Genomic DNA, 576,716 nt, shown 5'->3' with positions numbered 1-576,716 from the left:
TGTCTACCTGGATGACATATTGATTTTTTCTTCGTCTCTCCAGGAACACGTTTCGCACGTCAGATGAGTGCTTCAGAGGTTGCTAGAGAATGGGCTTTTTGTCAAGGCGGAGAAATGCGCTTTTCATGCACAGTCTGTCCCTTTCCTAGGTTACATCATTTCATCTGAGGGAGTGCGCATGGATCCTGACAAAGTTAAGGCTGTGGTGGATTGGCCAAGTCCAGATTCCCGTAAGGCCCTACAGAGGTTTCTGGGGTTCGCCAATTTTTACCGACGTTTCATCCGTAATTACAGCCAACTAGCCGCGCCTCTGACTACCTTGACCTCCCCCAGAACGACGTTCAGATGGTCCGAAACAGCCGAAGCTGTATTCGCCAACCTGAAGAGCCGCTTCGTTTCGGCTCCCATTCTTACGACCCCTGATCTATCACGTCAGTTCGTGGTGGAGGTCGATGCGTCAGAGGTGGGGGTAGGCGCAGTGCTCTCTCAGCGCTCTTCTTCAGACGACAAGATGCATCCTTGCGCGTTTTTTTCTCATCGTTTGTCTCCTACTGAACGTAACTATGACATTGGTAACAGGGAGTTGTTGGCAGTCAAGTTAGCATTGGAAGAATGGCGACATTGGTTAGAAGGGTCGGGGGTACCTTTTATCGTCTGGACCGATCACAAGAACTTAGAATATATTCAATCTGCCAAAAGACTCAACTCCAGGCAGGCTCGGTGGGCTCTTTTTTTCGGTCGTTTTGATTTTACTCTTTCGTACCGCCCGGGTTCTAAAAACATCAAACCCGATTCTTTATCTCGTATTTTTGATCCATCCGAACGCCCGTCTACTCCCGAGTGCATTTTACCGGAGACTCTATTCATCTCCACACTCCGATGGGAGGTCGAATCGAGGGTCAAGACGGCCTTAGAAGGGGTAACGCCTCCGTCTCGGTGCCCACCGAACCGTTTGTTTGTGCCGGAGGGATTACGGTCCGACGTTATTCAGTGGGGTCATTGTTCCAATGTGGCCTGTCACCCAGGAGTAAACCGTACTAGATTTCTAGTTAAGCAACGATTCTGGTGGCCATCTATGGCTTGCGACATTCGAGATTTTGTTTTGGCCTGTTCGACCTGTGCGGTTGGTAAGACTTCCAATCGACCCCCAGATGGGCTTCTTCAACCGCTGTCTGTCCCTTCGAGACCCTGGTCCCACATAGCGCTAGATTTTGTTACCGCCCTCCCACCCTCCCTAGGCAATACGGTTGTTTTAACCGTAGTGGACCGGTTCTCGAAGGCGACTCATTTTATTCCCTTGCCCAAATTGCCTTCAGCCAAGGAAACAGCGGTGACTGTCATCGATCACGTCTTTCGGTTACATGGCCTCCCGACAGACGTGGTTTCTGACAGGGGATCCCAATTTGTCTCCAAATTTTGGCAAGAATTTTGTAAATTACTGGGGGCCACTGTCAGTCTATCTTCGGGTTACCACCCCCAGAGCAACGGACAGACCGAGAGGGCCAACCAAGATCTGGAGAGAATGTTGCGATGTGTTGCCGCCAAGAATCCTTCCTCTTGGTGTCAACAACTCTCAATGGTGGAGTACGCACACAACTCGTTACCTGTGTCATCTACGGGCCTATCTCCGTTTGAGGGTAGCTTAGGGTACCAGCCACCTATTTTTCCTAGTCTGGAATCCGAAGTCGCGGTCCCCTCCGCTCACGCTTTTGTCCAGAGGTGTCACCGTACATGGACCAGAGCCCGTGAGACTCTGCTCCAAGTAAGGGCGCGCACCAAGGTTAAGGCCGATCGCCACCGGTCAAGACCTCCCGTGTATGTCGTCGGTTCCAAAGTGTGGCTTTCTACTAAGAACATTCCACTCCGCTCCGTTTCTAATAAGCTAGCTCCCAAATTCATTGGCCCATTTCCTGTCACCAAGATCATTAGCCCGGTGACAGTTCGCCTCAAACTCCATTCTGCGTACAGAAGAATTCATCCCGTGTTCCATGTTTCCAAATTGAAACCCGTATTTTATTCACCCATTAATCCGCCAGCCCCGGTTCCCCCACCGCCGCGACTCGTAGATGGGGAACCCACTTATTCGGTAAATCGAATTCTGGACTCGAGACGGAGGGGACGCGGATTCCAGTACCTGGTGGACTGGGAGGGTTACGGTCCGGAGGAGAGAAGTTGGGTGCCTGCTAGGGACATCCTGGATCACTCCCTTATCGATGATTACAATCGCCAGGTAAGGGGGTCTGGGAACGCCAGGAGGCGTTCCTAGGAGGGGGGGTACTGTCACGGTTGAGGAATTCATTGACCCTCCCTTGCACTGTGTGTGCGTGTTTTGTGAATGAATGTGTGTGTGTGTGGGCGTGGCCACTGATTGTCCTCCGGGAGATCAGCAACAGGTGTTGTGCATTACCACTGCCTATTTATACTCACCTCATGCATCTTGTGTTTGTCAGATCGTTGTTTTGTGGATGTTGCCTGTTGTGTTCCCGTTTCTTCGGCTCCTCGTGTCTCCTGCCTTGTCTTCGTCTGGAAGTTCGTCGTTACAGTTAAAGTCTTCACTCTTCACCAACACTGGGTTCATCACTTCACGTCTGACCATCTGATCGAGTTGTCCACGCAAGCCTGCGCTGCCTTGCCTGCATCTTCATCAAAGTGTTCCATCGCATTGAGAAGGATCTTGTGATCTACACACCTCTCTTGAGAACTGTACCGGCGATCTTCCAACACTTCTGGGAACTTTGTCTGCATCCCTTTCACTCTGAGACTTGTCCTTTATATTCTAATAAAGACCTGTTTTACTTGCTATTGTCCCCTCTATCCTTCCGTAACAAAAGGTAGCTACTCACAGCCCCAACAATTAGTTTTTTTCCTGTTCTTTTTGTGCTCTTAGAAGAGCCTGCGCGAGCTGCCCTAAAGTTTCAGTGGGCATTTGCTGAACTACATCAGGATTGTAGGCAGGTTGAGAAGGAGCAGAATTATGCATTCTATTTCTTTTATTATCTTGCAACTTCTTCCTACATTCTTTCTCCCAATGCCCTGATTTTCCACAGTAGTGGCATGTGCTTTCTTTTTTAGTCCATCTATTGTCTTGTTTCATTGGGTTAAACGTAGCTGCTGCTATTCTCACTTGGGTTTTAACATCAGCATCCCTTTCCCATGTAGCTAACCTGTCTAGGTTACTTCTGAGAGTTTCGTTAGCCCATGTAACATGTAGGAATGGCAAGGCTGATCTGTATTCAGCTATAAGACCATCTGCCCAAATACGGATTAGAGCTCCTCTATCATCTAGTACACTTTCAGAATCCTCCACTATTCCACTGTACGTGGCAGCTGCCTGAGAAAATCTTTCAGTGTATTCACTTATAGTCTCTCCTTTCTTTTGTACACATCTAGTAACTTTTGACCAGTCTATTTTGGGTCCTAAGAGATTCTTTAGGATTTTCAAAACACCTTCTTTCAAATCGCCTTTACTGGCATGTTGTAGTTCAGACGTAACAGCAGACTCAAAACTGTTGAATTCAGATTCAGTTAGAATTTGTGACATTAGCTGTGTAACTTCTGGCAACGACATGTCATAAAGACGCATTTTACTGATCAATGCTCTTCTAAATTCGAAAAATTCTGTGCGTGCTGAGGGTAAGCTCTGGGATAGTCTCTCGATATCTTTGGGTCCTAGCGCTTTGGCAACAGTTTGTACTTGGACAACAGAAGAGTTGAGAGGAACACTTTCAGTTCCCTCAATTCCCTGAGACCTTCTCCTAGCGCCACACACCTTCACTGAATCTACTGGCTTATCAGTTACTGATTGGATGGCTACATCTGTTTCAAAAAAAGCTTGTAAGTCAGGGTAAATGTTATCTGGCTGACTAACTTCTACATCAGTTTTTTCTATAGCTTTGTTGCGGCTCAATTTCTTAGTCAACGAAGATATTCTAGCACGTAGCTCATTTACCTGTTTCTCTAGCTCTGAGTTGCGCTTAGACTGTTCTGTGGCTTTTGCTAAGACGAATTCTCTATGAACACAAATAATGCCCTTCATATTGTTTTTGCGGATGCTTGCTCCAAGCACCTTTTTACACTCATCTACTGACCAAGTTTTGTCTGGGTGAATTTCATATTTCTTAGTTAGTTCCTGTCTAACTTTTTCAGTGACTATAGTGTCCATTTGTTCTCTTAACATATTTTTGAATTCGCTTTCTGACCACGATGGAGTCGCAAAGCCACCTTTTTCCGTTGTGGGGATCAGTCTGGCATTTTTTCTAAACATTTCTGAGTTTTCTTTGTTACCACACAATAAACAAAAAAACTAAAACTTCTCTCTACTGTCTACAATAGAGGGTACACTTGTTAACACAGCTTAACTATTGTTAACTTTCCAAATGACCAACACTTCACACTTAACCTCCCTGCCTACAAAAAAAAAAAAACAGAGGATAAACCAAAATAACTAGCACGTAAAGCTAATTCTTCTCTGCCTGAAGCAAAGGATAAACCAAAATATTAGCACATATGCTAAAATCTTCCCTGCCTACAAAAACAGAGGATAAAACCAAAATAACTAGCACGTAAAGCTAATTCTTCTCTGCCTAAAGCAAAGGGTACACAATATTAACCTGTACTGTTAATCTTCCCTGACGGGCAGAGGGTATCTTTCATCTCTAAACAAAACTTTTTTTAGAGGATAACTTAGTTAACAAAACCCTGCAGCTGTCTGTTAACTCTTCTCTGAACGGCGCAGAGGAAAAAACACATATACTGGTCTGTAGCGGTTCTTTGAATGAAGTGAAACTCACCAACCCTTGGTAGTAAAGGAAGATTCTGTAACTCAGTCAGGCTTTGAGATCTTTGAGCTTGAAGTTTCAATCTGGAGGAAGCTGGAAAGATTCAGTCTGGTAATCTTTGTTTAGCTGGAAGTTTCGCTCTGGATTCCAAAAGATGCAGTCTGGAAAGCAGATCTTTTGTTGAGTTTGCTGTTTCAATCTGGATTCAGGTCTTTGAGCTTGAAGTTCTTTGAGTTTCCTTTTTCTCCATCCGGGTTCACGGCACCAAATTGTTGAAAACTTTTTCTTCGTCGAAGCAAGAGACCAGGAGACGTTGGGGATCACGTTCAAACAAAGTTATTCTTTATTGAGGACTTCGCTGTACGCGGCTGCAGTTCTTCCCAAATCATTCTAACTAACATACTTTACATGGTTTCTTTATAGGCCTTTCAGTGGGCTGTCCTTAAAGGTGCTAAACATACACACAGCCTTAGAGGTAACCACTAAATCTAATCATCTAAAGACAATAGAGGCAATTGCCCCCGACTGACTTCCCCAAATGTTATAAACACAAATGGTCCCGAGAACTAAGACTATGTAACAGTCACACACAGTTCAGCTCTTAGTTGGAAGATCAAAGATGGTATAAACAACAAATGGTCACGAGACCTTAGACTAGGTACCATTCACACACAGTCCAACTCTTAGTTGGAAGATAAAAGACTAACAAGACCCCTGACTATTACAATGTTTAGACAGCTGTCACCTTGAATGCCCAATACAGTGTAATTCACCTTAGTTTTTCATGTGTTGTTATGTAAGGAAGTAAGATCAGCAGATCTTAAAACATATTCTTAAATTTGGATTCTTCAGCTCCTAAACCCTGTTTTTAAGTTGCGTAAGTTTCCTTTGCATATTGCCATTCTCAAAATACTCAATTCATAAAATCCAGGAAATGTCAAAGGTCCTGCAATATCAGGGACTGTCAATACTCCTTTCTTCTGATCAAAGTCGGTGTGCCACAACTCCTCTTCATCATATCCAATGAAAAACTCTTCTTCTGTATCAGAGCATGCTTCAAGTTGGTAAGCTTCATGTTCAACTGAAATAGATTGAGCATCATAAACATATATAAATCAGCAAACTTAAATTTTGAGGTTGACAATTTAGTTCCCTTTCAGTCGGTCAAATTCTACGTATGTCTACATGCCGACGTATCGGGATCAAGCCAGGGAGCCCTATCATCTTCGAGTGTAAACAGAACAAGCCAATGGACATTGGCGTACAAGATTCGCCCCACAGCACAGGTATAAATAGGAAGTGGATGCCAGCACCAGTTGCCTTTGCCTCGGAGCCGAGCTGCTTTGTTCCTGTCTCCTGAAGAGTGTATGCTACAAACAGTTGTTCTTTGGAAGATGCCTCTTTTGCCAGGTGTTGGTGTAATGGCACTTCAGCAATGGTTGCGTTCTTACTGAGCATTCCTGACTATTGCGTCTACAAAAAGTTGCCTGTTATACTGATAAAAATAGTGACACTGCAGTGTGCACTATTTCCTGCAATTGTGCCGCAGTCATTCCCCTGTGTGCTTCAGCACTATAAAGAGAGCTTATTTCTTAGAAAGAGCAAACATTCAACATTCCATAAAGATGTCATTCCACCCATGTGTTTCTGAATGCAGTTGTTTTCTATCCTCGTTTGAAGGCCACAATCACTCTCACATGCCTGGGCATAAGCATGCTGAAACTGTGGTATTTGGTGGCTCATGTTCTCATGACCATGACCACGTCGGCACACTGTTCGTCTCACATTTCTTGTAAGGGTTCGAGCTGCCAGCTGACAGCACAGGTTGTCACAGCAACCCAGGGCATTATTTCGCACTCTAGATGCGTGGTCGCGACTCGGGTACCTCAAACAAGGTGGAGTCCCCTCACCTATACCCCGATCTAGTGCCTCTTCTGACCAGAAGAGGACTACCTCGGCGAATAGACATGGTGACCTGAGAATTACAGTGAGAGCTTCCCCACCCAGTAACCAACCCAGAGCATCACAAGCTGTGAGTTTCTGGATGGAATTGCTGGTCCTTCTCATGAGGGACCTAGCATTTCATTCAGGGCTCTGGCAGAAGATTAGGGGTCCTATTTTAACGATGTGAAACGCAAGTGTCAAAGCGCAAAGCGCAAGTAACTTTGTGGGCGGGTCTTGGCGCTGTTGCTATTTTCCCAGCGGGATAAATGACTCTTGCGCCAGGCGCAAATCTAAAATGGGTTGGTCTGAAGTACCTTCATTATTCATAGGTGTGGTTTGGGCGTAACGTGAAATAAACCAATCAGAGCGTCATCTCACATTCCCTTTAAGAGCAGGCGCGCTTTGTTCTAAAGCGGATTCCTATTATAACGGCGGATTTGCCAGGCGCGCGCCAGGAGCGGTTCACAGCCAAGGAGAGCAAACCCACCCAAATGGAGAGACCCACCCAAATTAACTTTGGTTAAAAAGGCGTATGATAATTTGGGTAAATGTGTAAGCTAGATGTATGTTTTTATAATAAATTGTCTATCTATCTATCTATCTATCTATCTATCTATCTATCTATCTATCTATCTATCTATCTATCGTAATAATGTATGATTTGCAAAAATGAAAACTGCTGCTTCTGTGTAGATGAGAGAATCAAAGTGTATGTGCGTTGTGCACACGCTACATTGATTATGGCCAAGCATGCGCCCTTAAAATAGCATATGAATAACATGCGCAACGCGCCACTGACTTTAAAATTTTTTTTCCTGGTTAGTGGCGCAATTGTTTTCTAAACCTGCAAAATAGCATGAAGGAACGTTTGCACCGGAACACGCCTCCTTTTTTGCGCTGAACCCCCCAGGGAGCGCAAGTTCATTCCCTAGTTTAGCGACGTGCTTCTGTGGAGGGAAAAGCGCGCTTTGCGCGGGTGCAAAATAGGAATGATACATGCGTCAGTGTACAAAGTCAATTGCGCTGGGTGCAAGATAGGGCCCTAGATGTCGATCAGAGAGGGCTGTTATGCTCTGGAAATGAAGATGAAGCTGAGCATCCCACTGCAATGGTGTGTGCTCAGGCTGAATCCGATTCAGACTCGACAAGCATGCTTCCTGGACTGCGGGGGCGCAGCGCAACACGTAATTTGCCTTGCCCCGCCTCGCCCCGCCCCGCCCCATGCTTCTTTCTGGATGTGCATGGAAAAGTTTTGGAAGTATGGAAGCATTTTAGCACCAATATGCAATGCCAAAAGTGCCAAAATCTGCGTAAAGTTTTTTCCTCTCTCACTACCCTAGATGGTAGGGCTGCAGTGCCACTGGCAGGCCGCCTCTGCCCTGCTTGCTGTAATTTGCTCTGGCCCCCTTCCTGTTCGCAGGAGTGATGAGATAGTTAGTAGATTGTGTTCACTGAATCGCTGGCTGTCTCGGTGGTGTCCGCAAAATAATATAGAATTCATAGACAATTGGAAAAGTTTTTGGGGCAAACCTGACCTGTTGAAAAGAGATAGTACTCATCCCTCCTGGGATGGTGCTGCTCTTCTCTCTATTAATTGGCTCATAGTCTTAGAGATAAAAAATGACAAATTGGGCACCAGGTCAGGAAGCAGACAGACTGGCTAAACCGACTGTCTGCTAGCGGCCTTGCTTCACCAAGGTCAGATAAATCCCATCACATAGAGCCTCTTTCACCTAGATATTATCATATAGAGATTGTGTCTGTTCCCCGAATTTGGAAATCCAAAAAACGTCCAAACCCATCTAAAGTTAAAAATTTAATTGATGTTCAACAAATAAAAAACATCTATAATACAGATGAGCAAATGATAAAGCTTGGGTTGCTGGAGCCCTGTATTAATCTCTTGGTTCCCCCATTTTTTTTTTTTTTTTTAAGTACCAGCAATCCTATCCAGAAACTGCACAGCTTGTGATGCACTAGAGAGGGAGAAGCCCTGGGGGGTTGGTTCTCCGAAGGTGAAGCCCTCAGCTCTCAGATCACCCAAGCTATTCGAATGAAGTAGACCTCTCCTGGTGGCCACCAGGGAGGGCACAACAACGGAGAATAGACAAGGAGACCGCGCACCTAGAGCGCAGAGTGAGCGCTGGGTTGCCGTGACAACCCGCGCTGCAGCCCGGCAGCTCGATGGCACACGACACCCTGAGGAGCGAGAGACCCATCGGGTTTTGCCCGGCGGAAACTCTTTGATCTCCACGGTCTCCCAGAGTGTCGAGCAGACCTGCAGCGGTGCTTTACACACAAGCAGCGGCTGGCCAACAACAGAGGGGACTCAAGCTTTCCGGAGAAATAGGAGACAACCGGCATGCCAAAGTGGTCATGTTCCTATGCGAAAACATGAACCACCCATGTTTCCCAGGCATGCGATACAGTAATTGTGGCCTTCAGTGAGGACAGGAAACGACTGGATCCAGAAACACAGATAGAATGTCATCTTTGAAAAGACGCGTTCTATCTGTGTAAGCTCTTTTAGGGACTGCTCTCACTGGTGCTGAAGCACGCAGGGGAGCGGTCACCGCGAACACAGACAGGAATGTGCACCTGTCTGTGTGCTGTCTCTCTCTCTCGCTGGTCTTACCAGCTGTGAAAACGGCTTTTGAGCCCTCTCTGTGCACCTTACCAGCTGTGAAAACAGCTTTTTGTTTGTTCAAAAGGCAAAAACAAAAAACAGAAAAGAGAGAGAAAAGAGAGAGAAAAAGAGTGGAGGGGTCCATAAAAGAGCTGGCTCGTTGAATTTCACAATTTCCTGGGAGTTTGTAAGTGCAATTGCACCTGCTGCTCATTATATACCCGCGCTGCGTGACTGAACAGCTGATGCAAATGATTGCACGCCAATGTGCATTGGCTCGTTTAGTTTCACTCGAAGTAGATTGACCTCTCTAGCAAGATTCCTATCCGTCGGTCACAACGTACGTCGAGAGTGACCGACTGATAAGGGAAATAAAATTACTCATAAGCCCTATTCAGCCAGTATTTTTTTTTATGTAAACATCTGGAAAAATACATTTGCATGGCGCCATAGTGATAAAACTCATGCATTCGGATGGCGATTTATTGATGGTGGAGGAGCGAAATATTTTTATTATAGTAATATAGCCTACATATTTTAAAATTGTATCATATATTGCTATCACAATAACTCCCCATTTCAAATGTTTACATGTTTTTTTCTCTTTCTCCTTTTTGTTCGCTGAGGTGGAGCGGTGATGAAATATTGTTATTGTAAATACTTTGAAGTATTTTAGTAATAAAAGTGTATATTTTTAAAATGCATGGGAATTACAGTGAAGCGCAACAGTTATCGTGCAGTTTTCTGCAGTGTTCGAAAAGGATTTAAACTGAATTTTGAAGTGATCTCTTCTTGTAAACTCAGAGAAGTGGATTCGGATGGCAATTAAATTGGTAAAACAACCTTGGTGTTTGTCAAAAAACATGGTAATTCGGCTGGGGATTTTTACGTGGGTGGTGGGAGAAAAACACTGACATTATGGATTTGGACGGCAATAAAATCCCTGACCAACCCCTGTAAATGTTGAAAATAACGACCCCATGAGAAAAAATTACTGTCTGAATAGGGCTATATTGTGATTTAAGATTTGGCTCACATCGCCCATCCATATATATATCATGTAAAAATGAGAGAAATTAACTTTATTTTTAATCTATAGTACCTTTTATACTCAGCCATAAACCAATTACAGTCATTAGCCCTGTTCTGATAGGAGTAGTTTTCTAAACAATGCTTGAGTTCTTCTAATGTAACTCATATGTAATCATGTAATTCTTATCACCCAATGTCTGTGATTTCATGTACTGATTCAGATGAGAATAACATCTCTGTGTTCATTTCAGAGGTTAGATGTGGCCTTTACAGAAGGTCATGTTCTGTGGTTGAATGCATAACATACTGTATGACACAAATTACTTTTATTGAATTATTAAATTTGAAGTGGCTGCTTATAAAATGCGAGAAGAATTGCTGTGATAATACAATATCTGTTTTGGAAATTGCTGTCCACCCTGTCATTATGGGCTAACTGTCCCTTGAAAAAAACAGCTGATGTACTCAGTGGCATCCTCACCCCCATTTCGTCTTTCTTAAAGGGATAGTTCACTTTGAAATTAAATTTTGGTATGTTTTAGCTTACCTTAAGGGCATCCAAGATGTAGGTGTCTTTTTTTCTGCAGTAGTTTCAATTTTGATATTTTTAGGTATTTTTATTTTTAACAATTCCCCATTGTAAGTACACATTGATGGCCTAAGACACGAAACGAGCGGTTTGTGTGAGAAAACGAACGGTATTTATATCGTTTTTATCTCTTGATCACAGCCGCGTCCAAATGATCTGAGGACGCGGGCGGGTATAGATATATACACTAGATGTCGCCTTGGCTACGGTTTCGTTCCAATGAACTGCAGTAGCCAAGCAATGATTAATAAGTGATATGTTCATTATTGTATGTATGTTTTGTATATTCAGTTGTAAGTCATTTACAATTGATTAGTTAACTAATCATTTACAAAACATGAATATGCGGTTCATAAATGTTTAATAAATTATGTTTTTTTTGTATGTATGTATGTATGTATGTAGCAATAAGAGGGTGCAGAAAGTGTTGTAAATGCCTTGTATACACGTACAGATCATTTGTAACAGGTAAGTAACAGTGTTCAACACAATGATGTCTAAACGTACGAATAAATCATTTAAAACACTTTCTGCATCCCCTAATCTAAAGTCTACACTATTCATCACTTGTAAATGTGTTACACATCATTCGTAGATTACCACTTCAAAAACCAATAAGGCATAAGATCAATGAATCGTATCTATGAATGATGTGTAACACATTTACAAGTGATGAATAGTTTACACTTTAGATTAGGGCAGTGGTTCTCAACCTTTTTTGGGCCAGCGCCCCCTTATCCAATATCCAGGTCCCTGAACGCCCCCCACCCTCAAACTAATGAGCGACCAGGAACGAATGAGAGTTAACAGATGAAATAAGTGCAAAATTGAATTTTATTAATACAATGGAACTACACTCCACAATAATTAATCCAAAAAACAAGCTATAAACTGCATTGGCATAGCAATACAAGTTTTTCTCACATGATTTTTGGTAAATCTGTGGTGGGTGGACCTCAGGCCTTCTAGGGGGGTTCGGGGGCATGCCCCCCCCCCCCCCCGTAACAAAATTTTGTGCATTTTAATGTTTAATTCATCACTCTGGTGCACTTTGAGAGTTCAAAATTAAAAGCGCCAATCCATATTCACTGTGCAAATTAAAGAAAAATTCAAACCTCTTTTAGTTGTGCATGTCTACATTACACTACTACATAATAATAGTTATAATATTAATCCATGACAGTAATAGCCATATTTTGTAAAACAAATGCACTGAAAAATAAAGGACGGTCATTAAAGTGGTAATGTTTGCACTTAGGTTTAATTATGCATTTAGGAGAGTATTGCAAGAAGCTGCTTTCATTAACCTTACTTTCGAAAAATAAATAAATACAATCATGATTTTTCATGAAAAATTATGTTAGAATTGTAGGCCTAAAATACCTTGGTTGTTGTCATCAATGGTAATTACAATTAATTTGGTTTGTCGTGATTAATTTGTGTTCATAATCAGTAAACAAAATCTTCTAACAAGATTAAACACATATGAACAATTAAATTATTATTGTATTATTAATTATTTTTATATCTTGAAACTACCCAAGCAGCATTTCGCGCTCAGATGTGACGGCGGAATGAATAGGCTACATTACCAAAATGTGATTGCAGAATATATTTAAATTATCCATCAAATTGTCATTTTCTCCGTACTGTCTTGCGAGTTAACAATAATGCCTGACCAGTAAATTACTTGGTGAACAAAGAAAACATTTTGGCATTAGGGATTGGAATGCCTAAAAATGTAAAAGTTTTACCTTATAAATAGAATTTAGTTTAATTAATTTTAAAATTCGTCGCCAGAGTGAACGGGAACATGATTTATTGAGAATATTTGAAAAAATGTATGTGTTTCTTAAGACAATACTTTTTAATGGCTTGTCAGAGAGAGGTTATAGGGCAACATATGTCACTTTGAGTGATTTATTGCCCTTAAGCCACGCCCCCTTTTTGACCGTGGGAAATTCCCACGCTTGCCCCGCCCCCTTTCTACCCCCTCCCTCCCACCTCCGGACAGGTCACGTGACCGTGAGAATATTCCCACGCTTGCTCCTCCCATATGGGCATGAACAGAACCAGGGAAATATTATTAATTATATTTAATAATATAAAACGTTGTATAAAAGTTAAAATACACATGTGTTTAGTGTTCTCACACATCTGTAAAACTGTTACATAAAACACAAACTAGTTTAAAAACATTGTTAAAAAAGCCTTACATTTTTACATACCATTTGTTGAAAGAAGAACAAAAGTCTTATTATCTCCAAAGATGTATCCGGTAACAATAATGTTTAAACATCATATTGTTTAACAAATAACATTATGACAATGTATATTAAAACTGTTACAATAAAGACAATCAGAGATCAGTGTTTTTTTTTTATTATTATTTATTTATTAAAGAAGACACTTTTAAAACAATAATGAAATAAGTTAAAATGGCATTTTTCTCTAAAAGAGTTATTAAAAATTGGTGTTATTTTAAGATGTTAAAAAATCAATAATTTACAGAAAAGTAAATGTATCCATCCGCACAGTATCTGTAAAACTGTTACATAAAACACAAACTAGTTTAAAAACATTGTTAAAAAGCCTTACATTTTTACATACCATTTGTTGAAAGAAGAACAAAAGTTTTTTTATCCGTCTCCAAAGGCTTAGAGCTTTTAACTCCAAAATCCGAAAAAGCGAATAGTTCTATTTTCTAACATACATTTAAAGAAAAAGCTGTACTTTCACAATTACATTGCGTTTAAAGGTGTATAAAACATTGTTTAAAGTTTAAATTATATTTTCTTAAAGATGTCAAAATGTGTTAGTATTAAAACATCTAAAACAACATTTTATGTTAAAACATAAACCGTGGGAAATTTTCCCAAGATCCACATTAAAACATCTAAAACAACATGTATTAAAATTATACCGAGCAAATAGTTCTATTTTCTAATACATTTGAAGAAAAGTTGTACAATCACAATAACAAGAAAAAGCTGTACTTTCACAATTACATTGTTTAAAGGTGTATAAAACATTGTTTAAAGTTTAAATTATATTTTCTTAAAGATATCAAAATGCGTTAGTATTAAAACGCCTAAAACAACATTTTAAAGATGTTAAAAGTTTAAATTATATTTTCGTAAAGATATCAAAATGTGTTAGTATTAAAACATCTAAAACAACATTTTAAAGATGTTAAAACATTAATGAAAAAAGTTTAAATTATATTTTCTTAAAGATATCAAAATGTGTTAGTATTAAAACATCTAAAACAACATTTTATGTTAAAACATAAATGTTAAAACATTGAAAAAGCAATATTCAGCTCCAGACCGTGGGAATTTCCCATGGTCCCCTTCCCTACAAACATCCCCACCCCTCCCCACTTCTGTATTGTTTAACAGATAACATTATGACAATGTATATTAAAACTTTTTTAAGAAATGTACAATAAAGACAACTTTGTTGAAAGAAGAACAAAAGTTTTTTATCCGTCTCCAAAGGCTTAGAGCTTTTAACTCCAAAATCCGAAAAAGCGAATAGTTCTATTTTCTAACATACATTTAAAGAAAAAGCTGTACTTTCACAATTACATTGTGTTTAAAGGTGTATAAAACATTGTTTAAAGTTTAAATTATATTTTCGTAAAGATATCAAAATGTGTTAGCATTAAAACGTCTAAAACAACATTTTAAAGATGTTAAACATTAATGAAATAAGTTAAAATTGCATTTTTCTCTAAAAGAGTTATCAAAAATGAGTTAAGATGTTAAAAATCAATAATTTACAGAAAAGTAAGTGCATCCATCCATACAGTATTTGTAAAACTGTTACATAAAACACAAACTAGTTTAAAAAGTGTCTCAAACACATAATATTAAAACCACACCATGTTAAAAATCACAGTATCTAAAAATACTAATCCTTACGTTTTTGTAAATCCGTTTGTTGAAAGAGAGCCAAAAGGTATATCCAATGGTATTTACCACATCAAATGTATATCCAGAAGGTATATCCAAGACCAAAGGTTTATCCAACAACAAGGATATATCCATGACCAGAGGTATATCCAAATATATATCCAAAAGGTATATCCAAGACCAGAGGTTTATCCAACATTAAGGGTATATCCGGAACCATAGGTTTAGAGATTTTATTTACAAAAGTTACAAAGTCTCGTGAGGAGTTCAGCAAAAAGCGTCCACACGGTTACATCCCAAAAGTTAGACTGACCTCTGTGACATCTGCCCTGTAGCCACAGGTAGACCACTCCCACCCTAGACCCCTCCCACCCCTAGAGACCGCCCACCCATAGAGACCTCCCACCCCTAGACCCCTCCCACACCTAGACCCCCTCCTACATCAAGATCCCTCCCAAGCCAACTATGTTTTGCTTTAATTAAAAAAGAGTTTTGTTTTCCGCAATCATTTAAAAACTTTTTAAAAACAATGTATGTATAAAGTTAAAATACAACGGTTTAGTATTCGTACGTTTACAACGTTATCTGATAAAGCTAGAATTAATAGCTAGATTTTAGTTAAAATTAATAGTTTAAATTATTAGTCAAGTTAGAGTTAAATCATGTTAAGTTATATTCACTAATTTACTGATTTATTCACTACAACCCAATGGAGAAATCCGATTATTGTTTGAGAATGTGTATTTGGAGTAAAATAACGATTCTGTTCAAAACTATGTCCTTTTAGCTTTAAACCATGAAACGTAAGCGGTAGGCAAACATTTTCCACACACATGTAACACTTTCACATACAACTTTAATAATAAAATAACTTTAACTTTAATAAAATGATACAGATCTTTAAAATACATAGGTGTTGGCTAGTATTTAAAATACATAGGTGTAGGCTAGTATTTAAAACGCTAGGCCTATCAGAAAAATGTAGACAATAATGTCTTCTTACGTATACAGATTTTAAACCCTGTTAAAAACAAAAAAGTCAACGTTAAATAATTTAAAACAAGTTATAGAATGTCTTTCACGAACAACTTTTAAAGATGCCAGAAAAATGGTAAATTATGTTTCAAACGTGAACAACATATCAAACAACAACAGTTAAAAAATAATACATAAAGTGAATAGTTTTAAGCAAAACTTTTTAACATTACAATTCGCTATAAACTTTTGTACAGATCTTAGCTAAAATAGATCTTTCACTGTCTCGCAAAGCATCCTTGCGCTCCGAAAGCACAACACGAATGAGAAATCGGTCTGTGAAGCGAGTCTCCGCCCGCCTAGAAACTTTGCCAATGCAAATACACATGTGTAGAGGTATAGCTACAGATTTAAATCTTGGTAAAAAAGGCTTAATCAAAACAACATTTTAAATTTTTGTACATTTAATTTAATTTAGTTATTAATCCAGTATTAGATCTTTCTAGCCTAATATTGTTTGATGTGTTATGCCTAGATAACGAAACATAGTCCATACATGTTGTGTTCGAGAAAAGTAATATCGATGTAATCTTTGTGAGATCATACCCACAAACGCAGAACTTTGTGTTGGATGCTCGACTTTACTAAAAGAAAATATTATGGAAGTCATTTTCAAACTGTAATTATACCATATTTTATGTATTAATAGTATGGTTCCATTGGGGGTTTAATGTTTTAATGTTTGTTTGTTTGTTTGTTTGTTATTAACTAATACCTTTTTAACTAAAACACTTCAACATCCTCCACAAATTAAAGAAACATATGAGGTGAGGATAGTCTCAGACCCCAGATAAACAGATAATGGAATGTTCACAAGTAGGAGTTATTCTCCTACTTCGTATGTGTGTAAATAGTTGCGCTTATGGACTAACTTTAAAAAATCATCTTTATACAGGAATCACGTGTGTCCAAACATTTGTGTAAGATTCAAAAGACCAAATCACTAGAAAAGATGGGCGAAAAGCATAGTTTACGATAAATACACAAAGCATACAAATGATGACCCTGTTTCACATTTTGTATTCTGAATGTACGGAACTTAAGCAATATAATCTTGTATTGCTTAATATTAATTGTAACTGTTATATAGTTACGGTTAGGATTTGACTTATGGTTAGTTACTTGTAACGTAATTTACTGTTATTACTATTAAGTAAATGTAGTAACGTATAAATATGTCACCTTAAAATAAGCCGTTACCACCAATTCTTAAAAGAACCAACTTTTCTTTTTGTTATAACTGACATAGCGGAGGATGACAAATATATTCCACCACAAAGTTTATTCACAATAATCCAACAGATGGAGTGGCAAGCGGTGACAATTAGGAACACGTAAAACTCAACAAGCTCCTAGAACTGAAAATAACTGAACACATGGTGACGAGCGTAAATAACATTTTAATAATACTTTTCCGCTAAAAGAGTACGGTCTTTAGAATGTGTGTTTGGATTTGTTATATTTAAAATGTATGTATGTACACCGTCACAAGTAGTCTAATATTACTAATGTTTACACACAACAAATGTAATAGAAATACAGTTACACATACACGTAGCATGTACAGAAATCATATGTAAAATAACATCAATCAAATGAGTTTGTTTTAAAAATAACAACAATCAAAAAAAAAAAAAAAAAAAAAAAAAAAAAAAAAAAACAGCAACGAAATTTACCTTCTCATAAAAGGATCATGTAATTCTCTCAATATTCTCCGAACAACGTTTAGATTTTCAGAAATGAATGACAATGCAATTGTTAACATTTGTTGATCGCTTCTCACCTGTTCAATCTCCTGATGAACGCTTAATAGCTCGTTCCGTAATTGTCTGTTTTCGTCCAATAATTGCCCGTGGCAGATCCCAAAAAATTCAACACTGTTCCTTAACTCATTCGTGTGTTGATTTTGCTGATCTAAAATTCTATGAAGAATCGTTACGACGTCTCTTTGCGATTCTGATGTAATCTCCTCCATATGCTGGTAGGTTAATGGTTGTGCTACGTTACCTAAAATACCCAAAACATTTCTATTGATACTGCGTAATGTATCATAACTCAGTCTGTGAAGATCTCGTTCGTTGGATAACGCAGTATCGTTCCGTACAGAGTTATCCTCATCGGAGTTTGACGATGCCGACACAGAATCGCTGACTTGACACAACACGGCTGCTTGGGAATCCAGGAATATTTCCAATTCTCTTTCGGCGTAATTTTGTTCTAGGATCAAACATAAAAATAATTTATTAAATGAAATGTTTAATAGATAAAATACAATAAATGTATAGCGACTTACCGGTATATTCCGATGAGTTTACACTGGGACTGGAACACAGGTAATGTGAACCCACGATCCGCTTTCTATAAGCATCTCCAGAAGCCCCATGGTAATCAGACGTGGACGGTAGGTCTACAGGAATGCTTTGTTCTGGAAAATAACATTTATTATTTTAAAATTCAATGAATAAAAATATTATGATAAGACAAAAATAAATACCCTAAATATAACGTACCCTCGTCAGGATAGTGTAATTGGCTATCATTAATCGAATCATATTCTCCGTAAACATCTCGTAGCCGTTTCACGCCTCGTCCGGATACACGGAAATTCATGCGCTCGGTAGAAGTTATCGGCCCGTAGCTGCACGTTGGTTCCTGATCTGATTGTCCGTAGGCATGCTGTTCAGGGGTGGAAGATGGGGTTATGTCCTCGTAGGCCGACACACCGGGAACATCAACCAATGTAGATAACTCCGCAGCATTGATAGTGTTGTGAGCCACTGTGTCCTCTGGGATACCTGTTGAAATATTGTAAAGGGTGTAAGTTTTTCCTTTTTTTAAAAGTTATGAAAGATGATACTGAAAAAATAAAACACTCACCTTGAAAAAATTCACTGGGTAAAACACCATTGGGAAATGAGCTGTCATCTGGTCACCGAACAAAGATATACAACGTTATTAGGCACGGGTTACTGACAAATTCATTCCATAAAAATGTAATAAACCTTTTGTTGAAAATACTTACAAAGATCGTTTAAAATTTGTGATAAATCTTCATCATAGCACTGATCCGATGAAACTTCTGCTTCGCGTTGATTTCCAGACATAATGCAGACTAACTTACAATTCGTGTTTCGACGGTCTGTCTCGGTCGCATAGAGTTCCGTAAATGATTTAGACAGCCTCATTTTAAAGACTGTACAGCCATTTTAAAACACCTTTTTACCCGCCTCATTTTCAAGGGGCGTCTATCTCTGTAGGTGGTAGAGATTCTGAAAGGTGATTGTATGACTAGAAATACGTATGACGGATCTGATCTCATCTCGTTTACTAAGATCTGTAATAATCTAATTCACACAAATCCGTCAAAAGAGAAAAATAAGATATGTGAATGCTAACACCAATGCAGACACAGTGCCGCCAAGTGTGTGTGTGTGTGTGTGTGTGTGTGTGTGTGTGTGTGTGTTTAAAATCCTTAAAAACGCACTGCTCTAAACTTTTAAATATAACTTTGTACCAACACATAAGTTTATTTAGTAGATTTCATGCCACATTGTAACATGTGGGGGTAGTTGTAACATAACATATGACAGCTTAAAATCTTATCTGATCTAATAAAAATATACAAAACAAACTAAATATTTTCTAAATAAAATTCAATTAAAAACGTTTTCATATAAAATAACGACAATTTTTAATAGTTAAATATAAATTCATTTTTGAGTTTTGACTACAAACACATGAAAACACGGCTATACCACATAGTTAAAACACTAAATATTTATTAATTCCTGTAGGCTACATTGACTTTCAGTCTTTATTCACCTCTTCTCACGTTTTCTCAATAAAATTAATAAAAACGACTGCACAACTGGGTTTTAAACCCTGCTAGTGTCTTCTGGTAGTTACCGAAGCATTAAATAACTATCTCAACTGTTAAATAACATCTAGGAGATTAAGGCCACATTTACACATAGCCGGGTATTTAGAGAAACGAATATTTCTCCCCCTCCATTTTCAAAAATAACATCGTGCACACAAAATCGTTTTCAAAAAAGTTGTCGTTTACATCAACCCGCATAAATACAATGGGTGGCAGTGTAGGGAGAAGGATAAAGCCATGCAGGCCAATCAGAATCCTCAAAATCGACAACAACGAATAGCTCGAGTGACTTCCTGTTCCTTTCAAAACGACATGGCGCGAGGTTTGTTCGTGTGGACAGACAGTGAAGCAAATGCAAACAGACCAAAAGCGTTTGCACAAAAGTAAAAAATGAGTACCACTTTAACTGCATCCATGATCAAATAGTTGGCAAACAAACTCTAAACATAGGGCGCTCACATGACGAAAGCATTTTCTGGCACATAATGTGACGTTTGAGAACCTAAAACCCCGTTTCTCCCGGTTGACACGGTAACACATAACCGGCGTTTTCAGAAACCACCACTTTGGCCGTAGTTTTTAGAAATAATCGTTTTCTGGGATAAAAACGGCGTTTTCGTGTAAATGACAGGCCAAAACGCAGGGAAATATCTGCGTTTTCCCATCGTGTAAACGGGGTCTAAACATGTTCAGATTTGTCTTATTTTAAATAAACACAAAAATAGAGATGAAAATTAGCTTAAGTAAGGAATTTACCTTTGCTATGGTTTAATAAAGTGTCTATGGGTATCTTCCGAAAAAAAAAATGCTGGTATTTTTCTAAAGGCTATGATGTTGATATAGCAACTAGTACACAAAATTTTGTCATCCAAACATGTGCTGAAGTAAGTAGCTAACAAACGTGTTAACTAACATCAACGTTAGGTTGTCAACCGTGCACCCCTATATTAAAAAGACCGGTCTAAATGATACAGATATAATTTGAAATAGTGTAAAATGAACTGAAGTAGTAATAAGAATGTCGGTAGCGTACATCTTATTTTACACTTTTCGATTAGCTATCTACCTTTAATCTATCATCAACCTCTTATCTTTTGTTAGCATATGTGTGTGTCCGTGTGTGTGTGTGTGTGTGTGTGGTAGTGATGCGATAACACCTTTGTAGACATTCTGGCACCAAGTCAACGTTTGTGTGTGTGTGTGTGTGTGTGTGTGTGTGTTTTATATGGCGACGCAAGAGTTGCAACTGTTGCTAATAAACTGAGTGGTATTTAAGTTCTGTTGCTTTTATATGAAAATAAATATAATGAACAAGACACCGAAAGTAGCCTACTTATTTAATTCCATTCCAAATACATGTTTATCAGTTTTTTTTTTTTTTTTTTTTTTTTTTTATATATAAAAATTACATTGCATAACCCATAGAGATCGCACTGAGATAGTTTGGGAATATTACCACATAACGTATACACATAAAACATAATATCAGTGTTTTATTAAAATCAAACCTTTTAAAAGAGAACAATACATCATGGTTGTTTACTAACCAGCATGCATCTCGCCCGTGATCACCTCCAGTGGAATTCTAACGGAACTGCAGCCAGTCCAGAAACCGGAAGTAAGCAGAGAGTGCCAATTCTCTTCCTATTAGACATTCTCTGGTTCAACCCTGAAACCATAGCGGTGCAGCTCTCGCGGTACTTTGTTGGCATACGTCACAGTCATGTGGAGTCGGTGTGATGCAGGCTCAAAATTGGTCTATGGTCGTTCTAGTTGTTATGGAATTCCGGCAGTTCTAGTGTTAACTTATTTCAATGATGTTTTAACATTTTACATAATGAATGAAATGCTATAAGACTGATGTATTTTAACACAATGAAATTACAACTGTCTTCTTTAATAAATGACGATGATCACTACTCTGAATATGTTTTTATTATTATTATTTACATTGAACAAAACAAAATGCTCTGATTGTCTCAGATAAATGTCTTCTGTTACAATTCACATAAAAAAATCACAAGTACCCGACAAAAGTAAAATGTAAAATTCTGTTCAAAAATGTTATAGGGTTTATAGGGTGACGATTTCCTATGGTAAAATAAAACCATACAAGTGTAGTCTGAGTCGTTGTGCGTTCTTAAATCTGATTCACACAACGAAAATACATTAATTATGATTTTGAGACTATGTTTTGAAAAAGATAGACATATTGCCATGTATGTGCAACACTAGGAAGATATGTGTTTATTAAAAACTCTGAACCCTATCTGTTTGTAACTTTACAGGTAGGCTATATTAAAAAGTTCTTAGCTACTTCAGGCGTGGATTTATTTCGTAACACCTCGTACAGCCACATTTCAAGAAAAATATCAATAATAGTTAGAATATATTTAATATTGACGTTCTCTTTAGAGAATGCATGTATACAGACAGATCTGATAATCTTGCGCCATATTCCTGTAACACAGTCTGTTTTAATCTATCTTTATAAGCACCAGAATCCGAAGGATAGTCAAATATCTTTATTAGTTCTGCCATGTAGGCGCTATGAGATTTCAATCAATAAGAATCAATCATGTTACAAAGTTGTACATTATTTTATTTTAGAATATAAAAGTCAGAAACATTTTTATTTCACAATATAAAAGTCACAAACATTTTTCACTATAAGTTACAAAACATTTCCAAACAACAAAAATGTTGTCTTTTATTAGAATGTAAGAAGTAGAAAGTTAAAAACATGTATAATATGAATTATATCACAAACAAACAAAATTTAATTTCACAGACATTTTAAATTCTTCTCCATGATGCATTCACCTAAAATATAAAATCATTTTACAAACATTTTAATCATTTTACAAAACACTCAAGGACATATTATATATTGTCCAAACAAAAGGCAAATTTATACGTGTATTTTTAAAAAACCATGTTACATTGACAAATTATATAGTCTATTATCCACACAAAAATTAAATTTCTAGAATGACTCTGTTTCTTTAATTTGTGGAGGATGTTGAAGTGTTTTAGTTAAAAAGGTATTAGTTAATAACAAACAAACAAACAAACAAACATTAAAACATTAAACCCCCAATGGAACCATACTATTAATACATAAAATATGGTATAATTACAGTTTGAAAATGACTTCCATAATATTTTCTTTTAGTAAAGTCGAGCATCCAACACAAAGTTCTGCGTTTGTGGGTATGATCTCACAAAGATTACATCGATATTACTTTTCTCGAACACAACATGTATGGACTATGTTTCGTTATCTAGGCATAACACATCAAACAATATTAGGCTAGAAAGATCTAATACCAGATTAATAACTAAATTAAATTAAATGTACAAAAATTTAAAATGTTGTTTTGATTAAGCCTTTTTTACCAAGATTTAAATCTGTAGCTATACCTCTACACATGTGTATTTGCATTGGCAAAGTTTCTAGGCGGGCGGAGACTCGCTTCACAGACCGATTTCTCATTCGTGTTGTGCTTTCGGAGCGCAAGGATGCTTTGCGAGACAGTGAAAGATCTATTTTAGCTAAGATCTGTACAAAAGTTTATAGCGAATTGTAATGTTAAAAAGTTTTGCTTAAAACTATTCACTTTATGTATTATTTTTTAACTGTTGTTGTTTGATATGTTGTTCACGTTTGAAACATAATTTACCATTTTTCTGGCATCTTTAAAAGTTGTTCGTGAAAGACATTCTATAACTTGTTTTAAATTATTTAACGTTGACTTTTTTGTTTTTAACAGGGTTTAAAATCTGTATACGTAAGAAGACATTATTGTCTACATTTTTCTGATAGGCCTAGCGTTTTAAATACTAGCCTACACCTATGTATTTTAAATACTAGCCAACACCTATGTATTTTAAAGATCTGTATCATTTTATTAAAGTTAAAGTTATTTTATTATTAAAGTTGTATGTGAAAGTGTTACATGTGTGTGGAAAATGTTTGCCTACCGCTTACGTTTCATGGTTTAAAGCTAAAAGGACATAGTTTTGAACAGAATCGTTATTTTACTCCAAATACACATTCTCAAACAATAATCGGATTTCTCCATTGGGTTGTAGTGAATAAATCAGTAAATTAGTGAATATAACTTAACATGATTTAACTCTAACTTGACTAATAATTTAAACTATTAATTTTAACTAAAATCTAGCTATTAATTCTAGCTTTTTCAGATAACGTTGTAAACGTACGAATACTAAACCGTTGTATTTTAACTTTATACATACATTGTTTTTAAAAAGTTTTTAAATGATTGCGGAAAACAAAACTCTTTTTTAATTAAAGCAAAACATAGTTGGCTTGGGAGGGATCTTGATGTAGGAGGGGGTCTAGGTGTGGGAGGGGTCTAGGGGTGGGAGGTCTCTATGGGTGGGCGGTCTCTAGGGGTGGGAGGGGTCTAGGGTGGGAGTGGTCTACCTGTGGCTACAGGGCAGATGTCACAGAGGTCAGTCTAACTTTTGGGATGTAACCGTGTGGACGCTTTTTGCTGAACTCCTCACGAGACTTTGTAACTTTTGTAAATAAAATCTCTAAACCTATGGTTCCGGATATACCCTTAATGTTGGATAAACCTCTGGTCTTGGATATACCTTTTGGATATATATATTTGGATATACCTCTGGTCATGGATATATCCTTGTTGTTGGATAAACCTTTGGTCTTGGATATACCTTCTGGATATACATTTGATGTGGTAAATACCATTGGATATACCTTTTGGCTCTCTTTCAACAAACGGATTTACAAAAACGTAAGGATTAGTATTTTTAGATACTGTGATTTTTAACATGGTGTGGTTTTAATATTATGTGTTTGAGACACTTTTTAAACTAGTTTGTGTTCTCTTACGAGAGTTCTCTCGTACTGCGTTTGAATAAACGCTGCGGGAAAAGTCTCTTTTCACGAAATACTGAAGCAAAATTATCCTTAATTTTCATATTTGTAAAACGCATTGCAGCAGTGCACAGCCATGGCGAGACGGCTCGCTCACTCATTGGCTGTTCTGCGGCAACTGCATGAGCCTATCGAGCGAGGGCTGATGCAACATCAGACCAATGAGAGCGCTTCGCGCGCTCCTCGTCACATCCCGCCGAAACGGGTGTGGCCATCCCCTATAAAAGGAGCTCGAGTAGGCTGATTCAACTGATTTTCATCTCTTCAGCGAAGCTCACGCATCGCTGGATCACGGAGAAGCAAGCGTCGTCGAGGCAAGCTTTTCAGCGGGACGAGCCCTTGAAGCCGCTGGCCTTCGCCGCCTCTACTGCCGTACCTGCTGCGCTTTCCGGCGCTTCATATCCTTTACCTGCTCTGTTCTGTGTGTGTGTGTGCAGTGTTCCCCGAACACTCACCCCTAAAAGAGCCGCGTCTTTATCAAGATGCCATCCTGTGGCTCGTGCCGAGCCCCGCTCACCGAGGGAGACCGCCACGTTATTTGCGTCTCCTGCCTGGGCGAAGATCACGCAGCGCTCGCGCTCGCTGACGCCGGCTGCCCTCACTGCGAGCTTTTGCCGATGGTGACTCTGCGGACTCGCCTGGCACATTTCTCCGAGCCTGCGCCCCCCGCCGCGGTGCCGCGCCGCAAGAAGCGCCGCTCGCAGCGGGCCCCGGAACCCACCTCTTCCCGACAAAGCTCGCCGGCTCGCCCGCCAGCTTCGCCGGCTTCCCCCGAAGCACTTCCCGATGCTCAGCGCCCGCAGTCTGCCGCCGCTTCATCTGAGGAAGTTGTTTCTGAAGCCGAGTCGGTCGATAAGGATTCCTGCTCTCTGCTAGCTTCAGGCAGTGAGGACTGGGCGAGCTCTGCGGATCTCACGCCTCCTGCCCGAAAGCCGTCGGCTAGAGCTAGCATCGAGAGGGAGCTCATGCGAGTACTCGCGTTGGCCGCGGCGAGCCTCGGCCTCGAGTGGTCTGCACCGGAACTCCCCTCGCGCACCCGGCTTGATGGTAGCTTCCTCCCTGGTGAGCGTTCTTCTCCTGTGTCTAAGCCCGCTCCGTTTCTTCCTGAGCTTCATGAAGAAGTGGCGAAGGCCTGGAACGCTCCCTTTTCTGCACGAACACGTTCGTCTGTATCCCCAGCATTTTCCTCCCTGGATAATGCTCAGGATCGAGGCTACCTCACTCTGCCGCCGGTGGAACAGGCGATAGCAGCCCACCTTTGCCCGCCCTCTGCTCTCCCGTCGAAAGCCTGCCGCATGACGTCGTCGCTGCTCGCGCGGATCTTCTCCGCCGCTGGGCAGGCGGCATCGGCCCTGCACACCATGGCCACGCTTCAGGTGTTCCAAGGCGATCTCCTCCGCAAACTGGACGAGATAGGACCTGAAGCTATCTGCATCACGGACCTGAGAAGCGCGTCGGATCTTTCCCTCCGCGCTACCAAGGCTGCAGCACAAGCCATGGGACGCTGTATGGCTTCCGCTACCGTAGCCGAGAGGCATTTGTGGCTGACGCTCACGGAGATGGCTGATGCAGAGCGCAACGCGTTCCTCGACGCCCCGCTATCCTCCGCTGGCCTCTTTGGATCTTCTCTCTCCGAGTTCGTGGAGAGATTTTCCGAAGCCCAGAAAGCGTCACAGGCATTCAAGCACTTCCTGCCGAAGCGCTCCAGTTCCGCAGCGGGCCGTGAGAAACAGGCCCCTCGGAGCTCACAGCCTCAGCCTCCGGCCGCCCCCTCTCAGCGACAGCAGCGCAGCTCACGCCCTCGCTCTCGCTCTACCAGCCGCCGCCCCACTCACCGCGGGCCGCGACCAAGGGTTGTGTTGAAGCCGGAAGCCCCAAAGAAGTCCTAGCACGCCTAGGAAAGCGCAGGTGTGTAAGCCCCGTTGCGACCGGGCCCTCACCAAAGCGCACCGCTGTCTCAGTCCCAGGAATTGCGACTGCTTCAGCGTTCTCAGCAGAGCACAGGCCCGCACAGCTGCCCGCTTGCCTGCACACAAAAGCAGTTTTTACGGCTACCCAGATAAATCCCGAAAAGAGTGTATTTTCTGGTGTCCCGGCCAAGGCCGATGGTGCTATAAATGTAGTGTTGATGCCCACTTCCCTGTGCCCATCCCTACACACAAGCACAGCCCTGCACACAGGGCCCGTACTCATAAGATCGACGCAGTTCGATCGCGCCACAAACATAGTCAAAGTGCCCACTTCCCAGTGCCCACAAACGCTATGTCTGGCAAGCCACAGGCTCCCTGTAAAAACGGGACCTGTGCGCGCCCGCTCTGTTCAAGCAGACAGCGCGGCCAAAGCAGTAAACGTGCCCGGTCCCCGCCCACGTTCACTTGTAGGCTGCATGAGTCCCATGAGACCTTCTCAGACCTCCCTCGTTCAGATAAACACTGTAGCGGGGTCGAGGATGAGCGTTTTGCCCGCTGTATTACGCGCGCTCCCCGCCTCAAATGTCACAGGCGTAACGCCTATGCTAGCGCGCCCCGAAGCGCCGCCGTCGCACAGCGAACAGAGCGCGCTTCGCATCCAACCCCTAGCCGGCCATGCAGACGCATGGGCCGCGCTTCCAGGGGTTTCGGACTGGGTGCTAGACATTATAAAGAAAGGCTTCTCGCTACAGTTTTGTCGGCGCCCTCCAGGCTTCACAGCGCGCGTCGAAACTACGGTGAATTCAGAAGTAGCACACCTACTTCGCGCCGAAATATCAAAACTGTTGAGCAAAGGGGCGATACAACATGTATCCCAAGCTCAAAGCGAAGGGGGGCTATACAGCAGATACTTCCTAGTCCCCAAAAAGGACGGTGGTATCAGACCCATACTAGATCTAAGACGACTAAACAGAGCTTTAGTGAAACGCAGTTTCAAAATGCTCACGACCAGCAAAATCCTCGCGCACATTCGCCGAGAAGACTGGTTTATGTCGATAGATCTAAAGGACGCGTATTTCCAAATACAGATAGCGTCACGCCACAGGCGATTCTTGAGATTCGCCTTCGAGGGTCGGGCATACCAGTATACAGTCCTGCCATTCGGCTTGTCCCTGGCACCCCGTACATTTACGAAGTGCATGGACGCAGCGCTCGCCCCCCTCAGACTCAGGGGCATGCGAGTGCTGAACTATTTGGACGACTGGCTGATCATAGCTCAATCACGATCTCAGCTCGTGGAGCACAGAACCATGTTACTCGATCACCTCGAGAATCTTGGTATCACGATCAATTGGACGAAGAGCTCCCTGAACCCCAGTCAAACTATATCGTTTCTGGGCATCGTTCTGGACTCTCGTTCTATGACGGCGCGGCTGTCGCAACAGCGCGCGCTGCGCATACAGCACGCAGCGAGATCCTTCCGCTGCGGTGCGATTATCCCGCTCAAACGGTTTCAGAGGATGCTGGGCCTCATGGCCTCAGCATCATCAGTTCTCCAGCTGGGCCTGCTTCGCATGCGCCCTCTGCAGTTCTGGTTGAAAGCGCGAGTGCCACGCGGAGCGTGGGCACTCAGCCGATTGCGCCTCAAAGTCGATCAAGACTGCGCAGCAGCCCTGAGACCATGGGCGGCGGGCGATTGGTACCGTTCAGGTGTAAGCCTGGGGACTTCCTCGAGAGTGAAAGTGGTGTCTACGGACGCATCCACCTCGGGATGGGGAGCGCTGCTCGAGGGCAGGCCGTTCTTTGGCCTTTGGTCAGAACGAGAAAAGCTCCATCATATCAACTGCCTGGAAATGCTAGCAGTTCACAACGCGCTGACGCGCTTTTGTCCCCACATCAAGGACCAACACGTCGTAGTCCGCTCGGACAACACGGCCGTGGTGTCCTACATAAATCGCCAGGGCGGTCTCGGATCCAGTTCCCTTTACAGGCTGGCCGAGCGCCTCCTAATATGGGCTCAGCGCAACCTGAGCTCGCTGAGAGCGGTGCATGTGCCCGGGACACTCAACCTGGGTCCAGACAGGCTGTCCAGGAACAATGTTCCCACGGGCGAATGGTCTCTACACCCACAAACAGTCCGGCTGTTGTGGCAGAGATTCGGCAGGGCGGAGGTGGACCTATTCGCGTCCCCAGAAAACGCTCATTGCCCCGTGTTCTTTTCAAAGAACGACAGCGCGTTGTCCCACAAGTGGCCGCACTGCCCGCTATACGCGTTTCCCCCAGTCTCCCTCCTACCTCAGGTGCTGGAGCGAGTCAGGGAAGTGAAATGCCCAGTACTGCTTATAGCACCGTTCTGGGACAACCAAGCCTGGTTTCCAGTCCTGATGCAGTTAGCAGACTCCGCTCCATGGCCAGTGCCATTGAGGAGAGATCTCCTCTCGCAGGCCAGGGGCTCGATTTGGCACCCACACCCAGAGCTGTGGTCCCTTCATGCGTGGACGCTCAACGGTTACCCGTTGGCCTCACGGATGGAGTGCTGAACACCATCACTCAGGCTAGAGCGCCTTCCACCAGGCGGCTTTATGCCTCGAAGTGGTCGGTTTTCTCCAGCTGGTGTACAGCTCGGGGCCTGTCACCCCTCGATTGTGAGGTGACGGAGGTTCTCTCCTTCCTACAAGAGCTGTTGGACAAGGGCAGATCCCCTTCCACGCTCAAAGTCTATGTGGCGGCTATCGCAGCGTGCTCGACAGCAACGCCAGGCCAGTCACTGGGAAGGAACGATTTAGTCATCCGCTTCCTCAGGGGAGCTAGGAGGCTGAATCCCCCCAGACCTCCCTCAGTCCCGGTGTGGGACCTTTCTACGGTCTTGGCAGCCATGAAAGGTCCCCCCTTTGAGCCTATCCAATCTGTTAGCCTCAAACATCTGTCTTTCAAAACGGTGTTTTTGATGGCCCTCGCTTCGGTGAAGCGCATAGGCGATCTGCACGCGCTCTCTGTGAGTCCAACGTGCTTGGAGTTTGGGCCCAATGACTCCAAAGTCATACTCAAACCTAAGCACGGCTACGTGCCGAAATCCCTCAACACTCCGTTTAGGGCTCAGGTTATTTCCCTGTCTGCCCTGCCGGGATCAAACGAGGAAGGGGACTCGAGCTGTCTTTGCCCCGTTAGGGCTTTAAGAGCTTATGTGTCCCGCTCCGCTGCCTTCAGACAGACGGAGCAGCTCTTTGTCTCGTTCAGTGGACGTTCCAAGGGAACGGCTGTTTCGAAACAGAGCCTGTCCAGGTGGGTGGTTGACGCCATAACAATGGCTTATACTACCAAGGGCCTTCAGTGCCCGTTGGGCATTAGAGCGCATTCCACAAGAGGCGTTGCCTCATCGTGGGCCTGGTCTAGCGGGATTTCCTTACAGGAAATATGTACGGCGGCGGGCTGGGCCTCGCCGTCTACATTCATAAGGTTCTACAACCTAGAAGTTCCCGCCTTGCAGGCCAGGTTGTTTTCGGTTTAGCCGTATCAGCTGTCTACCACGACACTGATTTCGCAGGCGCACAACGCCACCGAAGACTTCACCGCACTTGCAAGCCAAGTATTTTCGGTGTATTCGAGTCAGCTGTCTAAACACGGCACTGATATCGCAGACGCACAGCGCCGCCGAAGTTTTCGGGCAGAATTGTGTAAGACCCATGTTCTTCCCACATTAGCCAGGCTCCCTCCTGCCTATGTGATGTTATATCGTGTCTAGAACGCACCTATTTGGGCGAAAGTGTGTAAGTCCCACATTTCCCACATCAGCCAGGCTCTCCCTGCCTATGTGACGTTGTATCGCGCTTAAGGGCGCATCCATTTGGGCGAAATTACGTAAGACCCACATCTCCCACATCAGCCAGGTTTTTCCCCTGCCTATGTGGCGCTGTTTTGCGCCTAAGGGCGCATATATCTGGGCAAATTTGCGTAAGACCCACATTTCCCACATTAGCCAGGCCTTCCCCTGCCTATGTGATGGTATATCGCGTCTTAGGACGCAGCTATCTGAGGGTGGTTGTCCCCCCCCCCCTCCAGACTCTCCGAGTCTACCGGGTGATTATGCACTGTATACCTGGACTAGCTTCCAGTGGTCGGTGTTTTCTCATCCCAGCGCGCACGGCGTCTTACAAGTGGTTCCCGCAGCGTTTATTCAAACGCAGTACGAGAGAACTCTCGTAAGAGAACGTACTCGGTTACTAACGTAACCTCGGTTCTCTCTAGAAGAGGGAACGAGTACTGCGTTCCCTGCCGTGCGCGCGGTTCGCTCTGGTTCGCTTCGGCGATGAAAACCAGTTGAATCAGCCTACTCGAGCTCCTTTTATAGGGGATGGCCACACCCGTTTCGGCGGGATGTGACGAGGAGCGCGCGAAGCGCTCTCATTGGTCTGATGTTGCATCAGCCCTCGCTCGATAGGCTCATGCAGTTGCCGCAGAACAGCCAATGAGTGAGCGAGCCGTCTCGCCATGGCTGTGCACTGCTGCAATGCGTTTTACAAATATGAAAATTAAGGATAATTTTGCTTCAGTATTTCGTGAAAAGAGACTTTTCCCGCAGCGTTTATTCAAACGCAGTACTCGTTCCCTCTTCTAGAGAGAACCGAGGTTACGTTAGTAACCGAGTACGTTTTATGTAACAGTTTTACAAATACTGTATGGATGGATGCACTTACTTTTCTGTAAATTATTGATTTTTAACATCTTAACTCATTTTTGATAACTCTTTTAGAGAAAAATGCAATTTTAACTTATTTCATTAATGTTTAACATCTTTAAAATGTTGTTTTAGACGTTTTAATGCTAACACATTTTGATATCTTTACGAAAATATAATTTAAACTTTAAACAATGTTTTATACACCTTTAAACACAATGTAATTGTGAAAGTACAGCTTTTTCTTTAAATGTATGTTAGAAAATAGAACTATTCGCTTTTTCGGATTTTGGAGTTAAAAGCTCTAAGCCTTTGGAGACGGATAAAAAACTTTTGTTCTTCTTTCAACAAAGTTGTCTTTATTGTACATTTCTTAAAAAAGTTTTAATATACATTGTCATAATGTTATCTGTTAAACAATACAGAAGTGGGGAGGGGTGGGGATGTTTGTAGGGAAGGGGACCATGGGAAATTCCCACGGTCTGGAGCTGAATATTGCTTTTTCAATGTTTTAACATTTATGTTTTAACATAAAATGTTGTTTTAGATGTTTTAATACTAACACATTTTGATATCTTTAAGAAAATATAATTTAAACTTTTTTCATTAATGTTTTAACATCTTTAAAATGTTGTTTTAGATGTTTTAATACTAACACATTTTGATATCTTTACGAAAATATAATTTAAACTTTTAACATCTTTAAAATGTTGTTTTAGGCGTTTTAATACTAACGCATTTTGATATCTTTAAGAAAATATAATTTAAACTTTAAACAATGTTTTATACACCTTTAAACAATGTAATTGTGAAAGTACAGCTTTTTCTTGTTATTGTGATTGTACAACTTTTCTTCAAATGTATTAGAAAATAGAACTATTTGCTCGGTATAATTTTAATACATGTTGTTTTAGATGTTTTAATGTGGATCTTGGGAAAATTTCCCACGGTTTATGTTTTAACATAAAATGTTGTTTTAGATGTTTTAATACTAACACATTTTGACATCTTTAAGAAAATATAATTTAAACTTTAAACAATGTTTTATACACCTTTAAACGCAATGTAATTGTGAAAGTACAGCTTTTTCTTTAAATGTATGTTAGAAAATAGAACTATTCGCTTTTTCGGATTTTGGAGTTAAAAGCTCTAAGCCTTTGGAGACGGATAAAAAAACTTTTGTTCTTCTTTCAACAAATGGTATGTAAAAATGTAAGGCTTTTTAACAATGTTTTTAAACTAGTTTGTGTTTTATGTAACAGTTTTACAGATACTGTGCGGATGGATACATTTACTTTTCTGTAAATTATTGATTTTTTAACATCTTAAAATAACACCAATTTTTAATAACTCTTTTAGAGAAAAATGCCATTTTAACTTATTTCATTATTGTTTTAAAAGTGTCTTCTTTAATAAATAAATAAATAATAAAAAAAAACACTGATCTCTGATTGTCTTTATTGTAACAGTTTTAATATACATTGTCATAATGTTATTTGTTAAACAATATGATGTTTAAACATTATTGTTACCGGATACATCTTTGGAGATAATAAGACTTTTGTTCTTCTTTCAACAAATGGTATGTAAAAATGTAAGGCTTTTTTAACAATGTTTTTAAACTAGTTTGTGTTTTATGTAACAGTTTTACAGATGTGTGAGAACACTAAACACATGTGTATTTTAACTTTTATACAACGTTTTATATTATTAAATATAATTAATAATATTTCCCTGGTTCTGTTCATGCCCATATGGGAGGAGCAAGCGTGGGAATGTTCTCACGGTCACGTGACCTGTCCGGAGGTGGGAGGGAGGGGGTAGAAAGGGGGCGGGGCAAGCGTGGGAATTTCCCACGGTCAAAAAGGGGGCGTGGCTTAAGGGCAATAAATCACTCAAAGTGACATATGTTGCCCTATAACCTCTCTCTCTTGTCAACTTTCCATTCCTCTGCTGCATGATTCTAGGCACCACTAGATTGTTGCATTTTTGAGCACGTGATTGCTGATTCTTCTCAGCGCTGGATTGTAGTCAGTGCTTGAGCGCTGGTCTATGACTGGAAAAATAATAGAATCGTTGCAAAAGTAACGATAGGCTACATGTTGCATTAAACTGGAAGATTTTAGAATGTTAGGGATTCTAAACTTTTGAATAAGAAATAATATTAAGTCGTTAAAATACAACTCGTCAAAACTCCGCGAATTACAACAAGCGTATTGGTGAGAACTGAGAACACTCACAGCATACACACACCCGAACTTGACTGCACATCATATTTTTGACATTATTGATACTGCTTTCAATCGTAATGCAATAGAAATGAACACAAAAAAACCTGCCTAGTGCCTACCTACAACACTGACGGTGGACTTGCGGTCAGGAGTAGAGCGGGTGCGGACGAATGGTTTTTTTTTTTGAGCGCTGCTGAGGTATTCTTTTACGCGCACCATAGACGCGCGTGCACACACAATATGATATCACACTCTGCGCATATGTTTTACAACATAATTTAACAAAAACATAGTCCTAACACTTTTTAAATAGCCCACTTAAAGTGTTTATTACAACTAAATTACTAAATGCTTAAAATGAACAAAAGTAAATGAACAAAAATTTGCGTTATATATTTAAACTTGTGAACGCCCCCCATTAACACCTGAATGCCCCCCTTTCAAAAATCTTGCTTCCAACGCCCCCCATTGTTCTCTGAACGCCCCCTGGGGGGCGGTACCACCCCCGTTGAGAACCACTAGATTAGGGGATGCAGAAAGTGTTGTAAATGATTTATTCATGCGTTTACACCTCTATAACAGGTGATGAACACTGTAATGTGCACTGCAGTGTAAGTGCTGACTGGTGAGGGTATAGACAGCTGTCTTCTGTAGTGTGTAGTGTGCACTGCAGTGTAAGTGCTGACTGGTGAGGGTATAGACAGCTGTCTTCTGTAGTGTGTAGTGTAGTGTGCACTGCAGTGTAAGTGCTGACTGGTGAGGGTATATACAGCTGTCTTCTGTCGTGTGTAGTGTAGTGTAGTGTAGTGTGCACTGCAGTGTAAGTGCTGACTGGTGAGGGTATAGACAGCTGTCTTCTGTAGTGTGTAGTGTAGTGTAGTGTAGTGTGCACTGCAGTGTAAGTGCTGACTGGTGAGGGTATAGACAGCTGTCTTCTGTAGTGTGTAGTGTAGTGTGTACTGCAGTGTAAGTGCTGACTGGTGAGGGTATAGACAGCTGTCTTCTGTAGTGTGTAGTGTGCACTGCAGTGTAAGTGCTGACTGGTGAGGGTATAGACAGCTGTCTTCTGTAGTGTGTAGTGTAGTGTGCACTGCAGTGTAAGTGCTGACTGGTGAGGGTATAGACAGCTGTCTTCTGTAGTGTGTAGTGTAGTGTGCACTGCAGTGTAAGTGCTGACTGGTGAGGGTATAGACAGCTGTCTTCTGTAGTGTAGTGTGTAGTGTGCACTGCAGTGTAAGTGCTGACTGGTGAGGGTATAGACAGCTGTCTTCTGTAGTGTGTAGTGTAGTGTGCACTGCAGTGTAAGTGCTGACTGGTGAGGGTATAGACAGCTGTCTTCTGTAGTGTGTAGTGTAGTGTGTACTGCAGTGTAAGTGCTGACTGGTGAGGGTATAGACAGCTGTCTTCTGTAGTGTGTAGTGTGCACTGCAGTGTAAGTGCTGACTGGTGAGGGTATAGACAGCTGTCTTCTGTAGTGTGTAGTGTAGTGTGTACTGCAGTGTAAGTGCTGACTGGTGAGGGTATAGACAGCTGTCTTCTGTAGTGTGTAGCGTGTACTGCAGTGTAAGTGCTGACTGGTGAGGGTATAGACAGCTGTCTTCTGTAGTGTGTAGTGTAGTGTGTACTGCAGTGTAAGTGCTGACTGGTGAGGGTATAGACAGCTGTCTTCTGTAGTGTGTAGTGTGCACTGCAGTGTAAGTGCTGACTGGTGAGGGTATAGACAGCTGTCTTCTGTAGTGTGTAGTGTAGTGTGTACTGCAGTGTAAGTGCTGACTGGTGAGGGTATAGACAGCTGTCTTCTGTAGTGTGTAGCGTGTACTGCAGTGTAAGTGCTGACTGGTGAGGGTATAGACAGCTGTCTTCTGTAGTGTGTAGTGTAGTGTGTACTGCATTGTAAGTGCTGACTGGTGAGGGTATAGACAGCTGTCTTCTGTAGTGTGTAGTGTGCACTGCAGTGTAAGTGCTGACTGGTGAGGTTATAGACAGCTGTCTTCTGTAGTGTGTAGTGTAGTGTGTACTGCAGTATAAGTGCTGGCTGCTGAGGGTATAGACAGCTGTCTTCTGTAGTGTAGTGTGTACTGCAGTGTAAGTGCTGACTGGTGAGGTTATAGACAGCTGTCTTCTGTAGTGTGTAGTGTAGTGTGTACTGCAGTGTAAGTGCTGACTGGTGAGGGTATAGACAGCTGTCTTCTGTAGTGTAGTGTGTACTGCAGTGTAAGTGCTGACTGGTGAGGGTATAGACAGCTGTCTTCTGTAGTGTGTAGTGTGTGCTACAGTGTAAGTGCTGACTGGTGAGGGTATAGACAGCTGTCTTCTGTAGTGTGTAGTGTAGTGTGTACTGCAGTGTAAGTGCTGACTGGTGAGGGTATAGACAGCTGTCTTCTGTAGTGTGTAGTGTAGTGTGTACTGCAGTGTAAGTGCTGACTGGTGAGGGTATAGACAGCTGTCTTCTGTAGTGTGTAGTGTAGTGTGTAGTGTAGTGTAAGTGCTGACTGGTGAGGGTATAGACAGCTGTCTTCTGTAGTGTGTAGTATAGTGTGCACTGCAGTGTAAGTGCTGACTGGTGAGGGTATAGACAGCTGTCTTCTGTAGTGTGTAGTGTAGTGTGTACTGCAGTGTAAGTGCTGACTGGTGAGGGTATAGACAGCTGTCTTCTGTAGTGTGTAGTGTGCACTGCAGTGTAAGTGCTGACTGGTGAGGGTATAGACAGCTGTCTTCTGTAGTGTGTAGTGTAGTGTGTACTGCAGTGTAAGTGCTGACTGGTGAGGGTATAGACAGCTGACTTCTGTAGTGTGTAGCGTGTACTGCAGTGCAAGTGCTGACTGGTGAGGGTATAGACAGCTGTCTTCTGTAGTGTGTAGTGTAGTGTGTACTGCATTGTAAGTGCTGACTGGTGAGGGTATAGACAGCTGTCTTCTGTAGTGTGTAGTGTGCACTGCAGTGTAAGTGCTGACTGGTGAGGTTATAGACAGCTGTCTTCTGTAGTGTGTAGTGTAGTGTGTACTGCAGTATAAGTGCTGGCTGCTGAGGGTATAGACAGCTGTCTTCTGTAGTGTAGTGTGTACTGCAGTGTAAGTGCTGACTGGTGAGGTTATAGACAGCTGTCTTCTGTAGTGTGTAGTGTAGTGTGTACTGCAGTGTAAGTGCTGACTGGTGAGGGTATAGACAGCTGTCTTCTGTAGTGTAGTGTGTACTGCAGTGTAAGTGCTGACTGGTGAGGGTATAGACAGCTGTCTTCTGTAGTGTGTAGTGTGTGCTACAGTGTAAGTGCTGACTGGTGAGGGTATAGACAGCTGTCTTCTGTGGTGTGTAGTGTAGTGTGTACTGCAGTGTAAGTGCTGACTGGTGAGGGTATAGACAGCTGTCTTCTGTAGTGTGTAGTGTAGTGTGTACTGCAGTGTAAGTGCTGACTGGTGAGGGTATAGACAGCTGTCTTCTGTAGTGTGTAGTGTAGTGTGTAGTGTAGTGTGTACTGCAGTGTAAGTCCTGACTGGTGAGGGTATAGACAGCTGTCTTCTGTAGTGTGTAGTGTAGTGTGTACTGCAGTGTAAGTCCTGACTGGTGAGGGTATAGACAGCTGTCTTCTGTAGTGTGTAGTGTAGTGTGTACTGCAGTGTAAGTGCTGACTGGTGAGGGTATAGACAGCTGTCTTCTGTAGTGTGTAGTGTAGTGTGCACTGCAGTGTAAGTGCTGACTGGTGAGGGTATAGACAGCTGTCTTCTGTAGTGTGTAGTGTAGTGTGTACTGCAGTATAAGTGCTGACTGGTGAGGGTATAGACAGCTGTCTTCTGTAGTGTGTAGTGTAGTGTGTACTGCAGTGTAAGTGCTGACTGGTGAGGGTATAGACAGCTGTCTTCTGTAGTGTGTAGTGTAGTGTGCACTGCAGTGTAAGTGCTGACTGGTGAGGGTATAGACAGCTGTCTTCTGTAGTGTGTAGTGTAGTGTGTACTGCAGTGTAAGTGCTGACTGGTGAGGGTATAGACAGCTGTCTTCTGTAGTGTGTAGTGTAGTGTGTACTGCAGTGTAAGTGCTGACTGGTGAGGGTATAGACAGCTGTCTTCTGTAGTGTGTAGTGTAGTGTGTACTGCAGTATAAGTGCTGACTGGTGAGGCTATAGACAGCTGTCTTCTGTAGTGTAGTGTGTACTGCAGAGTAAGTGCTGACTGGTGAGGGTATAGACAGCTGTCTTCTGTAGTATAGTGTGTACTGCAGTGTAAGTGCTGACTGGTGAGGGTATAGACAGCTGTCTTCTGTAGTGTGTAGTGTAGTGTGTACTGCAGTGTAAGTGCTGACTGGTGAGGGTATAGACAGCTGTCTTCTGTAGTGTGTAGTGTAGTGTAGTGTAGTGTTCACTGCAGTATAAGTGCTGACTGGTGAGGGTATAGACAGCTGTCTTCTGTAGTGTGTAGTGTAGTGTGTACTGCAGTATAAGTGCTGACTGGTGAGGGTATAGACAGCTGTCTTCTGTAGTGTGTAGTGTAGTGTGTACTGCAGTGTAAGTGCTGACTGGTGAGGGTATAGACAGCTGTCTTCTGTAGTGTGTAGTGTAGTGTGTACTGCAGTGTAAGTGCTGACTGGTGAGGGTATAGACAGCTGTCTTCTGTAGTGTGTAGTGTAGTGTAGTGTGCACTGCAGTGTAAGTGCTGACTGGTGAGGGTATAGACAGCTGTCTTCTGTAGTGTGTAGTGTAGTGTGCACTGCAGTATAAGTGCTGACTGGTGAGGGTATAGACAGCTGTCTTCTGTAGTGTGTAGTGTAGTGTGTACTGCAGTGTAAGTGCTGACTGGTGAGGGTATAGACAGCTGTCTTCTGTAGTGTGTAGTGTAGTGTGTACTGCAGTGTAAGTGCTGACTGGTGAGGGTATAGACAGCTGTCTTCTGTAGTGTGTAGTGTAGTGTGTACTGCAGTGTAAGTGCTGACTGGTGAGGGTATAGACAGCTGTCTTCTGTAGTGTGTAGTGTAGTGTGTACTGCAGTATAAGTGCTGACTGGTGAGGGTATAGACAGCTGTCTTCTCTGAAACACATGGAGTCTTTAACCACTGTGCATCTGATGTGAGCAAAATATATATATATATTTTTAAATGTATTAAACATTTATGAAACGCATAGTCATGTTTTGTAAATGATTAGTTAATCGTTTACTAATCAAATGTAAATGACTTATTACTGAATCTTCAAAACATACATAAAATAATGAACATATCACTTATTAATCATTTATGAATGCATAGTCATGTTTCGTAAATAATTTGTTAATCATTAACCAATCAATTGTAAATTACTTGTAACAGAATTTACAAAAAATACATAAAATGTTAGTATATCGCTTGCTAATATTTATGAATGTTTTGTAAATGATTAGTTCAGCATTAACTAACCACTTATAAATGACTTACAACTGAACGTTATTATAAAGTATTACCATGAGCAAGATTGAAACATCAAGTTCTCCTGTTTAAAATGATATATGGCACTTGATGCTGACTGCTATGATGGGTTAGAAAAACAAAGAAAAGAACAGGCGAGTCAGGTGCCCCCAAAATGTTCTAGGTCTTTAAGGGTTAACCAGTAGATGGCTACAGAGGACCGCTCATTAGCTCATTTGCCATTTTCACTCCCTTTTGTATTTATTTCATATTTTTTGTATTTATGTATTGTATTAATCGAACTTGTCTCTTACTGGGCACCGTGGATTTAAAATGTTTATCTTGCATTTGTATTGCATTGCATTTGAATTAACTGATTGTTGAAAGTAACTGACAAACTGATGGAACAACATTCCCTATTGTGTTCCCTAAATCTAATGTTCTCATTACATACAGTACAGAGAGTTTTGAAAAGTACTACTTACTTTTGGATAATAATACCGTAGAGATTCAACATTTAAAAACCAAATCTTATGATTACATTAGCCAACATAATAAACTGTTTTTAAACAATGACTGCCTAAAGGAAACATTCAAATCCACAAAATCAGGGTTTGAATGAATGACTAGTGCTGTTACAAATGATCAGTTACAAGTTTGCTATTTTACCACTTATGAAAGAAATACCCAAGCAATAAAAGTTTTTAAAAACTTACATGCAGCACCATTTGAGAGAACAACGGTGAGTGTGAGAACGGTTACGTAAAGCTCCATCTTGATAGATGAGAGAAGAACAAACATCAGAGAAATATTTAAGGCGAAAAACTAGGTATTGTTTCCTCTCAGGGCTTTTATACACTCAGAGATTGACTAGACATTGTGACGCTGCTGTATCTAGGAGGAATATTTCCTCTTTCAGCTGTCAATCTGCTGTCTAATCCCCCCATGTCATCCAAGATGTCCATGTCTTTCTTTCTTCAGTCGAAAATAAATGGTTTTTGAGGAAAAACTTCCAGGATTTTTCTCCATTTTATGGACTTCAATGACAACCAACTATTCAATTGTTCAAAGAAGGTTCAAATGTCCGTCTCAATATAGCTTCAAAGGCTCGACACAATCCCAGTCGAGAAATAAGGGTCTTTTCTAGCGAAACGATCAGTCATTTAAAAAAAATTTTTATATATATATATATATATATATATATATATATATAGAGAGAGAGAGATAGATAGATAGATAGATAGATAGATAGATAGATAGATAGATAGATAGATAGATAGATAGATAGATAGATAGATAGATAGATAGATAAATACACGCACACACATACTTTTTAACTACAAATGCCCGTCTTGTACCATCTCTGAGATGAGCCACGTATTACATCATTACGTTGGAAAGGTCACGAAGCAAAATAATAATAATAATAATAATAATAATAATAAATTAAAACAAAGATGTTGGACGATTTTGAAGTTGGAGGAGAAAATGAGATGGGATTTTTTGCCCTTCCCTACCTTTTTGAAACGGAGTACACAGACAAATAACTTAGATGACATGATGCGTGACCTTTCCAACTGATGATGCAATACGTGGCGCATCTCAGAGATGGTACACGACGGGCATTTGTGAATGCGCCCACTCGCATATTGCCTTTCCAAACAAAAAGTGACTTACAAAATTTAAATCAATGTATTGTTTTATGTGAATGATTAGGCAGGATGATTTTCACATCATTTTGAAGAAAAAACTCTAGGCGACAAAATGCATTATTCAAAAGTCTTGTTGACACATATTTAGTATGTGTTTTGTGGCCTTATTTCAGAAACTTTCATTTTTATTTTTTTCAATAACCATGCATAAACATTATTCTCTCAAAAATACAAACATGTACATACATGTTGCTCAAATATTATGGCAGCCATCTTTGTGCAAAATAGAGTGTAATTATACAGGGTTCTCAAGTCTCACGCATTGGCCGTGAGACACACGCAATTCAACCAGTTCACACGCTCACACGCCACACCGTGTATTTCTCACGCTGAAAAGGCAATGCCAACAAGTTGTCCTGCAAGCTTTATATATAACGTTGTATACGAGGCGCGGGCACACAAAGTTAAGTTTCCTGCCGCCAGCACGTATCTCTGCCAGATTGCGTTCGTTAATAGGCAACATAGATGCGCGAACACACGGAAATTGACGGAACATTCTCGGCCACCGTACGTTCGTTACTAGGTAACCAACAACATCGCGCGAACACACGTCGTGATGATGGAGAAAGGTAAGTTGGAAGAAAGCTCGTCTAACAATTTTAGGCTAGAACATTTAATATATAGCCCATCGTATACATTATTATTATTATTATTATTGATGCAGTCAAAAACTCTTCAACTTTGCAACCAGGCAGAAGCTTTGGCTCAGTTTGGCTAGCTTACATTATCTGAAACTAAGGGAAATGTTAGTGGGTATGGGAAGGAATTGTATTTCTTCATTTTATTTTAAATAAATTTAAATTTATTTATTTTATTTTATTTTAAATTATATATTATACTGTATTAATAGTATTTCTAGTTACATTAAGGCTACATACGTATTAAAGCAGAGTGCTCTGGGTAATATATATCCTGTCAAAACATACATTAATCATTGCAATTGCATTTGTATTTTTCAAACGCTGACAACACAAAACATTTCATAAGCTGGAGTGTGTACTCTTGTGTGTACACACACACACACACACACACACACACCTTAATAATACTCTAATATGTAATTTGTTCACAATGTCCCACCACACAATAAATCATTATACCGTTTCGACTAGACACATTCAAAATGCAAAAATATTTGTTTTTCCAAACTGTTTGGAGCAATTTATTATATTTTTGTAATTTTTGTGTAACTTAATTGTAATTTTGAAATATAACATTAAAGAGTATATTTGATGTGATGAATTGCTCTGTCATTTATTAGATTTACCAACTGTTATAATTTCAATTTGTGCTGGTTAATTATGAACAATGGGTAAAATTGGGGGGCGGGGACAGGTGGGGGCGGGGCTCCATTAGGCTCCTCCCCCAACCACATGTGATCTCACTCCAAGCTTTTGATAAAACTTGAGAACCCTGAATTATACCTTTGCCATTAATATGTTTATAAGCAACTGAAAAAAGCACAAATGTCAGGGCATGTCAAAACATCTCAAGGACCCCAAAAACACCTTAGACCCCAGAGGGTTAAAAATTATACTTGTGTATTGACTCGGAAGTATGCAGGCGTATTTTTGTCGGTTACCATGGTGAATCATAATTTCAGAGCTCCATTGATCATGGCTTTTCACAGTCATGGTGCACGCGCATAACTCAGAGTCAACCTTCTAAGAGTCAATTACACTAACACAATCCAGCTGTTCTGAAACCAACAACTCAGAGTTTCCCATCTCAGGGTAAATCAACTCAGAGTTCTAGTTTTAACTCAGAGTTGGTTGAACCTCCTTATTGAAACAGGCCCCAGAACTCAATACGTGACACTTTTTTTATTGTAGATAATTTGCACTAATATAATGTAAAGGGGATAATATATAGAAAATCTAAGAAAATATGTGCAGTATATTGTTGGGGGCGTTGTGTGATGGAAAGAAAAGAGAATAAAAAAGATAGAGAAACAGCACAGTTAAGGCATGTTGTTCATGTTGAAGCTTTCCACCCCGAATCTGTTACAGAAAACAAAAGAGAAAAACAACCAGGACAAGTAAATTTACAGAAAAATCAAAAGGTTGTCATGGTCATTGTCAGAGGGGGCAACATATGTTTACAGCCAAATAAAGGGTTAGTTTTTTATTTTATTTCATCAAACGTGTGTAAAATGCTGGTGTTTAATGCAGTTGTTGATTATTAAAAATTTAAATGCTGGTCCATTGTTTTGATTAGTCTATTATGAAACTAAACATATAGCAAAATTGCTGTGGCCCAGATCCGACCCACACTTGACACTTTCATCTGGCCCACATACCCCGTGGAATGATGGTACTTGGGCGGTCTGCACCTGTTTGCCAGATTTGGGCCACAATCAAGCCATAGCAATGCCGCATGTCAGCCTAAAACAAATGAAGCAGAACTAGCCCACATCTGGGCAACAGTTCATTTTAATTCTGGCCCAGATCTAAAACCTTGCTCTGGCCCACATACCGCATGAAATGATGGCACTTGAGTGGTCCACTCCTGTTTGCCAGATTTGGGCCACAATCGAGCCATTGCAATGCCGCATGTCAGCCATAAACAAAACAAATGAAGCAGTACTGGCCCACATCTAGGCAACAGTTAATTTTGATTCTGGCCCAGATCTAATACCTTGCTCTGGCCCAAATACCGTGTGAAATGATGGCACTTGAGTGGTCCAGTCCTTTTGCCAGACCTGGGCCACAAGCAAGCCTTAGCAATGCCACACGTAAAAACTAGAACTGACCCTAATGTGGGCCACAGTTGATTTTTATTCTAACCCTCGTCTTTCCTACATTCCTCATGTGGCCCACATGCTGTTTGCCAGATTTAGTCCACAAGCAGGCCATTGCACAAGTCAAGTCAAATCACCTTTCTTTTTATGACACTTTATAGGTTGTTTCAAAGCAGTTTTATATATATGTATATATACTGCGGTCACATGCACATTTTATAACTTAATCTTAGAATATTTATTTTCCATTTGAATTGGTTAATTTAAAAATAGACATTTTAAGGTTTCGATAGATGTATTTCTCATGTCTGTGAGGAAAGTTCTAGCCGAGTTTTAGTTTATTTTCTGACGCGATCAGTTTCACAGAGACAAACATACTGATTGTTTTCTTTATTTTACAAAAGCAGAACGTTTAGTTATTGTGAGTGCACAAAAAAAAAATTTGTCAGTTTTGAATGAAGTATTAACCCCCTGAGGTCGGCTATCGCGCCGGCGCGATAGGCTCGTTTTTTTCCTTATCAGTGCAAAAAATAAATAAAAAAAGATTAATTTTTATCTTATATGCTTGTGTTATACATCAATCGATCCTGTTAAGTGTGTATTATTTTTGTGTATACTAACAATAAAAACAAAGTGTTGTGCTTTTTGCCAAATAAAGAAAAATAAACATGATGCGAGTTCTGCCTCCTCTCCGTCAGTGTAGTCCATTCTGAAACGCGTCCGAAAATGAACCATAACTCAGCGAATACTCAGTCAATCAGTCATACAGACACACAGGCATGAAGCTTGAATTATCTTCTTTTAAATGAAGTAATTTTTATAAAAAACAAATATTCACAGTTTATGTAATATGTATGCAAAGAGAGAGATGTCAGTCGTTCTCATCACAGCTCATTAAGTTTTAATGTGCTCCGCCCACAGAGAGCGCGCGCTATTCAAACGCAAATGTGAGGCGATCCATACAAACCTGTGAAACGCCCACATCAGCTGGATAACACACACCGCGAGTTCACTTTCAGACTTATGTACTTTACGATGCTGTGAGGAATAATACGATCTTGATAATAATCCTGGAAAATTTACCTCAGAAGTTCTGGAAGTATCATTTCGAGGAGCAAACGGATCCCGCTGAGGAATAGGTCAGTTCTATTTGCTTTGTTCTAATCTGAATGAATGAATGCACAGATGCGTGCTGTTGTGGTGGAGCTACTACAGCTGGCAAAAATACTGTTTAAATATGAATCGCGTTTCTGTGTATGAATGAATGAACGAACGCACAGATGCGTGCTGTTTTGGAGCTACTACAGCTGGCAAAAATACTGTTTAAATATGAATCGCGTTTCTGTGTATGAATGAATGAACGAACGCACAGATGCGTGCTGTTGTGGAGCTACTACAGCTGGCAAAGATACTGTTTAAATATGAATCGCGTTTCTGTGTATGAATGAACGAACGAACGCACAGATGCGTGCTGTTGTGGAGCTACTACAGCTGGCAAAAATACTGTTTAAATATGAATCGCGTTTCTGTGTATGAATGAACGAACCAACGCACAGATGCGTGCTGTTGTGGAGCTACTACAGCTGGCAAAAATACGGTTTAAATATGAATCGCGTTTCTGTGTATGAATGAACGAACCAACGCACAGATGCGCGCTGTTGTGGAGCTACTACAGCTGGAAAAAAGACTGTTTAAATATGAATCGCGTTTCTGTGTATAAATGAATGAACGAACGAACGCACAGATGCGTGCTGTTGTGGAGCTACTACAGCTGGAAAAAAGACTGTTTAAATATGAATCGCGTTTCTATGAATGAATGAAGGCACAGATGCGCGCTGTTGTGGAGCTACTACAGCTGGAAAAAAGACTGTTTAAATATAAATCGCGTTTCTATGTATGAATGAATGAACAGCTTTTATCAAACTCTACACTGTAAAAAATGATCGTAATTTTAACGGTAAAAGACTGTAAAAACGCTACAGTGAAAAACTGTTAATTGGTTAACAGAAAGTTTCCGTACTATATACAGTAAATAACTGTGATAGATCTAATGGTACATTTAATGTAATTTTACTGTAAAATACTGTTAAATTGACAGTTTTTGAAAGTGAAAAAGAACAACTCATTGTATAATTTACAGTGAAAAACCGTAAATTGACATTCCCACAATTCCCTGTGTGACACTTCACATTTGATGTATTTTTGTTGAAATAACTGTTTCTTCATAGTTTTCTTTGTTTTTTTCTAATCAGTTATGTACATTAGGGTTTTATGTTACATTTAATGTTGTTAAATTAATGTTTATTGCATTTTTTAAATTGCATGTGTGTTACCGTTATGGTGTTTAATGTTTGTGTGAATGACACTGTGCAGCTTAATCTATAGGATTAACTTTCTTGTGGAAGAGCTGCCTGTGATGAGCTTAGATTGATCATGTGACTATCATCACTGCTGTGATTGGTGGTTATCAGTGTATTATGGTACAAAACAGATATTATTACTTCAATAGGATGGTAAATTCACATTATATCAGATAATAAAATATGGTTTATTACTGTAAATTTTAAGTTAAGTCTGTAAAACCAATAACGGGTTGCTACCGTATTTTTGACGGTAAAGGTCTGGCAAACACAGCTGCCTGTTTTTTACCGTAAAAATCACGGTTAAATTTTTTACAGTGTATTGCTATACTGAGATGTGTAAAAATCGACTACAAAATCGGATAGATTATAAAGTTTTTACTGTAAAATACTGCCACATCAAATAAGCTTATAATTTTGCCAATTTCTTCTCATATGAATTGAATTACATATGATAAAATGTATACTTTAGTTTTTACAAAGAAAGATTACACTGGAAATATTGTTACAATTTTAAATGTTGTTGTAATTGTATAACCTTTAAAAAAAATAATAATAATAAAAAAATATATAAATAATAATAATAATATATATATATATATAGGATAGATGTAAACAAAATCTTAAAACGTCATTATAAGCCTTCTCTTTAAATAATTTTATTATGCTTTATTAGTGACACATTTGGGAAGAGAATATATTCCAAATCTGAAAATACAGTATGAGAACAATTAACTGCACAATTACTAGAAATGTTTACCTTGGATATTGTACAATTTGCAAGCACAATTTGTGGAAAAAACAACAACAACTGTGAACCAGTTATATCTATATTGTCCTTGCATTCTTGTGGCTCAGTCATTCACACACCTGAATGAAAGGCTCATTACGTATGCAGCATCATTATGCGGGCCCCATTGTCTCCTAAGGTGTGAATCCCGCCCACCCGCATATGGCCTTTCCAAACAAAAACTGTTTTACAAGATTTAAATCAATGTATTGTGTTATGTGAATGATTAGGCAGGATGATTTTCACATGATTTTGAAGAAAAAACTATAGGCAACGACATCCATTGGTCAAAAGTCTTATTGGCACATATTTAGTATGTGTTTTGTGGCCTTATTTCAGAAACTTTAGTTTTTTGTTTTTTCAAAAACCATGCATAAACATTATTCTCTCAAAAATACAAACATGTACATGCAAGTTGTTCACATATTATGGTAGCCCTGTTTGTGCTAAATAGAGTGTAATTACACCTTTGCCATTAATATGTTTATAAGCAACTGAAAAAAGCACAAATGTCAGGGCATGTCAGAACATCTCAAGGACCCCCAAAAAAACCCAGACCCCAGAGGGTTAATCTACTCTTGTTGCAAGACCAAAACTATAATAGATATAATAAAATGCTAATAGATAGCTTCCACACTCCACACAAACACTTGGATATGTGCCTAATAATAGGCTAGCACACATTTATCTAGATTAATGTGAGAGTGAGTGGCCATGTAAAGTTGCTACTACTTACATGTTTCAAATGAAAAGCCATATTTAAGGTCGATGGATGATAGGCGAACATTTAGATTTCGATAGTCAGTGTTGACGGTGTTCAGCCGGAACACCGGTTACATCACTTGCCCACTTGGACTGCGGATATACAAACCATAAGCAAGCAGCGTCTGATTCATTTTGATAACTTAAACTTCACTTTCTTCATTCCAGCGTTGTTAAAGCTGTTTCAGTGATGGTTTTTAAATCTTTGGAAAAGAGTGCATGTTAGCATGACCACAATTGACTCATTCATGGGAAATACTATAGGTTTAAATAAACCACAATTATCAATATACAGCATATACAATATATATGTTGTATATTGTATATGTTGGGAGGTCAAGCCAGTCAGAGGAGCGGCTAGTTAGCTGAAGTTGCGAATTAATCGTCGATAGAAATTGGCGAACCCCAGAAACCTCTATAGGGCCTTACGGGAATCTGGAGTTGGCCAATCTATCACAGCCTTAACCTTGTCAGGATCCATATGCACTCCCTCAGAGGAGATGATGTAACCTAGGAAAGGAACAGACTGCATGAAAAGCGCATTTCCCCGCCATGACAAAAAGCCCATTTTCTAGCAACCTCATAAGCACTCGTCTGATGTTCTGAACGTGTTCCTGGAGAGAAGAAGAAAAAATCAATATGTCATCCAGGTAGATATATATGAACTGGTCTACCATATCTCGCAGCATGTCATTGACGAGTGGTTGGAAAACCGCTGGGGAGTTGGACAGCCCAAACGGCATGACCAAATATTCAAAGTGACCCCTAGGGGTGTATGCAGTTTTCCATTCATCCCCCCTTCTGATGCGAACCAAATGATAGGCATTACGTACGTCCAGTTTCGTGAAGATAGAGGCTCCCTGCAACCGCTCGAAGGCTGAAGACATCAACGGCAAAGGATAAGTATTATTTACCGTGATGTTGTTCAACCCTCGGTAATCAATACACGGTCGCAGAGAGCCATCCTTCTTCCCCACAAAAAAGAACCCAGCCGGAGAAGAAGGACGGATGAACCCGGAGGCTAGAGAATCAGAAATGTATTTCTCCATGGCCTCCCTTTCTGGAACAGAAAGCGGATAAAGCTTGCCCTTAGGCGGAGACTTACCTGGGAGTAAATCTATAGCACAGTCATAGGGACAATGCGGAGGAAGAGAAGCAGCATGGGACTTACTGAACACTTCCTTCAGGTCGAGGTACTCTGCGGGCACGTTTGACAAATTCACGGACTCCTTCTGCAAAACAGAACTAGACACAGACGAACAAGCAGACACTAGACAAGATGCATAACATTGAGTGCTCCAAGATGACACTGAATTGTGGCCCCATTCAACCCTCGGACTGTGCTGTACCAGCCATGGATGACCAAGGACCATGGGGGTCAGAGGAGAGTCCAGAAGGAGGAATGAAAGTTGCTTAGTATGATTGCTAGATGTGATAAGTGTCAGGAGGTCGGTGGTGAGAGTTATGTCGTGGAGTTCTTGACCGTTAAGTGCGTTTACAGAAATCTTGTTCTTGAGTGGTGTGATGGGTAACTGGAGTTTGCGAGCCAAGGCTAAGTCCATAAAATTACCTTCGGCCCCCGAGTCTAGAAGTGCTTGGCAATGGTGGGACCGGGTTGCCCATAGCAATCTTACCGGGAGGAGAGTTGAAGATGAGGTCTTATCCATGGAGATCTCGCCCGACAGTAGCCTCATACTTACTGCCGGGCCTGGTCTTTTACGGGACAGGTGTTCAGGAAATGTCCAGCTCCGCCGCAGTAGAGACATAGTCCTCTTGATCTCCGTCTAGCTCTCTCCTCCCGGGTAAGCAGAGCTCTACCCACCTGCATGGGTTCGTGATCTAAGACGGGGCTGGTCGTATCGCTGCCACTGGATTGAAGGCTTTCAAAACTCCTGGGGACCAAGGTCGTGCTTGTCCGTTGCTCCAGACGATGAAAGCGATAATCCACCCATAGGGCCAGCTCAATCAGAACATCTAGGCTTCTTGGAAGATCCAAAGTGTATATCTCCCTCTGGATATGGTCAGCCAACCCATGCAGGAACATGTCCCACTGCGCTTCCTCGTTCCAGTGGCACTCGGCCGCAAGGGTGCGGAACTTGATCGAATAATCAGAAACGGATTGGTTACTCTGGCGAAGATCCGCAAGTTGTCGAGCTGCCTCTCGTCCCGCGATCAAAAACCGATAGTGCTTGGAACGAGGAACAGCACTGATGCTTATTCTCCCACACCGCAGTTCCCCACAGAGCCGCACGCCCAGACAATAGTGTGAGCACGAAAGCCTCCTTTGACTGTTACGTGCAGAAAGTTTGTGGCTGGAGAGAGAAAAACATTGAGCATTTGGTTAGAAACGCTCTGCAAAAGTTCAGCTCACCAGAATATGGCTCAGGAGTAGGTAGACGTGGCTCCAGTTGGCGGCTGGAAGCTGGAAGAGTGGGACTAGCTAGATGTTGAAGCTGTTGGATGAGCTCGGACACCTGCGGTTCCAAGGCTTGTACAGCTCGTCCCGTAACGGTCAGGTTTTCCTCCTGGTGATCCATCCGTGCTATGCTTCGGGCCAAGAATTCACGCAGCTCAGGCATACTTGCTGAATCCATGTGTTGGTCAGATCGTTCTGTCATGGTCAATAAACGGTGGATTCAGTTGCAAGTAAAAACTCAGTTTATTGAATATATATGTGATCTGGAAGTAATAGTCCAAAGCAAGAATCCAGGAACAATCGCCCTTGGTAGCACAGGGACGCTGATGGAACAACCCGGTCAGTAGCTGTGGTGAAGGATGGTGGAATTCCGATGTGCTGGCTGCCAGGACTCGGGGACCCGAAGAACAGAACCTCCGTGGAAGGCAGAGTGAAGAAGACAGGAACACTGGATACAGGTGGGAACACTGGATACAGGTGGGAACACTGGATACAGGTGGGAACATGGTAGATACAAGGAATAGCAAGAGACAAACACACCGGGAACATCCAACAACGATCTGAAAAAGACAAGACAAAACAGTTAGCATATATAGGCACTGCTGATCAGATGCAGGTGGAACCTATGAACCGTGACATTTACCCCCTAATACTCACAGGTTGCTTTATTGCTGCAAATAACTATCAGTGAATTTTTGATTGAAGTCTGCTCACTGTAAGTGGTGTTGGGCTTCTTCTAAACTTATGTTCAATGTAACTAATAAAGTGCTGTATAGTGATGACAGACAAGAGGAAAAAATGGACACTCTAGCTTGATGAGGATATATTTTTTATTTTTTTATTTTATATTTATCATTGGTTAATTTTATGTAAATTCTTCTTCCCTTTCACAGATTCTGTGATAAAGCAGTCTTCAAAACTACAGTGTCCTACACAAGCCCTCAGTTGCAGAAAATGCAAGTCTACATAGAGTATAGTATAGTATAGTATAGTATAGTATAGTATAGTATAGTATAGTATAGTATAGTACAGTGTTGGGCAAGTTACTTAAAAAAAGTAATTAGTTATAGTTACTAGTTACTTCTCACAAAAAGTAACTGCGTTAGTAACTGAATTACATCATTACAAAAGTAACTAATTACCGGGTAAAGTAACTATTGCGTTACTTTAAAAAAAAAAAAAAGTGTAAATATAAGAAATTTCTTGGATACCCCAATATGAAATGTTAAATGAATTAAATAGGCACTAAATAGAACATGCTTCTTAAGAAATGTACCAAAAATAAATAAATTGTCATAGAAAATATAGCCTTCTTACACATACACTAGTGCATATCATTAAAATGATAAAACTCACACACCTTTACAACTGGTAGACTGTATTGCCTACTTGAAGTATTTTCTTCCTCACAATATTAAGTTTAACAAAAAGTGCTCTCAATATAATACTGAACAATGTACCAACATAAATAATAATAATAAAATATAATCTTTTGGGGCTTTATTTTTATAACCTACAGAGAACGTCATCATCAGAGGTTAGCCAAATTCTAGTCGTGTTAACAACCGGTCAAACAAATAGCCATGTTTGAACGTTCCCTGCAGGTTATTTTGGAGTTTATGTTAGGCTATATAAACTAATTAAAACATTGCATATGATACCAATATGCTACAGAGATTATTCTAATGCTGAAATGTGTAATTTATTTATAAATTAAAGTATTCAAGTATTTATGCTCGTTGTTCGGACACATTCGGTCTCTGTCGCGCACTGTCGAGCGCGTTCTCGGACACACTCGGTCTCTCTCGCGCACTGTCGAGCGCTTTCTCGGGCACACTCGGTCTCTCTCGCGCACTGTCGAGCGCTTTCTCAGACACACTCGGTCTCTCTCGCGCACTGTCGAGCGCTTTCTCGGACACACTCGGTCTCTCTCGCGCACTGTCGAGCGCTTTCTCGGATAACGGTCTCTCTCTCGCACTGTCGAGCACGTGGACACACTCAGTCTCTCTCGCGCACTGTCGAGCGCGCTGGCTTAGAGAGAGCCTACTCGGATGAAAACCGCTTCAGTGAGCTCAATTATAGTAACGCCGCATTTTTATTGACAGTAACGGCAACGGCGTTGTAACGGAGGAAACAGTAATTAGTTTGATTACTCGTTACTGACAAAAATAACGCCGTTAGTAACGCCGTTTATTTATAACGCCGTTATTCCCATCACTGGTATAGTATAGTATAGTATATAAAGGAACTATATAGACCCTGTCTATATAGAGAATGAATGTGAGGAGACTTAATGATTGAATGTATTGTTTGAAGTTTATTCACAAAAGCAAGGTTAAGTTAAAAGTAGTAATCTGACTACATTTTCTTTACATACAAACTTTACTTAAAAACTTTAGACCTACACTACAGGTTTAAGTCTGTATGATTTTTTTTTTTTTTTTTTTTTTTTTTACCCTCTGGGGTCTAATGTGTTTTTGGGGTCCTTGAGATGTTCTGACATGCCCTGACATTTGTGTTTTTTTTCAGTTGCTTATAAACATATTAATGGCAAAGGTATAATTACACTCTATTTAGCACAAATAGGGCTACCATAATATGTGAGCATGTATGTACATGTTTGTATTTTTGAGAGAATAATGTTTATGCATGGTTATTGAAAAAACTAAAAATGAAAGTTTCTGAAATAAGGCCACAAAACACATACTAAAGAAAGACTTCTGAATAATGCATTTTGTCGCCTAGAGTTTTTTCTTCAAAATGATATGAAAATCATCCTGCCTAATCATTCACATAAACCAATACATTGATTTAAATTTTGTAAGACACTTTTTGTTTGGAAAGGCAATATGCGCAGGGGTGTCAACGATCCAACACCATTATGCATATATAGTGGTTCACACCTGAGGAGACAATGGCCCCGCATAATGGGGCTGCATACTTAATGAGCCTTTCATTCAGGTGTGTCACTGAGCCACAAGAAAGAATGCAAGGACTATATATATATATATATATATATATATATATATATATATATAATTGGTTCACAGTTGGAAACACAGTTGTTGTTGTTTTTTCACAAATTGTGCTTGCAAATTGTATAATATCCAAGGTAAATATTTCTAGTAATTGTGCAGTTAATTGTTCTCATACTGTATTTTCAGAAAGTTTTGGAATATATTCTCTACCCAAATGTGTCACTAATAAAACACAATAAAAATAATTTAAAGAGAAGGCTTATATTGACCTTTTAAGATTTTGTTTACATCTATCCTTGTATATATATTTTTTTGCTATTTTATTAAAAAGGTTATACAATTACAACAACAATTAAAATTAACAATTACAATAACAATATTTCCAGTGTAATCTTTCTTTGTAAAAACTAAAGTATACATTTTATCATATTTATTTTTACTCATCTCAGTATAGCAATAGTGTTTGGTAAAAGCTGTTCATTCATTCACACACAAAAACGCGATTCATTTTGAAACAGTATTTTTGCCAGCTGTAGTAGCTCCACAACAGCGCGCATCTGTGCATTCATTCATTCATACACTGAAACGCGATTCATATTTAAACAGTCTTTTTGCGTGTACAGACACTTGCGATTAGAACAAAGCAAATATTGAACTGACCTATTCCTCAGCCGGATCCGTTGCTCCTCGAAATGAAACTTCCAGCACTTCTGAGGTAAATTTTCCAGGATTATTATTAAGATAGTATTATTCCTCACAGCGTCGTAAAGTCTATGAGTCTGAAAGTGAACTCGCAGTGTGTGTTATCCAGCTGATGTGGGCGTTTCACAGGTTTGTATGGATCGCCTCATTTGATCATTTGCGTTTGAATAGTGCACGCTCTCCGTGGGCGGAGTCACATTAAAACATAATGAGATGAGATGAGAACGACTGACATCTCTCTCTTTTCATACATATTACATAAACTTAGAATATTTGTTTTTTTATATAAATTACTTAATTCAAAAGAAGAGAATTCAAGCTTAATGCCTGTGTGTCTGTATGCCTGTTTGACTGAGTATTCGCTGAGTTATTGTTCATTTTTGGACACGTTTAAGAAATTGACTTCACTGACAGAGAGTAGGCAGAACTCGCATCATGTTTATTTTTCTTTATTTGGCAAAAAGCACAACACTTTGTTTTTATTGTGGGTATACACAAAAATAATACACACTTAACAGGATCGATTAGTGTATGAAACTTGTTTGTAATATCAAAGTCAACAGAGTAGTTTGAACTGATAAGAAAAAAAGCGAGCAGATCATGCCGGCGTGATTGTCGAGCCCAGGGGGTTAAAGACGTCTCTTCTGCTCACCAAGGCTGTATTTATTTAAAAAAGACAGTTCAAAAGAAATATTCGGGCCAAAAGTGCAAAATTAAATAAAAATAATTAAAGTGTTCAGTGAACACAGAGAGAGACGAGAGTCTTACTGAAGATGGATGGTTTGAATGAGCCTACTCATCCACCTATGCGTATAGCCTACTCACTCACATAGTATTGCACATAAGCTTTGTAAACTTTGAAGAGAACAGTTCACAGCACACAGTTTTGAGAATACAGTTACATGTCTTTGTGCCATTTTTGAAAACAGTTCCTCTTCAACTGAAGACACAAGTGAACATCACATGCCTGGCATTTCCAAGGTGTGTCCTGCCTTTTACCAAGCTGTACTTCGCAAAGCACACAGCACTTGTGACCAACTGTGGAAATATTCTTTGCATCTGAGGTCAGCTCAGCTCCTGGAACAGGTATATGGTCACTGCTGGTTTGTTTTGGTGCTACTTTCTGTGACACACCACAGAGCTCCGGAATAAGCCGTTGCATGAACTCTATATGGGTCATGTTACCACATAGCTCTTTGTGGATAAGGAAAGCATTGGTGGCAGCAATGTCCAAGAAGTGTAGAAAGATCTTTCTTTACCACTTCATTGTTTTGTGTTGTGCAGGGTAGAACTGTAAGAGCTGATCGGACAGGTCAACACCCCCCATGTGTTTGTTGTAGGCAGTCACAGGTGCATGGAAATGACATGGAAATGTCTTTGTCCTCCATGTATCTTGTGTTTTCACCCTCCTCTGCACAGTCTCACCAGTATAAGCGGAATGAATGGTGGAACAGACAGATACCTCTTGTGTGTCCATCCACTTCACAAATACAAGAGGACCATCGCGATTTCACCTGATGGATCCTCTGGCAGATTTTTTTGAGAGTGAATTAGTTGCATCACGTGGGCAGTCATTTCTGTTGTCCCTGTAAGTCCCACATGCACCAAACTTCATTGCAAACAAGTCTTTTAGGAGCTTTGGGCTTCGGTTGAAATTGTCCATGTACACATGGTACTCAGAGCCTAAAACTTTACAGTCCAAAAGAGATGTTACAGCATCATATGACAGTCCATGGCCTGTGGGAAAGTTGTTCTTTCCTGTGTACACAGAAAAGTCCACAGTGTATCCATCTGATGAGTCTGCAAGAACAAACAACTTGAAACCCCACCTGATTGGCTTGGCTTTCATGTACTGTGTCATACCTGAGTGTGCTTTGAATGCCACCATTCTTTCATCCACAGCTAAGTTTCTTTTAGGATGATAGATGGATTTACAAGCATGACGGATAGTGTCCATGAGAGGTTTGACTCTGAAAAGCCGGTCATGTTCAGGTATGCCCCTCTTTCTGTCATTCTCCTTATCTGCATCTGGGTGACTCATGTGCACATTCCATGAAATGGTGCGGTATCTGTCTCTTGACATGATTGTGGCAGGAAAAGGCAAAGAGAAAAGACTGTCTTGCTGCCAGTAGTCCTTGATGGAGCTCACCTTCACCATGGCTATGTAAACAGCAGCCCAATGTAGCGGTACATTTCACTGATGCTGACATCAGTCCATTTATATTTGCGGCCTTTTGCAATTGCACAAGCAGCCTGAGCATTGGTGTTGTGGCACAGAGTTGACACTGCATTCTCAGAAAAAAAACATTTTGAAGAGACTCAGAGGAGTGTGTGCGTCAGCAGGACTCAGCTGTGGCCCAGGTTCCTGTGCAGGCAGGAATCTCAGAGTCTGTGGAACCATATCAATGTCAGTCTCTGTTTGCCATGACAGAGTGGACTGCTTTTTGCTTGTCTGAATGTTTGTCTTGGCCCTCTTTGCAAGAGGTGTCTGATGATCAACATCATCTTTATAGCTGTAAAACAAACAAACAAACAACTGTGAGCATGTTTATTACACACAAAAAAACTATTTCAACCACTAAAAGTAATATTGCCCAGATATTAAAAAAAAAAAAAAAAAGTTTTTGCAACGCCATACAGACACATAATGTTTGTATGGACTATGTAAAACTGGAATATGTAAACAGAATTATACTAATATCTGAAAGAAAGGGAATAAGTGTATTTACTCAGTATCATTTTCAGTTGTTCTCAAAACTGAACGTCGCTTCACGTCGTGCCTGCCATGTCTGCCGAGCCTGAGTCGCTTCACGTCGTGCCTGCCGAGCCTAAGTCGCTTCACATCGTGCCTGCTGAGCCTGAGTTGCTTCACGTCGTGCCTGCTGTGCCTGCCGAACCTGAGTCGCTTCACGTCGTGCCTGCCGAGCCTAAGTCGCTTCACGTCGTGCCTGCTGAGCCTGAGTCGCTTCACGTCGTGCCTGCCGTGCCTGAGTCGCTTCACGTCGTGCCTGCCGAGCCTAAGTCGCTTCACGTTGTGCCTGCTGAGCCTGAGTCGCTTCACGTCATGCCTGCTGTGCCTGCCGAACCTGAGTCGCTTCACGTCGTGCCTGCTGTGCCTGCCGAGCCTGAGTCGCTTCACGTCGTGCCTGCCAAGCCTGAGTCGCTTCACGTCGTGCCTGCCAAGCCTGAGTCGCTTCACGTCGTGCCTGCTGTGCCTGCCGAGCCTGAGTCGCTTCATGTCGTGCCTGCCGAGCCTGAGTCGCTTCACGTCGTGCCTGCCAAGCCTGAGTCGCTTCACGTCGTGCCTGCCAAGCCTGAGTCGCTTCACATCGTGCCTACCGTGCCTGCCGAACCTGAGTCGCTTCACGTCGTGCCTGCCGAGCCTGAGTCGCTTCACATCGTGCCTGCCGTGCCTGCCGAACCTGAGTCGCTTCACGTCGTGCCTGCCGAGCCTGAGTCGCTTCACATCGTGCCTGCCGAGCCTGAGTCGCTTCACGTCGTGCCTGCCGAGCCTGAGTCGCTTCACGTCGTGCCTGCCGAACCTGAGTCGCTTCATGTCGTGCCTGCCGAGCCTGAGTCGCTTCATGTCGTGCCTGCCGTGCCTGAGTCGCTTCACGTCGTGCCTGCCGTGCCTGCCGAACCTGAGTCGCTTCACGTCGTGACTGCCGAACCTGAGTCGCTTCATGTCGTGACTGACGAACCTGAGTCGCTTCACGTCGTGCCTGCCGAACCTGAGTCGCTTCACCTCGTGCCTGCCGAGCCTGAGTCGCTTCATGTCGTGCCTGCCGTGCCTGCCGAACCTGAGTCGCTTCACGTCGTGACTGCCGTGCCTGCCGAACCTGAGTCGCTTCACGTCGTGCCTGCCGAGCCTGAGTCGCTTCACATCGTGCCTGCCGAGCCTGAGTCGCTTCACGTCGTGCCTGCCGAACCTGAGTCGCTTCACATCGTGCCTGCCGAACCTGAGTCGCTTCACATCGTGCCTGCCGAACCTGAGTCGCTTCACGTCGTGCCTGCCGAACCTGAGTTGCTTCACATCGTGCCTGCCGAGCCTGAGTCGCTTCATGTCGTGCCTGCCGTGCCTGCCGAACCTGAGTCGCTTCACGTCGTGACTGTCGTGCCTGCCGAACCTGAGTCGCTTCACGTCGTGCCTGCCGAGCCTGAGTCGCTTCACATCGTGCCTGCCGAGCCTGAGTCGCTTCACGTCGTGCCTGCCGAACCTGAGTCGCTTCACATCGTGCCTGCCGAGCCTGAGTCGCTTCACGTCGTGCTTGCCGTGCCTGCCGAACCTGAGTCGCTTCACGTCGTGACTGCCGTGCCTGAGTCGCTTCACGTTGTGTCTGCCGAGCCTGAGTCACTTCACGTCGTGCCTGCCGAGCATGAGTCACTTTACGTTGTGTCTGCCGAGCCTGAGTCACTTCATGTCGTGCCTGCCGAGCATGAGTCACTTCACGTTGTGTCTGCCGAGCCTGAGTCGCTTCACGTCGTGCCTGCCGAGCCTGAGTCACTTCATGTCGTGCCTGTCGAGCCTGAGTCGCTTCACGTTGTGCCTGCCGAGCATGAGTTGCTTCACGTCGTGCCTGCCGAGCCTGAGTCGCTTCACGTCGAGCCTGCCGAGTCTGAGTCGCTTCACGTCGTGCCTGCCGAGCCTGAGTCGCTTCATGTCGTGCCTGCCGAGCCTGAGTCGCTTCACGTTGTGCCTGCCGAGCATGAGTTGCTTCACGTCGTGCCTGCCGAGCCTGAGTCGCTTCACGTCGAGCCTGCCCAGCCAGAGACTGTTCAGAGACTTTATTTTCTCATTCAAGCATGTTTCCTCACTCTGGTCAAGGAGTCAATAACATTAAGTAGCAATGTGCTGCATGGATAATCTCGAACGATAGACACTTTTTGCCTCTCCGAAATATATCTTTTAACATAAAACAAAATTTATACATAATGCAAAACATATTTGCACTTGACCACTTGTCTTCTTGTTTACTTTTTTAAATATATTTTCAATACTTTGTATTTTGAAAAACATGTCTGTACAGTAGTTGCTATGTAACTAACAGGAGACACAAATTTAAAATTGTGATGATTCTAATTAAGTGATAACAGTTGCTGATGTTGTACAAAATAGGCCTACACACACCATACTCATCTTTGCACCATTAAAATGTGCAACACTTTGTGTTTTTACAACCAAATTATATGTATCTAATTAATTTAAATTACAGTGGAATGTTTTTCTCGACATCTCGCAATTTTAGGGCACATGAGTTCCCGAACATAATGCATGATGGGATACGCTGAGCCTCAAACACCGCTAGTGTGGGTTTAGCGTGCATTAAGGGCACTGCACTTTGGCATTTTTAAGATATGGTACAGTCCTGCGCACTTACTTCCTGTCGTTTACACATGCTCTCAAGTGGCCAAGGCCACATGCCTTGTCTAAATACCCACACTTGCGTCGTGGCCACTTGAGCGCAAACTATTAAATATAATAAATAAAAGCTCTGTAAACACTTGCAGGAGCAAACCCCGCGTAATGAACAGCGATACAGATGAAGCATGCGCGATTATGGGAAGTTAAACTTTCAAACGAAGAAATCAAAACATTAAGTTCCACTCAACTTAAAATTTTAAACTGAGTTAACAATTTGCAAGTTGGATTTTTTACAGTGAACTATTTTCAAATGATTTGTAAATACTTTATTACACAATATTTAAGTGTTACCCATTATTTTTAGTGGTCGCAGAGTAATTATTCAAAGTACATACTCAGTGTCACGTTTAGGCAAGCACAGGAAGAAGAAGATCAGGGTTCAAAAAGGCTTTAATAATCAAAGCAAACAATCCAAAAGGCAGGCAAGCAAACACAACTTAACATTAACAAGACCAGAAAACTGAAAAGACAGTAACTTTTAAATACAAGACAAATGAGGGTAATTATGACAAACACCTGTGATAATAAATGAATCACCATGACAACTAAAGGGTGGCAGGAAATTGAACAAAGCAACATGACTGAAACAAACAAACTTAAAGTCCTTATAACAACACTAACTGAACATAATTGTGACACTCAGAGAGTCTGTGATTTCGGATGCAAGCCATCTCTGTTTACGGAAACCAAATGAAATGAAATGAATGTGAAGTGCCGTCGAATGAATCCTACCTGATGCAAATTTGTCTCGACTGATTTGTCTTATAAAACATTGATTTATGTGAAGCAGACTCCAAATGAGTCCAAAGAGGATCATGTACATAAACATGTTGGGGATTAACACACAGTCAATTTATGTGTAATGAACGGTTTCACACAAAATAAGTTCATTCGGTGTATTGACATCCACTCAAAAATGGCCACTTGTCTCCTTGCCGGTTTACCACCACATTGCACTTTATTTTGATCAGGCTTAATGGTTAAACAACTCCTTATAGCTCTTTATACTTCTTATAGTGCTATAAAAATAGAATAGGATGAGAAAATTCCATGTGTATAAACTTAGTATGCTATTATACTTAATACGTCATGATGGTTGTTCAGTGTAAGAACAAATCCACATGACAAAATTTCTTTAAATGAGTAACTGTATAATGTTACAATTGTTCAGGTTGCTAAGTGGGCAGTGTGTGTTGAAAAATGAAAGCAGGATTCTGCCTAACAACAGTTGACAATGCAGTAACTGGTTTGACAGTCATTTTAGATTTCTACCTCATGAACATAAACAAAGCGCTGGCAGCATTCAGATGGGATTCAGATTGAGAGAAAATGTCACTATTAAAGCACTTGAGTTGTCATCTCATATTTACACTGCAGATATTCATTGGAGCAGAAAGTGGTAAGCAAAATGAGACATAGAAGTAATATAATTAAATATGGACAAAACTTTCATTATTATCAGTGGTAGTAGATGTGAAATTATTTAAGTTTTGCTGCACCATTTTTAAGATGGATGACTTGCTCTGATTGTCTGATTTAAGGGTTATTTATGGTATATAGTACTTAAAAATAGTATTGCAACTGGCTGATGCATCCAAGTTCTCTTTTGTTTTGTTGACATAAAACTGTGATTGTTCTTTTTCAGCTAATGAATATTACATGGTCCATTGGGCAAAATGCATCTACAGCTCCCCTGATCTTAGTGACATGGTGTTTATTGACAACTATTATTTCAATAAATATCTATACACACAGTTCAACAGCACTCTGGGAAGTTTTGTGGGCTTTAGTGAGTATGGAATGAGAAATGCAAAGTTCTGGAACAACAGCACCTTTCTGCAAACAGAGAGAGCTAGAGTTGATACAGAATGCAGATTTAATATTAAATTCCGGTTGTCACAGATTCGTGAGGATAAAGGTAAGTGGATTAAGACTCTTTTCTGGTCTTTACTGTCACTTATGGAATTTAATATGTATGTTATTTTATAGGAGCATCTGCTAATAAGCCAACTAATAATTATTTACAGAAAAAGGTTGTAATGCCACCATTAATTATATACGATTTTAAACTCTAGCATTTGTAAAATTGTCTAGTAATGAAAAATTTATTGTAAGCAAAAAAGAATTCATATTTCTAGGGTTTTGTGAAATCACCCCCATTTGCCATACACATTCACATACATATGAGACATGCACTGATGCATTGTAAACTATGTACTTAGGAAGTTTCTCTCCTTGATTCAGTGAAACCGAAGGTTATTCTCAGTTTAGTGAAGCAGGCTGGTGGCAGACACCCATCTGTGTTGATGTGCAGTGCATATGAATTTTATCCTCAACACATCAAAGTGTCCTGGCTGAGAGACAGTAAACCGATGACCTCTGAAGTTACCGCCACAATGGAGATGGCTGATGGTGACTGGTACTACCAGATTCACTCTGAGCTGGAATACAGTCCCAAATCTGGAGAGAAAATCTCCTGTATGGTTGAGCATGCCAGCTTAACTCAACCCATGATCTATGACTGGGGTAAGATGAGCCACCAGCCCGGGCTCGTTGGAAAAATGTATGTGTCAACATTTTTGCAAAACACAAAATACGCTACGTCGTCCACGCTTCACGACAGATTCAAAGTGAAATGTCTGGTGCGTGGCGCTAAAAGCGTGTTTATTTTTTTCCGAACAGATTGACATGAATATGGCAATGCTCTATTACGTTGGAGTTTGTACGTTTCACTGCAGTTCTAAATTGAAAAGTCCAGTGAGTGGCGCTAAAAGATTATTGCTCCATCACGTTTTAAAGTCCGCGTGAACCGTAAGTTGCAAATGACTTTTCTCCAGTGCTGTGACGTATTTCCCAGTGAAAAGGAATATTGAACAGAGGGCAGGGTTTTACTCTAGCGCTCCTCCTCTCCATCTCTGCTCATTACAGACTAACGGTTTGAGGGGAGTGGTTACGCGTTTCCCAACCCAAGTCCTCAAACCTACGTCATCAGAGAATTCCAGACCGGAAGTAACTTTTCAGACTTTGATTAAAGATTACGACGGCAAACAATTTTTTTCTGTGTTTTAACTTGCACAGATTAATTGTTCACCACAAGACTAGTAATGTGCGCTAACAAAGTAAATAGGGTCAATTTTGATTTCAGTTGGACTTTAAAATAACCTTCACCTACACTAAACCTTGGTCCGTGTACTTTTTGGTCATTTCATTTCCTGTTTAGAATGAAATAATGAGAAATAAAAACCAGCTCGTTTATTCGTTTTTTAGTTAAGTTTAAAAAACGAAAAATGAGATTTTGGCTCGATTTTTCATTTTTCGTTTGTAGTTTAAAAATCGGATTATGGGTTCGATATTTCATTTGCACACGTGGGCAGCGCCGAAACGCCCCTTTCATCTGATTGGCCAAAACGCTCCGCCTTCAGTAAGCTACCAGCTTTTCTTTCTATCAGGCAAAATAAGAGTCAGTACGAGTGCGGCTCTGACAAATGCACTTTAAATTCCAGTTCCTCGTACTGCAAGCAGACTACTAATGAAGAATTATTAACACGACTTTCACACAATCCTTATGTCCACAATTCTTAAACTGATGTTTTATTTCTAAAATTTAAAACATGAAAAACAACCATGACATATACAATCGGATATTTGTTTTTGTTTCTTCTGCCCCTGTGAACATTGTACGAATATAAAGTAATTTAAGGAACTTTTGCAATAGTGGTGTCACAACCTTTTTTTATATATTTTTTTATTCTTCATTCAGAGACTTTTTTTGATATTCATTTAATTCTGTTGGTCCCGTTTTCATGATTCCTATGTTTAGTTCTTTAGGACAGAAATTGTCCGTAGAACGTCATTTACGGGTGTATTTCTGTTTATTTACGTTTCGAATTGCATTATGGGACTTTGATCTCTGATGCAACTGCCGTGGCCGGAGACGGACGTTTTAAGCAGAACGTCAAAAAAAAGATTTTGCAACAGTCTGCCTTTCCGTGGTAAGTCATTTTCTTTTGGAAAAATGTACGTTATCCAATGTTATTTAAATGTTATGTTGTCTGGGTACATCGTGTATACCATTTTGAATTTCCGTTGGCTATTGCTAACGTTAGCGTTCGTGAGCTGCTGTTATTAACCAGCGCTTAGTTATAGGGAGATATTAAAGAGCTGTTTTTTCTCAGAAGATTTAAAACTGACCAGGTTTGTGTGAGTTGTTTTTTGTAGCCTAATATTAGGTTAGAGCAGTGGTTCTCAACCTTTTTTGGGCCAGCGCCCCCTATCCAATATCCAGGTCCCTGAACGCCCCCCACCCCCAAACTACTGAGCGAGCAGGAATGAGTGAGAGTTAATAGATGAAATAAGTGCAAAACTGTCTTTTGTTAATACAACTGAACTATACTCAACAGTGATTCATCCCCCCCCCCAAAAAAAGTTATAAATTGCATTGACATAGCAATACCAGTATTTCTCACAGGATTTTGGTAAATCTGTGGTGAGTGGACCTCAGGCCTTCTAGGGGGGTCCGGGGGCATGCCCCCCCGTAAGAAAATTTTGTGCATTTTAATGTTAAATTCATCAATCTGGTGCACTTTGAGAGTTCAAAATTAAAAGTGCCAACCCATATTCAGTGTACAAAGAAAAATTTAAACCTCTTTTAGTTGTGTCTGTCTACATTACACTACTACATAATAATAGTTATAAAATTAATCCCATGACAGTAATAGCCATATATTGTAAAACAAATGCACTGAAAAATAAAGGACGATCATTAAAGTGGTAATGTTTGCACTTAGGTTTTATTACGCATTTAGAAGAGTATTGCAAGAAGCTGCTTACATTAACCTTACTTTTGAAAAATAAATAAATAAAATCTTGATTTTTCATGAAAAATTATGTTAGAATTGTAGGCCTAAAATACCATGGTATCAGCTTGTTTTCTTGTTTTCTTTCTTGTTTTGTTTTCTGGTATAATTAATACAATTACAATTAATTTGGTTTGTTGTGATTAATTTGTGTTCATAATCAGTAAAAAAAAATCTTCTAACAAGAATAAACACATATGAACAATTACATTATTATTGTATTATTAATTATTTGTATATCTTGAAACTACCCAAGCAGTGTTTCCTGCTCAGATGTGATGGCGGAATGAATACATTACTAAAATGTGATTGCAGAATATATTTAAATTATCCATCAAATTGTTATTTTCTCCTTACTGTGAGTTAATAATGCCTGACCAGTAAATTACTTGGTGAACAAAGAAAACATTTTGGCATTTGGGATTTGAATTAGTTAATGCCTAAAAATGTAAAAGTTTTACCTTATAAATAGAATACAGTTTAATTAATTTTAAAATTCGTCGCCAGAGTGAATGGGAACATGATTTATTTAAAATATTTGAAAAAATATGTTTCTTAAGTCAATACTTTTTAATGGCTTGTCAACTTTCCATACCTTTGATTCTAGTACTGTAAGTGCTGGATTCTCAGCACCACCGGATTGTTGTCAGCGCCAAACACATTTTTGAGCTCGTGAATGCTGATTCTTATCAGCGCTGGATTCTAGTCAGTGCTTGAGCGCTGGTCTATGACTGGAAAAATAATAGAGTCGTTGCAAAAGTAACAATAGGCTACATGTCGCATAAAACTGGAAGATTTTAGTGGATAAGAAATAATATCAAGTCGTCAAAATACAACTCGTCATAACTCCTCGAATCACAACCATAGACTGTAAAAAAATATGGACGTAGTGTCCGTGACGTCACCCGTAGGTTTCTGAAGAGCATTTTTGAAGCCTAAAGTGGGCGGAGCCGGCCGTCGCCATCTTGGCCTTGCGTCACTCCCGGATAACAGAAAATAGACAAACAGACGGGGCGTGAGTGGAGCTGAGGAGCCTGGCCTGGCTATCTGAAATCACCTAGCTCGACGTGTTCGTGTTAGCTGATGATGTAAAGCCATTTAAACGTTCCTATTTTTGCCCTTCGAAATATTATAATAGTTAAAAGACATGGCTACAAGTGAGACTGTGTATTACTTCGAGAGTGTTTGTGTATGACAGTGATTTATGTGCATAACTTACATGTGACATGTCCGTCACTCTTTCGTGGTCCGTCAGCGCGGCATCGCTCAAGTTCGTAGAGAGCTTATTCAGTCCATTTTAAATTCTGATGTTGGCCGTCTCTCAAATGGGTTATGGTTTAACCGTTAAACCATAGATATATTGCCGTTGAAGTGCAAATAAATGCGCTAGAAAATCCGCGCTCATTCATGTGCATTTATTGCACGGACGGAGAAAGCGCGACGCCTGCATGATTTCATCTGACGGTAACTTACATAAGCATATAATCCATCTGTTCCATGGGAGCAGAACGAACGAGCATTTATTGACGTTTTAATTGTCAGACATCCATTAGTGCATGTTCACAGACGAAAACAACTGAAATACAGCGCTGGTTGTTCTCTCGAACGATAACGACGGAATCCAAAGACGTGGGCTTTGTAACGTTACCCAAGTATTAAATTGTATGAAATAATAATCCCGAAAAAAAGCACAAACACTGCAGAGATGGCAAGTTCAGCAGCTAACATTGCTGAGGTGAAGTGACGGCTAGTAACAGCAGACAAACGGCTAGCACTGACAGCGGCAATCCATCTGTCAATCAAGTGGCTTGGCCACACCCTTAAATTTAAATATTAATCAACTAAACGGACGAGTTATAAAATAATTCACCCCCCTCACAGTTGTTATGAAGGGCAAAATTAGCTGTATATACCAAATCCACATACAGACACCAGGCTTTAAACATGTTTTTTTCTGCTGTAAAGTTGGTCATTTTAACATGGGGGAGATACAGATTTGACTCACTTCTGACAACAGCCTCAAGCGGCCAGTCAACGAATTGCAGTTTAACTCACTTCCGTGTTGGTTTCAAGAGAGAGACGGGGAGGTTGCCGCTTGATCACAACAAGCGCGCGCAGTGAGAACACTCACAGCATATACACAACTTGACTGCACATCATGTTTTTTACATTATTGATACTGCTTTCAATCGTAATGCAATAGAAATGAACACAAAAAACATGCCTAGTGCCTACCTACTACACTGACGGTGGACTTGCGGTCAGAGCGGGTGCGGACGAATTATTATTATTGAAATTATTATTGAAACTTGCCAGCCCAGAAAGTTAGTAAAGACATTGTTAAAATAGTCCAAGAATACAGTGGCTCAATCTTAAGTTTATCAAGTGTCGAGAATACTTTTTGTGTGCAAAACAAGCAAAAATAACGACTTTATTCAACTCTTCATTTTTTCTCTAAGTGAGTTCACATAGTGTAACAGCACAGCGCTTCTGTGTTGTACGTCAGAACGTAGGCCAGCATCCCACACATGACCAGCGTCGGCCAATAGTGAGTCTACGCTCCGACGTACAACACAGAAGTTGGAAAAACTTGAGGGTAATTACAGACAGAATTTTCATTTTTGGGTGAACTAACCCTTTATGTTCCTCCTTGCATTCAGTACTTGGCTCATTATTGTTTTGTGTTTCTGCTTCCAAATTGTCTCGCATCATTGCGGATTATCTTGAGTTTACTTTGTGTTAGTTAAAAAACACTTATTTTTGTAGACTCTTTGGACTAAAACATGACATTAATGCTATCTGTGTTGGTGTGTTTTTACATTAGAGTGTGCATGTCTTTAAAAAAAAGAAGCAGAATACATGCAGTGCTGTAAATTTTAACCGGTTATTGGTGCAAAAGTATTCTAAAAATCGTAATAATTTGTCATAAGGAATTATGGTATAATTCTGGCCCACATATTGAAAAATACAATTTGCAATTCCTTTTGAAAATTTACTGGAAAAAACTTTCATACAGTGGTAGTTCAGAGGTGTACAATTTGTTAATAATTGCAATTAAAATGTTAAAGGAAATTTACATGAATTATTTTTTTCTTCATTATCCTGCAGCTCTAGCTTCCAGGTTGTATTGCTGCTAACATTATTTAAATTCTTCTTTATTGCAGGTGCAGTCAGGCAGAATCCCCTTACTGGAAAAGATCAACACATTGCCGACCCTCATTGGAGACTTCTCTGCACATCAACACACTTCTCAACTCTTTACCTTTCAAGTTTGCTTTAACTTTCTCAATTTCTCTTTAAAGATCTCTTTACCAAGTTACTGTGATTTATTTGTATTACTCTCATTAGACTAATTGAACATAACATTAATACACACTTTGATCTAGTGTTTTGAACTTTGGTGTAAAAAATTTGCTTTGAATGCTATTTATATTATTAATTTGTATTCTTCAATGTTTTCAACTGAATTCTACTTAAAATAAGTACAACTGAGTAGCTGTAATTCTATGTATTCTTAAATGTTTTCAACTGAAAACTACTGTAATTATTAAATTCAACTCTTGCTGTAATTATATTTATTTTTATTAAATGTTTTCAACTGAATACTACTGTAATTATTATTCAACTCTTGCTGTAATTATATTTATTTTTATAAATGTTTTCAACTGAATACTACTGTAATTAAGTACAACACTTTAGCTGTAATTATTTAAATGCGTGTCAAAATAAATAGTTTTGAGTGCATTTGTTGTTGAGTGTTTAATTTACCTGTGAGTTAATAAGACTTTAAATACTGTCAGCTGCATGTGGGCCACATAAGGGCCGTTAGATTTTAACAGAACTCAACCATATTAAAGTTGCATACCAGGCCCACATATGGGCCACATGAATTTGTAGTATTTGGCTCATGCTTGGTGGAGTTATGGCAGTCCTTAGGTTCAGTTTTGGCAAAGGAGATGTGGGCCATATCTGGGCCGGCAAACACAAACTAATCTGGTCCACAGCTCAGCTGTTTATCTGGCCCACATCTTTGCCAAAGGTAATTTGCTGACTGGGACATGTTGGCAAATTATATTTGAATAGATTGTTATTGCTGCTTCCACTGACATCTGTGTATTTTACAAACTCCAAATGTATTGTTTTACTAGTGCTTATGTGTATTTAAATGTCTGAAACCTAAAATAAACACGATGTGGTTGAAAACATTGCATAGTTGTGATATATGACAGCGCTGAGCTCGTCCGTCTCTGGCGCGAAAGCACAGTTTGAATCTGGCAGTTCTGTTACGTCACTGAACATTCTAAATCCCATATGTGGGACCGTACTCTCGGGCACATAAATAAAAGGTTAAACATTTAATTTGTAACCATGAATACAAAAATAAAACTGAGGGGGCACAAATCAGATCTGAGGGGGCAATGCCCCCTCTTGCCCCCTCGTGGCGCCGGGCCTGTCTCTGTATGTGAACAGGTTTGCTGTGAACGAGCAAAAACTTCATCTCCAGCTCCACTTTGCGTGTAAAAGGTAATTTTGAAATGTCATAGAAGTTAAAGGACAAGTTCGGTATTTTACACAAAGCCCTGTTTACAGATCGTTTCTGATGAAATAGAACAGTTAAGATAAAAATTTGGACACATGCTGCTGTCCCGAGAATTTTAGGTTTCTTTCGCCCCCCCCCCCCCCCCCCACCTCCAGAATGGGTGTATAGGTGCACTGGAACAAGCCTTCCTAAAACGCATTAAACTTTCGTTTACAAAGAGATGAAACTCACCGAGTGGTCAGGGGTGTTCACTGATTTGCTCACACAAAAATCGCTGCAAAAGATGCTTTCCAACAGGTGTTTTACCATTCGTTGTAAAACTGTGGACCTATTCTTCCAAACGCCTCAAACCCGTACATTCTTCCGTTGAGAGCTTGAATAATAGACACTCCAGCCCAGTTGGTGGCGGAGTAATACTGTACCTCACAGCACATCCAATACAAGTCAATGGAGTTGGACAAAAACTACGATAAAACCTGTTGGAAAGCATCTTTTGCAGAGATTTTTGTGTCAGCATATCAGTGAACACCCCTGACCACTCGGTGAGTTTCACGTCTTTGTAAAGGAAAGTTTAATGTGTTTTAGGAAGGAATGTTCCAGTGCACCTATGCAGCCATTCTGGAGGAGGGGGGGAAAGCGTGTGTATTTCTATTTCATCAGAAACGATCTGTAAACAGGGCTTTAAGTGTAAAATACCGAACTTGTCCTTTAACGTTAGTGTTTTCTTGGTATTGTAAGCTGCAAACGTTAACTGTTAAGTCATTTTGACTGCTGTTTAAAAAAAACACCGCGTCTCCTCTGTATGTGAACAGGTTGGCTGTGAACGAGCAAAAACTTCATCTCCAGCTCCACGTGGGTCTAAAACAGAAAAAAGGGCACAAAACAGTACAACATTCAAAACTGCTTCGATTCCTGTCAGACCTGAGTGACTTCCAGAATCCTTGGAAGATTTAAAGGTCATTACACAAACTCCTTTGTTACTCACACTGTCTTATTCTGTTGAAATCTTGTACATTTAGCACAACTCTGTAAACTCAGCTGCTGGCTGAAACAAAACGGCAGCTCCTCTCTACCAGGTAACATTACTTGCAGGCAGGAAATAACAGCAGAGAGAGAGGAGGAAGGACTGATGCCCGAGTTCTTCATTCTTTTGCAAATGTTGCCCAGAATTTTGATTGTCAGATATTGAGTTTGTATAGTGACTTTGCTGTTGTAAGCTTTATTGTTGCTGCTCTAGCAAGTTATAATTAAAATATTAAATTCTAGTCCTATTCTGAATTTAAAGGTGGTATCAGCGATTTCAGGCCCAAACATAAATGATCACATTCATCTAATCTTTCCTAATGATCCGCTAGCTGCCCGCCCCATAAGCAGGTTGTGAGGTTTTCGCGTGCAGCCGTGCACGAGCGCAAAACCTCACAACACCCACCCCTGTCGGTGATTGGTTGGAACACTTTGTTTTGGTTTTGAGTGGTTGGTGAAACCAATTGTTTTTGTGTGCAGATCTCAGAGCCTAGGCTGCCTACAGAGATGCGTTTTTTTGACGGCATGCTTATGCGTTTTTTTGACGGCATGCTTATGGGGCGGGCAGCTAGCGGATCGTTAGGAAAGATTAGATGAATGTGATCATTTATGTTTGGGCCTTTTTTGGGCCTGAAATCACTGATACAACCTTTAAAAAGGTGGTTTTAGTTTTTGATCAGCTGTTTGTGTAATGAGTGCTTTCACACCGAACGCGAATGTGCTGCAGCGAAAAAACGACTTTTTTTTTTTCTGTTTCGATGTCGATTTTTTTTTTCCTTTTGCGGCGACAGAAAAGACTTCAGCCAATCATATACTACAAGGACAATGATTGTGTGGCGTAGCATTGCCAACCAACTCGGTTATCACGACTGTGAGTATGTTGTGTGATAGATTTAGTTGTTGTATAGTCCTGTGCTGTGTAGGCTAGCAGGCTAAACTACATTTGGGATAGAAAGCTAATCGTCAAAGATAGAGATAGAGACCGTGTTTACGCGGCTCATGTGATGGGTTTTGACACGAACTATTCGCACACGAACTATTCGCTTTTTCGTTACGCATCCGGTGTGAAAGGGCCTCAAGGCTGATTTATACTTCTGCGTCGGACCTACGCCGGAGCCTCTACGCTGTAGGCAACTCGTTGGTTTTCATTTATACTTCTGCGTCGTTGTCCGCGTTGACGCGCAATTACACATGCAGAGGAAGCATGTGAAACCCGGGGGAGCGGTCCTAGCAGACCAATCACAGCGCTTGCGTCCGCGTAGAGTTGACACATTGTTACATTTTTGGAGAGGTGCGCGTCAGGTTACGCCGAAGGGTACGCGCGCTACACACAGCCTACGACGTGAGTTCGACGCAGAAGTATAATGAGGCCTTTAGTGTTTGTTTATTTATGGAAAGTCTTATTGTCATCACAATATATCAATGTTATCGCACATCGCAGATTTTCCTTCTATCATGCAGGCTGTCCTTACACGCTTGCTTCATTTCTCATTTGGTCAGTTGGTTGTTTGCTAGGATGGCTGAATATGCGATGCAGTGAAAAGGCTTGGCTTAATTTCACTAAAGTCAAAGATAAAGAGGAAGTGAAATGCCATGTATGTTCCAAGTTAATTTCTTGGGATACATGTTCAATGCTATTTAAAGCACCTCAGCAAGATCCATTTGCTAATTAGGGCCCAAGCCCTGAAAGGGCGATAGTTTGTTTGGAAACGCATGCTGTGGAATTTGAAGTACTCCTCCTAGGAAATTCATCCATTCGCCTCCAAACTCAGTGTGCATGAAGTCAAGACACTGAGGATGCTAAATTGCGGACGGATTTTTGATATCTCGAACGGTTTGGCCGTGGCAAGGAAACGAATTTATGGCGAATAATTCAAACAGGAAGTGTGTTATAACTTCTGCATACATTAACTGATCTTGATGAAACTTCAGCTGTGTGTTAGTTGTAAGAGGCCGATCACATGGATGTGACTATTGTGAGTCAAAGTTATAGCGCCACCAACTGGCAGCAGGAAGTGTGTCCCTTTCAAAATGCTTTGAAATCACCCTCTTATTTTTACCCGATTTGCTTCAAACTTTATGTGTATAATGTAGACACACGGCAGATGTAGACCTGTGAAAGGATTATTGATATCTTAGATACTGTTGCCGTGGCAACGCATCAAACTTTAATATTCTTTTCGGATGCTTTTGAGACTCTTCACATGCTTGAAAATGCATGAAACTCGACAGACACATCACATTTATTATCCAGTAGACATGTGCAAAGTTTCAGAAACGGGCGTTGTGAAATGGCTCAGTAGCGCCACCTTTAGTCAAAAGTGGGGGGGTTAGTTTTATCAACAGCAACAAAACTTGGTATGTGTATTGTTCTCATCAAGACGGACAACTTTCTAATTTACAGTAACTAGCTCTGACCAACAGGAAGAGAGATATTTTGGTTTGAATGTGGATTTTCTGGAGAATTTTCTCTCCCTCTCTCTGTGTCTCTGTGTGTGTGAGGGGAGGGGGGATCTGACTATTGCTTTTATATTGTTAATCAAGGTTTCAGGGGCTTTTGGGGTCCTTAACGTGCTCAAAAACTCTTGAAACTTTGCACACAAGTCCGAACCCCCTGGCATCAGGGCCGGGCTGAAGCTGGTACCCGGGCGTGGCAGGGGGGCTCAACAGCGCCCCCTTGAACTGGGTCTGAAAACTTGGTCCATAGATCAAACACGCTTGCATGAATTACTATGAAACTCGGTACACATATAGATCTCATTGTGCCAAACAACTTTTCCCCCGTCAAGTTTTACACCAGCCCAACAGGAAGTCGGCTATTATGGGTTGTTTGGAAAACGCTTGCTGTGGAATGCGAAGTACTCCTCCTAGAGAATTCATCCAATCCCCACCAAACTCGGTGTGCATGAAGTCAAGACATTGAGGATGCTAAATTGCGGACGGATTTTTGATATCTCGAACGGTTTGGCCGTGGCGAGGAATCGAATTTATGGCGAGAAAAGAGAAACACGAAGTGGAATAACTTCTGCATACATTAACTGATCTTGATGAAACTTCAGCAGAGTGTCCGTGGTAAGAGGCCGATTAGATGGATGTAACTATTGTGAGTCAAAGTTTATAGCGCCACCAACTGGCAGCAGGAAGTCTGTCACTTTCAACATGCTTTTGACAAAAGTGGGGGGGTTAGTTTTAACTACAGTAAAAAAAACTCAGTTCATATATTGATCTCATCGACCCGGACAACTTTCTAATTTAAAGTCATTAGCTCTGACCATCAGGAAGTCAGATATTTTGGTCTGAATGTTGATTTTTTTGCAAAATCAGCCTCCGAATTTTTAGCCACCTTTATCTAAGTGGTTTATTTTATTCCCACCAAACTTTTTCAACATGATAAAAATATATTAATTATGCTAAATTGTGAACGGATAATAAATATCTCAAACGGTTTTGCTATGGCGAGGGATTAAAGTAATGTCAAAAAAGGAAACACTAAAAACGTCATATATTCTAAAAATTTAATTATACACCATTTATTACTATATAAAAGTATACAAATATCTGAACTTAACTCATTTTATTCTTTTTTTTTCAATTTAAGAATGAAGTTTAAGTTTAAAAACTGCCAGAATGGTTGTTTAGTCTAAACAATAAATAAATAAAGTCAAACATAGTGCTATACTGCCCTCTTGTGTTCAAAATCAGGTAGGCCTATTATATCTATATAAAAATATACTAGGTATGTGACGGTGAGAATATTTTACCACCGGTTAACTGACGTGTGACACCGCTGGGGGCTTTTTAATCGCTAACTTAAAAACGAAAGTAAAATATGTTCGTCCGCACGGACATTGATAATGGTGTGGAGCAGAGCGAGCGTTTTCAATAAATTCCTATGGAAGGAGGAATGACCTAAAAAACGTTGACTCTGTTCTGCTCGTTCCTCGCTGAGGACGAGCACCATTATGAATGCCTGTGCAGTCATGAGCATTTTAGTTTCATTTTCGGGGGCGGACTGCTTGAATGTATTTTAAAAAAGCACAATGTTGTGTTTTATTGCTACTCTACAAAAATATAAGTTAACACTTTGCAGTTTGAATGATGTTCTGAACAAAATGACAAAGTATGTTTTTATGTGTCCCCCCCCCCCAAACACACACACACACACACACATACACACACACACATTCCAGCATTGCAATCTTGACATCGCAGCCTGTTCATTATAGCCTTAATAAAATATATTAATAAAATAGTCAACCTAACATATAAAATTTACAATGCTCTGTTTAAATAGTCAGTACTACAATTCGTACCATTCAATTGGTAAGCACCGCTCCACTGTGATGTTTCCAAGCACATTTTTGCGCGTGTGAATAGGATGATTTTTTCCGTCGATATTGGAAAGTGAGTGAAGTACAAAGCCTATGATAAAGGATAGTTTAGCATCCAAATACATCGCAAATGTTGAAACATTTTGATTCTAATGAGAGAGTTGTGTGAGCCCAACACTGCTTACTTTCATTTTCATTTTTATTTTATTTAGTTTCAGCTTGTTTATAGTTCTTTTTTTATTCTTGTTCCGTTCTCAACATCGTTGAATTTAAAGAATTTGTTGTAGAATATTTTGACTGTATCATAAAATCAGATTAATTCACTCGTTTTAGTGATTCCCAAGTTATTTTTTCATTTAAGTTTTTTCATTGTTTTAATCAGGTCAGGCAAGTAAAATTATCTGTGTCTTGTCCCTTACATTTTTATATAATATATATACACTACTGTTCAAAAGTTTGGGGTCAGTAAGATTTTTAATGTTTTTAAGCAAAGTTTCTTCTGCTCACCAAGGCTGCATTTATTTGATTAAAAATACAAACAAAAACAGTAATATTGTAAAATAGTATTCCAATTTAAAACAGCTGCTTTCTATTTTAATATATTTTAAACTGTTATTTATTCCTGTGATCAAAGCTGAGTTTTCAGCATCATTACTCCAGTCGTCACTGTCACATTATCCTTCAGAAATTATTCTAATATGATGATTGATGCTCAAGAAACATTCATGATTATTTTAAATGTCGAAAACAGTTGTGTACAGTCTTTGATGAATAGAAAGTTCAAAAGAACAGCATTTATCTGAAATCTAAAGCTTTTGTAACATTAAACACTACCGTTCAAAAGTTTGGGGTCAGCAATAATTGTAATTTTATTTTTAGGTTAAAGAAATAAAATAAATCAATACTTTTATTCATCGAGAAGGAGTTAAACTGATCAAAAGTTACAGTATAGACATTTATAATGTTAAAACAAATTATATTTGAAATAAATGCTGTTCTTTTGCACTTTACATTCATCAACGCATTTTGAAAAAAAAATCTGTACACAAATGTTTTCAACATTGAAAATAATAATATTTATTGACCATCAATCATCATATTAGAATGATTTCTGAAGGATCATGTGACACTGAAGACGGGAGTAATGATGCTGAAAACTCAGCTTTGATCACATAAATTAATTACAGTGTAAAATATTTTAAAATAGAAAACAGCTGTTTTAAATTGGAATAATATTTCACAATATTACTGTTTTTGTTTGTATTTTTAATCAAATAAATGCAGCCTTGGTGAGTAGAAGAGACTTCTCCTAAAAACACACACACACATATATATATATATATATATATATATATATATATATATATATATATATATATATATATATATATATATATATATATATATATATATATATATATATGAAGAGTTCAGATGCAAAAGCCTCTAAGTGCCATCTGAAATTTTCTTCTAGAATGATCATTTTTATCAAGCTTGTATATTTAAGTTAAGTAATTTCACTTAAATGACAATTAATAGGTAATTTGCTTTGCCATTTAAGTGAAATTATTGAACATAAATATACAAGCTTGATAAAAATTATCATTCTGGAAGCAAATTTCAGATGGCACTTAGAGGCTTTTGCATCTGAACTCTTCATATATATACACATATATAAATACATATATATATATATATATGTTCCGGCGGTACCGCCACCCCGGTGCCTGGGGTTGCGGTGCCACCGGCTTGGGCCCGTAATCGCTGCTCGCAGCTATATTTAATATTTTGTTTTTGTTTTACAGCCATAGAAGTAGCATCTGGAACGGAGAGAAAGGAGTGTGGTGTGTTTGTGTGTCTCGGTCTCAACAGGCATGCTATTGTACTCCCATCACCAACTAGGCACTCAAAACGATAGATATAGTACAAACACATAATATATGTTTTTTGGCAGCATATTGATTATTTTTCACACAGTAGCTGTAGAATGCATGTATCACTTTTTCTCGCTTAATCTGCACTCTGTTCCTGAACTGGGTTGGGTTTGTTTCATTGCTATTCTGGACAACAGGGTCATTTTTTTTTTTTTTTATGTCAACTACGTCAAGTGTCATTCTTAAAAGAAAATGTTAATGCATGTTTCAGTTATGTTAAAATGTGAAATTGGTCATTTTGACCCAAACTAGTGACAATCTAAAACAATGATTCAAAAAAATATATTTTTTGAGAGATGTCCCAATGTTTTATATACACTACTGTTTAATACAACAAAATATTGGATATGAATAAATAATAAAAAATGAAGTAATATTTACCATTTTATGTAAAAGCATTTATTTCAGCTTAGAGAACAAAATATCACTGTGTCTATGACCAAACTGTCTGAACAAGCCCTCCGTATTGCATTACATCTCCAAGATGACACCAAGAGCTTTAGAAGGCCAACCTCTCACCTCCAGGGAAATGGGTCTATATTTCTGTTTGGAATGTTTTCAACAAGAATTATTATCATTATAGCTACACTGTTAACTAACAGAAAAGTAAAATTTCTATTTGCTGTAGGTATATTGCCTAAATTCACAAGTTTTATTTTTACTGTAGGAAAAGTACAGTACAGTTTTATCTGTTTTTTTTCTTTTTTACTATAGATACACCATTAAATAATTAACAGAAAATTTCCGTTTTTTAATTACGGGACAAAATCCGGGTAATGAGCTGCCAGTACTTTTTGGCCTGGTTTCACAAACAGGGATTAGATTAAGCCAGAATTAGGCAGTTCAATTAGGACATTTAAGTAGCTTTTATAAACGTGCCTTAGGGGGGGAAAAACATTACTGGTGTGAATCTTGAGACAAAACAATGGCACTGACATATTTTAAGATATGTCAGTGCAAGTTACTTAAGGTTAAAACAGCTCGAACATGCATTTTAGTCTGGGACTAGGTTTAAGCCTTGTCTGTGAAACCAGGGGTTTCTGTTATTTTACGGATTTATTTCTTAGAGTGTACATTGGATCCGGAACCTTTTTTATTGGATCCGGCACCATGTGTCACTTTGGAAAATTAATTGTCTAAATGAAAAAAATAAATTACTGTTTGTGTAGTGTTCAATGTTTGTGACACATGATTTGCGCGCTTGTTGTAGCCTAGGCTACTAGTTGAGATTGCTGTTCGATAGCCTCGATCATTTCACTCAGGGGAAAAATGTCAAAAAGACAGGAAAGTTTGCTTAACTTTTTCAAATACGCTGGCCAGTCAGATCCCAAACAAGAAAAAATCGTTTCCGCTGATCAAGAATGTGGACACATTCTTGGAATTTCACGGTGGACACAACAGTAGCCTAGTATCGACATAATATCTCGTTATTTCAACAAAATAAGGGGACATTCTAATCTGCATTAAGCCACATTAAGCGTTCTTATAATGGTTTTCTATGGGAGGAAAATGCTTAACGTGTAATTGCGTTCATATTCTGGGCTCATCTGATTTTTTGTACATAGCATAGCCTACTTTGTTATGATTTTAGTATCATAATGATTAATAAATGCATGCACAATTATCCGTGAACTTGATTTGAACAAATGCCTTTCAACTTGTGTACAAAATTCAGAATAAAATGAATGTGCAGCAATTTGTACAAATAGAGAGTATGTAGGCCTACTATAGCCTACTGTTGTAGCCATTAAAAAAGCTCATTTAGTTTCATATTTGTTAAAATATTATGTTTTTTTTTCCCATATATGTTGATTTTTAAAAAAAGTGAACAGCACGACCGAGTAAGATATGATGCGCAATAGGGTGAATTCAGGTAGAGTGGGACATCAGGTTGAGTGGGACACTTAAGCTTGTGGGTACTTTAAAGGGTTAGGGTTGCAAAATTCTGGGAATTTTCAAAGATGGAAACTTTCCATGGGAATTAATGGGAATTTAAGGGAATTAACAGGAATTTATGGGAATAAACGGGAATAAACTGGGAATTTTCAAAGTTGAGGGTTGGCTCTTTATAGGGAACTTAAATATAGTTGAGGAACGTATATTTTAGCATAATCTTGACTAAAACAAACAGATTCCATTCAGATTCACTTGAATATCCATGCCATTCCTCAATCACATGCACATAGCACACTACTTACTGCATGGCTACTGAGACCACACCCCCTACTGGCACTGTGCAGCCTCCATCACATGTACAGAAGCTCAAAGCACAAGACTATTGAAGGCACACATTTGAGCCTGTGGACTAAACAAAGTGAAGTAAGTTTTGATGATATTATGGGGAAATACATTTATTAAATGTTTAAATAGCAAATATCACATACAAATGTATTCATCTAGTAGATAGCAAGCTGATAAGTTAGATGCTAAATAAGCTAGCATAACTTTATTTACCACATAAGTAGGGCTGGGCGGTATGACGGTATCATTACCGCGGAAGAAAATGTCAACCGTAACAGATTTTTTTATTCCGTGTATACCGCGACATGTAAATAAGTAGGCGTGGTTAACTCGCGTGCAGCGTGCGTGAGACTGAGACACTGATATTTGTCAAAGAAACATGAAGAAAGACCAAGAGGATCCACAAAAGGAATTACGTTTTCAAAATGAACGTGATATTTTCGGGGGGGGGGAAGGCGCAGAAGTCAACTAGAGCAGTGCAGCACACTGAAAGTTTAGAGAGACGCACATGCTCGCAACGGGGCTTACTTGACAACAAGTTCATATATCAATATTCTAACGAATAGAAATAACCTTAAATAATGTGTCTATCTGTCTCTTATGTGTACTTTCAGAGTGGACGCGCAAGCGGTTGCCGTGGTAATGAATATTTCCAAAATTCCCCAGCTTAACTTCCCATGGAAATTTACTGGAAACTTTCCGGAAATTTACCGGAAATTTTCCGCCCCTTTACAACCCTATAAAGGGTTAATTTTGTAAGCCAATCACAACAAGTGTTTCTGTGTTGTAGCTGAATGTCTATTGGATATGAAATAAAGGTTGTGATTGGTGTGACATCACAGATATGGTCTGGTTGTTATTTTTCAAATTGCTTGACTCCTGGGACCTCACGGTAAGCCACCCGGCAAGTGTAAATCTATTTAGAATAATAAGGTTAATAATTATGTCACTTATGATGTAACAATAAAACTTTTACTTTTACATACATTTATACTTAACAATGAGCATCTAACTGTATAAAATATTTGTGAAAATTAGATTCACAGCACTGTCCCACTCAACCTGACAGTGTTAGGTTGAGTGGGACAGTGCATTTCAAGTTGAGTGGGACAGTTTTAGGGCTAATGCTAGCAAACTCAGTGGAGCCATTTCATGAACAAGAAGATAACATTTTAAAGCTATAAGTAATAATAATGTGTCTGAATATAACATTTTTATAAAATTTATATTTTTCAATATATACAAGATGGCACCCATACAGAGAGGAGAGGGACAGAGAGAGCGAGAAAAAAGGAGTGACAGGGCAATACAGAAAAGGAAAAGACAGCAAAGTAGAAAATGAAGAAAACTAAACCAGTGGAGTGAAGAGAGAATGGCAGGGGCTATTGAAGAATATGAGCAGGAGGTGACTGAAGGACACAAACCAAAATTAAGGTTTCTAGCTAGGGCATGGAACATCCCAAAATCAACACTGCAAAGGCGAGTGAAAGGGCTGGTGAGTGGCTACCGCCATGCCTCAGGTAAAAGCCCCCTGCTCTCAGCTCAGGCTGAGAGTGAATTGGCTAGCCTTGTTAAAATGTTAGCTGAAAGGGGGTTCCCCCTGGAACGCAGTGATATACGGCGTATTGCGTTCCAGTACGCCAAAATTAATGGGATCCCTGGTTTTTCTGCGGAAAAGCAAAAAGCCGGTCACTACTGGTTTGAGGGGTTCATGAAAAGGAATCCAAACCTGAGCCTCCGCAAGCCAGAATCACTCTCAGCTGCAAGGGCCTCTGGGATGAATCTCACAGTTGTTGAGCAATGGTTTCAGACCTACACGTCACTCCTCCACCACCTACAGATCCAGGAGATGCCATCTCACCTGTGGAACTGTGATGAATCCGGACTGCAGGACCATTTAATCTCAAAAAAGGTTGTTGGGGTGACTGGCAAGTCCTGCTTCCAGGTAACATCAGGGGAAAAAGGAGAAACGACAACAGTCCTGGCTGGGTTCAATGCAGTTGGGACTTACACCCCAACAATGGTAATTTTTAAGGGAAAGAGGCTCAGGGCAGAGTGGCTGGAGGAACGACCAGAAAAAGCAATTATCCGCGTGTCAGATAATGGCTGGATAAACTCCCAGCTGTTTCTGGAGTGGGGCCAGCGGTTCGTCCAGCAGCTGCCTAAGGAGGATTCAAGACCCCATGTCCTGCTCTTATATGGCCACTACAGCCATGTCTTCAATCTGGAATTCTTGAAGCTCATGAAGAAAAATAATGTCCATGTAGTGAGCTATCCTCCCCACACCACCCACGCCCTCCAGCCAGCAGACAGATCGCTGTTTCGAAGCCTGAAACACCACTGGCAGGAACTGGGACGCAAGTGGACAAGGAAGACAGGCGGGAAGAAGCTTCCAAAACAGCTCCTTTTTTCTGTGTTCAGCCCCGCGTGGAAGAAGGCCGCCACTGTTGAGAATGCCCAAGCAGGTTTGACTCTTTTATAATAATTAGTTGTCTTGAATTATTTGTATAAAAAGATTAGCAGTAAGTGGATCATTGTTTTTACCGTCTTATTTACATTGCATCATTACAGGTTTCCGAGCCTCAGGGATGTTTCCTGTCTCCATGGAAGTCATTCCAACTGACCTTTTCTTGCCAAGCCAAACCACTGAAAGGGTGATTGAGGAAACATCAGAAACCCTTCTGTTGTCAGAGGAGGACATTTATTTTGGTGTGGAAGAAGTTGTCGTAACCAGCCAGCCTGATGAGGATGCGCATACCTCCACCCTCACAACTGGGCCAGCCCCCCATGCCTCCACCCTCACAACTGGGCCAGCCCCCCATGCCTCCACCCTCACAACTGGGCCAGCCCCCCGTGCCTCCACCCTCACAACTGGGCCAGCCCCCTGTGCCTCCACCCTCACAACTGGGCCAGCCCCCCGTGCCTCCACCCTCACAACTGGTCCAGCCCCCCGTGCCCGTGCCTCCACCCTCACAACTGGGCCAGCCCCCCGTGCCCGTGCCTGTGCCTCCACCCTCACAACTGGGCCAGCCCCCCGTGCCTCCACCCTCACAACTGGGCCAGCCCCCCGTGCCTCCACCCTCACAACTGGGCCAGCCCCCCGTGCCTCCACCCTCACAACTGGGCCAGCCTCCCGTGCCCGTACCTCCACCCTCACAACTGGGCCAGCCCCCCGTGCCTCCACCCTCACAACTGGGCCAGCTCCCCGTGCCCGTGCCTCCACCCTCACAACTGGGCCAGCCCCCCCGTGCCCGTGCCTCCACCCTCACAACTGGGCCAGCTCCCCGTGCCCGTGCCTCCACCCTCACAACTGGGCCAGCCCCCCGTGCCTCCACCCTCACAACTGAGGAATGGGTGGCTTGCTGCCACTGCCAACGGTGGTATCATGAGTCCTGCGGAGAGCTCAACGGACTTATGGATGACGATGACTTTATCTGTCTTGGATGTGTTCACTGAAGTTGTTAAAATGTGTTAAAAGGATGAAGGCTTAATGAAAGTTCCATTCAGTGAATGTAGAGTGAAGTTTACAATGTTAAAATTGAGAAGGGGAGAACGGGGTAATGTGAGACATCGGGTAATGTGAGACACCCCCTATATCTAGGCAACGGAACACAATTGTGGTCATATGACCATTATGTTTTCAAGCCCCTTCCATTTCACCGTGGCCATGAAGGAGAGGATCTCATGGTGCTGTAATAAGCATGTTTTTTTCACAAAAAATTTTTTTTTGCATGTAAAAGTAAATTGTCTTGCTTTCAACTTAATCAACTGTTGTGCCAAAGCAAATTGACTCAGGTAGAAAAACTTATATCATACATGTTGATGAACTACCAACATATAAAACCATGTGATGATGCTAGCTGAAGATAAGCCTGAATTGCTAAGAGAGATCGTTTTTTTCTAAAATGTGGCGGTGGGGTAAAGTGAGACAAATGCTGTGGGGTAAAGTGAGACATGAGGCACAAGTTAAGTTTAGTCTTAAACATATTTTAATGTAATATTACATGACATATGTTTTATTTTTAATGTCATAAACATAGTAGAAAAGCCATCATGCCAAGGCAATACACCAGGAAGAAAACCTGACGGCCTGTTTTCCATTACCTAGTCCGATAAGAGTGTTGTTTCCCTCCTCTACAACACCCCGAGTGTCCGTGTTTGGACCGTCGTTGCTCCAGCAGGAGCTCCAGCAGGTGTACGGATCTGACTTTGACCGGAGATGACCCACCCTCCCTGGGGCCGGCCCGGGAGGTCTGCGAGCATGGAGCTCTTCTTCAAATACAAGATATTTTTGGACATTTTTACAAGGAGGAATATCCTCCAGTGTGTCTTTCACCCCTAGCTCACCCAGGATGGTGCACGTTCACCGCTGTGCACGCCCTGGCACCGAGGGACTGGGTGTCCAAACCAGACCCTATTTACTGGAAGTCTCGCCCGCACAAAGTACACTTTTTCTGGGCTGGGTCAGGCTGTTTCCCCAACCGGTCTGACCACCACGGTTCTCTGGTCCATGTTCCTTGTCCAAGCAGAGCATTGTCCCTCCAAGACCCAAAGGTCCGTTTTAGGACTGACTTTGCTCCAGACGGAGCTCCAGCGGTGGTGGACAAATCTGAATCTGGCTCAGGACGGGCCACTCTCCCTGGGCTGGCCAGGGGAGGTCTGACTGCATTGAGTCAGAGTTTCTTGTTTTGTGTAATTAAGACCAACCGAAACAGCTGGCAGTGATGTATAATGTGGTTCAAACTTTAGTTTAGGGTCCAATTCTCGCTATTACGTAACTAGTAAAATAGTTTGTTGAAATGAAAACTCGTAAGATTTTTTTCAGCATAGCAACAAAAACCTATCTAAAGCATATCTGATGAGTATACTTTATTCTTTCTTTAAATTTAGAAAACTTCTAAGAAATGAATGTACAAACTTACATTGGTCTTAATTACGGGTTTTAATCTTTTAAGGAATGGCATAGTTCTATTTTTTATTTTTTTAACCTGTCCTCATATGCCCCCAAATGACAGGCTCTTTATATGTAATTTTATTTCAACTGACTTCAAAATGTTGAGATATTTTCTTCTGCCATATATAAATGTTTCTTTACAAACCATTTTGAGATTCTACTAGTTATCAGTAGCCATTCAGTAGCATGTCAGCTGTGCATCAGTTGATATTCAACAACACTGTTTCAACAGACCAGTAATCAATCAATCAATCAAGTTGACAGGTAGTCAACCAAAATGCCTATTTCCCCGATAAGTACAATCAAATCACCACCAGGTGGCGTAAAGGAACGGTTTGCTCAGTAATCATAACGTTTTTACTTGAAAATGAAGATGGCACAATTGAATAAATTACTGGTAATAATAATAATTTAGCATGATAACATTTAATTTAGGTTATTTATCATAAGGGTTTAATGTTACAGCTATTTACTGTTACGGTGAAATATTACAGTGACAGCAGTGCATGTTACTAGCCAGTAGGCAGTATTTTAGATTATAACATGAGGTGTGCATTATACCATAAATTAAATAAAACGACTGAAAAGGTGGATTTTTTGGTGGAACAGTGATAGTTTTCTAACAGGTTGACTAATTTATTTAGGCTACTTTGTCAATATTGTGACCAAATTATTAAAAAATAAAACGTTTGAAACTACACCTAATAGACCTAATTTACTGATGTATTTCAACAGGTCATGCATGCACATTGACACATTTATTCACGTACAAAACAGAACATGCAGAAAAAATAAATTGCCCGTGGCGTGAATTAAGAAATTGTTGATAACTTTTTATTAAATCATTCCTTTGTTAATGAATTAAGAAATTGTTAATCCAATTGTTTTTTGTTTTGTAGTCCACTTAAAACACGAGAACACTGTATTAATTCGTTCTTATTTGAACAACCTCACTTATACGAATTTTTATTATTTTATGCAAATGGTATGTTTTATACGAGTTGCCCAATTTGAATGAATTTGAACGATTGACCCTGCCCCTAAACCAACTCGTTACTGGGATTGAGGCCCCGTTTACACGTACATGGTTATTTTGGAAAAACGGAGACATTTCCCTTCGTTTGCGGCCTTCGTTTACACGCAAAGGGAGGATTCGCCAATGAAACCGATTCTTTCTAAAAACTCCGGCCAGAGTGGAGATTTTGAAAATCTTCGTTTGTACGTTTGCATGTAAACAGAGAAAACCGGAGTTTTAGGTAGCGACGTCACAGAATGTGACTATTTTCGGGATTCCGATTGGCTAAGGTGGGCTTGAGCTTCTCGTTACACTGCCACCTACAGGTTTGGCATGCTCTTGACAGCATATACACAGGTTCGTGTGCACGATGTTATTTTTGAAAACGAAGAGGGGTGAAATGTCCGTTTATGAAAATAGCCACCTACGTGTAAACGTAGCCTTAGACAAATCATACGAATTTTTTGCACGAGTGATCGTACGAATTCGCCACCTCGTAAAAAACATACAAATTGGTCGTGAGATTGGCATTTCTCAGAAACTTAATTCGTAGTCGATTGGTATACCACAGTGTTGGCCAACAATTTCAGTGACATCAAATCCCGAACAAACACAAGCTACTGTTAGCCTATTTATTTGTGCAAGGTTTCCCCTAACATTATATAAGGGGGCTGAGATGCTAACGGACTTTTTCGAAGACACTAAACCATTGCTATAAAGTAAATATTCAACGGAAGCGAGTGATTTACATGAAATAAAGTCTTAGAAAAATTTGTATGTACTATTTTTGTAATGTTATGGACTAAACTTACCTTAAAGTAGTTAAAACAACAGTGAGAGACGGAGTTCCGCTGATTTCAGTTGAGCTGCCATCTCGTTTCCATGGTAACGCCCTCCGCTCCAGTTCAAATGCGGCTTAAATGTTCAGCGCGCGCGCCCATACGGTAGAAGTCACACAGCATTTACATACATTTTAGATTGATGGAGTGAATTGTTTGATAATCAGCTAAAATATCCTGAAACCTGATGTATTTTTAAGTGGATAGTAGGCCTGTGGCCATAGCAAACTGTAAATGGAATGAATATGAAAGCATTGAAAATGTAAAACAATGTTGAAGTCATATATAATAGGCTACATTATAATATAATATAGGCCTATAGGTCTACCTTTAGAAATGGTGGAATGGTAAACGTGGTGTATAAATAAAATAGCAAAAACTACATTATATAATTAGGAACATAATTTCTCATAGGCTACACAAATTTACAGATGTAACACGAGGAACAATTGATAAGCTTTAAGTTCTAAGTATTTTTTAAATATATTTCAAATATACAAAATGTATTTCAATATATTTAACATTGCTTCACATATGTGAATAATATGCAGTTAGGCTATTTAAGTGCTGTTGTTTATCGGGGTCTACGGTATTTAAACTACTTAATGTTTTTATGGATGCATTATAGGCATATTTAATGTAGTAATTGTTAACAAATGTTCAGAAATAGGTGTAATAATATTCAGCACAAGCGTTTTCAACAAGATATAAACCACTAGGGAGCGCTTTTTGCTGGATTTATGCCAAATCATGTAGGTATTTATATGTTTTGCGAACGTAAATAATGATAATGTATTTCTGGGATGTGCAGTTACACTAACTGTGAAACTATTTCTACAATCTATTTCTTCACTTGCTACAATAGACTTTAATTGTATTTATGCTATATTAGGCCTATATGTGGTCCAAAACAGACAAGCATCTTGGGCTAAATAAACAAAGCCCAATTTTCAAAGTCTTTTTTGGGGGGCTAAATTTGGACCAAAGCAGACGGACCAAATAAAGCCCAATTTTCAATGTCTATTTTTGGGCTAAATGAAGACTATGACGGGCCGACTTGATTTAGCCCAAAAAACAACGTCTTAATGACGTCTGGTGCTGGGTGTGCAATTAGCCTTTTGTGCAGAGCATATACACTTTATTAAAAAATGTTTTAAATGGCCTTTCAACGCATTTATCATGTTTTATTACTTTCTGAAAGTAGCAATGAAGTAATTGCAAGAATGAAGAAAAACACTTAAAAAATTCCATAATTTAACAAAGTATACTACAACTTCAGGTTATTTAATAATGTACTTTGAAAGATGCCGACCTCACAGATACACACACAGACATTGACATATATGGACTTCCACTAGTAAAATTTCACTTTACTAACTATAAAAAATGTACAAAGAGTGTTCCAGGTGATTTGCATGTTCACCAGTGTGATATTAGAATAGTTGTGTTTTTGAATTACAGTAATGTAATCTTTAAGTGCCTTTGTTCAACAAAAGAATGTATCTCTATGTTGCTATCTTTGTCAATATTCGTCCTTAGTATTGTTTTGATCCCCTTTGCACGACGAAGAAGATTTTTGATTAGAGGCTGTGATAAACGTTATGGTTCCATGCGTTTTTAATTCCCTGAGCATAATATCATACTTTGCCCCCTCGTGATTCCACACTGCATTAACACACAAAGAAAATCTTCAGCTCGGAATGCTCTAAGAGGATTCGTCGTCCACAAAAAAGGGGACGGTACACGGGACACTGATAAAAGCCTAAACCTTCAGTTTCCTCTTTCTCTTCTCCCTCCTCAAAAACTTTGGAAACCCAAGTCCGGGCCGGCTTCGGCCTGCTTCTCTTTTCTTCTCTTTTATTTCTTTTTATGTTTCTCTATAGTCTAGTTTCGTTTTCCTATTCGCCTCTGTTCATTCACGAGCTGAATGAACTTAGCCTGAATCATTCCCGGCAACTTCACCTCAAAGGAAGAGACTCTTTGAACCTCCCGCGCTCGCATGGAAGACACAGCACGCGCACGCCTCCCCTCAGACGACACGCAGGACCCTGCCTTCCTTCCTCATACAAAGAGAACCATATGCAATGCAAGTATCGATTATTGAATTGAACTTTTAATGTAATTTCTTTGTGGTCTCTCGAGGGTTACTGTCTGTGATTTTTGCCATAGCCTACTGCGATCTCTGATTGCAGATTTTTGCTTTCACTTCCGATCTCATCTCCCATCCTTCTCTCTCTCTCTCTCATCCGCTCTCTCATCCTTTTATGTCATTCTATCTTTCTCTAATTCGGATCATTTTATTCTCTCTCTCACTGTTATTCGTTATCTTGTATTGTTTAACTTATGTACATAGACATATAATCCGTGTGTATTGTGTAGTTTGATATATTCCTTAGTTCGATGTATTAGTCCAATTATTAAATTCCATATGTCCTTGACTGACTCTGATTTAATTGCCCATGTTACTAAGTCACTGAAATGTTCGATCTTAGCTATATGCTTTATCTTGGTACGATTTAAGTAACCTAATTTTACAAACACAGAAAGGTGTCTTTTCAAGGCCTGGAAAAGATACTCTTTCTTGTGTTTGTAAGAAGGATAATTTTCCTTGAGAGTTAAGTTAATCTTACGTTCAATGTTTGCTGGACAAACAGATTGTTTGATAACTAAATTAATTCCATTAAAGTTATCCCATAACTTCTAAGTGAAATAAGACTATTGATGTATTAATGACGAACCATAACCCGTTATGGTAATAATTCATATATCAATCTAGTTCAGCTGCGATAAATTAATGTAACTGTAACATACAAAATATTAATCATATTCATGATTAATTATTAAAATTCCCTATAGATCATTTGAGCTAATATTAATATTAATGTACAACCCATTGTTGCAACAATTGCATAGACTGTCAATAGTGGGACAGAAAGCTCTCATATTTCATTAGAAATATCGTCATTCCATTCCGAAGATGAACAAAAGTCTTAAAGGTTTGGAACACAGGAAGGTTTGTAATTGATGACAGAATTTTCATTTTTGGGTGACACTACTTAATGTATTTTTTCACTCAAAAAATTAATTAAAAACATTACTAGATTTGTGACGTTGATAATTGTTAAAATGTGTCAGTCTGTGAAAAGGGTCCATACAATATATTGTAAATACTTAAATCGTGTAGTTTTAGCAATGGCTGTTAACTTACAGGCTGTATGTCTATGAAGGCCTTCCGGGTTTCAATGAAAGTTGGTTTAAACGTTTTCCTTCCAATCTTGTACACTGATGTTGGAAGGACTACAGGAAGTACTTGCAAGGCGACATCACTCTGCATCTCTTTAGAATACAATGAAAAAATGTTCACAAAAATCACTCAAAATTAAAAAAAAAAGTTTCATAAAACTGCAATAAAATTTGACTGCAATAAATCTAGATGTATGACATTCATTTATTAAATTGTGTTACAAAGAAATAGTTAACAAAATGAAAATGGAAATGGTCCTGACTAACAGTAATTGTAAACAGGGAAAATCTCTCATTTTTTAGAATGACATGAGAGATAGTAATCAATTTTTAGACTGAATTATTCATTTGTAACAGTGTTCTTAATACCCATTACTGCTGACATCAATTCTACACTGGAAAGTAGATCAAGACATTGTTTCTCTCTGCTGGCAAACTGCAGAATCTTATCCTTAAACACAGGTACCCAATTTTCGGTGAGTTTTGAAGCGGAGTCTGGATTCAAAATGAAGAAATCCTGGGATATCTAAAAAATACAAAACAAAGGCCAACATGGCAAACAAAGTTGTAAAACAAAAAAGAAAATACTGAGCCATTGTTTTTATTTCTTAAATTTAAACCCACCATGCCTGGTGTGTCGAGGAGACGTGGATACTCCTTGAATATTTCCATGATTGTCTTGGTTCCATTGTCACGAATCCATTTGGCCCTATGGATAGATGTCTCCTTCATGTATTGCTCAACCTGACTTAGTGGCCAGATATTATTTTTAAGCCACTCTTTCATTTGAGTAGCTCTTTCTGAATCTACATTTGACTCTGTTGAGAGCAGAAATGTAAATCACAAACAGGAATTTTGAGTGGGAAAATATGTTAAGCTGAGGTACACACAGACACACATATACATATACACACACACACATACATACATACATACATACAGGGGCGTAGCACCAAATTTTGGGCCCTGGGTACAAACCATCTTGCTGGGCCCCCGTACCAAATATCATAGTGATACCAATGGGTGGGGTATTGCATTTTTATCATAAAAACACTTAAAATGTAAACAAAATAAGCCACACTCTGATTAATATATTTTTGTTTTATTGTCAAAAGTGCAAGTTAATTGATGATTATTTGTCTGTTTAAAATAAATGCAGACTATAGAATCACAGAGTACACTAACCGCCAAACTAGACCTTCAGTCTTTGAGTTACGTTTTTAAAATAAGTCATTTTCAATCATTAAGATGTGCATTAAACTGAGAACAATCCTGTACTTAATGTAAGAACATGCGTGAGCTAATTTGCATAACAATGCGGTAAAATAGGCGCTAACGATCTGTGTTTTCGCGGGTGTTAGATTTTGACAATGGAGGTAAATATACAGTGTTTTCATGTAAACTTCTGACTCTGGGGAGAACTGCAGCAGAAGAGGAGACAAGCGTTTAGGCAGCTGCCTGGAGTGGCAGTGTGTTGAGCTCCCAGCTCCGCCTCCGTCTGCTTCTCACTCCCTGTTATTTACCCAGAAACATTGTTTGCTCGCTATGTAGGGTGTGATACTATAAAGTATTGGTATATTATTCAAACAGAGTACGAACATAAATGTATGCTATTCTACCTGGAGTAGATATGTATGTTAAAATAATGCTCGATGATGCATTTGGAGCTCACCTTTCTTTTCAAAAAAACTGAGTGAGCAACTGCTTGCCCTCATTTGCCGTTCTCTCTTTAATCTTCTTTTCTTTTCGTTTTTGAGCCCCTGATTTTCCTTTCTTAAAGGGGGGGTGAAATGCTCATTTTCACTCAATCTCCTGTTAATCTTGAGTACCTATAGAGTAGTATTGCATCCTTCATATCTCCAAAAAGTCTTTAGTTTTATTATATTTATAACAGAAAAGATAGGCTGTACCGAGTCTTTCCGGAAAAAAACGAGCGTCTAGAGGCGGGTCGTGTGGGCGAAGCCAGAGCCATAGAGAGAATCCGTCGATCTGGGCTTTGTTTATAAAACATTCATCGTCGAAATGCAAAACCATGTATTAGGCCTAGATCAATAATGAATGTGTACATATTGTGAAGGAATTTAATAAAATTAGTTACCTAGCTTTCCTGGTAGCTTTGTCTGAGAAAATGATTCATAAATCAACCTATCAGTTGACCCTATGTTTACTTCACTGACAGAAAAAAATGAAAAGCCTATATCAGTCAAAGCTCAGCTTTAGGAGGGGAAGAGACAGAGCAAGATAAAAACAAAGAGAAAAAGAGTGTGATGCTGATGAAGTGTGAAAAATAAACAGCTGCCCGCACATGGTTTTAAAGCTATTGTTATCCAATTTTTTTGGCCTTCAAAACATCTTAAAATGCACATATGTAGATCAGAGAAATCAAAATTTTCTCGGGGGAGCATGCCCCCGAACCCCCCTAAATACCTCACATTCGGTACCTCAGTGATTATAAAACCGTGCCATATATGCATGTTACTGGATGAATGAATGAAACTAGTTAATAATGAGCATTAGACCATAAACTAACTTTCTTTTTTTTTTTTTTTACATCATACCCTCATTGGGGGCTGAGCCCCCCTAAAATGAAAATCCTAGAATCGCCCCTGGTCTGTACTCTGACTCAAATCCCTGAAATGGTTGAGCCGCACACGCAAAATGTTCTAAGAGTTTCTGGGCCCCAGGACTCTCGCTGTGGCCTATCTCTCTTAAAAAAGAGACGGTGTTTCTCTGTAGAGATCCAACAACATCACTGATAAGGCTGGATGTGTGATCTACCACAAAATTAACAGTACTCAACGTCAAGGGAGGAATTTGACCTTAATTTCGCTAAAAACAAAGCTAATCTGTCTTGTATATTTTCTTCCTCTAACTCATCAAATTGTTCTTCAGCAATTTCATCACAAAATGATCTAATAATACTGAATGTGCGATGACATCCAGCTTGAGCACACTGAAAGTAACTAGATGTAGAAAATACATGATGTACAACCCTCAAATGTGAAAATAAAGCTCTGATATTAGGCCCCTAAGACCTTTTGCATTTAAAGCAGATGAACCCCATGCCTTCTACACCTAATACCTTGTACTTACATCAAGTGCATTCTTGAGGTACTTCTTGAATTTTACTTTTTTGAATTTTCTATATACTGTGGGCAAATTTTCTTGAACTTCTTGAAGTCCAATAATGGGGATAAGAGAGGTCAGTGTGACATCATCTAAAAGAAGGAGGGTTTCTTGATCAATCTTCTCAGCTGTAAGAGAAATGAAGATGATGAAACATCATTTTATAATGGATGGATACACTTTTTTGGGCTTCAAATTTTGGGATGCCATTCACTGCCATTATAATGATGGATTATCCAGGACATTTTTTGGTCCCACTTTATATTAGGTGGCCTTAACTACTATGCACTTACATCAAAAAATAAGTACAATGTACTTATTGTGTTCATATTGTATTGTAAAACACTTTGGCTGATATTGAGGTGTGATACGGGTAAAGTTAGGAACATGTGTGGTGGTATGGGTAAGTTTAAGGGTAAAGTTAGGGACAGGTGTGGTGGTATGGGTAAGTTTAAGGGTAAAGTTAGGGACAGGTGTCGTGGTATGGGTAAGTTTAAGGGTAAAGTTAGGGACAGGTGTGTTGGTATGGGTAAGTTTAAGGGTAAAGTTAGGGACAGGTGTGTTGGTATGGGTAAGTTTAAGGGTAAAGTTAGGGACAGGTGTGGTGGTATGGGTAAGTTTAAGGGTAAAGTTAGGGACAGGTGTGTTGGTATGGGTAAGTTTAAGGGTAAAGTTAGGAACAGGTGTGGTGGTATGGGTAAGTTTAAGGGTAAAGTTAGGGACAGGTGTGTTGGTATGGGTAAGTTTAAGGGTAAAGTTAGGGACAGGTGTGGTGGTATGGGTAAGTTTAAGGGTAAAGTTAGGGACAGGTGTGTTGGTATGGGTAAGTTTAAGGGTAAAGTTAGGGACAGGTGTGGTGGTATGGGTAAGTTTAAGGGTAAAGTTAGGGACAGGTGTGGTGGTATGGGTAAGTTTAAGGGTAAAGTTAGGGACAGGTGTGGTGGTATGGGTAAGTTTAAGGGTAAAGTTAGGGACAGGTGTGGTGGTATGGGTAAGTTTAAGGGTAAAGTTAGGGACAGGTGTGGTGGTATGGGTAAGTTTAAGGGTAAAGTTAGGGACAGGTGTGGTGGTATGGGTAAGTTTAAGGGTAAAGTTAGGGACAGGTGTGTTGGTATGGGTAAGTTTAAGGGTAAAGTTAGGGACAGGTGTGGTGGTATGGGTAAGTTTAAGGGTAAAGTTAGGGACAGGTGTGGTGGTATGGGTAAGTTTAAGGGTAAAGTTAGGGACAGGTGTGGTGGTATGGGTAAGTTTAAGGGTAAAGTTAGGGACAGGTGTGGTGGTATGGGTAAGTTTAAGGGTAAAGTTAGGGACAGGTGTGGTGGTATGGGTAAGTTTAAGGGTAAAGTTAGGGACAGGTGTGGTGGTATGGGTAAGTTTAAGGGTAAAGTTAGGGACAGGTGTGTTGGTATGGGTAAGTTTAAGGGTAAAGTTAGGGACAGGTGTGTTGGTATGGGTAAGTTTAAGGGTAAAGTTAGGGACAGGTGTGGTGGTATGGGTAAGTTTAAGGGTAAAGTTAGGGACAGGTGTGGTGGTATGGGTAAGTTTAAGGGTAAAGTTAGGGACAGGTGTGGTGGTATGGGTAAGTTTAAGGGTAAAGTTAGGGACAGGTGTGTTGGTATGGGTAAGTTTAAGGGTAAAGTTAGGGACAGGTGTGTTGGTATGGGTAAGTTTAAGGGTAAAGTTAGGGACAGGTGTGGTGGTATGGGTAAGTTTAAGGGTAAAGTTAGGGACAGGTGTGGTGGTATGGGTAAGTTTAAGGGTAAAGTTAGGGACAGGTGTGGTGGTATGGGTAAGTTTAAGGGTAAAGTTAGGGACAGGTGTGGTGGTATGGGTAAGTTTAAGGGTAGGGTTAGGTGTAAGGGACGTGTCAACAGTGTAATTATAAATGTAAGTACAATGAAAAAACATGTATGTACACAATAAGTGCATTGAATTAAATTATTCATTTAAATGTTAGTACATAGTAGTTAAGGCCAACTAATATAAAGTGGGTCCTATTTTTTAATATAACTCCGATTGTATTCGTCTGAAAGAAGAATGTATACACCTAGGATGGCTTGAGGGTAAGTAAATCATGGTGTAATTTTCATTTTTAGTTGAACTAACCCTTTAAGGACATTTCAAGGGAACGGCAAAGCGCTGCCGTTACCAACTGGTGTTCATTCACTCAGTTTCAGCTCAAATGCAATGCCCGACGTTATCGACTCTGGGTTATTTCAGACGGTTATATTCTTTTTAGATAGGCTATTTCTTTTTCAAAATCATTGATGATATTAATAATGCTGCAGTGTTATTCTGTTCTCATGTTTTTTAATGAAAGTTGTTTTTCGGTATGGCTTCGAAAACGCGCAGTGATGTCTGTAATCACTTTGATCACGAAAAATAAAATTAAGTGCAAAATGTGCATCGCTAATCAGTCATATACATAACATTATAATGAGAACAAGATTGCTTGTGGTGCTAATGACACAGCCTACGGCGCAAATTACATGACAAAAACATTGAAAAATTGAAAATCTGCTCAATTTCATTTATTCAAAATTTATTGTTTCTGATGTCACAATTTAGCAAAAGTAAAATTGAAAAAAGGGGAGAAAATGGAAAATATCCATTGATATAATCGAAAAACTAAAAGATGAACGTCTGGTTTCAATTTTTAATTTTTGCATTTGCATTGTATAATCTGAAAAATTAATTGTTAAGGTTACACGGACCGTGATGCATCATGAAACATTTTATAATCTAATTGTTACCCTCAGAATTGTAATCGAATCGTGAGGCAAGTGAAGATTCAAACCTTTTCTAAAAATACGCTTGTTTGAACAGCAGATTTGATCAATTCAACAGAAAAGTCGATTTGTAATTTCTACACAAATTTCCAGTTTTAAAGTGTGCAAGTGGCTTACGATTACAATGAACCCTGTAAAATATTACTTCATACCTTCAAATGTGGGAATTAACTCTTCAAGATTCTATTCTCTTAGTTTAGTTTTCACATATTCGTCCATCTAAGATAAAATAACAGATAAAATACATTTTATGACTAAATGATGTATATCCCAATTACAGAGTGGCAAGGCAAAATTGGCGGTCATGATGCTAGTAAACATTATTGAACTAGGCAACTGTAGTCAGGTTTATAGAACTGAAAACATCATTGCTCTTTAAAAATAGTGAAATCAGGGTCGATGATATCAAATATACAAGGCTTAACAGAGTTGAAATTAGAAGTGGGAAAATGAGACAGAACAGTTAGCTGGATTTAACAATTTTCTGCGTCAAAGCAGCATTTGGAAAAAAAAATATTTATGAAATAAACAACATAATTTAACAAGTACAACAGTAACAAAAAAGTCTGGCATTTATATAATACTTTTAAGATAAGTGCGTTCACACCGCTGGCGGCGAGAGCGTCAAAGTGGCCGGAAGCCATTCATTTTCAATGAGAGCCGACGGCGAGCTCCGGCGAGGGCGGCGCGGTGCATCTTGGACGGCGAGAGGAGTTGAAAACAAGTCAACTTTATGGTAATAAGCTATGACGCGGTTCGGCGGCAACCAGCGGCAACCACCTGAAGGCGCTAAGAAAATGGCGGCTTCTCCGACTGGTGTCGTCCGTGTTGTTGCGTGACGTGCGCGCTCTCTTTCACGTCCGCGTTTCCAACCCAGCACCGCTGGGTTACAGATTAAGAACGATTTTCAACCCAAATTGGGTTACATCAACCCAGCATCCTTACCCAACAGTCTCAACCCAGCGTTTGGGTTGAAAAACAACCTAGCATTTTTTAGAGTGCACATTTGGGCCGATTCCGGCTGAAATGCGTTACTGTCGGCTCAGTGTCGACATCGGTGAAAAGATAATGGGCCAGAGTCGTGCCGACTGTGTAGACAACACTTCTGGCTGACATACGGCTTTTTATGAAGGGCCAGTGTCGGCTTAAATCAGTTTTACTCGCGCTGGCTCATTTCTGTGGAACATAAAAGAAGATCTTTTGAAGAATGTTGGCAACCAATCAGAGACACTGAGATATTTCTCTAAATATATTCTCTAGTGTTTCCACAGAAGAAAGTCATACATGTTTGGTATGACATGAGGGTGAACAAATGATGACAATTTACATTTTACATTGGGTGAACTATTCCTTTAAATATACATACACTGGGAAAATTCCTGTCTTTATATATTAGACCAGCATGGTTTCTTCATAAACAAATCTGAAGATCACTCAAAGGCTTTTATGTTTAACATCTAGAACGTCTAAAACATTAAGCATAAGAATCTCTCTGGATCTGCTTATGTAGCTTAATAATACTCATAACAAGCAAGTGAACTTTTCAAACAAAAATGTTTGCTCTTAAATGTATATTTATAATTTTATTTACATGTGAATGTATATGTGGTGAAAGAGATTTCAGGAATTTCTAAATAAAATGCATTAGACTATCTAGACCAGAGCAAGTGAAAGGTACATAATAGTACAAATGTTTAGTTGGTGTGTAGAGAAGAGACTCCATCCACAGAACAAAGACAATATACTGAATATATGTGCATTAGCAACAGACACACACATAGCTAACTTAATATAAAATGAAACTGAATAACAAACAAACAAATATATTCTGTGCATAAAATGTAAGTGAGATAATGTTAAAATATATATATACATTTTCTTAACAAATTTCACATTGTAGACTATACATCATATGATACATTCGTGCTATACTTGACAATCACATTTATGATTAGAAATATTTTAATAATTATGTACGAGTTCAATCCAGACATTATTATATTTGTAGGCCTTAAACTGAAGATCCTGAAGATTTCTGCAGACAGACTCATCTGAGCTGCTTCATCCTCTGTTCCACCTTTAAATAAAACTAAACCATCATTTGGCTGAATACTAAACCAACATTAATCATTCAATATCACATGTTTCTGATACGCATGCTAACACACACGCTGCTTTATTTAACTGTAAAGTCTGAGTCTCTTCCACCTGTATGAAACACATTTACACATTAATCATGTATTTCTCCTTATAGACAGTAATGAGGCTCTTCTGTGGATCTCCTGATGGTCACTGATCCTCTCATCTCCGTTTCACAGATTTAAACTGATGTAATGATTTATTAGGGACGTTTGGTGATTAATCTTCATCTACTCTCTAAGGGGAAACCAGAAGAGAAGACAATCAGTGTTCAGTGGAACAAAGTGGAAATGACATATTTAATGACTTTCCATTATCCTGCAAAGATATTTCTCAAACAATATTTGAGTTTTCAGTATAATAGATTTAAAACATGAATGAGGTTCATATGTGTGTGTGTGTGTGTGTGTGTGTGTGTGTGTGTGTGTGTGTGTGTGTGTGTGTGTGTGTGTGTGTGTGTGTGTGTGTGTGTGTGTGTGTGTGTGTGTGTGTGTGTTGGTGTGAGTGCAGAAGGACCTGCGACTCCTATTGAGTCTCTGTAAAGGAGAAACACACGCTGATGAGTGTCCGGCGTGTGGAATAAACCACAGCGAGCAAATACTAATGTTACTTTCAGTTTAAACCTTTCAGTTAAATCTCCACGAGTTAGAGCCGTTTGTCCTCTAGTTTAAACATGTTTGTAGGCTCTTAGTAAATCACTGAGAGTAAAGTAAGTGTAAAGTAGTGTGACGTGTTGCTTGTCACAGTAAAAACACACTAGAGACAGAGACATTTCTCATGTGAGCTTCAAGTCTGTTTCACACTGAAATGATTCACTATTACTGACACAGTTAATAAAGCAGGTGTTGATGTATAAAGCTGTGACAGTGAGCTTTTGTTCTCTTTCCTCCTTTGTGTTAAACATTTTAATCAACTTTACATGTTGTTCTCACACAAACCCTGTGTTGCAATAAAGCTTAATGATAATGTCCTTTAATGAAAGTTTGAAAGGTTTGTTCTCATATCAGAGGTAAATGAAGATCTCTTTAATATCATAAAGTGATGTTTCCTCACCTCAGGACACAGTTTGAGTCTCGTAGCTCGTCTCTGAGCCGCTGCTTTGAGTCTCCTATAATATTGTCTCTCAGATCAAGATCTTTTAGAAACTGCAGTGCTTTTGAGTTAGTCAAAGACTGAGTTAAAGAAGAAACATCTGTAATGCCACAGTTCTGTAGACTAGAAAGACACAAACAGAGGAAGAGAGATTATCTTACTAACAAATCATTAAGGTGAAGAATTTTACACAAATATAATGTTAACTCAGACTTTTCATGAGATATTGAGTATAAAAAAGTCTATTGGTTTAAACTGTTGAAGTGATTTTAAACATTTTCTTTCTAGTATGTGAATGTGACTCTTCAGTTTACAGTGTGAATCCTTCAGTACGTCACACACTGATTTCACATTTTCATCATCAGAAAATCTTGTACATGAATTACAATTAATTCAAGGTCAGTTTTGTAGTTTACAACCTCTAAATACACATTTTGCTTAATAAATTAGGATTTAGTGTAAAGCACCATTAGTCCAGTATAACTGTATCTCTGTCAGAATAATCTACTGTCATTTGTTACGCTGTTTTTAGTCTGTAATCACTTCTGTATTGTTTCAAAGCAAAGATTTGTCAGATCTCAGCATATTAAACTATTTTATAGCCACAAAGCTTCAAATGCTTCACAGTTTAATGCTCTTTCTACTGATACACATAACAAGCCGTTAACTAATAGTGTTTCTGAATCTTTCTTCAGATGGAGAAACACCAGAAAGTGCAGTGCTATAAATGATGAGACTTGAGTCCAGTTGCCTTAAAATTAAATAAACAGTCAACTTTAATCTCACTGTAACTGCTGTACAGTATAATGATACTAACTGTAGTTTCTCCAGCTTGAATTGTGGGATCATCAGTAGATCACTGAGGTTTTTCACTCCAGAGTCTCCTAGTGTATTCCAGCTCAGGTCCAGCTCTCTCAGGTGTGATGGGTTTGATTTCAGAGCTGAAGTCAGGGTGAGACTCTGTTTCTCTGTAATACTGCATACACTCAGACTGAAGACAGAAAGAGAAAATGACTGATCAATGTTAAGTTCATGTGTGAGTTAAAAGCATCATTAATAAATGCCATATAGTCACTAATACACCAGCAAAATCATGGAAACTTAATGATATGAACAAACCAAGACAGGAGCATTTGAGGAAACTAGTTACAATCCCAGTCTGGATCCGTCCTCACTCCACAAATAAGTGAATTTATCACTGTAGATTAATATATACAGATGGTGGACAACCAAAATGCCTATTACCGCCGCGCCAGCTGCCGCGGCGAAAATAAACCAGCCCAGAGCCATAAAGAGAAAGAGTTGCGACACTCCCATAGACCTCCGTTGTAAATAATGGCGGCGCTTTTAACCGCCCACTTCCGGGATTTGAAGAGCGGAATAGTTCTAAACACTGTCATTTTGGCGTTGGACCCCATTCACTTACATTGCTGCGCGTCGAGTTGTTCCAGAGTTAAGTTGTTGAAATATCGACCTCTTTTGAATTGTCAACTGTCTATTTTGTATCAGAGGCCCTTTGCGATGCTTATACTGGTCTTCATTTGTACATGCACAGCGTAATTATTTATATTTTATGTTAGTTGGTTCAACCAATTTTCAAGCACTGCCTGCTAACATAGCTAGTTAGCTAGCGCGACTTCGTCAGTTAAGAGTTCGGTAATGAATCGCTGCCACCTTTATAGCAACTTTTATTTAATTTAATTTTTTGGGATATACTAACTTTTCATTATGTTTTATTGCCTTGAGTGAGGCGGCTTGTGAGAACAATGCTGGTGGACCTCTAGGATTGTTATGGCCATCACCAGTCCTGTCTGTTTCATGGATCACCTGCCCCTGATTTTTGCTTTTCTTGTTCACACAAGCACACATTTTTGTTGTCTGTCATTGTTTAATAAAAATAGTTTATTTGAAAACCTTCATTTGTATCAACAATGCTTAAATTCGTTTTTAATCTGTTATAGTTTTGATAATGTGTATGGCTTAATATTAAAATAATATTCTTAGTCTTAACATGATAATGTTTCACGTTGTGGTCCTGGGGTGGCCACTTTCATTAGAAGAAGTGAGCTAGCTGCTAGCTTAAGCGAACTCTGAACGGACCGCCACGGCAGACCTCTTTGCGTGATCACGAAGGTAGGCTAATGGCTGAATCAAAATTTATAAGCAAAATCACGTGAATCAATAGCCTAATACAGCCCAGTTGTGCTAAAATAAATATCATGAGACGTCCATCATCAGATGAATGATATGGAAAAGTAAAGTTAGAGCGCTAAAGCCAGTGCTGCTACCCATGCGAACATGAACACTAAGCTTTTCCCTCCAAAAATATAGCCTAAAACTTGTCTCCAAATGCAAAACTGACATTAACAAAATGCAATAACAGCTGAAAAAGTACTTGGGGTGTGTTTTATTTTATATTTACCGTTCAATAATGCAATCGCTGCTGTCTGTCCCATAGAAGAGCATGACAGCCAGCGTGTGTTTTAGAACTATTGGGGCTTACATGAACCACGTGACAGCCATAGAGGCGACATCAAAGAGTGTCGCAACTCTTTCTCTCTATGGCTCTGAACCAGCCGCATTTCAAAGTCGTTCCCGAAATGACCGCCAGGTGGCGCAAAGGGACATTGTGCAAAACAGCAGCAATTGCCGTATTTTAAAATGTAAGTGGGTTAAATATAAAACCCTAAGCCTAATAGGCATATTTTTCATATATATAAATAGGCCTATTAGGCTACAACAGAATAGAACCAAAGATAGAATCAATTTTAGAACTGAAAAAATAGAATCAAAAGTTAAAAATAGAGACGATATTAGGAGCAATGACGATGAATATTTTTACTATTCTATTGAGGAATTAGATAAATGAAGAGCTCTCGTGAGCGATAAAATTACATAGTAATTTATAGTGATTTCAAAAGCAGTCCTTAAAAAAAAAAAAATACATGGAGTAGTGTGGCATAATTTTTGAGAGATTACGCGGAACGCGTTTTAGTTAAGATCCTGGTTTCAATGCCCTTAATGTATATAGGCTAGGCTACTGCTTTAAAAAAATGTCACAATGCGTTTTGAGATTGTTTTGGATTAAACATTGAAGTTTAAAATGTAGTGTTTTGGCACACCAGGCCGAGTGGCGTTACGCATTGTTCAAAAATCAGGTTTTATTCTGGCATGTTGAATTGGCGTTAGATTTTTTTTTTTTTTTTTTTTTTTGATTTATTAGATTGAGATTTTAGATTTCGTTAGATTTTTTTTTTCTCATAACTAAAATAGCTAAAATAACTAATATATGCCTTGTCTTAATATGACCTACTTAATATAGGCAATAGGCATATAATAGCCTAAATTAGCAAAACTTGGCCACTAAATATTTAATTTTCAATTATTTTAATTATCACAATTAAGTTTTAATTTTATTAAATTGAACAAGCGCAACAATCAGCATTTAATCAAATATTCTAAAAGATGTATTATTAATAATAATGTTATTTCAACATAATATTTCGTTTTTTCGACATAATGTGTGCCTGCAACAAGCAAGATGTGTATTTGTAAATCCGGTGATGCGTGCATTGATTTTTATCAATAAACTAGTGTTTTCTGACAGTGTCGACTGCAAAGATGAAGTTGACGATCGCCATATTTGTAGTGAACGCACCTAGAGAGAAAAGCACATAAAGACATAATCAGAGAGTAGCCTTTTTCTTTTCGTTTTGAATTATTTCGTTTGAAGACATTTCAAGCTTTGTGTATTTGATGTATTTATCGTGCCTGTGTGAGGCATATATGCTGAGTTTCGTTAAGTTAGGAGGATGAGATGCGCTCCAGCTGACGTGCAATGCAAGTGACCGCGCGGGCGCCTCCATGATTAGTGTCTTTGCTTCTCTTACTTATTAAATCCAGGCAATTTTGATGAATTTTTTTTTTTAAATTAAGATACAATTTATAGAAAACGAAATTCACTTTAAAGAAAGGTTTTCTACTAAACAAAACTTAATGAAGTGGTCAAAATCATGTCTGACCCACTCCATATCCATCTCTCGATATAATGCATCTTATCTTACTCGTGCTGTTCACTTTTCATATTCAACATAAATGGAAAAAAATAACATTATAATATTTTAACAAATATGATACTAAATGAGATTATTTAATGGCTACAACAGTATAGTAGGCCTATAGACTCTATTTGTACAAATTGCTGCACATTAATTTAATTAAATGAAACCTTGTAACGAATTCACATTGTAGGGTAGACTGTGTACAGTTGAGACACCTTAAATAACTTGCGTTCGCAGCAAGCACAAGTTGTGATTTTTGCTGTGCACTTGCATATTAGTGTCAGCTGGGAAGGAAATATAGAGACTAGACCTCTTGGAACTTTAATTGAATACATAGCGTTGGTAAAGCATACTGAAATTACATCCCTACAAATTTATTAGGCCCTACTGAAAATAAATGTATCGAATTTAAGCAAAGTAGCCTAAATGTTAAGACTGTAAGCCCTTTGCTTTTTTACGTATAGCCTATAAAGGACTCTTATAGCCGACTTTGTGTTAATTTAATTTGTAAAGGATTTTTTTAACTCAAACATTAACACTGAAATAAATGAAACTAAATTATTGTAAAAAAAATTGGCACACCACGACGAGTGGCGCTATGCATTGTTCTAAAGCCAGGTTTTATTCTGGCATGTTGAATTAGTGTTGGACAAACGCGGCGGCGCGTTCATTTGAATGAAGAGCGCTTCTCTCTCGTGTGAGCGAACACACACTGGAACGTTAGGCCGTATCGCAACGAGTGAATCGTGGCCGAGTGGTTGAACTTACGTTACGATCATTTAGATGACACAGGTTCGAATCCCGAACTAACTTAGGCTACTGATATTTTTATATTAGCCTATTAATGCATTTTATAGTCTATTGTTGATGCAGAGAGATTTGTCTAGTTCTAAAACATAGTTTTTTTGCTTATAGCCTATTTACAAAATAAAATCACCATGCATTTCCATTTTACACTAAGGAACAAATATTATACAATGACTTTACTTCTGTAGCCTATAATAATAATTCCAATCGTAATTTCAAAAGCAGTTCCGTTAAAAAAAAAAATATATATATAGGCTATATATATATATATATATATATATATATATATATATATATATATATGACGTTTAAACGACAAACAATAAAATCAGAACCAGTATGGTTCCAGTGGCAGTAATGCATCCACGGCTTTTCAAAATGTCACAAAGCGTTTTGAGATTGTTTTGTATGAAATATTGAAGTTTATAATTAAGTGTTTTGGCACACCACGACGAGTGGCAAACTCTTTGTTTTGTTTTGCAAACTCAGCTAGCCTGTGGGGGGTTTGGAGAAGGCAATAGTTGCTTTATCGTGGGGGTGCAGGACAGAGGTGTTAATGTTCCGTCTTTCATATGGAGAGTGTCGGAGCCAGCCTGATGAGCAAGCAAAGGCAACATTCTTTTAGGGATTAATTAATCTCAAAATCTCCAAAAGTCCATAGCCTATGTACAGTAGGCCCTATATCTTATTAAATTATATATTGTAGTTTTATTGATTGTATTTAAAGGTTTTCCACACACAATTTCAATTTAGCAGATACAGAGCTCTTTAATTCGCGACCCACCTCGTTTTATTGTAAGGTGAATTCAGCAAGGCATGTTGTATCTTTGAAGGAACAAAAGCTATTTGTTACAGTTTTTTCTTTCGTGATTTGTGTGGATGACACACAGCGACATATACAGTATTATCAGCTGTATTATTAATGCTTAATTTCGAGAAAGACCCGCCGCGCGCAGTGAGGGAGACCAAACTTATTAAAAAAATATCCAGCGCGAGAGAGGCAAAGAAAAACGCCTGTTCTTAATTTGTTGCTTTGAACTTTTTTCGTTTTGTACCGTTTTAATTTTATAATTTAGCTGCAATTTCTTTGACAATAGAAATTTAAAATGTTGCAAGAATAAGATTCTGTGTTTCTTATTTTGCATCACAAAGGGAATAAACTCTATCGATGCAACCCTGTTTAAATAAATAAACTGTCCCGACACTTTATTCATACCTTGAAATGTGCGATGGGTTTTCAAACTTAATTAGTTTTCTTTTTCTTTTACATTTTCATTGTTTATTTTTTAATTGAAAGTAATACTGTATTGAAAGTATTTTTCTGATTTGTTCGATCTGTTTTGGAAAATGTCTACCGTTGCTATGGCCGGGTATCACTGTCAGTCATCTCAATCTCGTGAATGATTCACACACACACAAAAAAAATAATTTAGCAGATTAAAGACGAGCTTCATCATCTTCATTTTCTGGTGCAATCGGCTTACAGTCTTCCTTCATCAAATTCATCAGTGTCGTCTTTGCAGCGGCTCTGGAATGTAGCAAATTTATGTTGTAATGTACAATTGATAATTAAACAAGACGATTGACTTTAATAAACAGATGCATATTTAAGCATCAAGAACGGAAAAACATAAACACTGTCGGCTACACTGAGATTCGATCTCAGATCGTTAGAAGCTCCGAGGTTCTATTGTTAATGCATTGACCACAGAGCTATCGTCTGAATAGCCTATACTACTGTTTGTTCGGGATTTGAACCGATTTGAATTCGGCCACGAAACACTAATGTATTTTTACATATTTTGTTAATTCGTTAATGTTAACCAATTCTGTTGTAGCGTAATAGGCCTATATTTTTTCCCTAAAAGTTTCTTTTATTCTCTGCTTTGTTTGTTTATATTTTTACATATTCAATCAGTCTCATTTTTGTTCAAATAATGAAAAAAGTTTTTTTTTTTTTTTTTTTTTTGTTAAATAAACAGATAGGTAACTTACCTTTTAAAATGCCGCAGTTGCTGCTGTTTTGCCCTGTCACTTGCGCCACCCGGTATAGCCTAGTCATTTCGCGAACGACTTTGAAATTCGACTGGTTTATTTTTGCCGCGGCAGTAATAGGCATTGTGGTTGATTATTTATTAATTAATTCAATTGATAATCATAACAACATGTAAGCCTATTTAATTCTGAATATAACAAAGAATGCTTAAACCGACTAACATCGGTTAGTAGCCTACTGCAAGTCCTGAAAATGTTTTAATTTTACGGTAAATAATTTTAATTTATTTCACTGTTATGTTTCAGTTAATAAATCTACAAACACATTAAAATAACACGAAGTAAATGACAAGTAACCTATTGACATAGCCTTTCTAAATTATAGAAAAACTGGGCACACAATGTTAAAGTGTGTCTACTTTGTTTAAATTTAATGAATTTGAATTCGTTTAACCACAATATTTATCTTGAATTTATCTGTGGCCTCAGCTCAGATTACTGCCGCGGCAGATTACGTCATAAAGTGAATAAACTGACACTTTTCAAAGTCTGTGATTACAGCGCCACTCAGCGGTAAAAGGCAGCAAATACACATCCCAATTTTGCCGCCGCGGGAACGGCGGCGGTAAAAGTCTCATTCTGGTTGTCCACCATCTGTAGGATCAATATGGAAACAATAGAAAACTTGACATTTAAATGGACTGATTTCATGTTTTCATCATCAGAAAATCTTGTACATGAATAACAATTAATTCAAAGTCATTTTTGTAGTTTATAACCTCTAAATACACATTCTGCTTAATAAATGAAGATTTAGTGTAAAGCACCATTAGTCCAGTATAACTGTAACTCTGTCAGAATAATCTACTGTCATTTGTTACGCTGTTTTTAGTCTGTTATCACTTCTGTATTGTTTCAAAGCAAAGATTTATCAGATTTCAGTATATAAAAATGTTTATAGGAAGTTTCAAATGCTTCACAGTTTAATGCTCTTTCTACTGATACACATAACAAGCCGTTAACTAATAGTGTTTCTGAATCTTTCTTCTGATGGAGAAACACCAGAAAGTGCAGTGCTATAAATGATGAGACTTGAGTCCAGTTGCCTTAAAATAAATAAACAGCCAACTTTAATCTCACTGTAACTGCTGTACAGTAAAATGATACTAACTGTAGTTTCTCCAGCTTGAATTGTGGGTTCATCAGTAGATCACTGAGGTTTTTCACTCCAGAGTCTCCTAGTTTATTCCCGCTCAGGTCCAGCTCTCTCAGGTGTGATGGGTTTGATTTCAGAGCTGAAGTCAGAGCAGAACAACCTTCATCTGTCATATCACACCACCTTAACCTACATTAGCAGAAATGAGAAAAACAAACTCTTTATTCTCTTTCAAATATCAAAACACTTTTTCTTTCTTGTATGTGAATGTGACTGACCTCAATCTCTCCAGTTTACAGTGTGAATCCTTCAGTACGTCACATAAGTGCTTCACTCCTGAGTTTCCTAGTGTATTCCCGCTCAGGTCCAGCTCTCTCAGGTGTGATGGGTTTGAGTTCAGAGCTGAAGTCAGGATGAGACTCTGTTTCTCTGTAATACTGCATTCACTCAGACTGAAGACAGAAAGAGAAAATGACTCAGATCTATGATGAACATCTTATTAACCCTTTAAGTCCTGAAGGCATTTTTAGAGTTTTTTCTAAATGACACACAAAAGTAAAGAATCAAAACTAAAGTAAGGAGAGTTCAAAGTTAGATATCATTTAATAGAAAACTTTTTATATTTTTAGTATTTTTTTATTACATTTGGACAATCTCATGTTGAGACACTGCTGACAAAAGATTAAAAAAAGTGTGTTCAAGGGAAATTTTACACATCTTTCTTATCTGACATGCAATAACTCATGAAGGAAATAAGGTATGAGGTATTTAAATCGGGAGCATCCACTGTAAGTGATGATATTTATTATTTACATATGGGTCTTGCGGGGCTTCATGTACAGAAATTCACTCAAGTTTGGTCAAAGCCCAAAACAATTATGTTTGTTGTATTCTTCTCTTACAAATGACACATGACTACTTGAGATGTATGATGTTTTTGACATATTACAGTACATAGTACCAAAAATATTTCATAAATTAATAAATTATGAAAAACTCAGCACTACTCAGGAGTTAATCAAATTGGCTACATTCATTGTAAAGTTCAGACTCTAAGCTTTGAAATGACACTTATTTTGTGTTGATCAAGGCAGTAGTTTGAACAATATGATTATTAATGTTTTCGTAGCTAGGTGGCATCACCAGCGGTTCACTCCGGTTTAGAGGGACGACTCAGAACTCGTCAAGAGTTGATCGAAATGGTTAGAAGCATTAAAAAGCAGAGTTTCTGAGCTTTGAAGTGATACATATTTTGATTTATTATATTCAGTGGTTGCTTAGTAATGCGGTTATGATTTTTTTCATGGGGGTTATAGGGGTTACAGAGCTACAGCAGGAATATAGTCTGTAATTTAGTCTATAGTTCCCATATTCTGCTTGTAATCGTGTCACACTAGTTCTGTTTGCTGGAAACTGTTGTTTATTCTTTCTTTTTTTTTAAATTATTTCTTATAATATATCTCTTGTTTATTGCAGCAGCAGATGCAAATCTCATGATATTTCTGCAGAACAACATGTACACTAGGGCTGGGCGATATGGAGCAAAAAATATATCTCGATATATTTTGCTATATCTCGATATACGATATATATCTCGATATCTTTACAGGAAAAATAACCCCCCAAAAACTACTGCAAAAACAAATATGCCAAATACCACAAAGTTTTTTTTTTTTTACTGAAGTGCAAATAGGTAGGCAGTTCATGTAGGAACAAAGTGTTTCTGCGACATTTAAAAAAAAAAAAAAAAATCCCTGTATACAAAAATAATAATTTAACTGTAAAATAAAGGAAGAAATAATACATATTGCACTATTTTAAATAAACCTGTATAGAAATATCATTACTAATTTTGGCAAATAAATAAAAAAATGCCATATATCCCCCAAAAACTGCACAACTGTAGAGTAAAACATTAATTAAAAGTGATACAAATGCATCTAAAAATTGACATGATTGTTACAAAATCACACTGTCTGGGGCCTCTGGGGAACTCAGAACAACTGCTAGCATAAAGTTTAAGGTAAAAATATCTGCCATTAAATTACAGTATCTTACTACTATGCAATTAGATAAACGGTTCATTCATTACATCACTTTACCTCTGTCTTTATCCACCTTTATCCTCTTCTCTTCTTTTTGGCACTGTATCTATAGCAGAATAGGTAGGCTAATGCTAATTTATAATGTGTCATGTAAATTCGGCCATCCGTCACAATCAGGAAACTTTCACCGTGTCTAGACCTGGCGCGAGCTGCCAGGCCCGTTTCTACAGGGAAGCATGTTAAGTGTGAGTGTGTTAAGCGCCCTCAAACAAAAGCAATGCGGCGAGAGGCGACGCTACACAAAAAATTACCAACAACAACTGATCGCGCGCGCGCTGTTTCTGACGCACTTCAAGCACTCGCTGGGCGGGGAAAGATTGATGGGCCTGATAGGACTCGGGGGACTTGGTTGAATGAGACAACACGCGAGGGGAGGGGGAACAAAAGCAAGGAGGCGGAGGAGGGCGGGGGCGAGCACAGCACAGAGAAGGCAAACAAGCAAAGTGGCGAAATCAGAATTAATAAACAATATATCGATATATACGATATGTCAAAATCCATATCGAGTTTAAAAAATATCTCAATATATCGTAAATATCGAGATATCGCCCACCCCTAATGTACACAATCAGTGCATTGTTTCAAATATTTTAAACGCAACACCCTTTTTGGCTTCCAGACGCACATACACTTTTAGTAAGGATCCTACGCACAGTTTTATAAATGAGAGCCCAGAAGATGCAATCCTACGGTATAATCGGTGTAACCTAAACTAAACAGCAAACTTTAATCTCACTGTAACTGCTGTACAGTATAATGATACTAACTGTAGTTTCTCCAGCTTGGATTGTGGGGTTCATCAGTAGATCACTGAGGTTTTTCACTCCAGAGACTCCTAGTTTATTCCAGCTCAGGTCCAGCTCTCTCAGGTGTGATGGGTTTGATTTCAGAGCTGAAGTAAGAGCAGAACAACCTTCATCTGTCATACGACACCAGCTTAACCTACATTAGGAGAAATGAGAAAAACAAACTCTTTATTCTCTTTCAAATATCAAAACAGTTTTTCTGTCTTGTATGTGAATGTGACTGACCTCAATCTCTCCAGTTTACAGTGTGAATCCTTCAGTACGCCACATAAGCGCTTCACTCCAGAGTCTCCTAGTGTATTCCCGCTCAGGTCCAGCTCTCTCAGGTGTGATGGGTTTGATATCAGAGCTGAAGTCAGGATGAGACTCTGTTTCTCTGTAATACTGCATCCACTCAGACTGAAGACAGAAAGAGAAAATGACTCAAAGCCATGTTAAGTTCATGTGTGATCTAAAAGCATCATTAATAAATGCCATACAGTCACTAATACACCAGCAAAATCATGGAAACATAATGATATGAACAAACCAAGACAGGAGCATTTGAGGAAACTAGTTACAATCCAAGTCTGGATCCGTCCTCACTTCACAAATAAGTGAATTTATCACTGTAGATTAATATATAGGATCAATATAGAAACAATAGAAAAGTTTTAAATCAAACATTTAAATGGACTGATTTCACATTTTCATCATCAGAAAATCTTGTACATGAATCACAATTTATTTAAAGTAATTTTAAAGTGGAGTTTACATCTCATTATAAAACGGTTTGTTCCAATCCTTGATTCTGATTGGTCAATATTTGTGTGTTATTCACGATAAACCACAGACAAAGAAAGAAAAAAGAAAAGAAATGGACACAGCGACCCCATAGACGTCAACGGAGAAAAGTGAAATCAATTAGAAGCTCTTCTTCCTGATGGCGGAGCGACTGTGCAGACTCACACTGAGCTTGACGACGTAGATGTGACGTGAGCAACCCGTCTGTCTTCTAGCGGCTGTGCCGAGAGAAATCTGATCATTCCCTTACGAAACTCGTAGAGACGGAGAGTGTGAGTCGGAGCTGTACATGAGCTGGAGCAGGAGCAACTGTATGCCTCTCTATGGGCTTCTCTTCTTGACTTTATCGGACTTTATGCCTCCACGTCCCCCGATTTCCCACGAGCTTCTCCTCCTGTCTATACGGTAATCTCTCTACTGTGCGACAGAGAGTCGCGTAGTTATGACGCAATCGTTAGCCTATTTTTACAAAAAATTGCTTCTACGGGGCCATAACGTAAGCTACAAGGTAATGGAGCCTTTTATACATTTTCGTGTTTGTTTAGAAATAAATAATGGACAAATGGAGTCTTTAAACACCTGAGATGTAAAGTTATTTGCTGTCAAAGTGACGCCAAAATGAATGGGAGTCACTGGAATGCTAACAGCGAGTGATGGTCCGCTAATCAATGGCGGCGCCCGGGGAAGGTACGCTTTCCGGGTGATGGATTACCCCCTTGGATAAAACACGGCTACGGCCGTTTCACCCAACGGTTCTGTGTATCACTACACAACACCCCTAGCAACCACTCTTAGCAACGCAAACACATGTTTGATCTCACTGATATTGTTCATTGAAGCTTATAGAGTAGAGTATAGTGAGAGATTGAGTAAGAGAGTGTTCCTGCACTTACAGTAAATATAGCATTTTCCTTCAGGTCAGTCCTGTATTCATAATAAAAACTCATTTTGAATGTCCGCTGCAATATCTTGTCCTTTTAACAGCTAGGCTAAGGGTTTTCCCGTGACACGCTAGTCATTTATCATTTATTTATGAGTCTTGCTTCTCCTTGTTCACAAGAAGTTTCAGTCCTTTCAATATAAAAGTCTTCTCTACTGACTGACTCACTCATAAAGACAGTGTTTTCCGCCATCTAATGGAGAAATAATGTAACTTCTGTTGCTGTTCATGGTCAGGGACTATTTTTTCCAGTGGAAGGAAGGCTTTTAGTTATTTTACTTCATGCAAGTTGTATTGATACATTTGTTGGCTTTAAAATTTGTATTGTGTGGTAAACGTTTTATTAAAGAAACAAGGTCCTCAAGGCTGTGCTGTATGGGGAATAAGTCACGGCTGACTTCGCTTCGCATCAAGCCTAACAACACCCTTCAGCCGTGACTTATTCACGATACAGCACAGCCTCGAGGACCTTATTGCTTACTTACACATTCTGCTTAATAAATTAAGATTTAGTGAAAAGCACCATTAGTCCAGTATAACTGTAACTCTGTCCGAATAATCTACTGTCATTTGTTAAGCTGTTTTTAGTCTGTTCTCACTTCTGTATTGTTTCAGAGCAAAGATTTGTCAGATTTCAGTATATAAAAATGTTTATAAGAAGTTTCAAATGCTTCACAGTTTAATGCTCTTTCTACTGATACACATAACAAACATTAACTATTAGTGTTTCTGAATCTTTCTTCAGATGGAGAAACACCAGAAAGTGCAGTGCTATAAATGATGAGACTTGAGTCCAGTTGCCTTAAAATAAAATAAACAGCAAACTTTAATCTCACTGTAACTGCTGTACAGTAAAATGATACTAACTGTAGTTTCTCCAGCTTGAATTGTGGGATCATCAGTAGATCACTGAGGTTTTTCACTCCAGAGTCTCCTAGTTTATTCCAGCTCAGGTCCAGCTCTCTCAGGTGTGATGGGTTTGAGTTCAGAGCTGAAGTCAGAGCAGAACAACCTTCATCTGTCATACGACAGCGGCTTAACCTACATTAGAGAGAGAGAGAGAGAGAGAGAGAGAGAGAGAGAGAGAGAGAGAGAGAGAGAGAGACCTTTAACACACCTTCATTTATAATTACACTGTATAGACATTCCTCAAACAATATATTTAACCGTAACACATCCTTTATATTTACAAAAAAAGAAAAACCCAAACCGTAGTACAATTTCATTATTTAGATAAAAAACATTTAATTAATTTGAAGAGATAATAATGAATAAATAAAAAATGTCATAGACATATCTATATTCTCAAATGTACATACATACACATATATATCCATGCAAAGACATTATTAAAATTCACATACTAAAGTTAGCAAATTATTAAATACAATTTTACCATCCTCATTTAAACTTTTTTTAATCCCTTTCTCGGCAAAGATCACAGGCGGACCCAGATTATTGTTGTTCAACATTCATTACTCGTTAAAAAAAAAGGCGGTGCAATAAAATCAGATGCTAACTGTAGAAAATAAGGCTCCAAGTTATCAGGACCAGCCGATTTTCTAATGTCTAAAAGTGTGAGGGCTTTATGCACTTCTGAGACTGAAAATGGCTTAAACTAAAATAATTACTGGCTCCAATATGACCCTGAATATTACCTTTAGGATAATAACCTTTAGGAAACTGGACTGGATTACTAAGGCATTGGCTAGGAACGGAACGTGCAATGGCGCTGCCCTTTTCTGTAATGTGTTTACTAGCCTTGAGCGGAATGTATGGAAGCCCGCACAGGACCAACTACTCCCGTGCAGGTCTTTTAACTACAGTCACAATACGCTGGGGGACGTGCGCATCTGTTTGTGCGTCGGACATTAAATCATTGCCCCTGCCTCTGTTCTTCTCCTCTGATGCTGTGGACTTGGCCCGTATGATCAGTGTTATGGCTTTACAAGACAATTTTACTATTTCTGAAAGCTGCCTTCGTAGCTTTGTACCAAAAATAAGTTGTAAGAATGAATCCTCTTTTCAATCATTTAAATCACTTAAGCTGAGGTGTTTAATTGTTCTGTTGCTGTTGATTTCAGGAAATGTGCAACCCATTCCAGGCCCAGACTCTGCTATAAGTTTCAATACCCCTGCTGATTTAAAATCTAGGGCTGGTCTTGGTTTTATTCGCTTGAATGTTCGTAGTTTGATCGCTAAGATGGATATGATTCGTATTTGGGCACACTGAACTGATGCTGATGTACTGTTTTATCATAAACTTGGCTGAGCAAATCTGTTCTGAATGAGGATATCAGTATTGATGGTTACAATAGGACTGATCGTCCCAGAAGGGGTGGGGGTGTCGCGGTATATATCAAAAATAAGTTTTGTGTAGTGTTGCACGATATACCGGTACTAGAAAGGTATTGCGATACCCTGCTATTAAAAACAATACGATATTGACTTTCATTAGTACCGGTACTTTGAGAGTGACAGTACTCTATATAATAAGAGCAGTATTTCTTAATTTGCGTAGCTGTGTGACAGCAGGAGTCAGGACGTGTACATTCACTAAACAACGGAAGCAGAACAGTAAAATATATACACACAGCACTGACAAAGAAACTTGCATGCATGAGAAAATAAAGCGCACAAGCCGTTCAGACAGCATACGATCGCGACTTCAGTTCTCTTTCGCGGATTATAAGGTTTGAATAGTCAAAATGATATGTAAAAATGCACGTCCTGGCGAGTATTCACGTAAACACAGTCGGGTATGTCTTTAGTGAACGTAAATCGTTTGTAAAAAGAAATCGCATATGTTCCAATGTATTGGATACGTGCAGGCAGGCGCGGAGCTGTGGGTGGGCCTGGACGGGCCTGGGCCCGCCCACATTGACAGCTGGCCCGCCCAATCTGAAATAAAAAAAAATAAAAAAAATACTACTCTGTATTGTTAAACATGGATACTACTTTATGTGGTGTATTTCATCTATAACATATTATGTTAAAAACAATAAAATTATAAGCCTGATAACTATTTAAAATTTAAGTGTGTTGGTGACGTGTTTTCATTGCTCAATGCAACATCAACGTAGCACGCTCTATTGTAATCTGGCGCGAACCATCTATGACGCGAACAACCAACGGTTTTAGCGGTCGCTAGAAGTGTACGGTATCTTGACTTTTCTTAGAATGGCCAAACAAGTTACTCTCACTCATTTTTTTAAAAAACCTCGAGATTGAGATTAATAATTATTTGGAGGACCAATTTGTGGATCGTAATGGAACAACTGCTGGCTCTGAGAATGGAGCAGAGATTAACTCCGAACCGACGACATCCACTAACCGGCAAGCAGATCTGCCTATGGCTAATCGACGATCACTGCTACACTTAATTGCACCGCCACTGCCGTCGGATCTGTCAGCTCTGGAGGAACCTGCTACCCAACCTCATCTACAGGCATTCCCGAATACCATAATTGATGGGAAATATCGAAGCTTCAACGCCAAGTGGTATGAAAGGTTCAACTGGATTGAATATAGCCAGTCGAAAGACCTGATTTTTTGTAAAGCCTGTCGGCATTTTCCTGAAAAGCACACTGAGGGGACTTTTACTAAAGAGGGTTTCAAAAATTGGAAACGTATCGGCCAGGTCTGTGAGAAGCATCAGTCTAGCAAGCTACATGCTTCTGCACTTGTAAAATTACTCTCCTACAAACAAAGTCATGCGCAACAAGGCAGCGGTACTGTATTAAATCAGATGCACGGAGATTCCATTTCGTTCATTGAACGTAATCAACAGCACGTCAAAGTTGTGCTGGATGTTGTCATGCAGTGTGCCAAAATGGAGATACCCCTGAGAGGGCACCGGGAAACTCAGGAATCATTAAACAAGGGGAATTTTTTGGAGCTATTCGAGTTTATATCGAAGTACGACCCAGAAATAAAAAAAAAAACTTGTTGAACTGCCACGAAATGCTACACTCATGTCCCACCACATTCAGGACGAGCTGCTTGAGGCTGCCGCTTCACTTCTACTCAGGAAGATAAAAACGGAGATGCAAGAACAGCTTAGGCCCACATATTTTGCCATACTTGCAGATGAGTTTAAAGATGTTTCGAAACGCGAGCTAGTTGCTGTCTGTGTTCGATTTATCCATAGTGGGACAATCAAAGAACGAGCGCTGGGCTTTGTCAAAACAGCTGACCTGTCTGCTCAAGGAATATCGCAGAGGATCCTTGAAATTCTAGAACCACTTGGTTTGGACCCTTCTCTCTGTGTCGGGTTCTGTTTTGATGGGGTATCGGTCATGTCTGGGCACAGAGGAGGCGTTCAATCTATCCTGAAAGAGACATTTCCCAAAGCTGTGTATGTACACTGTAATTCCCACAGACTGAATTTAGTGCTTGTTGCTGCTGCGGAATCATCTGGACACGTCAGTACTTTTTTCACTGTCATCAATCAGATACACAACTTCTTCACTGGGGCCCAGAGGCACGCTCGGTTTGTGGAACTTCAGAAGGAAATGCACCCAGAACGCCCATGCAAGGAACTGGAAAGGTCATGTGACACCAGGTGGAGCTCTAAATCAGGATCTGTTCATAAAGTTTTAGAAATGCTAGACGTGTTACTTGAGACTCTTGTTGAGTATTCTGAGACAAGCGGACAGACAAAACTAGATGCAGATAACCTATTACAACAGATGCAAACAAAAAAGTTCATTTTCATGCTTGTTGTGTTTTGCAAGTTGTTTCAGTGCAACGATTTTGCCACAAAGGGGCTGCAAAGTCCAGCAATCTGCGTGACAGACTGCATCTCCTTAATTGGAACATTGAAAGCCACCCTTGCCACTTTTCGAGATAATTCAGATGGTGACTTTGACAAAGTTCTCAGATTGACGGAGGAGTTGATGGATAAATACGAGATAGCATGCTGGGATCTGATAATGTCTCGTGAGCGAAAGCTGCCTGCAAAGTTTAGTCAGTCTATTGTCACCACAACATTGGGGAAAACATCCGCTATCAAGAATAATGGTGATCTGAGAGCACTCTGGAACTGTATTCTGGATAACGAGATGGCTGAATTGAACAGCCGATTTAAAGACGACACCTACGGAATAATGCGAGCTTCAGCTGCCCTCATCCCAGGATCCACCACTTTTGGCACACAAGAACTGATCAAATCTCCTTGCAGCTTGTATGGGATAACAGTCTGTGATGCGGAATTTGCCTTTTTTACCCAATTCATCAAGGGCAAAGCTGACAAAGACAAAATGCCCTCACTAATTGAATTGTTGGATGCCTGCGCTGCTGATATTTTCCCCAGAATGAACCGTCTGTTAAGGGCCATCATCACACTACCCATGACGTCCTGCAGTGTTGAAAGACTTTTCTCCGCTACTCACAGGATCAACACTCGCTTGAGAGCATCAATGGTGACTGAACGCTTGAACAATTTGACCCTGTTATCTTTTGAAAGAGAACTGACAGAAACACTGGATTATGACGAGATCATAAGCATCTTTAATTCAAAACCCAGGCGACTCCGCCTTGTATAGCCAGGTAAGGTATAGGCCATGGTTTTCTTTACATGTAGGCTGTGGATTGATAGCAGGATGAGACTATTGAGTAGGCTACTTTGAGCCTCTGAGCTCAAATAATGTTGCTTTTTTAGAAAGCTAAACGTGTTTGTGGGGGTTGACCTAGGCCTCTTGTTCAGGGCCTAAATATTAGTTCAGTTAACATGTCATTACTTTAAATGTTCACTGAATAGAGTGGTATGTTGTTGTTGTTTTTTTTTTGTTTTTTTTTTTTGTTATTTTGTTAGAGCTACGTGCTGTCTAATTAATCTTCCCCATGCACTATCACAATGTTGCCTTTTTGTGAATGATATGTTCCTGGCTGGCTGGCTCGGTAGCCATAGCCTATGTTATATAGGCTTATGTATTTAGCTCAGTTTTGACAATAGATTAAATTTAAATTACAAAATAAGTAGGCTAATAAACATTTTTTTACCATTATAAAGCAGTTTGAATGTTTCATTGCGTTACAGTATTGTTCTAATGTATTCCCGAGCAGCTTTCAGCTATGATCACTTTGATAACTTTTCTTGCAAGCACCCTGAACTAGACAAGTGGAAAACGTATTTTGAATAACACCACGTTATAACCTTAATTTTGTTTCGTTTTAAATTATTACATTTAAAGACATTTCAAGCTTTGTGTATTTGATGTATTTCTCATGTCTGTGTGAGGCATAGCTACACTGAGTGTTAAGTTATGAGATGCGCTCCAGTTAACGTGCAGTGCAAGTGACCGCGCGGGCACCTCCATGATTAATTAATAAGGATAAATGATAAATTCAGGCAATTGGTTGATGAAAAATTTATTAAAATTAAGATACAATTTATACAAAACGAAATTCACTTTAAAGAAAGTCTTTCTACAAAACAAACCTATGAAGTGGTCATAATCATGTCTGACCATGTCATATTGCGCCTCTTATAATGCTGTTAAGTGTTCACTTTTCATAACCAAAATAGATTAAATAAATAAAAAATATATATTATAATATTGAACATAAATATGAACCTAAATACGTTTTCTTTAATGGCTACAGTACCTAGTAACGTCAGAGGACTCAAGGCTGCGTTTCCCGAAACCTTCTTATTTAGGCTACACTTTTTTTTTTACTGAAATGCTGGAAAGTATTTACAAGAACAATATTTCATCGCAGCTTCACCACAACAAACAAAAAATGGGAACGAGAAGAAAGCACGTAAAAAATTGAAATGGTTATTGTGGCAGCAATATGTGATACAATAATAGTTGAAATTGCATGTATTAGGATGTTTTTATAGACTTGTTATCGTTTCTTATTCAAAAGTGATGTACACGTGACGTGCACATATACCATAAGATACAGTGTTACATAAGAACGACGTAGCGTTAAGAAGGTTTCGGGAAACCCAGCCCTGCTAGATTCGGGACAACTGCTTTGATTTCGGAACACCCATAGATTCAGGCCCACCTCGACTTAATCCAGGCCCACCCATCTGTCACGTTCTGCATCCGCCACTGTGTGCAGGTCTTAAAGGGCCGGACCGGCAGCGTAATATTCTGTGTGATTAATGTTAATCCAACAACAAAAGAAAATAGACAGTCACCCAATGCTTGACTGAATACATTTAATCTATTTATTAGGAATCTCCCCGTATAGTTAATTTATAGGGTGAAGACCTTATTTTTTCAGCTACAGAAGGTCTATTTAGCTTTCAAAAAATAAATTAAGCACTGTTTATTTTATTTGTCTCTTATAGTATTTGTCATATTGTTTGTAATTTACTTCTTTGCTTATTTTTAATTAGATATCTATATTATAATTATAAAATTACATTTAAAAAATATTAAAGTAACACTATGTAGCTTTTCAACCTTCATAATATATTTCCAAGACAAAAAGAACTACAAAATTCGACTGCTTTACGGCATACGTCACTTCCCCCACCACTTCCTCAAATGTGGACGTGAGAGGCCAACCAGCGTTTTGTTTCAATATTTTGTGCGTATGTTTTTGTCATGGGGGCTGTGTACACCTGGCCACTTCATGCGTTTTCTCAGATGGGATAGCTATCTGATCGTGAAAAGACCAGGTGTAAATGCCCTCCGAAACGCATTCAAGACGGATTTGAATCCGATCGCTCAAACCACTTCAGGAGGAGGTCTGGGCCGCATTCCAGACGAAACTGGACAAGAGTAAATGCATCTGGTTGTTGAAACCACATATGTAAATTGTACTCCCCCCAAAAATGCAAAAAAAACAAACAAAAAAAAAACGTGTGAGAGCGTGTTATAGGCTTTATGTTATAGCCAGATATGACGACGCGCTGGAACACGCATCACCGCAGATGAGCAACTGAGCATCTATTCATCAAGCCAACGTGCAAACTATCGCAAATCACAGTGAAAGTAAGTCGCAGACGCTTAACACACAATCATCATCATTACAAGTAGAGAAATGAAATGATCTTACCAGGGCTGTTGCTGTTCTCTCTTATTGCGGTCTTTGATTTTGAAATTTTAGCTGATGATCAATAAAATGCAGCTCATATCTGTTGCTTTCGGTGACGTGCACTCCATTAAATCTGCATATAGTGCGGGAACTGAAGATCGGATTTAAATCCGTTTCGCAAAAACACATTTATGTGACCAGGTGTAAATGGAATCGTTTTAATAAATCAGATAGTTATCCGATCTGAGAAAACACATGAAGTGACCAGTAAATAAATCTCTTACTTGTAAACTTGTTTGCGTTCTAAGCGCTTTGCTTGTAGTATGTAATTTTTTTTACGATTCATTGTTTATAATTAGACCTGTCCAATAATTTCCACATATGTCTAGCTAGCTTTCTATTATCAGAGCTGTTAACAGACTTGCTAACAAACACTCGATTCTCTTACGTGTTTTTGTGTTGTGTTTTATTGCCTAGCTTGCCTCACGAACTAGTTTGCCAGCTGAACTCAGGTGCTGTGAGGTGTATTTATCACGTAGTCCTGAGGGATATCAGAAGATGCTGTTGACGCTGATTCCTGCGATTATCATGAGAACAGTTTTCAATATCTCACATAATTATCAGGACATAAATAAGCCTAACGTAGAGGTTGTAAATAGTGTAAACGAGCACAATTTGCAGACTATTATGATCAATTGCAATAATTATGTCTAATGACATCATAACGGCCAATGTTATGAAATAATGCGACGTACATTTAACTTTATTGATGTTATCTGGCATTTTGTAATGTTTACATTACAATAAAAAAAACCACAAATTAAATTATACAGTAGGCCTAGACTATAGGCTATTTACTTGTGATTTAACTGCAATCATGTAAAAATGTTATAAGCCAGCAAACGCCACCTACTTTATTATTTTAACACTTGACATAAACTTATTATTATCCTATTACCATCATCAGTAGTTCAGTAGACTATGCAGTATGCAGTAGCCTAATATTTGTATGAAATCGTGAAACATTACCTGGTCAATATCTCCGGAGTCTATCTGTGCCTGTTCCATGCCCGACACCGGTGTACAGGGATATTCACGACAGTGCAACTATTCCACAGCGACTCTAGGGGTCGCTGTTTGACAAAAACACGATTTCTACTTAGTGTTGCTTTAAATTACTCGAATCATGAAATAAGATTTTGGTCATCCCAACCTGCAGAGTTGTGAAAGGTTTGTAAATGTTAGCATGATTGATAATAATGTGATTGTTGCAAACATCTCGGTAAGGACGTTCACACTGACATGTAATAACTATTATTATTATTTTTAATAAAGGGGAGGGAATGGTCATAAAGCAGGACAGGAACATGCTGGTCATGTGAGTTTTTAGCTTTTTAAAATTAATTTATAAAACAATGATTTGTAGTTCTGTCATATTTTTCAATTACTGTTTTAGTTTTTTTCGCCGTGGTATCGATTCAGTATCGGTATCGAGGTATTTTGGTCTGGTATCGTATCGAAGTCATAATTTTGGTATTGTGACAACACTAGTTTCGTGTAAATATGCTTCTCTTTAAATCAGTGAATAAGCAATTCGAATTTTTAGCTCTTGATCTCGAGGTCTCTAGGACTCTCCACATTTCGGTAGTTGGTTGCAATAGGACACCCTCAGCTGACAGGGATGCTCTGCCTTCTTTAATGCAGCTTTTATCAGGACTGAATCTGAACGAAATTCTAGTCATTGGAGATCTAAATTGGAACTGGTTACATCCAGTATCTGATGAATTTAAAGCTTACTGTGACTCGCTAAATCTCTTTCAGCTCGTTGATAGTCCCACTAGACCTAATCTGAAATTTCCAGATAAATCATCTTTAATTGATCTTATCCTAACCAACGTTCCTTATACTCAGCAGCTTCTGTTTTCGCAAACGACATTAGTGACCACTGTGTTGTTGCCACGGTCAGAAACACAAAAATTCCCAAAACCAAGCCACGCATCATTATTAAGCCTGACACAAAACATTTTTCGGAACAAGGGTTTTTATATGACCTGTTTTATTTTGACTGGGATAAAATGTATCTTATTACCGATGTCGAAAATCCTTGGAAATTTTTTTATGATGGTTTTAAAGAAATTGTTGACAAGCATGCTCCCCTCAGAAAGTGTAGAGTAAAAGGCCGAAACAACGCATGGTTCACTGTAGATTTAGCCAACTCTCTTCATGAGCGTGATAAGGCCTGGGCAAAAGCCAGGAAAACCCGCCTGGGTAACACTTTATAATAACGTTCAGTTGTAAGTCAAGTGGTTAGTTAATGATGAACTAATAATTTACAAAACATTCATAAATGATTAGCAAGTGATATACTAACATTTTATTTATGTTTTGTAAATTCCGTTACAAGTCATTTACAAGTGATAAGTAAATGATTAACTAATAATTCACGAAACATGACTATGCATTCATAAATTAATAATAAGTGATATATACTGCAGTACACACTACACTACACACTACAGAAGACAGCTGTCTATACCCTCACCAGTCAGCACTTATACTGCAGTACACACTACACTACACACTACAGAAGACAGCTGTCTATACCCTCACCAGTCAGCACTTACACTGCAGTACACACTACACTACACACTACAGAAGACAGCTGTCTATACCCTCACCAGTCAGCACTTATACTGCAGTACACACTACACTACACACTACAGAAGACAGCTGTCTATACCCTCACCAGTCAGCACTTACACTGCAGTGCACACTACACTACACACTACAGAAGACAGCTGTCTATACCCTCACCAGTCAGCACTTACACTGCAGTACACACTACACTACACACTACAGAAGACAGCTGTCTATACCCTTACCAGTCAGCACTTACACTGCAGTGCACACTACACTACACACTACAGAAGACAGCTGTCTATACCCTTACCAGTCAGCACTTACACTGCAGTGCACACTACACACTACACTACACTACACTACACACTACACTACACACTACACTACACACTACAGAAGACAGCTGTCTATACCCTCATCAGTCAGCACTTATACTGCAGTACACACTACACTACACACTACAGAAGACAGCTGTCTATACCCTCACCAGTCAGCACTTACACTGCAGTACACACTACATTACACACTACAGAAGACAGCTGTCTATACCCTTACCAGTCAGCACTTACACTGCAGTGCACACTACACACTACACTACACTACACTACACACTACACTACACTACACACTACACTACACACTACAGAAGACAGCTGTCTATACCCTCACCAGTCAGCACTTATACTGCAGTACACACTACACTACACAACACACTACAGAAGACAGCTGTCTATACCCTCACCAGTCAGCACTTACACTGCAGTACACACTACACTACACACTACAGAAGACAGCTGTCTATACCCTCACCAGTCAGCACTTATACTGCAGTACACACTACACTACACACTACAGAAGACAGCTGTCTATACCCTCACCAGTCAGCACTTACACTGCAGTGCACACTACACTACACACTACAGAAGACAGCTGTCTATACCCTCACCAGTCAGCACTTACACTGCAGTACACACTACATTACACACTACAGAAGACAGCTGTCTATACCCTTACCAGTCAGCACTTACACTGCAGTGCACACTACACACTACACTACACTACACACTACACTACACTACACACTACAATACACACTACAGAAGACAGCTGTCTATACCCTCACCAGTCAGCACTTACACTGCAGTGCACACTACACTACACACTACAGAAGACAGCTGTCTATACCCTCACCAGTCAGCACTTACACTGCAGTGTACACTACACTACACACTACAGAAGACAGTTGTCTATACCCTCACCAGTCAGCACTTACACTGCAGTACACACTACACTACACACTACAGAAGACAGCTGTCTATACCCTGACCAGTCAGCACTTATACTGCAGTACACACTATACTTCACACTACAGAAGACAGCTGTCTATACCCTCACCAGTCAGCACTTACTCTGCAGTGCACACTACACACTACACTACACACTAGAGAAGACAGCTGTCTATACCCTCACCAGTCAGCACTTATACTGCAGTACACACTATACTACACACTACAGAAGACAGCTGTCTATACCCTCACCAGTCAGCACTTACACTGCAGTGCACACTACACACTACACTACACACTACACTACACACTACAGAAGACAGCTGTCTATACCCTCACCAGTCAGCATTGTAGTACACACTACACACTACAGAATACAGCTGTCTATACCCTCACCAGTCAGCACTTATACTGCAGTACACACTACACACTACACTACACACTACAGAAGACAGCTGTCTATACCCTCACCAGTCAGCACTTACACTGCAGTGCACACTACACACTACACTACACTACACTACACTACACACTACACTACACACTACAGAAGACAGCTGTCTATACCCTCACCAGTCAGCATTGTAGTACACACTACACACTACAGAAGACAGCTGTCTATACCCTCACCAGTCAACACTTATACTGCAGTACACACTACACTACACACTACAGAAGACAGCTGTCTATACCCTCACCAGTCAGCACTTACACTGCAGTGCACACTACACACTACACTACACACTACACTACACTACACTACACTACACACTACAGAAGACAGCTGTCTATACCCTCACCAGTCAGCACTTACACTGCAGTGCACACTACACTACACACTACAGAAGACAACTGTCTATACCCTCACCAGTCAGCACTTACACTGCAGTACACACTACACTACACTACACTACACACTACACTACACACTACACTACACACTACAGAAGACAGCTGTCTATACCCTCACCAGTCAGCACTTACACTGCAGTGCACACTACACTACACACTACAGAAGACAGCTGTCTATACCCTCACCAGTCAGCACTTATACTGCAGTACACACTACACTACACACTACAGAAGACAGCTGTCTATACCCTCACCAGTCAGCACTTACACTGCAGTGCACACTACACACTACACTACACTACACTACACTACACACTACACTACACTACACTACACTACACACTACAGAAGACAGCTGTTTATACCCTCACCAGTCAGCACTTACACTGCAGTGCACACTACACTACACACTACAGAAGACAACTGTCTATACCCTCACCAGTCAGCACTTACACTGCAGTACACACTACACTACACTGCACACTACACTACACACTACAGAAGACAGCTGTCTATACCCTCACCAGTCAGCACTTACACTGCAGTGCACACTGCACTACACACTACAGAAGACAGCTGTCTATACCCTCACCAGTCAGCACTTATACTGCAGTGCACACTACACTACACACTACAGAAGACAGCTGTCTATAGACGAATCCGGCGAAACTACCGGAAGTAAGCGGGCGCCATTACTGAGCTGTTGCTGGGTAGCGTTGCGCCATTGCCTCCTATTGGTTTGGTTGCGTCCACTGGAATAAACAGCCCGCGATTTACGACTGTCACTAACGTTACATCTACAACTTTCCTATTCTTCCTCTGCCGAGTTATTTGTACAGTATGAGTGTTGTTAATGGTCTGTGAAAATCGGACAGGTCCTTTTAGAACTAACGTTATATGTTTATCATCTGGTAGAGTGTGCATTATCCAAACCATCCGGAGCTCAGATAATTTTGACCCTCTATCAGTGACCTGTAGTTGGCATTTTGTTGATCATCGGATGCCAGGCGAAGGAGAAAATACTCTTGAATACCTTTAAAACAACCGAAGGGGCGCGTTGGGGCAGTAACATTATTGTTATGTCTGTTGTTAATTTTTGATTTGCTTGACTGTGACTCTCACTCTGAGAACCAACAACGCTAGCAGTTAGCTGTACCCTTTCCTTTTGAAATGTGAAAATGAGATAAATAATGGTCACAAATGAAAAACATGAATTTGTTTATTTGATATCATTTATTAATTTATTTTTTGTTGCCAAATGAACAGATCTTTTTATAGTTTCCTCGTTAGCTAGCCTAGCTAGCATAGTTATTGCCAAGCTATTTCCATAAATAATCTGTAAGATCGTTTGTACCCTTCATCTGTGACTGGAGGCCACTGTCTAACATCATCAACCCAACAAGTCATACTGCCTGGCTGTAGCTGTCATCGAGGGTGCGTTATCACAGAGGTTTGTTTACATACCAGTAACAGCTCAGTAATGGCGTCACCACAAGATGGCAGCCTACACAGAACGCTCGTCGGATTCGTCTATACCCTCACCAGTCAGCACTTACACTGCAGTACACACTACACTACACACTACAGAAGACAGCTGTCTATACCCTCACCAGTCAGCACTTACACTGCAGTGCACACTACACACTACACTACACTACACACTACACTACACTACACTACACACTACACTACACTACACACTACAGAAGACAGCTGTCTATACCCTCACCAGTCAGCACTTACACTGCAGTGCACACTACACTACACACTACAGAAGACAGCTGTCTATACCCTCACCAGTCAGCACTTACACTGCAGTGCACACTACACTACACACTACAGAAGACAGCTGTCTATACCCTCACCAGTCAGCACTTACACTGCAGTGCACACTACACTACACATTACAGAAGACAGCTGTCTATACCCTCACCAGTCAGCACTTACACTGCAGTGCACACTACACTACACACTACAGAAGACAGCTGTCTATACCCTCACCAGTCAGCACTTACACTGCAGTGCACACTACACTACACACTACAGAAGACAGCTGTCTATACCCTCACCAGTCTTTCCAAGATGGCTGCATTTCTTTCTGTCTGCTCTTTGTCTGTCCATTTTTAACTTTTTTAAAGGTTTTTATGCACCTTTCACTGAAATAATCCAGACAGTGCCTTCATTTAATCTTAACTAAGTTTTTGTAGTCATGGATATTCTACCCTGTTATTTTTGTGAGCTCTTGGCCTATTATTTGGTTTGAGGCCTATCTCCGTGCTACAGCCCAGGGATCTGTTGCAGTGTGGCTTGTCTTCAGCCTAGATCTGTGACGGGTTCTTGAAACAGGATTTACAGCAAGATAACAACATCTATCTCCAGCTGCATTATGGTTCGCTTCTAGCACACACTAAAGCCTATGCTATCTGGCTACAGCTATTCTGAGAGGTTCTCGGCCTACTCCATCTGGTCTGAGGCCTACCTGCTTGTTTTCGAGAGGATCTCGGCCTACTCCACCTGGTCTGAGGCCTACCTGCTTGCTTTCGAGAGGATCTCGGCCTACTCCACCTGGTCTGAGGCCAACCTGCTTGTTTTCGAGAGGATCTCGGCCTACTCCACCTGGTCTGAGGCCTACATGGACCTGCTGCAGTGTGGCTTGCCTTCAGCCTAGATCTGTGGCAGGGGTTTTCGAATCAGGATTTACATCAAGATACATCAAGGCTTATTTCCAGCACACATTGAAGCCTGTGCTACACTACTAAAGTTTCTGAATCATGCTTTTCTTTATAAAAATCTTACTGGTTCTCTGGATTTTGTCATTCACCTTTTTGCTGCATGTACAGCAGGGCTTGACATTAACACCCGCCAACCCGCCAAATGCGGGTGGATTTTGCTCGTGGCGGGTAACACAGTCACTCCAACTAGCCACTTTGGCGGGTTGAATAATTGTAGTCTTTTCAAAAGGCATCTGAAATAAGTGTGACACTACGACACTACAACTCCCATGAGTATTAGGGCTGTCAATGAATATTCTAAATTCGAATATAGGCTATATTCGAATAGTTTTAAAAAACAGAATTTCGAAGGTGAAAATTAATATTCGAATGTGGAAAAACGCCCGCGGTAGCAGAGGCGCGGCTGTCTGCTTTGCGAGTGGGCGCGCTGCCTGAGGGGTCATTTTATTTAACGTTAAACAGAAACATTACTGAAGTGTAGGCTACTGTACTGACTGAATATATATTGCATGAATAAGGTAGGTTTGATACAGCAGTTTCATGCACTGCAGGCTTCCACTGGTTTGATTATTTACCGTTTCATGTCAAGGAAAAGTTCCATGTTTACCACTGCACAGCACGCTCGGAGCATTCAATGTCGATTATATATACTGTAAAACTTCAATCAATGTTAATAATATTTGTTTCAATCACTGAATGAAGCCTGCTATATAAGAGTCGCGACCTTAAATGGCTTGCATTAAACTCTTGATCAGCACTCAACATTCGCTTATTGTTGTTGTTCATTTTTAAACTGTTATGCACAGAGCGTGTGACGCCTCATTCGCGCCGCAAGACCTCCAGACGCGCGTAAACGCGTCTTTACACTCGCGCCAGATGGTCTATTCGCGTTTGGTGTTGAGTGTGAGGGCTAGAGAGAGAAAGAGTGCCTGCGAGTGAGCGAGCGAGAGTGAGTGAGGTCTGCGGTCTTGGCTATTAGTTGATTTCCTTGTTTTCGTGTAGGTAATACGTTGTCAAATATGTTTAAACTTAAATAAACTACCTATACAAGTAGTTATGTCTCTTTGTATTAATTTGTCCTGTTATTGACGTAATGCGCGTCATGACAAAATGCGCAACCAGATGTTCGAATAGTTCGAATATAAGCTATGTGTTTTTTTTAGAGGGAATATTCGAAGGTCATTTTTGAGCAATTTTGACAGCCCTAATGAGTATTGTCGCTAGTGACAGACAACAAAGAACCTGCTGGAGTTATGTTATATGCCGGTGGAGCAATGTGGCGACATAATACACAATACATGGTTTTATTTTAAAAAAGGAGCTTTACACACAACCTTATCAGAGCTAATGATAATGACCTGTATTGTTATATATTTATGTAGTCTTGATTTGGGTGTATACAGTGGTTTTACATTTAAAAGGGTTGTAAATCTAGTTCAAGTACATTTTAGCACGCAATAGTCAACTTTTATCAGGTAATTTCACAACAACAAAAATGTGGCTAGTAAAAATGCTGTGTGGCTAGTAACTTTGGAAAACCACTAGCCACATTGGCTAGTGAGCAAAAAAGTTAATGTCAAGCCCTGATGTACAGTATCATGTTCATCCAAATCCTGGGCCAGCTAACTCAGTTACTGCCCAGCTGTCATTTGGTGAATTTTGTGACCGTAAATCATTGGGTTTTTTACATGTAAATATCTGCAGTCTGTTGAATTCTAAGCATTTTGACACTTTAAAAACATTGGTGCACACAGCTAATCCTGATGTTCTTGCTATCTCTGAATCCTGGCTTAAAAAAGGGAACACTGATCTTGACATCTTCATACCAGGCTATAACGTGTTTCGTCAGGACAGAGCTACCAGGGGTGGTGGTGTAGCTATGTATGTTGAATATCATCTGCAATGTACTGTTGTTCTTTCTAAGTCAGTTCCTAAACAACTTGAACTATTGGTACTAAAGCTTAGGCTTTCAACCACTTTCTCTATCTCTGTTGCTGTTTGCTATAGAGCACCTTCAGCTCCAGTTTCTGCACTCACAGCCTTTAGTCAATTCCTAGCTCCATACATATCCAAGTTTGTCCTTATGGGTGATCTGAACTGGGATATGATCAATCCCCCAGATACAGTTTTGCAACAGTTTGATGCTCTAAACCTTACTCAGATGATATCTGAGCCCACCAGACTTAATCCTAAATCTTCCTCATCATCCACTCTGATTGACCTCCTTTTGACTAACAATCCATCTAACTATCAAGCTGGAGTTTTCAGTCAAATAAGTGATCATTGCGCTATTGCATGTGTACGCTCTGGCCTTTCATTCAAAAGGCCCCCAGTAATTGTAACCAAGCGCTCTTTGAAAAAACTGGACATGCAAGCTTTTCTCCAAGATGTTGCGGCCGTGTCCTGGGACAGAATTAATTCCTTCCACCTCTTGGAGGAGGCATGGTCTTTTTTTAAAAAACACTTTCAGTCTGATTATGAGTAAGCATGCCCCTCTGAAAAAAATTAGAATAAAAAATCGATATAGTCCCTGGTTTTCCAATGACCTGGCTGAGATTATTCATCATAAAAATGCTCTCTGGAGAAAAGCCCGCTCTACTTAAACTCCAGTTGACTGGCTGGCCTTCCGTCAATGCAGAAATAAAGCAACACAGGCTATCAGAAATGCCAAAATCTCGCATTTTAAAGAAAAACTCACCACATGTGGCACTGATGCTAGGGCATTCTGGAAAACAGTCAAGGTAATGGAAAATAAAGTTATTTCACCTCATTTACCAGTTTCTATGTTATTTAATGACATCATTATTACTGAGAAGTCTCGGATGGCCTCTCTTCTAAACCATCACTTTATTAATGCATCCCATACAGTTTCAATGTCAAACCCTAATCTTGTCTCAATGGATACTTCAGTTACAACCTCAGCAGATGCCCAACTTTCTCCATCAAGCAACAATGGCTTCTCTTTTATGCCTCTTTCCACCTCTAAAGTCCAGGATGAACTCTCCAAGCTGAACACAAACAAATCTGCTGGCCTTGATGGTCTTGATCCCATGTTCTTAAAAGCAGCATCCCGCATTATTGCCGCTCCCGTCACAAGACTATTTAACATGTCCCTACAGCTCTCTGAGTTCCCTATTGATTGGAAATCAGCTATAATTTTTCCCCTCTTCAAAGGGGGTTCTGAATCTGATCCAAATTGTTATCGCCCAATTTCCATCCTACCATGCCTTGCCAAAGTTCTGGAGAAGCTCGTCCAAAAACAGTTAAATGATTTCCTGGATAAAAATCATATATTATTTGACATGCAATCTGGTTTTCGGACAGGACATGGGTGCATAACAGCCACCACAAAGGTCCTTGATGAGGTAATTACAGCATTAGACAGCAAACAGGTCTGTATTGCCACCTTTATAGACCTCGCCAAGGCCTTTGACTCTGTCGACCATAGGATCCTCTTACATAAGCTTTCCAGTATTGGTCTGTCCTCCTCTAGCTGTGTTTGGTTTGCCAATTATCTCACCAACCGTGCCCAGCAATTGAAGGTTGAAAACATTATGTCAGACCCACTTAATATCTCTAAAGGTGTGCCTCAAGGCTCCATCCTGGGCCCAACCCTTTTTTCTATCTACATCAATGATATAGCCAGAGCTGCTGGCACCTCCAGGATTCATCTTTATGCAGATGATACCATTTTGTACTCAGTTGGTTCATCTCCCAATTCTGCGGCTTCCAGTCTTAAACTCAGTTTCACCTCTATAGAGCAGTTCTTTGACAATCTCCACCTCCGTATTAACACCAGTAAGACAAAATGTATAATTTTTAGCCGAAAACCAGTCATCGAGACTCCACTTACAATCACCTGCATGAACGGTATGGCTCTGGAGTATGTCAAAAAATATAAATATCTAGGTATCTGGTTGGATTCATCCCTGTCATTCATTACACACATCAATAACCTTCAAACAAAAGTCAAAGCTAGACTAGCCTTTCTTTTCCGCAATAAAGCTTCCTTTACTCATGCTACCAAATGCACCCTCGTTAAGATGACAGTACTGCCAATTTTGGACTATGGCGATATTATCTACAGAATGGCACCAAACACAGCCCTAAAAAAACTTGACACACTCTATCATTCAGCCATCCGTTTTGCCACTAATGCACCCTTTCACACTCATCACTGTGACCTGTAAAAACTGGTGGGCTGGCCCTTCCTTCATACCCGGCGGCTCCATCATTGGTTTCTCTTCATATACAAGACAATCCTGGGCAAGACACCTCTCTATTTGTCATCTCTTCTTCATGCTGCTCATAACGCCTATCACACAAGATCAAGTAATTTGATTAAATTTAGTACCCCCCCTACTTCTACTATCTTTGGACGTAATGCCTTCCGCTTTGCAGCAGTACACGACTGGAACATACTACAAAATACCCCGAAACTTACATCTCTGATCCCAATCTCCACCTTTAAGCAAAACCTCCAAAATTACATAGTTGACTCTTGTTCCTGCTGACAATTATGAACCATATTTATACACACATATTTAAGCACTTTATTCTTTTTCTTTTTCTCTTTTCTTTGTTGTCTACCTTTTTTAATTCAATTGCTTGTTCTATGTGTGTCATGTGTTTGACTATGTACAGTTGTACAGTATGTCCCTATTTATTCCGGTAGCCTCTTGGCCAGGTCATGTTTGTAAATGAGAAGTGGTTCTCAAACAGTTTACCTGGATAAATAAAGGTAAAAAAAAAAAAAACAGTCAGCACTTACACTGCAGTGCACACTACACTACACACTACAGAAGACAGCTGTCTATACCCTCACCAGTCAGCACTTACACTGCAGTGCACACTACACTACACACTACAGAAGACAGCTGTCTATACCCTCACCAGTCAGCACTTACACTGCAGTGCACACTACAGTGTTCAACACCTGTTATAGATGTGTAAATGCATGAATAAATTATTTACAACACTCTCTGCGTCCCCTAATCTAAAGTGTAAACTATTCATCACTTGTAAATGTGTTACACATCATTCGTAGTGTTGAGGCAAAAACAAGTAACTAACAAAATAGCATCAGGCATAAGAGACATCAGGATTCAAATTGTCCTTAAAAGATATTTATTCTTGCAAGAATGTTCCCAGTCCATCCACAGTCCAGCTGCAGGCGGAGTGAGACCCAGAGCAGAGGTTGGCCAGCATTTTTATAGTGTTATCTCTTGTCACCCTTCACAGCACAAGGAACAAAAGGGACCCCCCCCCTTGACCCCTCCCCAGCACAGGAATCTCCTTACCTCTGAAATCTCACACACACACACCCTGCAGCTGTATCAATATCATAAAAGAAACTCAAAATACAGCCAAAGAACGCATGGCATTCGTTTGTTAAATCGTTGAAAATAAAATACAAAGAAAAGATGAATTTTTCCACAACAATATTCCTCCTCTTTATCATTCTCTGATAAACAACATAGAAAAATTCACTCTTGTTTTCTAATCAAACCCATTATACTATTAAATCTTTAAGAATAGAATTAATTCAAGTCTTAATTCAAGAACAGTTATACCCTTCATGTATATCAATACTAAGCCCTAATTTGATTCAATCAAATAAAATCGCAAAACTTTTCTTCAACCATTAATTGGTCAACATTTTCTCCAGATATGTTGATCATCTCGTTGCTTCATGGACGTTCCATCTTCACCAATATGACACTTTGCATGCCGTAGAGAGGATTTTTTTTTCCAACGTTGGCAGGGGAGATATGTTTCTAGCACATATTATTGATCCCCTACTTTATTCTTTGCGCTGGCGTGTGAGGTTGTTGATGTTGGTTGGTATAGTTTAAGGTCAGATGCTTGGACCCAGGTCTAACACCCTTCAATCATTTTCAAATCCTTACAAGATTTTCCCTTAGATCACGATCGCACCCCCACTGGAATGAGTCATTTACTGCCTGCTGTCACCTGCGAATGGAGGCCTTAAGTGATTTTGTTAGTGGGCGCGTGTCTTGTCGTCCCTTTGGTGTGACCTGTGAAATTTTCAACCTGAAACATATCACCAGATAATTTCTTGCTCATTGAATAGCACTCAGGGTCCTTGTTCCCCTGAAAAAAACATTCAACCCATGTTGCTCATGTTAACAAAACAATACAGAATCAGTTCTGTTTGGTTCAATCCATCCTGACATCCTGCAAAATGAAAATTTTTAAGTTAGGCATTACACAGGGTTAGGCACTGTTTCTTCACTTTGCTCATGCCATGCGCAAAAGTCTGCATCTTCTGTAAAGAAAAACAAATGTTGAGGTTATTGTCACATAGTTTTCTTTTGTCTGCTGTGCTGCCACATCTGCTCCGGCGTTTCCTGTCGAAACAATTCTTGTTATTAGCACACTTAAAATACAAACAATGCACACAATTAAACCCAATGTCCTCCCAACATTTATCTTCCCACCTGTGCGATGGCTTTCAGCAAATGTGAACCCCTTAGTAAACCAGATCTAGCTGGTTAAGACAAATAAAGTTCTTCTAACCCCTCCTGGACTTTTACTGTCCTCATATACCGATGAGGTCAAAGCTAGATAACCTCTCAGCCTGCTGTGAAGACAATGGGTTTAGCCCTCCCCCCTGGATTTACTGTTTTCCCACCTGTGAGGCCGAAATGTCTTTGTTTGTGGCCTGAATACAAATTATCCATACTAAAAAGTTCAAAGACTCATCTGACCACTTGTTTTACTGTGCGTTCTCTTGTTCCTGCCATGAGCATATTCATCCTCCTCTTGATGCACAACACCCATCTCGTGCATAAATTTAACATAATAAAATTCTCTTACTTTTATCAGACGCTTTTATCCAAAGCGACTTACATTTCAAGGTACACATTTACATTCTTATCAGTTCTTGCTTTCCCTCGGAAATTGAACCCATGACTTTGGCGTTACAAGCGCTAACGCTCTACTGTTTGAGCTATAGGAAAACCTGCAATATTTGTTAATATTTATTTGGTAACATTTGTTTGGATAAAGTTTGCTAACCCAAACATTGTCCTTAAGCCAAATTTCTTTTAGACATCTTTCTCTGCCTCTGAAATAAAAATATTACTTAAAGCCACAATTTCATCTTCTTATCAAATTGTTTTAAGGCAACGGCCCATAGTTTCACAGCGTTTCTTGCTTTTCAGGCCTATTGTTTGGTCTCTTAAGCAACTGTCATCTACGAATATTCTCCAGGTCATCAATTGGTCAGGTCAGGTCGTGTACACTTTGTCAACGTCAGTACACTTCGTCAACGTCAGTCGAATAACAATCTTCCCCTTTTTACAATACATAACTGTTAAGGGCTCTCTGGATAATCTGATATTTACTTAGCCTATGTGTTTTGTTGCTGTCAAATCTATAACTTTTTCTCAACACATGACTGACGGCTATCTACGACTTCACAATTCTAATTTATCAATACTTAAACCTGTCCAGAAAGTAATTCAAATCTACTGCACTTCATGAATGACCAAAATAATAATTAACAGACAGAGCTCGATGATCAATCAACTTAAAGCTCATCCTGTTCTGTGTTGTCTTCTCATCAGATTGACTTACAATCCTCAGCTTACTTTCAAATTTGTCATTTGCCTTAACCCATCTATAATGCTAAAACACTCTTTCCAGAGGTTAATGACAAATTTATACACACTATTCAGACATAATAGTTGTCCTAAATTAACACATACTGTACAAAACATGGATTAACACTCTGACTCATCCCTGCCGCTCCTATTTCTTATTCATATCTTTTCTCTAAACATATTTAAATTTTAAATAAGATTTTAAACTTCTCATTTTCCTGTAGCTTTTATCTAATTTTACATGGTCTCTTTACCAGTTTCAAAGCACGTTTGTTCATTATTCATTTTCTCTTAGAAAAGTCAGCTGGGTTGTTTTGGTTCATTATCATTATTTTGCTTCAGCTTGCTTTAGCATGCCGATAACAGAAAGACCTACAGAATACCATCCGTTCCTTCACTCAAGCAGTCTCTCTCACTATAAACAAATAATCTTTTCAACAGCCTCCTAAGACTGTAATTTAGACAAAATCTAATAATAAATTCATTTCAATAACCTTTGACCATTAACCTTTATCCAGACTTTTCTTGAATCTACAAAAGCTGTCTTCACCTTTAGCCACCACCACGTCTAATGACCTTCAGGATTTAAAACTTACAAAACATCTCTTACTTATCTTAAAGACATATTATTTCAATATCAACTTCTATAATATTTTCCCTTGCCCATAAGGCAACCAACATCATGTTCCTGATAAAATTAAGTTTTGTTACTGTCTCCACAACAAATAAAGACAACCACCTCACAGTCTCAGCTGGCTCTTGAAAGCCCATTCCCATCAGCTCTTTATCTATAATCTTCATCAGGGTGTTGTCCCCTGGCATGGTTGCAAACACTTGTCATAATGAAAAACAAGCCATACAATGAATGCGGTTTCTTGCAAGTGGTATATAGAGGAACTCACATTTTCTGGGTCAGACATGCCGTAACTCCTCACAGCCCATCTGGCCTCTCAATGATCTGCTGATGCTGGTGGCCACTCAGTCAGTCAGCGCCACTCTCATACCCAACTCACATAAAACACCGCCATTCTGCAGATGCCCAGTGTCGGCGTGACCCTCTGTCTTAGGTTGACCTCTGGCCCTTTGAGTGATATCACTTCGTGCACACTGGTAACCGCTCTTCCCCATAACAGAATCTTTGACCATTTTCTTCAACATAATCAGTTCTGGAGCTTAGGAAAGGCACACTCAAGAGTCACCAGAGCACTCTGGACTGCCTAATAGTGTTAACACAGGGAGACAGGTTAATAACAGCAGTATTTAATCACTTAAATATTTTAGACATCTTCAAATCAGCAAAATCGCAATACTGAGCTTACACTCAGTGAATTTAGTTATCACAACGTCCATTCAGTGTACTGTTACATCTGTGGCCGGAGCCATCGGCCCTGTTTCATGGTGGAGACTAAAATGAGACAAAGTTACTGGTCCTTAACTAGTCAAAAATGTCACTTCTATCGTTTAAGACTTCTTTAAAGTCATTCAGTTTTACATTTACAAATTTTCCTTTACATGTATGAAATCTGAACTGCCTTGTAGCATGATTTCTTTTAACATCCATGTCTATGTTTCTTTTCAATTGAAACACTGTGCTTTAAACAGGCTCAGACAACAGCTTTCAGCTGACATTGAATGAGAGAGACTCTTGAAGCATTCAGGACTGGTACACTGCATTTCTCATAAACTTTTAACTTCAGACTTTAACTCTAGCCCATCTTAAGGCATCTTTTCCATAAATTACATGTATTTGTAATTCAGACATTACAAATTTCCGCTCAGAATGAGTCTCTGTTGCACTGAAACTGTGGCAGTTTCAATCACAGCACATGCCAGATTTAGATAAGCAACTTGTTTCAGCCAAATCACAAGCTTATCTTTTGAAATCAACATTAACAAGCTTTTGTTTAATCAAATGCCTTTCTCATGTATTTTACATTTAGCAACTGTTAATCCTGTAACACTGCTTCTGCTTATTTTATCTTAAAGAAATGATAAAATTTTCAAATTTCATTTCAATTTTAGTTGTCAGGTTTTTAATTACCATAATTTAATACCTGACTTCAATGTTTTCTCTAGGAGTTTTATCAATCTGCTTCTATGATTCATACTAACTTTTGAGGCTGCGCTCCCTGCTTGTGATACATTTTTTTGATTATCATTATAAATCATTCATTAGATTTGTCTCTCCATATCATCTAAAACCTTATCAAAGCATTTCATTCAAAAACACAATCATCCTTTTAGTGACCGGTACTTTTAAAATATTTTGCAACTCATTTAGTCTTATCTGTAATTTTATGTCAACCGGTACTTTTTATAGTTCTTTCCTTTCAAAAGGAATTCCTTACACTTAAATCTTTCAATCTTCTTACAACTTTCAAAAGTTCCAACTATCAACTTTATTTCTCCCTCATTTACTTTTACAGTCATACAGTGCGCATACAGTCACTGAATGACCCAGCTGACTGCAATAAAACACTCTCTGTTATTCTGCCTTTTATCTTTCTAACAGCTTCACCCTATTTTGCACTTCTGAAACATTGTGTTGTATTCAGGAAATGCAACAGAGCCATTGATAAGCAGTTCTCTGTCTTTTCTTTTACAGTTGCAAATTCAATTTCAATAGCTGAAACAATCTTCATCATATTAACATTGATCTACTTTCTAACCCATATTAACACAGACTTTTCTCTAAATTTGTGTCATTTTGGCACTTTCTTTGTTTGGAGCCAATTAAGTTATTGTTTATCTTTCCAATCACAATCAAACTTTTACAAAACATCATCTGCAAATCTCTTCAGAGCATGAGCAGAACTGCTTATAGCATTTGCTCTCTATTATCTCACTATTTATCAGGACTGTTCAGTTACTCTTCATACAGTATTAAAACTTTAACGTGTCATTAATTTCATCAACACTGGTTTTAAAAGCTTATTCTTCTATCAAATGGTTAGTTTGCAGATTCAACATAAATCACAAGATTGTATTATAATTATTCAGTCCTACTTATCTCTACTGTTTCACAGAAAACACAAGATTCCCTAAATCTTCTCAGTCTCTAAATTACACAGCTATCCTAGATGCTTGCACCTTCAACTCTTGTTACCAAAATATGTCAATCTATTCTTTAATACTCTTGTTATGAAAATTCTCTAGACATCACTATTTTACCAGTAAAATATAATTGTTCCCCATTCTGCTTAATAAAACATTCCTTATCTTTCCCTACATGCCAGTTCCTTCTGCATCATTTTCCCTTCTTTTCGCTCTACCTCATCTAACCAGTACACGATTGTTTGCTTACAATCCACACGTCTCTCACACAACAACCTTTTGTTTTTCACTTCCCTCGAGTCTCTCACCGCTGTCAGCCTAGTGACACTTAACATTCCCTCCCAGGGAAAATCATGGTACTTAATCAACTTTTGCATAATTCATTTGACTGTAAACCGGTGTATAAAAAATTATCTGGTTTACTGTTAGATGACCCCATTTTTGGCTGAGTTCCTCTTTTCTGGATTTCACAATTCGACACGTGTCTTACAGAATCTGTCAAACGTCTTCGACAGACCCGATCTTTTACTCCGAGATCGGACGGACCTCTGCTTGTTTACGTTCCACTCAAAGTTTTCTCACGTGCGCTTATTCGCTTGCTCAATTCTTTTTACTTGATTAATTCAACCTGGTCTTGTAATTACGTTCCACTCAAAGTTCCTCCACGTGCGCTTATTCGCTTGACTCAATTCAATGTGGTAAAACTTCGAGTAGAGCACAATCACCCAGAAACTTCTCAATTCTTTTTACTTGATTAATTCAACCTGGTCTTGTAATTACGTTCCACTCAAAGTTCCCCCACGTGCGCTTATTCGCTTGACTCAATTCAATGTGGTAAAACTTCGAGTAGAGCACAATCACCCAGAAACTTCTTAATCCTGTTTTAAACTTTCTCTAAGGTTTACATAAATTTCGAGTAGAACGTAATCATCTCAGCAGCTGTGATTTCTCTGAATCACCAGTGGATCCCCTGTCCACTAACGAGCTAAGTGAGGCAGAAACTGGTCTGCTTTGTCAGATCGATTTCTCCCCATAAACATTTGTGATTAACTGACTCACCTCTCGCTCGTACCAAAAAAGCAAAACTCAGCCAACATGGTTCACGTTCACTCACAATTATCAAAATAATTTAACTGTCTCTTACCCTAGATGCTTTTACTGCCTCCGAGTTCTTTCTGAATCCAGTGGGTTCCTCCTGGCCCTGATAGCAGTTTTGGCTCTTCTCTCTCAATTCGGCGAGGTAAGACTAAAGCCTTTTGTGCTTTAGGGTGATCAGTCCGTCAATACGCTTTCTCAGGGCCAGAAGAAACCTCATGGATCCCACTTCTGACACCAACTTGTTGAGGCAAAAACAAGTAACTAACAAAATAGCATCAGGCATAAGAGACATCAGGATTCAAATTGTCCTTAAAAGATATTTATTCTTGCAAGAATGTTCCCAGTCCATCCACAGTCCAGCTGCAGGCGGAGTGAGACCCAGAGCAGAGGTTGGCCAGCATTTTTATAGTGTTATCTCTTGTCACCCTTCACAGCACAAGGAACAAAAGGGACCCCCCCCCTTGACCCCTCCCCAGCACAGGAATCTCCTTACCTCTGAAATCTCACACACACACACCCTGCAGCTGTATCAATATCATAAAAGAAACTCAAAATACAGCCAAAGAACGCATGGCATTCGTTTGTTAAATCGTTGAAAATAAAATACAAAGAAAAGATGAATTTTTCCACAACAGTAGATACGATTCGTTGATCTTATGCCTTACTGATTCTTGAAGTGGTAATCTACGAATGATGTGTAACACATGTACAAGTGATGAATAGTGTAGATTTTAGATTAGGGGATGCAGAAAGTGTTGTAAATGATTTATTATTGCGTTTACACAATCATTGTGTTGAACACTGTTACTGACCTGTTACAAATGATCTGTACGTGTATACAAGGCATTTACAACACTTTCTGCACCCTCTAATTGCTACATACATACAATAAAAAAAAAATAACATTATTTATTAAACATTTATGAAACACATAGTCATCTTTCGTAAATAATTAGTTAATCATTTACTAATCACTTGTAAATGACTTGTAACAGAATTTACAAAACATACATAAAATGTTAGTATAACACTTGCTAATCATTTATGAATGTTTTGTAAACGATTAGTTCATCATTAACTAACCACTTATAAATGACTTACAACTGAATGTTATTATAAAGTGTTACCCAAGCCTGGATTCTGATTGGCTGCTCTTCAGGAGACTGCGCAATTTGTGCACTGTGGCTATTAGAAAGGCCAAAGCAGACCACTTTCTTATAGAAACTTCAAAAAATGTAAATAACCCCTTCAAATTTTGGAAGACGATTAAATCCTTGGCTGGAAATAAAACTGGCATCGAGCTGCCACCATGTATTCTTAAGGACTCACGTAAATGATCCGATAAGGCTCAAATGCTGGGCTGTTTTAATGAGCATTTTATTGCCTCTGGTTCTTTATTCGATTCCCTCAACATTTCACATCAGAATTATCCTAAAGGTAATATTCAGGGTCATATTGGAGTCAGTAATTATTTTAGTTTTAAGGCATTTTCAGTCTCAGAAGTGCATAAAGCCCTCACACTTTTAGACATTAGAAAATCGTCTGGTCCTGATAACTTGGAGCCTTGCTTTCTACAGTTAGCATCTGATTTTATTGCACCGCCTTTGACTTTTCTTTTTAATCTTTCTCTCCGAATTGGGAAAAGGGGCGTTTAAGTATGCGGCCCCCTGCGCTTGGAATCAGCTGCAAAATGTCCTGAATCTTAAGGAGCCGGTTTCATTGGTTGATTTTAAATTACTTTTAAACGACATGGAGGCTACACAAACTGGCTGTAGATGTTATGACTGACTATTCGGACGATCCTTGCTGTTGTTTATCGCTTGTGATAATATATATGAAACTTTGATTTTTTATGACTTTATAACTATTTATTACTGGCATAAATTGTTATATGTTGATGTTATATGTGTTTATGTCTGTAACCTTGTCAATTGTGCTGCTGCCTGTCTTGGCCAGGACGCTCTTGGAAAAGAGATTTTTAATCTCAATGAGTTTTTTCTGGTTAAATAAAGGTAATAATAATAATAATAATAAAACATCACACTCTTACTTGATCTGGAGAAACTGAGCATCATTAGAAAGGTTTAAGACTCCAGCTTCGATATTTGACCACTGTTTATGATTAAACTGGTTTGCAGTGACATTAATTTCTTAATTTATGCCAGGAGTGCAAAATAATTAATCTGTAACCTTCATTATTTTGAATAGAAATCATCACTCATAAAGCATAATTCACATCTTCTCCTGTGTGTTCACACATACATGCAATATACAGCATCCGCCAGGGCTATTAGTCTAATGGTGCGCATATTTGGAGAAATAATGATTTATCATCACATGATTGCAAAATATTTCGTCATACAGAATAACATTTCTATTCATTTTCCACTGAATTATGCGATCTGAAGAGCTCAAACAGCGAACACAGCGAGCTCTGTCTCTCCTCTTCCTGATTTGCATCAGTTATGATCTCAGCTCTCTCTCATTCGCTGCTGTCAATCATCTCACGTGATCCAACGTGACCATAATCCTGCCCTTCTGCATGACGCGTCCTGTCTACACTTCCTCATTCTGACATCCGTGACAAACAAAACTAAACACATCTCTTCATCTGAAACAAGAAGCTAATAAATGCACGATTTTGAGTATATGTGGTTTGTGTGTGATTTGGGTTGTTTTCATATGAATAAAGACACAAATTCACGGACGGGCATTAAAAATGTTCAGGGGGGCTCAAATGAGATCAAACTAATTGCATAATAACACTAAACGATAATGATCGATTATGAATATGTATGATACAATGATAATGATCCATAGTAGCCTACGTAATGTAACGTTACTGACGCTAATAAGGTTGTGCTGTTTAGGCTCGCGCAGCCTCTCGATGAAACTGCATCTCACCAGAGAAACTCAGTTACTGCAGTAAAATTTTTTATATATTTATAACATGATACAATTAAGCAACACCACACGACCAAGTGCTGAATACCACGATTGCAAATGTAACACTGATTTCGACAGTTCACTAAAACAAGTAATTAATATTAAGTCACTTACATTTTAGATGCGACAATAATTCCAATCCAAACAAAGATCTCAGCAGAAACAGAACACATCTCACAGTCAACCGTGTTTTCATTACTGAATGATTCAGCATTTTGAATGAATCGGTTGAGTCAAAGATTCAATGACCCATTCATGAACGACTACGGCTGTGTCCAAATTCAGGGTCTACATCCTCCTTAGGATCCTTCCTACCCGGTTGAAGGAGGAGGGGTCCTCCGACGACCGCAAAGCTCGGAAGTCGGTGTTTGTGAATTTGGACAGCCTACCCTTCTTTCACATATTTTCAGAGGAGAAAGGCCGCGAAATTTAAAAATACTACTGTTACTGTGTCACGAAATGTAGTTTTAAGAGTTTTTCAGTTGACAATGTAGTTGTTTAAAGCTCAAATCTGTGGTTTATTTATAAAGAGAGCGCCATTTTAAAAATGTTATCTGACGGTTTCGGAGTTGTGAGATCCAGGGATCAGCGGGCGCTCAGCGCTCATGTACCCCGCCGAGAACAGCCTTGCCTCGGCTAGAGCTTCTAGACGTTCGCCGCTGTCAGTCTAGTGAGAATAATTCGTCTTGTGTTTATCTAACAGGCGATCTTTGGTTTCATTAATCTATAATTTGTTCCTTGGCAGATTGTTGTGGCTGAGGGCAAAGTGAAGTTTCATAACTTTATATATTTAGGCTTATTTAACTTTAACGGTGTAGCCTGCTGTATGTTTGACTGAATTGTTTACTTTATTTCTTGACTTGTATAGCTTCTTATACAAAAGAGACAGGGTTGCGTCATTTTATTTTATATAGCCTATGTAATAATATGTTAAAATGTATAAATTTACATTATTTATTATTGTTATTATAATAATATACCACTTGCGATTATCAATCTATTATAGTTATGCTGTTAAATTATTTTACTATTCATAGTAACTATTTAACTTATTATTTTTTATTGTCTATATTCTGTAATTGATATTTCATATTCTATTGCTATTATTATAGTATTATACATAAACTATATGCTATTATCAATATATTATTATTATTATTATTAGGCTATATTAGTACTTATGATATTATATAATTATACTTTTCATTACTATTTTATTTTCTGTATACTGTTTGTTTATTTTATTGACTAAACTATTTACTATTAGCCTACCTCTCACTTTATCTTATATTTACTATTTGCATTGAACTGTAGTTGTACCATATCATATGTATTACCATAAAGGATCCATCAGTTATCTTTGTTATTGCTAAAATCAGGTCAATGACAGAACAGGCTTTTCCCACAATAAGAAAACTTTATTTAATTTAATGTGAAAATTAAATTATATCTCAGTATGGGGGTGTTCACAATTCTTATCCTAGAATGAAAAGCCAAATACATGACAAGCCTGAGCTTTGGCCATTCCTTATTAAAAAATAAATAAAAATAAAAATTTCAACCACTGAAAAAATATTTTTTTTGAAAATTCTGGCTTCCGAGGATCCTTCCTTGACATTGAGAAACGGCTCCTGAATTTGGACACAGCCTACTTTATTCTTGATGAATCAGCCGTTTGAACGAATCGTTTGAATAAATGACTCAATGACTCGCTTAATAACGTCGCTTATCACCTACCGCCATCTACTGGTGGTTCAGGTTCATGTTTAAAAGTGTCATTCTTTTCAACTTTTCTTATTTATATAAAAAAAATATATATATTTTTAAAAATCTCATAACATTATTTAATGTATATTATTTAGTGTAAGTGATTTAATTTGACTTTTCTTATTCTAATTTAATGTATTATTGATCATATTTAAGAATGTAAAATGAAAGAGGAATCATTAAGCATAAGATTGGGGAAAAATGCCCTTTATAAAGGTAAACATATCACAAAAATATCACAAATGTCATTGTATTTTGGGCGGGCCATTGAAAAAGTGAGTGGGCCTATAGTTTTTCTTAGAAAAATATGACTTAATAATTAAACCTTAGAGAGTAGAAAAAAGAATAGACAAACTGCAAAAACAGTTACACCTTTATTTTGCAATATTCGGCAAAGACAATAACAAAACACTGTTCTGTCATCAAGTTCAACCAACAGAGCTCAATAAAGGCTGGACAAACCACCAGCATAGACAATAACCTGTCTATTTTATTCAGGTTAGTCAGCAGTGCAAAGACAGTTCACCCGAAAATAAATTAGGCTAAAAATAAAAGAAATTCAAATAATGAAAACTCTCAGCAGAGCACGGTTTAAAATAAATAACACCACACTCCCTAATTTCTGTTAAATCAACCATATAGGCCTACAATGCAATCAGCCTGGTGGAAATTAAGCTTTTGTGCCAAAAAAACTTACAACCAATAAAACTGTCCATACCACTTTGATGAGAAGCTCCTTGATTTTCTATTCTTGACAGTGCAGGGAAATGCCTTCAGATTGGGTTGTATGCCTTCAGATTGGGTTGTGAAGGTGGTTCATCAATGTTGGATCGGCGGGTAAACCCGCGTCAGGCTGACCGGGAGAGAGCACTGCCTGCCACTGCCGCCAGGGAGAGAGCGGTGGCCGCCACAAGAAGGCTAAAGCCGCTTGTCCACCAGCGTCGAGATTTCTGACGCGACGCCAAAGCCCATTCATTTCCTATGGAACTACGTCAGGCAGCAAAAACGCCCCCGCAAAGCATGATGGGTCGCGTCGCGTCGATTTGGTCAACAGCAGCGCGTCAAAAAAGTATCTCGGTGGATACTTTATGCAAATGAGAGCGTCAAAACGCGGGGCAGCAGCCAATGGAAACTCGGCGGCGAGACTTTGTGTATGGCCGTTGCTATGGTTTCATATTTATTCCAGCCCACAAACCCCGCACCCAAGCAGCGAAAACGTCACAGGCGTCGCGTCGGAACAAAAATTTATCGGACGCTGGTGGACAAGCGGCTTAACTTATGGCGTGTTCACACCAAACGCGAAATTAATTATTTGCGCGAGTAGATTACATACAAAGTCAATGCGCTGATGGCGGCCGGGCCACCGCTCTCTCCCTGGCGGCAGTGGCAGTGCTCTCTCCCGGTCAGCCTGACGCGGGTTTAACCGCCGATCTAACTGCAATAGCGTGCCGCACGAGTGCTATTTTTAGACCGCAAGGCCGCGTGACGTCAGCAACGTAAACCGGAAGGGGGTCAACATAGAAGCGCGCTCGCTCAAGATCAGTTGGCAAAGTAAATAAAAGAAGACATGTTAAAGCTTTATTTAAGTTGTGAAATGTTCTACTAATTCTGCACATTTAATCCAAAATCTATCAATATTTAGAGGGGTCATCTCAATATTACTTTGATGCTTAAAGGCAATCATATTTCCAACAAGTGACCCCATTCAATTTCATTCTGAAATATACACTTGAACTTTGAAAATGTAAAAAGTTATTTTCTATAAACATTTACTTGGATTTATTATTTCATTTTTGTTTACATATAGGGGTAATTTATAACCTATATCCACAGAGAGAATGAAGGTTAATTGCAAAGAGAACAGTTGTGCACTATTGCCTTCATTGTATGTACAGTGAAAGCAATAAAGAAAGATAATAGAAAATATTCTAAGTTTTGAGGTAATGAGTAGATTAACATAGAATTGATATCTTGGGAATTTTTGATCAAAATGTATTTTACATAAAACTAATGAAATGCATACACATGAAATGATCTTTTAAACATTTTAATTCAAAAGTTAATAGTTTAAAATCATCATGAATAACAATGAAATACCCATTAAGTGTTGTTGGTTGTGACCAAGTAGCATTAGCGATCGCTAAACAAAAAATAAATACATTAATAATAATATAAATTACCCCCAACAACTGTCAGACGTAAGACAACCAGAGGACATAGTATATATGACAGACAGGACATAGGGTGGTAAAAGATAGCTTGTTGAAACTGCAAAATGTCACTGTCAGTGGCGTAAAGGCGATGTTTTTTGGGGGAGAAATTCTGTCGATAACAATCTACCTCTGGATCAGGTCGGCTCTTTTTCCCGTCTTTTTCAGCCCTCTACACTCAATCCATCTCTTCAATTGAATATTTGTATGTTCTTCTACTTCTATACCAGTGAAGTTGGCACCGGGGACATCATTCTCGGACAGAGTTAGCAGGTTTAGCTCAGTAGACATCTCGTCCGTAAACTGTTTACATGCGTCTAGCATGAGTGACACGCGCGAGTTTGACCCCCCTAGCAACCGTCGCTAGCTTAATGAATATTAATGAGAAAAGGTGACGTATATCGTGCGGTACGCTATTGAACATCGCCACAATAATGGCGTGTCTTCTTCCTCAACTCTTTTTTTTATAATTTTTTTTTTTATTTTTTTTTTTTATAAAACATTAAAGAAACTTGTTTAGCCATTATTGTGGCGATATTAATTGCTATTTTTTACAGTCTATGGCTAAAGGCCGCCAGAGCCCGCCGCTCAGAGAGTCTTCTGTCGCCCTAGCAATAGGCTTTCTACAACTTGCTTCAACAATTCCATTTTATTCGGAAAACAAATTAAACACACACACCAGTCAACAATAATTCAGGTTTATATTAACATATTTTCTTAAATACATTTGAATAATAAAAATAAACTAAAAATGTGTTTTGATCAAACTTGCCTGGGCGGGCCAGTGAGTAATGTGGGTGTGCCGCCCTGGTCCATTACTGGCTACGCGCCTGCTCTGATGTGAATATTGATTCATAATCAATAGGGCTTGGGCGTCGTGACGTCATACTTGGCGTGGCGGCCATGTTGATGGTTTGATCTGGGAACACATTTATGGGTCTTGCATGACATATTTATGGGCCAAGTGGGCATGTGTTTGATCTGGGAACACATATATGGGTCTTGCATGGTTTATTTATGGGCCAAGTGGGCATGTGTTTGATCTGGGAACACATATATGGGTCTTGCATGACATATTTATGGGCCGAGTGGGCATGGGTTTGATCTGGGAACACAAATATGGGTCTTGCATGGTTTATTTATGGGCCAAGTGGGCATGTGTTTGATCTGGGAACACATATATGGGTCTTGCATGACATATTTATGGGCCGAGTGGGCATGGGTTTGATCTGGGAACACAAATATGGGTCTTGCATGGTTTATTTATGGGCCGAGTGGGCATGGGTTTGAACTGGGAACACATATATGGGTCTTGCATGACATATTTATGGGCCGAGTGGGCATGGGTTTGATCTGGGAACACAAATATGGGTCTTGCATGGTTTATTTATGGGCCGAGTGGGCATGGGTTTGAACTGGGAACACATATATGGGTCCTGCATGGTTTATTTATGGGCCAAGTGGGCATGTGTTTGATCTGGGAACACATATATGGGTCTTGCATGACATATTTATGGGCCGAGTGGGCATGTGTTTGATCTGGGAACACATATATGGGTCTTGCATGGTTTATTTATGGGCCAAGTGGGCATGTGTTTGATCTGGGAACACATATATGGGTCTTGCATGACATATTTATGGGCCAAGTGGGCATGGGTTTGATCTGGGAACACATATATGGGTCTTGAATGGCATATTTATGGGCCAAGTGGCCATGGGTTTGATCTGGGAACACATATATGGGTCTTGAATGGCATATTTATGGGCCAAGTGGCCATGGGTTTGATCTGGGAACACATATATGGGTCCTGCATAGAATTTTTATGGGCCAAGTGGGCATGTGTTTGATCTGGGAACACATATATGGGTCCTGCATGGTTTATTTATGGGCCAAGTGGGCATGGGTTTGATCTGGGAACACATATATGGGTCCTGCATAGAATTTTTATGGGCCAAGTGGCCATGTGTTTGATCTGGGAATACATATAGAGCTGGTAAGTCCCGCCCCTTCCGCTAATCCCCCTGGACCTCTTGGTTGAAAAATCGTCAATGCAAGTGAATGGGAGAAAATAATTATTTTCTGGTCCCGTTTGAATTTTGCCATGAATGTGAACATATGTTGTCTGTGAATTTTTTATATAACTTTTCGTGTAAAGAATGCTAGAATTTAGCGGGTAGAAGTTTGATATGGTTAGACTTTGTGTGAGAGCACTTTGTGGACTACAACTCTCGACGCGTTTGAAACGTCAACACACTCGCACACGGACTAGCTCACGGATCCCGCTAAACATGGCTGTGTCTGTGGTGCACTTCATCGCCTTCTTTCAGGGAGAGGACAAAATCGTTGAGGTTGGCGAAAACCACGGGTAAGTCAACTTTATGGGGTGACGTCACATAGGCGACATGTAGTCTTTCTCGTTATGTCTTTTCCACAACTGCTAGCCGAAGAATCATACCATATACTGTCAAACTCGTAACATGAAAAGTTATATAAAAAATTCACAGACAACATATGTTCAATTCATGGCACAATTCAAACGGGATCAGAAAAGAATTATTTTCTCCCATTCACTTGCATTGACGGTTTTTCAACCTTGAGGTCCAGCGGGGTTTTACGGAAGGGGAGGGACTTACCAGCTCTATAAGGGTCCTGCATAGAATTTTGATGGGCCAAGTGGGCATTTGTTTGATCTGGGAACACATATATGGGTCCTGCATGGTTTATTTATGGGCCAAGTGGACATGGGTTTGATCTGGGAACACATATATGGGTCTTGCATGACATATTTATGGGCCAAGTGGACATGGGTTTGACCTGGGAACACATATATGGGTCCTGCATAGAATTTTTATGGGCCAAGTGGCCATGGGTTTGAACTGGGAACACATATATGGGTCTTGCATGGTTTATTTATGGGCCAAGTGGGCATGTGTTTGATCTGGGAACACATATATGGGTCCTGCATAGAATTTTTATGGGCCAAGTGGCCATGTGTTTGATCTGGGAACACATATATGGGTCCTGCATGGTTTATTTATGGGCCAAGTGGGCATGGGTTTGATCTGGGAACACATATATGGGTCTTGCATGACATATTTATGGGCCAAGTGGCCATGGGTTTGATCTGGGAACACATATATGGGTCCTGCATAGAATTTTTATGGGCCAAGTGGCCATGGGTTTGAACTGGGAACACATATATGGGTCCTGCATGGTACATTTATGGGCAAAGTGGGCATGAGTTTGAACTGGGATAATATATATAAAAATATATTTTTGATTTATTTACCGCTATGTTGTGACATTTAAATTGTTTTTTAAAGATTGTGTTTGTTGTTCGATGTAACAATTTTGTATTAATTTATTTTTTGTAGAGATGTATTTTTTCAGTGATTTTTTTTTAATTAAAATATATTTTTGATTTGTTGTTGTGACGACCACAAAAGTGTTGTATTTGTGTTTTAAGAATATTCACAATTATTGTCTTTTATTTGAAACAAGTGATTGTATTTAAAAAAAAAAAAAAAAAAAAAAAAACAAGTATCCCAATTGTTTTATTTTTAATGTGAATTTTCCTGACTTAAAGTGAATTGTGTAGTGTTTGCTCCAGGCCAGTAGGGGCAGTGTAGAGTGACAAGTTACTGTAGCTGCGTGAGATTTGCGGGTTTCTCATTACTGCAGAGAGCTCGAAACTGATAACACTGTCTCCTCGTTTCTCTCCTGTTTTACAGGTGGGTAAATGTATAAAAACACCTCAGAAGTAGCATTTATCTATGCTGAAATGTATGTGAGATATGAGTGAACTGTTTTTAGTGAAATGAGTTTCGTTAGGGTCTGTTTTTGATTAAAGCCTGTTTTATACTTCTGCATCGAACTGCCGCCGTAGCTACGTCGTAGGCTGTGTGTAGCGCGCGTACCCTACGGCGTACCCTGACGTGCACCTCTCCAAAAATGTAACAACGCGTCAATTCTACGCGGACACAAGCGCGGTGATTGGTCTGCCAGAACCCCTCCCTCTGGGTTTCACATGCTCCCTAGGTGCGCGTCAACGTGGACAACGACACAGAAGTATAAATTAAAACCAACACATTGCCTACGGCGTATACTAGGCTCCGGCGTAGGTCCGACGCAGAAGTATAATGAGGCCTTTAGTTTGAAATGAGTTGAAACGAGAGGGCAAAGTCCTACAGAGTAACGGTCGAGAGACATTACTAGAGAGCAAGTCAGCTCAACACACACTTTTCCCGTGTATTATATATATGTAGGCTACATGAAGATATTTTTCTGAGCTTGTAATGTTAACAGATATGTTTAGCTCACTGTATGTCAGTTTCCCACCATCTGTTGGAAATGTTTTTTTGCTCAATGAGTTTATACAAAAATGTTTACAGTTTAAAATGAGGTTAAAAGTTACACTTTAAGCACTTTATGAGTTCTGAGCATGATTTTGCAGTACTGTATTAACATGATACTGATAAAATACTGTGAATGGAAGATTCTAAGTATCTAAAAAAAAGCTGGTGAATATTACCATTGTCTTTACATTTAATTTTGATAAATAGTATAAAATACAAGCATGAAGAGTAAGTGAACATGCATTTGGTGGAAAGAGGTTTATTTTAATATGGATTTTGCATTGACATGGACACTGAAAATTCATTGTAATGTTAAAAAGACACTGAACATGTAATATGTGAAACATACAATGATACTTAACAATAGAGATGTGATTGCTGAAGAAAATTCAGAAAATAAATTACTGCAGAGAGCTCGAAACTGATAACACTGTCTCCTCGTTTCTCTCCTGTTTTACAGGAATTAATCTGTTATCCACGGTGCCGTTGCTACGGTACCCGTTACATTGTGACATTTAAATAGTTTTTTAAAGATCATTTTTGTTGTTCAATTTAACAATATATTTCTTGCAGTTCAAAGCGTCAAGTGTCTTGTATTTATCTTGGACTTATATTCATTCTTCGTTTTTAGTTTTTCTTAGATTATTTCCTTAAACCATTTGGAATGGTTGGGCTTAAGCCTGTAAAGCCTGGAACACACCAAGCCGACGATCGGCCGTCGGGCAGTTTCCGTGCGTCGGCCGACTAAATCTTCTCGGTGTGTTCCCCTCTGTCGGCTGAAATTGGTCCTCGTCGGCTTTGTAACGGCCGATTCGACATGTTGAATCGGCGTCGGGCCGTCGGTGAAAGAGGGAACTCTGATTGGCAGTTCAGCTTAGTGAAGGAGGCAGTGCACGAGAATAATAGCAAAACAGCGAGCAAAGTCAAAACAGTACAGATAGAAGGCTGTTCTAATGTTAAGTCATCTTACCTGAGTGTTCCTTGGCGAATATTTCAATATTAACACGAGCGGAGTGGAATAAAGAAAGTGTTTAGCAGATGTGATATTCAAAACGGTAAGCGCGCACTGCTTTGTTTACGTTTGTGTATCTGCAGCCGGCAGCGTCCGTTTCCCTTTTTGAATAACGAATATAGACGAATATATCTGCAAAAATAGACAGTTGTCTCATTTACACGCAGGCGCAGAACCCGCTTTCTAGCTGACAGTCGGCAGGAGTTCTGCTTGGTTCTGCCTGGAGTGCTTGGTGTGTTCCAGGCTTAACACACCAAGCCGACGCCGACGAACTAGCGCTGATGAAAGCCGACTGTGTTGTCGCCTCGCGTCGGGGTAAAAAGTGCACTTGAACACACCGAGAGAACTACTGCCGACTGTCAGCTAGAATGCGCGTTCTGCGCCTGCGTGTAAATGAGGCAACTGTCCATTTCTGCAGATATATTCGTCATTCAAAAAGGGAAACCAACGCTGCAGGCTGCAGATACACAATCCGTAAACAAAGCTGTGCGTACTTACCGTTTTGAATATCAATCCTGCTAAACACTTTCTTTATTTCACTCCTCTCATGTTAATATTGAAATATTCGCCAAGGAACACTCGTGTAAGATGACGTAACATTAGAACAGCCTTTTATCTGTACCGTTTTGAGTTTGCTCGCTGTTTTGCTATTATTCTCGTGCACTGACTCGTTCACTAAGCTGAACAGCCAATCAGAGTTCCCTCTTTCACCGACGGCCCGACGCCGATTCAACATGACGAATCGGCCGAAAAAAAGCAGACGAGGACCAATTTCAGCCGACGGTGGGCACTGAGGAAACTTAGTCGGCCGACGGACAAAAACTGCCCGACGGCCGACCGTCGGCTTGGTGTGTTCCAGGCTTTAGATAGGCCTTGCATGAATTGCCCAGTTAGGACCCACATAAGATCCTTACAGACCCCACTTTAAGCCCATAGGGGCATTCACGGTTGAATCCTGGTGCAAGCCCACTTTAAACCCCTTTAGGCAGGTGGGGCCCAAATGGGTCTGACATGAATTACCCAGTTAAGACCCACATAAGACCCTTACAGGTCCCACTTAAAACCCATCTGGGCATCCACGGCTGGATCCTGGGTGCAAACCCACTTTAAACCCCTTTGGGCAGGTGGGGCCCCAATGGGTCTGGTATGAATTGCCCAGTTAGGACCCACATAAGACTCTTAGAGAGCCCATTTAAAGCCCATCTGGGTAGCCATGGTTGGATCCCGGGTGCAAGCCCACTTTAGACCCATTTGGGCATGTGGGGCCCAAATGGGTCTGACATGAATTGCCCAATTAAGACCCATGCAGTACCCTTACAGGTCCCACTTTTAGTACGTCTGGGCTTCCACGGCTTGCCCCAATGTGGATCCCGGGTGCAAGCCCATAATGGGGCCCACATTTGCCGCCCATGAAGCCCTCATCTGGGCCCCACATGTCATTGCTGGCTGGGTAGTAGAGCGGTAGGCATAGGCGACGTTGTGCGACAGAGAGGAATCTTCTTAAAACGCTGTCCTTCCACTCCATCCTGAACTTAGGTCCTTTTCAAATGCCAACTTAATTAAATTGGCCTTGTGTCGATGAAGCATGCTAAGGCGATGCTCTGTAAGGACGTTCTTTAGTGTGGAAAAAGAGTTCTCATAGAGTGCCGTGCTTGCACCAAAGCTCAAAGCATGTTTAAGTGCTGTCATCACGGTTGGCATTGTTTCCAGAGGTTTCTGAAAGTCTTGTAGAACTTTTTTCATTGTCCTTTACCCCACTGTGTATTCAGACTCCACAATGGGTGTATAAGTAATGTCCAGTAAAGGTTTCACTTTGGACACATCCAAGAAAGTAGAATCCTCTGGGTCAAGAGATCTGAGTGCATGCATCAGCACACAATTGCCTTCCTCTAAGCACTCCTTCATTTTCCCACAAACTGCATCGATACAACTGAAATGCATCCTGCGTCGCTCTGTTTCATCGCTGAGATCTTCATATGTGATTCTTTCCTCAACTACATACATGGCGAAGGATGTGTTTAGTGTTCGTCGTCTCTTATTTGGCACAGGCTCTATTGTTGCATCCTTGCAACGCTTCAAGAGCGTCTCAAATTCCGTCTCAGAACGGAGATTTTCAATACATGTACATGCCGAATTTACAAGTTGCACTGCTGTTAACAGATCCATGCCTTCTGTAGCATCATATTAGGGGGGGTCGAGATACAGTAATATTTTGTGCACCATCTGGGCAATGAACCTAAAGCTGGGTTCAGACATGGCCCGTAGTAAACCTGCTGCTTCGACTCGCACATCTGCTCCATAGGCTGGGCTGCTGTTGATTTCTCGGAGCAGTGTGGCTAGGTTAATAAAATGATCTCAGAATAACTGAGACCGTCCAGCGTTGGTCTAGGAGGCGTTTCAGCGTCTCTCCCTTGTAGAGAATGGCAGCGGTAGGCTTTATGAGGAATTTGTAGAGCTCTTCCCGTCGGGTCTCGAGTTCCATCCACTTTTATCGTATAAAATGACTCGCCAACCTCTTTCACTATGTGCTCCGTGACCAAAGTACTCATAATCTCAATCAAACTGTTTTGAATGTCATGGCTAGTATACCTAGCATTGTGTGGGATAGTCTGCGCTATCTTGGCCAACACAGCATCTTTCCTCAAAGTATATTCAAATAAGGACAAAACTAATCTGCATCCATCTTCATCCATTCAATCAAAAGCATCATGGTCACCTCTAAAAGGTAGCTGGTTCACTGCAAGGAACTCAACGACATCGATTATTGATCACAAGTAGTATCTATTGCGTTTCAAATGTTCTGCATTGTTAAAGTTGTGATTTCTTTACCGGTCTGAATCAAGTCTCTCCTTGTCCCTCCACATAGCTTCACAAGCCTGGTGTTCTTTTGACGCTGAATGTTTATTAACCCCCTGAGGTCGACGGTATCGCCGGCGATACCAGGTCGCTTTTTTTTTTATCAGTGTAAAAGAAACTCATAAATACTCTGTTGACTTTGATTTTCCATAGGAGTTTCATACATCAATCGATTCTGTTAAATGTGTATTATTTTTGTGTGTACTCACAATAAAAACAAAGTGTTGTGCTTTTTGCCAAATAAAAAAAAATAAACACAAAGCGAGTTCTGCCTTCTCTCTGTCAGTGTAGTCCATTCTGAAACGCGTCCGAAAATGAACTGTAACTCAGCGAATACTCAGTCAATCAGGCATACAGACACACAGGCATGAAGCTTGAATTCTCTTCTTTTAAATGAAGTAATTTATATAAAAAACAAATATTCTCAGTTCATGTAATCTGTAAGAAAAGAGCGAGATGTCAGTCGTTCTCATCTCATCTAATTACTTGTAATGTGACTCCGCCCTCGGAGAGCGCGCGCTATTCAAACGCAAATGGCTGAGGCAATCCGTGCAAACTGTGAACACCCCCATATCAGCTCGAGAAAACAAGCTGAATCAGATAATTGTAGCTTACTTGTTTACACCGTCTTGCAGTGCTGTGAGGAATAATAATAATAGAAAATGTACCTCAGAAGTCCGGGTATATCGAGGAGCGAGCTGAGGAATGCTGTAGTATGTTTTTTTCCTTCTCAAGTGAATCGGGTTTCTGTTTATGAATGAATGAACGGCAGAGATGCGCGGTTTACCACAGCTCGCAAAAGACAGTTTAAATTTAAATCGCGTGTGTGAATGAATGATGATGTTTTAGCAAACTAGTATTGCTATACTGAGATGAGTAAAAATCTACTGAAATATGTTGAAATAAAGTGTCTAGGTTTTGACATAAATGCAAATATAAATGTAATTTTACAAAATATTATCGATTTTCAAATACTGCTGTATTAAATGAACAGCTTTTTGCAAACTCTATTGCTATAGCCTACTGAGATGAGGAAAAATATCAAAAATAATCAAAAATAAAGTCATCAAATAATAAGTTTTGTATACTTTAGTTTTTAAAAAGAAAGATTACACTTGAATTGTTGTTGTAATTGTAACCTTTTTAATAAAAGGTTTTTAATAAAATTTTTAATAAAATAATTTGTATTGTGTTTTATTAGTGACAAATTTGGGGAGAGGATAAATATTCCAAAACTGAAAATACAGTATGAGAATTAACTGCACAATTAATAGACATGTTTACCTTGGATATTATACAATTTGCAAGCACAATTTGTGAAAAAAAAAAAAACACGATTTATTATAGGCAAAAAACAGAAAACAAAACCCACGAGGGGGTAAAACAAGACAGGATGAACTATAAAGACAGAAAACACTAGACTAACACTCAGACGATAAACTTAGACAATAAAGACAGGATCAAATACTTCTAACTAGACAAGACTTTCTTCAGGTAACTCACGGAGGGTATCAGACAAGGATAGACAATGTACCGACCTAGGACAGCAAACACAAGGGGATTAAATAGGGATCAAACTAATCAGGAACACAGGTGAAAGCAACAATCTAATAATTACAAGATGAGATAACAAGGGGGCGGGGCAAGAGAACGAGACAACACAAGCACATGGCACAAACAAAAGGCCATGTGCTTGCACACAAAACACGGGTCTGTCATGATTCTGCCTCAAGACTAAAGAAAATCACGGACACGAGTGCAGAATCATGACACTACTATGCTTAGGACACAAACAAACATTCCCGAGCTCACTATCGACAAACCAATCAAATCCGTTTTAAATTATTATTATTTTAAATCAGATCACAGAACACATTTTTATTTTTATTCAGGAGTTTATTCATGTATATACAAAATGACAACTTTTGATAACAGTAGCCTATTGATAAAAAAAGTGTAAACAAGCAAGGACTGGTGGTTGATGGTAGACACATGCACTCCCGCGAGACTACTAACGTTTACCGACTAGATTTGATGGCCGAGTGCAGGCGCGGGAAGTAATGGGTTGCGGGAGAATAAAACGATTTGTGGGACTCCCTATCTAAATAAAAAATCCAAAAACAAATCAATCGTTGACTGATTATATACCAAACAAAGTGTTGACATTATGTAAGATTCATTGTGCAGTCAGCTGCATTGATGATAAAAGATCTTTGTAAGATCGCGATGAACTGAGATGTGGGACGTGACATGACGTATAGTTGATGAAGGGAGACGGGCTCATCCAGGGCGGGTACTAGTGACTCACCCACCCAATGCCCGCCCAATGCCCGCCCTATTCCCCCCAATGCCTGCCCAATGCCCCCCCCAATGCCAATGCCCACCCAATGCCTGCCGTATTCCCCCCAATGCCCGCCCAATGCCCGCCCAATGCCCCCCCAATGCCCCCCCCAATGCCCCCCCAATGCCCCCCCCAATGCCCGCCTAATGCACCCCAATGCCCGTCCAATGCACCCCAATGCCCCCCCAATGGATTATTCATGTATAGTGGGATGACAGAGGTGTAGATGGCCAAGCATAATGCCAGAACAAAGGCCATAATGGCTGAATTCAAACAAAAGAATAAGGATAAAAGAATAATGAAGATCAAGTCTCATACAGGCAGAGGAGTGAAAGGCTCGTCGATTTTCATCAATAGCATGATTATCAAAAGCATGAATGGGCTAGTTCTCCTCGCCAGACATTAGTCAAAGACTGTAAATGGGTGTTTACAGGGCAATCAAATATTTGATAAGCACCTTATTAGCCTTCTCTAAAACTTCTTCAAAGCCTCCCCTGACATGGTCTCACAATAGGCTTCATAAAATGCATAATTTTAGATATCATCCTCAGATTTGAAATGAAGCATGACCACAATTGTGGCTACACTAGTTGTGGTTATAAGTTGTTATACATTCACATAATATTTTTATACTTCTAATAAATATATTCTTAATATTTGTTGTTTTTGTTTTCTATGTTTGAGCTTATATATCTCAATATTAATAACAGTCTGATTAATTCTGAGTCTTGAATTGTAAAGTCTGAAGGGTTGGCTTTCTAAATATATGTTGGTTATGTGTCTATTCAGAATGACTTATGAGGAGCAACCTTTTTATTTTGGGTATGTCATGTATGCATCACTTGCCAAAATTGGGGCTGTTTGGTAAGGTTTTTAACAGTCAAAAAAACTCATCATAAACTTAATACCAGCTCATTTTCATTATCCACTGTGCCCAAAACATCATTCAAAACCCAAATTTCAATAAATCTGTCCAGATTATTTGTCAGTTTTAAACTCTGCCTTGATTCTAATTACTATAAGAGCCTTTAAAACCACCTCAGGACAAACTTCCCCTTCTCCTTTCAGTTTCCTTTTCCGTAAACCATATTGCCATCTTTGCTCATCCTACCACAAAATTAATTAACAAGAAATGTTTCCTGTCTGATGCAACATATATGGTCCAAAAACAAAAAACTACCCCCAAATCTCTAACCTACCCGTCTAAGATCTGATACAATCCTCTTAACCTTAAACCATTTAAAAACAAATGATCTATTGACTTCTGTACCACAATAAGGTCATTCGTTACCTACAGTGGGGTCAATGTGTGCCACATGTCTGTTAGTAGCTACCGCCCAGTGAACACCGCTCTATTGGAGATCTGCAGTGCGTTCCTCTATAGGAAGTTTGTGCAGTGACCTCCAGCAGCCTCTAGGGGGTGAGTCTGACTTCAACACATCTGACCACTATCTCTTTGCAATCTTTGAGTACCTTGTAGTGAGACACTTTCACTAAAAAGAGTCATGTGCCCGGTTGCATAAAGCACCTTAAGTTTTTCCCTTAAGTATGAGACTTAACCTGTTAACCGTTGCCAGTGCGCCCGCGCACTGAAGCGTTTTTTTTTTTTTTTTAATTAGTTCAAATTTACTATCAGATTTAATGTTATACCTTGACAAACTATACATCATTAAAAAGATATAAGACTCAAGTTTCAGTATTTGACCACTATTGTATTCTGAGAAACTTATAGCGACAGTTATTTCTTAATTTCTGTCAGGAGTTATGAAATGAAAAAATGAGTCGATACCTTTAATATGAATTATGCGCGTCAGCCGGTTTCATTCATAAAAAAACTCTGTGCTGTCGTCATGACAGCGATTCACAAAACAACGTCCCTCAGGGCTTTTAGCTAAAAAAATTTCAGATTTGGAGAAATATTGATAGATTCTCATAGGTTTACATCAGATTTCTATTGACAGGAATAATATTTATTGAATTTATACCCAAATGCATCGATGTAATCTTTATGAGCGTTTGGCACTCTCATTTACTGTTTTCAATTCATACCAATAGCCTGAGGGCGCTATAAGCACAATAATAACCCATATATGGGACATGAAGAAGAGCCATAATCATGTGACATTCCAGGACGTCACTGATACACACAAAGCTACAGAGATGCGCGCTGTAACATGCAGATAAAGATGTTTTGAAGACAATAAACATGATTGCAATGATATTTGAGTTACCTGTGTTTTTCAAGCAATGCCAGGTATTTTCATAATAATAGATTATATTTATAATGTAATGCTAATCTATATAGACCATCATTGTGCAGAATATGATCAAATAGTATATTTTCTGTCTGATTTTTTTATATGATGTCAAATTAGATCACAGAAGATTATTTAAAACACTTCACTTGCGTTTTGAAGTAAGTTTGGAGCACAAACATGGTTTTAATCTCATAAATTGTCATGTATTGATGGTGTGCTAAGATAACATGCTAGCTAGCTCTAGGTGCTTCTATCTTGAAAAAAATTTAACTAAATACAGAGTTTTAGACTTATCATCTTCATATTTTAAATATAATATGGTCAGACATGTGGCTTTAGCTGCAGTGCATTTCTAGATTGCTACAGTGTCAACTTCAATTTTATTTTCATGAAGATGTTTCATAAAAATTAATTTCTAATAACTTTACAAAGCTTTAAAGCTATTTATAAAAAAAAAATTTATTTTAATTTAAATTTTTAATTAATTCTACATTTACAATAAACTGCCAGGTGTCAGCTTTCAAATGAGATCATACTTGTGCTGTTAGTACAAAGGGTTCATGAACTGTATCTGTTTCAGCTTGGGTATGTCATTTCTGGGGATTTTTCAAAAGTGGGGTTGCAGCTTAACAGGTTAAGGCATGATTTCCCCTTACCCAAGGGAATGACTTAAGGGTGTTGCATATAATCCCATAAACTGTTCTCTTAGGTAAGGGAAACTGTCAAGACAGCGATCCGGCTTCCGGTCTGAGCGGCGCCATGTGAGGACGTGGTTTACCGAGCTCCTCGCCAACACTATTAAGAAATATAGAAGCAGCAATTTAATGTAACTTTGAGTCACGCTCATTATTGAAGCCAATACGTCGCGCCAGGCTTGACATTTTGACCTAACGCTCGCTGAAAATGTCTAAAAACCCCGAAAAGCGCCTGATACAAGGGTTAGCTCCAAGGCTAGCCCAGAGGCTAACGCTGCACCAGATGCTGTACCTAACGCCGCACCTGACCGCGGACCCGGACATGAGGCCATCCTCCTTGCAATCGCCGAGCTAAGGACTGAATTGCTCACCAAAGCAGAGGCACAATCCACTGAAATTCGGAACCAGGTTGACCAGCTAAGAGCAGAAATTAAACTAGCCAACGATAATGCTAACGCCAAGAGTGAAGCCCTATAAACGGGTGGTCGCACTCGAGTCTGCAGCCGACAGCCACTCCGATCTGATTGCTGCTCTGGAGCGGGACATGGCTATCGTGCAGAGGGAGCTTGGTACCCAGAAAGCACGAAATGAGGATTTGGAGGCACGGTCGCGTCACAATAACCTGCATATTACCGGGATAAAGGAAAGACGGGAAGAGCGCGATGGATTTCATATCTTAGTGCCTGAAGGAGACACTTGGTCTCGATAAGCCCCCTTTACAGGACCGGGCACACTGTACGCTGTGCGTGAGACCGGGTAACAGTGAACCGCCGAGAGGCTTCGTCATCAGATGCCATTATTACCAGGAGAAGGAGGAAATACAAAGGGAAGCTGGGCAGATGAAACAACTGACTACGGGGGACGGCTATAAGATCCGCATCCAACCAGACTACACACAGGCAGTGTCCAAGCAGCGGGCAGAGTTCAATGAAGTACCGGGCCTGTTAAGGAGTTGTGAGGGAATCCGCTACGGCCTGTGGTACCCGGCGGAGCTAAGGATAACGACGTCAGATGGTGTACGCACAAGCTTTAAAGACCCAAAACAGGCCAAGGATTTCATAATGGAAAACTTGAAGCGCGCAACCTAAAGATGTGACAGTGCAGAGTGACGTACTTTCCGTGGTTTCTTACATCCAGAGGTATGTTTGACTAACGTTACCCGGACTACCATCCTGATAAAGACTTTGTTTAAGCAAAGGGGATTTTAATATATCCAGTCACCAGCTAAAGACCGTCAGCAAAGGCGCAAATTTACGACAAACTTTCTGTTTTGTGCTGATTTGGCCTTGATAACACCTAACGGGTTGATTTAAAATGTTCATTTCCTTAAACCTAGAGCTTCACTGTTCATTTTTGGCCTAAGGACTTGTTGGCATGACTGGACGGTTTGGAAACTCCATCAAAAGTTAATGTTGTTCTTTTGTGTCCATTATGCACCAGTAGAAATTTAATTTTGTATTGGATTTATTTATTTATTTTGTTTGTTTGAACTGTCGGGCCCTGTTAACGCATGACTGGTTGGCTTGGAGATTTTGTTCATGTTGGTTATGGTTACTCACATAAAGCGTAATATAAATAAGGTGCTAGATTGGACATTTATGGAGTCATATGGAGTTATTTATGGTGTACTATATTTGATTACAGTTAAGATTAGCTGCAACATGTTATTCTGTCATTAATATAGTTTTGGTGGGACTCGGTCTCACGAGGTAAGCTTTGTTATGTTGTGCGATAATGTACGACTGGGGGAGTATGCAGCCTTTCGTTTGGGGAGAGGCCAGCAATGGGGTTTTGTGAATGATGTGTTTGATTTTGTGTTTTTGTATTTCATGTTGTTTTTGTGTTTTTTATTATTGGTTTTAATTGCACAATGTCTAAACAGAGATCTGTCACTTGTGAAAAGGCTTTACGATCAGGTTGTTTCTAGGCAGCCTGCTGTCAGGTCATTTCAGATACTAGAATATGGCGACCCCTAAGTTTAGTGGTTCGGGGCAGGCAAACACTAAATTTACGAACTGGAATATCAAAGGGCTTAACCACCCAGTAAAGCGTAGTAAGGTGTTTTCTCATTTATCAAAGCTGCAAACAGAAATAGCATTCTTAACCGAGACACACCTGCTTGATAAGGATCACTCCAGACCTAAGAGAGGGGGCTTTTCCCAGATTTTTCACTCCAAATTTAACGCTAAATGCCGTGGTGCGGCCATTCTCATCCACAGGGAAGTGCAATTTGCACAGACAAATACGATTCAAGATAAAGATGGTCGGTTTATTATTGTTCAAGGACATTTATTTAATTTACCAGTATTACTGGCCTGCGTCTATGCTCTAAACTGGGATAATGCTAAATTTTTCACTGACTTTTTCTCACTCCTTCCAGAATTAAACGGTCACCAATTGGTCCTCGGGGGAGATTTAAACTGTGTTCTGGATCCCACTATGGACCGTTCTAGGGCTGTACCGAGAACACTTAGTAAATCAGCAGAGACTATTAATGCTTTTCTCCAAGCGTATGGGGTGATTGATGCATGGAGATTTCTAGACAGTATTCTTTTTTTTCTCCAGTACATAATTCGTATTCCAGAATAGACTATTTTTTGCTGGACAAGAAACTCCTCCCCCTGTTGAGGTCTAGTGAATATGATAGTATCGTTATCTTTGACCATAGCCCAGTAACAATGGTGCTCTGCTTTCCAGATAACGAGCCTCCACAGCGCAACTGGAGACTTAACCCATGTCTTTTGTCTGATGAAGATTTTGTTAACTTCCTATCCGCCCAAATCGACTTCTTTCTAGAAACAAACCAATCACCAGACACGAGCCACTCGAACCTGTGGGAGGCAATGAAAGCATATTTACGTGGTCAGATAATATCTTATAATGTAAGCATGAACAGAAAACGGTCAGCACGCCTTAATGAGTTGATCTCTTTGATAAAGGGGCCGGATGGCTTCCCTATTTAATTTTTTTTTTAATTCTCATGTAAACTAATCCCTCTTTTAAAAAATGTATATACCGAGGCATTGGAGCGTAAGACTCTCCCTCCCACAATGACCCAGGCCACTATCTCAGTCCTTCTTAAGAAAGGAAAGGACCCTCTGAAATGTGAGTCATTTCGGCCTGTGAGTCTACTCTGCTGCGATTACAAAATCTTGACCAAGGTTCTAGCTAGTACCGGTAGGCGTGGCCTCCTAAGGCAGCAAAGCAAGTGCATTCTGGGAGTTGTTGTCTTTCATCCACAAAAGCCAAAAATACATTTTCTGGCTTTTCTCAGTCTAGAAAGCTCCAAATTAAAAAAATTCTTCACATTTCTTCTACTTAAATGACCTATTTTAAATACACATTCATCTTCCCAGAGGTGAAGTATCCTTTTAATAATCATAATTAATAATAATCTATTATTGTGAGTGGCTCACTTTGAATATGGTCCCAATTTAGGACCCACTTCAAACATAGACAGGCTATGTCCTCTCTCCCAATCTCAGCCAACGCACTCTTTCCACCCTCACTCATGGATACAGCATTTAAGTCTTGGTTCAGGAATGGTCTGAAACGGGTGAAGGATCTTTTTAAGGATGGTGTGTTCATGTCATTTGAGCAGCTGGTAAATGAGTATAATATCCCCAGTTTGCATTATTTTAGGTATCAGCAGGTGCGTGTCTTTGTTCAGAAACATTTCCCTACCTTTCCGTTACTCTCGTCAAATAACTGGATAGAGGAGTGGTTGGAGGGGGATCTAAATCAAGGAGGAGGAGTGAGCCGATTATATGAGGATATTCAGATGATCGCCTCGCCGTCACTTAGTCGTATTAGGGCAGGATGGGAGGGGGAACTAGGATTTAGAATGTCGGACGACTCCTGGCAAAGCGCAATTAAGAGAATACATTCAACTTCGATTTGTATCAGACATGGTTTGCTTCAGTTTAAGGTGCTCCACAGGCTTCATTTATCTAGGAGTAAGCTTGCCAGGATATACCCAGATATCGACCCGACTTGCTCCCGATGCCGTCAGGCTCCGGCTACCCTCTATCATATGTTCTGGGCTTGCCCAAAGGTAATACAGTTTTGGTCTTTAATTTTTGACACTTTTTCTTACATTTGTGACAGAGAGATAAGCCCTGCTCCTGAAATCGCAATATTTGGTGTGACCCCTGCTGGAATGGCAATATCTGGTGCACAATCAGACGCCATTGCATTTTCATCTCTATTGGCCAGACGTCTTATTTTGCGCAATTGGAAGTCAGATATGCCTCCCACACACAAGTGCTGGGTTGAGGATGTAATGGCACACTTGAAACTTGAGAAGCTGAAACACACAATCAGGGGTTCAACTCAGAGATTTTATACGGTCTGGCAGCCATTTCTGGAAGTATTTTAACTTACAATTTCCTGCTGGAAACACTGGAACATAATTGATTCACGGCTCTGTAACTCTGTAACATGTCAGTTTATCAATTTTTTTATTTTATTTATTTTTTTTTTTTTATTATTATTATTATTTTTATTGTCATTTATTATTGTGTATGTTGGGGTTGTTGTATGGGGACTTGTTAATTGTTTTATAAGTGTTTACAATTCAAAACCCAATAAAAATATTTGAATATGTAACAACAATGAGAAGAAACCAACCACAGACTAATTTTCTTCCAGAAAATTAATTCAAACTCTCTACTTCCTGACGAACAAAACAGAAGATTTGTTCAGAACGTCACATGATCCTCATCACCCTGGCTATTTAAAAGAGCCTCCCCAACACTAACGCAATAACTGGTCAATGCTACCTTTGTATACTGGTTAATGCTAGCTTTGTGGTCGACTACTGACTGGTTAAGATAAAGACAGTGTCCGCACATTCCAGAGTCAAATCACCAAGGCCAGAGCCATAAGTCACCCATCCCGGTGCCAGAGAGTCTGCAAAAGACCCTTAATGACCAAACTAAAGGAAGAACTTGTCAATATGAGGGGGTTTGTAAAAGACAAATTGCTGCAGAGATGGCACAACAACATTCCTGACCCCTCCCCCGTTGGGATCTCTGAACGAACGAGATTTTTCCTACAGTATACATAAAACTCATTCAAGAACAATTTTCAATGGACTCATGATCAAACAGTCATGCAACTACCTAATCCTGTGTTTTTTTTCTACCACTTATATGCATATTTTAATAAGATAATATGTTTTGATCCCATATAATTCATGTAAGTGTTATACTGATAGACGTTTGAATGAGAGTGTGTTGTGTTTCATATCAGTATGATCGTATGCCCGAGATTCAAAAGATGGCTTGAATGATATCTATGTAATATGTTTTGATCTTCTTTTAATTAGAAATCATGTCTAAACTGTGGCCTCTGTCCTCTCTGCTTAAGAGCTAGAGAAAACACCAACACCCCAGATAAGGCATGATTTATGACTTTGAAAACAAAGCTAGTGTCTAATTGGTCCGCTCTCTTCAAGAGGGGGGGGCAAACTTTTAGTTTAAAACCTTAGACCCAAAAAATCTAAGTCTCTCTCTCTCGCTGCTCTCGAAGCTCTCTCTCTGGGCTCTCGCTCTCTGCAAGAAAGGCTCTGCTATCACTCTCAAGAGAGATGGGCAGAAAAAGATGAAGATTTGAACCAGACTATAACCATGTAACTGAGGAGCAGACCAACCCAAATTAAGATCAGATGGGTTAGATTTATTCAAGCCATCTTACTACTCTCATCTAAATTTTCTTTTCTTTTCTGAGTTATCATTTCCTTTATTTTCCGTTGTGAGTCTCGGTTCTAAGTTAAGTTTTGCGACAAGACTTCGAGTCACGTTTCTTCAGCAAAGCCAGCTTCAGACAAAGACTTTCAATTCATCCGCCAGCACAACACGTGACTGGAACGCCGCAGACCCAGGCACAAGGAGAACACAGCCGAGGAACGAACCCGGGGAAACCCTCTGTTACGCAACGAAGGGAATTCCCAAAAAGGAACGCAGAAGACAAGCAAGTAACCTCCAGACTAAAAGCTGAACTGGTGTATTTATATAACTTTAATAACCTGCCTAAAACGATAGAAGGGTTAAATTAATGTTTGATGGTTCGTTCAGGTCATGTCTAAGGGCATATGGAATCGTGAGATTTCATCCTTTCACTCTTAAACCCACTCTTTCCTCACTCTCTTCCTTTCTGCAACTCGTATGAATGTGTGTGTGTGTGTGTGTGTGTGTGTGTGTGTGTGTGTGTGTTAGACATTAGCAGTATGTGTTAGTACATAATCAATAAAGTATTGTTTGTATTTGAAAAGAGATTGCTTGTGTATGTGCTTATCAAATTTATTGTCTTGAACTTCGATTTTAAGTTACCTATGCTTTTACCCTTAATTTATTTCTTAATTTATTGTTAGCTGGGGATTATTCTTTCTTGGCCAGGAAGATATTATATTTCCTAGAGTTAATAATTGGTTATGCTTTCTGTTCGTTGGATGAACTGATAAAATGATCATACCCAGCAAACATTGGTCCGACGGCAACGTCGTGTCCCTGGCCAAAAATAGTCGCGGTATGACGGCATAAATCGGTAAAAATATGTAACACAGAACATTTCCTAAAAATGCATTCAGATATATGTGTGCATGTCTACAGTTATCTGAGGTTGCATGTATAATTGTTATTTTGACTTTTAGCTACGTGTAGTTCAATATATACCATGTTGTGTTTCGGGTGAGAGAGGACGTCACCATGGCGACGTCTTTTACACGTGCATTTATAGTCCATCATGACCCTCTATGAAATCAATTGTGATAAAGCTGTGCGTGGTTAATACTGCAATAATTGATTAAATTTTTTATTAAATTAAAGTTTTAATAAGTTGTGTGAATACGTCCACTGACGTCCTTTACACATCTATAGTATCGGGTGAGAGGACGTCACCTGGCGACGTCTTTTACACGTGCATTTATAGTCCATCATGACCCTCCATCATGAAATCCTTGTGAAATATGCAAAAGCTGTGCTTAATCCTTGCATGGTTAATACTGCAAAAATTAATTTAATTGCCCAAGTAGTTTTTAAGAGGTTGTGAAGACGTCCACTGACGTCCTTTACACGTCAAGGCTGTGAATACACGTCCACTGACGTCCTTTACACATCTAGTCAAGCAAGACAGAAAAAAAAAACCCAGGAATTATCTTTATGAAATACACGAATTGTATACAAAGTAAATATATTTACTTTATCTTGTTTAAATAAATTATAATCACACAGTTCCCAGTGTGGTTAAGTGAATGCAAAGCCTCTGCAGTTTAGTCATTATTTCAACCTGTAGCCTACCTGATACGTTGTTTTTTTTTTTGTTTTTTTTTTATGGAATGTATGCATGTAAAACATAAATACATCTGGTCACCATTTATGTCTGAGTTGGATGTAATTGCCAAAACTGTGCTGCCAAGATGTAACAAAAGATCTCCCGACATTACCAAATCCCACGATAGGTTAGATTATCTCACGAGATGTTAACGCGTTTTCCCCATAGACTCACTCCGGAACACTGAAGTTTGAACAACCACGAAGAGAGGAGGAATTGAGGCCCATATTATTAAAAATCTACTGTTGGGTACGTACATTTTGTATTATTAGATTCACGTGCTAGAGTTTTACTTGTTTGATATGAATGAACCGAAAGAAATGATGCCCACATTGTCAACTGAAATTGGCTAACGTTAACTGAGTTTGGCTAAAATTAGCTAGTAGGCTAAAAGTTGCTTTGAACTTATACAACGGTATACCATAGTATAAAGTATGTTTAATGATACAGTCAAAGTTATTACTGTAAATTATTAATGTAGCCTTTTGAGAGTTTCTTTCAGAAAGTAAATTATCTGAAGTAGAATGAAATGTTTAGCTGGATTTGAACATGTATGTTTTCAGTAACTGCTTTAAAAATATTTTGTAATTTTAGAATTGTTAAACATGTCTATTCAGGGGACATCACAGCCCACCTGTCTTTATCAGAAATGTCCTGTTCACTTTCTCACTGTTACACACCTAGTTAAGGGTCTTTCTCAAGGGCACCACAGTGGTATTGAAGAGGCAGGGGACAAATGCTGTTTTGAATTTAGCTGAAGACCATACAAATATTTTGAAAATAAGTGCATGTCATTTACCTCAAATTTTTAATTTTCATTTATTTTAAAAATAAATATATTCTCTTCCCTTAGATGCTGTGAAGAGGTGGAGCCCACATGCTACAGTCACTGAAATTGATGCAGCAATGGCAGAACACCTGAAACACACTCCAGGAAGAGCTGGGGGTGGTGGATACAAAAAATGAGCCAAACAATGTGTTTAAGGGATAGTTCACCCAAAAATGAAAATTGTCATCATTTACTCAACCTCATGTTTCAAACCTGTATACCTTTCTATGCTAAACACAAAGATGTTTAGAAGAATCTTTGTAACCAAGCAGATGTCGCTTCCCATTAATAATCATTTTTTCTCCAACAATGGTTGTCAGTGGATGCTCTATTTGCTTGGTTACAAACATTCTTCAAAATATCTTCTTTGGTGTTCAGCAGAAGAAAGAAACTCATACAGGTTTGGAATTTGGTGAGTAAATTACATAATTTTCATTTTTGGGTGAACTATCTTTATATAATAATTCAGTATTTTGCAATTGGTATTTTAGTTTGGTTAACAAATCGAGAGCTTAGAAGTATAAGGTTCTATCTATCTCCGTTTATTGTAGTTTATTGAGCATCAAAGTTTTTAAACTCGGTTTATGTTTTGTGAGATGGAACCTTTTATTTTATTAATAACTACTAACAATTTTTTTTTTTTTTTTTACAAAAATAACACCACACAGGCATTAATAAACACCTAATGGATCAGATTGTCAAAAACTCAATTTCAACCAAAAGTGGAGATAGAACCTTAAAATTCTAAGCTCACGAAATGTTAAACATTGAAAAAAATAAAGAGAAATTTTGGCTGTTCAATATCAATAAAATGTTGTGCTTAATCAGAACATGCTTCCTTTTTGCTTATGTCCACAAATAATGTGTTATTGTTTTTGATGTACACGTGATTAAAACGTTTTATTGACGTTCAGGTCTGACTGGACCAATTTTGGACCTTTTTAGAACCTTTGTCAAGATGTGTAGGCTAAACCTCAAGACTTGATTGTCTTTCACGATGTTACACAATAGGTGTGTGATTATTTTATATGCAGGCTTATATATACACTTAAATTATGCAGCAACACATTTAAACACATATGACGACGCATTTAGACGTCCAGGGACGCGCAGAAGAGACGTGGAATTCACGGCCAGAAAAGACGTGGAATTCACGGCCAGAAATGACGTCGGTTCAACTTCCATTTTGGAACTATTTTTCAACCATGACGGGACGTCTCGGACGGACGTCTTTTCAACAGTCATTAAACGTCCAAATGTTTGCTGGGTACTATTGATTCTGCTACAGTAAATTATGAAAATAATGAAATTATTAATTGTTCATAATTCGTTATGAATAATTGTTAATTATATTTATATGTGGGCGTATAAACGCTACATTTTGGTGGAGACAAATGCGGGAAGTTTAACCTAAATTGTAAGCATATACGAAGTAATTATCTTTTCATAGTATGCGGAGGAGAGATCCGAACCTCCGAGTCTGTGTGTATGACGTATGCAGCGCGTGCCGCGCGCTCTGTTTGAATGAATGTCTGCTGAGTGAATACACAGAGAGAGCTGTTACTCTAGTCTAGCCCAGCAAACATTTGGACGTTTAATGACCGTTGAAAAGACGTCCGACAGAGACGTCCCGTTATGGTTGAAAAATAGTTCCAAAATGATAGTTGAACCGACGTCTTTGACGTCGTCTGGCCGTGAATTCCACGTCTTTTCTGGCCGTGAATTCCACGTCTCCTCTACGTGTGTAAATGTGTAGCTGCATAATTTAAGTGTATATATAAGCCTGCATATAAAATAATCACACACCTATTGTATAACATCGTGAAAGGCAATCAAGTCTTGAGGTTTACACATCTTGACAAAGGTTCTAAAAAGGTCCAAAATTGGTCCAGTCAGACCTGAACGTCAATAAAACGTTTTGATCACGTGTACATCAAAAACAATAACACATTATTTGTGGACATAAGCAAAAAAGAAGCATGTTCTGATTAAGCACAACATTTTATTGATCTTGAACAGCCAAAATGTCTCTTTATTTTTTTTTTTTAATGTTTAACATTTCGTGAGCTTAGAATTATAAGGGTTCCATCTCCACTTTTGGTCGAAATTGAGTTTTTGACAATCTGATCCATTAGGTGTTTATTAATTTCTGTGTGGTGTTATTTTTGTAAAAAAATATTTTGTTAGTAGTTATTACTAAAATAAAAAGGTTCCATCTCACAAAACATAAACCGAGTTTAAAAACTTTGATCCTCAATAAACTACAATAAACGGAGATAGATAGAACCTTATACTTCTAAGCTCTCGATTTGTTAACCAAACTAAAATACCAATTGCAAAATACTGAATTATTATATAAAGATAGTTCACCCAAAAATGAAAATTATGTAATTTACTCACCAAATTCCAAACCTGTATGAGTTTCTTTCTTCTGCTGAACACCAAAGAAGATATTTTGAAGAATGTTTGTAACCAAGCAAATAGAGCATCCACTGACAACCATTATTGGAGAAAAAATGATTATGGTAGTTAATGGGAAGCGACATCTGCTTGGTTACAAACATTCTTCCAAACATCTTTGTGTTTAGCATAACATAGAAAGGTGTACAGGTTTGAAACATGAGGTTGAGTAAATGATGACAATTTTCATTTTTGGGTGAACTATCCCTTAAACACATTGTTTGGCTCATTTTTTGTATCCACCACCCCCAGCTCTTCCTGGAGCGTGTTTCAGGTGTTCTGCCATTGCTGCATCAATTTCAGAGTCTGTAGCATGTGGGCTCCACCTCTTCACAGCATCTAAGGGAAGAGAATATATTTATTTTTAAAATAAATGAAAATTAAAAATTTGAGGTAAATGACATGCACTTATTTTCAAAATATTTGTATGGTCTTCAGCTAAATTCAAAACAGCATTTGTCCCCTGCCTCTTCAATACCACTGTGGTGCCCTTGAGAAAGACCCTTAACTAGGTGTGTAACAGTGAGAAAGTGAACAGGACATTTCTGATAAAGACAGGTGGGCTGTGATGTCCCCTGAATAGACATGTTTAGCAATTCTAAAATTACAAAATATTTTTAAAGCAGTTACTGAAAACATACATGTTCAAATCCAGCTAAACATTTCATTCTACTTCAGATAATTTACTTTCTGAAAGAAACTCTCAAAAGGCTACATTAATAATTTACAGTAATAACTTTGACTGTATCATTAAACATACTTTATACAATGGTATACCGTTGTATAAGTTCAAAGCAACTTTTAGCCTACTAGCTAATTTTAGCCAAACTCAGTTAACGTTAGCCAATTTCAGTTGACAATGTGGGCATCATTTCTTTCGGTTCATTCATATCAAACAAGTAAAACTCTAGCACGTGAATCTAATAATACAAAATGTACGTACCCAACAGTAGATTTCTAATAATGTGGGCCTCAATTCCTCCTCTCTTCGTGGTTGTTCAAACTTCAGTGTTCCGGAGTGAGTCTATGGGGAAAACGCGTTAACATCTCGTGAGATAATCTAACCTATCGTGGGATTTGGTAATGTCGGGAGATCTTTTATTACATCTTGGCAGCACAGTTTTGGACATAAATCGGTGACCAGATATATTTCTGTTTTACATGTATATAAATAGCCTACATTCCACATTTTTTGCAGTATTAACCATGCAAGGATTAAGCACAGCTTTTGCATATTTCACAAGGATTTCATGATGGACTATAATGCACGTGTAAAAGACGTCGCCAGGTGACGTCCTCTCACCCGATACACTATATTGAACTACACGTAGCTAAAAGTAAAAAAAAACAATTATACATGCAACCCCAGAGAACTGTAGACATGTACAAATGTATCTGAATGCATTTTTAGGAAATGTTCTGTGTTACATATTTTTACCGATTTATGCCGTCATACCGCGACTATTTTTGGCCAGGGACACGACGTTGCCGTCGGACCAATGTTTGCTGGGAGGCTGCCTGCCTATTTTTATTTTATTTTAAACTGCAGTAAAATAACCTAAGATATAAGATCTCACACAACGATAAGGTAACAATTGAGCGTGTCCCTCGATTCTGAAATACTTTAATTATAGCTTAAGACATCTGCGTGTTCCAGAGTCTTTCAAATAGCTATAACGTTATGTGTGTTTGTATCAGTCAGAGAGCTGAATGAAATTAAAACTGCAGTAATTAAAATAACCATGTAAAGGACGGAGCGTGTTCCTCATCTAACGTGAACGTTAGTCCTTATTTATCTGATCGTCACTCAGTGCGTGTTCCACTGGGACGAATATTCTCACAGATTAGTCTTTATTTATCAGGTTGTCTGTGCGTGTCCCACGGCAATCCCCGTGATAAACAGTGTTGGGGCTAGTTACTCAAAAAAGTAATATATTACATATTACTCTCAAAAATAGTAATGCCTTACTTTACTTTATTACTCCCTGGAGAAAGTAACTAGTTATATTACTAGTTATATTACTAGTTACATTTTTTTTCTTAATTACTCTATAATTGCCTGAGATGCATCAGATGGAGGGAGAACATACAAAGGAGGAGTGTTCTTTAGGGTCTTTATTACGCCAACAACAGATTGGCACTGTCTAGCACAAATAACTACAAACAACTGTACTTGTACTTGCCGTTGTTGACGCTTCCATTTTTCCCCATCTGCCCTAATAATATCTGTCTGCGGAGCCGCAGAGCCACAGTTTCACCACAGCAGTTTTACCCGCGCATGCGCAGTTTCAGGTTGTAATTCAAGCCCTATAAATAGTCATTTATATGCAAAATTGTCTATAAAACACAACCGGTCTTCCGACGTTTTACTATATGCGCGAGGGAGAGAGAGCAATACAGCGCTCGTGTTGTTTGAAGGCGGTGAGAGTGAACGGGCTGCGCGCGCGCGTCCGGGGCGCTATATTTTTTTCCCAGGATGGTAGGGGAAGACTCATGAATATTCATTAGGGAAGTCATCCCTGATTGGCCTTAACTGCCGCGTGTCGACCAATCGGTGATGGTAAATGATACCTCGTGCCAAACCCAGACCAATCACTGTTCCATTCACGCCCTCCTCCCCTTCCCTTCTGTTCTCTGTGTTGTGTGCCTTGTGTGTGATGAAGGTGCTACTGGCAAATGTAACGCAAGTAACTAGCTCGGGAAAACTGTAATAATATTACTATTTTCAGACGAGTAATGCCTTACACTACCAGTTACTGAAAAAAGTAATATTATTACAGTAACGCGTTACTTAGTAACGCGTTACACCCAACACTGGTGATAAACTATAAGCTTATCTGTGTCTGTTCAATTAATTCTCGTGTAAACACTGCGTATGTCCGAGTGTAGTTGAATAGGAATTATTTAAAGTCGTGTTCAAGTAAAGCTTGACGTTGAAACTCAACCAACAGTTAAAAACCCTGTTGTTTTCGTGTGCTCAGATAAAATTGCACAGAGACGATCCGCCGAGATATTGTTCCATCTATTACAGCACAAAGCTGTCCTTTAAAGTTAATCTCACTCCTAACAAACTGAGTGAAGCCCCACGTTGTAAAAACAGCTACGAGTGGTGTCCCATTTGTGCAGTTTGAAATGCGCCGACATTTCATGTAAGATGCATTACTGTTTACAAACTGCAATTCACTGTTTGCCCACTAGAGTTTGTTTTGTCGCCATAGTTACAATCGTGACACGGAAGTCTTAACCAACGCTTCCGGGTGAACTCTGACCAACGCCACAGTGTAAACAAACTGAAACAAAACCCATTTGTGGCTAAGCTAAAGCTAAAGCTAAGCTAAGTAGTTGTTTACAATTGAGGCCTAACCTATATGCTAAAGCCTTAAAGGAGTCATGACATGAGAAACCAAATTTGCCTTGATCTTTTGGCATATAAGAGGTCTTTGTACCATTAAAACGTCCTGCAAGTTTCATAGCTTAAGACGTCCTTCCCATAATAAACGAATCATTTATTTAATCAAGCTCTAAATACAGCTCGTTCTCGATCCATGGTATGAAGTGACGTCACGGTACGAAGTGACGTAGCAGTCGTCTGCATATGACCGCCTCCACCGCCTCCAACTACGCTTCAAGCGCAAGATAACTACCCAGCAAACAGGGGACGTCCCCCGGACGTTTCGAACGTCCCCTTAGGTCCGCATTAGGTCCGCTTTGTAACGTTCCCGAGCGGACGTTCGGAGGACGTCCGCATTTGGTCCGCTTTGTAACGTTCCCGAGCGGACCTTCGGGGGACGTCCGCATTTGGTCCGCTTTGTAACGTTCCCGAGCGGACCCTCGGGGGACGTCCGCATTTGGTCCGCTTTGTAACGTTCCCGAGCGGACCTTCGGGGGACGTCCGCATTTGGTCCGTTTTGTAACGTTCCCGAGCGGACCTTCGGGGGACGTCCGCATTTGGTCCGCTTTGTAACGTTCCCGAGCGGACCCTCGGGGGACGTCCGCATTTGGTCCGCTTTGTAACGTTCCCGAGCGGACCTTCGGGGGACGTCCGCATTTGGTCCGCTTTGTAACGTTCCCGAGCGGACGTTCGGAGGACGTCCGCATTTGGTCCGCTTTGTAACGTTGCCGAGCGGACCTTCGGGGGACGTCCGCATTTGGTCCGCTTTGTAACGTTCCCGAGCGGACCCTCGGGGGACGTCCGCATTTGGTCCGCTTTGTAACGTTCCCGAGCGGACCTTCGGGGGACGTCCGCATTTGGTCCGTTTTGTAACGTTCCCGAGCGGACCTTCGGGGGACGTCCGCATTTGGTCCGCTTTGTAACGTTCCCGAGCGGACCCTCGGGGGACGTCCGCATTTGGTCCGCTTTGTAACGTTCCTGAGCGGACGTTCGGGGGACGTCCGCATTTGGTCCGCTTTGTAACGTTCCCGAGCGGACCTTCGGGGGACGTCCGCATTTGGTCCGCTTTGTAACGTTCCCGAGCGGACGTTCGGAGGACGTCCGCATTTGGTCCGCTTTGTAACGTTGCCGAGCGGACCTTCGGGGGACGTCCGCATTTGGTCCGCTTTGCAACGTTCCCGAGCGGACGTTCGGAGGACGTCCGCATTTGGTCCGCTTTGTAACGTTCCCGTGCGGACCTTCGGGGGACGTCCGCATTTGGTCCGCTTTGTAACGTTCCCTAGCGGACCTTCGGGGGACGTCCGCATTTGGTCCGCTTTGTAACGTTCCCGAGCGGACCTTCGGGGGACGTCCGCATTAGGTCCGCTTTGTAACGTTCCCGAGCGGACCCTCGGGGGACGTCCGCATTTGGTCCGCTTTGTAACGTTCCCGTGCGGACCTTCGGGGGACGTCCGCATTTGGTCCGCTTTGTAACGTTCCCGAGCGGACCTTCGGGGGAGGTCCGCATTTGGTCCGCTTTGTAACGTTCCCGAGCGGACCTTCGGGGGACGTCCGCATTTGGTCCGCTTTGTAACGTTCCCGAGCGGACCCTCGGGGGACGTCCGCATTTGGTCCGCTTTGTAACGTTCCCGAGCGGACCTTTGGGGGACGTCCGCATCTGGTCCGCTTTGTAACGTTCCCGAGCGGACCTTCGGAGGACGTCCGCATTTGGTCCGCTTTGTAACGTTCCCGAGCGGACCTTCGGGGGACGTCCGCATTTGGTCCGCTTTGTAACGTTCCCGAGCGGACCCTCGGGGGACGTCCGCATTTGGTCCGCTTTGTAACGTTCCCGAGCGGACCTTCGGGGGACGTCCGCATTTGGTCCGTTTTGTAACGTTCCCGAGCGGACCTTCGGGGGACGTCCGCATTTGGTCTGCTTTGTAACGTTCCCGAGCGGACCCTCGGGGGACGTCCGCATTTGGTCCGCTTTGTAACGTTCCTGAGCGGACGTTCGGGGGACGTCCGCATTTGGTCCGCTTTGTAACGTTCCCGAGCGGACCTTCGGGGGACGTCCGCATTTGGTCCGCTTTGTAACGTTCCCGAGCGGACGTTCGGAGGACGTCCGCATTTGGTCCGCTTTGTAACGTTGCCGAGCGGACCTTCGGGGGACGTCCGCATTTGGTCCGCTTTGCAACGTTCCCGAGCGGACGTTCGGAGGACGTCCGCATTTGGTCCGCTTTGTATCGTTCCCGTGCGGACCTTCGGGGGACGTCCGCATTTGGTCCGCTTTGTAACGTTCCCTAGCGGACCTTCGGGGGACGTCCGCATTTGGTCCGCTTTGTAACGTTCCCGAGCGGACCTTCGGGGGACGTCCGCATTAGGTCCGCTTTGTAACGTTCCCGAGCGGACCCTCGGGGGACGTCCGCATTTGGTCCGCTTTGTAACGTTCCCGTGCGGACCTTCGGGGGACGTCCGCATTTGGTCCGCTTTGTAACGTTCCCGAGCGGACCTTCGGGGGAGGTCCGCATTTGGTCCGCTTTGTAACGTTCCCGAGCGGACCTTCGGGGGACGTCCGCATTTGGTCCGCTTTGTAACGTTCCCGAGCGGACCTTCGGGGGACGTCGGCATTTGGTCCGCTTTGTAACGTTCCCGAGCGGACGTTCGGAGGACGTCCGCATTTGGTCCGCTTTGTAACGTTGCCGAGCGGACCTTCGGGGGACGTCCGCATTTGGTCCGCTTTGCAACGTTCCCGAGCGGACGTTCGGAGGACGTCCGCATTTGGTCCGCTTTGTAACGTTCCCGTGCGGACCTTCGGGGGACGTCCGCATTTGGTCCGCTTTGTAACGTTCCCTAGCGGACCTTCGGGGGACGTCCGCATTTGGTCCGCTTTGTAACGTTCCCGAGCGGACCTTCGGGGGATGTCCGCATTAGGTCCGCTTTGTAACGTTCCCGAGCGGACCCTCGGGGGACGTCCGCATTTGGTCCGCTTTGTAACGTTCCCGTGCGGACCTTCGGGGGACGTCCGCATTTGGTCCGCTTTGTAACGTTCCCGAGCGGACCTTCGGGGGAGGTCCGCATTTGGTCCGCTTTGTAACGTTCCCGAGCGGACCTTCGGGGGACGTCCGCATTTGGTCCGCTTTGTAACGTTCCCGAGCGGACCCTCGGGGGACGTCCGCATTTGGTCCGCTTTGTAACGTTCCCGAGCGGACCTTTGGGGGACGTCCGCATCTGGTCCGCTTTGTAACGTTCCCGAGCGGACCTTCGGAGGACGTCCGCATTTGGTCCGCTTTGTAACGTTCCCGAGCGGACCTTCGGGGGACGTCCGCATTTGGTCCGCTTTGTAACGTTCCCGAGCGGACCCTCGGGGGACGTCCGCATTTGGTCCGCTTTGTAACGTTCCCGAGCGGACCTTCGGGGGACGTCCGCATTTGGTCCGTTTTGTAACGTTCCCGAGCGGACCTTCGGGGGACGTCCGCATTTGGTCCGCTTTGTAACGTTCCCGAGCGGACCCTCGGGGGACGTCCGCATTTGGTCCGCTTTGTAACGTTCCCGAGCGGACGTTCGGAGGACGTCCGCATTTGGTCCGCTTTGTAACGTTGCCGAGCGGACCTTCGGGGGACGTCCGCATTTGGTCCGCTTTGCAACGTTCCCGAGCGGACGTTCGGAGGACGTCCGCATTTGGTCCGCTGTGTAACGTTCCCGTGCGGACCTTCGGGGGACGTCCGCATTTGGTCCGCTTTGCAACGTTCCCGAGCGGACGTTCGGAGGACGTCCGCATTTGGTCCGCTTTGTAACGTTCCCGTGCGGACCTTCGGGGGACGTCCGCATTTGGTCCGCTTTGTAACGTTCCCTAGCGGACCTTCGGGGGACGTCCGCATTTGGTCCGCTTTGTAACGTTCCCGAGCGGACCTTCGGGGGACGTCCGCATTAGGTCCGCTTTGTAACGTTCCCGAGCGGACCCTCGGGGGACGTCCGCATTTGGTCCGCTTTGTAACGTTCCCGTGCGGACCTTCGGGGGACGTCCGCATTTGGTCCGCTTTGTAACGTTCCCGAGCGGACCTTCGGGGGAGGTCCGCATTTGGTCCGCTTTGTAACGTTCCCGAGCGGACCTTCGGGGGACGTCCGCATCTGGTCCGCTTTGTAACGTTCCCGAGCGGACCTTCGGGGGACGTCCGCATCTGGTCCGCTTTATAACGTTCGCTGATGGACGTTCTGAGGACATTTGTCCGTGCCAGTTTGCGAACGTCTCCCTCACATCCCATTTCCATGACAACACAATCCAGTTGCCCATGCCTTTGATTTGTATCATTAGACCGGACATCTTGCAACTCAGACAAATGAATGATTAAACTAAAATAAAAACCCATATTGGATTTAAAAGGGGATTTTTTTATCCATTAAATTAACTGTGATAATGGATTTTATCTAAAAAAACATGTTTTTTTGTTTTGCAGATTGACGTTATAGTTTTATAACTGAAAATAAACTATAGTAAAAATATTATTTAAATTAATTGTAAAATTAAGTTAATGTTAAAAATTTTAGTGTTTTAATTGTAATGTTAAGATAATAACTTTCATCCCAGCTAACAAAAAAAGGTCCCCAGAACGTCCCCTAAATGGCCTGTGCGAACGTCCCCCCGAACGTCCCCATGTGGAGTCCGCTTGATGTCCCGCGGTCGTTCGCGAAGACGTCCTCCGTACGTTCAAGAGGACATTCACAGGACCACCAGCGGCCATTCGGAACGTTTAGGGGACTTTCGCGTTTAGTACCCTGAATATCATTATATTTTATTCTACTTCTGGCTAACCAAAGAAAACACACACGTTGTAAGGAACAAAGTAAATGTATTTTATTTGAACAAAGGTGTTGTGCTCTTTCAGTGTGTGTGTGTCTTCAAAAGCGCTGGCAGCTGTGTGTGTGTGTTTGTCCGTCAGCTGTGGGGTTAGTCCAGCAATTCTTCCCCTTGGCATCTACCTAAAACAACAAAATAAACACATTCAGTAGTATTATGATTGTATATGTCTATATAATATATCCATATATGTTAAATATAACGTCGTCTCTTCTCATCATAACATTAACGTTAGCTTCATAGTGTTAGCATACGGTTTGCAGCGGTACACGGCAGACAACTTAAGCAAACGTTTTAAAAGGTAACATTTTCATATAATTTAAAGATGGACAGTGGTTACGGTAACTAATGTATTCTAATTTAAAAATTAAAAATACCTTTTAGACAGACGAAAGAGAAAACACAAGGCCGTGTCTGAGGAGGACCGTTATAACTGTCACTACAGCTGAGCGTTGCCATGGATACATGGTGCGTACCATAAGGAATGACGTCACTCGCTTAGGTGCACTTGATCGTCACTTGCTTGTTTCTCCCCGTGTAGCTATATTACACTCTTTTTTGTTATTTGAGCTGCATGTGCTATCAGTCAGAATAATTATGCAATAATTAGAAGAACATTTTTCCTAAAATAACTTCTTTTGAATAAAACCAGTCACCTTCGCCTGACCAACAGTTTGATAATTTAGGATAGGATAGGACAGTTAGGATAATTTTATTTGTCTTACCTTTGTTATTCTCCACTTTCTTCCCAGCAATGTGCTTTTCCATTCTTCACGTTTTCCTTGGCTGCCGTTTTCCTCAAGTCGATGCATTCTTTTAGAGCTCCTGCATTCAACCTTATTTTCTTCATGCATGAATAGCCTATAAATTGTAGCTTATATATGACCCTGGATCACAAAACCAGTCTTATGTTGCACGGGTATATTTGTGGCAATAGCCAACAAAACATTGTATGGGTCAAAATTATAGATTTTTCTTCTATACCAAAAATCATTAGGATATTAAGTAAAGATCATGTTCCATGAAGATATTTTGTACATTTCCCACGAATCCCACCTTAACCCTATGATGGTCTTCGTTTAGGAGTCACGTTCGTGGCCAGATGTATAAATCTCAATTAAAAAAAAAACAAAAAAAACATTACCCATAAGACTGCTTTTGTGGTCCAGGGTCACATATTAAAATATGATATTTGAATCAATTATCATATTTTGATGTTTAAATTATAACGCTGAAAACAGTCTTGTGATTTGATTACATCTTTAACTAGTGATAGAAGTTACTAAGTTTATTATCTTAACATAATTAAAACACTAACATTTTTAACAAACTTAATTTTACAATTAATTCAAATATTTTTAGTTTATTTGCATTTAGCCTATATTTTTGTTTAATTATTCTTTTGTCTGAGTTGCAAGCTGTCAGGTCTGATGATAAAAGAAAACGCATGTGCGACTGGATTTTGCAAGTGTTGTCATGGAAATGGCAGGTGAGGGACGAAATAGGGACGTTCGCACACTGGCCCGGACAAATGTCCTCAGAACATCCGTCACCGAACGTTACAAAGCGGACCAAATGCGAACGTCATCGGAATGTCCGTCACCGAACGTTACAAAGCGGACCAAATGCGAACGTCATCGGAATGTCCGTCACCGAACGTTACAAAGCAGACCAAATGCGAACGTCATCGGAATGTCCGTCAGCGAACGTTACAAAGCGGACCAAATGCGAACGTCATCGGAATGTCCGTCACCGAACGTTACAAAGCGGACCAAATGCGAACGTCATCGGAATGTCCGTCAGCGAACGTTACAAAGCGGACCAAATGCGAACGTCATCGGAATGTCCGTCACCGAACGTTACAAAGCGGACCAAATGCGAACGTCATCGGAATGTCCGTCACCGAACGTTACAAAGCGGACCAAATGCGAACGTCATCGGAATGTCCGTCACCGAACGTTACAAAGCGGACGTCCTCCGAACGTCCACTCGGGCACGTTACAAAGCGGACCAAACGCGGACCTAAGGCCGTGTGTCCACCAAAGCGTTTTTACTCGCGGCTGGCGTGTTTTTTCAATTGTTTTCAATGGGAGCGCCGCGTTTTTAAAACACCATGAGCGTCTTTTTCACGCTGAAGCGCTGAGCGTTCGGCGTTTTTTACTGGTCGCCGAGAGTTGAAGAATGTTCAACTTTTGGTAAAACGCAGCGCTCATCACTGTCACTTTTTACCCAACCGTCCAATCACAGTGGAGGAGGGGCGGGACTAATACCACACCGACCAACCGCGTCCGCCACATGATTCTGCTTGTACAACGTCAACAGATGACAACAACAACAAGCATAATAACGGAACAAAATCAAGAGCCAGATAAAATACATTACATTGTATTGACATTTTAATATAGAATCAACACAGAAACAAAATATGTGTGAAATGAGATACTAGTAAGACTTTCGCGGATATTCCGTATCATAACAAGCAAAGTGTCTCGGTCTCGACCGTCTCAACTGAAAAAACGCTGCGCTGCCAAAACGCTCTCAAGCGCCCACAGCTGAGCGTTTTTAGCAGAGCGCCTAGCGTTTTCAGCTGGCTAAAAACGCTTTGGTGGACACACGGCCTAAGGGGACGTTCGAAAAGTCCGGGGGACGTCCCCTGTTAGCTGGGATGTTACTTATAACTTCTATCACTAATTAAAGATGTAATCAAATCACGAGTCTGTTTTCAGCCAATATAATTTAAACATCAAAAACATGAGAATTGATTCAATTGAATAGCCTACAATTTATTATTCAGCATGAAGAAAATAAGGTTGAATCTTAGGAGCTCTAAAATAATGCATCGACTTCACATGATGAATGCAGCCAAGGAAAATGCGAAGAATGGAAAAGCACATGCTGGAAAGAAAGTGGAAAATAACACAGGTAAGACAAATGTATCCTAATTTAGGCTACCTGTAAAAATGTTGGTCAGGGTGATCGAAGGACTGGTTTTATTCAAAATAAGTTATTTTAGGAAAAATATTATTCTAATTATTGCACTTAAGACTGATTGCACATTGCATTTCAAATAACAACAAAAAAGTGTCATATAGCTACACACTATAATTTTGGCAGAATATAACACACCAGCAAGTTACGATCAAATGCACCTAAGCGAGTGACGTCATTCATTATGCCACGCAGCATGTATCCATGTATCCATGGCAACGCTCAGCTGCGTAGTGACAGTTAACGGTCCTCCTCAGACGCGGCCTTGTGTTTTCCCTTTCGTCTGTCTAAAAGGTATTTTTAATTTTTAGATTAGTATACATTAGTTATCGTAACCACTATACATCATTACATATTATGAAAATTTGACTTTTTAAAACGTTGCTGAAGCTGTCCGCCATAAGTTATGCTAACACTAACGTTACGAAACTAACGTTAGCTGCTAAATGTTGCTGAAATGAGACGACGTTATATTTCACATATTCATATATAGACATATAAAATCATAACACTACTGAATGTGTTAATTTTGTTGTTTTAGATGCCAGGGGAAGAATTGCCAACGGACTAACCCCACAGCTGACCGACCGAGACACACACACAGCTGCCAGCGCGTTTGAAGACACACACACACACACACACACACACACACACACACACACACACACACACACACACACACACACACACACACAAACAAACACACGGAAAGAGCACAACACCTTTACAATTGTTCAAATAAATACTTTGTTCTTTACAACGTGTCTGTTTTCTTTGGTTAGCCAGAAGTAAAATAAAATAAAATGATAAAAGGATGTTAAAAGGACTTCTAATGAACGTTCTGTAAAGGTCCCCGAATGTTTTCCAAACGTCCCACGAAGGTCCCTCGGGACGTCGCACGCATACCTGTCAACATTTGGATACCAAAATACGGGAAATCTGAACGCGGGGGGGGGGGGGGGGGGGGGGGGGGGTTAGAGGCAGGCTAAATAGACATTAATTGCGCAGATATTAACATAAATAAATACATACATACTATTCAATTAAAATAAACATAAGACTTATTCATGTTTCTTTCTTTATTTTTATCAATTGCAACAATTAACTACATTAATTAATCACGATTAATTGCCATTAAAAAACTTACATTTTATAATGTAATAATTTCACAATTAATCTCCAAATTAATGTAGAAAAACATAAAACAGTATATTTTAAATATTTGTCTAACAGGTAGGAAAAATATACAGAAATTGAAGTTATCAAACAGTTTGCACTGCATACAATTTAAATTGTACATAGATTAATCCTTATTAAAGTAAAAAAAGATCTTTAGTCAAGAGCAGTGAGTGCTTTTCTCTGTTACCTTAACCTTTGTTCTTTGATTAACTTTACTGACAGAAAGCTTTATTGGCTACTGTCTCTTTAAAAACAGCCGCTGACGGATCTCACACGCGTCTCATTCTCTCACAACTCTTTACTTTCATTTACGACTTTTTTTTTTTTAACTAATAGACTGCTCAGACTGTTCTTATGAGGATACTCGACAAAACGGACATTTTGACATAATTGCGTGTGTTAATGCCATCTCTCTCATGTTCACCCATCCTCGGATGCTGCTGTTCTTTGCGCGATTTTTTCCCCCAAACTACTTCAGTGGAAATCCCGCCCTGCAGCCGATTCTAAAGATTTTATTGGTCATGTGAATCACAGTACTGATTGCCTACACCAAACACTGACCCCTAAACCTACCCGTCATTGTAACCTTAACCAATGAAATTAGCTGCAGGGCGGGATTTCCGCTTAACTGGTTTGCGCCCTTTGGGATTTTTTTAAAAAAAATTATAGAAAGATTAAAAATACGGGAGAAATACGGGAAATTATTTAAACGGGATGATAGCGGGAAAGCAATGTAAAATACGGGAGAATCCCGGGAAAAACGGGAGGGTTGACAGGTATGGTCGCACGACGGTCCTGCAAACGTCCTGCGAAAGTCCCCCGCGACGTCCTGCTAACGTTTAAAGAACCCTACACGAAGACGTCCAGAGGAGGTTCACAGAGGACGTTCAGGGACGTCTTTTTGTTAGCTGGGATGGCATCTGTCACGCGCTTCACATGTGTTCAGTCGACGTGCAGCGAGTGGGTCTATTTACAAGAAGATTGCGATGCCACGACACGCAGATGTTCTGTTCCTGGCTGTGGACAAACAACATGTTTGAATAATATACGCTGCTGAAAGATCCAGATGTCAGGGGAAGATGGATGCAGTTTATTTTTCGCGGACGTCCCAGTCACGGCAGTGTTAATTTAAGCGTGTGTTCTCCACATTTCAAGGATGAGTGACAGTTGAGAACAATCGCAGTTTGATGCTGGCTTTGCCAGAAAACTTTTGTACAAGATAAGGCTGTGTGGACTATTCTGGGCTACACAACGACGACGCAAACTGTAAGTAATGTAGGCTATTTAAAACTTAAAACTTTTTTAAAACGTTAATTGCAGTTTAATTCATTATGAATAATCACTGTGTTTTTACTTAGTTTAGCCTACTTATTGTTTTATGACCGTCATGTTCATGCCCCGTAGGCTATTAAAAGATGTAGGCTGTTAAACTGACAAAATAGTTTCACACTTTCTATGTGGACGGGCTGATGCATTCTTAGTTGTGTTGATGGTTAATTTCCTCTGATTCCGACTCAAACATCATTGCAATCGCCATCGCCTCGCACACATCACCCGTTACTATGGTAACGGTAAACACAGCTCCGCAAAATCCGCACGTTTTGAAAAGGGGGCGTTAACAATTGATGCATAGGCACTGACGTTATCCAATCATAACAGTGGGTGTTAACCACTGATCTATATAATGACTGGATAGCTCATCACGTTCTAAACTGGCAGTAGGCAGTGAAGCCACCGGAAGTGTTCGAGCGGCCATCTTACGATTCCCTACCAGCAGAGGGCTCCAACGCCCGTTATACAGAGATTGGTAGCTCCGACGGCACTTTTAAGATGACCCGCTGTGCAGTAAACAAGTGTAAAACGACGTTCACAAAAGGATGTAGAAAAACTGCCCAAAGGTTGTAATTCAAGCCCTATAAGTAATAATTTATATGCAAAATTGTCGCTATGCCCGTTTTGTTTTCTCCGAGGCAAGAGTAATGCTGCTGCTTCTTCAAAAACAACGATAAAACAGTCAACAGTAGCCTATAAGAAACCTCAGAGCAGCAATAATCACAATTACGGTAAGGGTCCAATAGCGACACCATTTGACAGCTTCAAAAGAGCTTCGTGCAGACTTCGTTTACCGTTACATTAACCCATACAATTTGTATTATGCATTTCCTGAACATGTACTTGCTAATCAAACACTTTATATGAACAAACTACTAATCTATAAAACACAATCGGTCTTCCGACCTTTTACTATTGTGTCAATTGATGTTGATATGCGCGAGGGAGAGAGAGCATACAGCGCTCGTGTTGTGTGAAGGCGGTGCGAGTGCGCGCGTGCGCGCGCGGCCGGGGCTCTCTCTCTGCTTGTTCTTATGCGCCCTGTCTGATCTAAATAATTCGTTGTTACGACGACTTATTTGTTCCCTCGTTTTAATAAATCGTGGACACGTTGAACTAATTCCCTCCCTCATTTTGATTTAACGAATTACAACGTGGCCACAAGATAACGTGCTGAGGTATTATTAATTCGTGGCCACAAAACAATATTCACCTGAATATCCACCAATTCACACAAATATAGGTCTGTAGCATTCACTATTTAATTAATATTATCAAACTGTTTTTCTTACCTGTGAAGATAGCTCTTCAGTGAAGGCTGACTAGTTCTCGTGAGTCGTACAGCTTTTTATTCCTTTTGCAAAGAAATTGCCGTTTTTTAATAAGCAGGAAAAATTTCCCGACTTTAAACAAATACCCATTTAAATGCTTAGGATGTTTGCGTTGTGAGAATATACAGGGAGACTTTAGATTTAAAAACTGTGTCTCTTTAGGCAATGTTTTCTCAGTCAAATCATAAAATTTCCTATTGATTCAATAGAACGCGTGAGCTCACTAGGGAATACCAATATGGCGGCGCGGTGGCTTCACTGTTTATGACGTCATGAGCTATCCAGTCATTCTATATAGATCTGATCTATATAGAATGACTGGATAGCTCATGACGTCATAATCTGTGAAGCCACCGCGCCGCCATATTGGTATTCCCTGGTGAGCTCACGCGTTCTATTGAATCAATAGGAAATTTTATGATTTGACTGAGAAAACATTGCCTATCGAGACACAGTTTTTAAATCTAAAGTCTCCCTGTATATTCTCACAACGCAAACATCCTAAGCATTTAAATGGGTATTTGTTTAAAGTCGGGAAATTTTTCCTGCTTATTAAAAAACGGCAATTTCTTTGCAAAAGGAATAAAAAGCTGTAGGCCTACGAGAACACTAGTCGGCCTTCACTGAAGAGCTAACTTCACAGGTAAGAAAAACAGTTAGATAATATTAATTAAATACTGAATGCTAAAGACCTATATTTTTGTGAATTGGTGAATACTCAGGTGAATATTGTTTCGTGGCCACTAATTATACCTCAGCACGTTATCTTGTGGCCACGTTGTAATTCGTGAAATCAAAATGAGGGAGGGAATTAGTTCAACGTGTCCACGATTTATTAAAACAAGGGAACAAATAAGTCGTCGTAACAGCAAATTATTTAGATCAGTGGACAGGGCGCATAAGAACAAGCAGAGAGAGAGCCCCGGCCGCGCGCACGCACTCTCACCGCATTCAAACAACACGAGCGCTGTATGCTCTCTCTCCCTCGCGCATATCAACATCAATTGACACAATAGTAAAAGGTCGGAATTCCGATTGTATTTTATAGATTAGTAGTTTGTTCATATAAAGTGTTTGATTAGCAAGTACATGTTCAGGAAATGCAATACAAATTGTATGGGTTAATGTAACGGTAAACGGAGTCTGCACGAAGCTCTTTTGAAGCTGTCAAATGGTGTTGCTATTGGACACTTACCTTAATTGTGATTATTGCTGCCCTTAGGTTTCTTATAGGCTACTGTTGACTGTTTTATCGTTGTTTTTTGAAGAAGCAGCAGCATTACTCTTGCCTCGGAGAAAACAACACGGGCATAGCGACAATTTTGCATATAAATTATTACTTATAGGGCTTGAATTACAACCTCTGGGCAATTTTTCTACATCCTTTTGTGAACGTCGTTTTACACTTGTTTACTACACAGCGGGTCATCTTAAAAGTGCCGTCAGAGCTACCAATCTCTGTATAACGGGCGTTGGAGCCCTCTGCTGGTAGGGAATCGTAAGATGGCCGCTCGAACACTTCCGGTGGCTTCACTGCCTTCTGGCAGTTTAGAACGTCATGAGCTATCCAGTCATTATATAGATCAGTGGTGTTAACACTGAACTCTTAAAGGGGAAACATCCCCAAAACAGACTGTTTGAATCAGAGCATGAGAAACAGGGTGGGAAAAGGTCATAAATCACTAAATTTTAAACGTTTTTTGTCCAAAAAACTATAGTAATACTATAATTGCACCTAAGGGAACACAATAAAAGAAAAGAAAAAACCATGTCATGACCCCTTTAAGCATTATCTACGTTTGTCATTAGTATTAACATCAGGGGTTAAATCCAGTGTCTGTTTGAACAACGTTAAAGTGATTTAACCATTTAAACACCTCGACTGTTACACCTGTTGGTCTTTTCTTCTTTCCTATTTTACCTGTCTCATACTTTACCCATATTTTTTTTTTTCTGTGAAAAGGAAATTTCGGTTCACAATTATTAATTGCATGTACCTGCATTTTACTTGAAAAGAAAATACTGGTTTATGATTATTAACTGCCAAATTCGAATTTGATTTAAAAAAGGGAAATATTAAATCAAGATTGAAGTTTTATTTTTCTAAACAGGTAATTTCTAATGATTTCTAGATTTATTTTTAATAAATCTAATTTCATAATTTTAGATTTAATCACTTCAGATGAATACGTTTTGAACGCTTGGGAGTGAAACACCTGAGCCTCAATAGGAGACATTGGCATCTCACTACAAGTTTCAAATAAATCAGAGATAACCCTCTCTTACAAAGTTTTATTTTTGAATGTTTAGTTGTTGGCAACTATCAATTCTATACTCGTAGTTCGACAAAGGCTCCAGAGCCATTTGTGGATCCAATCTCCTTCCCTCCTTTCCTTCTTACATCCTTCCTGTTCTGTACTGCGTTCCCATCCTTCACATTTGTGGGAAACAAACCTGGAAGAACCATCAATCGAGTCTAAAGAAAGAGAAAGATAATTTTTCCAAAGAAAACAATTATTAGGTATTTGATTGGTAATCAAACCCTCTCTTGTTCTCCATACTGTCTCTGTCTTTGTAAACACAATTTACAATTTAACATCTTATCCAAGATCAGTTAACAGAGACAAGTGTTGAGCAATCGTCGCCTTCATAGCATCCCGGCTGTAAGCGGTCCAACTGACGGTGTGTGGTGTCAATCCTGTAAAACTCTGAAAAAGGTATCAGCATTATTATTGTATTATTTTTCCTTGTAAACCTAAACAATAATATTGTTTACCTTTCTGGAAATAGATTCTCACCGATAGGAAGCATTTACGAGAAAAATAATATTTCTCCTACTTAAGAATTTTCTTTCTTGTTTTATTGAAATTGGTTTTAACCTCTCTCTCTTTTCCCCTTTACTCAGTTGAGTGACACATCACGAGTTTAAACCAGCTTTTCATTGATAGAAAATATTTATAAAAATATTCCTCCCATTGGAAAAAAAAATCCTTTCAATTGAGATTTGTTTTAACCTTTTTCTCTCTTTCCCTCACTTAGTTGAGTGACAAAGTTTCCACATCACTAACCTACATGTCTACACTGAGACCAACACTTAGACATTACAACACTTCACTATTGTTGTACAGTCACTGAAACGACACTTCAGCTGTTCAACCACATAGGCTTACACCCCACACAGATCTGTGTCAGTCTCTTCACCCCAGCGTGCCAACATGTCGCGGACAACAAACCCCACTGACGTGGACGCCTGGCTCAGAGGCACTGCAGACTGCCTCACACCAAAGACAATTGAACTGTTATTATTTTTAATAATAATCATAATTCTGAGAAGACTCCTGACACATGATTCAAGCCAGAATCAGAACCACAACCACGCGGAACTAATCAAGATTATCTGTTCCCTAAGCAATGCCTTCACAGCCCAGCTGACACTAAGCGACAAGCACATCACCCACCTTCAGGAGGAGCTGACACGTGCTCAGAGCCGCATGGACAAGCTGGAAGTGAAAGTCCAGGACGACTTCAAGCGTCAGACTGCTGAGTTCCTGAGAGAGCTGATGCACACTCAACGCTGCACAGACCAGCTCAAAGTGAAAGCTCAAGTGCCTGACAAAGTGGAGCAAGAAACAAAGAAACAAGTTGACAAGCTCCAAGAAGCCCTTGCAGTCACTGAACGTGACAAACAAGAATTAAAGACTGTCCAGAAGCACCTGGTAAACCAACTCCAGTCTGCTGAACATCAGCTAGAGAAAGCTAAAGCTGATATTAAAGATAAGAACTCTGAAATTAATGCTCTGAAAGACCACCTGGAAAGGTGCAGTGCTGACCTTGACCATCTGACCCAACAGCGAGATGACGCCAACGACGAGCTCTACGCGGTCAGAGATGAACCCCAGCACATTTTCCAACAGAAACCAGAGCCAAGAAGGGAGAGACCTCCCTCAGCATCACAACTGCTGAGCAGAACAGAGTCCCCCATCCAAGAACTGCCATACAACAGAAAAGGTGAATGGCCGCAACCCAAAACATCACCAGCCTTCACCACAGAACTGTTCACTGCCAACACACAAAGAGAGCTCATCCAGGCAGACTCCAAATCTGCACAGGGGATGACCTGTAAAGATCTCAACCAGCTGGTTAAGAATATCACTCAATTCAACCCAAACTTCACGGAATGCCCGGACATCCAGTCCCACATCCGAGATATCAACTTCCACCTAGAGGTGAGACCACATGTGACTGACAGAGACAGGTTCTACCTCCTCAGATCGACATCCAGTTCAGAGGTACGAAGCTTCCTAGACCGACAACCTGCTCATGTCAAGTCAAATTACCAGCTGCTATGTGAGACACTTATAAAAGAATTCACAGGCCCAGAGTCGGAACATGGTGTGTTAATCGCTTTGGAAACCAAACAAGGTCGACACGAGACTCCCCAAGCCTACTACCACCGTTTTCGACAAGCCTTCTTTGGTGCACATAACTCACCTGAACAAGAAGAGGATGTGAACTTCAAAAACCTCTTTCTGAGAAACCTGCACCCCGGATTAAGTCATCATCTTGGTCTCGAGGCCTGCGCAGACACAATGACAATTCAGCAGCTACGTGACCTGACACACAAGGCCCACATCAAACAGAAGATGTCCTCAAAGAAAGGTTTGAAAACATCCACAGTTTCAAACTCCTTCAGCCAAGACACAAGCCTTGCACTGGAAGACAACCAGTGGCACGACAACTCCACAAATCTTCGTAAGAAGCACAGAGAACGTGACTCCCATGCTGCTGACAGCAACCACACCAACCACATGGAAAATTCATGGGACCAGCCACGCTTCTCAAGTAACCCACCTCGGCACCACTCAGTTAAGCACAGCACTGGGTATGCCCAAGAACAAGACAGTTTAACCTCAGAAGACATCGAGCAACTAATGAGGCGACTGGAAGTGTTCCTAGGAAACAGGATGGAACGGGAGACCACCGATTCATCTGATACACCTTCATAACGAAGATGACAACCACTTGTTCTACAGCAACACAGAACAAAGTGGTCTCTCACAGTCAACCACTGAGGTACCAGAAAACACCATCCTGGCTACCACTCATAAAGAAACCACCAAACGAGCTCCAAACTCAAGAACCATGTGTGTGCTACAGCAACAACAGTTAAGCACAGAAGGTCAGAAAGTCTGTCACAGCCAGAAGGCATCATCGGAGGAATGCAACAACAGAAACCAAGTTTCGCACTACAGCTGCACGCATCCATGCCAAACTACCTCCTCTCTGTCTGACAGAGAACTTCCTGCCTTACTGGATTGACCCCCAGCAGATCACCGAAGATCCCTTTTCCAAGGCAAAGAGGCAACAAGTGTTGGAGAATTTTCCTTGATACATGAATGACAAGCAAGACAAAATAGGTCTGAGAAGGATGAGAGAATGGAAAATAACCATGTTGTAATGAAAATGACAAGCATGACAAAATAGGTCTGAGAAGGATGAGAGAATGGAAAATAACCAGCTTGCATCAGCAATGTAAAGTGTCAAAATATTGAACCAACAGAGCACCATTGTGTGAGGTTTGACCAATAGAGAAGACATGTCTAACTGTGCCAAGGTCACCAGGCGTGACAGAGGGGAAGAGATAGATTTGAGGGTGCCCATTGGGCACCTAGCGATAAGAAAAAATATAAGACATGAACACTGGCCATTGTAACTTCAGATGTCCGGACGGCCGGCCGGCTTCTCCTTTGTTGTTTTGTACAATAAAGTAAATTCTTCTGACCTGGAACCTCGACTCCGAGAAAGCTTCTTTGAGACCTGAACCAAAAAGAACTTAGAATTCGCCACAACATAATTGCCGAGCCGAGCCAGGAGGGACAAGGGGTCGAGGAGTGACCACGGTGGGCGTGCGGGCAGAGGCCTCACAAAACAAAGGTGCACCAAAAAATAAGGTAAGCAAATTTTGCTTATATTTGTTTTGTGCTGCCCCTGGTAAGCTAGCGCCTGGTTGGTGACTGCCTTAAACAAAAGACCCCACCAAAAAGAACCTAAAACTAATAAAAGAAGGGAGGAAAAAGGAGGGTAGGTTCCAGGTTTTGAGAAAAAAAGTGCATGCAGTATCTGTTTGTCTGTCCATACGCAGGAGATGCGTATTCCATTCGCATGAAGGTGCATTGTACATGTGTGCGTCACAGTATTTTATGCGAAAAGTGCGTTTGCAAAATTATATGTTGTATTGTCCCTAAACGCAGAAGGTGCGTTTTGACGTGAGAAGCACGTTAATTGAGTACGCGAGAAAGGTGCGTACCGACGCGAGAAGCGCGTCCCCAACGCAGAAGACGCGTTGAAGAACGTGAGAAGCACGTTATATACGCAGGAGGTGCGTATTCCATTCGCATGAAGGTGCATTGTACATGTGTGCGTCACAGTATTTTATGCGAAAAGTGCGTTTGCAAAATTATATGTTGTATTGTCCCTAAACGCAGAAGGTGCGTTTTGACGTGAGAAGCACGTTAATTGAGTACGCGAGAAAGGTGCGTACCGACGCGAGAAGCGCGTCCCCAACGCAGAAGACGCGTTGAAGAACGTGAGAAGCACGTTATATACGCAGGAGGTGCGTATTCCATTCGCATGAGGGTGCATTGTACATGTGTGCGTCACAGTATTTTATGCGAAAAGTGCGTTTGCAAAATTATATGTTGTATTGTCCACAACGCAGGAGGTGCGTTGTAACGAGAGAAGCACTTCATTGTTAGTCTTATCTGTTTTATTGTGTGCGCACGTGATCTGTTTTATGTGAGGAGAAAAGTGTTTGTGTTTGTATGTCTAAGTGATTTTTCTGTTTTATGTGAGGAGAAAAGTGTTTGTGTTTGTAAGTGATTTTTCATCTTAAAAAATAAGGAGGAAGGTCATTTCGGAGAAAATTTGCAAAAGTGACAATAATAATAAAACCTTTTACTTATAATGTTTTTTCTAAAAAACCAAAGTGATAGAAATTAAAAGTTAGAAATGATATAGCCGTGTTTGAGCAGAATTAATAGAAAGGACGGAGACGCATAGACAAAGTGTTTTTTAACTGAGCTCTGTGCTCTGCATGAAATTACATTTGAGCCACTGTCCCGAAATTGTTACAAAGTTAAAAACCTTGGCACCGCTCAGTGAGAGAAAAGGGAGTGAGAAAGCTGAGACAGACAAAGGCACATAAAATAAAACTCTTACAAGAAATAATTATTGAATCAGTGTTATTAAAAGTTTAATGGGTAATAAAACAAAAATTGATGAGAGGAAAAAACTAAACAAAAACAAGGTATCAAGGAACAAAGAATATTCACCGAAATTGGCTTTGTCGGCTGTTTGGCCATTCTCCGAACTATAATCGATGTGATCCGGATAGGGAATCACTGCCCATATTGTCAAAAGTTTGATTGATTGACTTCGTCTTTTCATTTGTTACAAGAAAAATAGGGAAATAATAAGTGTGTGAGAGCGGCGCTGCGTGAGTGTGGGAGAGCGACTTTGTGTGTGTGTGTGGCTTTGAAGTGGGTGTGAGAGCGGTTTTGCGTGTGAGAGCAGCTCTGTATGTGTGTGTGACTCTGAGTGTGTGTGTTTCAGAGCGACTTTGCGTGGGTGTGAGTGACTCTGTGCACGGCTGTGCGACAGTGTGTATGAAATCCCGGGTGTATGAGTGTGCGTTATAACAGACTGAAAGTGTTTATGTTGATTTAAAGAAATAAGGAGGGAGAGAAGTGATAGAGATAGAGTTTTTTCACCTTTTGACACCTGAAGAAAAGTACACGTGGTCTAGAGTGAGAGATAATTACGAGGCTAGATTGCGGAAAGAAGAATGATTTTCAAGATGCATTAAAGATACCAAAGGTATTAAGAATCACTTCTGGTTAGAATAGATAATGAAGGGCAGAGACAGGAGTTAACAGACCAAGGGAAGGATGAGCTTTGAGTTTTGAGTAAAAAAAAAAATTGACAAGAATAACAAACTTGAACCAGGTTGAACGAGAGTGGCTCTTAGGGGATTGACGTGATGTGATAAAAAACAGATAACTCTTGAAGCTCAGAGACCACACTTGAACAGATTTGACCTTCCCAAAACTACCCTTTTGGATTCCTTGCTGACAAAATCAGAAATAAAGCTAAATCCATTGTACATCCCATACCTGAAAAGAAATGCCTGGTACACTTGGCCTGAGTGTTTGGGAGGAGCCATGATTTTGAGGAACAGGTATATGGTAGTAAGCTCAAGGCCAGAAAAATGGGAAAATGACACAATTGTTAAAGTCGGACAGGGAGGAGAAATCAGACCAGCACAGATAGATAATTGGACACTGGAAAAACTGGTGGTAGTGGTAGTTTTGAGGAGCAACACCGACCATACCAGTCATATGTTGGTAGAAATTCATGAAAAAGACAGAAGTGCAGTCAGCTGTCAAAAAAGAGCAGTCAGTAACAACTGAGAATGTTGCAACGATGGACAAATAGGAGGGGCAGGAGAGGAAACGGGGAGACAAATCTTAAACAAACAAACAAAAAAAAATTTAATTAGAAATAATTTGGCTTTGCCTCTTCATTGTTACAAGAAAAAGTAAAATAAAAGTGTGTGCGCGCGCGTAAAATGCACAGATTAGGACTATTTGATAAAGAATGATATTCATTTATAAAGAGAAACTAGAATTATGAAAGAACACTTGTCTCTTTCTCATATAGCAAAAGTAAATGGTGACTGTGATATGAGAAAGAGAGGCAGAAAGGAGGGGCTGCCTCTGACAGAGAGAGGAGGGGCTGCAAGAAGAAAGTGAGACTGCGTGTGTGTGTGTGTGTGTGAGGAAGGAAAGGAGGGAGACAGAGAGAAAGAGTTCACCTTTCCTAGTTCTGACTAGCTTATAAACCAGTGAGCAACCATTTCCAACATACACTTTGAACAACACTTTGAGAGATTTTATGTATAACTGTTATCCCCACCAGTGGACCTGTAATAGAGGAACTGAATTTTAAAATACCTGAGAAAGACTAATCAAATATCTCAATAAATGTCTGACCATCTTGCTGAAAACTAGTTAAGAATAGATGCAAGCTGGGGTTAGTAAGGAATACTAAAAAGGAGTGAAACACACTGATAATAATTAAGATTATAATGGCATCAACACCTGTAGAGATACCAAGATCAAAATATTAAATTTATACTATAGGACAACCCTCCAAAAATGGAGATAGAAGCCAAAAAAAACAAAAACAAACAAACAAAAAAAAACGACCAGCTGAGGGAACATTAGATGTGGCTATGTGCAGAGACAGTGAAACATTCGTAAAAAATAAATAAATAAAAAGGTATCCAAAACAGTTTACTAAGAGATCAAGTAAGATTGGTGAAATCTGCTAATCCAGTCAGAATTAAAAGTAGACTAATTTCACAAATACCAGGAAAACACCAATAAAAATAATTGATAATAAATTAACCTGAAAGAAAATATGAAAATTGCTTAAATGTTAGTTGACCGGTCTATGGGGGAATTAAATTAATAAGCAGGCCTAACAGGGATTGATATGGAGGATTGCACAAACTGGTGGCCATCAAAAACACTGGAGTTTTCTCTTTAGTATAAGTGCTTTGTGTAGTTCCCAGAGGAAAATCAAATAATTTATAAAAAGGGTTATAGAAATATCTGACATTTAGAGATAAAATATGTATATATAGAGAGACATGCTAGCTGTGGGTATGACTGACCTGTTATATAAAGACGTAGCCTGTGATGTTTGCATCTTGTTGTCCCTGGGAGAGTTTTAAATTTGATCCATTGCAGAAATTGAGATCTTTGGATTGTGTTACTTAAAATAACTTGTGCATTGTGTTGAATGAGCAGGATTGGGTGACCAAGCTAAACAGACATTTTTATACACATTTCACAGTAATGAGACTCATTGATTTAATCCTAAAATGCTTGGGAGAGTAGGGATTGATATAACGAATGATGAAAATACTATATATGTGACTGAAAATAAGGCAACTCAGACAGACTGAATGGCTGCTATTTTCTGCATTCTGCAAAGAAGAACTTGCTTTATTAAAATTGCATGGGGAAACTGCTGTTATCAACCAGATGATACTTCTGAAATTTAGGGACAATTGAAAGAGATGGTTGTAGAATTTATAAAGGATGAATTTGATTCATGCGGATCTCTGAGTGTTCAATTTCCAGATGACACCAGACAGCTTTTGGGACGGCTGCCTCAACATAAACAACAGCAACTGGACTGTGCAACAAGTGAGAGCAAGAAACATAAGGACACGGCTGCAGAGAAAAGAAGAGGCGGTTGGTTGGTGGGCCTTCATCCACCCTGAAAGAGGAAGCTGAAACTTCTGAGGAGCTGGTATGGACAAAGACTGTGTTGATGAAGAAACAACCAAGAAAACCATCCTGCCATCATGCAAAATTGCCTCCTCCGTGGCTTGGCCAAAAGCCAGACTGAGGAGAGGCAGAGAGACAACAGCATCCAGAGTCAAACCACTATGTCCAAACATGACACCAGACCCTTGAATGCCAACAAAGACTGACAGATCAACAGAGATCAAATGCATCAGATGAGGAGGGAAACACTCAGACAGCAGCTCAACCAGTTCAACTGATCGCTGGTCCAAGCAGAAGGGCTTCATCCTTTACTAAGTGAGCACAGGTGATAGGTTTTTATTGATCACTACAGAGACCGCTTCAAATTTCATTGATTGGCAATATTAATTGTATTTTGATTATTCACTGGTCCAACAGCAGTTCTCTATATTCTGTGAAGCTGACACTCTCTATTTGCTTTCTTTCAATAGACATTAGTCCAGCTGTAAGCATTAAAAAATGGGAGGTGAAGTGTTTGCATGACTCAATAATTAACTACAACTGACGCTGGACTTAGCATAGTGAGGGACTACTGCATTAACCAACTAGGGGTAAATGCATAATTAGATAATTGATGATGTTGTCCATTGAACAGAGAGCTTTTGGGCTCTGCTTTCAAGACAGAGCTGATATAAACTTGAGTGATACTGAGCTCTCTATCAGGAAAAAAGAGTACATAATATATTCAACAACAAAAATATGGATGATAAAGCTATGGTGCTGGTCACTCCATCTTGGTCAATAGTTAATTTTTTTAGGTTTAGAAATAAAAATAGTAACTACACAAATTACAAACACGTGATATCACAAATGCTGTCATTACCAGGGATTGCACGATGTTAATATTGTTGGTCATGAATTCGAGATTATGCTAACATCTCCAGTCATTTAAAAGAGCATCTCATAAGCAACAGAAGAAAAGATTATGAAGAGAAATTCAATTAACAGATGAATGACAAATCAGATAAGAGAAATTGATAATGGTTCTTTTAAATGACAGCATGTCCAGACCTACCAGAAATTTTTATCTATTAGATATTGAAAAATTTGGGGTTTATGACAGCAGTGTTTAACACAATCAAATGGAAACTGATATCGACCAGCTGTGTTATTCAAAACATTTAGACACTGTCACATAGGGAATGCCACATTGCCTACATTCAGTAGCTTTTGTCATCAGAGTTGTGTTACCAATTTACAATGCGCACATTGAAATTTAGAATAGATAATTGAATATAAAATTAAGTCTCTATCATTAGTCAAGAAGGCATAAGCAAAACCCTCAACTTCAGACTATTGGACAAATGAGGTATTAAAAGACAAATAATTACACTAGCAACCCTTTTTACTATTTTAATTTAAGATGCGAATGGTTTTGACCATTGCGCAAGGGGGGAGATTATTAGAATAGTAGAATTAGAAAAAAAAAAAAGAAAAAAAAGACAAAGATTCACAAAATAATGTTAGAAAAGGAACCGCAACTCCAATAGGCTCTATCCCAGTTCTAGAAGGACCCTTCAAACATCTAGTGATGGATTATGTGGACATGATAAAATCAGTAAGAGGAAAAAGATACAGATACAGTTTTCATTTATAGATTTAGCAGATGGGTCGAAGCAGAACCCTCAGCAGACCAAGGAGCAGAAACTGATAGAATTATAACCAAAGAAGTCATCCCAAGATTTGGCATACCATCTCAGATTAGCTCTGACAATCAACAGAACAATTAAGACTAAGATCAAGCAATGGATGCCTTAGGCCATCAGCTAAAATACACCATCAAAATGACATGGCAAAACAGACAAGCTCTGAATTGGCTACTGGCAGAAAAAGGAGGGGTATGTGTGATGTTTGGAATTGACTGTTGTACCTTTATTCCGAATAACACAGCCTCTGATGGAGTTTTTAATAGGGCAATGAAGAAGCTGAAGGATCTGAGACAAGAAGTTGCTGAAATGCGGGGAAAGACAGAGACGTTGGATACTGGTTTGACTATATATTTGGGTCTTGGAAAGAATGGTTCATTAAGGTGGGAATAATAATATATGTGGCTGTTGTCATTTTTCTTTTGTGTTTTGTGTTTTCTTTTCTGCTGTGTTGTGCCTTTTCTAAGATCCATGCTAACCAACGTGGCCGCCAAACAGATGATTAATGTGTCAGTCAAACCATCGGGAGTTGACATCGGGTGCACAAACACAAGAGTGCACCAAATTGGGCCAGGACTGGACGAGCTAGATGACTTCCTGTAAGGAGTTCTGGTGAAGGAGTAAGGAATGGGGTACCTTGTTATTTCTGACAGTTTGATTCTGTTTTTGATAGAGAGGGAGGTAGTAACATTGTGTATTTTAGTTTTGGGGTAAAATTAGACAGATCATTAGAACATGAGTAGAGCAGGGAGTTAGCTAGAGGGGTTTTAATTGTTTCTTTGATTTTTATGAAGGACCCCTTCCTGAGTGTTTTCTTTTTTCTTTTTACACTTATAATCCTACTGAGAATATTTAATTTACATATAATCACACTAACAGTCACAAACATGAATATGTGAATGAGAGGGGACGATACAAGGTTTGAAGCAGGTCATTGCCCGTGGTACGAGGTAATGCAACCAGATATAAAGGGAAAAGATAAGAATGCTTTTTACTATTACTAATCATTTTATTCTTATAACAGAGTACTTCTAATATTTTAAAGTTTTTTATGAATCAAAAGTGAAGTATGTGCATAAGACTACTGGTAGATGTTTCCATGGGGTAAACAGAGAAATTAATTACAAGCGCGGTCACCAATTGCCGGACCAGCAAGGGCAGACTCAACTGGTGGTTTAAAAGCCTGCTGTCTGCTCCAACACCAGATAGTGCCCAGGGCACCTCTGGCAACGATGGAGCAACCCAGATAGAACTCCAGGCCACCGGAAGCGCCTGTGCAGTTCCTCTGGCACCGTGGGATAATCCTAACTCTAAGTCTGTACACTGAGATATGCTGATTAAGATGAAAACAATCTTAATTTTGAGTCTATACACTGAAATATGCTGATTATGTTGAAAAATCAAATGTTTGAAATAATCTATCCCTTCAAGACTGAAGATAGATAAGGAAGGTGGGATCTTTTACTCCACCCTAGTCAAGTGGGGGCGGAGATGTTTGGTCTCACTATTCCTCCAGGGTGTACCTTCGTGAGTGGGCTTATTGATAAGAGAGATGGATGGTCCATATTGGCCATGATTGAAAGATAATGGAGAGAAGCCTGTTCATGAAGATACATTCTGGGATAGAAATGAAGGTGGGACTAGGATTAGTCCCAAAGGGGGGATATGTTGGAGAATTTTCCTTGATACATGAATGACAAGCAAGACAAAATAGGTCTGAGAAGGATGAGAGAATGGAAAATAACCATGTTGTAATGAAAATGACAAGCATGACAAAATAGGTCTGAGAAGGATGAGAGAATGGAAAATAACCAGCTTGCATCAGCAATGTAAAGTGTCAAAATATTGAACCAACAGAGCACCATTGTGTGAGGTTTGACCAATAGAGAAGACATGTCTAACTGTGCCAAGGTCACCAGGCGTGACAGAGGGGAAGAGATAGATTTAAGGGGGCCCATTGGGCACCTAGCGATAAGAAAAAATATAAGACATGAACACTGGCCATTGTAACTTCAGATGTCCGGACGGCCGGCCGGCTTCTCCTTTGTTGTTTTGTACAATAAAGTAAATTCTTCTGACCTGGAACCTCGACTCCGAGAAAGCTTCTTTGAGACCTGAACCAAAAAGAACTTAGAATTCGCCACAACACAAGCTCATCAAAGCTCAGCCATCAAGCAAAGGGGGGGAGCAAAACAGACTGAAACAGATCTGACCATACATGCATACATACATACATACATGCACTACTCAAGACCCCTAACATACTCACTAAAATCCAGAAGTTAACCACCTCTACCATGCAAAACATGCAACAAACATGTTTTTCCCCACAGGTAGAAAACTGACTTTAGAAACTAGCTTAACAACTTAGCTACACTTACCATAGTAAACATGGTAACTATCCATCCAAAAAGTACACCTTAGAACACCTCTCATTACATCATGATACCTGACACCTTAGCTGTGCAACCGTAGTTACAAGTCATATCAGGAGGAACACTCAACTGCTTTGTTTTGTTTTACCTCTTCCTTCCTTTCCTTCTTCTTTTATTAGGTAAAATGCCTGTCCACCCCATAAGGGTCAAGGTCACAATAATAGGATTGACACACCACGCCTAATATTTGTAAGTCACCTCAAAACGAATGTGAGCCAGAGAACTCCCTGCATCATTCGTATCACAAATTGAAAGGTAAATTGGTCTAAACCTAGAACAATTTAGAAGAGAATAAAACAAACAAATCAAAATTTAGTCACAAAATTGATTAATCACTGTCCCAAAACCAATTAGGATAACAGTCCTAAATTGAACCAAACTTTAATCAACGTGATTAACTATATTGAGAGAGTGAACCTGTTTATGCCTAGATAATCTAATGCCCTGCACCAGCAAAGTGACCAGTCATGGAGGTGTTGTCTTGTTGTTTGCTGTGTGTGTTTGCTTCCTCTACTCATTTCTCCAGCATTCACCGATGTCTTCTACTCGACCCATCATTGAACGGGGGGGGGGGGGGGGATATGTAACAACAATGAGAAGAAACCAACCACAGACTAATTTTCTTCCAGAAAATTAATTCAAACTCTCTACTTCCTGCCGAACAAAACAGAAGATTTGTTCAGAACGTCACATGATCCTCATCACCCTGGCTATTTAAAAGAGCCTCCCCAACACTAACGCAATAACTGGTCAATGCTACCTTTGTATACTGGTTAATGCTAGCTTTGTGGTCGACTACTGACTGGTTAAGATAAAGACAGTGTCCGCACATTCCAGAGTCAAATCACCAAGGCCAGAGCCATAAGTCACCCATCCCGGTGCCAGAGAGTCTGCAAAAGACCCTTAATGACCAAGCTAAAGGAAGAACTTGTCAATATGAGGGGGTTTGTAAAAGACAAATTGCTGCAGAGATGGCACAACAACATTCCTGACCCCTCCCCCGTTGGGATCTCTGAACGAACGAGATTTTTCCTACAGTATACATAAAACTCATTCAAGAACAATTTTCAATGGACTCATGATCAAACAGTCATGCAACTACCTAATCCTGTGTTTTTTTTCTACCACTTATATGCATATTTTAATAAGATAATATGTTTTGATCCCATATAATTCATGTAAGTGTTATACTGATAGACGTTTGAATGAGAGTGTGTTGTGTTTTTATCAGTATGATCGTATGCCCGAGATTCAAAAGATGGCTTGAATGATATCTATGTAATATGTTTTGATCTTCTTTTAATTAGAAATCATGTCTAAACTGTGGCCTCTGTCCTCTCTGCTTAAGAGCTAGAGAAAACACCAACACCCCAGATAAGGCATGATTTATGACTTTGAAAACAAAGCTAGTGTCTAATTGGTCCGCTCTCTTCAAGAGGGGGGGACAAACTTTTAGTTTAAAACCTTAGACCCAAAAACTCTAAGTCTCTCTCTCTCGCTGCTCTCGAAGCTCTCTCTCTGGGCTCTCGCTCTCTGCAAGAAAGGCTCTGCTATCACTCTCAAGAGAGATGGGCAGAAAAAGATGAAGATTTGAACCAGACTATAACCATGTAACTGAGGAGCAGACCAACCCAAATTAAGATCAGATGGGTTAGATTTATTCAAGCCATCTTACTACTCTCATCTAAATTTTCTTTTCTTTTCTGAGTTATCATTTCCTTTATTTTCCGTTGTGAGTCTCGGTTCTAAGTTAAGTTTTGCGACAAGACTTCGAGTCACGTTTCTTCAGCAAAGCCAGCTTCAGACAAAGACTTTCAATTCATCCGCCAGCACAACACGTGACTGGAACGCCGCAGACCCAGGCACAAGGAGAACACAGCCGAGGAACGAACCCGGGGAAACCCCCTTTTACGCAACAAAGGGAATTCCCAAAAGGAACGCAGAAGACAAGCAAGTAACCTCCAGACTAAAAGCTGAACTGGTGTATTTATATAACTTTAATAACCTGCCTAAAACGATAGAAGGGTTAAATTAATGTTTGATGGTTCGTTCAGGTCATGTCTAAGGGCATATGGAATCGTGAGATTTCATCCTTTCACTCTTAAACCCACTCTTTCCTCACTCTCTTCCTTTCTGCAACTCGTATGAATGTGTGTGTGTGTGTGTGTGTGTGTGTGTGTGTGTGTGTGTGTGTGTGTGTGTTTGTGTTAGACATTAGCAGTATGTGTAGTATATAATCAATAAAGTATTGTTTGTATTTGAAAAGAGATTGCTTGTGTATGTGCTTATCAAATTTATTGTCTTGAACTTCGAATTTAAGTTACCTATGCTTTTACCCTTAATTTATTTCTTAATTTATTGTTAGCTGGGGATTATTCTTTCTTGGCCAGGAAGATATTATATTTCCTAGAGTTAATAATTGGTTATGCTTTCTGTTCGTTGGATGAACTGATAAAATGATCATACTATTGATTCTGCTACAGTAAATTATGAAAATAATTAAATTATTAATTATTGTTCATAATTCGTTATGAATAATAGTTAATTATTTAATTATTTTCATAATTTACTGTAGCAGAATCATACTATTGATTCTGCTACAGTAAATTATGAAAATAATTAAATTATTAATTATTGTTCATAATTCGTTATGAATAATAGTTAATTATATTTATACGTGGGCGTATAAACGCTACAAATAATAAGACAGCGATCCAGGTTTTGCCATAATAAAATTCTACTGTTGTCATGGACACGCCACTGTATACCTTAACCCAGTAGCAGATTTACAGAAAACATTAATAAAATGGATAAAGAAATGGATAAGGATATATCTTTTATTTATATATTGTATAAATAAAACATTCATTTTATGTCATAATGTAGATGCAGGCAGATTATTCGTGACCAATACCCTGCCCCTATAGAGGATATGTGCATGATGTCACCGTCGGCCGGAGTGACTGCGGTTACGTCCACTAAGGCTATGTTTACACGGAAACGATCTGAAGAGAAAACGCAAAAGTGGCGTTGCGTTATCACTTTTTTATTCTGCATTTAGACAAGCGTTATGGGGGGGGGGGATCTGCGTGCATATGGTGATGCAAAAGTGTGTGAAATTCGATGTAGTATGCACTCCAGGCGGCTAGTTGGCAATGGACCGGTGATCGGCGCCTTCACTGTCTAGCAGACTTTTGCGTTTTTACCCTTTAGACGGGAACGCGACGGTGGAGCGTTTTTAAGATTTCCACTCTGGAGGGTGGTTTCACTTTTTTGCATTTTTTAAGCCCTAAAAACGCCGTCGCCGTCTAAACGAAAGGCACATCTGATAAAATATTTTCACGTTTTCACCCGCGAGCGTTCTCGTGTAAACAGAGCCTAAGTGGCAAAAACCCTGAGCGGCAACATTTGTTTTCAGCATGAATGCCGCGAAAAACGCATCTAAACGGGGAAAAAGCTTTGAGATTGACTGTACAGCTAGATTTGACAAGAAATCTGAGGTATATTTTTACAGACTGCCGAAAGCTACAGAACAGAGAAGCATAGTCTGCTTTTCAGACAATGGGCCCTATCTCACACCCGGTGCAATGTAGCACCAAGCGCAACGCAAGTGTTTTTTGCTAGTTTCAGCCCAGTTATCATTTTCACGTCCTGCACCACGTTGTTTAAATAGCAAATATGCTATGGATTTCTTGAACCAACATCACATATTTCTTTTGTCTTATTAGTACTAAAAGCATTGTTCTTTTCCCGCTTTTTTGTGCACCATTTATATTGTGTGCCCAATCTTAGCATACTCATAAGTGAATGAATAATAACCAAAAATGGGCAAAACAACCACAAATACAACACAAGAAAAATAAAGAAATCATTCTGTTTCAAATTCATCATTAATTTTTTACCTTTTTTTTTTTAATTATCATCTTTTGCACAGTTTTTTCAATTTGTAAATTCCTTGATCACAAAAGTTATTTGCATATTTCTCTTTCATTGACATTCTAGCTGAATTAATAAACAATTCTCGATCTGGGAAATAATCTTCCACTCTCACTCCTCTCATTCCCTTAGTTGTTTGTAGGTATTTTCTGATTTTCTCAAGTGTATAAGCACTTCTAACAGATCTTTTTTTGTGAGACTGAATTTACAGACCCTGAAGATTTACTTCCACGTTCTGGGTCAGACTCATCAATATTGCTCATATATGATTCCATCTGAATCCCAGGATTTTAAACACCTTTTCCTGACATTTCATCTTCAGTCACTTTCCTAGCTCTCTTCCCATGGCCTTTTTTCCTTCAATTTTATTGCAGGCATTTAAAAAACACTTTTATCCTCTATCATTTCCATGTCTTCCTCACCTTCTATTGCGACCAAGTTAGAATCAGTTACCTCACACTCTTCCACAGTACTTGTTTCTCTAACTTCATTCACAGCATCTTTCCAAGTCTTCCTTGCTAAGTTCTTCATTATTATTTCCATCTCTTTTTCCTGTGTCAACACGTGATCCATCACCAGTTTCTGACAGTCAAGTCAAGTCAAGTCAAGTTTATTTATATAGCGCTTTTCACAACACAGGTTGTATCAAAGCAGCTTCACAGTAATAAATTAGAACAATACATCAATGTTTGTTTCTAGTGGAACGTCTACGTTCGGTAATGCTGATCAATAGTATCGTTGATTGATTAATTCAATTAAATATCCCCAAATATCCCCAACTGAGCAAGCCAAAGGCAACAGTGGCAAGGAACCGAAAAACTCCATTAGGTGACCTAATGGAGAAAAAAAAAAACCTTGGGAGAACCCGGGCTCAGTCGGGGGCCAGTTCTCCTCTGGCGTTTATGAACTAGAGGTCGGATTTAACTGTAGGATTAAAAGTATTATATGAATGCCTGGCTGAAGAGATGCGTCTTTAATCTAGTTTTAAACTGGGAGAGTGAGTCTGAGCAACGAACAGTATCCGGAAGACTATTCCAGAGTTTTGGTGCTAAATGTGAAAATGCTCTCCCTCCTTTGGTGGATCTGGATATCCTAGGTATGACCAAAAGCCTCGAATTTAGTGATCTTAAAGAGCGCGATGGATTATAGGGCGATAGAAGATCGGTTAAATAGACTGGAGCTAAGCCGTTTAGGGCTTTATAAGTCAGTAGCAATACCTTGTAATTAATACGGGACTTTATAGGTAACCAATGTAGGGATGATAAAATCGGTGTTATATGATCATATTTTCTTGATCTAGTTAGAACTCTAGCGGCGGCATTTTGGACTAACTGTAGCTTGTTTATTAAGGATGCAGGACAACCGGCTAATAACGCATTACAGTAATCTAGTCTCGAGGTCATGAATGCATGAACTAACTTTTCTGCGTCAGAAACTGATAGCATATTACGTAGCTTAGCAATGTTTCTAAGGTGGAAAAAGGCTGTTCTTGTAACATATGAAATATGATTTTCAAAAGACAGGTTGCAGTCTAATATAACACCCAGGTCTTTTACTGTAGAGGATGAAGTAACAGGACATCCTACTATGTTAAAGTTGTATTGTGAGAGGTTTTGTGGGTGGTTTTTTGAACCGATAAGTAGTACCTCTGTCTTGTCTGGATTTAATAAAAGAAAATTATGCGTCATCCAATCTTTTATATCTTTAACACACTCTGTCAATTTGGATAATTTAGCGTTTTCATCTGGCCGTGATGAAATATAGATTTGAGTGTCATCAGCATAACAATGGAAACTAATTCCATGTTTCCTTATAATATTTCCAAGTGGCAGCATATATATTGAGAATAATAGAGGGCCTAACACAGATCCCTGCGGCACTCCATAGTTTACTGGAGTTATGATAGATTTTTCTCCATTTAAATAAACAAAATGGTAGCGGTCAGATAAATACGATCTAAACCAGCTTAATGCTTGTCCTTGAACACCAGTATAATTTTGTAGTCGATCTAAGAGTATTGTATGATCTATAGTATCGAACGCAGCACTAAGATCAAGTAAAACTAATATTGAGATACAGCCTTGGTCAGAAGCTAAAAGTAAATCATTTGTGATTTTAACGAGCGCAGTTTCAGTGCTATGATGCGGCCTGAATCCAGACTGAAACTTTTCATAGGTGTCATTTTCTTGTAAGAAAGAGCCCAGTTGAGCGGACACAACTTTTTCTAGTATTTTAGACATAAAAGGTAGATTTGAAATGGGTCTATAATTTACTAGATTATTCGGATCTAATTGTGGTTTCTTAATGAGAGGTTTTATAACTGCCAATTTAAATGTTCTTGGAACATGACCTAAAGATAAAGACGAGTTAATAATATTGAGGAGAGGCTCTTCCACTACAGGTAACACTTCTTTCAATAGTTTAGTTGGTATGGGATCTAATAAACATGTTGTTGTTTTAGAGGAAATGATAAATTTATTTAACTCTTTTTGTTCTATAGTTGAAAAGCACTGTAATTGTTCTTGCGGCGTGATAATTGAGGCTGAATTATAAGGCGCGATTGAGGATTGAACGTTTACAATTGTGGTTCTGATGTTTTCTATTTTCTCAGTGAAGAACTTCATGAAATCATTACTACTAAACTGTAATGGAATACTTTGTTCAGGAGACATCTGTTTATTTGTTAGTCTCGCCACGGTGTTAAATAAGAACTTAGGATTGTTATGGTTGTTTTCTATTAGTTTGCGTAGATGCTCAGCCCTGGCCGCTTTTAGGGCCTTTTTATAACGTGACATACTGTCTTTCCATGCGATTCTAAAGACCTCTAAGTTGGTTTGTTTCCATTTACGCTCTAAATTACGGGTTTCTCTCTTTAGAACACGCGTAGTACTGTTGTGCCATGGTGCTTTACTTTTCTCTCTGACCTTTTTTAATCTAATGGGCGCAACAATATCCAATGATCCAGAGAGAATGGTGCTCATAGTGCTAGTTAATTCCTCAAGTTCATCTGTTTGTTTGGGTTCACTGAGCAGCTGAGACAGATCCGATAAGCTGTTTGAAAAATTATCTATGGTGGATGGAAGGATTGTTCTGCCTAATCGATAACGCGGCGCAGCATGATATATTACAGGAGTACGTAATATGCAAGTTACCATGTAATGGTCAGTGACATCGTCACTTTGTGGAATGATATCTATATCGGTTGGATCGGTTCCATGTGATATAATTAAATCGAGTGTATGATTAAATCGATGAGTCGGTCCGGTAATGTTTTGCTTGACCCCAAAGGAGTTTAATAAATCAGTAAACGCAGCCCCTAACGCATCATTTTGATTATCTACATGGATATTAAAGTCTCCAACAATTAATGCTTTATCGAAGTTAACTAATAGGTCTGAGAGAAAATCTGCAAACTCTTTTAGGAAATCAGCGTAAGGCCCAGGCGGTCTATATACGGTAGCCAAGGCTAGAGATAATAGGGATGTTTTTCTATCATCTAAGAGCGTAACATTTAGTACAAGTACTTCAAATGAAATAAACTTATAACCCGTTTTCTGAGTAACATTGAGAAAATCTCTATAGATTGTTGCAACACCGCCGCCACGACCATTCAGACGGGGCTCATGCTTATAGAAGTATCCAGGAGGAGTAGACTCATTTAAACCAAAATAATCATTTGGTTTAAGCCAGGTTTCAGTAAGGCAAAGTACATCGAAGCTATTATCTGTGACTATTTCATTTACAATAACTGCCTTAGGTGTGAGTGATCTAATGTTTAGAAGACCTAGCTTTAAAAATTGTTTTTGATTACCAATAGCAACATTTTCTGGTTTAATAACAATTAGATTTTTTCTAGATCCTGCAGTAGATTTATGATTTGATCTCACTAAACGAGGAATAGACACAGTTTCTATGCAATGTTCTACACTATTTATATCAGTTAAATTGGTGCAGCAGAGACTATGATTTGGACTTTTGTTTACTAGTCAAAAGGTATTTAACATTTTGGAGATGTTATCTGACAGAAGATCCGATCCGAATCTGTTTGGGTGTAAGCCATCAGCACGGTAAAGCCCAGGACGCTCCCAAAACAGATTCCAATTATTTACAAAGAGAAGTTTCTGCTCATTGCACCATGACATTAACCATTCATTAAGCGCAAATAATCTACTAAACTTTTCATGACCTAGTCGGTACGTGGGAAGCGGTCCTGACACAATAATCGTTATATCAGGCGATGTGCTGCGTACCGTATCGATCAGATTCCTGAAGTCTTTCTTCAAAACTTCCGTCTGGCGCAGTCTGATGTCGGCCCCTCCCGCGTGCAGGACAACGGTTCCGACGCGCTCGTTCAGAATCTCGGGAACGTGAGCAGCGACTTCAGAAACACGAGCACCAGGAAAGCAGTGACTATGCACCTTACTTTTATTTAACGTAACGTGTACGTGTCGAACGATGGAATCGCCGATGATCACAGCATCGCGTTCTGTTTCGCGAAGAGGGGAGAAGCGGTTTTGTGTGGATATCTCGAAAACCGGGAGGGTCGGAGAGAGTTTTCTTGGTCTAGACCTGACTCGCGACTTCCGCTGCGGAAAAATCCAGGCTTCGTGATGGCATGTTGGAGCCGGAGTGAACGAGACCATGGCTGATCGCGACCTCGACGTTCGGGACCGATGTTGAGGAACGCACGGAGTAGACGAGGTCGGAGTCAGCGGGTTAGTAACATTAATCTCTGATTTGTGTGCCTCGGCGCGCGATGTTTCGAGAGCCAAACGCCGGTCTATCAGCTCGGCTTTTCTTACTAAAAGGTCGTGGATCTGTTTCTCAACAGCTTCCAGCTCAGACTGCACCGCGTGCAGCTCAAATGTGTCCTCACCTGCACCAAAAGGTAGACTACTTACATTTGATATATTCGCCATTTTAACAGATGGACAGTAAGTTACAACGACGCTACCAGTGGTGCTATCAATATTAATACTAATTTATGGCTTAAGTCTTGGATATAATCCGTCTTTTCAGTGGTACGGGTGTAGAGTAGACGCACGATAGGTGAAAAATGTTTGTTTGTAACTTAAATGAGTGCGGAGAAGACGCGTTCAGCCGTGATCCACGGACGTAACCTATAAGAGTATCCAGCGTTGGATCACAAGGCTTGAGACGCGTCTGCTCAACAATCCGCGTTATAACTATGAGGTGAGGAAAAGTAGAAAATGTTCGTTGTAAGTGAGTTTAAAGAGAAAACAAGAATTATAAATCAATCGATGGAGCTCCAAAGACAACAACGCGCTCCTCAGTCTCTGTTCCTCATTTCTACATTTGTCTGTTCTTATTTCTATTCTCATTCAGAGGCACTACTGGATCTTCCTTCTCAGGACAAGCACGAATCCTATGTCCTTCCTGTCCACAGCCAAAGCACTTCATACTTTCTAAAGCTGCATAGATCACATAATCATAGTTGTCCACCATAAATTTCATGGCTTTATTTAGCTCCTCATTTTCATTTTAAAGAATCATGTGTGTCTGTCTTCTAAATAATCACATCGTTAACGACAATACCTTTCACTACAACCCAATTAGCATATTGTCTGCAGCTATAATTGCTGTAGTGATTTTTTTTTTAAATAGTCCAACTACTATCCAACTACTTCAGCGACTGCAATTGTGCAATCCTCAATAGAACAACGCTCCGCAGGGATGATTTTAATGCCATGCCTCCACATAAAGTTATCCAAACTTTGAGACGCTGCCATATCGACCAGCTTTCGCTGATCGACAGTGTTTTCAGTCAGTGTTGCTCAACAATATGCTTGCCAAACAAAATACGTATTTGGAGTCCAGATTGAGAAACTTTGTTTCCAGGTCAATCTTGTAAATTTTGTTTTTCCTTTATTTTGTGCATTTGTTTTCAATTACTATATTATTTATGTGTAGGCTCTCTAGCTAATGCTAGACTTCTGTTCCTTTTTGTAGTTGGACTCTTTAAAGGTGACCTTAAATTATGGTGTGAGGAATCTGTATGGTTTGCTAAAGCTCCACCTTGTGGATATCGAAGATTGCTAATCAAGAGAATGTTTTCATCCATTAATCCCTATGGATTAACAAATGTCCTGAGTACAAGGATTTGACTCTGTGGATCTTATTTTTGGGACTATTTGGGCACTTGAACTTCTATTTTTCTAGCCATTGTGGAACTTGGACATCTTCCTAAACATCATTGACATAAACTTTCATTGTAGTGAATCCATACTTACTCAAGGAATCTACAACCCTGAACTGATCATATAAGCTTCTTTAATTTTATTGTAATTTCATTACTTTTTGTTTAAAGATTTACTTTGCAGATTTGCTATATTATTTTGACTTACTGTACTGGTTTATTTCAATTTATTTTCATATTCATGCTTTGTTCTGTTTATGATTTCTGATCTACTGAAAACAAACAATTTATATAAAGATATAAACATTTCATTCTGGTCTTTATTGTTTGTGACAACACACTGGGAAATATACTTAGATAGGTATTAACAGCGTTAAGTTAATAGTATAGCATATTGGAATGATCGCTTCAGCTGGCTATTTTGAAGTGATGGTACATTGGCTTCAATGTACAAACTCTGAACTGGTGAAGGCAAGCTATAATCCCTGATGATGCATCGTGTCAAACATCTGTTTATATGATTTGCTGTGAAGACTAAAATTTCATTATTTAATATTATTTTCAGTATTATTTTGTGTTTCAGTATTATTACTTTTTATTTGTATCCATAATCATTTGTAATCATTGCATTTTGTGAATCATAGTGATGTTGAGTAGATGTGGGTGAGAGAGACATTGGGACAAGCTAGACTGCATGAACAGGGGTGAGAGTGTAATGGAAGAGTTGGAGACATGAAATGTGTATGCAGTGTATGAAGTTTCCACCAAAGCATAGTGATGGGATACATGCCATGTTAATTGAAACCATATGTTCCTCTGGTAATGTAGTTTTTCTGGTCAGTAGCGTATAAAACCGAACCTCTGTGTCCAGAGGAGCAGAGAAGCTGGAATGAAGACCTTTGTTTGGTCCATTGTCACTTTCTCCTGTCTTGATATTATGATAAAATAAATAAGAGATCTCTTGGCAAAATGAATGGTGTCAGGTCCCGTGAATTAAACAACAACAGGGGAAAAGCATACTTTCTAAATCTACACCTGGCATAATCATAAATTATGCTACCATAGTCCAAACAAGATCAATCAATACTCGAAAAAGTTACAAAAGGACAGTGTACTCAGCTCCCCATTTAGTTTTGGCCAACACTTTAATTATATTCATAGCTTTAGGACGATTGTCCTTTACATGCAATCACATCATGGCACAAGCTGATTGGCCTCTGCTGATCCTGCAGCCAATGAGATTGCTTGTTCAACATTTAAATAGTATGGTTCATTGTTTGCTGTGAGCCAGTTCTGCAGTGCTCTATCATGGTTCCTCTGAAATCTTCCACATCCCTCAGTTCCCCAACTTCCTAGATCTGCTACGGGATTTATGAATGTCTATTTATGCAGCAGCAGCATATCTTACATAATCGCAGCAGAATGTCTGTGCATTTATTAGCAGTAGCAAGTCCATACTTGCTCTGCAGCAGCAGCAATAATGTAGAAGAAAATCAATGCCTACTTCACCATTACAACTTTGGCCCCGCCCACTGGTGTGTTGAGATGACGAGAGGAGAGCTATACAGGATGGACCACAAATAACAATACCTTACAAAAGATCCTAATACAGGGCTCGACATTAACGCTTGTCCGGGACAAGTGGATTTTTTGAAGGGACAAGTAAAAGAGAATTTTACTTGCCCGACCGGACAAGTAGCCTGAATAATCGTCAATAACAAAAAAAATAACTAGGGAATCACTAAAACGAGAGAATGATTCTGATTGTATTATATTTATTGTAAGTTGCGATTGATAGTGGATAATAAATTTATTACTGACGGTAACAAGGTTGCGCTGTTGAGGCTCGCGCAGCCTCTCGAGGAGAAATCTAAACAAATGAGTGCAGCTCACGCAAAAGAAAGTCAGTTAACAACATACTGCCTATAAAAATTCAAAATGTGGAGTTTTAATATTTTTAACATATGATACAGTTTAGCAACCTCACACGACGAGTGCTGTTTTCATTACTGAATGATTCAGAGTTTTGAGCGAATTGGCAGAGTCAAAGATTCAATGACCCACGTAGGCTCACTATTGGCCGACGCTGGTCATGTGTGTGATGCGTGTGACGTACAACACAGAAGCGCTGAGTAGTTATACTACGTGAAAAGACTCGAGGCCCAGAGAGAAGGAAATGAATAGTGGAATAAAGTCGTTATTTTTGTTTGTTTTTGCGCACAAAAAGTATTCTCGTCGCTTTATAAACTTAAGATTGAGCCACTGTAGTCACTTGGACTATATTAACGATGTCTTTAATAACTTTTCTGGGCCAGCAAGTTATAATGTCTTCGAAGCCTATGGAGTAGTGATCCAGCTCTCAGATTTAATCAAAAATATCTTAATTTGTGTTCCGAAGATGAACGAAGGTCTTACGGGGTTGGAACAAAATGAGGGTGAGTAATTACTGACAGAATTTTCATTTTTGGGTGAACTAACCCTTTAATGTCGAGCCCTGCTAATACTACGAATGTGGTTATTTTATTTATTTTCGACAATGTGAATGTCTCAGTTGAGTATTATTTATTTGTATGCAGTACATTTCACTGTGGATTCTTTGCAATGACAAGATCACACTCAAACGCTCAACATGTTTGTGATCGGCAACATGCTCATTACTGCAACCTTTCATGCCACTATATAAATATAATGCCATATATCTAAATATAATGCTTTAATCAACACTTTACACGATTAGTTAATCTTAAGAGTTGTAATTGTAAAAGCGTGCTAAAAGTATTCAAGAGAGTTCCACTTGTAATACTTATTTCATATGCAAAGATGTTAGTCAATCACAGCAGTGGGCGTTTACACTGAAGTCTCACAGCGCCCCTTCAAACCAAAGTTCAAATCAGAGGGCAAAAATCAGAGTAAATTATGACAATTTTTGATGTAAAAATTATACTAACATAATAAATGCATTACAGGAAACATTATAAAACAAAACAAAACAAAACAAAACAAAACGGTTCATGACCCCTTTCTTAGTAAAACGTTAAAATGTAAAAAAAAAAAAAAAAATCATGATTGAAATATATTTAAAAGTAAAGAATATCTTAAAATATCTTCTGCTGGAACACAATTTACCTCAGTATCTCCAATGTACATGTTGTATTCTTCAGTCCAGTGCCAGAGCTGAACAGCTTTTGTCTGTTAAGCCACAATCATTTAGCCTGCAAGACAAATAAATTACATCTCGAAATTAGATGGAACATTTTATTATACAAATATTAAATATATTTTCCATTATTTTATATTTTTTACATAAATAGTGTGTACGGTGTAGATATATATATATATATATATATATATATATATATATATATATATATATATATATATATATATATATATACTGTATAAAATAGAAGGGTGAGCTGCACACTGATAAAACTAGCATTTTATATATATTATTTTTTAATAAGTGAATAATTTGCTCAATTAAATAAGACATGCTTGGATAAAAATATTTTTAAGATTTATAGTTTAAATGACAATGAGTTTTACATTTGTCTTGAGGAGATTCTGTGGGGTTTAATGATTTCAGCATTGAAGTTATGTAAGAGCATATGTGCTTTATACCAGAAGTTGAAGAGCAAGTAAGTAAAAGGCCTTTCGGTTTAATTCTAAATCAGTGGTTCTTTTTTCTTCCTTTTTTGCTGTAAAATCTTTACTGATTAAAGGAAACCTAAGATTGCTTCCAACTAAGAATATCTTTATAGTTGTTAATATTTCAAGATTACAATTATTAGATTAAAGCAACTTTTTTGTTTTAGAAAAACCATGTTAAACTGTATATATCAAATATGATTCAACATTGTTTTGATAAACGTTTATTTGTATCTCTCAATCATGTATTGCATTGCAATATGTTTTGCCCACCACAATTAAAATTATAGAACTAAAACTATTAGGATATTTAGCATTTAAAATATAATTTTATTGGGAGATATAAAGTAACAACTGATAATACATGTATTTTAAATAATCTGTTATATCCTGGATTAGACCAAAACATGACATAACGTATTAAGTGACTTACAGAGCTCTTCTGGAGGCTTTGATGACTGCCAATAGTCTAATGAGACACTCGTCTGATTTCTTGAATTTCTGAAGCTCAAACTCCTCCAGCTCTTCCTCTGATGTCAACAACACAAAGACCAAAGCAGACCACTGGGCAGGTGAAAGGTCACCAGATGAGAGACTGCCTTTGCTAAGGTGGGTCTGAATCTCATCCACCAGAGTTTGGTCGTTCAGTTCATTCAGACAGTAGAACAGATTGATGGATCGCTCTGCTGGAAGATTATCTTCTAATTTCTGCTTGATGTACTGAACTATTTCCTTGTTGCTCTGGTCATTGTTGTCTTGCTGTGTTAACAGACCTCGTAAGAGTCGTCGATTGGACTGGAGTGACAGACCGAGGAGGAAGCGAAGGAAAAGGTCCAGGTGTCCATTGTCACTCTCGAGCGCCTTGTCCACTGCAGTCTTGAGAAAACCAATCATGGTTTCATTTCTGTTTTCCTGTTCTGTAGTCTCATGATAAAACACACTTGTCTTGTCGATGTCTAGAAACAGATGTGCATAAAGGGCTGCAATAAACTCTTGAATGCTCAAGTGAACAAAGCAGTACATGGTACCAAGAACGATCCCTGTTTCCTCCTTAAAGATCTGGGTACACATGCCTGAGTACACTGATGCCTTATAGACGTCAATACCACAGGCTTCCAGGTCTGTGTCATAGAAGATCAGGTTGCTTCTTTCCAGCTGATGAAATGCCAGTTTCCCCAGTGAAACGATGGTGTCTTTATCCCAGGAAACATCTGGTGTGTATTCTCCATCATACTTTCGGCGGCTCTGCTGGATCTGAAAGCGGAGAAAGTGTGTGTACATTTGTGTCAGAGTCTTGGGAGTGTCTTCAGTGTTTGATTCCTGCAGTGTTTTAGAGATCGCATCAGCCTGAGTATTTTTCACATCATTATTTCTTTTCTCCTCCAGAATGTTCTGGAGAACCGTGGCTGAAATCCAGCAGAAGACTGGGATGTGGCACAGGATGAAGAGACTCTTTGATTTTTTAATGTGATCTATGATTGTGTTGGCCTGATTCTCGTCTGTGAATCTTTTTTTGAAGTACTCTTCCTTCTGTGCGTCACTGAATCCTCGTATCTCTGTCAGCCGGTCGATGCAGTCAGGAGGAATCTTACTGGCAGCTGCTGGTCTGGTGGTGATCCAGATGAGAGCAGAAGGAAGCAGATTTCCCTTCATGAGGTTCGTTAGGAGAACATCCAGAGAGGCTGGTGACCATACATCACACCACGTCTCATTACAATCAAACTTCAGAGGAAGGCGACATTCGTCCAATCCATCAAGGATGAACAGGACTTTGAATTGATTCCTTCTAGTAAGGTTCAGTCCTTTTGTCTCTGGGAAAAACTGAGTTATAAGGTCCATCAAGTTTAGTTTTTCTTTCTCCTTCAAGTTCATCTCTCTGAATGGAAGAGGAAATATGAAGCTGATATCTTGATTTTCTTTTCCTCCAGCCCAGTCCAGAACAAACTTTTGCACAGAGACTGATTTCCCGATGCCAGCGACTCCTTTTGTCAGTACAGTTCGGATCTCCTCGTCTTGTTCAGGTGCTTCAAACAAATTTTTGCATTCAACCTGCATCTCTTGTGCTTCATGACGCCTGGAAGCAACTTCAATCTGTCTCACCTCATGTTCAGTATTGACCTGTTCACTGCCACCCTGAGTGATATAGAGATCTGTGTAGATGTTATTCAGAAGTGTGGAGTCACCTTGCTTCGCAATTCCTTCAAACACACATTGATACTTCTTCTTTAGGCCACATTTCAGCTGAGGAATGAAGAACAGCTCATCTAAACACAGGAACAAAAAATAGACAGTTTTAGTCTTAATTTTCTCTCCCACATTTATAAGTGACAATCAGACAGATGATCATGAGTCTCTTACCTTCTAGAGCATCAGCAGCTTCATCTTGCTTCATCTCTCTCAGGTAATGTAGTGTGAGATCAAGAGCTGCTGCTTTGATACTGCATCTATTCTCATTAAAGTCCTTCACAAAGTGTTCTGTGTTTTCTTTTTGTAATATTTTCTTAAGCTTTTCCAGTTCATGCTTCAGAAATATGATTATTTTGCTCTCAAGATCCTACAAACAAAGCAAGAAAAATAAGGGACAAAACAACACAATTTAACCAGATCCACATCCATATTTGGTCAAAACTATTTATTCAGGAATTAAAAATATATATATATAAAAAAAAAAAAGTTAAAACTAATTTTAACTTGTCAATTAGCTGCCATTTAACACAAAAAGTACAAAAACAACACTTGTTTTTTACATTTTGATTATTATTTTATGGATTCTTAAAAATTCTATTTTATTATTTTTTGCAAAAAAAAAAAAGTTCAGTAAACTATTTGTTTGTTATAAATACAAACATTTATGAAAATGTGTTTTCCTACCTGGAAGATCCCAAGAAGATTGTCTTTGAAAGTCTTGTGGTTCTTGTGAGTCTGATCGTCAGAGTCGAATGTCTCACATTGAAGCCTGTTAGCCAATGAAATAAATACATTTTCAGCCAAAATATTTAAGAAAAAGTAAACTTTAGCAATTTTAGTTTTTTTTTTACTTTCGTTTTTGCTGTTAAAGTATAGGATCTATTTAAGTATAAATAAATAGTGAATTCTGCATCAACAATAGGTATTTTAACATGTTGTACAGCAGTTATGTCAGCACACTAAAATAAATGGGTATTAGACATTTTTTTATTATAATTTCAATCAAAATTTCAATCTTTTTGCTGATGCTCCCTTTTGGTTTTTATAGCACTGCTGATTGTAAATTGGAACAAAGAAAGTTTTATGAAAAAAAATTGCTGAAATATGTTCTAACAGTCTATGTGTGACTAACAATAAGAAACACATGAAATACCTTTTGTTAGTTGATGGTTTTCTCTCACTGAAATTTGGTCCTTCTCCTTTTGACCAGTCACTCTTCACAGACACAGAGCTGGACACATGTGAGCCTGATCTTTCACTAATGACACAAAGAGCAGGAAGATAAAGCACTTTACTACAGAAGACACTGCAGTCTCATTTGAAAGGGTTTAATGTTGCAAATAGTAATTAAATAAAGTATAGCCATACTTTTGTCCATCTATGACTAAAGATGGATGGAAGGACATATTCATGTTTGGGTGTTTTGGTTGTTGTGTTCCACTTACTTGTGAACATTTAGTCTGTGCTTTTGTTTTTATTTATTTTTAAGTTTAGTGAATATAATGTCTGCTTTAAAAAGCATTATTTATGTTTTTGGATTGTAATGTTGTAACAATTAGTGTAGTGTAATGTGGTTTTAACCCTTTTTTGCACATAATATAGCACAGCCTACATAATTACATTCACAGTATTTGTTTTCATAGCCTTCAATATGAACATTGTTTGTAAGACAACACTGGGCAGGATGAAAATAAAACTTTTTTAAAAAATAAATACATATACAAAATAATAATAAAGGTCTAATAAATATTAAACAAAGTTGTGAACTTGACTTTGGTGTTACACTGGAAGACCAGATATGGAGCAAAGTATTACATCATGCAAGACAAATTACTAAATCAAACAAATCACATGAAGTACAATATAAAATCATTAACAAGCTGCATGTGACTCCTTTAACTCGAAGTAAATATGACACGTACAAAATTTTGTCTGAAGTGTAAAAAGGATACAGGAACTTATTTCCACTTAATATGGACCTGTCCTCTAATTGCATCATTCTGGTCTTCGGTTGTTCAGGAAATTAAAAAATCTTTTGGGATTAAAGTGCCACTGGATCCCAAATTGTGTATCCTTGGTGTAAACAATTGTGTGCCGGAAACAAAAACAATGCCCATAATGTTGTATGCTGCTCGCCTTTCAATACTTCAAGCTTGGATTAAAGAACACCCTCCTACTTTAACTCTTTGGCGTGAAAAACTCTTGTCACTATTACCATATGAAAGACTGCATAATGTACTGGATGGAACTCTGGATACTTTTTTAAATGACTGGTCTCCCCTTAAAGACTATTTTGGACGTGAATGGCAAGCTATAACATGTATTAATATGGATTGAAAATAAGAAGTGTACATTTATTGGATGTACACTTCCAATTTGTGGATTGGTGGTTTAGTCCACAAATACTAATACAATTAGTAAATTACTAAATTACTAAAATAATTTGTTTTATTTTTGGGAGTTTTTTTATGTCTCTTGTTTTGTTTTGTTTTTTCTCTGTTTATGGTAAGAAGAAAAAATAAATGTGAAAATAAACAGTTTAAAATAAATAAATAAATAAATAAATAAATACATAATTGTAACCAAATAGAAAAGAGAAAAATTACAAATATATACCATTTTTGCAATTCAACCAAAAAATACAGACATATGATTTTTTTGGCCATATCGCCAAGCCCTAATGGGTATTACAAAAAGCAGAATTCAAATCTAATAAGTTAAAAAAAATTGCTGATTGCTGAAATATTTTCTAACAGTCTGTGTGACCAACATTAAGTAGCACATGTAATACCTTTTGTTAGATGATGGTTTTCTCTCACTGAAGTTTGGTCCTCCATCTTTTGACTGGTCACTCTTCACAGACACAGAGCTGGACACATGTGAGCCTGATCTTTCACTAATGACACAAAGAGCAGGAAGATAAAACACTTTACTACAGGAAATACTTCAGTCTCATTTGAAAGGGTTTAATGTTGCAAATAGTAATTAAAATATAAAGTATAGCCGTACTTTTGTCCATCTATGACTAAAGATCAAGTCCATGACCAATATCATGTAGATATTGGACATCACTGAAGGCCTAGGTGTGAAATGCACGGCCCGCCACTGATATATATATATATATATATATATATATATATATATATATATATATATATATATATATATATATATATATATATATAAAATAGGAAACGCCTGTGGAAAACTAATCAACAGGAAAGACTACAAACTGACTACAAAAATAACTCAGGAACCACTTCAACATAAAAATGCATGATTACATGAAGCACAGGTGAGCAAGGTCTGCAACGGGAGAGAGAGGCAGGAGATGAGCGTTGCGTAAGTAGGTGCAAATAACAAACACCTGTGTCTTGTAATTGGCATGGAGAGACAGGATACCAGCCGTACTTTTCCACCAGGAAATGGATACAGACTGAGAGAGAGACTGGACTGGGCCTTTGTGCGTGTCTGAGAACTGAGAAAATGGAAACCCAAGTGCTGCAGTGAAAGAGATTATTTATGAAGAAAGCACACAGCGCATTTCTTTGAATTGTGATTACTTTGAAATACTTTAATAAAACACACAAGTCTCAGTCAGCTGACACCGTCTTCTTCCTTCCTCACACTGAAATCATCACACTTCAGATGCAACGTTCATGACGACCGGAAACACTAACATGGCATCCATGAAGGCTGAAAATTCTGGTGTAATACATCCATAATGCAAGGAGACTTTTCAAGTCAAGTCAAGTCAAGTTTATTTATATAGCGCTTTTCACAACACAGGTTGTATCAAAGCAGCTTCACAGTAATAAATTAGAACAATACATCAATGTTTGTTTCTAGTGGAACGTCTACGTTCGGTAATGCTGATCAATAGTATCGTTGATTGATTAATTAAATTAAATATCCCCAACTGAGCAAGCCAAAGGCAACAGTGGCAAGGAACCGAAAAACTCCATCAGGTGACCTAATGGAGAAAAAAAAACCTTGGGAGAACCCGGGCTCAGTCGGGGGCCAGTTCTCCTCTGGCGTTTATGAACTAGAGGTCGGATTTAACTGTAGAATTAAAAGTATTATATGAATGCCTGGCTGAAAAGATGCGTCTTTAATCTAGTTTTAAACTGGGAGAGCGAGTCTGAGCAACGAACAGTATCCGGAAGACTATTCCAGAGTTTTGGTGCTAAATGTGAAAATGCTTTCCCTCCTTTGGTGGACCTAGATATCCTAGGTATGACCAAAAGCCTCGAATTTAGTGACCTTAAAGAGCGCGATGGATTATAGGGCGATAGAAGATCCGTTAAATAGACTGGAGCTAAGCCGTTTAGGGCTTTATAAGTCAGTAGCAATACCTTGTAATTAATACGGGACTTTATAGGTAACCAATGTAGGGATGATAAAATCGGTGTTATATGATCATATTTTCTTGATCTAGTTAGAACTCTAGCGGCGGCATTTTGGACTAACTGTAGCTTGTTTATTGAGGATGCAGGACAACCGGCTAATAACGCATTACAGTAATCTAGTCTCGAGGTCATGAATGCATGAACTAACTTTTCTGCGTCAGAAACTGATAGCATATTACGTAGCTTAGCAATGTTTCTAAGGTGGAAAAAGGCTGTTCTTGTAACATATGAAATATGATTTTCAAAAGACAGGTTGCAGTCTAATATAACACCCAGGTCTTTTACTCTAGAGGATGAAGTAACAGGACATCCTACTATGTTAAAGTTGTATTGTGAGAGGTTTTGTGGGTGGTTTTTTGAACCGATAAGTAGTACCTCTGTCTTGTCTGGATTTAATAAAAGAAAATTATGCGTCATCCAATCTTTTATATCTTTAACACACTCTGTCAATTTGGATAATTTAGCGTTTTCATCTGGCCGTGATGAAATATAGATTTGAGTGTCATCAGCATAACAATGGAAACTAATTCCATGTTTCCTTATAATATTTCCAAGTGGTAGCATATATATTGAGAATAATAGAGGGCCTAACACAGATCCCTGCGGCACTCCATAGTTTACTGGAGTTATGATAGATTTTTCTCCATTTAAATAAACAAAATGGTAGCGGTCAGATAAATACGATCTAAACCAGCTTAATGCTTGTCCTTGAACACCAGTATAATTTTGTAGTCGATCTAAGAGTATTGTATGATCTATAGTATCGAACGCAGCACTAAGATCAAGTAAAACTAATATTGAGATACAGCCTTGGTCAAAAGCTAAAAGTAAATCATTTGTGATTTTAACGAGCGCAGTTTCAGTGCTATGATGCGGCCTGAATCCAGACTGAAACTTTTCATAGGTGTCATTTTCTTGTAAGAAAGAGCCCAGTTGAGCGGACACAACTTTTTCTAGTATTTTAGACATAAAAGGTAGATTTGAAATGGGTCTATAATTTACTAGATTATTCGGATCTAATTGTGGTTTCTTAATGAGAGGTTTTATAACTGCCAGTTTAAATGTTTTTGGAACATAACCTAAAGATAAAGACGAGTTAATAATATTGAGGAGAGGCTCTTCCACTACAGGTAACACTTCTTTCAATAGTTTAGTTGGTATGGGATCTAATAAACATGTTGTTGTTTTAGATGAAGTAAAAAGTTTATTTAACTCTTTTTGTTCTATAGTTGTGAAGCACTGTAATTGTTCTTGCGGCGTGATAATTGAGGCTGAATTATAAGGCGCGATTGAGGATTGAACGTTTACAATTGTGGTTCTGATGTTTTCTATTTTCTCAGTGAAGAACTTCATGAAATCATTACTACTAAACTGTAATGGAATACTTTGTTATATCCTTTAAGGATATAAAAGTCTTATATATATATATATATATATATATATATATATATATATATATATATATATAGCTGTAAGGACCCTAGCTCAAATAAAGGGAATATTAATAATTAATCAGGGATATGATTAATCATATCGCATACAGGTTAAATCACCCGAAAAGGGTATACTTTTGCCAATGTATCTGTATAGAGGGATAATTAAATACAACAGATTATAATCAATTATTAATACAGGTAGGCAAAAATAGATCAATTGTATATGTCAATAATCAATCACAACGAATTATAATTAACCATTAATATACCAATAGTCTAGAATAGATTAATTCTCAGGATAACCCTTAATGGAATTAATTTGTTATCGAATAATCTGTTCGTCCAGCAAACGGATCGCACAATCTTTTATCAACTCTCAAGAAAAGTTATCCTTTCATAGACTCTCACGAAAAGGCTATTTTTCTGGCCATGAAAAATAACTTTTCTGTTCTATAAAAATAATAATTAAAGTATCAACAAATGATTTAAATGGAATACATCCATCATTAAATACATTGGAGTTCAAATTCCAGGTGATTTATCAACCATTTATAAATTGAATTATTGCCCTATTACAGAAATTATAAAAACAGAGACTTGAATAGATGGGCTCTCCTACCTTTAGATCTATATAACTGAATAGAGATTATAAAAATGAATATTTTGCCACGATTACTTTTTATTTTTCAAGCCTTACCAGTGGACATACCAAAAAGGCAATTTGATGAATGGAAAAAAATAATATCGCGCTTCATTTGGAAAAGTGGGCGACCTAGAGTGAGATTTAACACTCTACAACTTCCTAGAGATCAGGGTGGCACGATTATTATAAAGCAGCACAGCTAAGACATTTGGTTTGCTGGTGTAATGATGAATATTGTGCAAGGTGGAAAGAATTTGAACAGTCACAACTTGAGTTACCCCTTCAATCGTTATTGGGAGATAGACATTTTCAGCAGACACAATTTCATAATTTGAACTGCTGGACAAAGATTCCCTTGGAAATATGGTATAAGGAACTAAAAAATCCTAAAATTGAAAGACAGGGAAGAATATTAAGATGGGTGGAACATGACTTACAATTTAGACCAGCAAAACTGGATCTGAGATTTAAACAATGGAGCTCACAAGGTATAACATCTTTTTGCTTAATCTCTTCTGAGAGTGGAATAGAGAGCTTCCAACAACTTTCCCAGAAATACTACTTAGATAAACAAGATTTCTTCAGATATCTTCAAGTTAGAGATTACTTCAACAAGAATATAAAGGATGTGGAAGAAGCTGATTCCACAATAGTGCAAATATTTATAGATGCATATAAAAAGAAGTTGAATAAGAAAGTAGTATCAAGAATTTATACCTGTCTAATGTCAGCAAAAAATTATTCGACAACTTATGTGAAACAAAAGTGGGAAAAGGAAGCCAATATAAGTATAACAGGAGAAGAATGGCTAACTATGTGTAAAACACAGATGAGTACAACAAGTTCAGATTCATGGAGGGAATTTGTCTGGAAAAATACAGTAAGGTTTTTTATAACCCCCAAAGTAAAGTATCTACAAACTGGGAATCCAAAAACTGGTGAATGCTGGAGAAAATGCGGAAATATACTGGCTGACCATTTTCACATCTTTTGGGACTGTAACATAATTCATACCTATTGGGAGGATCTGACTAGAGAGATGAGTGCAATAATGGAGTTGAATCTGGAATGTGACTTTAAAACAATGTACTTGGGCATCATTCTTTCAGAAATGACAAAGGAGGACACTTATCTTTCTAATGTACTGCTAGCAGCTAGTAAGAAGGCCATTACAAGGAAATGGCTCAAAGAAGACCCCCCCATCGATAGACGAATGGCAAGAGATTGTAACTGATGTGTATAATATGGAATCTCTGACTTCTTCATTAAGAAAACAAACTAAAAGTATCGCTTCATACTGGCGGAAATGGTTGAAAAGAGATGAAAATACTACATCTGTAATCTAAGGTCCCTCATGACATGTACATATGAGGAAGAAGGTACGATAAAATAAATAAATAATAATAATAACAATAAATAAATAACAAAACCTGTGAACCATTTTTGACTTCGAACCAATGGACGGTGTTGGATATGTAATCCTTAACAAAACTGTACGGCAGAAGTTGACTGAATCATGTGATCATAAATGTAATAGAAGTTATCCCTGATGACCAGTGTATGTCTATGTATGTGGGTATGTGCTCGGAATATACATTTTGTTTGTACTGGTGTACACAAGAGTATGTAAAGATGAAGATGTGCACATGGATTGTAAATGTTATTGTTGTGGTTTTGTAATTGTTTCGAAAAAAGTAAAAAAAAAAAAAGTAAAAAAAAAAGTATCAACAAATGTAAAGCTTGTAGCTTAGATCGAACATTTAAGGGACTTTGTAATGTGAGCCGCAGAGAGAGACAATCAAGAATATAATGGGTTTTAATAAATGAATGTTGCTGAGGAAAGAAGAATTAAAGAACTAAATAAAGGAACAAATTAGTAACGAAGGAGAGACACAGGGCTACAAAAAGAATCTCTACGAGGGCGCGCGCACATACAACGAAAGCCCAGCCAAAGCCCCCTTCCTCAAAGACAGCTGGCATTGCCTTTTATAGCCAGCTTCCGGCAGAGCGTCATGGAGACGAACGAATCCCAGCCGACTGTCAGGATCCGAAGCCAATCAGAATCTAACAGCAAGATACAGATCATGAGCACACAAACATAATCGTAACAGATGTCATCAGTAATAATCCAACAACAGTAAAGCTGAGAGAGAAAAATCACTCACAGCTCTTGAATGAAAAACATGTAGATAGCCTACTCTCAAATACATAAAGCACTCTTTGTTTATTGCTTGTAATATGTTTTTTGTTCCTCTTTGTTATTTTCTAGCCTTTATGTTTTGAAGCTATATTAGTTTATTTATTTAAAATTCTTAACATGCAATTGTTTAATTAAAAATGTAGTGTAATTATTTTTAAAAGTACTTAAAATCTTTTTATAATTAATTACATATGGATAAGTTTTATTAATAAAATAAATTAATAATAAAAAAGCAGATCAAGAATCATTTTGGAATCTGATCATGAGGTGCCTAAAGATTCCCACCCCTACTATACAATGATTTATTTTCTTTGTTGAATAATGCAGAAGATAAAGAGCTTAAAAAATAGTTGCATATTAAATCGCAATCGCAATATTGTTAATATTTTCCAAAATCGTTCAGCCCTAACCTTTAAACCGTAATGCAGTGCACTTTAATCTGAAAAAAAAGAAAAGAAACATATTTAACTGTGCTAAATGTTCCTGTAAATTAAATATGAAACCAGTTTCAAGTCATTTTTAACCTGCGACAATCTAAAAACTTTCATAGGAAGTTCTAAATTGTTTTGCACAGCATTTGACATGGCAATGGAGAGAGAAAACACTCCTTGTTGATCAGACTTTGTTCTGTACAGGACAAACCTGAAACTCCAGTAGTGTTTAAAACTAGATGTACCGCATCGCGGTACAAAATATGACCGCCGCTCAGGCCTGCACTGGCTTTCCACAAAAATAAATGACGTGGAGTAATTTGGCTGTATTGCGTGTTTATGTATATACCTAAAAAAAGTAATAGTATGTGCATGCCTGTCTGTGTGTATGTGTGTGTGTTTGTGTATGTGTGTGTCTGTGTGTGTGTGTGTGTGTGTCTGTGCGTGTATGTATGTGTGCGTACATGTGTGCGCGTGTGTGTTTGTGTGTCTGTGCATGTGGATTTGTATGTGTGTGTATGGATGTGTGTCTGTGCGTGTGGATATCAGTGTGTGTGCATGCTTGCGTTTGTTTGTATTCCTGCATGTGTGTGTGTGACAGTATCATCCTAAACCAGCAACCCTTCGCTCAACAGCACCATCTACAGGCCGATGAGTGTACAGTCACTAAATGTGCACATAAATGAATTTATTTTATACCCCCCCCATGGATGAAATTCTACAAAACTTAGCAGAGGATACCCCCAGAGGATGTCAAGTTAATCATACACATGAAATATGGTGCAGTTCTGAACATCTCCACTGAAGATAGGGGCGATTAAAGCAGAATAATATTGCATTTTCATTTTTTATGGGAGGGGCGCAAATCACAAATAAGTGATTATGGGCTAGGTTGATGTGGGCCCTTAAGAGCAACATACCATAAAAATGTCTTCATCCTCGGTGCCACGGTTCAGGTAGTTATTTAGGAAAAACTGAATTTTTTTGGGTTTGAGGGGGCCCAGCGCGGGGGGGGGGAGTGGCCCCCGGGGACCAAACAAAATTTTTCCGTAGAAGTCTAGTGGGGCTACATGCCCACCAAATTTCATGTTCCCCGGTGTTTCGGTGTCCCTGGTATTGTTGACGAAAAATTTACGGGGGCCCCAGCGCGCGGGGGGGGGGGGGGGAGTGGCCCCCGGGGACCAAACGAAATTTTTCCGTAAAAGTCTAGTAGACCAACATACCATAAAAATTTCTTCATCCTCGGTGCCACGGTTCAGGTAGTTATTTAGGAAAAACTGTATTTTTTTGGGTTTGGGGGGGCCCAGCGCGGGGGGGGGAGTGGCCCCCGGGGACCAAACGAAATTTTTCCTTAGAAGTCTAGTGGGGCTACATGCCCAGCAAATTTCATGTTCCCCGGTGCTTCGGTGTCCCTGGTATCGTTGACGAAAAATTTACGGGGGCCCCAGCGCGGGGGGGGGAAGTGGCCCCCGGGGACCAAACGAATTTTTTACGTAAAAGTCTAGTAGACCAACATACCATAAAAATTTCTTCATCCTCGGTGCCACGGTTCAGGTAGTTATTTAGGAAAAACTGCATTTTTTGGGGTTTGGGGGGGCCCAGCGCGGGGGGGGAGTGGCCCCCGGGGACCAAACGAAATTTTTCCTTAGAAGTCTAGTGGGGCTACATGCCCACCAAATTTCATGTTCCCCGGTGCTTCGGTGTCCCTGGTATCGTTGACGAAAAATTTACGGGGGCCCCAGCGCGGGGGGGGAAGTGGCCCCCGGGGACCAAACAAATTTTTTCCGTAAAAGTCTAGTAGACCAACATACCATAAAAATTTCTTCATCCTCGGTGCCACGGTTCAGGTAGTTATTTAGGAAAAACTGCATTTTTTGGGGTTTGGGGGGGCCCAGCGCGGGGGGGGAGTGGCCCCCGGGGACCAAACGAAATTTTTCCTTAGAAGTCTAGTGGGGCTACATGCCCACCAAATTTCATGTTCCCCGGTGCTTCGGTGTCCCTGGTATCATTGACGAAAAATTTACGGGGGCCCCAGCGCGGGGGGGGAAGTGGCCCCCGGGGACCAAACGAAATTTTTCCGTAAAAGTCTAGTACACCAACATACCATAAAAATGTCTTCATCCTCGGTGCCACGGTTCAGGTAGTTATTTAGGAAAAACTGCATTTTTTTGGGTTTGGGGGGGCCCAGCGCGGGGGGGGGGGTGGCCCCCGGGGACCAAACGAAATTTTTCCGTAGAAGTGTAGTGGGGCTACATGCCCACCAAATTTCATGTTCCCCGGTGTTTCGGTGTCCCTGGTATCGTTGACGAAAAATTTACGGGGGCCCCAGCGCGGGGGGGGGGGGGAAGTGGCCCCTGGGGACCAAACGAAATTTTGCCGTAAAAGTCTAGTAGACCAACATACCATAAAAATTTCTTCATCCTCGGTGCCACGGTTCAGGTAGTTATTTAGGAAAAACTGCATTTTTTGGGGTTTGGGGGGGCCCAGCGCGGGGGGGGGGGAGTGGCCCCCGGGGACCAAACGAAATTTTTCCGTAGAAGTCTAGTGGGGCTACATGCCCACCAAATTTCATGTTCCCCGGTGTTTCGGTGTCCCTGGTATCATTGACGAAAAATTTACGGGGGCCCCAGCGCGCGGGGGGGGGGGGGGGGAGTGGCCCCCGGGGACCAAACGAAATTTTTCCGTAAAAGTCTAGTAGACCAACATACCATAAAAATTTCTTCATCCTCGGTGCCACGGTTCAGGTAGTTATTTAGGAAGAACTGCATTTTTTTGGGTTTGGGGGGGCCCAGCGCGGGGGGGGGGGGGTGGCCCCCGGGGACCAAACGAAATTTTTCCTTAGAAGTCTAGTGGGGCTACATGCCCAGCAAATTTCATGTTCCCCGGTGCTTCGGTGTCCCTGGTATCGTTGACGAAAAATTTACGGGGGCCCCAGCGCGGGGGGGGGAAGTGGCCCCCGGGGACCAAACGAATTTTTTCCGTAAAAGTCTAGTAGACCAACATACCATAAAAATTTCTTCATCCTCGGTGCCACGGTTCAGGTAGTTATTTAGGAAAAACTGCATTTTTTTGGGTTTGGGGGGGCCCAGCGCGGGGGGGGGAGTGGCCCCCGGGGACCAAACGAAATTTTTCCTTAGAAGTCTAGTGGGGCTACATGCCCACCAAATTTCATGTTCCCCGGTGCTTCGGTGTCCCTGGTATCGTTGACGAAAAATTCAGTAAGGTGACGAAAAAAAAAAAAAAAAAAAACTTTGACAATCCGTATATGACCGCTTTCGCTAGCTACGCTAGCGGCGGTCATAATGATCCTGTGAGAACAGTCGATCCTGTGAGAACAGTCTCAGTCTTACCTCTGTTTCTTCTTAGAGAGACTCTTCTTAAAGAGAGAGAACTTTCCTCGCTCCTCTGACATTACTGCAGATAAACTGCACTGGAAACAGCTCAGCACTAGTGTGTCTGTGTGTTGGTGAAGACACTCAGATGATCAGCATGACCTGGACATGACAATGAGGCACTGAGATTATTATCATGATAGTTCAGAGGGATAAACAAATGATGATAAAAATTCAGAACTAAGGACAAATGTTAAGCCATCAAACGATACACACTCCTCATGCACTGCACTTTATCAGTCACACTGGACTCTGAGTCTCCATTATTCTTCACCCTGACATTCTATTTACTCTAATGCATCCCATACTGCACTGCTCACCGCAAACAATATACCCCTTGTGTAAACTGTGACTATTGCCTGTTAATTATTGTCTTTTTCATCTTGTGCTCTGTGTATAGTATAATATTGCACTGTATATTGTTCACTACCTGTACTTGTCTCTTATGTATACAGTGTATATTGTAATTTGTGTATATTGTTAATACTGTATGTGTGTTGTGTATATATTCTGTACCTGTCACCTGTCATGCTGCAGAGTTTGCACAAAATAATTTCCCCACCTGTACACTTGTGTTTATGGTGTCGTGACAAAGTAATTTGATTTGATATGTATATACAGGGATTAAACACTGCTAAAAGACTGAAGAAAAAAAGTGTAATTTTATACACTAATTTATTTTAATTTATGACCATCTTATAGTTCTTTTTAATTTGATCATTACTTCATGTTCACAATCTATTTAAATAATTTAAATTGATCCCACAATAATTTTCTTTCAGTAAATGTGATGTACTCAGTATGCAAAGAACTGAAAAATTCAAATTTCATTCATCTTTTTTTTTTTTTTTTTTTGACAAACCAAAATACAAAAACATTTGGAATATCCACAACAGGTCTGGGTCTAGGATTGCGTGCCTGAGCTGTCATTTTGTAAACTTGGTGGGGCAGCATTAATTTGCAGTGTTGGTCAGACTTGATTCGATTCATGATTCATAGGTCTGTGTTTTAATTCAAAAGCATTCTTTTTTTTCTTTGATTTGTAATGACATTTTATCAGATTTAAACAACATGCATTTGAAGGATTTTTTAAAAGACTATTTCTCTAATGTGTCTTGTAAGAAAAATAAACTACTTATGATTGTTTATTGCACCAAAAGCAATTTAAAGGGAACTTTAAAGGGCACCTATTATGCAAAATTCACTTTTACATGGTGTTTGAACATAAATGTGTGTTGGCAGTGTGTGAGCAAAACCACCCTAGAATGATAAAAATCCACCCAGTAGTTTTTTTACTATCTCAATAAATCATAAGCACTGTCTCAGAACACCCTGTTCTAGATTTTCCTCATTGTGACGTAGAAATGAGCTAAGCCCCACGGACGTGATTTGATTGACATCTGGTTTTGGCATAGACCCCGCCCTCGGTGATCTGTTCTGCACACCATCGCCATTGTTTCGACGACAGCCGGTAATGAAGTGTAGGTGTTCTTCTGTGGGATGTAAGAATGGACATACTAGTCTTCACTGACATCAGAGCCACTGAAAACGCAGCGGATGGATTTTATTTATGAAGAAAAGGCACCACTTAAACTTCCTAAATACGAGATTCATTTTCTGACTGACTGTTTAGTGAACGAGGGTCAAAGTTAATCCTCAAGTGTGGATCGTTGCCTACTGTTCGCGATCCAACGCCACCTCCAGAAGTAGTAAGTGTATTTTATGATTTTTGAGCAAATCGATGTCAGCAAGTTCAACAACAAATGCGTCTAAAGCTATTTATTGTCGTCGTCGTCATAGGATGTCTCAACAAACAACGTCAGACAGTTTTATGTCACGTAGGCAATTTTTTGCAGCATTTACAAATGTAAATAAATTAAGGTCTGCTCTATCTCCATAGACAGTAGGCTATATAAACGTCTATCTCCCTCCCCTTAAGAAAAAAATAAAAAAATTCGTTTGTACTTAACAGTAGTGTGTGTGTGTGTGTGTGTGTGTAGTTTCAAAAAATTGCGCGAACGTTATCACAGTTCGTGTGTGTGTGTGTTGCACATCCATAATGGCAAAAGGGACGCGATTAAAACTTTGTAAGTACAGAAAGGTATCAAATAACCATTCCGAGACGTTTAGTCCATTCTCATTCGTGTTTATTCTGTGCCGGAGTCTCTTCATCATCTGGGTCCAGCAGCAGGGCGGGGATATGCAGCTCATTTACATTTAAAGTGGTACACACAAAACAGCTCTTTTTAAAACAGGCCCCAAAAATGACATTTTCAAATGGTTATAATAAATTAACTGTGGCGCATTTTGTGCTGAAACTTCACAAATGCATTCTGGGGACACCCAAGACCAATATTACATCTTCTAAAAAGGGGCATAATAGGTGCCCTTTAAATTTATTGTATGTACAGTTGAACCCAGCCAGAATAGTCTCAAGTTATGAATGTAACCCTGGTTCCCTATCATCATCTTTTTATTTTGCATTCAGTCTAAGGAGAGTCTATTAATGAGAGTGACCTCCCTACTTAAAAACCCAGCTTTAGTTGAGGAGGGGGACAAACCAAGCGGAGGGTTAACCGATGGACCTAACACAGCTTCGTTTTGAGATATGTGATATGTTCGATACTGCCTAACACTCATTCGCCATACTGCCATCCCAAGGATATCAGGGGAGAGCCAGCTCATATTCTGATTTTGAAAAGTTATACCCTACCAAAGGGGAGCAAACCCTCAAGACCCAATATACGGGGTCGTGAAACGGAGGGATATCTGCAAATCAATCTAATCTCCCTTAGGGGAACTTCAGCAGTTTACTTCTGGGAGCCTAGATTATTCAAGGTTATAACCTTCAGAAATGCCACTTTTGTTAAAAAGGGGGGGGGACCTAACATGGGATATATTTCTGAATGCCGCTGATTGCACCCTCGCTTCTCTAAACTTCCCGACCACTGTCTCAACGAATGTGCCGTAAAGTTCTGGAGCAAGACCGGAGCATCAAGGAGAAGGTTTTTCTCTTTCTCTCCCTCTGTCAGGTTCATCCACAGATGCCTCTCCATTAGGCACCATCGCTGCTATTGAACGGCCAACAGCATGTTTGATGATAGAGCGAGCGCAGGGTCTGTGGTGCGGAATAACTCAGCGACCACTTCAGAAGACAATCCTTTCCCCTGATCCAAGTCTCCTAGCAGGTCAGCCTGGTAAGCTTGCAACACAGCTATTGAGTGTAAAGCACCACCAGCCTGGCTCGCTGCCGCATATGCCTCGCCAATGAAGTGTGAGGGGTGTTATGTTATAATATTATATAATATATAACAATGATTAGTTTTTGTCTATCAATAAAGGTATCCAAACAGCTGTTCACCAGTCTAATAAAGCACATAATATATTAAAGTGGCTTTGGTGTTTCTATGGAAGTAAAAGCGGAAAACGAGGGTAATGCGGATATGACGTCATTGACTGACACGCTATTAAAATAGCTGATTTCTGTGGATTTAAATATTGTTGGAAACAATTGGGATAATCTAATCAACAAAATATAAAACACTGTTTGTCTTTGGATATTTTAATCCAAAAATCGTACATGTTGTGCCTTTAACCGAATTGTATGCCTGTCATTCGATTCGACTGCACAGGCTACTATTAAAAACATCATAAACTGCTATGAAAAAGTAAACAGTTGTAGATTAGGCAAAAGCTGCGTAGAAGGGCAAATGGGTGATGGTGAGACGCTCTAGTCGCAGAACAAAACACCGCTCTTCCATTCCTATTACCATAACAAATCGATTTGTCCCTCTCAGTGAAACACCCACTGAGAATCCTGTTGATTGTGCCCTAGTAATTGGTGATTCGATCACACAGAACGTGAAAATAGAGACACCAGCCACCATAGTCACATGTTTGCCGGGAGCCAGAGCGCCTGACATCAAAGCAAATTTAAAAGTGCTGGTTAATGCTAATCGTAAATTCTCTAAGATTATTATTCACGTCGGCACTAATGATGTTCGACTCCGCCAGTCACTGCAATTAACATTTAAGAGGTGTGTGAACTCGCAAGTACGATATCAGGCACTGTCATTTACTCTGACCCCCTTCCTGTTCGCAGGAGTGATGAGATAGTTCGTAGACTGTCCTCACTCAATGGCTGGCTGTCCGAGTGGTGTCCGCAGAATAATATAGGGTTCATAGACAATAAATCAGGGTGTACTTTAGCATCACCATTGGTCCACTAGATCTAGATTGACAGCTCCTCCTCTAGCTAGTCAATGGAAGAGGGGAGCTGACGTCACTCCAATGCGACTCGTGCTGCTGATGCTCAGACTCAAACAGGTGAGGATGGATATCTGTACTTCAGTCTGTAATGACATATCTCAAATAATTTGTCGTTTTTATTCTATAATTGTTATAATGCAATATATATTGATAGTGGGTGACAGATGATTATAATAATACTACTACTACTAATAATAATAATAATAATAATTCTTTACATTCTATATAGCACTTTTCTCTGCCCTCAAACCGCTTTACATGTAATCTCCTCAACCACCACCAGTGTGCAGCTCCACCTGGACGATGCGACGGCAGCCATACTGCGCCAGAACACACACCACACACCAGCTTACTGGTGGAGAGGAGACAGTGATGAAGCCAATCAGTGTATATAGACAGAGGCCAATGGGCAAATTTGGCTAGGATAGCGCTCCTCTGACATTACTGCAGATAAACTGCCACTGGAAACAGCTCAGCACTGGTGTTTTCGTGTTGGTGAAGACACTCAGAGGCTCAGCATGACCTGGACATGAATATCATGATAGTTCAGAGGGACAAATTATGATGAAAAAAAATAAAAAAAACTGACTTATGACTAATGCTGAGTTAAACCAGTGTGATCTTGTGAGTATTTGTGTGTATTTTTACGTAAAGTGTTGTTCTACCACACATACATCTACTTACATTTTCATTCACACTGAAACTACAATATTGACTTTGACAGCACTAAAACATTAATTATTTATACACTTATTTATTAATATAAAATTTGTGGCATTAATGTTTTGATTCTATTGTATTAAATTGTCATATCAATGATATTATGTTTTTAGTCACATTTATTGAATGCAGTTTAATCTATTTAATATGAAATTATAATATTTCACTCTGTTTCATGACTTCTTCTGCAAACTTGTTTAACAGGGATTACATAATGTTAAACAAGACTACACTTTAAAACCTTAAAATGAATAGCATTTCTGTAATTGTTTAACCATTATTTATCATGTAATATTTATTTTGTGGGACACCAAAGGTGTTTCCTTTCAGGGAACTCGCACTGCTTTGAAGACGCTGTGGGAATGCCTCTGCGTGATTGCATCATGAAGCACATGTGAAATCAGTCCAATCGAGTGACAGAACGTCATAGACGGGTGACGTCACAGACCAGGAAACTATAAAGCATACCCAGAACTAAGAACGCTAGTTTCTGTGTCTTCAGCAAGTGCTCTTTGTTGAAATTGTTTGTCCCGTTGGTGTCTATCTGTCTTCATACAGCATGTAGTTTCTGTTTAGCAGGAGTTTACACCGTACAAAGTGACATTATAATGGAGAGCAAAGAAAAATTTAGACCGTGTGCTTCTTCCTTGTTACATAACAGGTGGGGATTCTCCCAGACTGCTGCTCTCACTCAGGGCAGTTTACATTCCTGGGCAACAAAACCAGGGAGCAGACATCCTGTCAGGGCAGGAGCAGTCTTCAATACAGCATGAGTTACCTGAAAGGGAACGTCTCAGGTGTATGTATGTAACCCTGGTTCCCTGAAGGGAATGAGACGCTGCGTTGCTCTGCCGTACTTCCTGCATGCCTGTGATCGACATCAGTAGCTAGCGTTCTTTGTTCTGGGTATGCTTTATAGTTTCCTGGTTTGTCATGTCACCCGCCTATGATGTTCCATCACTCTATTGGACTGATTTCACATGTGCTTAACGACCCAATCACACAGCAATCTCACAGCATCTTCAACACAGCGCCTCATTGCCTTCAAGGAACCAGAGTTAAATACATAAATGGAGACGTTTTCTCTGTATAGTCCTATGCTGTGACTGACAATAGAACGCTGTAATCCAAATCTTTAGAATCCGTACGATTGTGAGGAACAGATCCAAATTCAGGCCCTTATTCAGCGATCTTCATCTTCATTCTCAACAGTGACCGTAAATATCAAATCGTTCTGAAATAGATCTGTTATGACAGCAAAAGTTACTCACAATCACTTCGTCTTTAGTGATTTTGCCTTCAAAATAAAAGTACGCTAATGTTTTTCCAGCAATGTTTTATTTTGAGATAAATTGGGAGCTTTTAATTTGAAAAGTTCTGAAAGACATTCAAAAGAGTCTAGCTAGCTTAAATGTTAACATCACTCTGCACACGACATAATAGCGTACCTGCAGCACGCAAACAATTAAAACAAAATACAGTTTAGTATGTGAGGATGCCAAGGAATAATTCTGAGTGTAAAAGTAGGCTACATCAAATAATTATTACAATTAAAGCTGCAAGCAGCATTTATCGCAGATGGGAGTTTTACTTACTCAAACATGTTCTGAAGGCAGAAAGGAAAATGATTGGTTTACAGCTTCAACCAATGAAACTGAAGCAAGGGCGGGGTTTAGACGTTTGAATTTGAGACGCGCTGCGGAGGGATTTCTTGAGGAACAGTCAGAATAAAAGACATGTTCGTGGGAGACCGCATTTATTGCAAGGTAAGTGAATTTACAACTATATTGTGTTACAATTCAACATCCTCTAACGTTTACTAAGATAATAAGCGAACATTTAAAAATGCACAGAACTAATCATCGTCTAAACATCGTATTGTATGCATTTTGATTTGACTGTTTCATCAGTCGACCAAAACAAAGCTGCTTATGGGGTAACTGGTGTAAAACATGCTTTTCCAATGCTACCTCGCTGTCTGTTAAATTGATATGCAAGAACAGAACTCGTTCAAATTTTCCGCGATATTTCAACGGTCAAAATGATACATCTCCCGCGATCGCGCTGCTCTTAGGGCAGGAGTACTCCATAGATTCATATCGCTGTTATTTTAGTGTATTACGCGCTGCTCTTAGGGCAGGAGTACTCAATAGATTCAAATCGTTGTTATTTTTAGTGTATTACGCGCTGCTCTAGGGGCAGGAGTACTCAATAGATTCATATCGCTGTTATTTTTAGTGTATTACGCGCTGCTCTCAGGGCATGAGAACTCAATAGATTCAAATCGCTGTTATTTTAGTGTATTACGCGTTGCTCTCAGGGCAGGAGTACTCAATAGATTCAAATCGCTGTTATTTTAGTGTATTACGCGCTGCTCTCAGGGCAGGAGTACTCAATAGATTCAAATCGTTGTTATTTTTAGTGTATTACGCGCTGCTCTCAGGGCATGAGAACTCAATAGATTCAAATCGCTGTTATTTTAGTGTATTACGCGCTGCTCTGAGGGCAGGAGTACTCAATAGATTCAAATCGTTGTTATTTTTAGTGTATTACGCGCTGCTCTAGGGGCAGGAGTACTCAATAGATTCATATCGCTGTTATTTTTAGTGTATTACGCGCTGCTCTCAGGGCATGAGAACTCAATAGATTCAAATCGCTGTTATTTTAGTGTATTACGCGTTGCTCTCAGGGCAGGAGTACTCAATAGATTCAAATCGCTGTTATTTTAGTGTATTACGCGCTGCTCTCAGGGCAGGAGTACTCAATAGATTCAAATCGTTGTTATTTTTAGTGTATTACGCGCTGCTCTCAGGGCATGAGAACTCAATAGATTCAAATCGCTGTTATTTTAGTGTATTACGCGCTGCTCTCAGGGCAGGAATACTCAATAGATTCAATCACTTTTATTTTAATGTATTACGCGCTGCTCTCAGGGCAGGAGTACTCAATAGATTCAAATCGCTTTTATTTTAGTGTATTACGCGCTGCTCTCTCTCAGGACAGGAGTACTCAATAGATTCAAATCACTTTTATTTTAGTGTATTACGCGCTGCTCTCAGGGCAGGAGTACTCAATAGATTCAAATCGCTGTTATTTTAGTGTATTACGCGCTGCTCTGAGGGCAGGAGTACTCAATAGATTCAATCACTTTTATTTTAATGTATTACGCGCTGCTCTCAGGGCAGGAGTACTCAATAGATTCAAATCGCTTTTATTTTAGTGTATTACGCGCTGCTCTCTCTCAGGACAGGAGTACTCAATAGATTCAAATCACTTTTATTTTAGTGTATTACGCGCTGCTCTCAGGGCAGGAGTACTCAATAGATTCAAATCGCTTTTATTTTAGTGTATTACGCGCTGCTCTCTCTCAGGACAGGAGTACTCAATAGATTCAAATCACTTTTATTTTAGTGTATTACGCGCTGCTCTCAGGGCAGGAGTACTCAATAGATTCAATCACTTTTATTTTAGTGTATTACGCGCTGCTCTCAGGGCAGGAGTACTCAATAGATTCAAATCGCTTTTATTTTAGTGTATTACGCGCTGCTCTCTCTCAGGACAGGAGTACTCAATAGATTCAAATCACTTTTATTTTAGTGTATTACGCGCTGCTCTCAGGGCAGGAGTACTCAATAGATTCAAATCACTTTTATTTTAGTGTATTACGCGCTGCTCTAAGGGCAGGAGTACTCAATAGATTCAAATCGCTTTTATTTTAGTGTATTACGCGCTGCTCTCAGGACAGGAGTACTCAATAGATTCATATCGCTGTTATTTTTAGTGTATTACGCGCTGCTCTCAGGGCATGAGAACTCAATAGATTCAAATCGCTGTTATTTTAGTGTATTACGCGTTGCTCTCAGGGCAGGAGTACTCAATAGATTCAAATCGCTGTTATTTTAGTGTATTACGCGCTGCTCTCAGGGCAGGAGTACTCAATAGATTCAAATCGTTGTTATTTTTAGTGTATTACGCGCTGCTCTCAGGGCATGAGAACTCAATAGATTCAAATCGCTGTTATTTTAGTGTATTACGCGCTGCTCTGAGGGCAGGAGTACTCAATAGATTCAATCACTTTTATTTTAATGTATTACGCGCTGCTCTCAGGGCAGGAGTACTCAATAGATTCAAATCGCTTTTATTTTAGTGTATTACGCGCTGCTCTCTCTCAGGACAGGAGTACTCAATAGATTCAAATCACTTTTATTTTAGTGTATTACGCGCTGCTCTCAGGGCAGGAGTACTCAATAGATTCAAATCGCTGTTATTTTAGTGTATTACGCGCTGCTCTGAGGGCAGGAGTACTCAATAGATTCAATCACTTTTATTTTAATGTATTACGCGCTGCTCTCAGGGCAGGAGTACTCAATAGATTCAAATCGCTTTTATTTTAGTGTATTACGCGCTGCTCTCTCTCAGGACAGGAGTACTCAATAGATTCAAATCACTTTTATTTTAGTGTATTACGCGCTGCTCTCAGGGCAGGAGTACCAAATAGATTCAAATCGCTTTTATTTTAGTGTATTACGCGCTGCTCTCTCTCAGGACAGGAGTACTCAATAGATTCAAATCACTTTTATTTTAGTGTATTACGCGCTGCTCTCAGGGCAGGAGTACTCAATAGATTCAATCACTTTTATTTTAGTGTATTACGCGCTGCTCTCAGGGCAGGAGTACTCAATAGATTCAAATCGCTTTTATTTTAGTGTATTACGCGCTGCTCTCTCTCAGGACAGGAGTACTCAATAGATTCAAATCACTTTTATTTTAGTGTATTACGCGCTGCTCTCAGGGCAGGAGTACTCAATAGATTCAAATCACTTTTATTTTAGTGTATTACGCGCTGCTCTAAGGGCAGGAGTACTCAATAGATTCAAATCGCTTTTATTTTAGTGTATTACGCGCTGCTCTCAGGACAGGAGTACTCAATAGATTCAAATCACTTTTATTTTAGTGTATTACGCGCTGCTCTCAGGGCAGGAGTACTCAATAGATTCAAATCACTTTTATTTTAGTGTATTACACGCTGCTCTCAGGACAGGAGTACTCAATAGATTCAAATCACTTTTATTTTAGTGTATTACGCGCTGCTCTCAGGGCAGGAGTGCTCAATAGATTAAAATCCCTTTTATTTTAGTGTATTACGTGCTGCTCTCAGGGCAGGAGTACTCAATAGATTCAAAAAAAACTTTTAGTGTATTACGCGCTGCTCTCAGGGCAGGACTACTCAATAGATTCAAATCCCTTTTATTTTAGTGTATTACGCGCTGCTCTCAGGGCAGGAGTACTCAATAGATTCAAATCGCTGTTATTTTTACTGTATTGCGCGCTGCTCTCAGGGCAAGAGTACTCAATAGATTCAAATCGCTGTTATTTTTAGAGTATTACGCGCTGCTCTCAGGACAGGAGTACTCAATAGATTCAAATCACTTTTATTTTAGTGTATTACGCGCTGCTCTCAGGGCAGGAATACTCAATAGATTCAAATCGTTGTTATTTTTTGTGTATTACGCGCTGCTCTCAGGGCAGGAGTACTCAATAGATTCATATCGCTGTTATTTTTAGTGTATTACGCGCTGCTCTCAGGGCATGAGAACTCAATAGATTCAAATCGCTGTTATTTTTAGCGTATTACGCGCTGCTCTCAGGACAGGAGTACTCAATAGATTCAAATCGCTGTTATTTTAGTGTATTACGCGCTGCTCTCAGGGCAGGAGTACTCAATAGATTCAAATCACTTTTATTTTAGTGTATTACACGCTGCTCTCAGGGCAGGAGTACTCAATAGATTCAAATCGCTGATATTTTAGTGTATTACGCGCTGCTCTCAGGACAGGAGTACTCAATAGATTCAAATCACTTTTATTTTAGTGTATTACGCGCTGCTCTCAGGGCAGGAGTACTCAATAGATTCAAATCGCTGTTATTTTAGTGTATTACGCGCTGCTCTCAGGGCAGGAGTACTCAATAGATTCAAATCCCTTTTATTTTAGTGTATTACGTGCTGCTCTCAGGGCAGGAGTACTCAATAACTTCAAATCCCTTTTATTTTAGTGTATTACGCGCTGCTCTCAGGGCAGGAGTACTCAATAGATTCAAATCGCTTTTATTTTAGTGTATTACGCGCTGCTCTCAGGGCAGGAGTACTCAATAGATTCAAATCGCTTTTATTTTTAGTGTATTACGCGCTGCTCTCAGGGCAGGAGTACTCAATAGATTCAAATCGCTGTTATTTTTAGTGTATTACGCGCTGCTCTCAGGGCAGGAATACTCAATAGATTCAAATCGCTGTTATTTTAGTGTATTACGCGCTGCTCTCAAGGCAGGAGTACTCAATAGATTCAAATCGCTGTTATTTTAGTGTATTACGTGTTGCTCTCAGGGCAGGAGTACTCAATAGATTCAAATCGCTGTTATTTCAGTGTATTACGCGCTGCTCTCAGGGCAGGAGTACTCAATAGATTCAAATCGCTGATATTTTAGTGTATTACGCGCTGCTCTCAGGACAGGAGTACTCAATAGATTCAAATCACTTTTATTTTAGTGTATTACGCGCTGCTCTCAGGGCAGGAGTACTCAATAGATTCAAATCGCTGTTATTTTAGTGTATTACGCGCTGCTCTCAGGGCAGGAGTACTCAATAGATTCAAATCCCTTTTATTTTAGTGTATTACGCGCTGCTCTCAGGGCAGGAGTACTCAATAGATTCAAATCGCTGTTATTTTTAGTGTATTACGCGCTGCTCTCAGGGCAGGAATACTCAATAGATTCAAATCGCTGTTATTTTTAGTGTATTAGGCGCTGCTCTCAGGGCAGGAATACTCAATAGATTCAAATCGCTGTTATTTTGGTGTATTACGCGCTGCTCTCAGGGCAGGAGTACTCAATAGATTCAAATCGCTGTTATTTTAGTGTATTACGCGCTGCTCTCAGGGCAGGAGTACTCAATAGATTCAAATCACTTTTATTTTAGTGTATTACGCGCTGCTCTCAGGTAGGCCTGTCACGATTATGAAATTTGGCTGACGATTAATTGTCTAAAAAATAATTGCGGTTATGACGATTAATTGTCAGTTTTAGGGCTTTGACGATTAATTGTCTGTGTTAGGGCTTTGGCGATTATGCCGATTAATTGTCTGTTTTAGGGCTTTGTGTTTCATTCATTAAATAATTGTGATAAATTTAATCCTTTGTAAGTTATCATTTTGCAGTGTAAGATTACAGTTAACACCTTTAAATATTAAATAAATATATTCAATAGCTATGACAATTTGTTTATTAAACTTAGTGAGTGTATAAATCAGCAGCAAAAAGTAATTTTTGAAAATATCTGCACAGTAATTTAATAAAATCTAAACATGTTAATAAAAACAAATGTGCACAAACCATGATAATATGATACGCTTCAAAACAGAGCGGAACAAAGCGTGTATGCGCATCGCGGGTGCAGAATGATGTGCTTAATGCAACATGGAGTCACAGTGCGCAGCGCTGCACAAGTGCGCATTTAAAAGTTCACAGCACAAAGTGAAGAAATGTCGAGGGCACAAATCCTAGTGTAGGCTATATCAGTCCAACAGTTTATTGATCATTTGTTTCTTCACAGTTTTAAACTCCAGTTATTGCGCGTCTGATGCCAATTCATAGTCCTTGTAAAAAAAAAAAAAAAAATTCATAGTCCTTGTGCTGTGTAGGCACACGGTAGCAAGCGAGTCATTTAGAAACAGCAAAAAAACTCCAAAATAAAGTCATTTTATGCAAATCCACAGCCCTTTATCTACAGATGAAGCATTATAACGTCAATGTCACATTGGAGAAAGTTTTACCGTGTATCCTATCCTGTCGTAACCGGACGACGCGCGCTGTTTGAATGCTGCACGGAATGATTGACAGCTGCAGAGTTTGAATGCTGAACGGAATGATTGACAGCTGCAGAGTTTGAATGCTGAACGGAATGATTGACAGCTGCAGACGAGTTTGTGAACTTTAATTTAACAATGTAAATATACTACTGTCCCTCACATTAAGCTATGAAATGGCTTCAGATGACTTTGAATATGTTGCTGGAAAACGTAATTAGTGCTTGTCTATTTATTTTGGTCCATGACTCCCCCTTGTGCCGTAGGCCTATAAAAGAGCGCAATAATCGCGGTTGTCTGAAACAATCGCGGTTAGATCAAATAATCGCGATCAGACGGTTATTTAATTATCGCGACAGGCCTACTCTCAGGGCATGAGTACTCAATAGATTCAAATCGCTGTTATTTTTAGTGTATTACGCGCTGCTCTCAGGGCAGGAATACTCAATAGATTCAAATCGCTGTTATTTTTAGTGTATTAGGCGCTGCTCTCAGGGCAGGAATACTCAATAGATTCAAATCGCTGTTATTTTGGTGTATTACGCGCTGCTCTCAGGGCAGGAGTACTCAATAGATTCAAATCGCTGTTATTTTAGTGTATTACGCGCAGCTCTCAGGGCAGGAGTACTCAATAGATTCAAATCGCTGTTATTTTAGTGTATTGCGCGCTGCTCTCAGGGCAGGAGTACTCAATAGATTCAAATCGCTGTTATTTTAGTGTATTACGAGCTGCTCTCAGGGCAGGAATACTCAATAGATTCAAATCGCTGTTATTTTAGTGTATTACGCGCTGCTCTCAGGGCAGGAATACTCAATAGATTCAAATCGCTGTTATTTTAGTGTATTACGAGCTGCTCTCAGGGCAGGAATACTCAATAGATTCAAATCGCTGTTATTTTAGTGTATTACGTGCTGCTCTCAGGGCAGGAATACTCAATAGATTCAAATCACTGTTATTTTAGTGTATTACGCGCTGCTCTCAGGGCAGGAGTACTCAATAGATTCAAATCGCTGTTATTTTAGTGTATTACGCGCTGCTCTCAGGGTAGGAGTACTCAATAGATTCAAATCGCTGTTCTTTTAGCGCAATACTCCTAGCTGTCAGGGAAGGAGTACTTAAGAGATTCTAATTGCTTTGCATTTTCCTAGAAATGAAGTCCTGTAATATTCCTGGATTGCAGGAATATACAGTAGTATTGATACTATGTGCTCTAATAATTTGATACACTAAGCTCAGTTCTAGAATAATTATATTTTTCTCTATAACTAATCATTGTTAATTCTTTAAAAAAAAAATCACTTATAAAAATATTCAGTAAAAATTGTCTGTCAGCTCCCAGGGCATTCTTCATGGCATCACTTTTGTAGTTGTCCCACAATACCAAAAAATAGGCTACAGTACAAAATACTCTTTTTTTCTATTTATATTTTTGCTGGTTTTATAGTCTAGTAAATCTATAGCCCTACACATTTTTAAGGGTATATTTGATTATTTTGAATCATTTTGTTGTTACATAAGTAGACCATTTCTTTTTGGTCTATTATCAACTTGGGTAACAATTTACTTGAAGGGGTGTGCATAAGACTGACATGACACCTTCATAATCATGACATGGCAGAGGTCATAAATGAAGGAGGTCTTATGCATGTTTATGACAACTGTCATTAAGTGTCATTCGCTCAATTATGACATTTTTAATGCAAATATGACATTGTTTGAGATGTCTTTGTTATGACAACTTGACATAAACCAATACAGTCGAGACTGTCAGTGTCTTTGTCATGACAACTTGACATTACCAAGACAACATAAATTGTCATAAACATGACATAGCAGATTAACTATTAAACTTAAGAAACCACTTAGCTTTATGGGTTAACATTTCATTAAACTGTCAGGTGGTTGGTTTTGACATTGTGCCATTTGCCATTATAACTGTCATGAATGTTTTTCTTGACCTCAACTACAGTGGTACAAATTTAATTTGTCATTAAAATGTTATAATGGCTTCAAGACAGCCAATGTCAAAACCAACCACATGAAATGTTAACCCATAAAGCGAAGTGGTTTCTTAAGTTTGACAATTAATCTGCTATGTCATGTTTATGACATATTTATGACAGGTTTTGTTGTCTTAGTAAAGTCAAGTTGCCATAACAAAGACATCTCACACAATGTCATATTTGCATTAAAAATGTCATAATTGAGCGAATGACACTTAATGACATTTGTCATAAACATGCATAAAACATGTGTCATGTCATGATTATGACGGTGTCATGTCAGTCTTATGCACACCCCTTCAAGTAAAGTGTTACCTTAACTTGTTCTTGTATCTCATTCTTCAGTTACCTGTATGAGCTGGCAGAAACTGGATGAATAAAAGGAGCCAACACTGAAGATGCCTGATGCTACTGAAGGGTTAAAATTTAAGAATATGTATTCAGATATGCTTCCTTACATAACATCACAGTGAAGAATACTGATTTTAGCTTTTAAGGTTAGGTTATAATGGTATCATCAGCTCCTACCAACCCTGTTTTCTCTATTGTGTTTTAAATGAGTCTTTATTGGCTCTAGCCAGTAGCTCCAAGACGCACCCTTTTGTCTTAAATGGCTCTGGGATGGCCCGTGGAACCAGAGTTTCCTGGCCAGTATCAGCATTTGAATAGGTATGCTGATTAAATTGATACTGGTAAACACGCTGGGGTCTGGGGCAGGTTACCTTAACCTGTGTACTCATTTACATGCCATCCCCAAAAGTCCCTCCTCCTAAAATGCCTATAAGATAACATGTAAAGTTATGTTAGATCAGATCATGTTGGAAGTTTCTACAGCCGCGTACAGAGGAGTTCTCAATAAAGAATAACTTCCGTTGAACGCGATCCCAACTGTCTCCTGGTCTCTGCTTTGAAGAAAGAAAAACTTTACAACAGATGGTGCCTTGTGACCCGGATGGAGAAGAAGGAAACTCAAAGAATTTTAAGCTCAAAGAACTGCATCTTGAAACTTCAAGCTCAAAGATCTCAATGAAGCTGACTGAGTTCCAGACTGAATCTTCTGAATCCAGATTGAAAACTTCAAGCTCCAAAAAGATCTCAAAGACTGAATTTTTCCAGACGGAATCTTTCTCTACAAATGAAAGACTCGGTGAGTCTCACTCCATTAAAAGAACCAATGCAGACCAGTACAAATGTTTTCCTCTGCGCCGTTCAGAGAAGTAGTTAACAAACAGCTGTAGAGTTTGGTTAACTAAAGATAAGCCTCTAAAAAGTTTTACTTTTAGAGATGAAATTTACCCTCTGTTGTTGGCAGGGAAGATTAACAGTTACATGTTAATATTGTGTGTATGCTCTTGCTAGAGAAGACCTATCTGTAAGCTAGAGAATTAGCTTTAGAATTAGATTTAGCCTCATGTGCTAATAAGATTGTACCCTCTGTTTGCAAGACAGTAGAGAGAAGTTTTTTTAGTGTTTGTTTGTGGTAACAAAAATTCACAAAATGTTTAGGAAAAGTACTAGACAGATTACACCTTTTTGGACAGATAGTGAATTCAAGTCTTTGTTATCAGAGCACATGGACTCAATCGTGACTGAGGAAGTCAGATTGAATTTAACAAAGAAATTTGGCATTGATCCAGGCAAAGTTTGGTCAATCGAAGATTGTAATAAGGTACTAGGAGAAAGTATTCGCAAGAACAGTGTGAAAAGTTTTATCTGTTGTCACAGAGAATTTGGTTTAACCCTAGCTACAGAACAGTCTAAGCGCAACTCAGAGCTAGAGAAACAGATCAAAGAGCTCCGTGCTAGAATATCTTCGTTGACTAAGAAAGTAAACCGCAACAAAGATGCAGAAAAAACTGATGTGGAAGAAGTTAGTCAGCCTGATAACAATTATCCTGACTTAAAAGCTTTCTTTGAAACAAATGTAGCAATCCAATCAGTAACTGCTCAGCCTGTAGATTCAGTGCAGGTTTGTGGGGCTAGGAGAAGATCTCAGGGAACTAAAAGTGTTACTACGAACTCTTCTGTTGTCCAAATACAAACGGTTGCCAAAACATCTTTAGGTTCTAAGGATGTAGATAGACTCTCCCAGAGTTTACCCTCAGCACGCACAAATTTTTCTGAATTTAGAAGAGCATTGTTCAGTAAAATGCATCTTTACGACATGTCGTTGCCGGAAGTCACACAGCTGATGTCACAAATTCTAACTGAATCTGAATTCAACAATTTTGAGTCTGCTGTTACTTCCGAACTGCAACATGTCAGTAAAGGCGATTTGAAAGAAGGTGTTTTGAAAATCCTAAAGAATATCTTAGAATATCTAATCCGAATTTGGGCAGATGGTCTTGTAGCTGAGTACAGAACAGCCTTGCCATTCCTAGATATTACGTGGGCTAAAATAACTCTCAGAAGTAACCTAGAAAGTTTAGCTATTTGGGAAAGAGATTCTATTGTCAAAGAGAGAGTAAGAATTGCAGCAGTTTCTGTTAAGGTCAACTCAGAGAAGCCAAAGAAACGCAAAAGTCCTAGAGAAGCCAGTTGTTCTTACTGTGGCAAGCACGGACATTTTGGAAAAGAATGTAGAAAAAAACAAAAATAACTTAAGACAAGTTAACAAGGTTAACCAGCTTCTGCTTAGCCTGCTTGATATTCTGAAGCAGCCCCTCCCCTCCTCGTTAAACTCGTGGGGCAACTTGATACAGTGTTAACCATTTAGGCTGTGATTGCTTAATCTCCCCAGTAACTTACAACAAAGATGAAATACTTATTTTTTTGTTTAATAGAACAAAAGGAAAGTGACTGTCACAGTCTTTGTTTGGGGGACATTCAGAAAACTCACAGCCTTAAATGTTACAACACAGAAATATTGCAGTCAGACAACAATCCTCTGTTAATGATGTCTACTAAGACTGATGTTTTACTGGAGAATGGAAATGTGCCAATTTTCTCACACACTGTACAGTTGTTTCCCCTACAGGGATAGAATAGGACACATGGACCAGTGAGGAGCCCAGGAAGAACTGGAAGCAACAGGCTTTCGGGGGCCAATCCTGTGGTGAAGATTCCCTTATGGGCCCTTCCCAACCATAGTCCATCCTCACCTCACTGTTCCTTTTAGGTGTCTCAAATCAATTAAGAAATAGGGAAAGAATGAAACAACAACACTAGACTCTGAAAAGGCTTCAACCCTAGTGTTTAAACAAATACTGCTACAACCCTAGTGTTTGGACAAATACTGCTTTGTCGTCTTTTGTTTTATTTCTTCCTCTGTGCAGATAAACACTTGATGGCTCTCCTGAGACCCATAGGCAAAGACCTCCTCACCTGCATATGAAGCCACAACCTCAAGAAAACAACTAGACCCACTGCTGAGCCAACCAACACAGAAGAAAACTACACAACGCAGAGAAATACAAAACCTTCAGTCAACCATGGATATGATCAAGACTACAAGCCTGCACCATTATCTGAGTGCTGCACCTGGTTAATATGACTGAAGATAACTTTTCATGGTTTGGAAACCTGTTAGTATCAAGTGTGTCAACCAACAAATGTCTCACGTCCAGCACAAGGAAATAACAGTTTTCAACCAGAAAAGACTATTACTCGTAAGGACTTCACGGACCCTAGTTGCATGTTATGTTTCTGTGTCAGCATGCAATTACAGATGAACAACACAGAGCAAGATATATGTGCCTGTAACTTACACCAGTTACAAGAATGAACTTTATGCGTCTAAATTTTTATTTTTGTGAGAGTTTTTTAAGAACTCTCAAAGAGGGGACTGAAGGGTTAAAATTTAAGAATCTATTTCAGATATGCTTCCTTACATAACATCACAGTGAAGAATACTGATTTTTAGCTTTTAAGGTTAAGATCTCAGCAAAGTTGTAATACCTGTTTTCTTTAATGGCTCTTCGAGTCCCAGTTTCACTCAGACTGATGGGATTAGCACACGAATGATTCACTGAGCTGCAAATGGCTTTCGGACCCAAATGGCTCTTGGAGCCTTATGCTAATTAAATTAGGATTGGCCAGACCCTCACAGTCTAGGGTGTTACCTTAACCTGTATACTCATTTACATGCTTTGTTTGAATTTGTCTCCACCCCCCAAAAGTCCCTCCTCCTAAAATGCCTATAAGAGACCATGTAAAGTTATGTTAGTTAGATCATGTTGGAAGTTTCTACAGCCGCGTACAGAGGAGTTCTCAATAAAAAATAACTTCCGTTGAACGCGATCCCGACTGTCTCACTGGTCTCTGCTTTGAAGAAAGAAAAACTTTACAACACTACCCAGTCTATGATTAAGGCCTGGATGCAAAGATGGAGAGCGTTTGGTTCCACCTGATACAAGCACACAATCTCAGTGTTGACTTTTTGATGCGTAAATGTGATTGCAAAATGTGGATCTATGTTCAAATACTTAATTTTCCACTGAATATTACAGAGAAACAGACACTTAATTTCAGGGTTCATAGGCAATTTGGAAAAGTTTGGCATTTGATTTGAGTAATTTCCAAATATGGAAAAATATTTTTGTTTCCATACTTTTCCCACCATTCTGTTTTCCAAAATATAAAATTAAGATTTTCTAAAAATACATTTATCAAAAGCAGATTGAATTCATGGCAAAAGATTAGTGATCATTTAGAGATTGTTTATCTTTATCATATTAAAGCGAGTCTCTTTTGAATGTCACTAAATTAATGTGCATTTACCCCTCTACCAGCAACAGATAAAGGATCAGACTACCATTTAACTCATGCAACATCAAACTATACAGGTTATAAAGCATTTTCCTGTTAGTGCTTATCACTTACAGAAAACTTTTGTACTGATTGTACTGTATACCAAAAATGTAATGTTTTATGAATCATTAATGTTTAACATGGTTAGAAAAATCTAGAGAGAAGATTGCAATTTTAAGTCTAAAAGTGTAAGATTGAAAATAATTAAAGATATTTGAAAATGAACAAACACATTTTCTTTTACTGTTTCAATTCCCCTTTCTTACCCCAGGGTACCATTTGGAATTCCTAAAGGCAGAGGTGCTGCTCAAGGCCTGTAGGTCAAAATGTGTGTACTTCGGGGGTCTACGAATTGTCACACCTTTTACAATGGGGGAAAATATAATTATCTGATTAGTCGATTTGAACGTCTCAAATTTGGGTTACAGACACATGGTCAAGGAAGGCATCAAAGATTATAACAGTTTCTCTGTCCCTTTTATTCTCTGGCTCTATTTGTCTCTTTCTACACCCTCTCCCTCTCTTTATATCTCTCAGGAAACACTGTACATATATGGGGGGTACAATTAATGGTATTTTGGGATGGGATAAGTTTTTATCATCACATCTATTTTGTAACTTTAAGTGTAACCATATATAGTGTCATTAGACCCTTTCAATTACATATAATGTGCTAACTAGTTTTGATGTGAAGTGCTACCTATTGCAAAACAATATCGTCACTCTAGCAGCAATCTGCCACATATTTAGCTGTTGTTACAACTTGTAACTACTACTTGTAACAACTTATTTCCGTTGTTGATATAAGTAGCAGTGGGTGGTAATGGACAAGAAATCTACAGTTTTCCACCATCTTACTGATAACGTTTCTTTAGTCATTCGGCAGTCTAGCAGCCTGAACCCCTGTAGGAAATCCATCCTTACAAAAGTATGGAATTTTGATTTCATTTAATGACTGAACAAAAATTGATTGTAAATAACTAGTTTACTAATTATATTTTTATTGATCTGTCTTTTGGTCCAATTGTGCAAAATAACCAATTCAAGCTTAATTATGAATTTCCTTTTTTATAGTATTACAAAACATTTCCATTGAATTAAATGTATAAAACAGAAACATATCACAAAAAAAATGCAGAGCAAAGATGTAGCCTATCATTAAACTGTTGTACTTTTAACTAGCTCATATAATTATTCTTAGAGGTTTTTAATTGCTTTATTATTTTTCTTTTAGACGGGTGTCATTGAACTTGAATGGGCTTCCAGTTAAACCAGGCCCAACGCTATGGGTCGCCTGGTCAAATGTCTGTCAGTTCCTCCTTAAATTCTCCAGATCTGTAGGTCTTCCTGCAAATGAATTACATAAAGATGTCAATGTAAGCTGATAGTCATAAAAAAACAAAACGTAAAATGTATTTCACCTGAAAGCTTCAGTTTCATCCTCATTTTAAAATATTTTCTGAACTATTTCTTTTGTGGAGTAAACTTGGTGCAAGGGACATTAATGAAACCTTATTGTAACGTGGTACCAATGTAAACAAATAAAATTACTTTCTTTTACTGATCTTTAAGCTAAAATACATTTATAATGCCCTCAAAACAGCACTAAAGACACAGTTATATTGTGCTTATCACAGTTAGTGCATGTTGAAGTCAATTTGAATCGGAGTAATCCTGCCCTGAGAGCAGCGCGTAATACACTAAAATAAAAGTGATTTGAATCTATTGAGTACTCCTGCCCTGAGAGCAGCGCGTAATACACTAAAATAACAGCAATTTGAATCTATTGAGTACTCCTGCCCTGAGAGCAGCGCGTAATACACTAAAATAACAGCAATTTGAATCTATTGAGTACTCCTGCCCTGAGAGCAGCGCGTAATACACTAAAATAACAGCAATTTGAATCTATTGAGTACTCCTGCCCTGAGAGCAGCGCGTAATACACTAAAATAAAAGTGATTTGAATCTATTGAGTACTCCTGCCCTGAGAGCAGCGCGTAATACACTAAAATAACAGCAATTTGAATCTATTGAGTACTCCTGCCCTGAGAGCAGCGCGTAATACACTAAAATAAAAGTGATTTGAATCTATTGAGTACTCCTGCCCTGAGAGCAGCGCGTAATACACTAAAATAAAAGTGATTTGAATCTATTGAGTACTCCTGTCCTGAGAGCAGCGCGTAATACAGTAAAATAAAAGTGATTTGAATCCATTGAGTATTCCTGCCCTGAGAGCAGCGCGTAATACACTAAAATAAGTGATTTGAATCTATTGAGTAGTCCTGCCCTGAGAGCAGCGCATAATACACTAAAATAAGTGATTTGAATCTATTGAGTAGTCCTGCCCTGAGAGCAGCGCGTAATACACTAAAATAAAAGTGATTTGAATCTATTGAGTACTCCTGCCCTGAGAGCAGCGCGTAATACACTAAAATAAAAGTGATTTGAATCTATTGAGTACTCCTGCCCTGAGAGCAGCGCGTAATACACTAAAATAAAAGTGATATGAATCTATTGAGTACTCCTGCCCTGAGAGCAGCGCGTGATACACTAAAATAAAAGTGATTTGAATCTATTGAGTAGTCCTGCCCTGAAAGCAGCGTGTAATACACTAAAATAAAAGCGATTTGAATCTATTGAGTACTCATGCCCTGAGAGCAGCGCGTAATACACTAAAATAAAAGCGATTTGAATCTATTGAGTACTCCTGCCCTGAGAGCAGCGCGTTATACACTAAAATAAAAGCAATTTGAATCTATTGAGTATTCCTGCCCTGAGAGCAGCGCGTAATACACTAAAATAACAGCGATTTGAATCTATACTCCTGCCCTGAGAGCAGCGCGTAAAGCACTAAAAATAACAGCAATTTAAATCTATTGAGTACTCCTGCCCTGAGAGCAGCGCGTAATACACTAAAATAAAAGTGATTTGAATCTATTGAGTAGTCCTGCCCTGAGAGCAGCGCGTAATACACTAAAATAAAAGTGATTTGAATCTATTGAGTACTCCTGCCCTGAGAGCAGCGCGTAATACACTAAAATAACAGCGATTTTAATCTATTGAGTAGTCCTGCCCTGAGAGCAGCACGTAATACACTAAAATAAAAGTGATTTGAATCTATTGAGTACTCCTGTCCCGAGAGCAGCGCGTAATACACTAAAATAAAAGTGATTTGAATCTATACTCCTGCCCTGAGAGCAGCGCGTAATACACTAAAATAAAAGTGATTTGAATCTTTTGAGTAGTCCTGCCCTGAGAGCAGCGCGTAATACACTAAAATAAAAGTGATTTGAATCTATTGAGTAGTCCTGCCCTGAGAGCAGCGGCGTAATACACTAAAATAAAAGGGATTTGAATCTATTGAGTACTCCTGCCCTGAGAGCAGCGCGTAATACACTAAAATAACAGTGATTTGAATCTATTGAGTACTCCTGCCCTGAGAGCAGCGCGTAATACACTAAAATAACAGCAATTTGAATCTATTGAGTAGTCCTGCCCTGAGAGCAGCGGCGTAATACACTAAAATAAAAGGGATTTGAATCTATTGAGTACTCCTGTCCTGAGAGCAGCGCGTAATACACTAAAATAACAGTGATTTGAATCTATTGAGTACTCCTGCCCTGAGAGCAGCGCGTAATACACTAAAATAACAGCAATTTGAATCTATTGAGTACTCCTGCCCTGAGAGCAGCGCGTAATACACTAAAATAACAGCAATTTGAATCTATACTCCTGCCCTGAGAGCAGCGCGTAATACACTAAAATAACAGCAATTTGAATCTATACTCCTGCCCTGAGAGCAGCGCGTAATACACTAAAATAACAGCGATATGAATCTATGGAGTACTCCTGCCCTGAGAGCAGCGCGATCGCGGGAGATGTATCATTTTGACCGTTGAAATATCGCGGAAAATTTTAACGAGTTCTGTTCTTGCATATCAATTTAACAGACAGCGAGGTAGCATTGGAAAAGCATGTTTTACACCAGTTACCCCATAAGCAGCTTTGTTTTGGTCGACTGATGAAACAGTCAAATCAAAATGCATACAATACAGAGGATGATTAGTTCTGTGCATTTTTAAATGTTCGCTTATTATCTTAGTAAACGTTAGAGGATGTTGAAATGTAACACAATATAGTTGTAAATTCACTTACCTTGCAATAAATGCGGTCTCCCACGAACATGTCTTTTATTCCGACTATTCCTCAAGAAATCCCTCCGCAGCGCATCTCAAATTCAAACGTCTAAACCCCGCCCTTGCTTCAGTTTCATTGGTTGAAGCTGTAAACCAATCATTTTCCTTTCTGCCCTTAGAACATGTTTGAGTAAGTAAAACTCCCATCTGCTGCTCGCGACCTCCTGTGTTGTGTTGATCAACAGAGCTCTGACGCCTGGAGCTCGAGACCTTCTGGAGTATGTGACAGCCAGACCGCAGAGCTTCAGCGTGGGCAGACAACTCGATGGATTGATGGAGATACGCTGTCATACGGCTGCCTGACCTGAGGTGTCTGAGTGCTGCAGGAATGAGTCTAAAACCCAGAACTGAGTTCGCATTTTAGCACTTCTGGTTCCATCGTCCTGAAGTCAATGGGTTTTTGGTTAAATCACTGAAATAAGGCGTGGTTAACACAAGTTAAAAATATTTTCGTGTTTCAATCTACAACAGAAAGGGAAACTCCACTCATCCACTCACTTGTGTGTAATTATTATATTCTTTCTTATTTAATTTTGTCTTCTGATATGATCTTGCAGTTTTCTTCCTAGTCGGGTCTCAGGACTAAAAAGTAGCGATGTTAATTTTGTTCATCTAATGTTCAGCTAATGTTCAAGTATTTACCTGTTTGTACATGTTCAATATATAAATAAAATTAATAAAAATCTACTCACTACCCTTTTGTCAAGAAATTAGTTACAATTAATAATTTAAGTGGAGATTGAAATTTTACTTATAAAGGGGATTTTATTTTTATTTTTTATAACCCAGTTAGCAAGCAATCACTGAAAAAAAAAGTAAGGCGTCAAAGCTAATTGCACTGAATTAACACAACAATGTGATGTTGGTTCAATATCACTTTGCTTCCTGCAATTAATGTTGAAACAATGGTGAGATTTCAGCAAAAAACAATGAAAATGTCACTGAATCAACATTACACTATGATGTTGATTCTGAATCACTGCTGTTGAATCAGTATTGAAATGAACAAAAAGAGTGATTGGTAATATTGTTCGATCAATGTTAAAGGGTTAGTTCACCCAAAAATGAAAATTCTGTCAGTAATTACTCTCCCTCATGTTGTTCCAACCCCATAAGACCTTCGTTCATCTTCAGAACACAAATGAAGATATTTTTGATTAAATCTGAGAGCTGGATCACTCCTCCATAGGCTTCTAGGTGACCGAAACTTGCTGGCCCAGAAAAGTTATTAAAGAGATCGTTAATATAGTCCAGTGACTACAGTGGCTTAATCTTAAGTATATCAAGCGACGAGAATACTTCGCTTACAAACAAAAATAACGACTTTATTCCACTATTCATTTCCTTCTCTCTGGGCCTCGTAGTGTTTTTGCGCTGCGCGTCTGTGTTACACGTCACCACGTAGGCTCACAATTGGCCGAAGCTGGTCATGTGTGTGATGCGTGTTGACGGGCAACACAGACGCGCAGCGCAAAAACACTACGTGAACCAACTAGAGGCCCAGAGAGAAGGAAATGAATAGTGGAATAAAGTCGTTATTTTTGTTTGTTTTTGCGCACAAAAAGTATTCTCGTCGCTTGATAAACTTAAGATTAAGCCACTGATGTCACTTGGACTATATTAACGATGTCTTTAATAACTTTTCTGGGCCAGCAAGTTTCGGTCACCTAGAAGCCTATGGAGAGGTGATCCAGCTCTCAGATTTAATTAAAAATATCTTAATTTGTGTTCCGAAGATGAACGAAAGTCTTACGGGGTTGGAACAACATGAGGGAGAGTAATTACTGACAGAATTTTCATTTTTGGGTGAACTAACCCTTTAAAATGTTATGTTGATTCGAAATAACTTTTATTGAAAATACAACTGAAATGTAATGTCAAAAAGCAATGTTGCCATCTGATGTGCAGTAATTTACACTTCAAATTATACATAAAAAATTCCTGACCATTTCAAATATTTGGGGGGAAATATTTTAGAATAAAAATTACACCTTTCCAGCAGTTGAATCCCTTTATTGTATTTAATAGTTTAACGCAATCAATGACAAAAAGATACAAAATACAATTCTTTAAAAAAGTAAAAGTGGGACAAAATGTAAATGTAAAAAATGTAAAATATAATTAGTTTCAGAAGTTTGATGTTTATAAATACAGGTGTCCAACAGTTCAGGTTTTAAAAATCTGGCTTACATCAGACGACTGCCTCTTTTCCTTTGGGTTCTCGGAATCTGAAATCTGAAAAAGAAAGCAAGATGTCACCTAAAGGGTCAGTTCACCCAAAAATGAATTTTCTGTCATTATAATTACTCACCCTCATGTCGTACCCGTAAGACCTTCGTTCATCTTCAGGACACAAATGAAGATAATGCTGATGAAATCTGAGGTTTCTGAACCACACATATGCAGCAAGTCCATGTGACTACAGTGGTTCAACCTTAATGTTATGAAGCAACGAGAATACTTTTTGTGCACAAAAAACAACGACTTTACTCAACAATCTCTTCTCTTCCATATCACTCCTCTACTCTGCTGACGTAGTAAACAATGCAGCACTTCCAGGTTCTGCGTCAGAACGCCGGCTCACTATTGGCCGTCGCTGGTCACGTGAGTACCACAACACATACGATACCTATTTTTGGTTATAACTATTAAGAGTATGATTATTTACAAGACACAATGAAAATAATTTTATCCACTTAAGTTATATATCCCATAGTTTTACTCTCACTTTCCTTTTACTTTCCCCAAGTCTCATATTTTGACATTGTTTACTTAAGATCTGCACAGTATCATACTACATCTTATGACTGGTCTGGTCTTTGTCTTCTTTTAAAAGACATCTCCCTTGTCCCTCATTTCACATTTTGCACAGACGGCTCATTTTCACTGTTGCACAGAGGTTTCCTTTCTACCTGAGTTAATTACGTTGTAGCTCCTTATAGCTTTGTTTTTAAAGGAACACGCCGACTTTTTGTGACTTTAGCTTATTCCCCGTATCCCCCAGAGTTAGATAAGTCCATACATACCTTTTTCATCTCCGTGCGTGCCGTAACTCGCCGCTAGCCCACCGCTAGCCTAGCTTAGCACAAACACAGGAGGTAAATGGCTCCGTAACTCGCCGCTAGCCCACCGCTAGCCTAGCTTAGCACAAACACAGGAGGTAAATGGCTCCGGCTAGCATACTGCTCCCAATGAGTGACAAAGTAATGCCAACATTTTCCTATTTACATGTTGTGATGTGTATAGTCACAGCGTGTACGAATAACAAGGTCACATGACACACAACCATCTTCTAACCATACACACACTGGGAACTATATTCTCAGAAGGCGAAGCACTGCTACTTCTGCGGAGGGATTTACTCCAACTCTGAGCGAACTCTCTGCTCCTCTCCACGGGGCTTCTCAGGCGCTGCGCTAATCCCTCCGCCCAAGTAGCAGTGCTTCGCCTTCTGAGAATATAGTTCCCAGTATGTATGCAGATAGAGTTACGGCATGCACGGAGATGAGAAGAGTATGTCTGGACTTATCTAACTCTGGGGGATACGGTGAATAAGCTAAAGTCGGCGTGTTCCTTTAAACTCTAACATATCCGGGACTACCCGTATGGCGATGCCGTTATGTACTGGGCGGGTCTAGGAGGCCTTTTCAGAGGCTTATTTAGGACGGCCATACCACTGTTAAAAACAGGATTCAGCATCGCTAAACCCCACCTAAAACTGGCTGCTAAAAATATAGTCAAGTCAAGTCATCTTCATTTATATAGCGCTTTTAACAATGTAGATTGTCTCAAAGCAGCTTTACAGAGATAAGCGTATAATTTAAGGTAACAGAGATTGTTTCGGCTTTACAGCAGAGTTAAGTTATTTCCATCTAAAGTTAGTTTTAATTGATTTGCTTCCGTCGCAATGATCATTTGTTATTAAATTAGGGGCCGCTAAGACGACACCATTCTCTCTACACAGACTTTAAACGCGAACCTGTGAGAAACGCTGATGGCATTCACATGCGCATTTAGAATGGGTTCTATAGTTATGTGCGTTTGAATATACGCTGGTTTGGAATTCCCTACAAGCCAAGCCTAAACAAAATACTTGTCTTTCCTTATAAATTTTGATAAGGAATTTTATTTTATTTGTTGCTTTGGGGTAGGCCCGCGAGACGAATTTTCCCGACAACGGCTTATCTGTAGAGTGGTAGTGGGATCCTCCATAGGGAGAGACTAGTTGGCACTTCAGCACTGCGTTGTCATCGGTCCAGGCGAAGGTCCTTCGTCAGATCTGGATACGGCCTGGATCCGGCAGGCTGCAGGAAAACCTCGGGATAAACACAGACACTAAAATTAGCGTAGATGCCATTCATCTCATGATGTAACGAGTACATCAGGATTTTTGGGAAGTGTTCCCGGTTCCGGCTGACCTACTATATGCAGCCTAACATTAAATTATAGAAGTCTATAATGTATTATGTGAAAGCTAGGTCAAAGAGATGTGTCTTTAATCTGGCTTTGAACTGACAGAGTGTGTCTGCTTCCCGGACAATGGTTGGAAGACTGTTCCAGAGTTTTGGTGCTAAATAGGAAAAGGATCTACCGCCAGCAGTCGATTTTGATATTCTAGGTATTATCAACTGGCCGGAATTTTGAGATCGTAATAGACGTGACGGACTATAATGCGTTAAGAGCTCGCTCAAGTACTGCGGAGCTAAACCATTAAGTGCTTTGTAAGTAATCAGCAATATTTTAAAATTGATGCGATGTTTAATAGGGAGCCAATGCAGTTTTGACAGAACTGGGCTAATATGGTCATACTTCCTGGTTCTGGTAAGAACTCGAGCTGCTGCGTTTTGAACCAGCTGTAGTTTGTTTATTAAGCGTGCAGGGCAACCACCCAGTAGAGCATTACAATAATCTAGCCTTGAGGTCATGAACGCATGAACCAATTGTTCCGCATTTGTCAATGAGAGCATATGGCGTAATTTAGATATATTTTTAAGATGGAAAAATGCAGTTTTACAGATACTAGACACGTGACTTTCAAATGAAAGATTGGTATCAAAGAGCACACCCAGGTTCCTAACCGACGACGAAGACTTAACAGAGCAGCCATCAATTGTTAGACAGTATTCTAGATTATTACGTGAGGAAGTTTTTTGTCCAATAATTAGAAACTCTGTTTTTTCAGAATTTAGAAGTAGGAAATTACAAGTCATCCAATTTTTTATATCCGCTATGCATTCCGTTAATTTTGTGAATTGATAAGTTTCGTTAGGTTTTGAAGAAATATAGAGCTGAGTATCATCGGCATAACAGTGAAAGCTAATGCCATGTTTCCTAATGATATCTCCTAATGGTAGCATGTACAGAGTGAACAGCAGCGGTCCTAGTACTGAGCCTTGTGGTACGCCATACTGAACTTGTGATCGATGAGACATCTCATCATTTACTGCTACAAATTGATAACGGTCAGATAAGTATGATTTAAACCATGCTAGTGCATTTCCCGTAATGCCAACATAATGTTCTAATCTATTTAAAAGAACGTTGTGGTCGATGGTGTCAAATGCAGCACTAAGATCGAGTAACACTAATAGCGAGATACAACCACGATCGGATGATAAGAGCAAATCATTTGTGACTCTAACGAGAGCTGTTTCGGTACTGTGGTACGGTCTAAATCCTGACTGGAAATCCTCGCAGATATCATTTCTTTCAAGAAAGGAACACAGTTGTGAGGATACTGCCTTTTCTAATATCTTTGACAGAAAAGGTAGATTCGAGATCGGCCTGTAATTGACTAATTCTGAAGGATCAAGTTGCGTTTTTTTAACAAGCGGTTTAATCATAGCCAGCTTAAAGTTTTTTGGTACGTATCCTAGAGACAAAGACGAATTAATGATATTAAGAAGAGGATCTATGACCTCTGGAAGTATTTCTTTCAGTAGCTTAGTCGGTATAGGGTCTAACACACATGTTGTAGATTTAGATGATTTAATGAGTTTAGTAAATTCTTCCTCTCCTATAGCAACGAATGAATCAAAATTTTCCTCAGGAAGACTACAATGCACTGCCTGATGTGATACTGTAGTAGACGGTTGCATAGTTATAATTTTGTCCCTGATATTATCAATCTTATAAGTGAAGAAGTTCATAAAGTCATTACTGCTGTGTTGCTTGGAAACTTCGGTGCTTGAAGCTTTATTTTTCGTTAGTTTAGCCACCGTTTCAAATAAATACCTAGGATTATGTTTATTTTCTTCTAATAGGGTTGAAAAATAAGCAGATCTAGCAGCTTTTAAAGCCTCTCTGTAAGTAATCGAGCTCTCTTTCCATGAAATGCGAAATACCTCTAGTTTTGTTTTCTTCCAGTTGCGCTCCATTTTTCTGGCTGCTCTCTTAAGGGCCCGAGTGTGCTCGTTGTACCACGGCGTTGGACTATTTTCTTTAATCTTCTTTAAGCGCAACGGAGCAACTGTGTCTAAAGTGCTGGAAAAGAGAGAGTTAAACGTTTCTGTTGTAATATCTAGTTCTTCTAAGCTATCTGAGATGCTGAGATGATGAAACTGATTAGGAAGATTATTAATAAAGCAATCTTTAGTAGCAGAAGTGATAGGTCTCACATATTTGTAACACGGAGTCGGCTTTGCAGCCTTGGCTAAATGAAAATTACACGAGACTAGGTAATGATCTGAGATGTCATCGCTCTGCTGCAGAATTTCAACGGCATCCACATCTATTCCGTGTGATAATATTAGATCTAGAGTATGATTACGACGATGAGTAGGTCCTGACACGTGTTGTCTAACTCCAATTGAATTTACAATGTCTTTAAATGCCAATCCCAATGCATCTTTTTCATTATCGATGTGTATATTAAAATCACCAACAATTAGTACTTTATCTGCAGTCAATATTAATTCTGATAGAAAGTCCGCAAATTCTTTGATAAAGTCTGTATGGTGCCCTGGTGGCCTGTATACAGTAGCCAGCACAAATCTCAAACGTGATTTATCGTTTACACTATATATTTTTACATTAAGCACCAATGCTTCAAAAGAATTATATTTAAAACTTGATTTCTTAGTGGTTTTGAAACTATTACTATAAATTACAGCAACACCACCCCCTTTGCGTTTCAGACGAGGCTCATGTTTATAACAGTAATCTTGCGGGGTTGATTCATTTAAAGTAATGTAATCGTTTGGTTTTAGCCAGGTTTCTGTCAAACACAGCACATCTAGGTTATTATCTCAAATCATATCGTTAACAACGAGTGCTTTTGAAGTAAGCGATCGAATATTCAGCAACCCAAGCTTTAGCATTTGCTCATCTGTATTATAGCTGTTTTTTATTTGTTGAACATCAATTAAATTTTTAACCTTAGTTGGGTTTAAACGTTTATTGGATTTCCAAATTCGGGGAACAGACACAGTCTCTATATGATGATAGCTAGGTGAAAGAGGCTCTATGTGATGGGATTTATCTGACCTTGGTGACGCGGGGCCGCTAGCAGACAGTCGGTTAAGCCAGTCTGTCTGCTTCCTGACCTGAGCCCCAGATTGTCATGTTTGAGCTCTAAGACTATGAGCCATATTACTAGAGAGAAGAGCAGCACCATCCCAGGAGGGATGAATACCATCTCTTTTCAACAGGTCAGGTTTGCCCCAAAAACTTTTCCAATTGTCTATGAATTCTATATTATTAAGCGGACACCACCGAGACAGCCAACCGTTAAGCGAACATAATCTACTAACTATCTCATCACTCCTGCGAACAGGAAGGGGGCCAGAGCAAATTACAGTCCTTGACATCGTACTTGCAAATAGTAAGTATATACTTACTTGTATATAGTAAGCGATGTCGTCTCAAACGCATTGTCAAGATCGTATAACAATAATGCTCAAGCTCAAGAAGTTCCTCCTGAACCAAAACAACCAGCTCATGCTGCGTTCACGCCGTGTCGTAACCAGAGCTGTTCACGTCCTCAGACTCGTATTTTTTTGTTTCTGTTTCAACACTATCAATGCCATAATGAATCTGCAGCAGTCAGGTGGTACAGCTAGAGCTCTGTAAGTTGTTTAAGTTTGTTATTATTTTAATGTTATGGTGCTTTGAGACATGAGGTCATTTAACGCTGTCTTTCGTCTCGTGATGCTTTGCAGACTCTGCTGTGTTTGAAGGAGGCACGGCTTTGGAGACGCTCTGAAGGGATCTTATGCTTTCAAAGCTATAGTTTGCTTTTGCTAGCCTGTCCAAAATTGCCTACCCATACCTTTAACTCAAACCCCTCTTTTTTAAAAAGTGTTAGCGATCCACCGAATTGAGCTTCCATGCTCAACACTGATAATCAGACATTTTTATTGAGCAGAAAATCATAGAGTGATTTCTGAAGGATCATGTGACACTGCACTGGAGAAATTATGCTGAAAATTTAGCCTTTGATCACAGGTATAAATTGCATTTTAAAATATATTAAAATAGAAAACGTTTGTTTTAAATTGTAAAAAATATTTCACAATATCACTGTTTTTGCTGTATTTTGGATCAAATAAATACAGCCTTGGTGAGCAGAAGAGACTTCTTAAAATAAAAATAAAAACATACGGACCTAAAACTTTTGAACGGTAGTGTAGGTCTAAAGTTTTTAAGTAAAGTCTTTGTGTAAAGAAAATGTATAGTTGGGCTGGGAGAAAAAATCGATTCACCTAGGTATCGCATTTTTTTTTCTTCTTCTTTTTTTTTTTACTATTTTAAAGTTGATTTTTTTTTTTATTACAGAATCAATATTAATTCAAATGAAATTGCTTTATTATTGTCCTTGCTTACAGACAAGGTTGACAGAAGTTAGCCAACAGAGGATGTGTCGTTATCTATGAGTGTTTAGTGACGTAATACGTGAAACTGAACGCACTGAAAGCCCTCGCGCTGCTCATACGCTGTGAGAGAGACAGGCCCGGTTCTAGAACCAAATCACTGAGGGTGCTTCTGAATATAGTGAGGGTGCTGCTTACATAATCGTAGGAAATAGCTCAGTCATCAGTCTGAAACATAGTATCTCAAAATTGGGGATGTTGTATACAACAATACTACTGTAATTGCTGTTATGTTAAACAGAATACAATCAGGCAGTAATTTATAGAATAGCATGTAAACAAGCAGCAATCTTCACTTTGCAAAACATTAAAACATGCCACACATACCCTACCTACACTACCCAGACAGCAAACTGACTACGAAACGCATCCGCCGCGGAGGTACAGTGAACTCCGGAACGGATCCAGAAAGCGGATCCGAAACTGCGTCCACTTGCACACCGCGCCGGATCCGCCGCGGTGGCGGCTCGCGGATCCGGTCTGACACCGCTGCGGTCCCTTTGCGTATCCGTACATAAATGGGTACATCCGCCCCGGCTTCGCTTTGGATCCGCGAATGAGCCGCATATCCGCTCCGGGTCCGTTTTGGACCCAGTCATATGCCCGGCCCCTATGCCCGGCCCGGGTCCGTTTTGGACCCGTTCATAAAATTCCGTCTACAATGCCACTTTTTCCCCACACTTGATTATCTGGCCAAAACTATAGCTACAGATATATTTAAAATCTAATGGTGGACGAACATTAGATAGACTGGACTGCTCTATAAAAGCTTGAATAGTTATTAATGTATGTGCCTTTGAATAAAACATGAATCATTAAACATTAATAATTTTTAGCCAACTAACAATAACAAAATAGGTTATTACAGACTATAAATGTATTTACTAATTTTTTAAATAGTTTTATTCATGTAAACATTGAATAGACATTACAGAAAAAAATGAAATCAACCATGAATTGTACCAAGAACATCATTTTATTTAGTGAAAAACATTACACTAAAATGATAAAGTATTTTTTTTCACTACTGTTGGGTCAAGGTTTGCTGACAGGGGCTCCGGCTCCTTGAGCTTCCCCTATCTGATGCCAGGTTGAACCACCGGATTACATGTTTTGTAATGTCGTCATCGGTGGCGGCACAGGAGACATGGCTCTTTCTCACAGCACCTGTAATACATAAGCAGATTTTCATTACATGTCATGAAATCACATTGAAGCTACCAGGTTGTTGTTTTTTAGAGGATAGACATAATTCCTTTTTTAACTTAAAATAATGTCAAGTCGTAACAGGGTGAAAGGCACTTCAGCCTCCGCTTTGCGGTCCTTTATCTGCTATAACCACGCTATGTAAGATTGCCAGATCGGGTCGCGTTTCTGTAGTTCTAATGAGACATAAGAAAACTACAGACTTTAATAGACTCCCTAAAGAATTTGGCACAAACACAAACAGAAGTTCAACTAAAATGACTAAGTGATTATAATTTTAACCATTATACAGCGTGACAAAAAAAAAAAAGTTTTCCTTGAATAAAACTTGAATGCCCATAAGTTTAGTTGACTAAAAAAAGAACTAAACAAAAACAGGATAAGGTTGACTAAATATGATAAAAGTTAAATAGTAAATTTGACACAGGACTAAGCATGCATAAAAATAAAAAAGCTGACAAAATATACTCTATTTGAGTCTTGTATCTAATGAGGTATTGCTCACCAGAGCAGGCAATACTGTCTGATCCACATCTTTCCCCCCGCCAGGTAGGTCTGTAGACCCTGCTTGCAGAAGGGGTTTGCTCTTCTGCTGGTCTCTGTGAACAGTGAGGTGGAGAAATGGGTGGAGGTGGAGCAGCTGTGCCGCTACTTAGGATAAAAGGTGGTGGTGCAAAAACAGGAGCTGATGGTTGTGTTAAAAGTTTGCCTCTTTTTATGAGCATCTTCCTCCTCGCTCTCATCAGAGTCTCCCAAGAAATGACTATAAATTAGGGTGGAAAAAAACAAGCAGTTAACATCTTATTAATTACTCTTATTAATAATAATAATAAATGTAAAGCCTTCCTGTAGTTCAAACAGTAGAGTGTTGGCGCTTGCAATGCTAAGGTCATGGGTTCAATTCCCAGGGGAAGCAAGAACTGATAAGAATGTAAATGTGTACCTTAAAATGCAATGTAAGTTGCTTTGGATAAAAACGTCTGCCAAATGCATAAATGTAAATGTAATTACATAAACATTTTCACTGGCCTAAGAACTTAAATTGTAAATCAATGTAATTGGTTGAGAATGGTTTCTCTGAGAAACCATTTATCTATATTTCAGCTGGCTTTACGTGTGGTGGTTGTCGGGTTCATCATATCCTAAACACTAAATTATGTTTTTGAGAAAATATAGAGGCCAAAAAGTTAATGTAAAATATAAAGGATAATATACGTATACTAACATCGGCTTTGGCCTTCTTTTTGGCCGAATCTCCTCCTCTTCCTCTTCAGACTGTAGATCTGATGTGTTGCAATTTAGAGCTTTCTTCAAGAGTTGTTGTGCCACAAAGTAGTCATCTATAAAATAAATAGCCTACATGTTAAACTTCAGTAGACCTTCAAATTAATAGAGTAGAACTATAGACAACAGAACAATATGAGAATGTAATTAAAAGGATTTTCTTCCCATATAACATATTGGCAAAATACTTTGATATTTGCTTACAAAAGCCATTTAGATTATTTAAAAAGAAAATAGCATACCACATGACTCTGGCATCATATTTTTTCCAGTCAGGTCCAGGTTCCTTAGAATTTTTCACTGCCCCGTTCACTCTCTCATCATTTTTGTAGTTTGGCCAATAGGTAACTCCATCACTGTACCAATTTTGTGGCACCAAACATCCTTAAACGAGAAGGAAGTAACAAACAGCACCAGATAAATTTAACTTCCTGTTTCAAGAACAGGTCAGTATGTCTACCTTGGGTTATTTCACCAAGTGTATGGTGTAATTGCATATGGGTCACTTTTAAATTAAAAAAGCTGGTCCAAAAATATAAAAGAAATTCAGATATGGTCAACAAATCAGAATTGGGCATCAAGACCTGCAGTATAAATGTGGCCTTACTGAACTCAATTGAATCAACAATGAACTGTCAACTTACAGTGAAGTTGCTGAAGAACTTACTGTCTTAAGGTGGAGCTGGAGACAGGTACAGTTTTTCTATTCATTTTATCTAAAAGAAACGTAACAGAAACACAAAATACACATTTCAACTAGTGAGTTGTGGAAAATAACCAAAATTTTGAGTGTTTTCAAAAATAATTATACAGCAGGGCTCGACAATAAGGACTGCCTGATGGCCCGGGGCCAGCGTGAAAGACACTTGGGCCAGTTGCAGGAACTTTCACCTGCCCCATTGGGCCAGTGCTGCATCTTCAAGTTGATAATTTGCAATTTTTTAAGCCTTGACAATTGAAATGCTGTAGTGTGGACCAGTGTCAGTATTTGACAACATATCTGGCTAAATCAAGTTAGAACAGTATTAAATCTTACTTTACTCTGATGTCAGGAAAAGATGAAACTCCAAAATAAGACTGGTGGCACTTGAACAAACTGTGAACTGTAAGCTGCAACAGAACACACACACACACACACACACACACACACACACACACACACACACACACACAATCTTAATATGATATGAAATAATTATCTGAAACAACATTACATGGGGAGGTGGTGGAGAATATATTTGTCATGATGTAAACAAAAATGGACTCAAACTAACCAAACCAGTACAGTATTAAATGCTGTAGTGTGGACCAGTGTCAGTATTTGACAACAAATCCAGTTGGAACAGTATTAAATCTTACTTACTCTGATGTCAGGAAAAGATGAAACTCCAAAATAAGACTGGTGGCACTTGAACAAACTGTAAGCTGCAACAGAACACACACACACACACACACACACACACACACACACACACACACAGTATCATATAATATTAATTATTTTTTTGAAACAACATTACATGGGGAGGTGGAACTGTCAAAATGTAAACAAAAATGGACATGTTATACCAGAAATTCAGTGAAAAACGTAAGTTGGGTAACGTTAGGCCTAACATGATAATATTGCCTGACATTTTAACGTTACTGGAGGGGAGAAAATACGCGATCAGGGTGTGATAAAAATCCGGACAGCTAACGTTAATTAAATCACCTAACCTCCCAGACAGAAAGAATATACCATCCAAATAGCTTTTTACTCAAAGTTATTAATTATCAAATACATTTTTACTCAAATCTACGCTAATGACAATTTGCTAACTTCGTTTGCCACAATCATTTCAGAAATAAAATCATCGGTATGTTGAACGGTATGAACGGTAATGTTTTACAGCTAAGTAACTGTACAAATAAAGCATATTTGAACCATTCTTACCGTGTTCCGTGCTTGTCGACCTGCCGGTTAGCTTTTCCACAGAGCGGAGAATGATTCTGTGACGATGGCGACAGTTGAAATTAGGCACGTTTGGTCAGCGGGTCCGCCCAGCGTCTGTAGCGAGTCCGCGAGGTGACAGTGCGTTAGGGGGCGGGGCACATGTTAAGGCGCGTCCGAAGTGCGGATCCGTATGTGATCCGTTCTGGGTCCGCCGATTAAAACCGCAGGCTGGGCCGATCCTGGAGGCGGGGCTGATCCTGTTAGCGCAGCGAAAACGAATCTGACAGTCAGGCGGATCTGGCGGCTTGAGGGCGGGTCCGCCACGGACTCCTTTGCTGTGTGGGTATGGTGATACCCTGGTTGTAATCGGCTTCTACTTCAATAGGCTACGTGCACGTGGCCGCCATTTTGGATTTCGGATCAGCGAGTGTGCGGTTAGACACTTCCGGTTTCGCATTACGCCCGGTGCAGGGAGCCGGAGAAAGACGAAAATTATCTTTTATAGTTATTTATAGAATCAATTATCACTTAAAATACTACTAAGATCCATATTACTATCACACGATAGCCAATGGCAATTAAATGCACGGATGCATAGTCAGATTAATGAATGAAATACAACTGTTCACGAACAGAAGATTGTATTTGACTCGTGCTGCATACACATACGCAATTACAATTATGCCTACTGTAAATTTAGAGTTACAACTACGATTAGAGTTGTTTACATAAAATACACTGTGAACATTCACACGTTTGCCCTGTGATAGGCTACAATTCGCTCCGTGCACGGCGACAGTTGTTCGAACTTGAGTGTGTGGGCCAGTACTTCGAGTGAAAACTACGGTGATCTGACAGCGAGAGACAACAGCGACCAAGTTCCATTACCACAGAGATATTTTTTCACAAGGAGTATTCAAGAGAGGTGACTTGCCTTTCAGACGATGACAGCCTCAGCTCTTCATCGTTGTATGCCGTTTTGTACCATTTCGTCACGTTACAACAGAGAAGTCAGCTTTCATGCATTCCCCGTTGACGCTGCGGTACGGGCTGAGTGGATACAGGAGATCCGGAGGGAGGACTTCAACCCGACCAAATATTTAAATGCATATAATTTTCAGTGTATTTCACCTGTGCGTTTCTATGCTTTCTATTACTGCATTTATTTTGTGCAAGTGAGATGAGTAAAGTTGATCTGTTTATGAGTTGGCTATATGAGTAAAGTTTATCTGTTTCATAAATAATAATAATAATAATCTGTCTGGTGTTTATAAGCAACACATACAGTACTACGTGTAAAATATACACAAACTTACCTATATTTGTTTGTGGTACCTACAGTAAAAAATGTAAATGTAAAATATGTGATGATAATATTGATCGAGCAATTGATGTAAGTAAAAATGCATGCAGAATTGAGAAAATAGTATTTATGGATATAAATTGTAGCCTATCACAGGGCTAACGTGCATTTAATGCAAACAACTGTAATCGTAGTTGTAACTCTATATTTAGGCTACAGTAGGCATAACTGTCATTGCGTATGTGTATGCAGCAGGAGTCAAATACAATCTTCTGTTCGTGAACAGTTATATTTCATTCATTAATCTGACTATGCATGCGTGCATTTAATTGCCATTGGCTATCGTGTGATAGTAATATGGATCTTAGTAGTATTTTAAGTGATAATTGATTCTATAAACAACTACAAAAGATACATTTCGGCTTTCTCCGGTTCCCTGCACCAGGTGTAATGCGAAACCGGAAGTGTCTAACCGCACACTCGCTGATCTGAAATCCAAAATGGCGGCCACGTGCACGTAGCCTATTGAACACTCTTAGAATGGCCAAAAGTCACTGCCTTACACACGTCTCTCTCCATGACGGTGAGAGACACATTTTTACATAACAAGGCAGAAAATGTACCAAGAACATCCAACCTAACTTGAACATAAACACACGTAACTTTACTAACACAAACCCCAACCATATTGCTGTAATAACGCATAAATCAACTCCCAACAAACAATTACCCATAATGCACTAGCGCTGACTGCCGGGTCTGTACAATATGACAACCATGACAACACATCAACACCCAATCAGTCATTCATTGTTAGCGTTATGCATAAACATATTGATAAAGCACTGCAGCAGTAACGTTATTACACCAAGGTATTGCTGCTCTATTCTTTATGACAACTCCAATAACAACGACAAGCAGTTCAAAACAATTGACAGCAAAAGACCAAGAAGCTGCGCTAGCTTAACGTTACACAACACACATAACGTTACACAAAATACTTATTGAGCATGCTACAATTATTAATAATAATACTTACAGGTTGTGATTCGGAGGAGGAGGAAGAAGCTAATCCAAATATATTCAGTACTGTAACCTTCCTTCAAACGGCTTGCTTAAGCCATTTTCTTATGTCCATGATGATTAAAAATGGACACTTATTTTTACGTTACCTAAAGCCCCGTCTCAGAAAGTCAGCTAACAAAATTTCTGAGCGGGAAGCACGCACGCAAGCAAAGTGGGCAATTAAAGAGACAGCTTCACCTTTTGCGTATCGCGATCACGAAAGGACAACTACAATGCATTAAACATGAAAGCATAACGAAATAATTTATTTAATATATATATATTTGTTTAATTTTATTAATTTATTTATTTTGTGTAGGCTATCCTATTATAGGCAAGAGTGTGAAATCCGTCTGCGTTTTATTTTCGGCAAAATCTCGTTTAGGCTATGTGTGCTATTGATAATTTTTCATCTGAAGGTGCTTTCACTTTTATTTGAGGGTGCTTAGCACCCTCAAGCACCCCCGTAGAACCGGGCCTGGAGAGAGATAAGACCGTAGAGCTGCATCATCCATCTTTAAAAGACCATGATCTCCATTCAAACACACACGCAATCTTCTTCCATTTCATCTGTCAATTAAACCTTTAACAAAATCACATCGCAACATTCAAAGCTGTGTTGGTGCTGCCGCTGACCCGGAAAGAGTGAAACAGCTTCACAAACAGTCTTTTCAACCTCATAGTATCATTATTTCTGTGATGCAATAGTTAAAATTATCTTAGAAGTACTGGGATAAAAGTTTAAAGTTCAAATATAAACACCGATGTCTACGATAGCGATCAAAATATAGTAAATCAGCTTTTGATAGAAACATGGCGCTTAAAATAACGCATTTATCATTAAATTGTTTCGCCACTAGGTGGCGACAAGTGACAGTTAAAAAAGAGAATGTAGGACTGTATGATGCTTTTGAAATAAGTCAGAAAGATGTGATTAATTGTTTTTGTAAATGTGCCTCATCTTATATATCATGCACAGTCTGTATAAGTGTATGATTTAACTTTTCTCCATGGTCTAACGTTAATGTAAAAAAAAAAAAATCACAATATTTGTAGAATCGCAATTCTTAAAAAAATCGCAATACATCTGTTGTGGCAAAAATATTCATTAAACAATCATCACCTGCGTAAGAGACATTTCTGAGTCAAATTGTCTTTTAAAAGTATTTATTCTTGCAAGAAGGCCCAGTTGCCACACAGAAGTCACCAGTACAGTCTGTGAAACAAGTGCGACCAGGGAGGGAGGGCAGAGGAGCCTTTATACTGATTTCAAGGTCTCTTGCTTACAGGCCCTTATCTAAACAAAGGAAGGTTTCTCTGCTAGTCATCTAATTCTGCTGAGTTTATTCTTACAAACTCACAAGTTCTAAATTGGCCGGCCTCTGACCCTAGGGGTCAGAGCCCCTTTTCAACCTGCCTCCTCCTGATGTCTCACCTGTTTCCCAGTGTTTAAAAACATTAGTCATATGTTGGCAGACTACGTACAGTCCAGCAAAGATCATTTCAATGTCTTAATAATGAAAATAATGAAAATCAACACTGTGAATCAATGAAAATCTAAATTTTCCATTACAATTCCCCCTTTTTATCATTCATTGATAACTGATCAATCAAGACAAACCAAACCATAATAATACTTAAACTGTTCATCTCTGATTTTCATATGACTGATCACTCTTCTTTAAACTTGTAGGAAAAGAAAGGATTAAAATGAAATAAGCTTGGGCTGTTTTTGTAAGGATAGGCCCTTAATTTTATAGCAAGCAAATAAAGGTTTATTCTGAAACCGGGCTAGACGAATAAGCACTGTTATTGCATCCCCAACACTATATAGATCGGACCCTCAGTCATCTCAGTATAAACAAGAAAAAGTGTAGGTTATATTTAGTAGGAAAATAACACATCAGTTCAACACATATCAATTCAACACCCCTTGTTGATTTCATGAAACTATTACACAAAGAAAAGAAAAAAAGTAGACAAAAAATATCCCTCAATTCAAACCCTGTCCTTGTATGCCACCTCGTAACACGGATGGCTACTGTTTTTAACCCTCTTTACACATTATCACCGTCCTTAGAAAGAAAGAATTTAGAAAGTAAGAAAATAGGAAAATGAAAAACACCCTCCAAATTGACCATGTTACTGTAGCTTCCACTACTTCCACATCATTGAATAGAATTTCCACTTTTCCTGAAAACATTTGCACCAATCAAATCATTAGATCTATATCAATACTAAGCACTAGTTTGATTTAATCAAATAAAATCATCAACATCATCACAAAACAAATTATTCAGCTAAACTTAAACCATTAGTTGGTCCACATCCTCCTCCAGGTGTGTTGGCCATCTCGTTCACCCCATGGACATTCCGTCTTCACCAATATGACACTTTGCGTGCCGTAGAGAGGATTTTCCATCGCTGGCAAGGGAGGGTACGTTACTAGCACGTCCTTGACCCCTCACTGTCCTTCGCGTCGGCGTGTGGGGTTGCTGAGGTTGGTTGGTGTAGTCTAAGGTCAGAGGCGTGGACCCAGATGTCACCCTCTCCAACCATTTTCTGATCATTACAAGATTTTTCCTTATCCCGACCGCACCTTTACTGGAATTAACCATTTCCTGCCCGCTGTCACCTGTGAATGCAGACCCTAGCTATTTTGTTATTGACCGCTTGTCTGGCCGGTCGTCCCTTTTGGTGTGACCTGTTGAATCAACAGCCTGAAACATATTGTCACCAGATAATTTTGCTCACTGAATGGCACTGAAAAACCTGAAAGGAAAAAACTCTCAACCCGCTTTGCTCATGTTAACAAAACAATATTTATACATTTGGAACAGAATCAGTTCTGTTCGACACAATCCATCCTGACGTCCTGCAAAAGGAAAGTTTTAAGTTATGCGCTGCGCAAGGTGTGGCCTTTCTGCCACAATAATAACTCAAGCCAGGATAGTCAGCCAAATTCATCCATAGCCATTATTTTACTGGCACACTTTGACCTACATCAAAAGTCTGCATGCTCTGTAAAGAAAAACAACCGTCGAGGTTATTGTCAGATAGTAAAGTACACAGTTTCTTTTGTCTGCTGTGCTGACGCGGCCTTCGCTGCCGCATCTGCCCTGGAGTTCCCTGTTGAAACTGCTTTTCAGGCCTGTTGTTTGGTCTCTTAAGTCAGTCATCTACAAACATTTTCCAATGTCAAAGTAATCAATTGTTTCTATCAGGTCAGGTCGTCGTGTACAGACTTGGTCAGAATCAGTCAAACAACATTCTCTCTCTGTTCACAATAATCTACAGAGCTTGATGACCAAAGTTCTTTCAAATTTGTCATTTGCCTTAACCCATCTGTAATGATAAAACTCATTCCAGAGGTTAATGACACAATATACACACTATAGGGACAGAATAGCTTCCCTAAACCAACACATACCAAACATGAATCAACACTCATAAAACATACAATGCTGTCACCATCCAACACACACACATGCCTGACTATGAACCGCTCATATTCTCATATTCATATCTTTAATTTTAACTCTAAACATATTTAAATTTTAAATAAGATTTTAAACTTCTCATTTTCCTGTAGCTTTTATCTAATTTTACATGGTCTCTTTACCAGTTTCAAAGCCCGTTTGTTCATTATTCATTTTCTCTTAGAAAAGTCAGCTGGGTTGTTTTGGTTCATTTTCATTATTTTGCTTCAGCTTGCTTTAGCATGCCGATAACAGAAAGACCTACAGAATACCATCCGTTCCTTCACTCAAGCAGTCTCTCTCACTATAAACAAATAATCTTTTCAACAGCCTCCTAAGACTGTAATTTAGACAAAATCTAATAATAAATTAATTTCAATAACCTTTGACCATTAACCTTTATCCAGACTTTTCTTGAATCTACAAAAGCTGTCTTCACCTTTAGCCACCACCACGTCTAATGACCTTCAGGATTTAAAACTTACAAAACATATCTTACATATCTTAAAGACATATTATTTCAATATCAACTTCTATAATATTTTCCCTTGCCCATAAGGCAACCAGCATCATGTTCCTGACATAAATTAAGTTTTGTTACTGTCTCCACAACAAATAATGACAATCACCTCACGGTCTCAGCTGGCTCTTGAAAGCCCATTCCCATCAGCTCTTTATCTATAATCTTCATCAGGGTGTTGTCCCCTGGCATGGTTGCAAACTTGTCATAATGAAAAACAAGCCATAAAATGAATGCGGTTTCTTGCAAGTGGTATATAGAGGAACTCACATTTTCTGGGTCAGACATGCCGTAACTCCTCACAGCCCATCTGGCCTCTCAATGATCTGCTGATGCTGGTGGCCACTCAGTCAATCAGCGCCACTCTCATACCCAACTCACATAAAACACCGCCATTCTGCAGATACCCAGTGTCGGCGTGACCCTCTGTCTTAGGTTGACCTCTGGCCCTAGAGAATCTTACCCGTCTTTGAGTGATATCACTTCGTGCACACTGGTAACCGCTCTTCCCCATAACAGAATCTTTGACCATTTTCTTCAACATAATCAGTTCTGGAGCTTAGGAAAGGCACACTCAAGAGTCACCAGAGCACTCTGGACTGCCTAATAGTGTTAACACAGGGAGACAGGTTAATAACAACAGTATTTAATCACTTAAATATTTTAAACATCTTCAAATCAGCAAAATCGCAATACTGAGCTTACACTCAGTGAATTTAGTTATCACAACGTCCATTCAGTGTACTGTTACATCTGTAGCCGGAGCCATCGGCCCTGCATGGTGGAGACTAAAATGAGACAAAGTTACTGGTCCTAAACTAGTCAAAAATATCACTTCTATCGTTTAAGACTTCTTTAAAGTCATTCAGTTTTACTTTTAAAACATTTACAAATTTCCCTTTAAATGTATGAAATCTGAACTGCCTTGTAGCATGATTTCTTTTAACATCCATGTCTATGGTTTTCAACTAAAACAATGTGCCTTGCACAGGCTCAGACAACAGCTTCCAGCTGACATTGAATGAGAGAGACTCTGAGGCATTCAGGACTGGTACACTGTACTCTCATAAACTTCTTCAATCAAACTTTATCCACCATCTTTTAACTTTAGCCCAGCTTAAGGCATCTTTGCCAGAATTTACATGTATTTTCAAACAACCATATTTTACATTTGTCTTTTGCCCACATCAGGGAATTTAGACATCACATTACAAATTTCCTCTCAGATCGTGTCTCTGTCGCACTGGACGTCTTAGCCACAGCACACACCAGATTCAGATAAGCAAACTGTTTCAGCCAATCACACGCTTATCTTTTTAAAGCAAAACATCAGCTCTTAGTTCTTTCATGGTCAACCTCCATGTCTTTCTACACTAACAAACTGTTTGTTTAATCAGACACACATTTTACATTTAGCAACTGTTCATCCAGTAATACTGCTTCTACTTATTTGATCACATTTCATCTCAATTTTAGTTGTCAAGTTCTCAATTACTTCAATGTTTTTTCTAGGAGTTTATCAATCTGCAATTAGGATTCACACTAACTTTGAGGAGGCTAGCACTCTCCGCTTGTGATGCATTTTTTTGCATTTATCATTGTAAATAATCTGTCAGATTAGTCTCTCTATATCATCTAAACCCTTTTAAAGTATTCCATTAAAACACAATCATCCTTTTAGTTAACGGTACTTTTAAAATATTTTGCAACTCATTTGTTGGAGTCATTATTATCTGTAATTTTACATCAACCTGTATTCATCAATTCACTAGCTCTTTCCTTCAAAACGATTCCCTTAAGACTTAAATCTTTCAACCTTCTTTTAATCTTCGATCTTCTTACGACTTCCATCTATTAACTTTCCTTTAACTTTCTTTTCTCCCTTGCACGTTCATTTCACTTTCTTTAGCACTGCGTTCACATTCTTAGTTCTTTCTCAGACGAAAACTTTAATATCGTCATTTAAATACTGTTCTACTTTCTTTCACGTTATCACTTTCTTTTCTGAGTGTCCATTTACAATTACGGGCTGAATGGCCCTGCTGACCACAATTAAAACACTCTCTTTACCTATAGTTTGATCATTGAGCTTGCAAACAGCTCCAACTTACTGCACACCCTTGAAGCAATGTGTCCCGATCAGGAATGTAAACAGAGCCACTGATAAGCAGTTCTCTGTATTCTTTTACAGTCCACCAGTGTGGATTCAATCCCAATAGCCAAATCATACTCTTCATAAAGTATAAACATTTGTGCTATATGCCATCAATTTTATTAAAACTGGGTTGAAACAGTATTCCTCTATCAAATGGTTAGGCTGCAGATTCAACTTAACGTTATCATTATTTTCTCAGTCCCACTTATCTCTGCTGTTATTCACACTCATTTCTTGCTTTTCATTCAAACCAACATTCAACCGTTGCTTCACAGTTTTATACACACATGTTTTGCACTGGCACAACTTTCCTATGTCTAACATGCCTTTTTCCCCATAGTTTTCTTCATTGCACAGTACACCGGCGTGCAATATTTACTGTTGGACGTTCCCATAATGGCTGTCTTTTTCTCTATCACTATTGCTCGTGGCTTTTGACAATTTAGCGCGCTCTGACTTTTCACCCAAAATCAGAAGGGTTGAAATTAATTACTGCTTACTTTCAATATCTTTCCCTGGAATTCAGTTTTGGCCTGGAAATCTTTTATTTCCTGCCCTTTTGAAACTTTATTCCAGTGATCAATTATTTCGGCCCTCTGAATTAATTTCCTTATTAACGAGTACTTAGCTTCGGTCCGGACAATATCTTTGACCTTACGTCTCAATTTCCGTTCCCTTTTTGAAAGCCTTCCCTTTTCCCCGTACCACAGCTCTAGTTTCAGTTTTCAAATACAGCCATTATGGTTCACCCATAAAATTCTCTTTTATCTAAAATAATTTTCTCTTTAAAATCCCATAATTTTTCTTAAAATCCCCAAAAGAAAATATTTACTGTCTCTTACCAGAGATGCTTCTGTTGCCACCGGGTTCTTTCTGATTCCAGTGGAGTTCCTCCCGGCCCTGATAGCAGTTGGCTCTTCTCTCTCAATTCTGCGAGGTAAGACTAAAGCCTGTGCTTCAGGATGATCAATCGTCCATCCGCTTTACTCAGGGCCAGAAGAAACTGCCATGGAATCCCAACTTCTGACACCAGTTGTTGTGGCAAAAATATTCATTAAACAATCATCACCTGCGTAAGAGACATTTCTGAGTCAAATTGTCTTTTAAAAGTATTTATTCTTGCAAGAAGGCCCAGTTGCCACACAGAAGTCACCAGTACAGTCTGTGAAACAAGTGCGACCAGGGAGGGAGGGCAGAGGAGCCTTTATACTGATTTCAAGGTCTCTTGCTTACAGGCCCTTATCTAAACAAAGGAAGGTTTCTCTGCTAGTCATCTAATTCTGCTGAGTTTATTCTTACAAACTCACAAGTTCTAAATTGGCCGGCCTCTGACCCTAGGGGTCAGAGCCCCTTTTCAACCTGCCTCCTCCTGATGTCTCACCTGTTTCCCAGTGTTTAAAAACATTAGTCATATGTTGGCAGACTACGTACAGTCCAGCAAAGATCATTTCAATGTCTTAATAATGAAAATAATGAAAATCAACACTGTGAATCAATGAAAATCTAAATTTTCCATTACAACATCCCAGCCCTAATGTATCGTCAGATTACTTCTTTTAACTTAAACTTGATTTTGTGAATAAGCTACAAACAAGACATTCAGTCATTAAGTCTCCTCACAGTCAAGTCAAGTCATCTTCATTTATATAGCGCTTTTAACAATGTAGATTGTTTCAAAGCAGCTTTACAGAGATAAACGTATAATTTAAGGTAACAGAGATTGTTTGGCTTTATAGCGGTTCTTTAATAAAGTTATTTTCCAGCTAAAATTAGTTTTGATTGATTCGCTTCCGTCGCAACGATCATTTGTTATTAAATTAGGGGCCGCTAAGACGACACCATTATCTCTACACAGACTTTAAACGCGAACCTCTGATAAACGCTGAAGGCGTTCATATGCGCATTAAGAATTGGTTCTATAGTTATGTGCGGTTGAATATATATGTTTGCAGGTTTGTATAATTACCTACAAACCAAGCCTAAACATAGTACTGGTGTTTCCTTATAAATTTTGATACAGAATTTTATTTTATTTAGAAAAATTAAATTTGGTATTGGTAAATTGGTAAATTCACGAAACGAATTTTCCCGACAACGCTTTTTTGTATTATGTGAATGCTAGGTCAAAGAGATGTGTCTTTAATCTAGCTTTGAACTGACAGAGTGTGTCTGCTTCCCGGACAATAGTAGTAAGGCTGTTCCAGAGTTTTGGTGCTAAATAGGAAAAGGATCTACCGCCAGCAGTCGATTTAGATATTCTAGGTATTATCAACTGGCCGTAATTTTGAGATTGCAACAGTCATTTTCTATAGTTCCCTCTGTCACATTCCTCATGATATTCCCAGGGGAGGGTCTTTGTCTCTTCAGGTGTGAATCACTGCATTATTCATGATGAGTCACGCCCCAATAAGTGTCTTACAAAAGTTAAATGACTATATTGTTTTGTATGAATGAGTGCTCAGGAGGATTTTTACATTGTTTTGAAGAAAAAACTCTAGGCTACAAGATGCAGTTCTAAAAAAAAGTCTTGTGAACAAATGTTTACTATGTGTTATATGGCCTTATTTCAGTGAATTATAATTATTTTAAAAACCACGCACAAACGTTATTTTCTCAAAAACCTTTATGTACATGTTGCTCATATATTACTGTAGCCCTGTTTGTGCTGAATACAGTGTAATCAGACTGTGGCATCCGAGACAATTACAGTTACCAAAGCACCGACTACGCCACCTTGGGAGTTTCACCCCAGGAATTATGCCTAAAGGCTACACAGGTTCACCACCAAGGCAGTTATAAATGGGAGACACAGACTTGTGTACAAAGTTACAAAAAGTGCTTTATTTTAATCAGTTTAAAATAACAATCCAATGCTTAACAACAAATTGGGGCACACACACGTACTCACACACACACACGACAATCCACAGGGCTGCAACCTTACTTCAGGTTAATTAGGTGAAAGATCAATTCCAGTTTGTGCCACACACACTTGTACTAATGTGAGATCTCATGCATACAGCAAAGCACTGCAATCCGTGAGAAACACCACCACCGCACATCACACGCCCTCGTCCCGAGTAAACTTGCAGCTCCTGAGGAATACACACGCACACGCCAAACATAAGTTAGTAACAATGTTAAATTTTGCAACCAAACAGCCACATAAAAGAAAAACTTCAGATTAAGTTTACTAAACCATTAAGAATCATCAGAAAACAAAAATAGAAAAAAATAAACAAATATCTGAAAATGGTAAGACAGCTACAACCATCAAGCCAATTAAATCAAACCAATAATTAAATTAAGTTGAAATTATAAGATCAGCTGACTAATCGGAAAAATAAACAATACTCAATACACCCAAGATAAATGGTTTCTTTTCAAAATGAAAAGGAATCAGCCACTGAGTTATAACACAAAAGTAAGTAAATCACAACAAAAACACAATATGAAACAAAATAAACAAATGCCCTTAAAGAAAAGAGCTCAACCACACAAACCAAAACAACAGAAAAAAATAATAATATTCCACACGCCCCAATAGACGGGAGTACGCTCAAAAGCGATCCTGATGAAGACAGCACACTGGACGTGTGCTCCTCGTGGGAACAAAGCAGCGATATAATCGTGAAAGCGAAGCCACACTTTCTCCTAAAATTTAAACAAACAATTAAAAAGAGACGGCATGCAAAATCATTCGTCGAGACTTACGAACAAAGAGATTTTGCACTTACCAGCAGATCGTTCCGGAACTGACTAGTCAACACATTCAAGCACTCGGTTTAAAAGGAATAATGATCCAGTGTATGTTCTTATACACTAACGCCCTAAAGCCATATTAACAGTCATTAACATTGCCAAATGCTGAAATTACATAAGATTTTAATTAAACATACGTACCAGGCCGACAAGAGAAAGTAACACGCCAACGTAAAAGGCAAGATTAGAGGGCATGCGCACATACGAGTATAAAACTCGCTTACGGAGTGACAAAGCCACACGGGAGGGGAACAGCAAATGGCAAGTGAAGCTACCTAAACAAAACACTCCTGTTAGCGTTTACACATCAACTCTTAACTGCCAATACATCACTTTTTCCTACCTGAAATGCTTCACCCCAATCACAAACCCAGCCAGGAGAAGAGACAGCACCCCAGAGGGGAGTCGCTTACCTGAGCTACGAATGTGTGACGCTTATATGTGTACGTAACACGGCGCCCATTACTGACGTCACACAAGCGTCATAACTCTCATGTCACAAGACATTAGCCATTAATATGTTTTTAAGCAACTGTAAAGGGCACAAATGTCAGGGCATGTTAAAACTTCTCCAGGACCCAAAATACCCTTAGGGCCCAGAGGGTTAAAGGGCCACCGCTTATTTCACTAGCTCTGGCTTATATGGCTGTTCATCTGAGGCCATCGCACCCTGGTGACCAGGAAGAGAACTGCAGAGTAACTATAATCAGCCAGTAACAGTGACAACACAATCATTAATGTGCCCATCTCATGCTGTATGTCACATGACTTATTAAACCCTCAGTGATTCACAAACCTCACTGACTGTCCAAATCACTCAGTAATCAGACAATTCTGTCCAAATACAATGATTTACTCTTACTTTGTTAAAGAGATGTTTAAGAGATTTCATGAGGCAAACTCTGATGCTCTATAATTTCTAATATAATTTAGATGGAATAATTTAATTTTGTTTTCAAAACATTTTAAAGTTGCTTAGATAAAAGTGTTAAAAACTTTAGTTCACCCAAAAATAGACATTCTGTCATCATTGATTTACGCTCATGTAGCTTTAAACCTGTATTTTTTTCTTCATTTCTGTGGAACATAAAAGAAGATCTTTTGAAAGAATGTTGAAAACCAATCAGAGACACTGAGATATTTCTCTAAATATATTCTCTAGTGTTTCGACAGAAGAAAGTCATACATGTTTGGTATGACATGAGGGTGAACAAATGATGACAATTTACATTTTACTTTGGGTGAACTATTCCTTTAAATATACATACACTGGGAAAATTCCTGTTTTTATATATTAGACCAGCATGGTTTCTTCATAAGCAAATCTGAAGATCACTCAAAGGCTTTTATGTTTAACATCTAGAACGTCTAAAACATTAAGCATAAGAATCTCTCTGGATCTGCTTATGTAGCTTCAATAACACTAATAACAAGCAAGTGAACTTTTCAAACAAAAATGTTTGCTCTTAAATGTATATTTATAATTTTATTTACATGTGAATGTTAATGAGGTGAAAGAGATCATAATTTCTTAATAAAAAGCATTAGCATATCTAGACCAGAGCAACTGAAAGGTACATAATAGTACAAATGTTTAGTTGGTGTGTAGAGAAGAGACTCCATCCACAGAACAAAGACAATATACTGAATATCTGTGCATTAGCAACAGACACACACACACAGCTAACTTAATATAAAATGAAACTGAATAACAAACAAACAAATATATTCTGTGCATAAAATGTAGGTAATAGATAATGAGATAATGTTAAAATATATATATACATTTTCTTAACAAATTTCACATTGTAGACTATATATCATATGATACATTTGTGCTATACTTGACAATCACATTTATGATTAGAAATATTTTAATAATTATGTATGAGTTCAATCCAGACATTATTATATTTGTAGGCCTTAAACTGAAGAGCCTGAAGATTTCTGCGGACAGACTCATCTGACCTGCTTCATCCTCTGTTCCACCTTTAAATAAAACTAAACCATAATTTGGCTGAATACTAAACAAACATTAAGCATTCAATATCACGTGTTTCTAATACGCATGCTAACACACATGCTACATTATTTAATTGTAAAGTCTGAGTCTCTTCCACCTGTATGAAACACATTTACACATTAATCCTCCTCATAGACAGTAATGAGGCTCTTCTGTGGATCTCCTGATGGTCACTGATCCTCTCATCTCCGTTTCCCAGATTTAAACTGATGTAATGATTTATTAGGGACGTTTGGTGATTGATCTTCATCTACTCTCTAAGGTGAAACCAGAAGAGAAAACAATCAGTGTTCAGTGGAACAAAGTGGAAATTACATATTTAATGACTTTCCATTATCCTGCAGAGATATTTCTCAAACAATATTTGAGTTTTCAGTATAATAGATTTAAAACATGAATGAGGTTCATATGTGTGTGTGTTTGTGTTGGTGTGACTGCAGAAGGACCTGCGACTCCTATTAACCCTCTGGGGTCTAAGGTGTTTTTGGGGTCCTTGAGATGTTCTGACATGCCCTGACATTTTTGCTTTTTTCAGTTGCTTATAAACATATTAATGGCAAAAAAAGTTACACACTATTTAGCACAAACAGGGCTACCATGAAATGTGAGCAACAAGAATGTACATGTCTGCATTTTTGAGAGAATAATGTTTATGCATGGTTATTGAAAAAACTAAAAACTAAAGTTTCTGAAATAAGGCCATAAAACACATTCTAAATATGTGCCAATAAGACTTTTGTCTAAAAGATGTCATTGCCTAGTGTTTTTTCTTCAAAATGAAGTGAAAATCACCCTGCCTTATCATTCACATAACATAATACATTGATTTGAATTTTGCAAAGCACTTTCTCTTTGGAAAGGCCATTAGCGGAGTGGGCATCAACGGTCATGCATATATAGTGGTTCACACCTGAGGAGACAATGGGGCCTGCATACTTAATTAGCCATTCATTCAGGTGAGTCACTGAGCCACAAGAATGCAAGAGCAACAGTTGGAAGCATCTCAATTCTTTTTTATTTTTCCACATATTGTGCTTGCAATTTGGCCTATAATATCCAAGGAAAACATGTCTAGTAATTGTGCAGTTAATTCTCATTCTGTATTTTCAGTTTTGGAATATTTATCCTCTCCCCAAATTTGTCAATAATAAAACACAATAAAAGTTATTTAAAGAAAAGGCTTATATTTACCTTTTAATAGTTTGTTTACATCTACCTTGTAAATATATTTTTTTATTAAAAAGGTTAGCCTACAATTACAACAATTCAAGTGTAATCTTTCTTTGTAAAAACTAAAGTATACATTTTATCATACATATTTCAAAGTTAAGGATTTGATTGATTATTTGATAACTTTATTTTTGACAAAACATATTATATTTAACATAAGCAAATATTGGCAAACTTATTTGAAAGCTTATTTGAGGTGGCAGATATTTTACATTAAAAATGTATAATCTATCCAAAACTAATCAACGAAATGTTGTCTTTCATATGTCTGTAACATAGGTCTTTCATTTTTATTATAAGAAATATAAATGTTAATTTGCAGTTTAATACGTTGCTTATACAAATACATTTTATTTCAACATATTTTAGTCGATATTTACTGAGTGTAGCAATACAGTTTGCTAAAACCGAAACATTCATACACAAACAGAAACGCCTGACTGTAACGTTGTTTTTATGAAATATTAGGGCATATAAATGTTAATTTTCAGTTTAAAACGTTGCTTATACAAATAGCCTACATTTTATTTCAACATATTTCTGTCGATTTTTACTCAACTCAGTACGGCAATACAGTTTGCTAAAACATCATCATTCATTCACACAGAGACGCAATTTAAATTTAAACAGTCTTTTTGCGAGCTGTGGTAAACAGCGCGCATCTCTGCCGTTCATTCATCAAAAACAGAAACCCGATTCACGTGAGAAGAAAAAAAAACTTACAGTATTCCTCAGCTCGCTCCTCGATATACCCGCACTTCTGAGGTACTTTTTTCATTATTGTTATTCCTCACAGCGCTACGAGACGGTGTAAACAAGTAATGATCTGAATAAACTTGTGTTTCTCGAGCTGATATGGGGGCGTTCACAGGATTGCGCGGATTGCCTCATTCATTTGCGTTTGAATAGCGCGCGCTCTCCGTAGGTGGAGTCACATTACATTTGAATTAGTTGTAATGAGGTCGACTGGAATCGCTCTCTTTTAATACAGATTTCACAAGATGAGAATATTTGTTTTTTATATAAATTACTTCATTTAAGAGAAGAGAATTCAAGCTTCATGCCTGTATGTCTGTTTGCCTGTTTGACTGAGTATTCGCTGAGTTATTGTTCATTTTCGGACGCGTTTCAGAATGGACTACACTGACAGATAGAAGGCAGAACTCGCATCACGTTTATTTTTCTTTATTTGGCAAAAAGCACAACACTTTGTTTTTATTGTGAGTATACACAAAAATAATACACATTTAACAGAATCGATTGATGTATGGCACAAGCATATAAGATAAAAATTAATATTTTATTTTATTTATTTGTTTTCACTGATAAGGAAAAAAACGAGCCTATCGCGGCGGCGCGATAGCCGACCTCAGGGGGTTAAGTCTCTGTAAAGGAGAAACACACGCTGATGAGTGTATGGCGTATGGAATAAACCACAGCGAGCAAATACTAATGTTACTTTCAGTTAAAACCTTTCAGTTAAATTTCCATGAGTTAAAGCAGTTTGTCCTCTAGTTTGAACATGTTTGTAGTCTCTTAGTAAATAACTGAGAGTAAAGTAAGTGTAAAGTAGTGTGACGTGTTGCTTGTCACAGTAAAAACACACTAGAGACAGAGACATTTCTCATGTGAGCTGGACGCTGTGAGCTGAAGCTGGAACTGCACTGATTTTAGTAAGAGTGCAGCGTTTTACCTCAATCTGACCAAGTCTGTTTTCACACTGAAATGATTCACTATTACTGACACAGTTAATAAAGCAGGTGTTGGTGTATAAAGCCGTGACAGTGAGCTTTTGTTCTCTTTCCTCCTTTGTGTTAAACATTATAATCAACTTTACATTTTGTTCTCACACAAACCCTTTTGCAATAAAGCTTAATGATAATGTCCTTTAATGAATGTTTGAAAGGTTTGTTCTCATATCAGAGGTAAATGAAGATCTCTTTAATATCATAAAGTGATGTTTCCTCACCTCAGGTCACAGTTTGAGTCTCGTAGCTCGTCTCTGAGTCGCTGCTTTGAGTCTCCTATATTATTGTAACTCAGATCAAGATCTTTTAAAAACTGCAGTGCTTTTGAGTTAGTCAAAGACTGAGTTAAAGAAGAAACATCTGTAATGCCACAGTTCTGTAGACTAGAAAGACAAACAGGGGAAGAGAGATTATCTTACAAACAATTTTACATATAATTTGATATAATATAATGTGAACTCAGACTCTTCATGAGATATTAAGTATAAAGTATTTTAGTTTAATCTGTTGAAGAAATGTTAAACATTTTCTTTCTTGTATGTGAATGTGACTGACCTCAATCTCTCCATTTTACAGTGTGAATCCTTCAGTACGGCACATAAGTGCTTCACTCCTGTGTTTTCTAGATTATTCACGCTCAGGTCCAGCTCTCTCAGGTGTGATGGGTTTGATTTCAGAGCTGAAGTCAGGATGAGACACTGTTTCTCTGTAATACTGCATCCTCTCAGACTGAAGACAGAAAGAGAAAATGACTCAAATCCATGTTAAGTTCATGTGTGAGTTAAATGCATCATTAAAAAATGACATACAGTCACTAATACACCAGCAAAATCATGTAAACTAGGGCTGCAACCAACAATTATTGTGATAATCGTTTAATCTTTTAAACCTAAAGACAACTGATTGCTTACTATTTTAAAGCAGCAATTATAACTACTAAATAAAAAATTATAATAAACAAAAACTAAAGCACAAAATGATAACTTGTATGAGGTATTAGGAACACATTCACTGAACATAGTAATTATATAACATTAAAGGGGGGGTGAATTACTGTTTCATGCATACTGAGTTTTTTACACTGTTAAAGAGTTGGATTCCCATGCTAAACATGGCCAAAGTTTCAAAAGTTAAGTTGTACGTTTGAAGGAGTATTTTTGTTCCAAAAATTGTCCTTCCGGTTTGTCACAAGTTTCGGAAAGTTTTTTTCGAGTATGGCTCTGTCTGACATAAGAGAGGGCGGAATTTCCTTATATGGGTCCTAAGGGCACTTCTCCGGTAAGATCGCGGGCGCGCGCGCACTCGTAAAACAGAGCAAGAGAGTGAAAGCAGTTCGCCATCAAAGCGCCCTGCCCGGCTTTTGGGAAGTCAATGTCACCAAAGAAGTGTGTTTTTGGTTGCCAGGGCAAGACAACCCTGCACAGATTCCCAAAGAACCCGGCGTTAAGGCACCCGTGGATGGAGTTTATTTTCCTGAGCATAAACGTTGTGTAAGAATGTTGTTCCCTGCATTTCGACGATAATTGTTTTATAAACAAAGCCCAGATCGTCTAATGCTTAAGGATCGAGCAGTCACAATGATAAAGGTTCGCGGTCGTGCGTTGGAACGGTGAGTAAAACTGTTGAACAAATGTCTCTGTGTGTTGTTAGCTCGGCGCGTTAGCACAGCTTTAGCTTCGCCCACACGGCCCGCCCCCAGCCGCTCGTTTTTTTCCGGAAAGACTCGGTACAGCCAATCTTTCAATTAAAAATATAATAAAACAAAAGACTTTTTGGAGATATGAAGGATGCAATATTACTCTATAGGTACTCAAGATTAACAGGAGATTGAGTGAAAATGAGCATTTCACCCCCCCTTTAACCCTCTGAGGTCGGCAAACGTGCCCGCGCGTTTTGCTGGATTTTCTTCACATAGTAACTTAATAGACTTAAAGGGTTAGTTCACCCAAAAATGAAAATTCTGTCAGTAATTACTCACCCTCATGTTGTTCCAAATGCGTAAGACCTTCGTTCATCTTCGGAACACAAATTAAGATATTTTTGATGAAATCTGAGCCATGTCTCACTCCTCCATAGGCTGCTATGTGACCGAAACTTGCTGGCCCAGAAAAGTTATTAAAGAGATCGTTAATATAGTCCAAGTGACTCCAGTAGCTCAATCTTAAGTATATCAAGCGACGAGAATACTTTTTGTGCGCAAAAACAAACAAAAAGAACAACTTTATTCCACTATTCATTTCCTTCTCTCTGGATCTCTAGTTGGTTCGCGTAGTGTTTTTGCGCAGCGCGTCTGTGTTACACGTCACCACGTAGGCTCACTATTGGCCGACGCCGGTCATGTGTGTGATGCGTGATGACGTGCAACACAGACGCGCAGCGCAAAAACACTACGAGGCCCAGAGAGAAGGAAATGAAAAGTGGAATAAAGTCGTTATTTTTGTTTGTTTTTGCGCACAAAAAGTATTCTCGTCGCTTGATATACTTAAGATTGAGCCACTGGAGTTACTTGGACTATATTAACGATCTTTTTAATAACTTTTCTGGGCCAGCAAGTTTCGGTCACATAGCAGCCTATGGAGGAGTGAGACATGACTCAGATTTCATCAAAAATATCTTAATTTGTGTTCCGAAGATGAACGAAGGTCTTACGCGGTTGGAACAACATGAGGGTGAGTAATTACTGACAGAATTTTCATTTTTGGGTGAACTAACCCTTTAAGTTTCTCCGTCATTTATGGTCATACAGAAAAAAGAAATATGAAAAAAGAATCTGTGATATTTCTACTTTTGTATGTGTCCACTTACAATCGAATCAAAACATTGTGCTTTTGTAAAATAAAGAAAATAAACAGGGTGTGCTCTCTGCCTCCTCGTCGCGGTGAACTTTTTTTTTCTTGAGCACGTCTATAAACTGAAACAAAACTCAGCGAATACTTGTCACACATTTATGAGCCATATACCTTTATAATCATTTAATTGTGTACTTTTAAATGATCGGATTCACACTGAAAACAAATATTCTCTGTTTAAGTCATTTGTATAAAACCAACAAGATGTCCAGCTTCTCACGCGCTTGCTAATTATTTTTAATTCGACCACAAGACGTGCGCAAAAGATATTCGCATGCAAATGTCCACATGGAACGCGATCGCGCTCATTAGCCTACCTCAAAAAACAAAACAGTTGAAGTTGCAGTTGAACTGTTGCTAGATATATGGTGAATATTATAATATTTGGACCCGTGTTTACTGTTACTGTGTTTGTGGATATCTGCTCAAACGTAGATATGTATAATATGGTAACCATAATGTTTTATATTTTGGAGCGAGCTCAGGTTTTGAATGTATCGCGATCGCGTTTGAAACGATCACGTTTGAAAAGCAATACGCACCAAACAAAGGCTTCATGTTTTTACTATTATCTTATTTCATATCATCATAACGAATGGAAACATTTGAAGTAACATATGATAATCAATATATTTTTCTGTAGCGTAGTTGTTACTGAAATCTTTTGGAAGATTTATAGGCTGCTATAGGTTATTGTTGTTATTATTTTATGCAGCACTGTACATAGCCTATGCTTACAAGGCACAACAAACCTGGTTTTCATTATATTATATATTGTTGGAAACATTTGTGTGTGTGTGTGTGTGTGTGTGTGTGTGTGTGTGTGTGTGTGTGTGTGTGTGTGTGTGTGTGTGTGTGTGTATTCTGTGAATTTTAAAAAGCAATTTTAACCAGAAAAATCTAAAATTTATTCCCAATAAATTTTAGAACTATATTCCCTATAGTTTTTCTTGATATCAGTATGTTCACTTTTTTTTTCTTTCAGGGACCAGATGCCACTGTGTCCTGCTGACTTCAACATTCACATGAGTCTCTGTATAAAGTCTCTGGTAAAGTGAAAATCAAACACCTTGGAAATGAAAGGTATGTACAATGTTTTTAGGAATGGCACAAAGGTCTCTGTCTTTGGATGATTGTTTTCAATAGTGTGCTTTTTTGTCATTTGTTGTGTATATTTGGATTATTTTGTGTTGTAAATAAATCCAAACAATCAAAAAGCCATTCTTTTTTAAATCTCCTCATTCTTTGTGCAAGGTTGCCCAGAATGACATAGCTCCTAATAGGGCCATTAGGGAGCGTCTTTGTCTTTCTCAGGTGTGAAATATCCTTACATATTAATGAGATTATCCGCCCCTTCGTATAAAGCTTTATCACACAAAACACGTCTTACAGTTTTTAAATCAATATATTGTCTTCTCTGAATGAGCAGTCAGGGTGATTTTCACATAGTTTTAGAGCAAATATTCTAGGCTACGTGATACAATTTTCAAAAGTCTTGTGAAGAAATAATCAGTATGGGTTTCATGACGTTATTTCAGTGAGAATTTTTTTTTTTTGTATTTTCACAAACCACGCATAAATGTCATTATCTCAAAACTACAAACTTTTACATACATGCTGCTGATATATTATTGTAGCAGAGTTTGTGCTGAATACAGTGTAATCAGACTTTAGCCATGAAAATGTCACAAGTATCAGAAATGAGCACAAATGTCAGAGCATATCTGAACACCTCCAAGGTCCAGAAAACAGCTCAGATCCCAGTGGGTTAACCTGTTAAGCTGCAACCCCACTTTTGAAAAATCCCCAGAAATGACATACCCAAACTGAAACAGATACAGTTCATGAACCCTTTGTACTAAAAGCACAAGTATGATCTCATTTGAAAGCTGACACCTGGCAGTTTATTGTAAATGTCGAATTAATTATTGTCATAATGAAAAAAATAGTTATAAATAGCTTCAAAGTTTTGTAAAGTTATTAGAAATTTATTTTTATGAAACATCTTCATGAAAATAAAATTGAAGTTGGCACTGTAGCAATCTAGAAATGCACTACAGCTAAAGCCACATGTCTGACCATATTATATTTAAAATATGAAGATGATAAGTCTAAAACTCTGTATTTAGTTAAATGTTTTTCAAGATAGAAGCATCTAGAGCTAGCTAGCATGTTAGCTTAGCACACCATCAATACATGACAATTTATGAGATTAAAACCATGTTTGTGCTCCAAACGTACTTTATAACGCAAATAAAATGTTTTCAATAATCTTCTGTGATCTAATTTGGCATCAGATAAAAAAATCAGACAGAAAATATACTATTTGATAGTATTCTGCACAATGATTAGTCTATATAGATTAGCATTACATTATAAATATAATCTATTATTATGGAAATACCTGGCATGGCTTGAAAAACACAGGTAACTCAAATATCATTGCAATCATGTTTATTGTCTTCAAAACATCTTAATCTGCATGTAACAGCGATCTCTTGTTAGCTTTGTGTGTATCTGTGACGTCCTGGAATGTCACATGATCATGGCTCTTCTTCATGTTCCATATATGGGTTATTATTGTGCATATAGCGCCCTCAGGCTATTGGTATGAATTGAAAACACAGTATATAGAGTACAAAGCGCATATAAGGATTACATCGACGCATTTAGATATAAATTCAATAAATATTATTCCTGTCAATAGAATCTGATGTAAACTTATGAGAATCTATCAATATTTCTCCAAATCTGCACATTTTTGAGCTAAAAGCCCTGAGGGACGTTGTTTTGTGAATCGCTGTCATGACAACAGCACGGGAGTTTTTTATGAATGAAAGCGGCTGACGCGCATAATTCATATTAAAGGTATCGACTCATTTTTTCATTTCATAACTCCTGACACAAATTAAGAAATAACTGTCGCTATAAGTTTATCAGAATACAATAGTGGTCAAATACTGAAACTTGAGTCTTATATCTTTTTAATGATGTATAGTTTGTCAAGGTATAACATTAAATCTGATAGTAACTTTGAACTATATATAAAAAAAAAATGCTTCAGTGCGCCCGCGCACTGGCAACGGTTAACAGGTTAATGGGTTATTCCAACAATAATGCCTTTACTGTTGCTGCTCTCATAAATATTATTACTTGTGTTACATGTAGAATTTTAAAACTACACTTAATTTCTAATAAAAATTATTTTAGCAAAATGGCGCTCCTATTCTACTGTGCTCCATCTGTTTTGACGCAAATGCGCACACAGGCGCTTGTTCAGTGAACTGTGAAGTTTAACAAGACGCTTGTCAGAAATTCTCGCGGGACTTTCTAACATTTACAGATAAGGATATAACCATAAATTGTAAGTTATGCACTGAGGAAAACACAGAGGCATTAAACATCACACGCATCTGTCAAAGCACGACAGGGCAAGATGTGGTAAACGCTTATGCTTTAGTTTGAAGCGCTTATTAATATAAAGCATTTTCATGTTTTGGACAACTTGGATCATGTAGCTTTCCCGCAGCAGCTCACTCTGTATCCTTCACTATTTTCCAGTGAAGTGCGTTTTGTCCAAATAAATGTGTTATTTAGTATTCTGTAAAGCGATGTGACTGGCTGGTGGTTTCCCGTTCTCAGAGTTCTCAGACTCGACTAATCGATAATAAATATCGATAAAAAATAATACAATTCTGGATCCATCCTCACTCAACAAATAAGTGAATTTATCACTGTAGATTAATACTGTATATATGATCAATATAGAAACAATAGAAAAATGAACATTTAAATGGACTGATTTCACATTTTCAGAAAATCTTGTACATGAATTACAATTTAAGTCATTTTAAAGTGTAGTTTACAACCTCAAATACACATTTTCCTTAATAAATTAAGATTTAGTAAAAAGTACCATTAGTCCAGTATAACTGTAACTCTGTCAGAATAATCTACTGTTATTTTGTTTGGCTGTTTTTAGTCTGTTCTCACTTCTGTACCGTTTCAAAGCAAAGATTTGTCAGATTTCAGTAAATAAAACAATTGTATAGCCACAAAGTTTCAAATGCTTCACAGTTTAATGCTCTTTCTACTGATACACATAACAAGACGTTAACTAATATTTCTGAATATTTCTTCTCAAGGAGATGAGGATGAGACACTGTTTCTCTGTAATTCTGCATTCACTCAGACTGAAGACAAATGAGAAAAGAGAAAATGACTCAGATCCATGATGAACATCTTATTAACCCTTTAAGCCCTGAAGGCATTTAAATAAATAATAATAATAATAATAATAATAAATATATATATATATATATATATTTTTTTTTTTTTTTGAGTAACACACATAAAAGTAAAGACTCAACTCCAAAACTAAATCAGGGAGAGTTAAAAGGTAGGTATCATATGATAGAAAACTTTTTATATTTTTAGTTGTTGTTTTTTTTTTTTTTACATTTGGACAATCTTATACTGAGACACTGCTGATAAAAAACATATTTAAAAAAGTGTGTTCAAGGGAACTTTTACATATCTTTCTTATTTGACATGCAATAACTCAGGAAGGAAAGGTATGAGGAAAATATATATTCCCCTACATGTGATCTGGATCAAATTTGGTAGTGATAGCATAAAGTAATCACAAGTTACAGCATTTGGAACCAAGCTAGCCTTTTTGTTAGGCTATGTTTTGTTTAGCCCATCCGTATATTATTTCTAAGTCTTGCGGGGCTTCACGTACAAAAAATCGCTCAAGTTTGGTCAAAGCCCAAAACAATTATGTTTGTTGTATTCTGCTCTTTCATATGACACGTGACTATTTGAGCTATATGATGTTTTTTGATATATTACAGTACACAGTACCAAAAATATTTTATAAATGCATAAATTATGAATAACTCAGCACTACTATCAAATTGGCTACATGCAATATAAAGTTCAGACTCTAAGCTTTGAAATGACACTTATTTTGTGTTGATCAAGGCAGTAGTTTGAACAATATGAACAATAATTAATTTTTTCATAGCTAGGTGCCAGCGGTTCACTCCGGTTTAGAGGGACGACTCAGAACTCGGACAACTCGTCAAGAGTTGATCAAAATGGTTAGATGCATTAAAAAGCAGAGTTTCTAAGCTTTAACCTGTTAAGCTGCAACCCCACTTTTGAAAAATCCCCAGAAATGACATACCCAAACTGAAACAGATACAGTTCATGAACCCTTTGTACTAACAGCACAAGTATGATCTCATTTGAAAGCTGACACCTGGCAGTTTATTGTAAATGTAGAATTAATTATTGTCATAATGAAAAAAAATGTTATAAATAGCTTCAAAGTTTTGTAAAATTATTAGAAATTATTTTTTATGAAACATCCTCATGAAAATAAAATTGAAGTTGGCACTGGAGCAATCTAGAAATGCACTACAACTAAAGTCACATGTCTAAACATTTTATGTTTAAAATCTGAAGATAATAAGTCCAAAACTCTGTATTTAGTTAAATGTTTTTCAAGACCATGTCATGTGACTTTATTTTGATTTGACGCTAAGATGCTTCTGATGTTTATTGCCATCTTCTAACCATCTATCCAGTATATTGTCTCTATTGTTTTGTGGTGCAGACGAGCCCCATTCAGTCTCAGTCTCCCCCTGCACACATTCACACCTCTCCAGACTGGTTATGGCTCTAAATATGCATTTCTTTTGTCTGCATTATAGTTACTAACGACTGGCTATTCACATACTATTCATAGGGTTATCAATCCCTAATTTCTTTTCTCAAAGTTCACCCCACATTTTAAACTGTATCAAATGCATTTTTTGAATAAAGAAACATTTCAGTAAGCGTTCAAAAAATCATAAAAGTATAACTTCTAGGTGGCAGCCTGGCAGGTGCACCTAGGGCTAGCTAGCATGTTAGCTTAGCACACCATCAATACGCGACAATTTATGAGATTAAAACCATGTTTGTGCTTATAAACTTACTTTATAAAGCAAATCGAGTATTTTAAATAATCTTCTGTGATCTAATTTGGCTTCAGATAAAAAAAATCTGACAGAAAATATACTATTGGTATAGCATTCTGCACAATGATAGTCTATATAGATTAGCATTACATTATAAATATAATATATTATTATGGAAATACCTGGCATGGCTTGAAAAACACAGGTAACTCAAATATCATAGCAAACATGTTTATTGTCTTCAAAACGTCTGTATCTGCATGTCTTGTTAGCTTTGTGTGTATCAGTGAAGCCGAATGTCACATGATTATGGCACTTCTTCATGTGTTCTATATATGGACTAAAACTGTGCACAGGGCGGCGAGGGCGCCCTCAGGCTGTTGGTATGGATTGAAAACACATATCAGAGTTATGCATTCGCGTATAATGATTACATCGACGCATTTGGGTATAAATTCAATAAATATTATTCCTGTCAATAGAAATCTGATGTAAACCTATGAGAATATATCAATATTTCTCCAAATCTGCACATTTTTGAGCTAAAGCCTAGAAGGACGTTGTTTTGTGTATCGCTGTCATGACGACGGCACGGGAGTTTTTTTATGAATGAAAGCGGCTGACGTGCATAATTCATATCAAAGGTATCGACTCATTTTTTCATTTCATAACTCCTGACACAAATTAAGAAATAACTGTCGCTATGAGTTTCTCAGAATACAATAGTGGTCAAATACTGAAACTTGAGTCTTATATCTTTTTAATGATGTATAGTGTGTCAAGGTATAACATTAAATCTGATAGTAAATTTGAACTAAATAAAAAAAAAAACGCTTCAGTGCGCCGACGCACTGGTGAAGCTTAACAGGTTAAAGTGATACATATTTTGTGTTATTCCATTCAGTGGTTGCTTAGTAATTTGAGTATGATTTTTTTCATGGGGCTTATAGGGGTTAAAGAGCTACAGCAGGAATATAGTCTGTCATTTAGTCTATAGTTCCCATTTTCTGCTTGTAATCATGTCACACTAGTTCTGTTTGTTGGAAACTGTTGTTTATTCTTTCTTTTTTCTTTTTTCTTTTGTTATTTATTTTCTTATCTCTTGTTTATTGCAGCAGCAGATGCAAATCTCATGATATTTCTACAGAACAACATGTACACAATCAGTACATTGTTTCAAATACTTTAAATGCAATTATTTACTAGTTCAACACCTTATTTTATTATTTATATTGACTGATGGCCAGGGGCCTCACTTATAACCATTGCACAAAACAGCCATACGCCACTTCCGATATACAAGATGTGATTTATAAAAACAAACTTGACATGAAAATTTGCGCTCCTGCACACAAACTCTGAGCCGTGCGAACGCACATTTGAAAGGGAGCAGTTTGGTGTCACTGATGGGGAATTTTGCGCAGGTTCTGCTGTACGCATGGATTTTGGCATACGCCATTTTTGGCTTTTGGGCACACATAGACTTTTAGTAAGGATCCTACGCAAAGTTTTATAAACGAGACCCCAGAAGATGTAATCCTACGGTATCATCGGTGTAACTTAAACTAAACTGCAAACTTTAATCACACTGTAACTGCTGTACAGTATAATGATACTAACTGTAGTTTCTCTAGCTTGAATTATGGGTTCATCAGTAGATCACTGAGGATTTTCACTGCAGAGTCTCCTAGTTTATTCCTGCTCAGGTCCAGCTCTCTCAGGTGAGAGAGCTGGACCAGCAGCTCTCACCAGCAGAACAACTTTCATCTGTCATACAACACAAGCTTAACCTACATTAGGGACCTTTCGGTATTTATGGAATGGACCACCGGAGGAAAATAGGGAAAGGTCATGGCTTTTTATTCTTTGGTGAGGGGAAGGTCATCCAACTTTTTTTAGTCTAGAGGGAGGGTCACCCAACTTTTGAATTCATGAAAACAGTAAAAGGGTTGGGTGCATATTTTTTCATGTAGCTCCATGTAGCTCTCTCAGTCTCGGCCCCCCATCGTTAGCAGATGGGTCTGTCCAGTTTGGCGCTGTTCAACAGTGTGCGTGCGCTTCAGGCGTACGTGCTCAGAAAAAGTGCATCATGTCAGAACCGAACGCCAATGAAATGTTTACCTGGCAAAACTTTAAAGCACAAGCAAATAATGAACTTTTGTGATTGCGAATAAGTGCAGTGTCCTGTGAGTGTAACTCTACCGCTGCATTAACATGTGATGTGAATGTACGTCGAGTTTAACAGTATTGGGACTGCGGCGCCAGAACTGCAGCTGATAGAATGTGCGCTGTAGCACGGTACTACCATATTTCTTCAAAAGCAGATTATGGAGACATTAAGTCATCCACGATCAAAAATCATGATATCTCATAAACACAAGTATAAAACGACAGTATTAAAAAAACTGTATTGCACGCGTACTATGTGTAAGCATAGGTGTAATTTGCGTGTGGGACGGGTGGGACATGTTCCCACCACTTTTTGCTAAGGTCGATATTGTCCCCACCACTTTTGAAACATCTCACAGCACTAATGTACGAATACAAATAAATACTACTGTACAGTATAATGATACTAACTGTAGTTTCTCCAGCTTGAATTGTGGGATCATCAGTAGATCACTGAGGTTTTTCACTCCATAGTCTCCTAGTTTATTCCCGCTCAGGTCCAGCTTTCTCAGGTGTGATGGGTTTGATTTCAGAGCTGAAGTCAGAGTAGAACAACCTTCATCTGTCATATAACAGTCACTTAACCTACATTAGCAGAAATGGGAAAAAACAAACTCTTTATTCTGTTTCATTGAAATATCAAAACACTTTCTTTCTCGTATGTGAATGTGACTGACCTCAATCTCTCCAGTTTAAAGTGTGAATCCTTCAGTACGTCACATAAGTGCTTCACTCCTGTGTTTTCTATTATGTTCTCGCTCAGGTTCAGCTCTCTCAGGTGTGATGGGTTTGATTTCAGAGCTGAAGTCAGAGAAGAACAACCTTCATCTGTCATACAACAGTCACTTAACCTACATTATTAGAGAGAGAGAGAGAGAGAGAGAGAGAGCAGAAAATAAGAGAAGAAAAGAAATTAACTCCTTATTCTGTAAAGTCACATCATCTTCATAAACATATAAAACAGACACAGGAATTGAGATCATCTTCATTTCACTAGATCACAAAATACATAGGTGAAAATGTTACACAAATATAATGTGAACTCAGGCTCATCTCAGGAAATAGTATATCAGCTACAGTAACATCACTATTAAAAGTAATGCAAGATTATAAATAAATATATGAGCAATCCTCACATCAGTGTGTTGAGTTGACAGTGTTTATCCTGCAGTAGAGCAGCGAGCTGATTCACTCCTTTGTCTCCTAGTTTATGTCCACTCAGATTCAGCTCTCTCAGGAGTAACAGGTTTTTACCCACAACTCTATTCACATACTGACAGGCTTCATCTGCAGCAGAACTCAAAAACCTACAGAAGGGAAGATGAAGCAGATTCAATTTAGTTCTAAACTAAACCTGGTGTAATGAAAACATCCAGCAGTTGGTGCTGATGAAAACCATTTTATAGGATTTGTGTCTTGAAATCACTGTCAACTTTGATGCAAGAACAGATTGTAAAGCTTATTGTTTTACTGAAATGATATTTCTATAGATAATTCTCCTGCATATGATTGACTTAGTTAATTATTTAATCCACCTCACCTCAGTGTCTTCAGTGGACAATCTGGATCCTCTAGTAAATCAATGAGCTCCTTCACTCCTGATTCTCCAGGATCATTGCCTGTGAGATCCAGCTTTATCAGGTGTGAAGGGTTTGATCTCAGAGCTGAAGCCAGAGCTTTATAACCTTCTTCTGTTACACTGCAGTTACAGAGTCTAGAACAGAGAGGAAAATGTAACATTCAGCTGATTAATCAGTTATTATAAACATTACCTGAACCATATAAATCCTTAAAATCAATTATATTTTGCAAAAATTACAACTAAATATGGAGGCATACAAAAGGCACAGATAACTTTAATATGTTAGACATCAACATCACTTTTAAAGTTTCAATTACCTAAAACTGTACAAGTGTAAAAGTCTTTAATCTAAATGATACACAACATACAAGGAACAAAAAAATGTGGGAAAACAAAAGTTTTGGAATTGCCTCAAAATTGAAGTCCACAAAAACGGCCCCATTCAAATGAAATGTTCAGTTCATGCTGGGAAACCTACAAATTGCACTGAGCTGAAACAGCTTTGCAAGGGAGATTGGGACAAGCTGGCCAAAATAGGGGAGGGTCATGTCTTTTTATTCTTTGTTGAGGGGAAGGTCATCCAACTTTTTTTAGTCTAGAGGGAAGGTCACCCAACTTTTGTATTCATGAAAACAGCAAAATTTCAAAGTGGCTTGTTGGGTGCATATTTTTCCATGTAGCTCCATGTAGCTCTCTCAGTCTCGGCCCCCCATCGCTAGCAGATGGGTCTGTCCAGTTTGGCGCTGTTTGACAGTGCGCGCGCGCTTCAGGCGTACGTGCTCAGAAAAAGTGCATCATGTCAGAACAGAACGCCAATGAAATGTTTACCGGGCAAAGCTTTAAAGCACAAGCAAATAATTAACTTTTGTGATTGCGAATAAGTGCAGTGTCCTGTGAGTGTAACTCTACCACTGCATTAACATGTGATGTGAATGTACGTCGAGTTTAACAGTATTGGGACTGAGGTGCCAGAACTGCAGCTGATAGAATGTGCGCTGTAGCACGATACTACCGCATTTCTTCAAAAGCAGATTGTGGAGACATTAAGTCATCCACGATCAAAAATCATGATATCACATAAGCACAAGTATAAAACGACTGTTATCATGTCTGAAAACAAACACAAGTAACGGAGTTTACATAACTGTATTGCACGCATACTATGTGTAAGCATAGGCGTAATTTGCGTGTGGGACGGGTGGGACATGTCCCCACCACTTTTTGCTAAGGTCGATATTGTCCCCACCACTTTTGAAACATCTCGCGCACTAATGTACCAATACAAATAAATACTACTGTACAGTATAATGATACTAACTGTAGTTTCTCCAGCTTGAATTGTGGGTTCATCAGTAGATCACTGAAGTTCTGCACTCCATAGTCTCCTAGTTTATTCCCACTCAGGTCCAGCTCTCTCAGGTGTGATGGGTTTGATTTCAGAGCTGAAGTCAGAGAAGAACAACCTTCATCCGTCATACAACACCAGCTTAACCTACATTAGCAGAGAGAGAGAGAGAGAGAGAGAGAGAGAGAGAGAGAGAGAGAGCAGAAAATAATGGGAGAAAATAAATTAACTCTTTATTCTGTAAAGTCACATCATCTTCATAAACATATAAAACAGACACAGGAATTGAGATAATCTTCATATCACTAGATCACAAAATACTAAGGTGAAAATATTATACAAATATAATGTGAACTCAGGCTCATCTCAGGAAATATTATATCAGCTACAGTAACATCACTATTAAAAGTGATGCAAGATTATAAATAAATAAATGAGAAATCCTCACATCAGTGTGTTGAGTTGAAAGTGTTTATCCTGCAGTAGAGCAGCGAGCTGATTCACTCCTGTGTCTCCTAGTTCATGTCCACTCAGATTCAGCTCTCTCAGGAGTAACGGGTTTTTACCCATAACTCTATTCAGATACTGACAGGCTTCCTCTGCAGCAGAACTCAAAAACCTGCAGAAGAGAAGATGAAGCAGATTCAATTCAGTTCTCAACTAAACCTGGTGTAATGAAAACATCCAGCAGTTGGTGCTGATGAAAACCATTTTATAGGATTTGTGTCTTGAAATCACTGTCAACTTTGATGCAACAACAGATTGTACAGCTTATCGTTTTACTGAAATGATATTTCTATAGATAATTCTCCTGCATATGATTGATTAAGTTAATTATTTCATCCGCCTCACCTCAGTGTCTTCAGTTGACAGTTTGGATCCTCTAGTAAATCCTTGAGCTCCTTCACTCCTGATTCTCCAGGATCATTGCCTGTGAGATCCAGCTTTATCAGATGTGAATGGTTTGATCTCAGAGCTGAAGCCATAGTTTTATAACCTTCTTCTGTTACACTGCAGTTACAGAGTCTAAAACAGAGAGGAAAATGTAACATTCAGCTGATTAATCAGTTATTATAAACATTACCTGAACCATATAAATCCTTAAAATCAATTATATTTTGCAAAAATTACAACTAAATATGGAGGCATACAAAAGGCACAGAGAACTTTAATATGTTAGACATCAACATCACTTTTAAAGTTTCAATTACCTAAAACTGTTCAAGTGTACAAGTCTTTGATCTGAATGATACACAACATACAAGCAACAAAAAAATGGGGGAAAACAAGAAAAGTTTTGGAATTGCCACAAAATAGAAGTTCACAAAAAGGGCCCCATTGAAATGAAATGTTCAGTTCATGCTGGGAAACCTACAAATTGCACTGAGCTGAAGCAGCTTTGCAAGGAGGATTGGGACAAAATGTCCAAAATAGGGGAGGGTCATGTCTTTTTATTCTTTGTTGAGGGGAAAGTCATCCAACTTTTTTTAGTCTAGAGGGAGGGTCACCCAACTTTTGTATTCATGAAAACAGCAAAATTTCAAAGCTTGTTGGGTGCATATTTTTCCATGTAGATCCATGTAGCTCTCTCAGTCTCGGCCCCCCATCGCTAGCAGATGGGTCTGTCCAGTTTGGCGCTGTTTGACAGTGCGCGCGCGCTTCAGGCAAAAGTGCATCATGTCAGAACAGAACGCCAATGAAATGTTTACCCGGCAAAGCTTTAAAGCACAAGCAAATAATGAACTTTTGTGATTGTCAATAAGTGCAGTGTCCTGTGAGTGTAACTCTACCGCTGCATTAACATGTGATGTGAATGTACGTCGAGTTGAACAGTATTGGGATTGAGGCGCCAGAACTGCAGCTGATAGAATGTGCGCTGTAGCACGATACTACCGTATTTCTTCAAAAGCAGATTGTGGAGGCATTAAGTCATCCACGATCAAAAATCATGATATCGCATAAGCACAAGTATAAAACGACTGTTATTACGTCTGAAAACAAACACAAGTAATGGAGTTTACAAAACTGTATTGCACGCGTACTATGTGTAAGCATAGGCGTAATTTGCGTGTGGAACTTGTGGGACAAGTCCCAACCACTTTTTGCTAAGGTCGATATTGTCCCCACCACTTTTGAAACATCTCACAGCACTAATGTACCAATACGAATAAATACTACTGTACAGTATAATGATACTAACTGTAGTTTCTCCAGCTTGAATTGTGGGTTCATCAGTAGATCACTGAGGTTTTTCACTCCATAGTCTCCTAGTTTATTCCCGCTCAGGTCCAGTTCTCTCAGGTGTGATGGGTTTGATTTCAGAGCTGAAGTCAGAGTCGAACAACCTTCATCTGTCATACAACAGTCACTTAACCTACATTAGCAGAGAGAGAGAGAGAGAGAGAGAGAGAATTTGAATTTTGAAAAAAACTTTATTTACAATTTTAACACTATCTTTTCACAATAAACTGACCATATAATACATTCAACACATTACACAAAGGATATTAATACCTAATGAAAATACAAATAAAAAAACAAATCACCTTCACAAACTGCACATAAAGCACCATGACTGCACCATATCATTTCAAAAGTTGAAAGATCTCTCATAGTTTTATAAAACCGAAAATCAATCAAAACTCTAGATTTTATCAAAGTTAAAAAACACACGTTCACATCATCGCTACCCTTTTGTTCCACTCTGTTTTTCCTGCTGATATAAATAGCCATTTTTGCTTGCCCTAAAATGAAATTCAACAATTGACAGGTAAAACGTTCTTTCTGAAAGTACTTAAAACCCAAAATAAAAGTCTCAATACAAAACGTTTCATTAAACCTACAAAACAATTCTTTTAATCTCATAAACAAAGGTTCTAATCTAAAACAATGCATAAAAGCATGGAAAACAGTCTCTCTTTGAAGACAGAAAGGGCAAACAGAATTAACTTCTGGATTCAGCAACGAAATAAAAGAATTGACAGCAATGGCCCCATGGAGAATTCTCCATTGTATATCACCAAACCTTTTAGACAATGGTGGCTTATATAATGATCTCCATTCAGGTTTTACATCATTTCTCAGTTTGAAAACAGAACGCCATGGTGTATCAGTTCTTTTTTCTAACGTTTTCTTATTAAAAACCAAAACACAGGCTCTATACAGTTTTTTTCCTTCACTTGACAAGAAATCTAAAAACAAAGATTCACCTGATTTCAGCAAAAAACCCATACCCTCTTCAAGATTGGGTTGAATAATCAAACACGGAAAGGGATCCTCAACATCAGGAGTACAAACCCCTTTAAAAAAGTCTCTTAACAAGTGATCTTCTTCAACTGTAAAACATGATTTAAGTTTGACAAAAAAACGAGTTAATAAGCGAACAGATCTGATTCCTAAATGTTTGGATACGACATCCACATTCTCAAATTGAGGCCCAGTTAAAGTCAACAAATGTCCCAATGTAAAAACCTTGGATCTCAGAAATATGGTGCTGAAACCCGGCAGATAGCAGTGAGTAGCAATGTCCAAACGAGCCCCAAGTATCAGTGGTTCCTGCAAAAGCCAGTGGAGAGAATATGAGTTCTCAGTCTTGTGAACACAAAAAAAACTCCACACCTTGAAAAGATTTCGATAGAAAGCAGGCAGTTCCGATAAATCCAATTTGGTTGGATCCATTAAAAAGAGGGATTTGTCCAGTCCGAAACCCCCAACAGTGTGCAAAATGGTGCAGCTCGCAGCACGCCAGCTGAAATCTGAAGAACCATCAAGTAATCTTTTTAAAAACTGTAACCGAAAAGCAGCCATTCTACTTTGTAAGTGAATCAAACCTTGCCCACCTTCATCTTTGGGGAGGTATAAAACACTCTGTGGGACCCAGTGCAGTTTGTCCCCAAAAAAGTTAACAAGAGCAGCTTGAACTTCCGCTAAAAACTGTGGTGAAGGGTCTACACATGCCAATCTATGCCAAAGTGAAGATGCCACTAAGTTGTTGACAATGAGAGTTCGCCCCCTATAAGACATATTCGGTAATAACCATTTCCACTTATCCAATCGCCCCTTAACTTTTTCCATCAGCCCCTCCCAATTTTTTTGTAACACACTGTCATCCCCTAGATAAACTCCTAAATATTTTATACCCCCATTCCCCCAACACAACCCATCAGGAAGGCAAGGTTTACCATCAGTCCATTGTCCCAACAATAAAGCATCACTTTTTTTCCAATTGACCTTTGCAGAAGACAACAGTCTTATTTCGTCAATTAAATTAAGTAAAATCTGCACATCACTTTGTCTGTTGATCATCACCATAATATCATCGGCATAGGCTGACAAACAAATTTTATTACTACAAACTGGTAAAAACAAACCACTTAATTGACCTCTTATCTGTTGAAGCAATGGCTCAATAGCCACGGAATACAACATTCCAGACAAGGAGCAACCTTGTCTGATACCCCTGAGAACCTGAAAAGGAGCACATAAGCCACCATTTATTTTCAGCATACTCTCAACGTCACAATAGAGTACCCTAAGCATGTCTATAAAGTTCTTGCTAAAACCAAAAGCTGTTAAAGCACTCCACAAATATGAGTGCTCTACTCGGTCAAACGCCTTCTCCTGATCCAAAGATATCAAGCCACAGTCCAAATTTAACAATTTAGAAACGTAAAAAATATCCCGAATTAAAGAAATATTGTCGAATATAGATCTACCAGGGACACAGTACGTCTGGTCCGGATGGATAACCTGACCCAACACTCCAGCCAATCTGTTACCCAATGCCTTAGAAAGTATTTTATAATCAATGCAGAGAAGCGAGACAGGGCGCCAGTTCTTAATATCTGTAAGGTCCCCTTTTTTTGGAAGAAGAGTGATCACCGCTCTTCGGCAACTCAACGGCAACCCGCCCTTCGACAAGCTGTCCTTCAGTACCTCCAGCAGATCTACACCCAACTCCAACCAAAAAGCGGTATAGAAGTCAACCGGGAGGCCATCCACTCCTGGTGCCCTCCCAGACTCCATGCTTTGCAGGGCCTTATAGAGCTCTTCCAGGGTCAGCACTCCTTCAAGTTCATCATTACCCTCCTCTGACACCTTTGGTAGGCTGTCAAGGAAAACGTTGTCCACACAACACTCTGACTTGAGCTCACTCCTATACAGATTTTGATAAAACTGTACTGCCCTTCCTCGAATACCAGCAGGATCCGACAATAAAACTCCATCTTCGGAGCGCAATCCATGAATAAACCGTTTCTGCCCGTTCTTTTTTTCCAGATTGAAAAAGTATTGGGATGGTGCATCCATCTGGTCAATGCTTTGAAAGCGTGAACGGACCAGAGCCCCCTGTACTTTATGCCCCAGTAGATCAGCTAACTGAGCTTTCTTCTTTGAGCAGGCTTCTAAATAATGAATCTCGCCAGTAGATTGAGCCAAATTTTGAAATTCAATTATCTCTCTTTCCAAAAACTCTAAAGAACGAGTCAACTCCTTAGTAACGTTGTGAGTATACTGTTGAGTAAATTGTCTTATTCTTATCTTACCAACATCCCACCACTGTTGCAATGAATAAAAAAAAGACTTCTTTATTCTGTGGGCTTCCCAGAAATACTTAAATGATTCCTTAAAAAAATTATCATTTAACAAATTAGTATTAAAATGCCAGTATGCGCTTTTTGGTTTTATTGAGCTTAAAATAAGCTTACAGTGCACCATACTGTGATCTGAAAAACTTACTGGTGTTATATAACATTTATTGAAAATACTAAGATGGTGATTAAAACTGTAAAATCTGTCCAGCCTAGCTAATGACAACATTATCACGTGTGTGAACCCAAGTGTACTGTCTCTCATTACCATTTAAAGATCTCCAAACATCACATAAATCATACTTTTTAATAATATGAATAAAACGTTTACGCGACGCCAAATGAGGCTCAATGTGATTTCGATCTAAATTATGCTCAGTACAATTGAAATCACCACCTAGGAACAAAAAGTCTTCAGGGCAACAGTTTTGTAGAGTTGAACACAGTATGTCTAAAAAAACCATTCTTTCAACTGGTGCAGTTGGAACATATACACAAATAAAAATAAACACATAACTTTCGACAACAGCTCTAACTTTTAAAAGCCTACCTTTTACTATTTCATCAACATCATAAGAAATAGGACTAAAATTCTTTGTGAATAAAATGGCAACTCCCCCACTTATTGAAGTGTTATGGCTTAACACAGGGATGCCATCAAACTCCCTCGCCCAATCAGCAGCATTTTTCAAGTCGCTATGAGTTTCTTGTAACAAAACAACATCAATATATTTCTGTTTAATTACTTCATATATTGTAGCTCTTTTTCTAGAATCTCTTGCACCGTTAACATTCAAAGTAGCTACATGCACTTCACTCATAAAAAAGAAAAAAGAAAAGAAAAAACACCCAAATAGCCAAAAAACATCAGCCATTCTACTTTTAAAATTAACAGACATCATTGTTTAAAACAGTATTGAGATTCCTCACAATTTTCTTAAGTCGATAGACCTCTTTGTTTGTAAAGCAACTCTCTGCCATTAGGCTTCTTGCTTTTTCAGTGAACTGTTTGACATCAGGAAAATATTCCTGCACATTCACACCTCTTTTATTTTTTGTTGATCTAAGGAATAACTTAATATCATCAAGTCCATAATCCCGACCAATGAACTCCCCCTGAGAAAGTGTCATACTAGAGTCAAAAGACCCACCATCACTTTCTGTATCCTGATCCATATTGTCTTGCACTTTACTCGTTTTACTTATTTTGGCATCAAACATTTTGAAAAAATGCTCTTCCTCCACACAATCCGTCGCACAAGCCTCTTGCAATATCACTGAACTATTCTCTAAAGCACTTTCATTTTGCTCATCTCCTTTATCCTCAGAAAACTGTGCCACGTTCGATAAATCTTTGACACTAGCCTCTGAAAGTGTTTTGGTGCGTATCGTCCCCGAGTGTTCACACTGCAGTGAAGTCGACGCAACAACACTCTCACCGGGAACGATCGTAGCCGTCACCGCCACAGCCGAGCTCGGCCCCGGCAATACCTCCTCAACTATGTCAGCAACACCAAAAGCACCACCACCACCCTCAGTATTCTCATTCACAACGTTTGCTTCCCTTCCTGAAACTTTGTCAGGACAATTGCGAATTAAATGTCCAGATTTACCACAACTAAAACACTTAGATTTCGCGGTAGTGACAAAAATAACGTATTCAAAATTGTCAATTCGAAAATTTAGCGTCATGTCTAGCTCGACATCATCTTGAATAATCATATACGCGAATCTCCTGAACGAAACAATGTGTTTCAACAGAGGTGATCCGCTATTGATTGGGATCTTTTTAATCGGAGATACTAACTTTCCATACCGGGATAAAGCTTGTTCCAAAATTTCATCACTTACGAATGGTGGAACATTCGACAAAGTGACTCTCTTAGCTGGTAATGAAAGAGGAAGAACAGAGACAAAATCACCACCAATGACTATTCCGTGCTCAACTACTTTGACTTTATCTACGGTATTAAGAAACACCACAACGGCACTATTCATTCTGGAGGCGGATAGCACGCTCTCATGCCCCACAACCTCACCAATGGCAAGACAACATTCCTCCACACTCACCGCGGCGGCAACTTTAACTGCATTACGCCGCGTGAGTGAACTCAAAACCTGCACACGTGGGGCCGACATGCTTCCCCGATAAAGTGGATGGCACGCGGCCCAACAAAGAACCAAAAATACTAAATAGAAAAGACCAGAAAAACAGCAAGGGGAAGAAAATAGAAAACAGCTCCACTCACAAGCCCTCCAGCCACGCTCACACACTCCGTCAACTCGCACTCAGACACACCGGAAGTGAGAGAGAGAGAGAGAGAGAGATTTTTTTTTTTTTTTTTTTAACAAAACATTTATTTTACAATTCTGATACATTACAACACAATTCCAATATAAATATAAACACAACAATACACGTTACATTAGTGATGCTTATTGTAACACAAGAAAATAGATCATCTACAACAAAACAAACTGCATCATTGGAACACCACTGATTTGAAAAAGATGTCAAGTCCTTCATCATCTTATAGAATTTAAAATCAATCCAAACTCTTGATTTTATCCTGTTTTTTAAAATAGACACAACTTCACATCCTTCTGACCCTTCAATTTTGTTCTTCCTGCTTAGATATATTGCCATTTTTGCTTCACCTGTAATGAAGTTTAAAAGTTGACATTTTATTCTATTTTTTGCTACATACCGGTAACCAAGAATAAAACTCTGAACAGTAAAACCTTCATTTAACTTGTTAAACAACAATTTAAGAAAATCAAAAAAATAATCCAACCTTGAACACTCCATAAAACAATGAAAGATTGTCTCCCTTTTTTTACAAAAAGGACACCCATTAGACACATTAGGATTAATAACACTTATAAAAGCATTGACAGCAACTGCCCCGTGTAGAATCCTCCATTGAAGATCCCCCACTCTTTTTCCCAAAGGAGGTTTATATAATATTCTCCACACAGGTTTTATACTCTGATCTAAGCCAAATGTGTCTCTCAAAACAGTGTCTACTCTTCCATTTAAAACTTTCTTATTTAAAACTTTAACACAATTTCGATACAATTTCTTACGGTCAGCCTCGTGAATACTTAAAGGGCACCTATTATGCAAAATTCACTTTTACATGGTGTTTGAACATAAATGTGTGTTGGCAGTGTGTGAGCAAAACCACCCTAGAATGATAAAAATCCACCCAGTAGTTTTTTTACTATCTCAATAAATAATAAGCACTGTCTCAGAACGCCCTGTTCTAAAATTGCTCTCACTGTGACGTAGAATTGCGCTAAGCCCCACCGACGTGTTTGATTGACAGTCTGGTTTTGGCATAGACCCCCCCCTCGGTGATCTGTTCTGTACACCATCGCCATTGTTTCAACGACAGCCGGTAATGTCTCCTAAGAAGAGTAACGTTAGGTGTTCTGTTGTGGGATGTAAGAATGGACACAGTAGTTTTCACTGACATCAGAGCCACTGAAAACGCAGCGGATGGATTTTATTTATGAAGAAAAGGCGCCACTTAAACTTCCTAAATACAAGAATCCTTTTTTGACTGACTGTTTAGGGAACGAGGGTCAAAGTTAATCCTCAAGTGTGGATCGTTGCCTACTGTTCGCGATCCAACGTCACCTCCAGAAGAAGTAAGTGTATTTTATGATTTTTGAGCAAATAGTCATTTCAATCGATGTCAGCCAGTTCAACAACAAATGCGTCTAAAGCTATTTATTGTCGTCGTCATAGGATGTCTCAACAAACAACGTCAGACAGTTTTATGTCATGTACATTATTTTTTGCAGCAATAACAAATGTAAAATGAATACCTCTATCTCCATAGACAGTATATAAACGTCTATCTCCCTGCAGCATATGTTTTCTGGTTCTGTAACGTTAGCCATCTTCTCATATTTGCCACATAAGCGTGTGTGTAAGTTAGTTTCAAAAAATTGCGCGAAAGTTATCACAATTTGTTTGTGTGTGTGTGTGTTGCACATCCATAATTGCAAAGGGGACGCGATTAAAACTTTGTAAGTACATAAATGTATCAAATAACCATTCCGAGACGTCCTGGTCCATTCTCTTTCATGTTTATTCTGCCGGAGTCTCTTCATCATCTGGGTCCAGCAGGGCGGGGATATGCAGCTCATTTACATTTAAGGTGGTACACACCAAAACAGCTCTTTTTAAAACAGGCCCCAAAAATGACATTTTCAAATGGTTATAATAAATTAACTGTGGGGTATTTTGTGCTGAAACTTCACAAATACATTCTGGGGACACCCAAGACCAATATTACATCTTGTAAAAAGGGGCATAATAGGTGCCCTTTAAATCTTCCAAGTTCTCCAACATCCAGCTCCAACATTAGCTCCTTTAAGATCAGGAGTAAAGAAAACTTCAGGAAAAGGATCTTTATTATTTGGAGAAACTTTCCCTTCCCCATAAATCACAAGTAGAAGCTTTTCTTCCATCGTAAGTCTCTGTTTTAAACCTCCAACAATTTTCTTGCCAATCTTTCCGACTTTAATTTTAGACCAGATGCTACCCCTTGCAAGTTATTTAACTCAGTACCCCTCTCAGCTATCAGATCACCCAACTTAACCTTTTTTGAAGAATACATTACATTTTCAAATCCACATGCAATTTCATTACATACATCCAACCTGGCTCCAAACACAGTCGGTTCTTCTAATAACCAAAATAGAGATAACTCCGAAACCTCTCTTCTCTTTTTAAAAAAGCTCCACACTCTAAAAATCCCCTTATAAAAAGGTGTCAGTCCATTCAGTGAAATCTTGTTAGAATCTATTAAAAACAAAGTAAAGTCCAAACCCAGACCTCCAGCTTGTCTTAAAATAGATCCAGCAACGTTTCTCCAAACCAGATCCTCTGGACCTGTTAAAAGTCTTTGAATGAACTGTAAACAAAAGGTTGCTCCTCTGCTGACCAGGTGTATCAGTCCTTGTCCCCCTTCCTCTCTAGGAAGATGGAGTACACTCTGCGGTATTCAGTGAAGTTTAGTCCAGAAAAAATCCACTATTATAGACTGCAGTTTTGCGAGAAGTCCACTTGGCGGATCAGTACATGCCAAACGATGCCAGAACGTTGAAGCCACCAGATTATTAATAATTGTCACACGTCCTCTAAAGGACATTTTTGGCCACAACCATCTCCATTTTTCCAGACCACCTTTTGTTTTTTCCAAAACCCCTTCCCAGTTTTTTTGCAACATTGAATCATCTCCAAGATAAACACCCAAATATTTAAAACCACTTTTCTTCCACTCAAGTCCAGCTGGTAGTTTAGGAAGGCATCTACCTTCCCATTTTCCGCCTACAATGGCTTCACTCTTACACCAGTTTACTTTAGCTGAAGACAATAGACCAAACTCATTTTAAATTACCTGTAAAGTGTCTACCTCTTCTTGATTTTTTATCATAACCACAATATCGTCAGCATAAACTGATAACTTAATCTTACACTCAGATTGCGGTATACTCCACCCATCATTGTTTGCCCTAATTCTTAACAGCAGAGGTTCAATGGCTAAAGCATACAACATGCCAGAAAGTGCACACCCTTGTCTAATACCTCTTGTAATTTTAAAAGGAACACTCAACCCTCCATTAATTTTGAGTATACTCTCAATGTTTGCATACAACACCCCAATCATTTTAATAAAACCCGGGCTGAAACCAAACTCACTCAGAGTCTTCCAGAGATACTTATGCTCAACCCGGTCAAAGGCTTTTTCCTGGTCTAAGGAAATAAGGCCAAAATCTAAACCCAATGATCCAGAGATGTCCAAAATATCCCTAATTAAATGAATGTTGTCAAAGATCGATCTATTGGGAACACAGTATGTCTGGTCTATATGTATGACCCCACCAATCACTTCTCTTAACCTGACTGCTAAGGCTTTAGATAGGATTTTTATATCAGAGCATAAGAGTGACACAGGTCGCCAGTTTTTTATGTTTCTGAGGTCTACTTTTTTCGGTAACAGGGTGATCACTGCTCTCCGGTAGCTTGTCGGCAGCGACCCTCTGGTCAAGCTGTCATTAATCACCTCCAGAAGATCATCACCCAAAACTGCCCAGAGTGATTTATAAAACTCAACAGGAATTCCGTCGATCCCTGGAGCTTTCCCGCACTCCATACTCTTTAGGGCGTTATACAGCTCACCTTTCGTAAAAGGTTTTTCCAGCTCAGTGTTTGCTTCATCCGGAACTTTAGGCAGTCTCACATAAAACTTACTGGCTATATCCTTCACCTCCACGTGACCACTCTTATATAACTCAGAATAAAAACCTACCGCTCTTTTTCTTATTTCCTTAGCCTCTATAATTTCTGTGCCTGATTCAGGAATACATGGTTCTATTTTGGCCATTTTTCTTCTCAAGTCCAAAAAAGAAACTGGTTGGGCCATCCATCTGAGCTACACTCTGAAAACGCGAGCGTACCAGAGCACCCTGTGCTTTAACCCCCAACAAATCATCTAAAACTCTTTTTATCCTTTAAAATTTTGACACATTCTCTGTCTCTAACAGATTCCATTAAATTTTGCATTTCAATTATCTCTTTCTCTAGATCTTTCAAATCGGGAAATGTCTCTCGAAACATTGAATGTATACATACGGCACAGTTGCTGTATCTCTATTTTTGCAATGTCCCACCATTGTTGCAAAGAGTCAAAGGATGACTTCTTTTTCTTAAACTGTTGCCAAAAATGGCCAAACACCTCACAAAAAAAATTATCTTGCAATAAAACCGTATTAAAATGCCAATAAGCACTTCTTGGCTTTACATTAGTGATAAAAACATTACAACTGACTAGACCATGATCTGAGAAGCCCACAGGAGAAATTGCACATTGTTTAATAATATTAAAATGATGTTTAAAACAATACCACCTGTCCAGTCTAGCCATTGTCACATAATGTTCCCTCACTTGTGTCCATGTGTACTGCCTCTGTGTTTTATTTAGAACCCTCCAAATGTCATACAATTCACATTCTTTCAGAATTTATTTTAAAACACACTGCAAAGGTATATGTGGTTCTTTGTGATTTCTATCAATTTTATCATCTTCTGTACAATTAAAATCACCCCCTAGAAATAAAAAAACTCTTCAGACTTACAACTCTTTACAATATCTCTAACTTTATTTAAAAACATCACTCTTTCACTTCCCAATACTGGAGCATACAAATTTATTAATACAACAGAAAAATGTTCAAACTCAAGCTGTAATTTCAGCAACTGTCCCCCGACTACATGCTCTACTTCACATGAGACTGGATTTATATTATTTCTTAGTAAAATTGCTACACCTCCACTAGTGGTAGTCTTATGACTCACTATCACCTTTCCTTCCCATTCCATCATCCATTCACTTTCATTTTTTATATCACTATGTGTTTCTTGAAGAAACATAACATCAATCTTTTTTTGTCTTATCAACTCATAAAGTATTGCTCTTTTCCTAAAATCCCCTGCACCATTCATGTTCAGGCTGCCCAGTCTTAAATTACTCATAAATAAATTAGAAAAAAAAAAACTGTGCAAACCAAAAACAAGAAATTGACAAAGAAAAAAGAAAAATTAAAACACTTCCTTTTCATCATTTAATCTACTGGATCTCACCTTTTGAACTAATTTCTTTAACCTATATACTTCCTGTTCTGTGAGACCCCCTAGACCAATTTCTTTCATTGACATTCTTGCAGCCTCTATGAACATTCCAGCATCAGGAAAAAAAAACTCTTGTACTTGAACTCCCTTCATGCCTTTTGTGTTCTGCAAATTTTTTTTTATTTTTTCAAGGGTGTAAGCACTCCTCCCAGATCTTCTTTGAGAGACTGAGTCAATTGAACTTACAGATTCACACTCACTTCCTGTCACAGAATCATCTGAGTTACTGTGTTCAATGTCAGACATGGTCTCTTGAACCATCTTTTCCTTTGTCTGGTCTTCTTGAACCTGCTCTTTCCTAACTTTTTTCCTCTACGTTTTCCACTTGTTTTTCTCTTTAAAGTCGGTGTTTTAACCCCCTGGGGTCGGCTATCGCGCTGGCGCGATAGGCTCGTTTTTTTCCGTATGAGTGCAAAAAATAAATAAAATAAAAATATTAATTTTTATCTTATATGCTTGTGTTATACATCAATCGATCCTGTTTAGTGTGTATTTTTTTTGTGTATGCTCATAATAAAAACAAAGTGTTGTGCTTTTCGCCAAATAAAGAAAAATAAACATGATGCGAGTTCTGCCTACTCTCCGTCAGTGAAGTCAATTCTGAAACGCGTCCGAAAATGAACTGTAACTCAGCGAATACTCAGTCAAACAGGCATACAGACACACAGGCATGAAGCTTGAATTCTCTTCTTTTAAATGAAGTAATTTTTATAAAAAACAAATATTCACAGTTTATATAATATGTATGTAAAGAGAGAGATGTCAGTCGTTCTCATCTCAGCTAATTAAGTTTTAATGTGACTCCGCCTACGGAGACCCCGCTATACAAACGCAAATGTGAGGCGATCCATACAAACCTGTGAAACGCCCACATCCGCTGGATAAGGCCGGTGAAACACTGGATGCGTGGTGTAAGCGTTTCAGCTGCGTGGCGTGTCCGTTTTTATTTTGGCTCCCATGTTAACAGTTTAGAGTTTGCACACTGCCTGTGTGAGACGCGCGTCTCAGGCGCGGCACGAGCCGCGTGGAAAACGCGTGCATTCTAGAAATAGAACCGACGCCTATTTTTCACGCAACACGCAAGCGTCTTGGAAGCGTTTCCATGCAAAATTGAATAGGAAAATCTGTTTATTTGTCATTTTGACACGAATACATATTAATAAATGTCCTTTTGATGTTTAAAAGTTTCTAGGTTTTGACATAAATGCAAATATAAATGTAATTTTACAAAATATGATCGATTTTCAAATACTGCTGTATTGAATGAACAGCTTTTAGCAAACTCTATTGCTATACTGAGATGAGGAATATATACTGTATGTGTTTTGTCAAAAATAAAGTCATCAACTATCTAATGAATCCTTTACTTTGAAATACATATGATAAAATGTATACTTTCGTTTTGAAAGACGTTGACTAGTTTTGAAAAGATTATAAAGTATGTATGTGCATGCATATATATATATATATATATATATATATATATATATATATATGTGTGTGTGTGTATATATGAAGAGTTCAGATGCAAAAGCCTCTAAATGCCATCTGAAATTTTCTTCTAGAATGATCATTTTTATGAAGCTTGTATATTTAAGTTAGCTATAGGTGACACACCTGTATGCAGGGACATTGTCTCACCAGGTGTGAACTACTAAATATGCATGATGCTGTTGGAGCGTTTACGCCCCATCCGCATATTGGCTTTCCAAACTAAAAGTGTTTCACAAAACTAAAATCAATGTATCGTTTTATGTGAATGATTAGGCAGGATGATTTTCACATCATTTTGAAGAAAAAACTCTAGGCGAAGACATCCATTAGTCAAAAGTCTTATTGCCACATATTTAGTATGTGTTTTGTGGCCTTATTTCAGAAACTTTTTTTTTTTTTTTTTCGATAACCATGCATAAACATTATTCTCTCAAAAATGAAAACATGTACATACATGTGGCTCACATACTATGGAAGTCCTGTTTGTGCTATATAGAGTGAATTTACACCTTTGCCATTAATATGTTTAAAAGCAACTGAAAAAAGCACAAATGTCAGGGCATGTCAGAACATCTCAAGGACCCCAAAAACACCCCAGACCCCAGAGGGTTAAACAGATTGTCATCCTCCGCCATATCAATGTCTCCTGAGACTTCTACATTCACATAAGGGCCAGCAGCATCATTTGCTTTTTCAATTTCCCCTTCTCCTACTTCTTCCTCATTACTACCATTTACAGTTTCTTTATTAATTATTTGTTCACCATTCTCAAGCACTTCCCTTCCTTTTTCCTGATTTCCATTCTCCACATTATCTTTCTGTCCCTCACCTTCAATATTATTCCGTACTGCATCGTGTTCCACATTCTCAGGACACTCACAAGCAAGATGTTCTCCTTGTCCACATTTAAAACACTTCATTGTCTCCGATGTCACGTAAATCACATAGTCGAAATCATCAATTCTAAACTTTATTGCGAGATTCAACTCCGCACTCTCATTGTTCAGAATCATATACACCTGCCACCGGAAAGAAACAACATGCTTCAACTGCGGCGATTTGCAATTTAAGGTGATTTTTTTAAACTGCGAAACAACTTTTCCGTGCCTGACCAGTTCTCTGTGGATCACTTCATCCTTTATAAAAGGTGGAACATTCGACAACAAGATCTTTTGCGCCGGTTGAATCAAAGGCATTACTGGTGTGTGCGAATCATTCAACACAATTCCACTAGCGACTATCTCATTAACCTTGTTCACGTCATCTAGGAACAAAACAAAAGCACTGTTCATCCTAGATGCCGACAGGATACTCCTATATCCCACAACTTGAGCAACTGCTATGCTGCAGTCCTCTATAGAGCAGCGCTCCGCGGAGATGACTTTAATGCCATTCCGCCGCGTTAGCTTATCAAGCTGCACGCTCTCCGCTGCTGCCATCTCCGACAGCACACGCTCTCCCTAAATCCAGCAAAACCTCCACAAATACACCAAAAAAAAAAAAACTTTGCCAAAGAAAGAAGAAAAGATAGAAAACTCACACAGCCCGCAGGCCAAAGCTCTCGCACTCCACACCCGTTCAGCTCAGATGCTCACGCATGCGCACAGAGAGAGAGAGAGAGAGAGGAGAGAGAGAGAGAGTGAGAGAGAGAGAGAGAGAGAGAGCAGAAAATAAGAGAAGAAAAGAAATTAACTCTTTATTCTGTAAAGTCACATCATCTTCATAAACATACAAAAAAGACACCAGAATTGAGATCATCTTCATTTCAGTAGATCACAAAATATTAAGGTGAAAATGTTACACAAATATAATGTGAACTTCTCAGGAAATATTATATCAGCTACAGTAACATCACTATTAAAAAAAGTGATACAAGATTATAAATAAATGAGCAATCCTCACGTCAGTGTGTTGAGTTGACAGTGTTTATCCTGCAGTAGAACAGCGAGCTGATTCACTGCTGTGTCTCCTAGTTCACGTCCACTCAGATTCAGCTCTCTCAGGAGTAACAGGTTTTTACCCATAACTCTATTTACATACTGACAGGCTTCATCTGCAGAAGGACTCAAAAACCTGCAGAAGAGAAGATTAAGCAGATTCAATTCAGTTCTCAACTAAACCTGGTGTAATGAAAACATCCAGCAGTTGGTGCTGATGAAAACCATTTTATAGGATTTGTGTCTTGAAATCAATGTCAACTTTGATGCAACAACAGATTGTACAGCTTATTGTTTTACTGAAATGATATTTCTATACATAATTCTCCTGCATATGATTGATTTAGTTAATTATTTCATCCGCCTCACCTCAGTGTCTTCAGTTGACAGTCTGGATCCTCTAGTAAATCATTGAGCTCCTTCACTCCTGATTCTCCAGGATCATTGCCTGTGAGATCCAGCTCTATCAGGTGTGAAGGGTTTGATATCAGAGCTGAAGCCAGAGCTTTATAACCTTCTTCTGTTACACTGCAGCTACGGAGTCTAGAACAGAGAGGAAAATGTAACATTCAGCTGATTAATCAGTTATTATAAACATTACCTGAACCATATAAATCCTTAAAATCAATTATATTTATCAAAAATTACAACTAAATATGGAGGCATACAAAAGGCACAGAGAACTTTAATATGTTAGACATAGGGCTGGGCGATATATCGCATGACATTGTTAGGCGCATCTCGTCAGTAAAGCCGGTTCCTTGATTAGTAGTAAATCGCCATCACCTGCTTTCAGATGGAGCGGCATTTATTACACAGAGCCGTAGTTCACTGACAAGCTGTGCCATATCGCATTAATTATCACGGATGTATCGCCTGCGATAATTAATGTGATATGGCTCTGCTTGTCAGTGAACTACGGCTCTGTGTTGTAAATGCCGCTCCATCTGAAAGCAGGTGATGGCGATTTACTACTGATCAAGGAACCGGCTTTACTGACGAGATGCGCCTAACAATGTCATGTGATATATCGCCCAGCCCTAGTTAGACATCAACATCACTTTTAAAGTTTCAATTACCTAAAACTGTACAGGTGTAAAAGTCTTTGATCTGAATGATACACAACATACAAGCAACAAAAAATGGGGAAAAACAAGAAAAGTTTTGGAATTGCCACAAAATTGAAGTCCACAAAAACGGCCCCATTCAAATGAAATGTTCAGTTCATGCTGGGAAACCTACAAATTGCACTGAGCTGAAGCAGCTTTGCAAGGAGGATTGGGACAAACTGGCCAAAATAGGGGAGGGTCATGTCTTTTTATTCTTTGTTGAGGGGAAGGTCATCCAACTTTTTTTAGTCTAGAGGGAGGGTCAACCAACTTTTGTATTCATGAAAACAGCAGAATTTTCTAAGTGGCTTGTTGGGTGCATATTTTTCCATGTAGCTCCATGCAGGCCAGCTGACAGTCTTGCCTGGGCCCGGGACGAGATAATCTTAGATGGGCCCCCCGCGCCCAGATCTCTCCTTTTCCCTTGCTCTTCCTCTCCTCTGCATTAACTATGTTAACAAATACAACTTTTGATTTCAATAATGTAGGCTATTAATAGCCTAAATATTAAAATGAAAATTAACAATGTTGTAGAAGTGCAGTTTATTAATAGTATGTTAACTAATGTAGTTAAATATTATATTTTATAGTTTAAAGGTGCTCTAAGTGATGTTGGGTGACGTCACTTCTAGTTGATGTTTAAAGTATTGTCAAACGAAATGGAGGCTAGCTGGACCCTCCCTCCTCCTCCTCATCCGCACACTAACCCCCCAAACCCCACCCCAGATCCTTCTTGTCGGTTATTGGCTAGAGCAGTTTATGTTTCATGGTGCAGGTGAGCCCAGTTGGTTTTTCTTGCCGTTTGAGGAGCCTGGGCTGTCTACAGAGACCGCGTTTTTTTTTTACAGTGTGTTCAGGGGACAGGCAGCGAGCGGATAGTGAGGAGATGTTTGCTGTATGTGACAAAAAAAAAATTGGCCTAAAAAACGCTTAGACATCGCTTAGAGCACCTTTAATAAATGAAACATTATTGTAAAGTGTGACAGATTTTTTTATACACCAATTCAGTGTTGGATAAATCAGTTGTTTTAACCATTTATTAAAGTGAATGGTTCAAAGGAATCACTCATTTGCATATACAATAATAATAATAATAATAATTCATTACATTTATATAGCGCTTTTCTCGACACTCAAAGCGCTTTACATAGAAGGGGGGAATCTCCTCAACCACCACCAATGTGCAGCATCCACCTGGATGATGCGACGGCAGCCATATTGCGCCAGAACGCCCACCACACACCAGCTTACTGGTGGAGAGGAGACAGTGATGAAGCCAATCAGTATATGGGGAGGATTAGGAGGCCATGATGGACAGAGGCCACTGGGCAAATTTGGCCAGGATGCCGGGGTTACACCCCTACTCTTTCGAAAGACATCCTGGGATTTTTAATGACCACAGAGAGTCAGGACCTCGGTTTAACGTCTCATCCGAAGGACGGTGCTCTTTTGGCAGTATAGTTTCCCCGTCACTATACTGGGGCATTAGGACCCACACAGACCACAGGGTGAGCACCCCCTGCTGGCCTCACTAACACCTCTTCCAGCAGCAACCTGGTTTTCTCAGGAGGTCTCCCATCCAGGTACTAACCAGGCTCAGCCCTGCTTAGCTTCAGTGGGCAACCAGTCTTGGGCTACAGGGTGATATGGCTGCTGGCATACAACACGCATTGTGTGATTATCTGGGGTGTTTAGGACATCGCACAAGATTTGTGTCAACACAGAAAACATTTCATCACTGGATAGGTTTTTCGTTTACTGAAATTGTGGTTTATGTCAGATGATTGAGCGGAATGCTTTTTGGAAAAGATAAGGCAACGTTTTTTTAGCACACAATTCACACCCCGCGGTAATTCAAGAGAAAAAATCTCCAAATGCTCCACGTGAAACTGCGGTCTTCCGGCGTTTTACTATCGTGTCGTGACTGATTAATATGCGCGAGGAGAGAGCGCAAGACAGCGCTCGTGTTGTTTGAAGACGTGAGGTGAGAATGCGCGCGCGCGGCCGGGGCTCTCTCTGCTCGCTATCGCCCTGTCAAGCGCATAGTCAATAACTCACCGATCAAATAAGGCTTTGGCAGGACAAAAAAAATTGCTTAAAAAAAATTCAATGCAGGAAAACACCTGACAAGTCTCGTTGGCTGCGCTGTTTCTTACCTTGCTCTACGTTGACTTTACTAGTTACAGCTTCACCGTCACCACCTTTTTTTAAATATTTGTTTAGAAAATCTCCCAGGGCTCTATTTTCTTCTTCTCTTCTTTTCCTCTTTTCTTTCCTTTTCTGAGCATAATTTAATGATGGCCCAGTTCTGGGCCCCCCCTCTAACCTGGGCCCGGGACAACAGACCCGTTTGTCCCCCCCTGTCGGCGGGCGTGGCTCCATGTAGCTCTCTCAGTCTCAGTCCACCATTACTAGCAAATGGGTCTGTCCAGTTTGCCGCTGTTTGACAGTGCGCACGCTTCAGGCGTACGTGCTCAGAAAAAGTGCATCATGTCAGAACAGAACGCCAATGAACTGTTTGCCCGGCAAAGCTTTAAAGCACAAGCAAATAATGAACTTTTGTGATTGCGAATAAGTGCAGCGTCCTGTGAGTGCAACTCTACCGCTGCATTAACATGTGATGTGAATGTAAGTCATGTTTAACAGTATTTGGACTGAGGCACCAGAACTGCAGCTGATAGAATGTGCGCTGTACGATACTACCATATTTCTTCAAAAGCAGATTGTGGAGACATTAAGTCATCCACGATCAAAAATCATGATATCGCATAAGCACAAGTATAAAACAACTGTTATCATGTCTGAAAACAAACACAAGTAACGGAGTTTACAAAACTATTGCACGCGTACTATGTGTAAGCATAGGAGTAATTTGTGTGTGGGACGGGTGGGACATGTTCCCACCACTTTTTGCTAAGGTCGATATTGTCCCCACCACTTTTGAAACATCTCGCGGCACTAATGTACCAATACAAATAAATACTACTGTACAGTATAATGATACTAACTGTAGTTTCTCCAGCTTGAATTGTGGGTTCATCAGTAGATCACTGAGGTTTTTCACTCCATAGTCTCCTAGTTTATTCCTGCTCAGGTCCAGCTCTCTCAGGTGTGATGGGTTTGATTTCAGAGCTGAAGTCAGAGAAGAACAACCTTCATCTGTCATATAACAGTCACTTAACCTACATTAGCAGAGAGAGAGAGAGAGAGAGAGAGAGAGAGAGAGCAGAAAATAAGAGAAGAAAATAAATTAACTCTTTATTCTGTAAAGCAACATCATCTTCATAAACATAAAAAAGACACCGGAATTGAGATCATCTTCATTTCACTAGATCACAAAATACTGAGGTGAAAATGTTACACAAATATAATGTGAACTCAGGTTCATCTCAGGAAATATCATATCAGCTACAGTAGCATCACTATTAAAAGTGATGCAAGATTATAAATAAATAAATGAGCAATCCTCACATCAGTGTGTTGAGTTGACAGTGTTTATCCTGCAGTAGAACAGCGAGCTGATTCACTCGTGTGTCTCCTAGTTCATGTCCACTCAGATTCAGCTCTCTCAGGAGTAACAGGTTTTTACCCATAACTCTATTCACATACTGACAGGCTTCATCTGCAGCAGGACTCAAAAACCTGCAGAAGAGAAGATGAAGCAGATTCAATTCAGTTCTCAACTAAACCTGGTGTAATGAAAACATCCAGCAGTTGGTGCTGATGAAAACCATTTTATAGGATTTGTGTCTTGAAATCACTATCAACTTTGATGCAACAACAGATTGTACAGCTTATTGTTTTACTGAAATTACATTTCTATACATAATTCTGCTGCATATGATTGATTTAGTTAATTATTTCATCCGCCTCACCTCAGTGTCTTCAGTTGACAGTCTGGATCCTCTAGTAAATCATTGAGCTGCTTCACTCCTGATTCTCCAGGATCATTGCCTGTGAGATGCAGCTTTATTAGGTGTGAAGGGTTTGATCTCAGAGCTGAAGCTAGAGCTTTATAACCTTCTTCTGTTACACTGCAGCTACAGAGTCTAGAACAGAGAGGAAAATGTAACATTCAGCTGATTAATCAGTTATTATAAACATTACCTGAACCATATAAATCCTTAAAATCAATTATATTTAGCAAAAATTAGAACTAAATATGGAGGCATACAAAAGGCACAGATAACTTTAATATGTTAGACAACAACATCACTTTTAAAGTTTCAATTACCTAAAACTGTACAGGTGTAAAAGTCTTTGATCTGAATGATACACAACATGCAAGCAACAAAAAAATGGAAAAAACAAGAACATTTTTGGAATTGCCACAAAATTGAAGTCCACAAAAAGGGCCCCATTGAAATGAAATGTTCAGATCATGCTGGGAAACCTACAAATTGCACTGAGCTGAAGCAGCTTTGCAAGGAGGATTGGGACAAACTGGCCAAAATAGGGGAGGGTCATGTCTTTTTATTCTTTGTTGAGGGGAAGGTCATCCAACTTTTTTTAGTCTAGAGGGAGGGTCACCCAACTTTTGTATTCATGAAAATAGCAAAATTTCAAAGTGGCTTGTTGGGTGCATATTTTCCATGTAGCTCCATGTAGCTCTCTCAGTCTCGGCCCCCCATCACTAGCAGATGGGTCTGTCCAGTTTGGCGCTGTTTGACAGTGCGCGCGCGCTTCAGGCGTACGTGCTCAGAAAAAGTGTATCATGTCAGAACAGAACGCCAATGAAATGTTTACCCGGCAAAGCTTTAAAGCACAAGCAAATAATGAACTTTTGTGATTGCGAATAAGTGCAGTGTCCTGTAAATGTAACTCTACCGCTGCATTAACATGTGATGTGAATGTACGTCGAGTTTAACAGTATTGGGACTGAGGTGCCAGAACTGCAGCTGATAGAATGTGCGCTGTAGCATGATACTACCCCATTTCTTCAAAAGCAGATTGTGGAGACATTAAGTCATCCACGATCAAAAATCATGATATCGCAAGTATAAAATGACTGTTGTCACGTCTGAAAACAAACACAAGTAACGGAGTTTACAAAACTGTATTGCACGCGTACTATCTGTAAGCATAGGCGTAATTTGCGTGTGGGACGGTTGGGACATGTTCCCACCACTTTTTGCTAAGGTCGATATTGTCCCCACCTATTTTAAAACATCTCGCAGCACTAATGTACCAATACAAATAAATACTACTGTACAGTATAATGATACTAACTCTAGCTTCTCCAGCTTGAATTGTGGGTTCATCAGTAGATCACTGAGGTTTTTCACTCCATAGTCTCCTAGTTTATTCCCGCTCAGGTCCAGTTCTCTCAGGTGTGATGGGTTTGATTTCAGGGCTGAAGTCAGAGAAGAACAACCTTCATCTGTCATACAACAGTCACTTAACCTACATTAGCAGAGAGAGAGAGAGAGAGAGAGAAAGAGAGAGAGAGAGAGAAAGCAGAAAATAAGAGAAGAAAAGAAATTAACTCTTTATTCTGTAAAATCACATAATCTTCATAAACATATAAAACATACTTTTAAAGTTTCAATTACCTAAAACTGTACAGGTGTAAAAGTCTTTGATCTGAATGATACACAACATACAAGCAACAAAAAAATGGAAAAAACAAGAAAAGTTTTGGAATTGCCACAAAATTGAAGTCCACAAAAAGGGCCCCATTGAAATGAAATGTTCAGATCATGCTGGGAAACCTACAAATTGCACTGAGCTGAAGCAGCTTTGCAAGGAGGATTGGGACAAACTGGCCAAAATAGGGGAGGGTCATGTCTTTTTATTCTTTGTTGAGGGGAAGGTCATCCAACTTTTTTTAGTCTAGAGGGAGGGTCACCCAACTTTTGTATTCATGAAAATAGCAAAATTTCAAAGTGGCTTGTTGGGTGCATATTTTCCATGTAGCTCCATGTAGCTCTCTCAGTCTCGGCCCCCCATCACTAGCAGATGGGTCTGTCCAGTTTGGCGCTGTTTGACAGTGCGCGCGCGCTTCAGGCGTACATGCTCAGAAAAAGTGCATCATGTCAGAACAGAACGCCAATGAAATGTTTACCCGGCAAAGCTTTAAAGCACAAGCAAATAATGAACTTTTGTGATTGCGAATAAGTGCAGTGTCCTGTAAATGTAACTCTACCGCTGCATTGACATGTGATGGTAATGTACGTCGAGTTTAACAGTATTGGGACTGAGGTGCCAGAACTGCAGCTGATAGAATGTGCGCTGTAGCATGATACAACCGCATTTCTTCAAAAGCAGAAAGTGGAGACATTAAGTCATCCACGATCAAAAATCATGATATCGCAAGTATAAAATGACTGTTATCACGTCTGAAAACAAACACAAGTAACGGAGTTTACAAAACTGTATTGCACGCGTACTATGTGTAAGCATAGGCGTAATTTGCGTGTGGGACGGTTGGGACATGTTCCCACCACTTTTTGCTAAGGTCGATATTGTCCCCACCACTTTTAAAACATCTCGCAGCACTAATATACCAATACAAATAAATACTACTGTTCAGTATAATGATACTAACTCTAGTTTCTCCAGCTTGAATTGTGGGTTCATCAGTAGATCACTGAGGTTTTTCACTCCATAGTCTCCTAGTTTATTCCCGCTCAGGTCCAGTTCTCTCAGGTGTGATGGGTTTGATTTCAGAGCTGAAGTCAGAGAAGAACAACCTTCATCTGTCATACAACAGTCACTTAACCTACATTAGCAGAGAGAGAGAGAGAGAGAGAGAGAGAGAGAGAGAGAGAGAGAGAGAGAAAGCAGAAAATAAGAGAAGAAAAGAAATTAACTCTTTATTCTGTAAAATCACATAATCTTCATAAACATATAAAACACACAGGAATTGAGATCATCTTCATTTCACTAGATCACAAAATACTAAGGTGAAAATGTTACAAAAATATAATGTGAACTCAGGCTCATCTCAGGAAATATTATATCAGCTACAGTAACATCACTTTTAAAACTGATGCAAGACTGTAAATAAATAAATGAGCAATCCTCACATCAGTGTGTTGAGTTGACAGTGTTTATCCTGCAGTAGAGCAGCGAGCTGAATCACTCCTGTGTCTCCTAGTTCACGTCCACTCAGATTCAGCTCTCTCAGGAGTAACGGGTGTTTACCCACAACTCTATTCACATACTGACAGGCTTCATCTGCAGCAGGACTCAAAAACCTGCAGAAGAGAAGATGAAGCAGATTAAATTCAGTTCTCAACTAAACCTGGTGTAATGGAAACATCTAGCAGTTGGTGCTGATGAAAACCATTTTATAGGATTTGTGTCTTGAAATCACTGTCAACTTTGATACAACAACAGATTGTAAAGCTTATTGTTTTACTGAAATGATATTTCTATAAATAATTCTCCTGCATATAATTTATTTAGTTAATTATTTTATCCGCCTCACCTCAGTGTCTTCAGTTGACAGTTTGGATCCTCTAGTAAATCATTGAGTTGCTTCACTCCTGATTCTCCAGGATCATTGCCTGTGAGATCCAGCTCTATCAGGTGTGAAGGGTTTGATCTCAGAGCTGAAGCCAGAGCTTTATAACCTTCTTCTGTTACACTGCAGTTACAGAGTCTAGAAAAGAGAGGAAAATGTAACATTCAGCTGATTAATCGGTTATTATAAACATTACCTGAACCATATAAATCCTTAAAATCAATTATATTTTGCAAAAATTACAACTAAATATGGATGCATACAAAAGGCACAGAGAACTTTAATATGTTAGACATCAACATCACTTTCAAAGTTTCAATTACCTAAAACTGTACAAGTGTAAAAGTCTTTGATCTGAATGATACACAACATACAAGCAACAAAAAAATGGGGAAAAACAAGAAAAGTTTTGGAATTGCCACAAAATAGAAGTCCACAAAAAGGGCCCCATTGAAATGAAATGTTCAGTTCATGCTGGGAAACCTACAAATTGCACTGAGCTGAAGCAGCTTTGCAAGGAGGATTGGGACAAACTGGCCAAAATAGGGGAGGGTCATGTCTTTTTATTCTTTGTTGAGGGGAAGGTCATCCAACTTTTTTTAGTCTAGAGGGAGGGTCACCCAACTTTTGTATTCATGAAAATAGCAAAATTTCAAAGTGGCTTGTTGGGTGCATATTTTTCCATGTAGCTCCATGTAGCTCTCTCAGTTTCGGCCCCCCATCACTAGCAGATGGGTCTGTCCAGTTTGGCGCTGTTTGACAGTGCGCGCGCGCTTCAGGTGTACGTGCTCAGAAAAAGTGCATCATGTCAGAACAGAACGCCAATGAAATGTTTACCCGGCAAAGCTTTAAAGCACAAGCAAATAATGAACTTTTGTGATTGCGAATAAGTGCAGTGTCCTGTAAATGTAACTCTACCGCTGCATTAACATGTGATGTGAATGTACGTCGAGTTTAACAGTATTGGGACTGAGGTGCCAGAACTGCAGCTGATAGAATGTGCGCTATAGCATGATACTACCGCATTTCTTCAAAAGCAGATTGTGGAGACATTAAGTCATCCACGATCAAAAATCATGATATCGCAAGTATAAAATGACTGTTATAACGTCTGAAAACAAACACAAGTAACGGAGTTTACAAAACTGTATTGCACGCGTACTATGTGTAAGCATAGGCGTAATTTGCATGTGGGACGGTTGGGACATGTTCCCACCACTTTTTGCTAAGGTCGATATTGTCCCCACCACTTTTGAAACATCTCGCAGCACTAATGTACCAATACAAATAAATAATACTGTACAGTATAATGATACTAACTCTAGTTTCTCCAGCTTGAATTGTGGGTTCATAAGTAGATCACTGAGGTTTTTCACTCCATAGTCTCCTAGTTTATTCCCGCTCAGGTCCAGTTCTCTCAGGTGTGATGGGTTTGATTTCAGAGCTGAAGTCAGAGAAGAACAACCTTCATCTGTCATACAACAGTCACTTAACCTACATTAGCAGAGAGAGAGAGAGAGAGAGAGAGAGAGAGAGAGAGAGAGAGGAACCAGAAAATAAGAGAATAAAAGAAATTAACTCTTTATTCTGTAAAGTCACATCATCTTCATAAACATATAAAACATACACAGGAATTGAGATCATCTTCATTTCACTAGATCACAAAATACTGAGGTGAAAATGTTACAAAAATATAATGTGAACTCAGGCTCATCTCAGGAAATATTATATCAGCTACAGTAACATCACTTTTAAAAGTGATGCAAGATTATAAATAAATAAATGAGCAATCCTCACATCAGTGTGTTGAGTTGACAGTGTTTATCCTGCAGTAGAGCAGCGAGCTGAATCACTCCTGTGTCTCCTAGTTCACGTCCACTCAGATTCAGCTCTCTCAGGAGTAACGGGTGTTTACCCACAACTCTATTCACATACTGACAGGCTTCATCTGCAGCAGGACTCAAAAACCTGCAGAAGAGAAGATGAAGCAGATTCAATTCAGTTCTCAACTAAACCTGGTGTAATGAAAACATCCAGCAGTTGGTGCTGATGAAAACCATTTTATAGGATTTGTGTCTTGAAATCACTGTCAACTTTGATGCAACAACAGATTGTAAAGCTTATTGTTTTACTGAAATGATATTTCTATAAATAATTCTCCTGCATATAATTTATTTAGTTAATTATTTTATCCGCCTCACCTCAGTGTCTTCGGTTGACAGTTTGGATCCTCTAGTAAATCATTGAGTTGCTTCACTCCTGATTCTCCAGGATCATTGCCTGTGAGATCCAGCTCTATCAGGTGTGAAGGGTTTGATCTCAGAGCTGAAGCCAGAGCTTTATAACCTTCTTCTGTTACACTGCAGTTACAGAGTCTAGAAAAGAGAGGAAAATGTAACATTCAGCTGATTAATCAGTTATTATAAACATTACCTGAACCATATAAATCCTTAAAATCAATTATATTTAGCAAAAATTAAAACTAAATATGGATTCATACAAAAGGCACAGAGAACTTAAATATGTTAGACATCAACATCACTTTCAAAGTTTCAATTACTTAAAACTGTACAAGTTTAAAAGTCTTTGATCTGAATGATACACAAGATACAAGCAACAAAAAAATGGGGAAAAACAAGAAAAGTTTTGGAATTGCCACAAAATAGAAGTCCACAAAAAGGGCCCCATTGAAATGAAATGTTCAGTTCATGCTGGGAAACCTACAAATTGCACTGAGCTGAAGCAGCGTTGCAAGGAAGATTGGGACAAAATGGCCAAAATAAGGGAGGGTCATGTCTTTTTATTCTTTGAGGGGAAGGTCATCCAACTTTTTTTAGTCTAGAGGGAGGGTCACCCAACTTTTGTATTCATGAAAACAGCAAAATTTCAAAGTGTCCATGTAGCTCCATGTAGCTCTCTCAGTCTCGGTCCCCCATTGTTAGCAGATGGGTCTGTCCAGTTTGGCGCTGTTTGACAGTGTGCACACGCTTCAGGCGTTCGTGCTCAAAAAAAGTGCATCATGTCAGAACAGAACGCCAATGAAATGTTTACCCGGCAAAGCTTTAAAGCTCAAGCAAAAACTGGCCAAAATTCCTCCAGTGATGTAAAACACTCAAATAACTACAGAAGGTGTTGAGTAGAGACCATCTGCAAAGCTGAAAGCAGAATCAAAGATACGAAGCTCTTTCAAAAACAATAAAATACATGAATCCTCTTACATATAATCTTAAGAAAAGTGATAACTACCAGATCTCGCCCTCCAAACTCTGAATACACACTGCTTAAATCAGTGGTTCTCAAACTTTTTTGGTCGCGTTCCCCTTTAAACCTTTTAAAAAACTCTGGCGCCCCCCTTTAAATAAATCTCGCCCCAACCACACACACCTCTGACTACCAAATCATTTCACAAAAAAAATGATAAAAACCGAAAGGTTTTTACATTGAAAAACGTGCAATGAAAAACACATGCAATAGTTTCACTTTGTAATGTCATTAGGGTTGGGTACCGAAACGCGGTTGCAATAGGGAACCGGTTCCGATGTAAACGGTAGTAATGAGACCGAATAAGACTGAAAATTTCTGTGCCTGACTTTTTTTTACCGCCCCCTATAAAGCATCTCACGGCATGAATGTTCCAATAATAAAACATCTCGAGTTAACCAGCAGAGCATTCATTTCGTTTGTTTGTTAAATAAGAGACGATCTAGCCCTGAAATGTGTTTTTTAACCCTCTGAGGTCGGCAAACGTATGAGCGCGTTTTGCTGAATTTTCTTCACATTGTAGCACAACAAACTTAAATTACACCGTCATTTATGGTCACACAGAAAAAAAGAAATATGAAAAAAGAATCTGTGATATTTCTACTTTTATATGTGTCCACTTTCAATCAAATCAAAACATTGTGCTTTTGTAAAATAAAGAAAATAAACAGGGTGTGTTTTCTGACTCTCCGTCTCGCTGAACTTTTTTTTCTTGAGCACGTCTATAAACTGAAACAAAACTCAGCGAATACTTGTCACACATTTATGAGCCATATATCTTTATAATCATTTAAGTGTGTACTTTTAAATGATCAGATTCAAACTGAAAACAAATATTCTCTGTTTAAGTAATTTGTATAAAACCAACAAGATGTCCAGCTTCTCAAACGCTTGCTCATTATTTTTAATTTTACCACGCTTACGTGCGCAAAAGAGATTCACATGCAAATCACCACATGGAACGCGAACGCGCTCGTTACCTCAAAAACAAAGCACCAAACTTCATCAGTCTCTGCTTTTCGTCGAGTTTGGAAGACACACCATGAGCTTACATTGGATTTACCTCAGAAGAAGAAGAACGCGATTTGAAGACAAGAAAGATGTAAGGTAAGAAATTCTTAATTATATTAGTTGAATATTATTGTTGCATAAACTTCACATTGCAGTTGAACTGTTGCTAGATATATGGTGAATATTATAATATTTAGACCCGTGTTTACTGTTAAATACTGTTTGTGGATATCTGCTCAAACGTAGATATGTATAATATGGTAACCATAATGTTTCATATTTTGGAGCGCACTGTGTTTGAATCTAACATATTTTGGAGCGTGCTGTGTTTGAATGTAACATATTTTGGAGCGCGCTGTGTTTGAATGTAACATATTTTGGAGCGTGCTCTGCGTTTGAATTTTTCATATTATATCATCATAACGAATGGAAACATTTGAAGTAACAAATGATAATCAATATATTTTTTTCTAGTAGTTGTTACTGAAGTTATTCGTTTGAAAGATTTATAGGCTGCTATAGGTTATTGTTATTATTATTATTATTTTATGTAGCACTGAGCGTAGCTTATGCCTACAAGGCACAACAATGGTGTTCATTATATATTGTTGGAAACATTTGTGTGTATTCTGTGAATTTTAAAAAGCAATTTTAACCAGAAAAAAACAACATTTTAACCGTACAGCCCTATAGATTCTCTTGATATCAGTATGTTCACAGTTTTGTTTTATTTATTTTTTATACAGGGACCAGATGCCACCGAGTCCTGCTGACTTCAACATTCACATGAGTCTCTTTAACATGGTAAAGTGAAAATCAAACACTTTGGAAATGAAAGGTATGTACAATGTTTTTAGGAATGGCACAAAGGTCTCTGTCTTTGGATCGTTGTTTTCAATAGTGTGCTTTTTGTCATTTGTTGTGTATCTTTGGATTATGTTGTGTTGTAAATAAATACAAACAATCAAAAAGCCATTATTTTTTAAATCTCCTCATTCTTTGTGCAAGGTTGCTCAGAATGATAGGGCCTGATAGCTCCTAATAGGGCCATTAGGGAGGGTCTTTGTCTTTCTCAGGTGTGAAAATGTACTCGGTTACCTAATGTAACCTCGGTTCTCTCTAGAAGAGGGAACGAGTATTGCGTAAGTTGCTTACGCATCGGGAAAGTCTTCTTTCTTCGAGATCTGAAGCCAAAAATTATCCATAATTTTGTATTCATTGTCAACGCAGTGCGGCATCCGGCAGACCTAGGCAGGCTGTATAAGCATGCTCATTGGCTGCTCGGCGGCAACTGCTTAAGCCTATCAGTGAGCACTCTGAAACGTGGCCTCCAATGAGGGCGCTTCGCGCCCTCCACACCCTTCTAACCGTCAGAAAGGGTGTGGCCAGCGTGTATATAACCAGTGCTCACAGGCTGAATATCTGGTTTTCGCAGTCTGAAGCGCAAAAGCTCGTGGCGCGACACGGCAGGTTACGCAATACTCGTTCCCTCTTCTAGAGAGAACCGAGGTTACATCTGGTAACCGTGTACGTTCTCTTACGAGAGGTTCTCTCGTATTGCGTAAGTTGCTTACGCATCGGGAACCCTTTGTCAACGCCGTGTGCGCTGAGCATCCAGCCCATAAATCCCAGGGAGACCGGGGAAAAACATTCTGCTGGAATAGGTGGCCGGTCGGAGAGACGGGCCAACACAGTACAAAGCACTTGACTCAGTATATAAAATAGAGCGGCGCGGCCGGTCTATAAGCATATAACAGTGCAAAACAGTAGGGCCGGCAGAGCGAGCCCACACAGTACATAAGCACTTATAAGGGTAAGAGAAGAGCGACATAGTCGGTCTTTCATGAAGAGAATAAACCCCCACGCCACAGAGTAGAATACCGGCGGCCAGCAGCGCGGGCCGGCACCGGTAAAACAGCGCGTGAAGGGGAATGAGAAACAGAGCGGCCCAGCCGGTCTGAGTATAAAACACTTCACCCTAAGTATCATACCAGAAATATCGTCAGCATGTGAATGTAGTCTGCACATGAGAGACTGGGCAGAGCATATTTGTCACTTATACTGACAGTAATTTTGGCGGGAACTTCCAGGTTATAAAACCTCACGAATGTTGATGGGGAGGCCCAGCCCGCCGCCATACAAATGTCGTGGATAGAAATTCCGCTGGACCAGGCCCACGAAGAGGCCATGCCTCTAGTAGAGTGGGCTCTGATACCCAGAGGGCACTGCAGGTGTTTGGAGGCATAAGCTGCTGCAATCGCGTCCACTATCCACCTGGACAGGCTCTGTTTCGAGGCGGCGAGACCCTTGGTGCGTCCGCCGAAGGAAACGAAGAGCTGCTCTGAAAGCCTGAAAGCGGCGGAGCGCGTGATGTAAACTCTCAGCGCCCGGACAGGGCATAGGAGGTTATCACTGTCCCCATTATCGGATGCTGGCAGAGCCGAAAGGGAAATGACTTGTGCCCTAAAAGGGGTTCCAATCGCTTTGGGGATGTAACCGTGTCTCGGTCTGAGAATGACTTTCGAGTCGTTCGGTCCAAACTCAAGACATGCAGGGCTAACAGATACGCGTGCAAATCCCCCACACGTTTAACTGAAGACAGAGCTATCAGAAAAACGGTTTTAAGCGACAGGTACTTTAAATCCACAGATTCGAGCGGTTCAAAGGGAAAAGCCTTCAGGGCCTCCAGGACCAAGGACAGATCCCAAATAGGAACCGAGGGGGGCCGCGGGGGGCCGCGGGGGATTCATCCGTCTGGCTCCTCTGAGGAAGCGGATAATGAGCTTGTTCCTTCCTATTGCCCGGACGCGCGTCGTCTCAGCGAACGCTGCGATAGCCGCCACATACACTTTGAGCGTGGAAGGGGACCTGCCTTTTTCCAACAGCTCTTGTAGGAAGGAGAGCATCCGCGGGACCACGCATGCGCGTGGATCCAAGCTCTTAGTAGCGCACCATTTAGAAAACACCGATCATTTAGACGCTTAGAGCCGTCTCATAGAGGGGGCTCTAGACTGTGTGATCGTGTTCACGACCCCTTCTGGCAGGTCAACGGGTATCCGTTGATCACCCATGCATGCAGAGACCAACGCTCTGGATGGGGATGCCAGATCGATCCACCGGCTTGGGAGAGGAGATCCTTTCTCACCGGGATCGGCCATGGGGATGAGTGCGACAGCCTCACTAGCTCTGGGTACCAAGTTTGGTTCTCCCAGCGCGGGGCTATAAGAAGCACTGAGTGGTGCGTTTCTCTGATCCTCGAAATGACCTGTGGCAACAGGGAGATCGGAGGAAAAGCATACAGCGGGAGGCTGGGCCATGTCTGGGACAGCGCGTCCTCGCTTTTAGAGAAAAATTTCGGGAAGTGAGCGTTGTCTTCCGATGCAAAGAGGTCGATCTCCGCTCTGCCGAATAGGCGCCAGAGAAACTGGACTGTCTGGTGGTGCAGGGACCATTCTCCCGGGGGAATGTTGTCCCTGGACAGTCTGTCTGGACCGACATTCAAGTGGCCCGGCACGTGCGCGGCTCTCAGCGAGCGCAACGAGCGGTAAGCCCACACGAGAAGGCGTTCTGTCAGCTTGCACAGATTCCTGGATCTGACACCGCCCTGTCGGTTCACATAGGATACCACGGACATGTTGTCCGAGCGGACTAGCACATGGTGATCCTGTATGAATGGGAGGAAGCGCTTGAGCACGTTCTCGACTGCCATCATCTCCAAACAGTTTATGTGGAGGCATTTTTCCTGGTCTGACCACAGGCCAAAAACCGGATTGCCCTCGAAAAGAGCGCCCCAACCTGAGATGGAAGCGTCCGTCGAGATAACTTTGCGGTGTGAGATGGCTGCCATTGTCACTCCACGCTGGTACCAGTCGGCCGCTAACCAGGGCTTCAGTGCTGAAACGCAGCTCTTAGTCACTCTGATTCGGATGCCGCCGGAAGCCCATGCTCTGTGAGGCACTCGGGCATTCAGCCAGCGTTGTAGCGGGCGCATTCGTAAGAGACCCAGCTGAAGCACTGCTGCAGCTGAGGCCATACATCCCAGCAACCTCTGAAATGTTTTGAGAGGTGCGGTGCTGCCCGGCCGGAAGGACGCAGCCAGGCGTCGAATGCAGCGTGCGCGCTGTGTCGACAGACGGGCCGTCATTGCCACAGTGTCCAGATCCAAACCCAGAAAAGAGGTTGATTGACTGGGCACTAGCGAGCTCTTGGTCCAGTTGACCTTAAGCCCCAGGCTGTCCAAGTGGCTTAGAAGCACTGTTCTGTGGGCAAAGAGTTCGGCCTCTGACTGTGCTAGAATCAGCCAATCGTCCAGGTAGTTCAGAATTCGCATTCCCCGACCCCTCAGTGGAGCGAGAGCCGTGTCCATGCACTTCGTAAATGTACGGGGTGCCAAAGACAGGCCGAACGGCAGGACGGTGTACTGATATACCTGACCGTCGAAGGCAAATCTCAAGAATGGCCTGTGATGGGGTATTATCTGGATCTGAAAGTACGCGTCTTTTAGATCGAGAGATATAAACCTGTCCCTCGGGCGAATTTGCGCGAGAATTTGTCTGGTTGTGAACATTTTGAACGGTCTTCTCATAAGAGCCTTGTTCAAACGTCTCAGATCCAAGATTGGCCTGAGAGCTCCGTCCTTCTTGGGAACGAGGAAATAACGGCTGTAAAAGCCCGACTCGCTCATGGAAGGGGAAACCGGTTCTATAGCCCTTTTGCACAGAAGTGTAGCTATTTCTGCTCGAAGTAGATGTGCTACTTCCCCATTCACTCTGGTCTCGATACGCGCTTCAAAGCGTGGAGGGCGGCGAGCGAACTGCAGAGTATAGCCCTGTTTTACTGTGCTCAGCACCCATTCTGACGCGCCTGGAATCGCTTCCCACGCTTTCGCGTGTGCAGCCAGGGGCAGAATGGCCTCCGGGCTCTGATCGCCGCTGATCGCGGGCTCGAGAGCTCGAAACGGAGGGGCGGGCGCTGCGCGCGCTCTCGGTGCTTAGATACAGCGGGTCGCAAGCAGCGATTACTGGCCATTTCACACACAGCGTCCCGGTGGCTTTGGACGGGGAAGGCCGCCCTGTCGTCGCTGCGGCCGCCCTGTCATCGCTGCGAGGACGGAGGTCGAGCTGGGCGCTGGGCAGAGCTTTGCGCAGGCTGGTCACGAGGATGGCGTGCAGCAGGCCTGGAGCGCCGAGGCAGAAACAAATTCATCGCCTGTGTGGTTTTCTGAACCTCCGAAAAGCGGTCCACGATCCCGTTTACCGCTGGGCCTAACAGGCCGGTGGGGGAGAGGGGGGCGTTAAGGAACACCGCGCGCTCAGACTCCCTCATATCCGCAAGCGTGAGCCAGCGATGCCTCTCTGCGACAGTCAGAGAGGCCATGCACCGTCCAATGGCCTGGGCATCGGATTTTGTGGCGCGAAGGGAGAGATCCGTCGCGCTCCTCAAATCCGTGACGGAAGCAGACTCCGAACCCTTCTCGTCCAGATCACGGAGGAGGTTAGCTTGGAGAATCTGCAGTACGGCCATAGAGTGGAGTGCAGATGCAGCCTGTCCGGCGGCGGCGAAAGCGCGGCCGACGAGGGCTGATGTGGTCCTGCAAGCCTTAGACGGGAGGGCAGCCTTTGAGCGCCAACCAGGGGACGGGCAAAGGTGCGCTGCGACTGCCTCTTCCACGGGGGGAATGGCATTATACCCCTTCTCAGCGGCGCCGTCAACCTGTGAGAGCGTCGATGAGGCGTGTGAAGAAACTCTCGCGGAGAATGGAGCATTCCAAGATTTAGAGAGCTCGCTGTGAAGCTCAGGCAGGAAGGGTGCGGTTCTGGACGCTGGCTGTCGGCGGCGATGATGAAGGAAGCAGCCGTCGAGTCTGTTCGGTGCTGGCTCCTCAGGAGGAGACCAATCAAGGCCCAGCTGTTCAACAGCTCGCGTGAGGAGGCGTAACAGTTCCGCGTCCTCGCCCGCTCGAGTACGGCCCGAATCCTGACCTGAAGAGGAGGCAGTAGACCAGTCCTCGCTGTCAGAGGCCAGGATGGAACAGCTGTCCGCGGCGCATTCATCAGACTCGTCCGCCTCATCCCCTGAAACGGCGGTGGCGCGGGCGGGAGCCGGCGGCTGCGCGGCCAGGAGGGGGGGCGGGGAAGGCGAGAGAGAAGCTCGAGGGAGAGGATCCGGCGAGCTTCTAAGCGCCTCGTCGGTCTCCGGTGGTCGCTGTGAGCGGCGCTTCTTTTTGCGCGGCCCAGCAGGGACAGGCGGAGCGACATCTTGGTCAAAAACTTCAAGTCGAGCCCGCAGGGTCGACATTGAAAGTTCCTCGCACTCAGGGCAGCCGCCCGTGGAGAGTGCGGCGGCGGCGTGCTCGCGGCCCAGGCAGAGAGCGCAGATGAGGTGGCAGTCTCCGTTGCTGAGCGGGGCGCGGCACGAGCTGCAGGAAAAATGCCCCGTGCTCTTTTAGAGAGAGAGAAAACGTGTGTCGCAGTAGGCGAACACACAGCAGTAAAGGATATGACGCCGGATAGCATAGCAGGCACGGAAAGGCTGAAGGCGGCGAAGGCGGCCGGCTTCTTCAAGCGCTGTCCTCGGCTTGCTGGTCGCTGGTTTCAACGGCGGCGGCTCTCAAGATCCAGCGATGCGAAGAGCTTCGCTGAAGACAAGAAAATCAGATATTCAGCCTGTGAGCACACGCTGGCCACACCCTTTCTGACGGTAAGAAGGGTGTGGAGGGCGCGAAGCGCCCTCATTGGAGGCCACGTTTCAAGGTGCTCACTGATAGGCTTAAGAAGTTGCCGCCGAGCAGCCAATGAGCACGCTTATACAGCCTGCCTAGGTCTGCCGGCTGCCGCACTGCGTTGACAATGAATACAAAATTAAGGATAATTTTTGGCTTCAGATCTAGAAGAAAGAAGACTTTACCGATGCGTAAGCAACTTACGCAATACGAGAGAACCTCTCGTAAGAGAACCATATATATTAATGATGTGATCAGACTTTAGCCATGAAAATGTCACAAGTAATAGAAATAAGTCAAAATGTCAGAGCATGTCAGAACACCTCCAGGGCCAGAAAACAGCTCAGACCCCAGAGGGTTAAATCAAGTGATCAAAGTGTTCGTTGCCGCTGCGATCAGTGGCGCGGATACAGTGTTTTCTCTTGTGGCTCGCACACACCGCACTGTCTTCACTCGCACGCGCGCTTCGATCCGTTGCGGAGACTCTATTCGTTCCGGTGAAATCATAAAATATAATGCACACAAACGTGTCCCTGCTTGATATACAACCACTGATGAGCATAATCGGTTTTGATGAGAAAAAAAAAAAAAAACTGTACAAATGCGGATTAGAACCCAAAACCTCTGACACGCTTGACGAAAGTTCAAGTTTAGCAGGTGATGATGATAACAGCAACCGTTCCTCTTCGGGTAAGTCTAGTATTTTAATGACAACTGCAAATCTTGCATATCAAGTAGGCTAGCAAACACCATTGCCATTCAACAGCGTGTGAGACAATGTGTGCAAAATGTTTTAACAAAGTTCCAACACTTCTTTATCTTTATAAAAGGCTATACTGTGTCTGTTAAATATTTCTGCTCAGTGTCAGATATTTCTCTGCTTGAAAGTAAAAGTCATATTATGTGAAGACAAAATGTTGATCTTAACTTAAGTGTTTTACATCAGTAGCCTATTAAACGGCGCAATTTTTTCCATTTAATCAGAAATCAGAAAATCTTTAAAGATTTAAGTTAATATTGTGTCCAGTTTGGACACACACACACACAGGTATTATTTTTTGACAAAGTGTGTGCGGTTTCGTTTTCTTAAGTACCGGTTCAAGAACCATTTAAGCACCGGAACCGTTTAAAAAATACCGAGTAGGTACAAAACCCAACCAATACCCAACCCTAAATGTCATTGAATCATCTAACAGTAAGAGAGAATAATAGATCAGAACTTAACTTTTAATTTAAATAAACAAAAACATTCAAATATTTTAGTGATGCTTTGGATGAACAATATATAAAAATGTCAATATATAACAGCTTTTGACAGCGCCCCACAAGCTCAGGTCTGAAGAAGAACGATTCAGTGTATTTTCCGCTCGATGTCGCTTTATACAGGAAGAGGGCTAACCGCTATTCACGCTCTTGAAGGCACACACCACACTTTGAGAACCACTGGCTTAAATTAAGATTTAGTAAAAAAAGTAGTGTTGCATGATATACTAGAAAGGTATCACGATACCCTGCTATTAATAACGGTACGATATATAATTTAATTATTACTGGTACTTTAAGAGTGACAGCACTCAAAATAATAAGAGCAGTATTTCTTTATTTGCGTGGATGTGTGAGCCGGAGTCAGTTTGTGTGTGCAGAGCTCTGCTTCCACTCTTTACATTCACTACAACGGAAGCAGAACAGTAAAATATACACGCGCAGCGCTTGACAAAGAAACATGCATGAGAAAATAAAGCGCTGTCGGGCTCAGACCTGAGGCACACACACGCCTTTCGCCACTTCAGTTCTCTTTAGCGGATTATTAGGTTTGAGTAGTCAAAATTATATGTAAAAATGCACGTTCTGGCGAGTATTCACGTAAACACAGTCGGGTATGTCTTTAGTGAATGTAAGCCATTTATAAAAAGAAATTGTGTGTGTTCTTGCAGGTCTTAAAGGGCCAGACCAGCAGCCTAATATTCTGTGTGATTAATGTTAAAGGTACAATATGTAAGAATTTTGTAATAAAATATCCCAAAATCATTTGAACAGTGTGATATATTTCCTGCAGTTGTGTACTTACAATATCCCAAAAGTTCCCAGAGATTTTTAATTTCAGAGAAATTCCAATTTTAAATTGTCCGTCCCGGACAAAAATGTTCACTTGTCGCCTGTCACTGATGTAATATCCACGTTTTCCCTGGTTTCCGCTCATACTGCCATAGTAACCATGGCGACAGGCGTGGACAACTGTGTAGTTCGTAATGTCTATCTGCACACTGTTGTTGTTTCGTTCAAACATTATGGACCATGATCTGTATGTTATTCTAATGTTGATCTAGCTTACTGCTAGTCTCATATAGCTAACAAACGAACACATAGAATAACATTATAACTTTCAACACACTCAAATGCAGTTTAGTGTGATAGTGTAGACCAAGTGAAACAGCGCTGCATTACCTCACAAGTTTCATTCATCTAATAAACTGACCTGTGTGATTAGTAATTCTGCACTTGCGTGTTGTTCGATGAAATTAATTAAATGTCCTTATTCCTTTATATCCGCAAGGCTAGTGAATGTTAACATGATTGATAATAATGTCAATATTGCAAACATCTCTGTAAGGACGTACACACTGGCATGTAATTATTATTATTTTATTTAATAAAGGGAAGGGAATGGAATGGTCAAAAAGCAGGGTAGGAACATCAAAGTCATAATTTTGGTATCGTGACAACACTAGTGAAAAGTACTATCAGTCCAGTATAATTGTTACTCTGTCAGAATAATCTACAGTCATTTGTTACTACTGTACAGTATAATAATACTAACTGTAGTTTCTCCAGCTTGAATTGTGGGATCATCAGTAGATCACTGAGGTTTTTCACTCCAGAGTCTCCTAGTTTATTCCCGCTCAGGTTCAGCTCTCTCAGGTGTGATGGGTTTGATGTCAGAGCTGAAGTCAGAGCAGAACAACCCTTATCTGTCATATAACAGCACCTTAACCTACAGTAGCAGAAATGAGAAAAACAAACTCTTTATTCTGTTTCATTGAAATATCAAAAGACTTTTTCTTTCTTGTAAGTGAATGTGACTAACCTCAATCTCTCCAGTTTACAGTGTGAATCCTTAAGTACGTCACATAAGTGCTTCACTCCTGTTTTTTCTATTATATTCCAGCTCAGGTTCAGCTCTTTCAGGTGTGATGGGTTTGATTTCAGAGCTGAAGTCAGGATGAGACACTCTTTCTCTGTAATTCTGCATTCACTCAGACTAAAGAAAGAAAGAGAAAATGACTCAGATCTATGATGAACATCTTATTAACCCTTTAAACCCTGAAGGCATTTTAGATTTTTTTTTTTTTTAAATGACACCAAAAGTAAAGAATAAAAACGACAAAACTAAAGCAAGGAGAGTTAAAAGGTAGATATCATTTGATAGAACACTTTTTATATTTTTAGTATTTTTTTTAATTACATTTGGACAATCTCATGCTGAGACACTGCTGATAAAAGACAAAAAAAAAGTGTGTTCAAGGGAAATTTTACATATCTTTCTTATTTGAAATGCAATAACTCAGGAAAGAAATAAGGTATGAGGAAAATATATATTCCTCTACATGTGATCTGCATCTGGATCAAATTTTGTGCTGATAGCATAAAGTAATCAAAAGTTACAGCATTTGGAACCAAGCTAGCCTTTTTGTTTAGCCCTTGACACGTGGAAGGCATTATTACAATTGTTGTTCCTCTATGAGGAATATCCTGAGTCCAAAATGAACATAATCCATTGCGTTGATCACATTTAAATCGGGAGCATCCACTGTAAGTAATGATATTTATTATTTACATATGAGTCTTGCGGGGCTTCACGTACAGAAACTTGTTCAAGTTTGGTCAAAGCCCCAAACAATTATGTTTGTTGTATTCTCTTTCATATAACACATGACTACTTGAGCTGTATGATGTATTTGACATATTACAGTACATAGTACCAAAAATATTTCATAAATTCATAAACTATGAAAAACTCAGCACTACTTAGAGTTAATCAAATTGGCTACATTCAGTGTAAAGTTCAGACTCTAAGCTTTGAAATGACACTTATTTTGTGTTGATCAAGGCAGTAATTTGAATAATATGATTATTCATTTTTTCGTAGCTAGGTGGCGTCGCCAGTGGTACACTCCAGTTTAGAGGGACAACTCAGAACTCGTCAAGAGTTGATCGAAATGGTTTGATGCATTAAAAAGCAGAGTTTCTAAGCTTTGAAGTGATACATATTTTGTTATTCCATTCAGTGGTTGCTTAGTAATGTGATTATGTTTTTTTCCCATGGGGGTTATAGGGGTTAAAGAGCTACAGCAGGCTTATAGTCTGTCATTTAGTATATAGTTCCCATATTCTGCTTGTAATCGTGTCACTAGTTCTGTTTGCAGGAAACTGTTGTTTATTCTTTCAATTATTTCTTATAATATAACTCTTGTTTATTGCAGCAGCAGATGCAAATCTCATGATATTTCTGCAGAACAACATGAACACAATCAGTAAATTGTTTCAAATACTTTAAATGCAATTATTTACTAGTTCAACACCTTATTTTAATACTGACCAATGGCAAAGGCCAGGGGCCTCATTTATAACCGCTGCACAAAACAGGCCCTGAAAGAGCCGTACGCCACTTCTGACATATAAATTGTGATTTATAAAAACAATCTTGACAGGAAAATTTGCTCTTCTGCACACAAACTCTGAGCCGTGGCGAACGCACATTTGAGACGGAGCAGTTTGGTGTCCCTGATGGGGAGTTTTGCGCAGGTTCAGGCGTACGCAAGGTTTTATAAGTGAAGATTTTTTTGCCGTACGCCTTTTTTATCTTTTGGGCGCACATACACTTTTAGTAAGGATCCTACGCACAGTTCTATAAATGAGAGCCCAGAAGATGCAATCCTACGATATAATCGGTGTAACTTAAACTAAACAGTAAACTTTAATCACACTGTAACTGCTGTACAGTATAATGATACTAACTGTAGTTTCTCCAGCTTGAATTGTGGGTTCATCAGTAGATCACTGAGGTTTTTCACTGCAGAGTCTCCTAGTTTATTCCTGCTCAGGTTCAGCTCTCTCAGGTGTGATGGGTTTGATTTCAGAGCTGAAGTCAGAGCAGAACAACCTTCATCTGTCATACAACAGCGACTTAGCCTACATTAGCAGAAATGAGAAAAAACAAACTCTTTATTCTCTTTCAAATATCAAAAGACTTTTTCTTTCTTGTATGTGAATGTGACTGACCTCAATCTCTCCAGTTTACAGTGTGAATCCTTCAGTATGTCACATAAGTGCTTCACTCCTGAGTTTTCTAGTTTATTCCAGCTCAGGTCCAGCTCTCTCAGGAGTGATGGGTTTGATTTCAGAGCTGAAGTCAGGATGAGACTCTGTTTCTCTGTAATATTGCATCCACTCAGACTGAAGACAGAAAGAGAAAATGACTCAAATCCATGTTCATGTCATGTGTGAGTTAAAAGCATCATTAATAAATTCCATACAGTCACTAACACACCAGCAAAATCATGGAAATTTAATGATATGAACAAACCAAGACAGAAGCATTTAAGGAAACTAGTTACAATCCAAGTCTGGATCCGTCCTCACTCCACAAATAAGTGAATTTATCACTGTAGATTAATATATAGGATCAATATAGAAACAATAGAAAACTTTTAAATCAAACATTTAAATGGACTGATTTCACATTTTCATCATCAGAAAATCTTTTACATGTATCACAATTTATTTAAAGTAATTTAAAGTGTAGTTTACATCTAATTATAAAATGGTTAGTTCCAATCCTTGATTCTGATTGGTCAATATTTGTGTGTTATTCACGATAAACCCATAGACTAAGAAATAAAAAAGAAGTAAAAGAAATGGATATAGCGACCCCATAGACTTTGACGGAGACCAGTGAAGAAGCACTCTCTTCCTGATGGCTGAGCGTACTGCTCAAGAATACACTACTTGATGACGTAGATGTGACGTGAGCAACCCGTCGGTCTTCTAGTAGCTGTGCCTAGAGAAATCTGATCATTCCCTTCCGAATATTGCAGAGACGGAGAGCGTGAGTAGGAGCTGTCCATGAGCTAGGAGCAGGAGCAACTTTATGACTCTCTATGGGCTTCTCCCTTGACTTTATCGGACTTTATACCTCCATGTCCCCCCGATTGCCTGCGAGCTTCTCCTCCTGTCTATACGGTAATCTCTCTACTGTGTGACAGAGAGTCGCACGGTTATGACGCAAGTGTTAGCCTAACGTAATAACCTTTTATACATTGTCGTGTTTCTTTAGAAATAAATAATGGACAAATGTAGTCTTTAAATGCCTCAGATGTAAAGTTATTCGCTGTCAAAGTGACGCCAAAATGAATGGGAGTCAATGGATGCTAACAGCAGGTGATGGTCTGCTAATCAATGGCGGCGCCCGGGGAAGGTACGCTTTCCGTGTGATGGATTACCACCTTGGATAAAACACGGCTATGACCGCTTCACCCAACGGTTCTATGCATCACTACACAACACCCCTTGCAACCACACTTAGCAACATAAACATATGTTGGATCTCATTGATATTGTTCATTGAAGCTTATAGAGTAGAGTATGGTGAGAGATTGAGAAAGCGAGTGTACCTGCATTTACAGTACATATAGCATTTTCCTTCAGGTAAGTCCTGTATTCATTATAAAAACTCTGTTTGAATGTCCGCTGCAATATCTTGTCCTTTTAACAGCTAGGCTAAGGGTTTTCCTGTGACACGCTAGTCATTTATCAGTTGTGTCTTGCTTCTCCATGTTCACAACAAGTTTGAGTCCTTTCCATATAAAAGTCTTCTCTACTAACTGACTCACTCATAAAGACAGTGTTTACCGCCATCTAATGGAGAAATAATGTAACTTCTGATGCTGTTCACAGTGAAGGACTATTTTTTTCCAGCGGAAGGAAGGCTTTTAGTTATTTTACTTCATGCAAGTTGTATTGATACATATTTGTTGGCTTTAATATTTGTATTGTGTGGTAACCGTTTTATAAAAGCAACAAGGTACTCAAGGCTAATGCTGTATCATGAATAAGTCACGGCTGACTCCGCTTCGCATCGAGCCTAACAAAGCCCTTCAGCCATGACTTATTCACCATACAGCACAGCCTCGAGGACCTTATTGCTTACATACACATTTTGCTTAATAAATTAAGATTTAGTGAAAAGCACCATTAGTCCAGTATAACTGTAACTCTGTCAGAATAATTTACTGTCATTTGTTACACTGTTTTTAGTCTGTTCTCACTTCTGTATTGTTTCAAAGCAAAGATTTGTCAGATTTCAGTATATAAAAATTTTTTATAGCCACAAAGTTTCAAATGCTTCAGTTTAATGCTCGTTCTACTTGGGGTGTGAACCGACACTGGTCTCACAGTTCGGTTTGATTACGATTATCATGTCATCGATTCAGTTCAATTCGATATCCCGATGCATCGCGATGCACTGCATCCTCAATTTTAAATTTCACTTCAAAAGTGATGTGTGCGCGTGTGTGTGTGCATGTGCTCGCCAGTTCGGGAAGTCGCAGTGACAGAAACAGTGACATTCCAGACAGTTTAAGTTTCAAGGGAGTAAAGCTTGTTTATGCCATTAAGAAAAGGAAAATCTGTCAAATAAATTTTGTTTTAAAGAAATGTTCATTTAAAAGCAGTGCTCATTAATCAGTGTAAATGTTACCATTAAAGATGCGCGCATCTACCGTCGCCGAATTCACTGTTGAAGGTTACGATCATCCATTTATAATCACGCGTAACAACACAGAATAATTGTAATTTGACCATCGGATGCGGATACTTAAATCAGAGAAAATTATTGGGGCAGGTGGATGATTTATTTTTTGGCTGCGGATTCGGCGTTGGAGCTCATCCGCGCATCCCTAAAGCAGTCAGACTCTGCCAGGCGTTAACAGCTCGGGGTGAAAATGGCTGAAGTGGTTTATCAAGTTAGTGGTATTATCTCCTGCATATTCTATTTGTGTGTGACATGAGCGCACACAGCAAGTCTTTTGCAGGTCGTGCTTACCACGATTATTTTACATTTTCTCGCACTCGCGTCTCACCTCCCTCTGCCATTGTATGCTACCGCAACAAAGCACGTACGTGACAAATGACGTCAGAAAAGCGTTAGCACATTATAATCGGTTATGGTCTATTACTGAACCGATACCGAATCGTCCTCGTCTGCATCGCGATGCATTGTAGAAATTATTAATTTTGACACCCCTACTTTCTACTGATACACATAAACCGTTAACTAATAGTATTTCTGAATCTTTCTTCAAATGGAGAAACACCAGAAAGTGCAGTGCTATAAATGATGAGACTTGAGTCCAGTTGCCTTAAAATAAAATAAACAGTATTTAACTTTAATCACACTGTAACTGCTGTACAGTGTAATGATACTAACTCTAGTTTCTCCAGCTTGAATTGTGGGTTCATCAGTAGATCACTGAGGTTTTTCACTCCAGAGTCTCCTGGTTTATTCCCGCTCAGGTCCAGCTCTCTCAGGTGTGATGGGTTTGATTTCAGAGCTGAAGTCAGAGCAGAACAACCTTCATCTGTCATATAACAGTCACTTAACCTACATTAGCAGAGAGAGAGAGAGAGAGAGAGACCTTTAACACACCTTAATTTATAATTACACTGTATAGACATACCTCAACCAATATTTAACCGTAACACATCCTTTATATAAAAAAAACCTTAGTACAATTTCAATATTTAGATTCATTTGAAGAGATAATAATGAATAAATAAAAAATCTCATACACATATCTATATTCTCAAATGTACATACATACACATATATATCCACACAAAAACATTCATAAAATTCACATAAATGTAGCAAATTATTAAATTAAATTTTACAATCCTCATTTAAACTTTTTTTTAACCCCTTTCATGGCAAAGATCACAGACGGCCCCAGATTATTGTTGTTCAACATTCATTAATCGTTAAAACATCACACTCTTACTTGATCTGGACAAACTGAGCATCATTAGAAAGGTTTAAGACTCCAGCTTCGATATTTGACCACGGCAGTGACATTAATTTCTTAATTTATACCAGGAGTGAAAATAACGTTCGTTATTTTGAATCATGATCAACGATAGTGATAAGATCGATCTGTGAGGGGAGCAGGACAGATACTACTGGACTTAAAGATGAACTGAACTGAAATAATCAACATTGATAACGTGTTGTTTATGACAATTAAAAGTAAATTACACAAAAAAAATATTAAAAATATCAATATAGCTTCTTTAAAAAGCAACACAAAAATTGCGTTTGTTAGTATAAGAACGCTGGCCATTCTGATGACGTCACTGGAATGGCAGGATCTGCGAAGGTATATAGGCAGCTGCAGCTGCAGGTCCTATACACACGAAAATGAGTCATTTTGGTTACGCATTTGAGCCTGTGAGGGACAGGCCAGTAGTACCTGACTACCACCACAAGGAGGACGATCAGTTTCAGGCTCCACCTACAGTACAGGATCGTTTGGGGGGGAAGTGACTGGTGTCGGTAGACATAGACACTGCACCGGAATCGATCTGTTGCAGAGAGGTCAACCTGGAACATTTATTTTTGAAATGCGATATGGAATTAGACCATATCGCATATATCGATATAATTCAAAATCCTTGCTCCCCGCGCCCCCGCTCCTCCTTTTCCACTCTGCGTGCGTGTTTAGAGCATGTTATGTGGCGAATCATGACTACTTCAGAAAACCCAGCACAATAGGAACTACCAGGCAGCGACATAAGTGTATGCTGAAATAAAGTCTTTCACCTCAGAAAAACGGACTTTCTTGTCCTGTCAGCCGTTATCCTGTACTCGTAGCGCACTCTTCAATTGCATGCGCAAATGTGGCGGCGCGCGCTGTATCGCCTCACTGATCCAAGTGCAAAAGAAACTACGAGCATGCAACGCCGTTACGCTGTAAATTACACGAAATAAAAGTAATGCAGGTATGATACAGATTGTATTTGCAATGTACATAGTCAATTATTAATGGAGCAATAGTGGTTCATGGTGGGAGGTTGGAGGGCTGTAGCCTGTCATGCACTCTCATTTACTGTATACAAGCACATTATGCATTTTAATAGAGACTGCTTGTATATGTCGTGTGCATTTAAGAGAAAAATACTAAAACATGGTTGAGGTACTGTTTTAGAAAATCGAGGCAGATAAATGGCAAATGTGATTGGACGAATTCATCCAATGGGATCACTTGTTAAGTTAGCTGCACGCAAAATGTTAAAATCAAAATACTGCACGGCCGGTTACTGCAGAGATACCTCTTACTATGGACCTAACAGCTAACGTTAGTTCTGTGAGTTGAACTCCCTGCATCAACAATGTTTCCAGACACGATGAACATCAGCTAGCTTCAGGGTGAGTAGAGGGACATTCGATTCTGTTTACAGACCTGCTGCGGTTTAGTTAGCTGCTAGTAAACGCATTATTATCGATCTGCTATCGTCCGGAGTCATGATTTATGATTTATTTATACAGTTTATATGGTCGGAGTGGTGGCTAGCTTGTGGAGTTTGACAAAAGTGCTTCCAACGTGTTTAGCTTCTAGCTCTTTACCTTGGTTGGATCGTTTGGTATCTAGCTTGGTTTTGTTACTCAAGTTCAATTTCAATGAAGAGTGTGTCAGTCTCACTTTTGTTGAACGCTATAAAGCCTAACGTTACACGTTATATGTGCGTGTAAGTGAATATGTACATGTTTTGTGTATGTGACAACGTTACATCCAGCCCTTTGCTTAGTATACTTAATAGCATGATAACAGTTAACATACTTCTCTGTCCTCTGCCTTGACCTGAGCGTTCCAGCCTCAGACTATGTATGCTATGGCTGCTCTGCTTGTGTTGGTTAGCAACAGAGTAGCTTACCATTCCAGTGACGTAGTGGAATGCTGAAATCCAACATGGCGGCGCCCGTTTAACAACAACAACATTTTCAATGTACCATTTTATCCCTTTTAACAAATTCTGCCATTTTAATAATTGTACCAATGAGAATAAATAAAATACATCTGTTATATCACCTTTACTCAAATTTTCAGTTCAGTTCATCTTTAATAAAAGAAGACATAAAGTCTGATGTAAGCCAGTAATCTATACGCGATTTTTGCGAGAGATCTTTACTAAACCAAGTATATGAACAATCTTTATGATGCATAAACCTGTAAGCATCCAAAAGAGAAAGGTTACTACAAAAATCATTAATAATAGTGTTACATCTGCATGACTCTCGTTTTGGGGGAAATCTATCCAGACATAGGTCAGGAGCTTCATTAAAATCTCCTCCAACTATTACTGCAGCAGATGGATATTTACCTTTTAAATCAAGAATTTTAGAATACAGATCCTGAAAAAATAAGCTATTTTGTGTATGATTATTAAAACCATAAACATTAACCAAGATAAAGAAAAAATCCCCTAGAAGAATGACAGCAATAATCCATCTACCCTCGGCAGAAGAAAAGGACTGCAGAATCAAGCCACTAAAATTACGGTCAAATAAAATCAAAACTCCAGCAGAGTGATTAGTACCATGACAAAATAAAACCTTACTGCCCCACTGATTGCGGCAAAAGGTTTCATCTTCATAACAAGAATGTGTTTCTTGAAAAAAATAAACATCCCTTTTCTGTGATGTACAAAATAAAAATAAAGCATTGCGTTTAGATAAATCACGAATCCCCCGTAAATTAAGAGAAAAACAAGACAGTTTAACCGATATATGAACAGTAACAAAACAAGAAAAATAAAATAAAAAGTACTATACAACTACAATCTAGGGCTGCAACGATTCATCGAGTTACTCGATTTACTCGATTACACAAAATCCTCGAAGCCTCGTTAAATGACGCACACTATACGCGCAGGGATCTGATTTCACACGGACCGTTGTTCAGTGTTCAGGAAGCACAATATAGCGCGTGATACATTTTGAATTTAGTTGGCACGATGGCGGAGAGTAAAGATGTCCATAAACGGCAGAGAATGTCTAAAGTTTGGGATCGCTTCCTTTCAGCGTCGCTGAAACAAGGTAACGATTCTGTCCCCCGCATTTTTTTTAACCCAGCGCCAATTTTTCCGCCCGTGCCGAAGCCTATAGATTGATGTTCGCTGATTTTAATCCCATACTGTATTTGTAGTGATGTCGTGATGCGGTTTGACTAGATATGATGTTTAGCTTTGATGTTTTAAAGTAGTAAATGTATTTACGTTCAACTGCAAGAGAGTATAGCCTAAAAAAGAACCCCTTCACACACACACACACGCACCCTTGTCTCTCTCACGCGCCAGTCAGACCAATTGCGGCAATGCATCACATATGCTCAAACTTTTATGTAGCCACGCAACAATAATTTCAGCATGCATTCACTGTATACACCGGGACGTGATGGAGGAACAAATATTGTATTGCAGTCTTTGCGAGACCTTGTTTGTCACGTCTGCCAAATAGTTACAGACAACAACAAAAAATGGAACTCCCCAGCCTGCTTCTCCAAATCCACTTGTACTTTTGGGAAGACATAATCGGCAACCAAAGTAATTGAGCATAGAACATTTTCAATTAACAAAAAAATATAATACTACAAAACATGCTAATATACTTCAACTAGCCTAAGTGAGAAACAAAATGCTGTTCTTTTTCTATTTAACAAAATGCATATTTGCAACAAAACATTCCCCTTTTCAAAGCTACACTTATTTTTTTTTATAAATTGTATACATTGTGTACCTGTTTGACTTGATATTTTATATTCATTTAATTTATTTTTGTTCTCCGGTGGGTAATATGCAGAAGGTGCAATCCTTTTTTTGTAATGTTGTATTAAGAAGACAAAACTAAGGCCAAATGGCCTTTACTATTTAAGTTTGTATTCATAGTTTTACATGTTATACATGTTTTACAGTATAAAGTTGACAACTGTATTGTTATATAATTGTTGGCACTGGCACTTATAAACACTAAATGGGTAAAAAGTACAATAAATAGGCTTAGTTTTGGAGCCAAATGTTGGAGTTGGAATAAATACCTCTGTTTTTTTTTTTTTTTTGAGAAATAAAAGCCAAATGCTTGATTATTTTACAGCCACATCATTTTCGTTATGCATTATTTGTTTTGGTTGTTTAAAAACACACTAATTTTTTTATCCGATTACTCGATTAATCGATCAATAAAGTGCTAGATTAATCGATTACAAAAAGAATCGATAGCTGCAGCCCTACTACAATTGTAACAAAGTTATGAAATGTAATACAGAATACAATTAAAGTTCAAAACTTGAAACGTATCCATACCCCTCAATAACGGTTTAGGCTATCTGTTATGTCCCCTCCTTTGCTTACCTTCACATATTAATGCTCTTACATATTTGTCAGTTTTTTGCTAATGTCAATAATTATTTCGCCAATCAAAAGTACTTCAGTCAAAACGGCACTGAACATCCCTGGCATTTGCATTCGACCTCCAGCGTCCTAAAAAATGCAGACATCGTCCGCAGAAATCCTCCTTCCATCCACGATAGCATTTGGACCCCTGAAGCCAGCACGGCGACCCTCCTTTCGGGCTTTCTTCACCAAAGGCCACAGCTTGTCCATGTCTTCTGTAGAATCATATTAGGGGGGTCGAGATACGATAAGGTTTTGTGCACCATCTTCAATGAGGCGCTTCAATGTCTGTCCCTTGTAGAGAAAGGCAATGGTAGGCTTTCTGCTGAATTTGTAGAGCATGTTACACAGTAAAGAAGTCCACCAAGGCCTGCTCTGCTGCCAAAGCATGGGTAACCACCAAATGTAATTGGTGGTTGAAACAGTGGACATATAGTATGTCTCGGTGCAGTTTTTGTTGGAGATGTTTTTGCACCCCTCCATCATACACCTGACTTATGATTTTCCCAGAACTCAGTCCTGCTTTTGTTAATTCTTCAATGATCGTGTCAGTCAGTGTTTCTGCATCTCCCTAGTCAGCTGTGGCAAGAAGACGTTCAGTTGGCTCACAAAGTTCCTTCACAAACCGCACAACTATATAAATATTCTCTCTTCCTGTCGGGTCTCGAGTTCCATCCACTTTTATCATATATAATGACTCGCCAACCTTTTTCACTATGTGCTCCGTGACCAAAGTACTCATGATCTCAATCAAACTGTTTTGAATGTCATGGCTAGTATACCTAGCATTGTGTGGGATAGTCTGCTCTATCTCAGCCAACACAGCATCTTTCCTCAAAGTATATTCAATAAGGACAAAAATAATCCGCATCCATCTTCATCCATTCAATCAAAAGCATCATGGTCACCTCTAAAAGGTAGCTGGTTCACTGCAAGGAACTCGACAACATCAATTATTGATGACAACCAGTATCTATTGCGTTCCAAATGCTCTGCATTGATTCAAGTTGTGATTTCTTTACCGGTCTGAATCCGTCTCTCCTTGTCCCTCCACATAGCTTCACAAGTCTGGTGTTCTTTTGACGCTGAATGTTTATTAAGTCCTTTCCCAGTTTCCACAACATGCTTCAAGTCACAAAATCCAATAATCGTAAATGTGCTGTCTGTGGAAGAGGAGGGTGCTTGAAACGTTCTGCATGGGTAGAGTATTCCAGCCAGTCTCTGCTTCCATCCCAGGAGCTGTTAAACAATCTTTTTTTGCCTGAGAAAATACGTGCCGGAAAGTTTTTCAAGAATACTTTAAAGAAACGCCGTATATACATGGTAACTGTCACACGAAATAGCTCAGCATAGTTGTAAAAAAACAAAAAACAAACAGCTGTCGTTGTTAAGCGCTACTATGCTTAGGACACAAACAAATATTCCCAAGCTCACTATCGACAAACCAATCAAATCCGTTTTAAATTATTATTTTTGAAATCACCACAGAACACATTTTTATTTTTATTCAGGAGTTTATTCATGTATATACAAAACGACAACTTTTGATAACAGTAGCCTATTAATAAAAAAAGGTGGTAGACACATACACACCTGCGGGACTACTATCGTTTACAGACTACATTTGATGGCCGAGTGCGGGCGCGGGTGGTAATGGGTTACGGGAGAATAAAATGATTTGTGGGACTCCCTATCTAAATAAAAAATCCAAAAACAAATAAATTGTTATTCATCTATTGCACAAAAGCAACAAGAACAACTGAGCAAAATAACGATTTACAGTCACAAGCATGCATAGGTAGAGTTTCTATTTATAACGTGTTTTTGCAGCATTGTGCAATGTAGCCAATCACAGACATATGAGTTTATTTCTTGAACGCAATGGCCAATCAGATGCATTTCAGATAAAATCCACTCACCGCTCAAAACGTCGGAGTTCAGTGCTGAATTCTGCATGCTGGCAAATACTCTTGATTACCTGATTATATACCAAACAAAGTGTCGACATTATGAAAGATTCATTGTGCAGTCAGCTTCACTGATAATAAAAGAGCTTTGCAAGATGGCGATGAACTGAGATGTGGGACGTAACATATAGTTGATGAAGGGAGACACTAGGGCAGGGCAGGGCAGACTAGGGCAGGGCAGACTAGGGCATGGCATGGCAGGGCAAGGCAGGGCAGGGCAGACTAGGGCAGGGCAGACTAAGGCAGGGCAGGGCAGGGCAGGGCATGGCATGGCATGGCATGGCAGGGCAGACTAGGGCAGGGCAGACTAGGGCAGTGCAGACTAGGGTAGGGCAGGGCAGGGCAGGGCAGGGCAGGGCAGGGCAGGGCAGACTAGGGTAGACTAGGGCAGGGCAGGGCAGGGCAGGGCAGACTAGGGCAGACCAGGGCAGGGCATGGCAGGGCAGGGCATGGCAGGGCAGGTCATGGCAGGGCATGGCAGGGCATGGCAGGGCATGGCAGGGCATGGCAGGGCATGGCAGGGCAGGGCAGGGCAGGGCAGGGCATGGCAGGGCAGGGCAGACTAGGGCAGGGCAGGGCAGGGCAGGGCAGACTAGGGCAGGGCAGACTAGGGCAGGGCAGGGCAGGGCAGTGCAGACTAAGGCAGGGCAGACTAGGGCAGGGCAGGGCATGTCAGGGCAGGGCATGTCAGGGCAGGGCAGGGCATGTCAGGGCAGGGCATGTCAGGGCAGGGCAGGGCATGTCAGGGCAGGGCAGGGCAGGGCATGTCAGGGCAGGGCAGGGCAAGGCAGGGCAGACTAGGGCAGGGCAGACTAATAAACATGATGCGAGTTCTGCCTTCTCTCTTTGTGAAGTCCGTAAATGAACTATAACTCAGCGAATACTCAGTCAAACAGGCATACAGACACACAGGCATGAAGCTTGAATTCTCTTCTTTTAAATGAAGTAATTTATATAAAAAACAAATATTCTCAGTTTATGTTATCTGTATTAAAAGAGAGAGATGACAGCCGTTCTCATCTCAGCTCATTGCCGCTCATTAAGTTTTAATGTGACCCCGCCCACGGAGAGTGTGCACCATTCAAATGCAAATGATCTGAGGCAATCCAAACAAACCTGTGAATGCCCACATCAGCTAGATAAAACACACCGTGAGTTTTATCAAACATGCACTTTATGTCGTCTTGCTTTGCTGTGAGGAATAATCCTTAGGAATAATTTAGTTTCACATCGAGGAACAACGGATCCAGCTATTCAGAGGACTGTAGTTAGTCTTTTATTCTTAAGTGCTTTGTTCTAATCGCGATATGCAATAGTGTCGGTAAACTGCAAAAGGACCATTTAAATATGAATCGCGTGTCTGTGTGTGAATGAATGAACCGCACAGATGTTTACTACAGCTGTAAACAACAGCGCACACTTGCACTTACATTAGTAAACATGTTATTTTTACATGAACACGTACTAGTTTAGCTTAACTATATTGCTATACTGAGATGAGTAAAAATCGACTGAAATATGTTGAAATAAAATGTCTTTGTATAAGCAACGTATTAAACTGCAAATTAACATTTATATGCAAATATCAAAAAAAAAAAAATCAATCAAAATTTATTTATATAGCACTATACAACAACCTACAGGTATCCAAAGTACTTTACATCAAGGGATAAAAACAACACAAAACAACTTAGAATAATAAAAAATCAGCTCCGACAACAAAATGTCACACCACTACTGGGTATTGAATGCCATTCTAAAAAGGTATGTTTTAAGTTTAGACCTAAAGGTAGTTTCCTCTGTAATTATACGAATGTCCGGCGGTAATTTGTTCCAGAGTCTTGGTGCAGCAACTCCGAACGCCTGATCACCCCACCGTTTATATCGTGACCTTGGCACTTCTAAAACCAATTGATTAGAAGACCGCAACACTCTGCCATGGTCACGCACGGTTAAAATCTCAGCTAAGTACTCAGGTGCTAGGCCATTTAAGGCTTTAAAAACAAACAGTAAAATCTTAAACTCTATTCTAAAACGTACAGGAAGCCAATGAAGAGTAAAAAGGACGGGCGTGATATGTGCCCGCCTATATGTGTTAGTTAAAAACCTAGCAGCCGCATTTTGCACAAGTTGAAGACGAGCTATGGAGGTTTGCTTCAAACCAACATAGAGAGCATTACAATAGTCCAGCCTCGAACTAATAAAAGCATGAATTGCCTTTTCTAGATCATGCCTGTTAAGAAAAGGCTTAACTTTAGCCAGAAGACGAAGCTGGAAGAAGCTCATTCTTACAACATTTGTGATTTGTTTGTCAAAATATAAGTTACAATCGAAAGTAACCACCAAGTTTTTAACAGCTGGCTTCAGGAATGATGCCATGGTTCCTAAACTAACCGATGGACCATTTGGGGAGTTACTAAAAATTATGCACTCCGTTTTAGCTTCGTTTAAGCTAAGAAAGTTTTGTGACAGCCACAGCTTGATATCCTTAATACAGTCCAGAAGGGAGTCTAACACCATATTATCTTTCGATTGCATAGGGAAATAAATTTGCAGATCATCCGCATAACAGTGAAAAGAGAGGTTGTGCTCTCCTATAATTGCCCCTAATGGAAGCATATATAAGGAAAACAGGATTGGTCCCAGAATTGAACCCTGGGGTACCCCACAAGAGAGTGGAGCAGCTGACGAAGAGCAGTCACCTATCATAACAGAGAAACTCCTATTTGCCAGATAGGAGCTAAACCATTTAAGTGCTGAACCTCGAATGCCTACACAGTCATCAAGGCGAGAGAGGAGAACTGCGTGTTCCACCGTATCAAACGCCGCTGTGAGGTCTAAAAGCACCAAAACAGCTGGATTACCGGCATCTACAGACAGGGCGATATCATTATGTACTCTCAGTAAAGCAGACTCGGTACTATGGCGTGATCTGAAACCAGACTGAAACTTTTCAAGCACAGAGTTCTGTTGCAAAAAGGCTTGTAACTGTAAAGAAACAACTTTTTCCAAAACTTTTGACAGAAACGACAGATGAGAGACAGGTCTAAAATTGGACAAAACTGTAGGGTCAAGATTTGGCTTCTTAAGTAGGGGCCTGACCACAGCATGTTTAAATGCAGCCGGGACAGAACCTAAACTAAGACACAGATTAAAAAAAGTGAGTAGACTTGGCCCAATGGTGCTATTAAAAACATCCTTAACTATCCTGGCTGGGACAATGTCTGAAGGACAACAAGTTGGCTTCAAATGTTGTACTATATCAGAGAGCTGCGTCAGAGAAACTGGTTTAAATTCCTCCAGCATTGCAGAGCGCCCAGGGACACCAGATACAAGCACGTCAAAATTAGCCCCGCAGTTTTGCCTTACAGATGCTACTTTGTCAGTAAAATAACAAAGAAATTTCTCACATGTAGTAATAGAAACCTCAGTCGGATCAGCGGTGCATGGATTTACAACAGAGTTTATAGTATTAAATAACACTCTAGGTTCATTGCAACTGTTAGCAATGATCGAAGAGAGATGTTGCATTTTTGCTACCTTCACCGCCTTCTGATATGCGGCAACACTGTCCCTTAATAAACCCAGAGAGACATGTAAATTGTCTTTCTTCCACCTTCGTTCAGCTTGTCTACATTGTTGCCTAAGGGCCCTTGTGGTGTCATTTAGCCAGGGATCGACCTTAGGTTTAATGGATTTGTTCCGAACAGGAGCAATAGCATCTAGGATTTCAGTACTTGTTGAATGGAAAACTGAAAGAACATCATCTGGGGAAGAGGAGGAGACTAGTCCATTCATTGCATAAAACTGAGAGCTCACGAATGCAGACGCAAACTCTATTTCTGCTCATATGTTAAATATATAGTATGTGATGTTTTGTTAAAAATAGGTATATTGAATTATCAAATAAGATGTTATTATAGTGTTTGTTCCAATATTCAAACTAATGAATCCTTAACTTTGAAATATGTATGATAAAATCAATGTATACTTTTTAAAAGGAAGATTACATTTGAAATATTGTTAAAATTTTAATTGTTGATTTATATGTGAAAACTGTTTAATAAAATAGTAAAACATACATTTACAAGGTAGATGTAAGCAACACCTTAATAGGTCAATATAAACCTTCTCATTAAATTATTTATTATAGTTTTTTATTAGTGTCACATTTGGGGAGAGGATATATTCCAAAACATTCTGAAAATACAGTATGAGAATTAACTTCATAGTTACTAGAAATGTTTACCATGGATATTATGCAATTTGCATGCATACAAAATGAGTCCTCACATTCTTTACTTGTGGTACTCTCAGTGATACACCTGAATGAAAGGCTCATTATGCGGCTCATTATGCAGCTCTTTATGCGGGTCATTGTCTTTTCAGGTGTGAATCACACCCACACGAATATTGCCTTTCCAAACAAATCGTGTCTTACAAAGTTTAAATCAGTGTATTGTTTTAGGTGAATGATTAGGCAGGATGATTTTCAGATCATTTTGAAGAAAAAATTCTAAGCGACAACACCCATTATTCAAACGTCTTGTGAACACATATTTAGTATGAGTTTTGTGGCCCTATTTCAGAAACTTTAATTTTTAGTTTTTTCAATAACCATGCATAAACATTATTCTCTCAAAAATACAAACATGTACATACATGTTGCTCACATATTATGATAGCCATGTTTGTGCTAAATAGAGTGTTAAATAGAGCTAAACACCTTTGCCATTAATATGTTTATAAGCAACTGAAAAAAGCACAAATGTCAGGGCATGTCAAAACATCTCAAGGACCCCAAAAACACCTCAGACCCCAGAGGGTTAAAACCACCTCAGGACCTACTTCCCCTTCTTCTTTCAGTTTCCTTTTCTGTGTTAACCATATTGCCATTGTTGTATTACAAATTTATTAAATTTTTAAATTAGGTTCCAATACAATAGCATATAAACTGAGAAAGCTCTGTACCTTGTGTTTTACATTGAGGCATAGATGATTAGATTCAAAGAAGATTAAGTCAAGCAACCCAGGTGTCTAACATTAACCTTTTGTCTGTATGCACCTCCTGAACAGTGTCATTGTCCCAAGTTAAGCTATGATAATGTGAAGGTATGGGTGATACTGTCAGGATGATTGGATTAGCATTTATGCATGTGAATGACAATGTTATGCTGATGAGATCAGGTAACGAACTGACTCCTATACTTCATTTACATGCTTTGTTCAACCTCAATGTAAATCCCTCCCCTAAATGTATATAAATTGCAAGGCAACGTTCCTTAGTCAGACTTGATGACTACAGCAACGCACAGCGAGTTCTCAATATAGAGTAACTTCTGCTTGAAAGATATCCCAACGTCTCCTGGTCTCTGCTTTAACAAAGAAAAAATTTCCAACAGTTTTGGCGCCGTGACCCGGATAGAGCTACTCACCTGAATCCAGATTGAAACTTCAAGCTCAACAAAGACCTGACTGCATTCCAGACTGAAACTTCTGAATCCAGATTGAAACTTCAAGCTCAACAAAGATCTGATTGTGTTCCAGACTGAATCTTTCTGTACAACCAAGGGTTGGTGAGTGCCACTCTATCCAAAATAACATTTAAGACTAGTACAAATTTGTTATCCTCTGCGCCGTCAGAGAAGAGTTAACAGACAGCTGTAGGGTTTTGTTAACTAAGTTATCCTCTAAAGTTTTCTTTTAGAGATTAAATTTATCCTCTGTTCAGGCAGGGAAGATTAGCATTATATGTTAATATTCGTTATCCTCTGTCTAATCAGGGAAGTTTGGTTAACAGGCTAATTATCCTCTAAGTTGCTAGAGAAGGTTTATGCTCTGTAAAGTTAGGGAAGACTTATCCTCTGCTTTACAGGGAAGGTGATTTATCCTCTGTGTAGTCAGAGAAGTTTCATCCTCTGTTCAACCAGGGAAGATTAGCATCATGTGCTAATATATTGTTATCCTCTGTTTAACCAGGGAAGATTAGCATCATGTGCTAATATATTGTTATCCTCTGTTCAACCAGGGAAGATTAGCGTGAAGTGTTAGTAATTTGTGTTATCCTTTGCTCTGGCAAGGAAGGTTAACAATAGTTGATCTGTGTTAACAAGTGTACCCTCTGTTGATCAGAGAAGTTTTAGTGTTTTTGATTGTGTGGTAACAAAGAAACTCACAAAATGTTTAGAAAAATGCTAGACTGATCCCCACAACTGAAAAAGGTGGTCTTGCGACTCCTTTGTGGTCAGATAGCGAATTCAAATCACTGTTAGGAGTACAAATGAACCTAATAGTCACTGAAAAAGTTAGACAAGAACTAACACAGAACTATGAGATTCATCCAGACAAGACTTGGTCGGTAGATGAGTGTAAAAAGGTACTAGGAGCAAGTATTCGCAAGAACAATGTGAAAGGCATTATCTGCTGCCACAGAGAATTTGGTTTAGCACTAGCTACACAACAGTCTCAGAAAAAGATGAATTGAGAGAGGGAGTTCTGAGAGTGTTAAAGAACATTGTTGGACCAAACATGGACTGGTCAAAAATCATTAGTTGTGTACAGAAGAAGGATGAAACTGTTAGTGAGTACACTGAAAGATTTTGTCAGTCAGCTGCAGCATACAGTGGGATAGCTGACACTTCAGAGAAGGTGCTAGATGATAATGCCCCCCTAGTTCGCACATGGTTTGATGGTCTTTTGTCAGAACATAGAAAGGCATTGTCTTTCTTAGACTTCACATGGTCCACTAGAACCCTGCAAAACAACTTGGAGAGGCTGGCTACTTGGGAAAGAGACTCTGATGTCAAGGCAAGAGTAAAAATTGCAGCAGCAATTCAACACAGAGAATCAACAGAAACGCAAATGTCTTAAGAGAGAGGGCAGTTGTTTTTACTGTGGTAAGCATGGACATTGGAGAAAAGAGTGTAAGAAAAACAAAAAGAACTTTAGAGAAGTTAACAATGTTACTCAGCTTCTACTCAGTCTGCTCGCTACTCTGAAGAAGCCCCTCCCCTCGTCATTAAACTTGTGGGGCAGCTTGTTGAGGTGTTAACCATTTGGGCTGTGAGTGCTTAATTTCCCCAGTAACTTACAACAAAGATGAAAGACTTATTTTTGTTTAATAGAACAAAAGGAAAGTGACTGTCTCAGCCTTCCTTTGGGGGACACTGGTTAAGTAGACTCACAGCCTTAAATGTTATGCTACAGCACAGGCTATTCATCAGTAATGGTGTTAGGTCAGACTGTAAATGTAAAATGCCCTCATGCAGTGTCTGCACTAATGAATAAAGCAAAAGTCACTTCTGTCACCTCCTCCTGTTGGGGAAATTGGTTAACTACCCTCACAGCCCCGAACATTGTTTTACAGTGTGCACCAGTCACGAACCCATCCTCATGTATGATGTCTGCAATGACTGAAGTTGTGTTAGAGGATGAAGGAGAAATGACTCACGATTGTGTTACACTTACATACACACCTACGAGTGAAGTAAAAGAAACTCCCTTAGAGAATTCAGAATTTGAGTTGTTTGTTGATGGTTCAGCTCAAGTCAATGAAGGTAACAGACAAGCAGATTATGCAGTAACTTCCACCACTGAAGTTGTAGCTTCAGGTCGTCTTCCAGATAATTTTTCAGCTCAAGCTGCAGAACTAGCAGCCTTAACTAGAGCATGCACGCTAGCTTCAGGATCAGTTGCAAATATCTACACAGATTCCAGGTATGCTTTTGGGGTAATTCATGATTTTGGTGTCATTTGGCAAAGCAGACAGTTTTTAACTTCTGCTGGATCCCCCATTAAGCATGCTAGATTAGTGAAAGATCTAATGTTTGCCATGAAACTTCCAAAGAAATTAGTGGTGATCAAAGTGAAAGCACAGCTCACAACTAATACTACGGAAGCTAAAGGTAATGCTCTTGCTGATGTAGCGGCTAAACAGGCTTGTTCTTATGCAACTGTACAAGTGTGTTCAGGTAGTACAATACAAAAGACAATTCTGCCTCCTGAATCAATCATTGATCTGTACAAAGACGTTCCTCTATATGAAGCATGGACATGGTTAGACAAAGGAGCCACTGTGGATTCATCCGGCTGCTGGACCAAAGGGGGGAAGTATGTTGCTCCGAATCACTGCTGCCATATTTGGCTCAACAAATACACAAAGTGGTCCAGCAACGATGAATCACAGGTTCTCAAATCAATGGTGGAATCCAAAATTCAGAAAGGTAGCCACAGAAACAGTCAAGAGATGCGTTACATGACAGAGAAATAATGATGTGCCAGCAGCAACTAAGCAGCAACACATACCCCAGCTCCACCAGGACCATTTTGTCACCTGCAAGTTGATTACATATCGTTGCCTCATTGTAAGGGAAAAACTGACTTTTTGGTAGTAATAGACAAGTTCTCAAGATGGATAGAAGCTTATCCAACAGGGCGTGCTACAGCTGCACATACTGCTAAATGTCTTGTCACTGATTTCATTACCAGATGGAGATTACCAGATTGCATTGACTTAGATCAGTGTTACTCATTGCGCGGCTCGCGAGCCTCATGCGGCTCGCCAAGCTTTAATTTGTGGCTCGCATGGCGGTAAAAAATACGGTGAAATGATCATGCAGTCACTACAGATATTTCATTAAAACATTAAAAACCAATAGGGCTTTAACATAACCCATTACAAACTCAAAGTGTCAGCTCTATTACAAATAATTTCGATCGGATTGAAAGGGGTGGTTTATTGAGAGAACATGTAAACATTCGATCGATTGAAAACCGAAACTGAAAGGACGACGTATGACGCGCGGAAGGAGCTGTTCTCCTGATGAATAAAGTGTCATATAAATGAGTGTCCTGTCATTCTATAATTCTCCTTTCAGTCAACATCTGTGAAGTAGAGCAGGACAACAGCTCACCAGTCCTTGTTTCAGATTCTCATCCACAGGCGACTGGTTTTGGGCATTTTTACTGCGTGATAAATACAAGCAGCACGGCACAACGGTTCATATGTTCATAGTCTCCAAATTATGATCAGAATTGGATATATATTAAGTCTGCTGTTTAAAACAAATAAAGAACCAATGTAGGAGAATAGTTATTAAGCTACAACAGCGGGAAACTTTGTATATTTGTGAAGTGTGCGCATGTCAAAAAATCTATTCCGATTTTAATCTTTTGACTTATAAACGCGCACATCAACCCGATCATGTATCATATCACGATGTTTAGCATTGATGTAAACTACAATACATTCAGATTTATCAATTGGAATGAATTCAGTCCGATTGAAACAAAAATTGTGTATGTAGGCTAAACATATCCAGTCTCTGCGGAGATGCCAGTTATGGCGGTCTTTCCAGCTCTTAACGCTGCATGTGCTCTTGGTTGGATACATGATGGGCTAATGTAGAAAAAAATAACTTAAGGTCATTCTGGGATGAATGTATTCTGGAAATCTTCCTTTTTTTATTTTTGTCTCAGTTACAAATTTGACTGGTAAATCATAAAGAATGTTTTTTTTTTTTGTTTTTTTTTTGCATATTGACTGTTAAGGGGTGACAGATTGATAAGCAGACATGGTATTTATGACTGGATGTAACTTTTTATACTTTGCGGTAAAAATGGCTCACCTACTGACTTTGTCCTATCAGTGCGGCTCTCATGAAAAAAATAGTGAAGACCACTGACTTAGATCAAGGTACACGCTTCACAGGACAGGTAGTCAAGGAAGGGTCTAGAATGTTGAAGATTAAGTGGAATCTTCACTGCCCATATAGGCCACAAGCATCAGGACAGGTTGAACGATCGAACAGAACAATTAAAACCAGGCTAAGCAAAATGCATCAGGAAGGAGTACCATGGGTCGAAGCACTGCCAGCAGTACTGTGTATTATGAGAGCGTCACCTAACAGATCAGTAGGACTGAGCCCTCATGAGATTATTACTGGACGCCCGATGCAAATGCCAGGTGTGATTGATCTTAGAAATGCTGATGCACACATTGCCTCAGATGCCCTGATTGCTTACTGTGAAAACCTCACAAAGGCAGTACAGAGAGCCAAAGAGAGAGTTGAGTCTTGTTGGCAGACTCCACCAGAAGGTGAACACACAATCATCCCAGGTCAATGGGTCATGATAAAGTAATTCAGAAACAAGCCATTAGAGCCTAAGTGGCACGGACCACATCAAGTGATGTTGATTACAGCAGCTGCAGTACTGTGTCATGTAAGGAAAACCTGAACTCATGTGTCACACTGTAAAGTTGTTCCCCCACCTACAGGGATAGGATAGGACACGGACCAGTGAGGAGCCCAGGGAAGAGCCGAATGCAACAGACTTCGGGGGCCAACCCTGCGGTGAAGACTCCCTCATAGGCCTTCCCCATCCACTAGTCCATCCTTACCTCACTGTTCTTTAGGTGTCGATGGAATTAAGAAATAGGGAAAGAAGGAACAAAAATAGGAGACTCAGAAAAAGATACAACCCTAGTGTTTGAACAAATACTGCTCTATCTGTCTTTTGTTTTCTTTCTTACTCTGTGCAGATACCACTTGATGGCTGTCCCGAGACCCATATGCACCAACCTCCTCACCTGCATATGAAGTCACAACCTCAAGAAAACAACTAGACCAACTGCCAAGCCAACTATCACAAAAGAAAAAGAAAAAAAATACACAACGCAGAGACTCACATACGGGAACTTCAGTCATCCATCAACATGATCAAGATTGTCGCACTACTAACCATCATGGACATCGCACAAAGTGTAGACTCAAGAAACAACATATTCTTAGAGCTGATGAATATGTCAAGAAACGCCTTGTTTGCTGGAAAGAACGTTTGCATGCTACATCCACCTTCAGTAGGAGCAGGAATCCCATGGGTGGCACACCCCATCTCTCTCTACATCAGTTTATAGCGCGAGCAAAGAAGATGGCTGCATTCTAGGACTCACTTGTGCACAAACATGGTGGTCAAGAACTCTTGGAGCATTAATCCCGTCTTATGGTGTCATGCAGGCCCTTGATCAAGTCAGAAGCTTATCGAATTCTGTACAGAAATTGGCCAATGATACGGCTTTGGCCCTGGGTAACATCACAAACACTCTCGCTTCGCACAAGATAATAATCTTACAGAACAGAGTGACCTTGGATTACATTCTTGCAATGCAAGGGGGAGCCTGCACCATTATCGGCCCTGAGTGCTGCACCGGGTTAATGGATCCAACAGAGAACTTGAACAAAATCCAACAAGACATTCTTCATCTTTCAGCAAAATTACACCAGATGACTGAAGATAATTCTTCATGGTTCAGAAACTTGTTAGGTAAACCCTGGCTGTGGATCAAGGAAATAGCAATTCTGCTGTTGTTTCTCCTACTGGCGTACCATCTATGCGTCCACAGTATCAAGTGTTTCATTCAACAAATGACTCACGCCTCTCACAAAAAAATGACAGTTCCAACCAGACAAGACTATTACCCGTAAGAACTTCACGGACCCTAATTGCATGTTTGTTTCTGTGTCAGCATGCAATTACAGAAAATCAACACAGAGCATGTGCAATGTGCCTGTAACGATCACAGGTTACAAGAATGAACTTTTAAGTGTCTAAATTTGTATTTTGTGAGAGTTATTTGAACTCTCAAAGGGGGAACTCTTGTATTAAAAATTTATTAAATGTTTAAATTTGGTTCCAATACAATAGTATACAAACTGAGAAAAATCTGTACCTTGTGTTTTACATTGAGGTATAGATGATTAGATTCAAAGAAGATTAAGTCAAGCAACCCAGGTGTCTGACATTAACCTTTTGTCTGTATGCACCTCCTGAACAGTGTCAATGTACCAAGTTAAGCTATGATAATGTGAAGGTATGGGTGATACTGTCAGGCGGACTGGATTAGCATTTATGCATTTGAATGACACACTGTTATGCTGATGAGGTAACGAACTGACTCCTATACTTCATTTACATGCTTTGTTCAACCTCAATGTAAATCCCTCCCCCTAAATGTATATAAATTGCAAGGCAACGTTCGTTAGTCAGTCTTGTTGACTACAGCAACGCACAGCGAGTTCTCAATAAAGAGTAACTTCTGCTTGAAAGATCCCAACGTCTCCTGGTCTCTGCTTTGTTGAAGGAAAAGTTTCCAACACCATCTTTGCTCCTCCTGCCAAAAAATTAATTAACAAGATATTTTTCCTGTCTGAAGCAACATATATGGTCCAAAAAAGATCTGACACAATCCTCTTAACCTTAAAGCATTTAAAAACAAATGATCTATTGACTATTCAGTACCACAAAAAGGACATTCGTTCCCTACAGTGGGGTCAATGTGTGCCACATGTCTGTTAGTAGCTACCGCCCAGTGAACAACCCTCCATTGGAGATCCGCAGTGCGTTCCTCTATAGGAAGTTTGTACAGGGACCTCCAGCAGCCTCTAGGGGAAGAGTATGGCTTCAACACATCTGACCACTTTGTCTCTTTGCAATCTCTGAGTACCTTGTAGTGAGACACTTTCACACAAATATTATATAGTGCCTTTTTTTAAACAGTCTCAAAACTTTCCAGCACAAGAGTTCTGTGCCCGGTTGCATAAAGCACCTTATGTTTTTCCCTTAAGTCTGAGACTTGAGGCGTGATTTCCCCTTACCTAAGGGAATGACTTAACCCCTTGGGGTTGACTATCGCGCCGGCGTGATAGGCTCGCTTTTTTTCTTATCAGTGCAAAAGAGACTCAAAATACTCTGTTGACTTTGATCTTACAAACAAGTTTCATACATCATTCAATCCTGTTAAGTGTGTATTTTTTTGTGTATACTCACAATAAAAACAAAGTGTTGTGCTTTTTGCCAAATAAAGCAAAATAAACATGATGCGAGTTCTGCCTTCTCTCTGTCAGTGAAACTTGAATTCTCTTCTTTTAAATTAAGTAATTTATATAAAAAAACAAATATTCTCAGTTTATGTAATATGTATGAAAAGAGAGAGATGTCAGTCGTTCTCATCTCAGCTCATTAAGTTTTAATGTGACCCCGCCCACGGAGAGCGCGCTCTATTCAAATGCAAATGATATGAGGCATCCATGTGAACGCCCAAAATCAGCTGGATAACACACACCGCAAGTAATCAGACTCATGTACTTTACGACGCTGTGAGGAATAATACTATCTTAATAATAATCCTGGAAAATTTACCTCAGAGGTGCTGGAAGTTTCATTTCGCGGAGCAACGGATCCAGCTGAGGAATAGGTCAGTTCTATATTTGCTTTGTTCTAATCGCAATAGTGTCTGTACACGCAAAAAGACTGTTTAAATATGAATCGCGTTTCTGTGTGTGAATGAATGAACTGTTGTGTAGCTACTACAGCTGGCAAAAATACTGTTTAAATATGAATCCCGTTTCTCTGTGTGAATGAATGAACAGCTTTTACCAAACTCTAAAAAATAAATCTGCATTGTTTATCCTTTTGATCTTTCATTCAAAAAATTCACAAAAATCTAACCTTTCATTGAAGTAAAATAATTTAAAGTGGGGGTAAATCACATTATAAAATAAATGTTTTTCTCCAAAACACGCTGGCCATAATTGTTGGCACCCTGTTATTAAATACATTTTGCAACCTCCTTTTGCCAAGATAACAGATTTGAGTTTTCTTCTATAATGCCGGATGAGTTTGGAGAACACCTGACAAGAGATCAGAGACCATTCCTCCAAACAGAATCTCTTCAGATCCTTCAGATTCACAGATCCATGTTGGTGCTTCTTCTGTTCAGTTCACTCCACTCATCAGGTCAGGGAACTGGGACGGTCATGGGAGAAGCTTCATTTTGTGCTCAGTTATCCATTTTTGTGTTGATTCTGATGTTTGTTTTGGAACGTTGTCCTGATGGAAGATCCAACCACGGCCCATTATAAGATTTCTAGCAGAGGCCGTCAGGTTTTGATTTTTCATCTGTTTGTATTTGCTAAAATCCATAATACCATGTATCTAAACAAGATGTCCAGGACCTCCAGTAAATAAATAGGCCCACAACATATAAGATCCAGCAGTGTATTTAACCGTAGGCATGGGGTACTCTTCGTCCCTGTTTGCACCAAACACATCTGCTGGGTTTGCTGCCAAAAAGCCCTTTGTTTTTGTTTTATCTGACCACAGAATCGGGTCCCTTTTGAAGATCCAGTCATGTCTGACAACTGAATATGCTGGAGTTTGTTCTTGGAGGAGCGAGAAGGATTTTACTTGAAACCCTCCCAAACAACATGTGGTGATGTAGGGGTTGTTTGATATTTTTTTTAGGCTTTCTGACCCCCGAGACTCAACTAATCTCTGCAATTCTCCATCTGTGATCCTTGGAGAGTCTTTGGCCACTCAAACCATCCTCCTCACCATCCATTAAGACAATATAGACACACATCCTCTTCCTGGCAGATTCGTAACATCTTTAGTTGATTATAACTTCTTAATTATTGCCCTGATGGTCAAAATGGGGATTTTCAATTCTTTAGATATTTTCTTACAGCCACTTTCTATTTTGTGACGCTCAACAATCTTTTGCTGCACATCAGATCTATATTCTTTGGTTTTATTCATTGTGATGGATGATTCAGGTAATTTGGCCTTTGTGCTTCCTCATATTTAAACTCCTGTGAAACAAGAAGTCATAGCTGGACAATTTCATATTCCTAGTCACCCTGGTGTGCTAAAAAAGGTAAATATTAATAGGAATATACTTCAGAGATATTTTTCTCATAAAAAATTCTAGGGGTGCCACAATTATGGCCAGCGTGTTTTGGAGAAAAACATTTATTTTATAATGTGATTTACCCCCACTTTCAATTATTTTATTTCAATGAAAGGTTAGATTTTTGTGAATTTTTTTAATGAAAGATCAAAAGGATAAACAATGCAGATTTATTTTTTACAGCCATTTTTTATCATATTTATCAGGGGTGCCATCAATTTTGACCACGACTGTATGTATATATATATATATATATATATATATATACACTGCTCAAAAAAATTAAAGGAACACTTTGAAAACACATCAGATCTCAATGGGGAAAAATATCATGCTAGATATCTATACTAATATGGACTGGGTAATGTGTTATGAACGAAAGGATGCCACATCGTTTGATGGAAATGAAAATTATCAACCTACAGAGGACTGAATTCAAAAACACCCCAGAAATCTAAGTGAAAAAATGATGCAGCAGGCTTGTCAATTTTGCTGAAATTTCATTGCAGCAACTCAAAATGGTACTCAGTAGTTTGTATGGCCCCCACGTGCTTGTATGCATGCCTAACAACGTTGGGGCATGCTCCTAATGAGACGATGGATGGTTTCCTGGGGAATTTCCTCCCAGATCTGGACCAGCGCATCACTGAGCTCCTGGACAGTCTGAGGTGCAACCAGGTGATGTCAGATGGACCGAAACACAATGTCCCAGAGGTGTTCTATTGGATGTAGGTCAGGTGAGCATGGTGGCCCTTCAATGGTATCATTCCTTCATCCTCCAGGAACTGCCTGCATGCTCTCGCCACATGAGGCCGGGCATTGTTGTGCACCAGGAGGAACCCAGGACCCACTGCACCAGCATAGGGTCTGACAATAGATCCAAGGATTTCATCCCGATACCTAATGGCAGTCAGGGTGCCATTGTCTAGCCTGCAGAGGTCTGTGCGTCCCTCCATGGATATGCCTCCCCAGACCATCACTGACCCACCACCAAACCGGTCATGCTGAACGATGTTACAGGCAGCATAACATTCTCCACGGCTTCTCCAGACCCTTTCCTGTCTGTCACGTGCTCAGGGTGAACCTGCTCTCATTTGTGAAAACCACAGGGCACCAGCGGCAGACCTGCCAATTATGGTGTTCAATGGGAAATGCCAATCGAGCTACCTGGTGCTGGGCAGTGAGCACAGGGCCCACTAGAGGACGTCGGGCCCTCAGGCCACCCTCATGAAGTCTGTTTCTGATTGTTTGGTCAGAGACATTCACACCAGTGGCCTGCTGGAGGTCATTTTGTAGGGCTCTGGCAGTGCTCATCATGTTCCTCCTCGCACAAAAGAGCAGATACCGGTCCTGCTGATGGGTTAAGGACCTTCTACGGCCCTGTTCAGCTCTCCTAGAGTAGCTGTTTGTCTTCCTGGAATCTCCTCCATGCTCTTGAGACTGTGCTGGGAGACACAGCAAACCTTCTGGCAATGGCACGTATTGATGAGCCATCCTGAAGGAGCTGGACTGCCTGCGCAACCTCTGTAGGGTCCAGGTATCGCCTCATGCTACCAGTAGTGACACTGACCCTAGCCAAATGCAAAACTGGTGAAAAACAGTCCGAAAAGATGAGTAGGGAAAAAATGTCAGTGGCCTCCACCTGTAAAACCATTCCTGTTTTGGGGGTTGTCTTACTGTTGCCCATCTAGTGCACCTGCTGTTAATTTCATTAACAATAAAGCAGCTGAATCTGATTACCAACCCCCTCTGTTACTTAACTGACCAGATAAATATCCCAGGAGTTTAACTGACTCGATGCTATTCTCTGATTAACAAGTGTTCCCGTTATTTTTTTGAGCAGTGTGTATATATATATATATATATATATATATATATATATATATATATATATATATATATATTGTCACGGTTGTTGAATGCATTGTTTTCTTCTTGTCTCGTGTCATTGTTGTTTATGTGTGAGTGGGCGTTTTCCCGCTCACGTGTCCGTCAGCGCTCCAGCTGATCATCATCATCATCAATCACTGTTCACAGCTGCGATTCATTTCCGTTCCTATATATACTCACACCATTCTCTGTTCCAGTGTCGGATTGTTTGTTGATGTCCTGTGACCTGCCGTGTCTGTTTCCCCGTGGAGTTGCCGTGTCTGTGTTCGCCTTGCCTTGTCTTCCTGCCGTTGTGTTCGTCATCCTTGGGTTCACCGCACTCCAGCACCGGGATTGGGATTCACCACTATCACCGCACCAGCGCACCACAGACCATCTAGTCCCTGCCTGAGTCTGAATCGCCGCCTTCCTGTTCTTTCTGTTGTGTGTACTTTGGAGAATAAATATCACTTTGAGTATCTGCGATTGCTTCCTGTTTATTCTATCATGACAGAACAATCTGACCGTTCCATGGAAGCAGCAGGTGGCGCCGCAGCAACGATGGACGACTTTGTTCGTGCAAGTATTCAAAGGATGGACGCTCAGGACCGCCAGCAAGGAGAAGCGGCGCGCGCGATTCAGGCTCTCGTCACGCAGGTGTCCGAGCTGACCCAGCGTTTTCAACAGACGCAACCTCCCGCTGCGCCAGCCGCACCGCCCGTCCCTCCCACACCACCGATGCCCGCCTCCCAGTCCGAGCCACGCCTCCCGACTCCTGAGCCATACTCTGGTGAGCCTAACTTTTGCCGGCCGTTTTTGACTCGATGCAGCATGCATTTTGCTCTCCAGCCCAGAACCTTTGAGAGAGAGGAATCTAAAGTGGCGTTTGTCCTCACGTTACTGACTGGGAGAGCGGCACTATGGGTGACGGCGGTGTGGGAGAACCAAGAACCATGCTGTTCCTCGTTCCAGGAGCTCTCTCTGGAGATGAGAAGAGTTTTTGACCGCGCGGTTGCGGGGAGAGAGGCTGCCAGGGTCTTGTCTGAACTACGTCAGCGAGAACGATCTGTTTCGGATTATGCCATCGAGTTCAAGACCCTGGCGGCCGAGTGTCGCTGGAACGAGGAAGCGCAGTGGGATAGGCTCCTGCATGGGCTGGCCGACCGCGTCCAGAGGGAGATCTACGCCCTGGACCTGCCCCCCTCACTGAACGGACTCATCGACCTGGCTCTGAGGGTGGACGCCCGATTAGCCCGGGTCGGACCACGTGCTCCACCCAGCCTGCCTCGTGGGGGGGTGGAACATCAATGGTCCAGCGGCATTGACTCGGCCGGTCCCTCCGATCCCGAGCCCATGCAGGTGGGTCGAGCTCGGCTTTCCCGGGAGGATAGGGAGAGGCGGATATCCCTTGGCCTTTGCCTGTACTGCGGGGGCGCGGGACATTTCGCTAACAACTGCCCGGTAAAAGGCCAAGCCCGATAGTAAGCATGAGGCTACTATCGGGTGGGATCTCCGCCGAAAAGTCCTCATCTACGTCCACCATCCTCCCGGGAAGACTTAGATGGTCTGGTCACGATCATCACTGCACCGCACTGGTGGACTCCGGGGCTGAAGGTAATTTCATGGATCGCACCTTTGCACTGCAGTTTCAAGTCCCACTCAGAACACTTCCCCAGAGAATCACCGTACATGCACTCAATGGACAGTCACTACCTACCATCTCCCAGGCCACCGAGAACATCACGCTCATCACCTCAGGGAATCATGCAGAGACGATATCATTTTTCATCACGGACTCACATCACACACCCATTGTCCTGGGTCACCCCTGGCTCAATCAACACAACCCCCGCATTGACTGGAAACAAAGATCCATATCAGCCTGGAGCGGTGAGTGTCATAAGTCTTGTCTTGTGTCTGCCTGTTCTGTTGTCTCTGTTCCTGTGTTGCAGGAGGAAGCAGTGGATTTATCAAACGTGCCCGTGGAGTACCGTGACCTGAGGGAAGTGTTCAGTAAGTCAAGGGCTGCTTCTCTTCCTCCGCACCGTCCCTACGACTGTGCTATAGATTTACTGTCAGGTAAGTCTCCGCCTAAAGGCAAGATTTATTCACTCTCGGTTCCGGAGAGGGAGGCTATGGAGAAATATATTTCTGATTCTCTAGCATCTGGGTTCATCAAACCTTCCTCATCTCCAGCGGGGGCGGGGTTCTTTTTTGTGGGGAAGAAGGATGGATCGCTGCGACCTTGTATTGATTACCGGGGGCTGAACAACATCACGGTAAAGAATACTTATCCTTTGCCGTTGATGTCTTCAGCCTTCGAGAGGTTGCAGGGAGCATCCATCTTCACAAAACTGGACTTACGTAATGCTTATCATTTGGTCCGTATCAGGAAGGGGGATGAATGGAAGACTGCCTTCAACACCCCTAGGGGGCACTTTGAATACTTGGTCATGCCTTTCGGTTTGTCCAACAGTCCCGCAGTCTTCCAAGCGCTCGTCAATGACGTGCTGCGAGACATGATCGGTCAGTTTATTAATGTTTACCTGGATGACATTCTGATCTTTTCCTCGTCTCTCCAGGAACACGTGCAGCACGTCCGACGGGTACTCCAAAGGTGGCTAGAGAATGGGCTTTTCATGCAGTCGGTCCCTTTCTTAGGACACATCGTGTCGGCTGAGGGTATGCGTATGGATCCTGACAAAGTTAAGGCTGTGGTAGAGTGGCCAAACCCAGATTCCCGTAAGGCCCTACATAGGTTTCTGGGGTTCGCCAATTTCTACCGGCGTTTTATTCGCAACTTTAGCCAACTAGCCGCACCTCTGACTGCCTTGACCTCCCCCAGAACTGCGTTCAGGTGGTCGGAAGCAGCCGAGACTGCTTTTTCCAACCTCAAGAGCCGCTTTGTTTCGGCTCCCATTTTAATCGCCCCTGATTCCTCACGTCAGTTTGTGGTGGAGGTCGACGCGTCAGAGGTGGGGGTAGGCGCAGTTCTTTCTCAACGCTCACCTTCAGACAACAAGATGCATCCATGCGCGTTTTTATCTCATCGTTTATCACCTGCTGAACAAAATTACGACATTGGCAACATGGAGTTGTTGGCGGTCAAGCTAGCCTTGGAAGAATGGCGTCATTGGTTAGAGGGGTCCGGGGTACCCTTTATCGTCTGGACGGATCATAAGAATCTGGAGTACATTAGATCTGCCAAGAGGTTGAACTCCAGGCAGGCTCGGTGGGCACTTTTTTTCGGCCGTTTTGATTTTACCCTCTCGTATCGTCCGGGTTCCAAAAACGTCAAACCCGATTCTTTATCGCGTATTTTTGATAGATCCGAACACGCACCTACTCCCGAGCGTATTTTTCCTGAGACCCTAATTATCTCTACGCTCACTTGGGAGGTCGAAGCGAGAGTCAAGAAGGCTCTAGAAGGGGTAACGCCTCCGATCCGGTGCCCATCGAACCGCTTATTTGTGCCGGAGGAACTACGTCCAGACGTTATTCGGTGGGGTCATTGTTCTACTAGTCTAGCCTGTCATCCAGGAGTTAGTCGCACCCTTTATTTGGTCAAACAACGATTCTGGTGGCCGCTTATGGCTCGCGATGTTCACGATTTTGTTTTGGCTTGCTCAGTTTGTGCTATTGGCAAGTCGTCCAATCGACCCCCAGATGGGTTACTCCAACCGCTGTCGGTGCCTTCGAGACCCTGGTCCCATATCGCACTAGATTTTGTTACCGCCCTCCCACCCTCCCAGGGTAACACGGTAGTTTTAACCGTGGTGGACCGATTCTCGAAGGCAGCCCACTTTGTTCCCTTGCCCAAATTACCTTCAGCCAAGGAGACAGCGGTTGTAGTCGTTAATCACGTCTTTCGGTTACATGGCCTCCCGACAGACGTGGTTTCCGACAGGGGTCCCCAATTTGTGTCCAAATTTTGGCGAGAGTTTTGTAGGTTGCTGGGGGCGACGGTCAGTCTGTCTTCTGGGTTTCACCCCCAGAGCAATGGCCAAACTGAGAGAGCCAACCAAGACCTGGAGAGAACTTTGCGATGTACGGCTGCCAGGAATCCTTCCTCCTGGAGTCAACAACTGCCTATGGTGGAGTACGTCCACAATTCGTTGCCAGTGTCTGCTACGGGCCTATCTCCTTTTGAGTGTAGTATAGGATACCAGCCACCAGTTTTTCCCAGTCTGGAATCCGAAGTCGCGGTCCCCTCTGCTCACGCCTTCGTCCAGAGGTGTCACCACACATGGACAAGAGCCCGTGAGACTCTCCTCCGTGTGCGGGCGCGCACCAAGGCCAAAGCCGATCGCCACCGGTCTAGGCCTCCCGTATACGTCGTCGGTTCCAAAGTGTGGCTTTCTACTAAGAACATTCCGCTCCGCTCCGTATCCAATAAATTGGCTCCTAAATTCATTGGCCCGTTTTCTGTCACCAAAATTGTTAGTCCGGTGGCAGTCCGCCTCAAACTCCCTCCAGTGTACAGGAGAATTCATCCGGTATTCCATGTGTCCAAAATCAAACCCGTTTTTTTTTTCCCGTATTAATCCGCCGGCCCTGGTTCCCCCACCGCCGCGTCTCGTAGACGGGGAACCAACCTATTCGGTACGTCGCATTCTGGACTCTAGGCGGAGGGGACGCGGATTCCAGTACCTGGTGGACTGGGAGGGTTATGGTCCGGAGGAGAGAAGTTGGGTTCCGGCTCGTGACATCCTGGATCACTCTCTTATCGATGATTACAATCAACAGGTAAGGGAGTCTGGGAACTGTTAAATTCCCATAGAGGCAGGCAGATTTTTATTTTTAAGTGTTTTTATTTATTTATTTTTTAGGATACTATGCATCCTGATAAAGTTCCCTTGGCCTTTGGAATTAAAATAGCCCCACAACATCACATAGCCTTCACCATACCTAGAGATTGGATTCCCCTAGAGACTGCCTGCCTCTATGGGAATTTAACATAGGGGTGTCCAAACTTATGCACCCTGTATTTTAAGGAAGAACATTTATTTATTTACGATACATTATTCATTCACAAAGAAAATTGGTGTCCTTAAAGGTTGGATTTTTCCTAATTTTTTAAATTAAGGCATTAAGTTCAGTTTCCAAAAGATGATTTTTTATTCCTCTTTTTAGTCAACTTTAGTATGGGTGTCTAAACTTATGCATAGCACTGTATATAATAATCCTGGAAAATTTACCTCAGAGGTGCTGGAAGTTTCATTTCGCGGAGCAACGGATCCAGCTGAGGAATAGGTCAGTTCTATATTTGCTTTGGTCTAATCGTGATAGTGTCTGTAAACGCAAAAAGACTGTTTAAATATGAATGTGTGTCTTCTGTGTGTGAATGAATGAACGCACAGATGCGCGCTGTTGTGTAGCCAGGGATGGGCAGTATTTCAGATACATGTATTTAAAATACGTATTTGAAATACAAAATACTATTTTGTATTTTGTATTTTAAAGCCTTTGGAAAAAAATCAAATGTAATTTGTATTTAAATACATTTAAGATTAGTATTTTTGTATTTTCAAAATACATAAAATACTTTTTGCCAGTCAACCTCTTTATCAGGGTATTGATTTTGTGCATCAACTAGTTCAGACATTCACTAGCTCAGCATTGGATCAGTGATTATTTTTTTTTTTTTTTGGAATAAGGTGAGAATGTCATGATCAATTCTACTTGTTGATTAAAGTTAAAATAGTGCATTATTCACTTCAGTTAACTTGAATAAAAAAAAGAGCACAGACAAGTGGGAAAATGACGTGAGCCAATTAGTCTTGACCGGTTGTTGATTTTTATCAACTAGCTTGTCAAATGTGTTTAAAGCATTACTGCATGTAAGGGCTTGGTGATATGGCACTACATATCATAGTGATTATATAAAGTGTGAATTGAAGGAACTTTTTCTAATTCGTTTACATAGATAAAAGCAAATTTATCCGTGCAGCTTTTAGTGGGCAGGAATTATTGGAATGTTGGAGTGGAAAAATCTTCCGCTTTAGTTTTATTGTACATAAAAAATAATAATAAAAAGGGGTACACTGAAAAAAATGATTTGTTGAATTTAATAAAAAAAAATTATCATAAGTTATACACAATTGGTTGTGTTGGTTGCACACAATTGATTTTAGCAACATTTTAAAAAATGCATTAAGTTGATGTCTTGGACACTCGGATGAAGAGAGGGGCGGAGCTGTCAACTGATCACCACCTGGTGGTGAGTTGGATCCGATGGCAGGGAAGGAAGCTGGACAGACTCAGCAGAGAGATCTTTAACTTCCACCTCCGGCAGAGCTTCGACCAGATCCCGAGGGAGACTGGAGACGTGGAGTCCGAGTGGACCTTGTTCTCCACCTCCATTGTCGACGAGGCCACTTGGAGCTGTGGCCGTAAGGTCTCCGGTGCCTGTCGAGGCGGCAATCCCTGAACCCGGTGGTGGACACCGGAAGTAAGGGATGCCATAAAGCTGAAGAAGGAGTCCTATCGGGCCTGGCTGGCTTGTGGGACTTCTGAGGCAGCTGACAGGTACCGACGGGCCAAGTGGACTGCAGCCCGGGTGGTTGTTGAGGCAAAAAATTGGGCCTGGGAGGAGTTCGTTGAGGCCATGGAGAAGGACTACCGGTCGGCCTCGAAGAGATTCTGGCAAACCGTCCGGCGCCTCAGGAGGGGGAAGCAGTGCCATACCAATGCTGTTTTCAGTGGAGGTGGGCAGCTGTTGACCTCGACTGGGGATGTCATCGGACGGTGGAAGGAATACTTCTAGGATCTCCTCAATCCCACCGTCACGTTTTCCATTGAGGAAGCAGAGGCTGGGGGCTCGGAGGTGGACTCGTCCATCACCCAAGCTGAAGTCACCGAGGTAGTCGGTGAAGAAACTCCTCTGTGGCAAGGGACCGGGGGTGGATGAGATCCGCCCCGAGTACCTCAAGGCTCTGGATGTTGTGGGGCTGTCTTGGCTGACACGCCTCTGAAACATCACGTGGCGGTCGGGGACAGTGCCTTTGGACTGACAGACCGGGGTAGTGGTCCCTCTTTTTAAGAAGGGGGACTGGAAGGGTGTGCTCCAACTATAGGGGGATCACACTTCTCAGCCTCCCCGGGAAAGTCTATGCCAGGGTACTGGAGAGGAAAACACAGCCGATAGTAGAACCTCAAATCCAGGAGGAACAGTGCGGTTTTCGTCCCGGTCGTGGCACACTGGACCAGCTCTATACCCTCTCCAGGGTGCTGGAGGGTTCATGGGAGGTTGCCCAACCAATCCACATGTGCTTTGTGGATTTGAAGAAGGCATTCGACTGTGTCCCTCACGGCGTCCTGTGGAGGGTGCTCTGGGAGTATGGGGTCTGGGGCCCTTTGCTAAGGGCTATCCGGTCCCTGTACGACTGGAGCAGGAGCTTGGTTTGCATTGCCGGCAGTAAGTGAGACTTGTTCCACAGCATGTTGGACTCCGGCAGGGCTGCCCTTTGTCGCCGGTTCTGTTCATAATTTTTATGGACAGAATTTCTAGGCGCAGCCAGGGGCTGGAGAGTGGTTTGGGGACCACATGATCTCATCTCTGCTCTTTGTGGATGATGTTGTCATACTGGCTCCATCAGACCAGGACCTTCAACATGCACTGGGACGGTTTGCAGCTGAGTGTGAAGTGGCTTGGATGAGAATCAGCGAGAGATTCTCAGCGGGAGATTGACAGACGGATCGGTGCAGCTTCTGCAGTAATGCAGTCGATGTACCGGTCTGTCGTGGTGAAGAAAGAGCTGAGCCGCAAGGCGAAGCTCTCGATTTACCGGTCAATCTACGTTCCTACTCGCACCTATGGTCATGAGCTGTGGGCCATGACCGAAAGGACAAGATCCCGGATATAGTTGGTCAAAATGAGCTTTCTCTGCAGGGTGGCTGGGCAATCCCTTAGAGAGAGGATGAGAAGCTCGGTCACTTGGGAGGAGCTCAGAGTAGAGCCGCTGCTCCTCCACATCGAGAAGGGCCAGCTGAGGTGTCTCGGGCATCTTTTTGGGATGCCTCCTGGTCGCCTTCCCGGGAAGGTGTTCCAGGCATGTCCCACCACGAGGAGGCCCCCGGGGAAGACCTAGGACACGCTGGAGGGACTATATCTCCCGGCTGGCCAGAGAACGCCTCGGTGTCCCCCCAGAAGAGCTGGAGGAAGTTGTCCAGGGAGAGGGAGGCCTGGGCATCCCTGCTTAGACTGCTTCCCCCGCGACCCGGCCCCGGATAAGCAGAAGAAGATGGATGGATGGCATTAAGTTGAACTTAATCAATTTTAGTTACTTAATGCATTTGTTTAAATGTAGCTAAAATCAGTTGTATGCAACCACTTACCATAAATGTTTTTATTAAATTCAATGAATAATTTTTTTTCAGTGTAAATAGTGTCAAATGAATTTAAGTAATTCTAATACACTTTCTAATTTTAATAAACTTATAGAAACAAATAAACTTTACATAAAATAAACATAAAATTACTTAAAAAGCAACAACAACAACAACAACAACAACAACAAAAACTCAAAAGAGTTTGAAATTCAGTTTATGCTGTGGAATCAAAACTGATATTAAGAATTGTGAAACCATGATATTGTTACTGTGAAGTAAAATTGAGATTTTGTCCATATCGCCCATCCATATTATTTGCTAGATAGCAGAAAAGGTTTCCACAGTTTCACATACAGTATGAATTTTTTAATAGTGTTCACCACAAGTAATAGACTACATTGTAACCAGAAATAAGTATATAAATGGCTGCTATTTTGCATAAGTTTATTTGTAATTGCCAGAAATAAAGAAAGAAAGACAGAATGACAGAGAGGGGAGAGATGAGGTTAGAATGAAAAGTCAGTAGGCCTGTGTAGTTTCTTCATTCACTGTGACCTATACCTGCACTGGATGGCCAATATCACATGTATTTTGTGTATTTTCAAAATACAAAATACTGTATTTGTATTTAAATACATTTTTTCACACAGTATTTTGTATTTGTATTTAAATACATTTTTCCATACAGTATTTTGTATTTGTATTTTAAATACATTTCCATGTATTTATGCCCATCTCTGTGTGTAGCTACTAAATAGTGTAGCTACTAAATTGTGTAGCTGGCAAAAATACTGTTTAAATATGAATCCCGTTTCTGTGTGTATATGAATGAACAGCTTTTACCAAACTCTATTTCTATACTTTCACTGTGATACTGTGATATATATATATATATATCTATATATCTATATCTATATATATATATATCTGTCTTTGCATTCTTTCTTGCTCAGTGACACACCTGAATGAAAGGGTTAGGGTTAGGCCATTGTTAGGGTTAGGCTCATTATTAGGGTTAGGCATTGTCTCCTCAGGTGTGAACCACTCAATATTCATGATGGTGTTGGATCATTCACGCCCCACGCATGGGTGTAGATTACGCGGGGGACGTGTGTCCCCCACTTTTTATAAAATGTAAATTTGTCCCCCGCACTTTTTTATAGGGCAAGTGTGTCCACGACAAGCTGAGGTTTTCGCGGGTGTGTATAGCCTACATCGAGATTTAAAATCCAAAGAGTCAAGGATAGTCTATCTACATACGTGACTTTCACTTTTCCATGGTAATCAGTCACTCGTGCATCACGACACACCCATGCTCGCACCCGCGCCCAATCCATTTTTTTATAGAGGTCGTCGCAATGAGTTCAAAAAGGCAAAAAAAACTCTTCGAGTCGAGCACTGTAAGTAAGTTGTCATGTGGTATCCGAATTGTGTTGCACAATGATGAATAACTCTGTCTATTTCTCTTGTTGAATAATTACCAAGTTTTTTTGTAAATTGAAAATATTCACTACCCGCACAAACGTGCACTTATTTTCAATCTTTGTTTTATTCGTAATGTCTTTTATTTTCACAGATGTTATCAAAGCCATTAGAATAAACATGGTGATTTTTAATGCTGAATTTGTATTTTCATGCATTAACAGCCTGCTTGAATCAGGCAGTGTTGTAACATGTGTATTATGATGACAAACTTTTATGATGACAAAAGTTTTCTTATAAAAGCCTAACCAGAAAGTTTGAAGTAGTTTTAAAAGCTTGAAGTTTGAAGGCTTTCAATTGGAAAGTTTTAGTTTAGTAAGACAGACAGACAGACAGACAGACAGACAGATAGACAGGCAGGCAGATAGATAGATAGATAGATAGATAGATAGATAGATAGATAGATAGATAGATAATAAATAGTATTATATTAATAATATTAATAATAAATAGTGAATCACAGATAATGCAAGGATGATTCTGATTTAATTTCAATAATGTTAAGTGGTGATTGATAGCATGTAGTTGATAATAATACACTGATGGTAACAAAGTTCCCTGTTTCAATTTGAATTGAAAGATGGAGCATAGGCTACATTTAATAAAATTAAGGAAAAAATGCAATTTAAAAAAGTTAAAACGTATTCTGATAAGAGTGTTTTCCAACAGTGATGTAATGAAACATTGACAATTTAAGTTTGAAGGGAGCCTCTGTTTAGTCTATAGGAAATGTAATTTTGCCAAAAGAAGAACTTTTATTTTAAATAAATGTTATTTTTAAAGCAGCCTACTTCAGTGTGACATTTTACCATATTATCATGCTTAACACTGAGAATTTGAATAATTGTAATGTGATAATCAAATATCATAGGTTTGGGCGGTTGGATTATTTATTTTTAACAGCAGATCCGGGTGACTCAAAGTTCACCAGATTAATGAATTTATCTTTAAAATGTACTAATTTTCTTACAGCGGGGCATGCCCCCGGACCCCCCTAGAGGTACCGAGCTCCACCCACAAACACAGTAGGCTATATGATGGTCTACGAAAAATACAAATTTAAATATCTTATTATTAAAATACATGATCAGGATTTTACCACCTCCGCCTAGTTTTGAGCCAGGAAAAACCCTGCATGTGCAATATAAAGTACTGAACATATTTATTTATTTATTTCTGTTTTATTGCTTTAAAAATAAATAGCATATTAAGCCAATTAAGCAAAAACCTGTCAACAAAAGTCTGAAAAAAAATGGTATTACACTTGACATTCTGTCCCCCTCACTTTTGAAATGATGGCTATGCCCCTGCCCCTACGCATATTGCCTTTCCAAACAAAAAGTGTCTTACAAAATTTAAATCAATGTATTGTTTTATGTGAATGATTAGGCAGGATGATTTTCACATCATTTTGAAGAAAAAACTCTAGGCGACAAAATGCATTATTCAGAAGTCTTGTGGACACATATTTAGTATGTGTTTTGTGGCCTTATTTCAGAAACTTTAATTTGTAGTTTTTTCAATAACCATGCATAAACATTATTCTCTCAAAAATACAAACATGTACATACATGTTGCTCACATATTATGGTAGCCCTGTTTGTGCTAAAGAGAGTGTAATTACACCTTTGCCATTAATATGTTTATTAGCAACTGAAAAAAGCACAAATGTCAAGGCATGTCAAAACATCTCAAGGACCCCAAAAACACCTCAGACCCCAGAGGGTTAAGTATGCAGGGCTGTAGTCTCACCAGGTGTGAACTACTAAATATGCATGATGCTGTTGGAGCGTTTACGCCCCATCCGCATATTGGCTTTCCAAACTAAAAGTGTTTCACAAAACTAAAATCAATGTATCGTTTTATGTGAATAATTAGGCAGGATGATTTTCACATCATTTTGAAGAAAAAAATCTAGGCGATGACATCCATTAGTCAAAAGTCTTATTGCCACATATTTAGTATGTGTTTTGTGGCCTTATTTCAGAAACTTTAATTTTTAGTTTTTTCGATACCCATGCATAAACATTATTCTCTCAAGAATGAAAACATGTACATACATGTGGCTCACATATTATGGAAGTCCTGTTTGTGCTATATAGAGTGAATTTACACCTTTGCCATTGATATGTTTATAAGCAACTGAAAAAAGCACAAATGTCAGGGCATGTCAGAACATCTCAAGGACCCCAAAAACACCCCAGACCCCAGAGGGTTAAGAGGCGTAATTGGATGTTGTTTTACCTAGTGTACTTTCCATTATAAATGCCTCTCTGCATGGCAGCACTATTCCAATCTGTTTAAAACATGCTGTGGTTCACCCTCCACACGCCTCAGCCCGCCAGAATGGGTGTGGCTAGCATGTATAAAAGAGGGGCTCACAAGCTGAAATTCTGATTTTCATGTCTTCAGCGAAGCTCTTCGCATCGCTGGATCTTGAGAGCCGCCGCTGAATTCAGCGACTAGCAAGCTTAGGAAGCGTCTGAGGAAGCTGGCCGCATTCGCCGCCTTCAGCCATCCATGCCTGCTACGCCATCCGGCGACATATTCTTTTTCTGCTGTGTGTGTTCGCCGCTGCGACACACACTTTCTCTCTCTCTCTAAAAGAGCACGAGGCGTTTTTATAAAAATGCCTCGCCTTTCCTGTTTCAATGTCGACCCCGCAGGCTCCACTTGAAGTTTTCAACGAAGCTGTCACTCCGCCTGTCTCTGCTGGGCCGCGCAGAAAGAAGCGCCGCCCCCAGAGACCACCGGAGACAATGCTCTTCCCGGTCTCTCTCCCTCTGTTTGAGCCGAGCAAACTGCGCCATTCGCAAGGGATGTCAGAAGTGGACGGTCTCGGGGCTAGCTTCTTTACGTTACAAGAAAGCTACCCCAGCGTAAGGAGATAAGAGAGTGTTTTGGTCCCGCTGAGGCCGGACCAACCTCCATTTCTCACACATTTCTCACACATTTCTCAGTCCCCTCTCAAGTTCAGGCGACTGGAAATATCAATATTGCAGTAAACAAGCCTGTTATAATACGCGCACGCCCAGCAAACAAACACCGACGCAAAACATCATGACGCTCTCTCTTCCCGCTCTCTCCCTCTGTTCGAGCCGCGCAAACTGCGCCGTTCGCAAGGGATGTCAGAAGCTGACAGTCACGGGGCTAGCTGTGTTTACGATACAAGAAAGCTACCCTGCCCTCGCACCCCGTTCGCATGAGTCGCTGGAAATATCAATATTGCAGTAAACGAGCCTGTTATATTACATGCACACCTGCAAACAAACGTCGATGCAAACACGATGACCCCGTTCGCATGCGTCACTCACCGGCGAAATGAGGAAAGAAAGTGTTAGTCCCGCCGAGGCCGGAACAACCTCCATTTCTCAGTCCCCTCTCAAGTTCAGGCGACTGGAAATATCAATATTGCAGTAAACGAGCCTGTTATAATACATGCACACCTGCAAACAAATGCCGACACAGAACATGACGCTCTCTTATATGCTCGCGCTAACTGAAAGCTGATGTGTTTCCCCCCTGTGGCTCAGTGGTGGAATCTTAGGCTTTTGCGCCAGAGACCATGTTCGAATCCTGGCTTTGGCGGCAGATAAAATTATGCTACAGAAAGCGAACCCGCCTCTCGCACCCTCCCGCTCTCAGGATGGTGCTCGAGTATTTATGAGCGTCTGAAGAAGCACTTCGCTCTGTCAGTCCCCTTAAGAAGGCGACTGCAGATGTGTTTTTTGCAGCCAACGAGCGCGTTGTGCAACCTGCTCGCCTGCACCCAAACACTGTTTCTACGGCAACCCAGAGAAATCTCATAGAGTACAGTTCTGGTTATCCGGCTCACGCCGATGGTGTCTTGAGTGTAGAAAATGTGCCCGCTTCCCACAATACACACAAGCAAGTTCGCAAGTTCACACAAGTTCACCCCTACACACAAGCACGGTTCCCCCTGTGTCATTCACTCATGCAGAGCCCACTTTAGAGCTGGCATATGCCGCTCAAGTTTTGAATGTAGGAATGGGCTCACAAAACAGTGCCCACACCTACACACTGCCCGCTCTGCTGCTCTTTTATCCCAGGGGACAAAACCTATAAAGCTGACACACACCAGCTATGTGTAAGTCTTGTGTCCGCCCGTGAGCTCCCACGCTTACTGATAAACACAACACATCCGCTTTGTCAGTCCCCTTAAGAAAGGCTACTGCAGAAGTGTGTTTGGCAGCCAACGAGCCGGGAATACTACCTGCTCGCCTGCACGCAACCGGCATTTTCACGATGACCCAGAGAAATCTCGAAAGGAGTGTAATGCCTGGGTATCCGGCTCACGCCGTTAGTGTTTTAAGTGTAGAAAATGTGCCCACGTTTCTGTGTTCACCCCTACACACAAGCACTATAAACCCCGTGTCTCTCACAGAGCCCACTCTCTAAAGCGGACAAAAGCCGCTCGAGTGTTAGATGTAGGTCACGCGTCCACAACCCCGTGCCCGCACCTACTCACTGCTCGCTCTGTTACACGGCCACTTCCTACCGGTCATATCACAAATGTAAGTCCTGTGCCTGCCCTCGAGCGTTCACACATACTGACAAACACTTTACCCCCGGCGCCGCTCTCGCGCTCCGTTCCTCGCACAATATGTTCCCCGTCCAATGCTACCGGGACATCGTGTGTAAAACGGCCAGCCATCGCTGTCTGCGAGCCGCCGTATTCAAGCACTGAGAGCGCGCGCACTGCGCCCGCACCTCCAAATCAGGTTCTTGAGCTTGCGGAATGCGGCAATCGGAGCCTGGAGGCCATTCTGCCCCTAGCCGTACATGCGAAGTGTGGGAAGCTATTCCAGGTGCGTCAGAATTGGTGCTGAGCACAGTAAGAGAGGGCTATTCATTGCAGTTCGCTCGCCGTCCCCCGCGCTTTCTAGTGCGAACCGAAACGAGAGTGAATGGGGAAGTAGCACACCTACTTCGTGCAGGAATAGCGAAACTTCTGTGCAAAGGGGCCATGGAACCGGTACCCCCTTCTCTGAGCGAGTCAGGCTTTTACAGCCGTTACTTCCTCGTGCCCAAGAAGGACAGAGCTCTCAGACAGAGATATTTGATCTGAGATATTTGAACAAAGCTCTTATGTAAAGACCGTACAAAATGCTCACAACCAGACAGATCCTTGCGCAGATTCACCCGAGGGACTGGTTTATTTCCTGAAAGATGCTTACTTTCAGATCCAGATAATACCCCGTCACAGGCCATTCTTGAGATTCGCCTTCGACGGTCGGGTATATCAGTACACCGTCCTGCCGTTCGGCCTGTCTTTAGCACACCGTACATTCACGAAGTGCATGGACACGGCCCTCGTCCCCTGAGAGGTCAGGGCATGCGGATTTTGAACTATTTGGACGATTGGCTGATTCTAGCACAGTCAGAGGAAGAACTTATCTCTCACAGAACAGTGCTTCTCAGCCACCTGGAAAGCCTGGGTCTCAAGGTCAACTGGACCAGGAGCTCATTACTGCCCAGTCAGTCAACCTCTTTTCTGGGTTTGGAACTGGACTCTGTGGCAATGACAGCCCGGCTGTCGACACAGCGCGCGCGCGCCGTATCTGACGCCTGGCCGCATCTTTCCAGTTAGGCAGCGCCGCACCTCTAAAAACATTTCAGAGGATGCTAGGTTGTATGGCATCAGCTGCAGCAGTGCTTCAGCTGGGTCTACTGCATATGGGCCCGCTACAACGCTGGTTGAACGCTCGAGTGCCTCACCGAACCTGGGCGTCCGGCGGCATACGAATCAGAGTGACTCAGAGCTGCGTTTCAGCACTGAGACCCTGGTTAGCGGCCGACTGGTACCAGCGGGGAGTAACAATGCTCGTTGCGCTCGCTGGGAGCCGCGCACGTGCCTGGCCACCTGAATGTCGGCCCAAACAGACTGTCCAGAGACAACATTCCCCCAGGAGAATGGTCCCTGCACCCCCAGACAGTCCAGCTACTGTGGCGCCTGTTCGGCAGGGCGGAAGTCGACCTCACTGCCACAACGTTTTTCTCAAAGAGCAAGAACGCGCTGGCCCAAACCTGGCCCAGCCGCCCACTGTATGCTTTCCCTCCGATCTCGCTGTTACCACAGGTAATCAAGAGGATCAGGGAAACGCGCCACTCAGTGCTCCTCATAGCCCCGCGATGGGAGAACCAAATCTGGTACCCAGAGCTAGTGAGGCTGTCGCACTCAGCCCCATGGCCGATCCCGGTGAGGAAAGATCTTCTCTCTCAAGCCGGTGGATCAATCTGGCATCCCCATCCAGAGCGCTGGTCTCTGCATGCGTGGATATTCAACGGATTCCCGTTGATTTTGCCAGAAGGGGTCGTAAACACGATCACGCAGTCTAGAGCTCCTTCCACGAGAAGGTTCTACGCGTCTAAATGGTCCATTTAAATGGTTCTTTAAATGGTGCGCTACTAAGAGTCTGGATCCACACACATGTGGGGTTTCACGGGTGCTCTCCTTCCTACAAGAGCTGTTGGACAAGGGCAGGTCCCCCTCCACACTCAAAGTGTACGTTGCGGCTATTGCAGCGTTCGCAGAGACAACGCGCAGCCGTGCAATAGGAGGGAATGAGCTTATCTTCCACTTCCTTAGAGGAGCCAGAAGGATGAACCCCACGCGGCCCCCCTCGGTTCCTATTTGGGATCTTTCTCTGGTCCTAGAGGCCCTGAAAGCGTTTTCCGGGGCCGCTCTGTATTTTCCCTATCACGCGCTTGTGCACTGGTGCTGGTCTGCGTTGCTGGCCGCCTATTCTCCACTCAGCTGCGCTAGGGGTTATACTCTCTATACATAGACCGGCGAAGCCGCTCTATATTCTCCCTATGATGTGCTTATGTACTGTGCTGGCCCGCGCTGCTGGCCGCATTCTCCATGCTTATACATAGACCGGCAGAGCCGCTCTGTATTCCTATGAAGTGCTTATGACATGTGCTAGCCCGCATTGCTGGCCGCCTGTTCCCGCATGTTGTGTTCCCCGGGCTCCCCTGGGACTCATGCAGTGGATGCTCGGCGCGCACGGCGTTGGCAAGGGGTTCCCGTAGCGTAAGCAACACGAGAAAACCACTCTCGTAAGAGAACGTACTCGGTTACCTAATGTAACCTCAGTTCTCTCTAGAAGAGGGAACGAGTATTGCGTAACCTGCCGTGTCGCGCCCCGAGCTTATTCACTTCAGTCTATGAAAACCAGAATTTCAGCCTGTGAGCCCCTCTTTTATACACGCTAGCCACACCCATTCTGGCGGGCTGAGGCGCGTGGAGGGCACGACGTCACGCAGGGCTCACTGGTAGGCTGCTGCAGTTGCCGCAGGGCAGCCAATGAGCACGCTTATACAGCCTGCTATGGTATGCTGGCTGCCGCACTGCGTTGACAATAAATACAAAATTAAAGATAATTTTTTGGCTTCAGATCTCAAGAAAAGACAACTTTACACGTAGCGTAAGCAACTTACGCAATACTCGTTCCCTCTTCTAGAGAGAACCGAGGTTACGTTAGGTAACGAGTACGTTTTAAATCAACTTACACCGTATTTAATTTTAAATGACATCTTACATCGTTTTCAGTCTGCTTTTAAGAATATGCACAGTACTGAGTCTGCCCTATTAAGAGTGACAAATTATATTTTGTTATCAGTTGGCACTGGAAACTATGCAGTCCTTGTTCTGTTGGATTTAAGTGCAGATTTTGACACCATGGACCTTTGTATTTTTTTAAAAAGATTAAATCACGAGGTTGGCATCTGTGATACTAGTCTAGGTCCTGGGTAAGATTTGTATGCACTTCATTTAGCGGAGAATATCTCAACTGTTATAGACTAATATGACCCCATTGAACAACGTGGGATGTGTGCCAAAATCTTTACCCGGGACGAAAGTCCTGAAAATGACCACAACCTGTGACACTATTATCACACTACAGGTGAATGGGACTTTTTCTTCCCTTTATAGATATCCTCATACATTTCTACCAGTTTAGGACATATTAAGACAAGTACTTTTTGTATTACACTTTGTCTTAAAAATAAAATAAAATATGCAAATTAGTCAATATCTTATTGAATGTATACATATAGTGGGGAGAACAAGTATTTGATACACTGCCGATTTTGCAGGTTTTCCTACTTACAAAGCATGTAGAAGTCTGTCATTTTTATCATAGGTACACTTCAATAGGAGAGACGGAATCTAATCCAGAAAATCACATTGTATGATTTTTAAATCATTAATTTGCATTTTATTGCATGACATAAGTATTTGATCACCTACCACCCAGTAAGAATTCCGGTTCTCACAGACCTGTTAGTTTTTCTTTAAGAAGCCATCCTGTTCTCCACTCATTACCTTTTTTAACTGCACCTGCTTGAACTCATTACCTGTATAAAAGACACCTGTCCACACACTCAATCAAACAGACTCCAACCTCTCCACAATAGCCAAGACCAGAGAGCTGTGTAAGGACATCAGGAATAAAACTGTAGACCTGCACAAGGCTGGGATGGGCTACAGGACAATAGGCAAGCAGCTTGATGAGAAGGCAACAACTGTTGGCGCAATTATTAGAAAATGGAAGAAGTTTAAGATGACGGTCAATCTCCCTCAGTCTGGGGCACCATGCAAGATCTCACCTTGTGGGGCATCAATGATCATGAGGAAGGTGAGGGATCAGCCCAGAACTACACGGGAGGAGCTGGTCAATGACCTGAAGAGAGCTGGGACCACAGTCTCAAAGAAAACCATTAGTAACACACTACGCCGTCATGGATTAAAATCCTGCAGCGCACGCAAGGTCCCCCTGCTCAAGCCAGCGCATGTCCAGGCCCGTCTGAAGTTTGCCAATGACCATCTGGATGATCCAGAGGAGGAATGGGAGAAGGTCATGTGGTCTGATGAGACAAAAATAGAGCTTTTTGGTCTAAACTCCACTCGCTGTGTTTGGAGATAGAAGAAGGATGAATACAACCCCAAGAACACCATCCCAACCATGAAGCATGGAGGTGGAAACATCATTCTTTGGGGATGCTTTTCTGCAAAGGGGACAGGAAGACTGCACAGTATTGAGGGGAGGATGGATGGGGCCATGTATCGTGAGATCTTGGCCAACAACCTCCTTCCCTCAGTAAGAGCATTGAAGATGGGTCGTGGCTGGGTCTTCCAGCATGACAATGATCCGAAACACACAGCCAGGGCAACTAAGGAGTGGTTCTGTAAGAAGCATCTCAAGGTCCTGGAGTGGCCTAGCCGGTCTCCAGACCTGAACCCAATAGAAACTCTTTGGAGGGAGCTGAAAGTCCGTATTCCCTAGCGACAGCCCCAAAACCTGAAGGGTCTGGAGAAGGTCTGTATGGAGGAGTGGGCCAAAATCCCTGCTGCAGTGTGTGCAAACCTGGTCAAGAACTACAGGAAATGTATGATCTCTGTAATTGCAAACAAAGGTTTCTGTACCAAATATTAAGTTCTGCTTTTCTGATGTATCAAATACTTATATCATGCAATAAAATGCAAATTAATTACTTAAAAATCATACAATGTGGGTGGGGTATCTGGACCTTTTTTTATCTATTTGTGGACACAACTTCAGTCCCAAGTTGTGATCTGGCACTCTACCTCAAGTAACCGTCTTTGTCAACCAAGAAGATTGCAGAGTTGGTGATCTCATGCTGGAGTAGCTCCTCAACTGTGAACTGTAACTGGCAATTCCTGTATGTTGCTTAAAGGAACACTCCGACTTTTTGGGACTTTAGCTTATTCACAGTATCCCCCAGAGTTAGAGAAGTCCATACATACCTTTTTCATTTCTGTGCGTTCTGTAAGTGTTATTTGACGCACCCACCGCTAGCCTAGCTTAGCACAAAGACTGGATGTAAATGGATAAGGTAGCATACTAATCCCAATAAGTGACAAAATAATGCAAACATTTTCCTATTTACATGTTGTGATCTGTATAGTCACAGCGTGTACCCAGGACCTCTACTATACTGCCTTAGAGTGGTTTGAGTTTTATCTTTCAAATAGGAGTATATCTGTAGAAATTGGAGAATTTTCTGCTTCCCTAGTGCCAATCACCTGTGGGGTGCCACAGGGTTCATGTCATGAACCGCTCTGAGACACGAAGGTGAGATCCAGTTGCAGCTTTATTAAGGGGCAATCCAGACACGTAATTCAATAAACAGGCAATGGGTCAAAACACAGGTAGACAGTCCAAACAATCAAAACAAAAACAAGACAGGCAGGGGTCAGAGGCAAGAGAGTAATCCAAGGAACAGGCAAGAAAGCCGAAAACCAAGAAACAAGAAAACCAGGGAAACTCTCAGAGTTGCAGTGTGACACTAAACAGAACTTCGCAATAATTGAATGAATGAACAAGGAATAAATAGGCTGAAACTAACAAGGTGATGAGATACAGGTGAATACAATCAGTGATGATGAGTCTGGGCAGTGAGTTATGGGAAATGTAGTCTGTGAGTGAACAAGATAGTCTGGTGTGGAGTGCCCTCTGGTGGCTCTCATGGGCACTCCAGCTGGTGACCGTTACATAGCCCCCCCTCAAAGGAGCGGCTTCCAGACGCTAAAAAATAGTCCAAGAAGGAGGTGGAGCGGAGGCGGACCTGGGGACGGGATGGAGGGCCAGGCCCGTGAAGCGGAAGGACTGGAGACTGCGGCAGGACGGAAGGCCAGGGCGGAGCAGGCAGTGCCGGCGACCAGGGCGGAGCAGGCAGTGCAGACGACCAGGGCGGAGCAGGCAGTGCAGACGACCAGGGCGGAGCAGGCAGTGCAGACGACCCTTCAGGCGGCCAGGGCGGAGACGACCCTTCAGGCGGCCAGGGCGGAGGCGACCCTTCAGGCGGCCAGGGAGGAGACGACCCTTCAGGCGGCCAGGGAGGAGACGACCCTTCAGGCGGCCAGGGTGGAGACGACCCTTCAGGCGGCCAAGGAGGAGACGACCCTTCAGGCTGTAAAGGCGACCATGGCACAGGAACAGACACCGGATCAGGAACAGACACCGGCTCAGGAACAGGAACAGACACCGGCTCAGGAACAGACACCGGCTCAGGAACAGGAACAGACACCGGCTCAGGAACAGGAACAGACACCGGCTCAGGGACAGGAACAGACACCGGCTCAGGGACAGGAACAGACACCGTGGCAGTGGCTATCTCTGCTGAGGGCTCAGGTTCAGGTGTGTCAGCGCCATCTCTGCTGAGGGCTCAGGTTCAGGCGTGTCGGCGGCCATCTCTGCTGAGGGCTCAGGTTCAGGCTTGTCGGAGGACATCTCTGCTGAGGGCTCAGGCGATGTGGCAGCGGCCAACTCGTCCAGAGAGACTGGCTTGGCGGTGGCCATCTTGTCCGAAGACACTGGCTCGGTGGAGACCATCTTGTCCTGAGACACTGGCTCGACGGTGACCATCTTGTCCTGAGACACTGGCTCGGCGGAGACCATCTTGTCCTGAGACACTGGCTCGGCGGAGACCATCTTGTCCTGAGACACTAATTCGGCGGCGGCCATCTTTTCCGGAGACACTGGCTCGGCAGGCGTGACGTGAACAGTCTCTGGATCGGCAGAAGTGACGTGAACAGTCTCTGGATCGGCAGACGTGACGTGAACAGTCTCTGGATCGGCAGAAGTGACGTGAACAGTCTCTGGATCGGCAGACGTGACGTGAACAGTCTCTGGATCGGCAAACGTGACGTGAACAGTCTCTGGATCAGCAGAAGTGACGTGAACAGTCTCTGGATCGGAGCGAAGTGACGTGAACAGTCTCTGGATCGGCCGAAGTGACGTGAACAGTCTCTGGATCGGCAGAAGTGACGTGAACAGTCTCTGGCTTGGCAGAAATGACGGGACGAGGTTGTGGAATGAGGGCTAATGTGGGAGTACCACGTTTCTCCTCCGTGATCCCCACAGCATAGACAGAACCACTCAGTTGCAGGGCCAAATAAATATAAAATCCTAAAGTCCATTGGGGATTGTGCAGTGGCATAGCTGACCCGAGTGACTCTGATAGTCCCCGTCTAAAAAAAATCATGAGGCACAGAGAGTCCATACAAGTGACATTTGCCAGATTGATAAAGTCTCTTACGTACTCCTCCATAGGTCGATCTCCTTGGCGGAGACACATTAACTGTGCTGCTGGATTCATGGTTGGTCTCGCTGCAGGATCTTGATGTGGCGAAGTTTTCTGTCACAAACTGCTCTGAGACACGAAGGTGAGAACCAGTTGCAGCTTTATTAAGGGGCAATCCAGACACGTAATCCAATAAACAGGCAATGGGTGTGTTTTGACCCATTGCCTGTTTATTGGATTACGTGTCTGGATTGCCAGGTAGACAATCCAAACAAACAAAACAAAACAAAACAAAACAAAAACAAGACAGGCAGGGGTCAGAGGCAAGAGAGTAATCGTACTTGGTTACTTACGTAACCTCGGTTCCCTTAGAGATAAGGCGGATCAGCAGAGGCTCGCAAACCAATCAGGTCGCTTGGCACACTGCCAGTGTCAAGCGCGCGAAACTGCACGTGATCAAAGCATATAAATATAGATAATAATCCGCCATTTGACAGATATAATCGACTGAAGCGAAAAACACCTGACATAAGAGAAATAGCACGGCAAGGCAACGCAGTACTCGTTCCCTTATCTCTAAGGGAACCGAGGTTACGTAAGTAACCAAGTACGTTCCCTTACGAGAACGTTCTCTCGTACTGCGTTGCAAACGCTGTGGGAACGCTATTTAAAACGCCGTGCTATTAATCTTTTGGCCGCTCTGACTCACCAGAAGTTCCGGGAAGTTACAGAATAGCCAGGATAAACGAGACCGAACATCGGGCCCAGAGATTATCCAATAATTAAGATCTGGGCCAAGGGCCAGATTAGCTTAATCATAATTCATAATGACCGCTGTGTGTCCAATTCCAAAACTAGTCTGGGTCCACAGAGCCAGGGTCTAGACAGAAAGAACTCGTGCCTGCAGGGCAGTTACATCTAGGTTATAGAACCTCATAAATGTGGACGGAATGGACCAGCCGGCCGCCGCACAAATGTCCTCAATAGGAACACCACTCGACCAAGCCCACGAAGAGGCGACACCTCTCGTGGAGTCAAGTCAAGTCAAGTCAAGTTTATTTATATAGCGCTTTTCACAACACAGGTTGTATCAAAGCAGCTTCACAGTAATAAATTAGAACAATACATCAATGTTTGTTTCTAGTGGAACGTCTACGTTCGGTAATGCTGATCAATAGTATCGTTGATTGATTAATTCAATTAAATATCCCCAAATATCCCCAACTGAGCAAGCCAAAGGCAACAGTGGCAAGGAACCGAAAAACTCCATCAGGTGACCTAATGGAGAAAAAAAAAACCTTGGGAGAACCCGGGCTCAGTCGGGGGCCAGTTCTCCTCTGGCGTTTATGAACTAGAGGTCGGATTTAACTGTAGGATTAAAAGTATTATATGAATGCCTGGCTGAAGAGATGCGTCTTTAATCTAGTTTTAAACTGGGAGAGTGAGTCTGAGCAACGAACAGTATCCGGAAGACTATTCCAGAGTTTTGGTGCTAAATGTGAAAATGCTCTCCCTCCTTTGGTGGATCTGGATATCCTAGGTATGACCAAAAGCCTCGAATTTAGTGATCTTAAAGAGCGCGATGGATTATAGGGCGATAGAAGATCGGTTAAATAGACTGGAGCTAAGCCGTTTAGGGCTTTATAAGTCAGTAGCAATACCTTGTAATTAATACGGGACTTTATAGGTAACCAATGTAGGGATGATAAAATCAGTGTTATATGATCATATTTTCTTGATCTAGTTAGAACTCTAGCGGCGGCATTTTGGACTAACTGTAGCTTGTTTATTAAGGATGCAGGACAACCGGCTAATAACGCATTACAGTAATCTAGTCTCGAGGTCATGAATGCATGAACTAACTTTTCTGCGTCAGAAACTGATAGCATATTACGTAGCTTAGCAATGTTTCTAAGGTGGAAAAAGGCTGTTCTTGTAACATATGAAATATGATTTTCAAAAGACAGGTTGCAGTCTAATATAACACCCAGGTCTTTTACTCTAGAGGATGAAGTAACAGGACATCCTACTATGTTAAAGTTGTATTGTGAGAGGTTTTGTGGGTGGTTTTTTGAACCGATAAGTAGTACCTCTGTCTTGTCTGGATTTAATAAAAGAAAATTATGCGTCATCCAATCTTTTATATCTTTAACACACTCTGTCAATTTGGATAATTTAGCGTTTTCATCTGGCCGTGATGAAATATAGATTTGAGTGTCATCAGCATAACAATGGAAACTAATTCCATGTTTCCTTATAATATTTCCAAGTGGCAGCATATATATTGAGAATAATAGAGGGCCTAACACAGATCCCTGCGGCACTCCATAGTTTACTGGAGTTATGATAGATTTTTCTCCATTTAAATAAACAAAATGGTAGCGGTCAGATAAATACGATCTAAACCAGCTTAATGCTTGTCCTTGAACACCAGTATAATTTTGTAGTCGATCTAAGAGTATTGTATGATCTATAGTATCGAACGCAGCACTAAGATCAAGTAAAACTAATATTGAGATACAGCCTTGGTCAGAAGCTAAAAGTAAATCATTTGTGATTTTAACGAGCGCAGTTTCAGTGCTATGATGCGGCCTGAATCCAGACTGAAACTTTTCATAGGTGTCATTTTCTTGTAAGAAAGAGCCCAGTTGAGCGGACACAACTTTTTCTAGTATTTTAGACATAAAAGGTAGATTTGAAATGGGTCTATAATTTACTAGATTATTCGGATCTAATTGTGGTTTCTTAATGAGAGGTTTTATAACTGCCAATTTAAATGTTCTTGGAACATGACCTAAAGATAAAGACGAGTTAATAATATTGAGGAGAGGCTCTTCCACTACAGGTAACACTTCTTTCAATAGTTTAGTTGGTATGGGATCTAATAAACATGTTGTTGTTTTAGAGGAAATGATAAATTTATTTAACTCTTTTTGTTCTATAGTTAAAAAGCACTGTAATTGTTCTTGCGGCGTGATAATTGAGGCTGAATTATAAGGCGCGATTGAGGATTGAACGTTTACAATTGTGGTTCTGATGTTTTCTATTTTCTCAGTGAAGAACTTCATGAAATCATTACTACTAAACTGTAATGGAATACTTTGTTCAGGAGACATCTGTTTATTTGTTAGTCTCGCCACGGTGTTAAATAAGAACTTAGGATTGTTATGGTTGTTTTCTATTAGTTTGCGTAGATGCTCAGCCCTGGCCGCTTTTAGGGCCTTTTTATAACGTGACATACTGTCTTTCCATGCGATTCTAAAGACCTCTAAGTTGGTTTGTTTCCATTTACGCTCTAAATTACGGGTTTCTCTCTTTAGAACACGCGTAGTACTGTTGTACCATGGTGCTTTACTTTTCTCTCTGACCTTTTTTAATCTAATGGGCGCAACAATATCCAATGATCCAGAGAGAATGGTGCTCATAGTGCTAGTTAATTCCTCAAGTTCATCTGTTTGTTTGGGTTCACTGAGCAGCTGAGACAGATCCGATAAGCTGTTTGAAAAATTATCTATGGTGGATGGAAGGATTGTTCTGCCTAATCGATAACGCGGCGCAGCATGATATATTACAGGAGTACGTAATATGCAAGTTACCATGTAATGGTCAGTGACATCGTCACTTTGTGGAATGATATCTATATCGGTTGGATCGGTTCCATGTGATATAATTAAATCGAGTGTATGATTAAATCGATGAGTCGGTCCGGTAATGTTTTGCTTGACCCCAAAGGAGTTTAATAAATCAGTAAACGCAGCCCCTAACGCATCATTTTGATTATCTACATGGATATTAAAGTCTCCAACAATTAATGCTTTATCGAAGTTAACTAATAGGTCTGAGAGAAAATCTGCAAACTCTTTTAGGAAATCAGCGTAAGGCCCAGGCGGTCTATATACGGTAGCCAAGGCTAGAGATAATAGGGATGTTTTTCTATCATCTAAGAGCGTAACATTTAGTACAAGTACTTCAAATGAAATAAACTTATAACCCGTTTTCTGAGTAACATTGAGAAAATCTCTATAGATTGTTGCAACACCGCCGCCACGACCATTCAGACGGGGCTCATGCTTATAGAAGTATCCAGGAGGAGTAGACTCATTTAAACCGAAATAATCATTTGGTTTAAGCCAGGTTTCAGTAAGGCAAAGTACATCGAAGCTATTATCTGTGACTATTTCATTTACAATAACTGCCTTAGGTGTGAGTGATCTAATGTTTAAAAGACCTAGCTTTAAAAATTGTTTTTGATTACCAATAGCAACATTTTCTGGTTTAATAACAATTAGATTTTTTCTAGATCCTGCAGTAGATTTATGATTTGATCTCACTAAACGAGGAATAGACACAGTTTCTATGCAATGTTCTACACTATTTATATCAGTTAAATTGGTGCAGCAGAGACTATGATTTGGACTTTTGTTTACTAGTCAAAAGGTATTTAACATTTTGGAGATGTTATCTGACAGAAGATCCGATCCGAATCTGTTTGGGTGTAAGCCATCAGCACGGTAAAGCCTAGGACGCTCCCAAAACAGATTCCAATTATTTACAAAGAGAAGTTTCTGCTCATTGCACCATGACATTAACCATTCATTAAGCGCAAATAATCTACTAAACTTTTCATGACCTAGTCGGTACGTGGGAAGCGGTCCTGACACAATAATCGTTATATCAGGCGATGTGCTGCGTACCGTATCGATCAGATTCCTGAAGTCTTTCTTCAAAACTTCCGTCTGGCGCAGTCTGATGTCGGCCCCTCCCGCGTGCAGGACAACGGTTCCGACGCGCTCGTTCAGAATCTCGGGAACGTGAGCAGCGACTTCGGAAACACGAGCACCAGGAAAGCAGTGACTATGCACCTTACTTTTATTTAACGTAACGTGTACGTGTCGAACGATGGAATCGCCGATGATCACAGCATCGCGTTCTGTTTCGCGAAGAGGGGAGAAGCGGTTTTGTGTGGATATCTCGAAAACCGGGAGGGTCGGAGAGAGTTTTCTTGGTCTAGACCTGACTCGCGACTTCCGCTGCGGAAAAATCCAGGCTTCGTGATGGCATGTTGGAGCCGGAGTGAACGAGACCATGGCTGATCGCGACCTCGACGTTCGGGACCGATGTTGAGGAACGCACGGAGTAGACGAGGTCGGAGTCAGCGGGTTAGTAACATTAATCTCTGATTTGTGTGCCTCGGCGCGCGATGTTTCGAGAGCCAAACGCCGGTCTATCAGCTCGGCTTTTCTTACTAAAAGGTCGTGGATCTGTTTCTCAACAGCTTCCAGCTCAGACTGCACCGCGTGCAGCTCAAATGTGTCCTCACCTGCACCAAAAGGTAGACTACTTACATTTGATATATTCGCCATTTTAACAGATGGACAGTAAGTTAAGTTAGCAACGACGCTACCAGTGGTGCTATCAATATTAATACTAATTTATGGCTTAAGTCTTGGATATAATCCGTCTTTTCAGTGGTACGGGTGTAGAGTAGACGCACGATAGGTGAAAAATGTTTGTTTGTAACTTAAATGAGTGCGGAGAAGACGCGTTCAGCCGTGATCCACGGACGTAACCTATAAGAGTATCCAGCGTTGGATCACAACAGCTCTAACACCTATGGGACAAGAGAGGCCCAGTGAGGTGTAAGCCAGAGCAATGGCGTCAACTATCCATCTGGACAGCGTGAGCTTAGTCACAGGAAGGCCCTTGGTTCGGCCCCCGAAACAAACGAAGAGCTGTTCAGACTGTCTGAAAGAGGCCGAACGCTCCAGATAAATTCTCAAAGCTCTGACGGGGCAAAGCGTGAGAGAATCACTGTCCTCTTCAGAGGAGGGAAGAGCTGACAGAGAAATAACCTGGGCTCTGAACGGAGTTGAGAGCACCTTAGGCACATATCCATGTCTTGGCCTAAGAGTGACCTTGGAGTCATTAGGGCCAAACTCCAGACAGGAAGCGCTAGTAGAAAGCGCCTGCAGGTCCCCTACTCTTTTAACTGACGCCAGTGCTAGAAGCAGGGCGGTTTTCAGAGAGAGGGGCTTGAGATCTGCCGACTGAAGAGGTTCAAAGGGAGGTCCCCTAAGAGCCCGCAGGACCAGAGAAAGGTCCCAGGCCGGTACAGACGGTGGCACAAAAGAAAAGCACTTTTGGCACTTCACAAGTGTGTGGGTCGAGGTTCCGAGCTAAACACCAGCTGAAGAACGCTGACCATTTAAGGTGATAGAGGCGTCTAGTAGACGGAGCTCTAGCCTCCATAATAGTGTTCAGGACACCCTCTGGGAGATCCTGGGGTACCTGTTGAGTGGCCATACATGTAGGGCCCACAAGTCGGGACGGGGATGCCAGATTGTCCTGTTGGCCTGAGCCAGGAGGTCGCGCCTCAGTGGAATTGGCCACGGGTCTGTTACAGACAGTTGCATCAACTCTGGGAACCAAATCTGGGTCCGCCAGAGAGGAGCCACCAAGAGAACCGCGCTTTTGGTGTTCCTGATCCGTTCGATGACCTGAGGGAGCATCGAGACCGGAGGAAACGCATAGAGAGGAAGGTTGGGCCAGTCGTGGGCCAACGCATCCCTGTTCTTTGAAAAGAAGATTGGGCAGTGACAGTTGTCTTCTGAGGCGAAAAGATCTACTTCTGCCTTCCCGAAGACCTCCCATAGCAGGAGAACTGTCTGAGGGTGGAGAGACCATTCCTCTGGGGGAACTGTGCCCCGAGAGAGCATGTCTGCTCCTGTGTTCAGCGTGCCTGGCACGTGAGCTGCCCTGAGCGAGCGCAGGTTGGTGTGAGCCCAAAGTAGGAGCTGCGTGGCTATGGCAAACAGGTTGCGGGACCTGAGGCCACCCTGGCGATTTATGTAAGAGACCACCGACATATTGTCCGTCCGGACCAGCACGTGGTGTCCAGCCAGGTGAGGGAGGAAGGTTTTTAGGGCTAGAAAAACTGCTCTCATTTCGAGGCAGTTGATGTGTAGGCGTTTCTCCGAGCTCGACCAGAGGCCGGAGGCAGGCCTGCCCTCGTACAGAGCTCCCCAACCCGAGTTGGAAGCGTCTGTTGAAATCACCCTCCTCTCTGAGACCACCCCCATGCTTACGCCCTGCTGGTACCAGCTGGCGTCTTTCCAAGGGGCCAGGGCTTGAACACAGCGCTGGTCCACCTTGATAATCAAGTGGCCTGAGTGCCAGGCGTGGGGTGGCACCAGAGGTGCTAGCCACAGCTGAAGAGGACGCATACACAGTAGGCCGAGTTGGAGTACTGATGATGCAGAGGCCATCAGGCCAAGGATCCTCTGAAACGTTCTGAGGGGTACATAAGTGCCCTCTGTGAACGATGTCGCGAGCTGCTGAATTGTTAGAGCACGGGCCGGTGTGGGCCATGCTCTCATAATTACGGAGTCGAAAACTGTTCCCAGGAACGTGATACGTTGGCTGGGCAACAGAATACTCTTGGCAAAATTGACCTTGAGCCCTAGACATTCCAGATGTCTGAGGAGCCAGGCTCTGTGAGTATGTGACTCCGCCTCTGACTGAGTCAATATGAGCCAGTCGTCGAGGTAGTTCAGGATGCGCATGCCCCGCTGTCTCAGGGGGGAGAAAGCTGCATCCATGCACTTCGTGAATGTACGAGGTGCCAGTGCCAGTCCAAATGGTAGGACTGTGTACTGGTATGTCTGCCCCTCGAAGGCGAATCTCAAGAATGGCCTGTGGTGGGGGTTCACTTGAATGTGAAAGTAAGCGTCTTTTAGATCTATTGAGAAAAAACAGTCGCCTGGGCGAATCTGCGCCAGGATGTGTCTGGTCGTGAGCATTCTGAACGGCCGTGACATGAGAGCCTTGTTCAGATGTCTGAGATCTAAAATGGGTCTCAGGCCGCCGTCTTTCTTTGGAACAAGAAAGTAACGGCTGTAAAAACCTGACTCGCTCTGAGAAGGGGGGATCTTCTCGATGGCCCCTTTGGCCAGCAGACTTAACACTTCGGTGCGGAGGACATGACTCAGTGTGCTCCTTACCGTGGTTTGTATAACCGCGTGAAAACACGGTGGTCTGCGGGCGAACTGAAGCGAGTAACCGCGCTTTATGATGTTCATCACCCATTCTGAAACTCCGGGGATAGCTTGCCAAGCTAGAGCCCGCAGAGCCAGAGGCATTATCATGTCTGGAACGCCCGGAGTTGGGGGTTCGAACTGACATGTATGTGAGGGGGAAATTTCGCTCGATTTGTGCTTTTTGTGGGTCGCTGTTAAAACAGCGTTTGTGTGCAGGGGTGCGTGACAGGTGACGGGCCCATGTACTGCATTTAAAACTGCTCCAATCGCCTGAACTGAAGAGGGGGCTGAGAGTAGCACTCGAGCGATCTTCGGGGCTGGTCCGGCCGCGGCGGGACAATGACCCCTCTTTATGCCGGTTAGGACGGCTTCTTGGGCTCGTGATCGAGCGTGAGCTTCGGCCGCGGGCCCTGGCGCTTAGGGAACGGGAACCGCTTTACATGCTTCAGGCGCTGGCTGGTCTCAGCCACTGGGCGGGGCTGGAGGACCTCTGAAGCTACCCTCTCAGGTCGCAGCGACCGCTTCCTCCAGTGGGGGGAGACACACGTAACCTTTTTCTTCAGCGCCGTCAACAGTGGAGAGCGTTGAAGAAGCCGATGAGCGCGTTCGCGCTGAAAAGGGCGCGCGCCAGCTTTTAGTGAGCTCCTCGTGGACCTCGGACAGAAATGGAGTGGCGCGCTGACGAGGGGCCTGTTGGCGCCCCGGCAGGTACCACTCGTCGAGGCGGATTCTGGCGGGCTCGGCTGGGGAAAGCCAGTCGAGTCCCAGCTCATCGACAGCGCGAGACATGACACGGAAGAGTTCGGCGTCAATGTTCGCTCGGGTGTCAGAAGGATCTAACTGAGAGGGGGGGGCGGGGTCCGCGGAGCCAGACCAATCCTCACTCTCAGATGCTGCCACAGAAACTGCGTCATCCATTTCTTCAAAAGATCCGCCAAAAGAGACGAGTCCCGCCGCTTCAGACGAGGGGCGTTGGTCGCTTTGAGAGAACAGAACTGGAGAAGAGGGCGTGGGCGAAGCACGTGGAGAAAGGCCCGGCGTGCATTCGCTAAACTCACCGCGTTCAGGACGCCTCTGATCGCGCCGCTTCTTCCTACGGGGCTCGCGAGGCGGCGAAGATGGAAGACGGGCGGGACCACTCACCGACGAAGCGAACGCGAGTCTCGAGCGGAGAGTAGAAACAGGCATCCCGTCGAGAGATAGAGAAAAAGGATACTCGTCGGATGCCACAGGGAAACGCTCAGCTGGCAGATGCCGGGATGCGAAGCTGTTCCGCTGAAACGGCTGTTCGACGACGAGAGGCTTCTATCCGGAGAAGATCAGCGACGAGGTGAGTCGAGAGCTGAAGGAGATTAAATCTGTCAAATGGCGGATTATTATCTATATTCATATGCTTTGATCACGTGCAGTTTCGCGCGCTTGACACTGGCAGTGTGCCAAGCGACCTGATTGGTTCGCGCGCCTCTGCTGATCCGCCATTGGTTCGTGCAGTTGCCCACAGCACAGCCTATCAGCTCGCTCGCGCGAGCCTGATGCTCTCGCCTGTGCTGCATGCAATGCGTTTTAAAATAAAGGCTTCAATATTCTCGAGAAAAGGAGTTTTCCCACAGCGTTTGCAACGCAGTATGAGAGAACGTTCTCGTAAGGGAACCAAGGAACAGGCAAGAAAGCCGAAAACCAAGAAAACAGGAAAACCAGGAAAACCAGGAAAACCAGGAAAACGCTCAGAGTTGCAGTGTGACACTAAACAAAACTTCGCAATAATTGAATGAATGAACAAGGAATAAATAGGCTGAAACTAACAAGGTGATGAGATACAGGTGAATACAATCAGTGATGATGAGTCTGGGCAGTGAGTTATGGGAAATGTAGTCTGTGAGTGAACAAGATAGTCTGGTGTGGAGTGCCCTCTGGTGGCTCTCATGGGCACTCCAGCTGGTGACCGTTACAGTTCAAATTTTATTTTCTCTTTATATGCTTCCACTGTGCTCAATCCTTGAGCATCATAAGATCTCCTATCACATCTATACAAATGATACCCAGCTCTATTTACCATTAGACTCTGGTAGTGATTCTGTTTCTTCTCTGCTAGCATGTCTGAAGGATATTAAAGAATGGATGGATGAAAATTTTCTTCAATTGAATGAAAACAAGACAGAGGTTATCCTGTTTGAATCCAAACCGCAGATTGATAAATACAGTGCTTTCTTGGGGAATTTTCAGTCAAATCTGAAGTTTGACAAACAAATAAATTTAGTGGTCAGGGCCAGCTTTTTCCAGCTAAAGCGACTTTGAAAGTTAAAGCACCTTCTTACTTTTAGGGATTTGGAGACTGTTATTCACGCTTTTATTTCCTCATGACATGATTACTGTAATGCCTTGTATGTCAAACTCATAACTGCCATAACTCTCACGATTACAGATTGTCCAAATTGTCCAAAATGCTGCAGCTTGTTTCCTGACTGGGACAAAAACATATTTCACCTATCCAGGCCTCTCTCCATTGGCTCCCTGTGAAACAAAGAATTGATTTTTAAGGTTTTAATTTACACGTATAAAGATCTACATGGACTTGTGTCACAGTATTATTTTGTGTTTCAGTATTATTACTTTTTATTTGTATCCATAATCATTTGTAATCATCGTATTTTGTGAATCATAATGATCTTGAATACATGTGGGTGAGAGAGACATTGGGACAAGCTAGACCGCATGAAAAGTGAGAGTGTAATAGAAGAGTTAGAGACATGAAATGTGTATGCAGTGTATGAAGTTTTCAGTAATAGCTTTGTAACAGTGTTAGCTGTTACCCTTGTAATATACTCATACTCACTCCTAGGGGGCGCTTGAGCGCTAAAGCCCCTTTGATTTAAACTGGTAGTAGGGTAGAGGAAATCAGTTGTGTTTGGAAGAGGGAAGCAAGGTATTGTCCTAGCTCCTCCAGCAAATATGTATTTGGAGTCCAGATTGAGAAACTTTGTTTCCAGGTCAATCTTGTAAGTTTTGTTTCTCCTTTATTTTGTGCATTTGTTTTCAATTACTATATTATTTATGTGTAGGCTCTATAGCTAATGCTAGACCTCTGTTCCTTTTTGTAGATGGACTCTTTAAAACGTTCTATTTTTCTAGCCATTGTGGAACTTGGACATCATCCTAAACATCATTGACATAAACTTTCATTGTAGTGAATCCATACTTACTCAAGGAATCTACAACCCTGAACTGATCATATAAGCTTCTTTAATTTTATTGTCATTTCATTACTTTTCATTTAAAGATTTACTTTGCAGATTTGCTATATTACTTTGACTTACTGTACTGGTTGATTTCAATTTATTTTCATTTTCATATTCATGCTTTGTTCTGTTTATGATTCTGATCTACCGAAAACAAACAATTTATATAAAGATATAAACATTTCATTTTGGTCTTTATTGTTTGTGACAACACACTGGGAAATATACTTAGATAGGTATTAGGGATGGTGGGCCCCTCCTTTATTTCAGATAAATATAGCTGTGGTTGTGGGCCATGGTTATAGCATATTGAAATGATCGCTTCAGCCGGCAATTCTTAAGTGATGGTACATTGGCTTCAATGTATACAAACTCTGCACTTGTGAAGTTCTGAATGCTCCCAAGGCAAGCCATAATCCCTGATGATGCACTGTGTCAAACATCTGTTTATATGATTTCCTGTGAAGACTAAAATTTCATTATTTAATATTATTTTCAGTATTATTTTGTGTTTCAGTATTATTACTTTTTATTTGTATCCATAATCATTTGTAATCATTGTATTTTGTGAATCATAATGATCTTGAATACATGTGGGTAAGAGAGACATTGGGACAAGCTAGACTGCATGAAAAGTGAGAGTGTAATGGAAGAGTTAGAGACATGAAATGTGTATGCAGTTTATGAAGTTTCCACCAAAGCACAGTGATGGGATACATGCCATGTTAGTTGAAACCATATGTTCCTCTGGTAATGTAGTTTTTCTGGTCAGTAGCGTATAAAACCAAACCTCTTTGTCCAGAGGAGCAGAGAAGCTGTAATGAAGACCTTTGTTTGGTCCACTGTCACTTTCTCCTGTCTTGATATTATGATAAAATAAATAAGAGATCTCTTGACAAAATTACTGGTGTCAGGTCCCGGGAATTAAACAACAACAGGAGAAAAGCATACTTTCTAAATCAACACCTGGAATAATCAAAAATATACCATAGTCCAAACAAGATCAATCAATACTCAAAAAAGTCACAAAAGGACAGTGTACTCAGCTCCCTATTTAGTTTTGGCCAACACTTTAATTATATTCATAGCTTTAAGACGATTGTCCTTCACATGCAATCACATCATGGCACAAGCTGATTGGCCTCTACTGATCCTGTAGCCAATAAGATTGCTTAAATAGTATGGTTCATTGTTTGCTTTGAGCCAGTTCTGCAGCGCTCTATCATGTTTCCTCTGAAATCCTCATTATCCCTCAGCTCCACCTGCCTAGATCTGCTACGGGATTTATGAATGTCTATTTATGCAGCAGCAGCATATCTTACATAATCACAGCAGCATGCCTGTGTATTTATTAGCTGTAGCGAGTCCATACTTGCTCTGTAGCAGCAGCAATAATCAACAGCATCATCAGCGTAGCAGATCCAGTCTTCCAAGCCAAATACATTAAAGGGGTCAGGAACTGAGAAATCAAATTTTGCTTGAGCTTTTTACATATAAGAGGTCATTATACTATAAGAATATCCTTTAAGTTTCAGAACTGAAAACTTCTTTGTTATTCCAAAAAGAACTTTTATTGTTACCAAGCCCAGCGAACGACTCGTCCTGTAATGTGCTTTTTGATGACGTAATAGAGTGGTTAAAGGGATACTTTACCTCTGGAAAGATGAATGTGTATTTAAATTGGGTCATTTATGTAGTAGAAATGTGAATTTATTTTTGAATTTGGAGCCTTCTAGAATGAGAAAAGCCAGAAAATGTATTTTTGGCTCATGTGGATGAAAGACAACAACTCCCAGAATGCACTTGCTTCGCTGCTCTACGAGGCCACTCCCAAGCCACGCCTACCGGTTACAGAGCAGTTGTAAACAATAAAGCTAAGCTACAAGTGAGTCTCCGTGATGAGTCTACCCGGGTTTTTGAGATCGCACAAAATGTCCGGCATTCGGCTTTTGCGTTCTACAGTCGCCATTCATCATGTTTACTGTGGCGAGCAGGACGAGGCTAGGGCCGCGGGAGAACGACGCGAGGCCGGTGGCGTGTTTGTGTGCACAAACATGTGAGGGTAATGCTGAACTGTTGAGAGAGAAGTGGGTCTCCATAGTACACCATGTTACCAACCGTCATGAGTGGCCTGGGAACAGGTACTTCCACAAATGTCCACACGAGCCCCTTGACGAGGCAGTCCAAAGAGGAAAGCTGTGGCTGAAGCCAGGATCTGTTGCGCACAACAGTCTTGTGAAGACTGTGACAGACAAGCGGCTTTTAAAAGACTTGGATCACTTAACGGAGTGCGTCCACACAACAACACTAGAGGTATGATCAAGTATAGACATTAGCTATTATAAGTAGGCATGATTTCCATTGCAGAGTGTAATTCAATTAGCCTGACTACGTCAGACTTCGTACTTCCGCTCAATTTAATTTCGCTTCTGTACTCAGTCTGATACAGCGTCATAGCTTTCTGTTTGCCACCGGACTGGAAACAGCCGGGCCAATCAACGAACAGACGGCGGGCTGAGAGCCGTGACGTAGACGCGTATTGTACCGTGGATGCGTAGATTTACTTCACATAATCTGCAAAAGTCCTTCACAGCCATGTTCACTCCGGTATTTTGCTCGATGGTTTTGTTTTCGCATCATACATGTGTTTACAGTGGAAGTTAGATGCGGCTGAGCATGTGCATAACACACGCCATAACCAAACGTTATGTGATTGGCTTACGGGTAACCAATGATTTTAAACTTCAGACAAGCGCCCCCTAGCAAGAGAGAAAACACTTCTCAATTATGCCATTCCAGACTCTGTCTACGAAGCAAAGTGAAGTAGCAGAGTCTGGTATTACCAGGCTATAATTCAATTGTAATTGTTCTCATTTCAAATTATATTTTGTTTAAGGTGTATCACTCCATGTATCTGAAATACCTCCCAAAGAGAACGCATTTTGGATATGATGTGATGGTTCATGCCTCTATGCTTGCTGCCCTGGATCATAACAACAATGTGAACAAGGAACAGGTGAGTGATCATTCCAACTCATTGCACAGTATTTTGCATTGTGACATCAGTCTGTGGCCCCATTTACACGAAGGGAAGATGCAGATATTTCCCTGCGGTTTGGCCTCTCATTTACACGAATACACCGTTTTTATCACAGAAAACTATTATTTATAAAAACTCCGGCCAAAGTGGAGATTTCTGATAACGGCGGTTATGTGTTGTTGTGTCAACTAGGAGAAACAGGGTTTAAGGTTCTCAAACGTCACATTACGCGCCAGAAAATGCTTAACGTCATGTGAGCGCCCTATGTTTGGGTAGTTGACGTGACGTGGCTTTTTCACTGTCACAGAAGATAAAAATATTTTTTCACATTTTCATCATTAAAGGGATAGTTCGCCCAAAAATGTAAATACTGTCATCATTTACTCACCCTCACAAAAACACAAAAGAATATATTTTGAAAAATGTCAGTAACCAGACAGTTAATGGACCCCATTGACTTCCATAGTATTTTTTTTTTCCTACTATGGAAGTCAATGGGGTCCATCAACTGTTTGGTTACCGACATTTTTCAAAATATCTTCTTTTGTGTTCAGCAGAAAAAAGAAATTCATACAGGTTTGAAACAACTTGAGGGTGAGTAAATGATGACAGTATTTTCATTTTTGGGCGAACTATCCCTTTAAGAATACTGTAAATGGTTACACATTTTCTTGTTTTACATGAATTTGTTGTTTTAATACCCGAGTTATTTTTTTACAACTTTGAGCCAAATCTCAAAATTGTCCGATGGTGTGACGGTAGACTAAATTATTTCATAAATATTTACTTTTATAAATAAAGATAATAATCATAAAATCTTAATGAACACTCCTGGCATAATTGTGCTAGTGTCTATTTTACTAAGTGACCATCACTTTTCCTATACATACATTTCTAAAAGTGTAGAAATTTCATAAAGTTTGCCACAGAAAAAAATGTCCTTTGGTGTTATGCAATAACCTGATATTAAGTTATTTTCCCTTTTTTGTTTTTTAATAGGCTGTTTATCAAGATGGGGAGAGCGTGGGTGAACCCAAATTCAAAATCGCTTGGAGCAAAGTCCACAAGACCTTCAGAGCAAAACCTGTGATGACAGAAAAGGACTACAGCTACATGACTGCCATGATGGAAGATGTTCTCTCCTCTGATTTCGATCCAAACCAGGCAGTGGACATGAGTTTCAACCAAAGACACATCATGGCTCCACAGGTGACACTGTCAAGATCACAGATCATTTTGCAATAATTTCAGTATTCATGCTTCAAATAGCTGCGAATCTCTGGCACGTGTTTGTTTATTCAGTTATCAGTGATGTAGGAAAGCAAACCTGTATTTATAAATATCTAAACTTGTAAATATATACATATAACAACTGTGTTCAACAGTTTGATTTGGTGTGTCTTGGTATATTATATGTTGGTGTATAAACATCTAAATCTGTGAATATGTACATAACTGTGCTTTATTGTAGTATTGTGTGGACCTTGGAGGGAGGGGGAGCTACTGAATGATACACACACACCTGCTTTTGTATAGGGAATAAATTGTGATGGTCCTAAAGGAATTCTGGTCTTGAAAATGATTTCTCTTCATTTCACAGGAAACTTCTACTTTGAGTATGGGAAGTGTGCACTTTTGACACCTCTGATAATACACAATGAACACACCATTGTAGTTTAAATGCTCAGCTGCTTTAATTTTAAATTATTTTTAGCAGTTTGTTTTTTGCAAATTCAGTCTATGCATAGTTAAAAATTCCTCCATGCCTCCTCTACTTCTCCCTGATTGTCTGCATGTTCAAATCCTGTATAGGCTCCACTTGGTTCGGGGTAGACATTTCTTATTTTGTTCACTGCACACGAGGGAATGATCCTGCGGACTCTTCTCCCCAGCCAGCCATGCATCCACCATGTAAACTGGCGATAGGAAGAATATCTGTAAGACCTAAAGCCAAAATTTTACACTAAATGTTATAAAAGGATGAATCAAGGTTTGACTCAAGCCAATACATGCCAGCCAATAATGTTTGCGCTGTATTATTGTCTAGATGCTTTATCGGTGACTGGAAAAACTTTCAGTGTTGGCCAAACTATGTAAGGTATTATGTATAGCGAGGCGGTTGTTATAGCGAATAACAACCTCGACAGGCTGAACGGGACCCCGACGCGAAGCGGAGCTTGAATCAGCCTGAAGGGGTTGTTATTCGCTATAACAACCGCCTCGCTATACATAATCCCGCTTATTACATAGCTACCTGCAAAATAAATAAATAATTTGACACAAATTATAGATTTAAACGGTTTTTAGATTTTATAGATTTTAACGATTGCATTGCTTCCGCTAAAGAAAATAGTCCGTTCCGCGTCCATAGCAACGCGCTGTTTTCATGGCAATGGTGTGTTATACTTCGCAGCGGTCTGCTATCAAGAAATAACATGTTATATAATTCTAAACAAATATGTTCATGTTAGACCTGCCTGTTAGTAACTGCATCGCGGCTGGGTAAACCAGCGCTCCATCTGTCATGGAGGCTGACGAGGGCAGCCCACAGTACATCTGGATTGAGACAAACTGCCTCAAAATTAGGATGGGCAATGATGCATGGTAAATCTGCAAACAAGTATCCTGTTCTTAGGCTATAATATGCATTTACTGTGGTAGATTACTTCAAAATTCTTCAGGCCAATATAGCTTCCCTAGCTAGCTACCTTACCCTGGACTGCTGCTGATATGAAGTGGAGTTCCTTACAGCAAACACTCTCCCTCTCAGTAAGCATTGGTAAACAATTGCCACAACCACAACAATGCGTGTGCCCTACTCTCTCTTCCTTCTCATCCTCACCTACGGCTACGAGATTATTATCATCCTGTGAACCTTCCTCCGTATTTGCGACACGTTCAGGCTCGAACTGAAAAGGGTGAACGGCAGACATTTCGCTTACGCGCCTTGTGTTTGTAGCGCGCTGGGACCATTCTACGTCACGGCCCAGAATGCAATGGGTAAAAACAACAATGGCGGCTTACAGGTAAAAACTTTATTTAAAAATATCTCGCTACAACGTAAACATCGGGTGTGTTATTATATCACGTTTGTGGCGCAAATGGTATCGCTAACCCAATAAGGCTAAGTTATCAAACTAGCCGGAGATCCCTTTAAGCCTCTGGCCAAAAAATCCTCCGATGACGCAAAATGAGTGACTCCGATGAGGATTTTTTTCAGACAAAAAATACATAAATCTCTCATATCAGGGGGATATGAGTGGGGAAAGCATGGTAATTCGAAAATACTACAGGTTTTCTACTGATACAAAGCTTAATGCTAAATCCTGAAGTATCCCTTTAAAGACCGCCTCTGCAGAAGAAAATCAATGCCTCCTTGACCATTACAACTTTGGCCCCACCCACTGGAACACAACTTACCTCAGTATCTCCAATTGACACTTTATATTCTTCAGTCCAGTGCAGAGCAGCTTCACTCCTAAATCTTGCAGATAATTATTGTTCATGTTCAGTTCTTTCAGATTGGTATCTGATCCAAGAACTGTAGCCAGAGCTGAACAGCTTTTGTCTGTTAAGCCACAATCATTTAGCCTGGAAGACAAATAAATTACATCTCGAAATTAGGTGGAAAAAATATATAAAATATTAAATACATTTTCCATTATTTTATATTTTTTAACATAAATAGTATGTATATATATATATATATATATATATATATATATACTATTTATGTAAAAAATATAAAATAATGGAAAATATATGCAATATTTGTATTAAAAAAAGTTGTTTATATATATATATATATACTTTATAAAATAAAAGGGTGAGCTGCACACTGACAATGCGTTTTACATTTGTCTTGAGGAGGAGATTCTGGGGGTTTAATGATTTTAGCATTGAAGTTATGTTAGAGCATATGTGCTTTATACCAGAAGTTGAAGAGAGCTACATAGTGAAAGTTAGTGAAAATAACTATAAACCAGTCTGTTGTATGATAACAATACTGTTTTGCTTCATCCTCTGCTAACTCAACCCTATAAAGCCTAATGTATCATATTTGATACACAAATGTCTAAGGCCTCAAATTATCAATTTGATCAAAACTTTGCTGAAAGAAACTGCTGAAAATCTTCTACATGCCTTCTGTCATCTGATTGATAGTTCATACTTTTTAGCAAGTAAAAGGACTTTCAGTTTAATTCTAAATCAGTGGATCTTTTTTCTTCTTTTTTTGCTGTAAAATCTTTACTGATTAAAATAAACCTAAGAGTACTTCAAACTAAGAATTTCTTTATAGTTGTTAATATTTCAAGATTACAATTATTAGATTAAAGCAACTTTTTTGTTTTAGAAAAAACATGTTAAAATGTATATATCAAATATGATTCAACAGGGGTTTTTTGTATCTATGTCAATCATCTATGTATTGCACTGCAACATGTTTTGCCCGCCACAATTAAAATTACAGAACTAAAACTATTAGGAAATTTAGCATTTAAAATACAATTTTATTGGGAGATATAAAGTAACAACGGATAATATATGTATGATAATATATGTATGAATATATATATATGAACTGATAATATATGTAAATCTGTTATTCCCTGGATTAGACCAAAACATGACATAATGTACTAAGTGACTTACAGAGCTCTTCTGGAGGCTTTGATGACTTTCAATAGTCTAATGAGACACTCGTCTGATTTCTTGAATTTCTGAAGCTCAAACTCCTCCAGCTCTTCCTCTGATGTCAACAACACAAAGGCCAAAGCAGACCACTGGGCAGGTGAAAGGTCACCAGATGAGAGACTGCCTTTGCTAAGCTGGGTCTGAATCTCTCTTACCAGAGTTTGGTCATTTAGTTCATTCAGACAGTAGAACAGATTGATGGATCTCTCTGCAGGAAGATTATCTTCTAATTTCTGCTTGATGTACTGAACGATTTCCTTGTTGCTCTGGTCATTGCCGTCTTGCTGTGTTAACAGACCTCGTAAGAGTTGTCGATTGGACTGGAGTGACAGACCAAGGAGGAAGCGAAGGAAAAGGTCCAGGTGTCCATTGTCACTCTCAAGCGCCTTGTCCACTGCAGTCTTGAGTAAATCAATCATGGTTTCATTTTTGTTTTCCTGTTCTGTAGACTCATGATCAAACACATTTGTCTTGTTGATGTCCAGAAACAGATGAGCATAAAGGGCTGCAATAAACTCTTGAATGCTCAAGTGAACAAAGCAGTACATGGTACCAAGAACGATCCCTGTTTCCTCCTTAAAGATCTGGGTACACATGCCTGAGTACACTGATGCCTTATAGACGTCAATACCACAGGCTTCCAGGTCTGTGTCATAGAAGATCACGTTGTTTCTTTCCAACTGATGAAACGCCAGTTTCCCCAGTGAAAGGATGGCGTCTTTATCCCAGGAAACATCTGCTTCGTATTCTCCATCATACTTTCGGCGGCTCTGCTGGATCTGGAAGCGGAGAAAGTGTGTGTACATTTGTGTCAGAGTCTTGGGAGTGTCTTCAGTGTTTGATTCCTGCTGTGTTTTAGAGATCGCATCAGACTGAGTGTTTTTCACATCATTATTTATTTTCTCCTCCAGAATGGTTTGGAGAACAGTGGCTGAAATCCAGCAGAAGACTGGGATGTGGCACATGATTAAGAGACTCTTTGATTTTTTAACATTATCTATGATTGTGTTGGCCTGATTCTGATCAGTGAATCTTTTTTTGAAGTACTCTTCCTTTTGTACATCGCTGAATCCTCGTATCTCTGTCAGCCGGTCGATGCAGTCAGGAGGAATCTTACTGGCAGCTGCTGGTCTGGTGGTGATCCAGAGGAGAGCAGAAGGAAGCAGATTTCCCTTCATGAGGTTCGTTAGGAGAACATCGAGAGAGGCTGGTGACGATACATCACGCCACGTCTCATTACAATCAAAATTCAGGGGAAGGCGACATTCGTCCAGTCCATCAAGGATGAACAGGACTTTGAATTGATTCCTTCTTGTAAGGTTCAGTCCTTTTGTCTCTGGGAAAAATTTAGTTATAAGGTCCATCAAGCTTAATTTTTCTTTCTCCATTAAATTCATCTCTCTGAATGGAAGAGGAAATATGAAGCTGATATCTTGATTTTCTTTTCCTTCAGCCCAGTCCAGAACAAACTTTTGCACAGAGACTGATTTTCCAATGCCAGCAACTCCTTTTGTCAGTACAGTTTGGATCTCCTCGTCTTGTTCAGGTGCTTCAAACAAATGTTTGCATTCAACCTGTATCTCTTGTGCTTCATGACGTCTGGAAGCAACTTCAATCTGTCTTACCTCATGTTCAGTATTGACCTGTTCACTGCCACCCTGAGTGATATAGAGATCTGTGTAGATGTTATTCAGAAGTGTGGAGTCACCATGCTTCGCAATTCCTTCAAACACACATTGATATTTATTCTTTAGGCCACATTTCAGCTGAGGAATGAAGAATAGCTCATCTAAACACAGAAACAGAAAATAGATAGTTTTAGTCTTACTTTTCTCTCCTACATTTATAAGAGACAATCAGACAGATGATCATGAGTCTCAAACCTTCTAGAGCATCAGCAGCTTCATCTTGCTTCATCTCTCTCAGGTAATGTAGTGTGAGATCAAGAGCTGATTCTTTGATACTGCATCTATTCTCATTAAAGTCCTTCACAAAGTGTTGTGTGTTCTCATTTTGTAATATTTTCTTAAACTTTTCAAGTTCATTCTTCAGAAATATGATTATTTTGCTCTCAATATCCTACAAAAAAAGCAAGTCAAAATTAAAAGACAGAACAACCCAATTTAACCAGATCCACATCCATATTTGGTCAAAACTATTTATTCAGTAATTAAACATTTTCTAAAAGAAAATAGTTAAAAATCAAACATATAAATCAGCAGCCATTTAACAAAAAGTACAAAAACAACACTTGTCTTTTTAAATTTTGATTATTATTTTATGGGTTCTTAAAGGGATACTTCACCTCTGGAAAGATGAATGTGTATTTAAAATGTCAAAATGTCCGGGATTCAGCTTTTGCGTTCTACAGTTGCCATTCATTATGTTTACTGTGGCGAGCAGGACGAGGCTGAGGGCCGTGGGAGAACGGCGCGAGGCCGGTGGCGTGATTACTGATAAGACGCACCGGTCTCGTATCTCTCACGGAGGAGCGCAAATTTTCTTAGCAATGTTAAAACGCACATCAACCGATCACTTGTTTAGCGTTCATGTAAACTTTACATTCAGATTCACCAATTGGAATGAATTCAGTTAGATTGAAACAAAAGGTGTGCATGTAAACAATGAATGGCGACTGCAGAAAGCAAAAGCCGAATCCCGGACATTTTGGACGATCTCGACAGCCGGACATGTCCGGGAAAAAGAGGATGGTAACCCCTACTACTCAGCTTTCTCCACAGAACAAGAGCCTGCTAGCTTAGCTTCCAAAAAAAGATGGCTGACACTATGTGTACATTCTGTGAGTGAGATCCCACCCTCTATGGGCGGGTTGAGAACATGCGGGACAGCCCCTACTACTGGCTGTAGTCTTTAGCCTCTGGCCAAAAAATCCTCTGATGACGCAAAATGATGATTTTTGCGTCATCTGAGGATTTTTTCCAGACAAAAAGTACATAAATCTCTCGTCTCAGGGGGACATGAGGGTGGAAAGCACGGTAATTCGAAAATACTACAGGTTTTCTACTAATACAAAGTTTAATGCTAAATCCTGAAGTATCCCTTTAAAATTTCTATTCTATTATTTTTGCAAACAAAGTTCAGTAAACTATTTGTTTGTTATAAATATAAACATGTATGAAAATGTGTTTTCCTACCTGGAAGATCCCAAGGAGATTGTCTTTGAAATTCTCATTGTTCCTGTGAGTCTGAACGTCTGAGTCTAATGTCTCACATTGAAGCCTGTTAGCCAATGAAATAAAATACTGCATTTTTTCAGGCAAAATTATATTATTATTTTTAGCAGAGAACAAGAAAATATTAGCAATTTAAGTTTTTGCTGTTAAAGTATAGGATCTATTTAAGTATAAATACATAGTGAATTCTGCATTGACAATATATATTTTAATATGTTGAGCAGTTATGTAAGTAGACTCAAATTAATGCACATTACAAAAAATTGAATTATAATTCAAATAGAAATTTAAATCTTTTTGCTGATGCTCCCTTTGGGTTTTTATAGCACTGCTGTTTGTACATTGGAAATATATTTGAACATAGTTTTATGATAAATATTTGCTGAAATATTCACTAGCAGTCTATGTGTGACCAACAATAAGAAACACATGAAATACCTTTTGTTAGTTGATAGTTTTCTCTCACTGAAGCTTAGTCCATCATCTTTTGACCAGTCACTCTTCACAGACACAGCGCTGGACACATGTGAGCCTGATCTTTCACTAATGACACAAAGAGCAGAATGATAAAACACTTTACTACAGGAGATACTTCAGTCTCATTTGAAATGGTTTAATGTAGGGCTGCTTGAGTATGGCAAAAATCATATATAATCAGATAGCCGTTATATGTGCTGTTTAACCCTCTGAGGTCGGCAAACGCGCGGGCGCGTTTTGCTGGATTTTCTCCACATTGTAGCACTATAAACTTAAATTACTCCGTCATTTATGGTCTTACAGAAAAAAGAAATATAAAAAAAGAATCTGTGATATTTCTACTTTTGTATGTGTCCACTTACAATCAAATCAAAACATTGTGCTTTTGTAAAATAAAGAAAATAAACAGGGTATGCGTTCTGCCTCTGCGTTGCGGTGAACTTTTTTTTCTTGAGCACGTCTATAAACTGAAACAAAACTCAGCGAATACTTGTCACACATTTATGAGCCACATACCTTTATAAACATTTAAGTGTGTACTTTTAAATGATCGGATTCAAACTGAAAACAAATATTCTCTAAGTAATTTGTATAAAAACAACAAGATGTCCAGCTTCTCAAACGCTTCCTAATTATTTTTTTATTTACCACGCCTACTCGCGCAAAAGAGATTCACATGCAAATCTCCACATGGAACGGGATCGCGCTCATTAGGCCTACAGTACCTCAAAAACAAAGCACCAAAACACTTCACAAGTCTCTGCTTTTAGACGCGCCTGAGCTTACATTGGATTTACATCAGAAGAAGAAGAACGCGATTTGAAGACAAGAAAGATGTAAGGTAAGAAATTCTTACATATTAGTTTGCTATTGTTGCATAAATTTCACATTGCAGTTGAACTGTTGCTAGATATATGGTGAATATTATAATATTTAGACCCGTGTTTACTGTTACTGTGTTTGTGGATATCTGCTCAAACTAGATATGTATATGGTAACCATAATGTTTTATATTTGAGCGTGATCGCGTTTGAATGTATCATATTTTGGATCGTGATCGCGTTTGAATGTATCATATTTTGGATCGTGATCACGTTTGAATGTATCATATTTTGCAGCGCGATCGCGTTTGAATGTATGGATCGCGATCGCGTTTGAAAAGCAAACGGCTTCATGTTTTTACTATTATCTCATTTCACATCATCATAACGAATGGAAACATTTGAAGTAACATGATAATCAATATATTTTTCTCTAGCTTAGTTGTTACTGAAATCTTTTGGAAGATTTATACTGGTTATTGTTATTATTATTTTATCCAGCACTGCGCATAGCTTATGCCTACAAGGCACAACAAACCTGGTGTTCATTATATTATATTATATATTGTTGGAAACATTTGTGTGTGTGTGTATTCTGTGAATTTTAAAAAGCAATTTTAACCAGAAAAATCTCAAATTTATTCCCAAAATCGTGCAGGCCTTTCTCTTGATATCAGTATGTTCACTTTTTTTTTTTCAGGGCCCAGATGCCACTGAGGACTTCAACATTCACATGAGTCTCTGTACATGAACATGGTAAAGTGAAAATCAAACACCTTGGAAATGAAAGGTATGTACAATGTTTTTAGGAATGGCACAAAGGTCTCTGTTTTTGGATCATTGTTTTCAATAAGTGTTTTTTTGGCATTTGTTGTGTATCTTTGGACTATGTTGTGTTGTAAATAAATCCAAACAATTTAAAAGCCATTCTTTTTTAAATCTCCTCATTTACAGTATTGTGCAAGGTTGCTCAGAATGACAGGGCCTGATAGCTCCTAATAGGGCCGTTAGGGGAGGGCCTTTGTCTTTCTCAGGTGTGAATAGCTTACATATTAATGACCTCCGCATAAAGCTTTTTCACACAAAACACGTCGTAACATTTTTAAATCAATATATTGTCTTCTCTGAATGAGCAGTCAGGGTGATTTTCACATAGTTTTAGAGCAAATATTCTAGGCTACGTGATACAATTTTCAAAAGTCTTGTGAAGAAATAATCAGTATGGGTTTCATGGCCTTATTTCAGTGAGAATTTTTTTTTGTATTTTCACAAACCACACATAAATGTCATTATCTCAAAACTACAAACTTTTACATACATGCTGCTGATATATTATTGTAGCAGAGTTTGTGCTGAATACAGTGTAATCAGACTTTAGCCATGAAAATGTCACAAGTAACAGAAATAACCAGAAATGTCAGAGCATGTCAGAACACCTCCAGGGCCCAGAAAACAGCTCAGACCTCAGAGGGTTAATGCATTTGCTATGTGGCGTTTTCCTCAGTGAATAACCTACATTTCACAGGTATATTCTCCATCTGTAAATGTTAGAAGGTCATGCAAATATGTCTATTTTGCTGTCAGGAGTGGACGAGTTATGTGAGTCTCAGCTAAACTTCACAGACTTCACTGAACGAGCGCTGCTGAGCACCAAACAGACGGAGTGCAATAGAAGAGGAGCACAACTAAAAATATAGCTATGTTTTGCTAAAATATTTGTTTTCGGACAATAAATGTGCCATATGTAGAATTTTTTTCTACAACATGTTTTTTTCTTTCTTTTTTTTTCTGCCATATCGCAGAGCCCTAATGGGTATTACAAAAAAATAAAATTCAAATAAAATAATTTCAATCTTTTTGCTGATTGTAAATTGAAACAATGTTTGAACGATAAAGTTTCATGATAAATATTTGCTGCAATATTTTTAACAGTCAATGTGTAGAAATAAGAAATAAGAAACACATGAAATACCTTTTGTTAATTGATGGGTTTCTCTCACTGAATGTTGGTCCTTCAACTTTTGAGCAGTCACTCTTCACAGACACAGAGCTGGACACATGCGAGCCTGATCTTTCACTAATATCACAAAGAGGAGAACGATAAAACACTTTACTACAGGAGATACTGCAGTTTCATGTTTAATTAAGCCCAGCTTAACACAAATAAATTATTGGTCAGAAATTAATTAAATCTGTTGAGTAAGCATGTGAGGGGCCGTACAAGCCTTAAGTGAATTCATTCATTCACTCTCACACACTTACATTCTCCTTTCACATACATATATTTGTACTCTCTCACACGCATACATTCTCCTTTCACATGCATGTGTATACCACTCACCTAAAGGATTATTAGGAACACCTGTTCAATTTCTCATTAATGCAATTATCTAATCAACCAATCACATGGCAGTTGCTTCAATGCATTTAGGGGTGTGGTCCTGGTCAAGACAATCTCCTGAACTCCAAACTGAATGTCAGAATGGGAAAGAAAGGTGATTTAAGCAATTTTGAGTGTGGCATGGTTGTAGGTGCCAGACGGGCCGGTCTGAGTATTTCACAATCTGCTCAGTTACTGGGATTTTCACGCACAACCATTTCTAGGGTTTACAAAAAATGGTGTGAAAAGGGAAAAACATCCAGTATGCGGCAGTCCTGTGGGCGAAAATGCCTCGTTGATGCTAGAGGTCAGAGGAGAATGGGCCGACTGGTTCAAGCTGATAGAAGAGCAATTTTGACTGAAATAACCACTCGTTACAACCGAGGTATGCAGCAAAGCATTTGTGAAGCCACAGCACGCACAACCTTGAGGCGGATGGGCTACAACAGCAGAAGACCCCACCGGGTACCACTCATCTCCACTACAAATAGGAAAAAGAGGCTACAATTTGCACGAGCTCACCAAAATTGGACAGTTGAAGACTGGAAAAATGTTGCCTGGTCTGATGAGTCTCGATTTCTGTTGAGACATTCAGATGGTAGAGTCAGATTTTGGCGTAAACAGAATGAGAATATGGATCCATCATGCCTTGTTACCACTGTGCAGGCTGGTGGTGGTGGTGTAATGGTGTGGGGGATGTTTTCTTGGCACACTTTAGGCCCCTTAGTGCCAATTGGGCATCGTTTAAATGCCACTGCCTACCTGAGCATTGTTTCTGACCATGTCCATCCCTTTATGACCACCATGTACCCATCCTCTGATGGCTACTTCCAGCAGGATAATGCACCATGTCACAAAGCTCGAATCATTTCAAATTGGTTTTTTGAACATGACAATGAGTTCACTGTACTAAAATGGCCCCCACAGTCACCAGATCTCAACCCAATAGAGCATCTTTGGGATGTGGTGGAACGGGAGCTTCGTGCCCTGGATGTGCATCCCACAAATCTCCATCAACTGCAAGATGCTATCCTATCAATATGGGCCAACATTTCTAAAGAATGCTTTCAGCGCCTTGTTGAATCAATGCCACGTAGAATTAAGGCAGTTCTGAAGGCGAAAGGGGGTCAAACACAGTATTAGTATGGTGTTCCTAATAATCCTTTAAGTGAGTGTATGTTGGGTTGTTTTTAGCCCAATTGTTGGGTAAATATAGGACAGAACACAGATTGGGCAAATTTTATCCAGCAGGTTTTAACAGCAAGCTTTTTAGCCTCAAGTACTCCCACAACCCCCTCAATAAGGCTTAAGTACCCCTTCATTGACACTAAACCAAAGTAAATGCGGTGTCTATATTTTAATGCAGTTGTCACAATGGCCTAATTTGCCAATAAATCAGTTTTACTGATTGCAATTCAGACTTGAAGATAATGGGAACATTTGAATAAGAAACACAGTGTTTGTAATTAGACATTCCAGCACTTCAAATGTTATTTTGAATAGGATGACAAAAAACATTATTTATTAATCCTTCAAAGATGGTTCCCATTTGTAAAACTGAAAGAGTAATATACATACAAAGAGTTACAATATAAACAGTAGATGGCGGCAGAAGAGCACTTATTGGCTCATATTAGCCTTTCCACTCTCCAACCCATTTTGCTATCGAATTTATAATTAGGCTAGACATTATAAAAATCACTAGGTTTAAAAATCAGTTGTCAAAGTTTATCTGGTAAACGGGGGTGGCCTTGCAGTCATCTATCGAAACTCTATTTGTTCAACTGGACTTTCATAATACTAAGACTCTTGAATATATGGTTTTGAAGGTTTCCTCGAACTGTCCCCTGACAATCATCCTAATTTATAGACCACCCAAACAGCAAAACTATTTTTTCTCTGAGCTTAGTGAATTGCTAACACTAGCTTGTGCTTCTTCATTCAAGGTCATCTTGCACTGTGATTTTAACATCCGCGTCGACACTCCCTGTTCTAATAGTACTCAATTAAAGACTGTTCTGGACTGATTTGATCTTTATCAGAATGTTAATTTCCCAACTCATACTCATGGACACACACTTGACTTAGTTTGTACATCTGGTTTGAATGATATCTCCATTAGTGGTCTGGTTACGCATATCTCTGATCATAAGCGTATTACTTTTGATTTTACATTACTTTGTCCAACTAAATGTATTGACAATATAACCATCTCTTATCGTAAGATCAGTTTTTATTAATGTTAATATGTTTGCTGCATCTACTGCTTCATCTGCTATGTCTGATGTTTTTGATTTCACCTGTCCATCTAAGATATTTGATTTGTACCACTCTGATATCACTGATGTTTTAGACAAGCATGCTCCAGTTAGGACTAGGTCTGTTCCCCTGTCCCAATCCTCACGTGGTTTAATGCTGAGCTACGTGCTATGAGAGCAAGAGGCAGATAACTTGAACGCCTCTTTAGGAAAACTTTAGTCTAACTGTACATTTTAATGTGTTTTTGGATCATGTTAAGCATTATAAAACAGCCTTGAACACAGCTCACTCTTCCTATATTTCTAAAATCATTAATAGTGCAAACAACAGTCCTAAATCAATATTTAACATTGTAAATAAGCTAGTCCAGGCATCCGCACATAATGCCAGTCAACAAGAATCTGATGACTGATGCTGTTTGTTTGTTTGTTTGTTTGTTTGTTTTCTGCACCACTTTCAGGGAAAGCTGGATGCTTTATGTGTGACTTTAGGTGATGAACCGACCGCTGTATCATCTCTGAAATGATACAGAAATCCAATACTTCTTCATGCCGGTCAGATCCCGCACCAACAATCCTTCTGAAACACTGTACCTCTGTCATTTCTGCTCCTATCTCACATCTTGTAAATATATCTCTTTTATCAGCCTCTGGTGGGCTAGGTTCATGGAATGGAACCAAGACCGAAGACTGAGGCGGACTGGGGAGCCAGGGCAGAGCAGGCAAAGTATGTGACCAGGGTGGAGATGGTGGCACACAAAATTATTTTTGCTGTAATGGGGAGTGCAACTGACAGTGGGACAACCTTGGAGATATAGATATCTCCATCGAGATGCCAGCTGCTCAGACCGACATTAGCTAAGTTTTCGCTAAATTGGAAACCAATCCCAAATACCTAGGAAACGTTAATGCGTTCCTACTCCACGACACCCACAGTGAAAGATGAGCCGCTTAGTTGTAATGCAATGAGCATGAGCGAACTAAGCGGCTCAGACTTTTCTTAACTTTTCTCTATTTACGGATATGACGAGACACACATGGACGAGTGACACTTGTACGCAATTTCCCTGTGAAAACCATCCCGTCTAAAATATAAACGCTTATAAAAGGTTTTCCATAGTGAATCAGGGTATGGCAAAAACACATTCTGGAAGAAGGATTGATGGTGTATCTACTCATTATTTATGTTTAGTTCATTTTGAACACAAAAAATGTTACATAGTGCACCTTTACAAATACCCAGATTTAGATCTGTGCACGCCACTGTTTCTAGCTATTTGTTTTTCAATGTTCATTTTTAGTATGATTTGTTCACAGTCCCAAAATATCTACAGTAATGGTAGAAGTTCTGTACGTTAGTTAGTGAGTTATAAACTGTGACATTGTCTATAAAGCCCTGTTTGACACGTATATTTAACTTGTTCTACTTCCATCTACTTCCTGCTCAGCTACTGTTCGGACGCTCTTGCTTACTGCTCCGCGCTTTGCTCAATCGCTTTTACATTTTATCTCCTATTTTTTTTTATATTTTATTTCCTTTATTTTATTTCCTTTTATCACCTAATTTTAACTTCAGCAAATCAGCACAGTGCTCATACGACAAAGTTTGGATTACTACAAAAACTGAGAATTCTTTTACCCGACCAGCTTACATTCCGGAAAAGGAAAACACAACTGCCTCAAGGATAAGAAAAAATGCCTCTTCTGGAATCTACTTGCTGCACTAACTGCCACAGACTTTTACAAAGGATTGCAGTTCTTGAAACAAAGTTACTTACGGGACCACCAAACCAGACGGAACACACAACAGAGCTTCGTCATGGACACCCTCAGCATACCGGTGAGTCCCATGAAACTAGTGCTCCTCGACAGGTAGAGAAACAAGCCGATCGACTTACTAATCGATGGCACAAACAGGGAGCGAGACCCAAAGGCACTCGAGACATCAGATTGTCACGAGCATCACATATTGCCGCAGTAGCATCCTCTACCCCAGATACAGCTCTGACAAGGATTGCAAACACTGGTCTCCAACCACCGCCTATACATCTTGAGAACAGATTTGAAGTGCTAATGAATGTAAATGAGGAATCCCCAAATGTGATGAATGTGATCGAACAGAGACTGAATGGGCCAGTAGCTAACACTGATGCTAACTGGCGCTCAAGGTCGAGCAGACAGCGGCACTCAGCTCAGAGCGCAGCCGAGCCCAGGACTCTGATAGTGGGGGACTCCATAATCAGAAACATTAGCAGCAGGGACACAACTACGTGCTGCCTTCCACAAGCAACAACTTCTGATATAAACAGGGAACTTCAGAACATTCTGATGAAACATAAGACTGCAAATCGACTCATCATTCACGTGGGGAAGAATGATATTCATAAAGAGCAGTCTGAACTCCTTAAGAAGGATTTCCATGAACATTTTGAAACACTTGAAAGACTGAAAGTTCAAACATTCATCAGTGGACCTCTCCCAGCAAGAGGAACAAACAGGTTTTCACGGTTACTTGGGCTTAATACATGGCTGCAAAAAACCTGCAATATAAAAAGAGTGAACTTCATTGATAATTTCAATCTTTTCTGGAGTCAGAGACAATTGTTTCATCGGGATGGCCATCACCCAAACAAACTTGGTTCAAGAGTGTTAAAGGACAATATCTACTTCTCCCTCAATCATCCTTCTGCAGTGTGTGCCAATCAACTCAATCTGAATGGCACACACACACCTGGACACAGTATGAATGACCACGGGACTTCACTTCAGCAGCAAAATGGACATGATAACACCACTCCGCCACAACAACCTCTGCTCATGGACACAATCTCAGCTGAGCCCTGCCCACAGAGCTCACCAAAGACAGACTGTGACATATTAGAACTGCTCGAAGATTCAGCACCCAAGGACGACTTCCTGGAAAACAGCCAGGAAAGCCAGGACAGCATATCACAGCCTCCGATAACACCAGAGCAACAGCTCCTCTCACCAGACACATTATCCCTTTCGCCAGCAACTCCACTTCTGTGCTTCTCACAGAAAATGGAAGAACTGGTGTATGCTGGAACCAGACTATCCCACTCTTTTGCTGCAAGCCCCCAGATACCAACCAAAAAACGACAGGCACCATTACCACCCGCATCAAAGCCTGCACCCAAGCCTGCGGGCCCAGCTCGCCCTCCTCCTCCTCTTGTGAGAGCTCTTCTGCCTCTGCCACAACGCCAGGGCCCACACCCTCCTCCATCTGCTCGAGGTGAACCAAAAACAACTGATACCAGCTCCCAGTGATATGTGTCGGGTCCCCGTTTTGATAACAGTAACTCTCTCAAATGTTTACAGAACAAACGGGAACCCAGTGTGCCTGTATCTGTATCTTTCTCTATTGCTGTTCTATTACAAGATAGAAAGTCTAAGGCCTTCAATAGCCGTACAGCAAACCTAACTAATCTGGTGCCTCTTACACATCAAACTAATATTGCTGTGGGGAAAAGTAAGACTGTTAAGTTAGCACTTTTTAACATCCGCTCACTTAAAAATAAATCACTTCTAGTCAACGACTTAATAACCACAAACAATCTGGATTTTATGCTTCTGAATGAAACCTGGCTAGAAGACAGCTGCAGTGCAACAGTCCTCAATGAAGCAGCCCCCCCTAACTTTACTTTTATGAGTGTCTGCAGAGCTGTTAAGAGAGGTGGGGGTCTAGCTGCTCTTTTTAAAGATATCTATCAATGTAAGCAAATATCATTTGGGAATTACTTGTCTTTCGAATATCTGGGTATTGTGTTAAAAGGTGCTCCACGCATTTTACTTATCATTATTTACAGGCCTCCAAAATACTCTCCAGCCTTTGCTGAGGACTTTACAGAACTGTTATCAACAATTACATCAGAGTTTGACTGTTTTGCCATTGCTGGAGATTGTAACATCCACATAGATAGTGCAGAAAATAATATGGCGAAAGAAATCAAAAGTGTTTTAAAAACTTTTGATCTGACTCAGCATGTACATGGACCCACACACAATCGTGGACACACTCTAGATTTACTTATCAGTAAGGGTCTAAACATTTCATCGATTGCTATTAAGGATGTAGCACTGTCTGATCATTTTTTGTATTTTCTTTGATATATTGATCTCTCCTGCCACTGAAGCTAGATCTGTGTCTGTCAAGAAGAGATGCTTAAATGAGAACACTAGTGTACTATTCATGAAGGCTATATCCTTAACACCAGGTATATCTGCTGACTCTGTTGATTTTCTCCTTGATTCTTTTAACTCAAAAGTTAAAAGTGTAATTGATGATATTGCTCCTGTGAAAGTCAGGAAGAAGAGTAGCAGACAAAAAGCACCTTGGAGAAACTCAACAGCAGTGCAAAATAAGAAAAGACAATGCAGAAAAGCAGAGCGCATGTGGCGGAAGACAAAACTTGTAGTCCATTATAACATCTACAAAGACAGCCTTCATGCTTTTAATATGGAACTAGGCAAAGCTAGACAGACTTTCTTCTCAAATATTATAAACAGTAATTTAAACAACACACGCACTCTTTTTGCTACTGTAGAGAGACTGACAAACCCCCCAAGCCAGTTTCCCAGTGAAATGCTCTCAGAGAACAAGTCCAATGAGTTTGCTTCTTTCTTCTCTGAGAAATAATATCAGAAAGGTGATCAGCACATCCTTGAGTTGCCTTGGGGTCAGACAGATCAAACCACCTGAGAAAGTAGTTACTATGTCTGATTTCAAAGAAATTAATGGCAAAATTTTGGAAGAAACCGTACAGCACCTTAAAACATCAACCTGCGCTCTTGACACACTCCCCACATCATTTTTCAAAAGTGTGTTAAACAGTTTAGAAGCAGATCTTCTAGAAGTGGTAAATGCCTCACTTCTCTCTGGGAGTTTTCCAAACTCCCTGAAAACTGCAGTTGTCAAGCCCCTCCTGAAAAAGAACAATCTGGATAAGACCATATTAAGCAACTATAGACCGATCTCAAATCTTCCTACATAGGCAAGATCATTGAAAAAGCTGTCTTCAATCAGCTTAACAAATTCTTATGCTCGAATGGATACTTTGACAATTTTCAATCTGGTTTCCGACCGCACCACAGCACAGAGACAGCGCTCATAAAGATAATAAACGGTATTCGCTTAAATACTGATTCAGGCAAATTATCGGTGCTGGTACTACTCGACCTCAGTGCTGCATTTGACACTGTCGATCATAACATACTTCTGGACAGGCTGGAAAACTGGGTGGGGCTTTCTGGGATAGTCCTAAAATGGTTCAGGTCATACTTAGATGGGAGAGATTATTATGTGAGTATAGGAGATCATATGTCTGAGTGGACATCCATGACATGCGGAGTCCCTCAAGGCTCAATTCTTGCGCCACTCCTGTTTAACCTGTATATGCTCCCAATGAGCCAAATAATGAGAAAGAACCAAATTGCTTACCACAGCTATGCAGACGACACACAGATTTACTTAGCCCTATCGCCTAACGATTACAGCCCCATTGACTCCCTGTGCCAATGCATCGATGAAGTCAACAGTTGGATGTGTCAAAACTTTCTTCAGTTAAACAAAGACAAAACTGAAGTCATTGCGTTTGGAAACAAAGATGAAGTTCTCAAGGTGAACGCATACCTTCACTCTAGGGGTCAAACAACTAAAAATCAAGTCAGGAATCTTGGTGTGACACTAGAGTCAGACCTTAGTTTCAGTAGTCATGTCAAAGCAACTAAATCAGCATACTATCATCTGAAAAATATTGCAAGAATTAGATGCTTTGTTTCCAGACAAGACTTAGAGAAACATGCTTTCATCACCAGCAGGGTGGATTACTGTAATGGACTCCTCACTGGCCTTCCCAAAAAGACCATAAGACAGTTGCAGCTCATACAGAACGCTGCCGCCAGGATTCTGAGCAGAAGCAGAAAATATGAACATATCACGCCAGTCCTCAGGTCTTTGCACTGGCTCCCAGTTAAATTTAGGATTGATTTTAAAGTATTATTACTGGTATATAAATCATTCAATGGCCTTGGACCTCAATATATAGCAGATATGCTCACTGAATATAAACCCAAAAGATCACTCAGATCACTAGGATCATATCAGCTAGAAATACCAAGGGTTCACTCTAAGCATGGCGAGTCTGCTTTTAGCTATTATGCCAGCCACAGCTGGAACCAGCTTCCAGAGGAGATCAGACGTGCTCCTACAGTAGTCACATTCAAATCCAGACTCAAAACACTTCTGTTTAACTATGCATTTACTGAATGAGCACTGTGCCAATGTTCGTCCGACTGTTTGTACTGTACTGTATTTTATTTTTTATTCTTCTTAACTGTTTTAATTATTCTTATTTCTTGTTATTATTTTAATTTCTTCTATGTAAAGCACTTTGAATTGCCATTGTGTATGAAATGTGCTATATAAATAAACTTGCCTTGCCTTGCCTTGTTCTAACTGAAATTTCCACATTATTTACATTTACTATCCATTAAATGTGCACCTTTAAACCGTAATTCAATACACCTTAATCTGGGTTTGTACAGGACTTTACATGTATGGTAAATTAAACATATTTAACTGTGCTAAATGTTCCTGTAAATTGAATATGAAACCAGTTTCAAGCCATTTTAACCTGCGACAATCTAAAAAAAATTATAGGAAGTTCTTAATTGTTTTGCACAGCATTTGACATGGCATTGGTGAGAGAAAACAGTTCTTGTTGATCTGACTTTTTTCTGTACAGGACAAACCTGAAACTCCAGTAGTGTTTAAAATGATTCTGTGAAAACCGTCTCAGTCTTACCTCTGTTTCTCTGAGAGACTCATCTTAGAGAGAGAGTGCTTTCCTCGCTCCTCTGACATTACTGCAGATAAAATGCCACTGGAAACAGCTCAGCACTGGTATCTTTGTATTGGTGAAGACAATCAGATCCTCAGCATGACCTGGACATGACAGTGAGGCACTGAGATTAATATCATGATAGTTCAGAGGGATAAACATGTAATGATGAAAATTTAGAACTAAAGACAAATGTTAAGCCAACAAACGATACACACAGCTCATGCACTGCACTTTATCAGTTACACTGGACTCTGACTCACCATTATTCTTAAGGTTGGGTATTGTTTGGGTTTTTTCCGATTCTAGTGACAAATCAATCATTTTATAACGGTACGGTAAATGGTAAAAAAAGGGCAAAAAATGACAGTGAATGAAATTAAGGAAACAGCTTTTTTATTGATTTTTTTTTTTTTTTATAAATTCTTAAAATTGAAAAATATATTAAGATTTTAAAGTAGCCTATTCGTAATTATATAAATGTAAGTAGCCAAAAAAAAGGCACAAATTCACAATAAAGCCACCTAACCCAACTACAATAATTTAACACAAAAACCCCACTAAATAACAGGCTACAGTAGGCCTACTAATAACAGCAAAGTAGTCTTTTTTCTTATATGCTACAAACCAGCTTTAAATTTCAGCAATTCTTTTGCAGAAATATGACCACATTTCTGCCTTCTCTGGCCAAATACACCTCTCCTGAGTTACTGCATGTCCTGCACAGGTGAGCGTTATTTTAGAGCGCATCACTGTAAATGCCGTGACGAAACCACTTGTGGAAGAAGAACGCTTCATGTTTACAACTGTGACAATGAGCTCTTATCAGAATCAACCGAATGCTGGATTTTCAAAAGTATGTGAAGTTCGTGGCTCTGTTGTTGTAGTAAACTTGCACAACGTTCTTGAATGATTAATTTATTAGATGTACGCCAGTCTGTTGTTGTATGGACATCGACTTTACATTTTCACACTGAACATGACGCAGAACAAAACCAACTGTGATTGGTTGCCTTACATGTCAGTCAGTCCTTGGCTGATATTTTTTATTCTTAAATACATGTACAGTAAGTGAATGTGTTTGTCATTTAAGAAACCTTTATAATGATCATGATTCATGCTAGTTGATCTATAACCTACAATGGGCATATTGTGTGACATATATGCACTGCAGTTCAGAGAATTGTAGGCTATCTGTCAGATTTAGCCTAGAACATGTCAATTCATTCACTTCTCCTGAAATACATTAAAGTAAGTGGCCAGTGAAATGAGAAAAGAATAGAGTAAGTTTTATAGTTACCTACACAATGTGTATCTAAACACGTCATCAATTAATAATTGAATGGATTATTATTGACGCTTCCTAGACATCACTGTGTATTTTACAAACTATCGAAATTGCTCTGGGTTGTGGAAGCTGAAAGAGTATCTGTGTAGACTAGGGTTTTCACGATACCAAAATTCCAGTAGTCGCCGGTACCAATAAGATAAAAATTTTACAGTTCTCGGTACCAATTTCAGTAACACAGCAAAATCTGTTGGAATCATTTTACTATTTTATGTAACGCAATAACTCAAGGTAAATCTTCTGGATCGGGATTCTGCGAGGTTGGCCAGAGCGACTGCGCCAATGGATTAATGTTTTCTAAGGGCTTGACTGATGAGTGCACTTTCTCTTCTAACGTAGACCCTTCTTCTGCTTCCAAATCCAACAAGGGTTTTAAAACAACTGTCACCCCTTTTGTTGGATACAGAACCACAAATAGACGGATTGTGCTGTGTTTTTTAACAATAATGAACGGTGTTGTACTTAGGGATGTCACTTTTGTGAAAAAAACCTGTTCGATTTTTGAGACGTAAGTGTTCATTGAATCGATTGTAAAATCGATTTTCCATGTCTAAAGAAGTTTCCATTTTAAACGCCTATGGGCAAATCCACGGACAACGAACAGGCATTAGGACGAACGTAAAGAGGGCGCTTGAGACGCGCACAAGTCTGCAATGTTTCTGATGATTTATTGGCGTGAAGTTTCGTGCACAATGACAAACAGGAGTGCAACATTCTCGAAAAACAATAAGCAGAGTGGACTGCCATAGCATCAATGAAAAACATTACCTCAGTCTTCAACATGGCTGTGTTTACGATTAGAAATGTCAAACAAATTACGCCTGGTACGTAGGCGATTGTAGACGCGTAGCCCGAATTTGTATCTGAATGCATGAGACTGTCTGCATACCGGCAGAATTCACAGTTTTGTAGTAAAAAGAGAATGCAGAAGGATAATTTACTGTTATGCGTGTTTGTCAGAGTTGCTGTATGACGCGCGTTCGCTGCGGGCGTATCGTGACGAGCTGGACGCGCTCCGAGAAAAGACCGTTAAAATCGATTCCCTATTTTCGTTTTCGAAACTTGCGTTGGTTGGTCCAATCGATTGTGCAATCGATTTTCGAACGTAAAGTGACAGCCCTAGTTGTACTGCTTATTCTGATGTGCTCTTCTCTGCCTCAGGTCCAATTTGGTTATTACAGTATTTTTAATGGTTCACAGACACTCATCCATTCTAACCATTATATCTTACAGTAACCCTAAGAGGCCAAACCATTATTTTTTTCTTGCTTACTTTCTCCTGATCACGACTTAATTTTCTTGTGAAACATTTGGAAAAGCAAGTGCAGAACATGGAAGCAAGAGCAAAGGGAAAACAGCATAAGTGTAAAAAAATATATATATACTGTATGAGCAGAAAACATGATCTTTCATGTGCAATTTGGATAACTTTGAATTCATGTTTCAGTTCTTTTTCAATATAATTTTAAATGTGTTTAAAGTTTTGGATTTGTGCTTATTTTTTCATGCATTTTAAAGTTTTTAATTCACGCTTATAATTTTACGATCTTTGACCGTGTTGTTTGCTACTCTGATAACTTTGCATTCATTTTTCAGTTTTGTGTGATACATTTTTAAAAGTTTAGAAATTTTGTGTGAATATTCCTGATCTGTCTGACAGTGCGATCTATCTATGGGATATGTGATTGTTTTCATATTTCTAAGAATATATGAAAACATGTCTGTATTAAAGCAAAACATATTGATAAACACACCTTTCGAATGGAATTAAGTAACAAATACTTTTGGTTTCTTGTTCATCATATTTACAACCCCAAATCAGAAAAAGTTGGGACACTGTACAAATTGTGAGTAAAAAAGGAATGGAATTATTTACAAATCTCATAAACTTATATTTTATTCACAATAGAATATAGATAACATATCAAATGTTGAAAGTGAGACATTTTGAAATGTCATGCCAAATATTGGCTCATTTTGGATTTCATGAGAGCTACACATTCCAAAAAAGTTGGGACAGGTAGCAATAAGAGGCCGGAAAAGTTAAATGTACATATAAGGAACAGCTGGAGGACCAATTTGCAATTTATTATGTCAATTGGCAACATGATTGGGTATAAAAAGAGCCTCTCAGAGTGGCAGTGTCTCTCAGAAATCAAGATGGGCAGAGGATCACCAATTCCCCCAATGCTGCGGCGAAAAATAGTGGAGCAATATCAGAAAGGAGTTTCTCAGAGAAAAATTGCAAAGAGTTTGAAGTTATCATCATCTACAGTGCATAATATCATCCAAAGATTTAGAGAATCTGGAACAATCTCTGTGCGTAAGGGTCAAGGCCGGAAAACCATACTGGATGCCCGTGATCTTCGGGCCCTTAGACGGCACTGCATCACATACAGGAATTCTACTGTAATGGAAATCACAACATGGGCTCAGGAATACTTCCAGAAAACATTGTCGGTGAACACAATCCACCGTGCCATTCGCTGTTGCCAGCTAAAACTCTATAGGTAAAAAAAGAAGCCATATCTAAACAGGATCTAGAAGCGCAGGCGTTTTCTCTGGGCCAAGGCTCATTTAAAATGGACTGTGGCAAAGTAGAAAACTGTTCTGTGGTCAGACGAATCAAAATTTGAAGTTCTTTTTGGAAAACTGGGACGCCATGTCATCCAGACAAGGACAACCCAAGTTGTTATCAGCGCTCAGTTCAGAATCCTGCATCTTTGATGGTATGGGGTTGCATTAGTGCGTGTGGCATCAAGGTCAAGGTCAAGGTAAACTTTATTGTCCCACAAGGGGAAATTCATGTGGTCATTCATTATACGCGCCCTTGTCACAACATATATCATCAGACAAAACAAGAACAACACATAAAAAAGCACAACAGTTCAATACCAAAAAAAAAAAAAAAAATAGCCATGCTAGAAATTGTAACAAACACAGTCCGACATTTGACATTAAAAATGTCTAATACTATCAATTATCTAAAAACACGATGTGCTTGGTCATTATAAAATCTAATTGCCGTAGGGACAAAACTATTATGCCGCATGGGCAGGTTACACATCTGGAAAGGCACCATCAATGCTGAAAGGTATATCCAAGTTCTAGAACAACATATGCTCCCATCCAGACGTCGTCTCTTTCAGGGACGACCTTGCATTTTCCAACATGATAATGCCAGACCATATACTGCATTAATTACAATATCATGGCTGCGTAAAAGAAGGATCCGGGTACTGAAATGGCCAGCCTGCAGTCCAGATCTTTCACCCATAGAAAACATTTGGTGCATCATAAAGAGGAATATGCAACAAAGAAGACCAAAGACAGCAACTAGAAGCCTGCATTAGACAAGAATGGGACAACATTCCTATTCCTAAACTTGAGCAACTTGTCTCCTCAGTCCCCAGACGTTTGCAGAATGTTATAAAAAGAAGAGGGGATGCCACACAGTGGTAAACATGGCCTTGTCCCAACTTTTTTGAGATGTGTTGATGCCATGAAATTTAAAATCATCTTACTTTTCCCTTAAAATTATACATTTTCTCAGTTTAAACATTTGATATGTCATCTATGTTGTATTTTGAATAAAATATTGAAATTTGAAACTTCCACATCATTGCATTCTGTTTTAACTCACAATTTGTACAGTGTCCCAACTTTTTCTGATTTGGGGTTGTATTTTTATACAAAAGAACTTAAATTACATTCAGTTTTCCGAGGCGCGTCTCAAGCGAGCCTATTATTCATCTATGCTCCTCTTTCAGAAACAAACATCTCGTGACACTCGCCCTGATTCAAACACTCACTTAAACTGGAAAGACTGGATTGTCCACAATAGTTTCCCAACCGTGTTCCTGCGGTACACCAACACTACACATTTCCCAACTCTTCCTGATCGATCACACCTGAATCAACTCATTAGTAGAGACTCCAAGACCAGAAATATATGAGTCTGATAAGGGAAACTAAATGTGCTCTACTGGTGTTCCTCCAGGAGCAGGGGTTGGGAAACACTGGACCACAATTCTTTCCATTTCACATTATCACAAAACAACATCCTAAAACTGGAAATAAACCCGTTTAGAAAAGTATTATTCATTTTTACTAAATGAATGCCCATAAAACGGTTTGTTTGAGTAATTCCTGGCTTCTTTTTGGTCTTTTGTCTACTTTGGTAGTTTGTTCTACTTTTGTAACAGGTATAGACCTAAGTTTTAACTTATGTTATAACTTAAAATAATCATTATCACACTAACTCATATGAAATCCGTTCATATTCCCCCAGATAACAGTAATGGTGGAAGTATTAAAGTTTACTTGCAGTAGTTCAGACGCTGTTGTCCTACAGGAACAGAATCCAGAAGTCTTTAAACACTTTCAGTTTGAGATCTGTAAAGACTCACCTGTGTGATACTTTGTGACTGATGTGTGTCACGTGGTACGATTCAATCTTTAGTAGAAATCAGTCCAGAGAGTCTGTAGTAAAAGAGATTCTGCCTCATTATCTGCTTTTTTTTTGTCTAAAGACTTTTAATATTTAACAGCGTGCTGAAACATTACATAAACGAGGTTACACCTGTGTTGTTGTTGTTCTTCCAAGGTTTACTGATGTTTGTCAAACCGGCTTTGGTGCATTAGCGCCTCCAGCTGGACAGAGTTTGGAGCGACACTCATCGGCTGCCATAGACTGGTGGAGTCATAATTTCATAATTACCGGTATGAGTGCTTGAACACAAATTACATTTAAAAAATGTGTACATATAATAAAACATAAAATTACATATAAAACTACCAAAAATTAATTAATAAAAAATTATAATAAAAGGACGTTATTTCACAAAATCTTAAATGTATTAAAGAAACCGTTTTAACAACTTTTTTGTTTGTACTCTCCATAATAGTTTTACACGATGACGATCGCTCTGATTAGTTTTAGGTATATCCAATTGCGCCTAGAGGCATTTGAGCGACGACCGTTGGTGACGCCCCTTTGGAAATCGGATGTGAATGAAGCTTCCCCAGACCCACTCTCAGTTACAACTGAGAAGGGTCTGGTGTCAACCAGGCTATAACTGGGATCGATGTATATCTGATCATCCCAAAAACTGAATATCAAGGGGTCGGGAATCTGACAGATCAGAAGGAATTTTTACAAGTCTGAACTCCCCCATCTTTTCCACAACGAATGAGTAAAAGTGATCATCAAAATATTTGACTTTAATAGTCCTTAAAAAAGCTAACAAAATGTTTTGGTCCACCTTTGGGAACAAGTGGACAACTTTCCCAAAGATCGGTTCGTCTTCAGAACTGGCTGACATCAAAATGCTCCCGGTTCTGTGTGTGTGTCCACCGAAACTAACTGAGTTTGACTCATGAACTGTGTCTGTGCCTCATCTGACAGCCAGCTCAGTTTTCACTTATTTGGTCTCATATTCCAAAGAACAAACAAGTCTTCACGGGTCCAAAAATTCGTGCCCGAACCCGAAAGAGACCCGTAATGTGCTAAACCGAACCGACCCGGACCCGTCTATTATTTCAAAAGCTGGACCCGGACCCGTGCAGATCCGAGAAATGCCTAACTGGACCCGACCCGGACCCGTCTATTATTTGAAAGCTGGACCCGAAACCGACGGGAAGACACAGACCCGACTGGACCCGATTGTCACATATTCCACCTTAAACTGCTATTACAAGTCAATAAACCTGTTGCGAAAAATACAACTTTTTGTCTTACCTAATTTAAGCCGTGGTAGCTTAGTAGTCTCCTCTCCCTTCCTTGTAACGTTACCTGACTGGCTGTGATCATGCATTACAATCCTCCGACAAGAAAGTTATTCATGTTATTCCTCTCGTTATTCCAAGTCCAAGCTTAATCCACTCATTATTTCAGCTTCAAAAGTCCACTTGATGTCACGGTGACGGATGACAAATGCAACTTTGCACATGTAACGTTAACTTACATTCTGACTCGAGTTAACTCGCATAATAACTTTGACTGTTTGCCCTTTTGAACTAACGTTATAATAACGATTGCTCGTTCAGTGCCATGGCCGCTGACGTTATTTATTTGCTATCATCTCTGTGCTCTCTGCTCTGCATCGAGTCCTAATCTGACCACTAAAACTTTAAGATTAAACAAGACGGTTAATTTATATTGTAAAATCTAAAGCGCGGTTTGGCGGTCCCTCACTGAAGCTCTGGTAACTGGTTGCCATAGAAACATGACACGCGCTTGAGACTGCACATGCACGCTAGCTGGATCAACCTAAAATATGCTTTTTAACGCAATTTATTTTGAGTGTCCTAATTTTACAAGTCGCAAGTTACAAAAAAAACACAAGCAGTGTCTAATCACGACCGGGTTTTCTCCGAGTCTGATCTAATGACTCCGATCGCACGGGTATTACACACAATGTTAAACAGACCCGGGACCCGAAGTAATAAATTCGGACCCGACCCGGACCCGGCTGATCATTTAAAATATAGACCCGAACCCGTACGGGTCCCGGGTCGGGTCCCGGGTCAACGGGTCTCGGGTTCACTGTGTAGACCTCTACAAACAACAACAGGATATGCATTTGTACATATTGTATGAACTAACAGGTCCCCAAATTTCCCACAATGCATTTGTACATATTGTATGAACTAACGGATCCACAAATTTCCCACAATGGATTTGCTGTACCTGGTTTTTGTAAGCCAGAGTCTTTGATATATTCCTGAGATTGTACACAGCATGTATCTGCCGTTTGAGGAGATTATGCTTAGATTCAAATCTCACACACCACAGTTTTAACAAAGGTCCAAACTCAAGCAACACTAGGATAATGGATCATAAAGTGTTTTGGGATGAGATTTCAAGCAGGATAAAGTTCTTTGAACAATTTATGATGATCTATGATGAGCTGTTTCAGGAAAACTGCAAGACCTCTGGTTACAACAGGAGCAAATATAATTCTGCATATCTCTCGTAACAAAATGAACAATGAGCCAGTTGTGTACGAGACGCCACATCTGTGATGCTGTTTCTTTGATTGCTGACTCAGATTTCAGGTTAAGGATGACACTTGGATTGATTTTTGTGTTTGAATACTTATAATCATAGCTGGCTATTCTTTCATTAACTGTTCCAGGCACAACAGTTTTTCTTCATAAATTTAGAGCTGAAGTTAAAGTTTCACTTCTAAAGCTGCAACACCCTCGAGCACATCATGATTATATCATTATCAACACCTACATTTACAATTACATGACAGAATTATGATATTCAAGCACGAGTCTTCTTTGATTCCTGTAAAACTCACGTCATTTAGCACAACATGCTGCAGGTAATTGTGTCTGTTTCTCTTTTCAAGATCATCTTCATTAACCCTCTGGGGTCTGAGGTGTTTTCTGGGCCCTGGAGGTGTTCTGACATGCTCTGACATTTGTGCTTATTTCTGATACTTGTGACATTTTCATGGCTAAAGTCTGATTACACTGTATTTAGCGCAAACTCTGCTACAATAATATATCAGCAGCATGTATGTAAACGTTTGTAGTTTTGAGATAATGACATTTATGCGTGGTTTGTGAAAATACAAAAAAAATTGTCACTGAAATAAGGTCATGAAACCCATACTGATTATTTCTTCACAAGACTTTTGAAAATTGTATCACGTAGCCTAGAATATTTGCTCCAAAACTATGTGAAAATCATCCTGACTGCTCATTCAGAGAAGACAATATATTGATTTAAAAATTCTAAGACATGTTTTGTGAGAGAAAGCTTTATGCGGGGGGGGCGTGATCACATCATTAATATGTAAGCTTTTCACACCTGAGAAAGACAAAGACCCTCCCCTAACGGCCCTATTAGGAGGTATCAGGCCCTGTCATTCTGAGCAACCTTGCACAAAGAATGAGGAGATTTAAAAAAGAATGGCTTTTTGATTGTTTGGATTTATTTACAACACAACATAATCCAAAGATACACAACAAATGACAAAAAAGCACATTTTTGAAAACAATGATCCAAAGACAGAGACCTTTGTGCCAAACATTGTACATACCTTTTATTTCCAAGGTTTGATTTTCACTTTACCATGTTCATAATATACAGAGACTCATGTGAATGTTGAAGTCAGCAGGACTCAGTGGCATCTGGTCCCTAAAAGAAAAAGAAAAAAAGTGAACATACTGATATCAAGAGAAACTATAGGCCTGAATGATTTTGGGAATAAATTTTATATTTTTCTGGTTAAAATTGCTTTTTAAAATTCACAGAATACACACACACACATAAATGTTTCCAACAATATATAATATAATGAACACCAGGTGTGTTGTGCCTTGTAAGCATAGGCTATGCGCAGTGCTGCATAAAATAATAATAACAATAACCTATAGCAGCCTATAAATCTTCCAAAAGATTTCAGTAACAACTACGCTAGAGAAAAATATGTTGATTATCATGTTACTTCAAATGTTTCCATTCGTTATGATGATATGAAATGAGATAATAGTAAAAACATGAAGCCTCTGTTTGGTGCGTTTTGCTTTCAAACGCGATCACGCTCCAAAATATGAAACATTCAAACGCACAGCATGCTCCAAAATATGAAACATTATGGTTACCATATTATACATAGCTACGTTTGAACAGATATCCACAAACACAGTAACAGTAAATGTAACCCATTAGTAGGACTTAACACCAGAAAAGAAAAGGAGGAAAAATATCTACTGGGTCTGAGCTCACCAGATACAGATAAATCACACCCTATATTAAAATCTGGAGTCCCGGGTTCGGGGTCTCACACCATGCATTAACAAACAAAAAAAAAAAAAAAAAATACTAATTTAATAATATTAAATGTGTGTCTGCACCTGTTTAAATGGTTGTATATAGTACTAACTGGACAAAAAAAAAAATTATAATAAACCCGTGAATAAAATAAAATACGAAATAGAATTAATTAAGGAATAATAATAATTTGAATTGAATGAAATGAATGAATGAATGAAACAATCAGTTCACTGAACAGTAACTGTATTCTCTGGAATCTTTTCTTTAACTTGAATTCAATGTGCACGCATCACTTTGCACACATCACATGAGAATACTTTTTTTCACTTTTCAAATCACCAAACAAAATATATCATTCAACAATGACAATAAAAAAATAAAAATAAAATAAAATAGAAGAAATAAACAAAGAAGCAATCAGTGTACACTGAAGTCCGAGTGCAATGCAATTGACTCAGTTCAGTTTGTGTGAATGTGATTGACTCAGTTTGCGTGGAAGTGGAAGTGACTCAGTTCAATTCGTTTGAATGTGACTCAGTTCGAGTGGAAATGGAAGTGACTCAGTACAGTTTGTTTGCATGTGAATGCCTACTACAATCTTTGCAGGAATGAACGATGAACAAATCTTTTTTTCTTCCTCGTGAAGGAGTCCTATGGAATTTTTTTTGTGCCAATAATAATGAACGTAGCTTTTCAAGAAACTAATGAAAATATAAATTGAAACTAAATAAAATATCTTTGAAACTGAAAAAGAATAAATCGCAGGCAAATTTATTGACTTCGTTTTTAATACACTGCATGTTTTGCTAACTATTTCTCACATTTCAATCGCTGATCTGAACTTACATATGCGCTTCCAGAGTTTTCATTTACGCTTCTTAAGTTTTCGTTTACGCTGCCTGAGTTTTCGTTCGCCGTTCTGACACGTTTCTCTCGTGGGGGCGGGGCTAGTGGCAGTGTGTTCTCATTGGCTACTGAGTTTTTGAGTGACAGCCTCTTGACCTGGAAGTGAAGACGTCAGTGGTGTGTTTATGTGTGGATGTGAGCATCTGTAATCACAGCTTTCTATTTAATTTGAGTGATATGAAGTTTATATCTGTATTTATTTGCTGCTACACTATATTGTTGAGATAATTTCTTATTGAAGGAATAGTACAGACGAATGATATCATTATCATTAGTCATCGTCGCTATTAGCCTGACTACGTCAGACTTCCTACTTCCGCTCAATTTCATTTCGCTTCTGTAGTCAGTCTGAGATAGCAGCTTATCTTTCAGTTTTCCATCGGCCTTCGGACGGCCGGGCCAATCAACGAACAGAGGGCGGGCTGAGAGCCATGACGTAGACGCTGATTGTACCGTGGATGCGTAGATTTACTTGACATAATCTGCAAAAGTCGTTCACAGCCATGTTTACTCCGGTATTTCGCTCGATGGTTTTGTTTTCGCATCATACATGTGTTTACAGTGGAAGTTAGATGCGGCTGAGCATGCGCATAACACACGCCATAACCAAATGTCATGTGATTGGCTTACGGGCAACCAATGATTTTAAACTTTAGACAAGCGCCCCCTAGCAAGAGAGAAAACACTTCTCTATTATGCCATTCCAGACTCTGTCTACGAAGCAAAGTGAAGTAGCAGAGTCTGGTATTACCAGGCTACGTCGCTATCAGGATACTGGATAACGTTAGCCTACTCGTGGTAAGTCTGATTTTTATTTATTTTTTTAATACTATACTAATAGGCTACTATTTATAATACAGTAGACTGGCTTTTTTCAGGTGGTGAGGCATTTTAGAATTCAGTGAGAGCCCATAATATTATACAGCTGTGTCTTGATTTAACGTTAACTGTTAGCCCAATCATTAGGCTAACGTTACATGACTTGTTTATCTACATTCGGTTACAGTCTTCGATTAGATCATATTTGCTTCGATTACATCATATTTCCCCCCAGCCAACCCAAACAATATTGGGCTAGAGTACTGTACAGTATATGTACTGTAGCCTACAGTACAAAAAGTACTGTATCAGTCAATGACCGATGCCATAGGACCAGTAGCGTACCGTGGGGTTTCAGTCAGGGCCTTCAGTAACGATCTACCCCCCCCCCCCCCCCCCCCCCCAAAAAAATAAAAATACAATCATGCACTGTATGCACTGCGTAACATCAACGACGAGACAGCTGATCTTCAACCTCAGCGCACACGCACACCACTGTACATTATAAAAGCTGAGCTGAAACATCTCGCGCACGGATGTAAGTTAGTAATACAAATAAATAAAACATCTCCGGTTAACTAGCAGGACATTAATTTTCGTTTGTTGAATAAGATGCATTCTAGCGCTGAAATGTGTTGTTCAAGCTGAGTGCTCGTTGCCGCTGTTATCAGTGGCGCGGATACAGTGTTCTCTTGTGGCTCGCGCACAGTTTTCACTCAGATGCGCGCTTCAATCTAGCGCCGTTGCGGAGACTTTCTATTCGTTGAAATCTTACAAAACAAAATGCACACAAACGCCTTGCTTGATATACAACCACTGATGAACATATTCGGTAAAATAAAAATAAAAAACTATACAAGTGTGGACTCGAACCCAGAACCTCTGACACACTTGGCTAAAGTTCTACCACTGGACCATCGACGAACACTAAAGTTGCATAGTTATCAATGGATTTACTCACGTGGAAATTCTCGGTATTAACAAAATTGGTAGATCTAGAATGACAAATGTACCCAAAATGACCCAATGTACTAATGAAATTTATTTCTGGACATCGTAATGTTATTTTTCCTGAAAATTGTTATTGTACACAAACATGTATTGTATCTGCCCACCCATGTCGATGACATCAGCGCGGGCTAGCCGTCGACACATCGCTGGGCCTCTGGGGCGTTCTGTCATACGCATCACAATTTGATTGGCTGATAAAACACGTCAGTCAAAGTTATGATCAATTGGAAAACGGCAGCTTCAACGGAAGGCTAGCTATACTACTAGTGCTGGTCCACGGCGTTTAGATGACATATGTAAAATCCAGCTCAGACTCACAAAAAATAACCATATTCTTTCTGGAAATATAATTGTAACGTACTGATAGACAGTAATTGAATTTAGACATGTTCAGACACACATTAATTTAATTTTAGAAAAAAAAAATTCTATTTTGACAGGGCCAGCAGAGAAGGCCCTGCTGGCTCTGACGGCACACCACTGCATAGGACCATAGCGCTTTCAATCACTGCCTGATTCAACTTTGGCAATGTAAAGCCTTTTTTTACCATGCCAATAAAGCTATTTAAACCTGAATTTCTTAATTGCTGATTAATTTGCGATGCAGAGTTTTTGAAAGAGGAGAGACACGACTTGACCACAGACCACGTCTCTGTTCATAATATGTAAACACTCAATTATTTTGAAGTATCACCCTGGTCGCAATATTTATTATGATTACTTTGTGATAAAGATGACTGATAAAGCTATTATATGTAGCTAGTATGAGTAACAAAATGCTTTTTCTGTGTCCATATTTGACTAATAATAATGAAAAAAAGTGCACTTCAAATGATCATTTCTGAGAAAAATGTTTAATCTTTAATAGTCTTTAATAATAAATATATGTCCAAATTTAAAACTTAATACATGCAAGTAATTATGACTGAAAACATCCAGCAACTCTAGGGAATACACAGCCATGGATATAGAGCTGGTAAGTCCCGCCCCTTCCGCTAATCCCCCTGGACCTCTAGGTTGAAAAATCGTCAATGCAAGTGAATGGGAGAAAATAATTATTTTCTGGTCCCGTTTGAATTGTGCCATGAATGTGAACATATGTTGTCTGTGAATTTTTTATATAACTTTTCGTGTAAAGAATGCTACAATTTAGCGGGAGGAAGTTTGATACGGTTAGACTTTGTGTGAGAGCACTTTGTGGACTACAACTCTCGACGCGTTTGAAACGTCAACACACTCGCACACGGACACTAGCTCACGGATCCCGCTAAACATGGCTGTCTGTGGTGCACTTCATCGCCTTCTTTCAGGGAGAGGACAAAATCGTTGAGGTTGGCGAAAACCACGGGTAAGTCAACTTTATGGGGTGACGTTACATAGGCGACATGTAGTCTTTCTCGTTATGTCTTTTCCACAACTGCTAGCCGAAGAATCATACCATATACTGTCAAACTCGTAACATGAAAAGTTATATAAAAAATTCACAGACAACATATGTTCACATTCATGGCACAATTCAAACGGGACCAGAAAATAATTATTTTCTCCCATTCACTTGCATTGACGATTTTTCAACCTAGAGGTCCACTTGGGGTTTTACGGATGGGCGGGACTTACCAGCTCTATATGTTTATATATAGGGCTATATAGCCATCTACTGGTTACACAACCATGTTACAGATGATAAATGCTGCATGACTCCAAGGTAAATATTTAGTACTGTAAAATCCCATAAATATATATATATATAATAAATATTTTAAGTGTGCAACTTGTTACTGTATGTGGGAGTTCAAAGCATTTTGTATTGTTAGATTATAATACATTTCCTCTCTCATTTTCCAGGAAGTGGAGCAACTTTTCCATAAACAAAATTCTGATGCTGACACAGAGGATGGAGTGATAGTACCAGAGGATCCACACTGTCCCTATCAGACAATAATCTTACTTTGTTCAGACACATCACCTTTGAATGACTGGGATCTTGATCTTCAGACACCTGATTTATTTTATTTTAATATAAACTAGCAAATATTTTAATTTCCTCTAGATTAAAACAAACACAGTTCACAAGTACACAAGAGGTTGCACTTTATTCTTATTAATCTATGCTGATCTTGGATTACCATACCAACAGCATATGAATGTTAAGGGCATAGTTCACCAAAAAATAAAATTCTCACTTATTTTACTCATCCTCATGCTGTCCCAGATGCATTTTACTTTCTTTCTACAGATAAACACGAATTAAGATTGTAAGGAAAGTAATCCATCTCTGCGAGTCCTAAAGACGCTTTAAAAACCGCACACAATGAGCGTGACGGTAATCCATGCGACCTCACCTCAGTGGATGAATCAATGCCTTCTGAAGTCAAACAATAGGCTAGATAAGAAAAATACTAATAATATGACTGACAGTGTTACGTACATGGGTTACAATACACTTGTATTATGGACTCACAGAGATGGATTATTTCCTTAAATATTTTTGTCTATGTGAAGAAGAAAGTCATATACATCTGGGATGGCATGAAGGTGAGTAAATGATGAGAGAATTCTCATGTTTTTGGGTGGACTATCCTTGTACTGCTTGTATCCAGTCACTGCAGTGCTTTACTTGTACTGCAACAGGAACTGCTCAGAATCATTGCAACATTTAATTAAATGTTTATTCTGTATTTGTAATTGTGCATTTTGTATAGCAATGTATATCACGAGAATACTGTGCATTACATGTATATTATGCAGTTAATGTTTTGTGGATTCTGGTCTTTCCGGTCACAACATAATTGCATCCAAGACCTTCACTCTGATACTTGTGTATATGCTTTGGTGACAATAAAGAATGTACATTTATTTGAATTCATATTTTCAATTACATTCATTTAACTGGTTGTATAATTCACAATTGAAACGGTTGATGATTGTTAAAATATATTTACAATTTTAAATGTTAGAAGATAGTGTTAATTAAATGAGATAACTAAATACAATTATCAATTTAAAAAAAATGGCAACAAGAACATTAAATTACAGAAAACTTGTAATACTTTTTTTTCTCATCTTAATGTAGGTAATCAACTGTGAAAGTTTCGTGGTGATATCTGCTAGTTAAAAATGTTACCCTATTCACCTGTAGTGTCTCGCCTTAATTTGCATAAAAAATTAAATCTCAGACAACTTGCAATGGTGTTTTTCTTAGTTATTATGTAATATGGAATACATCACATATCATATATACACTGGGAACATTTAAGAGTGATATTGATTGAATATGTATGTCGGCCTTAAAAAAATTACACAAATAATGCTTAATTTCTCCTTAAAAGTTGGTATTTTGCATATATATATATATACATAAAAAAGGCAGTGAGCCTCCATTATATCTTTGCTCTGACCCTTGACTATCGATCTAGAAACTTAATTTCCTCATCTTGATTGCCTACTTACAAAAAAACTAGGGAAAAATGGTCCAAGGACTGAGCAAGATAGGCAATTTGGCGGCCATTTTGATATGCAAATTAGAAGGTCAAAAACTCAAAATTTCGCTTGGGAACCAGTTTTTTTGGATTCAGCACCCTTGAAATATGTAAGGTAGGCCGGTTCCCAACTTGTACCCATAAATGCTCCTCACTTTCACTTTTTGGGTACATCCCATCTAGACTAATTCTTTGTGTGACATATGTAATGAAATGCCCTTTGATGTATGTATCATCTGACAGCAGGCCACGATTGTAATTTTCATATAGTTTAAATTCCTCTTATTTAAGTGATCATTAATTTTGATGGTATAAATGTATATCATGCTAACAATGATTAGTGTGATGGCCATGGTTGCCAACCTTGATTACCTGAAGTGAAACTTTCTTGACGGCTGAATATATCACACACGTTTGCTAGTATTCTCTTTAAATTGTAACAGCTCGACCAATCAGTGTTTTTCAACCGCGGAATGGGGTCAATAAGCCGGAGAACAATTGTCACATAACATTTACCTCAGGAAAGCTAATTAATGACCATAATATAGGCTATAACATGTTTGTTGGCTAGAAAAAAAGTGCTATAGAGAGTATTTTGTTAAATATGTGTACTATTACATATTTAGTATATTTTTACTTATATCCAGGGTTCTAAATTAACACCCGCCAACCCGCCAAATGCGGGTTAAAATTCATTTTGGCGGGTGTTAATAAAAACTTACTAGCCAGTTTGGCCGGTGATGCATGAGGCATTACATGCAGGGATGTAGCGGAGGCTAAACGCACGTAAACGCCTTTTACGCACCTCCCAAAATTCGGAAATAGCATTTACCCACCTCCTAAGTGTGTAAATTGCGTTTATCCACCTCTAAATTTCACTATTTTCCAGTGCGTGATCGCCGAGCGGTACATGATTCGAGCATTTGGCCCGTTAACGACAGAGCAGAACATTGAGCAGAGAACGCAGCGCGCCGACACACACACACACACACACACACACACACACACACACACACACACACACACACACACACACACACACACACACACACACACACACACACACACACACACACACACACACACACACACACTCACTCACTCACTCACTCTCTCACTCACTCTCTCTCTCTCTCTCACACACACGGAAGAGAACAGCGCACACACGGAGCGGAAAAGACACGCTCGTGAAGTTACTAGCTGCGAGAGAACGAAACCTGATCGCCGAACATGGAGGGGCGGGACGGAACATTTTTTATTTTATTTTTTTTATTTTTATTTTTTTGCAAAATCGTCTGTTAATGTCGGCAGCCATTACACTTGTGGAAACTACAGTGCAACTTATATTGTCTTTCTTCTGTTAATTACAGAAACTTTTTTCTGAGTTTTCTTTAGCCTAAAGTTTGCGAGAAACCATGAAAACGAACGGACACAGAAAACACAAGAAATAAGACAAACGGAGTTGGCTAGTAAAGTAGGTTAATATTAAAAGAAATGCGGCAGTGGTTGGGACAGACTTCTGGGGGCGAGAAGAGGAACGAGGCAGGGGATGAGGAGGGTATCGACAGAGAAACTAAGAAAAGAAAATGTAATGCCAAATGGCTGACGGGTCGTGAATGGCTAGTGTTTGATCACAATAATGTCATCATGTATTGTCAGGATTGCCACATGTATAGACCCCTTTTGCGCCTACGTCACGGCGCTAGCTGGAGGCAGAACAAACGGAAAACTGGAGGCGGCCAATACAAACCAGCACAGATTCGGCTACATAATAAGGAGCTTAAATTATTATTTTTATTATTAAAAGTCATCTTGTTGTGTTCTTGGGTGCAAGAATCAATAAAAAATGAGTATGCTGTATCTGGAATTTTTATTTCTAGAAAATATTCATATCATTAAAATTGCACCGTAGTGTCACTCTTTACATTGTCGTCTTGGCGCTGGCTAGGCAGAACTGCGGATTGAACCACACAAATCTTTACATGACCATTCAGCACATAGTTATATTATTATAGGCATCTAAATATATTTATATGTCCTCAGTTTCTCTTTACCCTCGGTTTCTCTATCGGGTAGGTGTAGAAGTCAGGCCACTCAACCGGAGGTAGCGTTAACATTAATCCTGTCAGTTCGTCCATTGACTGAGCGTGTACGGTCATCTGGTTCCGTCCGTTAAAATTAACTTTTGCAAATAACAATCGGCATCCTGGACAGTGAGTGACCTTGCACATTAAGACAAAATCGGATTTTCTCCAGTCATTGTTAAAAAACAAGCTAACAAAACTTGCAAACTAACGTTAGTGAAGCGGCCAGAGGGATCTTTCTGCCTCCAGCTAAGCTCCGCCCACACAAATACGTCACCGTGTTTACCAACTGTAAAAGGGTCTATAGCCTACAAAAAAAAAAAAAAAAAAAAATTGGCTAGTGGATATTCTGATTGGCTGGTAACTTTAGAAAGTTACCAGCCACATTGGCTGGTGATCAAAAAAGTTAATTTAGAACCCTGCTTATATCATTAAATAAAGTTTTTATTATAATAAAAACGCATTATGTTTAATTTGAGTTATTTTTAACCTTAAATAATACTACCAGCTGATAGGGTTGTAAGTATGTTTACAGCATTATGTGTTTTTTTTTTTTTTGAGAAAAATTAACGCCTATCTTGTGTACCTAATATTTATTCAAATGAGTCAATATTGAATCAAATCACAAGAATTGAATTGAAATCGTGAAATCTGTGTAAAGCTATAATTTTAAAAAACGTAGCTTACCAGATATACTATATTAAGTTGTGTATGTGTAATGTGCATTTTTGATCTTAATATTTAATAACAAAGAAAATAATGACAAAATTTACAAAAAATGTCTGCCATTCTTTTTTATTTTATATTTTGTCACCTAAGGCTTTGTTTTTAAAATTTGGACATTAGTTTGGTTGTAATGCTCAGTCACAAAATAGTAAAACCAACATAAAAAAGAATCATGATAAAATCGTGATTTTCCTGAAAAAAATCGTGATATGATGTTTTTGCCATATCGCCCACCTCTAACTCACCTGTTCTTTTTTTTTTTTTCTTGCTTTGTTATTAGGGCCACCAAAATGAAGACGTGGAGGAGTAGTTTGATGTCCAAGCTTCTGGGGGAAACCTTGTTCATTTAAATGTTAATAAACCTGTTTGCATACTGTTTGTGCTTTGTTCTATAGTAAATGCACTGAATTAACCAAATTCTGTATCTTTCATGTGTAGTTGAAAAAAATCTCTAAAATAGTTTTGGGCAAATGAGGACAAGTTAAATTAGACCACTGCATGTCCGCCCATATTATATTAATTAAAAACTAGAATGACCAACTGGTTACCAACACACGACTGTTGATCCACGACGTTCCGCAACGATTCAGGAATTTCACTTTTCCGGTTGTGCCGCGACCAAAGTTTGGTCAACAGATTAAGTTGCAATTCCGTTACAGTCACGTATTTGTGTTAGCTGGGATTGTCCAAAGAACATTTTCGATTTCGCATTAATACAAAACGACATCCTAAAACTAGAAATAAACCTTTTTAGAAAAAGCATTATTCATTTCTATACAAAATTAATGTCCATACGGTTTGTTTTAGTAATTCCTGGCTTCTTTTGGTCGTTTGTTCTTTTGCAACAGGTACAATTTCTAACATGTTATTCTTTAACTTAGGCTAATCATCACACTAAATCATGTGAAACTTTCGTATGAAATCTGCTCATATTCCCCCAGATAACAGTAATGGTGGAAGTATTAAAGCTTACTTGCAGTAGTTCAGACACTCTTGTCCTACAGGAACAGAATCCAGAAGTCTTTAAACACTTTCAGTTTGAGATCTGTTAAGACTCACCTGTGCAATACTTTATGACTGATGTTTGTCACGTGGTGCGATTCAATCTTTAGTAGGCTCTCTATAATATTTCAGTCTGTAGTAAAAGAGATTCTGCGTCATTGTCTGCTTTTTTCATCTGAAGACTTTTATTATTTAACATCAAAAGCAGCGTTCTGGAACATTATATAAACCTGAGGCAGAGGTACAATGTGGTTTTAAAAATTTTATTTTAACAATTAAACAATTGCTGCTGTTTATTTATTACATTAACACCAAAGTAACGACTCAAAAACAAATAGCATCTAATGTAATTATTAAAGTATGAATTTAGAATGTCCTTGTAGATTTAAAATATTGTTCTTTCAAAGACAGAAAGATGTGCCAATTTGAGATTCATTGAAAACCAAGTCATACAAGGTGAATTTCTAATTGCTGTAATGTTGCATGAATTACAGTGAGTGCACAGAGTCAATATTCAATAAACACAAAGAGTTAAAGGGGGGGTGAAATGCTCATTTTCACTCAATCTCCTGTTAATCTTGAGTACCTATAGAGTAGTATTGCATCCTTCATACAGATGGTGGACAACCAGAATGCCTATTACCGCCGCGGTAAACCAGCCGCATTTCAAAGTCGTTCCCGAAATGACCGCCAGGTGGCGCAAAGGGACATTGTGCAAAACAGCAGCAATTGCCGTATTTTAAAATGTAAGTGGGTTAAATATAAAACCCTAAGCCTAATAGGCATATTTTTCATATATATAAATAGGCCTATTAGGCTACAACAGAATAGAACCAAAGATAGAATCAATTTTACAGCTGAAAAATAGAATCAAAAGTTAAAAATAGAGACGATATTAGGAGCAATGACGCTGAATATTTTTACTATTCTATTGAGGAATTAGATAAACGAAGAGCTCTCGTGAGCGATACAATTGCACAGTAATTTATAGTGATTTCAAAAGCAGTCCTTAAAAAAAAAAAATAATTACATGGAGTAGTGTGGCATAATTTTTGAGAGATTACGCGGAAAACGTTTTAGTTAAGATCCTGGTTTCAATGCCCTTAATGTATATAGGCTAGGCTACTGCTTTAAAAAAAATTCACAACGCGTTTTGAGATTGTTTTAAATTAAACATTGAAGTTTAAAATGTAGTGTTTTGGCACACCAGGCCGAGTGGCGTTACGCATTGTTCAAAAATCAGGTTTTATTCTGGCATGTTGAATTGGCGGTAATATTTTTTATTTTTATTTATTAGATTTAGATTTTAGGTTTTGTTAGATTTATTTTTCTCATAACAGCTAAAATAACTTAATATATGCCTTGTCTTCATATGATTTTTATCAATGAACTAGTGTTTTCTGACAGTGTCGACTGCAAAGATGAAGTTGACGATCGCCATATTTGTAGTGAACGCACCTAGAGAGAAATGCACAAAGACATAATCAGAGAGTAGCCTTTTTCTTTTTCGTTTTGAATTATTTCGTTTGAAGACATTTCAAGCTTTGTGTATTTGATGTATTTATCATGTCTGTGTGAGGTATACGCTGAGTTTCGTTAAATTAGGAGGATGAGATGCGCTCCAGCTGACGTGCAATGCAAGTGACCTCGCGGGCGCCTCCATGATTAGTGTCTGTTTGCTTCTCTTACTTATTGGATCCAGACAATTGGGTGATGAAAAAATGATTAAAATTAAGATACAATTTATAGAAAACGAAATTCACTTTAAAAAAAAGGTTTTCTACTAAACAAAACTTAATGAAGTGGTCAAAATCATGTCTGACCTACTCCATATCCATCTCTCGATATAATGCATCTTATCTTACTCGTGCTGTTCACTTTTCATATTCAACATAGATTGAAAAAACAACATTATAATATTTTAACAAATATGATACTAAATGAGATTATTTAATGTCTACAACAGTATAGTAGGCCTATAGACTCTATTTGTACATTCATTCATTCATACATCGTTCATTTGAATGAAGAGCGCTTCTCGCTTGTGTGAGCGAACACACACTGGAACATTAGGCCATGCCCATGTAGCAAAGAGTGCATAGTGGCTGAGTGGTTGAACGTACGTTACGATCATTTAGATTACACGGGTTCGAATCCCGAGCTAACTTGGACTACTGATATTTTTATATTAGCCTATTAATGCATTTTATAGTCCATTGTTGATGCAGAGAGATTTGTCTTCTAAAACATAGTTTTTTGCTTATAGCCTATTTACAAAATAAAATCGCCATGCATTTCCATTTTACACTAAGGAACAAATATTATACAATGACTTTACTTCTGTAGCCTATAATAATTTATATATATGACGTTTAAACGACAAACAATAAAATCAGAACCAGTATTCTGTTGCGTTCATGGTTCCAGTGGCAGTAATGCATCCACGGCTTTTCAAAATGTCTCAAAGCGTTTTGAGATTGTTTTGAATGAAATATTGAAGTTTATAATAAAGTGTTTGGCACGACAAGTGGCAAACTCTTTGTTTTGTTTTGCAAACTCAGCTAGCCTGTGGGGGGTTTGGAGAAGGCAATAGTTGCTTTATCGTGGGGGTGCAGGACAGAGGTGTTAATGTTCCGTCTTTCATATGGAGAGTGTCGGAGCCAGCCTGATGAGCAAGCAAAGGCAAAATTATTTTAAGGATTAATCTCAAAATCTCCAAAAGTCCATAGCCTATGTACAGTAGGCCCTATATCTTATTAAATTATATATTGTAGTTTTATTGATTGTATTTAAAGGTTTTCCACAAACAATTTCAATTAAGCAGATACAGAGCTCTTTAATTCGCGACCCACCTCGTTTTATTGTGAGGTGAATTCAGCAAGGCATGTTGTATCTTTGAAGGAACAAAAGCAATTTGTTAATTTCGAGAAAGACCCACCGCGCGCAGTGAGGGAGACAAAACTTACTAAAAAAAAAATATCCAGCGCGAGAAAGGCAAAGAAAAACGCATGTTCTTAATTTATGTTGCTTTGAACTTTTTTCGTTTTGTACCGTTTTAATTTTTTAATTTAGCTGCAATTTCTTTGACAATAGAAATTTAAAATGTTGCAAGAATAGGCCTAAGATTCTGTGTTTCTTATTTTGCATCACAAAGGGAATAAACTCTATCGATGCAACCCTGTTTAAATAAATAAACTGTCCTGACACTTTATTCATATCTTAAAATGTGCGATGGGTTTTCAAACTTAATTAATTTTCTTTTTCTTTTACATTTTCATTGTTTATTTTTTATTTGAAAGCAATAGGGGAGAGTGGGGTGATTTGTGCCAGGAGGGAAGTAGTTCCACCCTTGTTTCTGGAAAACCGTAGAAGAAATTGGTCATATGACCACATCATTTTGAAAAGCAATCACTTTTACTCGTCCTCCAAAGAAGGGAGACACATGGCATGAGAGTTAAGCATATTTTAGTGCAAAAAACTGTTTTTTCCCTTTCAAAGTAAAATTTCTATGATTAAGGTTTTTTGATTGTAGTGTCTGAAAAATTATAGACAAGTTTGAAAACTTTTCACACATGTTTTAGTGCTTTAGTAGGCTACACAATGAGTCTATACAGTTAGCATGATGTTAGCTCTTAACTGCTGGATCATGCTAGTTTTTCAAACTTTTGGGTCCGGGGTGATTTGTGCCAAAGGGCCTGGGTTAAGTTGTGCCAGATCCAGACCACCTAGAGACCTACATACTCACAGGGGATAATCTTGAGAAGTGAGGAGATGGGCTGGCCTCATCAGTGTTTGACTTAGGCCTACCTGCTATTTGTTTAATTTAGCTAACACTGATTTCAGTTTTGAGTTTGCACTATGTTATTAAAGAGAAGTTTTATTCCGTTTTTAAGTGGCCTATGTCACAATAGGATGTTTAGAAATTAGCCTAGTCACTTTATTCTTATATGTTACATAATTGACAGACAGCACTATGTCAACAGGCATCTATTGCCAAAGCCTTTTTGCCTGAAATGATTCACAAATATCATATATTGTGTTGCTATGGTGCTCTAAATGGTTGCTAGGGCGTAGCTTGATAGCTTCACAATGATCCTGAGAGACTTATTGGCCATCTGAGTAAAATGAGCCCGTCCCCTTGTCTCTATGACACTGTGATCCAGAGTTATGTTAAACACAAAATCCCTATGCAATTGACCATAGTAGGAAAAACGCATGCTATGGTATTCCAGGGTGACAATATCTAAATGAACCTTAAATTAGTCATTTTGTATTGAATTTATCTTGCTTTCATATAGCATTATGGTTCATAACATTAAAATGTTCTGTTTTACTTCAGAAATCACTGGCACAATTTACCCCCAATGTATTCCCCCAAAGGCACAACTTCCCCCGCACCAGGGGCAAGTTGTGCCATGAGACCACTTTTTTTCCAAGAGCTATATTTCTGAAACTATTTATTTCAGATCCAAAGTTATTGTTCTCAGGGATGCACCACATCCTGAAATATATGTACATCCTTAAGTTGAAGGCATTACTGCCATGGACTCACTTTAAAGTCACTTTGAGTAAAAACTGGCACAACTCACCCCACTCTCCCCTACTGTATTGAAAGTATTTTTCTGATTTGATCGATCTGTTTTGAAAAATGTCTTCCGTTGATATGGCCGGGTATCACTGTCAGTCATCTCAATCTCGTGAATGATTCACACACACAAAAAATATAATTTAGCAGATTAAAGACGAGCTTCATCATCTTCATTTTCTGGTGCAATCGGCTGACAGTCTTCCTTCATCAGATGTGTCGTCTTTGCAGCGGGAATGTAGCACATTTATGTTGTAATGTACAATTGATAATTAAACAAGATGATTGACTTTAATAAACAGATGCATATTTAAGCATCAAGAACGGAAAAACATAAACACTGTCGGCTACACTGAGATTCGATCTCAGATTGTTTGAAGCTCCGAGAGGCTCTTGTTAATGCTTTGACCACAGAGCTACCGTCTGAATAGCCAACATGTACTATTTTCTCTGTTTTAAAAATTTGTAACATGTAAGGCTATTTAGTTCTGAATATAACAAAGAATGCTTAAACCGACTACATCGGTTAGGAGCTGCAAGTCCTGAAAATGTTTTAATTTCACGGTAAATTATTTTAATTTATTTCACTGTTATGTGTCAGTTAATAAATCTACAAATACATTAAAATAACACGAAGAAAATGACAAGTAACCTATTGACATAGCCTTTCTAAATTATAGAAAAACTGGGCACACAATGTTAACGTGTGTCTACTTTGTTTAAATTTAATGAATTTGAATTCATTTAACCACAATATTTATTTTGAATTTATCTGTGACCTCAGCTCAGATTACTGCCACGGCAAATTACGACATTAAAGAGAATAAACTGACACTTTTCAAAGTCTGTGATTACAGCGCCACTCAGCGGTAAAAGGCAGCAAATACACATCCCAATTTTGCCGCCGCGGGAACGGCGGCGGTAAAAGTCTCATTCTGGTTGTCCACCATCTGTATCTCCAAAAAGTCTTTAGTTTTATTATATTTATAAAAGAAAGATAGGCTGTACCGAGTCTTTCCGGAAAAAAATGAGCGGCTGGAGGCGGGCCGTGTGGGCGGAGCCAGAGCCATAGAGAGAATCCGTCGATCTGGGCTTTGTTTATAAAACATTCATTGTCGAAATGCAGGGAACAAACAGTCTACACAACTCGTTTTTGCCCCGGAAAAACAATCTGCATCCACTGTTCCTAACGCTGGGTTCTTTGGGAAGCTGAACATGGTAAGCTTTCCCTCACATCCAAAAACACACTTTGGAGACACTATGCAGCGCTGCCGATGATTTCCTGTTGAAGCGCGTTGATGTGTGCGGTCTCGCTCTCCTCTGGTCGACGTGTGTGCGGCCGCGCTTTTCCGGGAGAAATGCTCATATAAGGAGTTCCACTCTGGTCTACGTCATTAGATCCACGGTCGAAAAAAAAACAGCCGAAACTTGTACCAACCCGGAAGTAAGATTTTCGGCACAGAAATTCTCCGTTATTCGTCCAAAATATTTTTTAAAAACTTTGCCCATGTTAAGTATGAGAATCCATCTCTTTAACACTGTAACAACAGCATCTCCTCTGCTCCTCCAGAGACACAACAGCATCTCCACTGCTCCTCCAGAGACACAACAGCATCTCCACTGCTCCTCCAGAGACACAACAGCATCTCCACTGCTCCTCCAGAGACACAACAGCATCTCCTCTGCTCCTCCAGAGACACAACAGCATCTCCACTGCTCCTCCAGAGACACAACAGCATCTCCTCTGCTCCTCCAGAGACACAACAGCATCTCCACTGCTCCTCCAGAGACACAACAGCATCTCCACTGCTCCTCCAGAGACACAACAGCATCTCCACTGCTCCTCCAGAGACACAACAGCATCTCCTCTGCTCCTCCAGAGACACAACAGCATCTCCACTGCTCCTCCAGAGACACAACAGCATCTCCACTGCTCCTCCAGAGACACAACAGCATCTCCACTGCTCCTCCAGAGACACAACAGCATCTCCACTGCTCCTCCAGAGACACAACAGCATCTCCTCTGCTCCTCCAGAGACACAACAGCATCTCCACTGCTCCTCCAGAGACACAACAGCATCTCCACTGCTCCTCCAGAGACACAACAGCATCTCCTCTGCTCCTCCAGAGACACAACAGCATCTCCTCTGCTCCTCCAGAGACACAACAGCATCTCCTCTGCTCCTCCAGAGACACAACAGCATCTCCTCTGCTCCTCCAGAGACACAACAGCATCTCCACTGCTCCTCCAGAGACACAACAGCATCTCCACTGCTCCTCCAGAGACACAACAGCATCTCCTCTGCTCCTCCAGAGACACAACAGCATCTCCTCTGCTCCTCCAGAGACACAACAGCATCTCCACTGCTCCTCCAGAGACACAACAGCATCTCCTCTGCTCCTCCAGAGACACAACAGCATCTCCACTGCTCCTCCAGAGACACAACAGCATCTCCACTGCTCCTCCAGAGACACAACAGCATCTCCACTGCTCCTCCAGAGACACAACAGCATCTCCACTGCTCCTCCAGAGACACAACAGCATCTCCTCTGAGTTCACAAGGTGCCCAGTGTCTGAGCCCAGATGGTATCACACACCTGTAAAACATAGAAAATAAATAACATAGAACTTTATTAAATTATGTCACAATAATTTTAATATAGTTGTAAATGTGGATATGCAAAAATCATTGGTGAATTGAGATTAAGAGGAAATCCAAAATAAAATTATTGGAATGTACATGTGCTATGTTTTTATCTGTAGTGGCACTTTCTCAGCAAATGAAGTCCCTAACGGATGAAGTGAATTTAATTTGGCAAAACATTAGTCACTGCTCCAAACATAACACAAAATTAAAACTATAGAACAACAGAGGACCTTTGAGTGGCACCAGTAACCGTGCAGCAGTTTGTGAAGCACTACTGTAGACTAGAGCACAAGAGGAGGCCTATGAAAGTGAAATAAGCTGTACCTCAACAGCAATCCGATGTTGTTCTGCGGGCCCTAGTGTCCTCTGTCGCTTGGCAGCTGGAATCTCCTCTTGCACAGTGGATATGGAAGACCTTGTTTAAACATAAAACAATTGCTTAATACTACATTATTCTGCATTCATGTTATTTCTATGATTTTTCACACTAACCTGATGTTTCTAATGCTGTCGGCAAAATTACAGATGGCAGCTTTGATGAAGATGGGGTCAATGTTTCGTTTCTGAAGCTGCTGAAAGAGCATGTCGGACATGTGCATGATTTTGTGAAATAGTTGGAGAAAAAAGCAAAATGTACCATCCTCCAGCATCCTCACAAACCCTCCTGCTTCTCTCACAGTCACAGCATCAAAGTTCCCAGAGTCCTGAATGGTCTTAAAACACCCTGTGAAGATCCTCCCTGTGCTCAGACAGTATACAGTGTTCACTGAGCGACTGTGAAAGTTCCACCTTGTTGCACACGCTCTCGGAAGTCTGCTGCCAACAACATCATCAAGCACGCTGGTCCGTTTGGGCGACCTTGAAAAAAATGCACAAAATCCACCTAGCTCCAAAAAAAAATGTGGAGACCTTGGGTATCTTTGAGGTGGCTTGCTGCATTACAAGATTGAGCTGATGTGCGTAACAATGTACGTAGTGTGCGTTTTCATACACATCCATCACTTTACGCTGAACTCATCCAGTGGCACCCCGCATAACGCTCGCTCCGTCATAAGCTTGAGCTATTCATTTTGTCTTGTCTTTGGATGGGATCAATGCACTCATCCTTTCCAAAAGTGCTTGAGCGATGTTTTCAGCATTCGCGTTTTCAATCGGTATGAACTCAAAAAAGCGCTCTTGAATGACGTTGTAGCGGTCGATATAGTGAAGTACAAGGGCAAGTTGGCACTGGACAGACACGTCAGATGTTTCATCGGCTTGAATGGCAATATAATCAAAGGGAAGCAAAACAGTGAGTTAGCTACTCCTCAGCCGGTTAGCCACGGCTTCCTAGTGTACCATGTCCGCGAAAAGCCTCTAGTATAAGACGCTTCCTTGTCTTTCACCTGCTGTCTGATGTTAATTTGTGGCTGGTCGGGTCCCATTTCTTTTATTTTTTGTTTTTCAGCCAGTGGAAGAGATTGAACTCTTTCTCGTGTGCCACCCGCACAGCCATTGTCAGCTTTTTTTTGCTTGCATTTTAACAAGAACAAAACATAATTTACATGCAACAGTACATATAACCATACATGTCAGGGGTACAAAAAAAAGAAAGAAAAAAAAGAGTTTTCCTAGCTTTTAGGTTTTTACTTTTGGATATTGTTTCTAAATATATTTTAACATCAATTTTAACCCTTTCATGCATGAATTACGATATCCTCAGTCAGGATTTTTTTCCTATGTGTTTTTATTGCTCTTAGGGCATGAAAAACAAGAATTGATTTTTATTTTATTTTTTTACAAATTTTTCAAAGAGATCTTCAGATGTCCACTTGAGTGGACAGCATGCGTTTATGGTTTAAACTGAAGATATACTGTATTAAATAAGACAATAATCAAAAAGATAAAGTATGTGAATTTAACGAACTAATCAATACAATTATATCAAATCATGTGAAAACTATAAAATATATACAAAAAATATAAATGCAAAATATTGCAAAGGCTTCATACAACTTCATACAAGTTTCACTTCGCGTATCTTTGATATCAGAACATGAGGACGTGATTCCATCAGAATTTTCTACAGCCTGTCAAGGTACAACTGTGGAAACCACTCAGATGCTCCCTCCAGTGCACCAGAGTATTGAGATTTACCCTTATTAGCTGATAATTCTGATTATGTTCAAGATGGACATGCACATTTCTATCATAACAAGTAACAGGCATTATGTAATCAGATTACTTTTTGATGTTATGAGTAAAGAAACGCATTACAAGTAACATGCATTATGTAATCAGATTACTTTTTGATGTTATGAGTAAAAAAACGCATTACAGTAACGTGCATTACGAAATCAGATTACTTTTTGATCTAACAAATAAAGTAATGCATTACAAGTGTCATACATTATGTAATCACATGACTTTTTTCGATGTCAATGAAAATTACTTTCTAATAATACAAATACATTTATTTACAGTAAAAAAAGTCACTGCAGATTAAGTTTTTAAGTTTTAAATTTCAAAAACAATATTCACATTATAATTATGAATTGTAGCTGAAATATAGCCATTGCATGCATGACGTCCACTACAGTGGACATGTGATTAATCAGAGTTTTCTCTCAATCTAAAATCAAAACTTGGAAAATTTTACTGTGATATGACTCATTAGATATTGCTTGATGCTGCAATATTTTTTTTACCTACAAGAGTCTCCTAGATTAGAAGGAATGGGTGGATATTCCGGAGCAACTTGGCATGTCTGACTGACCCTTGGCCATCTTGGTTTGGAGGGGGAAAAATCGAAATACAAAGGCTTGCCACTTGGTTGCAATTTATAGGATGATGCACAAGGGTCCAATGAAGAGATTGATGTGCAACTTTGCCATAAAAACCCGTGCAAATTCAAGAAAATGCATTTTTAATAGCTGTCCACTGTAGTGACCACTATGCGTGAAAGGGTTAAAATGTTCAAAATGTGGTATTTTTCCATTCCATCTGTCTTTATGAATATAGTAACGGCAATTATAATTTCATGTGAATTAAATCTAAAATAAACAAAACATTTTTATCACCCTCAAATGAAAAACACTTTAACATAACATCAATTTCTTCAAAGTTAACACGAGTCATAACTTTACTTTGCAAGTAATTACTGAGTTCTTTCCAAAAAATGTGGGTCTTGGGACAATCCCAAAATAGATGTTTTTTAGGCTGCGTCTCATTTCTCTGTCTTACCCCTTACTCTTACCCCTTCCCCTCGGTTTTGCGCGTTCATGTGAGGGGAAGTGGTGTCCCAATTCTCATTTTGACTAAGGGCTAGGGCCAAGGCGTAGGGCTACATAGCCCTTGAAACGAAGTCTGCGGAGGACCACACTTGAAAGAGAGGGGTAGGAATTTCTCAGAAGTGAGTCGCACAAATGTATGTATTTTCAGCAGTTTAATGACACTCGTGTTTTATGATACCTTAAATAAAACGTTCAAGCGGTTTTAATTGTAATGTTTTTGTTTTGAATCGCTAACGTTAGTTGACCGCTAGCTAGCAGCTATGCGCTATTTGCCGTTTGCTAATGTTTTGCTTATGGTGTCGCCGGCGCCGCCGTTAAATACAATGAAACAATGTCTTTGACTGATGGCACACAAGCGTGCAAAGATAAAGAGAGACCAGGCAATCGATATCACAACCCGAGACGACGGTATCTTTGTTTGTTTATGTCAACGCGTATCGCCTCTGTTGACATAGCAGCCAGCTAGCGGAAAGTAGCGGAAAGGGAAGATGACGCAAACGGTAGCAATCGAGTGGTGTCTCATTTCTTAGAGAAACGTTCTTCCCCCTACCCCCCTTCACTCGGTATCGAAGGGCAAGGGGAAGACGCAGACAAAGGGGTAGGGGAAGGGGAAGGGGTAAGACAGAGAAATGAGATTGGCCCATAGTCTCTGGGGAAATTTGACAAAAAGCACAAATATCTTCAATATTCACTTTAAAACGCTGTACCACAAGTGACTTAACTGGGTAAACTCGATGGAAAATTTTATATGAAATCTTCTTATATGATATCTTTCACTTTGTTTGTGATGCAGTACTTATGAGGTGTCATCCAAACTTTACCCCACTCAATACGTTTCTTAAATAAAGAATTCCAGTGAGTAGTAACAACAAGTATACATTTAGATTGAAGAAGGGAACGCAGAAAAGTATTATTACATCCCAGACTTGTGAAATCCTTGCCCTGCAACTTAATACAAGAAGTAAATTCTTCTACTGTTGTTTGTCTCAAAAAATATTGATTTGTTTTTACCCTTATAAATCTGTTATTCCAGATGGTACATTTATGAGGGGAAAAATTATTACTATACATATAAGAGTCCATGAGAGTAATGCTTGTTTGTGGAAACTTGCAAGTTTAACGGGTATTTTGTTAACATCATAATCACATTTCAATATAAATTCTATACCACCTACTTTTTGAAATATAAAATTAGGTACTGTATAATATATACTTTGCTTATTTATACTTTTCTTTTTTAATATAATGTGATTTGTTCTTCCAAATAAATTTAAAGAGTTTGGTGTCTATCATTTTAATTAATGAGGGGGGGGGGGGCATCTAACACTTAAGCAGCGTAAACCAAACTGGGTAAACCTTCAGCTTTAACCAATGACACACAACCAGTTAAAGAGATATCTCTCATCAGCCAAGAGTTCAGTTTCTTTTCAAATGATTGAATAATGGGAGAGAAGTTTAACTCATTCCTAACTTCCTTATTTTTTTAAATCTTAATACCCAAATATTTGATGACTTCTTTCGCGGGAATATTGCATATACTGTGGAAAAGTCGCAGGAACCTTATTAATATTTAAGGAAAAGCCAGATACAACTGAAAATAACTGCAGACACTTCATTGCTTTTTCAGCTTCAGTATAGTCTCTTAAGAAAAGAGTAGTGTCATCAGCTAATTGTGTGCATTTAATTTCTGTATCTTCTATTTTAATACCACGAAAAATGTCTTTCTTAATATGAATGGCCATAATTTGTGTAACCAATAAAAAAAGTAATGAACTAATATGGGCAGCCCTGTCGAATACCCCTTTTAATTTCAAATCTATGAGAAGTTCCATATGCCAATTTTACAGAGCTATTAATCTTATTATATAGGGTTCTGATTACTTTTTGAAATTTGTCCCCAAAACCGAAAAATTTAAGAGTTTTAAATGTTCAATTGTATCGAAGGCCTTGTAAAAATCGACAAACAGAATAAAACTCTTTTCATTGATAATTTCATTATAATCTATAAGATCAAGTCTAATATTATTACAAATATGTCTTCCTTTTATAAAACCTGACTGTGTCTCATCAATAATAAATTCTAATCCTGACTTTAATCTTTTGGCGAATATGGAAGCAATAATTTTACTGTCATTATTAATTAAGGTAATAGGTCGCCAATTATCTAGCGATAATAGGTCTTTATCAGGCTTTGGAATTAATGATATTAGACCTGGTGCCATGGAGGGTGGCAAAACCCCCTGCTCAATAGATTCTTTAAAGACCATTAACAGAAATTCAGCTAGATCGTCTTGAAAAAATTCAGCAGTTAAGCCATCATTACCGGGGGACTAGTTTAATTTAAGTTTTTTTATAGTGGTTTCTATCTCTAAAATTGATATTTCCTTATAACAATGATCTTTAAATTCTCCATCGATACGATCCTTATTATGTTTTAGGAGCTTTAAAAATTCATCTATTTTGTTTACAGAACATGCATTGCTGGAATATAATTTACCATAAAAATTTGAGACGTATTTTGAAATAAAAATAGGGTCTTGTGTTTCATGGCCATTAATATTAAGCTTTCTAATAGATGTATACTCTCCATTCCTTTTCTCCGAATTATAAAAGTATCTAGAATTAGTTTCCCCTTCCTCTAACCAACGTCTTCGTGATCTAACAAATGTTCCTTTTGCCTTGATTATATATAATTTATCTAACTCAGCCTGCAGATTCATTAACAAATTAGAATTCCCATCAGTATTATTATTAGTGATGTTACAAATAGCTCTAATAATTTCCTCTTCCTTTGACTTTTGAGACTTTGCAACTTCTTTGCCTTTATCAATTGCATAAAGTATAAATTTGTTCGCTTAGCTTGATTCCAATATGTTTGTATTATCTTCTTAATTTCATGCTGAAAACTATCAATTTCCAATAAGCTATTATTAAGTTTCCAATAAGTCTTAGAGCCTTTATATGAAGTTTCATTATTCCCTTTGATGAAAAGATAAACCATTTTGTGATCAGACAATATCGATGGTTCAATTGATACTCTGTTTGTAATTTGTTCTAATGAATTAGAAATTAACCAAAGATCGATTCTTGACTGTTTATATATTTATCCCTATTACCCCATGTGTACTATCAATTACCCCTAAATTTTCACAAAATACAGATAGCTCTGAATCACCTGTAGATGGTCTAATTGGAATAGGAATTCTATCCATCTTAACATCGGGGACAATATTAAAGTCCCCACCTAGAATTATTTCAATATCATGAAATCTTTTTCTTACTTTGTTCATCTCATTTTCAATATCAGAGAACAAATCAACATTATATTTTTTTTATATTTGAAGCATATACAGTACCTAGTAAAAACATTTTCCCATCAATGGATATTGTTAGAATTATCCACCTACCCCCATTGTGAACTTTGCTATTAACAATTTTACCTTTAAATGAACCCTTTAAAATTGCAACTCCTGCTGAGTGATTACTTCCAAAAGAATGCCAAATTTTGCTGCCCCATTGAGACTTCCAAAGATTCACATCTGAAGAACAAGCATGAGTCTCTTGTAAAAAATAATAATCTACATCTCTTGCAATACAAAAAAAAAAACAGCCTTTCGTTTAGTTAAATCTCAAATACCCCTAACATTAAAGGAACAAAACGATAATGACATGAACTTTTAACAATCACAATTACAGAAGAAATAAAGAAAAACTCTTAAGAGCTAAGGTATATGTAACTCAAAGGGTGCATATTCCTTATTATTAGTTTACAATTTAACCTGGGAGATTAATTTGTATTTGTATTTTTAATTTTTTTTCATTCCCCCTTGATCATTCTCTTTCAACCAAAAAATCCTCACTTAGAATTATTTGGTCAGAGACCATCAGAACCAAGCTTTTATTTGGGGAAAATTTCAACGCCATCATCAAAGGCCCTACTCCCCACAAAATAAGCTTTACGACCTTTCTCTCTGGCATCTTTCACCATGGGCCACAGGAGTTTTCGTCTCTCCACGTCCAGCACAGTCAAGTCCTCTGTAAACCGTAAATGCTGTGCCTGAAGGAATTCTCAGTTCTTCGCTCTTTTCCAAAGTAGATCCCTAGAATAATCATGAACTGAATTATCGTTGCTCTTGGACTTCTGCCATGTTCTTTCCGACCCAGTCTATGAACAATGTCCACATCAACCTGGCATCTCTCTTTAGCTCTGGAGCAACCGAACTGCAGATTCCAATCACCAGATGCTTGAGATCTGTTTTCTCGGGAACACCGTGCAGCCTCAAGTTCCATCTCTGCCGATATCTTTCTGCTTCATTGACTTTTCGTTCAAGCTCAGCAACTTTCTGCTCGTGCGATTTAGTGATTTCTTTCACCGCTTTCATTTCGTCTTTTAAATCCTTAACTTCATTCAGCGCAAAGTCAATTGACTTTTTCAGAGTTCCAATGCTGAGCGTATTTTCTCGAATCATATTCTCCAGGTGCCCCGAACTCTCATTAATTGTCTTGGATAAGAGAGTTACAATATTATCTTGCATCTCAAGAAGGGACGGTTCATCTTTCTTTTTGTTTGGAACAAGGTTATTCTGGCGTGTCAAACTCCATATCTGGCATACGCTGAATATCTTTCTCGATGGTATACAAGTGATCTGCCATCTCAGTGTCATTGCGTATCCCCTTTTCTTGACTTTTTTGTGTGTCCACAGATATCGATGCTTTAGAAGCAGCTTTCTTTTTTCGTTTAAAGGCACCACCAGAGCCGGTGACCGTACTCGCCTTCATTTTGTGAGAGGAAATCGATAACCGAGGGGAAATGATTTCAAAATCTATATCATCTAGTTATCTATCCTTGTCCATAAAATATGACAATGATTTTCTCCCTTCACGAATATTTGGAAAAAACACCCCTAAGACGTTCGCAGCTAATAAAGATTATCCACCTTGGCCGCCATCTTGCCGCCCCCCGTGTCATCTCAGTGCCATTGTCAACTTGTCAAGAAAGACTGGCTCCGCCCGCCGAATCTCACTGCCACGTGACCACACCAGAGAATGTCTAATAAGGGGAGAAGTTTCACTCTCAGTAAACTTCCGGCTTCTGAACTGGTTGCAGTTCCACTCTGGCTCCACATGAGGGCGCTCACAGGACGAGTGCAGAATGAATGGAGGTCTATGGCGCTATACCCCTCAAAATCCACTTTTCTCAGGATATAATTTTTTGTCTAGTAATTTGAATGTTGTATTTGAAAGGAGATGCAAAGAAATTACACATCGCTGGGTGTTAGATTTTTTAGAGTCGCTTATTTGCTTTAAAAAGTTTTTAAAGTGTCAATGACGTCATACACATCGTACGACCAGAGATACTGCTTTACGGCAATCCTTCAGTCACTTTGGTGCTTTCGCGCTCTGCACTTTCTTTTCTCTCGAGGCATCGACAACACAGCTGACACAGGCAAACACACAACACAGCTGACACAGGTAAACACACAACACAGCTGACACAGGTAAACACACAACACAGCTGACACAGGTAAACACACAACACAGCTGACACAGGCAAACACACAACACAGCTGACACATGTAAACACACAACACAGCTGACACAGGCAAACACAACACAGCTGACACAGGCAAACACACAACACAGCTGACACAGGTAAACACACAACACAGCTGACACAGGGAAACACAACACAGCTGACACAGGTAAACACACAACACAGCTGACACATGTAAACACACAACACAGCTGACACAGGCAAACACAACACAGCTGACACAGGCAAACACACAACACAGCTGACACAGGTAAACACACAACACAGCTGACACAGGCAAACACACAACACAGCTGACACAGGTAAACACACAACACAGCTGACACAGGCAAACTGTTATGTATTTAGTGTTGGTAACTGGGTTATCATGCAGTTGTCTTCTTATGCTGTAGATGGCGCTGTGTAGCCATGTGTCCCTTGAACATTGAAACAGTAAAAGAAGTCAGTTCTAAGTGTACTCAGTCTCAGTGTGTTATTGTTATTGAGAGCTCCTCAGGATATAATGATATTCTGACGAACACAACAAAATTGGCGACGAGGAGTGGAAATATTGACTTTAACCAACCTTTTACGGAGAAGATTAAAGTAAGCGAGTGTAGTAAGTTACTTTCTGACATAGAGTGCACGGTGTGGCAGAAGACACTAGCAACAACCGAAGAGTGGGACAATTAGGATGGCGACTATCGTGCATATTGATGCTTTTGACGAGGCCATCGAGCAGTGGACAACATATATTGAACGGTTTGATCACTTCACAAAGGCAAATGATATCGACGAGGAAAAACAAGTGTCAGTGCTGTTAAGTGTAATGGGCACTAAAACATACAGCCTTCTACGTAACTTGATTGCACCTGATAAACCAGGAGAAAAAACATTTCAGGAGATTGTAACGGCGTTAAGTGAACATTATTCGCCCAAGCCCCTCATAATAGTGGAACGATTCCGTTTCCACAAACGCAATCAACAGGAAGGGGAGACCGTTGCACAGTACGTAGCAGTATTAAAACAACTCTCTGAACATTGTGACTTCGGTACGCATTTGCAAGATGCCCTACGAGATAGATTTGTTTGTGGATTAAACAACGAGGCGATACAAAAGCGACTTCTCACGGAGGCTGCGCTTACTTTTCAAAAAGCAGTAGAGATAGCTGTTGCCGCAGAAACCGTCACGCACGAAGCACAGCAGCTCAGCAGTTCGCTTAAAGTCAATGCAATGCATGTTTCCTCGCCCAAACAGCGACGTAATTGTAAGAGATGTGGAAAAACGAACCACACGGACGAGAACTGTTGGTACAAGGATCAAGCCTGCCATTCATGCGGAAAGAAAGGCCACATCGGACGAGTATGCAGTAATAAACGGAAGTTTGAGAAAGAAAGAAAGCACGAGAGTAAGTTTAAGTCAAGTAATCGACGTAGTAAAGTTGATAAGAGAAAGGTGCATCATTTGGACACAGGTGGAAGACAAAGTGGTGAGTCCAGTACAGACACTGAAAAGGAAATGTCATTGTATATGGTAAGAAGTGAGCAACTGGCACACATTTGTATAACACCAGAAATTGAAGGGAAAATGATTGAAATGGAACTGGATACAGGTGCTGCAGTATCGTTGATTTCAAAAGGAAAATATGACAGTAACTTGCAGCATGTTCCTCTGCAGCCAACTGACATAATCTTAAAAACATACACCGGTGAAGCACTAGCGCCAGTAGGGGTTATCAGTGTAGCGGTTAAGTTGAACAATCAGTTGGCAAAATTGCCTTTGTATGTTGTTAACAGTGATGCACCACCATTATTTGGTAGGGAATGGCTGAGAGCTATAAAACTAAATTGGCAAGACATAAAAACAGTCAAGCATGGAGCCACAGACACTATGGAGAGTGTGTTAAAACGACACTCCCAAGTTTTTGAAAAAGAACTAGGCACCATGAAAGGAATTGAGGCAACAATTACACTCAAGCCTGACCATACTCCAAAATTCTTCCAGCCACGGGTAGTACCTTATGCAATTCGACCAAAAGTGGAGGCTGAATTGACACGTTTAACAGAGATGGGAGTGATTTCACCAATGCAGTACAGTGAGTGGGCCACACCAGTGGTACCAGTTGTAAAAAAAGATGGCTCAGTGAGACTGTGTGGTGATTTTAAAGTGACACTCAACCCAGCCATTTGTGTGGATCACTACCCAATCCCACGCATAGAAGATCTTTTTGCATCTCTGGCTGGTGGTCAATTATTCAGTAAGTTGGACTTGTCAAGCGCTTACTTGCAGATGCCAGTGGCACATGAGTCGAGAAAACTACTCACCATATCCACTCACAAAGGGCTATTCTGCTATAATCGCTTACCCTTCGGGATTGCCCCAGCCCCTGCATTATTTCAGAAAGCAATGGATCAAATCCTTTTGGGTATTCCAAACACTCACTGCTATCTTGATGACATACTGATAACAGGACGAAATAATGTGGAACACCTCAAGACATTAGACCAAGTACTCACCAGGGGCCTCATTTATAAAACTTTGCGTAGGATTTGCGTCAGAAGTGGCATACGGATGAAACATAGGACGTGTGTACGCACAGAAATATTCGGATTTATAAAACCGTGCGCACGCACATCCTACGCAGTTTTTTTCCCTTAATAAATCACAATCAATTCTAAATATAGCGCAGCTTTTGCGGCTTTATGTCACGCCCATAGTTGCCCATAAATAGTCCGTGAAACGCCCAAAAGTTAATATTAATCGACGATGAATATTAACTTTTGGGCGTTTCACGGACTATTTATGGGCAACTATGGGCGTGATCGATTGCGAAATCATGGCAAACACAGAGAGGAAAACCAAGAAACGTAACTTCACTCAATGTGAAGTAGAAATTATCGTTGGCGAGGTGGAAAAGAGAAGTAAAATGTTGTTTGGAGGGCACAGTGTGGGCATTACTAATGCCAAAAAGGCACTTGAGTGGCAAAAGGTTGCAGACGCCGATAATGCTGCAGCCTCACAACCTCGGACCGTGGCCGAAATAAAAAAGAAATGGTCGGACATCAAAGTCGTCGGACAAAAAAAAAAGAGTCTAGCGCTCCATCGCCAGTGTGTGTCTGCCACGGGTGGAGGAAAGGGGATACGGGAGCGTTTTATTACCATCCATTTGATTGCGTCTGACAAGCTACGAGGATGAATTGCATAACATGCCAATATTATTGCAGAACATATTTCACTTTTCTTTTTGCAAATATGTGTTAATTTGCATTTCTGCTGTAATTTTCGTTTGATTTTGTTTGTTTTAGACTGCAGATCGATCAAACGGGTGTTCGTGGCTGTTAATTGTAAGACTTGCTTTGTGAAGTCTTCGTGTTATTTATGAGAGGCAGAATTGACATTTCTTTTACACAACGGTCTACAGTTTCACACACTTTCACATGTTTCTTCATCTGCCGACGGTGTCGCCATTTCTCATTTCACCCGTTTTTGTGCGTACGCCTGGGTCAGAGTATGCGAGAAGGATTTTTCAGACAGTCACTGGAGTATCTGGGTCACTACATCGACGCAGCTGGATTACACAAATCGGCAGAAAAGATCAAAGCCATAAGGGAAGCACCTGCACCGACCAATGTAAATCAATTACGCTCTTTTCTTGGGATGATCAACTACTATGGCCGTTTCATTCCAAATCTGGCATCTGTGTTGAACCCACTCAATGCTCTTTTATGTAAAGAAAAGAAATGGTGCTGGAGCGCGGCATGTGAACAATCATTTCAGAAAGTGAAGGATCTCCTTACTTCACCAGCTTTACTCACACATTATGACCCAGAATTACCCATTCGTCTCGCCTGTGATGCTTCCCCATATGGGGTGGGGGCAGTGATATCACATGTGTGCCCCGATGGTAAGGAAAAGCCGATTGCTTTTGCATCCAGGACACTCAGTAAAGCGGAGCAAAATTATGCTCAGATCGAGCGTGAGGCCCTGAGTATAATTTTTGGAATTCGCAAATTCCATCAGTACTTATACGGAAGAAGGTTTACCCTCTTTACGGATCATCAACCTCTAACGGCTATTCTCAGTCCAAACAAGAGTATTCCATCCATGGCAGCAGCTAGAATGCAACGATGGGCTCTGATATTAGCCGCCCATGACTATGTCCTTGAGTATAAGAAAGCAGCCTTACATGCCAATGCAGACGGACTGTCGCGGCTGCCATTACCAGTGACACATGCTGAGAAAACGGACACGGTGGATATGTTCTATGCTGTCCAGATAGCCACCCTACCTGTCAGTAGTGCTGAAATTAGACGCGACACCCTAAAGGATCCCACTTTGTCACCTGTGCTGGACATGGTTTCAACTGGACGGTTCCCAAAATTTAAAGAGGTACCTCAAGGCTTGCTACCTTTGGTGACACGTCGAAATGAGCTCACAGTTGTTCAAGGATGTTTAATGTGGGGAAGTCGTGTTGTGGTACCAATCAAGCTTTGCAACCGGGTGTTAGCTGATCTGCATTTGGGCCATCCTGGGGTGGTAAGGATGAAACATCTGGCCCGTAGCTATGTCTGGTGGCCGGGTATTGATGGACAGATTGAATCTCAGTCCAAAGCATGCCAGTCTTGTCAGCATATCCAAATTGCCCCCTGTCCTGCGCCACTTCACCCATGGGTTTGGCCAGCTCATCCTTGGGAGAGAATACATGTGGATTTTGCCGGTCCTTTTGAAGGCCATATGTATTTCATTGTCAAGTCAAGTTAACTTTATTTATATAGCGCTTTTCACAATACAGATTGTATCAAAGCAGCTTCACAGTATTAAATAAAATAGTACATCAGTGTTTGTTTCTGGTGTAAAACATCCACGTGTGGTAATGCAGATCAATAGCACTGTTGAATCGATTAATCAAATTAAGTATCCCCAACTGAGCAAGCCAAAGGCAACAGTGGCAAGGAACCGAAAAACTCCATCAGGTGACCTAATGGAGAAAAAAAAAACCTTGGGAGAACCCAGGCTCAGTCGGGGGCCAGTTCTCCTCTGGCGTTTATGAAGTAGAGACCGGATTTAACTGTAAGATTAAAATATTATATGAATGCCTGGCTGAAGAGATGCGTCTTTAATCTAGTTTTAAACTGGGAGAGCGAGTCTGAGCAACGAACAGTATCAGGAAGGCTATTCCAGAGTTTGGAGCTAAATGTGAAAATGCTCTCCCTCCTTTGGTGGATCTGAAATTCCTAGGTATGACCAAAAGCCTCGAATTTAGTGATCTTAAAGAGCGATTATAGGGCGATAGAAGATCCGTTAAATAAACTGGAGCTAAGCCGTTTAGGGCTTTATAAGTCAGTAGCAATACCTTGTAATTAATACGGAACTTTATAGGTAACCAATGTAGTGATGATAAAATTGGTGTTATATGGTAAAACTTTCTTGATCTAGTAAGAACTCTAGCGGCGGCATTTTGGACTAACTGTAGCTTGTTTATTGAGGATGCAGGACAACCAGCTAATAAAGCATTACAGTAATCTAGTCTCGAGGTCATGAATGCATGAACTAACTTTTCTGCATCAGAAACTGATAGCATGTTACGTAACTTAGCAATATTTCTAAGGTGAAAAAAGGCTGTTTTTGTAACATATGAAATATGATTTTCAAAAGACAAGTTACAATCTAATATAACACCCAGGTATTTTACTGTAGAGGATAAAGTAACAGGACACCCTACTATGTTAAAGTTGTATTGTAAGAGGTTTTGTGGGCGGTTTTTTGAACCGATAAGTATTACCTCTGTCTTATCTGGATTTAATAAAAGAAAATTGTGCGTCATCCAATCTTTTATATCTTTAACACACTCTGTCAATTTGGATAATTTAGCGTTTTCATCCGGCCGTGATGAAATATATAGTTGAGTGTCATCAGCATAACAATGGAAACTAATTCCATGTTTCCTTATAATATTTCCAAGTGGCAGCATATATATTGAGAATAATAGAGGGCCTAACACAGATCCTTGCGGCACTCCATAGTTTACTGGAGTTATGATAGATTTTTCTCCGTTTAAATAGACAAAATGGTAGCGGTCAGATAGGTATGATCTGAACCAGCTTAATGCTTGTCCTTGAACACCGGTATAGTTTTGTAGTCAATCTAAGAGTATTGTGTGATCTATAGTATCGAACGCAGCACTAAGATCAAGTAAAACTAGTATTGAGATACAGCCTTCGTCAGAAGCTAAGAGTAAATCATTTGTGAATTTAACAAGCGCAGTTTCAGTGCTATGGTGTGGCCTGAATCCAGACTGAAACTTTTCATAGGTGTCATTTTCTTGCAAGAAAGAGCCCAGTTGGGCAGACACAACTTTTTCTAATATTTTGGACATAAAAGGAAGATTTGAAATGGGTCTATAATTTGCTAGGTTATTTGGGTCTAATTGTGGTTTCTTAATGAGAGGTTTTATAACTGCCAGTTTAAATGTTCTAGGAACATGACCTAAAGATAAAGACGAGTTAATAATATTGAAGAGAGGCTTCCACTATAGGTAACACTTCTTTCAATAGTTTAGTTGGTATGGGATCTAATAAACATGTTGTTGTTTTAGAGGAAATGATAAGTTTATTTAACTCTTTTTGTTCTATAGTTGTAAAGCACTGTAATTGTTCTTGCGGGGTGATAATCGAGGCTGAATTATAAGGCGCGATTGAAGATTGAACGTTTACAATTGTGGATCTGATGTTTTCTATTTTCTCAGTGAAAAAATTCATGAAATCATTACTACTAAACTGTAACGGAATATTTTGTTCAGGTGACGCTTGTTTATTTGTTAGTCTAGCCACGGTGTTAAATAAGAACCTAGGATTGTTTTGGTTATTTTCTATTAGTTTGCGGAGGTGCTCAGCCCTGGCCGCTTTTAGGGCCTTTTTATAGCGTGACGTACTGTCTTTCCAAGCGATTCTAAAAACCTCTAAATTAGTTTGTTTCCATTTACGCTCTAAATTACGGGTTTCTCTCTTTAGAACACGAGTAGTATTGTTGTACCATGGTGCTTTAATTTTCTCTCTGACCTTTTTTAGTCTCATAGGTGCAACAATATCCAATTTTCCAGAGAGAATGGTGCTCATAGTGCTGGTTAGTTCCTCTAGTTCATCTGTTTGTTTAGGTTCAGGCAGCAGCTGAGACAGATCCGATAAGCAATTTGAAAAATTATCTATGGTGGATGGAAGGATTGTTCTGCCTAATCGATAACGCGGCGCAGCATGATATATTACCGGGGTACGTAATATGCAAGTTACCAAGTAATGGTCAGTTACATCGTCACTTTGCGGAATGATATCTATATCGGTTGGATCGGTTCCATGTGATATAATTAAATCGAGTGTATGATTAAAACGATGAGTTGGTCCGGTAACGTTTTGCTTAACCCCAAAGGAGTTTAATAAGTCTATAAACGCAGCCCCTAACGTATCATTTTGATTATCTACGTGTATGTTAAAATCTCCAACAATTAATATTTTATCGACATTGACCAATAGATCTGAGAGAAAATTTGCAAATTCTTTTAGGAAATCAGCGTAAGGCCCTGGTGGTCCATATACGGTAGCCAAGGCTAAAGATAATAGGGATGTTTTTCTATCATCTAAGAGCGTAACATTTAGTACAAGTACTTCAAATGAAATAAACTTATAACCCGTTTTCTGAGTAACATTGAGAATATCTCTATAGATAGTTGCAATACCGCCGCCACGACCAATCAGACGGGGCTCGTGCTTATAGGAGTATCCTGATGGAGTAGACTCATTTAGACCGAAATAATCATTTGGTTTAAGCCAGGTTTCAGTAAGGCAAAGTACATCGATGCTATTATCTGTGACTATTTCATTTACAATAACTGCCTTAGGTGTGAGTTATCTAATGTTTAAAAGACCTAGCTTTAGAAATTGTTTTTGTTTACTAATAGCAACATTTTCTGTTTTAATAACAATTAGATTTTTCCTAGATCCTGCAGTAGATTTATGATTTGATCGCACTAAACGAGGAATAGACACAGTTTCTATGCAATGTTCTACACTAGTATTTATATCAGTTAATTTGGTGCAGCAGAGACTATGATTTGGACTTTTGGTTACTAGTCAAAAGGTATTTAACATTTTGGAGATGTTATCTGACAGAAGATCCGATCCGAATCTGTTTGGGTGTAAGCCATCAGCACGGTAAAGCCTAGGACGCTCCCAAAACAGATTCCAATTATTTACAAAGAGCAGTTTCTGCTCATTGCACCATGACGTTTACCATTCATTTAGCGCAAATAATCTACTAAACTTGTCATGTCCTAGACGGTACGTGGGAAGCGGTCCTGACACAATGATCGTTATATCAGGCGATGTGCTGCGTACCGTATCGATCAGATTCCTGAAGTCTTTCTTCAGAACTTCCGTCTGGCGCAGCCTGATGTCGTTCACTCCCGCGTGCAATACCAAAGTTCCGACGCGCTCGTTATCGTTCAGAATCTCGGGAACGCGAGCAGCGATTTCAGAAACACGAGCACCAGGAAAGCAGTGACTGTGCACCTTATTTGTACCTGATGTAGCATGGACGTGCCGAACAATGGAATCACCGATGATCACAGCATCGCGTTCTGTTTCGCGAAGAGCGGAGAAGCGGTTTTGTGTGGATAACTCGAAAACCGGGAGGGTCGGAGAGGGTCTTGGTCTAGACCTGACTCGCGTCTTCCGCTGCGGAAATATCCAGGCTTCGTGGTGGCGTGTTGGAGCCGGAGTGAACGAGACCATGGCTGATCGCGACCTTGGCGCTTGGGACCGATGCCGAGTAACGCACGGAGTAGACGAGGTCGGAGTCAGCGGGTTAGTAACATTAATCTCTGATTTGTGAGCATCGGCGCGTGATGTTTCAAGAGCCAAACGCCGGTCTCTCAGCTCGGCCTGTCTCACTAAAAGGTCGTGGATCTGTTTCTCAACAGCTTCCAGCTCAGACTGTACCGCGTGCAGCTCAAATGTGTCCTCACCTGCACCAAAAGGTAGACTACATACATCTGATATATTCGCCATTTTAACAGATGGACAGTAAGTTAGCAACGACACTACCAGTGATGCTATCAATTAATACTAATTTCTGACAAACGTCTTAGATATAATCCGTCTTTTTAGTGGTTGATGCGCACTCCAAATGGCCGGAAGTCTCAGTTATGGATAGTACTACCACCAGCAAAACCATTCAGGTCTTACGAGGACTTTTCAGTCATTATGGCGTCCCTAATGTCATTGTCAGTGACAACGGTCCACAGTTTTGTGCTGAGGAGTTTTCACTTTTCCTGAAGGCAAATAGGGTGCAACATATTCGATCTGCCCCATATCACCCCTCTAGCAATGGGCAAGCTGAACGTTTTGTCCAAACATTCAAACATGCTCTAAAAGCTTCAAAAGGGTCAGCTCCAATCCAACAGAGACTTGATGGATTCCTGTTAACATACAGAAACACTCCGCATGCTACCACAAAGGAGTCACCTGCGATGCTTTTCCTCAATTGCATACTGAGAACCCGGCTGGATCTTCTAAAACCTAGTCTCGCCAAAACAGTGAGTCAGTCCCAGGATGCCCAGTAGTTACAACGCCAAAAATACTCTAAGTTCAGAGAATTTCGTGCTGGAGAGTCCGTTCTGGCTTGTGACTACAGAAAGGGGGGAAAATGGATACCTGGAGTGGTGATGTCCAAAACAGGACCTGTCTCTTACGTTGTCAACGTGGGTGCTTCTGGAGTCTGGAAACGTCAAGTAGATCAATTACTGAAACAAGGGACTGAATCCTCTGAAATCCAGATGGAACCAGAAGTTCCTGCTGGTCCTGATAATTTCCAGGCAGCTCCGCTTCAGGAGAACATCGGGGAAAAGACTGACAATCTTGTGGAGGTGATGATTGACACACCAGGGTCAGGCAACATTGACCAATCACCCCCAGGGACTGTACAAACAGGAGAGACTATTAAGCGTTATCCTACCCGTTTCACTAGACCACCTGACCGTTATCAAGCATTCTAATATACATATAAAAAGGTATAGATTCATGAAGAGTAAGACGTGTTTACTAAGTAGTGGTTTAAGTTGAATTCAAGAACAGAAAAATTTCCTTTGTTGTGTTTGACAACCCTTGATTTAAATTGGGAGGAAATGTTATGTATTTAGTGTTGGTAACTGGGTTATCATGCAGTTGTCTTCTTATGCTGTAGATGGCGCTGTGTAGCCATGTGTCCCTTGAACATTGAAACAGTAAAAGAAGTCAGTTCTAAGCGTACTCAGTCTCAGTGTGTTATTGTTATTGAGAGCTCCTCAGGATATAATGATATTCTGACGAACACAACACAAACACACAACACAGCTGACACAGGTAAATACACAACACAGCTGACACAGGTAAACACACAACACAGCCGACACAGGTAAACACACAACACAGCCGACACAGGTAAACACACAACACAGCTGACACAGGTAAATACAGCTGACACAGGTAAACACACAACACAGCTGACACAGGCAAACACACAACACAGCTGACACAGGTAAACACACAACACAGCTGACACAGGTAAACACACAACACAGCTGACACAGGTAAACACACAACACAGCTGACACAGGTAAACACACAACACAGCTGACACAGGTAAACACACAACACAGCTGACACAGGTAAACACACAACACAGCTGACACAGGTAAATACAGCTGACACAGGTAAACACACAACACAGCTGACACAGGCAAACACACAACACAGCTGACACAGGCAAACACACAACACAGCCAACACAGGTAAACACACAACACAGATGACACAGGTAAACACACAACACAGATGACACAGGCAAACACACAACACAGCTGACACAGGTAAACACACAACACAGCTGACACAGGTAAACACACAACACAGCCGACACAGGTAAACACACAACACAGCTGACACAGGTAAACAGACAACACAGCCGACACAGGCAAACACACAACACAGCCGACACAGGTAAACAGACAACACAGCCGACACAGGCAAACACACAACACAGCCGACACAGGTAAACACACAACACAGCTGACACAGGGAAACACACAACACAGCTGACACAGGCAAACACACAACACAGCTGACACAGGTAAACACACAACACAGCTGACACAGGCAAACACACAACACAGCCGACACAGGTAAACACACAACACAGCTGACACAGGTAAACACACAACACAGCTGACACAGGTAAACACACAACACAGCTGACACAGGTAAACAGACAACACAGCCGACACAGGTAAACACACAACACAGCTGACACAGGCAAACACACAACACGATGCCATCAAGCGGTATCTCTGGCCGTAATCAGTCCTTCACTGACCACTCAGCGTTCATTAGCAGAATACTAGCGTGTTATGGGCAACAACAACTCAAGCTGTAAGAAATCGAAAGGACATACTGTAAGTACTCGTTCATTCAACTTTCGACCCATAACCCATGTTGAACTTGCAAAACCTACAATCAAATCTGAGATTTTTCTCAATGGCAATCTTAATCAAATTTAGCCGTCTAGCCCCATAGACTCCCATTCATTCTGCACTCATGGGCGATCGCACCCAGTGGAGCTCTGGTGGAACTACAACCAACATTCGGCACAATAGGACATAATAGGGAGTGAGCAGGCTCTCCACACCAAGTAGAGTAAAACTCCATATTATTCTCCGATGAGCGCAGAGGCAAAGCGCCCATCGGAGAATTATTACTGCGCATCACTGATTGGTTGAATTGATCATATTTAGTGACGTTTTAATAGCATATCAGAGCTCCATTGGTTAGATAGCGAGCATAAAACTACACATTTATGATGTTATGCGGCACACGATGAAGCTGGCAGACAAAAAGACTGGGGAAGACTTGGTGGGGAAGCATTATTTTGTAGTGTTGGTTGGTCACACTTGATTTGATTTATGAATCATAGGCTTTGACACCCCACCCCCCCCCCCCCATAATTCTAATGGCATTTTATTAAATACTAAATAACATGTATTTTAATTTTTTTTTTTATATTCTTTCTATGTCTTGCAAGAAAATAAACTACTTAGGATTGTTTATTGCACAAAAAGTAAGTTGATGGAACTTTATATATGAACTTTATATTTGAAGAATTGTATATATATACAGTTCAAGTCACATGATGTTTTGTTTACATATAGGCTAGCTAGACCACAAGAAATAATAGCCTAATATCGAATGGTTCATTATTTTATGTAAAGATCTTATTTTTTTTAGTACTGCCCTGCAGATGCTATAATATTTCTGCAAGATGTACGTAACTTAACTGACTTCCACTAGTAGGATACTACACATCAAAGCATGGCCGTGGGAAGTAGGGGTGCTGCATGTGCATTATTTATATATTGTTACAAGAGCTTCATCGCCAAGGGATAAAAGCCAGTCTTTGTTGGTGTCGTCGCTCCTGTGTCGGTGTTTTGTCCTCCGGTAAGTCTGCAGATCACACTGTTTACACTGGTGTTTCTGTGCTCATGACATTGTTTGATACAGATTCTGTGAATAATCGATAGTTTCGAGTCTTTCAAAGTCATCTAAGCTTTAGTTTTATCTTGATCAATCACATCTGATGAAAACTGCTTTTCACAAGGTTTTATACTTTCAGGCAGGGCTTGACATTAACACCCGCCAACCCGCCAAATGCGGGTGGATTTTGCTCGTGGCGGGTAACACAGTCACTCCAACTAGCCACTTTGGCGGGTTGAATAATTGTAGTCTTTTCAAAAGGCATCTGAAATAAGTGTGACACTACGACACTACAACTCCCATAGGGCTGTCAACGAATATTCTAAATTCGAATATATATTCGAATAGTTTAAAAAAAAAAAACTGAATTTCGAAGGTGAAAATTAATATTCGAATATGGAAAAACGCCCGCGGTAGCAGAGGCGCGGCTGTCTGCTTTGCGAGTGGGCGCGCTACCTGAGGGGTCAATTTATTTAACGTTAAACAGAAACATTACTGAAGTGTAGGCTACTGTAGCCTACTGACTGAATAGATATTGCATGAATAAGGTAGGTTAGATACAGCAGTTTCATGCACTGCAGGCTTTGTTGTGGTTAAATTCTTTTCAGGGGAATGACTTCAAAGATATTTGACATCAGAAAAAATTAGACTTTATTAACAAACAAAGCCGAGTGACCCTCTGCAGAAAGACCCTCCGGAAAGATTGCCCAGCAAACGTATATACCCTCTCCTTGTCCCAAACATGGTAATACATTCTATAGGTATTTTGAGAAATAGTTTTGTACCATGTGACATTACTGAAATAGAATTTTCTGCTGTAACAACAGCTTGTGCTCTCAGGTTCCAAAGTCAGCCAAAGTCACCCACAGACAAGGAAACAATAGTGTATTAAAACCAGTTGAATTACTTATTTTCTATATAATAAAATCTTCAACATTCCCTCCTCTGGGGCTTATTTAAGCCCCACATTCGCTATCCTTTTCCAGAGTGTAGTTTCAAAATCCAGTCCCCTCAGTTATACTACCTTAGTGACTAAATTAAGTCACTCATTCTTATTTTCAATGACTGAAATTATGCCACCATACTCCGGAGGAGCAATCGAGCCAAACATCTTTCTCCATACATTTTCTTTCTTTCAGTTGTTTTTTCTTTTTCAATGGAGAAAGTAAAAGACTCGAATCCTCCCTAATCAAAAATCAAACATTGTTACAAGTGTGTGGATGAAATTGGTTCAGCATTGTCTTATTGTCACAGTTATGTAGAACATGTCAAACACAAAAATCCCTTATACAGTTAAGAGTTCTCTTGCGGTGTAGATATCCTCTTCGACCCAGACACCCAGGATCTGGCTTATTCATTTTCTTCTTCATCCTTATCCGAGGTACTTCAGTCAATGTCCAATGATTGTAAATCTCAATTTGGTTTATAAGCTCAATCTTAATAATAAATTATTTAGTTGCCCTCTCAAATTAGTTTTCATTATCTTCTTAATATGGGAAGTACACAACAGAATAATAACCCTCTTTTAATATTGCAACTCCAACAAACATTTCTAATCTTTTAAATCAGGCTTTCCTTAACTTTTTTTTTTTTTATTCAATTGTAAAGTCATTCTACTTTTTTCATGTAATTGTTTTCATTATTATAAAGGCAAATCATTATAATAAATCTCTGCTGATTATAGAAGAATAAATGATTTAGTTTGCATGTTTATTTCGCATAATCCATATGAATTTTGATTTAAAATAGAAGTGAGTAAAAATAACTTTTTCTCTTTTTTATTCGCTTATTATTTTTATGAAGGAATATCAATTCACTTATTTTTAAAGAATCAATTTTTTAGTCAGTCATTTTTAGTTGATGAACGAACATAACACTGCGGTGCAGCTACATTAAATCACAATTTTCTTTGTTATAACGTTTTACATTTCAAATTCTGTCTACTTTATTACCAAATTTAAACAATAAATATCTCACGTGTTGCAGCTTTTTGTCATTATAGCTCCTCAGTTCAAGCATACCTTAACTGAATACCTTTTCTTCCTTTCTACTAATTTCTAAATGAACTATCATGAATTAACTTAATTATGTCACATGTAATCACTCAAACTAAGAAAGCTTCAAGAGCAATGTTACATTTACTTCATAAAAGTCATTCAATAACCTCATTAGACAATTAGAAAAAATACTCTCGAAAATAACTTTTTGCACTGTCTTACATATTCATTGTACGGTCATTTATTTTTCTGTATATCTAAGTTTTTCCTTAACCATTTCAAACATAAAGCATTATAACTTAATTATTGTTAAAACTTCCTTTCTGTAATTTAAGTTTTTGCATACATTTAATGTTAATCTTCAATTTTTCTGGAATAACTGCTGACCCATTATTTAAACTTATTTCTGATAGAATTTCAAATCTAAGGAATAATTCTTTGGTCTTAAATTTAATTACTTCTCTTGACCCTCCTCTGTTGATCTCATCTCTATCTTGTTCATATAATCCATTACCAAGAGTTTTATTAGTCCTTCTGGTACTGATATATATAGCCTTATTTGTGTCACTGTTCCTTTCCTACCTTTATTTTTGTCGCAAATTTCTCTTGTATATGGCCAACAATTGCAAAAAATGCCTTTTATTTAATTTTCATTATTCTTATTCCTTATTCTTAATTTAGCCTTTTAATCCCTCTTTACTCCCCCCTTTGCGCACTAGTTGAAAACTATGCGCGTATGGATTTAGAATATTCAAAAAGTATGTCTTTGTGCAATAACTTGTCATTCTCACCCCCCTCTGGTACCATATAGATTGTTCATAAGGCAATAATTTACATGGTATTGGACAGTCTATATGCTATAACAATCTTTTTGTATTGAATTTGAACAAGTTCCATCTGAGGTGGTCGTTATATTAGCACCATTTAAAATACATTTAATTAGTCAAATAGCATATTGAATCAAATCATAATTCAAATCATAAATGAAATCAAATATCTGTTAATAGCCCGTTAATCTTTCTTTAATTTTCTTCTGTAGTCTTAAATTAATTTTGTATACCTGTTTTATTGACAAATTACATTCGAGTACCCATTATGATCTATTTTAAAATGTTATTCAGGTCTATTTGTATTTTCCTTCATGACTTGTCTTAATTCGCACTGTGCTATGACAGTTACTTGAATTAGTCGCTTATCATTCATTATTTTCATTTGTTTTCTGATTTTTCATTATCGTTTTTACGTTGTTTTTGATATATTCTTTAATTCAATAATTTTCTTTCTGGGGTTATTATTAAGTTGCTACTAGTATATTCAATGGCTTTAACATTAAATTTAAAGACAGTTTGGTTGATGTTGACTATTGTTTGAACTTGTACTCATCTTTGTTGATTCTCTCTTCTTTGCACAACTCCTTGAAAGTTTCTTATTCTGCAACTTTTCATTTAAAGTTCTTCTTGTTATTTGCTTCTTTTTCCATTCATGTTGATCATTTTGTTAGCCGTCTTAACCGTCATTACATGTTTCACCAGGGTGACTCTTTACGAGCCGTTGCATGGACTTCCCTCGGAGGTGAGGGGGCTGTTACTAGCACAAGCCCTCTTGATCCCTCACTTCCTGTTGTGGCGAGTAGAGGCTTGTTGGTGTATTTTAAATTGAGAGGCATGGACTCAAATGTCACTTTGCTGATCAATGTTCAAGTCTCTTCTTTTGTTGTTGTTGTTTGAATCGTCCCAGAAACCTTCCTGGAATTGAATTGCTCTCATCTGCGAATGCAACCTTCATTATTTCTTTTTAGTTTTGTTAGTGACAACAACATTTTAAATCATCTGCTCATCTGCTCCATTGTCCTTCTTGGTGTCACCTGTAAAATGATCATGTGGGCTGAGTGGTGTTCTGTCCCCTTTTGGGGGTTTTCTGCTCATTAGCAGTAGGGCTTTACCCCTATATTACTTTTTTACAATTAGTCAATTCAGCTCAGTTATTGTTTTGAGTCCCACTATCAGCATACTAGTTATCAGACTTGGACAACACTCAACCCACTTTGCTAAAAGACAAAAGTTACAAGACAATATTTCATACTTTTGACAAAACGTCAGCTCCTTCATGATATTCTGAAAAGAAAGTCAGATGTGTTATGCTCCATCATGATATTCTGAAAGGAAAGTCAGATGTGTTAGGCGCTGCGCAAAATATAGTACTGTTTTTTTTTTTTTTTTTTTTTTACAATTTTTTTTCTATTTTTTTTTTCTATTGTCACTACAGTTTCGACCTGGAAATTAACCAAATCCATCCATGGTCATTTTTTTATTGGGCAGAATATGCCCTGTGGGCCCACATATGAAATTTAGATACAGCTGTAGGCAAAATAATTGATTTGCCTTGGTGTACACCATCTCTCTCTCCATTCATACTCAGTCACTCATCGGCCATCACACATTCTTCTTCCGCAGGTTGTGCTCTAAATGCGGAACTTATAATTTTAGCTGTGGAATTCCAAAGGTCTGACAGACAACAACAGCTATTCAAACACTATTCAGAATTGTCAGTTATGTTAATGCTTAGTTTACCACTGTTGTTATAATCCCTTTTTTCTTGTTTTTTTCCCAAACTCTAATAGATTAAATATTTCAGAATAATAGGCCTTAGTATGGTGCAGTTGAGAGTAAGACAGCCAATTGTAATTTCTCAAATGCATTTTGTCATTTGTTTGGTCTACTTTTTCATTTTCTTTCTGTTTTTTGCTCATGAGCTTCTTTAAGAATAAAATTGGAGATCTCTGCCTAATCTTGGATCCATGGCCAATAACATTTCCATCTCATTATCCCAGTTTTGACAGCATTTTTAATTTCATACTTTTTGGACTTTTGGAGTTATTTCTTCTCCAATCTATCTCTAGAAAATTATTAAAACAAGATGGAGTGACCAGTATCTTTGTTTTGCAAACAAAAATAATAATTCTTTGACATTTTGTGTCTATCTTTTTCTTTGTCAGAGAATAATTCTATCATGTGTTTATCCCTATTGTTGTCTAATAGCCCTCTCTATTCCAAATCCAGCCTCAGTTTTAACTATTTGGTGAGTTGAGCACCCACTTCTCTGTTTTTTCTTTTCTTATAGAGCTGGACTTGTACCTATTGAAAGAGCAGAGAGGGTTAGTTTAGCAGAGAATATAAAGAATTGCCATGAGACCAGTGAATAATCAGAATGAATTAAGTTAATATAATAATGAACTAAATTTGAAGCAGTCTCTAGAGTGTTCATAAGGTTTGTCACACCTGTGTGCCCCGTAAGGGTCTGTTCTTCTGTTTTTAGCTTGGCTGTTGCTCTGCGTGTTTTGTCAGCCTATAGGCTGTCACTCAAAGGCCGTTGCAGTGCGGAATATCTGTTGTTTCTCTGCCGGGCTTTTGATTGATCCTTCTCAGTTTTGCATCTCAGGATTTCTCTTTGTCTTTAGGAAAAGTCTCAAGTGAAAGATTCACCTTTTCCAGTCTTAATTCAGTCTTTCTGAGTCTTTTTGAACTTCAGGAGGGGAGCTGAGAACCCCTCACCCACTCTCTTCTTCTCTGCGTCAGTGTCTCTGCATTCATGTCTTTGCCCTTTGCCCTCTTGTTGCTTCCACAGGGCTCTGTTTCCATCTGCAATTTGAACACTCAGAGATCTGCATGAATCAAATTGAACTTTTACATATAAGCTATTAGCTCTTTATCTACATTCTACTTTTTTAACCTGCATCTTTTCACTGGTTCTTTTATATAAAAATCTCACTGGTTGACCATAGCAGTTCCCTCATTCTATTAGTAAGCAGTTCTTCATTGCAGGAAAAAGCAATCTAGTTCTGTTTTTATATATCAGCAATAATATAACTCTGATGATCTGAGAATAATTCAATTAAATAATTTTCCCTATCATAAAATCAGACTTTTTCTATATTTGCATGCTGTGTTCACAATAATCTAGTATGTTTCTCAACTATCATCAAGGAATTCCTCTTATTTTTTACTCTCATCAACTTCTGTAAAGTATTTTTGACTTTTGAAACTTGGTCACTCAATCTCGCTAACCTTCAGCACACTGCACCAGTTATTTTTCTCTTAACACAAACTTATTTATCTGTAATGGAATACTTTTTCCACACTGTCTTCAGGGATAACGAGATGCAAATTTTAGACGTCTTCAGATATAATATATAATATATTAAGCACGTGCAATCATATTTATATTCATCTATTAATATTTATCATTACATTTATTGATTAACTATATATCTTATTATTTTAACTTATTTTATACTACAATATTCTGCTAAGCTAATATCTTGAAACAATTGTTTTCCCTTACTTTTCTTTTTTTCTTTTTCTAATACACACCATTTCAGTCCCTTCATTCACAGGTCAGTCACACATTCTCTGTCCCTTCAAGCAACCAGGGTCAGAGGTCACTTATTTTCAACCACAGGCACAGTCACAGGATCCTACAGGCACACCAACATGATCTAACACACTTTTTTTTTCCCTTCTCTGTCAGATCTGAACAATACATTAAAATATTCACTCCTTAGTACAATGACACTTTTAACTATCCTATTCCATAAACCTCTGTGATTCACTTCCTCAACACAACAGAGTGAAATAAGACCTTAATTCCCCTGAGCAGACTCTTATTAGATTAATAAGGTACCCGGAAATTGACTTTATCTGCAATCATGCTCATTTGTATCCTTCAAGGCCCTCTTACAAATGTCTGCAGATCAACCATCTATAGGCTATAAGCTAAACTACACCTGTATCAATCAATGCCCACTTACAGGTATAACACATCAATAACTGATATCCTTATATCAGTACGCTTGTCATCCATCGAGGCCCTCTTGACAAGTAACACAAAACTTAACTGATATCCTTATCAGTGAATTCAAACCCTCTGTGTGCATGCTTTTTGCTCATCATCCATCCAGGCCCACTTGATGAACAGACACAGAACCTTACGTACGTACGTCAAAACTCTTTGCGCTAAATCAGCATCACCAGTAGTTATAGAATCCACTCAGGATTAAACAAGCACTAGCAAACACTTTTGGGAGCTCCTTTACCAACTACTTGACATACAAAGACAATGCATGCAATTTTTCTGATATCAAACACTCTTTTTCACTTTTTAAGTTCTTTAAATTTGGAGAAGCTTTTCTTACCACATCCGGGCCACTGGTGACTTACACACACCTTATTCAAAAGCAAAAAATGCTCACCTCAAAGTACAGCGGCCACTGTCTGTGTGAGTCACCAGCGATCCCCCTGTGGCTCCTTCAGCTCCTAAGCCAAGCCCCACGTTGGGCGCCATTTGTTGTGGTTAAATTCTTTTCAGGGAAATGACTTCAAAGATATTTGACATCAGAAAAAATTAGACTTTATTAACAAACAAAGCCGAGTGTCCCTCTGCAGAAAGACCCTCCAGAAAGATTGCCCAGCAAACGTATATACCCTCTCCTTGTCCCAAACATGGTAATACATTCTATAGGTATTTTGAGAAATAGTTTTGTACCATGTGACATTACTGAAATAGAATTTTCTGCTGTAACAACAGCTTGTGCTCTCAGGTTCCAAAGTCAGCCAAAGTCACCCACAGACAAGGAAACAATAGTGTATTAAAACCAGTTGAATTACTTATTTTCTATATAATAAAATCTTCAACAGCTTCCACTGGTTTGATTATTTACCGTTTCATGTCAAGGAAAAGTTCCATGTTTACCACAGCACAGCTCGCTCGGAGCGTTCAATGTCGGTTATATATACTGTAAACTTCAATTAATGTTAATAATATTTGTTTCAATCACTGAATGAAGCCTGCTATATAAGAGTCGCGACCTTAAATTGCTTGTTGTTGTTCATTTAAACTGTTATGCACAGAGCGCGTGACGCCTCATTCGCGCCGCAAGACCTCCAGACGCGCGTAAACGCGTCTTTACACTCGCGCCAGACGCTCTATTCGCGAAAGAGTGCCTGCGAGTGAGCGAGCGAGAGTGAGTGATGTCTGCGGTCTTGGCCATTTGTTGATTTACTTGTTTTCGTGTAGGTAATACGTTGTCAAAGATGTTTAAACTTAAATAAACTACCTATACAAGTAGTTATGTCTCTTTGTATTAATTTGTCCTGTTATTGACGTAATGCGCGTCATTGACAAAATGCGTAACCAGATGTTCGAATAGATCGAATATAAGCTATGTGTTTTTTTTTTAGAGGGAATATTCGAAGGTCATTTTTGAGCAATTTTGACAGCCCTAATGAGAATTGTCGGTAGTGACCGACAACAAAGAATCGAAGAGACAGCTAGCTGCCCTGCTGGAGTTATGTCGTATGCCGGTGGAGCAATGTGGCGACATATAATACATAATACATGGTTTTATTTAAAAAAAGGAGCTTTACACACAACCTTATCAAAGCTAATGATAATGACCTGTATTGTTATATATTTATGTAGTCTTGATTTGGGTGTGTACAGTGGTTTTACATTTAAAAGGGTTGTAAATCTAGTTCAAGTAAATTTTAGCACGCCATAGTCAACTTTTATCAGGTAATTTCACAACAACAAAAATGTGGCTAGTAAAAATGCTGTGTGGCTAGTAACTTTGGAAAACCACTAGCCATATTGGCTAGTGAGCAAAAAAGTTAATGTCAAGCCCTGCTTTCAGGAAAACGAAAATGAAACTTTATTGTGGAATGAATAGATTGTAAAGTAACTCCGATCCAATATAAATGATCCAGTATAAACTGAGGGTTTTTAAAACCGGTCCTCGTTAAAATAGTTCCTCGTATAATGCAGCAGAATTACTCCAGAAAGAGGAACTGTAGCCCTGATTTGTATTTTCAGTCAAAACCATCGACTGTAAAAAATATGGACAAAGCGTCTGTGACGTCAACCATAGACTTTCTGAAGAAACGGTTTTGAGGCCGTTTATGGCGGAGCCATCTTGGAAAATCTTATAGCAGAGCAACCCATTTTATGTACGATATTTCAATATAAATGTTCAGAAAGGATACAGAGGTGGTATGATGTGTTGTGTCAGATCATGGCCGAGATGTCAAATTTCAGGAATTCCACTCGGCGCAGCCTATGCTCGTTATCAGCGGTCAATCAAGCTCATACATTTTATATATAAATACGATCTAAACTAACGAGTTAGAAAAAAATTCACCCCCCTCACAGTTGTCAGGCACTCGGAAGCTATCGAAAAATACAATAAAAGTCCATGGGACCAACCTGTAAAAACATGAATTTATGCTGTGAAAACAGACATTTTAACATAGGGTCTATGGACATTTGCTCCCTTTTGGGACCTTCCTCTAGCAGATTTTCAATGTTTTGCAGTTTTTCGCACTTCCAGGTAGGCTTCATTTTTCAGATTAAAATGTTGCCGCTTGGTCAAAACCTGTGATGATGCACGTGATCAGAAGGAGATCACATGATCCATATGTCACCTCTTATATCAAACAGCAAACAGGGGTTTATGAAATATGAATATATGAACAGTGTGGAGGCCATAAGTGTGGCCCAAATGTACAAGTTGAGTAGTTGACAAACACCTTTTTCCAGTAAAAGGGATACTCCACTTTTTTTTGGAAATAGGCTCATTTTACAACTCCCCCAGAGTTAAATGTCACAGGTCGGGGTGGGCCAAGCCAGACTGCAACCACCCCTGGAAACCGGGTACCACCTCGAGGAACGTGTCAAGGACCAGACAGACAAGGGAATAAAGGAATAACAGTTTTCTTTATTAAGTTAAGAGCAGTAATTTGAAGAATCCTAATTAAATCTTCCTTGTCACCAGAGGGAATTCGATGGCCCCCTGGACCGTAGAGGGGAGAACGATTGTGGCGGCCCTGCAGCTCGTTGGAGAGGGAACAGGAGGAAACTCACACCGTCTAGGTAGGTCACTGGGTAAGTACTCTTTACAGGACTCAAGAGGAAGCCGTGGTTATACGGACCCCATTCGGACTGGAACCAGGTAAGTACTCATGGGCGGGAGTGGGACAAGTCCCGGATGCTGCCCCAGAGGTAAGTACCCAGGGAGTGGTTGCCTCAGACTCAGACGAAGCCCAGGGACACAGGTGGCGAGCGGACCGGGCCAGGAGGGGAAACAGGCAAGTATATCCCGGTAGGTGTCCTTTATGCCAGACCAGTTAGAACGGGGGCCTTTAGCCGGGACGTGAGGGAACCTTGGACAACAGGAAGACACTTCGATCAAGGCACGTGCCGCAGCTATTCCTTTTCCTTCTCAACAGGGGCAGCGGCTTGCAACGTAGGCATGGAGGGCCACCAGGCAGAAGAACACTTTGAGCGAGACGCTCCCCTTCGGCTGGGTACTGCAACAATACAACAGGGTTCAACGGTATACAAGCGCTCGACAGTGATACCTTCTCTCTTTCTGAACAGGGCGGAGGCCTTCAATGGGGCATGTGGAGACCACCAGGCGGGGAGGACACTTTGAGCGAGACACTCCACTTCGGCGGTGCGCTGTAACCAGGTAGCAGGGTTTAACTATTCAACAGCATATGAAACATTCAATTGAAATACCTTCTCTCTTTCTGAACAGGGCAGAAGTTTTCGATGGGGCGTGTGAAGACCGCCAGACGGGGAAGACACTCCACTTCAGCTGTACACTGTAACAGTGCAACAGGATTTAACCATTCAACAGTAAATGAAACATTCAGCTGCAATACCATCTCTCGTTCTGAACAGGGCAGCGGCTTTCAATAGGAGCGTGTGGAGACCACCAGGCAGGAAGGATGCTTTAAGCGATTCACTCCACTTCAGCTGTACACTGTAAGAATGCAACAGGATTTAACCATTCAACAGTAGATGAAACATTCAGCTGCAATACCTTCTCTCATTCTGAACAGTGCAGCGACTTTCGATAGGAGCGTGTGGAGACCACCAGGCGGGGAGGATGCTTTAAGCGAGACGCCCCGCTTGAGCTGTACACTGTAACAATGTAGCAGGGTTTAACAGTTCAGCCGTAGATGAAACATTCAGCTGCAATACCTTCTCTCGTTCTGAACAGGGCAGCGGCTTTCGTTAGGAGCGTGTGGAGACCACCAGGCGGGGAGGATGCTTTAAGCGAGACACTCCACTTCAGCTGTACACTGTAAGAATGTAGCAGGGTTTAACCCGTTAGCGATCCTGCAAATTTTGTCAAAAACGCCTAAAAAAAGCCTACCCAAATTAAATTGCATGCTGTTCTTGAACCATTTGGAGTATATGCATGGTTTTGGTCTCTTTTGAAAGGGGACACTTTGAGGTTTGTTCCAGAACTGTCAGAATCACTGTAAGTCTTACTGGTATTGAGTAATAGAACTTTGAACACACTAAAAAAGGGGGAAAAAAATTTCTGCCTACATTTTTTTTTGTAAAAACATGCCTGCAGATAACTACAGCTGGGAGGTATTAGCCGGAAAACACTGTGGGATCACATTATGAAGCCTTACCAAACCCAGTTTAAAATTTTATAATAATACCTTAGATCATGAGTGTTTTACACAAGTTTATCTAAGTTTATGTCTAGGCGCTCCCCAATAAAGGCCACTTGGAGACTCCAAATGACACTTTGTAACCACAGACACATAACATGCTGCTATTCTTGAATGCTTTATTCTACAGTCATAATTTTGGGCTCTATTGAGAGGTTACACTTAGAGCAATTATAAACCTTATCCAGATCCACTGCCTCTTGGTGTTTTGCTGGCAGAACCTCTCTGGGAAGGTGGAGGATGGGGCTCCTCTCCTGCTGAGGTGCTGTTATTCTGTCCCTCAGTATGTTGTTTTTTACTGACTGGCTCCCAGACTTCATCAGATTCATTTTCAGATGATGGTCTGTGATATATAAAAAAAATAAAGAAATAAGTAATTTGCAAAACATTTACATTGTTTCTGTATCCACACACCTATAAACAGAAACACATGCACACAAACAACCAGGCTTATACCATTCATGAGCGCACAAACACACACACACATGTGCTTGAGCCCATATAAACACCTGTGCTTGAGCCCACATAAATAAACATTCCTGCATGAGAGCACAAACAAACAAACACACACACACAAACCTGTGCTTGAGCCCACATAAACATTCCTGCACGAGCGCACAAACACACACACACACACACACACACACACACACCTGAGCTTGAGCCCACATAAACAAACATTCCTGCACGAGAGCACAAACAAACACACACACACACACACATGTGCTTGAGCCCACATAACCATTCCTGCACGAGCGCACAAACACACACACACACACACACACACACACCTGTGTTTGAGCCCACATAAACAAACATTCCTGCACGAGCGCACAAACACACACCTGTGCTTGAGCCCACATAAACAAACATTCCTGCACGAGCGCACAAACACACACACCTGTACTTGAGCCCACAAAAACAAATAACTTATTCCTGTAACATTACAGTTACAAGCGCACACGACAGAAGTTAGCAGGTGGCTACATGTCAAAACACACACACACTCGACCTAACACACCAAACACACGACATAAGCTGATAAGTACACCTAAAAACAAACACTTACCTCAGTATATATAGTAAAATATGTTGTATAATATAATAAAACACTTACTTGTCGAGAGTGACGTCTCCACCATCCAAAAACAGCTAACTCTGCTAGCACGCAGCTATCGAGTCCATGATGAAACATCGCTCTCTTCATCAGAAATAGCAACCTCCGACTCATCACTATCACGACGACTACACTGTTCAATAACTTCTTCAAGCAAGAAGTGTGTTTTTCTAGTTATCTTTGTCATTTTTCACCTGTTACCTTCTTTCACTCGTAAACTCGATCAATGCTATGTTTACGCACGGGGCGCATGAATCACTACGGTGCTTTGCGCACGAACTTCACGCATGACCAGATGGATCGACCCACTGAAAATGCATATTATTCTTTGCAGAAATTCATTGGCTAATAGAAACGACCGTCATTTCCATCATCCATTGCAACTGGATCCATTTACTGTCAATCAAAGAGAGGGAGGTACCATGCTTCATCATAGGCGCTCCTTGGCTATTGATACCTTGTGACACCTCTATCATGGACCGATTGGCTGAAATGACCCGTCTATCAAAAGTTCAGGGGTCAGCGGCCATTTTGACATCACATTTTTCTTCATGTTTACCAAGGGTGCAGGGATTTGTATTATTTTGAAGCACCCCCGGACGCCGCCATTGGCTAACGGAACCCCACCTGCAGTTAGCATCCCATTGACTCCCATTCATTTTGGCGTCACTTTGACAGCGAATAACTTCACATCTGAGGCGTTTAAAGACTCCATTTGTCCATTATTTATTTCTAAAGAAACACGAAAATGTATAAAAGGCTCCATTACCTTGTAGCTTACGTTATGGCCCTGTAGAAGCAGTTTTTGTAAAAGTAGGCTAACGATTGCGTCACAGCCACGCGACTCTCTGTCGCACAGTAGGAAATTACCGTATGGACAGGAGGAGAAGCTCGCGGGCAATCGGGAGGACGTCGAGGCAAAATGACAAAGTAATTAATCAGAACACCTACAAAAAGTTTCTCATGCTCCAAGATCATGGACAGCTCCTACTCACGCTCTCCGTCTCTGCGAGTTTCGGAAGGTAATGATTCAGATTGATCTTGGCACAGCCACTAGAAGACAGACGGTTTGCTCACGTCACATCTACGTCGTCGAGCTCAGTTTGAGTCTGCGCAGTACGCTGGACCCCCAGGAAGTAAAAGTTTCTAATGGGCTTCACTTTGTCTCCGTTGAATCCAATGGGGTCGCTGTGTCCATTTCTTTTACTGTCTATGATGTTTACATGTCAAATGAAATTAGACCATAGAATGCGTCGAAGTTGTGACAGCTCTGTCGGCTAACTGGAAATGCTACTACTACATTCCGTGGATGTTTATTGATATATAAATGTGTTATGGACTAAATACTTCGCTGAATTGGATTGTATGGACCCTTGAAAGTGTAACCGAACCATTTTTGTTGGAATTTATGGATCAGTGGACTAACAGAAGGCTTCAATGGTGAGTTTCTTCCAGTTTCTGTTTGTCTGTCTGGCTGTTGGTGGTCTGACAAAGACACAGATTGTACCCGCTGTGTTGATTGTATCCTAAAATGGTTTATATCGTTCGAATCACAAGAATCTCAGCTTTCCAGAGATATGTAACATGTTTAAATTTTTTTTTTTTTTGAGTTTTGTCTTTCAAAAAGTTTAACCTCTACACACCCAGTGTCCCGCGGGCGGGACGTCGGACCACTAACAGTTCAACAGCATATAAAACATTCAGCATTAACAGAGCCGGGCTGTCTCAAAATGGTAAGTTGGCCCACCGGTCTTTCTCCCACCAGATCAACTCTCGTCTCTCGCAAGGGCTCAACTTCTCTCCAGAGACAGCAGAAAACGGGTGCAGCGATCGTCACATTCAGCGAGGAGCGGACAAAAGTTGGAGACAGATCAACAATTCACTCGGTGTACTAGTTCACTCGTGCCACACACTTTCCAAACTCTCCACACCACTTCAGTGTTAGTGCATATAAACAACGAATCCGATACTCATCACTTTGTGTCTTCCCCACTGCTGACGATATTACTTGGGTTTTCGTTGACAAATACTTCACTCTCTTCTTTCCACTTCTCAGCTTCAATCTTCGCCCGCTTCACAGCCCAGCCTCAAATACAAAACAACCCGCCGACAAACACAGTATCTCACAGGAGGAGAACCACACGACAGTCTGCTTCCTCTCTATTTTTAAAGCCCCCATCTCAATACGTGTCCCTCTCACAACACTCTCTGTAATTACTCCACACCTGCTGTCAATCGGGCAATTGGCCTTGCTGCCATGGCAACAGATTCGCAGTGCAATAGAGACGGGTGTCCACTGGAGGTCTCCACAACAACACTGCATTCACAAGGACTTTAGTCTTTTCTCTAATTTTTGTCACACCGTGACATAAACAGTTGAGTTTTACCGTTTTCGATCTCCGGGTCTGGCGGTACCACTTTTAGCATAGCTTAGCATAATGAATTGAACCGGAATTGAACCGGACAAGACCATTAGCATCTCTCTCAAAAAAATGAACAAAGAGTTTCGATATTTTTCCTGCCGTATCATGAGTCCAGCAGGCGTAATGATATGACGCAGCGCCTGATAGTAGTCCCCAGCTCGGTAACCTATTATTAGGCGGCAGGCGCTGCGCCATATCATTACGCCTGCTGGACCCTGCAGCCTCGACCGAAATGGCATACCACCAATGTGGATCTTGCGGTTGACTCTTTTGTTCTGATGATGGACCCGCAGCTTCCCAGGGCTCTTTGGCCGGTCGGCAGAGTGACTAAGGTACATCAGAGCGCTGATGGTCGTGTAAGGTCAGCAGATGTCCAGATCAAGGACAAAGTCTACACCAGACCAGTTGCCCATCTCATCGCACTCCCAGCTATCCCAGATTCATAACGGATTCCGTCGTAGTGCCTAGAAGAGGCTGAGCAGTGAGCCTTTCTCAGGAGTAAATTGCATGCAATTTGGGGGCGGCTGTGTGAAAGTCTCACTTATGACACTGATTTACGAAGTGGATGGATAAGAGCGCTCTCTTCCCTCTTTGCGGGACTCTTATTTTGACGGAACGCAGCTCATATGTTGGAGTGCTTCAGAGTGCGCACGCACCGCGATCCAGTCTTGCATCAGCCGTCATCTTCAGCGAGAACGAGCCGTAAAATTCCCTGACTAAATCCATTTGTTTGATCTTCGTTATGTTCCTTTGAGTGTTTAAAGTTGTGTGCGTCCAGAGAGAAAGTGAGTATTGTAAATTTCACTGTTACTCGAGCTGAGTTGATTGTTGTTTGCTGAGATAGAGATGTGGAAAGAGTTATGACACAAAATGGATGCTAATGTGAAGTATAGAAGTATTTGAGTTTTCATCCAGTACAGTGTAATCATGTAAGCTGTGCATTATGTTTCATGTTCTGATGTATTCAACGGCAACACTGTGTTGATGTTTTGGGGAAGCCAGTAGTTTTAATGTAATTTATGTTATTATGAGTGTGATTGTGATAAGAAAGAAGCATTGTTTGTTAGAACATATCTTTTATTTGTTTGTTACAGACCACACACTCATATGTTGACACTTCTAAGGACATAAAGCAAAGACGATACCACTTAGCGCCAGTATTTATGATCATCCTTGATCTGCGCACAGAGAGCACTGTTTAATACAACCCATTATGATCTGGCTCCCCCTCTTCATATGCTCGTACAAATAAATCTGTTAAACTGGATTCCTTCTCCGACTTTGGTGTTCTTACCGGCACACCCGGACCAGCTTCACCTCATTAGCAACAGCTAGCACCTTACAGGCCTTATGGTGCCTTTACGTGCTATGGTAATTATGGTAAATACCAAAAGCCGACGTGGAAAATGCACATGAACACCCCCTCATGTGGTATTTTCCACTGGGCAACTCGTAGAATATTTTGATGCACGAGTTGCCGAGATGAGATAACCTTTGACCTTTTCAAAATGGCGGAGAGCAACGCAAGAGTCGTGAATGATAATCATTGTACACAACTAAACGTTTTTTGCTACTGTAGCGGATAGTTTTTGTAGCCTATACAATGTTGTGTCATTAACAATTGTAATATAATGCGTTAACACTCAGTGTCAGTTTTAAAAATACTGTTATGGCTTGGTGTTACCTACTCAGAGCAGATGCTAGCTAGCAGTCAATAGGAGCCTGGATCTGTGAGTCCATCTTTTCCCAACATTACGACAACAAAAGCACTTGAACACAACACACTGGTAAATGCCAGTTCACAAGTGGAAAACATCTTTTCCATAGCACGTGAAGGCACCACTAGCCGCTCAGGTACACATACAGAAGTAGACATCTTACAGATTCTGTTTTTATATTTCTTTTTTCTGTATGACCATAAATGACAGAGTAATTTAAGTCTATTGTGCTACTATGACCGCCGGCGGGTTTGTCGACCCCTAAGGGTTAAAAAGACTTACATTTTATTTTTAAAAAAAGCTTTATGTTTGATATGTCACATATTCTTCAATAATGTTGAAATTTTAATCTGTGCTGTATTTATTTGTACTTGGGGACTGCAGATGCAAATTAGCCTAAGGCTAACTCTGGTGTAATGCATCAAATGTTTACATTTATGTTTTTAATTACACATGGTCCCTTTTAAATAAAAAATCAATCAATCAATCAATCACTGGGAATGATCTTCTGGATCTGGTTCTAATGGATCATGACCCTGAGCTTTACCTTCAAGACCTTCTGGCCTTACAGAGAGGGAATCTGCTCTCGACCTCCTGTGTTGTGTTGATCAACAGAGCTCTGACGCCTGGAGCTCGAGACCTTCTGGAGTACGTGACAGCCAGACCGCAGAGCTTCAGCGTGGGCTCTCGATGGATTGATGGAGATACGCTGTCTGATATGATCTTGCAGTTTTCTAGTCGGGTCTCAGGACTAAAAAGTAGCGATGTTAATTTTGTTCATCTAATGTTCATCTAATGTTCAAGTATTTTCCTGTTTGTTTGTACATGTTCAATATATAAATAAAATTAATAAAAATCTACTCACTACCCTTTTGTCAAGAAATTAGTTACAATTAATAATTTAAGTGGAGATTGAAATTTTACTTATAAATGGGATTTTTTAATTTTTTTATAACCCAGTTAGCAAGCAATCATTAAAAAAAAAAGCAAGGCGTCAAAGCTAATTGCACTGAATTAACAACAATGTGATGTTGGTTCAATATCACTTTTCCACCTGCAATTAATGTTGAAACAATGGTGAGATTTAAAAAAACAATGAAAATGTCACTGAATAAACGTTACACTATGATGTTGATTCTGAATCACTGCTGTTGAATCAGTATTGAAATTAACAAAAAGAGTGATTGGTAATATTGTTCGATCAATGTTACAATGTGATGTTGATTCTAAATAACTTTTATTGAAAATACAACTGAAATGTAATGTCAAAAAGCAATGTTGCCATCTGATGTTCAGTAATTTACACTTCAGATTATACATCAAAAATTCCTGACCATTTCAAATATTTGGGGGGAAACATTTTAGAAGATATGATGCTGAAAATTTAGCCTTTCATCACAGGTATAAATTGCATTTTAAAATATATTAAAATAGAAAACGTTTGTTTTAAATTGTAAAAAATATTTCGCTGTATTTTGGATCAAATAAATACAGCCTTGGTGAGCAGAAGAGACTTACTTCTTAAAATAAAAATAAAAACATACGGATCTAAAACTTTTGAACGGTAGTGTAGGTCTAAAGTTTTTAAGTAAAGTCTTTGTGTAAAGAAAATGTATAGTTGGGCTGGGAGAAAAAATCGATTCAATCGATTCAAAAATCGACGAGGTTGACAGAAGTTAGCCAAAAGAGGATGTGTCATTATCTATGAGTGTTTAGTGGCGTAATACGTGAGACTGAACGCACTGAAAGCCCTCGCGCTGCTCATATACTGAGAGAGAGATGAGACAGTAGAGCTGCATCATTCATCTTTAAAAGACTGATCTCCATTCAAACAGACACGCAATCTTCTTCCATTTCATCTGTCAATTAAACTTTTAACAAAATCACATCGCAACATTAAAAGCTGTGTTGGCGCTGCCGCTGACCCGGAGAGTCGTCATGAAACAGCTTCACAAACAGTCTTTTCAACCTCATAGTATCATTATTTCTGTGATGCAATAGTTAAAATTATCTTAGAAGTAGGTACTGGGATAAAGGTTTAAAGTTAAAATATAAACACTGATGTCTATGATAGCGATCAAAATATAGTAAATCAGCTTTTGATAGAAACATGGCGCTTAAAAAAACGCATTTATCATTACATTGTTGCGCCACTAGGTGGCGACAAGTGACTGTTAAAAAATGTATTTGTTATTGAATCATTTATTAAAGAGAATGTAGGACTGTATGATATGGAAGCCAGTTTCCGCCACGACGTTGAGTAAAAAAAAAAGATTCTTTAAGTCATAATAATGAGAAACTTTCTCATAATAATGACTTAACATCTCCTAATAATGCGAAACTTTCTCATAATTATGACTTAAACATCTCGCAATAATGAGAAACTTTCTCGTAATAATGACTTAACATCTCATAATAATGAGAAACTTTCTCGTAACAATGACTTAACATCTCATAATAATGAGAAACTTTCTCGTAATAATGACTTAGCATCTCAAAATAATGAGAAACTTTCTTGAAATAATGACTTAGCATCTCAAAATAATGAGAAACTTTCTTGAAATAATGACTTAACATCTCAAAATAATGAGAAACTTTCTTGAAATGATGACTTAGCATCTCAAAATAATGAGAAACTTTCTTGAAATGATGACTTAGCATCTCAAAATAATGAGAAACTTTCTTGAAATAATGACTTAGCATCTCAAAATAATGAGAAACTTTCTTGAAATAATGACTTAACATCTCATAATAATGAGAAACTTTCTCATAATAATGACTTTTCTTGCACTTCTACACATGCGCAAAGCAGCGGAGCAGAAGGGCCCTTTTGCGCCGACGTCACAGTTACGTCACGCCGCTAGCTGGAGGCAAAACAAACGGAAAACTGGAGGCGGCCAATACAAACCAGCACAGATTCGGCTACATAATAAGGAGCTTAAATTATTATTTTATTATTAAATGTCATCTTGTTGTGTTCTTGGGTGCAAGAATCGATGAAAAATGAGTATGCTGTATCTGGAATTTTTATTTCTAGAAAATATTCATATCATTCAAATTGCACCGTGTCACTCTTTAACTTACATTGTCGTCTTCTTGGCGCTGGCTAGGCAGAACTGCGGATCGTCCCACACAAGTCTTTACATGACCATTCAGCACATAGTTATAGGCATCTAAATATGCCCTCAGTTTCTCTTTACCCTCGGTTTCTCTATCGGGTAGGTGTAGAAGTCAGGCCACTCAACCGGAGGTAGCGTTAAAGGTGGTATCAGCGATTTCAGGCCCAAACATAAATGTTCACATTCATCTAATCTTACCTAACGATCCGCTAGCTGCCCACCCCATAAGCATGCTGTCAAAAAAACGCGTCTCTCTAGGTAGCCTAGGCTCTGAGATCTGCACACAAAAACAGTTGGTATCAACATCACTCAAAACCAAAACAAATAGTGTTCCAACCAATCATCGACAGGGGTGGGTGTTGTGAGGTTTTGCGCTCGTGCACGGCTGCCTATGACGGCTGCACGCGAAAACTTCACAACACCCGCCCCTGTCGGTGATTGGCTGGAACACTATTTGTTTGGGTTTTGAGTGTTTGGCTAAAACGGGTGAAAACAACTGTTTTTGTGTGCAGATCTCAGAGCCTAGGCTGCCTACAGAGACACGTTTTTTTGACGGCATGCTTATGGGGTGGGCAGCTAACGGATCGTTGGGTAAGATTAGATGAATGTGAACATTTATGTTTGGGCCTGAAATCGCTGATACCACCTTTAACGTTAATCCTGTCAGATCGTCCATTGACTGAGCGCGTGTACGGTCATCTGGTTCCGTCCGTTAAAATTAACTTTTGCAAATAACAATCGCGGTTCTGGACAGTGAGTGACCTTGCACATTAAGACAAAATCGGATTTTCTCCAGTCATTGTTAAAAAACCAGCTAACAAAACTTGCACACTAGCGTTAGTGAAGCGGCCAGAGGGATCTTTCTGCCTCCAGCTAAGCCCCGCCCACACAAATACGTCACCATGTTTACCAACTGTAAAAGGGTCTATAGCGACATCCGCTGGTCAAAGCCGCGTAAATACATCCCAGCAAACATGGCACGCTCTGCAAAACAGTTGTTTTCATTAAAGTCAGTGTGATCTGCGAAGTGCAATCTGTAGTATCATTAAATAACATCAATTAAAAATCATCAGTAGGCCTATATCTTCCATGGGCACGAAAAGGTGTGAAAGTGGAATGCAGAAGCAGGACGGTTACCATGGTAACAAAGGACGCCTGCTTGCGCGCACCGATGGAAATTGTGTTAGATGAATTTACAAAACTATCAGATTAAAGGAGCATTCCGTAAGTTCTGAAATTTCTAACCGTTACTGACACCAGTGGCCGTTAGAGGAACTGCAGCCAGTCTCATGCTCGTTCTCGGTGCGCACGCTCGTACGAGCCATGGTACGAGCACGACCACATCAACCAGGGTTGCCGCGGCAACCACTGACGGCTCATCGAGATTCACCACTCACCAACATGTTTGAGGTAAGAAAAGTTACAGTACTGTAAGGTTATTGTTTGACAGACCATATTCTAGTAAAATGTTGCAGTGCTGCTTTATATTATCAACTAAAGTCTACTTCTAAAAGTACTTTAACACAACACTGTAACACACACTCCCAGCACTCACTGACCCCTTATTTTGACTATTGTAGAGTAACGCTAAATTATATAACTGAGTTGAAGACGTTATGCTTATTTTTAGATACAGTACAATTACTATTATAGTTGTATGTAACCCGCACAAGGTTACTGGAGTGCAACCCTCTATTCCGCCAGAGGGTGGCGCCTACACCCCCAGTGAATCTTTTAATAATAATCAATACACCTTTCCTCCGGTGAAGACGCTGCTAGAAAGCAACAAGGACTGGTATGAAAAATATCCTCTGACGGAAACAAATTCAAAGATAAATCTCCAAATATTATTAAATATTGAAATATTGTGTGTCCATTAGGTTGAAAGTTGAGCGAGAATTAAGCCGCATATCTTTGCGATCTTCTCAAGAAATCTCCGGTAAGGATGATAATACTAAAGCCGCGTTTCCACCGCAGGAACTTTCCCCAGGAACTAGGAACTTTGGGCTGGTACTCAATGTGTTTACACCGCAGGAACCAGGGTCTAAATGAAGTTCCGGGTAAATATTTCCCCCTCCGATAGTCCCTGCTCACGAGGTAGTACTTTTTCAAAGATCAGGAACTTTCAGGGGTGGGACTTGTGCGCTGCACAAGCTGATTGGTTGTGTTCACGCCGCATTTTGGTTGGATGACTCCACGCAGCATTTTCTTTATTTTTAACCTCCCTTTTAAAAAGTGGCTTCATGCAGTAAAGTTGTCTGTCTGCAAATATGGAATTTAATAAAAAAAAACTGGGGGACTGGCGACGAGTTTCAGGCTTTATTATTTGGGTATTTGTGGAAGAGGAAACTTTCTGCGCGTTCGTCACAGCCATCTCACGGCCAATGTCCGCAATAGCTGATAACATACAATTTTATATCTAACGTTAGCATTACGAGCTCTGAACACGCTTTATCAGTGCTCGTCTCTTTTCTGCCACAGCTTTTAATATTAAGTCATTATATGTTTACACATTGTCATCTATTGCAAGGCAAACCATGTTACAAATTTACTATAACAGGATTGAAATAGGGCATTGAGGTTGGTAACAAACAACTATTTACAAGACTGTCACTATTTATGATTGATAGACGGGGTTCAGGCTTTTTTTAAGAGTATTTGCGCAAAAGGAAATTTTTGCGCGTTCGTCCCAGTCATCTCACAACGTACCTTGTCTAATTTTATACGCACACGAGCTTTCTGAACACGCTTTAGTATCAGTGCTCGTCTATTTTGTTATGTTAATTAGCCTACCTCGTTAGTAAACCAATAACTGCAGCACAGTTTGAATCTCCTTCATACTTATAAATGTGGCGCTCAAAACTGATTACTGTCCGTCGCAGACTGGGAGGAGCAGTTGCGCGCAGTTTACCTTCCCGGTACTTTAGACCGCGGTGTAAACGCAGAAAGCAACCGGTCTGGGGCAAAAAAGGTTCCTGGGAAAAAAGTTCCTGGGACAAATTGTTCCGGGTAATTTCGGTGGAAAAGCGGCTTATGTGTTATGCTGACTGTGCTAGCTTGCATATTATGGTGCAAAATACTGTTCTTCTAAAACCAATCGGAGTTGTGACCCTGATTCTTGCTGTTTGATACCATATAGACACAGATTCGGATTTTTTTATGTTGTTTGAGATGCTCGTAAAAGATCGTTAATCGCGCTAGCCGCGTGCTAATCGCGTGCAATTCAAATGTGAATGTGTTTTGATTTTAGCTCTGCTGCTAGCTCAGCTAGACTAGTCACCACTGTAGCAGATCTTTGATGGTATTCACATGGCTAAAGGTGACTTTATACCCTGTTTTGTTGACTTACAAGTCATTTTATTGAGGAGTGTTTATCCTCTTGTTTGTCATATGTCATATAAGGGCGATTTAGTTCATTTAATTGCCAATATACATATTTGATATGTATATGAGGAGCAGAAGTTCATCTTAACTGTTAAAAAGAATAAATATATTAAAATGTGATGTTTACAATGTTATTAAGATGCTTAAATAGATTTAAAAGGTTAAAAAACAAATATCCGGTTTCAGAAATCCCATGATTTTATATCTAAACTGTGAGATGGAAGTACATGATTGATTGTTGTTCATTGGAACTGACTTATGTTATGTGGTGTGATGTGTACCTATTCATTTACATAATGATTAGAGTATTTATATCCTTTACAATTGGTTATATTTGATTTGACATTTGAATGGAGAAAAGTTGATTAGATTTGAACCGAAATGAGGCATAGTAACTAATGCATTCTGTACTGTATGTATAGATTGGTTTTTTAGAAAGGGATAAACCATCTGAATCTGACCCTGGTGGTCAGTGGCGAGCCAACCACAGAAGTGAACGAACCAAGAGCCTGGTGTGGCCAGCCGTGGCATCTTTGGAACCATCATCATCCTGTGCCTTCATTTGAAACTCAGATAAGAACACACGTAAACCTACCCGGGTAGTGAAAAGAGCATACACACTCCAAGAAACACACACACACACCAAGGACTTCCATGGACTCTTCCATTTTGTTTGAGTTGTTTATTTTGGGATTTTATTGTGCACTGTGCACTCAGGAAGCCAGCTTAGATAGGCAGGGAATGTAAATAACTGTCTTCAATTTTGTGTAATACATTTCTCAAATTTACCTGGGGCCCGTTCTTCGTACGTCGCTAACTCGCTTAGCTGGATTTGATTGTTGGCGATTTGGCATGATCTTGGATTGTTTGGTTCTTCGACGCTCATCCTGGACTTGCTGTCATAGCAACAGGTGCGCAATCTTAAACCTGCTCGCGAGCAGGCTTATTTCATGTTAACAGGATTAGATCCCGGCTTTATAAGCGGAGGTGATATGGGAAGTCTTTCGCAGCCATGTCTTGTCCGTTTTTACGTCAGGAACCTGTTGCTGAAGGTGCCAGAATAATTCGAAGAGCTTTTCGAATTAATCGCGTTTTGCGAGATCGACGGGATCCTTTAGCTCAGCGCGATAATATACTGATTGAGAGATATCGTTTTTCTCGGGAGGGTGTCATCTACATTATCAACTTGTTGGAGCCACACGTTAAATGTTCGACTCGTCGGAGTCGGGCTTTAACAACTGCACAAACAGTTTGTATAGCTTTGCGATTCTTTGCGAGTGGCACTTTCCTTTACACTATTGGAGATGCAGAAAACTTGTGTAAAAGTGCTGTATGTCGTGCCATTCGCAAGGTTTATCTGGCACTCAAACAGTTTTTAGGGGGCTTTGTGGTATTTCCGAGCCACTTAAGACCACAGGCTGTGAAGCAGAATTTTTTTGCCATTGCAGGTAGCCTACATTATAATTGTTAAGGAAGATCATGCAACCATGATCATGCCAAAAAGCAGCCTAGGACTTACAGTATTTGTTCCTCAGGCTTCCCTAACGTGATTGGTGCCATAGACTGCACACACGTCCCCATCAAGGCCCCACCTGGCCCCAATGAAGGGGATTTTGTGAACCGAAAGGGATTTCACAGTGTAAATGTGCAGGTAAATTATTACGATTCTTAATATTCCAGATTATACATTATATATATATATATAAAAAAAATCAAAAGTAGGCTATGCAGTTGACTGATTACAAATATTTTAGATGGTGTGTGACTCCATGTTCCACATAACAAATGTGGAAGCCAAATGGCCTGGTTCTGTGCATGACTCCAGGATTTTCAGAGAGTCACATTTATGCACATTATTTGAACGTGGTAAGGAAAAAATAATGTCAAACTCACTGTATTACATAATTTTATTCTGAGCCTAACAAAACTGCATTTTTCTAGGTGCTTATGATGGGATCCTGCTAGGAGACAGGGGCTATGCCTGCAGGCAGTACTTCATGACGCCATTCCCTGACCCAAACCCCGGACCACAAACCCGTTACAATGCAGCTCTAGCCAGGACAAGGGCACGCATTGAAATGACCTTTGGGCAACTAAAGGGAAGATTTCAGTGTCTGAAGGGTCTGAGGGTTGCACCTGACAGGGCCTGTGACATTATTGTTGCATGTGCCATCCTCCACAACATTGCCACCATCAGAAAGGAGAGGACCCCTGTGGTGGAGGTGCAGCCTGATGATGACCTCCAGCCAGTGCACTTGGACCAGCCTAGTGGCAGAGCTGCACGGGACAGAATTGTGAAACACCATTTTTGATTTTCCTTTTTTTTTTTTTTTTTTTACACACACACACAAACCTTCATTAAATGAATAATAGAAGACAAGACAACATGCTTAGTTCATTGAGTTTTATTTCAATTATTGTTTCTCAAGAAAAGCAAGTGACAGTCATATTTTGCCTGCAATAAGATAGCCTATATTGTTATCCAAGATCAGCAATAGTACACTTTGTGAAAAATAGTGTTTTTGCACTTACTCTGAAGTTCCTTTTGAAGCAACTCAATCTCTAGTGCCAGTTTTCTCTTCTTTAAGGTGTCAAGTTCTATTTCTCCCCTTAATTTTTGTTTTTTAAGATCAAAATACTCAATTTTCTGTCGAAGATTCCGTTTGTATAGGGTACGGATATCACCCTGTGCCATTTAAAAAAATTAAAATAAATAACCACAAGCCACATGCAACAGAAATAAAAATGAAAAGTAGACTGCCCACCTCTGTATCACTTTGTGCAGTAGGCCTTTCTGTAGGCCTTTCTGTAGGCCTTTCCTCCTGCAACTCATATTGTAGTCAGAAATAATATGTACACACCTATAATTTAAATAAAGTTATTTATGCACTTACAAGTACTTCCTCCAAAGGACAGTCATCTGAGAGGGTTTCTTCACTGTCCTGTGCAAAAGAAACATGTGTATTACAAAGTGTTGCACTTTCTTTCCTTTTGATGTAAAGTTAGAAAAAGTCCACTTACTGCACATATTTCAGCCACTTTCTTGGGAACAGGTAAAAGTGTCGGTGTATTATGTAAAACTACACAAAAAAGAAGAACTCAATGGCATTACAATGAACTACACTAGGAAAAAATATGATCAATAACATATTGCAAAATCTCTTTACATTAAGTTATGTAGTTTTCACCTTCACAAGTCAAAGCAATTGACTCAATATTTAGCTGTTGAAATGTGACTGAACCAGCCATTTGTATTATAGACATAATTGAATGCAGCAACAAATTATTTAGTGTAGCAAGATGATTTAACACTCATTTACCTGTAATTAAGGTGTTGCTGTTACTGGTTCCTGGCTTTAGGTCTAAGGAAGAGCTGCCCCCAGGGATGCCCTCCACAATGGGTCGGTTCATATTTAACCCCAGGGCCAGCTCTTCTGCTGGGGTATAATCTGGGGGAGCAGGACCACCGCCTGTTTTTTTCTGCTCCGCCTTTTTCTTGGTTGCTGTTATAAATAGACAAACACATCATTTAAAATGTTTTTGGTAAAAGACTAAACAGTAGAAGTAGAAAAGATTACCAGTTTGAAGAATATTCTTGTACTTCACTTTTACTTGTTCCCATGTTCTAGTGGGTCCTGAGCTGGCTCTGACAAGATTCAAAATTGGCCCAATAAATATATTTTAGTTAAATATATTTCACACTTAAAATCATATATTTTTGTTATATTTCAGAATATATTTCAAAATGATAAATATAAGTGAACAACAATGCAAATATATTTCAATGTATTTGGAATATATGCCACATATATTTTTGACACTTTAAAATAGATTTCAATATATTTTTTTCTGTATGGGAAGTGATATGCCCATAACATGGAACACTTACGCATTTAATTTGTCTGCTACCTTTTGCCAGCCCTCTCTCCTGGCTTTTGCGCACTTTGAGGTGTTCCCTGGCGTTTTAATTATTTTTTCGAACTCAGCATACCCTTCCAGTAATAATTCTTGTTCTGCTGCGGAGAAAAACTGAGCGCGCTCTTTGGCCATGGTGAGCAGCCAATAGCAGCGTTGCTGATCAATGTTTCTACTATCGATACATGTCCCCTTTTAAACCAGCGCATGAACGCGCAATTATCTCACTAACTCAATCCAGATATACTAATCATATCCGGCAGGTGTGTTCGAAGAACCTAATTAGCCAGATCATGATTGGCACGATGATATCATCTTGGATGTCTCGTTTGATCTCGCAACGTACGAAGAACGGACCCCTGATTTGTGTTGTCTGTTCTCTGCTAACTCTTTTACTATTTCAGGCTCCGTAGTCGTACCTAGACCTTCTGATAATAGCCAGCTTTAATTCATAGCTACTTAAATTAGTTATCGGTTACACTGACCTGAAACGTGGGTTACATGTACTACTATCCACAACTTTCCTGCGAGTCTTAATGGGCGTCGCCATGACACTCGACACTTGACACACCAGGGCACCATACAGACTTTATCAAAGAATTTGCGGACTTTCTATCAGAATTAATATTGACTGCAGATAAAGTACTAATTGTTGGTGATTTTAATATACACATCGATAATGAAAAAGATGCATTGGGATTGGCATTTAAAGACATTGTAAATTCAATTGGAGTTAGACAACACGTGTCAGGACCTACTCATCGTCGTAATCATACTCTAGATCTAATATTATCACACGGAATAGATGTGGATGCCGTTGAAATTCTGCAGCAGAGCGATGACATCTCAGATCATTATCTAGTCTCGTGTAAATTACATTTAGCCAAGGCTGCAAAGCCGACTCCGTGTTACAAATATGTGAGACCTATCACTTCTGCTACTAAAGATTGCTTTATTAATAATCTTCCTAATCAGTTTCATCATCTCAGCATCTCAGATAGCTTAGAAGAACTAGATATTACAACAGAAACGTTTAACTCTCTCTTTTCCAGCACTTTAGACACAGTTGCTCCGTTGCGCTTAAAGAAGATTAAAGAAAATAGTCCAACGCTGTGGTACAACGAGCACACTCGGGCCCTTAAGAGAGCAGCCAGAGAGATGGAGCGCAACTGGAAGAAAACAAAACTAGAGGTATTTCGCATTTCATGGAAAGAGAGCTCAATTACTTACAGAGAGGCTTTAAAAGCTGCTAGATCTGCTTATTTTTCAACCCTATTAGAAGAAAATAAACATAATCCTAGGTATTTATTTGAAACGGTGCCTAAACTAACGAAAAATAAAGCTTCAAGCATCGAAGTTTCCAAGCAACACAGCAGTAATGACTTTATGAACTTCTTCACTTATAAGATTGATAATATCAGGGAGAAGATTATAACTATGCAACCGTCTACTACAGTATCGCATCAGGCAGTGCACTGTAGTCTCCCTGAGGAAAAATTTGATTCATTCGTTGCTATAGGAGAGGAAGAATTTACTAAACTCATTAAATCATCTAAATCTACAACATGTGTGTTTGACCCTATACCGACTAAGCTACTGAAAGAAATACTTCCAGAGGTCATAGATCCTCTTCTTAATATCATTAATTCGTCTTTGTCTCTAGGATACGTACCAAAAAACTTTAAGCTGGCTTTGATTAAACCGCTTGTTAAAAAAACGCAACTTGATCCTTCAGAATTAGTCAATTACAGGCCGATCTCGAATCTACCTTTTCTGTCAAAGATATTAGAAAAGGCAGTATCCTCACAACTGTGTTCCTTTCTGGAAAGAAATGATATCTGCGAGGATTTCCAGTCCGGATTTAGACCGTACCATAGTACCGAAACAGCTCTCGTTAGAGCCACAAATGATTTGCTCTTATCATCCGATCGTGGTTGTATCTCTCTATTAGTGTTACTCGATCTTAGTGCTGCATTTGACACCATTGACCACAACATTATTTTAAATAGATTAGAACATTATGTTGGCATTACGGGAAATGCACTAGCATGGTTTAAATCATACTTATCTGACCGTTATCAGTTTGTAGCAGTAAATGATGAGATGTCTCATCGATCACAAGTTCAGTATGGCGCACCACAAGGCTCAGTACTAGGACCGCTGCTGTTCACTCTGTACATGCTACCATTAGGAGATATCATTAGGAAACATGTAATTAGCTTTCACTGTTATGCCGATGATACTCAGCTCTATATTTCTTCAAAACCTAACGAAACTTATCAATTCACAAAATTATCGGAATGCATAGCGGATATAAAAAATTGGATGACTTGTAATTTCCTACTTCTAAATTCTGAAAAAACAGAGTTTCTAATTATTGGACAAAAAACTTCCTCACGTAATAATCTAGAATACTGTCTAACACTTGATGGCTGCTCTGTTAAGTCTTCGTCGTTGGTTAGGAACCTGGGTGTGCTCTTTGATACCAATCTTTCATTTGAAAGTCACGTGTCTAGTATCTGTAAAACTGCATTTTTCCATCTTAAAAATATATCTAAATTACGCCATATGCTCTCATTGACAAATGCGGAACAATTAGTTTATGCGTTCATGACCTCAAGGCTAGATTATTGTAATGCTCTACTGGGTGGTTGCCCTGCACGCTTAATAAACAAACTACAGCTGGTTCAAAACGCAGCAGCTCGAGTTCTTACCAGAACCAGGAAGTATGACCATATTAGCCCAGTTCTGTCAAAACTGCATTGGCTCCCTATTAAACATCGCATAAATTTTAAAATATTGCTGATTACTTACAAAGCACTGAATGGTTTAGCTCCGCAGTACTTGAGCGAGCTCTTAACGCATTATAGTCCGTCACGTCTATTACGATCTCAAAATTCCGGCCAGTTGATTATACCTAGAATATCAAAATCCACTGCTGGCGGTAGATCCTTTTCCTATTTAGCACCAAAACTCTGGAACAGTCTTCCTACCATTGTCCGGGAAGCAGACACACTCTGTCAGTTCAAAGCCAGATTAAAGACACATCTCTTTGACCTAGCATTCACATAATACATTATAGACTTCTATAATTTAATGTTATGCTGCATAGATTAGGTCAGCCGGAACCGGGAACACTTCCCAAAAATCCTGATGTACTCGTTACATCATGAGAAGAATGGCATCTACGCTAATTTTAGTGTCTGTGTTTATCCCAAGGTTTTTCCTGCAGCCTGCCGGATCCAGGCCGTATCCAGATCTGACGAAGGACCTTCGCCTGGACCGATGACAACGCAGTGCTGAAGTGCCAACTAGTCTCTCCCTATGGAGGATCCCACTACCACTCTACAGATAAGGCGTTGTCGGGAAAATTCGTCTCGCGGGCCTACCCCAAAGCAACAAATAAAATAAAGTTCCTTATCAAAATTTATAAGGAAAGACAAGTATTTTGTTTAGGCTTGGCTTGTAGGGAATTCCAAACCTGCGTATATTCTAACGCACATAACTATAGAACCCATTCTAAATGCGCATGTGAACGCCATCAGCGTTTCTCACAGGTTCGCGTTTAAAGTCTGTGTAGAGAGAATGGTGTCGTCTTAGCGGCCCCTAATTTAATAACAAATGATCATTGCGACGGAAGCAAATCAATCAAAACTAACTTTAGATGGAAATAACTTAACTCTGCTGTAAAGCCGAAACAATCTCTGTTACCTTAAATTATACGCTTATCTCTGTAAAGCTGCTTTGAGACAATCTACATTGTTAAAAGCGCTATATAAATGAAGATGACTTGACTTGACTCGATACTTCCTGTTGCCGGTATCTCAGTTCCGGTTTAGCGTAACGCTTAATGAAGCTTGCACACAAGGGATACTCGCGTCGCGGTACAAACGGGTGAAACTGATTACTGACAAGTAGTAATGCTGACAGATTAAGCAATGGCTCCTTGTGGCTCAACGTGTACCGTTGTCAGGTGCACAAACAACACGCGAAAACTGAAGGATTTAATGAATGGGAGTTGTTTCCAACATAAACGGACCCTCTACGCAGAAAGGGTGTTTCTTGTAACGCTACTTAGAAAAAACTGCAGTACAACTGTAGCCTATATTTTTATGTGGTTGGTATGTTTATTGTTTTCAATAATTTGAAAATTAATTCGAGAATTAACTTGAATGTGCAGCAATTTGTACAAATAGAGAGTATGTTGGCCTTGTTGTAGCCATTAAATAAGAGCATTTAGTTTCATATTTGTTCAAATATTATAATGCAATTTTTTTCCATCTATGTTGATTATGAAAAGTGAACACCATGATCATCTTCATCTTTGCAGCAGACACTGACACAAAACACTAGTTTATTAATAAAATCAATGCACGCGTTTCACTGGATTTACAAATGCACATCTTGCTTATTGCACGCACACTCGGCACACATATGATGTCAAAATAACGAGATATTGTGTTGAAATAACATTATTAATAATAATAAATCTTAAATAATATTTGATTGAATGCCGAATGTTGTGCTTGTTCAATTTAATAACATTAATACTTTAATTGTGATCATTAAAATAATTGAATATTAAATATTAAGTGGCCAATTTTTGCTCATTTATTAAAAGTATTTATATATAATAGCACCCCCTCAGCACACGTTAAAAAATTATCTGGCGCCGCCCCTGGTTATAACGGCCCAAGTATTAAAAATGATTGGGTCTAAATTGGGCTCGGGCTCATAATTACAGTTAATGTGTCGGGCCGGGCTCGGACACAACGGGCTCAGGTAGGGTCGGGCTTGATTTTTTGGGCCCTATCTAAGCTCTACTCCTCATTATCCAAGCAAATTGTTTGGGTTTGTTGAGGCTCTTTGATAGCGGTATCTTCAGGCTAACGTAAACCGGAAGTTCGATACCGGCTTGTTCTACGTTGCCATAGCGATCACGGGAAAGGTCAGAGTTCGGGAAAGTCGTGGATACTATTTTGTAGAATAGCAATAACATTATGGTATTAAAGGTAAAGGAACTCTAACCTTGATGTATGAGCTTGTCATGCTTTATTTTCATTCAGAATACCACATGAAATTTTGCACTAAAAACACTTGTCATAGTAAATAATTCGTGTTTTTTTTTTGTTTTGTTTTTTTTTACACTTCCGAGGAGTGTCCGTGGGTGTCTGAGTTGTGCTGGGGGCTGGTCGCTTCTTTCCATCCGCAGAGTCCATTTGAAAACACCGATTGCCGCTGCTTACTATAATGGCTGCCGTGCCGTACGGTTGTAAGCCCAAGTAGACGAGAACGCGCATGACGTCACATTTTGTGAATTTTCGCGCCGATTCGGGCCCGACTCCTCCACACACGATTGAGCCTACAGGCTGATAGAGACAACCGTGGTGGACAGTCGAGGTGTCATTCTTTTTATTACATCATGGTTGGCTCAAACATGTACAAATGAAAACTCTATCTTAAAGATTTTTTTAAGTAAAAACCTACGCAATGCTCCTTTAAAGTTGGAATATTACATTTATTCGTCAAGTTTAAGTGTAGCATCTTCATAAAATATATGGGTAACTTATGTGTGCTAATATAACACGTATTTTGCGGATATGCTTCTAGGATATTTGATGTGTTCATCTGGAAGATATCAATACAGAAATCACCTTTAAGATGTTTATGACTTTGGGGACATTTACACATAAGTGGGCAGTGGAATGGGGGAAAACGCAAGGTCGAGACGTGCTTTTAAAAGCTAAACTTCTTTTCAATTGAGTGCCGCGTTTTCAGAACGCCGACGCTGCAGAAGAGCGAGCGCAACGTCCGTCTAGTGCGCGCATGCCTAGAAAAGCAATGAAAAAGCGCGTTCTGTATGAACGGACCCTTACACAGATTTCCAGATGAAGAGTTCTTAAACAGATTTGGAAAGGTCTGCTGTCTTATCATTCCTCCATCTATTTGAAATCCATGGATCACCCTTCTGTGTTGCTGCTTGTTCATGCACAAAAATACAAATTAATATTACAAATGAATAAAAGACTATCTAGTATGGAAGCCTGTCTCATATAGTGATCATTTATCATTAATGTTATTCACTGCAGAGCGTGCCAAGTTTGCTGTTATGCATTTACACGGCTTTGACCAGCGGATGTCGCTAGTGTGGCACGCCCTTCTGCTCCGCTGCTTTGCGCATGTGTAGAAGTGCGAGAAAATTACGAGAAAGTTTCTCATTATTATGAGATAAGTCATTATTATGAGAAAGTTTCTCATTATTAGGAGATGTTAAGTCATTATTATGAGAAAGTTTCTCATTATTAGGAGATGTTAAGTCATTATTACGAGAAAGTTTCTCATTATTAGGAGATGTTAAGTCATTATTATGAGAAAGTTTCGCATTATTAGGAGATGTTAAGTCATTATTACGAGAAAGTTTCTCATTATTAGGAGATGTTAAGTCATTATTACGAGAAAGTTTCTCATTATTAGGAGATGTTAAGTCATTATTATGAAAAAGTTTCTCATTATTAGGAGATGTTAAGTCATTATTATGAGAAAGTTTCTCATTATTAGGAGATGTTAAGTCATTATTATGAGAAAGTTTCTCATTATTAGGAGATGTTAAGTCATTATTATGAGAAAGTTTCTCATTATTAGGAGATGTTAAGTCATTATTATGAGAAAGTTTCTCATTATTAGGAGATGTTAAGTCATTATTACGAGAAAGTTTCGCATTATTAGGAGATGTTAAGTCATTATTATGAGAAAGTTTCTCATTATTAGGAGATGTTAAGTCATTATTATGAGAAAGTTTCGCATTATTAGGAGATGTTAAGTCATTATTATGAGAAAGTTTCGCATTATTAGGAGATGTTAAGTCATTATTACGAGAAAGTTTCTCATTATTAGGAGATGTTAAGTCATTATTATGAGAAAGTTTCTCATTATTAGGAGATGTTAAGTCATTATTACGAGAAAGTTTCGCATTATTAGGAGATGTTAAGTCATTATTATGAGAAAGTTTCTCATTATTAGGAGATGTTAAGTCATTATTATGAGAAAGTTTCTCATTATTAGGAGATGTTAAGTCATTATTACGAGAAAGTTTCTCATTATTAGGAGATGTTAAGTCATTATTATGAGAAAGTTTCGCATTATTAGGAGATGTTAAGTCATTATTATGAGAAAGTTTCGCATTATTAGGAGATGTTAAGTCATTATTATGAGAAAGTTTCGCATTATTAGGAGATGTTAAGTCATTATTATGAGAAAGTTTCTCATTATTAGGAGATGTTAAGTCATTATTACGAGAAAGTTTCTCATTATTAGGAGATGTTAAGTCATTATTATGAGAAAGTTTCGCATTATTAGGAGATGTTAAGTCATTATTATGAGATAAGTCATTATTATGAGAAAGTTTCTCATTATTAGGAGATGTTAAGTCATTATTATGAGAAAGTTTCGCATTATTAGGAGATGTTAAGTCATTATTATGAGAAAGTTTCGCATTATTAGGAGATGTTAAGTCATTATTACGAGAAAGTTTCTCATTATTAGGAGATGTTAAGTCATTATTATGAGAAAGTTTCGCATTATTAGGAGATGTTAAGTCATTATTATGAGAAAGTTTCTCATTATTAGGAGATGTTAAGTCATTATTACGAGAAAGTTTCACATTATTAGGAGATGTTAAGTCATTATTATGAGAAAGTTTCTCATTATTATGAGATAAGTCATTATTATGAGAAAGTTTCTCATTATTAGGAGATGTTAAGTCATTATTATGAGAAAGTTTCTCATTATTAGGAGATGTTAAGTCATTATTATGAGAAAGTTTCTCATTATTAGGAGATGTTAAGTCATTATTAAGAGAAAGTTTCTCATTATTAGGAGATGTTAAGTCATTATTACGAGAAAGTTTCTCATTATTAGGAGATGTTAAGTCATTATTACGAGAAAGTTTCTCATTATTAGGAGATGTTAAGTCATTATTATGAGAAAGTTTCTCATTATTAGGAGATGTTAAGTCATTATTACGAGAAAGTTTCACATTATTAGGAGATGTTAAGTCATTATTATGAGAAAGTTTCTCATTATTATGAGATAAGTCATTATTATGAGAAAGTTTCTCATTATTAGGAGATGTTAAGTCATTATTATGAGAAAGTTTCTCATTATTAGGAGATGTTAAGTCATTATTATGAGAAAGTTTCTCATTATTAGGAGATGTTAAGTCATTATTACGAGAAAGTTTCTCATTATTAGGAGATGTTAAGTCATTATTATGAGAAAGTTTCTCATTATTAGGAGATGTTAAGTCATTATTACGAGAAAGTTTCGCATTATTAGGAGATGTTAAGTCATTATTATGAGAAAGTTTCTCATTATTAGGAGATGTTAAGTCATTATTATGAGAAAGTTTCGCATTATTATGAGATGTTAAGTCATTATTATGAGAAAGTTTCTCATTATTAGGAGATGTTAAGTCATTATTATGAGAAAGTTTCTATTTTTACGAGATGTTAAGTCATTATTATGAGAAAGTTTCTATTTTTACGAGATGTTAAGTCATTATTATGAGAAAGTTTCTCATTTTTACGAGATGTTAAGTCATTATTACGAGAAAGTTTCGCATTATTATGAGATGTTAAGTCATTATTACGAGAAATTTTCTCATTATTACGAGATGGTAAGTCATAATTATGAGAAAGTTTCTCATTATTACGAGATGGTAAGTCATAATTATGAGAAATTTTCTCATTATTACGAGATGGTAAGTCATAATTATGAGAAAGTTTCTCATTATTACGAGATGGTAAGTCATAATTATGAGAAAGTTTCTCATTATTACGAGATGGTAAGTAATAATTATGAGAAAGTTTCTCATTATTACGTATGGAAACCCATTCCTATGGAAGGCAGGGTTTTTCCTGGCTCAAAATGAGGCGGAGGTGGTAAAATCCTAATAATGTATTTTAATAATAAGGTAATTAAATGTTATTTTTCATAGATCATCATATAGCGTAATGTGTTTTCGGCATTATTTTTGTGGGTGGAGATTTGTACCTCTAGGGGGGTCCGGGGGAAGAAAATGCCCCCCCCGGAAGAAATTTTTGTACATTTTAAAGATAAATTCATTAATCTGGTGCACTTTGAGTCACCCAAATCCACTGTTAAAAATAAAAAAATCCACCCGCAAACCACCCATATTCTTTGATTTAGATATCTGCATCTGATCACATTAAAATTATTCAAATTCTCAGTGTTAAGCATGATAATATGGTAACATATCACACTGAAGTTGGCTAATTAAAAATTAACAATTTAAGAATTAAGTTCTTATTTTGGCAAAATTACATTTCCTTAATAGCCTTAACAGCGGCTTTACTCCATTCAAACGTAAATTGTCAATGTTTCATTACATCGCTGTTTGAAAACAGAATAATTTTTGTACCTTTATAAGGTTTTATTTTATTAAATGTTTGCTCCATCTTTCATTTCAAATTCTTAAATTTGATCAATATATTCAATTAAAATAAGACATTAGGCTGTTTCCAATCAAATTAAATAATTTACATTGAAAAATTATAACTGTATTAAATTAGATTATTTTAAATATTTTTGAATATACAAATAAGGAATGTTGAAAAGATTATACTTTATGAAACTAAACCGCCAGTAGGAGGCGGCAGGCGACCGTCTTAAAGAGCGAGTCATTGAGTCATTCATTCAAACGATTCGTTCAAAAGGCTGATTCATGAATCTTTGACTCAATCGATTCGTTCAAAACGCTGAATCATTCAGTAATGAAACACGGCTGAGTGTTGCTGTGAGATACGTTACGGTTCTGCTGTGATCTTTGTTTGGAACTATTTTCGCTGCAGAAACAGAACAAAAACAGTCATTGCGTCTCAAATGTAAGTGACTTAATTTTAACTATTTATTGAACTGTTATGAAATCAGTCTCGGTTTCAATCTTGATGGCATTCAGGAAAACATCACTCTGATCGTGTGTAGCCTAGGCTATATATTGTTTCTTAACTATAATATGTAATAAATAACAGCACGAGCCTCAACAGCGCAACATTGTTACCGTCAGTACATTAGGTAGGCCTATATTATCAGCTATAGGCTCTCAATCGCCACTTAGGCATACATAAAATTAAATAAAACAGAATCATCCTCACGTTTTCGGTGATTCGGAATATTTTTATATTATTTATCTTTTTAATCAGGGCATTTGTCCGGATGGGCTACAATTCTCTCTCACTTTTCCCTTCAAAAAAGAAAGAAAGAAAAACACACGTGTCCCGGACAAAGTATATGGTCCCAGACAAGCGTTATTGTCGAGTTCTCCTAATATGTTTTCCTTGATTGGTTTTCCATGAAGAGAATTACGTTGTTGAAAACGAAAGTAAAGTGACGCACGTTCATTGCGTTTTACCGAGTTCCGTGTCTTTATTAAACTCAACACAAATTTATTTATCTGTCATCCACCCTCGATTAAAGGGTCATTTCACCCATTTGAACATTGTTTTTTATTTAAAGTGGGTCATATGTGTAGTCGAAATGTAAAATCATTTTTGAATTTGGTGCCTTCGTGACCGAGAAAAGACAAAAAATAACTTCAGAACGCATTTGTATGAAAGACAACAACTCCCACAATGCACCACATTGCACAGCTCCGCAAGCCACTCCCACTAATCCAGAAAGCGCATATCTGCCTATAAGAGAAATCACTCTTCCGTCTACAAGGCTAGCTACCACCAGAGCTTGAAATTCATTTCACATTCACACAAAATGTCTAGTTAGTTGGCGAACTCATATAGTGCATTACTCCTCGTTTGTATTTCTTTTGAAAAGGTTAATTATTGCATGGTACCTGGATGTTCAGTCAGAACATATGCGGTGCGAAACTAGGATAGTTCACAACACAAACGTCCGTGTCCTCGTCTGATTCAGAGATTTCGTCCAGGAGAAATTGTCATCGTTGAAATTCTTTGCCGCAGACGGACTCTATCTCTGTGTTCGTAGCGGTTCGTAGCTGCATAGTGAGATCACCGGCGCCACCAGTCCGCCCTAACCCGAGCCAGTCCGGGCTCCTCGTCCGCGGCAGGCAGGTCTTCTGCCTCGGCTGCTCTTCGCTATAATGCGGCTTGTAAAGGTAGCCACAAACACCTGATTCAAGCATCAGACTTCCGAAATCCTCTTCTTCTATATCATATTGAGCACTCTCCTCCGCTATTGTCATAACTGTACATCTGTCTCCACAGCGCCTGTTAGCTTAGCTTCAAACAAGATGGAGGATATTGCTTTCAGTTTCAGAGAGTAAAGTCCCACCCACTGATCTGTAATAGGTCTGTAGCGTGAGCGCGCCCCACCCTGGGAAAGATGAGGAACGAGTGTCTGTAGTCTTAACAGAAATCCCCCCCTCTAACACTTCCTCCTACAATGACGCAAAATGACGATTTTTGCGTCATTGTAGGAGGAAGTGTAAGAGGTAAATAACAGATTTCTCCCGTCTCAGGGGAAAATGAGAGAGTGTTGCACGACCATTCAATAGAATGACTGGGTTTCTAACAATGCAAAGCTTAATGCAAATGGGTGAAGTGTCCCTTTAATTGGAATGGAATGTTTTTATTACTTATCCGCGCACTGCGCGCAGCAGACGGGTTGAGAATGGACACATGCGGTAACCGCAACAGAACCGTCACGGTGGAAAAACTGTATCTGACCATGACTGTCTGTCCGAGTTTTGTCGAGAGCCGGAGGCGGCACGAAATTTGACGGAGGCGGCCGCCTCATAATTCTCTATGCAGGAAAAACCCTGGAAGGTATGGAAGCCCATTCCCGCCACATAAGAAAAAAAAATGAGCATAAAAACTCGAAATTATGACATTCTTAAGTCATTATTATGACATAAAATGTCGAATTTATGATTTACTAAATCGAAATTATGACTTTAAAAGTCATAATTATGTGATAAAAAGTCAAACTTTTGACAAACCAAGTCGAAATTATGACTTTAAAAGTCGTAATTATGAGATAAAAAGTCAAAATTGTGACATACCAAATCGAAATTATGAGATTAAAAAGTTGAAATTATGACTTTAAAAGTCAAAATTATGACATAACTAAATCGACATTATGACTTGCCGACTGGCACGCTCATTGATCTGACGCACGCGACCCGACACATGATGAATTATGAACAGATTAAGGAGTATTTCGATCATGAACTGTCATTCAGACTGACTATCAGAGATATTAAAATACATAATCTTCTGAGTTTTATGATGTAGGCCTTGTGTTTTATTTTAATTAAAATGTTTTATAATTTACATCTCAAAAGGATACGCTTTGTGCATTCTCTGACATTACATTTATTTATTTATTTAATTAATATTGAGTATCAATTGATGTCAAACAAAACTGTGTGTTATTTTCTCTGGCAACTAAACTTCCAAAATAAAGTAGATTAGATTAAATTTTTTTTTTTAAATAATAATAAATCACTGAAATAAGTCCATATAACACATAGTAAACAAGCCGTGCTCCGCAGCTTTTCCACACAGATTTTGAGAATTGGCCAGCTAAAAAAAAAATAGGCCAAAGAAGTAGACTAATGGCTAGTGTCTGCGGGAGATGCGAGACGTTCATATTTATGAAATAAACATAACTGATTTTGTCTACACCTACATTTCCAAGGACCCCCTAATAATAACAGTGATTAAGCCCAAATGTGGGTGGGGGTTGCCCAAATGGTCTCCACTCTATGCACTTTGTAATACAGCAACATTTTTTAACCGACTGTATTTGCCAGAAAATAAGTCTACTTCTTTGGCCTATTTTAGCTGGCCAATTCTCAAAATCTGTGTGGAAAAGAGAGAACGCACAATGGCTTTGCTTTGGAAGTTTTTTTTTTTATTTAGTTTTTAATTATTATTATTTTAAAAAACACGCATAAACGTTATTTTCTCAAAAACCTTTATGTACATGTTGCTCACATATTACTGTAGCCCTGTTTGTGCTGAATACAGTGTAATCAGACTTTATCCATTAATATGTTTTTAAGCAACTGAAAAAGGCACAAATGTCAGGGCATGTTAAAACTTCTACAGGGCCCCAAAATACCCTTAGGGCCCAGAGGGTTAAAGGGCCACCGCTTATTTCACTAGCTCTGGCTTATATGGCTGTTCATCTGAGGCCGGCGCACCCTGGTGACCAGGAAGAGAACTGCAGAGTAACAATAATCAGCCAGTAACAGTGACAACACAATCATTAATGTGCCCATCTCATGCTGTATGTCACATGACTTATTAAACCCTCAGTGATTCACAAACCTCACTGACTGTCCAAATCACTCAGTAATCAGACAATTCTGTCCAAATACAATGATTTACTCTTACTTTGTTAAAGAGATGTTTAAGAGATTTCATGAGGCAAACTCTGATGCTCTATAATTTCTAATATAATTTAGATGGAATAATTTAATGTTGTTTTCAAAACATAAACAAAACAAGTTTCTAAGATAAAAGTGTTAAAAGCCTTAAAGGAATAGTTTAGATTCAAACTTTAGAATAGTTTAGTTTAGAAAATTTTAGATTCTGTCATCATTGATTCACCCTCGTGTAGCTTTAAACCTGTATTTTTCTTTCTTCATTTCTTTCGTCTGTGGAATATAAAAGATATTTTGAAGAATGTCGGCAACCAATCAGAGACACTGAGATATTCCTCAAAATATCTTCTCTAGTGTTTCCACAGAAGAAAGTCACACATGTATGAGATGAGGGCGAGTAAATGACAACAATTTACATTTTATTTTGGATGAACTAACCCCTTTAAATTATATATATATATATATATATATATATATATATATATATATATATATCTTTATATATTAGACCAGCACATGGTTTCTTCTCAGACAAATCTGAAGATCACAATACGCTTTTATGTTTAACATCTAAACTTAACCTTTTTTAAGCATAAGAAACTCTGGATCTGCTTATGTAGCTTCAATAATACTTATAACAAGCAAGTGAACTTTTCAAACAAAAATTGTTGCTCTTAATGTATATTTATAATTTTATTTACATGTGAATGTAAATGTGGTGAAAGAGATAATTTCTAAATAAAATGCATTAGTCTATCTAGACCAGAGCAACTGAAATGTACATAATAGTACAAATGTTTAGTTGGTGTGTAGAGAAGAGACTCCATCCACAGAACAAAGACAATATACTGAATGTGCATTAGCAACAGACACACACACAGCTAACTTAATATAAAACAGAATAACAAACAAATATATTCTGTGCATAAGATGCAGGTGAGACAATAAGTAAATTATAAATAATAATATTTCCACCTTTAAATAAAACTAAACCATCATTTGGCTGAATACTAAACCAACATTAATCAGTCAATATCACGTGTTTCTGATACACATGCTAACACACACGCTGCTTTATTTAACTGTAAAGTCTGAGTCTCTTCCACCTGTATGAAACACATTTACACATTAATCATGTATTTCTCCTCATAGACAGTAATGAGGCTCTTCTGTGGATCTCCTGATGGTCACTGATCCTCTCATCTCCGCTTCACAGATTTAAACTGATGCTCTAGTGGTGTTAATAACATTTGATGATCAATATTCATCTACTCTGTAAAGTGAAACAAAGAGAAAATCAGTTTTCAGTGTAACAGTTCAAATTACTTTATTACTTTATATTTTAATTACTGATTTTTTTTTGTAAAAAGTTACATTAAATTACTGTAATCAGATTAATTACTGAGATTTTTCTCAAATAATATTTGCGTTTTCAGTATAATAGATTTAAAACATGAATGAGGTTCATATATGTGTGTGTGTGTGTGTGTGTGTGTGCGTGCGTGTGTGTGTGTGTGTGGTGGTGTGAGTGCAGAAGGACCTGCGACTCCTATTGAGTCTCTGTAAAGGAGAAACACACGCTGATGAGTGTACGGCGTGTGGAATAAACCACAGCGAGCAAATACTGATGTTACTTTCAGTTAAAACCTTTCAGTTGAATCTCCACGAGTTAAAGCTGTTTGTCCTCAAGTTTAAACGTGTGTGTAGGCTCTTAGTAAATCACTGAGAGTAAAGTAAGTGTAAAGTAGTGTGACGTGTTGCTTGTCACAGTAAAAACACACTAGAGACAGAGACATTTCTCATGTGAGCTGGACGCTGTGAGCTGAAGCTGGAACTGCACTGATTTTAGCAGGAGTGCAGCGTTTACTACAATCTGACCAAGTCTGTTTTCACACTGAAATGATTCACTATTACTGACACAGTTAATAAAGCAGGTGTTGATGTATAAAGCTGTGACAGTGAGCTTTTGTTCTCTATCCTTCTTTTGTGTTAAAAATTTTAATCAACTTTACATTTGTTCTCACACAAACCCTGTTGCAATAAAGCGTAATGATAATGTCCTTTAATGAAAGTTTGAAAGGTTTGTTCTTATATCAGAGGTAAATGAAGATCTCTTTAATATCATAAAGTGATGTTTCCTCACCTCAGGACACAGTTTGAGTCTCGTATCACGTCTCTGAGTCGCTGCTTTGAGTCTCCTATCTTATTGAGACTCAGATCAAGCTCTTTTAGAAACTGCAGTGCTTTTGAGTTAGTCAAAGACTGAGTTAAAGAAGAAACATCTGTAATGCCACAGTCCCGTAGACTAGAAAGACACAAACAGAGGAAGAGAGATTATCTTACTAACAAATCATTAAGGTGAAGAATTTTACACAAATATAATGTGAACTCAGACTCTTCATGAGATATTGAGTATATAAAGTCTCTTGGTTTAAACTGTTGAAATGATTTTAAACATTTTCTTTCTTGTATGTGAATGTGACTTCAGTTTACAGTGTGAATCCTTCAGTACGTCACACACTGATTTCACATTTTCATCATCAGAAAATCTTGTACATGACTCAATTAATTCAAGGTCATTTTTGTAGTTTATAACCTCTAAATACACATTCTTCTTAATAAATTAAGATTTAGTGTAAAGCACCATTAGTCCAGTATAACTGTAACTCTGCCAGAATAATCTACTGTCATTTGTTACACTGTTTTTAGTCTGTTCTCACTTCTGTATTGTTTCACAGCAAAGATTTGTCAGATCTCAGTATATAAAAATGTTTATAGGAAGTTTCAAATGCTTCACAGTTTAATGCTCTTTCTACTGATACACATAACAAACATTAACTAATAGTGTTTCTGAATCTTTCTTCAGATGGAGAAACACCAGAAAGTGCAGTGCAATAAATGATGAGACTTGAGTCCAGTTGCCTTAAAATAAACTAAACAGTAAACTTTAATCACACTGTAACTGCTGTACAGTATAATGATACTAACTGTAGTTTCTCCAGCTTGAGTTGTGGGATCATCAGTAGCTCACTGAGGTTTTTCACTCCAGAGTCTCCTAGTTTATTCCCGCTCAGGTCCAGCTCTCTCAGGTGTGATGGGTTTGATTTCAGAGCTGAAGTCAGAGCAGAACAACCTCCATCTGTCATACAACAGTAGATTAACCTACATTAGAGAGAGAGAGAGAGAGAGAGAGAGAGAGAGAGAGACCTTTAACACACCTTCATTTATAATTACACTGTATAGACATACCTCAAGCAAACTCTTTATTCTCTTTCAAATATCAAAACACTTTTTCTTTCCTGTCTGTGAATGTGACTTCAGTTTACAGTGTGAATCCTTCAGTACGTCACACACTGATTTCACATTTTCATCATCAGAAAATCTTGTACATGACTCAATTAATTCAAGGTCATTTTTGTAGTTTATAACCTCTAAATACACATTCTTCTTAATAAATTAAGATTTAGTGTAAAGCACCATTAGTCCAGTATAACTGTAACTCTGCCAGAATAATCTACTGTCATTTGTTACACTGTTTTTAGTCTGTTCTCACTTCTGTATTGTTTCACAGCAAAGATTTGTCAGATCTCAGTATATAAAAATGTTTATAGGAAGTTTCAAATGCTTCACAGTTTAATGCTCTTTCTACTGATACACATAACAAACATTAACTAATAGTGTTTCTGAATCTTTCTTCAGATGGAGAAACACCAGAAAGTGCAGTGCTATAAATGATGAGACTTGAGTCCAGTTGCCTTAAAATAAACTAAACAGTAAACTTTAATCACACTGTAACTGCTGTACAGTATAATGATACTAACTGTAGTTTCTCCAGCTTGAGTTGTGGGATCATCAGTAGATCACTGAGGTTTTTCACTCCAGAGTCTCCTAGTTTATTCCTGCTCAGGTCCAGCTCTCTCAGGTGTGATGGGTTTGATTTCAGAGCTGAAGTCAGAGCAGAACAACCTTCATCTGTCATACAACAGTAGATTAACCTACATTAGAGAGAGAGAGAGAGAGAGAGAGGGAGAGAGAGAGAGAGAGACCTTTAACACACCTTCATTTATAATTACACTGTATAGACATACCTCAAGCAAACTCTTTATTCTCTTTCAAATATCAAAACACTTTTTCTTTCCTGTCTGTGAATGTGACTGACCTCAATCTCTCCAGTTTACAGTGTGAATCCTTCAGTACGTCACATAAGCGCATCACTCCTGTGTTTCCTAGTGTATTCCAGCTCAGGTCCAGCTCTCTCAGGTGTGATGGGTTTGATTTCAGAGCTGAAGTCAGAGCAGAACAACCTCCATCTGTCATACAACAGTAGATTAACCTACATTAGAGAGAGAGAGAGAGAGAGAGAGAGAGAGAGAGAGAGACCTTTAACACACCTTCATTTATAATTACACTGTATAGACATACCTCAAGCAAACTCTTTATTCTCTTTCAAATATCAAAACACTTTTTCTTTCCTGTCTGTGAATGTGACTGACCTCAATCTCTCCAGTTTACAGTGTGAATCCTTCAGTACGTCACATAAGTGCTTCACTCCTGAGTTTCCTAGTGTATTCCTGCTCAGGTCCAGCTCTCTCAGGTGTGATGGGTTTGATTTCAGAGCTGAAGTCAGGATGAGACTCTGTTTCTCTGTAATACTGCATACACTCAGACTGAAGACAGAAAGAGAAAATGACTCAGATCAATGATGAACATCTTATTAACCCTTTAAGTCCTGAAGGCATTTTTAGAGTTTTTTCTAAATGACACACAAAAGTAAAGAATCAAAACTAAAGCAAGGAAAGTTAAAAGTTAGATATCATTTAATAGAAAACTTTTTATATTTTTAGTATTTTTTTTTATTACATTTGGACAATCTCATGTTGAGACACTGCTGACAAAAGATTAAAAAAAAGTGTGTTCAAGGGAAATTTTACACATCTTTCTTATCTGACATGCAATAACTCATGAAGGAAATAAGGTATGAGATACTTAAATCGGGAGCATCCACTGTAAGTGATGATATTTATTATTTACATATGGGTCTTGCGGGGCTTCATGTACAGAAACTCGCTCAAGTTTGGTCAAAGCCCAAAACAATTATGTTTGTTGTATTCTTCTCTTTCAAATGACACTTGACTACTTGAGATGTATGATGTTTTTGACATATTACAGTACATAGTACCAAAAATATTTCATAAATCCATACATTATGAAAAACTCAGCACTACTCAGGAGTTCATCAAATTGGCTACATTAATTGTAAAGTTCAGACTCTAAGGTTTGAAATGACACTTATTTTGTGTTGATCAAGGCAGTAGTTTGAACAATATAATTATTAATGTTTTCATTGCTAGGTGGCGTCGCCAGCGGTTCACTCCGGTTTAGAGGGACGACTCAGAACTCGTCAAGAGTTGATCGAAATGGTTAGAAGCATTAAAAAGCAGAGTTTCTGAGCTTTGAAGTGATACATATTTTGTGTTATTCCATTCAGTGGTTGCTTAGTAATGCGGTTATGATTTTTTTCATGGGGGTTATAGGGGTTACAGAGCTACAGCAGGAATATAGTCTGTAATTTAGTCTATAGTTCCCATATTCTGCTTGTAATCGTGTCACACTAGTTCTGTTTGCTGGAAACTGTTGTTTATTCTTTCTTTTTTTATTATTATTTCTTATAATATATCTCTTGTTTATTGCAGCAGCAGATGCAAATCTCATGATATTTCTGCAGAACAACATGTACACAATCAGTGCATTGTTTCAAATATTTTAAACGCAACCCCCTTTTTGTCTTTCGGGCGCACATACACTTTTAGTAAGGATCCTACGCACAGTTTTATAAATGAGAGCCCAGAAGATGCAATCCTACAATATAATCGGTGTAACTTAAACTAAACAGCAAACTTTAATCACAATGTAAATGCTGTACAGTATAATGATACTAACTCTAGTTTCTCCAGCTTGAGTTGTGGGATCATCAGTAGATCACTGAGGTTTTTCACTCCAGAGTCTCCTAGTTTATTCCCGCTCAGGTCCAGCTCTCTCAGGTGTGATGGGTTTGAGTTCAGAGCTGAAGTCAGAGCAGAACAATCTTCATCTGTCATACAACAGTAGATTAACCTACATTAGGAGAAATGAGAAAAACAAACTCTTTATTCTCTTTCAAATATCAAAACCGTTTTTCTTTCTTGTATGTGAATGTGACTGACCTCAATCTCTCCAGTTTACAGTGCGAATCCTTCAGTACGTCACATAAGTGCTTCACTCCTGTGTTTTCTAGTTTATTCCAGCTCAGGTTCAGCTCTCTCAGGTGTGATGGGTTTGATTTCAGAGCTGAAGTCAGGATGAGACTCTGTTTCTCTGTAATACTGCAATCACTCAGACTGAAGACAGAAAGAGAAAATGACGGAGATCAATGTTCAGTTCATGTGTGAGTTAAAAGCATCATTAATAAATGCCATTCAGTCACTAATACACCAGCAAAATCATGGAAACTTAATGATATGAACAAACCAAGACAGGAGCATTTGAGGAAACTAGTTACAATCCAAGTCTGGATCCGTCCTCACTCCACAAATAAGTGAATTTATCACTGTAGATTAATATATAGGATCAATATAGAAACAATAAAAAAGTTTTAAATCAAACATTTAAATGGACTGATTTCACATTTTCATCATCAGAAAATCTTGTACATGAATCACAATTTATTTAAAGTAATTTTAAAGTGGAGTTTACATCTCATTATAAAACGGTTTGTTCCAATCCTTGATTCTGATTGGTAAATATGTGTGTGTTATTCACGATAAAACCATAGACAAAGAAAGAAAAAAGAAAAGAAATGGACACAGCGACCCCATAGACGTCAACGGAGAAAAGTGAAGTCAATTAGAAGCTCTTCTTCCTGATGGCTGAGCGACTGCGCAGACTCACACTGAGCTCGACGACGTAGATGTGACGTGAGCAACCCGTCTGTCTTCTAGTAGCTGTGCCAAGATAAATCTGATCATTCCCTTCCGAAACTTGCAGAGACGGAGAGTGTGAGTAGGAGCTGTCCATGAGCTGGAGCAGGAGCAACTTTATGACTCTCTATGGGCTTCTCTTCTTGACTTTATCTGACTTTATGCCTCCACGTCCCCCCGATTGACCGCGAGCGTCTCCTCCTGTCCATACGGTAATCTCTCTACTGTGCGACAGAGAGTCATGTGGTTATGACGCAATCGTTAGCCTATTTTTACAAAAACTGCTTCTACGGGGCCATAACGTAAGCTACAAGGTAATGGAGCCTTTTATACATTTTCGTGTTTGTTTAGAAATAAATAATGGACAAATGGAGTCTTTAAACGCCTCAGATGTAAAGTTACTTGCTGTCAAAGTGACGCCAAAATGAATGGGAGTCACTGGAATGCTAACAGCAGGTGATGGTCTGCTAATCAATGGCGGCGCCCGGGGAAGGTACGCTTTCCGGGTGATGGATTACCCCCTTGGATAAAACACGGCTATGACCGCTTCACCCAACGGTTCTGTGTATCACTACACAACACCCCTAGCAACTACTCTTAGCAACGCAAAAACATATGTTTGATCTCACTGATATTGTTCATTGAAGCTTATAGAGTAGAGTATTGTGAGAGATCGAGTAAGCGAGTGTTCCTGCACTTACAGTAAATATAGCATTTTCCTTCAGGTCAGTCTTATATTCATAATAAAAACTCAGTTTGAATGTCCGCTGCAATATCTCGTCCTTTTAACAGCTAGGCTAAGGGTTTTCCCGTGACACGCTAGTCATTCATCAGTCGAGTCTTGCTTCTCCGTGTTCACAACAAGTTTCCTTTCAATGTAAAAGTCTTCTCTACTGACTGACTCACTCATAAAGACAGTGTTTGCTGCCATCTAATGGAGAAATAATGTACCTTCTGTTGCTGTTCACGGTCAGGGACTATTTTTTCCAGCTGAAGGAACGCTTTTAGTTATTTTACTTTGTTGGCTTTAAAATGTGTATTGTGTGGTAAACGTTTTATTAAAGAAACAAGGTCCTCAAGGCTGTGCTGTATGGGGAATAAGTCACGTCTGACTCCGCTTCACATCGAGCCTAACAACGCCCTTCAGCCGTGATTTATTCACCGTACAGCACAGCCTCGAGGACCTTATTGCTTACTTACACATTCTGCAATTTGCTTACTGTAATTCTGTGAGAATAATCTACTGTCATTTGTTACGCTGTTGTTAGTCTGTTCTCACTTCTGTATTGTTTCAAAGCAAAGATTTGTCAGATTTCAGTATATAAAAATGTTTATAGGAAGTTTCACAGTTTAATGCTCTTTCTACTGATACACATAACAAACATTAACTAATAGTGTTTCTGAATCTTTCTTGGAGAAACACCAGAAATTGCAGTGCTATAAATGATGAGACTTGAGTCCAGTTGCCTTAAAATAAACTAAACAGTAAACTTTAATCTCACTGTAACTGCTGTACAGTATAATGATACTAACTGTAGTTTCTCCAGCTTGAGTTGTGGGATCATCAGTAGATCACTGAGGTTTTTCACTCCAGAGACTCCTAGTTTATTCCCGCTCAGGTCCAGCTCTCTCAGGTGTGATGGGTTTGATTTCAGAGCTGAAGTCAGAGCAGAACAACCTTCATCTGTCATACGACAGCGGCTTAACCTACATTAGCAGAGAGAGAGAGAGAGAGAGAGAGAGAGAGAGAGACCTTTAACACATCTTAATTTATAATTCAACTGTATAGACATTCCTCAAACAATATATTTAACCGTAACACATCCTTTATATTTACAAAAAAGAAAAACCCAAACCATAGTACAATTTCATTATGAAAAACATTTAATTAATTTGAAGAGATAATAATGAATAAATAAAAAATGTCATAGACATATCTATATTCTCAAATGTACATACATACACATATATATCCACACAAAGACATTAATAAAATTCACATACTAAATTTAGCAAATTATTAAATACAATTTTACAATCCTCATTTAAACTTGTTTTAACCCCTTTCTCGGCAAAGATCACAGGTGGACCCAGATTATTGTTGTTCAACATTCATTACTCGTAAATAAAAAGGCGGTGCAATAAAATCAGATGCTAACTGTAGAAAATAAGGCTCCAAGTTATCAGGACCAGCCGATTTTCTAATGTCTAAAAGTGTGAGGGCTTTATGCACTTCTGAGACTGAAAATGGCTTAACTAAAAGAATTACTGACTCCAATATGACCCTGAATATTACCTTATATTTTATTACCTTGTATAATATTACCTTGTAATGGCGCTGCCCTTTTCTGTAATGTGTTTACTAGCCTTGAGCGGAATGTATGGAAGCCCGCACAGGACCAACTACTCCCGTGCAGGTCTTTTAACTACAGTCACAATACGCTGGGGGACGTGCGCATCTGTTTGTGCGTCGGACATTAAATCATTGCCCCTGCCTCTGTTCTTCTCCTCTGATGCTGAGGCCCGTATGATCAGTGTTATGGCTTTACAAGACAATTTTACTATTTCTGAAAGCTGCCTTCGTAGCTTTGTACTAAAAATAAGTTCTAAGAATGAATCCTCTTTTCAATCATTTAAATCACTTAAGCTGAAGTGTTTAATTGTTCTGTTGCTGTTGATTTCAGGAAATGTGCAACCCATTCCAGGCCCAGACTCTGCTATAAAGTTTCAATACCCCTGCTGATTTTAAATCTAGGGCTGGTCTTGGTTTTATTCGCTTGAATGTTCGTAGTTTGATCGCTAAGATGGATATGATTCGTATTTGGGCACACTCAACTGATGCTGATGTAATTGTTTTATCAGAAACTTGGCTGAGCAAATCTGTTCTGAATGAGGATATCAGTATTGATGGTTACAATGTATATAGGACTGTTCGTCCCAGAAGGGGTGGGGGTGTCGCGGACGGTATATATATAAAATAAGTTTTGTGTAGTGTTGCACGATATACCGGTACTAGAAAGGTATCGCGATACCCTGTCATTTAAAATGATACGATATTAACTTTCATTAGTACCGGTACTTTAAGAGTGACAGTACTCTAAATAATAGGGCTGTAGTCAACCAAAGAAATGCTTAGTCGACCAAAGTCCTGTCCTGCGCAATGATTAGTCGACCAAAGTCCTGTCCTGCGCAATTAGTCGACTAAAAAAAAGAAAGAAAAAAAGACGCGATGTTTTGCATTTTGATTGAACATTAATTAAACAATTGTCATAGAGCATTTATAAAACAACAACGAAAAAAACGTTTTTTTTTTGTTTTGTTTTTGACACCTGGGATCCTGTTTTTAATTTAGGCTAACTTAATTTCGTTTTTCTTTATTTAAATTTTGTTTTTCTTTATTTAAATTTTTTTTTTCTGTATTTAAATTTCGTTTTTTCTTTATTTAAATCTACCCTTTTACTGTGTCAGTAATTTGTTAGTCCGAAAAATATTAGACTACCTTAAAAGTATTGCTTAAGTTAACAGACTGTGTGCGTTTTATATCAGTGTCCGTTCTCGGAGAATAAGCCCTGCTCGCGTGAGGTGCGCCGCTTCCCGCTCGCGCTGTTCTGCAGTTTACTATTAATTCTGAACGTGTCGCGTCTTGGTGTCTGTCTATATTGCACCAAATGCGACACTGCACTCCCTTGTGAAGTCGATTGGATGAACGGTTCTCGAAATAATCAAAATGCAAACGGACAGACAGACACATAGAGATTACTACCTATATTCCTTACTGAGCGCGAAGCAGCAGTGCAGCCAGCCACAGGTGCGGTTCCCGAGTGTTCTACGTGATGCGCTAAACTGTGGCGCTGTTACAAAATAGCCTAAATTAAAGCATTTAAAGTTGGGGATAAAACATAGGCTAATTATATTTAGAATACAGTAATATATAACTGCTTATAAAGGAATAAATATCAAGGAGTAAATCAATGAAAAATTCTTTATTGGTGAAAAATATTTTTTTTTAAATGCAACTGGTCGACCAATGAGAATGTCAGTCGACCAAGACGGCATCGACCGATTAGTCGACTAAATGACTAAAGTTGACAGCCCTACAAAATAATAAGAGCAGTATTTCTTAATTTGCGCAGCTGTGTGACAGCAGGAGTCAGGTGTACATTCACTAAACAACGGACGCAGAACAGTAAAATATATACACACAGCACTGACAAAGAAACTTGCATGCATGAGAAAATAAAGCGCACACGCCATTCAGACAGCATACGATCGTGACTTCAGTTCTCTTTCGCTGATTATTAGGTTTGAATAGTCAAAAAGATATGTAAAAATGCACGTCCTGGCGAGTATTCACGTAAACACAGTCGGGTATGTCTTTACTGAACGTAAACCGTTTGTAAAAAGAAATCGCATATGTTCCAATGTATTGGATAAGTGCATGTCTTAAAGGGCCAGACCGGTGTCGGGGCGAATTTTGACTCCTGCCAAATTATTACCCCCCCTAGTATTGGTAGGTTTAGGATTAGTTGTGGGGGAGGGGTTAGGGGTGGGGTTAGGATTAGGGGTGGGGTTAGGATTAGGCAATCGGTACTGACTTCAACGAGGGGGTGTCACGGTTTAAAGAGAGAGAGAACCCAGGTGCAGAATGAACAGAGAGCAAACAGTTTATTATGGACAGTTTGTTCAGATGAGGATACTCAAAACACCACGTTTAACCGGCGGGCGACCAGGACATAAAACAACGGAGAGGATGAGTGGTGTGAATAATGCTGAGTGGAAGCCAAACGGGAACCGGAATGAAGATAGCTCCAAACGATCTCCAGAAGTTGTCAATTTCTGTGGAAACTTAATACACACATGGAACCCAGACAACACACCAAAACGAACCAGCAAAGACAAGAGGAAAAGAAGCACAATATAAAGGGACTAGAACACATAAGGATCAGGTGAGCACAATTAATGAAAGGGACCAAGCACATGAGGATCAGGTGAGCACAATTAGTGAAATGAGGGCAAGACCAGAACTAAACAATGGGGCGTGGTAACAGAAAACAAGGAGGCAGGACAAGAGGAGCACATGGCAAACACAAACAAAGACAGAGCCATGTGCTCAGACACAAAACCAACAAGGAAACATTAAACAATGACAAAACAGACAAGACAGTAAGAGCAGGCTCCTGACAGGGGGGTAATAATTTGGCAGGGGGTCAAAATTCAGCACAACACCAGCAGCGTAATATTCTGTGTGATTAATGTTAATCCAACAACAAAAGAAAATCGACACTCACCCAATGCTTGCCAGAATAAATTTAATCTATTTATTAAGAATCTCCCCGTATAGTTAATTTATAGGGTGAAGACCTTATTTTTTCAGCTACAGAAGGTCTATTTAGCTTTCCAAAAATAAATTAAGCACTGTTTATTTTATTTGTCTCTTATAGTATTTGTCATATTGTTTGTAATTTACTTCTTTGCTTATTTTTTTATTAAATATCTATATTACAATTATAAAATTACATTTAAAAAATATTAAAGTAATACTATGTAGCTTTTCAACCTTCATAATATATTTCCAAGACCCTTGTGATGGTACATCGACTTACAGTAGGTTGAATGACACGTCTGCCATAGCCTGACGGCGTCTGTATCGCTTTTACTGGCACTATGTAACTTCGGGGTGCGGGTAGTAACCAGAGCACAAAAAGAACTACAAAATTCGACTGCTTTACGGCATATGTCACTTCCCCCACCACTTCCTCAAATGTGGACGTGAGAGGCCAACCAGCGTTTGTTTCAATATTTCGTGCGTATGTTTTTGTCATGGGGGCTGTGTACACCTGGCCACTTCATGCGTTTTCTCAGATGGGATAGCTATCTGATCGTGAAAAGACCAGGTGTAAATGCCCTCTGAAACGCATTCAAGACGGATTTGAATCCGATCGCTCAAACCACTTAAGGAGGAGGTCTGGGCCAGATATGACGACGCCCTGGAACACGCATCACCGCAGATGAGCAACTGAGCATCTATTCATCAAGCCAAGGTGCAAACTATCGCAAATCAAAGTGAAAGTAAGTCGCAGACGCTTAACACACAATCATCATTATTAAAAGAAAATAAATGAAATGATCTTACCAGGGCTGTTGCCGCTCTCTCTTATTGCGGTTTTTGATTTTGAAATTTTAGATGATGATCAATAAAATGCAGCTCATATCTGTTGCTTTCAGTGACGTGCACTCCATTAAATCTGCATATAGCGCGGGAACTGAAGATCGGATTTAAATCCGTTTCGCAAAAACACATTTATGTGACTAGGTGTAAATAGAATTGTTTTGATAAATCAGATAGCTATCCGATCTGAGAAAACGCATTAAGTGACCAGTAAATAAATCTCTTACTTGTAAACTTGTTTGCGTTCTAAGCGCTTTGCTTGTAGTATGTAATTTTTTTACGATTCATTGTTGATAATTAGACCTGTCCAATAATTTCCACATATGTCTAGCTAGCTTTCTATTATCAGAGCTGTTAACAGACTTGCTAACAAACACTCGTTTCTCTTACGTGTTTTTTGCGTTGTGTTTTATTGCCTAGCTTGCCTCACGAACTAGTTTGCCAGCTGAACTCAGGTGCTGTGAGGTGTATTTATCACGTAGTCCTGAGGGATATCAGACGACGCTGTTGACGTTGATTCCTGCGATTATCATGAGAACAGTTTTCAATATCTCACATAATTATCAGGACATAAATAAGCCTAACGTAGAGGTTGTAAATAGTGTAAACGAGCACAATTTGCAAACTATTATGATAAATTGCAATAATTATGTCTAATGACATCATAACGGCCAATGTTATGAAATAATGCGACGTACATTTAACTTTATTGATGTTATCTGGCATTTTGTAATGTTTACATTACAATAAAAAAACACAAATTAAATTATACAGTAGGCCTAGACTATAGGCTATTTACTTGTGATTTAACTGCAATCATGTAAAAATGTTATAAGCCAGCAAACGCGGTAGCTAGGCTACTTTATTATTATAACACTTGACAAACTTATTATTATCTTATTACCATCATCAGTAGTTCAGTAGACTATGCAGTATGCAGTAGCCTAATATTTGTATGAAATCGTGAAACATTACCTGGTCAATATCTCCGGAGTCTATCTGTGCCTGTTCCATGCCCGACACCGGTGTACAGGGATATTTACGACAGTGCAACTATTCCACAGCGACTCTAGGGGTCGCTGTTTGACAAAAACATGATTTCTACTTAGTGTTGCTTTAAATTACTCGAATCATGAAATAAGATTTTGGTCATCCCAACCTGCAGAGTTGTGAAAGGTTTGTAAATGTTAGCATGATTGATAATAATGTGATTGTTGCAAACATCTCGGTAAGGACGTTCACACTGACATGTAATAACTATTATTATTATTTTTAATAAAGGGGAGGGAATGGTCATAAAGCAGGACAGGAACATGCTGGTCATGTGAGTTTTTAGCTTTTTAAAATTAATTTATAAAACAATGATTTGTAAGTTCTGTCATATTTTTCAATTACTTTTGGTGTTTTAGTTTTTTTCGCCGTGCTATCGATTCAGTATCGGTATCGAGGTATTTTGGTCCGGTATCGTATCGAAGTCATAATTTTGGTATCGTGACAAGACTAGTTTCGTGTAAATATGCTTCTCTCTAAATCAGTGAGTAAGCAATTCGAATTTTTAGCTCTTGATCTCGAGGTCTCTAGGACTCTCCACATTTCGGTAGTTGGTTGCTATAGAGGACACCCTCAGCTGTCAGGGATGCTCTGCCTTCTTTAATGCAGCTTTTATCAGGACTGAATCTGAACGCAATTCTAGTCATTGGAGATCTAAATTGGAACTGGTTACATCCAGTATCTGATGAATTTAAAGCTTACTGTGACTCGCTAAATCTCTTTCAGCTTGTTGATAGTCCCACCTGACCTAATCTGAAATGTCCAGATAAATCATCTTTAATTGATCTTATCCTAACCAACGTTCCTTATACTCAGCAGCTTCTGTTTCGCAAACGACATTAGTGACCACTGTGTTGTTGCCACGGTCAGAAACACAAAAATTCCCAAAACCAAGCCACACATCATTATTAAGCCTGACACAAAACATTTTTCGGAACAAGAGTTTTTATATGACCTGTTTTATTTTGACTGGGATAAAATGTATCTTATTACCGATGTCGAAAATGCTTGGAAATTTTTTTATGATGGTTTTAAAGAATCATGCTCCCCTAAGAAAGTGTAGAGTAAAAGGCCGAAACACCGCATGGTTCACTGCAGATTTAGCCAACTCTCTTCATGAGCGTGATAAGGCCTGGGCAAAAGCCAGGAAAACAAGCCTGGATTCTGATTGGCTGCTCTTCAGGAGACTGCGCAATTTGTGCACTGTGGCTATTAGAAAGGCCAAAGCAGACCACTTTCTTATAGAAACTTCAAAAAATTTAAATAACCCCTTAAAATTTTGGAAGACGATTAAATCCTTGGCTGGAAATAAAACTGGCATCGAGCTGCCACCATGTATTCTTAAGGACTCACGTAAATGATCCGATAAGGCTCAAATGCTGGGCTGTTTTAATGAGCATTTTATTGCCTCTGGTTCTTTATTCAATTCCCTCAACATTTCACATCAGAATTATCCTAAAGGTAATATTCAGGGTCATATTGGAGTCAGTAATTATTTTAGTTTTAAGCCATTTTCAGTCTCAGAAGTGCATAAAGCCCTCACACTTTTAGACATTAGAAAATCGTCTGGTCTTGATAACTTGGAGCCTTATTTTCTACAGTTAGCATCTGATTTTATTGCACCGCCTTTGACTTTTCTTTTTAATCTTTCTCTGGACACAAATGAAATTCCACTTATATGGAAATCTGCATTTGTTCTTCCTCTGTTAAAAGGGGAGACCCGACAGATTTAAATAATTACAGACCCATCTCGAAACTGTCCGTCCTGGCCAAGGTTATGGAAACTCTGGTGAATGAACAATTGAAAGAGTTTCTAACTTCCAACAATATTTTGTCAATTTCAATCAGGTTTCCGTATAAAACACAGCACAACTACAGCAGCCCTAAAAGTAGTAAATGATTTCATTGACTCTTTAGGCCAAAAACAACATTGTGCAGCTCTTTTCATTGATCTATCGAAGGCTTTTGATACTGTGGATCACACAATATTAAAACAAAGACTTCTCAGTGTCGGGTTGTCAGAACAAACAGTCTGCTGGTTTGAAAACTATCTATCAGGTAGATCTCAGTGCTTACAGGCAGATGGTCTCACTTCCAGCCCTCGTAGTATATCCAAGGGTGTGCCCCAGGGGTCAGTGTTGTTGGGACCACTCCTATTTATATTATACATAAACAATCTTGATCAAAATGTCTCCAACGCAAATTTTCACTTTTATGCCGATGATACTGTGATATACTGCTCTGCATCAACTCCAAACCAAGCTCTTTGTCAGCTACAACTTGCTTTTGATACTGTACAACGTATCTTGTTCGATTTAAAACTTGTTTTGAATGACGACAAAACAAAACTTATGTTGTTTTCCAGTGCAAAGTCAAAGTCACAGAACCTTCTACCTATCACTACTTCTCAGGGCTCCGAGATTGAGTCTGTATCTCAATACAAGTATCTTGGTATCCTAATTGATGATTCACTCTCTTTTAAACCTCACATTCAGCAGTTGGTAAAAAACTGAAGCTGAAATTGGGTTTTAATTTTAGAAACAAGTCATGTTTTTCCTTTGAGGCCAAAAAGAGGCTTGTTGCTGCCACTGTCTTGTCAGTGCTGGACTATGGTGATGTTACATGCATGCGTCCATTACAAGCTTGAAATTGTTGGATACTGTTTATCACGGAGCTCTTAGGTTTATCACAAACTTTAAAGCACTTACTCATCACTGTTCTTTGTATGATCGGGTTGGTTGGTCTGCATTGTCCACCCGTAGACTTAATCATTGGTACATTTTTATCTACAAGGCTATTCTTGGTCTGCTTCCCCCATACCTTCAATCTTACATCAAAAAGAAAAGTACAGGAAGATATTAGCTGTGTCCCAAAGTGAAGGCTGCGTCCTTCGAAGGCCGTATTTGAAGGCCGGATGGCCGTATTTGAAGGCCGATTGCGTCACCGCGGCGCGACGAAGGACGTCCCAATTCAAAGGCTGCATCCTTGGAAGGTCGCATTTGAAGGCCGATTGCGTCACCGCGGCTCGATGAAGGCTGTCCCAATTCAATTCTCCATCCTTCGAAGGCCGTATTCGAAGGCCGGTTGCGTCATCGCGCCGCGACGAAGGCTTCCCTGATTCAAAAGCGACGCCAAATGCACCCTTCGTTTCCCCGTGAAAAGAAGGATGCATAAATGGACACTTAGCGGCCTATTCTACCCCATAAGTCATTGCGCGCCGTTGACGACAGCATTTATTTATTTATTTTTAAAGGCGGCCGAGACTAGAGATCGGTGGTGGACAGCAAATTCACATTTAAATGTAAGTATTATGTTTTCATTTACTCAAATAGCTAGCGAAACCAGAGTTAAAGTTTCTTATAAACTTCTTCTTTACTCCTTCGTCACCATTGCGTGGCTACATTTATCAGGTAGTTTTAGGCAAAACTTGTGGTAATAACGTTATTAGTTTAACGACCTATTTGTAATATTTGCACTTGTGTATTATAAAAAAATATCACTCACCCAATAAAGCCCAAAACAATAAGAAAAGCAGTAGATAAGGCAATGGGGTTTCACTTTTATGTGTTTTTGTAGTGCTGTCATGCAAGCTATGTGGTTTTAACCAAATTTTTGTATAGGCTACAGAAATATGATTTCTTAAGTATTTTGTATGCGCGTCTTGATGTGTCATATTTTTCAGTGTTAACAATGCACTTAAGATTGCTCCTCTGTGTTAAGTACCCTTTTCTGCTTTTTTAGAACAATTCAGGAAAAAATGAGTCTATATAAATATATATAAAAAGAAAAGTAATAGGCCTACGCACATCTTTGCTGAAATGTATTGTCCTGTTGTTGTTAACAAGCCATGGTTCATTTGCTCTGCCTTTAGGATTGCAAGTGTCCTGGGACAGGAGAGGGTGTGAGTGGGAAACCCACTGCTGAAACTTGACCCTGGTTTGTCCTCATGGATGAGGTGTTGGGACAGAGGCATTGCACCAACCCCCCTGTCCTCATCGCCTCAATCCCTGAGGACACACCAGTACCGAGTTCAGTAGTGGGTGCCCACGGTGAGAAGGAGCCAGGGGCAGCAGCACCAGCCCCACCAGTAGCAGCACCAGCACTAGCACCCACACCAGCAGAACCACCAGCACGAAGGCGGCGAGACAGGACGAGTTTATGGACTTGATCAGAGAAGAAATGCAACTACAGAGGGAGGCAGAGGCGAGGAGAGCACAGGAAAGAAGGGAGAGGATGGACAGGCTGTTTTCTCTTCTTGAGAGAATGATTGAAAAATATATTTCCTACATATTCTTGTTAAATTTTTTTTTTTCACTTTTATTTTTTAAAAGAAAAATTATGTACATTTATTTTTATGCAACTTTAATTGTGTAAATAAAAGAGAATGTATTGTTCTGGACATTGTTTATTTTTGTAATGACAGTAATACTTTCTGCATGAAACAAATTCTATAACTTTTTATTTTTTCAAATAAAATTGGTAAATGAAAATCGTTTGTTCTATAGGCTACATTAAAGTACTTTTTCCAACTATTTACAAAATACGTTAAACATATCAAAATCAACATAAACATTTAATTTTACAATACATAAAATAAGGAAAAAATGATGTAGACTCTTATTGAGCTGAACTGCTGGACTGGGATGGGCTGCCCCTAAGGCCTCCTGTTGGTGGGACATCATCTGGGACGGTCTCCAGAGTGTTAAAGAGCATATTTCCACTATCCACTAAGTTGTCTACCAACAGGTTTGCAGGGCTGATTCAATCGACGGCTTTCTGAAAAAAGTACTTTTAATAACTACTGCATTTATATTAGGCTACTACTGCATGTTAGCATGTTGCATTTTACTTCTGTATATTTTCAATATACAGTAATATCTGGTTGTTACATTATATACTTTTGTGTAGTTTAATGTAATCATATTGTGATGTGAGGAAAAAAGTACTTCAGGTTACTTCAGATTTGTAAGTGAATACTTAACGAAATATGCAGTTCCGAAAATTAAAGTAACAAAATTAGTCACAATATTAACAAATTGTTACTATTACAGCAGCGTCCCATATCAAAGGGCGCATCTGACGCGCTCGGACCGGTCTAGCCTACGGAGGATTGTTCTTGTCGCCTGGCAACCGTGACAGCTGCAGATGACGAGCGCGAGAAATACTGGACTTTTTATATTTAATTGGGTTTTGTATTCAAACAGGGCTAAACCGAAAATACATGATCCGGCAGCGCCGGGGCTAAAAAATCCTTACCATGTCCTCAAGTAAAATATAAAACATAAAAATGACAATAGCCAATTCTGGCTCCATAGCTGTTTACTCAGTTATCAAAATGAATGCCAGGAGCGGTGATCGGGAACACCTGGCTGCACAATTAGGAAATCATAGGAAGGCTACATGGTGCGTCCTTCGAAGGATGCAGCCTTCAACATTGGGACACAGCTCTTGTCTTCGTTCTGACTCTGAGGACTTATTATTATTATCTGTCCCTCAAGTCCGGACTGAATTGGGAAAAGGGGCGTTTAAGTATGCGGCCCCCTGCGCTTGGAATCAGATGCAAAATGTCCTGAATCTTAAGGAGCCGGTTTCTGAAGAGCTCAAACAGCGAACACAGCGAGCAATGTGTCTCTTCCTGATTTGCATCAGTTATGATCTCAGCTCTCTCTCATTTGCTGCTGTCAATCATCTCACGTGATCCATCGTGACCATAATCCTGCCCTTCTGCATGACGCGTCCTGTCTACACTTCCTCATTCTGACATCCGTGACAAACAAAACTAAACACATCTCTTCATCTGAAACAAGAAGCTAATAAATGCACGATTTTGAGTATGTGGTTTGTGTGTGATTTGGGTTATTTTCATATGAATAAAGACACAAATTGATGGACGGGCATTAAACAATTTTCAGGGGGGCTCAAATGAGATCAAACTAATTGCATAATAACACTAAACGATAATGATCGATTATGAATATGTATGATACAATGATAATGATCCAGTAGTCTACGTAATGTAACGTTACTGACGCTAATAAGGTTGTGCTGTTTAGGCTCGCGCAGCCTCTCGATGAAACTGCATCTCACAGAGAAACTCAGTTACTGCAGTAAAAATTCAAAATGTGGAGTTTTTATATTTATAACATGATACAATTAAGCAACACCACACGACCAAGTGCTGAATACCATCACGATTGCAAATGTAACACTAATTTCGACAGTTCAATAAACAAGTAATTAATATTAAGTCACTTACATTTTAGATCAGGCCCGGCTCCACGGGGGGGCCAGGGTGGGCCTGGCCCACCCAATCAGAGGCTTGGCCCACCCTGGCCCCACACCACATAACAGCCAATCACAAAATTGGTGCGATATTCAATTCAGCTCGAGATACGTTATTTTTTTATTTCTGCCCAACCCCCTCTTTTTTTTCCCTCTGAGACAGACAGACTTAGCTCATTCACTTCGCAACCTTTGAGGTAAACGGACGTGCTGAATTATAAAGCAATAAACGACAGTAACAGACAATTTTTTTTATTAGAACTGTTAGTGAGCATGATTACCACACTATAGTAGCCTAATAAAATAAAACATGTACAGATTTCTTGTTCCGAAAGGACAAAAGAAAACCACTGTAGCTCTCCAGGACACAGCTACCACCTCCTCATCCATTCGCGGCAATGAGGTCGGAGAAATGGATGAGTCGAGTTCATCAGCAGCTTCCGATGGTGTCAAAAGCACAAATACACCCACTCAAAAATGCAGCAATTCTGTCCCAAATGATTTAAACAGGGCGAATCCTTACCAGCCGGTTCTGAAATCATACCCCCGAACTCTTTTTGGAGGGAGAGAGAGATGTTTTTCGGCCGCTTGGTATCAGTCACGGCCGTGGCTTGAATATTCTGTAGATCACGATGCATGCTTTTGTTTTCCGTGTCGAGTGTTCGGTGTTGCTTTCTCTGAAAAGGACACGTTCGTTTCGTCAGGTTTTCGAAACTGGAAAGCAGCATTAGAACGTGATCGCGGTCTTCAAAAACATGCGTGCAGCCAAGCTCATTTACAAGCCTCGACCTCATGGACAGAGTTTTGCCGCCGATCGGTGTCGGGGGAGACCGTAGCATGTTTGCTCGGCCCCCAACAGATAGAAAAGAATCGCTATTACATAAAAAGCATGGCAGGTGTTGTGAAGTTTTTAGCAGTCAATGAGCTTCCACTACGCGGGGATAGTGAAACATGTGACAGTGAGGAAGATTGCATAGCTGCGGGGCTTTTTGCCAAGTTGTTTAAATACCGTTGGAAAAAGATAAATACCTGGCTGACATTACATCTGGTATCCCACAAAATGCAAAGTACACTTCCAAAACCATCCAGAATGAAGTGATTGAAATTTTGGCATCCATGGTTCTGAAAAAAATAAAACAGAAATACGACACTGCTGATTCAGCTGCATTCTGTTTGAAAAGTGATGGCACAAGGGATCGGTGCAACACTGAAAATGTGTCCGTTATAATTCGTTTTGTGTGCAATGGTGTGCCAGAGGAACATCTCATTGGCTTGTTAGAACTCCAGGAGCTTGATGCTGATTACATCACTACTGAAATATTACAACACTTGTCTGAAACAGGATACAGTGCTGATAATATAATTAGCCAGTGTTATGATGGAGCATCAGTGATGAGTGGGGTGCGAGGTGGTGTTCAGGCTTTATTACAACAAAGGTTGGGCAGGCATATCCCCTACATCCACTGCTATAACCACCAGCTTCACCTCACTTTCATACATGCGATTCAAAGTGAACCTTGTGCTAAAAGATTTTTTGACTTGTCAGGCTCCCTGCACTCTTTTTTCAGGCATCATTTTGTCTCTCAGAGATACAATTGCCCGTATCTCAAGAGACTGTTGGAAATCCGCTGGACAAGTCATTATGAAGTCACAAAATGTGTGGTGGATAATGAGGAAGTCATTCTTGACATTCTTTTTAAGGTTTCCAATGATGACAATGCATCAGTTGACCTTGCAAAAGAATCATCCGGGCTTCTCTCTCAGCTGAAGCGACGCCATTTTTTTAAAATTGGCAAATTTCTGATACATCTTCTCGCCCTTTTAAAACTAGCTAATGCCATCCTACAGTCTCATTTTCAATGTCTCAATTTCAGCAGTACTGCGCTGACATGTCTACTGTTGAGCCCTCACCAAAACGTCTAAGGACTGTGAATCCCTCCTATGGTGACTCTGTCATTTTTTCACCTTTAGGGCAAGAAGGGCAGTCAGGTTCTGAATGTGCCACTGCAGCTCTAAGACGACAGATGTTGAACATACTAGATACAGCTGTGTCAGAAATAGAAAACAGGTTTTCCACAAAGAATTTACAGCTGATGCAAGCCCTCTCAGGTTTAATGCCAAAATCCAGCAAATTTCTTGACATCCAGTTGCTTGAACCTCTCTGTAGTCTTGCAGGGGTTGCAAAAACTGAACTCCAGAATGAAATTATTATTGCCAGACCAATGCTGTCCAAAAAACTTCCATCTGATGCTGAATGTTCTGCTGTTTGCAAACTCTTGCAGGAATACAAAGATGCATTTGCAGGTCTTCATAAATTGTATGTATCTGCTATGGTCATGGGTGTCTCTACTGCTTCATGTGAGAGCTCATTCTCTACTCTGGCAAGAATTTTGACACCATTCCGGCGAACAATGCTTCATGAGAGGAAAAAAAACCTTGTGCTTTTAGCTCATGAAAAAGCAATAACACATGAACTGGACATGGATGAGTTTGTAACAGAATTCTCTAAAATGAGTAGAAAGCTAATGCTGTAAATATTATAGTGATAGAAATAGATCTTTTTCAAGACCTGCCCTGTTTTCCTCAAATCTAAAGTCACTAAACTGATTCAAGATCTATTGTGTGGTAAAAAAAATAAAAAAAAATAATCCTAAATATAGGCCAGGCCTACATAAGATTGTAAATAAAATATAAATAAATAAATAAATAAATAAATAAATAAATAAATAAAAATTTACAAAATAACAATGGCTAAAAATCTGTAATGTTATACAATATAAACAGACGTTCGAATAATTCTTAAGAAAACAGCATTTCAGATAAAATTAACATTTTTAGTTTGTAACAAGTTTGTTTTAGTTGATGTAAATAGTTATTTTAAAAGAACTGCCCCTTTTTAACAAAACATTACAAGAATAAACCCAATTCTTACAGTTCATGCTTCACTCAAGTAACAAGTTTGTTTTAGTTGATGTAAATAGTTATTTTAAAAGAACTGCCCCTTTTTATCAAATCTAAAGTTACCTAATTGATACAAGATCTGTGGGGTCAAAACAAAATATTACAAATGCAAAAAGAGAGAATGTAAAAATAAACATGTTAACCATTTTTATCTATCTATCTATCTATCTATCTATCTATCTATCTATCTATCTATCTATCTATCTATAAAGTTACTAAATAGTTCCAAAATATGTACAAAAAATATAATAAATGAAGAAAACACAAATACAACAATAACAAACAACCCTAACAGTTGCCTTATAGAACATTAAAGACCACCCCCCTCCGTCCCTCCGCCCCCCCGCCCCCCCACCCCCACCATCACACCGGCCCACCTGGAATATCACTTGGCCCACCTTTCAGCTCATATCTGGAGCCGGGCCTGTTTTAGATGTGACAATAATTCCAATCCAAACAAAGATCTCAGCAGAAACAGAACACATCTCACAGTCAACCGTGTTTTCATTACTGAATGATTCAGCGTTTTGAACGAATCGGTTGAGTCAAAGATTCAATGACCCATTCATGAACGACTACTTTATTCTTGATGAATCAGCCGTTTGAACGAATCGTTTGAATAAATGACTCAATGACTCGCTTAATAACGTCGCTTATCACCTACCGCCATCTACTGGTGGTTTACGTTCATGTTTAAAAGTGTCATTCTTTTCAACTTTTCTTATTTGTATAAAAAATATATATATTTTAAAAAATCTCATAACATTATTTAATGTATATTATTTAGTGTAAGTGATTTAATTTGAATTTTCTTATTCTAATTGAATGTATTGATCATATTTAAGAATTTAAAATGAAAGGAATCATTAAGCATATATTTAATAAGATTTGGGGAAAATGCCCTTTATAAAGGTAAACATATCACAAAAATATCACAAATGTCAAAGCTAATTGAACTCTGATGTGAATATTGATTCATAATCAATTATATTCAACACAATTGTCACAATGTCAAGCCCTGACACGTTTTATTTATTTATGAATTAATTGTTATTACAGTCAATATCTTTTTGTTACATTTTGTTTTTTAACAGACAGGGACTTAATAAAATATATGCAACTCACCACTCCAATAAGTTTAAATATAAAATATAAAACTAGGTCTACTCAAAGAGCTATTTTATGTTGTGCATAACCATTTGTTTTATTTTAAGGGTTTATGACATTTTTCACAGTGTCTAGACAAGGATCTGCGTAACATAAAATAGGGTTATTCATCACCATTAGTACAGCGGTAGACATAGGCGACGTTGTGCGACAGAGAAGAATCTTCTTAAAACGCTCTCCTTCCACTCCATCCTGAACTTAGGTCCTTTTCAAATGCCAACTTAATTAAATTAGCCTTGTGTCGATGAAGCATTCTAAGGCGATGCTCTGTAAGGACGTTCTAGTGTGGAAAAAAAGTTCTCACAGAGTGCCGTGCTTGCACCAAAGCTCAAAGCATGTTTGAGTGCCGTCATCACGGTTGGCATTGCTTCCAGATGTTTCTGAAAGTCTTGTTGAACTTTTTTCATTGTCCATTTACCCCACTGTGTATTCAGACTCCACAATGGGTGTATAAGTAATGTCCAGTAAAGGTTTCACTTTGGACACATCCAAGAAAGTAGAATCCTCTGGGTCAAGAGATCTGAGTGCATCCATCAGCACACAATTGCGTTCCTCAAAGCGCTCCTTCATTTTCCTACAAACTGCATCAATACAACTGAAATGCATCCTGCTCTGTTTCATCGCTGAGATCTTCATATGTGATTCTTTCCTCAACTACATACATGGTGAAGGATGTGTTTAGTGTTCGTCGTCTCTTATTTGGCACAGGCTTTATTGTTGGATCCTTGCAACGCTTCAAGAGCGTCTCAAATTCCGTCTCAGAACGGAGATTTTCAATACATGTACATGCCGAAATTACAAGTTGCACCGCTGTTAACAGATCCATGCCTTCTGTAGCATCATATTAGGGGGGTCGCGATACAGTAAGATTTTGTGCACCATCTCGGCAATGAACCTAAAGCTGGGTTCAGACATGGCCCGTAGTAAACCTGCTGCTTCGACTCGCACATCTGCTCGATAGGCTGGGCTGCTGTTGATTTCTCAGAGCAGTGTGGCTAGATCATCAAATGATCTCAGAATAACTGAGACTGTCCAGTGTTGGTCTAGGAGGCGTTTCAGCGTCTCTCCCTTGCAGAGAATGGCAACGGTAGGCTTTATGAGGAATTTGCAGAGCATGTTACACATAGTTAAGAAGTCCACCAAGGCCTGTTCTGCTGCCAAAGCACTGGTGACCACCAAGGGTAATTGATGGTTGAAACAGTGGACATATGGTATGTCCCGGTGCAGTTTTTGTTGCAGACGTTTTTGCACCCCTTCATGTCTACCCGACATCAGGGAGGCGCCATCATACACCTGACTGATGATTTTCCCAGAACTCAGTCCTGCTTTTGTTCATTCTTCAATGATCGTGTCAGTCAGTGTTTCTGCATCTCCCTGGTCAGCTGTGGCAGAAGACGTTCAATTGGCTCACACAGTTCATTCACAAAACGCACAACTATCGATATATTCTCTCTTCCCGTCGGGTCTCGAGTTCCATCCACTTTTATTGTATAAAATGACTCGCCAACCTCTTTCACTATGTGCTCCGTGACCAAAGTACTCATAATCTCAATCAAACTGTTTTGAATGTCATGGCTAGTATACCTAGCATTGTGTGGGATAGTCTGTGCTATCTTGGCCAACACAGCATCTTTCCTCAAAGTATATTCAAATAAGGACAAAAATAATCTGCATCCATCTTCATCCATTTAATCAAAAGCATCATGGTCACCTCTAAAAGGCAGCTGGTTCACTGCAAGGAACTCAACGACATCGATTATTGATGACAAGTAGCATCTATTGCGTTTCAAATGTTCTGCATTGATTAAAGTTGTGATTTCTTTACCGGTCTGAATCAAGTCTCTCCTTGTCCCTCCACATAGCTTCACAAGCCTGGTGTTCTTTTGACGCTGAATGTTTATTAAGTCCTTTCCCAGTTTCTACAACATGCATCAAGTTGCAAAATCCAATAATTGTAAATGTGGTGTCTGTGGAAGAGGAGGGTGCTCGAAACATTCTGCATGAATAGAGTATTCCAGCCAGTCTCTGCTTCCATACCAGGAGCTGTTAAACTATCTTTTTCTGCCTGAGAAAACACGTGCAGGAAAGTTTTTCAAGAATACTTGGTTGGGTTTTTCAACTCCGAGACCCCGTGGTGCTGCCATCTGTGGCCGTGATGGCCCTTGCTTGAGGCACTGGCTTTGGCAAGTAACGTTAGACCTACTAGCATCGCTGGAATGGCTAGCCTCTGCACTGTCGGAGTTGGATCGACCTCTTGTGAACGGTTACACTCTGGGTTCTCTTACGAGAGGTTCTCTCGTACTGCGTAAGTCTCACGCTAGGGGAAAATCTCTTTTCCGCGAGAAACTGAAGCCAAAAAATTATCCTTAATTTTGAAATAATGTAAAACACATTGCGGCAGCATGCAGACACAGGCGAGGCAATACGTTACGTCCCGCTGAGACGGGCGTGGCGTAGGGCTATAAATATAGCTTCGAGAGGCTAGCTCACTGATTTTTCATCTCTTCAGCGAAGCTCTCGCATCGCTGCATCCGGAGAGAAGCCGCGCCGTCTGAAGAAGCCTTTTCAGCGGGACGAGTCGACACTCTGAAGCCGCTGGCCGCGCCACCTTCAGTCGCATTCCTGCTGCGCTATCCGGCGTTATATCCTTTCTCTGCTATGTGTTTTGTGTATGTGTGTGTGCTCGCCGCCGCGACACGCTCTCATTGCACTAAAATAGCCGGGCGTCTTTTTCAGGACGCCCCTCCCTTTAACCTCCCCCAACCCGCAAGGCTCGCCTGTGCGCCCGCTTGCCTTGCCTGCTTCGCTAGGGTCTCTTCCTGATGGACAGCGGCCGCCGTCTGCCGCCGCTTCCGTCGTGGATATCGACCAGAAGCCGCGTCTGTGGGGGATGATACCTGCTCTCCCTCTGTTCGAGCCGCGCAAACTGCACCGTTCACAGGGGATGTCAGGAGCGGACGGTCACGGGGCTAGCTTTCTCTCTCCCTCTGTTCAAGCCGCGCAAACTACGCCGTTCACAAGGGAGGCCGGAAGCGGACGGTCGGGGTTAGTTTTTTCTTTACGCAAGAAAAGCTACCCTGCCCCTGCGCCCCATTCATGCGTCACTCACCGGTGAAAGGAGAAAAGAGTGTTTTTAGTTCCGTCTAGGCCGGACTGGCCTCAATTTCTCACACATTTCTCAGTTCCCTGAGCCAGGCGACTGGAAATATCAAAATTGCAGCAAACAAGCCTGTTATACACGCACGCCTGCAAACAAACGCCGAAGAAAACATGTTGACGCTCTCTTATATGCTCGTGCATCTGAAAGCCTATGTGTTCCCCCCCTGTGGCTCAGTAATGGAATCTTAGGGTTTTCGCATGAGAGGCCGGTGTTCGAATCCCGGTCTAACGGCAGATAAATTATGCCGCCAATGGTTCGCTCTGTCAGTTCCCTGAAAAGGCGACTGCAGATGTGTATTATGCAGCCAACGAGCGCGTTGTACAACCCGCTCGCCTGCGCCCAAACACCGTTTCTATGGTTCCCGTGTGTCACTGGCGAAAGGTGAAAAGAGAGTGTTTTTAGTCCTGCTGCGGCCGGATACCCTATGCTCCACTCTAACCTCTTCTCTAGACATTATCTGCCCTCTCTCCTCCAGGCCAGCACGCGCCACTCCCTCTAACCCCTGGTTATCTGAGGTTCTTCGTGAACACCGGACTGAACTCAGGGCAGCGGAGAGGAAATGGCACAAATCAAAAGACGCATCTGACCTGAGTACGTATCAGTCTCTCCTCTCTTCCTTTTCTGTTGATGTTCATGCTGCAAAATCTTCATACTTCCACAACAAGATCAACAACTCCTCCAACACACGATTACTCTTCAAGACATTCAACTCTCTCCTCTGTCCACCTCCACCACCACCGGCCGCCTCCTTAACTGCTGACGATTTTGCGATCTTCTTCACCAACAAAACAACATCCATCAGCAGTCAGTTCTCAGCTCCACACACACAGGAACCCAGACCGACCCCTTCCACAGCCAACAACTCTCTGCCCTCCTTTTCTCCACTAACCGAGGAAGAAGTATCTACACTTCTCCTCTCCAGTCACCCTACCACCTGCCCTCTAGACCCCATCCCCTCACACCTTCTACAAGCCATCTCTCTCACACTTCTACCAGCACTCACACACATCATCAACTCATCCCTCCATACTGGCATTTTCCCTACAGCATTCAAGCAGGCTCGGGTTACTCCACTGCTTAAAAAAACAACGCTAAACACATCATTTGTAGAACATTACAGACCTATCTCTCTCCTACCATTCATTGCGAAAACACTTGAAAGAGCTGTTTTCAACCAAGTAACATCCTTTCTGTCTCTCAACAACCAGCTGGATGTCAACCAATCCGGCTTCAAGAAAGGGCATTCTACTGAGACTGCATTACTGTCTGTCACAGAAGCCCTACGGATCGCAAAAGCTGCTTCCAAATCCTCAGTCCTCATCCTCCTGGATCTGTCTGCTGCCTTCGACACTGTGAATCATCAAATCCTTCTGTCCAGCCTCTCAGCACTGGGCATCACAGGAGCTTCACTCCACTGGTTTGAGTCCTATCTCACAGGTAGGTCCTTCAAGGTCGCATGGAGAGGCGAGGTATCCAGAGCACATCAACTGACCACAGGGGTTCCCCAGGGTTCAGTTCTTGGTCCCCTCCTCTTCTCCATCTACACCACATCACTGGGACACATCATACAAGCACACAGCTTCTCCTACCACTGCTATGCTGATGACACACAGCTCTTCCTCTCATTTCAACCAGATGATCCCACAGTAGCTGCACGGATCTCAAGCTGTCTGGCGGACATCTCCACGTGGATGAAGGAACATCACCTGCAGCTCAACTTGGCAAAGACTGAGCTTCTCGTCCTCCCTGCCAATCCGTCTCTACAGCACAACTTCACTATCCAGCTAGAGTCATCATCAATCACCCCATCAAAGTCGGTGAGAAATCTTGGAGTAACGTTTGATGACCAGCTGACCTTCACAGATCACATTTCAAAGACAGCTCGATCATGCAGGTTTGCACTGCACAACATCAGGAAGATCAGGCCTTTCCTAACTGAGCATGCAACACAACTTCTCGTCCAGGCCCTGGTCATTTCTAGGCTTGACTACTGTAATGCTCTTCTGGCCGGACTTCCAGCATGTGCAACTAAACCCCTACAGATGATCCAAAATGCTGCAGCCCGTCTTGTCTTCAACGAGCCAAAGAGAACCCACGTCACTCCTCTGTTCAGCTCACTGCACTGGCTACCTCTCGCTGCTCGCATCAAGTTCAAGGCATTGACGCTTGCTTACAGATCTATCACAGGCTCAGCTCCCTCCTACTCTCACTCACTCCTACGAGTCTACATCCCTGCCAGAAGCCTACGATCGACCAACGAGCGGCGTCTCGTGGTTCCATCCCAGAAAGCCACAAAATCACTTTCCAGAACATTCTCATTCACAGTTCCATGCTGGTGGAATGCTCTCCCCACCCTCATCCGGAATGCAGAATCCCTGACAACCTTCAAAAAACATCTGAAAACCCATCTCTTCCGGGAGCACTTAACCTCATAAAAAAAAAAAAAAAAACTCCCCTTTCCCTCTAAACCTCGCTTATCGGGCTTATGCTACTCTGAATAATGCCTGAACTTTGTATCTGGAGCACTTCTTGCGCTGCTTTTTGCCTCTTCATGATGACTCGCTTAATCTAGTCCTACTTTGTAAGTCGCTTTGGATAAAAGCGTCTGCTAAATGACTAAATGTAAATGCAAACGCCAGGATGTTGACGCTCTCTGATAATACTCGCGCTCACTGAATGTCTATGTGTCTTCCCCTGTGGCCCAGTGGCAGATTCTCAGGCTTTAGCACGAGAGACCCGTGTTTGATCCCGGGTCTGCCGGCAGATAAAAATATGCCGTCAATGCTTCGCTCTGTCAGTTCCTTTAAAAAAGCGACTGCAGATGTGTATTTTGCAGTCAACAAGCGCGTTGTACAATCCGCTCGCCTGCACCCAAAACACCTTTTCTATGGTTCCGTGCGTCACTGGCGATAGGAGAAAAGAGAGTGTTTCTAGTCCCGCTGCAGCCGGACCGACCTCCATTTCTCACACATTTCTCATTCCCCTCTGAAGTTCAGGCGACTTCACCAGTTTCTGACGGTCTCTGTTCCTCATTTCTACCTACATTTGTCTGCTCCTTATTTCTATTCTCATTCAGAGGCACTACTGGATCTTCCTTCTCAGGACAAGCATGATTCATATGTCCTTCCTGTCCACAGCCAAAGCACTTCATACTTTCTGAAGTTACATAGACCACATAATCATAGTTGTCCACCTTAAATTTCATGGCTTTATTTAGCTCCTCATTTTCATTTTTTAGAATCATGTGTGTCTGTCTTCTAAATAATCACATCGTTAACGACAATCCCTTTCACTACAACTCCATTAGCATATTGTCTGCAGCTATAATTGCTGTAGTGATTTTTTTAAAAATAGTCCAACTACTAGCCAACTACTTCAGCGACTGCAATTGTGCAATCCTCAATAGAACAACGCTCCGCAGGGATGATTTTAATGCCATGCCTCCACATAAAGTTATCCAAACTTTGAGACGCTGCCATATCGACCAGCTTTCGCTGATCGACAGTGTTTTCAGTCAGTGTCTCTACTTGTTCAACAATATGCTTGCCAAACAAAATACGTATTTGGAGTCCAGATTGAGAAACTTTGTTTCCAGGTCAATCTTCTAAGTTTTGTTTCTCCTTTATTTTGTGCATTTGTTTTCAATTAATATATTATTTATGTGTAGACTCTAGCTAATGCTAGACTTCTGTTCCTTTTTGTAGATGGACTCTTTAAAGGTGACCTTAAATTATGTTGTGAGGAATCTGTATGGTTTGCTAAAGCTCCACCTTTTGGATATCGAGGTTTGCTAATCAAGAGAATATTTTCATCCATTAATCCCTATGGATTAACAAATGTCCTGAGTACAAGGATTTGACTCTGTGGATCTTATTTTTGGGACTATTTGGGCACTTGAAGTTCTATTTTTCTAGCCATTGTGGAACTTGGACATCTTCCTAAACATCATTGACATAAACTTTCATTGTAGTGAATCCATACTTACTCAAGGAATCTACAACCCTGAACTGATCATATAAGCTTCTTCAATTTTATTGTAATTTCATTACTTTTTGTTTAAAGATTTACTTTGCAGATTTGCTATATTATTTTGACTTACTGTACTGGTTTTTCAATTTATTTTCATTTTCATATTCATGCTTTGTTCTGTTTATGATTTCTGATCTACCGAAAACAAACAATTTATATAAAGATATAAACATTTCATTCTGGTCTTTATTGTTTGTGACAACACACTGGGAAATATACTTAGATAGGTATTAACAGCATTAAGTTAATAGTATAGCATATTGGAATGATCGCTTCAGCTGGCTATTTTGAAGTGATGGTACATTGGTCTGTATGTGTACTTCAATGTACAAACTCTGAACTGGTGAAGTTCTGAATGCTCCCAAGGCAAGCCATAATCCCTGATGATGCATCGTGTCAAACATCTGTTTATATGATTTGCTGTGAAGACTAAAATTTCATTATTTAATATTATTTTCAGCATTATTTTGTGTTTCAGTATTATTACTTTTTATTTGTATCCATAATTATTTGTAATCATTGTATTTTGTGAATCATAGTGATGTTGAGTAGATGTGGGTGAGAGAGACATTGGGACAAGCTAGACTGCATAAACAGGGGTGAGAGTGTAATGGAAGAGTTGGAGACATGAAATGTGTATGCAGTGTATGAAGTTTCCACCAAAGCATAGTGATGAGATACATGCCATGTTAATTGAAACCATATGTTCCTCTGGTAATGTAGTTTTTCTGGTCAGTAGCATATAAAACCGAACCTCTTTGTCCAGAGGAACAGAGAAGCTGGAATAAAGACCTTGGTTTGGTCCATTGTCACTTTCTCCTGTCTTGATTTTATGATAAAATAAATAAGAGATCTCTTGGCAAAATGAATGGTGTCAGGTCCTGTGAATTAAACAACAGGGGAAAAGCATACTTTCTAAATCTACACCTGGCATAATCATAAATTATGCTACCATAGTCCAAACTAGATCAATCAATACTCGAAAAAGTCACAAAAGGACAGTGTACTCAGCTCCCCATTTAGTTTTGGCCAACACTTTAATTATATTCATAGCTTTAAGACGATTGTCCTTTACATGCAATCACACCATGGCACAAGCTGATTGGCCTCTGCTGATCCTGCAGCCAGATTGTTTGTTTAACATTTAAATAGTATTGTTCATTGTTTGCTGTGAGCCAGTTTTGCAGTGCTCTATCATGGTTGCTCTGAAATCCTCGACATCCCTCAGCTCCACCTGCCTAGATCTGCTACAGGATTTATGAATGTCTATTTATGCAGCAGCAACATATCTTACATAATCGCAGCAGCATGTCTGTGCATTTATTAGCAGTAGCAAGTCCATACTTGCTCTGCAGCAGCAGCAATATTCAGCAGTATCATCAGCGTAGCAGATCTAGTCCTCCAAGCCAAATACATTAAAGGGGTCATGAACTGAGAAATCAAATTTTTCTTAGAAATCAAATGTCAAACTTTTTACATATACGAGGTCATTATACTATAAGAATATCCTGTAAGTTTCAGAGCTGAAAACTTCCTTGTTATTCCAAAAACAACTTTTATTGTTACCAAGCCCAGCGAACGACTCTTCCTGGAATGTGCTTTTTGATAACGTAATAGAGTGGTTAAAGGCCGCCTCTGCAGAAGAAAATCAATGCCTTCTTCACCATTACAACTTTGGCCTCGCCCACTGGTGTGTTGAGATGACGAGAGGAGAGCTATACAGGATGGACCACAAATAACATTACCTTACAAAAGATCCTAATACAGGGCTCGACATTAACGCTTGTCCGCTTGTCCTGGACAAGTGGATTTTTTGAAGGGACAAGTAAAAGAGAATTTTACTTGCCCGACCGGACAAGTAGCCTGATTAATAAAAAATAACTAGGGAATCACTAAAACGAGAGAATGATTCTGATTGTATTATATTTATTGTAAATTGCGATTGACAGTGGATAATAAATGTATTACTGACGGTAACTAGGTTGCGCTGTTAAGACTTGCGCAGCCTCTCGAGGAGAAATCTAAACAAATGAGTGCAGCTCATGCAAAAGAAACTCAGTTAACAACATACTGCCTATAAAAATTCAAAATGTGGAGTTTTAATATTTTTAACATATGATACAGTTTAGCAACCTCACACGACGAGTGCTGTTTTCCTGACTACTGAATACCACCACGACTGAAAATGTGACATTGCTTTTGATACAACAGTTCAAATTGAACCACTTACATTTTAGACACAATATTGGCTGTTTTTGTTCTGTTTCAGCAGCGAAAATAGTTCCAAACAAAGATCACAGCAGAACCGTCAGGCATCTCAAAGCAACACTTAACCGTGTTTTCATTACTGAATGATTCAGCGTTTTGAACAAATTGGCAGAGTCAAAGATTCAATGACCCATTCATAAACATCTGTCTCATTCTTGAATTAATCAGTTGTATGAACAAATCGTTTGAATGAATGACTCAATGACTCGCTCATTAAGACGGTCGCCTGCCGCCTCCTACTGGCGGTTTACTTTCATGTTTAAAAGTATCATTCTTTCCAATGTTTCTTATTTGTATATTCAAAAATATTTAAAACTATCTCATATCATTATTTAATGCAGTTGTAAATTTTCTGTGTAAATGGTTTAATTTGATCAGCCAAACCTTGTCACATGTCTGTCTTGTCTTGTTCTGCACTTGGGTGTTTGTTATGTTGTGCCATGTGCTTGTGTCATTGTTAGCCCCGCCCTACTTGTTATCTGATTATTGTTTGAGTTCTCCCACCTGTTCCCCCTGATTAGTTTCCCTTTATTAGTTCCCTCTTGTTTGCAGTCTGTGTGGATCGTTGTCTCTGTTTTCCCCTGTGTTATGTTTTGAGTATTTGCCTGCCTTGTTTTTCCCCCACGAGGGAGTTTTGGTTTTTGGTCTGTTTTGTTGTTTATTCATTAAAATTCCTTTCTGCACTTGAATCCTCGCCTCACCTTTTGACTTCCCGTGACAGAACGATCCACCTAGAATGAGGATTCAGCAAAGGGATTCCTGCCCTCACCTGGAGCGAATCATGAAACTCAGCGGGTTGGTTTCCCTCCGACAGCAGGGGACCAGGGTGAAGGATTTCGCCCGGAAATTCAGCGCGGCTGCAGAGGGACTCGGGCTTGGGGATATAGTCCTCAAAGATGTATTTAATATTTGTTTGGATGTTCCCTTGCCTCAGTGGGAGATGAAGGGGCTGGAAATTTTAGACTTCCCGGGTTTCGCTAAGTATCTCCACCATCGTGCTCGGTGGGATACATCGGACCCGCCTGCATCCCCGCTGCCCAGCCCAGAGAATGCATCGCCGCTGCCCAGCCCAGAGAATGCATCGCCGCTGCCCAGCCCAGAGAATGCATCGCCGCTGCCCAGCCCAGAGAATGCATCGCCGCTGCCCAGCCCAGAGAATGCATCGCCGCTGCCCAGCCCAGAGAATGCATCGCCGCTGCCCAGCCCAGAGAATGCATCGCCGCTGCCCAGCCCAGAGAATGCATCGCCGCTGCCCAGCCCAGAGAATGCATCGCCGCTGCCCAGCCCAGAGAATGCATCGCCGCTGCCCAGCCCAGAGAATGCATCGCCGCTGCCCAGCCCAGAGAATGCATCGCCGCTGCCCAGCCCAGAGAATGCATCGCCGCTGCTCAGCCCAGAGAACGCATCGCCGCTGCCCAGCCCAGAGCTCCATCCACCATTAACTCCGTCCAGACCTGAACCTGCACCTCACCATCGAAGACGGCGGAGGAGGAGGAAGACCTCCGGCCTCCCCAATATCCCGGAGGATTCCGTTGCGGAGGAGCCAGAGACGGTTCACGTCACGTCTGCCCAGCCAGAGACTGTTCATGTCAAGTCTGCCGAGCCGGTGTCTTCGGACAGGATGGCCGCCGCCGAGGGTGTTCCCGTCACATCTGCTGAGCCTGTGTCTTCGGACAAGATGGCCACCGCTGAACCTGTTCACGTTACGCCTGTCGAGCCTGTGTCTTCGGACAAGATGGTCGCCGCCGAGAGTGTTCCCGTCACGTCTGCCAAGCCTGTGTCTTCGGACAAGATGGCCACCACTGAACCTGTTCACGTTACGCCTGTCGAGCCTGTGTCTTCGGACAAGATGGTCGCCGCCGAGAGTGTTCCCGTCACGTCTGCTGAGCCTGTGTCTTCGGACAAGATGGCCACCACTGAACCTGTTCACGTTACGCCTGTAGAGCCTGTGTCTTCGGACAAGAAGGTCACTACCAAGACTGGGTCTTCGGACAAGATGGCCGCCGTCGAGCCTGTGTCTGGGCCGGTGGTGTCTGTTCCTGAGCCTGAGCCCTCAGTGACCGCGACACTGGCCATTATGGCCACAGCCATGTGGTGTGTGTGGGCTACACACACACTTGAGCCGGTGGTGTCTGTTCCTGAGCCGGTGGTGTCTGTTCCTGAGCCGGTGGTGTCTGTTCCTGAGCCGGTGGTGTCTGTTCCTGAGCCGGTGATGTCTGTTCCTGTTCCTGAGCCGGAGCCAGCGTCTGTCCCTGAGCCGGAGCCCGCGTCTGTCCCTGAGCCGGAGCCTGCGTCTGTCCCTGAGCCGGAGCACGCGTCTGTCCCTGAGCCGGAGCACGCGTCTGTCCCTGAGCCGGAGCACGCGTCTGTCCCTGAGCCGGAGCACGCGTCTGTCCCTGAGCCGGAGCCCGCGTCTGTCCCTGAGCCGGAGCCCGCGTCTGTCCCTGAGCCGGAGCCCGCGTCTGTCCCTGAGCCGGAGCCCGCGTCTGTCCCTGAGCCGGAGCCCGCGTCTGTCCCTGAGCCGGAGCCCGCGTCTGTCCCTGAGCCGGAGCCCGCGTCTGTCCCTGAGCCGGAGCCCGCGTCTGTCCCTGAGCCGGAGCCCGCGTCTGTCCCTGAGCCGGAGCCCGCGTCTGTCCCTGAGCCGGAGCCAGCGTCTGTCCCTGAGCCGGAGCCCGTGTCTGTCCCTGAGCCGGAGCCCGTGTCTGTCCCTGAGCCGGAGCCCGTGTCTGTCCCTGAGCCGGAGCCCGTGTCTGTCCCTGAGCCGGAGCCCGTGTCTGTTCCTGAGCCGGAGCCCGTGTCTGTTCCTGAGCCGGAGCCCGTGTCTGTTCCTGAGCCGGAGCCCGTGTCTGTTCCTGAGCCGGAGCCCGTGTCTGTTCCTGAGCCGGAGCCCGTGTCTGTTCCTGAGCCGGAGCCCGTGTCTGTTCCTGAGCCGGAGCCAGTGTCTGTTCCTGAGCCGGAGCCAGTGTCTGTTCCTGAGCCGGAGCCAGTGTCTGTTCCTGAGCCGGAGCCAGTGTCTGTTCCTGAGCCGGAGCCAGTGTCTGTTCCTGAGCCGGAGCCAGTGTCTGTTCCTGAGCCGGAGCCAGTGTCTGTTCCTGAGCCGGAGCCAGTGTCTGTTCCTGAGCCGGAGCCAGTGTCTGTTCCTGAGCCGGAGCCAGTGTCTGTTCCTGAGCCGGAGCCAGTGTCTGTTCCTGAGCCGGAGCCAGTGTCTGTTCCTGAGCCGGAGCCAGTGTCTGTTCCTGAGCCGGAGCCAGTGTCTGTTCCTGAGCCGGAGCCAGTGTCTGTTCCTGAGCCGGTGGTGCCAGTTCCAGGGCCTGAGCCGGTGGTGCCAGTCCCAGTGCCTGAGCCGGTGGGGTTTGTTCCAGTTCCTGCGCCCTGGCCGCCCGAGGGGTCTTCTCCGCCCTGGCCGCCCGAGGGGTCTTCTCCGCCCTGGCCGCCCGAGGGGTCTTCACCGCCCTGGCCGCCCGAGGGGTCTTCACCGCCGTGGCCGCCCGAGGGGTCTTCTCCGCCCTGGCCGCCCGAGGGAAAGTCTCCGCCCTGGCCACCCGAAGGAGAGTCTCCGATCTGGCCGTCCGAGGGAAAGTCTCCGCCCTGGCCGCCCGAGGGAAAGTCTCCGCCCTGGCCGCCCGAGGGAAAGTCTCCGCACTGGCCACCCGAGGGAAAGTCTCCGCCCTGGCCGCCCGATGGACAATCTGCTCCACCCTGGCCGCCTGATGGACTGTTTGTCTCTTCCGTCCCGCCCTGTTCTGTCCCTCCCGTCCCGCCCTGGTCTGTTCCTCCCGTCCCGCCCTGGTTGGTTCCTCCAGTCCCGCCCTGTTCTGTCCCTCCCGTCCCGCCCTGGCCTGTCCCTCCGTCCCGCCCTGGTCTGTCCCCCCCGTTCTAGTGGAGTGTCTGGAAGCCACTCTTTATGGAGGGGGTTATGTCACATGTCTGTCTTGTCTTGTTCTGCACTTGGGTGTTTGTTATGTTGTGCCATGTGCTTGTGTCATTGTTAGCCCCGCCCTACTTGTTATCTGATTATTGTTTGAGTTCTCCCACCTGTTCCCCCTGATTAGTTTCCCTTTATTAGTTCCCTCTTGTTTGCAGTCTGTGTGGATCGTTGTCTCTGTTTTCCCCTGTGTTATGTTTTGAGTATTTGCCTGCCTTGTTTTTCCCGCACGAGGGAGTTTTGGTTTTTGGTCTGTTTTGTTGTTTATTCATTAAAATTCCTTTCTGCACTTGAATCCTCGCTTCACCTTTTGACTTCCCGTGACAAACCTAGGGTAACAACAGTCCTATAAGTATCTTATTAGGCTATTCTAATTTAATTTATTGTTCAAATTTAAAAATGTAAAACTAAAGATGAAGAATACATTTAATAAGATTAGGGGGGAAATGCCCTATAAAGGTGCAGATATGACAATATGCAGATTTAAGGCGAGACACGGCAGGCAAAAACATCGATTTTCATGCAGTGGTCAATTTTGAGATTTTGGGCTAGTTTACTCCTTCAATATGTGTTCTTTCAAGCTGCTATAAAGAAAACGCTGAAAATATACATTAAAATGTTTATTTTATTACATTTTGTTTACTTGCGGCTGTAAGTTTCTCCCGAATTTACCAGGAAGTTAGCATTACAACGCGACACGCCGAGCTCCGTCTGTTTACTGAAGTCTGTCATGACCGGTATCACTGTGAAGCTCTGAGTCTCCTGCACAACGCTATGTAACCCAAATATGGGCATTTCCTTTCTATCAGTAACCAATCGTGAATGTCCAAAGGGGGATTTAAAGCTACGACGATTTCTCATTTAGAGCTATTTAAATCTTTAACTGCCGTTTTCTCAAAATGAGTTTTTGTCATTCTCCAGTAGAAACATCTCAGCCTATGTAGCACCTATGTACACCAAACTTTCCAGTTATACACTTAGCAGTATTCTGAAGATATTTTCAGAGGGATTTGTTAATAAATAATTCATGGCCTGATTTATGTGACATTGTAATCAAAAAAATATGGTGAAAATCTATTTTTTATGGCTATGGACAGTATATTTTGATTTCCTAGGTAATGAAAGCATATATCCTGAAATCCCTCTGAGTTTTAATTTTCATCTTGTTTGTAAACAAAATGAAAAAATAATTTTTCACCTGGCTTTATCATATGTTCAGATCTATCTACCGAAAATATAAGCAAAATCGTGCATATTTAATGAGATAATGCCTAATTTGCATAATTAAACATACAAATTTCTAAAACTTGTAATACATTTTTTTTATATACTTGTGAAAGTAATCAACTGAGGAAGTTTCATGGTGATATCTATTATTTTAAAATTTTACCCTATTCACCTGTAGTGTCTCGCCTTAAATATATCAGAGCTGATTGAACACAGATGAGAATATTTCTTCAAAAAAATTTTTATTTACAGCACACACACACACCCCAAAATAATTCCGGACAAGCAACTTTTTTACTCCAACAAGTGAATGACAGATTTACTTGTCCAAAGGACAAGCACATGAAAAGGCTTAAAGGGTTAGTTCACCCAAAAATGAAAATTCTGTCAATAATTACTCACCCTCATGTTGTTCCATCCCCGTAAGACTTTCGTTCATCTTCGGAACACAAATTAAGCTATTTTTTATTAAATCTGAGAGCTGGATCACTACTCCATAGGCTCCTAAGACATTATAACTGGCTGGCCCAGAAAATGTATTAAAGACATTGTTAATATAGTCCAAGTGACTACAGTGGCTCAATCTTAAGTTTATAAAGCGACAAGAATACTTTTTGTGTGCAAAAAAACCCTAAAATAACGACTTTATTCCACTATTCATTTCCTTCTCTCTGGACCTCGAGTCTTTTCACGTAGTATAGCTGCGAAGCGCTTCTGTGTTGTACGTCACACGTAGGCTCACTATTGGCCGACGCTGGTCATGTGTGTGATGCGTGTGACGTACAACACAGAAGCACTGCGCAGTTATACTACGTGAAAAGACTTGAGGCTTTATAAACTTAAGATTGAGCCACTGTAGTCACTTGGACTATATTAACAATGTCTTTAATACATTTTATGGGCCAGCAAGTTATAATGTCTTAGAAGCCTATGGAGGAGTGATCCAGCTCTCAGATTTAATAAAAAATATCTTCATTTGTGTTGTGAAGATGAACGAAAGTCTTATGGGGTTGGAACAACATGAGGGTGAGTAATTACTGACAGAATTTTCATTTTTGGGTGAACTAACCCTTTAATGTCGAGCCCTGCTAATACGACGAATGTGGTTCTTTTATTAATTTTCGACAATGTAAATGTCTCAGTTGAGTATTATTTATTTGTATGCAGTACATTTCACTGTGGATTCTTTGCAATGACGAGATCACACTCAAATGCTCAACATGTTTGTGATCGGCAACATGCTCATTACTGCAACCTTTCATGCCACTATATAAATATAATGCCATAGATCTAAATATAATGCTTTAATCAACATTTTACACGATTAGTTAATCTTAAGAGCTGTAATTGTAAAAGCGTGCTAAAAGTATTCAAGAGAGTTCCACTTGTAATACTTATTTCATATGCAAAGATGTTAGCCAATCACAGTAGTGGGCGTTTACACTGAAGTCTCACAGCAAACACGCCCCTTCAAACCAGAGTTCAAATCAGAGGGCAAAAATCAGAGTAAATTATGACAATTTTTGATGTAAAAATTATACTAACATTATAAATGCATTACAGGAAACATTATAAAACAAAAGAAAGCGGTTCATGACCCCTTTCTTAGTAAAACTCCTTCTGAGTTGTCATGATTGAAATATATTTAAAAGTAAAGAATATCTCAAAATATCTTCTACTGGAACACAACTTACCTCAGTATTTCCAATGTACACATTATATTCTTCAGTCCAGTGCAGAGCAGCTTCACTCCTGAATTCTGCAGACTATTATTGTTCATGTTCAGCTCTTTCAGATTGGTATCTGATCCAAGAACAGTAGCCAGAGCTGAACAGCTTTTGTCTGTTAAGCCACAATCATTTAGCCTGCAAGACAAATAAATTACATCTCGAAATTAGATGGAACATTTTATTATACAAATATTAAATATATTTTCCATTATTTTATATTTTTTACATAAATAGTGTGTACAGTGTACATATATATATATATATATATATATATATATATGGGCTGTCAATCAATTAAAAAATTTAATCGCGATTAATCGCATGATTGTCATGAGTTAACTCGCGATTAGTCGCATTTTTTATTTGTTCTAAATGTACCTTAAATTAATACTTTTTAAGTTTGTAATACACTAATCAACATGGGCAAGGATAAATATGGATGCTTTATGCAAATGTATGTTATTGAAACCATAGTCAACATAGAGCATGAAGACGAGACATGTTTCAAAGGTCATAGATGTTTTTCAAAGAACTTGTTCATGTCTATTAGACACATGTAAAAAGAACAAAGAAATACCAGGTTCCCATGACTTCTCTTTCGTTGCTCTGAGCAATTTACTAACACAAACATGTTTAGATTTTTGCATGACAGGGCAGATCTTCTTAAAATGCTAAATGTACATTTATTATTTATTATTACATAGTTTGTCTCTCTCTGTGCCCATTTTGATGAAGCTAAATTCTCAATAAAACTGTTTTCATTGGTATATTTTACTGTTTCTGTTGTCAAACAACGGAATGAATATGAAATGGTGACTGAAACGCGACCCATTAAGACATAACCAGCTCTCCCTTCCAAGACGTTAATCTGCACAAAAATCCTGATAATCGAGCCATCGTCTGATGAAATCAAATACACATAAGATAAAGACAATATCTGTGTTGTGATTTCGGCTATACTTTCGGCTATACTATACTGCTCTATTGGGTTGAGATCTGGTGACTGTGGGGGCCATATTAGTACAGTGAACTCATTGTCATGTTCAAGAAACCAATTTGAAATAATTCGAGCTTTGTGACATTGTGCATTATCCTGCTGGAAGTAGCCATCAGAGGATGGGTACATGGTGGTCATAAAGGGATGGACATGGTCAGAAACAATGCTCAGGTAGGCCGTGGCATTTAAACGATGCCCAATTGGCACTAAGGGGCCTAAAGTGTGCCAAGAAAACATCCCCCACACCATTACACCACCACCACCAGCCTGCACAGTGGTAACAAGGCATGATGGATCCATGTTCTCATTCTGTTTACGCCAAATTCTGACTCTACCATCTGAATGTCTCAACAGAAATCTAGACTCATCAGACCAGGCAACATTTTTCCAGTCTTCAACTGTCCAATTTTGGTGAGCTTGTGCAAATTGTAGCTTCTTTTTCCTATTTGTAGTGGAGATGAGTGGTACCCGGTGGGGTCTTCTGCTGTTGTAGCCCATCCGCCTCAAGGTTGTGCGTGTTGTGGCTTCACAAATGCTTTGCTGCATACCTCGGTTGTAACGAGTGGTTATTTCAGTCAAATAGGGATGGGACGGTATGAAAATTTCATATCACGATTATAGTGACCAAAATTACTGTGATTATCAATATTATCACGGTTTTATTAAAACGAGATGAAAGTGATCCAAAAGAACTGATGCTCACACTAAAAACAGTTTAATATTTGAAAATCAACAAACAGCAAATAAAACAGCTTCACGTTTATTTCAAGTGATTGAGATAAAATATTTCAACTCAAAACAACATTTTGTGCCCAATTATTTCCCAGACGTAGTTTTGGTATTAAAGTCAAAGTTAACTTGCCTTGTGTTCGCTATAAACAGTGGGTGATGGTCACACAAGACGACTCGGCAGATTTGAAGTGTTTCTCCCCTATTGTAGTGAGCATCCTCGATTAAGTCTCACTCAGGACTTTTGTAAATGCCAAAATATGACTACACCTCAGATTTAGTCCTATTAAAAGGGAAAAATCTCCCGAGCATGGTCACTGCCTTCCGCCATTCCTTCTCGAATAAAAAAACAACAACATTGCGCGCTGTGTCAGAATGTTGCTGGCTGGACAGGATTTACTGTGAGTTATTAAAATCGCGATAATCAAACACGGTTTTAATGATAATTAAAATTTGAACGATAACACTAACCGTCAGTACATTTTATGGTGGTTTATAGTGAAACCGGTAATCGTCCCATCCCTACAGTCAAAGTTGCTCTTCTATCAGCTTGAATCAGTCGGCCCATTCTCCTCTGACCTCTAGCATCAACAAGGCATTTTCGCCCACAGGACTTCTGCATACTGTTTTTCCCTTTTCACACCCTTCTTTGTAAACCCTAGAAATGGTTGTGCGTGAAAATCCCAGTAACTGAGCAGATTGTGAAATACTCAGACCAGCCCGTCTGGCACCAACAACCATGCCATGCTCAAAATTGCTTAAATCACCTTTCTTTCCCATTCTGACATTCAGTTTGGAGTTCAGGAGATTGTCTTGACCAGGACCACACCCCAAAATGCATTGAAGCAACTGTCATGTGATTGGTTGATTAGATAATTGCATTAATGAGAAATTGAACAGGTGTTCCTAAGAATCCTTTAGGTGAGTGTGTATATATATATATATATATATATATATATATATATATATATATATATATACTGTATGTATATATATATATATATACTGTATGTATATATATATATATCTATATATATATAGATATATATACATATATAGATAGATATCTGTATACTGTATAAAATAGAAGGGTGAGCTGCACACTGACAAAACTAGCATTTTATATATATTATTTTTGTTTAACATGTCTTTATTGAGTTTTCACATTTTTAGGACAAAAAAAAAAAAAAAAAAAAAAATTTCACTCCCCAACCAAACCCCAGGCAGGCATATAGAAATACAAAATAGCAAGTTACAAAATTAGCTAGATTCTTCCTACATATAAAACTTCACACATCTAATGCATCTTCAATATTTCCACTTTTAAGAAAATTCAGAAACACCTCCCAGATGTTCGCAAATTCAGATGATTTCTTCTTTGTTATATATGTAAGCTTTTCAAGAGCCAAACAAGATGACAGGTTTCTTAGCCATAGTCCAAGAGAGGGGCAATCAGCCTTTTTCCAATATAAAGCAATAGATCGTCTGGCTTGCAGTAAACACAAATCCACCATTTTTCTCTCTTTTACAGACAAGGAACAATTTTCTGCATATAAATTCAATACACATAACATAGGACATGTCGTGACTTGAGAAGAAGTAAACTGAGAAATGCATTGGGTCACCTCATCCCAAAATTTCTGAATCTCCTCACATTCCCAAACACAGTGAAAAAATGTACCTGGGAATTTATTGCATTTAAAACAAAGATCTGGGATATTTGGGTTAAATTTGTTTAATCTTACAGGGGTTATATAGGTCCTCATTATCCAATTATATTGTAAAAGTCTAAGACGAGTATTTATGGTTTGTGTTTGCGACTTTAAGCAAATTGTATTCCACTCTTCTAATGAGATATCGTTTTTTACATCCTGAATCCAAGCTTGTCTTTTATTTTCACAGCTTTCTTTATTATTTTCTCTTAATATTTCATATAACTGAGTAATCCATCCTTTATTGTTGCAGTTTTGTAATGTCAGCTGTTCTAATGTTGACATTGGGGGTATTTTACCCAAATTCTTTGAATAGGAGAAAATAAAACTTCTAAGTTGCAAATATTTAAAAAAATGTTTCTGGGGTATGTGAAATTTTGCTACAAGTTTATCAAATGACATCAAGATATCATCTTCATATAAATCTGACAATCTAGAGACACCCTTATTCATCCATAATTTAAACCCCAAATCTTTTTTACCAGGGCAAAACTGGTCATTACCCCACAGAGGAGAGAAGCGGGAGAGAACTGGAAGATCCCCCAAAAATTTATGGGCTTCATACCAGATAGCAATAGTATTTTTAACAAATGGATTGTCTGTTCCTTTTATAAGTACTTTGAGTGGTGCTGAATATAAAAAACTATCGAGTGACAAGCCTTTTGTAGCTAACTTTTCCACCTGTAACCATGAAAAGTTTGATTGTTTAGAAAACCAAAACATCGCAGCTCTCAACTGAGCTGCCCAGTAATACCATAGAAAATTAGGCAACTGTAGCCCTCCTCTTTCATATGGCAAGTAAAGTAAAGAGAGTCTCAGTCTTGGCTTCCTATTACTCCAAATAAACCTAGAGAGAAGTCTTCTTAAATTTAGAAAAAACAAAGGAGGCGGGGGGAGGGGTATTGATTGGAAAACGTATAAGAATTTTGGCAAAATATTCATCTTGATCACATTTATTCTACCCATTAATGAAATAGGTAATGTCATCCAACGATTTGTCTCTTCAGATACTTTAGCCAGCAAAGGATTATAATTAGCCGGGCTAAGAAGTTTCAGTTTAGGAGTTATTTTGATTCCAAGATACCTAAATCCATTTACTGCATTTACAAATGGATGAGACAGCTTTGGATTCAATCTATCTTGTTCATTAAGAAACATAATTGACGATTTATCTTTATTTATTTTAAATCCAGCAAAACTTCCAAATTGACCTATAGTTTCTAAGAGAGCTGGAATGGATTTTTCAAGTTCTGATAAAAATATAATAGCATCATCCGCATATAAGGAGATATGATGTTCTATACTTTCAGTATATATACCCCGAATTGTTGGGTGTGACCTTATTGCTACTGCTAGGGGCTCCATAGCCATTACAAAAAGAAGAGGAGAAAGCGGCGAGCCCTGTCTGGATCCACGAGTAATTTTAAACGGGGGTGAGATTAGATTATTAGTAAGTACCATTGCAGATGAATCAATTAAAAGGATTTCCACCCAACGGCGGAAAGAGTCACCGAATCCAAATCGAGCTAATACCTCCATTAAATATGGCCATTCCAGTCTATCAAATGCCTTTTCGGCATCGAGAGACAGAATAGCCAAATCTGGATCATCATTGCCCGCATGTACTAGGTTAAGTACTCTCCTAACATTATGGAACCCCTGACGGTTTTTAATAAACCCATTTTGATCTGGATGTATCAGTTGGGGTAAAACCTCTTCAAGTCTCATTGCCAGTATCTTAGCAATGATTTTAGCATCTGAATTCAATAATGAAATTGGCCTATATGAGCCACAATTTATGGGTGGCTTTTCTGGTTTTAGAATAAGAGTGATCAGAGCACTTCTTAATGAAAGTGGCAGACAACCTTGTTGAAAGGCTTCCATAAACATATCTAATAATGGTGAAATTAATTTCTCTTTAAATTCCTTATAAATGTCAATTGGAATTCCATCTGGGCCCGCCGCTTTATTACTATTCATACTGTTTATAGCATTAACAATTTCTTCAAATTCTAACTCCGTATCAAGGTCCAATCTAGTCTCTTCCGAAATAGTGGGAATGTTCAATCCATCTAAAAAGATATTTTGATTAAAGGGGCTTGCGGGAAATTCTGATTGATATAGAGTTTCATAAAATGACACAAAGATGTTATTAATTTCTCCTGGATCTGAAGTTATTTTCCCTTCACTATTCTTGATTTCATTAATGGTTCTTTCTGAAGCTAATTTCTTAAGCTGCCAGGCTAATAATTTACTAGGTTTCTCCCTCTGATCATAAAAAGTTTGTCTCAATTTTAATATACTATTTTCGGCTTTTAATGAAGAGAGTTCCTCATATTCCGCTTTAAGGGCTAATAGTTTTTGTTTAAGTTTTTTAGAATTATCTATTTTTATCGCTTTCTCTAATTCTCTTATTTCAGCATCCATATTAATCATTTTTTGTTTAAATTTATTAAATTTAGAGCTGGTATAGCTAATCATTTGGCCCCTGATAAATGCCTTAAAGGCTTCCCACCTAATAATTGCAGAAGTCTGATCAGTATTTGTCGCGAAGTATAAATCAATTTGTGCACCAATAAATTTTATAAAGTCAGAATTTTGCAACCATCTATGATTTAGGCGCCAGTTAGGGGAGCCTTTATGTAATTTTGAATCTATATATAATAGTGACGTGGGGGAGTGATCTGACAAAACCGCGCTGTCATAAACACAACTGTCTATATTAGAAAATAAGGAGAGCGAAATTAAAAAATAATCTATTCGTGATGATGTCTTAGAAAGTGACGAAAAACAAGAAAACTCCTTTTTTAATGGATTCAGAGTTCTCCAGGGGTCACACAAATTTAAATCCTTAATGAACTGTTTAATTTTCCTCCTACTTTGAGAATGGGAGCCATCCGCCCCTGAGGAACGGTCAAGCAGTGGGTCCAGGGTACAGTTAAAGTCACCTGCCATTATAACTGTTCCATGGAGTGAGGCAATCAATATGAAAAGCTTTTCAAAAAACACTGGATTATCTTCATTTGGGCCGTATATATTAACCAAGTTAATAACTTTACTCATAAATGTTCCCTGTACTATTAAGTATCTGCCCGCTTTGTCTGTAATACATTTATTTACTTTAAAGGGTACAGACTTGTGAATCAACAGCAATACCCCTCTAGAATGGGATGTGTAACACGAAGCCAAGACCTGACCAGGCCATCTTCTTTGTATTTTCGGTAGCTCTTCTTTAAGAAGATGAGTTTCTTGTAAAAATATTATTGAAGACTCCATTTGTTTAATCCGCGTCATAACCTTTTTGAGTTTAACTAATCGAATCATCCCCCTTACATTCCAGGAGGTGAGCTTAAGCTTAATTTGTGTGATTTTCTTTAACTCTAATTAGCATGTAAACTATTATATACACATGAAAAACAAGTAAATTATAGATGCCGAAGTTATCCGCCGTATGTGCTCACTAAAGAAGCTAACATTGGAACCAGAACAAAACAGAAACATAAATTCAAACACCTGCCACGAACACCTTACATTAGCTGTCAACTCGAACATGACAGCTTGAGCCCTCCCCCTCCCCACTCTAACACTTTGGGATACAGATATGTCTCCGAACTGATCCATCCTCGAGGAAGGAGCAATTAGACAACCTAAAAGCACTGAACTGGAAACAGATTATGAGTAACTCCTGGCAACCTTTAAAGGATTATGAACCACCCGTAAAGAAACCACAAGAAAAGAAAAAATAAATAAAATAAGAGATAAGCAAGTATCTAGAATTGCAGCATCCAAAATGTCCTTCAGTATCTAGAATTGCAGCATTCAAAATGTCCTTCAGTATTGGGTAACCTTGCCAATAATTTTAGCCTTCTCACCAAGTCCATTATAGTTCACCTGTGTTTCGTATTCCCTGAAGAAATTTTTCTGCATCCGACGGATCCTCAAATTCACTGGTCTGTCCGTTCACTGTGACACGCAGTTTAGCTGGGTAGACTATTCCGTATCTGAGATTCAATGATCTCAAGCGTTGTTTGATGTCGTCGAATCGCCTCCGTTGTCTAAGAACCTCTGCAGACAGATCCGGGAAAAACTTGATCTCCTGATCGCCGTACATGACTCGGCCTTTTTGTCTGGCCGCGCGCATCACTCGAACCACATCTTGGAAATTTAGAAACTTCATAATCATCACTCTGGGACGATTAGTGTTCTGTCTATCTGGTAATCTATGGGCTCTTTCAATAATGGGAGGTGTAGGGAAGACTGAACGACCCAGCGTTTCACACAACCACTTTTCTAGAAAAGCCACCGCATCCGGGTTTTCAACCTTTTCGGGAAGATTAACCACCCTGAGATTCGATCGCCTCGAACGGTTCTCCAGATCGTCAAGCTTACGTGAGAGAAAGGTAATACGCTTAGTAGCTTCCTCCAATTTGCTCTTTTCCGTGTTTACCACATCTTCCATGCTGCTGATGCGCTCTTCGGCCAAATCCATGCGTCCAGAAAATTCTCTTACGTCTTTCTTAACATCCTGTATCGCGTTTAGGACGCCATCAATCTTTGTTGCAAAGTCATTTCTCATTAAATCCAATTTCTGGATTACATTCAGATCTTGACATGTATCGACACATGTTGCATCACTAACGTTAGTGCTTACGGAGCTTGAAGAGCTAGCAACGCTGCTAGCATCCCCATCATCGTCTAGCTTCCCAACCGGAGAACTCACCAACTTAGTTTTATTTTTGCGTTTTTTGGACGGCATCGTTTCCTCAAACAGTCAATGAAGCACGTCAACTTTGTGTCGATGAAAAATGAGGGTGATTTTTAAGTTTTAAACGAAAAATGCCAGGAGCTCCCAAAAACACGTGCAGTTAGGTTCGAGTCATAGCCACGCCCCCCCTATATATATTATTTTTGATTAAGGGAATAATTTGCTCAATTAAATGAGACATGCTTAGATAATATTTTTTAAGATTTATAGTTTAAATGACAATGAGTTTTACATTTGTCTTGATGAGATTCTGTGGGTTTAATGATTTCAGCATTGAAGTTATGTAAGAGCATATGTGCTTTATGGCAGAAGTTGAAAAGAACTACATAGTCAAAGTTAGTGAAAATAACTATAAACCAGTGTGTTGTATGATAACAACTGTTGTGCTTCATCCTCTGCTAACTCAACCCTATAAAACCTAATGTATCATATTTGATACTCGAATGTCTAAGGCCTCTAAATTATCAATTTGATCAAAACTTAACTGAAAGAAACTGCTGAAAATTTACTACATGCCTTCTGTCAACTGATTGATAGTTCATACTTTTTAGTAACTAAAAGGCCTTTCAGTTTAATTCAAAATCAGTGGTTCTTTTTTCTTCTTTTTTGCTGTAAAATCTTTACTGATTAAAATAAACCTAAGAGTACTTCAAACTAAGAATTTCTTTATAGTTGTTAATATTTCAAGATTACAATTATTAGATTAAAGCAACTTTTTGTTTTAGAAAAACCATGTTAAAATGTATATATCAAATATGATTCAACAGGGTTTTGATAAACGTTTATTTGTATCTCTCAATCATGTATTGCATTGCAATATGTTTTGCCCACCACAATTAAAATTATAGAACTAAAACTATTAGGAAATTTAGCATTTAAAATATAGTTTTATTGGGAGATATAAAGTAACAACTGATAATATATGTATTTTAAATAATCTGTTATACCCTGGATTAGACCAAAACATGACATAACGTACTAAGTGACTTACAGAGCTCTTCTGGAGGCTTTGATGACTGCCAATAATCTGATGAGACACTCGTCTGATTTCTTGAATTTCTGAAGCTCAAACTCCTCCAGCTTTTCCTCTGATGTCAACAACACAAAGACCAAAGCAGACCACTGGGCAGGTGAAAGGTCACCAGATGAGAGACTTCCTTTGCTAAGCTGGGTCTGAATCTCCTTCACCAGAGTTTGGTCGTTCAGTTCATTCAGACAGTAGAACAGATTTATGGATCTCTCTGCAGGAAGATGATCTTCTAATTTCTGCTTGATGTACTGAACTATATCCTTGTTGCTCTGGTCATTGCTGTCTTGCTGTGTTAACAGACCTCGTAAGAGTCGTCGATTGGACTGGACTGACAGACCGAGGAGGAAGCGAAGGAAAAGGTCCAGGTGTCCATTGTCACTATCGAGCGCCTTGTCCACTGCAGTCTTGAGTAAATCAATCATGGTTTCATTTCTGTTTTCCTGTTCTGTAGACTCATGAAGAAACACACTTGTCTTGTTGATGTCTAGAAACAGATGTGCATAAAGGGCTGCAATAAACTCTTGAATGCTCAAGTGAACAAAGCAGTACATGGTACCAAGAATGATCCCTGTTTCCTCCTTAAAGATCTGGGTACACATGCCTGAGTACACTGATGCCTTATAGACGTCAATACCACAGGCTTCCAGGTCTGTGTCATAGAAGATCAGGTTGTTTCTTTCCAGCTGATGAAATGCCAGTTTCCCTAGTGAAAGGATGGCATCTTTATCCCAGGAAACATCTGGTGTGTATTCTCCATCATACTTTTGGCGGCTCCGCTGGATCTGAAAGCGGAGAAAGTGTGTGTACATTTGTGTCAGAGTCTTGGGAGTGTCTTCAGTGTTTGATTCCTGCTGTGTTTTAGAGATCGCATCAGCCTGAGTGTTTTTCACATCATCATTTATTTTCTCCTCCAGAATGTTCTGGAGAACAGTGGCTGAAATCCAGCAGAAGACTGGGATGTGGCACATGATAAAGAGACTCTTTGATTGTTTAATGTGATCTAGGATTGTGTTGGCCTGATTCTCATCAGTGAATCTTTTTTTGAAGTACTCTTCCTTCTGTGCGTCACTGAATCCTCGTATCTCTGTCAGCCGGTCGATACAGTCAGGAGGAATCTTACTGGCAGCTGCTGGTCTGGTGGTGATCCAGATGAGAGCAGAAGGAAGCAGATTTCCCTTCATGAGGTTCGTTAGGAGAACATCGAGAGAGGCTGGTGACGATACATCATGCCACATCTCATTACAATCAAACTTCAGAGGAAGGCGACATTCGTCCAGTCCATCCAGGATGAACAGGACTTTGAATTGATTTCTTCTTGTAAGGTTCAGTCCTTTTGTCTCTGGGAAAAATTGAGTTATAAGGTCCATCAAACTCAGTATTTCTTTCTCCTTCAAGTTCATCTCTCTGAATGGAAGAGGAAATATGAAGCGGATATCTTGATTTTCTTTTCCTTCAGCCCAGTCCAGAACAAACTTTTGCACAGAGACTGATTTCCCGATGCCAGCGACTCCTTTTGTCAGTACAGTTCGGATATCCTCGTCTTGTTCAGGTGCTTCAAATAGATGTGTGCATTCAACCTGTATCTCTTGTGCTTCATGACGCCGGGAAGCAACTTCAATCTGTCTGACCTCATGTTCAGTATTGACCTGTTCACTGCCACCCTGAGTGATATAGAGATCTGTGTAGATGTTATTCAGAAGTGTGGAGTCACCTTGCTTCGCAATTCCTTCAGACACACATTGATACTTCTTCTTTAGGCCACATTTCAGCTGATGAATGAAGAACAGCTCATCTAAACACAGGAACAGAAAATAGATAGTTTTAATCTTAATTTTCTCTCCTACATTTCTAAGTGACAATCTGACAGATGATCATGAGTCTCTTACCTTCTAGAGCATCAGCAGCTTCATCTTGCTTCATCTCTCTCAGGTAATGTAGTGTGAGATCAAGAGCTGATTCTTTGATACTGCATCTATTCTCATTAAAGTCCTTCACAATGGGTTCTGTGTTCTCCTTTTGTAATATTTTCTTAAACTTTTCAAGTTCATTCTTCAGAAATATGATTATTTTGCTCTCAATATCCTACAAACAAAGCAAGTAAAATAAAAGACAACAACACAATTTAACCAGATCCACATCCATATTTGGTCAAAACTATTTATCCAGTAATTAAAAATATTTTCTAAAAGAAAAAAGTTAAAAACCAAACATTTAATCAGCTGCCATTTAACACAAAAAGTAGAAAAACAACACTTGTCTTTTTCAATTTTGATTATTATTTTATGGGTTCTTAATTTCTATTCTATTATTTTTGCAAACAAAGTTCAGTAAACTATTTATTTGTTATAAATATAAACATGTATGAAAATGTGTTTTCCAACCTGGAAGATCCCTAGGAGACTGTCTTTGAAACTCTTGTTGTTCCTGTGAGTCTGAACATCTGAGTTTAACGTCTCATATTGAAGCCTGTTAGCCAATGAAATAAAATACGGCATTTTTTCAGGCAAAATTATATTATTATTTTTAGCAGAGAACAAGAAAACATTAGCAATTTAAGTTTTTGCTGTTAAAGTATAGGATCTATTTAAGTATAAACATATAGTGAATTCTGCATTGACAATATGTATTTTAATATGTTGAGCATTAGTTATGTAAGCAAACTCAAATTAATGCATATTACAATTTTTTTTATTATAATTCATATAGAAACTTCAATCTTTTTGCTGATGCTCCCTTTGGGTTTTTATAGTACTGCTGTTTGTACATTGGAAATATATTTGAACATAGTTTTATGATAAATATTTGCTGAAATATTCGCTAACAGTCTATGTGTGACTAACAATAAGAAACACATGTAATACCTTTTGTTAGATGATGGTTTTCTCTCACTGAACTTTGGTCCTTCACCTTTTGACTGGTCACTCTTCACAGACACAGAGCTGGACACATGTGAGCCTGATCTTTCACTAATGACACAAAGAGCAGGAAGATAAAACACTTTACTACAGGAAATACTGCAGTCTCATTTGAAATGGTTTAATGTAGGGCTGCTTGAGTACGGCAAAAATCATATAAAATCAGACAGCTGTCATATGTGCTGTTTAATGCATTTGCTATGTGGTGTTTTCCTCAGGGAATAACCTACATTGTACAGGTATATTCTCCATCAATAAATGTTAGAAGGTCATGCAAATAAGTCCATTTTTCTGTCAGGCGTGGACGAGCCATGTCAGTCTCCGCTAAACTTCACAGACTTCTCTGAAAGAGCTCTGCCGTGCACCAAACAGACGGAGCGCAATAGAAGAGAAGCACAACTAACAAATATAGCTACATTTTGCTAAAGTATTTGTTTTTGGACATTAAATGTTTAATGAGGATAGGAGCAGGCTTCACTCAATTTTAATAATACACTTTTTAGAGTGCTGGCCTAAAAATATAATACATAAGAATAGGACAGAGGCCGCACTATGCATAAACGTTTTTTATTCGTTGCACAAACGCGTTTCGGCGTGTGCCTTCTTCAGTGTGCAATCAAACAGACATTGTGACCAATCTTATATGCCCCCACCAATGACACACCCATAAACTCGTAAGCCAATGAATTCAAAGTATGCTACACACATATCAACAAAAGACAATTAATTAAAGACAATAATTCTAGGCTGCATACAAAATGACTTACAATACACAGATGTTTCATAGACAAGAATAACCCCAGTTTTACAATTATAAAAAACAAGAATCATCTCAGTTTTATATTTATAAAAAACAACTCAGTGACAACTCTTCATTCAACCCATTGGGAATACATGTGTTTAGATTAAAAATATACCAGGCTTCTCGCTGCAAGAGGCGGTTCTCACGGTCTCCCCCTCATTAAATGTGCCATATGTAGATTTTTTTTCTTTTTTTTTCTGCCATATCGCAGAGCCCTAATTGGTATTACAAAAATTCAAATCAAATAATTTCAATCTTTTTGCTGATTGTAAATTGGAACGATGTTTGAATGATAAAGTTTCATGATAAATATTTGCTGAAATATTTGCTGAAATATTGATAACAGTCAATGTGCAGAAATAAGAAACTTGAAATACCTTTTGTTAGATGATGGTTTTCTCTCACTGAATTTTGGTCCTTCACCTTTTGAACAGTCACTCTTCACAGACTCAGAGCTGGACACATGTGAGCCTGATCTTACACTAATGACACAAAGACCAGGAAGATAAAACACTTTACTTCAGGAGATACTGCAGGTTTCATGTTTAATTAAGCCCAGTTTAACACAAATAAATTCTTGGTCAGAAATTAATTAAATCTGTTGAGTAAACATATATATATATATTATGAGGGACCGTACAAGCCTTGAGTGAATTCATTCATTGACTCTCACACATTCACATTCTCCTTTCACATACATATATTTGTACTCTCTCACATACATACATTCTCCTTTTCATATACATACATTTCTACTCTCACATACATACATTGTCCTTTTACATACATATATATTCTACTCTCTCACATGCATGCATTCTCCTTTCACATGCATGTGTATATTTTGGGTTGTTTTTAACCCAATTGTTGGGTAAATATAGGACAGAACACAGGTTGGGCTAATTTTATCCAGCATAACGGGTTGATATATATATATATATAAAGAATCTTTGATATACCTTATTTAGTACTTACAAATTAAATAATCTAATCTAAATAACCTTTTTAGCCTCAAGTACCCCCACAACCCCATCAATAAGGCTCAAGTACCCCTTCATTGACACTAAACCAAAGTAAATGCGGTGTCTATATTTTAATGCAGTTGTCAATTACCTAATTTGCCAATGGATCAGTTTTACAGATTGCAATTCAGACTTGAAGATAATAGGAACATTTGAATAAGAAACACAGTGTTTGTAATTAGAGACATTCCAGCACTTCAAATGTTATTTTGAATATGATGACAAAAAACATTATTTATTAATCCTTCAAAGATGGTCTCCATATGCAAAACTGAAAGAGTTATAAACACACAAAGAGTTACAATATAAACAGTAGATGGCGGCAGAAGAGCGCTTATTGGCTCATATTAGCCATTTCCACTCTCCAACCTGTTTTGCTTTTGAATTTATAATTAGGCTAGACATTATAAAATCACTATGTTAAAAAATCAGCCCAAAGGAGGACTAGCGTGTGCTTCTTCATTCAAGGTCATCTTGCTCAATGACTTTAACATCCATATCGACACTCCCTGTTCTAATAGTACTCAATTAAAGACTGTTCTGGACTAATTTGATCTTTATCAGTATTATAATTTCCCAACTCAAACTCATGGACACACATTTGACTAAGTTTGTACATCTGGTTTGAATGATATCTCCATCAGTGGTCTGGTTACTCCTATCTCTGATCAAAAGCTTAAACATAAAGCATAAAGCATAAGCATAAACTTTTGATTTTATATTACTTTGTCCAACTAAATGTATTGATAATATAACCATCTCTTATCGTAAGATCAGTTTTATTAATGCTAATGCGTTTGCTGCATCTACTGCTTAATCTGCTATTTCTGATGTTTTTTATTTCACCTGTCCATCTAAGATATTTGATTTGTACCCCTCTGCTATCACTGACGTTTTAGACGAGCATGCTCCGGTTAGGACTAGGTCTGTTCCCTTGTCCCAATCCTCGCCATGGTTTAATGCTGAGCTACGTGCTATGAAAGCAAGAGGCAGACAACTTGAACACCTCTCTAGGAAAAACGGTCTAACTGTATATTTTCATGTGTTTTTGGACCATGTTAAGCATTATAAAACAGCCTTGAACACAGCTCACTCTTCCTATATTTCTAAAATCATTAATAGTGCAAACAATAGGCCTAAATCAATATTTAACATCGTAAACAAGCTAGTCCAGGCATCCGCACATAATGCCAGCTGGATGCTTTATGTGGGACTTTAGGTGATGAACCAACCGCTGTATCATTTCTGAAATTATACAGAAATCCAATTCTTCTTCATGCCGGTCAGATCCCGCACCAACAATCCTTCTGAAACACTGTACCTCTGCCATTTCTGCTCCTATCTCACATCTTGTAAATATATCCCTTATATCTGCCTCTGTTCCAGTTTCACTAAAGACGGCTGCGGTTACTCCTATCCTTAAAAAAACATATCTGGACCCAACTGACTCCGCTAATTATCGCCCAATCTCCAATCTACAGTATGTCTCAAATCATGGAAAAGGTTGTTGCCACTCAGTTGTTCAAGTACGAAAGAGAACTCAATGCAGCCGGAGCCAGTGGTGTAGTGCAGGGTATACGCAGGTATACGGCGTATACCCACTTCTTTTTCAGTCGGCATTGCGTATACCCACTCCTAAATCCCCTCTGATGCGCATCATTTAGTAGCTAATCCAATCTCATGTGAATAAAAAAACACCCAGTAAAGACAGTGATGCAGTGATCCCTTGATTCCCCCCTCCCCCACGCGCACGCACGCACGCTCGCTATTGGGCTAGGCGGGTACTGTCAATCTGACAATGCCCAACGCCAGATTGGATCAGAGCACAATCACTCCCTGGAATTTTGCCAACGCTCAATGCAATTTTTAAACATGGGCTTTAGAATATTTAATTAAAGAATTAATACGTAAGATGAAGCGAACTACACAAACAAAAATTTGTTTTCAGAGTAACAAACAACCTCGCAACGCTACATCGGTGCTGTTAGCCAGCAACTCAGCTAACGATAACGTTAGCCATGCGACAGCGCCCGCGACCTCACCGAGTGGTTAGTGGTGTTCGTTAATGATTAAAAACAAATATATCAGCGCAATGTATGATTTCAATCCGTTTTATTTGCTATAGTGGAACTATTTTTTCCAGATACATCACAACCGCGTATAAACTTCCGCTCGATATTTGAGTCTGAAGCGCAGTAATATCAACGAGCAATGAGTCCTCCAGCAGAAATCAATGGGATTTTACAAAATGCCAAATAAAACACGACAGAAACTGTATCGCTACTTGTTTTGAATCATCAACGAACACCACTAACCACTCGGCGAGTTGCACAGTTTTGAAAACGAACGTTAAGGGTTGTTTGAACGTTAAGACATGTTTGTGTTTGTGCATGCCCGTAGCCAGCCACTCTGAAGCGGTCAAAACGAGTCAAAGAGTCGAGACAGGACTCATCGTCAACATTTCTGTGTCCACCACTCTAGTTCATCCAAAGCAAACCAGAAAAGAGACTCAAATGGCTAAATACCGGAATTATCCTTTAAATTCAATTTTAACATTTTAATGAATGATTCAATGACTCAATCATAAAAACGTCGTCACTTGTTTGATTACTGAATGATTAAGTGTTTTTGAACGAATCTCTTGAATGAATGATTTAGTGACAAATAAATTTAGATTTTGCATTGTTTGTAAACTCTGGTTGACTCAATAAAATGCCAATTCAGAGTTCTTCACATTGGGTGCAACTGACTGTTAAATGCTTAGGGACCCCAGTTATGCCACTGCTGAATGTAAAAGCATGCTATTGTCACAGTTTGTGACACAATTAAACCATTTTGTGACTTGTGGGTGAAAGGGGGATTTTCATTAAGAGTGAAAGATGAAGTTGAACACTTAAGATGTTATTTTTTTTAAATGTGTGTCTGGCCCAAGAAAATGCATCCCACACCACAAGAGCGCCTGCTTTCAATATAATATGCATTACTTGAATGCTTTCATTATTTTGACAGTTACCTTTGCTGTTTGAAATTCTCATGGCAATGAACTCAATTTAGTAATGTTCATGTTATAGTAATTGTTTCATTTGTTACATTTATAGCCCCAAATAAAATGTATATAAATGTTAATTACGTATTATATAGTTACATTTATAGCCCATATTCAATCACTCATGTTGTTGTGTTTTTTTTATTTTTTTTTATGTAGATTCCAATAATGACTGCCCAGATCTGTGGACAGCCAAACAAAAAGAAGATTTTAAATCCAAGTACCCTTGGTTAGGATACAAAAACAAAAAATTGGGTAAGTTTAGGTAGATTGTTAGTTTTGACAGCTTCTAAAACAGTAAACACAGAAATATACAATATGTGTGCTTGCATGTGGGAGAAATGGATTCCACACACATACAAATATGAATACAGTAGTTACATTGTTTCTGCTTCACAGGGTGCCTGGTCTGTAGCAGTGTGAACTCCATTGGGATCGTCAAGGAGCAAGGTGTATCTCTCTCTAAAGAATGGATGAACTTTGAAATTCAAGCATCTGGCCAGGGAAGTAGAGAGACAAGTCTCTCAGTCTTGAGAAATAAGGTGAGGAAACATGCTTTGTCTAAGGTGCACAATCAAGCTGCGAAGATAAGAGAACAACAGAAAGAAGCGGTCATTGAGAATGCGATGGACGCTATGACTGAGTCCTACATGAAGGAAACCGAAGCTGTGTTTCGAACAGCCTACCATTTGGCCAAAAAGAACAGACCCTTTTCTGACCACGAGAGCCTCATTGAGCTGCAGGAATTGAATGGTATAAAAATGGGCTCAATACTTCATTCACGTTACAGTGCAACACAAATAATTAAACATGTTGCTAATGAGATGAAGAGCAAAATCATCAGTAGCATAGTAGCATCATCGAGTAAGTTAGCAGTCCTAATTGACGAGGCTTCTTCTTTAAGTCACAAAGCTGTCATGACAGTTTCAGTTAAAGCATCAGTCCAAGAAGAAGAAAACCCTGAATTCATATTCCTTGAGCTTGTTGAACTGGACAATCAGAGAGCAGATGGCATAGTAGAGGCTTTACTCACTTGTTTAACTAATGCTGGCTTTACAGAAGAATGGCTTCTTGAAAACTGGGTAGCATTTGTGACTGATGGCGCTAGCGTCATGTTAGGAAAAAAATCAGGAGTAGCAACCAGGTTGACCTTGAGATTCCCAAAGCTTTTTGCATGGCACTGTATGAATCATAGACTTGAACTAGCTGTGTCAGATGCAATTGATGAGGTAAACTCGGTCAATCACTTTAAAGCTTTTATGCACAAGCTATATTCTCTGTATAGTATGTCAAACAAAAATGAGCGTGAACTCAAAGATGAAGCAGCTGAAGTAGGCTCACAACTTCTTCACATTGGCAGAGTCTTGGATGTACGCTGGGTGGCCAGTAGCTTTCGGACTGTTCATGCTGTTTGGACATCACTGGGAGCTCTTGTGCAGCACTTTAAGAATGCTTGTTCTGATGAGAGGAGGTCCAACACAGAGAAGCAAATGTACAGAGGTTTATTGGACCGTGTTCAAAGTCCTGAATTTATTTGTGACCTTGGGCTCATGTATGACACTCTCCATGAACTAAGTGTCCTGTCACAGGAGCTTCAGGCTCGTTCTATAACTCTCCTCAGAGCAGAGCATCTGCTGAAACGCACAATCAGAGTGATTCATTCATTTAAAGAGAGTCCAGGTGAGAAATATGGTGAGGCTTTAGAAGCAAAAGAGAGTGGTGTGTATCGATCTATAGCCTTGACAAGAAATACAAAGCTCAAGTCTATCAATCCAGGACAGTTCTTACAAAGCCTTGTGAACAATCTTGAGCAACGCTTGTCTTTCGAAGATGAGACCATCAAGGACCTCAGCATCCTTGATCAGAGTAAATGGCCATCAAACCCCAGCATCCGCCATGGTGAAGAACAAGTTAAGCGACTGTGCAAGCGATTTAACTTGTGCACAGATCAAGCACTGAATGGGATGCGGGACCTACTGGAAGAGCCCAACAGTGAGCCCAATGACCTGAAACCGCTCATTAACTGTATGAAAACATTCCCTGTCAGCACAGCAGAGTGTGAGAGAAACTTTAGCCTTATGAACAATATAAGCACAGACAAAAGGGCTGTCCTACTGGTCTCAAACATATCAAACTTAATGATGATTAACATCAACGGACCCCCTGCTTCAAAGTTTGATCCTAGAAAGTATACATGGACCTGGTTGAAGAGCCACCGTGCTGCCTCTTCTGTGCATTCTAGACAATGCAGTGTGAAAACCCCTGCAGAGAGCAAGTGTGTCTGGAATATACTGTAAAACCTTCACTGACTATAAATTCAAAATCAGTTATTTGTTATTTCGTATTTATGAAATTGCGCTACTTACCTACTGAAGTTAAGTCCCTTGAGCCAAAAATATAAGCACTTATTTAGAAACCCTGCATCATTGTGGTTTTCATGAAAAATTTGTAAAATGTATATATTTTTGTTATATATATTGTTATGTTTTAACATTGTTTTGACTATATTGTTGAATTTTTTGAATGATGATGATATTTTAATGCTAAAATAAACTAAATATGAAATAAATCTAATATAATATATTTAAAATGAGGTAAGCATGGTGTTTCAGTCAGAGATTAGTTTACTTTTACTGGCCACAGACTATAGGAATTGAGACAACTAAATAATTCTGAAATTTTGAGTGAATTATCTCTTAGAACAGCTGATTTGCAACAGATAGTGTAAACTTATAATGGTGGCACACTCTGGCCTACACTATCTGTTGCAAATCAGCTGTTCTAAGAATAGTTCTTAGACTATTCTAATAGTTCTATTAGTAATAGTTCTATTAATTCTAATAGTTCACTAAATAAATTACTGGCGCAGATTATTTGCAAGGTAAGAGACTAGTTGTCCAATTTTCATGTGTGGATTGACTAAGGAATAGTCACTCAAAATACATAATTATTGAGTTGTCTCTTCCTATAGTCTGTGGGCCAGTATTAATTGAAAAACTTCACCTCTTCTGTGGCTAATATTAATTTCATTATGATGATAGTCTTACATGTCACTGTTTATAACAGAGCGTTCATCCTTTGCTGGGACGCTTAAAAAAATATTGGAGTCATAAATTAAGAGTATACCCACTTCTCCAGGCACCACTACATCACTGGCCGGAGCGCTGTCTGAAGAAGCTTTCTGTGCGTGAGTCGTGTGTCAAGTCACCTTTATTTATATAGTGCTTTTTACAATACAGATTGTTTCAAAGCAGCTTTACAGTGATAAAATACTGCAACAAAGTTTGTTTCTGCTGTGCAGCAGATCTTGAAGAAAATAGCGTCATAGTCCATCTTAAGTTAGTTCAGAGATGGTTCATTTTGTTGTAAAGAAATTATTAATTTAGTTCATTTATACATATAGCCGCTCTGGAGAAAACAGTGATGTCATCATCCAGCTCAGTTCAGTTCTCATACAGTGTCGTACAGACAGGAGATTCAGAGACAGTGAACCAGTGAGCTCTCGTTTGTGTCTTATCGCAATTGAATGATTTAAAAGCACTTGAAAGAATGATAGTGCGATCAGATAATGTAATGCAAGCTAATGGATGACAGAAAAAAACAGAAGCTGCGTTAATTGCTTTAACCTGAAAAAAATGAAGCGCGTTTGTTAACACGTTAATTTTGACAGCCCTAATTTATATCTGTAACGGGTGCATAGGAATGAGGCAGAGAGAGAATCCAAGTGCACCCAAAGTTTTAATAATAAAAGACAAAAACATTGATAACATCCAGGTCTGTGAAATGGAACCAGGACCGACATTAGCGAAGTGTCCGCTAAATTGGAAACCAATCCTAGTTGAAAATGCCTAGGAAACGTTAATGCGTTCCTCCTCCACAGTGAAAGATGAGCCGCTCAGTTGTAATGACATGAGCATGAGCTAAGCGGCTCAGACTCTTCTTAACGTTTCTCTATTTACGGATATGACGAGACACACAGGGACGAGTGACACATGTACACAATTTCCCTGTGAAGACCATCCCGTCTAAAATATAAACACTTATAAAATACATGTAAAGTCCCAGCGGAGGACTGTGCACGCCACTGTTTCTGGCTATTTGTGTTTCAATGTTCATTTTTAGTGTGATTTGTTCACAGTCCCAAAACATCTACAGTCATGGCAGAAGTTCTGTACGTTAGTTATTAACTGTGACATTGTCTAAAGCCCTGTTTGACATGTATATTTGACTTGTTCTTACTGAAATTTCCACATTATTTACATTTACTATCCATTAAATGTGCACCTTTAAACCATAATGCAGTGCACTTTAATCTGGGTTTGTACAGGACTTTACATTTATGGTAGATTAAACATATTTAACTGTGCTAAATGTTCCTGTAAAACCAGTTTCAAGCCATTTTTAACCTGCGACAATCTAAAAACATTCATAGGAAGTTTAATTATTTTGCACAGCATTTGACATGGCAAAGGTGAGAGCAAACAGTCCTTGTTGATCAGACTTTGTTCTGTACAGGACCAACCTGAAACTCCAGTAGTGTTTATAATGATCCTGTGAAAACAGTCGCAGTCTTACCTCTGTTTCTCTGAGAGACTCTTCTTAGAGAGAGAGAACTTTCCTCGTTTCTCTGACATTACTGCTGATAAACTGCCACTGGAAACAGCTCAGCACTGGTGTCTTTGTGTTGGTGAAGACACTCAGAGGCTCAGCATGACCTGGACATAACAATACGGCACTGAGATTAATATCATTAAATTTTACTGGGATAAACAAATGATGATGAAAATTCAGAACTAATGACAAATGTTAAGCCAACAAACAATACACACACCTCATGCACTGCACTTTATCAGTTACATCAGTTACACTGGAATCTGACTCACCATTAAGGTTGGGTATCGTTTGGGTTTATCATTTGGGTCAACTTCATGCAGTGATTGACAGGCCAGAATGCATTTTTTTTATTATTTGCACATTGAATTTTGCTACATTCATTCATTTCATCAATGATACATTTAATGAAAATGCATTTGCAAGTGTCTTAACTGTGAGTGTAAATTAAGAAAAATAACATTTAAATGATAATTTTGCTATATTTTTTGCTTGAACATGTTAAACATATCTAATAATTTCTGTAATATATTTTCATTTTCATTTTGCAACTTATAAAGCGTTAAAATATGTATTCAATTTACATATTAAAACTAATGTATAGGAATGGCAAATGTAAATTATTTTCATTTTGCACCAAACGTTGCACAAATATAATGGAAAATGTAAATTTAAATACAGAAATGCATTGCCATTTTACATATTGCATTGTCATTTTGCATATTACATTTCAAATTGAATATTGCTACCCATATGCTTCCATATTATGGTAAGGTTTCGGTGCTGTGCAATATCAATGCAGTGCTAAAGTAAAGTTAATAATATTATGCTGGTATTTCACAACCTTTATCATATAGACCTCAGAAAAATAGCAAGGTCCATAACTCGTTGACCTCATGGCTGGCTATGGAAGTAATCCACCAAATGTGTCGAGATGACATGAACTAAAACTCTCAGTTGCACGCACAGTCACGCATGTCTGGGAAACATAAGGCTCGTTTGAGATGAGCAAAATCTGCACAGAACCGATCACCGGTGATCATGAATATTCCTAATCTGTCTGCGATCTAATCTAATCAGCGAAGGTTCGTTTTGTCGATTTGTCATCTATAAAGGTTGAAGAAAAAAATTAGCCGGGGTGCTCCTCACAAAAATGTGGGAAAATTTTGTGAGAGCCCTATATCCAAAATGGCTGCCGTCAGCCAAGCTGGAAATGAACTTTTTAATGGTTTTGCCCACAATGCTGCATAATACATGGTTTTTGAGACTATTTGGGTCAATAAATTCATAAATCATGTAGATTTATTGATTTTACCTATTTTTGACCTTCAAATTCAAAATGGCCCCCAATTTTTGGCTCTTTAAATGTCAATTTTATTTAACACTTCTCAATATCATAAAATCTCTTTAAATTTGTCTTCTGCAGTAATTCAACAAAGCATACCTCACTTCCAATCAGTCAGCCCCACATCCATGTGATGTGCGAACACGCTCTCTCTCTCTATTGTTTGCGTTTCCACGGTTTCATGTCACTGGAAAATTCCTTGCTGCATTTAGACACTTTGTGTGAGGTAAGTTTATATATACCCAACATTATTCACTAGTCCAAAGAGAATTTTATCATCATAAATGTATTAATTATTGTCCTGTTTTGATCCGTTTTCCTGGAAAATTTATTTATCTTTCATTTTATTTTATCATCGTTATTTTGTTTTAAGGAGATAAAAATGGTGCTTATCAACCTTGAATGACACGGTAATAAAATAATTTTGGCCATTTTTTTTCTTGGAGTGGGCGGGTTTTGGTGAGCTTTTGGGCTGGAAATCACCGTCCCGATCTGGCAACACTGTGCACCATCACAATACTTATAGGCAACTAGTCATCATATCTTCCGCTCCATGAAACACGTTAATGCTCAGTAGTACACATATATGGTTCTTTAATGTATTTGCATTGTACTAAAAATACATTCATTTTCAATGGGCATATATGCGGCTGAAACAGTAGCCTAGTGCATCCCAAAATTTTTTAACATTAACATTTGTGACCGATCACGGAAAGTAGGGACACAAGTCGGTTCTGGCGCATTTTGAGTTATTCACAGATTCTGAAAGTGTAGTCTCCAAGCTTTCCAACGATGTGTAACACATGGAAATCTGATAATATTTGGAAAAGTTGTGGCCATTTGAAGGTAGGCACTCAAAAAAGCTCAAAAGGGGGAAAACGGAATGAGTCCAAGTACAAATGACTAGGAATTTTCTTCGGTGTACTCGTGCAATGATGGCATTGTCTTCTGCATAGTTTTTTATGAAGTCCACAACTCAGTTGATATCCTCAGGGCTGATGAACCTGGCTGGTGGACATAATGCTTGGCCATCTAAACCTCTCTCATCCCACTAAACATGAATAATCCACCTATTAACTTAAGTCTTGTTAGAAAACAAACAATAAAAAACTATTCTTGGAAATTTAAATGCGAATTATTTTTTCAAAAATTATTGTATGGAATAGAAAGCTCCTGCAGTGTGCATTAGCACAACAGGTAGCCTCAAGCTATATGACAATTTAATTTATTAATATTACACTTTTATTTAAAGCTCACTTTAAAACACCATCGAGTATTTATATCATATTCCAGTCGCGGTTTAAAATGGTTTCAAGTCATAAAAAGATTTTGAAATATGTTATATTTAGCATTTTAGATGAAGCTATGGGCTATCCTTACCTACCATATGCATTCTGTAACCATTCTTTATTCATATGAAAACCCCAAATCGCACGAAAATCACCCACAAAACACAAATACTTCAATCGTGCATTTATTAGCTTCTTGTTTCAGGTGAAGAGACGTCACTTTCGCTTTGTTATCACGGATGTCCAGAATAAGGAAGTGTACACAGAACGCGTCATGCAGAAGAGGTCACGTTGAACCATGTGAGATGATTGACAGCTGTACAGCAAATGATATAGCTTCGAGGTCAAATCTGATGCAAATCAGGAAGAGGAGAAACACATCTAGCTCCGTTAGCTGTTTGAGCTCTTCAGATCGCATAATTCAGTGGAAAATTAATAGAAGTGTTATTCTGTATGATGAAATAGTTTACTAGCATGTGATAATTAATTAACTAATTAATAATTAATTATTTCTCCAAATATATGCACCATTGGACTAATAGCCCTGGTGGATGCTGTTTATTATATGTATTTGAGCACAAATAAACCGGAGAAGACAAGAATGAATGTTGTGTGAGTGATGATTTCTATTCAAAATAACGATCGTTACAGATTAATTATTTTGCACTCCTGGCATAAATTAAGAAATTAATGTTACTGCAAACCAGTTTAATCATAAACAGTGGTCAAATATCGAAGCTGGAGTCTTAAACCTTCCTTGTGATGCTGAGTTTGTCCAGATCAAGTAAGAGTGTGATGTTTTGACGAGTAATGAATTTGAACAACAATAATCCAGGATCACCACTGATCCCTGACGGGCAAGGGGATAATAAGTAGCCACGCTGTTCCCTTGGAGGGCGGGGGCAATAACAAAAGAAACAAAAGCCGGCTTATCCAGTATGGAAATACACACAGACAATGACACGCCCCTACTGCATGCTAGAATCTCCGAAAAACAAGCCGATTTCAACCTCAAAATGTACGCTTTTAAATATACCAATACTGCTATCTCAAACATGAAGAGGCTTCTTCGTGATCTGAACTAACAGATTCTGCAAAAAAGCGAAAATCACACATTTTGAAAAAAAAAATGCTTCTTTCTCATTTTGCTCAAAAGTTGTGCTGCCGACTTGTGTCACTGGTTTCCGTGACGGGTCACATTTTAATATAACATTATAGTCATTATGGCCTTTAGAATTTTTTTTTTTGAGGAGGTGGGGTAGTGCACTATATAGGCCCCTGTGGGCGGCCCAAGCTTTTGTCCTTAATGCCATTTTTTTTTTTTCTTACCTTACTTTTACTTTTTAAACCCTAGTATCTATATTTATACTTGAGTAATGAATGTGAATTCCTTTGACACCTCTGCTGATGGCTAGCTTCTAATCTACTGGTACTCTACAGTATTTTTTTCCCCCTCTACTTTAGGTTTATGTGAATGTAGCATGAAAAACAAGGCACAATGTCCTATGAATGGCTGCTGAAATGTGGCAAGCCTTGTGAGTCATCTATTAAAATCAACCAAGGAAAATGGGACAGCTTACAATCCAAAGCCAAAAACTGGTCAGGGCTTGACAAATTTGGTCATTTTTACACCACCACTTCGTGGCAAGATAGGAATCATTACATACATCAGTCATGTTATATCTCCATCTCATCTTCAGACAGCGCACAAACAAAGAAAGTGACATTGCTCAGTGCTGAAGATCTGAAATGCCAGCTCAGAAGGCTCTGTGTGACAAAGAGTCAGAGGGACCATCACCAAAGCGCGTGCGTTCATCTGTGGGTGGGCCTCTCCACGACAAGACAAAGTGTGTGTGGTGCATGCAAGGTGAGGACATTAGGCACCCAAATAGAGTGCGAAGTGTTCAGAATCAACACACATTCAGCATGGCGCACCTCAAGCGCCACACAGTCCTAATAGAAGATGAAGAGTTGAGGAGACAGAGTTGAGGGACCGTCTCACAATCATCTTACCTCAAGGACCTGCTCATTAATGAGTATCAAGAGAAAATTGTCTTCAAAGAGAGAAGTGTGCTTAACAAAAGCGAGTGGGTCTATGTCATGATGTTGGGGGAGGAGGTGACTACATTGAGGCTGCAGTCTCATCCCTTGGCATCCCTTGAGGACATCAAGGAGAATCTCAAGACCCTGCGCAATGCCCTCACTGAAACTCAGGAGGCTCTACAGAAAGCTCACAAGGATCTTGAGGAGGATGGTGATGTAAAGGAGATGATCAACAGAGTTTATGAGAAACCTGGCACAGACATGGGGGACTTTTAGGTCTTGTTCCTGGAGATGACCGACCCACTTGTACGATGTCTTGATGCATGTCATGCAAGAAATGGTACAGTAATACCTACTGTCAACATACAACATGCTGCCTGGACTGATGGCATACGACAACCATGATTATGAAAGGTGGTTGCCAGATTATTTGGCAATTCAGATGTTCTTCAACATTCACTTCACCCAGTCAATGACCGGGCTACCTTACTCATGTCAGCCACTCGACCTTTGGATAGAAACAACTATGAACTATCTACTGTGAAGCTGAGCCTCAAGTGCCAGCGCCGCCATAGGAAGCACGTTGAATGCCAGCCAGCTAATATGGGATTGTTTTCATTTTTCTAAAAATATATAAAAACATGTCTGTATTAAAGCAACATTTATTGATAAAAAAGACTTTCGAATGAAATTAAATAAG

General features: G+C 39.8%; 5 protein-coding genes, 2 long non-coding RNA genes and 1 pseudogene across 10 annotated transcripts; 2 read left to right on the top strand and 6 right to left on the bottom strand.

Annotated features, from left to right (window-relative positions):
* Positions 1-60,071: 60,071 nt before the first annotated feature.
* LOC308700707 (H-2 class II histocompatibility antigen, E-S beta chain-like) lies at positions 60,072-67,395 on the top strand. 2 transcript variants are annotated; one of them, XR_014031341.1, is made up of 4 exons: positions 60,072-60,195; positions 60,442-60,714; positions 61,041-62,788; positions 66,817-67,395. XR_014031341.1 is itself a non-coding variant. In XM_081382466.1 (4 exons), exons 1-4 carry the CDS (start codon positions 60,126-60,128, stop codon positions 66,930-66,932), a joined length of 741 nt encoding a protein of 246 aa, XP_081238592.1. In that variant the 5' UTR covers positions 60,072-60,125; the 3' UTR covers positions 66,933-67,395. The 2 variants fall into 2 exon arrangements, 1 of the variants encoding a protein (XP_081238592.1); XM_081382466.1 differs by having other exon boundaries at positions 61,041-61,322.
* Positions 67,396-79,953: 12,558 nt separating this feature from the next.
* Positions 79,954-82,821, top strand: LOC308700706 (uncharacterized protein). The gene is made up of 2 exons (XM_081382465.1): positions 79,954-80,186; positions 80,293-82,821. The coding sequence occupies exon 2, from the start codon at positions 80,464-80,466 to the stop codon at positions 81,175-81,177; it is 714 nt and encodes a 237-aa protein (XP_081238591.1). The 5' UTR covers positions 79,954-80,186; positions 80,293-80,463; the 3' UTR covers positions 81,178-82,821.
* A 22,278-nt stretch (positions 82,822-105,099) lies between these two features.
* LOC308700509 lies at positions 105,100-315,054 on the bottom strand (annotated as a pseudogene). The gene is made up of 16 exons (XR_014032262.1): positions 315,024-315,054; positions 311,276-311,449; positions 310,872-311,042; positions 296,383-296,556; positions 295,035-295,208; positions 294,631-294,801; positions 294,281-294,329; positions 294,156-294,247; positions 292,796-292,969; positions 292,392-292,562; positions 280,824-280,997; positions 110,439-110,612; positions 108,074-108,247; positions 107,810-107,984; positions 105,216-105,389; positions 105,100-105,103 (listed from the first exon to the last, which is right to left on the bottom strand). The product of XR_014032262.1 is annotated as an uncharacterized misc_RNA (transcript).
* LOC308701263 (protein NLRC3-like) lies at positions 211,625-259,127 on the bottom strand (the record flags this gene model as incomplete). Its single annotated transcript, XM_081383459.1, has 6 exons — positions 211,625-213,459; positions 213,554-213,749; positions 214,067-214,151; positions 214,536-214,640; positions 216,174-216,278; positions 258,946-259,127. The coding sequence occupies 6 exons, from the start codon at positions 259,125-259,127 to the stop codon at positions 211,625-211,627; spliced, it is 2,508 nt and encodes an 835-aa protein (XP_081239585.1).
* On the bottom strand, positions 259,520-263,253 carry LOC308701335. The gene is made up of 8 exons (XR_014031426.1): positions 262,984-263,253; positions 262,414-262,475; positions 262,087-262,160; positions 261,718-261,766; positions 261,293-261,434; positions 260,992-261,106; positions 260,272-260,529; positions 259,520-259,727 (listed from the first exon to the last, which is right to left on the bottom strand). It is a non-coding gene; the product is annotated as an uncharacterized lncRNA (long non-coding RNA).
* A 428-nt stretch (positions 315,055-315,482) lies between the features above and the next one.
* Positions 315,483-447,429, bottom strand: LOC308700507 (uncharacterized protein; the record flags this gene model as incomplete). Its single annotated transcript, XM_081382138.1, has 15 exons — positions 315,483-315,657; positions 315,891-316,064; positions 317,245-317,418; positions 318,563-318,736; positions 319,044-319,214; positions 319,448-319,621; positions 320,804-320,977; positions 321,281-321,451; positions 321,685-321,858; positions 333,295-333,468; positions 335,757-335,930; positions 403,412-405,242; positions 405,337-405,532; positions 447,170-447,260; positions 447,338-447,429. 15 exons carry the CDS (start codon positions 447,427-447,429, stop codon positions 315,483-315,485), a joined length of 4,119 nt encoding a protein of 1,372 aa, XP_081238264.1.
* Positions 447,430-468,839: 21,410 nt separating this feature from the next.
* On the bottom strand, positions 468,840-481,181 carry LOC308701334. Of its 2 annotated transcripts, XR_014031425.1 has the most exons (3): positions 480,844-481,169; positions 479,906-480,069; positions 468,840-479,342 (listed from the first exon to the last, which is right to left on the bottom strand). It is a non-coding gene; the product is annotated as an uncharacterized lncRNA (long non-coding RNA). The 2 variants fall into 2 exon arrangements; XR_014031424.1 differs by having other exon boundaries at positions 468,840-480,069; positions 480,844-481,181.
* Positions 481,182-558,900: 77,719 nt separating this feature from the next.
* LOC308700506 (protein NLRC3-like) lies at positions 558,901-564,536 on the bottom strand (the record flags this gene model as incomplete). Its single annotated transcript, XM_081382137.1, has 6 exons — positions 558,901-560,735; positions 560,830-561,025; positions 561,325-561,409; positions 561,805-561,909; positions 563,038-563,142; positions 564,529-564,536. 6 exons carry the CDS (start codon positions 564,534-564,536, stop codon positions 558,901-558,903), a joined length of 2,334 nt encoding a protein of 777 aa, XP_081238263.1.
* Between the last annotated feature and the right edge of the window lie 12,180 nt (positions 564,537-576,716).

Source organism: Scardinius erythrophthalmus (genome assembly GCF_964197995.2).
Source record: "Scardinius erythrophthalmus genome assembly, chromosome: 13".
Lineage (NCBI taxonomy): Eukaryota > Metazoa > Chordata > Actinopteri > Cypriniformes > Leuciscidae > Scardinius > Scardinius erythrophthalmus.
This window is presented reverse-complemented; position numbering and strand designations above follow the sequence as displayed.

What these genes read in the sequence shown, in the direction of transcription:
- LOC308700707 (XM_081382466.1), top strand. Translation starts at nt 60,126, where the DNA reads ATGTCACTATTAAAGCACTTGAGTTGTCATCTCATATTTACACTGCAG. An exon ending in ATTCATTGGAGCAGAAAGTG is followed by an intron (nt 60,196 to 60,441) that starts GTAAGCAAAATG and finishes GTTCTTTTTCAG; the next exon opens with CTAATGAATATTACATGGTC. An exon ending in ACCCATGATCTATGACTGGG is followed by an intron (nt 61,323 to 66,816) that starts GTAAGATGAGCC and finishes TCTTTATTGCAG; the next exon opens with GTGCAGTCAGGCAGAATCCC.
- LOC308700706 (XM_081382465.1), top strand. Translation starts at nt 80,464, where the DNA reads ATGAGGATGCGCATACCTCCACCCTCACAACTGGGCCAGCCCCCCATG.